Raw genomic sequence first — 535,442 nt, forward strand, 5'->3', positions numbered from 1 at the left:
GCATTAAGATGATCATGGCTTAGAAAAGCCTGAGTTAATCCAGTCTCAGAAATTTGTTATCTGTGTGACCGTAAGCAAGTTATCTTACCTCTGTTTACCTCAGTTTCCTAATCTGTAAAGAAAATAAATCATAGCACTTATTTCCCAGGGTTGTTCTATGGATCAAAATGATGTAGTTGTGGTAAAATGCTTAATGCATTGCTTGGCATGAGCAGATGGTAAGCCCTATGTAAATGTTGACTATTGTTATTACTGTTGTTATTCTTTAACTGAATTACTCCATATTGAGTAACTATATTGGGCTTTAAATGATTAATGTAAAATGCTAATGATGGTAAAATGATTTTATATGAAAGAATTTAGAAATGCATTGAATTGAATTGATGTCATCTGACTGGCAGTAAGTTTTGTTTCAGGTTTTAAATAACGTGATGTGTTTTTAAGTTTTCTTGTATAGTGAATTTTGGGAAACCATTGAATAAGAAATGTCAAGAGGATAACACAATTGTATCATTGGGAAATTTAACTCCTTTTAATCTGGATACTGTGGAATTATTGATGAACTTACTAGAGGTTATTGTTATAATCTTTAAAACCTATCAAGTATTTAACTGGGTGTATTTTAAAAGGGAAGAATAATTGGGAAACAGTACAAAGAATGCACCTTGCAAATTCTCTGTTTATAAACTTGCCAGGTTCCTTTGGGACCATCTGCTTGGGTAATGTTATAAAATCTTATTGGCCCTGTGAAAGAACTTGCTAACTTGTGAAATTCTAAAATAATGAATTAGTTTAACGAGAAAATGGGATCTCCTCTTCTATTACAAACACTCCTTACATAAGGAGAGAGCTTTACAAGTTTGTTTATAGTATAGAAGTGATTTATGATTATGAACAATTTGAAATCATACCTGGAATATTATATATTTAAGTTACATCTTAAACCCAGTTAGTCTTAGACTCTAGTCTTAAAGATTTATTTTTGCTTTTAGGGATTAGTAAATAATATCTTAAGAGACAGACATCAGTTGGTCTGGAGATGTACAATAATTAGCCACTATTTTTCTGGGTTTTATTGAATGACCAATCCTATCTTCACTATCTGTGTGGAATTTCAGAATGTAATTATTTTTTAAATTTCTAATTACCGATTTTTATTATACCAGGATGAGTTTTAAGAAGCAAAGGATGTTGTGTGTTGTTTTTTTAAAGGCCTAGTAAACTTTTTAGTGTTAAGTGCCATTGCAACAACATGAAAGAAATAACTATCTGGTCCTAACCTATGATTAGTGAAACTATTTGAGGTAAAAATCTCTTGGGACTGTAATTTGATATTCTGAGTTTTGAATTCAGGCATAAGTGTGTGAATGATCACTAAGTCAGAAGTCCACCCTTCAAGGGAAATGCCACAAGCTGCTCAAAGGGAATGTGATCCAAGAAATGCTACAGGTAGATGTCTGTGTTTGGGGAAAGGTAAGGGGATGATCATCCCCTTGACTCAGTTTCCCTATTATGTCATTTCCTTTTTTGAATAGGATTGTTTCCCACATGCTTAATCCTGAGCCTGGCTTCGATATCCTTGTAAATAAGGTGGAACTTTGCTATATGATTAGCTATTCTAAATAGTAACTACTGCTCTTACCTGAAATCAGAAATAACTAAGGATGTCCTCTTTCCTCCCCTCCCCACCCCCCAGAGGATATATGTATGTGTGTGTACATATATATGTATATATTCCACAACTGGGATGGCTGGGGTGTATGTGTGTAGAAAAGGCCTTCTGTAAGAGAAATGCATATATAGATTTTTTTATATATACATAGATATATGTGTATATATACTTACATATTTTTTAATTAAACTTTTTGAAAAAAAGTTACATTCAGGACAGATAGTATTGGGTAGTAGATAAAGCTTGTCCCAGACTCAAGTAGGCCTGTCCTATTTCCATCTCTGACACATACTGACTTAGTGGCCCTGGTCATGTCACTTACCTCTCAGTGCCTCAGGGAACTCTATACTTGTTGAACTGCAGTGACAGGGTTTTTGTTTTCACTTAGTAAAATTAGTTTTTTCACTTCACCAATGAAATTGTATCCAGACCATTAAAAAAAAAACAACCCCAGAAGCTCCAAGAAAATTAAGATGTGGGAATTAGTGATATATTTTCAAACCTAATAATCAATGAATATTTATTAAGCACCTACAATGTGGAAGCCACTGTGCTAGGTCATGGGAATACAAAGACAAAAAGGAGAGCTAGTTTCAACATCCATATTTGCAGGTAAGAAAATACAGAATATATGTAAAATATATACAAAATACATGGTGATACGGAAACAGCCATCACCAACTGCATGTATTAGGACAAGCCCCTCAAAGGAGGTAGCAATTGAATTTAACCCTGCCTAGAGTTAGGACTTTCAAAGTGAGGCTGAAGAGCATTATAAGCATGGGAGACAGTTAATGCAAAGACAAAGAATGTAGAACATGAGGAAGGGGTAGTTCAGCTGGAAAGTGGGGGTGAAGTGGGTTCAATAACATGTTAAGGAGAAAACAAGGATATTTTGGAGTCAGACATCATTAAATAAATGAACGGAAAAGTACACCTTAAGCATTCACTTTACAAAATGCTAGGAATCCTGAGTGTCCCAAAAGTATTAGTAGAGTTTTAAGTTTTAATAATACAAATGCTACAAAGAATTTGAAAGGTTGATTATTTAGATGTTTAAAATATTGATGCTTCTATAGTTCAACATAACCACTATCTCATTTTATAATATGTCTAGTCAGTTTTTGAATCCTAGCCTTAACATCATCCAGAGATTCAGATTTTGTGGTAACACCACAGAAACAGGCAAATGGAAATAGATCTGGTGACCTCTACCAATTAACTTGGGAGTCTTAGAAATCACACAGTGGATAATGACAAGGTGCCATATCTTGTTATAGAAAATTAATAAAAATAAGTATAAAAGAAATTAAACTTTTTTTGGAAGTTTGCAGCATTTATACTAGGCAACTAGGTAATGTAGTGGATATAGTGCTGGTCCTGGAGTCAGACCTGGGTTCAAATGTGCCTCAGATATTTACTAGGTGTGTGACCTTGGGTAAATCACTTAACCCTATTTGCCTCAGCTTGTAAAATGAGCTTGAGAAGAAAATGGCAAACTATTCCAGTATCTTTGCCAAGTGAACTCCAAAAGGTGTCAGGAAAAGTCAGACTGAAACAACTAAATTTATTAAAACTAAAAACCATTAAAACTTTAGGGATACTCTGTATAAATACAAAAAGCAACAGCTGTCTCTGCCCTCAAAGAGCTTATATTGCAAGGGAGTAAAGAAGACATAATGGGAGGGGTGAGATGTGAAGAAGTTACAGATGAGGTGAATGGGGCTTTGGGGGAGGAGGAAGGAATCAATCTCACCCCATCCTGGAACGAAGATGAACTTTAAATACCAGAGATATTAGAAAAATCTGAAGTCTTCCTTCTATAAGGAGGTGGCACCCGAATTGAGTGCGTTCCAGGTAATGGGGGTTGGCTTGCGTAAAAGCCTATGTAAGCAATGACTGAATGACTGCCTGTTCGGGAAATTCTAAGAGGGAGTTTCCTTTAAGCTCCACACACCTATTGTTCTCATGAGAATGTGAAAACAGAAGTTTTGTTTCTTCCATGGGTTACTGTACTAGACTGGATCCAAGATAAACTTGGTAACTCCAATCTAGCCTGCCTTTTCCCATGGTGTTATTTAAGGGCTGTGTTCTTTTTAATGTAATGGTCAATTGTTTCTCCCAAGAAATTCACTAAATGAGGGCTTTGCAAACTAAGATATCAGGACGGTGTAATGCAAAGAGTGCTGGTCTTGGGAATACTTGGGTTCAAAGCTCAATCCTTACGTTGTGTGTCATCTTGGGCAAATTACTTAGCCCTACCAATGCCTCTGTTTTCTCATCCGTAAAATGGAGAGGTTTGTAAACTAGATGATGTCCAAGGGTTTCCTTCCAGCTTTGACGAGGCTCAGTCCTTATGCTATGCCACCTAGCTGCTTCTAGTGGCTCAAATATAAATACTTTTGACTTTTCCCTATTCTCCACCCCTACCTTTTCCAGTGTTAGACCTGCTAGCCTTCCTCCCCCACGTACTCTGTAATCCAGTGACACTGGTGGCCTGCCTGCTGTTCTTCCAACAAGACACTTCATCTCCCCAATGCACATTTTCACTAGCAGCCGCCATGCCTGATAGACATGCAATTCTTCCTCGTCCCCGCTTCCATGGCTTCCAGTTCCAGCTAAAATGCTACGTATTAAAGGGTCTTCTCGATTCCCCAACTCTAGTGCCATTCTGCGCATGATCGCCAATGAAATGTAGATAGACTGTACGTAGTTGTCTGCATGGTGTCTTTGCCATTAGACCATGCGATCCTGGAAAGCTGGGTCTTTTACCTTTCTTACTCAACGACTAGACCGTTGCCTGGCACATAACAAGCGCTTAATACATACTGACTGACGGACGGACTAAGCTTTAGATTTGCCCTTACGGTTTACACCTTCCCAAAACCGTTTCGGTTCCTCGCTTCCGGCCTGGGCAGGCGCACGTGCGCCCCCTACGCAGAGCGGGCGACGCATCCAATGTCACGCGCCGACACCACCCATCGGCGCGCGGGACGTCACGGGGCGGGGCGGCGGGGAGGTTGCGCTCCTTCCGGGCGTCAGGTGGGGGGCATGGGTCGCGTCTCTCCCAAGCTTCCTGCTGGCAGTTGGTGCTTGGCATTGTGGGCCGGAGGGTGGGGAGTCCTACCCCACGAGCGCTGTGGGTTGCGGGTTCTCGTTGCAGGGCAGGCGGCGAGGCTGAAGCAAGGCCAGGTGGTGGAGTCCTAATGCCGCGGCCCGGCCTGGCCCGGCGATCCTGCCCAACTCGGACCACGGTTCTTGAATTAAAATGTCCAAATTCCCTCTGTACGGTTACGGTATTCCGGAATGGGACGGCCTGAGGGAGAGGGCGTTGGGGAAGGGGGCAAAGATTAATGGTAGATGAAAGTAACTCCAGAGAATCAGCTCCTTTTAAACTTTTCCGTGAACAGTGGTCGAGCTTCGTAAAGAAAGGCGTGAGGTCGATTCTGAGTCTGAGGCCACAGTGATGTAAGAGGTGGCCAGTAAAGCCTCAAGTATCCCTGGGCTTCTAACCCCAGCAACCTCTCGATTACTCAGGACGCCCCGTTTCCGTCTTAGATTGTTAGCTTTGGCTCAGAACCTTGGGGTTCCTGTGCACTGAACTATTTTATGTTTTTACTGAAGATTTCGGGGTTCAAGACATAAAAAGGAAGAAATAAAGAAAACGTAAAAATTAGGTAGTAAACATAACATGCTCTTAGTCTTTTTTTTTCTCATACCAAGACTAGACAGTTTTATTCATTTTTGTCAAATGGAATAATATATGTAAATCATTTTAATGTCTGTAAAATCCCATGTAAATATCAGCTCTTGTTATTATCATTCCCATTTAGTTTATGGGGAAACTAAACAGAGAAGTTATCACTAATTCTCTAGGTCTCAGGTCTGTCATTATGAGAGGCTTAACGTAGAATCTAGATCAGGGGTTCATAATTTTTTTATCTTTGTGTTTTATATATCCCCTTTGACAGTCTGAAGCCTATAGACTCCTTCTTAGAAAAAAATGTTAATGCATAAAATGCATAAGATTACAAAGGAAACCAATTATATTATGAAAATATATATAGATATTAAAAAAATCATAGACCCTAACTTAAGAACTGCGGATCAAGATAATTTTTAAAGTCATGTTGTGCCTAGTCCTACTTTTGAGGCATTAAGAGCAAGGAGAAATGGGGGACCAACATCAATCACCACCTTTTTATCCTTTACCCATAGTTCTCTGCTAGTCAGAGTTCAGAATAAATGAAATAGAACAATTTATACTTTCTATCAGCTAATAGTAAAACTGCCTTCAAAACATAATGAATTAGTTTGATCTTTCAGTTATTCTTAGAATATAAAAAAGCTGATAATTATTTACTTTGACATTTATATTTTCCCACCAATACACATTTTCAATTCTAGTAACCAGTCAGTCACAGCATCAACACACTGAAAGGATCTTGACAAAAAAGCAAAGTTCTGGTTGGCTTTGTTAAAGGAAGGTAAAACTGGGGGGGGCGGAAATTAGAGAGAAAATACTTTTTAAAAAGGAGTACCTGAAAAAATAATAGTTAAAGTCAAAAGTCATCACTGATTTGTCAGCCTATTGTTAAATACAATTTTTAGTTAAAATTGACTACTAAACAAAGCTTGTTAAAGGATGAAGAACTAAAAAAAGCTGTTTACCTCAAGTATAGATGTTAACTTTTTTAAGAAATATAAATTATATAAAATCATCCTCAATCTTTTTCTTTTCTTTACTACTCAAGAAATCAAGTTCTGTGAAAATGACTCTTCAGGAAATGGTGCTTCAAGCTGCTGCTCTTTACTCTGACCGTATAGCTGTATGTTTTGATGGATGTAATAATCAGTGTCCAGTTTATTATACCTACAGATCTGTGGTTAATTTTGCCTCAGAATTATCTAGCTTTCTTCAATTACACTGCAGTTTTGAAGGGATTCGTGAAATTGGTCTTTACTGCTATCCAGGAATAAATTTACCATCATGGATTTTGGGGTAATAGCATTTGGAGTTGTTACATTTAGTAATAATCTTTGTTAATTCAGTGTAGAATATAGTGGAAATTACAGTTTACTGTTTTTAACTTAAACCCTTTTAGAAAGGAGATTGTGTGATCTAATGAAATACTCTATTCAGTCATTTAAATAGATAATTATTTTGAACTTATTTATTAAAAGCTGAGGCTGTAGTTGACAGAAAAATATTTGGATGTTTTTATTTTACCCATATAAGAAATAAGCATCTTAATAAAACTGTTTTTGATTTTTTTAAACAAGCCTGTGATTTCATTGGTGTAGGGAATTCTGGATGAGGAAATCTCTCTACCAATTCTGATGTGAAACTGTTCTACAATATATAATTTTATTTGTGTATGGGAGTGTCTTCACTAGGGTCACTTAGCCCTTGTGTTTCAGAGACTAAACTTAAACCCCAGCCTTTCCAAATCAGAGACCAACTCTCCAAACACTATACTAGGCTGCTTGTCATGTTGTTACAAAGATGTTACTCTTAGAAAAATGTGTCAGTAGTACTTAATCAAATTTGTAAATCTGTATCAGTCTTTAAAATTTTAATGAAAAGTTTTGGGTTGTAGTCTGAAAGAAAAACGAAGAATTATTGTAGTGGTAAGCCACTAGAGGGTGCTAATTTAAATTACTTTAAACTCACCAGTTTAATGTATTAATACTATATACATTGCCTGAATCCAAACATAGTGCAAGGACATGTACACTGAGCTACTGACTAACTATTTTTGACACTATTAACAGATTATGAATAGTATAGCTTAGATGAACCTGTACAGATTTGCCATTAATCACAAATGTTGACTACCAGTAAGGTACTTTATTATACATAATGAACTAAAAGTCTGTGCTTGACATGGCATACTTGAGCTTTGTTCCTAATATAGGCACTTGTAATTTTTTAAAATTTAAAGTATTTTTGATAGAATGAATATTTGGTAGTGTGAAGATTCTGATAGTATAGTGGTAGTTACACAAGAACTTTTGCCATATATTTGACTATCCTATAAAGCTAGATATATCCATATATCCATATCATCTATTTTATAGATTTGTCTGTGGGATAAAATTAATTGAACTTTGCTTTTCTTTAATCTTTATATTAGAAACACTTTGATTTTATCATGAAGTTGTCAGAATTAAGTTAGAAATACTAAAAATTGCACATTTATTTAGTTTTTAGCCATCTTGTTGGATGGCAATTTTTTCTCCCTCTGGAACTCAACTCTGGCCACGGTATCAATGTATATGCCTGAGTAGTAGGCTTGCTTTATGAAACTATGAAAAAAATAACTATTATCTCTCAAAAAAATACTATTAAGTATTTTTCAGATTCATTAGCTGTCTTAGAAATAATAACTAAAAAAAGAGAAAAAGCTTTTTTATATACATAACCAAAGCAGTGAGAAAGTATTGGCTGTTTTTTTCCGAAAAATGAGAATGCTTTTAAAGTAATAGAAACCTCATCACAGGTGTTAAAAGTTAACTATATCAAATTAAGAGGTTTTCTTTTGCCTCTGTACTTCTGTCTTAGAATTCTTCAAGTCCCTGCTGCATATTCTCCAGTTGATCCAGATATACCCCCAGAATTATCAGCCTATTTTATGAAAAAATGTAACCTCAAGTATATCCTCGTTGAAAAAAATCAAGTTGATGTAAGTACTTAGTCTATAAAATATTACATTTGTCTTGCATTTGAATTTTTTCACCAGACACCTGAATTTATTAATATATTAATTATATAATGTTAATATAATACTATGTATAACACTGTTGAATAAAACTGTGTTATATCTCTCTGATGTAGTGGGTACCATATAATATAAATTACTTTATTTCCCTCAAGTGTTACTAGCTGCCTTCGAAATATTCACTAGGCAGTTGCAGGTATGAGACTAGGACTCAGGAGAGATCCTAGACCAAGGTATAGAGACTTGGGAATTATCTTGGAAGTTGATGAGGTCATTAAGTGAGAAAGTATAAAGAGAATAGAAGAGAGACCAAGGCATAGCTTGGGGGTGTGCTGCAGTTAGACTGTGTGATAGGAATGATGAGTCAGGGAAGGAGATGTTAGGAAGAGAACCAAGGGAAAACAGTTATGAAATCTTAGAGGGGTAACCAACAGTGTCAGATGCTTCAGAGAAGTGTAGAAGGAAGAGGACAGAAAAAAGACTTTGATTTGGCAGTTAAGAGATCATTGGTAACTGGGGAAAGCAGTTTGAGGTGAGTGATGAGATCAAAACCAGATTAACAGCTTGAAAAAAATTTCTTCAGTTGTGTAACAAAGTGAAAAGGTTGAAACAATAGATGTTCTAGTGTGAGGGTGCCACCATAATAAGCCAGTCCTTGAGAGTCTGCTCTTTCTCCAATCCCTCCACTGCCTTTCTCTTTCCTAAAACAGATTAGATTGGTTCTTCATGTCTTTTTCCTTTCTTTTTTGAACTCATCATTTTTTTTGTTTGCTTTTAAATTTTTTTGGGGGGGGGCAGTTGAGGTTAAGTGACTTGCCCAGGGTCACGCAGCTAGTAAGTGTCAAGAGTTTGGGCTGAGGTTGGATTTGAACTCAGGACCTCCTGAACTTCAGGGCTGGTGCTCTATCTACTGTGCCACCTAGCTGCCCATCATTTTTTTTAAAAAGATGCGAATTAAAAAAACTTGATTCACATAGTAGCAGAGGGGATTAAAGAAAAGGTGGCAATGAAGATATTTTATGGGTTGCTTGCATTTCAGGGATAACCTTTATGATTGGTTTTGGATATTTTTATAGTTGCTTTGAAATCACCTTATCTACATTAGGACAGACTTTTATTATATTTCCATATTCATAGGATCATATAAGAAATACATGGCAAATTAGAGGTCATAGAGTTTATCATGATACAACACTGTATTTGGTATTGACCTATATTCATTTTTGGGTTCTGACACTATTTGTGTGACCTTGGGTAAGTCACTTAACTTCTCTTGTCCTCAGTTTCCTCATCTTTAAGATAGGTTGGACCAAATGACCCAAAGTCCTTTGCATATCTAAATTTATGATCCTATGATTTTATAGAGAAAGATATTAAGGCTAGAGTGATAAAGTCTTTTAGCTGGTGGCAGTATTTGGACTAGAATCTTGTCTCCTAGACCAGTGGTTTTTCTTCTGTACTATACTTCTCGTTCATTTGGTATATTTGTAGTCCTTTGGTGTTAGTTACAAAGTTAGTAACAAAGAGTTACCTTGCAGTGAATGCTGCTTTATATAATACCTGTATTTGTAACATAATATATAATACTTATAATGGTATTTCTGAAGCCATACAGTGTCAGAGATGGAACTTGTTTTGTTTTTTGACTTGTAATACTTTTTTTGCCATCTAATGCAGAAATTCAAATCTTCCCATGAAACTTGGTTAAATAATGATACCATTACAGCAGACCATACTGGTTTAACACTTTTTGAACTTCACTGGAATGATACTGATGTGAACTTGATTCTACCTGATAAGAAAGAGAACTATGGAAAGGAAAAAATGAATAATTGCATCAGTTCTTTGAACAGCAATGAAGAAAAAGCAAAAAAAAGCCTGGATGTCAGATTTCAGCATTGCTTAGCTTATGTTCTACATACCTCAGGAACTACAGGAATTCCTAAGATTGTCAGAGTGCCTCATACATGTATAGTACCAAATATTCAACATCTTCGGTGAGTTTTCAGAAATTTCTTTCTTTTGAACTATACTTTAAGGAAATATTAGTTCTTGAAATTTAAAAAACAAAAACAGCAGGTTGCCGGATTGATAGACTTAGATAAAGGGGTTATTTTTGTTCCATTATTTTGTCTCCTACTAGGAGTATGTGGACATTCACTGCCATCCTGGGCAAACCACTTAACCTTTCTGAATCTGTTTCCTCATGGAAGGGGAGTAAAAACACTTGTGTTACTTAGTCACAGAGTCATTGTAAGGAAAGTATTTTGAATATTTCAAAGAGCTGTGTAAATGTGGAATGATGTTTATATTATTAAGGGAAAACCCTGTCATCTTGAACTAAGTTAATTTTGGCTCTTAAGTAGTCTTTCAGGTATTTAATTTAGAAAAGAAAGTGATGTTAGTGATAACGTTTGTCTTTGTTCTGACTTTCAGTCAAGTAATCTGGTATCAGCAGGGAGAGTGAGATTTATTAGAATCACAAATTTTGAGACCTGAAAGAAATTTCTGAGCACATCTGGTATATCTCTTTTTACAAATGAAGAAAGTGAAGTTCAGGGCAGTCTACAATGAGAATAATGGAACTTTGGAAGGAGATTATGGAAGCATAAATAGCCTTTACACATATTTAGTCCTTTGTCTTGCTGTTGAGACTGCAGGTGAGAGGAAATTAGATTTGTGTTATTTCTGTTGCCAATTTTACTTGTAGCAAGTGTTTTCTGATCAGGGTAATCTTTTTATGCCAGCTATGGCATTTTCCTGAGTTCAAATCTGGCCTCTGACACTTACTGACTTTGTGACCCTGGGCAAGTCACTTCACCCTGTTTGCCTCAGTATCCTCATCAGTAAAAATGAGCTGGAGAAGGAAATGGTAAATTATTCCAGTGTCTTTGCCAAGAAAATCCCAAATGGGGTCACAAAAAGTTGGATACACTGAACAACAACAGACAAATGTTTTCTATTTAGGGTTAATTTGGATGAACAAACTGTTCTTTAAAGGCACTGTATTCCTGCATTCCCAGAAATCACATATTAAGTCAGGCTTACATAAGGAAGTATTTTGAGGATGCTAAACTGTTTTCTTAGAACAATGTGAAGACCAATTAAGGTGCTAAGAATTGAAATTTAGATCATTTCTAGGTAGCACTGGATGAACAGAGGATGATTTCGGAATGGCAAAAAGTGGGCACTTTTTAGTACACATTTTAATTGTGTAAGCCTATAAGAAGGGATTTTTAGAATTAGCAGTTCCATTTAGTTAATTTAAAGGAAAGTAATCTTATTACTTCATAAATCTAAGTTAGCTGAAATATTACAGCTTTGTTGTGATAACCTTTTAGTAAATGTTTTCTCCTGTGTGATATTTTTTCTTAGGATACTCTTTGAGATCACACAAGAAGATATTCTTTTCATGGCTTCCCCTCTGACATTTGATCCATCGGTTGTGGAGATATTTCTTGCTTTGACAAGTGGAGCATCTCTGCTTATAGTTCCCAGTGCTATTAAAATGCTGCCATTGAAATTAGCTACTGTTCTGTTTCACCATCACCATGTAACAGTTCTCCAGGTAGAGGGTTTTTTTTGGGGGGGGGGCAATATATGTATATTGTTTAGACCAGATAGGATGTTTCAGGGTTTCTGATATTTTTAAAACTGAAAAATCACGATCCAGAACAATCACATTTGTCTGTCACTCCTGAAAGTAATCCCCTCAAATTATGTTCCATCTCTGTGCCAATGAAGCCTAAATCTTTTTATTTACCCTTAACATCTGTCTTGAACTCCATTTCCATAACACTATCCATCTGCTGAATATCTCTACGCATATGTCCTTTCAGTGTTTGAAACTCATGCCCAAAACACCATTAATTTCCTCTCAAACCCACCAGTTTTACAGATTTCCTATTTCTTTTGAGTAATGGAACATTGTTGTAGTCATCTAGGTTCATCACTTTTAGAATCATCATTGACTTTTCACTTTTTCTCTTTGCCAGCCACATCGAATCAGATGTTGTCTTATTGGTTCTATCTCTACAACATCTTGTATCTCTACCTTTCTTACCAGCCACTCTATCTCTTGCCTAGTCTGTGGTAACAGTCTCATAACTGTCTCTGTGCTTGTAGCCTCTCTTTTTCAATCAGTCCTCTATATAATTGCTAAATTAATATTCCTAAGACATCACTTTTCTTGCCAGTGATTTAAATGCTAGCTATCTTGCCTTTCTTCTTCTCAAGAAACTTCAGTGTCTCCATATTGCCTTTAGATAAAATACAAATGCCTTAGCTCTGCACTTAGACCCAGCCACATTCCAGCTTTCTTTTCCAGACATTTCATTCATGCACATTACATTCCACCCAAGCCTCCCCCTAGCTGTTGCCCAAACTTGACATTCCATTTCCTGTCTTTGCCCAGTTTGGATAATTTGAATGCACTCCCTTCTCACCTCTACCTCTTCAAATCCCTTAGTTTTCTTTTAAGTCTCAGTTAATGTGCTACCTCTTTATGCAAAGCCTTTCCTTGTTTCCTAGTTGTTAGTGTACTCTTTCCTTAAATTATCTTGTATTTATTACCTGTATACATGTTGTATTCCTCTCCCTCCTCTCCCTAAATGCAACTATCTAATAGTGCATTGCATATAGTAGGTATTTAGTAAATGTTTGTTGAATTGAATATCTTTATGAATATTTTTTACCGTGCATAATATTTAAAGCCATTAAAATCATACTCCATTATTTGTTGGCCAGTTCTAAGAGACTGGGGCTGACGGAATTCAAGCTCTGCCTAGTCCTGCCAAGTTAGAAAGGCACTGAATATGAATATGAGCCTAGTGATAAAGTCTCTGTTTGCTGTCTCAGTGAGCCAGTCAGTAAGCATTAAGTGCCTGCTATGTACCAGGCAATGTGTAAGCACTAGGAATACAAAGAAAGGCAAAAAAACAGTCCCTGCTGTTGAGAAGCTTACAGTCTGATGGGGGGGATGACAAAATGCAAACCACCATGTACAAACAAGTTGTATGCAGTAAAAGTAGGAAAGTTGTATGCAGTAAAAGTAGGAAATGATTAACAGAGGAAGGCATATGAATTAAGAGAGATTAGGAAAAGCTTCCTGTAGAAGGTAGGATTTTAGCTGAGACTTATTTTAGGTATGGGGGACAGCCAGAGAATGCCTGGAACTGAGAGATGGGAGTGTCTTGTTTAGGAACAGCAAGGTGGCCAGTGTCACTGGATAGTAGATTTAATGTGTATGGGGAGTATAAGATGTAAGAAGACTGAAGTGGGAGAAAGATAAGTTATGAGGGGCTTGGAATGACAAAACACTTTATATTTGATCTGGAGGCAATAGGGAGCCACAGGAGTTTATTTGTGGTGGTTGGGGGATGCAAAGGTGAGGAGTGACATAGTTGGACCTACACTTTAGCAAAATCACTTTAGTGGCTGAATGGAGGATAGATTGGATAGATTGGGGAGAGACTTGAGGCATGCAGACCCACCATCAGGCTATAGTAGTAGTCCAGGTATGAGGTGATAAGGACTTGTACCAGGGTGGTGGCAGTGTCAGAGGAGAAAAGGGGGCATATTTGAGAAATGTTGCTAAGGTGAAATCAACAGGCCTTGGAAATAGCTTGAATATGGTGGGTGAAAGATAGGGAGGAGTCCAGGATGATACTTTCGAATCTGGAGGACTGGGAGGATGGTGGTGCCTTCTGGAGACTATTCTAGATAAATTTGGAGACGTCATTACCAGGATTTTGGCTACCAGGTAACAAGAAATTCACAAGATGATCATCTACTCAAGCAAAGTCTCTCAGTGGAAGGAGTATCACACTGATGAAATCATGGTTCCTTGAAGTATTGTCTGGGTAATGAGAATGTATTATACAAACTTAGTTGCCTTGAAAAATGAAGCATTTTTAATTAAAGTAAAAACTTGAGATTGATAACTAGCCAGCCCTCTGGTAGAGTGGGAGTGTTTTTAGTGACCTTCATACAATAAATTTTAGAAAGTGACCTCCTGCTACTTCCTTTTTTTTTTTTTGCCAAACCTGTCTTTTCTGGACTTAGGAGGAGGTGGCAGGAATGTGTATGGTTGATGGATGTTGTCAGTCTTCTCTTGCAGAAGAATGTAAATGTCCTTTTCTTGCACCTTACAGTGCTTGGAATAAGACTGATGTTGTCTGTCACCTTAAGGAATTTGGTCTGCCATTCTCTTAGCAATTTTTGAAGCATTCTGCTACTGATTTGTCCTTTCACTTTAAATTAAATTAATTGATGCACTTGTTCTCCACTAATGAAGTTTGGATCTCTTTTTGTTGAATTGTATTTTGAAATGAAATGTGAAATGTTACCAGAGTGTTTCAAATCTGATTTTCTTTTTTGGGGGGGTAGGAGGGATAATGGTAAATATTGAGTTTTAAATTCTCTTTAGTGAGAATAAAACTGGTGCAAAATAATAATTGTAAAATAATTTTTGTCATGAGAGACATGAATCTTACTGCCTTAAAAAGTATTGGTGGAGTTTTAGAGAATCTCAAGGGCTGCAAGGGACTTTAGAGGCCATCTAGTCTGACTTAAACAAATTCCTTTACACCATGTATATGCATCCTCTATAACAAACCCCACAACTGGCCACCTGGCCTTTTCTTGAAGGAGAATCTGCCACCTCATAGAGTCACCAAACCAGGGTGCTTGGGTAGCTGTGACTGTTAGGAATTTTTTCTGATATCAAGTGTAAATCTGCTTTTTGGGCTCATTACTCCTAGTTCTGCCTTCTTAGAGAAAGGAGAAGTAGTTTTTTCCCTTTTCTAGATGACAGCTCTGGAATTACGTGAAAGTAGCTGGCATGCTCCTGGGACTCCTCTCTTCTCCAGACTAAATGTTCTTGGTTTCTTTTATCAACTATCTATTGATAATTGATATATAAGGATACATAAGGATATAGGATCCTCTGATCTTGAAGACCTTTACTATTCTGGTTGTGCTTAGAGTAGCTAGCACACTGAGTAAGAATCAGGACTCAAAACTATATTGACAGGCTGGAATATTGGGTTGAATCTAATAAGACTGGGTTCAGAAAATCAGCTTCTGAAGTATAAGATCATAGAAGCATAGCTAAACAGCAGTTTGTCAGAAAAAGATCTGGAAGTTTTAACATACTACAAGCTTAACATGAATCAGTATCTTGGCTGTATTAAGAGAAGCACAGCATCCAGTACAAAGGAGGTAATAGATAGTACTGTTGCATTCTGTCCTGAGGGCTTTGTTATCATGGTATAAATAACTAGGTTGATAAAACTGAGAATGTTTACCCTGAAGAACATAAAATTTGGAGGAAGGGGGTAGATGGGACATGAGAGCTGCCACATATTGGAAGGGCTGTCACCTGGAAGAGACAATAGACTTGTCTTGACCTAGAGTCAGTGGGCACAAATGGCAAAGTGATGTATATAGACTTAAAGGTAAAGAAAACTTCCTAATAGAACTATCCAGAAGTAGAATGGGTTGTCTCGGGAAATAGAGAGTTGCCCTTCTGTATAGGGCTTCCCGTAGAAGTTGGGTGACCACTTGTTGAGGGGATTCTTATTCAGGCATGGTTTGGATTAGATAGCCTCTGAGGTGCCTGTCAACACTAAGATTCTGATTTTATCTCTACTGTCCAGCTTATGGGAGGATAAAATGAGAATCTTTGTAAAGCATTTTACAAACTTTAAAGGGCAATATAAATGCTAGTTTTTGTTGTCATTAATATCCTTTCTAGATGTGGTATCCTTAACTGAATATACTTCAGAAGCAGTCTCAGAAGGGCCCCCACAGCTACAAATGATGAATTCCCTACAGATAGTTCCTTTAGTGCCATACATTTCAGTGGCTTATGAAATATTTTCATAAGTATTAATCTTGGATTATGTCTCTGTTATTTAAGTATTATAAATCATGTTGTATTATTTAGTGCAGAATGATTCCTTCCTTTATATTTTTTAGTTAGGAAGGATGGGAATATATGAATATTTTTAGCTTAGTGCGATTTTTTTTTTTGGTCATTAAATCTCTCCCTCCTTATTTGTAGCAGAATATTTTTGAAACAAGTTGATTAAATGTTTTATAGAATTTATTATTAGACATTAAGCACATAAAGAAGCTAATGCACGTAACCTGTTAATTTTTCCCCAAAATATTGGTTTGACATTTGATACACCTAGCTTCAATTTTCCTGCAAGCCTCAAGTATTGAACGTTACATTGTTTTTAGCATGTGATTAAAATATACAAAATGAGTTTGTAAGATTATAATTAATGTGGAAGCTAATAAGTTATCATAAATATGTGTGCAGGCTACACCAACACTGCTTAGAAGATTTGGATCTCAGCTCATCAAGTCATCTATTTTATCAGCTACAACTTCACTTCGTGTATTAGCCCTTGGTGGCGAGGCATTCCCATCATTGAGTGTCCTCAGAAGCTGGAGGGAAGAAGACAATAAAACTAAAATATTTAATATTTATGGTATCACAGAGGTATCCGCCTGGGCAACATGTTACAGGATTCCAGAAGAAGATCTTAGCTCTGCTCTGGGGTGAGGGCTATGATTTGGTTATGTATTGGGGAGGTAGCATTTTCCCAGTAATGACACTTAAGATATTTTGATAGACATGGGTATAATGATGGCAGAAAGGATTTCACCTGGGACAGTGAATTGGGAATCCAGAATCTTTTTTCTTTGAATTGGGCCTTGGCTTATTAGTATATTTTAACACCCACTTGAGGTATCTGTATATTGATAGATTTCTAAGCCTTCTCTATCCATTGCAAGGTAGCTTTCCCACTTTACAGGATACATTATGAATTTATATTATGCAATTTTCATGGGGTCCTAACTATAGCAAGGCAGTACTTTCTTTCCTAATTTATTTCCTATCTCATTCTCTACAAAATCTTTTCTAAACCTTCTGTTATCTCTTTAAGCCTCCCATACCACCTCCTTCCTCTTTACCCTCCTCACCTGAGGACCTTTGCTCTTGCTTTCCTAAGAATATTGAGGCTGTTCAACATTATCTGGCTCTTTTCCACATCTCAAAATAATGATAAAAGCTAACATTTACAAAGTGCCTGTAATGTGATAGGCACTGTGCTAAGTGCTTTTATCCTCTTTTTATAGACAAGGAAACTGAGGCAAATATAGATTAAGTGACTTGCTCAGGATCACACAGTTAGTAAGTGTCTAAGATTGGATTTGAACTCTGGTCTTCCTGACTCCAGGTGCTGTGCTGTGCTCTCTGCACTGCGCCACCTAGCTACTTTGACATTATATTCTCTTTTCCTCAGTCAGTGGCAATGAATGACTCTTTTCCTTGCCAACACCAATGCTTTTCCATATACCCTTGATCCCAAACCGTTCCATTTTCTCCAACAGATTACAGCTTCAATCACCCTTCCCCCCTTTTCTCTCTCCTTTTTCCTTTTTCTCTTTCTTGTTTGTCTTCACCTTTTTTTCTACTGCCTTTAAATATCCTGTTCCCCATCCTTCAAAAAAACAAACTCTAAATCCTTATCTAGACGTCACCATCCCACAAATGATTATTCTTTATCACTCTTCACTTTTTCAGGCAAGTTCTAAGGAGAAGCTGTCTGTACTCAGCTGCCTGCACTTCCCCTTCTCTCATTCCTTAGTCCTTTGCATTCTGGCTTTTGACCTCATCACGCAACTGAGGCTTTTAATGTTCTCTTAGTTTCAAAATCTGGTGGTTTTAAAATTTTCATGCTCAGCCCGTCTGTTGCAATAAGCGTTGTTAACCACCTTATTTTGGAGAGTCGTTCCTCTCTGGGGTTATGTGACACTTTTCTCTTTAGGTTCTCCTACCTGCTTAGGTTCTCCTACCTACCCCATGAGTTTAATCATTATCTCTGTGTAAATGATTTACAGATCTCTATATCCAGCCCCCGATTTCCCCTCAATCCTGCATCACCAGTTGTCTATCAGACATTTCATACTGAATGGATGTCCCTTCCTTAAACTCAGTATGTCCAGAACTGAACTCATTTTCTCTTCCTCCAAAACCCCTCTTTTAAAATTTACTTATTTCTGTCAAACGTACCACCATCCTTTCAGTCTCCTAGATCTGTAACCTTAGCATATCCTTCTCCTCTCCTCACTCTCTCACCCCACGTATCTAGTCAGTTGCCAAGTCTTGCCATTTCTACTTACCCATCTCCTGCATATGACCCTTTCACTACTTAAACAGCTATCATGTTAGTTGAGGTCTTCCTCATCTCTTGCCTAGATCATTGTAATGATCTCCTAATTGATATTTCTCCCTCGAGTTTCCCCACTTCACTTCATTCTCCTGCTGCTGCCAAAGTGACTTTCCTTAAGGATAGGTCTAACTATGTGACTCCTCTACTCAATAAACTCCTGCAGCTTCTTGTTGCTTTTAGAACAGTGGTTTTTATTTTGAGGTCCACAGGCCCCTAATGGGTTTATGGATAGATTTAAGAGTGTCTGTGAACTTACATGAGAAAAAAAAATTACATCTTTATTTTCACTAGTTTCTAAATGAAATTTAGCATTTCCTTTAAATGTACATTTTAAAATACAACATTCTGAGAAGGTGTCCATAGGCTTTATCAGACATCAAAGGTGTTCATGACACACAAAAAGGTTAACCCCAGCTCTAAAATCAAATATAAGCTACTCTGTTTAGCTTTTAAAGCCCTTCATAACCTTGTCCCAACCTATCTTTCCAGCCTCATTGCCCATTGCTCCCCTTCACATGCTGTACAACTCAGTATTTTCTGTTCTTCAAACATAGTACTATATTTCCTGTCTCAGTGCCTTTGCACTAGCTGTTCCCCATATCTGGAATGGTTTTCTTCTAGATCCAAAGCTCATATATCACACAAAGCCTTTCCTGTTGACTGTTAGTGCCTTCTTCAAAATAGGTTTTATTTAGTTACTTTGTATTTGTTACTCTTATATTTCTTCTGTATGTATCTCCTAATTGTTTTCCCTGTTAGGATTTAAACCCCCTAGTGAGCAGGAATTGTTATATTCATTATATTTATATCCCCAATGCTCAGCACATAGTAAGCACTTAAATACTTTTGATTGACTGATTGACTTTCTCTAGTTGCCTTTGAATTATACATGAAGTTCTTTATTTGAAACCATGTGATTTAAATAGATTAAAAATTGTTCTATTCATAGAAGACATTTTAAAATCTTTTTGGGGGGGATTTTGGGTTATGTTTTTGCAGAGTTGAGTCCCCTGTGCAATTGGGATTTCCACTGCTTGGAACAGTAGTCGAAGTCAGAGACGCAAATGGTTTGACAGTTCGAGAAGGGGAAGGCCAAGTTTTTTTAGGTTCTTTTATGTTTTCTGTTAATTTGGAATAATTATTTTAAAAAAACAATGAATAGCAAAATATAATTCCAATATTTTTCTGTAATTTATAGACATTTTTAGCAAAGATAATGACTTATTTCCCTAGGCATAAAATATAAATGAGGTTTCTGGGATTATTTCAGCTAAAAGTGTTAAATTTCCTACAAAATTTTTCAGGGCTTGTATAAAAACAATTCAGAAGATGTCATTTTAGACCTTGATATCCAAATTCATAGCCAAAATCTTTGTAACCCTTCTCCTGTTAAAATCAGTGCTTTAAAGGTTAAAGAGACACCATTAGAGTTAACTTCAGTGAAATTTTCTTTTTCCGTTTCCTTAAAAGCAGAGAGGACTTTTGCTCTTCTGGATTAGAGTAGATCTTCCCTTTTAATGTGACTAATGCTTCAAAATTAACTGCAGTATGTTAGCCATTAAGTAGACTTGATAAAGTGTTTTATATATGTATATGTGTGTATGTGTATATATAAACACTTCACCAAGTCTACCTAATTTAGCCTTGCTAATTTAAGATAAGATATTATTTTAAAATATTTTTCCAACTGATATATTATACTTATGGTTCTGTTTGTGGAGGTGGTGAGAAGCGGGTATGTTTTCTTGACGATGAAATAACTCTACCTTTTGGTACAATGAGAGCGACTGGTGATTTTGTTACTGTGAAAGGTGAAGCAATGTTTTTCTTGGGACGGCAAGACAGTCAAATTAAACGTCATGGCAAACGTATTAACATTGAATGTGTACAGCAGGTAGGATTTTTAACTCTTACGAATGCAGTTATATATATGCAGGTGATTATCTTTTTCATTTGCAGATACTACCACTATTAACTTAAAATTAATTTTTTTAATCTTTCTGTGTTATATTGAATCGATTATGTATGGTATTTTTTACTATGTCCCTTGTTTCCAACATCCCAGAAATATGTATTTTTTAAATCCATCACTGAGAGAATGGAGCATCATCAGCTCCAGAAAGTTTTATTTTTAGATGCCTAAGTGAATATTATTATCATAATCAAATAAATTTTGTTAAGAGTTCAATGTACTAGTTCTACTTTTTGAGACATTTTGATGCTAAGCAATTTAAATATAGTAACTACTTAGTTATATGAAGTACTGCCCCAGTGCCCCAGCATGATGTGGAACAAGGCTCTATGTTAGCAGATTATAAGGCATGGTAGGACCTGCTGGAACAGTTTTAAGAATGGATCAAGCGTGTCTTTCATTCAAGAGGAGCTCATTACAGTTACGTCATTGTAAAAGAGAAACAATAATTACTTGCACTACCTACTTCCCATAGTTATGAGGGAAAAAAGATTTTGCAAAGTGCTGTGTAAGTGCTCTTGTTATTATTAGAAATTTGGCTAGCAGGTAATGAACTATTTTGGATATTGCAACTTTTAAGGCATAGAGGGGTTGCGATCTACCCTAGCGGAGAGAATACCTGCATTATCATAATCACTAATGTTTTGAAGTAGTGAAGTAATTTCTACTTAGGTTCTCAAAATGGATTGGTTTATCTTCAGATGTGGGGAATTTGTATCCTCAGGAGCTCAAATTTCAAAACATCTTCCCAGTAAATCAAGAGAATCTCTTTTGCTATAGGTTGCTGAACGAATTTGTCAAGTAGAATCCTGTGCAGTTATATGGTATCATCAGGAAAGATTAATTCTGTTTGTGGTGACCAAAGATGGTTTAGTGAAGGATGGTGTTTTAGGAGAACTTCAAAAACATCTTCCAAGTTATGCAGTCCCAGATGACATTATGGTGATTGAAGCTTTACCATTTACATCTCATGGTAAATTGCATATTGTTTTGGTTTTTTTTAAAACAAATGCTTCAGTGTGAAATAACGCTAAATACTTTAGAACAAATTTCAGATCTTCTGCAGAAGCAGTACCATTTCTTATAAATGAATTTAGTGATTAATTCAGATTAACTCTCTGCTGTTGTTTGTAGTGTGGTGTTAAGTCATTGGAGTTAAATCATTACTTAAGAAAAACAGTTTATATCATGGAGTTTCTAGGATTTTTAAAATGAAAAAATACATATTTATATTGTGATCACTGAGGATAGTCTTTGAGCTGAAACAAAATTTTTTTTTTTATTAAGGCAAAATTGATGTGTCTGAGTTAACCAAGATTTACTTTAACTACATAAATTTGAAGTCTAGCAGTAACCTCAAAGGAAAAGAGGAACTATGGGAAAGACTGCAGTACTTATGGAAGGTAGTATTTTCAAGTTGTGTATTATTGCATTGGGGTCATTTTATATGTGTCAAGAATGAAATGCTTTTTACTAAGTCTGACGTATATTACTAGAGTGTTATTGCTGCACAAATATTTTGTGTTATAGCTTTGTTCAGTTTGACCTGAACTGCTCTGTGCCCAAGGAAAAATTATTTAGTTTGCCATAAATTGAGATGACATATGCCTGTAGTAGTAAGCAACAAAGAATTGTCATGAGTAAAATGGGTTGAACTTAATTTTTTGTGCTGACTTTTCCAAAGGTAATCTGACTAAAAAGGATCCATATATTCATATGGGCACAATGAAATATTAAAACATTATAATTTTTTGAAATAGAGGTAGTTGTTAGTGCCTTAATCTGTTTCCTCACATGTGCTATATCTTTTTTTTTTTTTGGTTGAGTAAGAGGAGTAGTGAAGGAGGAAGAGGATCATATGGATAGTTGGGGCACTGTTGTGCTGCCCAGCCCTCATTTCTTTGTTTTCACTTCTTCCAGACTCAAGTCCATGCTGTTAGTATGTAAAAACTTCCAAATCACAGAATACTATAAAAATTTAGGCCCTCCATTATGAATTGTGGGTTTTGTACTCTTGGTCCTACTAAGACATCAGTATTGGTGAGAGCAGCGTGAAAAAGAAACAGCTAGTGCTCATGAGAAAGTGACCTGTGTTCTCTCCTAGTTACCAATTGAGGATTTCATATTATAATGAGAAGTTAGTGACTTTGTTGAGTGAATGATGAGTAATAATAATAATAATAATAATAATAATAACAACAACAAAACTCACATTTGTATATAATCACAGGATCCTTGATCTAGAAAGGGACATTTGAGGTTGTAGGGTTATAGAATTAGAGCTGTAGGAACCTCTAAGGTCTCTGGTCCAGCCTCCTCATTTTGTAGGTGAGGAAACTGAGGCCTGGAAGGTTAAGTGACTTGCCCAAGGTCACACAGGTAGTAAAGCTTGGAGCTGAGCCTGTCTCCTCTGACTGCAAATCCAGCACTCTTGCCATTCGCCAGCCCGCAGCTGTCTCCTGCTTTAAGGTTCACAAAGTGCTTTTTTCAAAACAACTTTTGTTTGTACATATAACTACTATTTTCTGAGAAGCTTACAAGCTCTTATGTGTGTGTGTATGTTATTTTCATGTGTGTGTGTGTTGTATACATATATATATATGTATACACACACACACACATATATAAAATCAATCAACAAGAACTTAAATGCTTTTTATATCATTCATCTGCACCCATTCCACAACTAAAGAGATACGTGGAAAATTTGGATAGAGTTCAAAGGTGTTTTAAGTGACAAGAATGTAGTTAACTGTCTTCAGATATACAAAGGACTTTTACAGCCAGCTTGACTAGTTATTTTTATGGGATAGAGATGGGGACTAGCGCTGTGATTTCTTTGGGCTTGAGAACTTTTCTGGTGAAGAAACTCTCTGTACCCATACAGGCTGTCACCTTTTCTGAAACTTAAAGCCTGAGAGAGTTGCCTGAAGCACAGAGAGGTTAAGGGACTTGCCCAGGGCTACAGCCACTGAACTTGAACCCAGGTCTCTCTGGTTTTGAGGCTGGCTTGCTATCTATTACATTCATGTTATCTCTGAAGCCATTTTTATCTTCACTTAAAATTGAGTATGGAAAATAAGGCTTAAAAGATTTAGGGAGATTAATAGGAATAAAAATAAATGTTTGTTAAATATTGGGATGAGATTTTTTTTTTAACGATGTCTTATTAATGCTTTTAATATTGCTGGCCCTTCCCAGAGACTGTCCCCCATCCCTGACACGTGAACCCTCCCTTGTAACTAGGAATTATATTTAAGCAAAAGAAATCAACATAAAGGTAAAGTCCGACAATGTGTAGAGAGAATTTTTAAGAGAACTTTTAGACTTGTCTTTCCTGGAGATTTTTGAAAATAGAATGAACTCAGATATTTGTATATAGTTATGTATGAAAGGGGAGATAAATCCAATAACCTTTGAAGGATCATTTTTACTTTAAATTCATGTGAAATAGATGAAGGCAAGTATTAACAGTTTTATATAGAGATAACTCATGGCTTATATCTTGTGGATTATGATTAATAAATCAAACATTGACATATTTCAGTTTTTTCCTTTAAGAAGGGGGAAACTAGTAAAGAGTTATGAGTTTTGAAGATTCAGATTGTATTAGTAGCAGAGCCAGAATAGAATGAAGGCCTTCTTTATTAGTAACTAATAGTAGAATTTCTTAAGATAAAAAAAATGTGTGTGTATGCACGCACACACACACACACACACACACACACACATCCATACGCACATATATATCACAAACATTTTGGTACTTTTGCCTGTGACATTGCTTAAGGTGTACTTAATACTTGCTGGACTCTGGTGTCATAGATTTTTGTTTGTAGTTGAATATCTTTCTTCCATCTTCTCTCCTGTAGTCCTCTCTGAGACTTCTGGAAGATCCCTTGGAAGTTTCTAAAGATTCACTATTCCTTAGTAATGGTGGTGATTCCTTAAAGTCCCTTTGGTTCAGTAATGAGATTGAGAATCTGGTAGGTAGATCGATACCTGGACTTCTAGAAGTTATTCTCAATTGCTCCGTCTTAGATATATACTATTATATTCTCCAAGCAGTGTTTCCAGATGAAGATACACCACTTAATAGGAGTAATGGCACAAAAAGAAAATTCAGTGTCATGAATAAAGGAGAAATAAGTGGTAAATATGTTGACCAGAAGTCTGGAAGTCCTGTGAATTCTGGCAAAGAGCAGAATGCTTTTATTGCATTGAGCAGAGGAAATCAGATTTTGTTTGTGAATGTCTCTGAGTCTTTAAAGAATTCCCTAAGTATGAGACAGACAGGAACTAAGTTAGAAAAATATCCTTCAACATCTTCTGATTTAAGTTCATCTGAAGAGTCCAGTTTTGTTCAAAATATGACAAGCAAAAGCCCTTTAACAATTATCCAGAAGATGGATGGTGCAGAAGAGATCAGCTCTGTGTTAAAAATTTCAGAAGATGAAACTTCTATGAGAGCATCTGCGAGAATAAAGTTACGTGTCAGGTGGAAGTCCAATACTGGCAAATGTGTGGATGCTTCACCCCTCATGGCAATATTACTTCTCAATCAGTTATCTGCAACTGTCTACATTGGATCCCATTCTCACAGGATACAAGCAGTTGATCTCTATTCTGGGAAAGTGAAGTGGGAACAGATCTTGGGAGATCGCATTGAATCCTCAGCTTGTCTCTCTCATTGTGGAAATTTCATTATAGTGGGTACGTTTTTGAACTTTGGATTTTTAGAAATGAAACAAGGATTGGTCCTAGGATGCACTCTGTGGTTCCATTTCCCAACAGAGCTTCTAGAGGAGCCTCTGAGGTTGCTGTTAATAGCACTTCCTGTGTTAACATTTAAGGATTCCTTCACAGATTAGGTCTACTTTGTCAGTCCTTGCCCACGTCAAAAAGCATTTCTATTACTTGAAATGGTTGGTGCCCTCTTCTTTGGCCAGGCAGCTTACCCATCTAGAGGGCTTTGTACCTTCTACAGGTCAGACTTTGAAAGAGAGCCAGCTTTTGAAACAGGATCTGTTGGGTCTGTATATGTTGCTAGGATTCTGGATGATTTCCAGCATAATGTGGACTAGCTTTGCAAATTAATACAGGGCTTAAAAGCTATGGAACAAAGAATTTTAATAAAAATCTAAGACACTGATTGTGTTGTTTCAGATTAAAAATGATTATTACCAGAGAATACATCATTAAATAAAAAATCTGGAAATACTAATGAATAGTGTTTTGATTTTTTTGTGACTTCATTGGCATAGGGAAGGAAGGGATTATAAGCATTTATGTAGCACCTGTTATGTGCCAAGCACTATGTGAAATCTTTTACAGATATTATCTCATTTGTGGTTTAGGGAACTCCCACTGAGGGAGCTTCTGCTATCAATGCAAATGGACAGCTGGTCTGCAGTTTACAGTCTTAAAGAGCATCCTCAAAGTACTAAGCAATTGATCCAGTATGTGTCAGAGGGCAGACTTAAACCCGGGTCTTTCTGACACTGAGGTTCCATCTACATCCATTATCCTGCACAGTTTCTGTAGTAAAAAAAATGTTGCAGAATAATAAGTATATTTTTTGTAAAACTTATCTTAGACCATTGCTATCAATCTTTTCTTGTTTTTCACAGCTGTGAAGAAGCAGATAGTTTTTAAATGTTTCTTTGAAGCTCTGTTCCTTAGCTCTTGCTCTGCTAATTGTATTTAAGTTATAATTTGGATGCTTCTTTATTGGAGAATAATGGAGATTTTTAAAACTAAAAAAAACTTTGTTATTGAGATTAGGCATTATCTATTGGGTTTGGGAAGTCATTTTCAATGTACCGTTAGAGAAATTTCTAATTACCTAACTGGGTCCTGGAATCCATCCCTTTACTTTACAACATGCTTTCTTAGACTTTTTCTCCCACTCATGCCAAATAGAGGTAACAAATCAGATAAAAATTTCAGAATAATAGCTGTGGAAAAGGAGGCAGACAGACTCTGCTCAAGAAAATGGCTGTGGCAATAGTTAAGCTATTTTAGGGATTGATAGGCCTGTGAACCCGACAAGGCAGTTGTTATGAAATAACCTTGACCTCTGATTATCCTAAAACCTTTCCTTCCCTCCGCTCCTAGAGAGTCTGGGAATAGTACAGATTTCAGGGACTTTACCCTTTGTAGTAAATAACTTAGCTGTTGGTATCAATAGTCAGCACAACTGAACCCCAGAGTTGAAGCCTGACTTCATTTCTAGTTTAGAAATAGATGTAATTTCAAGACTTCTAGCTTTTCTGTAATTTCTAATACAGAAGTGAGAGTCACAATATGTTGTTCTCTAGTATGAGTATTCTGACCACGGTTGTCTTGGATTATCAAATCTAATGGGTCTTTCTATAATAAATAACTAATAAGTTGATACTTTATTATTGCATATTATTTTGAGGCTAAGGTAGGGAACTGGCAGTTATTTGGGTTCTTGATATTTAAATCACATTTTTCTATTATTTTATAAATGTTTTGAGTATTACTAGCCTCTTGGTGAATTGATGGGTGCATGAACCATCTTCAGTAGAAGGTGAAGGCTGGTGATATACACACATACACACACATTTTCTAAGCTCCAGTCCCACATCCATACCTGGCTGCTTCATTAGCTTCTGACTCTGTATGTCCAAAATTGAGCATGCTATTTTTTCCCCAAAACCTTTTTTTTTTCTGATTTCACTGTTAGTGGTGATATCTAGTCTATGTTCAAAACTTTGACTCTTTGCACTTTTGTCCCTCTTGTCTCCGTTTTTTCCTTTTATTTTCCCATTGTTGCCCTCATAATATACCCCTTAGCACCTCTACCTAGACCACTTCAGGACTCTCCTAACAGGACACATTCCTTCTTTCCCCAGTTCATACATGCCATCCTTCATACAGCTGTCAAACTTACCTTTTTATGAATAATTCATTTAAAGCCATCTACACATTGGCACTATTATCTGACTGTTTTCCATCATACAACTCCTCTGCACATACTCTGCCCTGGTCAAACAACTGTTCTCCACACACTACACTTGCCCTACAGCTGCCCACCTCCATGCTCTCACTCACACTGTCCACTTTGCTTACAATCCTTCCTTCTCTCATCCCTACCTTTTGAATTCCCACCCATCCTTTAAAGCCAAACTCAGATGCCACCTTCTGCAGAGAACCTTCCTTCCCCTATCCCTCCCAGTTGATAATGACCTTTTTTTCTCTCCCAGCCTTACATTGCACTTCATTTACATCTTCCTGCAGTATTATTATTATTATTATTATTATTATTATTATTATTTTATTATTATTGCTATCCCCCTACTAAAGTGTAAGGTCCATGAAATCAGGAACTATGTCTCATCTAAACTGTTTTTTACTCAACCCAGTGCTCTCCCTACTACAGATATTTAATCTAGGAGGCTTTGGGGGCTGTGAATTATTTACCTGTGGACAAACTTTTTCCACAGTAAGTAGTATTCTTGTGAGGCTTCAATCAAAGCTTTCTGAAGTCAGGCAGTTGTCAAAACATAAGGGACTATTGGGTTCTTTCTGCTTTGTATTTGCTAGAAAGGACTGTATAATATCTGACTAGGTCAGGTAACTGGGTCAGCACCAGGAACCCAGTAGGTTTTGTTTTGTTTTCCACTCATGTGTCTAAATCTTCCATCTGTGTCTTCCTGTTTCCCCAAAGGCTGCTATAATGGTTTAATTTATGTGCTCAGAAACAGTAATGGAAAAATACATTGGATGTTTGCTACCAAGGATACCGTTAAAAGCTCTGCAACCGTGGATCCATCCACAGGCCTCATATATGTGGGATCTCATGACCATCATGCATATGCTTTGGATATTTATGTAAGAATTCACCCTAGCATTCTCACGCATAGCCAACAGAATAGTTCCTTGGTAAGGTAGAGGGTGTGAAACCATTAATGCAGTTGTGTCATTAGAAGAAAGGGAATCACCTGTGGGTGATTGTTGCTAATTTACTTGATATTATTTCCGCAGTTTAATAGGGTGAGAGAAGAAAACAGGGAACTGATCTAAGAAAAATAAGGGATTAATATACTCTTAAAATGTTTATAGAAATTTCAATCTTCTTTACCAAGTTTTCCAGAAATAAATATGACCCTGCAAACACTGTCATGTGAAGCTCTTAGAAAAATTATCTTGAAGGGATGTATTTGGATCTATTGATCTTCCCCTCAGCAAACCTAGTGAGTATATTCTTATATTTGCAGAAGGAGACCTGTGTTTGGAAGTCAGATTGTGAAGGAACTGTCTTTTCTTCACCATGTCTAAGCCTGGCTCCCCATCACTTATATATTGCTACACTGAAAGGAGTTCTATTGGCCTTAAATCCTGTAGGTATAAAATGATCTGGAGTAATTTTATGGCTTGTATTTTTAAAAAAATTATATTATTTTCATTTTGAAGTCTAAATGTGTAAAGTACTTATCAGAGTCCAGATATTACTAGTATAAAATCAACTAAGCTGAGAAAATCTAAAGTGTAGTGCATTTTTTAAAATTAAAAGTCCATTTTTATCTTATTTTTTGGAATTGGCATTGATTAGACATATGCTTTCTCCTACATTGTCCAAGTTAGGATTTCATGTTTGTCTTGAGGTCTTTGGACCCTCATTATTTCCTAACCTGTTTTCTTTCTGTTTTTTTTATACTTGTGTAGCTCTCAGTTTTATAATAAATGTCAACAGACTAATAATTTACATGCAGCTATTTCTGTATTCATAGTCAGGCTACATTTATAACTTCAGAGTTGTATGAGATAAAAGTCAGATAAAAGTGCCAGTTTGTGGATGGCCTTTAAAGGCAGAAAAAGAAGCATGAACTTTACCTTGCAATCACAAGAATTGGTGTTTTATGATTATGCTTGTAGGAAGATGTAATAGTTTTCTTTGTAAAGTGTCTAGCAGGGTTCAGTGCAGTAATACTAATTATTGTTAATTTTTGTTATTGTTATTAACAGACTACTGGAAATAGAGTCTGGACACATTCCTGTGGAAAACCTCTTTTCTCTTCCCCACAATACAGCTTGCAGTACGTTTTGGTCGGTTGTGTGGATGGGAATTTATACTGCTTTAACCACATGGGGCAACTGGTAAGAAAATTGTTACAGTTTTTCTTTAAGTGTTTTTTAAAGGCATGGTAGATACATGTTGAAATAAAAATCTGGATGATATTATTTAAACCTATAACCATGGTAGTGAGTACTTGGTCTTCATAGAATTCCCCCCTCCCCCCATTTAAATTTTTTATCTTTACTTCACAGTCATGGCAGGGAGAAAGCTTCCCTTAACCTTGCTCTCCCCTGTCATTTAACCCTACTTTGCAACGAAGAAAAATAATTAAGCAAAAGCATCTGTTTACAGTGCATCAGATGTTTCTGTAATGTTCTGCCCTAGTAATCCCCTGTTTGTCTGCTGTAATTGAGGATGGTAGGTTTCATCATTGGTTTTTCATCGATTCAAGGTATGGTTTCCTTTTAATGGATTTTTATTTACATTGTTGTCGTGTCTGTGATCTTTTGGGTCTGTTTACTTTCCACTGCATCAGTTCATTAAAATCTTCCCAACTCTGAATTAACTGTATTTGTCACTTTCTTCATAGATTTCTGAGTGGTAAATGGTGCTATGGTGGATGCCAAAGACTCCATCAAGAGCTTATTGCACTTATTTTCATTCTCCCTGTCTCTCTAAATTTGTAAAAATAAATATTTCCATTGGGGAATGTTTTATTATAATTTTGTTTGTGAAATACTCAAGATGTCCCTGACTCCCAGGCATGTTGATAAAGTTTTTTATGTAAATAGGGTCTTTACTTACCAAGTGCTTTAATAGAGATCCTGTGAAATAGGGAGGGTAGAATGAAGTGTAGGGAGAGGCCAGTGAGGCTTTTAGTCACCTCCCCTTCATAGATAAAACCCTAAGAGTCTAAGTGACTTACCCAAGATCACATAGTTGTGGACAGAATTGAAGCAAGGAGCTGTATATCCAGATTCTGAACCTATTGCTTTTTCATTAGAGTGTACAGTTACTGAAACATTGCTTCAGACTTTTATGTTTGCTTCATTTTCCCAACCACTTAGTCCCCAAAAGTAGCCTTGTCCATGACAACATGGACACATTTCTTGGAGATTAGCAAGCCATATGCTTTCCTGGAGGGAGTGGTGGAGATGGTGAGGGTGGGGGGGATGCGTATGTGCCTATGTGCATGGAGGGTCAATTCACCATGGAAAGAATTATATTAATAGTTGTCCAGTTTTCAGTTTAAATTCTCTCTTCTCTAAATCTGGGAATGTTAATACCAAGATAACTGTTCTTACAAACTGTACTGCAAGATCATGTTATACACTTATATTATTTTCTAAGTTCCTTGTGGTACCTCCAGTACTCTTCAATGTAGTCCTAGATGGACACATTTTAGACTGCTTTTTGTGCTATAGAGAGTCATGTAGTGAAGCCTAATTTGCTCCCAAGGGTGGAGAACCTACGGCCTCAAGGCCACATGTGGTCCTTTAGGTCAAGTGTGGTCCTTTGACTGAATCCAAACTTCACAGAATAAATCCCCTTAATAAAAGGATTTGTTCTGTAAAACTTGGACTCAGTCAAAAGGCCGCACCCAAGGACCTAGAAGGCCACATGTAGCCTCGAGGCTGCAGGTTCCCCAGCCTTGTCTAGGCTTTGCCACTAGAAGAAAGGTTTAATGTGGGAAGTCAGGTAATCAGGGAAAGCCAGAAACAGGTATTTATGTTTCATTAAATGACAATGTAAAGACCTCAAAAACACTCTTAAGACTGTTTCAATATATGTAAGTATTATGACATTAGCTTGGGGGATGGTGCTTTTGATAGCAACTTCTTAACGTACTCTTTCACTAAAATTAATTATTAAGTATGTGACATTTATCTTTAATGTTCATTAAAAACTTTTCTGTAGAACTTATGAACATTTAATTTTAAGATTAAACATAGAGATATAAGTAGTTTACTATAATTTTTATCACCCTATATAGGTTTGGCAGGTCTCTACTAATGGACCAATCTTTTCATCCCCATGCATTTCTGACTTAATGAAGCAAGAAATATTTTTTGGCTCCCATGATTGCTTTATCTACTGTTATAACATGGAAGGACATTTTCAGTGGAAATTTGAGACTACTGCAAGTATATATGGAACACCATTTACTTTCCACAATCATAATCTAAGCAGTGAAATGCTGCTAGCAGCAGCATCCACTGATGGAAAACTATGGATCTTGGATGCTAAAAGAGGACAGTTACAAACAGTACATAAGCTTCCTGGAGAAGTTTTTTCATCTCCTGTGGTCTGGCAGTCAATGCTCGTTGTTGGGTGTCGAGATGACTATGTTTATTGTCTGGATTTGTTGGGTGTTACTGAAAAATAACCATCAGATAACCAAAAATAACCATAACATCTTCACTGTTTTTATCAGTACCACATGGATAGAACCTATTTGTTTTACATGTACAGAGAGCTATACCTAAGAATTGTCCATATAAAAGATATTTTAGTTAATAAATGATTTATCTGGGAATGACCATTTTCAACGTCCTTTGTTTGACTGGCCATGATTATCGCAGAAGCTGTTGAATGAGCTGGTTACACATATCATGCTCACTAAAGGTTTTGTTTCCCACTGTGTCTCACAGTCAATGTACGCCATCAGATATTTCAGTTAAAAAGATCTTGGGCCTGGAAATGGAGAATTGAGTGACTTGTACAAAGTTACAAAGATTAGGATAGCAAGTAGAAAGGGAATTAAAGCCTTTGATTCCTAGTCTAGTCTATTTTCCTGTGTGTTAGATTTGTCTGTCTTTTTGCCCCTATTATCTTGTACACAATAAGTGTTCTTAAAAAAAGACTTGTTGAATTGGATAAGTATGGCAGCAGGGTACTTGATGAGTGCTGCAGTCAGTTTGCCTGCTGTTGTGCAGCACACTTGGGTTTTTACTGTCAAAGATGTGTGATCTTTTCATAAGTGAACAAGGTTCCCATATTAGGAAGTAAAATTACTGGAGGACTTCAGTTAGCCCACTCTATCATTTTCTCTTTTACTAACATCTCCTCCCTGAGGACTGTGTTAATTTATTCTTCTATGGGCTTTAACTCTTCATTTTAACTTAAGTGTTTTCTCACATATATCTTTTATGTTAACTGTGAGAAAAGTTTAATTACTTTCAAAATTGCTCAGTTACTTTTCCTGAAATCTCATAGCATATGATTCAAAGTCATTTGCTAACAAAATGCCTATGAATGTAAGCTACAGTAGTGACTCATGTAATGGTAACAGGATTTCGTACTGATTTTCTTCCTGTCTTCCATCCCTAGATTGAAAAGCCACTATTGTGAATAATCTAGTCTGTACACAAATACCCTGTAAAGGTTAGATTTTTGTTGTTGTTGTTTTTGTTTGTTTTTTGTGGCTACCTTACCAAGTTCTTAAATTGGTTTCTGGTCCGTGTTAGATGAATTCCAATTTAGAATACAAATTAAATATCTTTTTACTCCTAAGTGCTTAAACAATTTTTCCCCCCACAACCAGCGAGAACTATAATGAAATATTACCTAAAATGAAAATATTCCAAAATTTTCTAGTCCAACAACTATTATAAGTGGATTTAATGAGATTCCATTTTCAGATAGTCAATGAGAACACTAGAAAAAAAGCTACATTTTGAAATGAGATCATCTTGCTGCTGAAGCACTTACAGATTTTTTTATTGAAAGACCTCCTTCCCTTTCCCCCCCAACCATAACGGATGATTTACATTAAAACCATATACAACCAAAATCCATAGTTAAAATTACAGTAATGTATTTTATCATCTCTTGACTTGATTTTATTATTGGTAAAAACACTGCCAGGTATCTGTAGCTTTCTAAAGATTCTGCTTTGAAATAATTAAGTAAAACTAAGAAGAGACACAATTCATACTGTACATCTGCTGATAATTGACTGGATTATAATTTAGTTGTAATTAATGAACATGTATAAGAAACAACTGTACTTGAAAAATTTAAAAAGTAAACAAAAAACTCAGTTATACACATGTTTTCTAATTTTATACATAATTCTATGAACAAAGGTTATTGATATATAATCTTGTCAAAAGAAAAGTATGTAAATGGCTAAAGGTATAAAAAAAACCCAACACACGCACCCCAGTATATTCCAACATAGTGGTCATCAATTTTTTAAACATTTTTACTGACTCTCAGTAGATTCATCAGTAACTTAAAAAACAACAGTAACAACAACATAATTCCCAATTGTTGATCACAAATGACTACAACAAAAGTAAAGCAAAGTAACACTTCATTGGTATTTAGTGCAAATTTGGAGTGATTTTTACACGAGATGTTAAACATGTATACTTTAAAATTGTTCAAAACCAAGTACTGTGAATGACATTAATTTACTCTCATTTTCTTAGACTCTGATTGGAAGTTATTCACCAGATGTTTTTTTTTTCCTTTTAAAATAGAGTCCATGTAGTTTTAGCAATTCTTTATTTTGGTGATTTTTGACATCTTAACTTTGTCCTAACCTTTTGAAACAGTAAGAACTTCTTGACATTCTTTGTAATGACGTGTGCCTCTTTCCCGTACCAAGCTCTGAGTTTTATGTGATCTAAAGCCTATAGACTGGAAGAAAAAGACCATCACTTCAGTGTAGAAATTAGTGTAATTTTAGAACTCCAGGGCCCTAAATGGAGATTTTCATTAAGAAACATTACATTAGTGGATAAACCACTGAAATCAACAAATGCATTCATCTACAACTTTTTAAACATGGACATCAGGATTAAGAACATGCAGAGAAATAGCAACTGCTTCTTATGTCATGAAACTATACATTTAGAATGACTAACCACCTGATGGTCCAATTTGTATGAGAATAAACCGAGAATAAAGCCACTTCATTTTACCAGACATGTGCCAGCTGCCACAACTGAGGAAAGGAGAGTGCTGGCTAGTTAGTAAAGAACTGTACTTGAGACTGAAGGGTACAATGATCACACATGGCATACTAAGTAAGCATAAAAGAAAGTAATGATGAATGCTAATAACAGTTTTTGTTAGAAGGGGCATCCTGTTACATATTTCTGAAGGACCAGAATATATTTTTTGGAATAAGAATCTACAGGTAAAGGGAATATATGGAGGTACCATATATTAAAAATTGTGGCAAAATTTTAACCTTTTTGGTACACAGTAGATGCAAAAGCAATTAAAAAAAACCCAACACATTACATTGTTGACTTTGAGACCACCAAGTTCTTTCTTTGTTTACACATTTAGGAGCAAAAAACAAAGCTTATAAGATGAACTTAAGCCTATAAGATTTTGTAGGTTGCAAGGTGTAAATCTTTGAAATTTATATCCTATTGAGTGACTCCAAATTTAAATGGCTAACTTAGGAAACCTATTTTAGTCTGCATTTCTTGAGCAGATTCCTAAATGTCAGAGGCATAAGGTCTTAAACAAGAGATCTAGTCCAATGCCTTTCTTTTACGGATAAGGAAGCCTACTGAAAGCCTAGTGAAGTGACGCCCAAGATGGTTGTCCAGGCCAAGATCATTTTTGGATGAGTATAATTAGAACAGCCTTCCTTTCCTATGCCCCAAATTTAAAAAGGCTGCTTTGGATTAATTCTGCTTCTGTGGTCCCCCCTTCCCTATAGGGGACTTAAAACTGAAATTTGTGGGAAAATTCATGAAAATAAGATTCAGGCATAACAATAGGCAGTTTTCTCCAAACTCAAGTCTGTGAGATAAGAAATAAAGTAAAGGAAGAAGCTTTGGAGCTGTATCACTCCTAGTTACTGCCAGATACCCACTCCACATTTGGAACCTTAAGGAAAGATATCCTTTTCTGTGTATAACCCTTTTCATCACCTATAGAAAAGTATAGATACCCTCCCAAGCTCTAGCAGTTTTGTGTTAATTTTAAAGGGTCATCTAAAGAAGTGAAAGTAAACATCAAAAAGTGACCAAACTATATGTTATTATTGGAAAGGACGGGGGATAGTGGGAGAGAGATAGGGAGAGGTAATTGGCCTGGAGCTCTACCTATGTCCCCATGGACAGAGTTTTGTCTTCAGAAATGGGAGGCTCTCAGGGCTTTAAGCCCTGCAATTGTGCAAATGCTTTTTTTTTTTTCTAAATAGTGAATTACATAAAGAAACAACAGTTCGGTTTCTAATAGTTATTTTGGATCCTGTAGGACATGCTTGTTTTCCTGCTCAAGTTCTTCGCCCTGTGTAAAAAAATAAATAAAAAGGGCAAAGGAGGAGTTGTCAGTAAGCAATACAAATAAGCACAAGTGACTACTTAATGATCTGTGGACAGTCACTCCAGGCCTTTGCTTTCCTTTTGGCCAAGGCCAGCCAGGCTGGTTCTGTTGACACCGGGGCAGCATCTGGTGTGGAGAATCTCTTCGGGACTTCTTTCACCAATGATGCAGGCATAGCAGAATCTGAGATGTCCACTGGGTTTGGAGAGTGTTTTTGTGTTTTTGGAAGCCAAAAAGAAAAGGAAAAGAAAAAGGGAAAAGAAAAGGAAAAAAAAATCAGTACAATGCAGATAATTGTCCTATATCAGCAGACCTTTGTCGTCTCATGCTACGGCTGTATAGTGAGTAACCTCTGAAGCTTATTAGGAGTATGAATGTAGGAAAGATAATTAGAATTAGCCAGAAGGAGAAAATATTGAACATCTCTTAACATAGGGAAGAACTGAGGAACTGGAAAACTTGCACCTGACACATACAGAATTACATGGGCCTCCATGTAGTGACCTCTAATATTTTTTAACCTAATTTCCAAGAACCAGAATTCTACAGGAAGAAGCTTTGTACACTGCTAAAAAGAAATGGGTCAGTTTTGTCATTCTGGTTACTCGACCAGTGAATTCATTAAAAACAAAGTACTCATTTATTCTATTTATTTGTACTTATTTTTTGTACTTGTTGAATTGAATTTATTGAATTGAAATATTCAATTCAATTTAAATGATTATTCCAGTAGATAGCAACAGTCTTGTTGACTTAACTCTGTTATGTCCCAGAACTAGGTAGAACAAGGTATGAAACTAGGTTCTGCCTTTGGTACTGTCATTATTAAAGAATTTAACTCTCTCAGGTACATCCAATATGTTTGCACCTCCTCCATTCTGTTTCTCATTCCTCATGTATTAAAAGATTTGTTCCAGATTGCTTTTGCCAAATAACAAGGGAAACCCTTTGCCAACTATGTTTGCCTGAAGAATTGCTTTGGAGAGTGGGTTGAAGATGCAGCAACTAATACTTTCTGAAAGAGCTGAATCTGGTAAGACTGGCTTATAAATGGCTATCTTTTAGGGCAGCTTCATATCAAGTGACCAAGGTTCAGTGTACCACACCAAGCAAAATCAAACATGAAATTCACAAATTATTTTCCTCTTTAGATTCCTGAGGTCTTTTCAGATGCAGGTATTTAATAGGGATGAATGCAAAGTCTTTATACTTGGATTCAAAAAACTGACTTACAAGATGAAGGAAGGCATGGTTAGACAGAAGTCTGAGAAATATGTGGGAGTTTTAATGGACTGCAAACTCAATAAGAGTCAACAGTGTGATGTGACAGTCAGAAAAGCTAATTTGTTGATCGTGGGTTGCATTAAAATAGATACAGCTTCTAGGAATAAGGAGGTACTTTGGAGTTGTGTGTTCAGACATAACATTTTGAACATGGCCAATGTGGGACTTTTTTTGCTTCACCATGCCTATTTGTTACAAGGTTTTAAACCTGTTTCCATGGTGGCAGACAGAGGCACAGGTAGGGTTATGGCTCAGCCTCCCCTCTCCCCCAAAAGAAAACAGAATGAAGGCCAGAGGGAATCATGGACAGACTGGATGCCTTTAATAGTTGCATGTTGAACTTGTTGCATACTTAAAAAGGACAAGCTGTGCACAGTGAAGGACTGCAGTTCTGTAATGTATATGGAAGTGTTTGTTTTGTTTGCTGTTTAAGTTCTGAACTTTAAAAAATGGGGGAGGGAAAGGGGAGAAAAGATCACGGTTCATATAACTAGTATTTTTTACTTAAGACAGTCTCTAATAATAATATCAAAGGATATGTTTTATGGGACAGAATGCCATTCACTTGTCATAACTCCAAAAAGTTAGATCTACTCTAAACATGTGAACGTATTACAGTTCCTATGTGCTGAGTAATGAGTATGTACTGAATAATGAGTATATACATTATTCATGGTTGTGCAGCTTCATTTAAAAAAAAATTATTAGACTAGTTCTCTTCAGTCCCACAGGACAGAGGTAGGGGCAATAAGTAAGTTTCAAAAAAGGCAAATTGAAACTTGATGGAAGGAAAAACTTTCTAATAACCAGAAGAGTGCTACAAGGTATTTTGGAAAACAGTGGGTTCCCCCTTTGGAGGTCTTCAAGCAAAGAGTAGATGATAGCTACTTCTTCTATATGTTGTAGAGAAAATTCTTACAATTATTGGTTATAGTAATGGTCTCCTCTCAACTCTAAAATTTTATGGTTCTGTAATCACTCAAGTGGGTAAGCCAATAGTGGAAACTACTATCATGTTTCACTTACTAAATGCACAAAATCAGAGCAAAATTAACATTTTATCCTATATATAACCCTTACATTAGAGCTTGTCAAGGGAGCAGGCTAGAAGGCAGTTCTGTTTATTAAACCCAATGAAGCAAGTGAACATTCTAACCTGTCACAGATGTAGGAAGAGTGTTGGATTTCTTCAGTTGCTCTCTGCGCTCTAGCCTAGACACAGCTGTCTCAATCTTCTTCTCATCTTCCTGAGCAGTAGATTTATGGAGGGAACCTATCCTGCTAATATTGCTGCTTTCAGGCTGCTGGCTGACTCCAGCCTGGAAGGGAAAGGGGGAAAAAAATTCATTCTCAGTGGCCCCTACCCTGGGGGTATACTGGAACCTGTTTGGAAGGGCTGGAGAGATGATTTAAAATTTTCAGCATGAGCTTTTACACCTAGAATATTAGCTAATGCTACAAATCAGGAAATAATTTATTGTTTTATTAATTATCCAGACCTGAAAAAGTGATGATTTGATTACATCAATTTCTTTCTCTTCTCTCTAGTACCTTCTTGAACATTTCAGTGCAAGATGACAAAAGTAGAAAATGCTTTCTTTTAGCTCTTGAATATGATAAACCAGGTATAGCTGACCATGGAATGAGGTCCTCAAAAGCAACTACTTGCTCTTCTTTTTTTCCTACTTAATAATATTTCATTTTCCCCCAATTATATGTAAAGATAGTTTTCAATGTTCACTTTTATAAGATTTTGAGTTCCAAATTTTTTCTTCTCCTCCCTCCTCCTCCCCAAGACAGCAAGCAATCTGATATAGCCTATACATGTACAATCATAGTAAACATATTTACACATTAGTCATGTTTTGAGAGAAGAATAAGAACAAAAGGGAAAAACCATGAGAAAGAAAAAACAACCAAAAAAGTGAAAATAATATGCTTTGATCTGCATTCAGACTCCATAGTTTGTTCTCTGAATGTGGATAGCATTTTCCATCATTAGTCTTTTTGAATTGTCTTAGATCACTGTATTGCCGAAAAGAGCTAAGTCTATCTCATAGTTGATCATAGCACAATGTTGCTGTCACTGTACAATGTTCTCCTGGTTCTGCTCATTTCACTCAGCATCAGTTCATATAAGTCTTTCCAGGTTAACCACTTGCTCTTCCAACCCCACTGCCCTAAATTAGGAAATTTCTTTCTTATATCCTATTCACTATATAATGATTAAGAAAAATGCTATGCTAGTAAATATATGCCTCCATGGATCTTACCAAATTAGGTTGCTGCCTGTTGAAATCATAGTGATTTCATATGTAAATATTTTTCCTAATTTAACCTTTAAAAATTAGTTTTTCTGCCCAATATGTTTTTTTTCCTTTGTTCCACTCAGCTTTCCTTTTTCCTCCTATCCACTGCCCAAGCTGGAAGGTGGAGGAAACGGTGGTGGAGTCTTGGAGCTATTGCATTTGAGTGGATGTTGGGTCTAGCATGTCATGAATCGAGATGGCTTTTAGGGGATTCAAGATTTGAGGGGCTTTGAGTGCTACACAGGATGTACAAAAATTGAGCTCAATGAAAAGTGTAAGGATCTACAATTCAATCCAAAAAATGCATTAAATTCTGCTTTGCGCAAGGCACCACTCTCTCAAATGGTCTACTTACATTGTTTTTAGATATCCTTTCTGCTTGTTTGGCCTCCCTGGCCTGCTTTCTCTCCTCTCTGGTAGCCTGCTGCTCCCTGAATCCTTTTTGCTTTTGTAGTGCTAATGTAACCCACTGTGGCTGGGCAGTCTCAGTTTTTTCCATCGATTTTGAGCCTTCTAAAGAGTGCCAGCTCTGGAGCACTGGTTTTTCTGTGGAAAGAAAAAAGCAAAGAAAGACATGATTTGCAATGAAAGACAACCACTCACTTCATCTCAGTCCCCTTAGAATGCAGAAACAGCGCAGACAGATTATGAGTCAGTGCTCCAACTTGATCTCACTTCAAGATCTCGTGAAACACCTTTTCTAAGACAAAAAAAGACATCTATCTCATCATAACGAAAAATAACATGAGCATGAACTACCCTCCCTAAACTCTAATACTTCAAAGGCTGTGTGATTCCAGCAAGGTGAGTACTCCTGATACCAAGAAAAAGGATTCAATCTGCCTGTCTTGGCAGTCTCTTTCAGTTCTGGCGGCCAGTAAAAATCATTCCAAGGTGGCTACTCTGGGGATGAGGCTGTGAATTTAGCTAGGCTGGTTTGCTTCCACAGTGTTGCATCCATACTTGAAACCTTTCCAGCTTGTCAGGTCTGGCCAGAGTTTGTGCTCCCTTAGTAAAGCTGTCTTGAATGCCGGCTCACATTCCACTTCCTAATGAGCCATCAGGACAGAATGGTTGTGGAAGATCCTTCCTCCCGAACCTGACACTGAAAAAGTGACTATTCTAGTGACCAGCAGTCCCCATGGGAAATACTTCCCATGTGCAGTATAGATGGAACATTATAAAATCTTAGAGCTGTGAAAGACCTGAGGGGGATAGCTACTCTAACTCCCTTATTTTAGAGCTGAGGAGTCAGAGGTCCAAAAAGCTTGAATGATTTGCCCAAAGTTACTAACACAGCTAGATGGTGGTGGGGATGAGACTAGATGCCCGGACTTCTAGTCTCATGTACTTTCCATTATACCATGCTGTCTCTCTAAAGTGGGAGACAGGAAAACTGCCAATTCAGGCTTCCTTGCTTTCTTTATCTGTATGTACCTATATGTGTCTGTGTCACCCTGCTTAGAATGTAAACTCCTTGAGGACAGAAGGTTTTTCTGACCTTGTGCCTAGCACACAGTAGAAACTTAAAAAATGCTTGTAATTTTTGGGTTATTAGTACTGTGGGAATGTTCACCAAGACACACAGTACAGGACATGTCATCTTTGGTTAACCTGAGGATCCAGCCTGTTGCTATGCTCTGGTTGACAGAAGGGCCACCATGTTTTGACCCACCTAAATAACAGGAAGTTCCAATGAACCTGGTATTGGTTAAATCAGCTTCATTTAGGCAAGAGATACAAAGCTTTCTTGATTATAATCAGTTTAGCAAATGTTACATAATCCAGGTATGCAAGGTTAGCAAATTTTCCTAATCATAATGCCCTTGTGGTGAAGTGGTATGGGGAGAAGGTGTTGCATTCCAGACCACCCCCTGATTGACTGTTCCCAAGATCCCTCTCCCATTTGGTCCTTGTGAATTGGTCGAGCAACAACAATCAGATATAAAGGCAGAGACCCAAAGATCTGGGCTTTTGATTGGGGTATGCATTTCACTGTATGTCTGAGCTCCTGTTCACTTGTGTACCTGTGGGATAGGGCTAGGCAGCTTCATGCTTACGTGTCTCTGTATAATTAATTACCTGGGTTGTAATCTTTTGAGCAAATTATGTTTCTGCTTGGTATTTCACCAATGATCTCTTCACAGTTAAGCAACCTTTGTATTCTGAAGTCCACTGTTTTAGGCTCAGGTTAGAACCACAAAGTTCTTAAGGCTCATGTCTTAGGAAAGTCATTGTTGAAAATGTTTCTAAAATGTACAGATCTCTTTCCTGCTTCAAGTCCACAGAAAATTTTTTGCTACAGAGCTGGCAACGATGGCATATTCCACGGTAGCATGATACTCAATTGACTGGGGAGGCATCCCAGGGACAATTCTATATGTTATTCCAGTAGGAATATCCTCAGTTCTATTGAAATCAGGGTTCAGAAGTCTATTTTCCCCATTTCCATGATTTTCAATATAAAATCCAGGAATTGTTTATAACTTAAAAAATCCTCCTGAGTCAGGCTAATTGAAGAGACTAATCTTAGCCAATAATAATAATAACAATAACAATAACAACAATAATAATAATGTTAAATTAAATGACAAAATCTCAACTTTGGAGTTCTTTTCTTTTCTTTTTCTTTTTTTCCTTTTTTAGGCGATTGGGGTTAAGTGACTTGCCCAGGGTCACACAGCTAGTAAGTATCAAGTGTTTGGTCTGAGGCTGGATTTGAACTCAGGTCCTCCTGACTTCAGGGCCGGTGCTCTATCCACTGCGCCACCTAGCTGCCCCTATGGAATTATTTTCACAAGAAGTACAATTTTAATACTTCATAGTACATATAGTGATTCAAACTGATAGTTAATAGAGCGTTTCCAGTTCCCTCTGAACCTTCTTTAACGAATAGATAAGTAATTATATGATTTTAAGGCATGCTAAAGTTCCCTGAAACTGTTTAACTCTCTCAGGGAGGTTTAAATTATCCCCTGTAATGCCACCATAATTTAGTTAGTAAAGCCTTTCTTCAGTAAAAGTAAACAAGTTCAACTCAAGTTAAATAATTAAAAATTCCAAATTAGTAGAGTACAAACTAACAAAGTTTTATGGTACCTCTATACTATTGGCCATAAGTAATTCAGTTTAATTCAACAAACATTTGTCTACCATGATCAAGGCACTGTGCTAAGCACTGGTGAATATGAAATAAGACGTGGTCTTTGCCCACAAAATGTTGACAGTGTAATAGGAAGGACCGCAGAATAGTACTTGAAGGGTTGGATTTGAAGTCAGGAATACATGTTCAGATCCCACCTCTGGAAATAGGAAGAATCTACCAGTCACCTTCTAGAAGAAACTCCAAAATGAAAATTCCAAGGAATGTTACAAATGAAAACCAGAGTTTCCAGGTCAAAGAAAAAATATACAGCAAGCAGTTAGAAAGAATTAAAGTACCGAGGAGACATGATCACACACAATTTTAGCAGCTACAAGGGTAGAGCAGTGCTTGGAATATGATATTCTAGGAGGCAAACGATATAGGTTTACAACCAAGAATAACTCACCCAGAAAACTGAGGATAGTCCTACGGGGATAAAAATAAACTCTTAATGAAATAGAGGACTTCCAAGTATTCTTGATGAAAAGACCAGAGCTGTGTAGAAACTCAGAAGGCCAAAAACAAGAGTCAAGAGAAACACGTAGATGAACAACCACAAGGAACTTCAAGGATAAATCACTTACGTTTAAATATGGGGAAAAGATGATACATATGTACCCTCTGAACCCTATCATCATCTGGGTCACAGAAGGAATATAATTAGAAGTTCTGCGAGCAGTTCTGTTAAGTCTTCATCTTAAAAGAAGGGAAAGGGAGGGGAAGAGGCATCCATTAAGGGAGGAAAAGGAGAAAAAGGTTTGGGAAAACTATCTTCACGTAATCTAGTACAAAAGTAGACATCTATACAAACAAGAAGAGTAATGGCTGACCCTTGAACCTCACTCTTCTCTGAATGAGTCAAAGGAGGGAAGAATATATGTGCAGAAAGTTGGTTACAGAAATGCCTTTCACTCAACAGGCAAACAGCATGGAAAGGGGACAAGGAGAATGACTTGGAGAGTAGGTTAAGGGAGGGATTAATCCTAAGCAAAAACAAGCTCTAAATAAGGATATAACTCTTTTTGTGGTGGCAAAGAATTGGAAACTGAGGGGATGCCTATCAATTAGGAAATGGCTAAAGTTATAGCATGTAAAATGGGATGGAATATCATTGTGCTCTAAGACATGATGAAGGGGATGACCAGAGAAACCTGGGAAGGCTTATATGAAGTGATGCAGAGTAAAATGGGCCGAACCAGAACAGTTTATACAATGATAACAATATTGTAAAGACAAACAACTTTGAAAGGTTTAGGAACTCTCAATCAGTATAATGACCAACCATGATTCCAGGGGCCTCACAATGAAACATGCCACTCACTTGATTATAGTGAAAGACTTAGTGCTGAACAAGACTTTTTTTTTTTGGTAGCCAAAGCAGAAATTTGTTTTGCTTGACTATACACACTTATAACAAGCATTTTGTTTTTATTTTTCAAAGAGGGAAGAAAAGGCAGATTTTAGATGACTGAAAAAATTAATTTTTTAAAAAAGAGATTACTATGTACCAGGTATTGTGTTCAGTACTGCGAAGAGATAAGGAAAAACTGTATTCAAGGAGATTATATTATTTCTTTTGGGTGGAAACAACATATGTGCATATAAATAAATACGAGACATATATATATATACATATGTATATACACACATATATATGTAGATACAAAGCAATTCTGGGGGAGCATTAGCAGCTGGGGGAATCTGGAAAGGTCTCAATCAGAAGATGACAGAAGTTGAGCTTGTTTCAAGAAGAGAAGGATTCTAAGAGGCTCTAGGGAGGAAGGAGTATCTGCAGTATGTAAGGTTTAAAGTACTTTATAAATATCACTATTATTATCAAGTGTATACATATAAAACAAAACTATGAAGCCCCCCAAAATGTGGTAAGTACAAATAAGACACCCAGTAAATCATCGCTGGCTTGGGAAAATCAGGGAAGATTTCACGGATAAGGCAGCAACTAAAGGAGGCTTTGGAGGAACAGTATTTTCCTTTCTCAGACTCCAGTACTTATGAAATCACTGTAAAGAGCAGCAAAGATGCTTTATCTTCCATCTGGACCAAATGCAGGATAAAAACACCCTAACGTAAGCTCTGCTAACTTATTTCAAAAGCAAAATGAACCTAGGTTTAAATTGAGAACAAATGCAGATGAATCTTAGCCTTCATCTCTATCGATGATGCAAAGAAAAGGACAATCCACTTTCCAATATTCTCTCTTTGTGTGTCCTTCTCTCCCTGCTTTTTCTTCCTCTCAGTGATTCTGGAGTATCTTTTGCCAATTGTTTCCCCCTTCAAAATTCTTTATTTTAATATTCCTTTGTGAGAGAAAAAGTCTAAATTGCTGACAGATTTTTTTTTTTTTGGCTAGGCAACGGGTTAAGTGACTTGCCCAGGGTCACACAGCTAGTAAGTGTTATGTGTCTGAGGCTGGATTTGAACTCAGTTCCTTCTGAGTTGAGGGCTGGTGCTCTATCCACTGAGCCACCTAGCTGCCCCCTTTACACTTTTCTTTCTTTCTTTCTTTCTTTCTTTTTTAACTTTTTAGGCATTTGGGGTTAAGTGACTTGCCCAGGGTCACACAGCTAGTAAGTGTCAAGTGTTTGGTCTGAGGCCGCATTTGAACTCAGGTCCTCCTGACTTCAGGGCCGGTGCTCTATCCACTGCGCCACCTAGCTGCCCTGCTGACAGACTTTTGAACCCGGTAGTTTTTTTTCTAACCTCATTCATTCTGATTTTGAATGAGTCACTGTTGCATGGAGCAGGATGCTACTATTCTTTCTTTTGGACAATGATACGTATTGGAACTGTGATTAACCAGAGTCCAGCTGCCCAGGCCTGTCAATCACCTGGATTGACTGATTTATTTTGTTGGCAGAGGTAGTGGAGGCAGAAGTAGAAGAGAAACGACATTGAGGAAAAATGTGATTGTGCTAGAATGGGAGGTGATGGTCCTGCTGTACTCTTCTCCAGTAAGACCAATTCTAGAGGATTGTCATCTGTTCTGTGTGTGTGTGCGTGCCATGTGGAAGAAGTGGATCTGGAAACCGGAGGGTGTCCACGAGAGGTGGACCAGGATGGTGGGAAATGAAGACTGTACCTTATGATCAGATGAAGGTAATTCAGTTTAGAAGAGAACAGACTTAAAAGAGGCAGAGCATGAAAAATGTTCAAATATTTGTCATGTGGAAGGGGATAGGATAGGGGCTAGATCTTATTTTCATTTTACTAATGTAAAGAACTTCCAGGTGAAGAAACTCCACCAATCCAGGCTGGCCTCTTCTCTTCATCTTAAAGAACTGCCTGATGGACACAAAGCCAGTATTTATCAGAGGTGCCATTTCAAACCAGATCTTCAAGGCTCTAAGGTTGGCTCTTTCTTCACAACACAATGCTATCTCTTTGTCATATGGAAGAGGATGAAATTTGCCCTGCTTGGCCAAAGAGGGCAGAATTAGGAGCAGTGGACATAAATGATGGGAAGTCAGATTTCAGCTCAATTTAACAATTAAAGCTAATCAAAAGTGGAATAGGTTGGCTTCAGGAATAATGAATGAGTCCTCACATCAATTAAGCAGAGGCTGGGAAGGTTGTAGACAGAGTAAGTGGTTAACTAGATGGCTTCTGAGGTCCCTTCCTAGTCTGAATCTATGGATCCTAGAAAAAAGGAAAATAAGCAAATTGAATTCAATCTCCTATCTTCTACATCTACCCCCAAGGTACTAGAAGGTGCCTGATTATTAAAAGTGTTTTCTGCATACTGTATTTGTTTAGGCAGCAAAGTGAACTTGGACTTCTCAGAAATTTTTCCAACAATGACATCTAAAACCCAAATGAGACTTCTGTTGAATTCTGGGTTAAACAGAAATTAAGTCATTTGGAATTTGTCCCATTCCTCAACCATTCTGGTTACTCAAGACCAGTTCTATGACTATGCCTTCTATATTTCAGAAAACTCTTTGGGGTCCTGCTTCACAAAGCCCTAACTCAAGGCCTGTGTTAATCTTGAGTGGAAAAATTCTAATAAACTGGACTGGCAAAATTCAAACAAACAACTGGACTATTCACCATTTTCAGACTTGGGCTATTCAGAAGATGATTAGGCAGAAGTGACTGACTATAGTCAAAACAATGTATTCTGTCCCATCAAATATATGTGACTGAATTTTGCTAACAAATTGATCAGCTAATGCATGAACTGACCAAATCAACCTGCTGTTTTGGCACTGTGTGGACACAGTCAAAATGGCCTCCAACATATAACTGACTTAAAAAATTCAGAGGAAAGAACCTGAGACTATGTTTTAAAAAAACTATTTATGGAGGAGACTTTGCAAGAACACCCCTAGTCCATTCCCTTGCCACCAGCTAATGTTATAATTTAAAGTGTTATGCAAATGGCAAGCAATAATGGCAACACTTCAGTGATCCACAGAGATGGCAGAAGGTAAGGGGTTAGAGACCAATTCATTCGTATAGGGGCATAGATAAGCAGGAAACCACAAAACACAAGGCACCAGCACAGGCACAGATATCTCCAGACCAAAACAGGAAGGATGTTCCCTGAATCCTTGCCCTCAGAGATCACAACAGAGGACAAAGCTCCAGTTGCCCAACATCAGCTTTTTTGATTGCCACGTCACATTGGTGAGCCATATTAAACTTGTGGCCCACTAAAACTCCCAGGTTCTTTTCTCATAGGAACTATTGTCCGGCCATGATGCCCCCACCCAGTATTTATAAAGCTGTTTGGCTCAATATTCTAACCTGTCGAGATTTTTTTTTAGTTTCTGACCTTGTCATCCAACATTTCTACTCCCTGTCCAAGTTCCACGTCATCTTCGAATAATCTATCCTTTCTTCCAAGTCTTTAATTAAAATGTTGAATTGCATATGGCCAAGCTCAGAAGAGCCAAGAGCCAAGTGACAAAGAAAGAGCTTAAGCCAGAATCAATCTTGTTGGGTTCCCTTGCTTGAGATGGATGATTTCTACCGGTGGCAGGTTCAGTACAATTTCTAGTTCTCTTTTTGTGGCTAGGTGTCAGTTTTCCTGACCTCTCCTCCGTGGGTTTTCCCAACACTGATCTCTTTTCAATTCTCCTGTGTGTTTTTGTATTTGTAACCTTAGCATCTAGCATGCTGCTTTACACACAGTAGGCACTTAACAACAACTTGTTGAATTAAACAGATTTAAAGCACAATACATATGCTAGCTATCTTTACCATCTTCATCCTCCATTATTAATATGAAGAAATAGAAACCCAGAGAGAGGAAATGATTTTGAACTCAAAGACAGGTCTTTTGATTCTAAGCCCAGAGCTTTTTCTACCTGGTTCTATACTGACTCCCATTCTGACCTGTGCCTGATTTCTGAATTCAACTCCCACTTCACTTTGTCAGACTGTGGGATTATAGAATTTTCCAACTACCTCATTTTACAGATGACGAAAACTAGGATAATAGTATCACAGATTTAGAGCTAGAAAAAACCTTAGTCATTTGATCCAACTCCTTCATTTTATGGATAAGGAGCTGAGACCAGAGAGATTAAGTAGTCTGCCTATGGTCACACAGCTAGGAAGAAACAGCTGGAATTTAAACTCAAGTCTTCAGACTCCAAAACCAGCTATCTTTCACAGAATCACAATTTGAGAGTTAATAAGGACCTCAGCAGCCATCCAATCCAAACACAAATGCAGAAGAACCTCTATTATAACATACTGAACAAATGGTCATTCAGTCTCACTCCAAGGAAGGTGAATTAAAAAAATCCTCAGGCAAGCCATTTCACCTTTGGACAGTTCTGTTAGGGAGTTATATCTGACATCAAGCCTAAAGCAGCCACTTTGTGACTTCTACCCATTCCCCCTGGTTCTGTCTCCTCAACACGACAACCCAAATACTTAAAGACAGTTATCGTGTCTCTCCTGCCCTGCCTTCCCTTCCTCCCAGAGACTTCATTTTCCTCAGTTAAAAAAGCTCAGTTCCTTTAACTGATGCTCATGTCATGCACTCAGAATCCTTTCTAGGGAGGCGCTGAAGCCGGCTCATACGGGCTTGTGGGAGCTAACTGTTCAGTTTTCAGTGTGAGCATCTGCACCCCAGAAGTCAGCAAACATCAGGGATTGAGTCATTATTTTGTTGGTTGTCTAGATGGAGACAATGTTAATGCAGATTAAAAAGTATGTCTTACATATATGATATGTGTATATACACACACACACACATATATATTTACACATACACACATATATTTTCTGGGAGGGAGGGGAGAGCTACTTGTTAAACATTTACCAGCATACCAGGGCTTGCTGGTTGCCCTCCTGGACCCTCTGAAGCTTATCAATATTCTACTTAACCTGTGGTTCCCAGAATTGAAGACAACACTCCAGATGAGGCCTGACAAAGGCAGAGGACTGTGGGATTACTACTTCCCTATTCCTGGAAGCTATAAGCTTCCTAATGCAACCCAAGACTAGAGTAGCTTTTGGTCTGCCATATCAAACTAATGACTCCTATTGATCTCACACTCTACTAAACCCTCTGGATCCCTTCCAGAACAACTGCTGTCTAGCCACATCTCCCTCATCTTCAGATTAGTGGTTGATTTTTTGAACCCAAGTACATTTATCCCTACTGAGTCTCATCTTATGAGAATCAGCATAATATTTACTCTGTCAAGATCATTTTGAATGCTGCCTGTCCTCCAGTGTGTTAGCTATTTATTCCTTCCTTCTTTGTGTAATCTGAAAAACTGATGAACATACCATCTACACCTTTATCCAAGTCACTGATAAAAATGTCAAACAGCTAAGGGCCAAGTACAGATCCCTAACACATTCCTCTGGAGACCTCCTGCTACTCTGATACTGAAACATTAACATCTATTATTTGAGTCCAGCCATTCAACCAGCTCCGAATTGACCTAATTGTATTATTGTCTAATCCATCTCTTTCCATCTTCTCCAAATGAATAGTAGAAAATTCTTTATCAGAAACTCTGCTAAAATCTAAGTGAAATATATCCATATCATTCTATTATCTAATAATACATATTATCTATTATGTATATTTCATCTGTTATAGTCTATATATTATCTATCAAAAAAAGAAATCAGGTTAAGTTGGGAATGATGTTTGATGAAGCCATGCTGTCTCTTTGTAATCCCTGTAATCACCATCCATCTCTTTAATGATCTTTCCAAAAACTGTCCCAGGAATCGAAGTCAAGCTCACTGACTTCAAGTTTTCTGCTGTTTTTGAAAATTTGGCCAACATTTACTGTTTTCTAATTTTGTGACCCCTGTACCACAAAATTTTCCTTGATCTTTGAAATACCATTGGTGGTGGTTCTGCAATCACATCTGCTAGAATATTATTCATTTGGGCCAAATGCCTTTAATTCATCAAAGGCAGCTAATTGCCCTTTTATTATATCTTGAACTTATCTTGGGTATCAATTCCTTGTTGGTATTTTTGTTCTGTCTAGAAGTCATTCTCCTTTGCAGAGAAAATAGAAATAAAATAAGCAACTTCGTCTTGCTCCATTAACCTCAAGCAATGGTCCTATTCCTTCTTTGATCTTTTTTCCAATATAACCCAAAAATCCCGTTTTTGTTGCCTTTAGCTTCCTCAGCTTGTCCTGAGCTTTAGCATTCTTGACACTTAAAAATGTCATAGTCTCACCCTACAAGCTAGCCACAAGAAGACACCCAACTATCAGGCTATTATAATGGTCTGAACAAAGTGGTGATAAGGTCCTGAACTAGAGTTGGGGGGACACAAACAAACTAGTGATTAATAATTTTCTGAAAAAACAAAAACGAAAACCTAGCCATTGTCTTCTTTGTCCTGCTTTATCGCTGCAGCTCCTATTTCCAGTGAACTGTAAAACCTCATATCTGGTCTAGGAAAAGGTTTTGGAAGATATCCCACTCACTAGAGAGGTTGGGTGCTCATCTCAGCCTAATGAAATAAGACCCAAAGTCATGGATAGCAGGGCCAGCCTGAGGCAAAAGGGCAAAGTCAGTGACCTCTGGCTTCCTTCTACCTATATTTCCCCTCAGTGTGCTGTTCACAAGTGTGACAGGGTCATATTTACAATTTTATAGTGGAAGTTTTCTTAGTTCATTTTGGTCCAATTTGGCAGAGTTTAAACATTAAATGTGAGTCATCGTTACTATTATTGTTGTTATTATTTCAGTAAGTAGTAAGAGGCAGCAGAGGTGTGGTAAATTCAACACTGGTCTTGGAATCGGTAAGATCTAGGTTCATCCTGCCCTAGACACTAACTAGCAGAATGACCCTAGGCATGAAGCTTCTCCTCTGAGTCTCAGTTTTGTCCTGTGTACTTGGGGGGAGATGATAACAGCACCTATTTCATTGGCTGGTTGTAAGGATCAAATGAGGTAATGTAGGAAAAGCACTTTGCAAAGCTTACAATGCTATATAAAAAAGTCTTCAGTACTTCAAGGATCTATAACTTCATTGGGGTGGGTACTCCCACTACTAATGCAGACAGAGGCCCCTCTATGACTCTGCTTTTTCAGTTGTCTTGGCCAAAAAATTCTGTTGCCACATGGCTAACTCCAAACTTAGCTTGGCTCCTCCTCTGACAATTCCATCACCAGAAGCCTTGCAGAACAGACCCTGTCCTGTCAGCTCTGTGCTTTTCTAGTTCAGCCTTTGAGAAGTCAGGGTATTTGCAAGATGAGGCATCCAACAGGACTCCAGGTGGGGAATCATCACCATCATCATCATTTCAGCAATGACTTATTTACCTGAGTTTCAGAAGCATATTGCCCATTCGTATGGGGTCTATTTATCTAAGAATGACTAGACAGCACAAGAGAGGTCTCACTTAAGAAAGTTATCCATTACCGTAGAACCATCAACAGGCCCCTGATAAATGAATGTACTAATAGCAGTTGCTCCTTGGCAGACCTTAGCCCAATTCCTTAGTTAGTTCTGACTCGAACCCTGCGGCTTACCCTGAATCATAATAATGGCTAACGTTTGTATGGTGCCTACTGTGTGCCAGTCACCGTGCTAAGCGCTTTACAAACACTACCTTGTTTGTAAATAACACAGCGTGCTATTATTATCCCCATTTTACACATGAAGAAACTGAGGCAAGCAGATGCTAAGTGACTTGCCCAGGGTCACACCGCTAATGTGTCTGTGGCCAGATTCAAGGTCTTCCTTGCTCCAGGCTTGACACTCTATCCACTGTGCTACCTAAAGAGTTTCCAAACTTACCCACCTTTTTTCCCAGGCTCGAGGGTTTTCTCAGGTTTCTCTTGCTGGGAGATAGAGACCAATGGAGAGGGGGATTTTTTCTCTGCTGTTTCCTCCTCTTCCTTTCTCTTCTCAGTGAGGGGGACAGGTGGTAGCTGAAGATCACCGCTGTCCTTGCCCCCATGTAGCTTCTCGCTGGCATCCTGGTCTGGTTTCACTGTCCGCCTGGAGATTAGCTCGGCCAAGAATGGCCTTCCCATTTTGGAAAGGGGAGAGGATGGTGGGGTCTGACTGGTGGGTTTGGGGGCGAGGGCTGGCTTCTGCGGCAGTGGTGATTTAGCCCCTGGCTTGTCATGATCCAGAGGAGGAATGTGGCTGCTGGGGAGCTGGGGTGCTGGCTGGGCTGGGTGTCGCCCAAGGCTGTCTAGGGAGTCTTTCAAACGCAGGGGGTTGTTCTTTTTCTCCTGGGTAGGTGATGTGCTGCCTTTGACAATGATAATTTCTTTTTCCCCAGCGTTATCCTTCAGTACAGATGCTGCCCCCTCAGGATTGTCACCGGTACTATGCCTCTTTTTTTTCTTTGACTGTTCCACTTGCTGGTCATAGTGAAAACGCAAGGAATAATTGGTCCTTCTCAGCTTTATCCCAAAAGGCGATGTGCTCTCCTCCCCACGTGGCATGACATCCTCCGCTTTCCCCACACAGCTTGTCTCGCTTTCAGAGGAAGCTGCTGAGTCTGGCTGGACCAGGGCTTTCTGTAGAGCAAGAGGTGAACTTGGGACAAGGAAAGATGGAAGATCTTTGGCAAATTTACATCCCTCTGCAGTGTCAGTCGGCTCCTGCTGCATCCCGGTTCTCTCGGGAATTTTTTGGTGTCCACCAGCAGGAGGCTGGACCTCTACTCTTTCGCTGGGTCCCAGCCCAGGCTTATTCCTAAGGTTTTCAGCATTCTGCTTTTGGCCTTCAATGCCACCATCAGAGAATTTCTGCCAGGCAGGCATGATGGAGAATTTTGCATTTGCTGATAAGGTTTTCCTGAGGTTTCCCCGGGAATCAGACCTGCCTTTGGAAGCACTGTCCCCACTGTGCCTTAACAGGTCCCTCTCACCAACTTGGCCATTATCGGTATTCTTCAGGATTCTCGAACGAATAGATTCCCACTCAGCTAAGGCAGCCTTACTGCTTGGAGACTCCTGAGGAAACTTGGCCTTTCCACTGGCTGCCCATGCATCGTGAGTGCTTCGTGGCGTGTTTTCTAAAGCAGGAATATCCATGTGCTTTTTTTCTTCTGACAAGCCCAGTAAAGTCTTGCAAGCTGTGTCCTTGATCTGGTTTAGGTTGACGGCCGGGCCACACAACTGTGCTCCAGTAACCAGGATTGCCGTGTGTGGAATGCTTAGCGAAGAAGGGAGAGGGTGGGAGGCCTTACTGGACTTACTGGCCTTGGGCTCTTGTGAGATGGACGGAAGCCCTGACTCCTTCCCAAGCGTCACTGGACTCAGATTGACTTTGGGAAATAGGATTTGTTTTCCTCCTGATGACACTTGGAATGTATATGGTCTGGGCATGGATTGCCTTTCCTCAACCTCTTGCCATCTCAGCTCCTCCCCGATCTGATCCTTCTTCAGGGTAACAGTTTCTTTCTTCTCCCCCTGAGCTGGCTCATCTTCTGGCTGCCTCTTTTCTTTCTGGGGACGGCCCTGTTGAGTTCCTCCTCTTTCTTCCTGAAGCAGAGGAGCACCTCTGTGACCATCCTCCCCTGTTTCCTCTCCCTGGGGGCTCCGCTTCTCTCCAAACTGCAGTCCCCTTACGTTTCTTTCGTTTCTTTCGCGGCCTTCATGCTTGGGGCATTTTTGTTCCTCCAGGCTCTTTTTGGAGTGGCCCTGAGCTGGGCTCTCCAGGTGCCTTTCCTCTACTGACTCAGGCTGCCTCTGGGCCTCCTGGCTGCTCTGCTCCTGGACTGCCTCCTTCTCCCACTGCTGCCACTCGTCTTCCCTTTCTTCTGTCTGAAGCTGCTTTTCTACCTCTTGCTTGCTGTGTTCCGCTGTCCCCACGTCTTGTCCTTCGAGCTCTGCTAGTGACTTCAGTTCATCGTTCTGTCTTTGTTTTCCACCCTGCTCTTCGGTCTCCTCCAGGACCTTCCCTTCCTCTGCCTGCCTTTGCCTTTCTGTCTCTTGCTTCCTCCACTCTTCTGTCTCCTCTCGACTCCGGAGCTCCTGCAGTGCCGTGGCTTCTTCCTCTTCCTGAAGCTGCTTTTCCGCCTCTCGCCTTTTCTGCTCTTCTGTCTCCTCTCGTCTCTGGCGCTCCTGCAGGAGCTTGGCTTCTTCCTCCAGATGCTGTTTCTCGATCTCTTGCTTCCTCCGCTCTTGTAGTCCCTCCTGTCTCTCGAGCTCCTCCAGAGGCTTCTCTGCCTCCAGCTGCCAACACGGCTGTTCCTCTGCTTCCAGGCTTTTTTTCTCCTCTAGCTCCTGTTTTGCTTCTTTTAGTCTGTTTTCCTGCAGCTGTTGCCAATTCTGTTCTTCCGACCTTTGCCCTTCCTCTCCCTGGGGACTCTGACCTTCTGGATGTTTTTCCTCTTCTTCCTCCTCCAGAAGAGGTTTTGCATTCTCTTCCCAAAGCCTCCTCTCTACTTCCTGAAGCCTTTGCTCTTCTAGTCGCTTCTTTTCTGCCTTTTGTCTTCTATATTCAGCCTCAAGGTGTCTCCAGTATTCCTCTTGCTGTCTTTTCTCTTCTTCTGAATCAAGGGGTTTGAGTTCTTCTTCATGCCAAGTTCGTTTTTCTTCTCCAGAGTGTCCATTCTGATCTAGGGACAGCTGACTCTCAAAGCTTTCTTGATCATTTTGCCGGCCCTAACATTGAAGAGGAAAACAGAATTTGTTCTTTTAAAACGATTTTTTTGATTTTTTAAAATAGGTAATAAGTATTTATAATGTATGTTTTAACTCAAAATAAGGGACAAGGGTCGATTAGTAGACAGTTGGATAAATGAGTCATGAGAGGCAGCATGGTGTAGTTGTAGAGGGCAGGCTTTCGTGTTAGGACAACAAGTCTTGCCTCAGACACAGATTAGCTGGATGACCAAGGCTACATTGATTAAGCTCCAAACTCCAAGAAACTCCCTAGGATAAGTTGTGGTTGAAGTCTAGAAAAACCTATGGTGTCTCCAGGAAAACCCGGTGGTCTTTCCTTAAACACACCAGATAAATAGGTCGATTGCTTTCACCGTGGACTGGTCATCTGATTTTTTTTTTTTGCAAGACCCTTTTGGTGCTGGCAACACACGTAGACTGTTGCCAATCAGCATCACTAGAGGGAGTTTCCATAATAGAAGAGGAAATCACAGACACAGATCAAAACCAACCAAACGAATCCTTTTGCCTCCTTCCAAGGAAAGTTCAGCGTTTAAACGCAGGCCATAGGAAAGGAAGTGGTAAGAGAGCAAAATCCTTTACTACACGTATATCTCACCCCACTCCCCCCCAAATTACTTTTTCTTATCACTGGAATACAGTAGCAGCAAATCAGGCCTTTATGGAGGAAAGATCTGGAAGAAGATAACAGATCTGTACTTAATGAAATTATTTAAAATGGTTGGCTTGGAAGCAGGGGTGTACTGAGGCCAGCTCAGACAGGTTCTGCAAGCAAACTATTTAATTTTCACTGTGAGCATTTACTCCTGGAAGACAAATTTTTCACTTTAGCCATAAACCAGGGCTTCATATATTGTCTATTTTTTTTACCTTTTATTTTTTTTTAGGCAATTGGGGTTAAGTGACTTGCCCAGGGTCACACAGCTAGGAAGTGTCAAGTGTTTGGTCTGAGGCCAGCTTTGAACTCAGGTCCTCCTGACTTCAGGGCCGGTGCTCTATCCACTGCACCACCTAGCTGCCCCTCATATATTGTCTTAATTGTCTAGAGCAGGGGTGGGGAACCTTCAGCCTCAAGGCTACATGTGACCTTCTAGGTCCTCACGTGCAGCCCTTTGACTTAATCCAAACTTCACAGAACAAATCCCCCAAGGACCCAGAGGGTCATATGTGACCTCAAGGCCACAGGTTCCCCACTCCTAGACTAGAGCCTAGACCAGGAGTCTACGTCTCCTCCTAAGAATGGTTTTTATTTGATGGTTTTATTTTTAATGGTATTTTGTTTATTTAAAACTTTATTTAAAAATGTAAAATTCCTTTTTAAGCCAAGGACCATAGGAAAATGGGTAGATTTGGCCCATTCCCTTGGTTTGCCAGCCCTTGTCAGGATTTAAGAAAGTGACAGAGAAAATGTGAATGATGCAAATTAAACTAAAAGTGTGTCCTGTGCATATTTCTTTTTTTCTGGGGAGCTGGTTGTTAAACATTTACCAGAACACCCCTGCATAGAAGGCTTTAATAATACAACTGTGAAGCCTACGCAGCAGCAAGAAGAAATGAAACTTGGAGCTAGGCTGAAGATAATTTATAGGTAAATTATAGGTAATGGTGATGGCACTGTCAATTCTGGGTCAACTCAACTTAAAAGAGGGCCCCCTTATACTAGGACAACTCCTCTTGTCCTCCTACCCTACAGCCTACCACCTCCCTACCCTACGGGAACTTGAAAATATACGGCCTTATGGTATGGAATTTGTGCCCAGGATGAAAGTACATCTGTGAGTCAGCAAGAATGGCCCCCTACTTTGGACAATCTCCTGTGATTCCTGGACACCCTCTGGTTCTTTGGCTTCACAGCTAGCTTGTGCTTGGCTGCGCTGTTGTCCAGGCGAGCAATGGCCCGAGGAATGGCATCGAGGTTCACGCTTTCGATGGTGCCAGCAGAGGAGAAATGTCGCTTTGGCCGAGATGATTTAACTGGAGCAACCTGTGTTGTGATTTAAAAACAACAGTTGGGATTAGCAAACAATTCTGAGATTTCCAGGGTGCCAACTACTTCATAAGGTATTGAGTGGGGGATGAATATGTGATAGAAAAAAGTTATCAAAAAAAGATTTATTTTTAAAAAGTATCCAAAATCAATGTCTTTGTCAGGGTAGCAGAGGTGACCTTGGCTGGAGCCCCTGATAAATTAGCAAGATTCTCTGTTCTGGACAGAGGATAAAAAAATCTAAACATTGAGAGGGGAGGGGGAGGAAGAAAAGAAATCTTTATTTAGATATCATTTACGGGTACCTTCCAAAGAACATGTACACAATAAATTTAATGTCATGAAATAATTGTGTGATATGACTGACCATTTGAGAATTTTTAAGTTTAGAAATTTATTAATTTAAAAAAAAAATTTAGAGGATCCAGGACTCATATACAAAAATATTTGTTGTTTAGTTGTTTCAGTCATGTCTTTGTGACCCCATTTTGGGTTTTCTTGGCAAAGATACTTGAGTGGTTTGCTATTTTCTTCTCTACCTCATTTTACAGATGAAGAAACTGAGGCAAACATGGTTAAGTGACTTGCCCAGGGTCAATATGTGTCTCTGGCCAGATTTTAACTCAGGAAGATGAGTCTTCCTAGCTTCAGACTTGGCACTCTCTTCACTGTGCCATCTAGCTGCTCCCAGATAGTTACAGTTCCTCTTTCTGTAATGGCAAAGAATTGGAAACTCAGGAGCACCCATTAATTGGAGAATGGTTGAACAAATTATGGTGTATGGATGTTATGACATACTATTGCGCTGAGAAAAATGAAGGGGAAGATTTCTGAGAAACTTGGGAAGACCTATATGGACTGATCCATAGTGCAGTGGGCTGAATGAGGACAAGTTCTACGATCACAACTACAATCAATGTCAATAAAGATAATTTTTGAAAGACTTAAGAACTCTAATCAACTCTAATGACCAGCCATGATTCCAGGGAACTGATAGTAAAGCATACTATTTACCTCTTCACAGAAGTGATAGACTTGGGGTTCAGAACAAGCCGTATTTTTTGAACGTGGCCAATGTGGAAATTTGTTTTGCCTGACTATGCCTTAATTGTTGTTTCCTTTTCTTTTCCTCTGTTTTGCTGCTTTATTTGGCCTCATGGCTCAGGTGAGAGCAAAGACTCGGGTTTCAGAATTTATAGGAAATTGGCACTCAGGAACTTAGCACAAGCAAGAGCGTTATTACTGTGTGACATAGCAAGCAGGCAAAAAAGTGTGCGCTTACATGAACGCACAACCAGAGTCATGGGAGATATGGTGGCAATGATCTTGGTGGGTATGCACAATCAGAGTGAGGTCTGAGCAGGGAAGTCTTCAGCCTTCAAGATGGAGCTTGGTTGAGAACAGATAATCAATTCCTGATGAGGAAGGGAGCATTCCTAATTAGACCCTGAGAGGCTTCCGGAGGAGGTGGAGTTTGAGCTTAGCCTTAAATGAATGAAGTCAGAAGTCAGGGATTCTAAGAGCTGGAGGTTAGGAGGTTAGTTAGGTTCCACGCATGGGGAACATTACCAGTGCAACGTCAAGGAGAGAAGAAATGAAGTGCTGTGTACTCGGAATAACAGGTGGGCCAGGGGTAGCTAGGTGGTGCCATAGTGTATAGAGTGCCAGGTCTGGAGTCAGGAAGACCTGAGTTCAAATTCAACTTCAGACACTTAGCTGTGTGACCCTGGGGCAAATCACTTAACCCAGTTTACCTCAGTTTCCTCATCTGTAAAACGAGCTGGGGAAGGAAATGGCAAACCCCTCCAGTATCTTTGCCAAGAAAGCCCAAATGGGGTCATGAAGAATTGGACATGATGGAACAGCTGGATCATGTAGTGCAAAATAGGAAGGTGAGAGAAGGTAAGGCTCTATCTGCTGAACATGACAAAGAGAGGCAGCTGCAGCCCATAAAGAGGGAAGGTTTCCACTCAAACAATGAGGACCAAAAAGTCCTGGTCACACAACGTCTCCCAGCTGCAGGATATGGGGCCTGTGACAAAACTGTCACTAGGTACAGAGAGCAACATAAGATTAAGGGAGGGGAACTTTATGTGGGTGCACTGGTGTGGCAGCTGTGCAATCAGCAGGGTTTTTGTGATAGTTCCTTATTTTCCAATGACTTTCCACATTTATGGGTGAAGGCAAGATTTAGACTTGTCCTAAGGGGTTTATCTGTTCCAGGTAAATTCAAAGTGCTTAAAGAAGCTGAAGTAGCACTGGACTAGGAAAACAATAAGATGTTAGCATTCAGTAAATATGGCCAATTAAAAAAAAAAACCAACCCAGACATAGTCTTTCATTTTCTAACTTTCCAAGTCTATGTGACTCTACTACATAGGAAAACGATTTCTTGATTCAATTTAAATGAAATAAATCCATCATTCCCATTCTTTCCCTAAGAGGTGGGTAAAAAAGGACGGACAAATCAGCTCTCAAAAAGTTCACTAAAAAACTGAACACACAGGCATGTACTTGTGAAACAGACAAAAATTAATGCTTGTATCTAAGCAAAAATGATTCAGGGGTGGGGAACCTACAGCTTCAAGGCCACCTATGGTCCTCTGGGTCCTCAAGTGTGGCCCTTTGACAGAATCCATTTATTCTGTGAAGTGCAGTCAAAGGATTGCACTTGAGGACCTAGAGGGCCACATGTGGGCTCAAGGAGGCAAGTTCCCTACCCCTGGAGTAGATCTTGAGATGAGTAACGTGACTGAGACTCTTGTCTTGCATTGGCCATTTTTTAAGTTATCTGAGCAGTACAAATCATTTTCAAAAAGAAACTTCCAAGGGCTCATTTGCAGAAGGGTCAGACAGTAACCACTGTGTACAATCTCTTAAGCCTAGAACCCTAGCCTGGAGCCCTGGGAAGATGAGAAGGGTCATCATAGCAGGCCAGACTCTAAAGAGAGCATAACCTACAGTTTCCTCACAGGCTTCATTTGACTCCTGCTGTGAAATTCACAGATGTGAAATGAAAGCTGAAAAACCAGAGGACACATGGGGGAAGGGAAAGGCCAAATATCTGGGTACTGAAGAAGAGAGACAGTTTTTTAGAGCTACAAGTACCTTCATGTCCCTTGCACAGCTGTGTCAAATGGCTTTTTATCTTAATGAAGCACGTGAACCTCTTTTGAAAATTATCTGTGTCTAAGCGTCCGAATTCAGGCATGCTGGGAGTCTCGGTTTTCCAGAGTAGGGTCCAGTTTCATCAGGCATTGTCATGGAAACAGATTTCCCCAATATCTGTTACTGCTGACTTATCAGTGCATTTTTAAGGGCCATGTGGCTGCACTTTGAAGGGACTTAAAGCCATAAGTGAATGTAAAATTTGCAAATAGAAAAGTGAGGAAAATAAATAGCAAATGATTACAGAGGAAAAAAAGCAGAGAAATTAAACGGACAGATGCATATCTTCTTACCTTCTCCTCCATTTCACTCCCTGTTCCAGGTAAATTCAAAGGGCTTAAGGAAGTTGGAGTATCACTGGACTAGGAAAACAATAAGATTACAGAAGTTAGATATTGGGACATAAAGATCTTGGCCAAAAATTAACAAAAGATGACATTTATTCTGTCTCTTGGTAGGCCCACATCTGGCTCTGTATTCTGTTATTGTTGGTTTTTTTTCCTATTTATTTTTCTATTTTTGTTCTCAATGTATCAGAGGAGCTCAGGAAGGGCTGCATATGAAAACAGAGGGTTAAAGTAGCCCAACCAAATCCGAGCAGGAAATTTCTAGACACAGTACAACAAATGTTAATATTAAGTGCCTACTGTATGTAAAGCACTGTCCTAGGCTCTCGGAAATACAAAGCCTATTTAAACAAAACAAAATTCTTGGCCTCCAGGAGCTTATAGTCTAGTAGGGGGTTCTAACATGTCTAACAAATCCAGTGCACAATAATGAGGAATTTGCTACTTTCTGAGGTGCTCCGACTCATTAACAACTCTAATTTTTGTGAAGTTTTAATTGAGTCAAAATCAGCTCCTTTTAACTATTTATAAGAACAGGCATTATTACCAAAGTATGTGGCTAAAGATTAAAGCCCTTCTTTTGTTTGAAAAAAAAAACACCTCTAGAAACAAAAATAACGTACTCAGTAGTAGAGCACGGAGGTGCAGCTGGCCTTTGAGCTGGCGTTAACACATTTCACATCATGGTGGTTTCCTATTTCAGTTCCTTGACTTAGTATACAGTCCACTCATGCCTGTGGCCTTTGACCCCAGTTCACCTACTGCGGGCTGATGATGTCAGGTAGTTAAATAAGCCCCCACCACCTCATTGCCTTTTTTTCCATCTCAGGCTCCCTTTCACCCTCTTTGCCCAGTTCTATCACTTTCAAACAATAAGCAAGAATAAAGTAAAAAAAGCTTAACTCTCTCTTTACCAAATGGAGGTGAAGAAAGTAGATGGGCATAGAAGGAACTGTAAATGCAAGGAGAAAGAGCCAGGGCTGTCTCTTGGTAAAACAGGTAAAATTGATTTTTGTCAAGTTTTCCCTTTCCTGTAGCTTTTCCTCCTCCGACTTCCCTTTTAAAATGCCCAGTGTCTTTTTTCCTTCAAAATCTGTTGTTAGAGAGTACTTGGTATCAGTTATTTACAATTTAGTTGAATTTAGTAATTTATTATCCAAGGGAATATTTCAATTTAGCCCTATTCTAATTGTAGAATGAATTGGCTTTTCCAATTGAGTGGATTTTAAGCATTTGGGAAGGAAATTTTTTTGGGTAGAGTTGGGGTTCCTTTGGGAAATCTAGCCCTTGTTAAATGATGTATTTTTTTTTTAGGCAATTGGGGTTAAGTGACTTGCCCAGGGTCACACAGCTAGTAAATGACAAGGGTTTGGTCTGAGGCCAGATTTGAACTCAGGTCCTCCTGACTTCAGGGCCGGTGCTCTATCCACCGCACCACCTTGCTGCCCCAAAGGATGTATTCTTAATTATCTTTAATTTCCTGCCATATAATCTCTAACTTTATCTAAAGTCTTTCTTTTCTATTTCAACCTGGAGTAATTCTTGAGATTTTAGGTACCTGCTTTATAGATAAGTACCTCCTTATTTTACTTTAAAATTATTTCCTTCAAGAATGGAGGGTTGGGGGGCAGCTAGGCAGCACAGTGGGTAGAGCACCAGCCCTGGAGTCAGGAGGATCTGAGTTTACATCCGGCTTTAGACACATGAAACTCACTGGCTATGTGACTCTAGGTAAGCCACTTAACCCCAACTGCCTCACTAAAAAAAAGAAAAAAAGGGATTGGGGAAGGTAAGGGTGAAGCATACTATCTTTTCTCCTTAGTATTCTACAGTGGTCATCTATTCCTTTACACCTCCTAAAGGAACTTTTAAGAAGAATTTTTAAAAGTTCTACCTGTCTCTGGCACAGGTGTTTAAAACCACGATAAAATTCCTAGGACATTCCTTCAAAAAGGATGCAGTGTTGCTATTGCTGCTGTAGCCCAGCACTGATTGGTGAGGCTAGTGATAATGTATCATCCTAGAGCCAGGAAGGACATTGGATTTGGATCCAGGGATCTGGGTTCAAATTCCGTCTCAGCTACTTTCTACCTAATGACCTCTTTCGGACTATTGTAATAGCCTGAGGGTGGGTCTGCCTGCCTCTAGCCTCTCTCCACCTCCAATCCATCCTCCATCTGGCCACTAAAGTGGCCATCTCAACCCCTATTCGATAAAGTCCAGTGGCTCCCTATTGCCTCCAGGATCAAATATAAAATTCTCCATTTGGCATTTTTCCTTGCTTCCCAGTCGTCTTACATCTTACTCCCTGACAGGTACTCTTCAGTCTAATGACGATGGTCTCTAGGGCTATTCCACAAAATGCTCTTTTTTCTCTTTGAATTAACTTTTTTAAAAAAAAATTTATTTATTTTTAGTTTTTATACATCTTTTATTTATTTATTTATACATTTATTTTATTTAGTTTTTAGTTTTCAACATCTACTTCGGAAGAGTTTGAGTTCCAAATTTTCTCCCCATCTCTCCCCTCTTCCCACCCCAAGACACTGTGTAGTCTGATTACTTCTTCCCCCAATCTGCCCTCTTTTCTGTCAACTCCCCCTTCTCTTATCCCCTTCCCCTTCTATTTTCCTGTGGGGCAGGACAGATTTCTATACCCCATTACCTGTATCTTATTTCCCAGTTGCATGTGAAAACAATTTTTAACATTTGTTTTTAAAACTTTGGGTTCCAAATTCTCTCCTTTCCTCCCTCCTCAACCACCCTATGCTCTTCTTTAGTCCACCTGCTGCCCTCCCTAGATTTCTTTAAATCTCAACTAAAATCTCTTCTTTTATTAGAAGCTTTCCCCTCTTAATTCCATTGCTTTCCCTCTGTTAATTATTTCCTATTTATCTGTAAGTAGCTTGCTTTGTATGTATTTGTTTGCATGTTGTCTTCCCCATTAGAGTAAGCTCCCCGAGGGCAGGGATTATCTTTTGCCTGTTTTTGTGTCTGGCACTTGGCAGGTACTTAATAAATGCTTACTAATTGATTAATTGCCAAGTGGTGCCTCCCCACCCACCTGAAGAGATTGGCACTAGCGTCTGCCCTTCTCCATTGACAAAGAATCAACATAGTGATGGAAGGGCCTAGATTAGATCCCTTTTAAAAAACTCCTGGAGTGAGGGAAGTGGTCCTGGAGGGAAGGCTCATTTCTGAAATGTTAACCCAGGTTATATTTTAGGATATCTTTTCCTTGTTCAAGATTCCTAAAATGATATCTGAAATCTTCTTGAGGCAGATCTCCATGTTTAGGGGGTGGGGGACTACATCAACTTGTACATCTCTAAGCTAAAATGACTTGGAAATAGATGAAGGCTAAATGAAATAAAATTATTTCTGGTAGATTTGACCCCAATTGCGGCATTAGCATTAACATTTTGTTTCTTTGAAACACAGCTGCAACCTCTTAGACTCTCATGGCACAGGGCTGTGTTGCAGTAGAAAACAATGGCTGTAGACAAAACAGACTTTTCCTCCTTCAAAGGAGGATACCTTCCCCACTCTAGGGACCTTCCATCACTGCTTCATCCTTTCTGTTCCATCAGTCTCCACAGCAGGCATAAGGTCCTGACTCACCTCCCTACCATGAGAGGATGTGTCATGCATCAGATTATTGGAAATTGGGTCCTGTTGGTGACAACTCACTTTATTCTCACTATCGGAGAGCATTAAATCCTGGTGGGTCACAATTTCCATGGGACTACTCAGGAACAGATCCTCTTCTAAGCTAGTCTCCGGACTGGGAGTGTCTGTCCTCTTCATAGGAAGGCCTGTGGGTGGTGGGGACTGCCCACACTTGATGTTCTTGACCAACTGTGGCTGAAGAAAGAAGAAAAAAAGAAAACTAGTCAATTCTGGAACAACAGAGCCATTAGAAAGTCTAGAACGAAGGGCTGCCCAGAGTATTAGGTACAAGTAAGAGTATGTTCTAGATGGAACTGATTCGATTCATGAGCGAAGCAAACTAAAGCACATTGAGGCAAGTGACCATGATGAAGGGTTATGATGGTAACTGGTAGCATGTGTTTTTTGAGCTTCCTTTCTCCCTTCCCCTCCTCACAAACCATTCACATTCCTTCCCAATGGTGAGCCATGAACACTCTCATCCAACTGGCATCTTCCTAGATCTCTTTATAAACCTCAAAAGTACTTGCCAGTTCTTTTGGAGCTAATCACCCTCTGAACTTCCCTCTGGATGAACAAGATTCTTTGTGTTCACACCACTACCCAAGCTCCTGCTCCACCCCAAGGAATTTCCTAGCTTTTCACGGTGGGGGTAGGTGGGTGGAGAGGGACCTTGACCCCTTGGAATACTGTTCTAAATAAGATATAGAAAATGCCATTTATTAGCAAAGCTTTTTTTTTTTTAAATGAAACCCTTCAGGGAAGTTTCATTAATGATGTACTTCATCCCTGACATCATCTCTGCTTTACTTTTTGCAAATACCCCTGGTAATTCTATGGCGAAAAGCAATAGATGACAGGAATATGTAAAAAGAGGAGCACAGAAAGGTAGTGAATGGGGAGGACAGAGAAAAAGGTAGGGAGAAAAGAGGAAGGGATGAGGAGGAAGATAAAGAACGAGGTGAAGGCAGGGCAAGGCACAGAAATGAGAAGGGAATAGGGAGAACATTTAAAGGAAGCATATAGTTAAAAGGCCAAGGGAATAGAAATAAAATATTCATTGAAGAAAAAGAAAACTTGAAAAAATAACACTTAAGGAAGATGGGGCAAAATATGTCACACATCTTTGATGCATCTGTGATCCTATGCATGTGGGTACTCTCTCTAGTGATGTAAAGATAGTAACTTGTTCACATCTTGTCAGCCTCTGTACCTCTTGCTTATTATTTCAATGACTCCTGGCTGGACAACTGATGGTACCCTGGGTGTCACTGTTTTAGTAAAGCATGGGGGTTCCTATTCATCTGTAATCCCTTGCTGTCTCTCTTTTTCTCTCTACCTGAGCAGTCTGTCTCCTTTTTCCATCACACGTGTCACTGATGATATCATTTATAACACTTTCCGCAGACCTTTCTTGGTCTGGTAACAAGTTTCTACTTACTTGTGGCCACCATATGCCTTCCCACTACGCTCTGGGTGATCTCGAGTTTAATTCTTCAGACACTATAGCATATATAACACGGCTTGCAGCCATTCAACATCATTGGAAAAATATTGATAAGCTGAACACAAATATTTAGCAGAAATAAATGGCATGTAGAGAGGAAAAGATCTATGTGGTGATTTGAAAGAATACTGATTTGAGGGTAAACAAGGTCAAATAAGTCAATATTCTAAATAATAGTTTTTTACCCTGGATAATCTTTAATCCCAAAGACAAATTCAGCAACTTAGTGCTTTCTAATAGGAACTAATAAAGGTAGGAGGTAGATTTGTTCTTGTGTTACTGGGTCTCTAACAATAGGGTTTCCAAAGGGAGTGTGCTCTTCTTTGCTTCTACCCAAAGGAAGCCCTACAAGGAAAGATCTCTTTATTGAACTGTGAGGCTGATATGTGTCTAGAGATTCATAATCGTATTATTCCATAAGCTACCAACTTCACTAGGTGACCTTAGTATGGACCCATTGGTATTAGGATTTGAGCCTGGCTCCAATATCACAGGTGGCACCCCCACTGAACACACTGAGGAACTTTTGATGTCAGCCTATGAGATGATGAACAGCTGGAGCAGCCTAAGAGGGGAAAGCTATGATTCTAAGACCAGAGGCAAGGGGCAGTGAGTGCCTAATGAAAGCCAGTCAACAAGCAAGCTCAGCAGAAACAGCCAATGAATCAGAAAAGACATGGATTAACAGGAACTACACAAACGACTTACATCATTCATTCCTTTGGACAACCTCCTTGGGAGAGTAGGAATGGGAAACTCCAAAGATTCTGGCCAAAGCAGGACAGAAGTTGGTGTTCCTTTGTTTGGGATAAAAGGACCAGAAGGACTACCCCCAGCAAAGCCTAACTCAGCCTGCAGTTTGAGCATTCTCTTTCCTAGGAGCACCGACTAAGTTACAGATAACTGTTCTCAGTCATTTTAGACTTCACATTCTTTTCTAAAGGAGTCTAACCAATCCCTAAAATGACCGAGATAGAGGTCATTTGTTCTATTTACAATTAGAAAAATAAAGCTGATCTCTTTAGGGAAAGAGCCGGGTCTAACTTTGATCCCACATTCTTTCGTTATTTAATAAATGTTTCTAACACCACCACTATTGATAAACTTTCCATTATCTTATTTTAGCTCAACAGAAATATTAATATTGACCTACACGGATGCTTGGAGTAAGCCAACAATGTAGCAAAACTTAGAACTGAGCTCACAAGCTGGGAAAAGGAAGAAAAGAAGTAAGACAAACAGGTAACCTACAGGCCAAGGGAGGGGACCTTCAGGAAGAATGGACAGGAGAAGAAAAGAAAAACTAATGTTAAAGGACCAGAAAAACAAGTAAGGGAAGGAAGAGTGAGGGAGAAAAGAGGAGAAAAAGAGGTGAATTCAAAGAGGCTGGGAAAGAAAAAGTAAGCAAAAGAAAGAGAAAAGAGACCAGGAAGGGAAGAAGAATGGCAAATCTGGTGGTAAATCTACCCTGTTGTGAGGTGCACAATTTGTCCATGGCACCCGAGTAATTATATGTAAATAGACTGTTTTGTTTCATCGATGTATTTATTCTGGCAGCAGACACCTCACGCTATTGCTTTCCAAAGCGAAAACATTCACCTAAGTAAAAGGGGCTGATTTAAAATCCCCCAGAGAAAAGAAATTCAGATTAGAAGCAGGTGTTCCTACATTACATCAAGTTTTATTGTCTTTACAATTCATACAGAGAGAATTTGTGTGTGAGTGGTGGAGGTGGGAGGGGTTGGAGGTAGTGAGTTATATGTCCATGTGTGAGAGGGGAGAATGGTGGGTGGCACTGAGATAAACCAGTTCTACAAATATTTATTATGTGCCTAAAGCAGTGCTTTGCACACAACAGGTGCTTAATTCATCTCTGTTGAACTGAATTTTAACGATGACTAACTACAATTCACAAATGGAGCAAACTTTTTATCATCTAGACAAAAGACTGTTTTCAAACACACAAACTACCACTGGACAAAAAGCGGTGAAGTCCAGGTAGCCTTCAATTGTCCATCTCAAGAGTCATGACCATAATGGTGCAATGACAAAGAAGGTGGTCAGAACTAGGGAGGTAATTTGTGACAACCTGGCTCACTCGGACACTTTCCCTTTGGTGGCCACAATCTTTCAGCAGGCTGGCAACCTCTGGCTGTAAGTCACTATCTAGTTTCAAGGTTCTTGCTGCCCACGTTTAGTGATCTCAGGCACAACCATTACTAGGAAGTTTTATTCAGAGGGCAAATATCATAGACCAAAACAGGGGCAAGTGCCCCAATACAGAGGTAGGAAGGGGTGGGAAAAGGCAGAGAATCGGCCCCACAGGGAAAGACCCTGGGACATCTACATTAAACCACTGCTGAAAACGGCGGTGGTGGGAAGGAGAGTAGGATGGAGGAGAGTTCATCCAAACCCATTATCTGGCGTTCAATTAAAATATCAACTATTTCTACTTTCATCATTCTTGCTAACCAGGTGCTAAGATCTGTTATTTCTCTGCTGCCAATGCTGTCTGAGCCTTTTAAATTCAATGCAATGCAGCAAAGCTCCTAGTTGCCTTCTCATTTCCAGTACTGTGAAATGGCTAAATAAATTCATTAAACAGAGCTCTGAATGTCACCTAAAATGGCCTGTTGGTTACTTTGGTCTCTGTACTCTTTGATCACTGGCATTACAGGAAGTTTAAAATGCTCTATCACGGTAAACAGTAGTGTAGTAAGGAGAACTTCCTCTTTTTTTGCATGGACTCTGTGATTTCCTTGGGGTAGGAAACTATGGCTGAGGAAATGCCCTCTGCCAAAAGAAGATGGGCAAATTTCATGCATCTAATAGTCTTATAAAAAAAGCTGCTCTGGGTGGGTGGTTGGGGGATGAGAGAAGAAGTGATTTGCCCAGGATCACAGGGCCAGTCTGGCATCAGGGCTGGGCCTTGCAGAACTGGATTTGGCCACTCTTTAACACTGCCTTGGAATTCTTGGTTGAGCTTCACATTTTTTAAAAGAATGATCCTCCTCTTTTGGGGAAGTACTCCTAACATCTCTTCCTCTCATACAAACTGCAATTCATACACTGGAGAGGAAAGTATGGAAACTTGTGCCCTATAGATAAAATGCAGGAAGTGTGACTATGAATGGAGCTACTGTGCAGAATGGAATGTCAAATCAAAGAAGCCACATTTTATTCACTCAGACTGGGGCATTTTGTTGTAATATGGAATGTTGCAGAATGATGTTATGAGAATGCACATACATATTTATGACGATTTTTTTTTAATCCTGTGGAAATTCCCCAGAGGGCCCCACTTTGTGCTTTACAATCCTCACACTGCCAACATAAGCTTCTCCCAGGTGTTTCTTCAGCACTACATGGATTCTGCTGTGAAAGAAAAATGAAGCCGCCACCACCCTGAGCACACTGCAGCTTCCTTCTCTCAGCAGTTACAATTCCAAAAAAAAAAAATTATTTAAATCCCCCCATCAATTTAAAGTAATCAGCTCCATTTAGAAGTTCTTAACAGTCTACAATCTTCCCTTTTGTCCTTGACAGCTGCAGGGGAACATTAAGCGATGAAATTCCCAAACATATTATGTTGCCTAAAGTGTGCTTCAGACAAGCCCAAGCTACCTCAGATGTTTCCTCTCCTGATAGGGCCACAATCTGACAGAGCCCTGTCACCACGTCCTGACTCATAATTTTTAAATTCCTTACCTGATTACCACGGTCAGGATAAATCTAACTCAAGTCTTTCTTGGTATACACCTCATGTTCCAGATCTGATCTCACAAAGATAAAGACCACTCTACTCACTTCCCTACTGCAAGGTAGTTTTAACTAATATTAAGGCTGATCTGTCCAAAGCAGGCAAACCTCAAAGCTTGCAAAACCATTCAGAGCCACAGAACAGTGCCTTTCTCTAGAACCACTTCCCCGTTAACCACAGAGGGACATGAATGAAGAGGCACGGGCGGTCACCTGCACCCAAAATTAAGGGTAGGAGTGTGGGCTTATGGTTAGTGATTAGATTGGGTAGGCTGCATGGATTATATACAGCATACCTGTATGAACACTAGAGGGCCACCTCTCCAAACAGCTCCACAAGAGGTTTGGCTCTGGAGCCGCTGAAAGTTTTCTTAAGCTTTAAAGGAAACCTGCCAATGTTACTCTTTTCCTGGGGCATTTCAACAGAATCTTGTTTAAAACAAATTTCTAAAAAAAAAATCAGCTAGTCATTTCGAGAGTTAATTTTCTGCCAAGTAGGTGTTCTTCATGACCCCGTTTCTCCTTGCAGACATACACACGCCCAGACGTACAAATGGTCATGCTCACACCAATGAACACGCACCCCATGCTGATGCATGTGGGTGGGCAATCCTTTTGTGCAGCTCACCAAGACCAGTGTCATGTTTTCATGGGTAAGGCAAAGCACTCATGCAAGTCCACTTGGAGTTACCAGTGTTTCTAAGACTTACCAGGAACATACTGCTTAGTCGACTGCAAAATAAAGCACAATCTTTGGGGATGACTCAGTTATTGATTACAACACACCAATAATCACATTCTCTATGATGATGGCAACCACTTTGTTCCTTGGACAAGTGGGTCTCCAGTTTTTGTTTTTGCATTTTAAATGCAAAATTAAATTTTGCATTTTAAAACTGCATCCCCAAACTGGAAGTCCCACAACTAGGTCCATGTGGCTGAATTTGTTCTTAAAATTCAAGGACAGGCAAATTACACGTTAACAGATGTTATCAAAGCAAAAGCCAAACTGGAAGTTGTTTCTGATTTTCTTATATATTTCTTCCCTATGTCAATGGACTTAAATTGGGAGGGAAAAGAGTAAATGACAGAGAAGGGAGGTATTAATAACTTAAAATGACACTAAGCCTTTTGGGACACCCTAAATGTTATTTGCACAGCACCTTGAATATAAGTAGGCATTTGACAATCTGGTGATTGATTTTAATTTTTCATTATTACACAACTATATTTTTCAGTCTTTTGAACTTAACTAATGTTAAGGGTGCTCTGTCCAAAAGGGACAAACCTCAAAGTTTGCAAAAACATTCAGAGCCACCACAGGTAAAAAGTGCCTTTCTATGGCACCACTACCCCATCACCCACAGAGGGACATGAACTATGAGGCACGGGCGATCACCTGCAGCCAAAATTAAAGGTAGGAGATATGCTATACTGGGAAAAGTGGGAGCCTATGGTCAACTTAGTGCTGAAGTGGGGACTTTGAATGACACAGCAGAAACCATTTAAAACTACCCATAATTATGTAACTGTTTTTAAAGCACCTCTAGCACAGAGGTTCTTTTCTTTTTTTATTGAATTTTATTTTATTATCCGCTCCAAATTCTCTTCCACCCACTGAGAAAGCATGAAGAAACAAAATCCACTGCAAATACGTATAGTCAAGTAAAACAAATTCTCACATCGACCATGTTCCAAAATGCACATCTATCTATGGCTCTATCTATATTTATCAATCTGCACTGACCAGGAGTTCTTCACTTTTTTTGTGTCATGGCAGCCTGGCAAAGCTTAAAGACCCCTTCTCAAAACAGTGTTTTCAAATGCAAGTAATACACCACATAAGAAATTACCAAGGAGGTTTAGAAGCTAGTGAAAATAGGGATGGAATTTTTTCACTCAAGTTCATGGCTTGTCTTGTCAAATCTACCCCACAGGGTCTATGGACTCTGGGTTAAGAACCTGTGGTCTAGAGATTTCCTGTGCAATCCTGTTTTCTGATAGGACAAAGCTAGAAAACTATCGATTTAAAAAAAACCAACTACTGCTTAATTCAGGACTTCTTAGAAATGGAAGTAATGTTTACCAGATAATTATATTAGATAATTGAGTTTTTAAGAGGGAGAGGGGTAAAAGCTTGCTGTCAGCCTTCTCTTTCAGTGTCTCCTCCCCTTCCTGTTATGATTATTCTTATTATTTTGTTTTGTTTTTAGGCAATCAGGGTTAAGTGACTAGCCCAAGGTCACACAGCTAGTAAGTGTCAAGTGTTTGGTCTGAGGCCAGATTTGAATCAGGTCCTCCTGACTTCAGGGCTGGTACTCTATCCACTTCGCCACCTAGTTGCCTCTCTGTTACTCCTTCTAACCCACTGCTCCTTCTGGGTGCTACAAATGTAAAAGCCCAAATGACGGAAGCCACAAATAGGATACCACTAGGAAAAACTAGAATCACCTTAGGGGAGGAATCAAGGCCATCTAGAATATTAAGGGGATTCATGCATCAGGTAGGGAAAGAGTTATAGTGCATGTACTTTGAAGGTTCCTTCTAACTCATGATTCTCTGATGGAGTTATTGGTGGACAGTGGGGCCAAGAGCAGAGGAGGCCAGAGAAAAATGTCTGGGGCTCTTCCAGCAGTTAGTTTTTTCCCCCCTGGCTTGCTGTTCTTACACTATTTGTTATGCTCTCTACTTAGCTGACGCAAATACCTGCCTGCAGAACTTGCTAGGCACTGACTGAACAATGCTTCAGGTTCAGAGCTTAGTCAATCTTGGGTAAGAACAATGAGGAATTTTAAAGAAGGTAGCAAGTTTCCTTCTATATGTTTGAGGTCACACCATTCTGAGCTAAATAGTAGGTAAATAGCAATGCTTTCAACTGTTCATTAGCTTGGATTTATAGACAGGTAGTAATTAGGCAACCAGCCTTATTCACAAAGCAGACTCCTTGGTGTGCTGCTAGAGGGTTGTGTGTCCTCCACAAAGGAATCTGGATGAATTCCTAACGCTTCTCAAGGTAGTCCAACCTGAAGCCTCTTTACTCCTCTCCCTTCCCTTGGACATTATCTTATATTATATTACATTATATCATAGTGACTTATTCTCTTCCATCATCAAGTGGGTGAGGGGACTCCATTTGATTCAGTTTTATGAAGAAACATTGGCCAACTGTGGAAAATTACCAAGGAGATACAACACTGAGGGCGGGAAGTGAGTTTCTTGGAAGAATCATGAGAAGAATGAAAACATCACAGATTTCAAGCCCTAAACTCTGAAGTGGCCTTTGGGTGATGCCACAACAGATAAAAAAGAATGGAGCATTTGCTAAGCACTCCTTTCAGCAGTCAGAGTTGACTGAGGAGTACCATACTGGGGTTTTCCCTCTCTCATCCTAAACGTTCGTCTTTTTCCTATCACCTTCAATGTGGACACTCAGCTAAAAATGAGGCTGAAATTTTGGGGAAAGAAGTAGATACTGTCAGGCAGGTGAGAAGCAATAAATTGTGGATATCCTCCTGATGAATGAAGGGTTCTTACAGGACTGAATGAAACTCCTCACCACGGCCACCTTTTTGCCATCCGGATCTTTGTATATGACCAGACTAGAGACCTCCCCGTTTTCTTCTTCTGCTGGGCCCCAACTTTGCAGCTCTTAACTCCCCGTCTCAAGCTTTCTTACCTGATGAGTTTTGACTTTGCCCAGAATGTTGTCCTGTGATACTGCTTGAACTGTCTGCTCACTTTCTGCTCCCCCATCAGGGATAAAAATACTGTCATGGGAAAATGCCCGGGTTCCCATAGCAGAGCTGAAGGACCTAGAAGGCAAACCACGTGCTTCATTTTATTAAGGTGATTAAAAATTGTCTTTGCAATTCAGTTTTCAATCTTCCCTATCTAAAGCTTTTCTCTCTGATCAAGGACTTTCGAAATTTTGTTCTTTGTTGTAGAGCAGCACAGTTGGCCAGGATGATGAGGGTCATAGGCCCAAGAGAACACATCTCTTATAGGGTCACGGTGTAGGACCACTATGCTGTGAAAAGTCAGAGGCAATTAAAAAGTTAAGTGGTTAAGAGATCTAGCACCTAAGCTTTTGAGGAGGTTTTTATTTGCCCACTGTGATTTGAAGACCTTTCCCTCCAGTGAATGCTATTGCCATCCTACATGTTAGATTACAGACTCCCTGTGGGTAAGGATTGTTTCATTCTTTGTATTTGTGTCCTTAGTGCTTAGCACAGTGCCTGGCTTGGTACATAGTAGGCTCTTAATAAATGCTAATTGGTTGATTGACTGTTGGCTGAATAAATCTTAACCAATCAAGTCAAGTCAAGGCATATTAAGTGGCTCCACAGGCGTTGCAGGGAATTCAGTAGTCAAAGACAACCTTTCCATTGAGGAGTTTATAATCTACTAAGGAGAAAATATAGACATAGGGAACAATTAGAGAATAAGGCAAGATGAGACTATTTGTTTTAGATTATAAATGCTATAGAAATTCTGAAAACCAACAGGCAGCTCCTATTCTGGGGCCTGGACTTTCAGGGAAGGCAGTGTTCTGTACCTGCCACACATTCAACAAGGATTTGCTGATTGAGGAGATGGAAAGTCAAAGGTTCCAAGTACAGGCCCAGAGAGGGTCTGACAACTAGCTAAGTTTTGAGAAGTTCATCACCAGAAGGCTGGAAACCAGGTGATCAATTAACAGATAAGCATTTATTAAGCACCTACTATGTTCCAGGCACTGGGGGCAGAAAATGAAACAATCCCTATTCTCAGATTATATTCTAAAGGGGGAGACAACATGTACATATATCTGTATGTGTTTTTGTATCTGTATATAAGTAATATGTACACACATACATATATACATATATATACATATGTAAAGAACAACTATTTAGAGCCAACAAAATAAAATACAACTGCAATTTTCTGACCAAACTAACTCACACAACTCAACTTATATGTGAGTTGCTATCTGCATTGGTGGAGGGACTATCCATACCATTGAAATCATGGCTCTCTTAAAGTATTTGAAGATATAACAAGAAGAGATTGGATTTGAAGGAATATTTCCATTGTCACAGAGGCAGGGACAGGGCATTACAGGTAAGGGGAACATAACATGCAAAAACAGAGAGGCTTACTGAACATGGAATGGTTTCAGGTGATGAGGAGCCTACCTGGAGTCAGTGATTTATGTTAGAGAATGGTTGGAGATAAGATTAGATAGAAATGACAGGAAAGGTCCAATGGGTGATGATCCTTGGACCCCAGAGTAAAGGAGTCTTGACTTTATCCAACAGACAAGGAACCCAGGGAAGATTTTTAAGAATGGGAGAATGATGATGGAAGAAATGTTTGGGTAAATGGCAAGGTATGAAATGGCTACTAAATATCCTGGAACATGTAATAATAAACAAACCTCTGTCACCATAAAAATAGTTTCAATAGCTCACATGTTTATAGGCCTTCACAATTTACAAGGAACCTTCCTCACAACAATCCTATGAAGAAAATAATAATAATGACTCACATGTCTATAGCACTGGCAGGTGCACAGAGCACTTCTCTCACAATATCCCCAAGGGGTAGATAAGGCAAGTATTTTACTTAATTTTTTTTTGGTGAGGCAATTGGGGTTAAGTGACTTGCCCAGAGTCACACAGCTAGTAAGTGTTGGTGTCTGAGGCCAGATTTGAACTCAGGTCCTCCTGACTTCAGGGCCGGTGCTCTATCCACTTCCCCACCTAGCTGCCCCAAGGCAAGTATTTTATAGATGAGAAGGCTGAGCCTCCAAAGTGACCGGCCCAATGTCATACAACTAGAAAAGGGTTTACCCTAGGATTTGAACTCAGATCTCTAAGTCTAGGCTCTTTCCTTTATATCATGCTGCCCCTCTTGAATAACAGCTCACATTTCAGAGCACTTTTCAGATGCAACATAGCGTGGGGGATACAGTGCTAGCCTTGAAGACTAAAAGACCAGGGTTCAAGTCCCGGTTTGATACATCCCGGCTGTGTGATTCTGGGCAAGTTACCCAATCCCTCAGTCTGCTAAGCAACCCTTCAAAATTCTAGTTATAGATAAAGTGCTAACCTGTATTAGAAGGGGGAGTTCCTTATGCCAGTGAAATTACAGGTTCAATTTCTTATAGCTTACAAAGCATTTTTCTTTTTTCTTTTTTTTTGGTGAGGCAATCGGGGTTAAGTGACTTGCCCAGGGTCATACAGCTAGTAAGTGTCAAGTACCTGAGGCTAGATTTGAACTCAGGTCCTCCTAACTCCAAGGCTGGAGCTCTTTTCACTGAGTCACCTAGCTGCCCCTACAAAGTACTTTTATTGCAACCTTTTGAGGTACATAGTAGAAGCCTTATTATTCCCATCTTACTGATAAGGAAACAAGTTCATAGATACTAAATGACTTTCCTAGAGTCATATGGCTAGCAGCTATAGAGGTTGGGGCTTAAACCTGGTCTTCTGATTCTAGGCTCTTTCTCCACTTGGACCTAGGACACATCCAAGAGCTCAGTTTCTTGGCATTCACTTGCAAGCTATTAGCGCACACCAGGCTAGCAGCAGGACAGATGACTTGCACGAGATGGGTCAGGCATGCTGCCATTGCTTTCAGGCATTAAGTGTGCAGGGATGGCAGGTCAACACTGCTTGTTTCCTTTCCCCACAAAACTACAGAAAAAGCTTACTCCAAGGTCTAATGTCCAAATGCCGCTTGCGGTAGAGCAGCCCTAAAGGGCAATCGATTGTCATTATTATCCCTGCTTCACAATCCTCCAGTTCTGTGGGTAGGGCTCAACTCTGTAACACTTATTTTCTACCCGAGGCTAGTCTCTTTTAGGAAGATCGATGACCACATCGAAACATCTGAATGTCTAGATGCCCTGTGCAGTGCTTGGCTTCTTTCCCCAGCTATGCCCCTTCAAGTACCATCAAATTCAATATCAAAAACTCAAAAAATTCTAAACAACACCCTAATCAACACAAAAAACAATCCCAATCAAAAACAAATCCAAATCAACATCAAATTCAATCCCCCAAACTCAAAAATCTCCAACAAAACCTGCCAGAAAGTGACACCTGTGGTCAGGGAGCTACTGGACATTACTTTTCCTCTAATCATGCAAGGCTTCACACATAGGAGCCATTTTCTAATAAGCCTCAAGATACTTAGTAGCTCCAGGTTTCACATTCAGACTTAGGGGTCAAATGGAGGAAAACGAATTCAGTTAAAATGTTTATTCTCATCTGGAGAATGGAGAGGCTGTGATGTATAGTCAGACAATCACTGGATTTGAAATCAGAACACTTGGAGGGTTGAATCCTGGCTCCAGTGCTTACTGTGACCAGAGGCAAATCATTTATCATCTCTGAGCTCTGAGCTCAAATGAAATAAGGTATAAAAGTATTCAGGAAACCATTGGTAGAGAAATGGGTATAGAAGAGAGAATTCTGCCTTAGAAGTAGGTGGGGGAGTCATTACAAAGTAAAGTATTGTGATTTGTAAAGGGAAAGGAATAGGGATGGGATCTTGTCATTTCACAGGTATAGAAACAACCAGAACTTTCTCTACTTTCTCTGTAGATTAGCACCTTCTCTGCAATTGAAAGCTTCGCCAAATTGCCTGTAACACCAGGAGACTGAATGACTCTTGCATAGCTGCTATCTGTCAGAGGCGGGTCTTCCTGGCTCCAAGTTCAGCTCTGTACCCACTACACCATACTGCCTCTCAAAAGTCTAAAGCACTATATAAAAATGAGTTATTGTTGGTATAATCTATTGTTGGTATAATCTTCATCATCAACCATCCCTTGTCAGACTTTCCGTGGCTTCAAACATCCAGGACATCATCATGAATATAGAAAGAAACCAAAAAACCTCTCCGACTAGGACTTTATTTTATAGGGGCGACATAGAACATTCTTCATAGGAGGTCTACTGAATTATTGACTTACAGTTATATGCAAAATTAAGGCTACTGATTTAAGAAGTCTGGTTATCTGGTTTCACTTGGCAACCTTCAGTCTGCTGGAAATCATTGCAGCCAGCAGATAAGAAGGGAGTAGCGATGGTGGAGGGATTTGGATACAAATGGAGTGGAATGTTAGGAGGTTGTTGCTAGCAGATTTATTGAGAAGTACCCTATGATAGTAAGGAAGCAAAGAGAATCACCAACTAGGAAGATTCAGCAGTCAGTAGTGAGTTAATAGCTTATAAGTTAAGTTAATGCCAGGAAACTGGGCTCTTTGATATGCCCTATGTGTAGAGTTAGATGCCCAGAGACAAAAAGCTCAAAGCAACCCCTGCAGACCTCATTGTTGTAACATGAGATGACTTATATAATGCATTTTTTTTTTAGGCAATTGGGGTTAAGTGACTTGCCCAAGGTCACACAGCTAGTAAGTGTCAAGTGTTGGGTCTGAGGCCGCATTTGAACTCAGGTCCTCCTGACTTCAGGGCCAGTGCTCTATCCACTGTGCCACCTAGCTGCCCCCATATAATGCATTTTGTAATCCTTAAGGCGCTCTATGAATGTCAGTTATTATTATTACAGCGCGATAGGTAATAATGATTACCTTAGTCACCAAGGAAATGTTAAATCATGTTCAGTATACTCTGTTTAGGAAGGCAGGGAGGTGTGTAGTTTATTTGGGAAGATTTCTATTGCAAATGGTTAAAATTTAAAACAAAACAACTTTCAGTTCTTAAGGGAGTATGCTTAACACATACCTAAAACTGCATTCCTCCACAATGTCAGAAAAAACAAGGACCTGCTCTATGTGTCCAGATTCACGTTCAATTCAATTCAAACAAAGTCCTTGTCACAGCCTCCCTTCTCCATTTCATCCCCACATATACAATTAAGCACTCAAACTTTCAACTCCTTAAGAAACTCCTTGGAACAAAGGTCCAGTTTTCATTATTGAATGATCTGCTTTCTTTGTCCTCTCAGTAAACTTACCACAAATTCATGGTTATGAGACAGGAAAAAGAAATGACGAGTTTTGACTTAATTTCTTTGTGGTATATTACACAATGAAATTACTGGTCCAATCCTTATCCCTATTACACAAATGGCATTCATTCATTCATACACATGTTCATATGCTGATATATCAAAACGCATTTACACACACATATAGGAGAGTATATATTGGCTGCTTAATAAATATTTATCACTTTGCTTCTAACCCATTCTGATTTCCTAATTCATTCATTCAGACAACAAGCATTCGTTGAATTTACTCTGTGCCAGGCACTGTACTAAGAGTGCTGGTGATTTTATGTGTATATGTGTGTGTGTGTGTGTGTGTGTGTGTGTGTGTGTGTGTATGGAGAGAGAGAGAGAGAGAGAGAGAGAGAGAGAGAGAGAGAGAGAGAGAGAGAGAGAGTCTCTGTCTTCAGAAAGTTTGCATTCTATGGGAAAGGGGACCACAATATGTAGATAAGTAGGCATACATACATATATATGTTGCATATATTTACATGTATACACATACATATACATACACACATACATATACATACATACATATATAGTCAGCACACTGTTCTCACTCTTCTTCATCTGGTACTGAAAGTATCATTAGAATATGAGCTTTTTGAGGGCTGAGACTGTTCCTGCCTTTCTTTTTGTCCCTAGTGCTTACCACTGGCTGATACAGTAAGTTGACTGGTTGACTGAAAGATACCAAAGGCTCATCTCTATATACCTGTACAGTCAATAAGGTTGGACTGTCTCTTTTCCCTTCCACACACATCCGTGAGATTGCGTGCTGACTCTTGCAAACTTCCTTAAGTTGATTTCAAATAGTTATTGATTCTGGGATGAGGTATAACAAGGTATTTACTCCAAGAGATTATCTCCGATCCTCAGTTACCTAAAAAGAACGCTGACACTCAGTGTATCAGTACACCAATGAATGCATGCATGAGTGATATCCTGGACAAAGAAATTAAACACCTTCTGGGAGAGACAAATCTTTGATGGAATCTTGGTGGCTCTATAAATACTCACTATCGCTAATAAACAGATGAGCTAAAAAGAAGAGTAAAAATCTTTTAAGTCTCAGTCCCAAGGAGTTTTAGGATTTTCCTTATAGTGCTTTTGAATATGGCACTATTATAGAACTATAAAAATAAGTTAATATGGGAAAATGTCTCCTATCCTTTCATTTAAGAAGTAATCTTTAGAGCAACTTTATAAAAAGAGCAGCAGTGTGAAGATATGACATTGGGGCATTATGTTAATACTCTATAAAGAGAAAAGTATAATTACATACCAGAAATAAAAAAGTGCATGCATTTTCAAAATCAGATTTGAAAAGTCAAGAGATACCTTAACAGTATAGTTTTCTTTCAGTATTGAAAATTCTGTATGACAACAATTTTTTGTCCTTCTTTTCCTCAGGAATCATCACTTCTAGGTTTATTGCTTTTACAACCCAAAGAATCATGTTTAGAATTATCTATATTGTATTTTCAATACAATGTCTTCAATCTAGTTCACCCCATTTTTTAGATAGTCAGCTGTGTTAGAAGGGATTCTCTTTTTAGAAATGAAAAACTGGAAGGAAAAAAATCCCAAACCTCTCATATCTGTGGAAGAAGCCCATCCTTTCTTTTCTTAAGAGTTGTGCCTGTCTCCCAAATTGTGGCTTCCAGGTTTTCTAGCCACGCCAGATTCCCACTCAGAGCACACTTACGATTAGGTGACTTGTCAGGAAGACGCAGCAGGGTGAATTTCTACTTTTTAACTTTCTAAGTTCCATTTTCTTCTCGGACTCTTTCAGTCGTGAATGATGGATGGACTTCCCACTGCCTTCCCCAGGTTCCTTCAGCTGAGCAGACTGCTGGTTCTTGCCCAGGGATAGCACATCATAATGAACAGAGTGAAATATCTTTCTACCTAACCTTCCAATCACCAATTATCAAGCATTTGGCCTAGAGTTCACCTTGCACCCTTTTAGACATAAACAGTTTCCCTGTTCAACCAATCAGTGTGCTTTTCAGTCCCTCTTCCTCTCCATCAAAATATAATTAGCCTTTTTAAAAATGTATGGCACAGGAAGGGTGCTGGTATAAAAAAATCAATTTCATCTAATTTCCTGTTGATACCTATGAACTGCCCCTTAGCAACTGATGTAACTGATGCCATGAAACAGAATGAGATCTTTGGGCCACTAAGTTTTCTCTAACCTTCATCAAACTACACCAAAGAATGCTTACATTTAAATTAAAACTTTTTTTTTCCAATCTGCATTTCTGATGACATAGCGCAATGCTTCTGGTGGGGCGGTGTCTTTCAGCTAAGTAGGAATACATGAGGTAGCCCTCTGTCATGCACAGTGGTTACTATATTTGGAGATAATCTACTCTGATACAGGAGGATATCAAAGTCCACAGAAGCTGAGTATATTATTGCCTAAGGGCACAGAGCTAGTTAGTGACAAAGCTCCAACTAGAACCTTGGTCTTCTGGTTCTGAATCTAGTATTCTTTGCATTATACTAGGCGCTGGTATTATCTCTGGCAGGCTACTGTTAGATGTAATAACTGGGAAGAGGACTACAATAGCAGGGATCAGCTTTTTTTTCCTTTGGAAGGGGGGAGAGGGGAGAGGGAGACTGATTCTCCTTCTCTGGCCCAGGCTGGCAGTATAGTGACTATTCCCTGTGTGATCCCATTGCTGACTGGCATGGATGCTTTTATGTGTTCCATTTCTGACCTGGCGACTTTGTCCTTCCTTAGGCAGCCCAGTGGCCATGCAATTTGACTGCCCTATCCCTTCCCCCAGTAGATTGGCCAGTCTAAAATAAGTGCTATCCACTGCAAGGCTCTGCTCTGTGTTAAGCCAACTTGGCCTAGGGGCAAAGTGACTTCTCTGTCACCAACACCAATACCCTGACCCACAGTGAATTCTACGAGGACTCTCCAGAGAAAGAAAGATCATTGAGGCCCAGCTGTTTTGGAGTTGTGAATTTCCTTGGCCACAAGATTCCTGCCCCCAAGATTCACATGCTTAGTATTCCGGCCAAGCTAGCCTTGCTGTTACCAGAAATCAATATTCCACCTCCTACCTCTCTTTGTTTCTTTCTACATGCAGTCTGAGCCTTCCTCTGCCCTACAATAAACCTCCTTTTGACCTCTGCTTCCTTCAAGGCTCAGCTCATGTGTTCAGCTAGGAGGCCCAGTGGATCGAGTAACTGGTGTCAGGGAGAGCCAAGCTCAGCCTCAGACACTTCCTAGGTATGTGACCCTGGGCAGATCACTTCAACTGTCTGCCTCAGTTTCCTCAGCTGGGGAATAATATTGTCAAATGTGGATAACAGTAGCACCTGCCTCCTAGAGTTGTTGTTAGGATCCAATAAGACACTTTGATCTTGAAGAGGACATCATTCTGTTGGAGTCAAGGTACAATGTCTGACTGTGGTGGATCAGACCAATACGAGCTTGGAATGCTCTGCCACAGGCTGGGCACAAATAATAAAGCACTTAGCACAATGCCTGGCACATAGGAGGCACTTAATAAATGTTCATAAGCATTTATTCCTGATCTCCCTAGTTAATGCTCTTTTTCTCCTCAAATAATTGTGTATCCTCTACTTATCTCTTTGCTACTTGTATCAACCCAGTAAAATATAAGGGCAGGAACTAGACTTCATTTTGTATTTGTATCCCTAGTTCCTGGCAAAGTATGTATCTTACACATACTAAGTGCCTAATCCCATGAACAGGGAGAGTAGCTGACTGCTGACATGGTGAGTATTGTGACTCCTTTCTAAGTCTCCACCAGGGATCTGCCACAGTGACACGCCCACCACCTGGTTAGGTGGGTCAAGGCTTTGCCTTCAGAAGGACCCTAATTACAATATAATATATTACTTGAGATGCATAATGCATTAACTCAGTAACAGTCATTTAAGGGATTACTTGAAGAGTCCTGAGCAGGGGATGAGAAGAGTACATGTTTAAGGGCTGAGGGAAGAAACCTGGAAGGTCAAGGACTGGAGGTGATGCTGGGAAGGGATAGGCCTGGGTGAGGCTGAAGAGGGGACCTAAGATGACGTAGGGAGCCACTAAGGGAGACTGAGGGTCTAGAGAAGGAATGACACAAAGGGCAGAGAGTGTCCAGCCTTAAAATAGATTGTCTACTTCACAACTGTACTAAGAGCCAGTTTTGCCAAGCGGTAACTCTGAATCACCACTCACACTTTTTATCTGTTGTTTGCTCATACTCCCAGCCTATTACTTGACTTTTAACTCTTTGTTAAAGTAGGACTCTGCTTCCAGGGTGGAGGGCACACTGTCCCAACCTTCAGGGGTTTTGAGCAGCTATTTTCAGAGATATTTCTAGAGACCTATAAGTTTTTAGTACTTCCAAGTTGGTATGATCTAAGGAGAGGTATTTACTACTCTCCAGGCCTGTGCTCTGGTCTGCCTTACACTTGTTATCTCCTAGACCAGGCCTACCAAACGATTTCAGGCAGCCCCTGAAAAATGTAAAAGATGTGGTGGTCCGAGGGCCACAAGTTGTGCAGGCCTGTCTTAGACAATTCTGAAATTTGTGAATGCAGGGAGTTATGGTTCTATTAATCTCTGTCAGAGGGACTCAAGTACTCAGAGTCTAACAACTTCTAAAGGGACAAGATCTTGCCTTTTGTGTGGGGACAAGAATCAGGAGACTTTGTTTGCCAGTCTTTTCTGGGAATACTAAGAAAAGCAGTATCATGGTCTCTGCACTCTTTCTTTCTCTGTCTCTCTCTGTCTCTGTCTCTGTCTCTCTCTCTCTCTCTCTCTACACACACACACACACACACACACACACACACACACACACACACACACATCTTTCTATAGCAGCCCATATCTTTAAAATCACACATTGACAGAAAAATGCAGAAAATACAAGGTCCCCTCGTATTTTTTGATTAAAAAAAGCATTAGATTCAAAAATGAAGGGGGAAAAAAAAGCAAGCCTACAGTCTCTTCAACAAAAAATCTCTCATGCTGGTCCAAAACATTTTGTTTTCCCAGCCTAGGCTTTCTTGCAACGGAATATCTCTGTACTCAATATGGGACTCACCAGATGCATCTTATCTAGTTACCTCTACTCTGCCCTTTTCCAGGAATACCTTATCTCTGGAACTCTATGCTTCATAAGACCTCGCTAAGTAGTGCTGCTTCCCTACCTGGGAGATAAGTGGGAAAACAATCAGATTTAATAGACAGAGACTTTGCCCCTCCCTATGAAACCCTTGCTTTTCTCTGCATCTGGGAGTATGGGGTTCCTATTCCAAAGCGGTGTGGCAAATACTGCATGCCAGATTGGGAAGACTTCCTTTTGTTGGATTTCCTTGACCTCCTCCCTTCCTCTTGGCCTGAATATCATCTCAGCTGAGGCCTGGATTCCCCAGCTGAGTTTTGGACATATCTTGCCCCTGTAGAGATCCCATTATGCCTTGATCTCTTAGGTGACTAACCCAGATGTGTCCTTGCCTCCTAATCCCCTCTTCTCATGCCCCTGAGTGTTTCAAACTAGCCACAAGCTTTCCTTTGAATGAGTTAAAACAGGATAAATAAAGGCCTATTGCTTTTTGGTGTCATTGGTCTGCTTTCCTGCTTCTCTGGAAGTCTCTAAGGTCCCCTGAAAGCAGCTGCACAGACTAGAACAATAGGTCAACATAAGAGAAAATTCACTGGTAAATGTAACTGAAGAAATGGCTTTGTTCAATGATCCTCTGATGATAAATGACAAATGAGGCATAAGACACTGAGATGAATGCCTGCTAAAGATGGTCTGCATGAGAGGTGTCAAACCTGAGGCCCACAGGCCGTGGCTAGTGAGTGCAGCCTGAAGCAGATTATGATACAATTCTTGTATGACTTTAATGTGTTGATGTATTAATTTAAAAAATAAGAAATATGTAACATGTATGGCTTTATAAGTCAATATGTGACCCTTAGGGATCCTGATGTGTGCTTTGGTGGCCCCCATGTCTACTGAATTTGGTCTACAGAACTTCTACAGAAGTTGCCTTATACAAGGTCTAAAGGGAAGAGAGGTTTTCTCTAAAAGGCGAAGTCCTCGGTATGATTCTTGTTTATAGATAATATTATGCTTCTTATCATCAAGCCCCAGATGATAGTAAGTAATTAAAATCTTTTTTTGTATTCATGCCATCACATTGCTTCATGAAGCTTCCAAGGAAATACTGATAGGATATTTTCCAAATACATATGCTAGGCATAGTTTCTAATATGCATTGACTGGCCTAGATACTTAGGCTCAGGTGGATTTAGACCAGAGGTGGGGAACCTGTGCCTCAGGACCACATGTGGCCTTCTAGGTCCTGGGTGTGGCCTTTTCACTGAGTTCAAGTTTTACAGGAGTCAGGAAGACTTTTATTAAGGGGATTTGTTTTGTGAAGTTTGGATTCATTCAAAGGGCCATACATCAATTCTGCATTAAATTCACCTCTTAGATTAGGGACAAAAACCCCACACATTTTGGGACCCAAGCCTTTCCATCTTATAGATTAGAACAAAATGAGATGCCCATGGAACATTTTGTGTTTATTAGAAGGAGGTTTACTTGACATAGCACGGAAAAGACACTCAATAAGAAGAGAGCCTTGACTCAGCTGCCCAAGGTGATCCTTCCTCTGAAGCCTTGGGGAACAGCTGGAGCTCCTTGTGCCCCTGGCCCTTCTTTGCATTCAGACAACCAGGAGGCTATACCTCAAAAACCAAGACTGTAGTCCCTCAAGTCAAATAATGAGGACAATTTCAATACCTTTCCAGGAAAAACTTGCCTAACCTTCATGGGGGACAGTCATGGCAAAAGTATCCCAGTCTTCAGGAGCCTGGAAGTATTGCTTCAATCACACTTTTCCAAGAGAAGGCCTACTTCTTGGCCAACCCCCAAGGGCTGTTCAGCCTGGATATCCATAAGGCATCCCTTTTGAGAGTGAAACCAACTACCCTACTTTATCTAGCCTCTGCAGACAATTCTAGATAAGATAGTGGGGGGAATGGGTTCTGATTCTGATTCACATCTCAACAGCCTTTCTTTTCATAAATTTAAATGGCATATAAGAAGAATGTGGTTTTAAATTGTGACCAGATGAAGAGTATTATTTATTAGACTCCACCACAGTTGCCTGGCAGAAGTATGCTTAAGTGGCCAAATATTCCACAGATCCTAAGTATTGTTATTACTACTAATTAATTGTTCTACCCCCTAATTAACTTTTTAATATCTATTGAATACTATGTATGAGCTAAACACCATATGATCATGGGAATTTAGAAAATCTAATTCAGGGGTTATTAACCAGGGGTCCAAGACATTTTAAAAAATATTTTTATAACTATATGTCAATATGGTAATCTTATGTATTTTATTTTATGCATTTAAAAACATTATTCTGAAAAGAGGCCCACAGATTTCACCAAACAGCCAAAGAAGGTTCAAAATACAAAAAGTGTTAAGAAACCCTTATTTAGTCCAACTGCCAGACAAGTAAACTGAAACTTAAAAGAGTCTGGAGGCTCACCCTTCAATTTGGCAACACAGGTATTTAGCTTTCTCTTCCTATTTATCATTTTGTTCTAGTATAGATCTTTGGGAGAGAAGAAATACAGGAGAATGGCAGTTGGTTATATCAGAAGGCTTAGGGAAATATGCATCTCTCTCTTCTTAAGAGTCAACTTCACAGGACAATTAAGTAAGTATCACTGATTTTTTATCAGACTTTCTAATAAGCTGGAGTAGCCAGGTAGAGCAGTGGATAGAGTGCTGAGCCTGGAGTCAGGAAGACCTGAGTTCAAACCTGGCCTCAGACATTTACCAGCAGTGTGACCCTGGCTGAGTCATTTAACCCTGTTTGCTTCAGTTTCCTCATCTGTAAAATTAGCTGGAGAAGGAAATGGCAAATGACTCCAGCATCTTTGCCAAGAAAACCCCAAACGGGGTCATGAAGAGTTGTGCACAATTTACAAAGCACAAAGACCTGGGTTTAAGTCCCACTTCTAATACATCCTTGTCCTGTGATCTTGCATAAGTCACCCTTACGGTCTCAGCCAACCCTCTAACACTCCAATTTGTAGAGAGGGTGCTGATCTGCATTGGAAGAGAGTTTTTTCCTCACAAGGAGTTTCCCATACCAGAGAAATCACTCCAGTTAAAAAACAAATAAAACATTCTTTGAAATAAGGCAACATGGAACAGTGGAAAGAACACTGGACTTGGCCCTCCCACTTACTAGCTATGTGACCTCAGGTATATTTTGTCACTGAGCTTCAGTCAGTCTATCAGCAAACCTTTATTAGGCATCTACTGTGTGCTATGTCAAGTACTAGGCTTACAAAGAAAGGCAAAAACAGGGCCTACCCTCAAGGAGTTTACTCGAATGAGAGAGTCAAACATGAAAGGAAGAACTAAATACACATAAGATATATATCTATATATCTATATCTATCTATCTATGGAAAAAGAGAGAGAGAGAGGAGAGAGAAGAGAGAGAGGAAAGAGAAGAGAAGAGAGGAGAGAGGAGATAGAGAAAGAAGAGAAGAGGAGAGAAGAGAGAGAGAGAAAAGAGAGAGAGAGAGAGAGGAGAGGGGAGAGAGAGAGAGAGAGAGAGAGAGAGAGAGAGAGAGAGAGAGAGAGAGAGAGAGAGAGAGAGAGAGAGAAATCTCGCAGGGAGAAGGCCCTATTAGCTGAGGGTGATTGAGAAAGGCTGAGATTTGAACTGAGTCTTGCAGGAAGCCAGGGCTTTGATAGTTTCATTTTTAAAATAATACATACTATCTGACCTAGAGAGCTGTTGTAAAGATAAACTGAGATGGTTTCTGGGGAAGTGTTTTCTATTGATAGAGCCCTCTATTATGCATGTAATTTATTACTATTAGAATCAATGCTGGAATTTAAAGTGAATAGTCTATGGGTTGGAGTTTCAGTTTTAAGCTTTATTTTAATGGAAAAAAATAAAACAACTCAGTACAGTCATAATCCTTAAAGTGACAATTAGAAGGCTGAAGCAGGATTGAAGGCAGATGGGGGTACAACTTACAATAATGACACCTGTGTAGAGATCATCCAGTCAACTGCACAGGACAATTGTCACTGATGCCTTATCAGATTTTCTAATAAGCTTCTTCATTCTTGAAGCATAAAGATCACACACAATTAACTATCAAGCTAGTCGGGTTTTCCTTCGGTTAGCAGTTCACCAAGGTCCAGAGGCCTTGCTCTGATGGCTGCTGCCTTCCCATATGACCTTCATTTTATGGGAGGACCAAAAAGCACACCCATTATGTGGCAGCTTTCCCTTTGGATTCTAAGAATGTGAAGCTACTGCCTGACAAGTAGGGAGAGATTGAGAGAGACCTATAAAAGGCCACAGATCTTGAACTCCTACCTGGACAATTCTCTGCACAGTCATGACAGCGATTCAAGTTTAAATTTACACAAGACCTGAAGCGTGGTGTCAAGCACACCTGGGAAAAGCCCGACTCTTGAATGGCAGACTAGAAAGGGAGTTTGTAAGGCATGGGATGCCCTTAGATCCCTGCTTTCTAAGGAATAATCAAGATAAACTAAGAGAGGCACATCTGAGACCCAGATACCCAGCAGTCAGTCAGTCAATAAACATTTGTAAGTGCCTTCTATGTCTCAGGCACTGTGCTTAGGGCTACAAATATGAAAAAGAAAGAAATCCCTGTTCTCAAGGAGCTTACAATCTAATGAGAAGACAACATACAAAAGTCAGCGGGGAAGCAAGGGTAGGGGGAGTAACGTGTCTGGGGCCATGACAGAGAAATACAAAGGACTCTAGCCAGACGAGAAATGAAGAGATGACTGGCCTGGAAGCCCTCTCTAAATTTAAATTGTGGGAAGAGCTCTCCCCTCTGCTCTCCAATCAGAAGGCACCATTTCCATAAGAATAAGTACAGGGATAAGATTCCTTCATTCTCATTTCTTACATCTTTCTTTCCTCTTCTGTTAGTGGCAATGAGAATGGTTTCCACAGAAGATTATCTTTTTTTTTTCCCTAGGCAATCGAGGTTAAGTGACTTGCCCAGGGTCACACAGCTAGTTGGAGGCTGGATTTGAACTCAGGAAGATGAGAGTATTTTTCATTCCAGACTTATCCATTGTGCCACCTAGCTGCCCTTCAGATCTGCTTGAAAGATGCAAAACTTAATGTCTGGGCTCCCAGTAGTCAAACCAAGACTTTTTCAAGTGAGCAAGACTCTGATCTGTGGGCTTTTGGACCCATTTCATATTTGGTCACTCCATTTACCCCCTCCCCAATGTATTTAGTATTTATTTGTTGTTCTCCACTCTCTCTGGTGAGCACCTCTACCAATCCACCAAGACTGGCCTTAAACTCTATCATGGAAAGACAGAGACAACCCCATTTTGTCTACAGAGTGCTCTGGAATTTTCAAGAAAAGAGAAGCCATGAGAACCAATGATGGCTATTGTCATCACATAATGAGAAGACCCCATCGATGGGTCAGCTGAGCCCGTGCAACCACTAACAGTTATAAACTTCAGTACCAACGGAATGGAAAATGTCTTGACTTCTTTTAGAAGCAGACTCAAAGCTTAGTTGTCACAGGGGAGCTGGTGTTTTCCTCTGAGTCATCTCAACTGTACATACTTGCTATGGACATAGCTGGTTTCTGAAATGCATGACCACCTTTTACTATTGGTGAGTACAGATGCATGTGGCTGAAAAGATGGGTTTGGGGTTGGTGGTCTCTTATCTCTCCTAAGGCACAGGCTGATATTAAATGAGCAACACAATAAGCCATTACATCACCCTGTCTCCCATAGCCAAATAAGAGAGACATATTGTCTGTGGGGAGTGGCGCAGGCTTTGCAAGAGCAACAACAACAAGCAAAGAAGAAAGAAACTTGTGGCCCTTGTGAGGCAACGTGAGTGATGCAGCATGAAAAACCAATACTAGCATCTAATCAAGCATGATGAATCAATAAGCAGTCCCTCTCCCCCAGCTATCACCTGGTTATGGGGTCTGCTTTTGGAAACTGGCTCTAGTCCATCATAACCCTAGGGTTCTCCCCTAGGCCTGTCACACATCCAGGCTTATGGTCCCCTAGAAGGCTGGAAAACACACAGGTCATTTTAATGGGAATTATATTTGCTCAACAGAATACCTGGGGTAGATATAGGGGTCATATGATGAACCAAACCAACACGTAACATTTAAATAGCCACGTGACCTTGAATGAAATCACATCCCTTCCCTGGACCTAAGCTTTTTTATATGTAAAACAAAGAGTTAGGACTAGATGGTCCTTCCAGGCCCAGTATTTTGCTAGAGATTTGAGTGTATCCCATTTAGGAGTAAGCTATGCATTAGTCACTCAGGGAATGAATGTCTCCTCACACGGCTGCGGATTGGGTGAGCTGGGACAGGCATAGACACCTGGAGACACTACTGCTTGGATCTCCTTTCTGTTTCCCTTTCCTCCATTCTGTCCCATGAATTGACCACCAGAGTCCCATGTGGAGGTTCTAAGACCCTTCTTTAAAATAACACTTTGTGGGCTTGAAAAGGCCCATTCTCCAGGTTTGAAACAATCAATCAATAAGCATTTATTAAGTGACTATTACAGGACAGGCATTGTGCATACAAAGACAAAGAGGAAATAGGTCCTGCCCTGAAGGGAAGACAAAGCTTAGACATATATAAAATATATGCAAACCAAATACAAGGTTATGGGGGGGCACACTAGTAGTTCTAGGGAAAAGGAAAGGTCTCATGTAGGAAGTGAGCTTTCAGGAAACTAGGGTTTCTAAGAAGGAGATATAAGGAGAGAGGATGTTCTAATAATGGAGTGAGTCGTTATTGCTGCTGTTGTTGTTGTATGACATTTATTCTCAAAGAAGACCACGACAACAGCTTGTGTAAAGGCAAGGAAATGAGACAGACTGTCACATCAAGAGGCCTAGTCTTCATGTGAAGAACACATGAAACCTATGTATAATAAATCTATTTAACACGGCTTTATCCAGTCATGCCAAGTCAATAAGCATTTATTAAATGTCTACTATGTGCCAAGCACTGTGCTAGGTGCTGGGGACACAAGGAAAAGCAAAGGCCATCCCTGATATCAAGGAGCTCCCAGCCTAATGGGAGAGACAACACGCAAACACAATTATGTATATGCCAGACAGACGCGGGAAAAGTTGGGGATAATCTTAGAGAGAAGGCCTGAAGGTTTCACTCTGTAACATACCACGGAAACTACACATTCATCATATTCTCTTGCGGAATAGTCTTTTTTATACTAAATATGCTCACTGTAGCATAGATGTCAAAAATTTAAAGCCTGTTTATAATACCAGCATCTTAATCACAATGAATATCTTAATGAGGAGATGTCAGTATGGTGTAACAGAAAGAACCTGAATTAGACTCAGAACACCTGTATTCAAATCCTGGCCTGTTGGACCTCAGGCCAGTCATTTTTTATTTCCAGGCTTGTGAAATAAGAGGGTTGAACTAGAAAAACTTCGAGGTTCCTTCCAGCTCAAAATCTTATGATACTATGGTAAGAACTTTTAAAATTTCCTCAGATATTGACTATTCCAGCTACAGCAGAAGAAAGGACCAGAGCAAAGCACAGGCCAACACCTAAGCAGCCCATGGCTGAGCCACAGCAGGGGAAAGGACCAGATTCCCTAAGAAGCAAAGCACCTGAGTTATTATTGCAAGAGTCCTGTTAGCAGCACAATTAGCATCATCTAGCTGGGTACTGTGAAGCTTACAACAAGGAAGGGAGCCAACTCTGGCTGTGAGACTGAGAAAGGAGAAGGAAACAGAGAAGGAACCAAGTGCAAAACCTAAGTAGAGCCACCAGGAACCTGGGCTAAAACTCAGCGATTCCTGCTGGGGGTGGGGCCTGGTGTTAGCCACCACATGGAGGACTAAGCAAAGTCCGCCCACCTTAGCCAACCGAAGAAAATGTCAAACACAATGAAGAAATACTATGGACTGAGAGGAATCCAACAATTTTGCCCAGAAGAAGTGATGTGCTTCATGAAAAGTTCAGGTAGAGTGAGAGAAAAGAATGGCCTGACCATAAAGAGTAAAAGAGTACTTTGATGAAGGAAGAGATGAAAATATAATTTTAAATGACACTAGAACTCTGTAGAAAAGAAGAAGGAGAATTAATAGCTTAGAAAAGAAGGTGGGAAATCTTATCCAAGAAACAGATTCCCTAAAAATGAGAATAGGCCCAAACAACAAATTATTTCATGACATGAAATATTAAAATAAAATAAGAGATTGGGGAAAAATCACAGAAGAAACTTTAAGGTATATACTATAAAAAGCAACTGTTATGGAAAACAGATCAAGAAGCAATAGTCTAAGATTCATTAGGTCGTAGAGGTAGGTTTGAGTGAGGTTTTCACTTTGCAAGATTACAGGGAAACTGGATAGATATTCACCTTATTTTACTGTGATGTAAATATTTTTATACCTGATTGTCATGGACAAGAGCAACAACAAAAAACCCTAGACATGACATTTCAAGAAATCATAAATGAAAATTTCCCAGATGAAATAAAACGAGAGGGCAAAGTGACAACATAAAAAAATCCACTGGTTACCTATTAAAGGAAGTACAAAATGAAAATTCCCAGGATTCATAGACAAAATCCAGAGCTTTTAGTCAAGGAAAAAATATTGAAAGCAGGAAGAAATAAAGAGTTCAAGGAACCATAGTCATGATTACCCCAAACAAGGCAGCTACTCTAAAGAAATAGAGATCTTGGAATATTATATTTCCAAAAGACAAAAGAAAAAGGCTTGTAATCAAGAAAATAACTTACTTTACAAAACTAAGTATAGTCTTAAGGAGGAAAGGGACAGTGGATCTTTAACAAGACAGAGGACTTTCAATAATTCCTGATGAAATGATCAGAATTAAGTAAAAACTTTGAGATGCAAACCCAGCAGTAAAGAAAATTAGAAATGTCAACGTATCTGAGCATTTGGGAGGAGCCATATGGTGATGAAGTGCTTATATTCTAAAACGGGTTAGAAGGAAAAAGGATCAAGACTATTTTAGAAAGTATTCAAACCTGGAATTCAAAACTCTAATTTCTTCAAGAGTCATAAAGTGAGCTAATATCATGGAGGGCCTGGGGATGGTTTTGTTCTATTTTAATGAACTTAAGAAAGAAAAAGGAAGGGATAGAGAACATACTAGGCTCTGATGTTTTTATCAAGAAGGTTTGGAAGTCTCCTATTTCATTGACTATCCATCTCCTCCCTTGAAAAATCATGCTCATTTTTGCTGGGTAGTTGATGCAATCCAAGCTCCTTTGCCCTTTTAATGTAGAAGCTACAAGGTCCTGTGTAATCCTTACTGTGGTTCCATGATATTTAAATTGTTTCTTTCTGGCTGCTTGCAGTACCTTCTCTTTCATCTGGTAATTTTGGAATTTTGCTATTATATTCCTTGGCGTTTTCAATTTGGGATCTCTTTCAGGTGGTGAGCGGTATATTCTTTCTATGGTTATTTTACCTTCTGGTTCTAGGACTTCAGGGCAGTTTTCCTTTATGATTTCCTGAAAGATACTATCCAGGCTCTTTTTTCATCATGATTTTCAGGTAGTCCAATAATTTTTAAATTGTCTCTCCTGAATCGATTTTCCAGGTCGGTTGTTTTACCAATGAGGTATTTTAATTTTCATCTATTTTTTCATTTTTTTGTTTCTGTTTGACTGATTCTTGCTCTCTCATAGAGTCATTATTTCCATTTGTCCAATTCTAGTTTTTAACAGATTATTTTCTTCTGTTAGTTTTTGTACTTCCTTCTTCAATTGGTCAATTGTGTTTTTTAGGGACTTGTTTTCTTCAGTGTACTTTTTTTCCAATTGGCCAATTGTATTTTTTAAGGACTCTTCTCCCAGTCTCATCTGACTTTTAAAATCCTTCTTGAGCTCTTCTAAGAAGGCTTTTTGGGCTTCAGACCAGTTCATATTCCCTTTTGATGTTGCAGATGTGGGTTTGTTGACAATGTTGTCCTCTTCAGAATTTCTGTCTTGATCTTCACTCTTCTCATAATATGAATCTATGGTATGTTTCTTTTTACTCATGGTGTTTCTTTATTCCCTGGCCTTTAAAGAGATTGAGCTCTCCTGCTGGGGAACAGAGGGCACTGACCCAAGCTTCTTGTGTTGGAAGCCTAGGTCTTGGTCACTGGCTTTGTGTGCTGGGTGGGGCCTCTTATGTTGGCAATTGGAGGCTGTAGAGTTTTGGCAGCTTACCTCGTGTTGGGCTGGAATCAGTAAGGCTGGAACTTTCAGGCAATTCTAGGTTGCCTGCTTTTCCTTTCCTTTAGCTTTCTTCAGCTCCTTTTAGATGGGTGCTGCAGGGTGTTTATCTGCCTGGGGCCCCTTGCAGTGCTGCCTCCCTTGTTTCTGCTAATGCACTGGGAGATTCCTTTGTGGTAGAGTGACGAAGCACCTGGTGGTTTTCTGAGCTGGCCTCTACCGGTTTCCTGGAGGTCCAGGTGTTGGTGTTTGCCTACTCTACCACTTGGGCTTCAGGATCTCCTTCTGGGGTTCTGACAGCTTACCTGGTTGGAATAAGCAAGGCTGGGGCTTTATGAAGACTTTAGCTTGCTTTCTTTGGCTTCTTTCAGATGAATGCTGCAGGGTGCTTATGCGCCTGGGGCCCTTTGCTGCTTCCCTTATTTTTGCTGAGGCACTGGGAGACCCATTTGCTGGGCTGCTGCACTGTTGCTCCCCATCTTTCTTTTAGTTCAGTTGTTCCAGGGTTTTTTTTTCCTGGGGTGATATTTTCTGGGTTTTCAGAGTTTGATGGGGAGGGTGAGAGGGACTACCTTTTTACTCCACCATCTTGGCTCCTGGAAGCGGAACTCTATATATACTTTTTAAAAACACATATAGATGTATAGATATAGATATACACACAAATGTGTGTGTATCTGTGTATGTGTTGTCCTTCTTGATACAAATTTGAGAATATACTAGGGAAGGAAGAAGAAGGAAGGGGAGAGAATATATTATAATATGTAAACACAAAGAAAAGGATAGAGGAAAAGGGCATCTCATTAACCTCACCAAAGAAAGGAGGGTTGATCACATACAAACAAAGAATATGGTGTGGAAATATATAAAACTCAACCAGGAAATAGATTGGGACATAGAGAGAAGAGTCCTTCAATATCAGAGGTGGAATGTGATTGAAAAGAAAAAAAGGAAAGTAAAAGTAAAAACCTATGATTCAGGGTAGGGTGAGGAAAAGATAAGAGGTGCAGCAGAGTAGAAACTGATTCAACTGTAGATCACTAGTGATAAACAGGCTCCTTTTTTACCACCTTCTTTGTAAATGGAGCAAAGAGAAAGAAAATAAGAGGAAAAGGGATGAGAGACCAGAATGGAGGGAAATACAGAATTAACAATCATAACCATTAATGAGAATAGGATAAACTCATCCATAAAATGGAAGAGGATATCACACTAGATTAGAAAACAGAATCCAACGAAATCTTGTTTACATGACAAACACCTGAAACACAAAAATTTGTAGTTAAAATGAGGGGCAGGAGCAAAATCTGTTATGCTTCAGGTAAACTCAGAAAAGCTGGAGTAGAACTCATAATTTCAAAGAAGGTAATAATAAAGGAAATAAACAGGAAGACTATATTGTGCTTAAAGGCAACATCAATAATTAAGATATGTACACGGAATGGCAAGTACCTAGTTAAAAGAAAAAGTAATCAAATGACAGAGAAATAGTATAATCAAACTATTCAGGGACCTCAATGTAACTCTTTGAAACCTAGAGAGATCTAACAAAAAGATAAATAAGAAATAAGCTAAAGATTTGGATTTTATAGAAGTTAGAAGTAATAGCTCTCTGGTGATTACAGAATGGGAATACAAAGGAGTAGAGATATTTCTCAATTGTGCATAGTACCTTTACAAAAAATGATCACTTTTTGGGGCAGAAAGCCTTCAAAAATAAATGCAAAAAAGCAAAAATATTAAACATATTCTCTATTTACCACAGTGCAATAAAACCATATTCAATAAAGGCCTTGGAAGAAAGGATTAAACATAAATTGGAAATTAAATAATTTAAATCTTAAGAATTGGTAAAGCAAGAATGTCAATTATCATCATTGTTTTTTTGACAGTGTTAGAAATGCAGCTCTAACAATACAATAAGAAAAATAAATTGAGGGAATAAAGTTAGGCAAAAGCAATTTGGAACTGTGCCCTCAGAATTTCTAAGCTATGAATATCTTTTGATTTGGTGATGCCACTAGTAGGCCTTTACTGCCAAAGAGATTAAAGAGAGGAAAAGGACCCACTTTTTTTTTTTTGGCAAGGCAATTGGGATTAAGTGATTTGCCCAGAGTCACACAGAAAAGGACCCATTTTAATGAAAAAATATTCATAGTAGCTCTTTTTGTAGTGGCAAAGAACTGGAGACTAAGGTGGGGGGGATGCCTATCGACTGGGGAATGGATGAAAAAATTATGGCACAGGACTATATTAGATTATTATTACACCATAAGAAATGACTTAAGGGATGATTGCACAGAAACTTGCAAAGATTCATATGCACTGATACAGAGTTCAGTGAGTAGTACACAGAGGACAATTATACAATAACAGCATCTGAATAATTTGAGAATTCTGAGCAATGCAGTGACCAAACATCATTTGAGAAGATGAATGATGAAGCATGTTGTCCATCTCCTAACAAAGACAGAGAGGTGATAGCCTCAAGGTGCTTTGTGTCAGACACAGTCAATATGGGAATTTGTTTTGCCTGTCTATGCATATGTTACAAGGATTTTTTAACCTTTTTTTTCAGTGTGTGTGCGTGTGTGTGTGTGTGTGTGTGTGTGTGTGTGTGTGTGTGTGTGTGGGTGCACATGTACGTGTAGGGGGAGGCATTGGGACATTGGGAGAGAATTGGGGTAATAACAGCACCTGCCCATCAGGATTGTTATTAGGATCAAATGAGATAATATTCGTAAAATGCTCCATAACCTTTAAATTGCTATGAAAACATTAACAGTTATTATTATCAGATGTCTTCTGAGGTCTCTTCCAGCTTTAGATTTATGATCCCATGACACTTCTCTGGCTTCCTGCCCTTGGGAAATGCTAAGTAAAAGAGATAATGAGGGCGAGGCTGAGCTGTTGCTCTCTGTACCTGGTCTTGGCATGGGTCCTGAGTGGAGGAGGGGAGAGAGTTTCACAAAGAGCAAATGTACAGGAATTTAGTGACCCTATTCACCCTGTCTGCTCCCAGAACTTCCTTGACTCTTAGGGATTTTCATAGGATTTGGAACTGGAAGGGACCTTGGATATTATCTTGTCCAAACCTCCTTCCACAGATGAAAAATTGAGGCTAAAGTGGAGAAATAATCTGTCCAACATTACACGGGTAAAGGATACTTGTCCAAGTGCCCGAGGTCTTTCCCTCCACATGCCCAGCAGAAAAGCATGCAGTCAAGCAGTTCAGCCTTGGAGTGAGAACCCTGCAGAGTAGCTACCTCATGGAAGGTAGGGCCCTGCAGGGTTCAGCACAGCTGCACAGATTAATACACATCCATGGCCCTCCCACTCCTTAGCCATTGTCATTTCTGGACAAGTACCGTGTAATTTGGGGGAAATACATATTGGGTAATTACTATGGCAGTGATTAGGGATTCACTTTAGAAAAGAGGAAATATAATTATAGTTGCATTTTGTACTGTTTCTATGACAACGAGAGCAATAGTGATTGATCAGCAGTTTCTCTCCCTAACAGATAAGCTATTCTCATTCATATGAAATGCTAAACAGCAAATTAAATCAGCTCACTAACCCAACTGGAACTGCTGCAGGGGATTGGAATTAGATTATATTTGGTGGGATGACTTAGAGTCCCTCTCCTGGCTTTCATATTCTATGAAAAGGTATAGCATGGATACACAGGGTTAGATCAAAAGCCAGAGCTATTAAAGGGGAAGGGAATAAGTATTTATCTTGTGCCTACTATATGCCAGGCACTGTGCTAGGCACTTTTTACAGATATTATCTCATTTGACCCTCACAACAACCCTGTAAGATGGATACTACTATTATTCCCATTTTACAGTTGAGGAAACTGAGGTAAACAAAGGTTAAGTGACTTGCCCAGGGTCATACACTTATGGCCGAGGCCAGGTTTGAACTCAGGTCTTACTGACTCCAAATTCAGTGCTCTATCCACTGTGCCACCAGTTGCCAATTTATAGCAGATAATAATAGCAATTACAGAATATCCCTTATGGGTTACATCTACCTGAAAGGAAACTGGGCTCATGAAACCATGGAATGTTTCATATGGAAGCAGCATGGTGGGATAATCTGCCTCAACCTTCAAATTTCAGGCAAGATTCATTTATTCGAGACAAATTGTAGTTTAACCCATTTTTGAAGAGATCCAGGATCACAGATTCTATGCAGGGTCTTCCTAAGTGATCCCAATTATCTTCAGAGTGAGAAAGTTGTTGACTCTAAGGTAAACCACTTGTGTTGTAATCTTTTCTATACTCTGGAGAGGGAAGACTATTGGTCCATACTCTCTCAATAAAGAGAAAAATGGTACCCTGCATTTGCAGAGTTCTTTTCCATTCTTTATATTTCTCTTTTCGACAGTAGCTCCTTTACTTCATGTTCCTCTCTGTCATACATATGAGGGAACTAAGGTTAAATGAAATGCCCGAGGTTAGGTAGTGACAGACAAGACCACAGTATTAGACCTGGAAGAAACTTTGGAGGTCAATCAACCTAAACCCTTCGTTTTACAGATGAAGAAACTTTGGTGACACCAAAGGTCACAGAGGTCATAAGTAGCCAAAGTGGAATTTCAAACCTAATCCATTTCGATTTCCATTGTATAATGATACTCTATATTTGAAAATAGTAAATCATTCATCTTTTCTTCTCCAACCCGAATAGCCCAAATTCCATTAAACTGGCTCTTAGTTCCCAATTCCCATCTGTTTAATCATTTTTGTTGTTCTTCTGTTCCTTTTTCCAATTTCTCTGTGTCCTTGAGTCTTCTGGGTATGAATAGAAAATCTAATAAAAATGGCCTTCTTCATTTGTGGTGATGCCAAATCTGAGAAGTCCTATTAGCAAAGCAGAAAGTACTTGGATCGGTGATGACGATTACAATGAAACCAAGAGAATCTTGGTTTTATCGTAATTTCACTTTTACTTCTTTTCCAGGCACTCTTATCTGAGAAGTGAAGATAATTCCACCACCCTCTGGCATGAGAGGAAGGTAGGAGGATGAACCAGACAAATTCTATAAGACACTTTCAGTATCCTAAAAGGGGGGCAGGGAGAGTGGGCTCATTATATAGATGGAAAGTAAAATGATAGTAACTGTCCTCCAAGCTAGCCTTGGGCAATGTTGTGGAAGAGGTAGAATTCTCCTCTAGTATCCACCTAATCCCTCTAATATCCACCTCCTCTGTCCTTTATTTCTCCCTTGTACCTCCTCCTGATTCTACCCTCCAGGCAACCAGCACTCTCATTCCACCTACTCTTGTACGGCAACCAAGCCTGCCCTGCCTACCTAGTCCCCATTAAAACTATTCCCTCACTCTCCTGACCTCAGCCTCTCAAGGTGGACAGCAACCTCCCATGACTCCCAACACACTGTCCACACCGGGCATGGTATCTCCCATATTCATTCTTTGAACCTTTTTGCATGATACTCTTCCTGCCTGGATTGTCACCTCCTTCTTCTCTGCTCATCCAAATAGGTATCTTTTAGTATCCTAACTCCTACATGAAGCCTGTCTTTTTGTTTTGTTTTGTTTTGTTTTGTTTTGTTTTTAGGCAATTGGGGTTAAGCGACTTGCCTAGAGTCACGCAGCTAGTAAGTAACAAGAGTTTGGTCTCAGGCCAGATTTGAACTCAGGTCCTCCTGACTTCAGGGTGGGTGATCTATCCACTGCACCACCGAGCTGCCCCCATGAAGCCTTTCTTGACAGCTCCAGTCCACAGGGATCTATCTCTCTCTTCTCTTCTCTTTTCTCTCTTTCTCTTTACATCTCTCTCTTTTAAACACCTCTTATGCTATTCTGCAACTGTTTCCTTTGGGCAGCTCTACCCTTCCCAGGGAGATTGTAAAGGCCTCAAGATTACAGGTGGCATCTTTATATGATATGTGGTACAACACTTAGCACAACATTATGTGCAGAGTAGCTCTAATTCTGCCTTCCGGAGTGGAATAAACCACATCCTTCAGCCATATGGCAATTCTTTAAATATCTGACCTCAAGAAAACAATCATATCCTCCCTAAATATTCTCTTCTCCAGGGTAAACATTCTCACTTTCTTTGACTCAAGAGTTCTTAATCTTTTTTTTGGATCATGGATCCTTTGGGTGATCTTTTGAAGCCTATGGGCCCAGTCTCAGAATAATGTTTTTGAATGCATAAAATAAAACACACAAGATTACAAAGGAAATCAATTATACTGAAATGTAGTTATCAAAATATTTTAAAAGGAAACAAGCTCATAGACCACAGGTTTGTGGTCCTCTGCTTTGACTATTTCCCAAAGGACACAGTTTCCAAATCCTTCATAATCTTAGTTACCTTGTTTCGAATATATTTTGATTTGTCAAGTTCCTTCTTCAAACAGGGATCTCAGAAGTGGAAAAAGTACTCTATTCAGACAGTCATTCAACACCTACTAATTACATGCAAAGTAGTATTTAGACCTAGAGAACCAGATTCTATAATTGCCAATCTAGAGTTCAGTCCACTAGAAGGTGGCAATATGGACCACACCACAGATTGATGTCACTAATTACTTTACAACCACCAGTTCATCGCTTTATTTTTTTTAAATGTTTACTGACTATTAAAAGGACTATAAAAGGAAGGAAAAAAGGTGCAGCTTACATCCTTGTAGAACTTTGTAAAAGATTTTGCAAAATGCTTTATATATTTCAACTCATACAAAATGGGAAGATTACAGAGACTGGAGATGAATTTTACTTCTCTCATAATTTGGCCCTCAAGTAAAGGGAGAAGGTTTCAGTTAAGTGATTATAAAAACATTTAACCCCTGTAATCATCCTTCATAGTCACATCAAATCCCAGAATTCTAAAATTTCAGAGTTGGCATCTCAGGTCATGTAGTCTCAACTAAAACTGAGCTCATGCTCCTCCTGGATTCACCACTCAGATTTCCACCCTCTGGAATCACAATCTATCTCATGTGTACTCTACTCAGCAACTTTTTCCTTCAAAACTAGTCAGGAAAACATCACTTCTCCCAGTGTGGTCCATGGGACCTCTACTCTCAGTTAGTGTGCTGTCTTCTGTCCCTTACAGGAAGTAAGAGATAATCCTCTAAGAAATGAATAGTTTAAATATTCACAGACCATGTCGATCTAGGCCCCTCAGCAATATGAAAATCATGAAGCTCACAAGTACTTGAGAACCAGTAGCTAAGCTGCTAGATACTAGTAGGCAGCTAGGTGGCACCAGGCCTGGAGTTAGGGAGACACACCGGAGTTCAAACAACCTCAAACACTTATTAGCTGTGTGACCTGCGTGATTCACTTAACCTCTGTTTCCTAATCTGTAAAATGGGGGTGATAATAGCACCTTACCTCCTAGGCTTGTTGGGAGGTAGCTAGGTGGCTCAGTGGATACAGCACTGGGCCTGGAGTCAGGATAAAGCCGAGTTCACATTTGACCTCAGATACTTACTAGCTATGTGACTCTGGGCAAATCATTTAACCTCTGTTTGCCTTAATCCACTATAAAATGAAAAAGCAAACTGCTCCAGTATCCTTGGCAATAAAATTCCATTGACAGTATAGTCTAATATTATACTACAACCTAGGCTTGCTGTAAGGATTACATGAAATAATAATTTTAAAATGCTTAGCACAGCACCTGGAATGAAGTAAGCAGTTAATAAATATTGGCTATTCGTAGTGCTTATAGTAGGTCAACAGAAGGCTAAGAAAGGCCATTCAAGCCTGCAGAGCCATGAGTGTTTAGCTGTGTTTGCTGTCCCTTAGCTATTCGACAAGTACCAAGGGAAGCCTAACCTTAGTCAGAGACTAGTGCACATGTACTCTACAGGGTAATCTTCTTGGGCTTTAAGAAGGTCCTAGGATCTATTTGCCAGTGAAGGCCTGGAGTACCCGCTCCCGGATCTGATTAGTTCTCACACCATAGGTGACAGGGTTGAGTGCTGGTGGAATGATCATACAGAGGTTGGCAATAAGAACATGGGCATATGGGGGGATACTGTGACCAAATCAGTGAGTGAGGAACAGTTCATCGCTTTAATGATCTGAATACCTTTTCTCAAAATTTGCTTCAGTTAAGTCTTCATTCAAAATATGAAGGAGAAAGAATATAGGGAATAGAAAAAGTAAGTTTAGGGGAAAAAAGTCAATATAGCACAGAATAGGTAGTCCTCAATGTGCAGTTTTAGAATTTTAAGTGCTATGTTTCCAGGAAATATGTACCCCTCTTCTTTTCAGAAATGGAGGGCTATGGGTGTGGAACAGCGTATATTGTTAGAGTTGGGCAATGTGTTGGCTGGTTTTGCTGACATACTTTTTCCCCTGTCTTTTTATTTTTTGTTATAAGGAGCAACTTTTTGGGGAGAAAGAGATATCTGGGAATAAAGGTGATGATGAAAGATATTAACAGCATTTTTTAAGTTAAAAAAGAGTTTTTCTTCCTGTGATCTAAATAGTATTTTCTCACAGAAGGCTCCCTCTATCTAGAATATGGCACCAGGTCCTTCAGGATAAACTTACCCTTACATAAAATATAGAGGATGGCCTTGTCTTCAATATTACTCATCCCAGAAAATACCTTGTTAATTCACTCATCAAATAGTTACTGAGCACCTACTATGTGCAAGGCATTGTCCAAGGCACCCTATAGATACAAAGCTATATAAGGTCTCTTACAGCTATTCTCAGAATGTGTGAGCTGTCAATGTTAAAGTCTGAAAATCTTAAATAAATACTTCTATTCAGGATACTTGGGTGAGAAAATAATTCTCAGCACTTGGGTTTCTGATGCTGTCATAGGCAGATTCACTGCACACATAACACTAGGTAAAGCTAGATAAATAAATACATAAGCAAATAAACAATCACAAGCCTTGAAGCCAAGGTCGAAGGTTTCAGAGAAAGTCTACAATGGCACCTTCAGAAATTCTTATCGTCACTAAAGGGTGCAAATTTGATCCTGAACAAATTCAATGAAAGCTAGAAGGTTAAGTACCATAGGACCAGAAGCACCTATGTCCTGGGTGCTGGATGTACAACTGGGCTCCTTACCTTCACCTTCCTCCCTCCTAACTAAATGATGAGAAGGACTCAAGAAGCCCTCTTTTCAGTAACTTCTGCAAAGTCAAAACCAATAGGATCCTTCTTTCAGAGGAGGAGAGGGAAACTGAGGGACTGTCTATACTGTCAGAGTCTTCAGAAGCTTGGGTTTCTTTTACCTACTTGTATGCCCCTCCCACCTTGATCCCTAAAAGGTGGCTTTTCCCTATATCACACACAGGGAAACTGGATTCAGAAGATGAGTCCAGAGCCACCTGTCCCGGTCTAACTCCTGCCATACTTTTCCTGAAAATGAAACCACCTCTGCTACACTCTAAAGACCAAAAAGAAAGTCAATCAGTGTCATTACCTTAGAGAATCACCAAGGGTCTCCTCATCGGAAGAGAAGGCACCATTGCAGGCATTTGGGAAAGGGTGATTCTGTGTTGCCCCCGAAATCTCCCGGGACAAGGGAGCTTCTTTCTTTTTTCTTCTGCCAAACAACTTCTTAAAAGGCTGGAATTTGCCCGTCTTCTTCTTGTCTGTGGATTACAAGATAAATACACAATAAAGCCTACCAGTGGAGCACCTCTGGGTCCAACAGCAAATGACAGCAGAGCTCCTGTTGGCCAGGGCAGTCTGAGGGCAAAGGGCAGCCATCAGCCTTGAGGAGCCGGTCGGCAAGGGAGTAAGCCCTGTGCCTGGAATATAAATACCCTGACAGACACTGCCTGAGCAGTCATGACAAAGCAAAGTCAAGAACACAAAAAACGGTCGTCCTTCAGGCTGCCCACGTTGGGTTCAGACTGGCTGAACACTGGAGGGAAAAGAGAAAAGGTTCAATCACTTCATGCTCAGTGGGCACCCCATTCATACATTCCATGCAAAGGAGTGGCACAGCCTTCACGAATAAAGCAGGTGGCAGAGTGTCTGGTTTGGGCAAAAGAGGCTGGAAAATGACGCGTGAGACAAACTGGGGCAGCAGGGTGGAGGTGGAGGGGGGAGAGCAGGAAAGATTATTCTATTCTTAAATCTTCTTGTCTGACCTTTGTCAGAAACAGACATTTTTTCTTAAGCTTGCTGCAAGTCATTTCCTTAACACTCTCTGACACCCTTTGACAGTTCATTTCTCCTGCCCTGAAAAGCCCCTACAGAATTTTTCTTAACTTCTTTCCATATATTTCTGAAATGGCTGAACTTCTGGAAGCTCTCCTTGCATTTCCTTTAGACCAGGTGTTCTTAACCTGGAGTCTGTAAACTTGTTTTTAAAAAATATTTTGCGAACTTCCATTTCAGTATGATTGGTTTTCTTTGTAACCCTATGTATTTTGTTTTATATTTTTTAAATCATTATTCTGAGAAGTGTCCATAGGCTTCCTCAGATTACCAGGAGTCCATGACACAAAAAAAGGTTAAGGACATCTGCTTTAAACCCTGGGTAATACTTGTCAATAATAAATGTTTGCACACCCTTCATAAAGTCCTCCCCACCCAAGTCACCCATCTCTTCTGTTGAAAAAATGGTCTCTTTACACAGGCATCATAATGCCTTCAAGCCTTTCCATTTTCTACAAGAAATGGGTAAAGCTGGGCCCCCGCTTCCCAGGTGGTCACACTTCTTGAACTCTCAAATCTGGAACAAACTGGGAAGCCAGAAGAAGCAAAGAAGTCAGATCATCGAGGCAGATGACTATTAGAAAACCCATGTAATTGGCTTTCAAATGAGGCATAGAACCACCCTCAGGCCAGAGCTAGAGGCTCAGAATTGGGTGCAAAATGAAGGTTACTGACTTTACAAGTAGCACACTTATATAGTTTTACTCTAACGACATTCAGCTCTGCCCTAAGTTACAAACATTAGAAGGCAACAGACATTATTCCAGTGAGAAGTGACAACTAACCTAGCCTTTATAGTATAGGATAGGATGGAAAGCACATTAGATTTCGAGTCAGTAGACTTGGGTTCAATCTGTGCTACACAGTTCACTATTAATGTGACCTTGAACAAACCAATCAATCAATACACATTTATTAAGCACCTACTATGCCCAGGCACTGTGGTAGGTGTTGGGGGGTACAAAAACAAAAACAACAATAATAGTAGTAGCTGGCATTTCTATAGTATTTTAATGTTTGCAAAGCACTTTACACATCTCATTTTATCTTCACAACAACCCCAGGAGATAGATCATTTCCACTTTACAGTTGAGAAAACTGAGGCAGAGAGAGCTTAAGTGACTTCCCCAGGGTCACACAGCTCGTAGATGTCTGAGGCTGGGTTTGAACTGAAGTCTTCCTGACTCTAGGTCCAAAACTCTCTGCTCTGCTCACTGTCCTCAGCGAACTTACATTCTATGAGGGGAAAACATTATGTACAGATATATGTAAATACAAACCATACACAAAATAAACATAAATTAATTTCTTTTTGGGGGGGTATTGACAGCCGGAATGGGAATGGGGTCAGGAAAGACAATCTTGAAAAGAGCTAAATTCTGAAGGATGATGGGGATTTTAAGAGATCAAGGTGGAAGCAGCTAGGTAGTGGAGTGGATAGAGAACCTGCTCTGGAGTAAGGATGACCTGAGTTCAAATCCAGCCTCAGATACTTACTAGCTATGTGACCCTGGACAAGTCACTTAACCCTAATTGCCTGAGAGAGAGAGAGATCAAGGTGAAGGGCATTCTAGCCATGGGGGACAGTATATGTAGGCAAAGGCACAAAAGCAAAGGGAATGCTGTACTATATACTCAAGTAAACCAGATTGTCTGGAACACAGATGGGAGTAATGTGTCATCGGCCTAGGAAGGTGGTCTGGCAACAGACTGTGAAGGACTTCAAATGCCAAAAGGGAATTTGCATTCGGTTCTAGAAGCAACAGGGAACCACTGGAACTTTTTGATCAGGGTTGGATTATGGTTAGTTCTGTGCTTTTAGAAATATAATTTTGACAGCTGTGTGTGAGATTGATTGGGAAAGGATAAAGATTTGAGGCAGAGGAGCCCAATTAGTAGGCTATTATTACAAAAGATGACAGAGGCTTGAAGTAGGATAATGTCCATGTGAACAGAGAGAAAAGGGAAAAGGTGTGGTGGAGGTAGAATCCAGACTCTCAGTTTGAACAGGTTAGATTCTATCTAACATATCTTTCACTTCTAAATCCTAGGAAGCAGACCTGGGATTCTGAAGGTGTGGCTCTTTTAGGTCAGGCTGTTTCAAGATTTTATGTGCTACTGGTGAACAAGCCAATAGGATTATACATTATATAGGTAATAACTTGGAAGAAGGAACACCTTATTCCTTACACAGATGTCAAAGTCCAAATGTCAGGTCAAGGAATGCTTGTGAATTTCAAGGGAATGCTGCCTCAGCAATACCTCTGTGATGGCCAGAAAGTTTAAAAGAGCAAGAAAACCTGCTTGAATTTCTGCCCATCCATGTTTCAGTTACAAAACATATACTCAGAGACAGCCAATGCTGCCCTCTTCAAAAACTGTGGAATTGTCACAGCTAACAGTAGGACCACAGATGGGGCAGCCTTGTACCAACTTTCTTCAGGACTTTTGTTCCAGTGTTCTGTTTTGGTGACATCTCAATTAAAAAAGAATCTGTCCCTTCCTAGACTACATTCTCTGACTGAAATATCTTCCAAAGCTTCAATTAAAATGAGTTGTTCTATGTTTTGCTATTATATGATTATTGACTGCTTGTGATATTGGATAAATTTGACATAATTAACTAGGATTAAACTTTGAAAAATTATCCTATTATTACTGAAGCACATTCTATTTCTAGACAAAAGAACCATGATGTGAAATAATTTTTTTAAATTATATTGGACTTTTTATTCCGTTTCCTTGATCTCGGTAATCTGTTTTGGGGGAAGGTATAGAAACAAGATCCTGTATCATAAAAAAAGCAGACTACCTAAAATTTTCCACCACAGTAACGTATACATTTGAATGGCATCATGAAAAACTTGTACTCTTTTGATGAAAAATCTAAAACTGAGTCTATATGCAATTAGCATTACCAAATTGATCATTTTTGTGGTTAATGATGTGGTTTTTTTCCTCCTCTGTGTTAATAGCAAGTCTCCACTTAATCAGAGAATCCTAATGTTGGAAGGGACCTCAGAGGGCCACCTAATCTAATTTGTAGCTGAATAAGAATCTCTTCTCTAACACACTTGACAAGGGGCCTTCCAGCCTTTGCTTGGAAAAAGAGCCAGGTAGAAAGAGCCTCTGAAGGCAGCCTTTCTACTTTCGAACAGCTCTAATTTTGTAGATGTTTTTCCTCACAACAGATCTCAATTTGTCTTTCTGCAGCTTTCACCCACTGCTCCTGAGGTCCTTCAGGGGGTGCTAATGTGGCATGATCTTGAGACCATCTTATCTATGTCCTTCCTGAAATGTGGTGCACAGAAGCAAACACAATAATCCAGCTGTGGACACTTAGCAGGACTTAGGAAAGGGTAACCATCACCTGCCTAAGCCTGAACACCTACCTATGTCTCTTTTTTGCAGAAGATGAATCTGAAATTTAGAGAGATTAAGAGATTGCCCCATGGTTGCCTAGCTGGAGAACACAGCTGAAATACTAAATACTAAAAATTATTTCAGTTTGGGTATTTGATTTATTTGGCTTTATTTTGAAAGAACAAGGCAATTCTAACAATGCAATAAAAATGAAAAACCTGGGAAATTCTAACAGAGTCAGAATCTCAGATGCTCAAGGACAAATGGTCATCCCATCAAAGGCATTTGGGGGCATCGCTCTACTTGACCACAATTAAATTCCCCTTTATCCAAACTTTCATCAGTCAAACTGAGAGGTTAAAAAGGAGACGTTAAGGAATAGTTTTGAGTTTACAAGCTTCTGAACTCCATGAGAGCAGTGTCTTATTTAAACTTTGCATGCCTAGCAGTGTTCTTCACACAGAACTGTAAGAGTTTATTTAAGGTCTCTTGAATTGCATTGGTTCAGCAGGGTTTCTGTTGCCCTCACAGAACAGTACCAGATGCTTTGGAACCTCATGCTGATGCACTGGGCTTCTACCAGGGTTGAATGAATGACCCCTTCCAAAATTCCTTCATTCCCTGTCACTGGCGAGCCAAACTGTCCACTGGCAACAGGCCAGCCAATGACAAGCATATCAGCAAATAAAAACCATTGCTTCTGTGTCTGACAATGACTGATAGATAACTTGGCCAGCCAGGGTCATGATGGAAAGAAGGAGAAAAGGACTTCTTTCCTTACATTTTTCATAACTACATCTTGGGTTGCCTTATGACAAAATTCCTGGGCAGCCTCTCCCCACCCCCAAATATTCAAAACTGAATCTCCTAGAAGTTTGAAAGATTTAAAGTGTATCGTTTGGGAAAAAATGTTCCTTAGTACTGTGACATTTTATATCCCCAATTTTACTTTCATAGAACAAGGGGACAGGGGAGATGAGTCATGGTGACTGCTACCAAAAGCATATTTAATCAAGTATACCAGTTTGATACTGCCTGAGATTAAAGTCCTCAAATTTGTGCATGATGATGGATGCATGATTACCTTATTGCCCACTGAGCCAAACAAGTGACTAAGGTTATGCCAAAGAATATCAAGTCTTTTCACATATCTCTTTACCAGCCCTCCTTTGCAAAGGCACTTTTATATTCTCTCCTCCAGGCTGAATTGGCAGGAATAGCCATCAGTCATAATATTTCAATCTTTCTACACCTCTTATGAAACTTTATTTCTCCTATGAAAGCCATTCTACATATGTGTGTGTGTGTGTATGTATATGTATGTATGTATATTCCCCTTTATGGAATAAGGCAGTAGTAATTATTCTTAAATTAATGAATGGAATAAATTCATTTTTACCAGTCTTTTGACTGATTGATGCAATGGGGAAAATCTTTCTCCTTCCTAAATATCATCTTTCTTTTGCTCTTTCTTTTTAACTTCATGTTAGTTTCATTTTAAAGTTTGCTTTCACTTTTTAGTGTCAGTCATTATGTCTATAATTATGTTAGTTCAGTATCATTCACCTATTTATTACACTGCTAATAAAAAAACAAACTTTTCTAAAAACTTACAGATCATCTAGGAAAGTCGAACAAAACTGGTCCATTTTTCCATGTCATTTTCCTATATCTCATTTTATCATTCATTCATTAAAAAAAATTTACTGAGTATCTACTCTACTGCAAAACACTGTCCTAGGTTCAACGAGGGAATATAAGGACAAATAAGGCAGTGCCCTCAAAGAATCCATGATCTATTAGGAAAGAATGAGTGAAAAAACATTTAAGTATTTACTATATGTCAAACATTGTTCTAAACTGGAGACAGACAAAAGCTTACCAGTTCCTGTCCTCAAGCAGCTTACATTCTAATCGGGGGAGATGACACATACAAGGGAGGGGTGTTTGATCCAGGGTGGTGAGAACCACAGGGGAGTTGACTTGATACTCCATTTCCAGTTGGCAGAACTGATTTGATTAGAGTTTCTAGTACAAAAGGCAGAGTGGGTGTGGGTGTACGTGTGAGAAATGTGCATCTAGGTCATACTGATAGCCTGCAGATGGCAGGTGTAGAATGTGAAGTATGACTAGGACTGGCTACGTACAGTAAGCCATCTAGCCATGTGAGTTTGCTCTCATGCACTCACCAATCAGGACAGCTTAGATTCCTGAGAAAGACATACAACTAGCTATTATTCAAAATAGAGTGGATAAAATGGTATGAGAATTCAGAAAAGGGAGAGATCAATCAAAGAAAGCATGGTTGAAGGGGTAACATTTGAGCTTAGCCTCCAAGGATTTTGGATAAGATTTTGACAGGTATAGATGGTGCGAGAAGGCAATACAGAAAATAATATGGACAAGGGTACCTTGAAAAGCATGGATGTGGTTGCAGAATGGCAAGTAGTGTAGTTTGACTGGTCTATTGGGCTAGTGAGGAGAACAGTGTGAGATAAGGTTAGAAAGCTACACTGAAGACAGATGGTAGATGACCTTGAATGCCAGGGTAAGTAATTTAGACCCTGATTAGTAGCCAATGAGGATTCATTTAAGCAAGGGAGAGATGTGATCAGAATTGTGCATTTAGGTCTACTCCCTCTTCTTTCACTCACTTCTCAACTTTTGGCAACTTGGATCTAAAATCAATTCACTGATTCAAATAAAATAGCTCTCTCCAAAGTTACCAATCACTTCTTAATTGACAAATGTAATGGTTTTGCATCACTCCTTAGCTTTCTTGGCCTCTCAATTCAAGTCAACAAGCATTTATTAAATACTTACTCTGTGCCAGGCACTGTATCAAATGCTGGAAATACAGAGGAAGAAGGCAAAAGCAGTCCCTACCCTCAAGGTGTTCACAATATGAGGGGAAAGAACTTGCAAGCAACTATGCACAAACAATATATGTACAGAACAAACTGATAATCTTGGAGGGAAGGTACTAGAGATACAGGGGATCATGAAAGGCTTCTTACAGAAGGCTGAATTTTAGCTGAGACTTGGAGAAATTGAGGGAAGTGGGAAGGCAGAGATGAGAAGGTAGAGCATCCCAGGCAAGGGGGACAATAAAAATGCACAGAGATGGTAGATGGGGGCCATTGTTACTGGATCATAGATTCATGTGGAAGGCAGTAAAGTATAAGACGACTGGAAAGGTAGTCTATGAAGAGCTTTGAAAGCCAAGTAGAGGATTTTATATTTGAACTTGGAGGTTATTGGGAGCCACTGGCATTAACTGACCGTGTGTGCATGTGCACACATGTGTGCATGAGCAACATGTTCAGTTCTAAGCATTCACTTGGTCACCTGAGTGAAGGATAGATTGGAATGGGAAGAGATTTGAGGCAGGAAGACCAACTAGAAGGCTATTGTAAGTCCAGCATCAGGGTAGTGGCAGTGTCAGAGGAGAGAGAAGGTTGTGTATATATATATATATATATGTATATATATATATATGTATATATATATATACATATATATATATATACATATATATATATATATATACATATATATATATATATATATACACACACACACATATTTAAGAGGTGTTGCAAAGATAAAAACTGACAGGACTCGGTAGCATATGTACTATCACCTCACACCTGGACTTACAATAGTCTTCTAGTTGGTCTTCCTGCCTCAAATCTCCTGTCCTACATCACCAAGTGCCTCCTAAACATCTCAAACTGGCTATCTTGCAAGTATCTCAGACTCAATATATGCAAGACAGAACTTGTTCTCTTTCTCCCCAAACTCTGCCAAACTTCCCTATTCCTGTTGAGAGCACATCTATTTTTCCAGTTACCCATATTCACATACAGATATAGGTTCACCCAGATGCACAACCTCAGCATTATCCTTGATTCCTCACTCTTACCCCATGTATCCAATTAGTTACCAGATAGTATTCTTTCTCCCTCCATGGCATCTCTCCAGTACATCCCCTTCTCTCCATTCCCATAGGTGCATTCATCACTCTTTCTCCAGACTATTGTAATAGCCTTCTCATTGATCTCTCCATCCTGAGTCTCTCTCCATTCCAATACAGCCTCCATTTAGTTGCCCAAGTGATCTTCCTAAAGCACAGGTCCCTTTCCAATAAACTCCAGCAATTGCCCATTACCTACTGGATCAAACATAAACTTCTCTGTTTGGCATTTTAAACCCTTCACAACCTGGCCCCAACCTATCTTTCCAGCCTTTATTACATATTACATCCCACTCAAGTCTGGTCCAATTGGCCTTTTTACTGTTCCTCATAGATGGCACTCCATTTTCTGCCTCCATTCTTTTGCACTGGTTGCCTCTCCCCTTGCCTGGAATGCGCCCTCTTCCTTACCTCCTGTACTTTACCTTCCCTACTTATTGATCTCCTTTGGTACCATCTTCCACAGGAGGCCTTGTCTGATCCCTTAGCTGCTGGTGTCATCCCCCAACTTCAAAATTACCTTTTATCTAGACTTACATGTGTTTCCTCTGAAAGAACATATTCCCCTTGAAGGAAAGATGTTTCCCTTTGCTCTTTTAATCCTCAGCATCTAACATGGTGCTTTGTACACGGTAGATGCTTAATAGATGATTACTAAGTGTTTGATTAGGAAGATTAATTTGGCAGGAACAGGCAAAGGTAAATTTCAGGGGGAAGAACTGAAAATAAGGAAACCATTTAGGATGTTACTGCAGCAGTTCAAGGAGGAAAAAATATGTCTGATTTGTAGTAGTGGAAGTGGACATGGAAAAGAGGAAGAATGTAAGAGTCATCAGATGGGAAGACAGAGAGAAGGAAGAGAAAGAGGCTGAAACAGGTCACTGAGGGCAAGGCAATGGCCAAGTGAACCACAACATACATGTATTAAGCACCTACTTTTGTGTGCAGGGCACATCAACAAGGCTGGGGCCTTCATCTTCTTTCCATGCTCCTATCTCCCCAGACCATTTCCTTTTCTCCTGCTTCTCTCATTTTTCCAGTTCTGCCTGGCTCTCTGACAGATAGACTTCCTCACAGTTTCACAACAGCTCATTTGAGAAATCAAATAATATTTTGAAATAGTAACAAAGCCGGTTATGATATTTGGTACAAAGCTAAAGTGTGTGTTTGGCCACATTTTCCCAACACGTTATAAGGTGTGTGGGTGGCACATCTCCTCTCTGCCAGTTTTCAGGCACCAATTTACTTTCTACGTGGGGTATGGAGGGGGTGGGAAACAAGGCAGGCAGGCACTGAAAGAGCATCTTCAGCACCGTCTGTATTCAATATGCACTCATCCTTAACTACTCCCACCTAAGCCACCCCTTCCTAATAACGATAGCTCCCTTTATAAGCTCTAAGATGCTGTGTACTCTTGTGAGGAAAATACTTTATAGCCCTGTGAGGTAGTGAAAGTATTATCACTCCTTTTCTACAGATAAAGTAAATTAAAGGTTTAACAAGTTTAACTGACTTGCTTCAAGTCACAGGCCCAATAACCGTCAAAGTCAGGCCTCAAGCCCAGGCCTTCTGAGTATAATATTCTTTTCTCTACGTCACGCTGCTTTTCTAAGACCTAAATAAATCTGCAAATATAGGGATTCCTTCCAATGCTGGGACTCACTTCCTGTGCAGAGTGTCCTTTCTCAACATCTTTCTCTGTCTCTCCCTCCCTCCCTCTTTCTCTCTCTCCCTCTCCGTCTCTCTCTCCCTCCGTCCACTTTCTCTCTGTCTCTCTCTATCCCTCCTTCCCTCCTTTCCCCTCTCTGTCTCCCTCTCTTCCTCTGTCTCCTCTCCCCTCTCTTCCTTCCCCTGTCTCTCTTCCTCTCTGTCTCTTCTCTCTCTCTCTCTCTCTCTCTCTCTCTCTCTCTCTCTCTCTCTCTCTCTCTCTCTCTCTCTCTCTCTCTCCCCCTTCCTCTCCCTCTCCCTTTTTCTTTCTCCTCTTCACTCCCCCTCTCCTTCCCCATCTTGCACAGGCTGGAAGTAGAGTGGCCACTCCCAAGCCCTACCTCACTGATGATTCTCACTGAAGCTTTAACCTGCTACTTCTGGTCTGGGTCAGTCCCTTTGTGGGCCAACATGATGGCTCCCCACTCTTTTTTCTTCTTTTTTTAAAATTAATTTATTTTGATTTATCAACAATCACTTCCATAAGCTTTTGAGTTTTAAATTTTTCTCCTCTCCCTCCCCACCTCCCTCCTCAAGATGGCATCCAATCTGATACATGCTATACATATACATTCCTACTAAACACACACACACACACACACACACACACACACACACACACACACACATATTTTTAGGCAATTGGGGTTAAGTGACTTGCTCAGGGTCACACAGCTAGTAAGTGTCAAGTGTTTGATCTGAGGCCGGATTTGAACTCAGGTCCTCCTGACTTCAGGGCCAGTGCTCTAACCACTGAGCCACCTAGCTGCCCCTCCTATTTTTTTTTCTTTTTGGTTAGGCAATGGGGTTAAGTGACTTGCCCAAGGTCACACAGCTGGAAAGTGTTATATGTCTGAGGCCGCATTTAAACTCAGGTCCTCCTGAATCCAGGGCCAGTGCTCTATCCACTGTGCCACCTTGCTGCCCTAACATATTTTAATATTAGTCATGTTGTAAGAATTAGAACCAATAGGAGGAACCATCAGAAAGAGGAAACAAAATGCAACAGAAGAAAATAAAATAGCAAATAGTATGCTTCAATCTGCATTCAAACTCCATAGTTCTTTCTTTGGATGTGGATAGCATTTTCTATCATAAGACCTTTGGAGATGTCTTAGATCCTTGCATTGCTGAGAAGGGCTAAGTCTATCAACTTCAGTCATTGTACAACATGGCTGTTACTGTGTACAACCTTCTCCTGGTTCTGCTCACTTGACTCAACATCAGTCCATACAAGTCTTTCCAGGTTTTTCTGAAGTCAGCCTGTTCATCATTTCTTATAGCACAATAGTATTCCATTACATTCATATACCACAACTTGTTCAGCCATTCCCCAATTGATGGGCATCCCCTCAATTTCCAATTTTTTTGCCACCACAAAAAGAGCTATTTTAAATATTTTTGTACATGTGGGTCCTTTACTCATTTCTATGATCTCTTTGGGGTATAGCCCTATAGAAGTGCTATTGCTGGGTATGGCTGCCCACTCTTGAGGGCTCTCCGTATTAGCGCCAGACCAAGTGCAAAGGCCCAATCAGCTTTAGTTCTTCCGCAGCTCAGAATTTATGAGCTCAAGAGACCCATCACGTTCAGTCTTCCCAGTAGCAGGAATTACTGGAGTGGGCCCCTAATCCACATTGGTATTGACTAGCCCTTAGCAGGGGCATCTATCACTACTACTACTTAAGAGCAACCCAATGGGTAACCATCCTCCCAACCAGTAGGCTACAAGCTTATTGGCACACTTCCTCTTAGTGACCATCCAGTAGATTCAGTTACTTCTTTAGCCGAGTCACGTATAGGGAACACATGTGGCCAAGGCAACTCACCACTTTGAAACTCCAGGGCCTTGATTTCTCTAAGAGTTCTTCAAATAAAAAAATGCACTAAGGAGTGAGGTTTGGGTGATAGATGAATTGCTCGTTTGCTCAGCTGTGCTGGCTCCTTGTAGAATAATATCTCACCTAGATCAGGGGCTGAGCTGACTTTGCATCTTATAAGGAGCAGTATCTCAGCTGGACGGGTCTGTCTGCTACTGCTAAGCTGGCTTCTCGTCAGCTACTGCTGTTGCTGGGTTGTACCAGACAGTTTTCTTGGCCACTAGGGATGGATGCTTCTAGACTGGGTCATTCAAGCTCTAGACTATTGCTGGACTGGATCAGGGAAGTATATTCTGCAGCTGAGCTACTACTGCTGCTCAGCCACTAGTCTCTTCATAAGGTTCAGTATCTCTCCAGGATGGGTCAATTCCATGGACTTCCTGGGCCCACTCTTCAACGGCATTCTTGCCTTTAGACATTGGCTTGGCTGGGTGGTACTGAATTCTCTTCCCCAGGAAGGCCAACCACTCTTAGCCTATCAGAGGCTTCTCCTCTTAGACTCCCATGGTTTGTCACCTTCAAGCAGGAAGTTAGAGGTCTAGCCTCTCCTGTTGAATAATTTTTCCTTGTTCAGGGGTGGCTTTCCTCAGTTTTAGATTCCACTTTTACTGATGATGATGATCAGCCAAGTTACACTTCCCAGGCTCCAGGGGTCACCTGCCATGAGCAGCTCAGGACAAAAGTATTTTGTGGTTTGTACACTAGGGCGAGTTCATTGGCTCACTGGCCTTTTTATATGAAATTGGACTGTTCAAACCTCAGAATCAGTCTAAGGCATGAAATACTTCCTTTGCATCTGAACACTTTCCTCTTTACCTATGAAGGCCTGCTTTTTTGCCCTTTCCAGTCTTTGGTGTTGTTGAAATATAAACAGGGTATGGCCCCACGCAATTCATTTGTAACATCCATACAACCATTTGATTTTTGCTAAAGATAACCCACTTCTGAAATTTCATTTTTTTGACTGTATGCTCAACCCTGCCTTGTAGATAGCTTGAGTCTCTTTATATCTTGGTAGATTTATTGGCTGAGAAGTAAATGATGGAAACTGCAAGTGACAAATCAGAAACTATTCTTAATATCACTCTTCCTGAGGACTGTACTTGAAGGAAATGACCATAACTGGCTTTAATATATAAAGGTTAAATAGCTGAAGAGTTGGAAATAATGTAAACTTAAGAGAAAACTGCAGCCATTGCATCTTATACACTTGCTCACTAAAAGCCAACTAAGCAAACATTTAATTATAAATCTCAGAATGAAGATGAGATTTTCAAATCATTTAATTAAAACCCTTTCCCCCTGGCCTCCCGGGATGTGTATCTTGGACTCTACTCAGTAAATGTTTGACTTTAGGTCAAATACTCACTCCACACTTGGAAGAATTCTGAGAGAAAGCCATAGGACAAGAATCTAATTCTGAAAGAGTACCTGCAATTTGTGGGGATGTCAAGTGGTTCAACATCAAAATCCCACTATTACGATGATTTTCCTTGTTCCAACCAAGAACAGGACAGTTCCATGGGCAGTTTCACTAGGATCACAGAAGGATGGAGCTGACCTCATTTGGTCTAAGCCCCTCATTTTATATGGGAGGAAACTGAAGCTCAGAGAGACTGTGACTTCCTCAAGGTCAAAGAGAAGAATTGAAACTTAAGCTGAAGTCTCCTGACTCCGGTCTTGGGCTGCATTTTCCAGGATTGTTGTCCTTCGTATATTACATAGATAAGCGCTTATGGAATGCAGAGCCCATCTAAAAACATCATGATGAGACTGATGATCCATAAAAGCTCACGTGGACATGGAATCCTAGGGCTTGGAAGAGTCTGTTGAGATTTCACCTAGATGTCCACCTTTGGGTAGAAACACATTTAATCTGCATGTAACCAGGAAGACTCTGAACAGAGTTTCTACAATCTCCATCTACTCCGGAATTTGAACCTGTCAGGAGATGCTTCCTTGTGTCTAACTTCATTCCTTTTTAATCGAAATTTAAAAGTACTTCTACCTATTCTGATCCTAGTGGAGAAGAACTGCTTAGTCATTGTTCTCTGGATAATCAGTCCCTGAAGGTCACAGAAGCTCCTCTAGGTATTTCCTTTCTAGGCTAATAACCTCCAACAGTAGTTCTGGGGTCCTAGAAGGGAGCCGCAAATAAGCTCTGGCACTGACGCATTCGGGCAAAGATATAAGATCTGTTTATTCATAGATGCTTCCGAATGATTCCTGTATCCTAGTGTTCTAGGAGATTTGGTCCTAAACTTTCCATTTGCCCAGGAGGCTTAATCCAGGAAGTGTTTCACTTGTCAACAAATTCTTCCATCATTCTACCACTGCTACCCTATTGATGGTAGCTTCTATTCCTCTGTCTCCCAGCTTGGCCCAAGAATGCTGAGATGTTGTACTGCTATCACCTCTGGGGTCACATGGTTTACTGACAGGGCCTTGGGACTTCACAGGCTTCCTTTCTGGGAACTTGAGTCTAAGTGAATCTAATTGGCTTTTCCATTTGTCTCATCTCTGATTCTCTCAGTCTCTGCCTGTAGACCTCCTTTTACAAGCCAAGGCTTGGGGTATGGTGCAGGTTTGTAAACTGGTAATCAATCACTGGCCCACATTAAAGGACTAATGAGTACTTATGACAAGGCAAATTCAATCTTTATCGAGGCCTTTCACAGGAAGGTTTGCCATGCCATGCCATTCCATGTCATGCCTTGCATATTTTACCCTAACCAGTTGTATACTATACCAGCCTCAAAGTTCTGGCTCTGTTTTAGGCAGATACTGAAAGTTTGTATACTAATAATTCTGAGTGAAGTGGTAATAGCAACAGTGCATATTTATATGATGATTTATGGTTTACCAAGTACTTTCTTCACAACAACCCTGTGAAGAGAGCTGTGCAAACACATGTATGCATGTATATGATACTGTTTGTTGGTCCACAACTGTGATTCCATGTGTGGGGAACTCCCATTATGAAAACTCCCTCTAAATCTGTAGCTTGGTACCTTTCCTATAACTTAGAACCTTAGAGAGTTCTCTAGGAGTGATGAGAAGTTAGGTAGAGTAAATTGCCCAGGGTCACATAGCAAGTATGTGTCAAAATCAGGACTTGAACTCAGGATTTCTTGACACCAAGGTGAGCCTTCTGTATACTACAGCATACTACCTCTCAAATATTATTGTCTTTATTTTTCAGATAAGAAAGTTGAGGCTTATGTTGTAGAAATGATTTGCCTAAGGTAAGTATCAAAGCTAAGGCTTAAACTGAGATCCTATCCCAAGGCTTGAAATTCACATCCAATATATTTTTCATTTTAACATGCTGCCTAGTAGTGCCAACTGGTTCTTGGACCCAAGTGTGGTTCACAAACCATATCAATTACTCATACAATTCATCTGTATCCAATAGCATCATTCCTGGCAAATGGTGCCCATTCAAACAATGTTTGCTGATTGATTCCCTAATTTGCCTCAAGCCACATCTAGTAATCCCAGGATGGTCATATTGCTGGAGAGATTTAGTTACAGTACCAATGTGATCCATGGCATATCTGACAGCTGCCATGGCTAAATGAAGCTGGAAATGGATTTTGCATAAAAGCAAGCTCTTCCAAGGCAATTAAATTAGCATTATGACACTGCCATCATCAGAACTGAAGTTTCAGTGACCTCAGCTGTAATCTCAGCTTTGGCTTTGAACGGTTCCCTTCTCATTTACTGTAATTCTATATCACAGAGTTTAACCAAATCTCCCACTTCTTAATTAAGCAAAGGGAGAACCTTATTCAATTTGATCTTTGGAATTGCTGAGCTCATTTGCAGATGCTCTGGTTTTGGCAAAGCCTTTGGCCATGGGCTTTTTACCTCAGTGTCTGTGTTAAGGGAAATAAAATCTTTGAGCAACAGGATCACTTGCTAAATTGAAACACAGTACTAGAGTATGGGTTCTTAACTTTTGATTCAAAATCTTTGTTTTAAAACTATTTTTATAACTACATTTCAACATAATTGTTTTCCTTTGTAATCCTATGTATTTTATTTCACGCATTTAAAAACATAATTCTGAGAAGGCGTCCACAGACTTCACCAGACTGCCAAAGTGGTCTAAGACACACAAAAAGATTAATAACCTCTGCTTTAAAGTGACTTTCCCTTAAGGATTTCAAAGTATTGTGAGAAGATTTTTTTTTCCCTTTCCTCATTGACCCTAAAGCCATGTCTATCTGAAGGAGATCAGTCACAAATAAGTTAAGAACTTAGGTTCCTGGACTCCCAGACAGAAGTTCTGACCAGACAGACACCTCTCACCATGTAGAACACTTCATGAATATTTTTGGAGTTCTCTGTACCTTTTCATGAGTTTTTCAAGGATCTCTTTTTTGTTTTTCAAACCAAGGGCAAAACTTTATTTAAGCAACAGAGCTTGATATGGTGAAGAAGAGGGGTTGGCATATGGAAGGGGGAGAATGAACAATGATATGATATAATATGATATGGGAGGGGAAGAATGAACAATGAAAGGTCATTGCCTTAGGCCTCAGCCTAAAGAGAGCCATGAGAATGGCTGAGCAGGAACCTGAGATCCTCACCATCTGTTCGAGAAAAGCCTCAGGCACAGGCCCCGAGAAAGCAGGATGGCCAATCTGGGCTGGGTGATTGCTGTTAAACCCTGTATCTGACGCACTGAAACTAGAGAGATTTGCAGGTTCAGGACCTGAAGGAGAGGAGAAAGTTCAGGGGCAGCAAACATGTCCTGGTCATCAAATCCTGGAATATTAGAATTAGAGGGAGCCATTCTACAGACTGGGGAGGTGTGTGTGTGGGGGGGGTAGTTTTAGGCCCAATAAAAGGAAATAATTCTTAGACCTCATTTAGCCCAAGAGGCTTTATAAGACGAAAAATTAATAGCTTCAAGGAGGATTCAGAAAAAGTTCACTGAGTGGATGAAGTGCTAGACTTGGAGTCAGGAACATCTGGGTTTGAATCCTACCTTAGTGTGTGAACTGGACAAATCACCAAATCTCTCTGAACATACCACACGGTGCTGTTATAACGATCAAATATTTTTAAAAATCAACTAATTTATTTATTTTTAGTTTTCAACATTCACGTCCATAAGCTTTTGAGTTTTAAATTTTCTCTCTCTCCCTCTCCTACCTACCTCCCCAAGATGGCGTGCAATCTGATATAGGCTATACATATACATTCCTATTAAACACATTTTCACATTAGCCATGTTGTAAAGAAGAATCAGAACCAATGGGAAGAACCACGAGAAAGAAGAAACAAAACAAGACCAAAAAAAAGAGAGCAAATAGCATGCTTCCATCAGCATTCAGACTCCATAGTTCTTTCTCTGGATGTGGATGGCATTTTCCATCATCAGTCTTTCGGAGTTGTCTTAGATCTTTGCACTGCTGAGAAGAGCTAAGTCTATCAAAGTGAGGATCAAATATTTTATACACACATATACATACAGACACAAATGTACATATACATAAAGTATGTGTGTGTACACACAAACACACGGCATCCCAAAAATCTTAGTGCAGTTTTAAGCTAGTAAAGATAGGCATGGGGGGGCAGCTAGGAGGCACAGTGGATAGAGCTCCAGCCTTGGAGTCAGGAGGACCTGAGTTCAAATCCAACCTGAGACACATAACACTTACTAGCTGTGTGACTCTGGGCAAGTCACTTAACCTCACTGCCTAACCCCCCCCCCAAAAAAAAAAGATAGGCATGCTTTGATTAATGCTTAAAATTGCACTAAGACTTTTGGGGCCATCTTTTACACACACACATATACACACATACATACATCATATACATACATACACATACACAGCACCTAACACTATGCAAATGTGTTATTGTTATTATAATAAGAGATATTGTTATTATAATTAAGAGATATTTGAGGTATATTCTTAATCTTATGCAGTTGATACTAGGGAAGGCAAATACTGTTTTCTCCCTGCAAATCATTCTGGATGCTATTGGCAGAGACAGACTACTAGACTGTGCAGAGTCATGGCCTGTATGTGGCACTGGTGTGCCCTATACGATATTTCATAGGTTCTCATGAAAGGGATAAAAGAACAAAAAAGAGAATAGAGGGAGAAGGAAAGAAGGGGGCAGAAGACTGAGAAGAACGAATAGCAAGAAGAAAGATGATGACAAGGTGGCCAGGAGAAGGAAGAAGTGCTTTAGAATTTTTTCTAGATGGTTTTTCACTGCTTCTCTACAATCCTGCAAACAATCTTTTCATAGGGTCATGGATTGTTAGAATGGGCTCTAGATAGCTGGGCCTAAGCCAGGTCCCTTGTCTGCAGTCTGCTCCTTCAACCACACTGAGCAGCCTCAAGACAGTGGCAGAAGGTTGCTTCCCCAAACCTACAAGCCTTGTGAAGCATTCATGTATATGTAGTAAAATTCGGGGCCAACAACTTAACTGATACCATTCTTCAAGGGGCTTATGATGAAAACAGGTGGGGCAGTAACAAGACTTGTGGCACCCAGACCCTGTAACATGACTCCCTGGCGGCTTATCCCAATGTCATGAGTGACGAGTCCCCATTTGCACTAAATTTACCTGTCAGTGCCACCTAGCATAAAACAGAGGATGTCAGAGAGCAGCAAAGACATTGTTCAAAAAGAAGGAAAATACTAAAATAGTAAATTACACGGGATAAAATCGGGCAGCAAGCACTGTCATCACCCACGTCCCAAAGCTCCCAGTCCTTCAGAGGTTACAAGGCCATTCCTCTGTATCTTCAATACAGCAGGAGAAGAATACAGGCTGTTTCATTCACGTTCTGGTCTGAAAGGAATCAGTGATCCCAAGTTGCTCTGCTGGTACCCCTTCCCCCTCTCTTACCTCCCCCCCATGTTGGCTTCCATGCACAGCACTGCAAGCTAGAGGAGAGTACAAATACTAAAACCTCAGTGCTTTGTAGGCACAGTTGCTTAGCATGGAAAAGGTAAACCATTATAGAGAGCCTTGCTGTTTCATATTGGGAATGAGGGAGGAAAAGCTTCCAGCTATCACATCTGCCTAGTAGCACTAGTATCTAGTCTAGACACAGCTCAAGGGAAAGCCTCCTCCCATTTTTTTTTCTTGGGTTCTGATGCCAAAATCTCTAGCCCATGCTCTGTTCCACAGCAAGGTCTTCACCACAGTTTCTCTTTCTCTTTCTTTCTTTCTTTCTTTCTTTCTTTCTTTCTTTCTTTCTTTCTTTCTTTCTTTCTTTCTTTCTCTTTCTTTCTTTCTTTTTCTATTTTTCTTTCTCTTTCTCTCTTTTTCTTTCTTCCTTTTCTTTTTTTCTTCCTTTCTTTCCTTCCTTCTTTCTTTTTTTAACATTCACTTTTAATTTTAATTTTGAATTCAAAATTTCCCCTCTCGCTCCAGCCCTTCAGCCATCCATTAAGAAAACAAGCAATATGATACCCCTTATATATGTAGTCATGCAAAACATATTTCCATATTAACTATGTTGCAAAAAAGCAAGAAAAATAATGAAGGCTTCACCATAATTTCTTTACAAAGCCATACTGATAGTATGGCTATACATTTAGAGTCTGTGTTGATGTAATATTCTTACTTGCTGAGCTGAAACACAGACTGTAGAGGAAACAAACCTGCATTCATTCAGACAAATAAATCAGCAGCTGGTGCAGCATATGAGACAGATAAGAAATAATACAGAAATAATTTCCAATGTTCCAAGTGCCCCAGAGGAGACTGAATATCATCCTACTCCTTTTTAGGAAGATCCAAAATGACATCTAATTCTGGATCTGGATTTAGGTCTATAATCTTGACTTTGCTACTTACCAACTACGTGACCTTGTAAATAAATGACTCTCCTTCTTTGGGTCACAATATTCATCTATAAAATGGACTGGATTCCATGATCTCTGATGGGGACTCCCAGTTCTCAAACCAATGATCCCACATCACCTTATTTCAAGCACTGTATAAAACACAGGGCGATGTCCTGAAAGGTTGGGCAGCAGGTTCATACTCAGAAGCTGAAGGGGAACTTTGGACTTATAACTGTTTCACTGCAGAAGGCCTTAGGAGAAGGAGAAACTTCATACGGTCTTCCAAGAAAAGGAGGAAAGGTACCTGGTCATTGGTATCACACAGTGCTTAACCATATGCTGCCTTTAAATATATGTATACACAGGTATCGTCATTAAATATACATGTATATTAACATTTATAAACATACCATATTTATGTGTATAGATCTACATGTATACACATACATATGTATATGTTATGGAATATACTTGTTATTTCATTGATATAAGGTATATACTAAGTGAGAAAACTCCCTCTATAGATGCAGGCCAACTCACAGTCTTAGAGATTTACCTGGGACACTAAGAGGCTAAATGACTTGCTGTGGGTCACTTAGTTAGAATGTGTCAGACGCAAGACTTGAAGTAACACTGAAGACATCATCCTGATACTGAGGACAGCATATACTATCCTGCATTGTTCTCTATTTATTTTCTCTGAGTTTGGCTTGTCAGCACAGCTAGATTACAGACTTCTTGGGAGCAGGGAACATGTCTTCTTCTTTTGTATCACTACAGTGCCTAATACAGAGTGAGACATACATTAAAAGATCAGTAAATACTTCTAGATTAATTAATTTGTAGAGTAACTTTTGTATGGTACAGCACCCAAAGCTGTCAGAGCTGCAAAGGACCTGATAAATTATCCAGTCCAATCCTTTTATTTTACAGATGAGGAAACTGAGATTTAGAAAGGTATAGTGCCCTGACCAGTTTCACGCCCCTAGTTAGTGGCTCCTGAGTAAGTAAGGATTGGAACTCAGGACTCCCAACTGCCAGTAAGATGTGATTTTTGCCACCCCATGCTGCTTTCTTCTAAGTCTAAAACTCTTAATTCTCCAAGTTTGAGTGTTTCTCATTCTGTCCAATGGACATATTTCATTGTTAGAATCTCCCTCTCTAATTTAGTATATGCATTTGGCTGTGTGTGTGTGTGTGTGTGTGTGTGTGACAATTGGGGTTAAGTGACTTGCCCAGAGTCACACAACTAGTGAATGTTACGTGTCTAAAGCTGGATTTGAATTCAGGTCCTTCTGACTCCAGGGCCGGTGCTCTATCCACTGCATCACCTAGCTGCTCTCTATTTGGCTTTTTTAAAAGGGCATTTTCTAATGGTCTGGATGAAGGAAACTCCGAAAATTAATCAAGCTGCACCATTCTTTGAAATACCTCTTGGCCAGACAACTCCAAAGGACTTATGGTGGAAAATGCTATCCACATCCAGAGAAAGAACGGATGTAGTTTGAATGCAGATTGAAGCATACTATTGTCACTTTATTTTTCATGTTCTTTTTCCTTTTGGTCTGTTTCTTCTTTACATATAACCTATGTAAAACTGCTTACTGTTTTAGGGAGGGAGGAGAGGAGAGAGGGAGGGAGAAAATTTGGGATTCAAAATAAAAAAAATGTTAAAAATGATCTCTACATGTAATTGGAAAAAATAAAACCCTATTTATAAAACAGGGACATGCCTCTTGGCCTCTCCCAAAGGAAACAAACAATATTCTTCAATTTTCTACACAGACCTTTATCAGGGTGATAAACTATGGATTTTCTGACGGGAACCTGCAGCTCAAGCCACCTGAAAGACTGATTCACCATCTTTGTGTAGCTGTGGGTTTTTTCCCTATACTTAATGGTAGAGTCTCCTCTGACATGCAGGATTTACTGCATTGCATTATTTATCCTGGTAGGGCATTCCAGCATGCTGTTAGCATGAAGGATGCCATACAAAATTTTCTCAGATCTTCCCAGCAGGACTCTGTCTCTGAGTTTTCCCTCCCCTCTTTATCCCAATACTAATTAGGAGGCTCAAACACACTAGGAAAGCAAGATAAAAAAGTTAAAATCCAATGCAGATCTGGGTGCTAAGTTTGCTTTTTCTTGAGATTTTCCAAAGACAACATCCTCAGCTGTCAATCCACAATTGCCAAATCATGCACCAGGGGAAAAAATGGCTAGTTCCCTGTCAATCACTCATAACACTTTGGGGAAAAAGGCCAGGGGAATAGAATGCTGTCAGAGGAAAATGTCTTTGGCTCTAAAATTAAACATCATGGCTTCATCTGAAAATTTATCTAACAGAAGAGGTTCAGTATGCACAAGTTCTTTGCCCTTGGCCATCCAATCTAAGTGGAGTTAAGAGGATATGCTACACTTTTTCATGATGCCTTCTGGGGCTAGGGGTAAAAGCCTGCTACTGGGATCAGTACCAACTCCCCTTCCCCTTCCCATTTCCTCACTTTAACCTTATGCACAGTCCAGGTCTTCCTGACTGAGCACTACAGCAAGGGTCCCCTACCCTTTTCGATTCCTGTATTCCTTGACTTTCAGTAAACCTTCCTATATCCCCTATTCAATATTACAAGAAATAAAGTCTACAGTTTACTTTTCACAAGCTTATAAGAAAAGGCTTCCCATACCCCTCATTCAATAGGAAAGGAAATGAATTGTGGAGTTTAACCATGTCTATGTACATAAGAAATAAAATAAAGTGATTAAATAATTTCAGAAGGATACTAGTTTTTTTAACCTCACATTTCCCATAACCTTTGACAAGTTTCTTTTAACCCAGAGACACCCCAGGTTGTGCACCCCTGAACCAGGGGGTTCCTCAATCCAGGATAAGTCAATCTTTCTTCCCCTCCATCCCTTAGCACCTTTAGCTTCCTGTAAGGCTAAGCTCAAGAGCCTCCTCCTACCAGAGACCTTTCCTAATTCACCCAGTGGTAACTGCTCCCCCACCCCAACCATTTTGTATATATTTCAGCTTTGTAAATACCATTCCTTTACTTATTCAGCACCATACCAATCAAACTACCAAAAATTATTTAATAGAGCTAAAAAAAACCCCACAAAATTCATCTGGAAGAACAAAAAGTCCAGAATATCAAGGCAACTAATGAAAAGAAATGAATGCAAGGGAAGGTGGCCCAGATGTACCAGATCTTAAATTTTATTATAAAGCAGCAATCATCAAAACTACTTGGTACTGGCTGAGAAATAGAGTGGTGGATCAGTGGAATAGGTTAGATATGCAAGACACAACAGTCAATAACTATACTAATCTGATATTTGATAAATCCAAAGATTCTAGCTTCTGGGATAACAAATCACTATTTAACAAAAACTACTAGGAAAACTGGAAAAAATGTATGGCAGAAACTGGGCACAGACCAACATCTTACACCCTATGCCAAGATAAAGTCAAAATGGGTACATGATTTAGATACAAAGACTGATACTATAAGCAAACTAGGAGAGCAAGGAATAGTTTACCTATCAGATTTATAGAGAACAGATGAACTTATGACTGAACAGGAGATAGAGAACATCATGAAATACAAAATGAATAATTTTGATTACATTAAACTGAAAAGTTTTTGCACAAATGAAACCAATTCATCTAAGATTAGGAGGGAAGCAGAAAATTGGGAAAGAAGTTTTACCACCAGTGTCTCTAATAAAGGCCTCATTTCTAAAATATATAGAGACCTGAGTCAAATTTATAAGAATACAAGTTATTCCCCAACTGCTAAATGGTCAAAGTATATGAACAGGCAGTTTTCACAGGAAGAAAATAAAGCTATCTATAGTCACATGAAAAAATGTTCTAAATCACTACCAATTAGAGAAATGCAAATCAAAATGACTCTGAGATACCATAATCCACCTATCAGATTGGCTAACATGACAAAACAGGACAATGATAAGTGTTGGAGAAGATGCGGGAAAATTGGAACACTAATGCATTGTTGGTGGAGTTGTGAAATGATTCAACTATTCTGGAGAGCAATTTGGAATTGTGTCCAAAGGGCTATAAAATTGTGCATACTTTTTGACCCAGCAATACTACTTCTAGGGCTGTATTCCAAAGAGATAATAAAAATGGAAAAATGGCTCACATGTACAAAAATAATTATGCCAGCTCTTTATGTGGTGACAAAGAATTGGAAATCGAGGGGCTACCCATCAATTGGGGAATGGCTGAATAAGTTGTGGAATATGAATGTAATGGAATACTACTGTGCTATAAGAAATGATGAGCAGCCAGACTTCAAAAAAACCTGGAAAGACTTGTATGGACTGATGAAGAGTGAAATGAGCAGAACCAGGAGAACATTGTACACAGTAACAGCCACACCGTATGATGACTGACTTTGACAGACTTGGCTCTTCTCAGCAGTGCAAGGATCTAAGACAACTCCAAAAGACTCACAATGGAAATTGCTATCTACAACCAGAGAAAAAACTATGGAGTCTGAATGCAGATAGAAGCACACTATTTGCTTTCCTTTTCCTTTGTTATTTTGTTTTATCACTTCATTCTCATGGTCCCTTCTTTTCTCTTATGGCCAACTCTCTGGGTTAGGCCCTCATTGTATATTGCCTGGATGACTGCAATAGAATCCTTATTGCACTCCCTGCTTCTCTCTCCCAACTCTTAATGCATTTTCTACAAATCTGACCCCCAAACTTCCTAAAGCATGTCAGACCATATTACTTCCCTGCTCAGGAACTTTAAGTAACTCCCTAATTCTTTTAGGATAAAATAGAAACTCCTCAGCTTGCTATTAAAAAACTCTGCATAAAATAGGTGCATGATCTAAACACAAAGGGAGATACCACAAGCAAATTAGGGAAGCATGGAATAGTTTACCTGTCAAATCTAAGGATAAGGGAAGAATTTATAATGAAACAAGAGATAGAGAGCATTACAAAATATAAAATGAATAATTTTGATTACATTAAATTTAAAAGGTTTTGCACAAACAAAACCAATGCAGCCAAGATTAGAAGGAAAGCCAAAAACTGGGGGGGAAGTTTGCAAAAAAAGTTTCTCTGACAAAGGCCTCATTTCCCAAATATATGGAGAACTGAGTCAAATTTATGAGAATGAATCATTCTGCAATTGATAAATGGTCAAAGGATATGAACATGCAGTTTTCAGAAGAAGAAATCAAAGCTGTCTCTAGTCACATAAAAATGCTCTAAATCAGGACTGGTTAGAGATGCAAATTAAAACAACTCTGAGGTACCACCTTATACCTGGCTAATTGGCTCAATTTGCTAATTAGCTAGATTGGCTAATGTGGCAAAAAAAAGGAAAATGACAAATGTTGGAGGTAATGTGGGTAAACTGGAACACTAATGCACTGTTGGTGGAGTTGTGAACTGATACAACCATTCTGGAGAGTCATATGGAACTATGCCCAAAGAGCCAAAAATGTCCATACCCTTTGACCCAGCAATACTACTACTAGCTTTGTATCCCAAAGAGATTTTTTTAAAAGGAAAAAGACCAAGATCTACACAAAAATATTTATAGCAGCTCTTTTTGAGATGGCAAAGAATTGGAAATTGAGGAAATGTTCATCAACTAGAGAATGGCTGAACAAGTTGTGGTATAAGATTGTGATGACATACTATTGTGCTATAAAAGATGACAAGCAGAATGCTTTCAGAAAAACCTTGAAAGATTTACATGATCTGATTCAAAGTGAAGTGAGAAGAACCAGAACATTGTACACAGTGACATCAACGTTGTGTGATGATCAACTGTGAATGACTTAGCTATTCTCAGCAATATAAATATTCATGACAATTCCAAAGGACTTATGATGAAAAATGCTATCCACCTCCGGAGAAAGAACTGATAGAGTCTGAATGCATATTGAAGCATACTCTTTTTTACTTAACTTTTTCATGTTTGTTTGGTCTGTGTTTACTTTCACCACATGACTAATATGGAAATTTATTTCTCATGACTGCACTTGTATGAGCTATAGCAAATTGTTTGCCTGCTCAGTGAGGGGAGAGAGGAAGAAGGTAAGGAGGAAGAGAATTTGGAACTCAAAATTTTAAGAAACAAATGTTGAAAATAGTTTTTACATGTAATTGAAAAATATTTAAAAAATAAATAAAACTCTGGACTTCATCCTTCCTCTCCGAATTTCACAGAACTTCAGAGTTGGAAATGACACATTGGCTACCTAGTCTAATCTACATGTAAAAACAAAAAAAGAATTTCCTGTGTGACAGACCTAAGAAATAATTATCCAGTCTTTAGGTAAAGGCTTCCAGTGAGGGGAACCCATCACCTCCCAAAGCGGCCTGCTGCCTTAATTGAAAGGAAAACTGTCTTTCACACAAGCCAAAATAAGTCGCTGCAACTTCAACCTAGTGCGCATAGTTCTGCCATCTTGTAACCTTCAAATACAAGAGGACAGCCACCATGTCTATCCTCCCCTCACCAAGTTCTCTCTTCTCCAGGTGAAACATCCCAAGTCTGACAACTGCTCTCTCCAGCTTTAAAAATGTCTTTCCTTATATTTTATAACCAGAATTAATTGCTCCTTGCTTATTTCGCATGCCTCCCCTCCACACATTCTGTCTTCAACCAAATTGGTCTCTTTCCTGTACCCAAACTCAGCAGTGCATCACCTGCCTCTTTATCTTTGTTCCATGCTGTGTTTCTCACCCCTCTGTGTAGGTGGGACACTCCTTTCCCGAGTCTCCCAGTTGGGAGTGCCCTCTCCCTCCTCAATGTAGATATTTCTCTATTTATATAGTGCATCTCCCCAACAGAATGCAAGCTTCTTGAGGGTTTTTTCCCTAAGCTTTTCTTTGTGTTCCTAGTGCCTTGCACAGCATCTTGTAAGTGCTTAATAAATACTTACTGGATTGAACTCAACTTCCCTAGGTCAGAAGGCCATTGACAGTAGTGGTGAAGGAAAGTAGGAAAAGTCTTGAATGACAGCAGGGAAGAGATCAGAATTGTTGCTATCTATGCTCTCTTGAAGTATTTTATTTCAGTCTATGAAATGATACAGAAACTCTAATATATGGTTCTGATTTGCTGTTTTCATTCTCCACACAGGATCTCACAAAAATAGAAGAAAGCTTTTCATTTAAACAGCAAACACACACAAAATAACATGACTTCTTTTAGTGATTAATTATTCTTTTATTAAGCATTTTCTATCTTCACCTGATATAAGGATAAAGAATCTTAAGGAAGTTTCATTTTTTCCTATTTATGACACATTGGGAATTCTGGAGAACTGCATTGCAGAGTGAATTTTTGGCCAGGCACTCTAGATATCCTTCAAGCCTTTGGTCAATGACTCTTGTCCATCCTCTTCTCCAGCAATGCCTACCTAGGAGTGGAGACCAGACACAGCTGTTTAGCATGGCCAGCCAGTGTACTGGGCCAAATGTCACTGGGGGCATCCTGATAGGTTATCTTTTATCCAAATATTACTTAGAAGGAAGACAGAAAAATGCACAGTGGAAAAACAAAACTTTCCTGTAAATCAATTACATTAATTGCAAATGATTTTCTACCTCAACCAACTCTTAGCTGCTTGCTTTTTACTTTGTTTCCATGCATAAAATAAGACAGCCACTGTTTAGAAGAGATAATAGGTACTGGCACACAATTAGCCATTCTGCTTTTGTGTCTGAAGTCAGGAAATCATTTTTTCCCTCTAGCCAAAGCAATGACTCATTCTGTGCTCTCAGTATTATAGTAGGATGCCTGCTTTGCTGCAATACAGCAAACAGGTCATTCATTCTGCAACATTCCACACAGAAGAAACTGCTTTACCATATGGGAAATAACAAGGAAAAAATCAGTGCAAAAATATAATAACAGTATCACTACCTTAACATTAAGGAGTGATGGCTCAAATGTAACTGAAATCCTAACCTCACTCTTCTACTTTACCTTACCCTATAAGGATATAGGCACATATACAGACTTAGATGTATATGCATTGCACATGAGCTATACAAGTGCACATTAAATACAATGTCCCAAAAGTCTTAGTGCAGTTTTAGGTTTAATAACTTTAGAATTACAAATGCTACAAACTTACAAAAACATCATTTGAAAGCTTATTTTGTTTTCTTGTAGAATTAGTTTCTGAAGTCTGAGTAATAATTTCTTGTTTTGGGTGCCTTGTCAGGTATTTTGTGTGCTACAGTTTCTGGATAACACTTTCTTAGTTGATCAGTAGAGGAAGTCTTCTTGCTTGGATACCTTGATCACCTGATCTATTTCCATTAGACTTTTTTCTTGTGGAGTCACATCAAAACTGTCATGTAAGCATCAAAACTTCATTTTTTTTTGTGGGGAGGGAATGATCTTAAAACTAGGACTACAAATGTAATCCTTTCAGTCACTGAGGTAGCTGAAGAAAGTTTTTACAAAGTTAAAAAATCAAACAGAGTGATGTGTAACAGAAGATAGCAGTTATGTTGAATTATGAGAAGAAACATCAATATTTTACATATGTGATTAACCTTTCAAATATTGTTTTTTGTATGTTTGTAGCATTTGTACTTCTGAAGTTACTAAAGGCTAACAATGCACAAAGACTTTTGGGAATCTGTATTACATTTAAGATGTACACATGTATGTGTATATACACATATAGGTACACACACATACATACAGTAAATGTATATGTGTGTATTATGTATGCATGTGCATATGTAAGTATTTACACATATATAGGCATAGATACATACACACAGACATACAGAGAGAGAGAGAGAGAGAGAGAAAGGAAAAATGGCCAATGGTTAATTGCAGTGCCTTTATTTTTAATTTTTTTGCAACCAGAATAGTGGGTGGCCTCAACTCCATATATCATATAAGGGTCAACTGAAGGAACTAGGGAAGTTTCACCCGAGAAAGAGAAAGCTTTTCCCCCAACCCTCACACAACTATCTTCAAGAACTTGAAAGACTGTTTCATAGAAGAGGGATTAAACTTCTGTTTAGCCCAGACTATGAGCAATGGTTAGAAGTTGCAAAGAGGCCAATGTAGGCTTGATATGAGGAAAGACTTCCTAACAATTTGGGGTTGTCTTGGAAAGTAGTAGGTGCCCTTCCACTGGAGATTGGCAAGGAAAGGCTGGATGACCAAGTAGTCAGTGTGTTAGACTGGATATTCTTTTGGATATGGGCTGGACTCTGTCTGACAAATCCAATGACTAAAAAGCCACTTCAATCCCTTCCAAGTCTGAAATTCCGTGATTCTGTGACGTTATAATATCTGACATTTATATAGTGTTTTAGGGTTTGAAAGTACTTTACACACATGATCTTATTTGATCTTCTCCAAAGCCCCCTAAGTACTATCCCTATTTTGCAGATGGGTAAACAGAAGTTCCTAGAGGTAAAGGGACTCACCCATGGTCACACACCTACCTAATGTTAGGGATAAGATGGGGTCCAAACCCTCCCTATCACAGATGAAAGAAACTGAAACCCAGAAAAGGAAAGTAACTGGACCAAAGTTACATGCATTAGAACAGGGACTTGAACCAAAATTCTTTTTGTAAAAACAGTATTCTATTTCCCCCCAAATTACATATAAAAGCAATTTTTAACTTTTTTTAAAAAGTTTTGAGTTCCCAATTCTATCCCTCCTTCCTTCTCCTCCCACTTCTCTGAGACAGCAAGCAATCTGAGATGGGTTATACATGTGTAATCATGTAAAACACTTCCATATTAGTCAGTTTGTGAACCAAGATTCTCACAGCATATCAGAGCCAGAAAAAAGCTGGGAAAGAGATCTAGTTAACCCAAACCCTTTAGGTAAAACTGAAGCCCAGAGAAGGGGAGCTGTCCAAGATCATAAACAGATTTTAGAGTAGGAGCTAAAAAAGAAAGATTGCCTTGGAGACTTCTAGAATGTCAGCTCTTGAAAGGAACCTTAATTACCAACACAAACCAATCAACATGCATTTTATTAAGTGTTTACTAAGTACCAGGCATTGGTCTAGATGACAGGGATGCAAAGACAAGATTAGAACAGTCTCTGCCTTCAAGGAACTTCCATGATTCAGTCAGAAGAAGCCTCTCCTACACAGGCATTAGAAAGGGTTACAGTCTCCTTTAAAGGTAGAAGCTAGAATAACTGCAGTTGCAAACATATATTCTACGAGGTAGTTTCTCCCTATGGAATCAGGGAAGTATGTGAATTTAACTTTGTTCTATTCATAGCTGTGGCATCAAACTATGGAGAGGACAGAGAGAAATAAGGTGAGGAAAAATGTCTTTCCTGATAGAACTGTCAAGTACTATTTTATGAAGGAACATTCAAAAAGAAAATTTTATGAGGAGTGAATTTGGAAAAACATTACTAAGAATTAGGACTTGAGAAAAACTGAAGATATTGTCTTCCTGTCATGGCTGGAGATAAGCTTGAAAAGACAGGGGAAAAACGTGAAGAAATCTTTCTTTTTTTTTAATGAAATTATTGTAATCTTTATATTGTGAACATGATGAATAGGATTCCTCCCAAGAGACTTTATTTGTTATTCTGAGTGAAAGAAAGGGTGTGAAACTATGGTCTCAGAAGTGAAGAAAAGCCATCTATAGTTAGAGTCAGGGTTTGAAGTGACTCTGGTTAGCACGTTTTTCATAGCTAAAATTTTGCAAATAATTATAAATTTCTCTTTTATTATTGATTTCATTGTTACCAAATTGTATATTTAGTAAATGTTAGTATTTATTTAATCCTAGAAGATCAAGATGCTTAATATAGAGAGAGATATGAATAAGTACTATTAGGAAAGGCAATTTCTCCAATATATTCAATAATATTTTATGAACTAGTATCAGGGCTCTGAGTTTAGCTGATTGAGAAATATGTTGAAATTTACTAATTAATAAGGAAATATCCAAATATTGGTGTATGTTTGGGCACAACTACTTATGTTTCACTTAATAGTCCAATTTAGTCTACTAGGATGAAAGAAGTAATCAAGGAAGGAATGAACTTCAAATTACATTGGGAGAGGCAAATTGGCATTACATACCTAGATTTCGCTCTGGACCATTCTTTTATCTCTAAGAAGCCAGGGACAAAATCACTCCACTCATTAAGGGTGTGTCGTGGAGAATGGGTTTTATGTTTAATAAAGAGGTGAAATTCACCATAAAACCAGCATTTTTTTCTCAAATCCAGTTCAGCAAGCGCTGCACAGTTTATTTACCTAATTGTGTCAAACACGCCAAGACCACAAACTTCTCAAAGAGTTGGAACAGTCATTCATATGCCTTTTTAGCATCTTTAAAGGTTTTTAAGTGATCCAAGAGCTAACTTCACTTTTGTATGACCCTACATTCAAACAGGAAACAAAGGGAAATATCCTCAGATGTCCTAAAGAATCCTGAAGCTACATGCTAATTGACTCTGATAGTGGCTGATTTTGTTTTAATAGAGGTCAGATTACTCAGGCAATGTCCACTGCTTTTTCTAGTTTTAGCCACATTTTTCCCCTCAGGTACAAAGGCAGCCTAAATTTTCTCCGGGTTCAGTCTTGCTCCAATGCATTTAGAGAACTGATGATATCAGGCCATTGCTACTGCTTCAGAGAAGCTTGAAGGAGAAAGAAAAAAAAGGTGACTGATGAATATGATGAATATATATATGTATATATATATATATATATATATGTGTATACACACACACACACACACACAGAGAAACATAATTTTGTTTCTTTCAAGAAGTTTGTTGTTCTGGGTAACTGTAATCACTGACCTCATCCAGCTTAACAAGACTCTATATCAAGTCCTCTGGGGCTAATTTTCCCTTAAACAAGGTAACTCCATGTATACAAATAATTCCTCCCTCAAGGGAAAGAGATGGAAAGATTAATATGTTTCTTTGTGCACTTATTATACCCTCTATTCTGATCCCTCCTTTGCACTGTTTCTGTCCTTCAGTTATGACTCTGGAGCTCTCATCTCCCGACTTGTTTTCTCCTCTTTTGCTGCGAAAAGGAAGACAGGAATTATCAGAAGCCAGGAAAGCTTTAGTTGCATGTTGAAAACTGTCTTCTTTTCTGGGTAGAGCTACTGGATCAAGTTGAGAAATTGTAATGCACACTAGCAAAGTAAGAGTTTACATCCTGTGTAACTACAGATTGAAATCGATTTGACATGTTCATTAGCCACAAGGCAAGAACATTTTAAATAGAGGGACATTTTTCGCAACCCACTACTCTCCTACTCTTGTAGTATCAAAAGAAGAGCCACTAAGGTTGGGGAGGGATCTCTCCATAGTGCTGAAGTCCTAAGCAGTGCACTCATGGATCCTCTATACAGAAGTGGGCTTCTGCTCATTCACTTTATAGCAGTGTACTACTATACCTCGCCCACAAATGACTGACTGGTGACTTGAAAATTAATTTATCACTTGCTTCTTTGGACCCAACTGACTTGGGACCAATTCAGAGATGAACTGGTCCCAGATCTGGGAACCCACATCCTTGGAGCACAGAGACACAGCAAGCAAAGGAGCTAATAGGGAATCTAGGTATAGTAGTAAAACAGATCCCAGGGCATCAGAGGGGGCTTCCTGTGAAGGTAAAAGTGGGACCAGATGGTTTCTATGGCCCTTTCCATCTCTAAGAATGTGATTCTGCAGCTCAATGAAGAGGTGTCAGCTGCCTCGTGCAGCTTTGCTGGATAGCTAGATTGGATATTGAAGGCTTAAAGTAGGCACTAAGAAAACATCAGACTAGGAGATGTGAGCTATCTGGGGTCTAGTTTACTTGTACTAGCTCTTGTACTAGCTAGGTGACCCCTAGCCAATCGCTTCATCTCTTTGGTCCCACTTCTTCATATGTAAGGTAAGGTGGTTGGATGTTCTCTAAAGGCCATCTCTTGTCCTGATCAATGCTTCTTTTTTCCTTATCAATAAATGAAAATGGTCTTTATCTATAAAAGAGGCAGTTTGGAATAGCAGACAGAAATCTGGCTTTCGAGTCAAGAAGATCTGGGTTCAATTTCATCATTATTGGCTGTGTAACTCTGGGTCAGTCACTCAATCTGTCAGGGCCCTGGGTAACTCTCTAAAACTATAAATTTCAGAATAGATGCTTATCTGCATTGGGAGTGAGAATTTCCTCACCAGGCATCCCCTATATCAATGAAATCACAGATCAGATACAAAAACAAAAAAGGAGGGTGTTAATGTTGAGCTATCATAGCTCAACTCTTACTTAACATAATTATGTTACCCAGATTAAAGCTATTCTATAATTTAATGTGCTATCGTGGAAAGGACACTGAACCTGGAGTGAGCTGTGGCTTTAAGTCCTAGTTTGCTGGAGGTAAGTCATTTAACACCTGACTTTCGGTTTCTTTATCTATAAAATGAGGATAATAAAACTTCTATTACCAACCATGGAGAGTTGTGATGAAATTGCTTTGTTAACTCTAAATACTCAAAAAGTCCAATAGATCTTGCAATCTCATTGATATGGGTATTCCCACCAACAATGCAGACTGAAACCCATCCATTCCTTCTGATCCTGTGCAAATCTTGTCCAGGTCCTCCCATGAGTTCACCACAGAGAGTTCATCTAATGTCCCAGGTGGCTTTTCTCTTTCTCCTGACATTATAAGGACATCAACAGAATGTGATGGCTTTTCCCTTGGTTGTCCCTAGGTCTCCCTACATGACCACTCCATTTTCTTTTTTATGCCTATATTTTTTTTGGTGATATTTTTATTTTGAATCTCCTTAATTCATTTGTAATGCAGTTTAACCTGCTCATGCCCACCATATACCTTTCCACTGCTTTCTGGATGATGCTTGTTTTTAGTTCTTTAGACACTATAGTGTTCTCTGTGTTGTGGCCATAGAACAGAATAATATATAGACATTCCACATGGAGACTGCCCTAACATTTTCCTTTATTGTCCCTGACTCCCCCATATGCTTCTTTGTGTGTCTCCAGTTGAACTAAGCAGTCTTACCTTAAACATGACAAATAAAAGGGCCTAATGCTTTTAGCAATGAGAAAAGTCTGAAATAGCAGTCCTTCCCTTTCGCTTAGTGGTGACTACGATGGGGAGGAGGGGTGCAGCATAACCTGTCTAGAATTACTGTACCTATTTTAAAGGGAACCAAGCCTTCTAGGAGTAAAGCAATCTGTCCATGGTCATATAACTAAGTAAGTGTTGGAGATGTGCCTTGAATAATGCCAACAACAACAGCTAGAATTTACATATCACTTTACAGTTTGCAGGAGATTTTTTTATACATATTATCTCATTTTATTCTCACAACAATTATGGGAGGTGGGGTTATTAATACTCTCATTTCACCAAAGAGGAAAGAAATGAAGGCAAACAAAAGGTTAAATGACTTGCCCAGAATCACACAGCCAACAGTATCTGAGGCCACATTTGAACTCAGGTCTTCCCAGCTCCAAGTTCAATGCTCCATCCACTGCTCCACCTAGTGGGCTATGAATCCAGGCTCTGGACTCAGCTCAGGATGTAGACTTGTTTTTCTATATAGGCATCATCATTACATTTTTCAGATAATCTAGCTTCTGTCTGATACAATCTAGTCTGCCTCATCATGAGGGACTAGGATGCCTTTTGGATTGGTGAAGACACCAGCAGAATGGACAGCATGGTATTGTAGAAATGGTAATCACCTTTATTTGCCTGAACTCTCTTGCTCTCCAGGAAAAGCTGAAATAACCTGGGAATCAAAATCATCCGATCAGGAAGCAGAATGAGTATTGCTGAAGTTTGACACACAAGTGATCCTGTGAGGTGTCCACTGGGTGAACCCAGAACATCTCTGCTCTCCCAGCAACCACAGGGCTGGCTCAAACTGGTTGCTACCAGCCCCAAAGGGACTGAGCTTGCAGAAACATCCTGGTTCCAGGTACTCTGTTTTCCTCCTATTCTCCTGCCTCCTTTTCTTGTAAAACCATATAAATCTCCGCACATGCATGTGCTGTGCTCACCTAATAAGCGCTTCCAAATTTTGCCTCTGTTCCCTCTGTTCAGGTGGATGTTGCACCACAATTAATCAAAATGTCAATCAATCAGTATAGTGTGAAGAATAGTAAGAGTAAGGAGACCTGGGTTCAGGTTCTATATCTGGCCCTTATTAGCTGTTGGCAAGTGACAAGTTGTCTTGAGTTTTGGCACATATGAAAAATAGGCATTAGGAAATTCAGGCTCATTATGTATCAACAGCAATGTGAATTGGTAACCAAAAAAGCTAATGAGATTTTGGGCTACACTGAGAAAACATTGTCTAAATACTCCACCTTGCCCTGACTGGCCTATATCTGGGATACTCTGCTGATTTTGGGGTGACACATTTTAGAAAGGACACTGGCAAACTTTTTTTCCAGTCTTTTTACAATCCTGGTTGATCTGACTTGGAGATGATGCCATATGAGATTTGGTCAACAGAAGTACGCATGGTTAGCCTGAAAAAGTGAACTTGTGGGGCAATATGATGGCTGTCTTCCAATAGTTGAAGTGCTATCACATGGAAATATGATTAGGTTCATTCTACTTGACCCCAGAGGACAGAAGTAGGACTAGTGTGCAGAAGGTGCCAAGAGGCAAATTTAGGCTTGACAAAAAGACAAATTTCCTAAAAATTAGGGTGATTCAAAAGTGACAAAGAAAGGCTCAGGAGGTAATGGATTCTGCCTCCCTGGGGCTCTTCAAGCAAAAGCAGGATGACTTCTTGCCATGTATATTTGATACGATTCTCATTCAGGTGCAAGTCCTAATAATTTGTTGAATTCATCTGGATTGACTTAAGTTTCTTTTGACCCACTGTGAAAATCTAAGGCCAACATGTCACCAAATTGTTATCCACAATTGGCAGGAAACTAGGAATACCTACCCTAATAGACCCCTTAATCCTTTCCCTAAGCTCTGAATCCATGGTTTGGCTTGAATATATGGAAAAATTCCATATAAATTGTGGATGGATTTTCTTATACATGAGCTAACTGACTATTTGTTGATTCATATAGCATGAGCCATACTACATGAATAGCAATTTTTTTTTACCACAAATAGTACTCTATATGGCTCTAAACAATTATATTGTTCATTGTTTTTCATTTGTCTTAATTTTGTCTTTCAGCTCATAAGCTTCTTGGGGGACAGGGACCATGTTGTATACTTTTGTACCCTTATGATTCTGAGCTTATAGTAGATAAACAAATCTTTGTTTTTGCATAAGTATATATGTGCCACATCTCATCATGAGAAGTACAGTGGATCAATAGTAGGTCTCAGAGTCAGGAAGACTTGGGTTCAAGTGCAGCCTAACATATAATAGGTTGGTCATGTTATGTGTGACCATGGCCAAGTCACATAACATCTCTATGCTCCAAGTAATTCTCTGAAAATATGTTTGCTAATCTGTATAGTGGAGAGAACTTCCACACTGTGAGTACTCTGTACCTATGAAAACACAGGTCTGGACCCCCAAATGTATATTCGTGTGTGTGTGTGTGTGTGTGTGTGTGTGTGTGTGTGTGTGCACGCACACAACACAGCACTGGACCAGAGTATCTTACATGGAAACCAAATAAATACCAATGGGTTCCCCCCATCCACCCTGCTGTTCCTCCACTGTTTTCTTTTGTCTCTAGTAAGGTTACATTTAGATTTCATTAGAAGAGCTAAAGGTTACTCGTGCCCCATCCTACACTTTGGCATAGACAATATTTCTTAGTCCACTTAAAGACCATTCAGTATCGGTAACAAGAGTACCAAATAGGCTAAACAATAAAGCAGCTGAGAAGTGGGATGGAATTAGAAACAAAAGCAGGAAGAGGACTCCATATTAAAGAAACTTCTTCCTGCCCAGAGCAATTAATGTGGTGAACAGATGGCTCCAGAATGGGGAGGGAAGCTGCCTGTTTTCAAGTTTCAGGGGAAAGATAAAACACTTCAGGAAGTAATAAGCAGAAAATTTACAGTGCAGAAGCAAACGCACAGGAAGAATGGTTTTCTCTTATATCAAAATGCTTTTTTACTCTTAAGTACTGATATCTGTACAAAACACCACTGTCAATCACTTTTATTGGTTGTCCTTTCCATCATTATAAGGAAATTGAATACTGGAGAGATAAAGGACACACTTGCACATTAAGCAAACAGTACAAACAGAAGCAAAAGTGAGCTCTGGTAGAACCTTAGCTCACTGTATCATCATAAGGCTAACTGCCTGGATTCAATTGCCCTGATTCGTTCTACAGTAAGTCTGCCTTTATCTAGGATCCAAACATAGCTCTAATAACTGGAATTTTTTCAGTCAATTAATGATTGATAACTTGTGTGTTTAATGATGATCCTGTGATGAACCTTTTGAGGCACCAAAGGAAGATTATTCTATTCAATACAACTTGGGTGTTAGGTATATCTTCACGTATTTAAATCCAATGAAAACTACTAGTGTGTGTATAGCGCAGGCCCAGGCCTTTATCATTTTATGCTTTGAGTACTAAAATCTTCTCTTTCCTTTTCTCTGCCTCAGTCTCTCCCCCCTCTAACCAGCTGAACTTTGATTCTCTCAAATTCAATGAGATTTTTCACAATGAGGATTCTTTGTCCTTGAATTCAAAGGGGATTTTGTGAACAACAATGGAAGATAAGGATTTTATATACCAGTCAGCCAGTCAACACGCAAATATTTATAGCAACACTTCGTCCATTTGGCATGATCAGGAAATGAGATGTTCCATTTAGTTGATTTTTCCAGACAAGTAATACATCCCTTTGAAAAGGATCAACATTTAAATTTTTTAAAAAATCACTTTTAGTGGAAATCTTTCTCAGATTCACCATCTATTTCCTCTCCCTTAATAGATAATATGTTAAAAGACAATTTAACCTTTGTTTGATGACTCAGGATCATCAATATGAAACCAATTACTGCACTATGCTACAATGATGCTCACGGGAGCTAATGAGGCACGTAGGACTGTTTGTGCCAATACTCAATGACCTCAAACTACAATGATTTTAAACTTCTTATCTGCCTTTTATAGTTCTTTTCTCCTATCTCCTCAGCTATCAAGCTGCTATTACTATGTCCTCACTGTTTTCCCCATAATGCTAAGTCAATTAGCCTAAGAGTAGCTCAGGATTTTGTACATACTAGGTACATAAACAGATGTTGTCACAGTGCTTTTCACATGCTGCCACTTAATTAATGGTTGTTGAAATGAATGAATTGCTCCATACTACTTCTGTGAGTAAATGTACAAATATATAAGCACATTTACTATCCTGTTCTCTCTCCAGTGAAATTCTTTATTATTCACATATTTTACCACAGACTGAATATGGGTCTGAACATTTTTATCAACAAAGTCTACCTATAGTAGACTAATAGATTGCCACAAATTCTTCAAATGACAGCAACAAACTTCATATTTCAATGAATAACAAGAATGTATTCATTAAGCACCTGCTATGTGCCAGACAATGTACCAGGGATCAGGGATTCAACAATGAAGGTGTAATAGACCCTGCCCCCAAGGATCTTACATTTTATTGGGAAGACAATAGGTATATGCAAAATAGATATGTGATAATAGATATGTGGGGGGAAGGGAGGGCATTAGCAGCTGGGAGAAGGAGGATCAAGAAAGGATTCATGGAAGAATTAATGTCTAGCTGACATGGAAATATGTTTTGTATGTAAAATTCACCTTCTCAAGACGCGGGAGAGGAGCAGGAGGGAGAGAATCTGGAACTCAAAATTTTAAAAAATGACTTAAAATTTGTAAAAACATGATTGGGAAATATTTAACAAAATAAAACAATAGACCTCAAGGAGGAAATTAATGCCCAGGAGATAAAATATTTTATAAGAGAAATATAATTGGCTCAGTTTGGCTGGACAACAGCATGTGAAAGGGAGTGATATATAATAAGGTAAGCTAGGACCAGCTTGTGAAAGGTTTAAAATGTCAAACAGAGTTTATATTTGCTCCTGAAGCTGATAGAGCCACTAGAGGTTATTAAGAAGGGTATGACACTTAATAAAATCACTATTTTGAAAGATTCTTGGTTATATATAAGCCAAAACTCCAAATATCTGATTCTCTACAAGCTTTACTTAAAAGCACAGTCAGACCTGAATCTCTCCCAAATATATACCATCAGAGCAAGGTTCCTAACACTAATGAAATAATAGCACCCAAAAGAAAGAAAACCCTCCATAAAACTGAAAGAGTAAGAGGCTCACACTCCTGTTGCCTTTTTATGATCATTTTTAGGAAATTTGTGCTTACAAGCAAAGTGACTATTCTTGACTACTGCTATGATCTTGTGCCTGCATTTTTATTCTATAAAATGGCGATAATAATTCTTATGCTATCTACCTTACAAGGTTTTGTACAGGTCAAATGGGATGAATGTGAGCTATTTTATAATGCAGCCTAGTGATAAGGAAAGCAGGCACAGACAGAGAAAAAGAGGAATTGAAGTGGTATAACCACAACGTCAGAATCCTGGATGGCATGGAAGTTTTTTGAACTTTTTTTTTTATATTTCTTTAGTCTCTCAAATATTATTGTTAACTTTATCTTACATTTTCCATTTTTAATTTTTTTGTTATATTTTTAGATTTACTTTTATTCTTTGCTATTTTATATCCCTTTCTAGTAGTACTGTCTGACATAATCTTCTACCCACCATATAATCATTTACTTTTTCCTCCCACAATTTAAACTGATTCCTTTATCCAATCTCTTAATACTTTACCAAACTCACAAACCTCAGCCTTTGCCTAATTTGTTATCATCTAACTACCACTCTTACAATCCAACTGACCTTCCCACCATTCCAGCCCGATGTAAGATACTGGCTTTCCAATTTTCTGCTTCACTACAAATTGTGCTCCAAAACATTAAAACTCTTGGGAGTTTCCCTATTCAAGACTGTGACAATTCAGTGACCAATTGTAACTTCAGAGGACAGATGGTGAAGCACACTTCCCACCTGTCAGTGCTGCAGAATGAGATGTGCATTTTCAGACACGGTCAATATGTTCGTTTGTTTTGTCTGACTATGCTTATTTGTCATGAGGGACAGTTTTTTTTGGGGGAGGCAGGAGTCTTTGGGAAATGACAAGAGATGTAAAAAAAGGGCATCAATATCACTCTTTTTTTAAAAAAAGAAAAGAAATAAAGAGGAAAATTACAATTGTCTAGAAAATCTTGATGTGAAAAATTACTAGTAAAGTTAGCAAGAAAATGTTTTGAAAAATGAAATACCAAAATAACATTCTTATTATACTACATTCAGATTTTCATTTTCATCTAGGGTGAGTGAGCAGTGGGTATCTGTAGCATTATTTACTTTTAATTCTCATTCTTGAGACTAAACAATAAGGATATCAGGAGCTATCTGCTGCTGTCAGCCCTTCTATAACATCCCATAGATAATATGCTACATTAGGACAGGAAATACCATTAGACCCAACAAGTTTTATTGCAATTGCTTGGATAAATATCAGAGATAGTATGTGGATACAATTATTCTTTGTTATGTCACAAAAAGAACAAACCAAATTCACTGTTTGGCATTACCACTAGACAAATGGTCTATGAGACCTTTCCTGTCATCCTCCAAACGTCTTCTTAAGCATGAAATCTCTATATGAGTTTATAAAGAGAATACTCCAACAAACAAGTTCAGGAAAGCAACAAGGTCCAACCACCTACCACATATAGCCATGAACCAAGTCCAAGATTTTACTTCAGTGTCTTTTCCTCAGTTCCAGGTTAGTGATAAACAAGATCCAGTCCATTTGGCAGAAACTGGGCTTAGACCAACATTTTACACCATATTCAACAATAAATTAAAAATGGACAGGCAACCTGAATATTAATGATTATAACATAAAACAATTAGAAGAGCAGCAGATAATGGATCGTTTACAGGTATAGGTACACTAATGGTTATTTCTGGGCCATGATGGTTCAGAGTGAATGCAAATAGTAATTGTTTCTCTTTTAGTCAGTAACCCTGAGGATCTTCCCCTCTCAGTTTGATTTTTTTTTTATTAAAGGGGCCATCCCTTGACTCACTTCATAAACAGGCTTAATCATTGAATGGGTGTTGCCTTAGGCAAAGTGAGAACTCAGAAAGACCTTAGCTTAAAAAGGCCAAGGTCTCCCATTGTATTTCTGTGCCATTTCCAGTTGTCCAGATACATATCTGGCCACTAGACCCAGGTGGCTCTGGAGGAGAAAGTGGGGCTGATGACTTTGCACAGCCCTCCCTCAGTCAAATCTAATTCAGCTGCAAGTCATAGCAGCTTCTTCCTGATGTCATGACCCTCTTTGAAAACAAAGGACAAACCACATATGGGTACAAAAGGAATTCTCACTCAAATAAAGGATAGAAACAATTTAAAAAATATAAAACAGATACTTTTGATAATAATAAATTGAAAAGCCTTTGAACAAACAAAATTAATGCATCTAGGATAAGAAAGAAAGAAATTAACTAGGAAAAAAATCTTCATACCAAAGTTCTTGAATAAGGTTTTGGTATCTAAAATATATAGACAATTAACAGAAATACATACAAAACAAAAGCCATTCTCCAATAGCAAAATGGACAAAAGATGTGAATAGCTCTCAAAGAATTTCAAACTATTAACACACATATATATGTATATATATATAAATGCATAAAATTTCTAACAATAAGAGAAATATAAATCAAAACAAACCTGAAATTTCATTTCACACTCAGCAAATTGGCAAGTGAAGTCAACAAACATCTATTAATTACCTACTATCATTCTGGAAAGCAATTTGAAATCACATAAAGTGGCTAAAATAATCACACCCCGATCCAATATCCTAGGCATATAACCCAAGGAAATCACTGAAAGAAATTAAGGCTCCATATACACCAAAAGATTTATAGCAGTATTTTTTATGGTAGAAAAGAACTGGAAACAAAATACAAAAACAACAACTGTGGAATGGCTAAACAAACTGCAGTACCTGATATAATGGAATATGTTGTGCTGTAACAAACAATGAATGTGATGAATTCAGAGAAGTATGCAAAGGTTTGCATGAACTGATGCAAAGTGAAGTAAGTAGGGCCAAGAAAAAAAATATACAATGACTACAGCAATACAAGAAAGAACAATGATCACAAAACAATTTAAAAAATGAATGTGGCAAAATTACAAGGAATTGTAGCTGGCTTCAAGGAAGAGATGTGAGAAGACACCTCTTTCCATCCTTAGAAATTGGAGGGAGGGGATGTCTACCAGTATGAAACACTGCATATAACATCAGATCCCCCCCCAATATATTGATAGATTTTGCTGAATTTGTTTTCTTCTTTATTACTATTATTATTATTGTTTTAAAAAAATCTTTTGTTATAAGAGATACTGCTCTGGAAGGGGAGGAGAGGGAAGTAAAGGGGAAATCTAGGTGATATAAAAACAAAAGATACAAACAAAAATATACTGGAAAAAGCCCTAAGGATTTATTCTAGGTTAACAAATTAGTAGTCTTTTACATAACAGAAAAGTATTCTTTAGAACATGGCCTCCTCCTAAATTCTAGATTGTTCAATTCAATACTGATTTCCTATGTTAATTGAAAAGCCAGTAATTGGGGTCAGCTAGGTGGTGCAGTAGATAGAGCTCCAACCTTGGAGTCAGGAGGACCTAAGTTCAAAGCCGTCCTCAGACACTTGACACTTACTAGCTGTGTGTACCCTGGGCATGTCACTTAACCCCATTGCCTCACCAAAAGAAAAAAAAAGAAAGTGATCAATGAGACTCCCTCCTTCTTCCAAATGCCTTGATATGTCTAAGATACGGTCAGAAAATGTAATCTAAACAATGGTACATGAATACTGTACATATTGTATACCCCTTACCCTTGGTTTGAAATAAAACTGAAATTTCCCCAATTATTGGGCTATGATGCAGACCAATTTCTGTCAGATTAGTTGATGAGATTTGAACAGCTGTGCCCATAATGCATGTCATTGTCTTCAAAAGATGCTCTGAGTGAATTACAATTAAATTATAGAGCTGTCAAAGAGGGCTATAATTATAGCATTTATTCACTGTATTTACAAGGCCAGATATACATAAAAGGAAATAGAAGTTGAATGTACTCAAAATTCTACCCCACATCACTTACCTCAGCAGGAAATTTGTTTCAGAGGGGACAAGGGGAAGAAGAGTTCATTATCATGCAAAAAGTATGCTTATTATAACAACAACGCTTTGTGTTTTCAGAAAGCCTTCCATTCAAGAAGTTCCAAGCACTCTATAAACATCATCTGGCCGCAAATCACTGCTTTTCTTTTTTTAAACAAATGAAAAGAGAAGGCATAGAAAGGTTAATATGACTCACCCACATTGGGAGCCAAGGGAGGAAATGGGATTAGAAGCCAGAGCTAAGACTCAGCCCCGGCCAAAACCGAAGCAAAGTCCCTTGGCTCCATTTTCACCACTGTGGACATGTTAATCTATCCTGATATTTTCATCAGACTCTCCTTTTAGAGGTTTGATCATTGCTTTCAGTCCTCCTTCAAAAATGACACAACACAATGGATAAATGTTCTCATTCGTCTGAATATCCTTATTAGAAAACTCTGGGCTCACATAGGCAAAACACTTAGAACCACTGGAAGGCCAGTACCATTCACTTACTCTCTTGAGCTTGGTGAACTACATAAAAACTAAGGATTTTGACTTAACTCAATAAAATCAGTAGTATAATTTCATTACATGTTTTTTGGGTGAAGAGCACCTTATTAGTTGCTATGCAAGTTTAGATATGATACCCTAATGGAGTTTATTGCAATGGAAGACCTTCACATACTTAAGTGGAAGTGGCTTTTAAATTCCCTCAATTTTAAAAAATGACAAATCTCCCCCTCCCAGGTCCTTAATCAACCAGTCAACAAGTATTTATTGAGTACCTACTGTGCTAGAGGTTATATGGATACAAAGATGTAGATGACAATCTTTTCCCTCAAAGAGATTACAATCTACTTATAGTGATAAGATGCTGACACATAAGATGCAAGTTCACTAACAATGCAAAACCACATATTTGATAAATAAGTGGCTGACACAGACAATAAGTACTATAAGAAATCAGAAAGGGGAAAGAATTTAAATTGGGCCTTGAAGAATGACCACAATCATATAAAGAAAACATTGAAAGATACCAGAACTCTGAAAAACACAGTGACAATCTTGACTTCATTGAACTGACCCTGAAGCAAACACCCCATCCCACCCCCAATAAGAAAGATGGTAAATAATAGCTGAGAAATAAGGCATGTGTTGGTTACGTTGGTTTGTTTAGCTTAGCATTAATAATCTGCTATAAGGGAAGGTTCTGCTGGGAGTCAGGAGAAAGAGTTGGTTGGCCAGTCAATAAACATTTAGTAACAGTTTATGGTCTGCAGGCACTATGCTAACCTCTGAGGCTTTAAAGAGAAGCAAAAGACAGTCCTTGCTCTAAAGGAGTTCATAGTCTGGGGAAGAAAACTTAAAAACAACTATATACAAAGCAACTCTATATAGGATAAATTGGAAATAATCCACAGAAAGCAGGTACCAAAATTAAAGAGGATCAAAAAAGGCTTTTTATAGCAGGTGGGATTTTAGCTGAGACTTGAAGGAAGCTCCATCAGGCAGCAATGAAGGAGAACATTTCAGACACGAAGCACAGCACATGAAAATGTCCAGAGGTAGAGATGGAAGACTGGTTGAAGCAATAAATGGAGGCAAGCATTATTGATGGGGTGCTTGGGTGCTTGTGTTTGGGTGTTGTGCTTGTACTTGGACCCCAATTTCTCCCTAGCCTCAGAAACACTATCCCTGACAGTTTCTCCCCAGCTCAAGGACACTGTGCCTAGCAATTACTCATGAGTGGGCCCCAGCAAGACCCTTATCTCTTTCCCTGGTACAGTTACAAACAGCGCCTGAAGGAATTATTAGTTCGAACTGGCTTTGCACTGGGTCATAAAGACATTCTTACCCACTGGACTATCTGTACTACTGCCCTACCTCATTATCTACATCCTGGGCTCCTCATTAATTGTATTCTAGACTTAAGACATATGTATACTCCCTACATCTATCTTGTCAAACAAGACATTGATTGGTGGCAGACTGGACAACTCTCAGTTACCCCTGAACTCTAGTTAACTGAGTGATGTAGCAGGCTTAAAACCACACCTCCATGTGGCCCCCCTTGTGGGCCTTTCTTAGTGAACTCTGGGTAAAACGCCTGTGCAGTAGGTAAAGAAGTGCATGTTCTTTTAAGAACTGACCACTCCTTAACTACTCCTTAATCCCACCCTGAATCACCTTGTTAGTATATTTGGCACATGTTTTATTGTATTTTATCCTACATAAACTTTAACTGTACCACTCTAAGGTTGCAGGATCCTTAAGAATCCTCACCCGCTGAAAAGCCACCTTGACTTAAAGAATGCTTGAGTCTGTGAATTCATTCCAGATGACCCATCGTGTGCTCCAGTCTTTGAGGGGTCTCAGCCTCTCATACTGCAACATTACCAGAGCTCATACACATATATATGTGTATGAGAGGGGTGGAAGACATAAGAAGACTGGAAAGACGGTGTGGCAGGTTATGAAAGGTCTTGAATGCCATTGGGATGTGGTCACACTGTAAAAAGGAAAAGTGAATCAATAAAATTTTTGTTCTAAGAAGAAGAAAGATAGATTTAGACTCAGTGTTTATCCATTGATTTATTTTTTTTTCTTGCTCTTGTATCCTCCCCTTTTCCCTAAATGTTCCAAAAATGGTGTGGGCTTTTCATTCCTCTTCAAGTCCATTTAAGCAAATATATGAAGATATATTTTAACAACTTTTTAAACAGATTACAAAAATCATAATAAAAAGATGACCCCCCCCCAATTCTCATGCTGCTTAAGTCAGAGGTAGGGATCATATAAGAAAACAGAGAGCCTCTTTTTGGGGGCATATGTAGTGTTTTGCCACTCTGAGTCCTAAGGGACAAGCAAGGAAATTCTAGGATCAGCTTTTTGATAGATCAGTTTCAGTTTTTGTATCTATCTTCCTTATAATTTCCAGATGGACTCATTTATTTATTTACTACTCCACGCTCAAAGGCTGGTCAGCTTTGTAGGGTCCCAGGTACAGAAGTGCCTAAGAGATAGGTGAATAACTCAGAAACTCAGTCACAACTTCTTATATCAGGAACCAGGAAGTGTTGAAGATTAAGAGACGTTAAAAAAATTTTAAAAAGAGCAATTAAAGATATTGTCAGAAGGAACAGTGATTAGTTCTGTTTGTTCACTAAAGGTAATGGGGTTAACACTGGAAGGTCAGGCATTTGTCTCAATTTGCAGATAAATGTCTAACAACTGGAGCTGTCCATAGTAGAATGGGATGTGTGGGAAAAGGATTGTTTCTAGATCCTGGAGGTTTTCAAGCAGAGTCAAGATGAGAATGGATCGAGACATGGTAGAAGGAATTCATGAAAGTGGATTAACTATGTGACTTCAAAGATTGCTTCCAACTTGGATTCTATGATTCCATGGTCACAAGGCAAGTCATTCCTCATATCCAGATCAGAATCGAAGAGGTCAAGGACACTGAAACATCATTGAGCGAGGAAATGCATTCTGGGATTCATTCAGCTATTAGAATGAAAAGACTTAGGTTTCTGTTCTTACTCTACCACTTATTTAACCTTTCTGAGTCTCAGTTACCTCTTCTAGAAATGGAAATAATAAATATTTGTACTACCTACCTAACAGGATTGTTAAATAAAATTAGATAATGTGTGTGATATGCTGTAGAAATGTTTGGGAAAGTGTTGGCTATACTCTTCCATAGGAATCTACTTATTGCTCATTCTACCATCTAAAATAGGGACTGCTCTGATTAGGAGGTGAGAGGCAGAAGAGATCTGGATTTAAATATGGCTGCTGACACTTAATATTTCAATCCAATAAACATTTATTAGATGTTAACTACATTCCAGGAACTGTGCTAAGGTCTAGGGATTAAAAAAAAGAGGCAAAAGACAGTCCCTGCCTTCAAAAAGCTGACAATCTAATGAGGGAGACTATGCAAACATGTATATACAAAGCAAGGTACATACAGGATAAATAGGAAATACCAGAAGGAAGGCACTAGAGTGAAGAAGGGTTAGGGAAGGCTTTCAGTAAGGAGGTAGGATTTTAGTTGATACTTAAAGGAAGCCAGGGAGGTCTGTAGTCAGAGCAGAAGAAAGAGAGCATTCCAGGCATGAGATCTAGCCAGAGAGAATGTCTGGAGCTTAGAAATGGAGTGTCTTGTTTGTGGAACAGCCAGGAGGCCAATGTCACTGGATCGAAGAGTATTTGTGTGGCCAAGGACAAGATGCCTGACTTCTTTAAGATTCAGTTTTTTCTCATATGTAAAAATGGGATAACAATAATACCTCTATTTTCTAACTGAGTAAATAATGTATGTAATATTACTTTTTAAGCCTTAAAGCACTCTATAAATTTCAGCTATTATTGTTAGAGGTGAAGATGAGATGACAATGAGAAAGTCAGAGATCGGGAGTTAGAAATCATCCCTATTTGCAGCCCCAGGGAAGAGTAATATGATTTTGTGTTGTTGGGAAGGAAGAAGGCTTTAAAGCACCCACCCATCTGGGCTGTCCGTCCATGCACCCATTGACTGTCACCATCTGGGACTTAATGAGGGGGATTGGGGAGCAGAAGGCTGACCAATAAAGAGATTGCCATTTTTTATTGTTTGCAATTCATTCTGTCTCACCTGGGAAGATATGTTATAAAGTGTACAGTAAAGATTCAATTCCTTAGGGCTAAGGAACTTTCTAAAAACACCAAAAAAACCACAAACCTCCAAGTAGTTCATAATGCCCTTTCCATTCTCTGGGTAGCCCCTTTGATGACCACCATCTGCTAAATCATGCTGTGCGCATATTTGAGGAGACAGGAGGGAGACACAAAGGGAGATTTCTTTGTTTGCTGACTTGACCAAAGCATCTTCTGTTCTTTCTCTTGTAAAATACAAATTTAAGGAGAGAGCATCGCTGCTAGGTTCTCTGCTGCTTACCCAGCCAGGAAAAATTGTCTTTCTTTGCATCTCTCCTCATTCTTAATAAGAAGTACGGTATTAGCCATGCACACTGTTCAGAAGTGACAGATAGGAAAACTAACTGCATTAGTTCCAATCTCACCAAAGCAGTATTTGTGAAAATTTAGATAGAAGCTGGGCCAAAGTTTCCTGTTATATGCTGAGTTGGAGAAAAGGGTTTGAAACCTAGCTCTGCTATCAATCAATCAAAAAGCATATATCACACACCTACTACACGTCAGGCATTGTGCCTTATAAGCACTGTGAATATACAGGCAAGAATGAAAGAGCCCTTGCCTTCAGAGAGTTCATATTTTATCAGGGGAGACAACATAAAAAAAAAGTGTATACAAAATGAATTCCCTGCCAATTTGTGTAGGGGAGGGCACTAGCAGCTCGAAGGGATCAGGAGAGACTTCAGGTAGAAAGTGTCCATTGAAAAGAGTTCTGAAGGCAACATGGAATTCCAAGATTCAGAGGTGAGGTGTGAATGCCTTCCAGGTGTGGAGAACAGTCAAATACAAAGTCATGGAGGCCAGAGATGGAGTTTTCCACGAAAGGAAGAGGAAGGCCAGTTTGGTTGGATCATAGTATGCAAGGAGAGTAATGTATAATAAGGTTGGAAATGGAGGTTGGGGCTAAGTGGTGAAGGGTTTTAAAAGCTAAACCAAGAGACTTACATTGGGTCACAGTGGTAACTGGGAGCCATAGAAGTTTGTTGACATAGTTGGACTTGATCTTCAGGAAAATCCTTTTAGCAACCATGTGAAGGACATGGAGGTTATTATAGTCTCCTAACTGAGGAGGGCCTGAAATAAGGTGGTGGCCATTTGAATAGAGAGAAAAAGAGACAAACAGGAGAGAGATTATGGAGGGGGAAATGACAAAAATTGACAACTGATTAGATGTATAGGGCAAGGGAGCATTAGTATTTAATTAAGGGGCTGCAGGACCATGGGCAAGTCACTATACCTCTTTAGGACTCTTCATAAAAATGGGAAGCTTAGTTAGAAAATCCCTAAGGTACCATCCTACTCTGAATCCTATGAAATCTATATTCTAAACACACCCTTCCACTATTCAAGTGGGGAAAATTTCCTAATTTGCAAATGAATAGTATAAGCAAGATTCAGAGAACCACATTCCCGTCTGTAAAGCTTATATTTGCATATAAACAATTGATGTGCTAATTAGAAATCATTCTTCCCTAGTCATTAAAGCTGGCTCCTTAAGGAAGCTTCCCTTGCAATAGTCTGTTATCTTACTTTAAATGACTATATTTATTACTTCATTCCTTTAGCAAATTCTATTGACTACTTACCATGAACAAGGCCCTATGAATAAGACCCAGTCTCTGCTCTCAAAGGAATGTATACTCTAGTCAGGGAAATAGGACATTTGCACAAATAACTAGGCTAAAAGGCAGAATATTAAAGCACTTCCCCAATGCTACGAAGTTCAGAGGAGGTTTTCAGCCACAGAAGGGTTCCACAGAAGCAGCAGCATTAGAGTGAGACATTAACACATGGGTAGGATCTCAACAGCAGAGACTGGGGGAAGTTGAAAGTGTGGAGGAGAGAAGTAGAACACTCCAGGCTAAGAGAATGGTAGAGGTAAAGCAGCAGTCCAAGATGTCTAGAGCAGGAGTTCTTAGCCTAGAGTCAGTGGAGGCTTATAGATATGGGGGTCTGTAGATAAATTTGAGGACATTCATTAACTTGTTTGGAAAAAAAGTTTTGGTAACTCTATTTAAATATAATTTGTTTCCTTTGTAATCTTAGGCATTTTATTTTATGCTTTTAAAAACACTATTCTGAGAAGGCTTTCCCATAGGCTTCTTCAGACCACCAAATAGGACCATGTTACAAAAAAGTTAACTCCTTGTAGAGAGTGAGGTGCTAATAAGGAAGTGGATGTAGATAAGGACAAGAAGGTCAGTTAGTCAGTTGACAAGCAGTTATTAACCCTTACCATGTTCTGGGCACTGTGCTAAGCACTGGGGATATAAAGAAAGCCAAGAATAGTTCCCGCTGTCAGGGAGCTTACATTCTAATAGGTGAGACCACATGTAAATAACCAAGTTCACCCAAGATTTACACAATGTAGATGGAAGGTAATCTCGGAGAGGAATGCCCTAGTACCTAGGGAAGCTTCGTTTTTAAAAAAGCCAGGGAAATGAAGAGGTAGAGAGATGGAGTTGATGGGACAGAGACATGGAGGATAGACAGTAAAAAGACATGGGAGTCAAGGCAGTGTACTGTAGTTAGAGCAGAGAATGCACAGAAGTGTGACGAATAAAAAATTGTGAGAGATAGGGTTTCTGGTTAATTAATAATCAATTTATTAATTATGGATGGCAAATAATAAATTGACTTCAGTGGTTCCTCTCGGTAACCAAAAGACACCCCCCACCCCCATCCCTCCCACCTGCACACTGAATGCTTAAAAGCCTTTGGAAAAGGGAGTGACCCTGAGGTGGGAATCAACTCTGATTGGTTAACAATCAGTAAGACAGTAGACATATTAATGAGGAGGTGGGTAAAAAGTCTTCAGCTCCTCCTCCTGAGAACGTGACCTAATCTTAGACTCAGCTGCCTCTGGTGATCTGGGCAAAAGAATCCATCTCTCCCCAGACTACTCTGGTTGCTTTTCCCCTTCATAAGCTGGGTCATCCTAAATTCTAATGGAAGGTTCCAAGGACAGGGGCTTATTTTCTAAGGGCAAGAAATCATTTACATTGGATTCTGTTTGTAAGGTCTTCTAGTTGGCTGGAATCTCATCCAAGATTGAAAGCCTGTACCCAGAGGATTTGGGCAATCTCATCTATCAGCAATGCCCTTCAGAGACAGGCTGAATAAGCTACAGGGGCTGGTTTCTGAATGAGGAAACAGGAAGAGAAAACCGTAATCCTAATTTAATAATTGGTTATTAATATAAGAGAAAAATAATCATTTCTCTCAGAAGGGAGTAAAGTAGAAAAGACTGAAAAGGAAGAAGCAGGCCACGATATGAGAGCTTTAAATGCCAAGTAGAAGAGTTTCTGTTTGATGTGGGGGAAGACAAGGTCAGACCTACAATTTGGAAAAATCATTCTGGGATCTGAGTGGAGAATGGATTGAAGTGGGGAGCGAGACCAGTTATAAGGTTATTGCAATAGTCTAAACAAGAGGTTTTAGGGGCCTGAACTAGAATTGTGGCAGTGTGAGTGCAGAGGAGATCTATGCAAGGTCTGCTGAAGACAGTTCATGGAAGATCATAAATTTGAAGCTAAGGACCCTGACTTTAATTTGATAGGCAGAGAAATAGCACTGAAATGTTTCTGAGCAGGGAAGTGACAATGAAAATTATGTCCTAGGAAGATTAAACTGGCAGGAGTATTCAATAAAAGATTGGAGGAGAGATATATTGAAGGTAAGAAGACTGGTTAGGAGGCTATTGCATTAGTTCAAGTGAGAAGCAGTAAAACCAGAGTGGTACAGTGGGAATAGAAAGGAGGGGAAGTGAAAAAGACATTTCAAAAATGGAAGGGACAAGACAGTAATTGATTAGAAATGAGGGGTAATGCAGACAGAGGAATCAAAGATGATTCTGAAGATAAGAGTGCAGATGACTGAGAGAACCGTGAAAGATGAACAGAAACAGAGAAAAAAGCAGGAGGAGGAAAGGGTGGGCTTTGTGAAGGGTGGGGAGGGAGGGGAGGGGAAGGATGATGAACCCATTTTTGGCTGGGGTTGTTTTGTTTTTGTCCTTTCCATAATAGTTAGCCCATAGCACTGTACCTTATGCCTAATATATGTTCTATCAATGTCTGTTCTATTGAATTGGCAATGTAGAATTTTAGGATCTGGTGGGTTAGTCAGGTGAAGATGTTCAGTAGGCAGCTGGAATGCAGGTTTGGAATTTGGGAGAACAGATGGGAAATCATTAACATAGAAGTGAAAGTTGGAGCTGTGGTAGAAAACAAGCTTGCCAAAAGAGAAAAATTTGGAGAGAAGGGAGCCAAGGCCAGAACTTTGGGTGATTCCTCCATTTAGGGACAGAAGAAGGGAAGAAAAGCCACCTGAAGTAGACAGAGAAGGAAAGAATCAGTAGAGTACACTGCTGAAGAAGCCAGACCATTAGAAATGTCTACATGAAGTACCAAACGCTACAGAGAGGTCAAGGAAGATGACAACTAAAAGAAACTCGACTGAATTTATTGATTAAGAGGCCACTGAGGGCTTTAGAGGGAGCAATTTCAGTATGGTGATCAGAGTGTAAGCCAGAATTTGAGAGAGTGAAAGAGTAAGGGATAGTGAGGAGGTGGAGTCAGAAAGAGCAAGTTACTCTTTTCAGAAATTTGTCAGTGGAAGGAAGGAGAGAGAATGTTTACTGAAGTAGTAGCAAGGTTGAAGGAAGCAATTTTTATGTGCGGAGGATAAAGGGAGATTTGAGTATATTTGCATTTTAAGAGGAAGGAGTCTTACTGTATGTATTTGAAAGTAATAAAACAATTTCTTTTTTAAAAAATCTACAATTCAGACTGGGCTTTTATATGGTGCATGGCACTGTAACAAGTACTCTCAAATTCAACAGCAACGGTCCTTATTTCCAAAACAAGACCCTAATGACTTGAGCAAACACATAGGCAGCCTTTCAATAAACCAAGAGGCAAATGACAGCCAGAACCTAACCTGTGACTCATAAACAGTGGATCAGGGTCAGAGGCAAGCAAGGAGTGCCCTGATCTTGTCTAGACTGGGTACCTGTGAGAGGTTTGAGATGCTGTTGGGAGACTGTTAGGAGCTTTGTGTGAGCAGAGATTGGTACCTCATTAATTTCAACACTCCAAAGTAGATTAATAGTCAGGAGAGGATAAGGATAGTTAAATACAGAAGCAGAACTTCCCAGGGGCAACCACAGTCTAGGAATAAAGAAGATAGGCTTCTAGGGTAATTTTCAGGTACACAAGTGATTGTAGTTCATCTTTCTACTCAAGGAATATGCACATAGAGGAGTCTGTTTCAGTGACATGAGGGGTAATATGCTATGAAGGTTCTCCTGTCTAAAGTGGTCACTAATTATGTGTGTTATAAATGCAATCAAGTTGGTGCGTTTGAGCAAAGAGAAAATAAAATGGCCTAAAGAACATCTTTCTACTTCCTTGTGTATCAGGGAGGATGAAGTTTTTAGACTGAATGGGAGAAAAAGATTTTGTAGATTTAGAAACTTTCAACTGCTGAAATCAAGAAGATTCATGATGCAAAAACAAGTTTAAAGAGAAGGATGGTAAATCCCAGAGTTTAGAAAAGGAGGGAGCTAAACAGAAATGGCCTTGTTATTGAGTTTCTAGTACTGCCCAGGGGATAGGATATCTTGAGTAGTTGGTAACACATTTATCCTGATTAGCCCAATAGTATCAGTAGGTGTGAACTCAACCAGCTATGCCCCAAGGATGTAAGTCATTTGAATCTCAGAATCACTGAAGTCTCAAGTATCAACCCATAGGACAAGCTTCACTGACTGACCACCTGGCACCTGTAAGCCTTTCCAATGTATTAAAACTAGTGGCTTACTTACCGGCCTCTGAAGCATGAACAGACAAATGGAGCTCACCCTAACCCATTCATACCCTTTTCCCCACAATCTTCCAATCCCACTCCCTCTTCCGGGAACCTGGCCTTGGCCTGAGCATTCAGGAAGTGCACATAAACTCCTGAACTCAGGCTGAGCACAAAAGAGCATTAAACATGAAAAGGGAACAAGCAAAGCCAGGAACTGGAAAAAACAATAACCAAGGGAAGACGTTCATTGGTTAGGCACTGCCCCGCCACCCCATCCCCCACATCACTTGATCATTAATCAGTGCTTCAGACCAGACTGCTTCTCAGTCAGGGACCCTCATGCCATTGTTTCTGTTGGGTCCTCAAAGCTCAAATGTGGTTATGTCAACAAAGATGCACTTTCATCTTTGACTCAGTGGATTTGGTCAGCTAGAATCAGCAGCACCTGATCCAGGGGACATGACAAAGTCCCCTGATAGAGATAAGACCAGCCCAAAGACTCTACCACCCTCCCAAACTCATCTTACCACATATCCTACTTGGAGATAGCTGGAGCAGACACACCAAGCTAGCAGGCACAACTTTCAGCTAGAGTCCCTCCTTTTTTTTTCTTTTATTTTTCCTTAAATGAAATGCATACTACAACTCATGAAGCCAAGCGGGTAGCCTGTGAACTGCACCAAGCCAAAAAGCAATCTTATCAGGAAAACAGTATGCTATGGCTTGCTGGAGGTACTTTAGTACCACTTGTATCCCAAGTAAACAACACTGACAACAGTCTCCATGTTGAAATATAATGGACAACAATACAAGCAAACATTCCAATAGAGACAATTCTTTTAACAACAGGTAGAGATTTTTATAATTATGGAGAACAGTATGAAATGTCCTTTATTCCTAGTCACTCTTGTGTTGTCATTGAACCATTCCTCTTATTAATGCTGTAGGCCAGAAGGAACCAGGCTGTCTCCCTGACATTAGTTGGCAGGTCTTTCTGATCCCAAAGTTAGAAGACTCTATCACCACAGGACGTAGAAGCTTTTATGAAGACATTTAGGGTTTTATTGTTTTGACATTATAAAATTCTAGAAAATGATGGCTGAACACCCCAAACTTAACAATGCTGTGAAAAGCAGAAGGAAAAGGGTCTAATGAGAGTGGGGTAGGGTGAGGAAGGAGCACATCACACTTCAGCGTAGAGAGCCATGAAGTTATTCTTGTCACTTGAATAATTTCATGTTCATACACAGCAGCCATAATCACAGCAAAAAGTAGCACACTGTTAAAGAGACAGAACCATCTATAATCAAAAAGAAAAAAATTAAAAATACAATAAATCATGATGATTTAGTAATCTCCCATCAACTTCTATAAAAATAGATTCTAGAGAGTAGAAAACTGCCCCACAGTGTCTCCATCATCCTACCTTAGGTAATAAAAGCAGTGTGGTATAGTAGGAATAGGCATTAAGATACTTAGTTCAAGTCTCAGCTTCGTTACTAACTAGCTGTTTGAGCTTAGACATAATTCAACAAAAATGTATTAGGCTACCATGTAAAAAGAAGTAAGAAAGAATACTTCTGGGATATTCATTTTTTTTCCATCTGCAAAATGAAGACATTGGACTGGATAAACTCTAAAGTTGCTTTCTAATCTATTAATCCGTAGGTACAGAAGATCTGGAGACTTTAGGACGGTAAAATCCATTCCTCCTACTTTTATGTGTGTGGTTTAAGGGTCATGTTCCATATACAACATATGCCATGTAAATCTATCTTTTTGAGCTAAAAGACACCAACAATCCAACCCTTCCCCCATATCTCCCAAACTGGGATCAATGGGTCCTTTCACCCCAGTTTTTAGTAGTGACTCTTGAGGGACAGCAGATCTTTATCCATTATCAGTTACTGAAATGAAAGCAACCTGTACCAAAAACCTTATCCAGGGCAACTTAACACCCAACTGTATATACTCATCTACTTCTCTTCCTTTGCTCTTTTGTTCTGGTAATGGTTCTCCTGGGAGGGCCAGCATCATTACTGCAGACCTTTTTCTTTCTATTCATGGCCTATCTTCTAGGGACTTTCTGGTGATTAATGAAAATATCACTGTGACATACTACTTTTTTTTTTCTTTTTAAGTAAGTCTTGGGTTAATTAAAATGCCACAGAGAATGGAAAAAATTAATCCCATCTATCATCAGCATAATTGAACAGACTTAGGAGAAAGAGTAGAAAACTTTCTGGGGGCTGGCAAGCCATTCAATTTTACTCCCCAGAAGGGGAATAGCTAAACCATAGAAAGGCAGGATTTGGCACATATTAGAAGGCCTGAGAAGGGAGACCATATAATTAGGATAAAGTAAAATCTAATTTGTCTTGATGAAAATTAGACTTCTGATGAAGCTTAACTTCCTATCCTTTAAAAAAAAGCACATCATTTTGATTCCAAAAGAATGACAGGAAACAATAATCAAAATAAAATATTGAGGTAATTCTCCATATTTTTTGGAAAGAAATTTCGAAGACCTTGTTACATGGGAATTAAATCACTCTTTAAGATAAATTAGACTTGAGGCAGGGGCGATGCTGGGCAGGCAGAGAAACAAAAACACAGATTGTTAAAGCCAAAAAAGACCTTAGAAAATCATCCAGACCAACATCCTTCATTTTAGAGATAAGAAAATTGTGGTCTAGAGGAATTAAGAGAATTGGCCAAGGTCAAATGAGAATCAGGACTAGAACCCAGGCCTCCTTATTTCCATTGTAGTGCTTTTTCAGACAAGATTTCTTTGTCTTCTTAGACTGCTTTATTACTTATAAAGCATTATGATAACTGCTATCACAGTAGAATTTTTATATAATAAAAGATTTCTTAGTCCTGACTGGTGCTCTGTTTAAACACTATTTGCTGCAATTGAATTTTTGCAGATGAGACAGAGTCCTTGGGCGAACCTTAGTAAGGGGATATGCTCTGTAGTTCCTCCCAATTCTTTGATTCATGTGTTATTCCTGACTTTTTTTTGCTTCAGTCCTCCCAACTCACTTTTCCAATTGAGCCTGTAAACCTTACGAATAACTCCTACCTATGTTTTGTAGACCAAAGTTGTATTCCAGCTGGCTTATTTCAGTATATTCCTCTATGATGGTAGGATTTGAAAGCAGCAGAAGTGACTGCAAACAGCTATCTTTACTAGTAATTTCAGGGGACTCTTCATGCAAGCTGTGGGGCTGACCTTGTTTGAAAGGTGCTGGTGTGCTCTGAGGCAGGTGAGAGGCAGCCTATGGAGAAGGAGGTAGGGTGGGGGACACTGGAAGCTGATGACAGTGGACCTGTTCTCACTCTTGTTGAGCCAGGCAAAATCAGCAACTCCCTATAGAACAGTGAACATCCTACTGAGGCACAGCATTTTCATTTTCATCTAAACCTCAGATTTCTCAGTTTAAAAAAAAACACAACAAAACAATCTACCACCACACATACTTTTTGTCCTATATTTAAATAAACTGTTCCCTTTTCTTCAACCTAATCCCTCTTTAATTTTTTTTCTAGGGCAAATCCTTCACTTTAAGGGAAAAAAAAAATCAGCATGGACCTTCTTGTATTCTAGAAATTACAAGGAAACAGCCAAGAAAATGGGAAGAACCTATACTACTGAAGCATTGTGCATAGTCACTATAATGATAAGAACTTGGGAGAAGGATAAAAGGATGAGGAAATCAGAGGTCTGATCCCTTTTTGGAGGTTTGGGTTTTGGTCCACCACCTAAAGACAACAACTACCCATGACCTAGGGAAGGCTAGACCATGTCTCTCGACCTAAGTGTCCTCAACTGTAAAACAAAAGGGTTGATCTGTGAAGTTTGGATTCAGTCAAAGGGTCACGCTTGAGGACCGAGAGGGCCACACTTGGCCTTGAGACCACAGGTTCCCCACCCCTGATCTAGAGGGTCCCAAAAGTCCTTCTGAGCTTTAAATTCATGATAGGATATAAAACTAAATCATCTCTTGCAGCTAGGTGGATCAGTGGATACAGTGTTGGACCTGAAGTCAGTAAGACTTCAAATACAGCTTCTGTCACTTACTAGCTATGTGACCGCGGGCAAGTCACATAGCCTTGGGTCTACCTCAGTTTCTCACCTGTTTAATTTGGATAATAAAATAGCACCACTCTTCTAGTGTTATTCACAACAATGAGATAACATACGTACTGCACTTTGCAGACATTGAAGTACTATGTAACTGCTAGCTATTATATTATTATTGTTATTATTATTACTATTATTTAATCTCTCTCAATCTCCTTTTCCCATCTTCCCTTCTCTTCCCATTCTCTCTGAGGCAGTAATGAGAAGGAAAGGTTTTACTGGGATTGAGAAAAAGGAGAAATGAGACCACTACAATTATTTCTTCCTACTTCAAACCCTGGTGTTGAATTTCAGCTTCGAGCTCAGATTAGATGCCCAGTTCCTGTTATTTCAAGAAATGGGATAGCTGAGCAATGTTGTAGCTGTAATGATCTATTAATTCTATAAAGAAGAATTCTCAGAAGTAAAATAAGATTCCTTTTGGTTAGATATGAGGAGCTGCCAAACTTGCGTCCTTCTGACAAAAATATCCAGGGGAAATTTAGAGAAGACTAGCAAACATTTCTAGGACTTGAGGAAGTTATTTATATTGGAAGGTAAAAATTTTTGAGCACCTGCATTGTAGCATGGGTAAAAAATGGCATTCAAGTAAAATATCTGGAATATGTGACTACCAGCGGGAGGGAATGGAGTGAGCAAATAGTGGCATTTAAGCAAGACCAATAAAATTAACTTGCCTAAAAGAAAAACTGACACCAGCCATCAAGGAAAAAAGTGAAGTCAAATAGACTTTGTATTGCTTTTAGGTAGGTGGGTAGGTGGGTGATAGAAGCTCCCTTTGATGAGTCATAGAAAACTATGTTGAGCCAGGCTTTCAAAAACACCCAGGAAAGGACTGCATTGTCTTGCCTTGGGGGAGGTAAAAGCTGGAGATGACCTCGGGTGAGGGTTGAAGGAGAGAGAAGATAAGCATTGAGCTAACACACTGTTGAGTACCACTCCTCAAGGAGACAAGTTGCTTTTAGTGTAATAAATCATACATAAAAAAACCCAAACAAACCAAAAATCCCCACAAAGGAAAAAATTTGGACAGGAAGACTATCGCGTTGTTTTTTTATTTTTTATTTTTGCTTTGCCAAAGAATTCAAGAAAATTGAGTGAACACAAATCAATTTACAAATTTCAGTATTAATTCATCTTGATGATTTCCCCAATAATTTGAAATAGAGTTCATAATTAGAAGTCACTTAAATCTTTCTGGACAGTAGTTGTAGGAAGGTACATTTAGTACTCATTATTCAGTGAAGTGACATTTTCTAGCACTGTGGGGAATCAGATGTTTCCTAAAGATGACTTTTCCAGATACCTGAAGCTCATTTTAAAAAGCCAGTTTTAATGGAAAATCTTTTAAAATGGGTTGTTTACCTCTTTATCTTATTCAGTAGAAGATACTGAACATTAGAAGTTGGGATCATGGTGCAACATCTTGAGAAGTAGTACTATGTAACTGATATGGCACTGGACTTGGAGTTAGAAAGATCTGAGTTCAAATTCTACCCCAGATAGACCCTGGGGAAGTCATCTTACTCCTCTGTTCCTCAATTTCCTTATCTGTAAAATGAGTAGGTTAGCCTTTAAGATTCCTTCCAGCTAAATCCATGATCCTATGATAATTTAATCTCAATAATTATAAAACCTATTCTTGAACTCTGCTGTGATACAGTGCTATTCTTAGAGCTGCTCAGATCTGTATGGCTTTTAGCCCCAACACTGAATCAGCCACACTGCATTCTTGTGTCTGTTTTTATAATTTTTTTCTCATCTCTCTGTGAAACTGTTACCGGTTAACTCTTATTGCTGTCAGGATGCCTCTGTCTAGCAATCCTGCCCCATCTTTCTAATTTATACTTTTTATAAATATTTGAGCTAAGAAATGAAATAACTAACCATGTTAGAAACATGACTTCAGGGTGAACTGCATTATTTGGTGCTAGGGCATCATGATAACTTTTTTTTAGCTGCTCTCAAAAAGCTTTAAAAAGCTTCCTCCCCTGCCCCTTATGCATACTTTTGGGTTCTTGGCTGAACCCCAGAGAACTGAATTTGCCCCAGTAAGGAACCTCCAGATGAATGAGACATGTTTCAATGGAAAAAAAGAGTAAGAAGATGGCTTCTATCTCTTTAATTGCAACACAAAGCATCAACTTCTTTTTACAGTACCTGAAGCATCAGCGCTCAGAACCTCATCATGAACACTCGGCATGAGTTTAATATCCTCCGTGGCCATGCTTTTTGCCAAATATTACTGAAATGAAAAGTACAGCGGGCAAATCTGTGATCACCAGGCTTATGAAATCAGATACACACTTATATTCTCAGGGCTGTTCCATGTCCCATGCCTCAGTGAAAGGAAGCACCTCCCCTTCTTTCATTATATTGGTGCACAGAGCGTATGATAAAAAGAGAAGACAGAGCATAGAAAATGGGATAGCTGTAATGAAACACAGCCAATGTGACTGCTTTACCCAGACCGATAAAACTACACGTGCACTGAATTAGAGCCTGCCTCAAACCCCTGACCCCTGTACCTCTCAAGAGGGAAATGCACTGTACTGTGCACATCTGAAAAGAAAGGCAGGGTTCAGTGCACTGACATTTTCCTTCACACTGACAGAGGCAATGTGCATATTGTATGTCATCCTTTAATCCCCACAAGTATTCAAAGGAAAATATACCTTGCTGAACTTACAACCCACACATATCTTGTTTATTTAAACATCAACATGATCTCTGTCACCTTGAGATACCTGTTTTGTTTATCATGGTTCAATTTATCACCGTACTCTTAAGGTGAAAGGAAAAGGTTTATAAATGAAGATAATGACAGTAATGAGGCTTTCTGTGTTGTACCTTTTGCTGGCTTTTAACTCTTAGCAGAAATTCAGCTTCACAGAGTTGGTTTATTGGAAAGGACAGAGACAGAGAAAGAGAGAGAGAGAGAGAGAGAGAGAGAGAGAGAGAGAGAGAGAGAGAGAGAGAGAGAGAGAAGAGAAAGAGAGGAAGAAGAAGAAAAGGAGGAGGAGGAAGAGATAGAGGAGAAGACCGAGAATGAGGAGGAGGAGAAGAAGATGAAGAAGAAGAAGGAGGAGGAGGAGGAAGAGGAGGAGGAGAAGGAGAAGCAGGAGAAGGAGAAGGAGGAGAAGGAGAAGGAGGAGGAGGAGAAGGAGGAGGAGGAGGAAAAGAAGAAGAAGAAGAAGAAGAAGAAGAAGAAGAAGAAGAGGAAGAAGAAGAAAGAGGAGGAGGAGGAAAGGGAGAGGAGGATGGAGAGAAAGGTAGGTTCTGGCGCTAACACACAAAAGAGAAAAGATAACTCTTTTTAAAAAAATTTTTTTAGGCATTTGGGGTTAAGTGACTTGCCCAGGGTCACACAGCTAGTAAGTGTCAAGTGTTTGGTCTGAGGTCGAATTTGAACTCAGGTCCTCCTGACTTCAGGGTCACTGTTCTATCCACTGCGCCACCTAGCTGCCCCAAAAAGATAACTCTTAGAAATGTAAAACATTCAAGATCAACTTTCCATTGAGCTGTATTGCCATTTTTAACACATTTCCATTTCAATTATCTTCTTCTTTTGAAACACTGTATTTCAAAACTGCAACATAGAGAATAATTCCGAACATGGTTGCTTCCTAGACTACATCCTTCTTCACTATCTCTGGTCTCATCTTCCCCCCCCCCCAATTTCTTTTTTGTTGTTTTGAAATACCATCCTCCTTGCTTTTATAACTAACAATTCCACATCTCTCCTTTTATACTCTCATCTAGACTTCTTTTTAATGTTTTAGCCCCCTGACCTCTGGAATGTAGGTCGCCTCTGCTTCACCATCTTTTCCCATTAAGCATTTTCCTGTGAGAGGAAGCCTAGTGCTGTGGATAAAGAGCCAGACAAAACGACCTCAAGGTCCTCCTCTGGGTGACCCTGGGCAAGGTACTTAACCTTTCAGGACCCCAGGAAACTATAAAACTGCAACTTTTGATGTTGTACAAACCTATGTTTTACACATTTCCTATTACCTCAGTTTCTCCATATTGGGCAAGCCGTAGTAGACCCCCTAGTTCTCCTGGGCAAAGTTATACCTGAAAATTTCTCAGCATTTCCTAAACACCCCACTTTGTCTGAATTATTTTCTCTCAGAACATCTCCATGATACATATATTTGTTGTTGTTTGTTTCTGAGTGTTCAATTCATTCCTTCATTTTATTTTCTATTAGCAATCTTTTTAATCTTTTTCATTGTCCTGCTACTTTCCAAGGTTTCTTTTAAAAGGTGATCATTGGTGGTGCAGAGCATAGAGCTTCAGCCTTGGAGTCAGGAGGACCTGAGTTCAAATTCAACCTCAGACACTTAACATTTGCTAGCTGTGTGACCCTGGGCAAGTCACTTAACTCTGATAACCTCACCAATAAACAAATAAAAGGTGGTTATCTCTCCCACTGTCATCACATAGAGAAGACAGAACTTAAGGCTTTTTTGTTTTTTAAAAAATTTTATTTTTATTGATATCTTTTTCATATCATCTTAATTTTAGAACATATCCTTCCCTCTGTCCTACCCAGCAAAGCCACACCTTGTAACAAAGATTTGCTTAAAAAAGAAAAAAGTAGCACAGCAAAACGAATCCGCACATCACCCATGTCTGATGTAGGCAGTATTCTACACCCACAGGCTTCCATATCTTTGCAAAGAAGAGAAGGAGGTTTGTTTTGTTAACTCTTCTGCAGTGCTAACGTTGGTCATTATAATTACACAACATTCACAGTTTCTTTGTTGTTGTTTCTGTTTACACCTTTGTGGTCAATGTATATACTGTTTTCCTGGTTCTGCTTATTTCGTTCTGCATCAGTTTCTTCCCTCTTTTCTTGATCAACATTGACAGAATCCTAATCGTTGCATCATTTCCATGAAAAGTTCTGTGTTTGCTACTTTCATGCCTCCTTCATTGGCGTGGTGGTAATGAATTCACAACAGCTGTCTCTTAATGCTGTTCAACTTATTGTTCCCTAAGGCAATCAAAGAGCCTCAGCAAAGATCTGACCCCACAGGTTGGCCCTGGCAAGACATAATTACGCTTCACCCAAATGTTTATAACTCCTCGATAAGGCATATTCAGTGGCAAAGAGAAAGCCTCCTTATTTACCAAGGTTTTATTTTTAGCTCAGCTTCTTCCAATTTCTTTACTCTGCCCTTATTTTCCTCCCTCCCCCACATTACATTTTTATGAGGCTATTCTGTCACATTCATTCTCTTTGTGTTTTCTCCTTTTCTTTCCCCTGCCCCATTATTTCTCTACCCAAGAGAAACAATCTGATGTAGTAGAAAGAGCATTTAAAATCAGAAGACTTGGGTTGGAGTCTTGGCCCTGCCACTTACCTTGTGTAACTTATTATTTCTCTTGGACTCAGCTTTCTCATCTCTAAAATGGCATAATAATGTTTGCACTATTTATATCACAGAGTTTCTTCGAGGAAAGCATTTCATGCATTTACTATACAAGTGTAAACTATTCTTATTATTTTGGTCGACCCTGGAGCCCATCACCTCCAAGTGACTGTCCTCAATTTGAGATCTGAAATTCCCTTTCCCATGGCATTAAAATGTTGTCTCTCTATGCTACAATTGGGATTAATTAATAAGTGCTTTTCTTATTGAACGAGGGGAGAGAGCTGGCTTCCCTCTAAGCTCAGTTGATATAGTCACATAAAGTAAGGGACCGATAACAGAAGTAATAAAATATTAATACCTGAGTTAACCTAAGTTAAACTTACTGTAAAATCTTCCATGTTAAATTTACTGCAAAACTTAACTACCATGTTATGGTCTTAACCAAATGTGACTGACTTCTCTTTGGCGTAGAGAACAATAGCAGGAGTCCACTGACTAGCTAAAGATTAGCTAGAGGCTTAGTAGCCTTTAAAAAGTGAAGTCTGCCAGCCCTGAAAGCAGGGAACCCTTCTTCACACTTCATAAAGGGGTGCCATGGATTGGGGGTAGCTTTACACTTAACCTATTAATGATCTCATTACCTCTATTATCTGCCCATTAATTTTGTAACTATATCAATTGAGCTGTCTCCTGATCCCTGCCACTGAGCTTGGGGAGCAGTGAGGGTAAAAGGAAACTGTCTCCCCATTACCATGTCAACAGCAGCAAACCATACTGACACTAATTTTCCCACCTATTCTCCTTGTAGGGAGTCTATTACCAATTCAAGGCACTGTCTGACATTTTTGTCTCATTCTTGTGACTTTCATCTTCCTGATCCTACAACATTTTTACATAAATATCAATATAACTTATGTTTGCATGTTGCTTATTATTCTTTTTAAAATATTTTTAATTTATGGAATAAAACAAGTACTTTCACAACACAGTATAACAAAAAATGATGCATATGAAACTGCAAATCTATTATGTACAACTTGCTATTCCTTTTAAATATATAATAAAGTTATCATATAAATTTCTTTTTTTCTTCCCCCCCACAGATGGCTACCATTAGACACAAATATGTCTATATGTAAAATAATTCTATACATAATTCCATTTATCAGTTCTTTCATGTTGCTTATTATTAATAATAATAATAGCTGGCATTTATATAGGACCTTAAGGTTGGCAAAGCACTTTACCTATGTTATCTCATTTGATCCTGACAACAATCCTGGAAGGTAGGTGCTGTTTTCATCGTCATTTTAAAGATAAGGGGACTAAGGCTGAGAAAAGTTAAGTAACTTGATCAGAATCACACAATTATTAAATGTCCGAGGTGGGATTTGGACTTAGGTCGTTCTGACTACAACTCTAGCCCTCTGTCTACTTCATCTAGCACAGTGCTCTGTGACCAGAGAAACTGCTCAGTAAATGCGGTTGATTTGAAAAACACATGCTTGCATTATCATTTTTTTTTTAAAGACTGGGTCTCATTCCCAGGCTAAAAATGCTGTCATCACATGGGTCTGACCCTCTGTAGGTAACTAGATGGCCTTCTGGGTGACTGTAGGAGAGTCACCATTTCTGTGCCAGACACAGTGCTAAGTTCTGTGGGATCCAAATGCAATGAATAAAATAACTCTCTCCCAAGGAGAATGAAGGAGACAAATATTGCATAATTATAATGCAGAGAAAAAACAAAGTAGTTGGGGAGGGAGGGCACTAGCAAATGGGGGAACAGGAAAGGCTTCATGTAAAACATAGGGCTTGGTCTGTGTCTTAAAGAAAGAGATGGATTCTATGAGGCTAAGGGGAGGACGCCATGCATTAAGGATACCTAGTGCAAAGGTATGGAGGTGGGGGTGGAATTTCTTGCATGAAGAAAAAGAGAGGACAATCTGGCTAGATTGCAGAAAGTGGCAGGGGGAGTAATGGACAATGAAGCTGAAAAGACAGACTGAGGGAAACTTGTGGAGGACTTTAAAAATTAAACAAAGGATTTTTTACTTTATTTTTGATCCTAGTGGCAATAAGGGAGCTTCTGGACTTTATCATGTAGGGGAATGACAAAGTCAAATCCTCAACCAGGGAGATCAGATAAAAAGGAAACTCCTGCACTCCTATGGATCTATAACTCTTCTGGAATTTATCATCTTGTTTAGAGAGTTGCCTTGAAAGGGCTCTAAGGTGATGGATTTGCTGGGGTCAGAGACGACAGATACGACTTAAATCCAGCATGATGCTGACCGTGGTGCTGGCCCTCTATTAACTATTCTACGTTGTTTCACATCATTGTTAATAAAGTATGTAAAATACTTCCTATTTAATGTCATTCCCATTTGTTATCAAACCTTATTTTAATTCAGTTCAAAAAACATTTGAGAAGAACACTGCTAGTACTGGAAGGGATAAAGGGTTGAGAGAAAAACCAGTTTTTCCCCCGCATGGAGTCTGGAGTATATTGAAGGATATAACACATGTGTGGGCGATCAGAATCAGAATAATTCATAAATGGATACAAGGCACAATCTTATGTGAGATCTAAGACGGAAAAGGCTATCCCCAAGTTTTTTTTTTGAGGACGAGGAACCAAGAAAGGCTTCCTGGAGGAGGTGGCATTTGAACAGGGATTTAAAGAATGTACAGGAATCTACGAAGTGGGGATAGAAATGGTGGGGGGATATTCCTGGAACGGGAAACAGTAGGAGCAAAGGCTCACTGACAACCTCTATCCTCAAATTAATGAGGTTAAAAGAAGTGGGGGAGGGGAAGGAGTTGCTCACCTGCTTAGTTTCTGTTCAAATGAACCCAATCCAGAAAAAAAGCTGAAGGTACTGAAGTGAATTTTAGATTCGTTCAAATTAGTCTGTTCTGACAAAGGCAGCAAAAATCCCTCAGTAAAGTATTGTATGTTCTTGTTACCCGTGCATCCCTGTCAGAAGTAATTTTCATCAACGTTTGTTTAAAATGTGTTCATGACTGAAATGTTTTGTCAGTGTTTAAAAGAAGCCAGGTCACAGAAAGGTAACTTAACAATTTCCCTAAGAGGAGAGCGACTCTTCAGCCTACATTATTCAGGGCAGTGAGTCCTACCAGCAAGCACACCTCCCTGCACAACCAGCTGATTCATTAAAGAATGATGAGGCTTATCTTTCTCTGAATGCACAGTAGGCTCACATTCAGATACAGTTTAAAAGGTCTTGAAGAGTTTTCACAGGAGAAATTCCTAGTGGGGAGATCAGTTGCTCTCAAACATTCTGTAAGCTGTATTTTGAAAAACATAGCTACCCACACATACCCCTTGGGCTGGGACTCTGAAAAGTGATGGTAAACGCTGATTCAGTGTAAGAAGGAAATTAAGCCAACAGCTTCCTGTGTTGTGGAGTTTCCTTATGCTATAAATGGTTTGGGTATCTAGGATGTAAAATTGGAGTCAGCAACCTTCTACATTTTTCACTTGACAGAGTAAACATATGGAGCATGGCATAATTAACTCATCTACAACTAGATTTGAAATTGGAGGGGTAAAATTAGGAAGTTCTGCACAAGAGGTGTCAAACACTCAGCCTGCAACATTTTGAATATTGCCTGAAACAAATTAAAATGTAATTGGAAAATATTTAATAAAATCAACAAAAATACAATCAAACACAGATAATGCTAATCTGTGGTTTTCCAAGTTGATACCAGCCTAAGGGATCCTTACATATGGTTTAGTGGCCCTGTTTCCATCTAAAAGACACCACCGTTCTGTATTAGAAGGTGGATGCCTCTTATTAAGCATGTAGGTGGCTCAATGGATAGAGATTAGTCCTAGGGTCAGGAAGACCTGACTTTAAATCCAGCCTCAGATGCTTGCTAGCCGTGTGGCCATGGGTGTGTCAATGTCTATCTGCCTCAGTTTCCTCATCTGTAAAAGGGAGATAATAATTGCACCTATTTTGTTGTGAGTCTCAAGTAAGACAATATTTGTAAAGCACTTAGCACAGTGCCTGGTACATAGCAGTCCCTTGGTAAATACTAGTTCTTTTCTTTTTTCATAAATTGTGTGATACAATCAATCAATCAACAAGCATTTACTGAGGGACTACTATATGCTGGGTGCCATGTTATGCTGGGGATTCAAGTACAAAGAATGGAATAATCCCCACAGTGGAGAAGGCACTGAATTTGGAGCATTGTACTCAGAGTCATGGGACTTGAGTTAGAATACTGGGTCTACCATTTATTCCCTGTGTGACCGTGGGCAAGTCACTGATTGGGATTGCTTCCTCATGAAGACAGGAGAGGCACAGTAGAGGACTTCTAAGTTCCCTTTCAACTGTCCTCATAGTGAACAGCATCACCACGTTCAACAACGTCAGGGAAGACTTAAAATCAGAGGGATGCCGATGGTTCTCTAATCCAGGGCTCCTCACCACTCCAGAATGTGGAGGTTAAGATTTGGGATTAACAAATGAATGCATAATGAGAAATGCTTCCTTAGTGATATGGGAAGGAAAGCTGTGACATTTTCCTTTTCATCATCAAAAGCTCTGGTAGTAAGCCACCCTAGAGAGCTAATTATAATGTGGCAGGTTATAATTTGGGTCCTCCCAAGCAAAAAATTAACAAAAAGTCTCTGCCTTTTGTTAACTGCAAAATCAACACCTCCAGCCTCCCTGTGGTACTACTTTGAAGCAGCTGTTTCTGAACTTGAATCCTGTTCACTTTTCCTTTCCTTTTTTTTTTTTGTCTTGGTCAAACATAATTTTTCAAAGGTTTTTTTTTGATGTTTTGTTTTTACATTACATATATTTATAGACCACTCCCTCCTTATTAGAGGTCTCTTGTAACAAAGTTAAACAGTTACAATAACAGTTACAATAACCTCATCTGAAAATGCCTACAACTGTTTAAACGTTGTGGTTTATGAATATGATGGAGGCCTACTGTGTTGCAAGAAATGAGCCAGGGGCAGCTAAGTAGTGCAGTGGATACAGCACTGGGCCTGGTGTCAGGAGGACCTGAGTTCAAATCCACCCTCAGACACTTGATAGTTACTAGCTGTGTGACCCTGGGCAAGTCACTTAACCCCACTGCCTAGTCAAAAAAAAAAGCCAAGAGAAGTTTTCAAAAAGACATGGGAAGACATATATGAACTGATGCAGAGTAAAGAGAGCAGAACCAGATGAAAAACTTAGACTAGAACACCTATACTATAAAAATGAACACTTTTGGTGTTACATAAAGTATTTGCTTTTACTAAGGGCTCCCCATGGCAGATTAATGCCATGCAATCATTAACCTTCAATCAGGCAAGTTAAGTGATCGGCAGCAGTGTATTTGCTCAACTCTTAGTGGGTTTGGTTCAAACTTATTCAGGATACTTTTTGTCTAGTAATGCAATTACATATCAAATTAGATTTGGAAGCTGGCTGTGGCAGAATACATTACTGATTCACATTAAGCTTGTGATAAACCAAAACGTTAGGTTTTTTTTTTCAGGTAAACCGATGTTTAATCACATTTCTGTGTCTCTTGTGCATTTGATTTTTTTTAACCTCAGTTCAAAAGAGTTTTATATTTATTCCTATTAAGTTTCATCTTGTAAGATTTAGCCCATTGTCCCAGGTTGTTAAGATTTTTTGGAGGACCTGATTCTGTCATTCAATGAATTAAATATATCCCTGCCAGCTGTATGGCATCCATAAATTTGAGAAGTCTGTGTCTTTTTTGGCAGCCCTATCACACTTGTCTCATAATGAGCTTGCAGTCAACTCAAACTCCCTAAATCACTGCACATGGAAATGTGATTTGTGGCATTTCAGAGATCTCTGATCACACTTGACACTGACCCAAAAGACCAGTTGGGTTTTTTTGGGCCTGAGTCCCTGTTCTTGTGGGAGCTTTTATAGGGTGCTAACTATGAATCTAACTGGCAAATAAGAAGGATAAAAGAGAATGACCTTTGATTTCAATATTTCCATTTTCAAATGTTTCTTAAGCATCTACCATGTTCAAGGTGCTGTGCAAGGCACTGAGGATAGGGAGTATGAGTATGTGTGGGCAGCTTAAGGAATAAATACATGCACAAATCAATATGACTGATAGAATGTGATAAAAACAAAGGAGTGAATGATCTATAAGTGCTATAAGAAACACTTTCAACCCAAGAGATCAAGAAAGGCTGCGTGGAGGAGGTGTCACCTGAAAGAACCTAGAAGGAGGAGAATTTCAACAGACAGAGAGGAGTGGAGAGAATTAGACCAGGAGGAAGATCTGCATGAATGCTTAAAGGGTATTGCTGGGTCAAAAGGTATAGATAGCTTAATAACTCTTTGGACATTAATCCCAGACTGCTCTCCAAAAAATGCTGGATCAGATCACAAACTCTGTTGTATATTTAAAAGGAACAGCAAGTTATGTAAGTAGATTTACAGTTTCACATGCAACTATCTTTTATTATTATTATTATTATTATTATTATTATTATTATTATTACAGTATGATAATGGAAAAGCTTGTTTTATTCCATAAATTAAAAATAAAATAAATTTTTAAAAATGCGTGGAGGGAGAGGAAGGCAGCACATGATCAAGAAACACTTCACAGTTCAGCTTGTAGAATGTACAATGTGTGAAAAAAGTAGACTTAAATAAGGCTGGAAAAGTAAGCTGAAGCCAAATCGTGGAGGGCCACAAATGTCAAGTGTTTGTATTTTTTCTTGAGGCACTGGGGAACCACAGAGCACTTTTGAGCAGGAAAGCAGCATGGTCAGACCTGTGCCTTAAGAAAGTTATTTTGGATGAATGTGGAAATGTTCTGCATCATTATACATGCATAACCTATGTCAGACTGCTTACCATCTCAGAGTGTGGAGAGGGGAGGGAGGAGGGATAGAATTGGGACTTGAAACTTTTTAAAAAATGTTGAAAGTTGTTTTACACATAGCTAAGGAAAAAATAAAATATCATTTAAAATAAAGTTATTCTGACAGCTATTTGGGGAAAGGAGAGACTGGAAGCAGGAAAACCAGGCTTTTGTTAATAGTCCAATTAAGGAGGTGAGGAGGACCTAAGCTCTATAGTAACAGTAGCATTAGTGAGGAAGAAAGGGAAGATGGTAGAGATATTGTGAAAAGAAAATCTATAGGACTTAGCAGTTGATTTGAAGAAGGGGATAAAATAGAGAGGGGAGTCAAAGAAAATTTCAGGCTTGGGTGACTTCAAAGATAATGGTGGCAATCATAGATATAGGGAAGGACAGGAGGGGCAAATTTTGAGTTTAGTCTTGGATATGTTAAATTGGGGTAGAGACAGAAAGTTCAGGTGGAGGTTTTCTGTGAGAAGTTGGAGATATAGAGTCTGGAACTTAGAAGAGGGTTTGTGTTGAGAGATAAAGGTCTGGAAGTCATCTTCATGGAGGTGCCAAATGAAGCCCCAGGAGTGGATGGACTCACCAATGAGGTATTGGGAAAGTATAGACAAGAGGATTAAGGGCACACATGCCCTCTGTTTGCTTGACAATCACCTTATACCTACAAAAAGGGTTTTTCATGCGTCCTCTGCTCCTTAAAAAACACTAACAAAGTAATATTTAAAAGGGAGCAAAAGTTATTATGCCATAAAGACTTTCCAGATTCTTAATAAGCAGCAAGTTCTAATTCAGTTATTAACAGATAAAGTAATTATTAAGCACTTACTATATGCTGGGCTCCATGTTATCTTAGCTGCCTGTCTTTCCGCCAGTTTCAAACAATAGCATGTATTCCACTCCAGAGCGAGGCACTTCCATCCCAGTTACCCGACAGGTGCCTCTCTGTCACAGATTCAGCCAAACCAACCCACCTCTGGCTGTCATCAATTCTAACCCTTCCCTAAAGAAAACTAATCCCCAGAGATGGACTCATGTGAAAGTTCTACTTCCTGTATCACAATATGATGTTTTTAAAAATACATTTTATAACTTGGCTCCTCATTTCCAGGAGAAATAAAATCTCCTAACACTTTCGGATGGTAAAAGTTGAAATACAGCTGCTGTAATGTGAAGGTACTATTTATCCTGGGAAAGGAGCGCGTAGGTAGGTTGAACAGCTTAAACTGAGGATAACATTTTGAGTTGTCAGTGTTAATGGGGATAAAAATGAATAACTGAATGGCTCTCAAAAATGTCAACATCTCTCTAGTAAGTGGAGAAGATGCTGAATTTTTCTTGCTAAGCCTGGCAGAGAACACATTGTCCACAAAGGAATCATGGACAGGGCTAACTTTTTGCATGTTGCTAAAATTATTTCTCAGGAAGAAAACTATACTATTGCTTCCTATAGATTTTCCTGGGTATCTGGAGACAGAGGCAAACCCTCCACTTGGCAGAAGGGGTGTGGACTCACTGTCACTAAGAGGCAGAGTAAATATAGTCCATGAAGGCAAGGAGCTCTTTTTTCTCTGTCCATAATTCAAAAAGGGAAAATGAAAAAGTACATAAACAGCTGCCTTAATGTGAAGAGGCAGACTGCTGCTTCACCACAAAAGAGGGGACAGAACATGATATGCAAAGGCCCCTCTAGGTGACATGGTGGACAAAGCACCGGGCCCAGAGCCATGAAGAGAAGTTCAAATCCAACACGAGAAACTTACTGTGTGACCCTGAGTAGGTCACTTAACCTCTGCCTCAGTTTGCTCAACTATAAAATGGGAATAACACTCGGACCTACCTCACAGGTTGTTGCAAGGATCAAATGATAATGTTTATAAAGCTCTTAATAGTGCCTGGCATACAGGAGGAGCTTAATAAATGTGTGTTCCCTTCCTCCTCTCACTTGATGGACCTCACAATTGGTCATCAGAACCAGAGAGGCAAAGGGGGTAATCCTCTATGAGGCCATCCAGCCATCCTCGCCGCTCTGGCCCTGCTTTTTTGTTCAGTTGTGCTGGATTCTTCGTGACCCCAACTGGGGTTTTCTTGGCAAAGATACTGGAGTGGTTGGCCATTTCCTTCTCCAGCTCATTTTACAGATGAGGAAACCGAGGCAAACAGGGTTAAGTGACTTACTTAGGGTCACACAGCTAGTAAGTATCTAAGGCCAGATTTGAACTCGAAGAGATGAGTCTTCCCAACTCCAGGTCCAGTGCTCTAGCTACTGTGCCACCTGCTATGTATGCCCTTATCTGTAAAACCAGAAGCAAATGTTGAAGGCTTCTCTACATCCCACTATCTTTAAATCTGAAGCTGTCTGTTTGTTTGACATGCCTGCTTTTCTATTAGCTTGAATTTATTCAGGACTTTCTGCTTTTAGAGCACTTTTACACTCATTATCTTGCTTGTCCCTCTTAATAACCCTGTGAGGTTATTCCCATTTTACAGATAAATAAATTGAGGCATGGCTAGATTAAGTGACCAGGGTCACATAGCTATGTGAGCTTTAAGACTTGAACTCAGCGCTCTTCCAATGACACCACACTGCCTTGATGGAACAAAAATGCTGACTACTTTTCTGAATACTTCAAAAAACCCCTTTTTTTCCACTTCTAAGTCAACCTGAGAGGCTCATTGTCAGGAAGATCTGTGTTCAAGTTTCATCTCTGACATATGCAGGCTGTATATATAGGTGTACAAGTCTCTCTCTTTTTTTTTTAGGCAACTGGGGTTAAGTGACTTGCCCAGGGTCACACAGCTAGTAAGTGTCAAGTGTTTGATCTGAGGCCGGATTTGAACTCAGTTCTTCCTGACTTCAGGGCCGGTACTCTAACCACTGTGCCACCTGGCTGCCCCTACAAGCTTCTTAACAGAAGTACCTGTGAGGTGTGGTAGATAGAATCCTGGACCTGAGTCGGGAAGCCCTGAGTTTGAATCCTGCCTCCGTCACAGTTACTAGCTGTGTGACTCTGGGCTAGTTACTTAACCTCTTTCAGGCTCAGTTTCCTCATCTATAAAATGAAAATAATGATAGTACCCACCTCACAAAGTTGTTGTGTTGATCAAATAGCACAATGTATGTAAAGCCCTTTGCAAACCTTAATGTGTCACCTAAATGCTAGAGATTCTTCTTAATATCTCAGAACCCTCAGACTATGCTCTAAGATGACAAACTGCAGGAAATCACAGGGTGGGGCATAAAGTAAAATAAGCCAATACAATGCAAACCAAAGTATCCCCTGCCTACAGGAATTTCAGGTTTACTTAATCCCTTCCTCCTAGAAGCCTCTCAGAGCTCAGATTAGGAATAGTCACACATGCGAGCCTCTTTGGATAACTCCTGCAGCCAAAACTGGCAAATGAACTCCTGGCTTTAATTCAGCCAATTTAGCCTGGAAGCTGGTTTGAACAGAAGGCAGGAATTTTAGCCATGGGGGTGGGGAATTTTTCGCTCTTTGATTTCTCTAGTATTTAGCCCTCAGAAAAAAGGGGGTTTCTGTATACAGTTTAAGACCTGGCTTAATGAGGGTATGGGGTCCTTGAAGACAGAAAAGTCCTTGCTTTTCTCCCAGGGAGCAACCTCATCAGCTCTGTGACCAGGGAGTTCTTCGGGGGCTTAAGTAGAAGCCCCTTTTGCTTGTCACCTTCTGGAAGACCTGCTTGAAAGCTGCCTGCCTAGTCCAGAGCTACTAGGGAAAACTATCAGTCATTTTCTGGGTCACAGCAGGTGACAGAAGGCTGAGGACTCCAGGGAGATTTCCAAATCAGGTTCATCTGGTTTTATCTGGTCCTGGACAAAACTGTCTTTATTGTTCCCGTCCTAGGTGGTGTGTTGATTAGGATCCTAGGCTGAGAGCTGGAAGGAAGCTTAGGTGAATCCTTTAGTCTAAGGCCAGGGGTGGGGAACCTATGGGTTGGAGGCTACATGTGGTCCTCTAGGTCCTCAAGTGTGGCTCTTCGACTGAATCCAAACTTCACAGAACAAATCCTTTGTGGTTTGGGCTTTGTGCCGTGAGGGTTGGATTCAGTCAAAGGGCTGCACTTGAGGACCTAGAGGGTCACATGTGGCCTCAAGCATGCAGGTTCCCCACCCCTGGTCTAACCCCTTCATTTCCCAGGTGAGTGGATGGAAGACTAGAGAGACAAAGCTATAACTGAGGGTCCAGAAGGGCAGCCTTAAGGCGTAGACTTTTGCAGGCTCTTGAGCCATACCCTGAAGAAAAGTAATCGTTTTTCTGTCCTGTCTAGTACATCAAGGCAGCTGGTGGAGCAGTGGATTGAGAGCTGGGCCTGGAGTCAGGAAGACTTGAGTTCAAATCTGGATTCAGACACTTACTAGCTGGGTAACCCTGGGTTAGTCCCTTAATCTCTCTTTGCCTCAGTTTCCTGTACTATAAAATGGAGATAATAATATCTTGAAGGGGTTGTGGTAAGGATCAAATGAGATAATATTTGTAAAAGGCCTTAGCACAGTGCCTGGCACACAGTAGATACCACCCAAATATTCATTCCTTCCCCTTACCTTATCTAATAAATACTATAAATGACTAGGTGGTAAGGACAATAATGCATAAGTTACCCTGTCCACTGGAATGCCACCAGCCCAAGGCTGCTCCCTCATAAACACTAAACAGCCACGCCTTCAGAGGAGACCCTGCCCCCGCCATCACACAGAAGGGGCTCTGGGAGCTTCAATCAAAGAACCTGCTGCTGAACTTAATTCCTGGGTTCCAACCTTCAGACCAGGTTGTTCTTTCATGTAGCTGCCACAAAAGGCTTGATCTCAAATTCCAGTCCTGTCAGAACCAAGTTTGCCATCCTGCTCCCCATTTCTCTGCCAGCTTCATCTCCGCTTCTCGTCCAGTGTTCCATCTGGCAGATGGGGAGAGGAGTCCCATTTCAGCCCTCCACCGTCTCCTTCCAAAAGCACTCCCCAAGAGGCAGGCTGATGTTTTATTAGCAGAGGGGAAGGAGGAAGGAACAGGTTGTCTCCAAGAAATGATGACTAAGAAAACTACTCCTCAAATTTTCATCTTTCACACAGCTGGTATCATACCTGACTCCCTTGGGAAAGATTATGCTTTCTTTTTTATGATTGCAATATACTCTCCATCTGCCCTGATGCCAAAATATCAATTATAGCTTTACTGGGGTGATGAAATGAACTGGTGTTCTAAAGCCACTGGACCATGAGGTGAGGATGAGGCAGCCTGAGGCAGAACAAATACTGGGTCAGGTCATTAAGAAGAGATACAGCAGCTTTTCATTCTTCAAGATCCTTGGAAAACAAACATCTCAATTTTTTAATTTAATATTTTATTTTTCCCCAATTACATGTTAAAACAATTTTACCATTCTTTTTTCAAATTTTGAGCTCCAAATTCTCTCTCTTACTCTCTCCCCTCCTCCTCCCATTGAGAAGGCAAGCAATTTGACATAGGTTATACATGTATAGTCATGCAAAACACATTTCCATGTAAGTCAAATCATCTCCATTTGAAATTGTTCTTCTAAGGGAGAGGAACTTATTCCTGGCGAAAAAAGAAAATGGTGGTCCTGAACAGGTGTCCCTGCAGAAGTTCTAATTAGAGAGAACTGTCAGGAACTCAACGTATCATCTGGGGCCCTTCAAGTGTAACAATAAGAAAAGATTGAAAAATAAATGAATTGGAACCCTCAACAGCAAAATGAATGACACATGGTTGTTTCTGGTACCTTGCCAAGACAACTTCTGGGAAACAGGGAGGATTTTGTTTGCCCGAATTTTATTCATTTTCTAGCTGTGGTGGTGAGGGTGAGCTTATCAGCACCCATGGGCTGAGAGGCTTTGAATTAGCCTCTGACACAAAAACTGGAGGAACCATTGCTATGGAAATCACTCGCCCCAAAATGTTTGGAAATTTAACAAAGAGGCAGCATGGAAAGGAGAGCAATTGACCTGGAATCATAAGCCCTGAGTTAAAATCCTGGCTCTGTTCCTCATTACCTGTGTGACTTCTGACAAGTCACTAAACATCTCTGGGCTGCAATGTCCTCATTTGTAAAATAAAATAAAATGGGCAGCTAGGTGGTGCAGTGGCTAGAATGCCAGGCCTAAGGTCAGGAAGACCTGACTTCAAATCTGGCCTCAGACTGGTGATCTTGGGCAAGTCACTTAACCTTGTTTGCCTCACTTTCCTCATATGCAAAATGAGCTGGAGAAGGAAACGGCAAATTGCTCCAATATCTCTGCCAAGAAAACCCGAAATGGGTCATGAGGAGTTGGACACGACTCAAATGACCGAACAACAGCAAAAATGAGAGGCAACAAGGAAAGGAGTAGGAAGACCCAGGTTCAAATCCTACCTCAGACACTTCTTAGTTTTGTCACCCTGACCAATTCACTTCATCTCTCTGGGCTTCATTTTCGTTGTCTGTAATTGTAGAAAGAACACTGAACTTGGCATCAAGAGAGACCCAGATGCTAACCCTGCCTCTGACACTTATTAGTTGTATGACCATAAGCAAGTAAGTCATGTAACCTCTCTAAGACTCAGTTTCCTCATATGTAAAATGGGGATAATAATACCTGTAGCACTTAACCCCACAGAGTTTGTAGGGCTTTGTAGGGCTCAAATGAGATAGAACATGTAAAGTGCTTTGCAAACTTTAAAGCAACATATAAATATAAGTAAGCATAAAAAGCAGTATATGTCCCTCTCTTTCCATATATATATGTATATACCTATATATGGGTGTATGTGTATAATAATGGTTAGCATTTATATAGCTCTTTAAAGTTTGCAAAGTGCTTTACAAGAAGCTGAGGCAAATCAAAGTTAAGTGACTTGCCTAAGGTCCCACCGATAGTAAGTATCTGAGGTAGGATTTGAATTCCTAACTTGAAGCTCAGCACTCTACCCACTATACCATCTAGCTGCTCTAAAAATAATTGCTAGCATTTCTATAATGCTTTAAGGCTTGCAGAAGACTTTATCTCCTTTTATCCTTATAACAACCCATTTTAAGGATGAGAAAACTGGGGCAGAGAGGTTAAGCATCTTGCCTGGGGTCACACAACTAATAAATCTAAAGCTAGATTTGAATTCAGATATTCCTAAGGCTCTGTCCACTGCACCTAGCTAGCTGCCTTTGCATAGATATGTGCACACACACACACACACACACACACACACACACACACACACTCTATACCTGTGATTTCACCAGTGGGAGACTGACAACTTGTTTCTAATAGAACAGAGAGCTTCCTGAGATACCCGAGGGGTTAAGTGATTTGCCCCTGTGCCATACAGCTAGTTTATATCAGAAACAGGACTTAAATCCAGTTCTTTTTGACTTTAAGGCAAGTAATCCTCTATCATCTACTACCACTCTGCCTCTCCAACCACTACATAAATATAAGTACTCTTTCTTCCACAAACACTTCCTAAGTACTCTGGGATGGTGGGGAATAGAAAGATGGAGAAAATAAGGACACTTTGGGAGTAGGCTTTGGGAATGTGAAATTCACATGAAAATATCTTAATTAGAAAGGGAAGGATTCAAGGAGGAGGAAGGAGGAAGCGGCACTGAAGAAGGTGGGCCCTCATGTAGTGATCAGCCATGAAAAATTCTCCAAGAGGCATTCATCCTTGGAAATCCTCCTCTTATGTTCAGAGAATACAAATGGAATCAAGTACAATGTGGGGCATGATTAGGGCACTAAAAAGCTAAAGTAAAAAAGGAACAAGAAATTAATGGTGCAAAAAGAACTGGCTAAGACACAGACAACATTGGGAATAGGAATAACTTTTAGACTGTAGGGGAAGAAAGCTTTTGCTAATTTGCAGATTTGTTTCAACGACTACAGAAAGGAAATTATGCCAACGAGTAAAATAAAAAGGGGGCGTTGGGCAGAGGAAGAGGCTTAAAAGACAAATAGCAACTCAGTAAGAAATGAAGAGAAAACCCAAGAGCCTAAGGGATTGTGTTTAGAATAAAGATTCAAAGATCTGGAAAGTTACAGGACAATACAAAGTTTGCTGAGTAACAACTATAGAGAGTTAGGGAGATGGTGACTGTTGTTTTGTTGGTGTTCAGCATCCTTTGTTGTCCAAGAGGACCAGTGACCTCAGGAAGGTGATGTCTTGACTTGCAAGTGAACTGGTTTGAAGTGAGGCAGAGCTGTGCAAAGGGGAAGTGAATCAAGGATTGCTGAGCAATCGATTTCACACAGCTCAGACAATGAAATCACTGAAGATAAGGGACAGGTAACAGAGATAATGGGGATCTTAAGATTTTAAAGTGTAAAGAAAGGCCTATATTTTGTACCCTTTACAAGGTGCCAAGATGTCCTTTGATCAAAACTGGTGGAACTCCAAGGCCACCTTGGCACTGGCTGATCAAGAGTTGGTTTGTGCCCCTGATGGCCCTTTAAAAATCAAAGCACCATCTTTAAGCACCCTCTGAAGGGTCTGATCTCTGAAGAAGGTGACCTCTGTGATTCAAAGGGGAGGTCCAGGAAGCACAGCTGAGCAACTTGCCCTACCAGACACCAGGAAGGGATGCCACAACCCTGCAGTACCAAAGGTGTTGGGTTCCTGTGTCTCTTTGGGAGTACTTCTCTGCACTCTGTATCTGTGCCCTCTATTCCTACTCATAACATGTTTAGTTATGGGAAAGTGTGCCTTAGGTTCACAGGGGAAATATTTTGTCACTATTGCCTTTGTTTCAAGCCAACTAGGTCCTCTAGCTGATTGGTTGGGAGGTTGGGAACTAATAGCTTTAAGAGTTAAGCCCCAGAGATACCTTGCATTAGGGGTAGCTGCTCCTCCTCCCACCAAGGATCCAATCAGGGTGCCTGAGTTAGGGAGGAATATTCCAAAGGGGATGTTATTCAACAACCAAACTCAAAGAAGGAGAGACTGAGGTAGGGACACTGGATTAATAAACAGATCATTCCAGCTCCCAGCCATCACTGGTAGGTAACTGTATTTTCTCCCTGGCTCTTGCCAGCCTGTGACCTCAATGACTCCTCTCTACCCCACTACACAAAAGTCAAATTCTCAAAAAAGCCCTGGCTGAGACTCATAGTTCAACAAGTTAACTAGATGAACTCCATCTTTAAAATAATTCCTTAAAATGCATTAAGAAAATTAAAAATGTTAAATGCTTGTTAAACCTCCCAGTCCCAAATGACTCAGATGATTTTATATATATATGTATATCTTTTTCTGTGTTGTGTGAGATGAGACCATGTGGCCTTGGAACAAAATGTTCTACAAAAATCACAGCACTATTTCCCTGGAAAATTCCTAACAGAGGGAAAAGGCATCTGTCCCCTATCTTTGTTATGACACGGGATGAAATGTCATATATTGAGGGTGAGACAAGGTAGGTAATCGTTCCTTTTTCCCCACAGATTGAAACACGGTGCATCCTGGGAAGAAGTGTTAAATAACTACAAGCTACCTCATAGTGTGTGTGCCTTATATGTGGCCTGGGCTTATAAAAACCCTGTTTCTGAGTCTGGGGAAGTATCCTCCACACCTACGATCATTGTTTCAGCAGCAGATGCCATCTTAGGGTCCCTCCCTCAGCTCTGCCCACTTTCTCTTATCCAGAGACCAAGTCTCATTCTGACTTCTGAAGAGGTAGCTGTCCAGGATCAGGAGGAAGGTTATAGTTTCGCCCCAGAAGACAGAGAGAAAAGTTAGTCCTTCAACATCTAGTATTTACTATTCACAGCTTAAGAATGCTACACTGCCAAGATTGGCTTTATTTCCCATTCGTTGAGGTTTTTAGAAGATAAAAGTACTGATCACTACCAGTCATCCATAGATGTTGAGTCATTTTCTTGCCATTTTCTGAAATGCCACCACCCACCTCTCCCCTGAATTCTGATTTTTCCATATGTTATACCAACAACAGAGAAAGATGAAGTGGACTCAAGAATCAGTCATGTGAAGAGGAAATTAAATGCCAGGCTTGAAGCAATCTTTTTCCACTAGATACCTCCACCTCACACCCCATCCCCAAAATGGCCTACCTTTTCCTCAAGAGCGAAGCAGTCTTCTTATTGTCATCCACACACCTCTGCATCAAAGTTTTATTTCTGAAAATGGGAATTACCAGTGCTGTGGTCAAGAAATGAGGAGCACTTCCTCTTCTTTTGTATTGCTGAGAAAAAAAAGAGAAAACTAAACTCTCCAATTCTTCTTAAGGAAAGCCTTCAAGAAGAAATCTTATCCCTCTCTCATAGTAAATACATAAATAATAGAACTATTAATTGTAGAACACCATTTCTAGGATATCAGACACAGGTCTGTATTAGAATTTCAAAAAAGTTAGCTGCAGAAAACAGGAAAGCCACAGTGTAGAGTAATTTTACTCATTAACCTGGGTCTATTCTATGCATTTGTTAAATGAAAAAATAAATTCTACAACATGGTAAATTGGCTTATAAAAATCTCTACATGTGTACTTCTAATTTAATTCTGTTGAGTGAAACCAATGTTTATTAAGTACCTATTGTGTGAAGACCATAGTGTAATAGGTGCTGGAATAAGGAATCAAAAAAGCATTAGCCCTAGACCTGGGTTTGAATCTTGTCCCTGAAAATTTCTACCAATGTGATGCCTTCTTGTGCCTCAGTTTTCTCATCTATAAAATAAAGGGCACAGTACTAGATGGTTTCTAAGGTCCTTTGCAATGCTAAATCTATGATCCTATGAACCAAAGTTTAGAAAAGACATGGTCCCTGCCCTCATAGGGCTGACAATCTAGTAAAGGGGTATGGCATATACAAATACTTTAAGGAGTTCATTTTATTTTCATTTTATATTTTTCAATCAACAAACATTTATTTTCTTCCCTTTCATCCTCTATGCCCTCTTCCTCTCCCTTTCAATTTATCTAGGCTAGTCCTTGGAAGGAAAACAGATTGCTACCCTCCAAACTTAAAATTCTTCTGGCTTGATAGAACCTGCCAAGTACCATGTTGCACTGCTGTAATCTTAGAAAATAAAGGGTTGACATTCCTTCTTCCCCACCCTCCCCACCCTTCTTCTCTCTCTCCTCTTTTCCAGCCTTCCCAGAACTGAACTCAATATTCCAGATGAGGTGTGATGAGGACAAGAATTCAGTCAGACTATCACCATCCCTTATTCCTGGAAGACATGCACCTTTTCGTGCATCCCAAGATCACATTGGTTTTTTGGGCTGCTGCATCAAACTGTTGATTCATACTTAACTTTCAGCTCACCGAAACACCCAGATCTTTTTTTTTCATAACAGTGTCTGTCTCTGTGTTTTTACATTTTATATTTGTAAAATATTTTTGTACCTAAGTGAAAGACTACATTTATCCTTAGTGAATTTTTATCTTATTCTATTCAGCCAAATGCTTTATTCTGTCAAGATACTTTTGGATCCAAACTCTGTCATTCACTTTGTTAGCTACTCCTCCTAGCCTGGTATCACCTTCAGACTTGATAAGGATACCATCTATGTCTTATCCAAGTCCCTGATAAAAATATTAAGTAGTCCTGAGCCAAGCACAGATCCCTGGGGTAATTCATCAGAGAACTTCTAACCCACTGACACTGAACCATTAATTATTACTCTTTGAATCTGGCCATCCAACTCATTCTGAATCCTGATTGTTATTCAGGGGAGGGGAACCTGTGGCCTTGAGGCCACATGTGGCCCTCTAGGTCCTCAAGTGTGGCCCTTTGACTGAATCCAAACTTCACAGAACAAATCCCCTTAATAAAAGGATCTGTTCTGTAAAACGTGGACTCAGTCAAAAGGCCACACTCAAGGACCTAGAAGGCCACAGGCTGCAGGTTCCCCACTCCTGGATCTATCTCCATCTTCTCTATGAGAAATGTATGAGACACTATACCAAAAACTGCGTTAAAATATAGGTAAACTGTAGCTACAGGATTCCCTTCATTGACTAGTCTAGCTATTCTGTTGGAAAAAGTAATAGAATCAGTGTGGTATCACCTGTTCTTGATGAACAGCTGTTTCTTTCTAACTGACATTCTATCTTCCAGATGTTCACCAACCACTTCTTCAACAAGCCATTCTAGAAGGCCAGTTTGTGAGAACCATAGAAGGAGGTGCTGTATACTAATGCTGGACAGCTACGCTTGAGTCACATTGTGAAGGGCTTTAAATGCTAAACAGATGAGTCTGGATTTGATTCTAGGGGCAAAACGGAGCCACTAGAACTTTTTAAGCAAAAGATTGACGTGGGGAGGCAGCTAGGTGGTGCAGTGGATAGAACACTGGCCCTAGAGTCAGGAGGACCTGAGTTCAAATCCAGCCTCAGACACTTGACACTTGCTAGCTGTGTGACCTTGGGCAAGTCATGTAGCCCCATTGCCTGGCCCCCCAAAACAACAGTAAAAAGACTGACATGCTCAGATCTGTTTTAGCTATTTCTTTCTTTCTTTAAGAATACTGCTACGGCAGTTGATTGGGGAGGCAGGTAGTGTGAGTTAGGAAGACCAGTCATCCAGGTGAGAAGTAATGAAGACAAAGCCTAAACAAGGACACCAGCCATGTAAGTAGATGAAGGGAACAGATGCTTCTTCACTCCTTTGATTTTTCCTCAGTAGCTGTCCTGCTATTTGGTCCAGAAGCCAAGCTCTGGAGGACTTAACCCTTTAGTACCCAGAAATGCCTCTATAGGAATCTGCCATCTAGACTGATGATGCCTTTGGCTACTCACTATAGGTCCATCTCTAGGTAAATATTTTACGTTTACTTATGTAGGTGCATGTTAATTTTCCGAGTAGTATGTGAGTTCTTTGGTTGTCATTGTTGCTGTTGTTTGTCCTTTGTTCTAGAAGACGACCAATGACATCAGGAAGCTGATGTCTTGACTTGCAAGTGACTTGGATTTAAGTGAGGCAGGGCTGTGCCAAGTCATCAGCCTCACTGTCTCCTACAAAGTTATCAGAGTCCAGTAAGACACAGGCAGGACGACTGGCGACGGTCCCTGAGTTCCTTGAGGGATGGGACTGTTTCACATTTTTTGTCGCTGTACCCCCAGCACATAGTAGCTACTTATTAAATATTTGTTGATTGATTCTCACATCGTTAAAAGCATGAGTTAATAATAGCCAGCATTTATACAGCACCTACTATGTACTATGTACCCTGTGCTAAGTGCTTTAAGACTACTATCTCATTTGATCCTTACAACACCCTTGTGGGGTAGGTGCAATTATTGTCCCAATTTTACAGTTGAGGAAACTGAGGCAAACAGAGGTAAAATGACCTACCCAAGGTCACACAGCTAGTTACTGTCTGAAGGTGGATTTGAACACAAGTCTTCCCTGATTCCAGGACCACTGTTTATATACTAGAGGCCTAGCTGCCTCTAGAGTTCTTGTCCTAATAAACCACATTGCTCTTATGCTGTCATTCCTTTCCTCCAAATGCTCTGGCAGCTCTTCATTACTTACCAAATAAAAGTTTAAACCCCTAAACTTGATAGTCAGAATATAAAAAATCTGGCTTTACCCTTCATTTTAAATTTTATCTCATATTCCTCTCTACCTACTCTCCTGCTGTCTCTTCTTCTTTCTGTACACTTGTGTTCATCCTTGGAATGGATTCTCTTCCACAACTCAATTAAACAAATATTAACATTGATAATATTAAATATTAATAGTGACTATTAGTTTATATTTATACATTATTATTAATATTAAATGTTAATGTTAATATTAAATGTCTACTATAGGCAGGTCAGGCACTGAGGTTACAAAGACAAAAGAGGAACTGTCCCTACCTTCAAAGAACTTAGATTCTATGGCAATGCTTCTCTCCTTGGTTCAGCTCTACTGTGTAAAACCACGCTTTCCTTTTACTGCAAGGGTTCTTAATCTTGGGTCTGTGATCTTTCAAAAAATATTTTGATAACATTTCCATGTCATTGTTTTTTTTATATTATATATTTTTGTTTTGTGACTTTAAAAGCATTATTTTGAGAAAAGGGCTATAGGTTTCACCAAATTGCCCCACAGGACAATGATATATAAAAGGTTAAGAACCTCTAATATGAAGCCAAACTCAGGTGCCACTTCCTCCATGAAGCCTTGCTGGATCCTCTCAGGTGATACAAAGAATCTCTTCTTTCTTACACCTTTCACAACACTTTGCCTAGATCTGTCCTGTGCCCTCATCCTATTCTCCTTTGAATTCTAGTTAAATTGCCTCTTTCTCTCTACTCATTTACAAACTACTGGAAAGCAAGGATAGGATTTTTGGTAAGGAAATAAGGAATCTGGTAGGATGCAAGGATAGGGTTGTCTAGGTCTTTATATCCCTAAAAGTTTACTCATAAGAGGAGCTTAATAAATGCTTATCTAATTGGGTGGCATAAGAAATAATGGAATTAGACAAGGGGACAGACTTAGTGGACTAACCCAGAAGTGGGCAATCTTCAGTCCTAGTTACACTTTGGGGCACTGAGGTGGCACTCTATCATTCCCGAATCTTTTCCCCCCTCCCCATTATTTCCATTTCTTTCCCTTCCTTAACCCCTACTTTCCTTCCCATTTTCTTTTTTTCTAGAAATAGCTTAGGTCTATCAAAGTTCTACTGAATGCTTGGGACTAACAATCTTGCTGATTCTTAGATAGAATAATGGACCAAGTTTTGGCAGCTCTATGTCCAAGGTGTTCAGCTTTTTACTTGCCATATGATTCTTGGTGGCTTTACTCATAAAACAGGAGAAACAGTATGACATAGAGAACAGAAGGCCAGTAACTTAACTTCTAAGTGTCCTGGGAAACTCCCTAAGACTAGAAGTGATAAAGTAAATTCTGCATTGGTGGACAGAATTTTTATACCAGGAGTTTCCCATACCAATGACAGCATAGATATACATCAAATAAATCTCAAGGGGTTTTGAAAACATTATTACACTAGCTTAAATATAGGCCATGCCTACAAAAAGAAGATACTTTGAAATGAAGAAATAACAGAAAAAGACAGAGTTGGAAGGAACCTCAGAAGCCTTTAGTGCCCCCCCATACACATGGAAGAACACCTAAAATATCCTGACCAAGAGGTCATCTAGCTTCTGCCTGAAGACCTCCTCCATTTCCTCTGGAGACAACCCATCCCAATTTTGGATTCTCACTGTTGGGAATTTTTTCCTCATGACAAGCCTGAACCTGTTTCTCTGAAACTTCTTCCCTTTGTAGAGTGGTACAGTAGGGAAAATACTGGTTCAGAAGTCAGAGGACCTGAGTTTGAACTTCACCTGTGTGTCCATGAGTTGGTCACTTTAGCTTAGCTTCTTTTTCTATAAAATGAGGGGTTTGGATCTCTGGGTCTCTTCTATCTCTAGAACTACGATTCAAGTTTTGTTCTTTGAGACCAGGAAGAGCGAGCCTTTTGTCTTTTCAAGATGCCAGCTCTTCAAATACTATAATGTAATATAATGTACCACCACCACCCTTTCCCTACTATTCTGCTCTCCAAACTGAACTGAAGTTCCTTCAGCCAATCCTCATATGACACTATCTCCAACCTTTTTACCATTCTGGTGGATTTCTCCTGGACACCTTCCAGCTTTTCAATATACCTTCTGAAATATGGTAAGCATAACAGAATATATTACTTTAGATATGGTGTGACCAGGGCAAAGTACAGTGGGACTATAATCTCTCCTTGGTCTGGACACCATCTTTTACTGTAGCATAGTATCCTATTCCCAGGCTTCTATATCACACTGCTGCTTCTTATTGAGTTTACAATCCAATCTTTCTTTTTTATCTAGCTACATCTCCTTTCATCCTGGGCTTAGGAAGTTGATTTTTTGAACCCAAGTGTAGAACTTTACATTTACTCTTACTAAATTTGTTATACACTGGAAAATAACACCAGTTATTGGTACTACTCAAATTTTACACAAGCCATAAGTGTCTGCAGGAAAAATGTGGCCTGTATTCAGAGCCAGAGGATAATTTAAATAAAGTCATACAACAGTTCAAACCATGTGTAAGTATAACTAATAGCAATAGGACTTGCATACCAAATAGATCTTTCTTTGTTTTTTTTGGCTAGGCAATGGGGTTAAGTGACTTGCCCAGGGTCACACAGCTATTAATTGTTATGTTTGAGGCTGGATTTGAGCTCAGGTCCTTCTGACTCCAGGCCCGGTGTTCTATCCACTGTGCCACCTAGCTGCCCCCCAAATAGATCTTTCTTATAGTTACTAAAAGACAGCATTTTAGATATTCAAAGCTGGTTCTTGGCTTTTTACATAATTAAATGCCCCTCCCCCCATCCCTTCCTTAGCCACCTAATTAACTAGATTTTTACTTTTAATATTTGTAAACCAAGAAAATTTAAATAGCAAAGAATGGTCAACTATGTCAAGTATTTTATTTTTGATGGCAGTTTAGATAAAAGTCAAGTGAGAGCTGGAGGCATCAGAAGCTTTCATGCCCCAGAAGGCAATAAAAGAACCATTTTGCTCAAACACAAAGCACGGAGCTAACCAGGTTAATGCATGCACTGCTGTGGAAGCAACTTTAGGAGTCCCATTCAGCAGGGCATGAACAACACCCAAATGCCACCTGAATGGGGCTATTCCATTTCAACTGCCTGCCCGCTGTAACTGAGATACAGATGTGGGAGCAGACACGAGCATTTGTAGGTATCATCAGGAAACAGGCAGTGATTCAATCAGAATTTTCACAAGGCTCAGTAAAACAAGACGATATTTTAGAATAGGCCCAAGATGAAACTGTCCTAAATCCTGTGGTTTCACTGGGCTTTGGGCTTGAAGGATGACTTTGTTGTGACCTATCAGATCTTGGCTTCATGCCCTTGGAGGCAGCCTGGAGCAATGAAAAGAATCAGATCTTGGTTCCAGGCCCAAGCTCTGCCTCTAACTAGTTTAGCTGTGTGACTCTGGGCAAGCCGTTTATCCTTTTCGGGCCTCAGTTTCCAAATAATAATAATTAGCATTTATATAGCATTTTAAGGTTAGTAAAGTGGCGTACATGTTATCTCATTTGATTCTCACATCTACTCTGTTAAGGAAGGTGCTGTTATTATCATCCCCATTTTAAAGAGAGGGAAACTAAGGCTGAGAAAGCTTAAGTGATTTGTATAGGGTCACTCACCTTATAAAATGTCTAAAGCCACATTTGAACTCAGGTCTTTTTGCATCTATGCACAGTATTCTTATATACTGTACTACCCTAGCTGCCTCAAACGATCTGAGGACACAGGAGAGGTCGATGAAACCTGAAGGAAGGCTAACCAAATAAGCAAAGATTCTCTCTGGATAGCCTTTCCTGCTGGCAAGCCACTTAGCCTCTCTGAGATTCAGATTTTAGATTTCCTCATCTATGAAATGAAGAGATTGGACTTTGCCACATTTCATGTGCTTGTGCACGTGTGTATGTGTGTTATGGACCATATTTAAAATTTGGTTCTCCTTGAACTGACTCTTGGTAAAGCCCCCAAAAGTACATTTTGTGATTTACTGCAATATTTTTGTCTCTAAACTAGCTGCATGAATGACCACCAGCTGATCACAGCATCATTTTACAGCTTTGAGCTAATAGACAATCAAAGCTGAAAGAGATCTAGGAAATGGTCTATTTCAACCCCTTCCTTTTGATTATGAAGATTAGTTTATATTCATACTCCCATGCCACCTCACTCCCACACACTCCTATATTAATCTTCCCCCTTTCTTCTTCATCCATCAGAAACCAAACAACAAAATAAACGAACCTCAAGAGACCCTTAAAGTGATAACAAATTTCTGGCAATAATATTAAGTGACTTATTAGAGAGATAATTGGCTGCTTTTCTGAGCATCAGAAAGAAAACTGAGTAACTGGTACCATATTCACAGCTTTGGGGAGATTTGCTCCTACAAACAATCAATTATTGAGCATTATTAAGCAACTACTATTTGCGAGTTATCGTGCTAAGTGTTGGAGATAGTAAAGAAATAAATGAAACAGATCCTGCCCTTGAGGGGCTTCCATTCTACCGTAAGAATATGATTGCACACAAATAAGTACAGTGCAAGGAAAGCGGAGGCGGAAGAGAGTGCTAATATCATGGGGAAATCAAGAAAGCCTTTATCAACAGGTGGCGCTTGAAGGAAACTAGGAATTACTAGTTTCATGAAAATTACAATGTTCATTCTGGAAATGATGGGGGAGAGACAGCATTTAAAAATGCAAAGAAAATGGAAGATGGAGCACCAAGTTCAAAGTCCAGTTTGGCTGGAATGTAGAGTTCATAGAGGGAAATAAGGTTAGAAAGGTAGGTAGAAGTCCCAAAATCAGGCTAAAGAATTATCATTTTACCAGTGGGGAGCCACTGAATTCTGGAGCAGAGAGTGACGTGATCAGACCTATAACTTAAGAAGATTGTTTATGGAAGATGAATTAGGTGAGCAACTGGAAGCAGGGAGATCAATAAGCAATGAGACCAGGCAATGAGGTCTTAAACTAGGGTAGCGGCTGTGAGCAGGGAGAAGGGAATAAGTGACATTGAGGAGGTAAAACTGTCAAGTTTTGGCAACTAACTGGATATGCTGTGTAAGAAGAGGGAAAAAGCAAGGATCCCTGTGAATTTATAAACCTGGGTGACTAGTGACAGTGGCCCCTGAAACAGAAACAGGGAATTTGGGGATGTTGAGGCAGTAGTTTTGCATCTGTTCAATTTGAGACTCCTAGCTGATAACATGTGATGGAACTTCAGGGCAGAGGTTAAGGCAGAAAGAAAAGTGTCTACTGAATCTATAAGGCTAGATCAGCTCCCTTTCCTGTATCGTATCAAACGTCTGCTTCAAATTAGTCATCGTTACAAATCAGTGTCTCAGGACTCTTATTTGGAGTATCTGCCCCTAGTACAAGCAATGATCACTAAAAAAGAGTGAACTTTTAACTCGCTCCAGGAGGCCACCATATTGGGCCCGGTTACTTCTAGGACAATTTTTCTTCATTGTGCCCATGACCCTGGCATTTAAGAGGAAACTGTAACGAGAGGAATGGCAGTTGAATTACTTTTTAAGCTTCTGCCTGGGAAGAGCAATTCTGAGGAGCAATCCTGTCAGGAGGCGTTGGGTTTCTGTCCTGGTGACTTCAGTTTGGGAAGGCAAACACGGCACTAACACTTTTAGCAGAAAATGGACGAGACTCCTGGTGGGTATCGGGTGGGAAAACAGGCCAGGACACATCCCCTGCCAAGCAACAGGGCCAGAGCAACAATATTGTCTTTCCTGTCTTCCCAGTGATTTTACTAGTGTCACCCCACCCCCTCAACCCTGGTAGTGGACCTGGAGAAGTATAAAAAATTCTGCCATTCCTGCTCTCTCCAGCCTATTTTTAAATGCTATTTAAATTTTAATTTGATTTAATTTTTTAAATGTAAAATTTGATTTAATTTTTAACTTAAATTTTAAAATGGCATTTTAAATGCCATTTAAATGACACTGTCATAAGAAGAGTAGACTCAGGAGACACCTAAAGCCATACAGTATGAGCAACAAAAAGGGAAGGGGGGCTTTGAAGAACCACTTAGTATTTGGTACATTCTGACTGGGGCTTTGCTCCCAGATGGCAGGTTCAGGGGAAATGAATTTCTCTTAAAATATAATTTTCTGATGTACTGCCAAGTAAATTGTTCTGGAAACCAATGCTATGCATTTTAGGGGGAAAGTGTAGTCCCCTAAACTTAACTATTTCCCTCATTTTCTTTGGAGCATCTGGTCCCTCCTTGACCCTTGAAAATCTGATTTCCAGTCTACTGAACCTGCTCTCTCCAAAGTCAGCAGTAATTATTGGTCTTTCAAAATTCAGTGGTCTTTCCTCAGCCCTCATTTTCCTTCACCTCGCTGCAATATCTGACACTGTGGGCAACAATTCTTCTCTTGCTCCCAACATTCTGAAGCTGTCTGGTCTCTTGTTTTCCACACACTACACTCCTCAGATTCTCCACCTACTTCCCCACCTCACTCTTCTCTGTTTTATATACTACAGCCTTGAGGCAGTGAGGTGGTGCAATGCACTCAGTGCTGAGCTTGGAATCTGATGATCTGAGTTGAAATCTCACCTCAAACACTTACCAGCTGAGTAAATCCTGGGCAAGTTTCTTAAACTCTCTCAGACTCAGATTCCTCATCACCTGTAAAATGGGCATGATAATAATAGCACAAGATGATATATATAATGCATCTTGTAAATCTTCAAGCACTATGACAGTTTTTATTATCTCTATGTGTAAGGCATTACACTAGGCATTTTCTCTCTTTTGAACTCCTGACTTTGCAGCTCAGTCTCTGGTCCTTTCATTTTTCTCTGTATTCTTCCTTTCTCAGAGAATGTATCCCGTGTCATGCCTTTAATGATCACATCTTTTAGTTTGACTCAAAGATTTTGATCTCTACTCCCAATGCCTCAGCTGCACTCAGTTCTTAAAGTTCTAACTCCTCCTCAGATGCTTTTCATCATACAGGCAATCCCAAAAGTCTTGGTGAAGTTTTAAATTTCTAAAGCATACTACTAAATTAACTTACTAAAACTCATACCATTATCTTTAACTCAGAATGTAAAAAAAGCCACAAGTTCTCACATACTCCCCAAAGAAGAAAACCCAACCTGCTCTTCCTAAGTTTCCCCTTTCCATCAGCTACACCACAAAAATCCATGTCCAAAATCTCAGCATGTTATCCAAATTCTCTTGATTCTTAAAAATATTTCTTGTGGTCATTCCTTATTTTCTGTTCCCCCTTCTACCACCTTTGTTTAGGCCATCATCACCTCAAGCTCAACTCATCACAGTAGCATTTGGGAGGTTTTGTTTATTTTTAAAATAAAATTTATTGATATTTTCTGTTTCTTACTAATGCCATAGTATCCCACATAACCCTCCCATTCTCCAACAACCATCCCATATGACAAATAGAATTTTTTTTAGAAAGGCAGAGAAGAAATAGGGACAACTGATCAATACATTGTGGGAGTCCAAAAACACATGCAATGTGTAACACCTCTGGACCTCCTACCTCCATGAAGGGGGTGGATGGGGTTTCTTCTTATATATCTTTATTTGAATCCCATTTGATCTTTACAATTTTGTCACATCTACTTTTGATATTTTGATGTGTTACTCTTTCCATTTACATTGTTTTAGATGCATCAGCTCATATAGATCTTTCCATGCTTCTCTGTACTTATCACTTACATAATTTCTTACAGTATAGTAATATGTTCCTTTACATTAATGTATGATAATTTGTTTGGCCATTCCCCAATTAATGGACATCTACTTTATTTCCAATTCTTAGCTATCACAAAAAGTGCTGGTGTATGTGGAGACTTCTTTTCTTATTAATGGCTTCCTTGGCGTACATGCCCAATAATGGAGTCTCTGGTTCAAAAGGTATGGACATTTTAGTCACTTTATTTGTACAATTCCACACTGCTTTCCAAAACGGTTGTACGATTTCACAGATCCATCAACAATGTATTAGTGTGGCAAAATAGCCTTTTAATTGATTTTCTTGCATCCAATCTCTTGCCTACATTCTATGGTCAGATTAATATTCCCCAACAATCATATCATTCCCTGTTCGAGAATAATCAATGTCTATCCATTTCTTATATAATAAAATGAAAACACCCCAATAAGATATTCAAGGCCTGCTACAATTTAGTACCATTTTACTTACCCAATTTTATCCTATTACTCTTCAACACATACCTTATGAGGTAATGACCAGTGTTGTTAGCATTCCATGAATGTATACATAATGCTCATTCCTTTTTCCAAGTGTTTGCTCATGCTATTTATTATAAGGGTGGATGGAGGGTTGTTAATTAAATCAAATAATCAATACCTTCACTTACTCAAAGCAAGTAACAAGATGCTCTAAACCCAGATACCTTTAACTAGGTGATAACACCTCAACTGAATCAATAAATCAAAGTCAGTCATTAAACTAAGTGCAAATGACCTAGTTAATCAAATTGGAAAAGAGTAGAGTGCTTCAATCTGTTGGATGCAATTTTGCTATACAAGAAATGGATTGGCTGAAGAGACTCAGTCATACCCTTTGAAACTGGCTAAAATAGCAAGCTAGTTTGGAATGAAACATTCCCAGCTCGATTGGTGGAAGAAGTTTCAGCCAAGTCCCTGAGAGTGAATTACTTAAGGGGCAGAGGAGTTTTTGTCTTCTTCTTTCTCACCCCCCCCCCCAATGACCTTGTAAATTTGGAAAGGTCATAAGATTTTAGATTTCCCATGGGCATCCTAGCAGTGTCATCAGAACAACTGATGTCAGTGACTGCATTAGCAGTTCAGGACAAACTAGATACAATGAGGAAAAGTAGTTTCAGGACTCTATAAGGAATCCAACAGAATGTTAGACCATACCTACAGGGAAAATCATTAGGACTCCACAAAGGAAGAAAAAGGCTTTCTGGTAAACAAGCACCATGAATTAACCCTTTGCTACACGGGCTCTCTAAGCTTAATCCCACTTTCTGTAGGACTCTATATACTTATGGGAGAATGTGCCCCAAGTTTGGGGAGCTGTTTTGTTCCAACTGTTCTTCTATACTATGTTAGTAAATACCCTTTTCTAAAAGCTAATTAAGTCTGTCTGGCTAATCAATATCAACTAATAATCAGTTAGGGAAGCCCATCTGAATTAACTGCCTACATTATATAATACTACAGGGCAGCTAGGTGGTACAGTGGGTAGAGCAACTGGACTTGGAATCAGAAAGACTCATCTTCATGAGTTCAAATCTGGTCTCAGACACTTACTAGCTGTGTGACCCTAGGCAGGTTACTTAATCCTGTTTGCCTCAGTTTCCTCATCTGTAAAATGAGCTGGAGAAGGAAATGGCAAAGCACTCCAGTATCTTTGCCAAGAAAACCCAAAAGAGGCCATGAAGAGTGGGGACAAGACTGAAAAAATGACTGAACTGATCAGTACAATACTGTTCTCTTCTGTCTCTGAGTTTTTTGAGGCATACATGTGTTTGCATATAGAATAGATCAAATGATTATAGGCTTAGTGGATGGTCTTCAAGAGTCACTATGGATGAAATTGGGGTTAAGTGACTTGCCCAGGGTCACACAGCTAGTAAATGTCAAGTGTTTGGTCTGAGGCCACATTTGAACTCGGGTTCTCCTGACTTCAGGGCCAGTGCTCTATCCACTGTGCCAACTATCTGCCCTGAAAACTCATTATTCTACAGTCAGCATGGTGATGAGTCTCTCTGAACTTAGCCAGTCTGGTCCTGTCACAATCCCATTCTTAATTTTAAAGTACACAAAACCTCTACAATCATAAATCTAGAAGACATCTTAGTTGACATCTAGGTGAATTCCCTCACTTTACAAATGAGGAAGCTGAAGCCCAGGGAGGCTCCATGACATACTTGTCCAGTGTGACACAGGTAGGAATGTAAACAGAGCTGGGACTGAAACCTAGGTCCTCTGACTCTAGTTTCATTTATTTTCCTACTATACTACATTGCTGCTATTATTGCAGGTATACAAGTCAAGTTACTTTCACATATTTCCCCTCCATCCTCACTCTAATATCTAAACCAGTCTGGGAGCAGAACCATAGTGCATAATTCCAACAGAATTCACAGTTGCTCCCCTCCAGAAACAGTTATATCACAAATCACCACCATAACCCAGGAACTAGTGTTAGGAGGCGTAGAAAGTGTGTAATTTCAGGGGAGAGGCAGACAGGAAAAGGAACAGCTTATCTTGCATGAGTGTTCTTATTTCAGGGGAGCAGCAGAGTAAGTGGATTAGGGGGGGAAAAGGCACCCCTGCCTCTCTGCTGCTTCATGAAAATGCAGACAAAACCTTCGCATCACCAGCTCAACTTATTCACAGCTTTGGGGCTAGAGAAGACATCCAATACATTCTGCTGTGCCACTTGAATTACAAGTGGGTAAACCGATCTGCTGCTGTGCTTTCAACCCCTCTAAGACCACTGTTCTTCGAATACATTCCCTACACTGATGTCATTCAGCCACACCTGGTCAAAAAAAAAAAGTGACTGCCACCTTTCACTGAACATTTTTATTATAACAGAAGAAGTTCATCTTCTTTAGGCCTCTTTTCCACAGATTACCATCTTGCAACAAGCTCTTCTAAAGTGCCTCAGCTCTGGTCTCCTTTTCTCTACATTTTAGGGGGTAAAGATTTTAAAGTATTAAGTTGTCTTTGGAGATCATTTAGTCTAGCAGTTGGCAAAGTATGGCAGAGGGCCAAATCCAGCTGCTGTCTGTTTTTGCAGGCCCTTCAAGCTAAGAATGGTTTTAACATTTTAAAATATAATAAAACTTTATTTAAAAATGTCAAACTCATTCTTAGCTAGCAGGTCTTACAAAAAAAATTTTTTTTCGAGGGAGGGGAGAGGACTGGATTTGGCAACAGTCAATACTTTGTAGACCCTTGATAGTCTTAATGCCATCATTTTTTCCTTGAGGAAACTGAATTCCAGAAAATTTAAATAACTCACTCAAAGTCACACTAGTGGTGAGTTAAGTGGAAGAGATAGCAATGAAGCTCACGTCCCTACTCCAGACTCAATGCTCTTTCTACTATACATTATACTATGCTGCCTCTCCACCTTGTCTACTTCAACACCCTCATTTTCTAAGACCTTCTGACTCAAAATCCAGTGCTCTTGTACCAAGAGTACATGAACCTCATGGGAGGTGTCTACTGATGGTTTTTTGGGGGAGGGTCCATAAACTTGAATGAGAAAAAATACATCTTTATTTTCATTAACCTCTAACTGAAATCTAGAATTTCCTTGATTTATGAATTTAAAAAAACACACACACAACAAGATTAAGAATACTATTATACCATGTTATTTTCCCGTTAAAAGCTGGAAAGAACACTGTGCTGGTAGAAACCCCAGAAGGTCCTTTAGATTACTTCATGTAATCTCAACTTTGCTCTGGCCACCACCAAACAGTTGTTCAACATTCCATATCTCTGACCTCTGCAACAATCCTAAAACTTACTGTACTAAGGCTATTCAGCAAAAATGCAAAAAATCCCTTTGAGAATGTGGCTTGTTTGCCTCTCGACCACAATTTTTCATCATTCCTCTTAGGTTATTTGATAACAATATAAAAGTCCTCTCTGATTAGCCCCCTCTGCCAGTCTCCATATACCCAGATGGTGTTACTAATTCATTATCAAATAGGACCTTGGATTTACCCTTCTCTATATATAATCTTTTCCTTGGTGAATTCCCCAGCTCTGACAAGCTCATCTACCACTTCTATGACTCCCAAACTATCTATCTAGCCCATTCACTTCAGCACTGAAACCCAAGGAAAGTCCATCAGTAGCTATGCTAGGGACTCATCCAGGAGTTTTGCCATATATGGAAGTAAATTTGGTGGGAGCAATGCTTTGTAGATTGCATTAAGTTTCCTGAAGGATTAAGGTGGAATAGGGAAGAGTCTTTTGCCCATGATGGAATGAAAAGTTTGTACTTTGATTATTGCTATATCTTTGAAGTAAATATCCCTTGGTAAATGCTAACTGATGTTCATTTGTTAATTATGGACAGTTAAAGGGGGAGGCACACACTGAAACATGCCTTAATCCAACAGCATTAGAGAAAGGTCTCCCCAACTCCACAGGGATATCTCTAAAATCCTGAAGGGTAGATGCAGATAGCCTTGCTCTAGAAGAATGAGGCCAGATATCTTACAGCTATTGTTAGGAGACAGGGGCTATGAGTTGGGGGAAGGGTACAGTATATAGGAGCTTTGGTTAGTAACTCTAGCACTGGATGTGGGGAACTAGACAGGAGGGCCAACAGTAGAAGAGGAAAGGGTAGAAAGTTGCAGGGGTCAAGACATGAATGGCCATTGATTCTCAATTGAGTGTAACAGATTTCTGCCTTGACTCAGGGTCCATTATAATAATCTGCATCCATTGGGAGAGGCATTACATATATGGAAAGCACAAGTTCAATGTCAGAAAACCAGAGTTCAAGACTCAGATCTGCCAAAGATTGGCAAATTCTGCCTTGGATAAATCACTTTGCCTCAGAGACTCAGTTTCCTCATCCAAAAAATGGGGATAAAATTACTTGTAGTGCTACTTCAGAATTTTTGTGAAGATGTATGTATGTGAAAAATGAATTGTAAACACAAAGCATTCTGCAAATGCAGCGTAGTAGGATTCTTAGTCTGTGAGCTCTTTTTGGTGGGTCTGGGGTTCCTTTCCTCTAATTGCAATGTATTTCACCAGCAATTTCAGACACAGGCCAGGCCTTCTGTTTTTTCTGTAAGCAGGGGTCCTAAGACCACGATGTGCAGCTCTCTACACACCCTGGAAGCCCAATAAGCATTGTTGACTATCAGCATGTTTTTAAACCACTAAGAATGCCACTTTGTAAGTGCAGTAGCTATAAGGAAGCATGAAGCTTCCCCTCTCTGGCCATCTGCCCACCCTGCAATATCCTAACGCCGTATAAAAAGACAGACACATATTCCCTCCCACTAGGCCTTAAATAGAACAGCCCTGAAAGACAAACTAAACATCTGTCATCAATGATGTCAATCTCTATGTCTAATTTTCCCGCTACTGTGTCAGATAAAGAAGTGGGTCAGCCTGAACCCAGTAGGAAATGAGAGAAATTTATTTCATCTTCCTTAAGCACAATATAACAAGAACTGTGCCTTTGTTGCTGTTTTCTAAGAGTTTATACAAAGGGAGGTAAGATCCTTCTTTCTGTTTGAGTCAGTATATACCTGAAGGTGGTTGCTCTTTTTCTCTCTTTAGCAGATCACAGGTGAGACTCCAGATTGGCTCACACCATTTTTCTGATGAAAACGAACTGATGGAATGCATTTGACCCAACGAAGCATGATATTTTACATCCAGCATTTTACCTTGAGTATTGTCTAGGACCATGAACATAACATAAAGAGGAGGGGGAGCGGGGGTTCACAGGATCCCACTGCTATAAAGAATGGCTCTTTTTAGCATATATTTGAGTTAAGGCTGCCAGCTCTTATTTTGCTCAGTAACCAACTTCGGCTTGACTCAAGGCCTTCTGTTCACTTTATGGAGAAGAACCATGACTGCTTTTGCCCACTTCAGGCTTGTTAACTGTTCCCTCTCCACTTCTCTGAGCTCAGCTCAAGTGTTGCATCTTAAAGGAAGCCAATCTTGATCCTCCTAGGAGCTTCTGGCCCCACCTCCAATCAAATTATCTTGTATCTACTTACATGTTTCCTCCCATAGAATGTAATCCTTAAAGGCAGGGGATGTTTCTTTTCTTTCCCCTAATACCCTAACACCTACCTAGCACAACGGCTGGCACATAGTTTAGTAAATGTTCAGCAGTGTTAAGCAAATGTTAAAAAAAAAATGGCTAGGGGAGAAATGGAGTTTAAAAGAGAAGACAAGGTTACTGACTATGAGAGGTTGGTGGGAGTGGGGGGAGCTGGAATATTTAAGACTTATGCTCCATTCTAATTTGCCCTGAGACTTTGAGAAAGTTAAAAAGTTATTGAACTTCTTGAAGAAAATCTTAATGTTCTATTTACCACCAGCAACTAAATGTCTTAATTTTCCTGCCTGCCTGCTATGACAAAGAACAAAACACAACAAAAAAACCCATGATGGGTGTCTGATTACCACTGGGACCACTCTCTTTGACAAACTGCATTTCTTTAGGGCACATAAAGAACTTTTGCAAGTTGGGGAATCTAAGACACTGTAAGATACTGTTTATTTCTAGCCTACTGAGTTTCAGAATTACATAGATTATTTAATTCCTACTGAATTAAGAGGATGATTTGAAAAGCTATTTAGTTCCATAAGTAAGTTTAATATAATATAAATTTTAGAAGTTCTTTCTATAATGAAGTGTTAAGTTCAAACCAGGTAAAAATTGCCATTCAAGGGGACTTTCATAGAAGCAAAGGACAGATTGGTTTATTGATGCATTTCCCTTGGGATTATTTGTTTTATTTTTTGGTAAGGCAATTGGGATTAAGTGACTTGCCCAGAGTCACACAGAGCCGGTGCCCTACCCACCTCACCACCTAGTTGCCCCTCCTTTGGGATTATTAAAGAACAACAGACAATAAGAAGAACTTAATTCTCAAATAAAGACTTTCAGTGGAGCAGCTGTTCAGCATACTTTACTAAAACTGTCTCATTCATCTTCACATTCTTGCAAGGTAAGAGAGGCAGATATTATTTATCCTGATTTATAGATATAAGAACTGAAGCACAGACAGGCTAAATGACTTACTCAAAGTTACACAGCAAGGCAGCAACAAATAAGGAACAAAAAAATAAGAACCCCCCCCCAAAAAACCCAACCAACCCCAGGTCTTTTAATACCATACTCAATGTCCCTGTTCTCTCTCATTGGCAGTTCTTCGGTATATAGTTTGAAATAGGTGAGTTCAGAAGATTGGTTTGCATTACTGAAATGGGGGGAAAGGTCTGTTTCTTCAAAATGAGATTTTAAGGGGCAGCTAGGTGGCACAGTGGATAGAGCACTGGCCCTGAAGTCAGGAGGACCTGAGTTCAAATCCGGCCTCAGACCAAAAACTTGACACTTACTAGCTGTGTGACCCTGGGCAAGTCACTTAACCCCAATTGCCTTAAAAAAAAAAAGACAAAATGAGATTTTAAATTTGAAGAGGTGCTACTATAAACATACAAAAATATTTTGCTTCAGGAATATGAGCAGTACCTAAGACAGTTCCTCCCAAGGTGTGCATATGAAACTAGAAAGAAGATAAATCGAAAATGGAACAGATTTGTCAGTGTTCCTATCATGATCTCTTCTCATCTTTGATTTTTTCTTTATGTGAAGTACTAGAAAAAGCATTTAAGAAGATAATGCAAGAAAGAGGAGCTAGACCAGATCAAATACACCCAGAAGCAATTTCTACTCAAAGAAAACAATCATGAAAGGACTTAGGGGCCAATTTTTAAAACATTTCAAAAAGACAAGGATACCAAATAACTGAAAAAATTATAGGTGGCATTATTAGCAAGCGAATATTAACAACTACTGAACCATATGCCTATCTTTTCATCTTGATTAAATCTTCATAAGAATGATTTACTTATAAATGGATGAAAAACATTCTCTTTGGAAGATGTTCTGTGAACATCTGGGGGGGTCCAAAGGGTCTGTGTGGTTATATTTCAGAGAGTCTGTGAACTCAGGAATAAAATTATCCCTTTATTTTCATTAATTCTTTGTTTCCTTTGTGATCTTATGCATTTTATTTTATGCGTTTAAAAACAATATTCTGAGAAGGGGTTCATGACACAAAATGGTTAAGTAGGATTCTCTATAAATAGTGAAATACTCTGAATATTCCTATTTGCTGATGATATTGCTCTATTTGCATCAAATCCCCTAATACAATAAATAGGACCTCCTCAATGGGCTCTGTGGTCACTTTAAAAAGATTGGTTTACCAATCCAGAAAGGAAAATTAAATGGATGAAGAAGTATCTACTGCCCAGACTACAACATACAATTGAGCTGAAAATCTATTGAGCTATTCTGTCAGTACACGTATTTTAGATTTTGTTTTAATATTTCTTGTCTCATGGATTCATTGCTTTCTGTTTGGCTCATTCTAATTGTCAAGGAATTTAATTCTTGGGTAAGGTTTAACACTGTATATTCTAAGCCATTAATTATCCTTAGCATTCTTTCCTCTCTAGTTGTCATTTCATTTCATATTACATTTTGTATCTCTTGCTTTCTTTCTTCCAAGTAATCGTCTAACTCTTGTGGTCAGCACATTCTTTTCTACTTAGACTTATAGGGTTACTCTCTTCTTCTAGCCTTACATTTTGTACTTCTCTTCACCCATATTATCTCTTCATTGGGTTTGGTATTTCTTCCCAACCTTGGTTCTGTATTGGGTCTTTGTGCTTTCGAAAGAATCTGTTCTGTCCCATACTCTTGGGTGGTGTGGACTTTGGTGGCTGCTTAGTCTTGGAAACTGATTGATGAGGTCTTGTCTTCCTTTAAAATTTTTTAAAAATTTTTTACTTTTTTGTTGTGAGTTCCAAGCTGTATCCCTCCCAAGCTTACATTAGAGAGGGCCAAAATTTGACACAGATATGTATGTGAAACCATATAATACATACTTCCATATACCACCTCTTTCTCATCTTCTTTCATAGGCTTTGTTGTGGATATGAATATTCATCTTGCTCAGAATAACTTAGTCATTCACAGTTACTCTTTGAACAATATTACCATTACTGTATACAATATTCTCTTGGTTCTGCTTATTTCATTCTTCTTTATTTCATGCAAGTCTTTCCATATTTTTCTAAAACCAACCAGCTCATCATTTCTTACAATGCAGTAATATTCCATCACATTCATATACCACAATTTTTTAGCCATTCTCCAATTGAAGGGCATTCCTTCAATTTCCAGGTCTTTGCCACCACAGAAAGAGCTGCTGTATATATTTTAGAACATATGGTTTCTTTTCCTTTTCCTCTGAACACTATAGGAAACCTAATAGTGGTATTGCTGGGTCAAAGGATGTATACAGATATATACTCTTTGGGCATAATACCAGATTGCTCTCCAAAATGGCTGGATCAATTCACAGTTCCACTAACAATGAATTATTGTCCCAATTTTCTCACATTCCCTCCAAAATTCATCATTTTCGCCTTCTATCAATTTAGCTAATCTGATAAGTATGAGATGGTATCACAAAGTTATTTTAATTGGCATTTCTCAAATCAGTGATTTAGAGCATTTTTTCATATATAACTTCAATTTCTTCTTCCAAAAACTGCTTATTCATATGCTTTGACCACACTTATCAATTAGGGAATGACTCATATTCTTATAAATTTGACAAATTTTTCTATATATTTTTATATATTTGAGATATGAGACCTTTATCCAAGAAACTGTCTATAAATCCCTCCTCCCAATTTTCTGCTTTCCTTCTAATCTTGGCTACACTGGTTTTATTTGTATAAAAATAACTTTTAAAAAATTTAATGTAATCAAAATTAACCATTTTACATCTCACAATGCTCTCTATCTCCTGTTTATTCATAAACTCTCCTATCCATAAATCTGATAGGTATTATGTTCCATGTTCTTCCAATTTACTTATGATATCTTCTTTATATCTAGATCATGTATCCATTTTGATCTTATCTTGGTAAATGGTATAAGATATTGGTCCATCCCTAGTTTCTGCCAGACTGCTTTCTAGTTTCCCCTATAATTTTTATCAAATAGTGAATTCTTACTCCTAAACCTTAAATCTTTACATATTATCAAACACAAGGTTACTATAATGATTTAACAACTGTGTATTATATAGCTAATCTATTCCACTCACCCACCTTTCTATTCCTTAGTCAGTACCAGATAGTTTAAATGGTTTAAAATCTGGTACTGCTAGACCTTTTTCCTTTACTTTTTTTTCATTAATTTTTTAAATATTCTTGACCTTTTGTTCTTCCAAATGAATTCAGTTAATGTTTTTCCTAGCTCAATAAGCATTTTTTGGGGGTAATTTGATTGGGATGGCACTGAATAAGTAGATTGGTTTAGGCAGAATTGTCGTTTTTATTACACTGGCTCTGCCTGCCCATGAACAGTTAATATTTCTCTAATTACTGAAATCTGATTTTATTTGAATAAAAATTATTTTATAATTACGTTCATACAGTTCCTGGATTTGTCTCGGCAGGCATACTTCCAGGTATTTTATATTCTCTATGGTTATTTTAAATGAAATATCTCTTACTATCTCTTCTTGCAGGGCTTTGTTGGTGATATATATAAATGATGATTTATGTGGGTTTATTTTATATCCTGCTACTTTGCTAAAATTATTAATTCTTTCAATTAACTTTTTAGTTGAATCTCTAATATTTTCCAAGTATACCATCATATCATTTGCAAAAAGAGATAGTCTTATTACATCACTGCTTATTCTGATTCCTTCAATTTCTTTTTCTTCTCTTATTGTTAGTGCTAGCATTTCTAGTACAATATTGAATAATATTGGTGATAATGGGAATCTTTATTTCACTCTTGTAGGTATTGGGAAGGCTTCTTAGCTTATCTCCATTACAAATAATGCTTGCTAATGGTTTTAGGTAGATGCTTCTTATCATTTTAAGGAAAAATCCATTTATAACTATGCTTTCAAGTGTATCTAAGAGAAAAGAGTGCTGTATTTTGTCAAAAGCTTTTTCTGTATCTACTGATATATTATATAATCTTTGTTACTTTTGTTATTGATATACTCAATTATGTTAATAGCTTTGCTTATATTGAACTAGTCTTGCATTCCTGGTATAAATCTCACTTGGTCACAATGTATGATCTTTGTGATATACTGTTGTAATCTCCTAGCTAGTATTTTATTTAGGATTTTTGCATCCATATTCATTAGTGAAATTGGTCTACAATTTTCTTTGTTTTTACTCTTCCTGGTTTAGGTATCAGTACCATACACATTTCATAAAAGGAATTTGGCAGGACTCCTTTGCCTATTAGTCCAAATAATTTATTTAATATTGGAATTAGCTGATCTTTAAATGTTTGGTAAAATTCACTTATAAATTGATCTGATTCTGATGCTTTTTATGGGAAGCTCATTTATGGGCTGTTCAATTTCTTTGTCTAAAATAGGTTTATTTAGATATTCTATTTCATCTTCTGTTAATCTGGGCAGCTTATATTTTTGTAAGTATTCTTCCATTTCACTTAAATTGTTAGATTTACTGACATATAATTAGGCAAAATAACTCTTAATACTTGCTTTAATTTTATATTCATTAGTGTTGTATTCACCCTTTTCATTTTTGACACTAGTGATTTGTTTTTCTTCTCTCTTTTTAAAAATCATAATAACCAACGGTTTATCTATTTTATGTTTTTTCATGAAACCAACTCCTACTTTTTTTAATTAATTCATTTGCTTTCTTAAATTCAATTTTATTAATCTAACATTTAATTTTTAGGATTTCCAATTTGGTGTTTAATTGGGGGCTTTTAATTTGTTATTTTTCTAGTTTTTTAATTGCATGATTCATTGATCTGTGCTTTCTCAATTTTATTAATAAGCATTTTAGAGATATAAATTTTCCTCTGATTACTGCTTTTGCTGCATTCCATAAATTTTGATATGTTGTCTCATTATTATCATCCTCTCTAATAAAATTATTTATTTTTTTTCTATGATTTGTTCCTTAACCCACTCATTCTTTAAGATTAGGTTATTTAGTTTCCATTTAATTTTTAATCTATGGTTCCATGGCCTTTTATTAAATGTAATTTTTTACTGAATTATGATCTAAAAAGGATTCATTTAATATTTTTGCATTTAGCTATAAAGTTTTTATATCTTACTATATGGTCAATTTTTATAAAGATGCCATGTACTGCTGAGAAAAACGTATATTCCTTTCTATTCCCATTCAATTCTCTCCGGATGTCTATCATATCTAGTTTATCTAAGATTCTCTACATTTCCTTGACTTCTTTCTTATTTAGTTTTTGGTTAGATTTATTTAGTTCTGAGAGGGGAAGTCTGAAGTCCCCCACTATTATAGTTTTGCTATCTATTTCCACCCATAATTCATTTACCCTTTCCTTTAAAAATCTGGATGCTGTCTTGGGGTGGGGGAGAAGATTTGGAACTTAAAATCTTATGGAAGTGAATGTTGAAAACTAAAAATAATTAAAAAAGAAAAAAATGGATGCTATAGCATTTGGTGCATATGTTTAGTATTGATACTACTTCATTAACTATGGTATCTTTTTAAAAAACTTAGTTCATTTATTTACATTCTGCTTTTATATTCATCCCCTTGTATATATTTTTGCTTTTATTGATTTTATTTTATTTTTAATGCATATTTTATTTTTTACCCTTAATTACATGTTCAAACAATTTTTAAACATTTTTTAAAGTTTTGAATTCTAAATTCTATCCTCCCCTCCCTACCCCTCTCTCCTCCCTGAGACAACAATCAGATATAGGTTTTATATGTGCAATCATATAAAACATTTCCATATTAGTCATTTTGCATAAGAAGATTCGAATAAGAGAAAAAGAATGAAAGTGAAAAATAGCATGCTTCAGTCTGTATTCAAACAATATCAGTTCTTTCTCTGGAGGTGGATAGTATGTTTTGTCATTAGTCTTTTGAGATTCTCTTAGATCATTGTATTATTAAGAACAGCTAAATCACTCACAGTTCTTCATAGCACAATATTGCTGTTACTGTGTACAACATTCTCCTGGTTCTGCTCACTTCATTTTGTATCAGTTCATGTAAGTCTTTCCATGTTTTTCTGAAATCACCCTGCTTGCCATTTTTTATAGCACAATAATACTCCATCACAATCACATATCACAGCTTATTTGGTCATTCGATGGTACCCTTTAACATAATGTAGTTTTCCTGTTTATCTCTTTTAATTAAATCTATTTTAGCTTTCACTTTGTCTCAGGTCATGATTGCTTCCTCTGCTTATTTTTAACATCAGCTGAAGCATAATAAATTTTATTCTTGCCCTTTATTATTACTCTTTGTGGGTCTCTCATTTTTAAATGTGTTTCTTGTAAACAACATATTGTCAGGTTCTGGTTTTTTAATCCATTCTGCTGTTTCTGTTTTATGGGTAAGTTCATCCCATTCACATTATAATTACTAGTTGTGTACTTCCCTCTATCCTACTTTTCCTCACTATTTATCCTTCTCTCTCTTTCTTTACTCTATCCCTCCTCAGAAGCTTAATTTACTTCTGACCACTGCCTCCCTAATCTACACACCCTTCTAAGAGTCCCTCTCTTAACCTATCCTTTTACCCTCTTATTTCTCTGTACCTTAAGAAGGCTTTTATACCCTTCTAGATGTTTATATTATTCCCTCATTAACACAGTTCTGATGAGAATAAGGTTCCCACCCTACCTGCTCTCTACCTCTTCCCCACCCCCCTCCACTGTAACAGTTCTTCCATTCACACCTCTTTTGTATGAAATAATTTGTTCCACTTTACCTTTATCCAATTTTATTTTTTAGGATCATTCCATCATAATCAACTCAACCCCCAAGCCTTCTATCTATGTATGCTCTTTCAAACTACCCTAGTAATGATAACATTCTTAAAGAGTTACAAATAAAATTTTCCCATATGAAAAATAAGCTGTTTAACCTTATTAAATCCTTTATAATTAGTCTTTTTTTTTTATGTTTACCTTCTTATGTTCCTCCTCATTCTTGTAGATCAAATTTTCTGTTCAGTTCTAGTTTTCTCTTCAAGAATACCCAAAAGTTCTTTACTTTACTAAATATCCATTTTTTCCCTTGTGGGATTATACTCAGCTTTGCTGCAAAGGCTATTCGTGGTTGAAAATCCATGTCCTTTACTCTTCAGAATATCATATTCCATGCCCTTCAGTCTTTTAATGTAGAAGCTGTTAAATGTTGTGTTAACCGTTCTGTAGTTCCACAATATTTAAATTGCTTCTCCAGTTGCTTGTGAAATTTTCTCCTTGACCTGGGAGCTCTGAAACTTAGCTAAAACGCTCCTGTATGTTTTCATTTGGGGATCTCTTTCAGACAATGCAAGTAGTAGATTTTCTACAAGATCCCACTTGCTGCCCTAGCTTTTTCTCTTGAAGTCTGTGCCCTTTAGTTTGTGGGCTCCTTGGACACTGGTATGGCTTCTGTGCCTCAGGCACGGGTCCTTTAGGCTATTCTGGCAAGGTGCTGCTCTGGCCTGGTCTCCTCTCAATCCAGGTTCCTTGCATGCTTTGGCTTCCACTTATGCTAGATGATCTTTGCTCCAAGCTTCTGCAGGATTTTGGCCATCTTTATACACAATTCTAACCTGGGTGGAAGAGTTTACAACTGCTTCTCTTTAGTTTTTCTCCATCATTGCTTCTTCGGGTGCACTTTTAGAGCTTTATTGCAATGCTGATGAGGGATCTGGGCTCCTCTAAGATCTAAAATGCTGCCATTTTCCCACATTCCCCTACATTTGTATTAGAAAGGCAGTGCAGACAGTAGTCAGTCAATAAATAAGCATTGAGTGCCTGCTATGTGCCAGGTACTGTGCTAAGTGTTAAGGATACAAAGAAAGTTCCCAAAACCCCAAACAAACAATAAAAACCCTAGGCCTTACTCTCAAAGTATTCACAGTTTAGTGGGGGAGACAAAATGCAAAAACTATATACAAATAAGACATAGACAGGATAAACTGCAGATAATCTCAGAAAGAAGGAACTAAGATTAAGGAGAACTTGCAAAACTTCCTACAGAAGGTAGGACTTTAGCCAAGACTCAAAAGGGGCCACTGAAGCCAGGAGGTGAGGATGAAGACACAGAGCTATCAGGCATGGAGGACAGCCAATAAAAATGCCCAGAGGCTGGAGATGTGTGAGTGTGCAAAGAACATTAAGGAGGCCAATGTCACTGAGTATTTGTAAAAGAGTATGGTAGAAGAAGACTAGAAAGACAGGAAAGGGCCTGGTTGTGAAGGACTTTCAAAACCAGACAGGAGTTTGTTTGGCCCTGGAGATAATAGAGAGCCACTGCAGTTTACTGATTAGGGTGCTGATGTGGTCAATGGACAATAAGCTGGGCCTATAACTGAAAAAGAGGAAGAGAATAGACTGAATTGTATTAGGGAAACTGCCAAATTATGTCACGCTTTCAATTATCCCAAGCTGTTCCTTGACACAAAAGCCCATCTTTTAAATATCAATATTTTCTAATGATGCTACATAACCATTAATCACAGAATACCACAATCTACAAAGAATTATGTTTTATGTGATACAAAGGGTAATACAGAGATTCTTGGAGGGGGCAAGTAGGCTGCCACACATTATCCACAATGACTTTCTTGCAAGAAGTGGGGAAGGCAATCTAGGGCAGGCCAAAGATGGATGGATTTGAAATCAAAAGACTTGTGGTCAAATCTCTACTCTGCAGCTTACAATCTGTATGACCTCTTTGGGTTGGAGCTCTTTCACTTTTAAAATGAGGAAAATGGATTATATGACCAAAAGGTTCCTTCCAGATGCAGATTCATAATCTTAAAGATCACCCAGGAAGCGTGTGGTTGGAAAAGGAGATGGGCCAAATAGTGAGACTGAGGGATAACTTCTGGAAGGCTCAAATGCTAGCCCTTGGCTGGTGTAACTCAATGGAATCTGTCCATGATAATAACCCATGTTTACACAGTACTGCACAGTTGTGAAAACACGCTCAGATACATAAACTATGTTTTTTGAGCCTTACAACACCTACATGGCATAGACAGGGCTTATCATCCCTATTCTACATGAGGAAACGAAAAGAATTGATGTGACTTGCTCAAAATCCCATAGCTGTTAAGTTGCAGAACTAGGGTTGAATCCTTTGTCTTCTAACTTCAGTATTTTCTCCTCTTACATGAAACTTCCTCTTCAGTACCATGATTGGTATCGAGATAGTGCCATTAAAAAGGGTTCTTATTTTTAAATGACCTTTTTTTCCCATGGAAATTTGTGTTTCACAAAGAGTTGGTATTAAGGAAAGTCTAAAAGGCCAATTCAAGATAGGTATTTGCTTTGACTCTTGATTACTTAGCCATTTGCTACAAAAGCCAAAAGTGGGCAAGAACTGTGGTTTAGTAGAAGACTGTATTTGGAATTAAAAAGTCTAGTTTTGGATCATGGAACTGTTAAATGCTAGCCGTATGATCTTGAACAAATCACCTTATTTCTCTAGGTCACAACTTCCTAATCTGTATGTAAGGGCAGCTCTATAATGAACTCCATATTTTTTTCTGGAGAATCATGTCTTCTAGAAGGCTGTGAAAAAGTTCTTAATGTGAGAAGTTTCTGAAGGTTTTGAAAATTGTTGGGAAAAGAAGTTTTCAGAAAGATGAGATGCAGAAGATGAAAGAGACACAGACAGAGACAGAGGGGGAAGAAGGAGAAAAGTGGGGGATAGAAGGGGGAGAAGGGGAAGGGGAGAGAGGAAGATAGAGGGAGAAATGACAAGAGAGGGAGAGAGACAGAGACAAAGAGAGACAGACAGATTAAGATTGATTTTCCTCATCTGTAAAACGAACTAGATGACACTTAAGTTCCCTTCTAGCTCTGAGACTATGAACCTTTGAACAGACAAGGAGGAACAAGGTAAGTTAGACATGTTGGAGCTGATATTGGCAGCAGGAATGGCAGCACCACTCTCCACAATGCTCCCTAGTTGCCCTTTTGGGAAGATTCATCTGGATTCGGTAGCAAGAAGGATTCCACTGGGATCTGTGCCAAGAAGCCAGCACTCCCAATATTTTTTTGCTGCAGTGAGATGGGTGAGGAAGTCTCAACACAGAGACTGCATTATTGGACTGGACTTCATCCTGCTCTTGCTAGATTAGGATAGTGTGAGTGAGTGAGATTAACTGGAGAACTAATTTTAAAATGTAAAAGAACAGTGTTAGATTAAATGATCCTTTCCAGTTTTAGGATTCCACGAAATTCCTGACATTTGTTAGGCTTATTAGTAGCAGCTTAAAATCAGGCCTTCAAAGCCAACCTCACCAACCTCCGTTCTGCAACTTTATTTTAATTAAAATAGATATGGTTTTTATTTGTCCTTGTTTTGATCTCAGTTAGCATTTAGTGGAAGAGGAAAGGGGTGGGGTTGAAAGAAAAAAGAGCAGCATTTTAGAAAAGGAAATATTTCTTTTCTAGACATACAAAAAGGCTGGTAGGCATATGTAAGAGACTTATTTCTGGTCCCAATGCTTGGCAGTCTGGATGGGTCTCTTTTCTTAATTTCTTACCTTCAGATGTTAAAAAAAAAAAAACCGAGGAGCTTTGATCTTCTCTGGTCCTAGAGAATTTCAGACATGGTCTACATATGCAAATTTATGCAACAGCAAAATGTTATTTTAGTCCTTCCTGGCAGAATTACTTTCATTAACTGATATCTCTGTAAAAAACAAACATCTCCTGCTGAGTTGCCTCCACAACTCCCCAAAATGGAGACCTAATTCTTAAGGCTACCAGGCATAATGGCAATTTTCAAGCTAATTGTTTTCTTCAAAAACATTAATGAGTTTTAAAGAATATAAAGGACTTGCCTTCTAAAAAGTATGTTTATACAATTATAAGGAGGGGAGTGGGAGAGAATTGGGTTATTTTTGTAGTTGTTATTGGATATATACATTTATTTTCCATGGTAGATGATTTAATAGAAAATAACAAGTATAGGACTCATTTAGGATGGCCAGTATGTCTAAGTAGCAGCCTCTTTAGTTTCTCTAGGCAACCCAATTCTTTGAGAGCATTGGTGCTTTTAATTTCCTGTTCCTTTCTACTTCCCCAACCTGTGCCTATGATCATTTAGCAAAACAGCTGACAGCAAAGGGACTGACCTTTTCCAGCCAGACAGGCACTGCCCTCCCCTACTATCTGATCAAACACGCCTCGGCTAGACAACAAAGAGGAAAGTATCAGCTAAAGAAGGTCATGGGAAGACTTGTATGAACAGATGTAGTATGAGCAGAACCAGAAGAACAATTTATGCTTTTCACATGAACATTATAAAAATCAGTAGTCCTAAGTGACTTAAGAACTCCATTCACCTGACTGATCAACCATGACCACAGATGGCTGAGTAAGAAGAAGGATGCCCACTTCGTGACAGAGACATGATGGGCTAATATGCAGCATAAGAAATGCATTTTGGGAGACAGCTAGGTGGTGAAGTGGATAGAGCACTGGCCCTGGAGTCAGGAAGAACTGAGTTCAAATCCAGCCTCAGACCCTTGACCCTTAGCTAGCTGTGTGACCCTGGGCAAGTCACTTAACCCCATTGCCTAGCCAAAAAAAAAAATGCATTTTGGGGCATGGTCAATGTGGGAACTATTTTGCTTGATTGTGCTTATGTGATACAGGGCTTCTATGTTTCTTTCAATCTTTTTTTTTTCAGTGGGTTGGGGCAAGTGGAAGGGAAAAAAATGAATGCTTGATAATTGAAAAAATATTTTAAAAAACCGAATGAGGCTAAAAAATTTAAAGGGCTTTGTAAACCTTAACACGTTATTAAAATATCAATTTTTTTTAAAAAAACAGGGCCAAAATGGATGCCCTTCTAACTCTCATGACCATGGATCTGGATTTGTTTATCAACTATGTTACAATAAATGAGCTAGCTAGAGATGGTACAGGAGAGAGCACAGCACTGCTGTCTGATAAACACATGAGAGAGAGCAGAGCAGTGACACTAGCCTGTCTGTGGCAGAAGAGGATAGGAAGTATGGTATGACACCGGGCCAAGAAGGGTCTAGGGCAAAAGTCCTGGTCCCTTTTGTGAAGAAGAGTTACTTCTCATTTCTCTGAGATTACCACTGTACAAGGTGACATGATGCCAGTGGCTGCATGACAGCCAGGAACTCTCTGAAAGAGAGTCCTGCAGAGGGAGTGGTAAGTAAACCAGGATGAAAATGTAACAGGCTGGCTTTGAGACCTACTGCTACATAGAATGGGAGTAATCAGGGGAGCCCCCCTCCCCCCTACCTGCTGGCCTGGAGCCTGCAGTGGTCACTCATGAAGATTTCATTGGGATGGGCTTGCACCCTGGTCCCTTTAGATGGTCCTCTTGTGTGAGAATGGTTATTGAAGATAACTCATGACTGAGCAGGAAGATCCAACCATACTGGAGGCTTAAAGAAGAAAAAATTTCCACTGTAGTTCTCTCTTCCTCTACCTCTCTCTCACCTCACCTTGGAACATTCAACCACCCATTCTTCTGTGAGCCCCATCCTCTTCTCCCCCTGGTAAGATCCTCCTTGAGCTTCCATTTTGTGGTGGACCCAGGCCAGCTTTCACTCTACTCCTGGCTTCTAGATTTCAAAACCACGTCCTGTTGCTGAGTACCTTCATTCCACACCCTTCCCCCTTCAGCTCCCTTTCATGTGTTACCTTCCTCCGTTAGACTACAATTAGTTTCTTGAAGGCACAGACTGTGTTTTTGCTTGTACTTGTATCCTCAGCACTTAACCTGGCATATAGTACATACATACTTCATCTGTTCCAGCTGCTTTTCCTATCTACATTTTCTTTCATGCTCACGCAGCACATTGGAGTCTGTGCTGTTAGAATCCAAATATGATGATTCTACTATCAATGATGAATAAAAACGTGTTATGCTGGTTTTGACAGATATCGCTCAGTATTCATCTGTTTATTATCCTCCTTAAATTCACCATTAATTGCTCTCAGGAAGAATGGGCTTAGTTAGATTTCTCATCAAACTTTCTATATTCTTATTTTTCACTCTACTGTTGAGCTCTAATCCGGCACCTCCTACTGCATTCTTGGTATCTCCACCTAAATGTCCCATTGACACCACTCAATATGTCCTAAACTGACATTATCTTCCTGCCAACCCCACCCCTCCTCATATCTTCCCTACTTTGGTGAAAGCATTCTTAAGTCACCAAGGTTCAAATATAGACTTCATACTGGCCTCTTCACTCCCACTCACTGCCTCCTTCCAACATCTAACCAGTTACCAAATCTAGAGAAAGTATTTGGATTTGCAGCCAATGGACCTTGGTTTCAATTCTGGCTCTGCCACTTACTAGGCGTATAGCCTTCGGAAAATCACTTAATCTCTCTGGGCCTTAGTTCTTCATCTGTAAAACAAGGGGTTAGATTATATGGCTTTGGAGGACCCTTGAAGCTCTAAATCTTTGACCCTAAGTTTCACCTCTAATACATAATAACTGAATGGCCATGAACACATCACTTATCTTCTCAGTGCTCCATGCAACTCTCTAAAACTATGTTTCAGAGAGGTTGCTCACTTGCCTCAATGGAGAGGCCTTCTACACTGAGAGTTCTCTACACCAATGATATCATAGGTCTGTTATCAAACAAACAAAACATCTAATTAGTGGGAGGGGGGAATCCTGGAAGGCTTCTTAGCCATCTGCTCCAGGGCTTCATTAACACTCCCATGGGGTTACGGAATGCATTATCATCTCTTTTGTTAGCCCCAGAGTTACACTCAACTGGCACAAAAAAAGGTCCCCTCAGTGGCTAAGACTTTTTTTTTCCTACTTCTTCTTCTTCCCCCCCCCCGCCCCCCACGCAAGGAAGTCCCTAGGACTCCATGATAGCTAGGTAAGAGTGAGCTCATTCCTTTCCTCTCCCACCATGCCCTTGGGCAGCTGATGTCAGAACCATGCAAATTACACTGCTGCTTCAGTAAGCTTCAAGGAGTCACTTAGCAACAAGGGATGAGGGTAGAATTGTCCACTTTTGCCCTATATTCCTACTGTTATGGCAAACCCATTTCCCATTACATAAACGTCTCCCAAAAGGAAAGAAGACCAGGTATGAATGCTCTTGCCTCCCAAAGAAATGAAGGTTTTTTGCTGTTTGTCCATTAACTTCAAAAGAGGGCATATCCCAGAGTGTGGTAATAACTTTGATGAGGCTGAATTTGCAGCTATTTCACAAACACTTCGTACAGCCAGAGGAAAAATCTCTGCTTAAGTCCCACCTGTTGCTTACTGTCAGACAGATATCCGTTTTAGGGGAAGAGAAAGTCCCATCTGTATAACTGGCTGTCACCTGTGTCATGATACTTCAGTACATGAGAGGTGGGTATGAATCACTGGGAGACAACAAACAAAATCATCCAGTTAGGTGATGTTACAGGGCTGTCAATCGCCATCAATCAGCCTTTTCAGGATTCCGGCTGAAGCCTCAATCTGCATATTGATTTGCCGGTAGAGAGTCACGTTAGCAGCAGCTATTAGAAAACATTTTTTTTTCACCTTTTGCTTCTGAGACTTTTTCAAGAGCACTGTCAGCTTATGGTTCCATTTTGATGATAGATCGTATGCAAATGAAATGAGTTCTTAACTACCCCTTAAGGAAAGAAACCAGTTTAAAGCATTCAGCTGTATCATGGAATTACTCTTGAAACCAAAGGACATCTCTGATTTTCAGAAACTGTAGAATGATAGGTTGTCTGGTTATTATTGGAACAGCCTTGTCCGTCTTCTTGGAAGAAGCTATTTCCAGCAAAGGGTGTGTGTGTGTGTGTGTGTGTGTGTGTGTGTGTGTGTGTGTGTGTGTGTGTGTGTGTGTGTGTGTGTACATTTATATGGAAAGATTATATGTGCATATACATATATAGATAATATATATTAATACTATTACTATCCACTCAACATGACTGTAAAGTCCCTTAATGTCAGTGACTGAGTCAAATTTATTTTTGTACCTCTTCCAGTATCTACCATAGTGTCTTGCATATAATAGGCACTTTATAAATGTGTGTTGGATAAATGAATCACTATCAAAAATTCCATCAAAAACATTTATTGAATGACAACTATATGCAAGACCTTAGGTCAGGCCCTAGAGTTCTAACTATTATTAAATTTATCAATTACCAAAGATCCCTCTAGTTCCTATTATTAAAACATAATTTATCCCCTTCTCCTAGGGGAGGGATGCAAGAGGCTCTGTAGGCAGAAAATGCAGCATTATAGAAGGTATAGATAATAATAACAGCATTTATATAGCACTTTGAGGTTTACAAAGTGCTTTACAACTTTTAACTCATGTTATCATCATAACAACCCTGGGAAGGAAGTGTTATTATTATTCTCATTTTACACATGAGGAAACTGAGAGAGACAGAGGTTAACTGACTTGCCCAGGGTCACACTAGTGAGTGTTTGAGGCTAGATTCGAATTTAGGTCTTCCTGACTCCAAGTCCAGTTCTCTATTTTTTTCTCCTTTATTTTTCTCTTTTATTTACATTTTCTTTTCACACAATTGGGGTTAAGTGACTTGCCCAGGGTCACACAGCTAGTAAGTGTCAAGTGTTTGGTCTGAGGCCAAGTTTGAACTCAGGTCCTCTTGACTTCAGGGCAGGTGCTCTATCCACTGCGCCACCTAGCTGCCCTTCCAGTACTCTATTCATTGAGCCACCTAGTGAGCACAGGATTATACTAGGGGTCTACTATTAAGGAGCGGTGGAGAGTTCAGTAGGAATTCATTTGTGAATTTCTGATTTGTTCGGCTTTCTTTTCCCCAGAACCTAAGTGAGTTATTTATTAATGTTTCTGAGAAGCCCCTGGGTACAAGAAGAGCAAAAGGTGTTGTCAGTTAAGACTGTTGTTTGGCACTGCCAAACTGTTCGGCAGAAAGTGAAGAAAATTATTTCAAGACCCCCAGTCTATAGAGACTAAGGGAAGGGAAGCAGTAAGGAATTCCGCCTCTCTCATAACAAGCCAACAAGAAAGAACGTTAGAGACCATCTAGGACTCTCGGTCAGTCCCATTACTTTATACTGATACCTGTGGACATATTATATTCCACACACACCCTGCCCCTTTCAGTAGAATGTAAGATGCTTCCATTCAATTAAATAAACATTTATCATCCTTGAACACCGGGAATATTATCTCTTTGTATTTGTACAATCGGTGCCTAGCACAGTGTCTTGCACACAGCAGCAGCCTCTTAAAAATTATGAATTCAACCCCCTTTTTTTTTCCAGATAAGGAAAGGAAGGTCTAGAGAGTTCAGTGACTTGCCCAAGGTCACACAGAGAGTAAGCTTCTGAACCCAAGTCATCTGAGTCTAAATTCAGTGCTCTTTTCACTGGTCCTCTGCAACCAATTCTTTAACTGATCATTCTCCCTCTTGGGTCCTCAGTTTCCTCATCTAGAAAATAAAGACACAAAAACGAATAAATAAACATTTATTAAGCACCTACTATGTGCAAGGCACTTTCTGTTCTAAAGACCGCCACCACTCCAATGCAAGCAGCTCCCGTTCAATCTTTAGGCTCTGTGACTATTCATTTTCCACACGCCAGATGGGCAGAAACCTTGCTGGGTATATATACACAGAACCAGGGAGGTACCTTCAAGGATTTCCTTTAATGAGGATGAGGTAATTTGGAGGCTAATTATATGTAGATTAGGTTTTTTTCCCCATTAACCACTGACAGACCTATCTTCTTTCTTACCAGCTGCCTTTCAGAATCTGCTCAGCCATCTGGTTCCTGCAGCAGGATGGGCTTTCCCCTATAACCTAGAGATGGTTCTGCTCCTTTCTTAAAGCTGATCTCCTTTAGAAGCCATGGCTTGCATGGTAGTTTCAACACTATATTTTCATTATGCTTACACTATCTTTAGAACCCACTCCTTCCTTCTAAATGTATACACCAGTACAACCATCTTGAGAAGTATGAGCATGGAACAGCTTGACCCTCGATCTTTACTTTAAGATATTATACATTGAGGAATGACAGGATTTAGATCTGGAAGGTTTAAGGATTTAGCTGTTCCAACCCCTTTGTTTTCTAGATGAGGAAAGTTAAGATAAGCAAAGTTAAGAGGCAAAATGTTTCATGAGACATATATTCTTGAACCACTTTACAAATTTATGGAAAATGTGAAGTACCAAGTTAACAAAACACCATGCCCAACTTTTAGGCATATAATGAAGTCTAAGGAAAAATTGAAAGTGAAGAGGAATTAAGAAGCCTCTTGATGAGAGTGAGAGTGGCTTGACGCTTAACAACAACAACAAAAACTTAGATCTTAGCAACTGTGGCCCCATCACTTCTTGACAAACAGAGAGAGAAGAAATGGAAGCAGTATCAGATCTTATATTCTTGGCCTCAGTGATAACTGCAGACAGCAACTGCAGGCATGAAATTAAAAGACACTTGCTTCTTGAAAGGAAAGCAATGGCAAATCTGGACAGCATACTGAAAAGCAGAGACATTACCTTGCTGAAAAAGGTCCGTATGGTTTTTTCCAATAGTAATATATGGCTATGAGAGTTGGATTATAAGGAATGCTGAGTAACACAGAATTGACACTTTTGAATTGTGGTGCTGGAAAAGATTTTTGAAAATCTCTTGGACAACAAAGAGATCAAATCAGTCAATACTTAAATTAATCTATGCTATTCCCTAGAAGGTCAAATACTGAAGCTTAAATACTTTGGCCTTGTAATGAGAAGATGGGACCCACTGGAAAAGACTCTGATGTTGGGAAAGACTGAAGGCAAAGGAGAAGGGGACAGCAGAGTATGAGATGGACAGATAAGTATCATGGAAGCAATGAACAGGAACTTGGACAGACTCTGAGAGACAGTGGAACACAGATGGGCTATGGGATCACGAAGAGTTAGACATGACTGAACAACAATAAGAAGTAAAAAGTATTGAACTGAATTGAATCATAGATCATAAAATGGAAGCCAAGAGGGGTTAAGTGACAACCAAAGTCACACAGGTACAAAGTAATAAAGGCAGAATTTGAACCCAGGTCCTTTGGACTCCAGAGAGTGTGTTCTTTCCACTGTGTTGGATCTAAAAAAAGACTTAAGGGATTATCTTATTCAAGATTCTCATTTTGCAGATGAAGAAACTTGATCCCAAATGGGTTGAGTGATTTGTCCCAAGATCACGTAGCTATTAAATGGAAGAGCCAGAACTCAAATTCAGGTCTTTTTACTTCAAACATTCTGTTAGGTTGCTTCTTACCAGGAATAGAAAGGTTTTAGCTCCACACGCACAGTTAAGAATAATGATAGTTGACATGTATATGGACAAATTATTTAATCTTTGTTAAAATAGATGACAATCTATAGAGCTTCAATACTGACAAATCACCTTACATAGGTTGTCTCATTTGACCCTCACAACAGTACTGAGAGATAGGCAGTGACGGTATTAAATTGAGGCTCAGAGAAAGCCTAAGGTCACATAATTAATGTACTGGAGCTGAGATGTTAAATCAGGTCTTCAGACCCTTTCCATTACACCACTACTACTAATATGAAGGGCCAAAATTCAAGTGTCTAGAGATACTTACTACATTAGCATCTCAGTGTTAGCATTCAAATTCACATCTTCCTCCCTAAACTTCTGAGACACACTATCACTGTTGCTTGGCTATGGATAAGGAATTAAGTCAACTGGAAATCCGATAGTTTAAAAATGCAATGCATCTGCCAAATTCTGAAAAATAAAATTCATAATAATGTAATCCATGGCCCAAAATGGAAGCTCTACAGGGCTGGGACCACAGGTTCCTCACCCTTGCTCTAGGTTAGCACAGACCAGGTTCAATCTTGGGGGTGTTTCATAAAATCTCTCTTTGGCTCATGGCCCCACAAACAGTAGGCTGAGGCCAACTGTTACATTTTTAGCTTGAGATTTTGCCCTCTGGAATAGGCAAATGCAACAAATTAGGACTTGATTTATTGTTTGTTGATTGTCTTGACTTAAGAAATTGATGGGGACAATGTAATTAATGCAGACTGAAATGGAAAGGGAGTCCTGGGTACGTTTTTTTTTCCTCCAGGTACTCTGTTGTTGAACATTTACCAGTACCACCCAATGTTTTCCTTGGGAACATCAGAATTTGACTATGTTTAGACCTCGATAACCAAAGGAAATGGTCTCATGAAAGCATTTTGGCTAATAATACACAAAATAAAGAACAGGCTTTATTTATAACCTGACCAAAAAAAAAGTAAAGGGCTTGCATCCACATCCCTAAATAGTCAAGACAATTCTCTTTATCTGGGGGCCTCCTGCTCCCAGGGAACCATAAAGTCCTTCAGACTTATAGCATGACTCTAAGATTCAGAGTAAGTAAGTAATAATAATAGTAACACCTATATAATGTTGTAATAGTAGAAAGTAACAGTGGAAAGTTTTCAGGGTTACCAGGCAGTCAAGCAAACCCCTCCTCCACAGAGCACCCCACCCCTTGGCTCCTCTAGTTTTCCTCCTTGGTATATCTTTTATGATACCATTGGGCTTTGTTATTAGAATTCCCTCAAAATTTTAGATTCCCTGAAAAAAAATTCTTTACTGCATTGAGAGCTATTATCCTTATCCTACTGATAAAAAATTGAGACTAACATCCTGAAATATGTTTTTAAAGAAGCCTATAAAGAACACATGTCCAGACTTCAAACTTATGCCCACCTGTAGTTCAGGACAAAACTAAAATTTTCAGACAAGAATTTGAAGTTGCATACACACACACACACACACACACACACACACACACACACACACACACACACACAGATATACATGCATATATATACATGCATATATCTATACATACACACATATATGCATGTATATTTAAATAATTTAAATATTTATGTTATTGAAATGTTTAAATTAGTATTTAAAAGCCAAAGTGCATTTGTTTACAAACCTGTCTCATGGCAAAGGAGGTGATCTGGGCTCTTCCTTCTCTATATACAAGGTTGTTGCTTCCCTTCACCTAGCATCTGCACCTCTCGACAAGCACAGCCTGATAATGATCACCTCAGCTCCGCTCATTTTTTCCTATCTACATATACATCCTCCTTGGAAGCCATCATTTACAAAAAGGGGGTGGGGAGCTTGCCTTTCAAAGGCCCCTTTTATAAGTTTTACAGGCTTGTAAAACAACCTATTTTTCATTTTAATGATATGGGAATTCATTACCACAGATTTCCACAAGGTCTAATAACAGACCCTCATTGATTCTGCCTCTTTTTTTTTTCCAGTTTCATAGGCTTTTATGGTTCTTCCAAAGGTTGCTTTGTTATGTTAGATCAACAACTAGTATAAAAAGCCCTATAGACCTCAAAAGATATTTTTCACTTTATTTTCTTCAGACATCTCTGTTCTGCTCCATATCTCTAGGCAAAGAAGCACAAAGGGGAATACCTATATTAATGTAGCAAACCCTCCATGTTGACTTCTCCAACCTCATCCTTAGATAAGGATAAAATTTAAGACCCAAATCTCTGAGATCTCCTGGTGCTAAAATTGTACATAGTAGAGGCAAAAGGCTGTCTCTCCAACACAGCTACCCTTTGTGTTTTGTTGTAAGGCAGGGAGCTCTTTTTTTTCTATCATGAAGCCCTTTGGCAGTCTGGTAAAGTTCATGGACTCCTTTTTAGAATGATGTTTGTAAATGCACCAAATAAAATAATAGCATAGAATAAAGGGAAATAATCCTACTGAAATAGTTATCTACATACATATACATATAAGTATGCATACATATTTATACGTATATTCAACATGCTCATAGACTGCCCAAAGTTAAGAATCCCTGCTCTGAGGCAGCAGGATGGAGCAGAAAGGGTTCTAGACTGAAATTTTGGAGAACTAGGTTACAGGCATAGCTGTGCCACTAACTTGTGTGACTCACACTCTTTTGGGGCTTTCATTTCCTCATCAGCTAAATGGGGTAAGGGTGAACAATGTTATTAAAAAAAAACTCTGATCAGTGCAAAGATCAACTGTAATTCCAGAAAACAGATAATGAATCACACTTCCTACCTCCTGACAGACTCATGGTACCTAATGAGATGTGTATTTTTGGACATACTCAATATGGGGATTTTTTTTTTTACTTAATCAATTTACATATTTGATACAAGAGTTTTTTATTTTTAATGGGGGATGGGAGGTATGGAGAGGAAGGAGAGCTTTGAAAATATCATATGAATTTATTACATACTTAAAAATAAGTTGTATGTAAAAGATATCTGAATGTTCGTGTAAAAATAAATTAAATGGGAAGGGTGGTGCTGGTCTAAATTACAATTGCATGAGGGCAAAAATATAATTTAAAAATATAAATGGACTATACAGAAATCTTTTTGTAAAACATTACATATGCAAAATATGATTTTATATTAGCATTGTAAGTAGTTCTGTAGCACTGATTTTGAAAAGCATATAATCTTCTAGGTCAAAATGTAGGCAAAGTAAAAAATATTTGATATCTTTTTTACTTGCTTAATTAAAAATTCTCAATTATAATAAAAAGTTCCAAACGATAAGCATAAAAATTAAAACATACAAACTTTTAAAAACTGATTTATTATTTGAAAACAAAAATAATTTAATTTAGCTCCTTTGGTTGACTAGAAATTTAATAATGTTTTTGTCCTTGGTAAGAAATTACCAGATACCCTTGACTGCAGCTCTGAAACATTCATCTGTTAGTGCCTTTCTTTAGACTTGCATTTCATCTGAAGGCAAAAAATGTTCACCAAGGTTAGCAAAGCCAAATAGATTCTTCTCTATTCAAAGGATCTAAGGGGTGGATATTTAATCTAGTACAAGGTGGCACAGTGGATAGTACGCCCAAATCCAGCCTTAGACACTTACTAGCTGTTGACCCTGGGCAACTCACTTAACTCTGTTTGCCTCAGTTTCCTCATCTATAAAATGAACTGAAGAAGGAAATGGCAAATCACTCTAGTATCTTTGCCAAGAAAACCCCAAATGGGGTCACAAATTGTCAGACAGACTGAAACAACTAACAACAACAACAGTTGTGTTTCCTGAAATTTCTGAATGAGGATAGTGTCATGTCACAAATCAATTAGCTCCATTTCTGGAGTCTTTTCTTCATCAAATTTGAAAGATAAAGTGAATAATGAAAATTCAGGAACAAGCTCTTTAAAATACCCAACACTTCGGTTGAACTCCTCTCTCAGACCATTTATGGGGCACATTCTTAAGTATGTCTAAATTGAAATTCTTTTAGTAGTTCTAAGAGTTAAGAAACAAGCTAAATTATGAGATTTTAACTAGCTTTTCCATAATCAATACAGGCTATAAAAGCTTTAACATAACCACATCTTTTAGAAGTTACATTTTCCTTTTAATTTTTCACTTAGGCAATTCTAGTGTTGCATTATATTAATAAGAAAATTTTTTTTAAAAAAAATAATTTATACAAATGTAACGGGGGAATGGTCAATGAGCCCAGTCCTTTTAAGCCTGCATAGAGTATACCAACATGCTCAAGTGATGAAAGCCTTCAAGAGACTGGGGGGAGGGGCGGCTGCTTCCAGTGGAGTTCTGACACATGATGCAAATGCTTTGGAGACATTTTGGAGCATGTGTAGACATTCTGTAACTGCTCTGGCAGCCTCTTTGATTAGCTATCGTTGTAGAACTGCAACTGGAGGCACCTTCAAAAGGTCTTGGTTGCCCTTCGCCTGTCTCTCTTGGTGGACTTGTGTTCTTCATTTGACATCTTCATTGAGAGCATCTGGTGAGATACAAAGATGTGAAGGGAAAGGCTTCGGACCTCTCCCCTCTGAGTGGCCTTATGAGTATGGGCCTTGGTTCTTAAGTGAAAGAGATTAATCTGGAGGTTATAAGCCTGTGAGTTTTGAAGGTCAGAAGAATGAGCCATCTGGGCATCTGGGTATCTAAGCATATGGACGTTAAGAAGTGTGGATGTCTGGGAATCATGTCCACATCAGGCTCTGCAGCCAGACCAGCATCAATGCCCCAAAGATCAAGGAGTGTCTAGATAGATTCCAGTGGTAGCCGAGACAGAGACTCTTCCAAAATATGAATGTCTTAGGACTGAAGCTATATATAAATTGTGTTAAATCTAAGCCCACTTTTCTCAGAAGCCTCAGAAATGTTGGAGGTAAATGTTATACTTCTCTTTTTGTATCTTTGAAGTAAATATCCCTTTGTTATATCTAATTGATATTCATTAGGTACACGAAACTGGAGTGCTAGTCACTTCTATAGAACAATGGGAAACAACTGGTGGGGGCTCAAGTCAATAGCATAGAAAAGAGACACTGGAACCCTTTAAGAATAGTTCTAGATTCCCCAACTGATAAATGGTCAAAGGATATGAACAGGCAGTTCTCAGATGAAGAAATTAAAGCCATCTATAGTCACATGAAAAAATGCTCTAAATTACTACTGATTAGAGAAATGCAAATCAAAACAACTCTGAGATACCACATCACACCTATCAGATTGGCCAACATGACAAAACAAGAAAATGATAAATGTTGGAGAAGATGTGGGAAAATTGGAACACTAATGCATTGTTGGTGGAGTTGTAAAATGATCCAACCGTTTTGGAACAATTTGGAACTATGCCCAAAGGGCTATATAAAAATGTGCATACTTTTTGACCCAGCAATCGCACTTCTAGGGCTAAATCCCAAAGAGATCACACAAATGGGAAAAGGACCCACATGTACAAAAATATTCATAGCAACTCTTTTTGTGGTGGCAAAGAATTGGAAATTGAGAGGATGCCCATCAACTGGGGAATGGCTGAACAAGTTGTGGTATATGAATGTAATGGAATACTATTGTGCTATAAGAAATGATGAACAGGCTGACTTCAGAAAAACCTGGAAAAACTTGTATGGTCTGATGCTGAGTGAAGTGAGCAGAACCAAGAGAACATTGTACACAATAACAGCCATGCTGTGCGATGACTAATATCGATAAACTTAATCCTTCTCAGCAATACAAGGATCTAAGACATCTCCAGAGGCCTTGTGATGGAAAATGCTATGCACATCCAAAGAAAGAACTATGGAACTGGAATGCAGATTGAAGCATAACATTTGCTTTTTTTCCCCCTTCTGTTGAGTTTTGTTTCCTCTTTCTGGTGGTTCCTCCTATTGGTTCTAATTCTTACTTACAACATCACTAATGTGAAAATATGTTTAATAGGAATATATATGTATAGCCTATATGAGATTGTGCACCGTCTTGGGGAAAGTGATGGGGAGGAAGGGGGAGAAAAATTTTAAACTCAAAAGCATATGGAAGTGATTGTTGATAAATCAAAATAAATTAATAATAAAAAAGAATAGTTCTAGAACCCTGAAGGAGAGACGTAGCAGCCTGGCTCTAGGATAGCGAGCCTGAGCACAGTTGCTACACATATTGTTATTTAATTCTTCAATCTGTATGTTTTTCCCCCACATATTTGCATAGGGGCAGAGAAGAAAGGAATATTGGATGACCACATGTTGTCTTCTGCCATCTCATAAAAATGTGTCTGTTTATATTCATGTTGTATTTAATATTGGGTTCTTAAATTATATGATTAATGCTTAATTCCAGATAATAGTAACGGTGTTGATTCCTATGTGGCTTTTAGGGATATTTTCAGAATAAATTCACCATAATTTACCCTCCTAAAAAAAGGCGGGGGAGAGATATTGGATCTGTAATTTCATTACTATAGAGAACCTCATGTGAAGAAATTCCTGTAAATAGGATAAGCAACTCCTCTGTAATTGAAGAGTTTTAGAGAATTGCCTGGGGGCATTGGGAAGTTAAGCTATTTGCTCATGGTCATTCAACCAATACGTGTATGTGTGTGTGTGTGTGTGTGTGTGTGTGTGTGTGTGTGTGTGTGTGTGTGTGTGTGTGTGCGTATCTATGTCAGAGGTAGCATTTGAATCCAGGTCTTCCTAACCCCAAGCTGAGTTGGTCATCTATCCACTAGATCATGCTATTTCTGCATTATCTCATGATTCTATAAGTTACTAAAGTGCTTCGGGTACATCAAAATAAATGGAGTTACTCAACTCAATGGAGTTGCTTTACTCAAAATTTTCAGAAGAAGAACACAGGTTTGTCTATTTTGTGGAACTAGTGAAGTACAATGTTGGCAGTGATGGTTTTCCTTAGTTTGGTACCAGAAAACGAGAGAATTTTCAGGCACACTCAAACGAAGTCATATTAAGAATGGACAAGACCTACGAACTAGATTATCTCATTTAAGGATCTTAAATATGCTTCCTTGGAACCTACCAAATCATATTATGTAGTCCTTTGTCCAGATGATTATGTAGCTAGAATAATAAGTCTTGTTTCTCTTTTGAAAAAGATTTAGATAGTAATAGTACAAGTAAATTTTTGAGGAAACCCCAAATACTTAAGATTGCATATTTAAAAGGAATTAAAATGCAAATAACTACTAGATTAAATATAGTCCTACAAAAATATAACATAATATTGTTATATTTATACATGCTATTATGAAATTCAAAGTTCATCACTGAAAACTAAAGGTGATATATAAGTCTGGCTAGGCTATGGTTTGCCTTAATCCCCTTTGGTCTTGTTCTTATTTGGAAATTATAATTGTGTTTATGTAATTGTAAATAGCTCCTTAAAAAAACCCTGAAAGATGTGTAATTATGATGACCAAACTGTTCAGAAAGAAAAGTTAAGAAAAATATATCTCCCTCTTTTATTGCACTGGTAGAGAACTATGAGTGTGGAATATCACATATGCAGTCAGCTGATATGCTGAACTGCTTTTTCCCTCTCTTTAAAAATGTTTGTTATAAGGGATGGCTTACTGTGTAAGAAAAGACCAAGGGATATATTATGTAATGAATGTTATGTAAAAAACAAAAGGCATTAATAAAAATAAGAATGATATTAATGTAATCATTAAAGCTACTAAGTAGCATTATCTCCATTGTCAATGATGAGAGGTGCAAGAAAAACTGAAGAAGGTACAACACTGATGATACTATGAAGTAAAGCATTTTTAAAAACTGGTAATCTGGACTTAGATTCTTAAAATCTAGCCAATAGCTCACCAACGTTCAGACTCCTTAAGAGTCTGCCCAATATAACAGATGTTCTAATAAACCTTGTCTTTGGCTGAAAAAACCATTGGTAATCTGGAAGGAAAACTTCAAAAAAACAGAAGTTAAATCGACCCAGACAACAAAATATTGACCGAACTTTATAAACTGGACTGCATGCCAAACAAACAGTGTCTTGCCACTTAGTGGTGGTTACTTTATTAAAAAATGTTTACCTACGGCGTTTTTGTACAGAAAATCTTTTCAAGTACATTTGTAAGGGAACATAGCAGCCAAATCTGTCAACCCATTTTCAATTACATTATTTTTAGAAAGTAGGTATTTTGCATTATTTCCATTGTAATTGGAGCACTACAGATGTTGCTCAGCTGGATGGTCTTCCTGGAGGTGTTACTGTTACTGAGGAGCTGGAGCTTGTTAAAGAGCTCTGCATTGTTTATATACTTTGGGAGGGAGTGTTATGTATCATTTGATTGTAAGCACATTGTAGGCAGGAACTGTAAACTGTGGTAGGAAGAGGATTTGTTTTTTATATTTATCAGCTCCTAGCACAGCAACCTGCCTGTGACAGGCATTTAATGAATGTCTGTTGACTTCAATTGAACAAAACTGCAGTTTCTTTCCTAACTCCAGTACAAAGCTTTCTGTTTCATGGGGGCTCAATAAATGTTAATCACTGACTAGCTGACACAATTTCTCAAGCTTTTCCATAAATACTGGGGTAATATGCTAGAGACTGATTTTTTTTTTCAATTATAAGGCACTGCTCTTTTAAAGAGTCATTTAAACTGAGGAAAATATTTATGTCGATGCCAAAGGCAGGAGATTTACAGGTCGCTGACAACAAGAATGTATGTGTGCACGGTACAGTGGTTCTGTGGTGGGAGGCTTTGGAACCTGCTGTAGGATCTTGTCAGCAGCCTGTTCCAGGGAATTACATGTTGTCCATAAAAATTCAAACTAGCTTTGAAAACTGACTTCTCAAAATTTAACAAGTCTATTTAGCTAATAACATTAAACAGTGTTGTGGAAATGGAAATCAGTACTCCCAACTTTACCTAAAAACCTCAAAATTCTTTGCTCATGTGTGATCTCATCATCTCTCTGCATCTTGTCGGGTATTTTGATTTCCAGTTGGTTGCTCAAGAGAGGCACAAAGCTCAAATGACGACGAAGTATAAGGTAAAACAAATGGGAACGGACACCTCTCCTTCTGTAAAATGGAAAGAGACATTAACCAATGAAACCTCCACAGAAGAGCTTTTAGCTTGTGGGAAGGATAGGACCTTTTTCTTTTCTGACTCCTTCCCTTGGCCCAGTGTGGTCAAGCTGAGAGAGTCTCAGAGAGGAAGTAAAATGACTTAGTCCCTAGAAACTTGAACTCAAGGTCAGAATCCAGAGGATGGAATTACCACGGGCTTTCCTCATCAGGACACCCCCTTGAGTTCACTCCTTCATTCCCTAAGAGATGGACTAACTTTAGCAAGAAGTCACTGGAGGTCTGTGGCAGCAAGAGAAAATCAAAGAGAAAAGCAGTCTCTGAAATTGGCAAATAGTTCTCTGACAGCTCCAAGCACAACTACTGTGGCTGAGTTCAAACAGCATTAAGGAGGTTTTCTAATTCCTACCCTCAGGTACAATTACAAATTCCTGCACCTAGGTTTAAAAAGTCAGTTGTACAGCATTGGAGACAACCAGGTGGTGAAGTGGATAGAGAGCTGGGCCTGAAGTCAGGAAGACTTGAGTTAAAATCCAGCCTCAGAAACGTACTAGCTGTGTTACCCTGGGCAAGTCACTTAACCCTGTTTGCCTCATTTTCCTCATCTGTAAAATAAGGTGAAGAATAAAATGGCAGACCACTCCAGTATCTTTGCCAAGAAAACCCCAAATGGGGTCACAAAGAGTCTAATAGGACTGATAAGAGAAAAAAAACACAACAACAAAGAACCCAGGGCTGAGTACAGCAAGGATCTGGCCAGGTTACACAAGTATCTCAAAAGTCTTAGCACAGTATTAAGCTGTTAAATATTAAACAGCTTAAATCACTCTCTCTTGATTAAAACCAATCCTTCCATCTTTCCCTCTGCTTCACTCTTCCTAAACCTATTATACAGGGTATATAACAGCTTTAAACTGTATAGATAGACAAAGGTGAACCTCACAGAAATTGAGATTGCTGGGTGACGGTGGTAAAAGAATAGCTTGATCTCAATGTGGCCATGCGGATCAAGAAGGAAGCCTCTTCCTCTTTTTGGCCCAGTGTGAGGAAAAATGAAAGAATGAAAATCCAGTCCTAAAGAGGGTGTCCAAGGATTCAGCATCTTCCCGAGAGAGGGAGGTTTCTGTTGGTTTCAGGAATGGAAAGAATATGAGGTGAAGAGTTCTAAAATGAAAGGGGAAGATATGGATTTTTGGAAGGGATAAGGCAGAGGTGCATATAGATGATGATAGAGGGAGAGAGAGAAGAAGGAAGGGATTTTTGCCTCAGCAGATAGTGACTCTGAATCATAGTGAGGGGAGCAAGAGCTTGGAGTGTGTCTATCCATGGAATGGAATAAGAATGAGTTGATTGGATTCTACCCTCCAAGGTTCTGTGATGACAGCACAGAATGGACATGGGCCAGTGGTATTAGCTCTCAGGGTTGAGCAGGGCCAAAGTAAAGAAAGGGAGCTAGGTTGGGGTCTTATAGATGGCAGCTGGAGGCAGCAAGAAATTTTCTCCCGGTGTTTGAGTCACAAAATAATTGGTATTCAGGTCAGATTGAACTTAGACTAGGCTCCAGCCCATAGAGCTCACCTCAAGATAAAAAGATTGTGAATGTGAACCCAGCCCCAGTCACAATCCTTGGAAGCACTGACCCTCTAGTTCTTTTAGTGTCCTTAGGCTTAGGATTTCTGATGGACGTGAGTGCAGATCCAAAAGGGCACATCCTCTACTGGCCTTCCAACATTCTCCCTCCACACATTCTCAAAAACCAACATCTACCTAGAATCCACTCCTCCTTCCTTATAGACTCACTCAGAAATCTCATAAGGTAGATTAGAAATGCTTTCTTTCAAGAGGAGAGTAGAAAAGTACAAAATAATTGTGACAAGAGGCAGAATGTTTTAAATGCCATAAAAAAGAAACAAAATTCAATGGATGTCCTGAGAAAGGAGAAATCTGTTCTCCAATCATAACATTGTAGTGGTATTTGATGGGTAAACTATGTTTGATAATGCTGTAAAATTGTCTGGATTCTTTAAGAAATCAACTTCTAAAATTCTGAATTATGTTCACCTGGATAGTATAAAAGACAGGGGAGAGAAGGGGGAAGAGGATGTATATAGAGAGAAACAGAGAGACAGAGAGATAGAAAAACTGACAGAGAAACAAAGAGAGATAGAGACAGAGACAGAGATTGAGGGACCGAGAGAGATAAAGAGACACAGAGAGAGAAAAAGGGATAGAGACAGAGAGATAAAAAGAGAGACAGAGACACAGAGAGAGACAAAGAGAGGCAGAGACAGAGACAAAGAGGGATAGAGACAGAGATAGAGACAAAGAGACAGAGTAAGAGATAGAGACAGAGACAAAGAGGTAGGAGAGACAGAGATTGAGGGACACAGAGGGAGAGAAACAGATGGACAGACACTGCCTAGAGTTGTAGAGAGGCAGATTGTTCTGGAACATGAGATAAATCAGTGTGGGTGAACTTAAGGAGACTTAGTAGAGACATTTACCCTATTACTAAGTGGCAAAGAAATCAGTATGGTATTGAACATGGGTAGTCTAACTTAACAGATGAGAATAAGTGAGGATGGTCAAAGTTGTTAAAATGCCCTAGACTTGTCTCTGTAGATAGAGAAGCAGTATGAAAAAATCAAGGGCTGAGAAGCTGAGCGGTTATGGTTACCGTAACATAGCTCACTCAGCCTTTGTCAGGCTCTACCCCTAGAAGCTCCTGCTTTTCTCAGCACTCACAAACTTCACCCCTGCCAGCGTTCCAATCACTTCTCAACTTACACTAGTTCCACTGGACCTGGTTTCTACTTACCCAGGAACCACATTTTTAAAAAGCCAAAGTCAATAATATTGCCTCAATTATTAAAGTGATTTTTATTAGTCCTTTGACTGAGTCTCCTAAACCATGAGCTTTTTTGCAGGGTCCTACAATTCCTTACTGATGCATGGGTCTTATGACCCTGTTACCTGGGCACCCCTGGCTGGATATGAAATGGCTCAGAGAGGATTGTAATGTTCTCCTGACTTTGTGACATTATTACTTCTCGGCTCTTTGGCATTAGTTTGTAATAGTTTCCGCAAAGCCCAATGCAAGCGATTTTCTTTAGGGGCACACCTAACCCAAGATCGTGCAGCAGATAGAGAAAGCCACCCAGGTGATCAAACTCAATGGTTTCGTCATACCACATCTGACCTAATTCCCTTTCATGCTAAAACAATCAGTGCTTGGTATAAGGGTTGATTAAGGGAAAACCACAGCAGGGGTGGGGGGAGGGTGGGCTAGTTCTGATTTTATAAGTACCCCACATGCAGTCTCAGAGTAGTAGAGGAGATGCCACCCTCATTAGGGATACTGGCAGCACAGGCTGCCTTCCTGAGCCCCGAGAGCAACTGTCTTGCCCACCTATTTATTTATCTTCAGTGTTATTAATGCATCAGTTTTATTCAGTTGTTTGCCTTGTTGTCATGCTTTGTCCTACTAACTCCTTGACTCCAGTACCTTACTAGACTGACAGAATGTTAGCCCCTTTGCTTGTTCTGCCCTCCAGGATTTGCATCCTTCTAATTCTTTCCTGTCTACTTCGTTTCTGATTCGTTGCTTGCCCTGAAGCTCATCCTTCAGGTACGGCAGCCTTTACAGCTCTCCTACTTGCTTCTGATTCATGGCCTGGCTCAGTTCAGACATTTGGTACCTGGGCACATTTCCACTCTGGATTTATCATCTCATTCCAGGCCACAGGCTCTAGCCTTGATTACTGGCTCCTACGGCTTTGGCTCTGTGTCCAGCTTCCTCCATGCCTGGCTCCTACACTTTTACCTCCAATCTAGCCTCAGCTCTCCTGGTCAAAGCTTTCTACCCTATAGTCTTGGTACTTAAAAATAATTCCCTGTGTACTTATTTTAAATTTGTTTCTTTTTTATTATTATGTGCTTAACAAGCATTAACAAGCATGAACATTTCCAAAGACAATGAAGACCAAAAATAAAACCATGATTCTCTATTATGTAGAGCTTGGGTTTTTTAAAAGTTTACATAAAAGTTAACATGGTAATTCACAGCACAGCACCCCTCCTTCAAGAAAAGCCCTCCTTCCCTTGAAACAAATAAGTGTAGTCAAGTATATGTCTGTATTTGAAAATGTATCTCATTCTACATTTCCAGTCTGTCACCATCACCATGAGGCAGCTGGTGGAGCACTGGACCTGGAGTCAGGAAGACCTAGCTTCAAATATAACTTCTGACACCAGCTGTGTGACCCTGGGCAAGTCACTTCTGTTTGTCTCAGTGTCCACAATTATAAAATGGGTGTGTTAGTAGCACCTACCTCTTTGGGTTGTTGTGAGGATCAAATGAGATGTTGTAAAAAGTGCTTATCATGTGCCTGCCATATAGTGGGGCTATATATATATATACATATATATATATATTCTCTTCCCTTTCCCCTCACCTCTCAGCCAAGGGGTTCAAGGTATAATTCATCGTCTGTCTTTTGGTCACTCATTGTATTAATCGTAGTTGTTAAGTCTTTCAAGGCCATTTTCCTCTACAACACTGTATTCATCTTATAAATTGCTCTCTTACTCCAGCTCAGCCCTCTTTGGATCAGTCCCTACAAGTTTCCAGTTGCTTGGAATCCATCCTTTTCATTGCATCTTATAGCATACCACCATTACATTATATTCATGCAATCATTTGTTTGGCTGCTCCCCAACTGATGGGTACCCAGTTTATTTCCATTTCTTTGCCACAACAAAAAGTATCACTATAAGTATTCTTGTACATATAGGTCCTCTTTTCTTTGATTTCTTTGTAGTCCCTATGAATTTTCTTTTAATTTTCAGTGTTGTATAGTGAGAGCCAGGATATGTGACTTAGTTCCCCCTTCATCACTTCCTAGCTGCTGGACTCACACTTCATCTCTCTGAGTCTCAGTTATCTGTAAAATGGGGACAATAATACTTGTATTACCTAATTCACAGGGTTAATGTGAGAATCAAAAGATACACAGCAGTGTTCAAATGCATGTTTCACTTTCCACATTCTAAGTATGTTAGCAGTGAAAACAATTTGGTTTTTGACCACTGTCTCCCTCAGTCTGCTCTCCCTTCTATTTGCCTTCTCCCTTTTCTTCCCCTTTACCCTTCTTCCTTCTTCCCTCCCTTCTCTTCACCTCCTTCCTTTCTTCCATTTTCCCCTCCTACTTCCTATAGGGTAAGTCAGATTTCTGAATATAACTGATTATGTTATTTCCTCTTTGAACCAAATCTGATGAGAATAAGGTTTAAACAATGCTCATCTCCCTCCCTTCTTTCCCTCTACTGTAATAGGTTTTTGTGCCTTTTCATGTAATGTAACTTACCCTTGTCTGCATCCTCCTTTCCTCTTCTCTCAGTACAATTCCTTTTCACCACTTAGATTTTTTTTTATCATCATATCAAAGTCAATTTATACCTACACCCTCTGTCTACGTATACCCCCTTTAAATGTCATAATAACAATACAGTTCTCTCTCTCTCTCTCTCTTCTCTCTCTTCTCTCTCTCTCTCTCTCTCTCTTTTTGGTGAGGCAACTGGGATTAAGTGACTTCGAGGCCACATTTGAATTAAGGTCCTTCTGACTCCAGGGCCAGTGCTCTATCCACTGTGCCACCTAGATGCCCCCCCCCCTTTTCTTTTCTTTTCTTTTTTTTTTTTACAATATTGTTCTCAAGAGTTACAAGTGGCATCTTCCCTTGTAGGATTGTAAACAATTTGCTCTTAATAATAACATGTTGTTGTTTTTTTCTTTCCTGTCTACCTTTTTATGCCTCTCTTGAGTCTTGTATTTGAAGATCAAATTTTCTGTTGAGCTCTGGTCTTTTCTTCAGGAAGGTTTGGAAGTCCCCTATTTCATTGAATATCCATTTCCTCCCCTGAAAAATTATGCTCAATTTTGTTGGGTAGTTGATCCTTGGTTGTAATCCAAGCCCTTTTGCCTTATGGAATATTGTATTCCATGCCCTCTGATCTTTTAATGTAGAAGCTGCAAGGTCCTGCAAAATCCTGACTGTGGTTCCATGATATTTAAATTGTTTCTTTCTGGCTGTTTGCAGTATTTTCTCTTTGATCTGGTAATTTTGGGATTTGGCTACAATGTTCCTCGGCATTTTCAATTTGGGATCTCTTTCAGGGGCTGACTGGTAGATTCTTTTGATGACTATTTTACCCTCTGGTTCTAGGACCTCAGGGCAGTTTTCCTTGATGATTTCCTGAAAGATGCTGTCCAGGCTCTTTTTTTTTTTTATTGTGGTTTTCAGGTAGACTGATAATTTTTAAATTGTCTCTCCTGGATCTATTTTCCAGGTCAGTTGTTTTACCAAAGAGCTATTTTGCATTTTCTTCTATTTCTTCATTCTTTTGTTCCTGTTTGATTCTTGATCTCTCATAGAGTCGTTAGCTTCTACTTGCCCAATCTAATTTTTAATGAATTTTTTTTCTTCTTTTAGATTTTGTACCTCCTTTTCCATTTGGCCCATTTTACTTTTTAAGGAGTTCTTCTCTTCAGTGAGTTTTTGTGCCTCCTTTTCCATTTGGCCAATTCTACTTTTTGGGGAGTTGTTTTCTTCAGTGTACTTTTTTCCATTTGGCCAGTTGTATTTTTTTAAGGACTTGTTTTCTACAGTTAATGTTTGTCCTTCCTTTTCTAAACTATTGATTCTCTCTTGCATACTTCTCATTTCTTTTCCCAACTTCTCTTCTACCTCTCTTATTTGACTTTTAAAATCCTTCTTGAGTTCTTCCAAGAAAGTTTTTTGGGCTGGAGACCTGTTCATATTCCCCTTTGAGCTTTCAGATGTGGATACATCGACAATGTTGTCTTATGAATTTGTGCCTTGATCTTCCCCCCTCTCCATAATAAGAACCTATGGTCATTATCTGTTTCTGCTTTTTGCTTATGGTGTTGGCCTATTTCCTGAATTTTAAAAAAAGTTGAGCTCTCTTGCTGGAGAATAGGAGGCACTGACTCAAGCTTCTTGTGTTGGGAGCCCAGGGCCTGGTCACTGGCTTTGTGTGCTGGGCCTCAGATGCTGGCAGTTGGAGGCTGTAGGGTTATGGTAGCTCACCTGGTGCTGGGCTGGGGTCAGCAACACTGGAGCTCTCAGGCTGAGGGTGAGGATTCTGGCCCCTGGGGGATGAGGGCTCACTCAGGCCTTGTACTCCTTTCTTTGGCTCCTGCTCACCTGGGCTTTGCACTCAAATGTTTGGCTCCTGCTCTCCCAGGCCTTGCACTGGGATGTTCTTCTGCTGGAGGATGTCTATCATCGTGGAGCTTTGCCTCTTGGAGCTGTACTTTCTGGAACTGTGCTGAGACACCAGAAGATTTGCTTGCTGGAGAAGGCGTTGAATGTGGTGGTTTTCAGAGCTGGTGTCTACTGGCTCCCCTGCCTGAACTGAGGTACTGGGTGGGGGGGCAGCATCCTCGTCTTAGTACTTGCCTGCTCCACTACCCTGGGGTTCAGGATCTCCCCCTGGTATGCTAGGTTGGGGTTTACCACTGGCTTGCTGGGATGCCTCCTGTCCTGTACTTCTCCCCCTCCCCTAAAGTAAGAGGGGCCTTTCCCATTAATCCCCCAAACTTCCTGAGCTACAAGACTGCTGTACCCTGTCTTTCTGCTGACTCAGCTGTTCCATTATTTTTTTCCTGAGCAATATTTTCTGGGTTTTCAGAGATCAATAAGGGAGGGTGAGAGCGACTTACTTCTTACTCCACCATCTTGGCTCCTGGAAGCAGAAGTCCTCAGGCAAACAATTTGGGAGGAAAAAAGGGGATATAGAAGTTCTTCTAATACCTTTGTAATGTGGCAGGAATGGCCTAGGGATTTGAGAAATAATTTTTGGTGGAATCTGTTTTCATTTGGAAATACTGCCGAGCCAATATTGCCAAAAAAGATATAGGGAACATTATTCACAAAGCACAAACACGGTCCAGCCTTAAAAGGTAATTGTGGGAGATGAGCACTTATTTCACCCTTATCAACTTACACAGCTCACCTGTGATACTTTAAAATGTTCTAACTCGAAATTAATTGTACTTACTCTATATCAAGCTGGGCAGAATTCCAAGTGCTTCTAATTCACGAACACTGCATCCCACTGCCATTTAACTTTCTGTATAACTATAATGAGAGGCAGCACGGTGTAAAACAGCTGGATTCATGGTAGGAAGATCTGGCTTCAAGTCTTGCAGCTAAAGGGTTCTGGCTGTGTAACAGAGGGGCAAGTCACTTAACTGAGTGCCCCAGGCAGTACTCTATGACTAGAAATGGCAGAACAACTGTCAATTGCATTGGTAGAGGGAGTTCCCTACACCAAGGAGATCCCACAACTAGACAGGAAGTACAACTCTACCCAAATAATGATAGCATTTATATAGTGTTTTAAGCTTTGCAAAGCACTTTATGTATATTATTTCATTTGCTCCTCACAACAACTTTGTGAGGTAGGTGTTATTAGCATCCTCATTTTGCAATTGAAGATGTCTGTGTCAGGGTTATATAGTTGGTAAATGTCTGGGAAAAGATTTGAATTTAGGTCTTCCTGGTTCCAAATCCAGCACCATCTACTACTTCACCTAAATCTATACTTACATTTGCCTTTAAATAGATATGTATACACATTTGCAAACGTACAGAGACGTTTTCCTATGTATATAGGACTTCTTATAATATTTCAGATTAGAAATAAGAGGAATTCATCACTGGATGAAATTCTGTTCATTACAATCTTGAAGAGATTTCACTCTTCCTTCTTCCCTTTTCAAATTGCTATATGGTATGCTACTGAGAATGAAGCATTCATTCACTGATTTCACAAATATTTATTAAGCGTCTGCCATGTGCAGAGTACTGTTGTTAAAATAACAATAATAACAATAAATAAACCCATGACCAACTACATTTAGAAATAGTGATGTGGAAAATCAGAAAAGATGACGCTAACACATCAGCAAAACCCATATAACTTTCCTGGGAACCTGTGACTCAGCTTTGGCTACAACACACCAGAATAAATCAAATGCATTTGGACAATTCTGGAGAGACTTTGAACCCTCCTCAATCTCTTATCTCCAACCTCTAGTTATGAGAATTCCTTCCTTCCTTCCTTCCTTCCTTCCTTCCTTCCTTCCTTCCTTCCTTCCTTCCTTCCTTCCTTCCTTCCTTCCTCCCTCCATTCAACAACCATTAAAGGGCCTGTTACCTGCCAGTTAAACAGGCAAAAGGGATACAAAAGCAGAAAAGGAAATAGTTTGCCCTCAGGGAGCTTACTCTGTATTGGAGAAAACAATACAAATAGAGAAGTAAGCAAAAAACAGAAATGAGGTGAATACAAAATGAATTTGGTACCAAGCAGGAAGACAATTACACACTTCCTGAAGGAGGTGGCCCTTAGGTTCAGCCTTGAAGGTATTAAGTGGAGGTGAGGAGGCAGCGTATTCCAGGCAGGAAAACAGTCTAAAACAAGCTACCCAAAAGGGAGATGGAAAATCCTGTAAAAGAAACAGTAAATAGGCAGCTTTGCCTGGAATACAGAATGTGAAGGAGAATAATGTGGGATAACCCTAGAAATATACACTGGAGCCAGATTGTGAAGAGATTTAAAAGGCAAGGAGATGAATTTGTATTTTATTTTAGAAGCAACAGGAAGCTGCTGGAATTTCTTGAGCATAGGAGTGACCTGATCAGACCTGTGCCTCAGAAGTATAAATTTGGCAGTGGTGTGGAGAATGCATTGGAGAGGGAAGAGACTGAGATGAACAGAGACCAACTGCGAGGCTACTGGAATAGTCGAGTTAAGAAGTGATGAGCACTTGAACCATAGTGGTAGCTGTGCCAGTGGAGAGGAGACAAAAATTGCCGATGTAATGGCGAGAGAATCAACAAGATTTTCCTAAAGTGTAGGTCTGACTACAGTGGCTCCCTATCACCTCCTGGGTCAAATATAAAATCCTCTATTTGGTGTTCAAAGTCCTTCAAAACCCAGCACCCCTCTCCCATCTTTCCAGTCTTCTTATACCTTTAGTTCCACCCCACTTCACCATACTCTTCTAGTAATTGACACTGGCTTCCTTACTGTTCATGAACAAGTCACCCCATCTCTACAGGAGGCATTTTAACTGACTGTCCTCTCACCCACAATACTCTCCCTCCTGATCTTCTGGCTTCCTTCAAGTCCCACCTAAAATCCCACCTTCTATAGAAATCCTTTCTTACTAGCCTCTTAATTCTAGTGCCTTCCCTCTGTTGTTTATTTTCTACATATTCTAGAGCTTGCTTGCATTTGTTTTTTGCATGCTGTCCACACCACTAGGTCTTGAGTTCTTGAGGGTAGACGCTGCCTTTTGCTTTTCTTTGTATTACTAGCATGTAGCACAGTGTCTGGCTCATGGTAGGGGCTTAATAAATGTTTATTGATTGATAAATAAGACTTGGCAAATGACTGGATATGAAGGATTAGAGCGGTAGGCAAGAGTCAAGGATGACTCTGAGATTCTAAACCTGGGTAACTCAAAGAATAGTAGGGCTGCAACAGAAATAGAGAATCGAGGGACAGAGGAAGATTTGGGGAACTTTAGGGTTTTGTTTTGAACATGTTGAGTATGAGATGCTTATGGAACATCTGTATTTAGGACATATAGTAGGGACTTACTAAACAGACCTGTAGAAAGGATGGATGAGGCTTACCTGGGGTTAAAATGCAAATAACATATTTTAAAACGGTTATTAGAAAATGGAAATTTGGTTTTCTTACTAAGCAGCCACACTTGGAAATACCCATACAGAGGTAAAAATAAGCTGGGATTTAAGGTATCCAAGAAGCCATTTCTTTTCTTTAAGAATATTCACTTTCACTGAGGCCCCTGGAACACAAAAGCCTGTTCTGTCTCCTTGTCAAACATGGGAATATCTTGAAAGCATGTATTTATTCATTCTCTCAAACAGAGCTTCATCTGCCAATTCTCTCTTTGAAGTTAGTGGGAGATCTGAGGAGAAGTGAAGCAAAATGAAAACTGAACAGACAGTGGCTAAGTATTCCCTAAAGATCTTTCTCTTCCTTTCAGTCTATTCAAGAACAAAAGTGCCGCTCCCTGCTTTCTAAGTCATGAGTCTAAAAGAGAACTCTTTCCCTCTTCATCCCAGCCTTTGGGATCTGGTGCAAAGAGAAGAGGGAGGTATTTGACTAAGAGAAGGGGAAAGAGAAGTCATTCCAAAAAATTCAATTCAATAAACTAAAACTTCTCACTCAGAAAACTCACCAGTGATTCCTAAATTGCCAACACAAAAATTGCCAGCCCTTTCTCAGTTCTCATCCTTTTTGACCTTTCTCCTTTTTCATCCTTCTTGACAATTCTGCAGTTTTCCACACTATTGAACATCCTCTCACACTGGGAACAATATTTCTCTGGATTTCCATGACACTTTTCTCTCATGATTCTCCTACCTGTCAGTCTCTGTGCTGAATCATCCATATCCAGCCCCCTAACTATGGATATTCCCCCAGGTCTGTCCTAGGCCTTCTTCCCTTTTCTTGTCTGATGGCCTCATCAGTTCCCAAAATTTCAATTATCATCTCTACACAGATGATAACCTAGACATATATCCAACCCTAGGTTCTCTCCTCAGCTCTGTTCTCCATCACCAATCGCCTTTTGGAGGCATCCAACTGGATATCCCACAGGCACCTCAAACTCAAAATGTCACCATCTTATCCTTCCCCTCCTATACTAATTTCTCTCCTGAATTTCCCTATTTTTGCTATTTTCCCTTTTTTTTCATCATACTCCCAGTCACTTAGGTTAATAACCTTGATTTTTTCCTTCTTCCTCACCATTCATTTCTAATCAGTTGCTAAGACTTGTTGATTCTACCTCTGTTATATTTCTCAAATCTGGTCCCTTCTTTCAGCTTCTATAGCCAACACCCTTGTTCAGGCCCTCATCACCTCCCCCTCAGACTATTACAACAGGCTGCTAATTAACCCCTCCCTCCAATCTATCCACCACACATCAACCAAACTGGCACAGGTCTGACCACGTCATTGCTCTCCTCAAAAAGCTACACTGATTCCTTCTTGTTTCTGGGATAAAATATAAACTCCTCTTCTGGAGTTTAAAACCAGGCACCATACATCCCCGACCACCCTTTCCAGATTCATAGACATCACTTTGCATCAAGAGCTCTCCAGTTCAGCCAGATGGCCAACTTGCTTTTCCCAAGACTCCACAGTCCTTCATGTTTTGTGCAGGTCTCCTTCATGTTGGAATTGCAGCCCCTACTCATCTTTGCCTCTTAGAATCCCTTTCTTTCAAAGCTCAGCTCAAATGCAAGGTAACCTCCAGTTGCTAACAGTGCTCCTTCCTACTGAAATTGTATTGTACCGATTTTGTATATTATTTTCATATATTTATTCATAAGTATAAATTGTCTCTTTCTACTCCCCATTCCCTAAAGATCGTAAACTCCTTGAGGGCAGAGGATGTTTCATTTTTATATTTATCATCCAACACAGTACTTAGCACATGGTAGGTGCTTAATATTTGTCAATTGATTCTTAAAGTGGCAAAAACAGAGTAGAAAGAATGCTTGCTTTAGAGTCAGAGAACCTAAGTTCAAATCTTGGCCTGACAGGTTACTACTTGTGTGATACTGAGCGCGTCACTTAATCTCTCTGGCCCTCAGTTTCCTCATCTGTAAAATGAAGGGTTAGACTACATGGCTTTTATGGTCCTTTCCACCTTTGATCCACTACAATCCTACTGAGAGAAATTATTTTATACTATTACATTCATAACCAACTATTACATTGGGATCCAGGCTTTTCACCTTATTTACAGTCTTGTTAAAGTCAGTCTCTGAAAGATGTGAATAATTGATGAGATTCCTCAAGGAACATGCTCTTCAATCCTGGGCTCTTCAATCCATCCAACTAGGAGACCTAAATTCTGTTTAGAATATAAACAGAATCTAGACTGATCCAGTCCTTACCCTGGGGAAAAGAGCCTCTGTCTTTGTAACTCTCCATTAGAGTTTAGGGTGACCCAGAGGCTAAAAGAGAACCAATCAGAGTGTCTGGACAGAGATAGATTCCCCTGTCCAGATTGCTGGTAGCAGCTGAATCTCATGATCAAGCCATGTTCTCTGCAGGAGGAGCTGAAGACTTTTAGTTTATCTCCTTATTAAACGTCCACCAATCAGGGTTGATTTTTATTTATCAAGGGAATTCCCTTTCAGAAGGGTTATTTAAAGCTTTCAGGGTCTCCACTAGGCATCTTTGGTTACTGAGAGAAACCACTGATCAATTAATTTATTGATTGCTTTCTAACATAATTAATAAAATGATTATTTACCTAATTAATAAAATTTTTAATTACCCAGAAACTGTCTCAGGGTTTTTCATATGTTACACTAATATGGGCAAAATACTGTGTTAGGTCCTGGGGTTAGAAAGATAAACAACTCTTTGTTCTCAAGAAGTCTGCAATCCACTAGGAAAAGAGGAAAGAGCTTTCTCCCATTGCTCAAAGCATGTTGACATATTACCCTATTCCATCATATTTTCCCATAATAAGCTGAGGCCACAAGTTAAGACACTTAACTATGAGCAAAGAAAACACCCAGAATCTCAAGATATAATTGATACTCTAATTTGATATTATATTTTATAATTGATTATTGATTGATATTATAATTGATATTACATTTTGGAATCTGGTATTTAACGAATGCGTGACCTTAGGCAATCCCTTCATATCTCAACCCCTCAGTTTCTTCATCTGTTCTGGCTATAAATGTAGGCTCTTTTTCCTTGTATGTGATGGCTGAAGATAGATGTTCCTTCTGATGGAGAAAAACTTCCCCAGCTTAATTTGTGCCCATTCATTTATTGGTGTCATCAGCAACTTCATTAGCATTTTCTTCATTTTTTTGACAATGTATTCTTCATCAGAAGAATTACTATCCATATTCGCCTAATTAAAAGATTACCAAAGGGGGAGTTATTCAAAGCAGCACATCTTAGTAATTAGGGCTTTGGAAAAGTGATGGGGAAAGGAGGGTATTTCTAGTCATCAAAAGAACATCCTCAGGCAAAGCACTGTGGGAAACCAACAGATGCTTTCTCTTAGCTGAAGGCAGAGGGATAAGCTATTTTCAGCCCTCCAGGTGAGGCTGTGAGGTGTGAAATTGGAAGGCTGTTTCTTCTGGTCTGAAGGACTGTCAAGATAGTGCTCATATTACTTAGAAATATATAAATGGCTGTTCACAAGCTCAGACTACTTTGATAAATGGTGATAAATTGTTCCCCTCCCTACTCCAAGGGCAGCTAAGTGGTGCAGTGGATAGAGTGTCAGGTCTGGAATCAGGAAGACATCTTCTTGAGTTCAAATTTGGTCTTAAACACTTACTAGCTGTGTGACCCTCAGAAGTTTTACTTAACCCCATTTGCCTCAGTTTCTTCATCTGTGAAACGAACTGGAGCAGGAAATGAGAAACCATTCTAGTATCTTTGCCAAGAAAACCCCAAATGGGGTCACAAAGGGTAGGGCACATGTGAAAAATGACTGAACAACAACAAAAATTCTCCAATAATGCTATGTGGTTTATGGTGTACGGTTAATGGATGAAAGTTTGGATTCAGAAATGATTTTCAAACCATATCTTGTTAATTCAGAATCATCAATGGAGATCCAGGGAAATCAAGTCACTGTAGTCCACTGGCATTCCCCGATCTATTGCTTTCAGGGGGTGGGATGGCCTTTATGCAAAGCCTCTTTGACCAGTTTTAGCAGGGCAAGTTCATGTGTTCACTCACCAAGTGTTAGTCAATGATGACACAATAAAAATGAGTCTCTACCTTTCAGCAGTTGACACTCTACTGGGGGAAAATCACACAGAAAAAGTAAATGCAAAGTACATTCATGGAGAATGAGATGGAATGCCATGTATGTGGAACAGCAAATGGCCAATTTGGCTGGGAATAGAGAATGTATAAAAGAGAGCAATACATAATAAACCTTGAAAGACTGGATCTGAGTTATGAAGACGTTTTAAAGTCACATAGAGGTAACCTGGTCAGGTCTACACTTTAAGAATATCACTTGGCTCCCATGTGGAGGAGGGCAGAGGCTTCAGGCAGCAAGAATAATTAGTAAATTATTTACATAGGCCAAGGGAGACTTGATGAGTTAGGGTAGTGACCATGTGGGTAGAGAAAAGATGACAAATGGGAGAGAAGAACTGATAAGTGGAAGTAGAATTGATAAGACAGCAAGCAACTGGCTATGAGTTAATGAGAGAAGGAAGAAAGTCAAGGGTGATCCCCAGGTTTGTGAACCTTAGTAACTGGAAGGATGGGAGTACTTTCAACAGAAATAGGGAAATTTAAAGAGGCGTATATGGGTGGGGAAAGAGAATGAGTTCTGTTTTGGACAAGTTAAGTGTGAGATACCTACAGGGCAAACAGTTAGATATGTCCAATAGGCAGTTAGTGATTAACAGGAGTGGTACTGGGGGAGAGACTAAGACGGGATATATAGATCTGGGCGCTATCTGCATGTTCTGCCCACTCCCAGACACAATCAAGAAGCATGGTTATATTTACTTTGGAAAAAGCATGTTCTTTAAAGCCAACACTCAATTCAATTCAACCAACATCTATTAAGTGACTATTACATGCACAGCACTGTGTTAGTTCTCAGAGCTGCAAAGGTAGAAAAATGACACAAGTCCTTGCCTTCATGCAGTTTACAATGTAAAAAGAAGGCTCTGACATGTAAATAAGGAGTGTGAAACAAAATCTCTCTCCACATGATGAGCAAAAGAAAAATTTTCCAAGAAAATATGAGATGGAAGAGATCTTTTATTGTTGTTCAGTCATTCCAGTCATGAACAACTCTTTGTGACCCCATTCGGGGTTTTCTTGGTAAAGATATTGGAGCAGTTTGCCAACTCTTTTTCTAGCTCATTTGACAGATAAGGAAATTGAAGCAAACAGGGTTAAGTGACTTGCCCAGGATCACACTGCTAGTGTCTGAGGCTGGATTTGAACTCAAGCCCACAATACTCCAGGGCTGATGCTCTATTCATTCCACCACCCAGGTGCCATCTTCACTTCTTACTACTTCTTACAAGTCTGACATTAGCTGCACTTTTCTCTGTGTAGTGTGCTCTCCTGTAGGTAGTAGGCTCTTTGGCAATGGGGATGCCATCTTGGTATACCTGTGTGCTGTACTGGACATCCAATAATTATTTTAGGAGGAAGAATAGGAGAGAGAAAGAGAACAGGAAGGAGGAGACAGGGATCTTAGATAGTGTTTTGAAGCTTTACATGGAAATTCATGGTGGAAAAATATTCCTTTATGTCGAAAAGCAAAATAAGACTGCTCTCTCTACTTCTTTGGCAAATTCACAGATTTTTCTTGATTCTGAAAAACATCTTAAATGAAATCAAACAAGGGCTACACAGTTATTTTCTTCCCTGCAGTGCCCTTGATGAGAATTGCCAATTTGTCTACAGCTCCTTAGAGATCAGTCTTCCCATCACTCTATTTAGTGGGAGGTAATGTAGCATCATTTTACTATGCACTGCTATTCACACTTTGCTAGCAGGTTAGGGCCAGATTGTTAAGCCAACGAAAGGGACTAAAGGGCGTATTTTATAATTTGGTTTCCTTTTCTTGTTTGGAAGGCAAGAAGGCTTTCAGTGGCTAGCAGCAGGCACTTGGCACATTTACTCTGCAGGGTAAGACTACAACTGACCAGAACAATGACTCTGGACATTTCAAATCACATGATGGAGATGTGGTCTTTAGGGAGCTGGAATGGCCTCCCGTCCAATATGGTCAAAGGAAATCAGAAGGAATTGCTCTTTTAGAGGTGAACCTGTGGAATTAATAGGATTTAAAGTTGGAAGGACCTTAGAAATTGACTTTAGGGGTTGTTAACCTGGAGTCTGTGAACTTGTTTCTGTAATATCTTCTATCTTTCAATATAATTAGCTTCCTTTGTAATTATTTGTACTGTATTTTATGCATTTAAAATATTATTTTGAGAAGTCCACAGGCTTCATCAGACTATCAGAGGGGCCCTAAGACATGAAAAAGGTTAAGGACCCCTATTCTAGTCCAACCCCCATCTTTATGCAGTCAAGGAAAACATAATTCTGTATTTGCCATCTTCCTGGAAAAAAAGTAAGATACGTAAAGCAGAAAAATACACTTCAATCTGCACTCTGAATCCATCACTTCTCTATCTGGAGGAGGATTTACATCAGGAATCCTCTGGAGTTTTGGTGAATTGTTGTATTGATCAGAGTTCATTATCCTTACAATATTGCTATTACTATGTTCTGCTCATCTCACTTTGCATCAGTTCATGTAAACCTGCCCGAGGGTTTCTCCCCCTCTGAAACCATGCCCTTCACAATTTCTTGGAGCACAACAGTATTCCACCACAACTTGTTCAGCCATTCTCCAATTGATGGGCATGCCCTCAGTTTCCAATCTTTGCCACAAAAGGACATGCTATAAATAGTTTTGTATGTATAGGTTTAATTCCCTTATTATACAAGTGAGGAAACTGAGGCCCGAAAGGTAAAGTGAGTTGCCTGATATCAATAGATACTAAGCAGCAGAGCTAGCAAACCATCTTAGGTTGTCTGACTCTGAATCCAGTGCTCTTTCCACAAGACAATAGAGTGTGTGTGTGTGTGTGTGTGTACGTGTGCATGTCAAGAAACAGTGGAATGGACACTGAGCTAAGAGTTGGGGCCCTGAATGGGAAATGTCCTGTCCACTACTGTAATCATCTTTGATGCCAACCTCCATTCTGATTGTTGAAACAATAGGAATTAATTTATATTATGCAGAATTTAATCCATATGTCTCCCTACCCTGCTTATTATTGTAGTTCTGGAGTACAGGCTAAGGATTTTCTTGATGACCTAACAATACCTCAATAAAGTGGCCAGAACTTTTGAATATCTTCCCCCCGCCCCAACCCTGCCCCACCATTCCCAGGGATTGTTTTCAAGGCCACTATCTCATAGTGTTACGGTCAGGATTCCATTTCTGAGAGTCCCTTATGTCTGCAAATTGAAAACAGTCTTCGATCTTTGGAAATTGGTGATTTAAAGAAATGAAGTTAGTGATGATGAACATTCCCCTTAGGAAAAAGAACACCGGACAGATTAGTGACTTAGAAAATTGAATCCCTCAATGTGGTGATGAGTGACTGAATAATCTTCCAGCATTTTATCCTATCTTCAAAGCTCACTATACTCACTGCTTAGCAAAATACTAGTGGGTATTAGTTTTCATTTTATGGAGCTACCCTGATTTCAGTATTATTTCTTCACCAGTCAACCAACTCACAAGCATTTATGAAGCCTGCACACGTAGAAGAACTAAGTTCCTTCTAAGCTCTTCTTTCGTCTCTCTAAAGCACTGACTCAACCAGATCTTGTTTTCAGACACTTTTTCAGTTTTTAGGTAGCGGGCTCTGATTGACAAGTCAGTGGGAGGGGCAGCATAAATGAAAAGAACAAACACAAAATGAAAACTACATGCTGTGAACTTATAAGAACCAAGTTCATCTCTTCCCCCATCAATGACATGAGACTGCACTTCCCTCTGCTCTTTGCAAATATGGGACACTGTGTATGGAACGCTGGCATAATGTCAGATGTGGCTGATACGCTGGCTAGTTTTATTGAATTGGCTTTTCTTTTTCTTGTCTTTTTTATTCTTTGTTCTAAGGGATAGCTCTCTGGGAGGAATAAAAATATCTGAAAGTGAAGGTGATTTTTCTTAAAAGTATCCAAAAGTCCTAACTCATGCATATTTCTCTAATTAGCTCTTCTATAGGTCCTAAAGACTCCTGGGTCAGGCCTTGGGTCTGCTAGGATCATTGCAGGCCATCAGTGGGCCCTTAGGTATGGTGTGTCGAACGGAGCACATGTCATTGCCATTGAATGATACCTATGTAGTTTGGTTCAAATACCTCTTTTGTCAGTGGGATTATTATACTACCTTTTAGTAGTACAACAGGGTAGATGAAAGAAAATTCCTGGGTGATGGCTTAGAGATCCTGAGGATGAGTTCTGGACTAGATTTTCAAAATGACTTTATTGGGGGGGCGCAGCTAGGTGGCGCAGTGGATAGAGCTCTGGCCTTGGAGTCAGGAGGACCTGAGTTCAAATCCAGTCTCAGACACATAACAGTCACTAGCTGTGTGACCCTGGGAAAGTCACTTAACCCCATTGCCTCAAAAAGTAAAAGAAAAAAAACAAAAATGACTTCACAGGGAAGAATGCTTGTGCCAAGAGATAAACAGAAAAAAAAAAGAAGGGCAAAGGAAACAACATATCACTATAATTGTTAAACAAGATACTATTAAAAAGCAATATCTATGATATAGAAAGAGGAAGCTGGAGTGGAGGAGTTGGAAGTGTTTAGAGTAGCAGGAACAAAACCATACTTAAGAGCAAAGATATCACTGCAGACTTTGGGGAGTAGAAAGAACCCTGGACATGGGTCCAAAGACATGGGTTCAAGAATGGCTCTTATACCTTAGTTTCCTCATTTGTAAGATAGGTATAATAATGATACTGCCTGCCTCTTAGGACCCATTGAGAGAAAGATGTTTTGAAAATCAAAAAGTGCTATATCAATAACTTGTAATTTTTATCACTTGTCATTACATCATGTATACTGTTTGAAGTATAAGTAAAAAATAAATTTGAAAATTTTATCACAAAGAAATAAAAAAGGACAACTGACTTTGTTATTCCTTCTCTTTTCTGTAGCAACCAAACACAGGATGCAATAATTGTTCTGCTCTGGAGATCCCAAAGCTATCTCTGAGGTACAGAATTTAAGAAGAGAATCCTCAGAAAATTAAATTAACTTCTTAGCCTTTTCAACTGAAGCAATTTCTCTCAGCTGACCACAGGGGAGATTCCTGGATGTCATCAAAAGAAATATGATTTTGATAGTAATACTTTCTACTAAGTGAATAAATGTGCAGGTAGATATTTTAGCAAATAATGGTTAAGCAAAGATGGGTATTTTTTTTCTTTGTAGTCCATAGAACCAATAGGGGATACGGCCTGCAAAGGCTGATTTTGCTTATGTCTGGAATTTTGGTAAATCTCAAAGCCACTCTGAACAGGTACAGGTCCAAGTTTAATTCAACAAATACTGATTTGAAACCAGTTACAAGGCACCTCAAATTGTGCTGATAATTGGAGATATAAAAATGTCACGATCCCTACTCTAAGGTACCTTACAATCTGTCAGGGAAAAAAGACATATACATATAACTAGCATACATGTTTGAATGTAATTTAGTGCAAATGACTTATCAAACAGGTTTGGAAGCCAGGAGTGAATGCTGATCACCAAGCAGGACCATTGTACAGTGGCCTCTCTTAACCTAGCCTTTGGGGGTGGGATGGGGACCCAGACATGAGAGGGAACTGAACACTTTCTTAACTCACTATTTCTCCAAAACCGAATTAATTCTCCAATATCTCTAATGTTCAGGTTTAGATCAGTCAACCTTGACACGTTTTCATCAACAGAAATTCTGATGCTAAGTCTGGGGGCTTCTTTCTAGCTTTTGCTAGCAGTAAAGATTGTTATTTAGTGACCTGGGATTGACCTAAGATCCAGATTGACCTAAACTCCGCTCCCACCTTCCTCGTCACTCTATATTTTTGAGACACTCTAGGCCTGATGGACAATAACCAGCTTACAATTAGCTTTGTCTCCTTGTGGGTTCATGGGTCTGAAACCCTCAGGAGCCATTGTCAATAAAAGTAGATTTTCTGGGGAATCCCATACTAGGTAGGTGAAATAGTACTATCATTACAGTTCCCCACTGCCTATAGAATAAAATACAAATTCCTTGGCTGGCTATTCAAACTCTCAATTACCATTCCAACCCCATTTCATTGCAGTCCTCTTTAAGTATCTACCTTTTTAGCCAAAGTGGACCACTGAGCTATTTCCTTACCTTGCTTTGCCCTCTCCCCTGTGGAATGGAAACCCATGTGTACCCTATAAAGAAGCATGTGTGTGTGCACGCCCCCCCACACACACACGCGTGCGCACGCATGCATTTACACAGGCTGAACCCTAAAAACACACTCCCTTCGTGTCCCTTCCTGTTGAAATCCTTTTGTTTCTTTAAGGCTAAACTCTGCTGCCACCCCATCCATGAAACCTTCCCTGATTCTTTTAGCCAAACTGGACTTCTTCCTTCTCCTTCTTCCTTTACAGCATTTTGTCTTGATTTCTTCTTTTCTCTTTATCACATTCTTCCTTAATATCAGAGAACCTAGAGGTAGAAGGGACCCTGGAAAGGAAATTGAAACCCAAAGAAGTAAAGAAACTTACCCAAGACCACAAAGCTGGTATGTAGTAGAGCTGAGATTTAAATTTGGTCCTCTGACTCCAAATGCAATTTTCACTATAACAATGATTCTCCAACTACAGCCTTTAAAACCCTAGGGAAGGCTCTAACCCTACAGGATGATTGCAGTTGGGTAGTGAGTGGATAGAGCACTGGACTTAGAGTTAGGAAGATAAAAATTTGAATTCTGCCTCAAAGTCTTCCTTGGTGGGTGATCCTGTGTGACCTTAGGCAAGTCACTTAACCTCTGCTGGCCTCAGTTTCCTCATCTGTAAAATGCTCCAATAAAATATGTAGCATGAAGGCAACTACTATCATGTGGAAATCTGGCAATTTTTTTGACCTTCATCAAAAGCAGTTAAGAAATCTTGTTCTGGTGGGGCAGCTAGGTGGCGCAGTGGATGGAGCACCGGCCCTGAAGAGGACCCGAGTTCAAATCGGACCTCATACACATAACAGTTACTAGCTGTGTGACTCTGGGCAAGTCACTTCCAACTGCCTCACCAAGAAAAAAAAAGAAATCTTATTCTACCTGGTATCATTTATTTGTGTAAATGGTGTTTCTTGCCTCTCCCCCAAGCCCTGGCAGAGTGCCTCAGACACGGTATTTTTATAAATCTTTGTTGAATTGAACTTTGGAGCAGAACTGGTCTTGCCCATCAAGGGAATAAACAACTGTATAAATCCCTGTATGCTGTGATTTTTAGGGTCACAGACAAGACCCCGATTTAAAAATATAACTCCCCTACTTGCCAGATGTTTCCTGAAACTCTGTATGTGCTCGAGCCTGCGCGCACGCGCGTGTGTGTGTGTGTGTGTGTGTGAGAGCGTGCTGCGCACACATGCTTGTTTGTAGGGTACACATGGGTTTCCATTCCACACTTAGAAATAAGACTTAAAATCCAAGTTCTTAGGTATAAATAACAGGCTAACAAATTCAAGTAGGTATGCTGAAATAAAAATAACTGGTAGATAGATCATCTCCTAAGAGCAGGTTTAGATGAGGGAACGAGCTTGTGAGAACAGGAGAGAATACCACAAGTTTAAAAAAGAAAAGAGAGGTTGGGGCACTAACGAGAAAATTCAGCTACTTCGAAATGTTGCCAGAGAGATTGGTCAGTGTGTTCAGCATAGGGCCAGATTGGTCCCATATAAGTTAGGAGGGTAAAATCAAAGGATAGGGTGACAGGCTAGTGACATACCACAAATGATATGCTAGGATGCTTGTCAAATTATCAAAATATAATCCAAATTCCAATTACTTTCATTAAAACCCATTGTGATTATTAAAGCTATTTTATGTATCCATCATCTAATAGAGACAGCTAGGGTAAAATCAATAGAAAGTCAAAAAAGACCTAGGTTCAAACCCTGCCTCAGACACATACTAATTGTACGACTAGGAACAGGTTTTATCACCTCTCAGAGCTCTAGGGTCAGGCAATTCTCTAGAAATTGCAAAGACTGTATCGACTTGCATTCATAGAGGGAGTTTCTCATCTGGAGCTCCCTCTACCCATGACATCACAGATTTCAGTCCTTATCCTCTCTTCTATCCCTCATCAAAGGATTGTTAAGCAAGTAATTACTTTACCTCATGGGCAAGCCTCATCTAGATTTCCAAAGACTTCTAGAAGGTAGTAAACGTCCTTAGTGTCATGTGACTTGCTGAGGTACAGACAAAAAGCATATTTCTCAGACATACCCAGTATTGCCCGTAGTAGAACCAAGAGTCAAGTGTCAGCAGTCTGTCCTCCCAAACCTTTTTCTAGCCATTGTGCTCTGTCTGTCATCTACAACGTCTCTGTATTATTATCTGCTTAAAGCTTTCAGCTTATTAGACAAAAGAGTTTCTGGCAATGAACATGGATGGATGAGGTCTCTCTCATTATGAACCTACTGGTGGGGTTTTCTTTTCTTTCTTTATTTTTTTTTTTACTGCTCTGAACAAGAGAGTAGGGCTTGCTTGTGCTTCTGTCATTACCAGCCTCAAAATTTGTCTTGCAGAGCCAACAATGAATATTTTAGCCCTAAAAACTGTCTCTTGTAGCACTCAGGCCAGTAAAACCCTACAAAGACTGGTCAAAAAGCAAAACAAACAAACAAAGAAAAACCATTTGCTAAATGGAGCCAACAGCGTTCTCTGATTCAGGGTCATCCAAGATGCTGCCATAGTCATAAACTGTAACCTATAAAGAAAAAAGGCAAGAAGTGGTCCCAGAATAACATCTCTAGAAATAAGGCTTCCTAAAGTCTGGTGGGAGTTCTTATGAGTCATTCAATTGCCTCTGCTCAGTTTAGACACCTACAAAGTGCCATAGATAGGGGAGGGTCAAGTTTGGAAATCAATAATTTTCAGATGGCACTGTCTAAATGTTCAAACATAAAAGGCCATTCAACATCAACAAAAAATCTGCATGCAGTGAAAGAGCTCCATTAGCAATGCAAATGTTGCCCAGACTTTCAGTAAACAGAAAAAACAAAGCAAGGAAACTCATCAGGTGTGGATTTGAGAACTGTGGTTCTCAGAAATTAGAAAAACAGAGAAAGGCACAGTTCTAGACCCACAACTTGGATCCAGGATCTGCTTCTCCTGCTTCTTCCCTCAAGTCAGAGATTATGATCCTAATAGTTTTGGGGTGTCCCTAAAAGCCTCTCCATTTGGGAAAGACTCATGCATCTAATAAGAGACAGGGGCACCTATTTACAAAAAGAGTTGGCTTTAAAAAACCCCAAAGTTGTAAAATGATAGGAAATACCTCAAGCATGGCATATCCAAGTCTACGTTTGTGGGGCCTATCACAGCAGTGTCTAGCACAACATCCCATATTTAGAGAGCACTTCAGTTTCCTGAACTGAACTGACTTGAATTTGAGTGACAGAATCCTAACGCATTTACCTCCTTTTCAGAGTTGTTTAGAGAATTAAAATTATCAGTCTTTTGATATCTGTGAATGAAAATGGCAAGAGGAATGTGGTTGTTAAGAAGAAAAGCACTTTAATGAAAGCCCTATGGTAAAGTGGTATTGATAGATCAGTCAGTCTGTCAATAAACATTAAATGCCCAACTGTGTGCAAGACACTGCGCACTAGGTACACAAAGAAAGGCAAAGGGCAGCCCATGATCTCAAGGAGCTCAGTCTACTTGGGATCACAAAGCTTCCTGCATCTGATCACCTGCCTTCTTTTTTACATAAGGAAAAAGGCGAAGAAAACATTAATTCCCAGGGACTGCATTTTCTTGCTAACACAAATAGGAATAGGAATTGGACCTGTAATTTAAATGGGGACCGGCACCTTCTATACTCCAGGCCCACTGCTGCATTAGGATGCCATTGTTGCTTGAGGGAATGGGATAGGGGTGTCCTTTTCAAATGTGCTGCTTGAATATGTGAAAAAGTATATTTATATTTACATCTGAATTAAACAACTGCTCATCCATCCACTTCTGGTAAATTAAAATTGAAGCATTTTTTAAATTGCCTTTCCTATTTAGTTACAGTTCAGAAGAGGAGGAAGCAATCTGATCATCCTTGTCAGGTCTTGTCAGGAAGCTTTTACAGTGACCAGAACGAAGTATCTGTCATAAAAACTAATTAATTATAAAATACGGCATCAGGCTTACAGATTTAGGAATCAAGCAATTGCTGAGTAGGTTTTTTCTTGGTAGGAAGGAGGAGCCAGAAATACTTTTTTATACAGGTAAGCCATCCTGTAATCAGTGACCCCAGGGATCCCTTAGCCACGCGCTTCATAGACCACTTTATGCTTCATGAAAAGAAATAAATTAAAATGACCTGTTTTTATAGGCTCTCAGTCTAGACAGTTTGTTCAAAATGTTTTTGTAGCTGATCCATATTTTAATCATCCTGTACATGTGTTTTCATCATTATTTCTTAATTTTAGATTCCACACCCTCCTAGGCACTAATAATATGGCACAGAGGTGCATACCTGCTTGTTTCTATAAAAGATGACAGCGCATCCTTGAATTTTAATCAATCTCCTTCATTGTGTGAAAGTTCCATAGAGAAGATGATAAGAGTCAAAGACCAGAAAGGGAAAAAAGCTTCCCTCTCCACCCTTGGTAACAACAGAGACAATGTAATGGAAACATCTTTTTGCATGAGCAAAGCCTTCCAGACAGATTGGGCTCAGGGGTTGCTGAATCTGGCCTGCATGGCTCTCTGGAGCACAGCCGAGAATTAATGAGCCTTTCCAGACTGACGGCCCCACTGGTTTGCAGAATAACAGGGTGTTGGTGAAGAATAAATATCTAATTCCAAAGAAAAGCATGGGCTCACTGACAAGTGAGATAGGCCAACAGAAGACACCAGATGACCTATAATAGGGTTTCACAACTCTGGACAACCTTATCCTCCTATCTTTTTATGACACTTGATGACAGCATCAACAAGTGGTACCCATTAGTGACAGCTTCCCACCTATTGGGCAGCCTGTAGAGACTCACTCTTCCTCGAATCTGGACCTATTTCTCCCTTTGTTCTCACAGCATTTCTTTGTGAAGCAACTAACTACTTTTCAAAATAAGTATCCAGGAGTCTATACTTATGTAAGTGTTCTCATATGGGTCTGTATATACACACATATGCATAACCTATAAATATACAAGGCAAGTTATAACAGTATGTAGAACAATGTCTGGTATTTGGAGGGCACTTCAGGTTCCTGAACAGAACTGACTTGAATTGAATTTCAATATACATAAGTATATGTATAAATATATATATATATACAAGTATGTGCATACATATATACATGTGAATATAACATACACAACATAATATAATAACAGCTCCTACCTCCCAGGGTTATTGTGAAGATAACATAAGATTATATTTATAAAGTACTTTGTAAACTTTAAAGCACTATATAAATGCTAGCTATCATTCTTAGTATTATTTTTATATATATTAGTACCTACCTACACATATACATGGCAGCATAGTATACTAGGTAGCCATCCAAAGTCAGGAAGAGCCAGGTTCAAATTCTGTTGCTGACACATTCTGTGTATGTGACCCTGGGCGTATCGCTCAACCTCTCAGTGGTCCAGGACATTTTCAAAGGCTGTAATTTGCAGGACAGGTACTGACTTACCTGCACTGGTAGGGGGGAGATGCCTCACCAGAAAATCTTAGCAATAAATATCTCTGGTAATAATCCAACATCCCAAAAGAACCAAAATTATAAGGGTAACGCCCACTCCCCAATGGACAAGTCATTGAGAGTTGTAAAGAGGAAACACACATTGTAAACAGTCACTTAAGAAATGGACAAAGCTTTCCAAAAATCGGACAGGTAAGAACTGACTTTGAAGTACCATTGTAAGGAAGTCTTCTCCTCAGTTCCTCCCAAACCTGGTAGCATCACAGTTGGCAGCTAACATCCTCTGGCTCTGTGGATGGAAGTAGCAGAAAAAAATCTCCCTTCTATTACCTACCTAGTCAGTACAGAAATGTTCCTCAAATAGGTTCCTGATGAAAGATCAATTTTCCGTGCAAAATGGAGAACTCCCTCGATTCCATACTGTGGTTCCCATGAATTATATTTTTGTAGCTATTGTCCACATTTTTCAGATGTGTCCAACTCTTTGTGACCCCCTTTGGGGTTTTCTTGGCAAAGATACTGGAGTGGTTTGCCATTTCCTTCTCCAGCTCATTTTACAGACAAGGAAACTGAGACAAACAGGGTTCAATAACTTCCTGACTCTGGGGCCCGTGCTCTATCCATTTCACTACCTAGCTGCCCCAGTAATTATACAGGCAATCTATATAATTATATAGTAATTATAGAAAATATATAGTAATTACATAGGTAGTCTTTATAATTATGTAGATTGTATAGAGATGGCTTTCAATTCACCTAATGGGAACCAGACTTCTCTCATTCTGAACTGATTGCTTCTATCAGCAGTACAGAAGAATTACTATCATATCTTTTGACCTGGTGATCTCACTACCAGTACTATGTCTTTAAAGATGTGATTTAATAAGAACAACAAAAATGCCTATTATATACGAAAATACTTAATTCCAGCAATGTTCAAATGGAGCTGTGATTTCACTGATTCAGAACATCCTTCTCACAAAGTAGTTCACAAACCATCTACGCCTGCCCAAGCTATGTGACTCTTGTCCATGTTCACCCCTAAATTCACCACTAGGAGTCTGTCCAATGTGTTGAAAGGCTTCTTCACTTAATCCTGACAGTGCTAAGGTGCTAGTGCAGCATTCCAGCTATGCACCTCTCACCCCTCATTCCTGACATGTGACCAGCTCATCTTCTCTTCCTATCATACAATTCCTTGATGATTTTCATTCTTTAGCATTACCCACTGGTTATACATTGAGGGCTGCTTACACTCACCAGGTGCCTTTCCATTGCTCCCTGTGTGAGCCCTATTTAAAGTTCTTCAGAAGCAGCTGTATTTCATACCTCACTGGCAAACTGCAACACCGATAGAAGTTATTACTAAAAAGATGGACCTTTGCTTTCGTAGGGTAAGCTGCCTTGAAATCCTTTTTCTTCCTGTTCAATAATACTTTAATAGCAAAAACTAGCAACATCTACTGAATCCAAAGATTGGGAATTTAAATCCTACAGGACAGAGTCAAGAAACATTGTGTGTTTTTTAAAGTGTCCTTTAATGGTGTTGCAATTTAGTGGAATGTCGTAGCACAATAAAAAATAACAAGTATGAAGAACAAAAAATATCTGGAAAGGTTTATATCAGGTTATAAAAAATTACAAAAATTATATTTACCTTTATGATCATATGAAAAGAATATCAGCAACTAAGAATCGTAAAGGAACAAATAGAAAATGGGTTAGAAGGAGCTACAGAAAAAAGTTTATATTTTTAGAAATACGTTCAGGAAAATATATATTTTTTAAAACCAGCCAAATCTCTGTCTTTCTGAGCCTTGAATGCTCCTTCTGGTGTACACTGCATGGAATGGCCATTCTTTTTTTGGCTAGGCAATAGGGTCAAGTGACTTAGGGTCACACAGCTAGTTAAGTATCAAGTGTCTAAGGCTGGATCCTCTTCACTCCAAGGCAGAATCTCTATCCACTCTGCGCCTCCTAGCTGCAACTAGAGAGTGCCCATTTATTTTAATGAAAATCAATGGTCTACTCTCTCTTAGTTCTGTCAGGGCTTAGTAAAGAGCCTGGAATATAGTAGGTGCTAAACTGACTGACTGGCTTTGTGTGAATCACATCACTTCATACACCAGGCCCCAGCTGCCTCATCTCTAGAATGAGATGCTTCCATTTAGAAGAATATCCACTGTCTTGTTCTTGGGCAGCTAGATGGCTAAGTGGATAGAGTGCTGGGCCTGGAGTCAGCAAGACCTGGGTTCAAATTCTGCCTCAGACACTTATTAGCTGTGTGATCCTGGGCGAGTCACTTAGCCTTTGTTTGCTTTAATCTACCACAGAAGGAAAGACCAAATACTCCAGAATCTATGCCAAGAAAACCCCATGGACAGTATGGCCCACGGGGTCATGAAGAGGCAGACGCAACTGAACAATAACAACCCGCCTTGTTCTCAGGCTTTGCTGGATCTATAGTTGGGGTGGACTTGCAGGTGTGACTTTTTTCAAAAAGCCTATGAAATTTCATTCTTATAGTTGTAAATCAACTCTCCATTATTTGTGCAGTGGAAAGAAAATTCCAAATGATGCATTGATTTAAAAATTCTGTATTTTTGGCTTTTGCATTTTTTTATTCTTGCAACTGAATATGAGAATGTCTCCTCCGAAAAGTCACTCCAACAACAACCACAACAAAATGAGGTGCATTGTGAAGATCAGACACAGAAGAAGCTGGGGACCTATCCAGTTTCCCTATCCTGACTCCCTGCTTAACTTCTCCCTCCACCTTATACCATGCTGAGGTTAGATAACAATTCTCTGAGGATAAACAAAGACCAACCAGTTGAGCCGTCCTGCCTTAAACCTTTCTTGGAAGCAGACTGTGTGTACAGTGGGAGACCACTGGCTCCAGGGTCAGAGAACCTGGGCTCAAACCCTACTTCTGACACTGATTATCAGTGTGACCAAAGGTAAGTCACTTAATATCCCTGGAGCTCAGTTTCCTTGTACGGGAGCTGAACTAAGTTATTTTCCAGTTCTAGATTTATGACTCCCATGCTACAGGAGGAAGAGTTAAGCGGTTGTTTCAAAGAACTTCCCTAGGACTGTTAGAGACTTCTATGATATAACAGTGTAACACGCTCTATTTATTTTCTTACAACTAGCACTGCCCAATAAAGCAATGGAACATTTACAGAGTACTTTGAGGTTTGTAAAACCCTTTATAGACATTATCTCGTTTCAATTGCACAATAACCCACCAGCATTGATTGTTGTTCCCATTTTACAAACGAAATTGGGTTTGGATAAGAGATGTTATTGTTGTTTTGGTCAGTCACATCTGACTCTTCGTGATCTTATTTAGGGTTTTCTTGGCAAAGTAAGTGTTGATGCTGGATCTGAACTCAGGTTTTCCTGACTCCAACCCTGGTGCTCTATCCATTGGGCCACCCAGCTGTCCATTTGTTGGTGGTGGTTGGTCGTTTTCAGTTATGTCCAATACTTAGTGATCTCATTTGGGGTTTTCTTGGCAAAGATACTGGAGTGGTTTGTCATTTCCTTTTCTAGATTATTTTACAGATGAGAAAACTGAGGCAAACAGGGTTGTGATTTGCCCAGTGTCACACACAGCTAGTAAGTGTCTGAGGTTAGATGTGAATCCAGGGAGATGTCTTCCTGACTCCAGGCCCTGGTGCTCTATCCCCTGTGCCACACAGCTGCCCATGGGTAAAGGATACAAAGCTAATAAATGCCTGCCTCCATTCACAGTCATTTCTTCATTTACCTTCAATATGTAGTGCATTGCTAGTTTACAGATACCAGACATGGGCATGGGGTGAGCAGTCAGAGTCATTGGGACTAATGCAAACAAGAATGATGTCTCTTTTGAAGAAAGCACTTTAGAATGATAAACCTTTTTGTAGATCAGACAAATTTTACCCGTGCGCGCACACACACACATATACACACCCAGGTCTCCTGAGTACAGGCTCAGTGCTCTTTCCATCTGCCTCATGATGTTCTGAAAGGCTTTCAGGGCAAGTTTTTGTAGAGCCAGAGGCCAGCAGATGGGAACAGCCTGTGCCAGTGAGAGCAGATATTCAGTCTGGCACCTCATCATGAATGCTGACCTAAGGAAAGCTGTTTCCAGCCAGAGAGGACAAGCTCTAGATCTCTTCCCCTTTGCAATGGGAAGAAATCTAGCCGAAAGACAAAGACTCTAGGAAATGAGAAGGACTTAAGGAGGAGACAGTCAATAAACATTTTAAAGTACCTACTGTTTGCCAGGTACTGGCCTTGGAAAGACAAGGGTAAAGTAATTGTGGTTTTCAAGGTGCTTTGACAAGCTTTGGGGGCAAGGAGAGCTCCCCAGGGGAGTTTACCTTAAGACATGTTGGCAAGAATCACAAAAGACTGAGGATCTTGCTTCCAGAAAGTATGAAAAATGGGAAGAGTTTTACAGTGGCCGGCATGGTAGTTATCTTTCTGCCATGGTCAGTGCTCAAAGTGTCTAGAGGTTTCCCTCTTTGAAGAGAAAGTAAAGGACCTTGAAGAATGTATCTCCAGTCTTCAGTATAAGCTATGGGGAATGAATGCAGTGCTTTCTTAAAAAAAAAAAACCAAAATAAAAACCAAATAGCACCCATTATATTGACAAAATATAATGGAACAAACAGCAAATGGCAAAGGGGACATGGAAAGTCAGGCATATACACACAATGTGGGGAGAGCTCCATTGTCTTAGATAAAACATTTTGAAATCATGGAAGAAAAGTTACTAAATGTCCTTACCCTTTGACATAGTTGTCCCATTTCATATACTACAAAGAGATACAAGAAAGGAGGAAAAGTGCTATATAGGTCCAAACACACATCGCAGCACTCTTTGTAATGGCAAACCTGGAAGTGGGTGCCCACTGATTAGGGGAATGGCTGAACAAATAGTGGCATATGAATGTAATAGAGCATTATTATAACAATAAGAAAAGAGGAATATAAGGAATGCAGGGAAATATGGGAAAGCCTATATGAACTATTTCTGAGCAAAGGAAGCAAAAATCAGGAGAATAATGTAAATAATGACTACAAGGATGTAAATCAAAAACACCATCACAAATCTGAATTCAGATTACATGCAATGTCTAGTCTTGCTTGCAGAGAACTGAAGGTGAAAATCCTCCTGTCTTAGTACAGAGGAGGTGAGCTATGCATAGATAACATCTATATTGCTAGGAGCAGTTGCTGTATTCATTTATTTTGCTTAACTATTCATCTTTGTTAAAGGAGACACTTCTAAGGGGGGGAAGAATATTTGGAAGTGACAGTGGTATAAAAAATGTTTTTTAAAACATCACTAAAAACATTTTTTAAATGAAAAAGCTAATACAGAAAAAAATCTCAAAGTTATAAGTTTAATGGAAGAAAGTCTCAATGTAAAAAGAAAGGGGACAAAAGGCATCTGAAGATGCAGGGTGAATCCTGACCTATGTAAGAATACATAGAGGACAAAGAGAAGAACAAAGACCACTGAACATTTGGAGCTAAGCCATAGGTTGGGGGGGGTAGTTCCTTCCCAAAGAGAAAGGACCCTCTGCAGAAGGAACTGTTTGTTCTCCAAGGACTGAAACTATGGATAGACAGGTGCCATCTGGTGTGATCATTCAGAGGAAAAAGAGACAAGTGGGAAATGCTGAGGGCTCCTGACTAAGAGGCAATGAAGTGGCCATTTGCAGACTTGATTATAACAATAGAGAGGAGATTGCTGTCTGCCCTAGGGAATATATCCCAGATATAATAGAGAACTTTCCTCAAACTGTCAATCCTGATGACTAATAGCTAATTCTAGTGATGCACATGGATACATGATACTGCCAGAAGTAATCTGGCAAGCTTTGGTAAGGACTATAAAATATGAAGCAAGAAATTGTGAATCTTACAAGCACAGGTGGTATTTTCATCTCTGCTGCCAAGTGAAGGCAAGGCCTACAGAAGAGAAAGGCAGAGTTGGGAAGAGAATAGCTGGTTAAAATGTTGAAATCTAAGTATGGGACTTGGAATTTTGGACAAAGTATAGGAATGATGGGTTCCAGCCAGAGCTGGAATGCACCTAATAATGCACATGGAGTCATGCAAATCTAATATGATAGGCTTTAGAGTGAAAATGAAGGGGGGGGGGGGAAGCCACATCTGTCTACATATTGCCACCTAACCAGAGCAGCTATGATATAGGAAGAGCACAGCAATAGGAATATCCAGACATTCACACTCACAAAATTCAAGACATGGACAAGCAGCAAAAACTATGGTCTCAGATGGCTACACATAAACATACAGAATAAAGCTAACAAGCAAAGGTAAGCTAGAGATCCAAATGGAGAAGCAAACTTGCCAGCATGGATCTGTTAGTAGGAAAGGACTATGGCTCTGGAAGGGCACAGTTTATACAAAAAACAAAAACAAAAACAAAAACAGACTGGGTGAAAAGGGAGAGGGTGGAGTAGCATCACACATGTGAAGAAACTCGAAACTCTCATTTATCATCTGTTTTCTTGGCCAAAGAATTTTATCTTTGGACAGGAAAGGACAGAATAAACATAGCAATAGGGAGTTGATACCTAATGGAAGTAGGAAGATTGTAAGAGAATATCTATTTGCCCTTGATGAATTCAATTCACCATCACTGGATATATATTCCAGGCTACTGAATCCTGGGAATATGTCTTGGAAAGAAATGGAAAGAAATGATGAATGTGGTCACTGTGCCATTGTCAGTCAAAGAGAAGATTATGGAGAACAGGAGAGGTGTTACAGGATGGGAGGAGAAGGTGTCCTGATTTTAAAAAAAAAAAAAAGGAAAGAGAATAGAGCCTGAAAACTATGGGCCAGTGAGCTTAACTTTGATTCTTCTCCTTCTTTTTTTTGGGGGGGGGTGGGGGGGGTAGGCAATGGGGTTAAGAGACTTTCCCAGGGTCACACTGCTAGTAAGTGTTATGTGTCTGAGGCCAGATTTGAAGTCAGGTCCTCCTGACTCCAGGGCCACTGCTCTATCCACTGTGCCACCTAGCTTTGATTCTTGTTAAAAATTCTATAATGGTTTTATTAAAGAAATAATTCACGAATATCTAGAAAAAAAAACAGTGATTACAAAAAGCCAGCATGACGACATTGAAAAGCCTAACCCCACTTTGCCAAGAGGTAAATTTAAGCTTGGGGTTAGGAAAAACTTCCCAACTATTAGATTTACAGAAACTGGAATGGGCTGTCCCAGGAGGCAGAAAAACACTCCAGCTGGAGTCAGGAAGACAAGTTCAAATCTAGTCTTCAACACTTACTAACTGTATGAACACCGACAAGTTATTTCACCTCCTTCTCTCTCAATTTCTTCAACTGTAAAATGGGCATCATAATAATATCTACTCCTCATAGTTGTTGTGAAGATCAAATGAAATAATTTTGTAAAGTGCTTAGCACAGTGCCTGGCACACAGTAGGTGCTAGATAAATGCTTCTTCCTTTCTCTTCCCCTTCCCCACTTTGTTCAGGTACAGAATGGACTACGTTGCCCAAATGTGAAATACATCCCAGCTCTGAGGTTCTGGAAAATTTCTTCCCTTATATTTGACCTAAATCTGCCTCTCTATGATTTCTCTCCACTAATCCAAGCTTTGTCCTCTGAAGCCAAGCAGAGGTATAATCTCTCTTTTATGTAACAGCTCTTCAAACATCTAAAGGCAGTTGTGATGTTTCTCTCAAGTCTTCTTTTTGGATAAACCAAAGTTCTTCCTCTCTAAGAGCTTGCAATCTAATTAAAGTATCCTTCTACATTCTGGAAAGCGTATTTCCTATCTGTCATCTCACCAACAAATTCTTTTGTTTTTGCAGGTTAGAAACTTAAGTAACTGTTAGGTGTTAATTGACTTCTGTTTCTGTACTATAAAGAAAAATATCAACAACCATTTCATTATTTCACCAACAAATACCTCTGTGTGTGCGTGTGTGTGTGTATGCGTGTGTATGTGTGTGTGCGTGTGTATGTGTGTGTTTTGAAAAGTAAGGCAGAAAACTTTGACAGAGAAAGAGAAAGATAAACTCAAAACACCACATAGAGGCTCAAAATAGTCATCTTAAGAAACACTTTGCAAATGCCAAATGAATCAGGCCATTAGCATTGAAAAGTCAGATCAAAGTCTCACAAAATCCCATATAACAGCTAACTCCAAACTCATTCTTTCTGGTAGATGTTCCTATTTAACTCTTTAGCTGGATTTTCTTCTATCTTTTTTATGCTGGTTTTAAAGGCACCCCTCCACATCCTTAGCCTGCGATGTGACTAAAACAGGGAAGACTGGTTTACTCATCCAACCTACTTCACAGGGTTGCTTCAAGGAAAGCACTTTGTAAACTTTAAAGTGCTATTTATATTGAACTGCTCCTGTTATTAGAGTTAACTATCCAGAAAGGGCTGGATGTAATCCCAAATCCAGTCCATGATTTTTCAGATGTGAACTAGAGGTATGTATTTCCCCTTTCAATTCAACTAACATTGATCATGACATACATAGTAGATAGGATCAGGAATCTTCTGAATTGGGAATCAATCAATTAACAAACCTTTATTAAGTACCTACCATATGCCAGGGGAAGCTAGGTGGCACATACTCTTGTTTCTTTTAAAACGAATTTCTTTGAGGCAGCTAGGTGGTGCAGTGGATAGAGCACCAGCCCTGAAGTCAGGAGTACCTGAGTTCAAATCTGGCCTCAGACCAAACACTGGACACTTACTAGCTGTGTGACCCTGGGCAAGTCACTTAACCCCAATTGCCAAAAATAAATAAATAAATTTTAAAAAAAAGCTTTCAAGTGAAAGTAGGGCAGCTAGGTGGCACAGTAGATAGAGTGCTAGGCCTGGAATAAGGAAGACTCCTCTCCCTGAATTCAACTCTGGTCTCAGATACTAGCTATGTGACCCTGGGCAAGTCACTTTGCCCTATTTGCCTCAGTTTCCTCATTGGTAAAATGAGCTGGTAAAGGAAATGGCAAACTCCTCCAGGATCTCTGCTAAGAAAACCCCAAATGGGGTTACAAAGAGTCAAACACAATTGAGAAATGCCTAAACAGCAACAATATATCAGGGCTATGTTAACATAGTAACACGAGATGACCCCTTGCCCTCAGGAAGCTTACAATCTGCTGGAAAACCCTGGCTCTTCAAGTACCACCTTTGGCATATACTGACTGTGTGATCCTTGGCAAGTCATTTAACCCATGTGTGGCAGGAAACTTGCTAAAAGTATGAGTTGCATTATAGTTGCTCATTTGTATTGGTAGAGGGAGATCTCTGTAACAATAAATTTCACAGGTCCAAAACATGTACATGTAAGGCACTGGGCTGGATGCTTGGGATACTAAGGCACTCCCCAAAATCAACTGAGAACTAATCTCCATTTCTATCTAGAGCATGAAACTGTATGGTAAAATGGAAAGAATGCCAAACCTAGAGATCCAGAGTCTCAGTCTGAGTCTTCCACTTCCTGGGGCAAAGAAAAAGAAAGATTGAGAAAAAAAATTTTTTTTGGAGAGGCAATTGAGGTTAAGTGACTTGCTCAGGGTCATACAGCTAGTTAAGTGTCAAGTGTCTGGGGCCAAATTTGAACTCAGGTCCTCCTGACTCCAAGGCTGGAGCTCTATGCATTGTGCCATCCAACTGCCCCCTGAGAAAAAATTTAAGAGCAGATGGAGAAGGACAAGTGTTGAGAAAGAGATAAGAAAGAAACATATATAGGACAGAGCTGGAAAATACTACCACATCTTCCTTATGTGGCACTCAGAAGCATTGGTGCCACACCCTAGCTATACTGTCAGGCAGGAAATTCAAGAATTGGGTCTTGCATGAATGGAACCAGCAAATATACCTGGAAAGTGCTGTTATGCTTAAGACAATGATCACAACGGAATCATGTTCATTAAGCACTTTCATGTCCTGGTACAACCCAAACCAGACCAAATTATATACAAATAAACTACATGTTTATGTACTGGGTAAGGGGCAAGATAGTAAGTTGCACCATAGCATTTAGATAGGAGAGCCTGATGTTTATTTTTCTGAACTATTATTATCTGTTCTGACTGTAAAAATTGCTTCACAAGGGCCAAGAAAAGTGTTAGTACCATGAGGCAAAGAGAAGGATTTTAAATCTCTGCAATACAGGGAGGCTTCAATTTCTAATTTTCACTTCTTTCTTGAGACTTAAGGTATTCTGATCATGATGCTGTTTACAGACTGTAAATCCAGGAATTCTTGAGCATTTAACTCAAGGTACGCAGAACCTTTTAGGGTCAAGAGGTTTACCTAAAACAAGTTAAGGACAAGATGCAGATAGAATTGGATAGCAGAATCAGGAAGAAGAATTCAAATAAAAGAGAAATGGGTACTTGTAGGCCAGGCTTTAATTTAAATTTTTTTTTTTATCCCTGTGCCCTGAATGTTTAATGGGATAGAAATAAGGCTTAAAATACAAAAAAAAAAATACAAATCCTGAGCTTTCCCTAAATTAACACAGAGTGTAAATGACCAATCCGTATCCCTTCCAGATTTGAAATTTTAATGGTTGGGAAGAAGAGTACTGAGACACTGAATCTGAAGGGAAGATGGAGACAAAACCTCTCCGTAGGGGAAAAAAAGGGAAGAACATTGAAAATAGAGTTTGAGGGATCTAAGAAAAAATTTTAAACTTTTTACCATTCTAACTAGGACTGGTTTTATTTAAGATCTTTCTGGGGAGAGAGAGGCTATCATTTACAGGCCTACCCCCTCTGAAAGAGCCCAAGTAACATCACTAATACACAACTATAGGGAAGCAGGGGTATAACAGGAGTGAGTCATGGGATCATCATCGTTCCTTACATTCATACTAAAACCAATCTGTGGACTTAGACTAATGGAGGAAAAAAAGAGGAAAAGGTAGGAAGGGGGAAGATCATCACTCATGAAAGAACAAGAGATTACTGAGAAGAGCACAGATATATGAGACATGGGTTCTACAGGGAGCACTTATGCTCTCTCAGCTCATTTCTTGCCTGCAAAATGTCAAGTTAGCTCCCTTCACCTACTTCACATGGTAATTTTGAAGAGCAAATACAGAGATAAAGGCAGCATGGTGTAATGGCTAGTGTCCTGGATCTGGAGTATCACAGCTGCCTTCTAACCCCTGTCTCTGGCACTTACCAGCTGTGTGATCCTCTATGCCCCTCAGGCAATTCCCTAAATGTAGAAGTTCTATTCTGGTTGCAATCTGCTTTAGTGGAGAGAGGTAGCTTACTGTAAGATGATACGTGCATTTTTTTTTTTGTTAACTCTTCAGAGAAAGGTACTTTAATTATCGTTAGAGAAGGATTGTTTCACTTAATTAGCTTTAATGCTTCCTCTGGAAAAAACACAATTATGGTATCTTTGGATGATTCCAGCTTAGAGAAGTAGCCAGGCATGGTAGAAAGACTGTCATATCTGACTGTCACATAAGCTGGTGACCTTGGAAAATCCTTTAACCTGTCTGAGACTGGATTTCCTCATCTGTAAAATGAGTGATGATACTTGTGCTGTCCCTCTCACAGAGGTGTGAGCAATGCACTCGAGAGGATACAAAAACACTATATAAATGGGAGCTACTCACTCGTCAGGGAAGTGACTCCGGTTTATCAAAGGTTATGCCAGTGGAATACAAGCTTTGGCAAGTCTTAACCAGTTGGCAAGCCTTAGAGTGTTGTTCCAGTGACAGACTGGCTCTGCTGCCCAAGAATCAGCCTAAGTATGGAGAACCTCATAATCAGAAAGGTTGGCCACTAGCTAATAAATTCTTTGGCCATGACAATCTAGTATTATTATTTTTCCTTTTCCTTCTTCTCTTCCTCCCCCTCTCTTCCTCCTCCCTAAAGCCAACTTTGAATCCATATTCTTGTGAAGGGACCCACAAATAATATAAAACATCACACAACAAAAAGAGAGAGCTCTTACCTCTATCTGAAAAATTTTGATGTCAGGACTGAGAAGAAATGTAAAACTTACTTATCACATATCCTTAGGTCCTATAAAAATACATCCTGTGACTCTTTCCTCGTTAACAAATACTAAAATGACATAGGAAAGAAGAATCACTGATAGCTTTTTAATGAATTTTGGTGTCCATTCTTCCTCCCATCACACACACAGGACTTGGCTCTTGAGTCTTATACCTTAGAGCAAGTGGGTCACCCATTCAAAGAGTATAACACACTGCAGCAGGCACCACGGGGCATTATAAAAGAGGCAGAAGACACTGTCTCTTCCCTCCAGGTGCTTTCACTTTAATAATAAATATTTGATGACAGAAAAGAAGTCAAGCTTCTTCATGGCCATGACTCTCACTGTTTAAACTGCGCTAGGAATGCCATTATCCTCAAAAGGAAATAGCAGAACAAAAGTCACTAAATATTAGCAAGTATCACTTGGCTGAATGCAGGATTAAAGGCTGTTGAGTTAAGAAAACTATTTCCTTTGCATAAAATACTATCCTTGGCTCCCCAAACCAAGCTCACTGTAGCAGTAGTTTCAACCCTCTGAAAAGATACTGACCTAAGAACAACAGTGACCCCTCCTAAAAGTCCAAACCCCAGTACAGGGGTTTGAGACCATGACATGAGGCCAACAAGCAGTACTGAAGACACCCAGAGGGAGTTCAAATGACAGAGTCTGGGAGCTGCCTGAGGTAAGTAGGTAGGGATTGTATTACTCCCTCTCACCAGCTCCACCTCTCCCAAACACACATCACTGTCCTCTTTTTTCTTCTTTCTCATCTGCTTTTACCTAGTTCCTTTCTTCACTTCATGACTGAATAAAGGTGTTAATGTAGCTCAGTCTCACTTTGGCAGGTGGACTAAATCACACTCATACAACACAGAGCCATAGGGGCAGGTTTCCTAAGACAGAGCTAGCCTAGGCAAGCAGAGTATTTGCTTGGAGGGGGAAGGTGAAGCATAGCGGTCCCTTTTCAAAGCTTTGTCTACAAATCCAAGCAATTTGACCAATTATTATTATTGTTGTCATTGTTATTATTATTAATTATTATTATTATTATTGCTGCATGTTGGGAGCCTTTAAATGTGATTTTTGTTTTTATTTTTATTTTTTAACATGTGGAGGAGAAAGGCAATTATCTGTTTTAAGCAAAGACTGTTCAATATGTTCATCAATATCTTGATGAAACAGATAAGTTGATAGGTCATTTCAGCCCATTTCCACCCCCATTTTCTTTAGAGGAAGTTAGATGGCCCAATGGAGAGAATTCTAAACCTCAAATCAATAAGATACTGGTTCAAATCTTGGATGCTGTGACACTGGATAAGTCATTTGATTCCTATTTGCCTCAGTTTCTTAATCTGCCAAATGGGGACAATAATAGTACCAATAGAAATACTAGCAATTATTATTTCTTTTAAGTCCTCCAGGAATAAAATATGGTGCTTGAGCTAAACAACTGGTTTGACTTGATTTTCAGGGAAAGCTAAATGGATTGTAATCCTGACCCTGCTAATAAAATAGCAGCATGATCTCTGGTAAATCATCTAACTTTGCTGAATCTCAGGGTCTTCATCTGAAGAGGGTCACCCTAACTTATCTCTAAGAACCTTTCCTATTTTAAAATAGAGACTTTTAAAAACCAAATTGACCGGTTAGTTGATTGAACTCAACCAATTTGGCTTAAACAGGGGCAACCCATATATGTAGATACAGGTCATAGGTAGGAAGAAGAGATGGGAGTCATCACTCAGCTTCACCACTGGGGCTCTAGTCCTGACCCATACTGATCCATACCTGACACTTCCCACTTTATCCCCAAGAACAAAAAGGGCACTAAAATCAACACTGATTTTCATACAGAATCCTCTGCATTTGTTATCTTCCTTTTTTTTCTGAAGGAAAGTCCTATCTCACTATTGTAGTATTTACAGAAGAGAGACCCTTAATTTAACTTGGTAATGATTTCCCAGTGCTTTGCTTATTGTTATTAACATGTTCAGCTTTCCTCTAAATGTGCTTGGCTGTTTTGTAAGTAGTTTAATTTTAAAGACAGAAAGAAAGAAATCTAGCTATGCATGATATTCAAGTAGGGCTAATTATCATTCCTTCTGAAATCAAGTAAGTATGACCTCTTAAAAAAAACCCCTCATTCAATTTCTTAAAATTATTTGAGGGATAAAATACCACTACACACAAGTGATTTCCTAGTCCCACCTTCTGGTGCCAAGAAGGACATAAACCTGTCTACAACACACGATCTCAGTAGTTCTTGTTAATCCAGACACACACCAGCACTGCAGAGCTTGTCTGTGTCAACACATGCAGTATTGTATGGTACACAGTGTGGGTAGTCACACTTACTTCCCAGCATGCTACTCACTTTATTTACCCTGGTTAATTCAGCTCTGTTGGTTTGGCTAAGGAAAGTTACAAATGTCCACGAAACCACACAAAGACTCCTTTCTTGGATCTGGAAGTCACAAGGATGACAGCAAGTTCTTATGAGAGCAAAGCTATCAAGAAACCTGGGAATCAGGAAACCAGCCATTTCAGAATTCAGCCTGCCAACTACCTAACATGCCTGAATGTGAACAACTGAAATATACTCCAAGTTGCATTCACTAAATAGGTTGTGCTACTAAATTATACTCAATCCTACTTCTAAGCTGGGTAGTTACGGCTTTAGGTGAGTTTCATTTCAATCACATTCCAGATAATGAACACTGCCATACCCATCATCTTGTTCAGCTTTATAAAAACTCTAGGAGATAGGCAGTACAAAGATCATTATTCCCATTTTACAGCTAAGGAAACTGAGGGAGGTTAAGGGAGCTGCCCAAGGTTATATAATTAATCCACAGCAGAGTTGTTACTTAAAATTCAAGTCCAATGTTCTTCTTTCAATAGTGGCAGCTAGGTGGGCAATGGATAAGAAACTGGGCCTGGAGTCAGGAAGACCAGCATTAAAATGTGACCTCAGATACTAGCTATGTGACTAATGGGCCAGTCACTTAACCTCTGTCTTCCTCACTTTCCTCAACTCTGATTGGGAATAACAATAACACCCCTCCCAAGGTTGTTGTGAAGATCAAATGAGAAAATATTTGTAAAGTGCTTTGAACACTGCCTGTCACTTAGGTATTTAATAAATGCTTATTCCTTCTCCTCCCCTCCCCCCAACATACCATATCTAAAGAGTACAGAAACCAAAGATCTCGCCACAGGCTCCATGAGGATGCCAACTATGTCATATCTGGAGGCTCCATGAGGAGGCCAGCTATGTCCTATCTAAACTTTATTTCCTCTGATTTCTAGAGCCAATGCACGTAGCCAGTCTGTTAATCAACAGGCATTTATTGTGCACTTGCTATGGGTGTGGCACTGCTAAGCACTGGAGATACAAAGAAAGACAAGGGGCTCAAGTTCTAATAGGGGAGACAACATACAAATGACTGTGTAGACACAAGAGATCTATGGTATAGATGGAAAGTTATTTCAGAGGGAAGGCACTGGCCATGGGAACATGGGAAAGGTCTCTTGAAGAAAATGGGAAGCAAGCTAAGTCTTAAAGAAAGCCAGGGAGATGAGGAGAAGGAGGAGTAGAAGAGGAAGTGAGGAAGGAAAGCATCCTTGTTCAGGAGACGACCAGCACAAAGACAGAGAGTCTGGAAAAAGAGTGTGGTGTTAGGAAAAGCAAGTAAGTCAGTGTGGAAATGGTGGACAGTGCGAAGGGGAGTAAAATATATGAAATGAATGCTGAGCTTACCAAATTTTGTTGAATGAATCAATCAATTTGAGATAAGACAAGAAACATGTCAGGAAAATGCACCTCATATAATCAAGACTTGCTGCATAAGGAAAAAGAAATGAGGCAGAGAAAGAATTTCAAATGAGATATACCAAGTCCTGGACTTGAAAGAATAGTAACGGATAGCAACAAGGTTGCTCCAAGCATAAATCAATTGAGACAGGAATACCTAAAGCCCTTCCACCCCCACCTCTACCTTTCCATCCTTAATTTCTCCCTTGACTGAGAGGAGCCAAGACTGGTAATGTGGTCCAGTGTTCCTAAGACAGATTGATGTGGGATCCAGTGGGAGTCCCTGTACCATGCAAATGCCATTTTAATGAGCAGCAAGCCTATTCCTCACTGAATTTTCCATAAGCAAACTGTCTTCCTACAAAATGCCATTGCTAAGATAATGAGCAGGAGAGTGATGCAGCCAGTGCTGAGGGCATTGGAAAAAGAAAGATCTGGGGTATTACATGAAGTCGAAAAGCAGACAATCTCTTGGGAAGCAGTCTGTTGGCACCTTAGTTTCTCTCTAAGCATGTGGAAGGGGGTGTTAATTATATCAAAATTATTATAAATGAAGTGACACAAGGTACTATATCTGTGACAATTAAAATTCTTAAAGAGTAGGTCAGACTAAGCTTCCTTGGTAATTAATATTCTATTAGTTAATCACACTTTGTAGAATTAGTTAAGATTACAATATTTACTTAGGGGTGTTCAGAGCCGTTCTTGGGGTTGGTTTTAATTTTTTTGGAGGGGAGCTGGTAATTTGTTTTATTCTCAACTTGATGATAACCGACACAAATATCCAAATAATAAAAAATGAGGTCATACACAAACACTTAAACTCCAAATTATTTACTATTTGTTTTTAAAAATGCTTATATTAACTGGAACAAAGTAATAACAAACACATCTTGTTTGCTTCTGCATGTACTTCTGATGTTTTTCTTCTTCTGTGTATCTTTTTTCCTAGATTTTGTTGCCATTATTTTAAAAGTCATCCTCAATGTGTAAATTGTGTCTCTGATTCAGTTTTCTTCACTCTGTATTGCTTCACATAAAGCTTTTTTTAATATAAATTTATTTATTTTCAGTTTTCAATATTTACTTCCACAAGATTTTGAGTTCCAAATTTTCACCCCATCTCCCCCCTCCCCCCACCAAGATGGCATGTATTCTAAATATCTCTTCCCCCTAGTCTGTCCTCTCTTCTATCTCTTCCCCCTTCTCTTACCCCCTTCCCCTATCTTCCTGTAGGGCAGGACAGACTTCTGTACTCCATTTCCTGTATTCTTATTTCCCAGTAGCAGCTTCATATAAATCTTTCTTGGCATTTTTCATATCATCCATTTCCAAATACAATAATACTCTATTACACTGATATACTACAATTTGCGCAACTGGTCCCTAATTTGCGGGACAAACGGATTGTTTACAGTTTTTTGCTATCACAAATAAAGAGGCTATTTTGGGAAGACACTTTTGTGTCTTCCACTAACATCCTCTCCTCTCATACTTTTATCATTATGAGCTGGTGACTCTGGGTCTTGGAAAGTTATGCCACTGCAGCATATACCAGAAAGATTATAAATATGATCCCTTTTCCAGACTGTATGTCTATTTTCTAAGGGCCAACTTAAATAAAATCAGAAAGGCCCATCACCAGGTTGGTCATAGGATGATGCATTGTTTGGCCACAGTAATCCTCAAAGGATATCTATTAAGTTACAAAAGGACTGTGATCAGTGTCAATTGGAAGGAACACCTGCACTGATGAAATTATAGATCCTTGATGCACCAGAAGTCATGATCCTGAAGAATATTTTTAAATGGCACAGTGGATAGAGCACTGGCCCTGAAGTCAGGAGGCACTGAGTGCGCAAGTCACTTAACCCCAATTGCCTAAAAAAAAAAAATGTTCATATCCTTGGAACTTAGAACAGTGCCTGGCACACAGTTAAGTACTTAATAAACACTGTTTTAAAAACATAGCTGTGTGACCCTGGGCAAGTCACTTAACCCCAACTGCCTTAAAAAAATATAACAAATCCACAAAGTAGTTATTTCTAAGCAAGAGATGTAAAATTAGGGAGCTTCCTTTCACAAAGGAATTACACATATAGGTTTCTCTTACAGCCTCACAGATTCCAAGTTTCAGAGCTTAAAGTATCTTTAGGGATTATCAGTCTAACTTTCTCATTTTACAGATGGGGAAAAGTGAAGCTAGGAGAGGAAAACTTAGCTGCTTGGTGGGCACTAGACGCAGTGCCCAGCCCAGGAGAGGTTTAACAAATATTTGTGGAGTTGAACTGAACCCATGTTTTCTGACATCTTGTGAAGTATATGCTCCTTTCTAGGAGCCACAGTCACATCTGAATACTAGTTCTCATGCATTATAGAACATTTACTTTCTTGATGGGAGGAAGGGGATTGATGAAACAACTTGAAGGCACTGCCAATGAAAATGTTTACATGGGAAGAGGGAAAGACAGACCAACGTGGTTAAGAGAAAAGTAGAAGCTCAAAAAGGGGGTTTGTATGCCAGGGGAGATACCTTGCCATGCAAAATATTCAAAGCATATCATGTTCTAGGGCTGGTGATAAAAGCTAACTTATTTGGGGATCTATGACACACTACAATCCTTGTTTAAAGGGAAAATTGGTTTTTGTTTAAACCTTCTAGTTATCCTTTGAACACTTTTCTATTCCAGTAATTCTGCTGGGTAAAGTACAAATTCTCTATACTATTGCACCCTCATCAGCTCATAAATATCAGTATTTAAGAGCAGACAGGGCTCTGCTCTTCAGTGATCCCAAGAGCCCTCCTCATAAATTGTAATGCTTTGAGCTTAAGCTTTCATGTAGTTAATTCTCTCCCATCCCCCCACCCAATGAGAAGATGAGTTTGAAGAGATGAAAAGTTCCAGCTGCTTTCTTCTTAACTCCTAGAAACTACTTCCATGACTATGTACTGTTGAAGATTAGGGGAATAGGGACTGGAGCTGTAGTTTCATTAGGGAAGGGAACTTCAAAATAAGGAAATTTTCTCTACCAATACAAGTTGGAATCTTTTTTGTAACTTGTACTCTTAGAGAGTCGCTTAGAGCACTGAGAAGTTAAGTGAGTTGTTCAGTTATTTTCAGTCGTGTCTGACTTTGTGACCCCATTTTGGGGTTTTCTTGGCAAAGATACTGGAGTGGTTTGCCACCTCCTTTTCAGATTTTACAGATAAGGAAACTGAGGCAAACAGGGTTAAATGACTTGCCCAAGGTCACACAGCTGGTAAGTATGTGTGGCCAAATTTGAACCCAGGAATTTGAGTTTTTCTGACTCCAGGCCCCCAGCACTTTATGCACTATGGTATCACCTAGAGCTTCCTTAAGTGAGTTGCCCAGGGTCAAAAAGCGAGAGATAGGACTTGAGCTCAAGTCTTCAACAAACCTATGAAATGATGTATTTTCATTTCTCACCCCCCCGCCCAAGATGATTCTACTTCATAATTACAACAACATTTGCTCATTTTACGGGAGTGGATTCAAATTCACTATAAAAAGTAATGCGAATAAAGTTAACAGTTTACACACAATTGACAGATTTATGTCTTAAGCATTCAGCAACACAAGAATCAAAAACTTTTTGAGCTTCAAAAGACTAAAGATCACTGAGTTGACCCCTCTCATTTTACAGACCATGTAAAATGTGTTAGGACCAGAGAAGGTTAAAAGTTCAAAGTCACACAGGTAGATAGGGGCACAAAATGGAATTGTGATTCGGACAGATTCTGGCAAAATATAAGATAGAGTGCCAGGCCTGGAGTCAGGAAGACTCATCTTCCTAAGTTCAAATCAAGCTTCAGACACTTACTAACTATATGACCCTGGGCAAGTCACTTAACCCTGTTTACCTCAGTTTCCTTATCTACAAAATGAACCGGAGAAGAAAATGGCAAACCACTCTAGTATCCTTTCCACGAAAATCCCAAATGGGGTCATGAAGAGTTGGACACGACTGAAACAACTGAACAGCAAGAAAATTTTAAATGAATGACACAGACAAGCTGTAATCTGCCCCAAAGGAGAAAAACCCCACATCAATGAAGTCATGGATCCTTCACTGTGTCAAGGCAAGCACCATATTTAACAAAAAATTCAATCAAGCAATATTAAGGAAAGATAGACTGTTTTATGTTAAAAAAAATTTTAGATGATTTTACCAACATAGGAAAAGTAACAAATACCCACTTGTATTTTGAGGCATTCTTCAGTTCAATTCTGCCAATGATGTTATGTTTCTGTCCATAGACCACAGAACGTATTTCAAGTATTTTATAAACTGCTTTTTCCCTTTTGCTTAAATTCCCAACTAACAAAAATAAATACTAGCCAGAGGGATAAACAAGAACAAGAATATTATCTGGGAGAATTTCAATGCTACTAAAATTTAATAACTGCCAGTTTCATTTAATCCTAAGACACTATGCCAAAAGATAATCAACAGTTTGAGGACACTGTCCATAATGGTGGTGTAAAAGTTAAAGATGTCATTATCTCCTAGAGGCTGCTTAATAGTGATGTTATAGAAGAAGGTTTTGGAGCCAGGTAATATTAAAAGTTCAAATGAAAGGAGCAGTAAATGGAAGAAAATATAGATACCTGTACCTTTAAAAAAAAAAAGAAAATATTTTTCTTTCCAATACAATTTAAAATTCTGCTGGCATTTTAAATGCACGTAAAATTATTTGCTGGGTGCCTGACATATACAATGAACTGTCTTAAAAGCTCTGGGAGATAAAAAATTAGTAAGATATAGTTTCTGCTCTCAAGAAGCTTGTAGTCTAGTGGGGATGATAATACATGTACAATTATAATACAAAACACAATGTGATGAGTGGTACAACACAGATCCAAGCAAAGTGACATAAAAAATAGAGTGAGAAGAGAATATCTCCTGATATGGGGATTAGGGAAGACTTTGTGGATGAAGGGGTATTTGAACTGGGCTGTAAAGGACTGCTAGGATATGGTCAGGTAGAGCTGGCTTAGGGAGGCCAGTGGGAGAAGGTAATATATTCTAGTTTTTTCTTTTCTTTTTTTTTGGAGGCAAAGAGGGTTCAGTGACTTGCCCAGGGTCACACAATCTTGTAAGTGTATGAGGCTGGATTTGAACTCAGGTTCTCCTGACTCCCAGGCTGGTGCTCTAGCCACTGTACCACCTAGCTGCCCTGGTAGCATATTCCAGGTAGAGATAATGGCATAAGCAACAGCATGGAGGCTAAGTGGATGACAAGGGAACCATTCTTACAGTATTGCCAAGATAGCCAGCCTCTAGATACTCATTAAATACCAGTTGGATTTAATTGCAATTCAAACCGTACTTTGGTCCCTCTCCCTTTATGCTAGTCAATTTGGCAACCACTATCCTAACAGGAAGAAAAATTTAATCTTGAAGATCCTTCCATTTAAAAGTTTCCTTATTCATAAAAATAAATCTAGAATTTTTGAGCTGGAATGGACCTTAGCAGTCATCAAACAATCAGTCCCATTTACACACAACTTAGAGCTTTACAAAACATAGTTTGGTCTAACACCTTCATTTTACAGATGAGAAACCAGAGGGTCAGTAAGGCTCAGTGCCTTGCCTGAGGTCACCCAGCTAATAGCTCCAGAGCCGCCATCTTTCCACTATGCCTCGAGGCCTAAAATAACACGGCGGCAGGGATGCCCCCGTTTGAAACTGAGGAATTGCCAACTATTGTGCACACCTGACCCAAGAAATAAAGACCATCTAGGAAGGTCATTAGTGTTTCTGCCAAAATAAAAGGGATCAGCATTTTCTTCCAACCAATCCCTATCTAAAATGGCCAAGGGCCAGAGGGGTCTCTGGTTACCTAATTCCTTCCTTGGAACACAGTCAAGCTCTTCAGGATTCTTGATTTTGTTACTTTTGTTTCTCACTTTTGCTGAAACAAGAGTAATCAAAACATGGGGAAGATAACACATCACTTTGGCATCTGAAGATCTAACAGTCTATCTGAGCACAGAATTCCTAAGCAAAGCCTCCCATTGAAAAGCTGAGTTAGCACCTTAGCACACCAAAAATTCATCAGTAGTTGAGGGGAAAAATTATGGAAGAATTGTCAGCAAACACATATTGTGTGTGTAAATTGCCTTGTGACCTCTAACAAACCACCTTTTTTCTCATTTATTTCAAATGTAGTATTGGTTGGAGCATAGCTTGCCCCAAATGTAGGGCATACCTTAAAATCAAATGTCTCAGGGCAGTTAGGCGGCACAGATAGGTCTCTCTGGCCTTGGAGTCAGGAGGACCTGAGTTCAAATATGACCTCAGACACTTGACATTTATATTTACTAACTGTGTGACCTTGGGCAAGTCACTTAACCCCAACTGCCAAAGCAAAAAAAAAAAAAGAAAAATCAAATGTCTCTAAAAGAAAAAGACAGGTAAGCATATGCTTAAATATGGAAACAAAATCACTATTTTAAATTCTTAGTGTGGATTTATTTTACATTTCTTTTCATTCAAATCAGAACCTTTTTATTCCTTTAACCATCACCACCTCTTGCATGTCATTTTTTGGTTATTCTTTTATTTTATATTTTTCCATGACAACTCATCTTCACCACCATTTACCAGTATAAAATACAGAGAATATTAGAGACCACACTCAAGTTTTGTATTAAGTCCCATTTGTCCAGGCATCTCTAAGATGACGATGAAAGATAAGTTGGGTAAAAAGAATTTCTATACCGGCAGTTCTGTGCACTAATGAAATCATAAGTCCAGGTTCCCACCCATGCTTTCTCCTGAAATTACGGAGTCATAGACATACAAAGTAATTGCTGACTCAATCTGAGCACTTCTCACATTCTCAACTCACAATTTACAAAAAACTATACTGAGGAATGTAGCACCAGAAGCAAGTACTTCTCTCACTCCTAGAGAGGCAGAAGTATTCTCCGAGCCACCAGATTCCCTTCTGACCATGTACTGGGTGACCCATAGTCATCACACCTATAGCTATGGAAAGATACATTCCTGTATTTCCTCTGTTCCATTCTTGTCTCATGCTAGATGGTGGTTGGTGGGGTTATAATTAGAAGTCACCAACTTTCTTTCTCATCACTGGAGGATTCATTTTCCAACAGAAATTATGTTGTAAGTGTAGGTAGGCAGATTCTCAGGCTAGTCTCTAAAAGCCATTTTAACTCTTTACAAACCTGAAACATTATGGGAAGGGCAGGAGGTGGAGGAGGAAGAGGAAGAATACAAGAGGACTTCCAAGGAGTAGTGACAGTAGGTGGGTCAATTCAAAAGGAAAGTATAAATAATCTTAGCTACATTGTGAGTTAGATAGGCAGGGGTAGGCTAATTTGGAAACTCAATCATAGATTATAATACTGTTTCTATATGAAAATATGTTACAATTCTCAAATAATTGGCTTAAAATGAAATTTTAGAACATAGTTCTTACAAGTTCACTGGGATCTCAGCAGTCAAGTAGAAGCAACATGACACAGTGAAAAGAACAGAGACTCTCCAGTATGAGGCCCTGGGTTCAAATCCTATTTCTGATGCATACCATCTATGTAATCAAGTCAACCAATTTCCCTGGGCCTGTTTTCCTAATTGTAAAATAAAAGGATTTGGACTAGATGGCCTCCAGAGGTCCCTTTTGCCTCTAAATATGTGGTTCTAGGATCTAATCCAACCACTTAATTTTACAGATGAGGAAATCGTCACAGAGAGGTAAAATCACTTGCCCATGCTCACACAGGTAGTAAGTTGCAAACCCAGAATTTGAACTCAGGTCTTTAACTCCAAATTATCACTCTCCCCACTGCATCCCTCTCTCTCTGCTCCTGCAGGCTTCTTCTCCCTTTGATGAGTTATTTCCACAGTCTCCATTTTGGGGAAGGGCCCCATATTAGTCATCCCTCATTCTCTAGACTTAGCCACCATGCACCTCCAGTGGAAACCTCATCCTCCCCCAAACTCCTCCGCTTCTCAGCTCCCCTTGTACGATTGTCTTCTCACCTTAGAATTTAAGATCTTTGAGGAGCTTCATTTCACCTTATATGTATATTCCCAGTACTTAAAACAGTGCCTGGCACATAACAAACATTTAATAAATGCTTCTTGACTTTCTCTGCCTCTCTATTATACAGGAATTTGCATTCTTCCTGCATAATAAACAAGACACTTAAGATCTCACTTATAAAGTAATTTTAGAAAGAGATCCAAAAAAGGGGCAAGAGACTGAAGTTCATTCTTCATGTTAAACTCATGTGATGAGTTTAACGGGGAAGCTGGTGAAACAGAAAGGATCAAAGACCAAAGAAATCCTGTAGAGTCTTAACCCAAACAACTTTGGCTAACTGACTTCTGGTCAGATATCTGATAGATTTCACACACAGGAAGAGTTGCCATAGACACAGCAACATACCTGTTAACATTCAATCAAAAACAGCAATAGTGTTCAGAAAAAAATACCTGCAAAGTGAACCTTTCGGGTAACAAAGCCCTCGCTGAGCAATGAGGGAAAAGAGAAAAGTGCAGTGTTTAGAGTGTAACAAAAGGAGAGACGAGAAGCCTTGTGGAAGGAAAGAGAGAGAGGGAGAGAAACAAGTTCCTTTTGCTTGGAAAGTGACCCAATTTAGCTGAAAAGTCAATCCCTACTACAGGTCAAGGTCTGATCTCATCCAGGCATCCAGATGGAAATCACTAACCTACTGGGCATGCAACACTTTGCACTTCAGCATATTTTTATCTTAAGATTTGTATGCATGAGTTCATTTCATCTTCAAAATAATCCTTCAAAGCAAGTTATTCCTATTGGACAGGCTGGAGATTTTTGGGGTATAGTATGGTTAAAACTAAACTTACAAAAGCCCCGCCCAACCTCATGTTGGATTGCCACATGCACAGGGAGCTGAGAGCCAGCAAGATAGCAGACTTTCTAAAATGCCAAAAACAAACAAACAAACAAAAAAACCCCAAGTAGATGACTGAGGCACATGCGGACTTTTCCCTTCCTTGAATTATCTGAATAACTAGATCTCAGCTTTACTATTTTAATTAAATTTAATTTTTTCAATGAACAAAAATTGTTTTTCCTTCCTTCCCATTATCCCTCATTAAAAAAAAACCCTCTTGTAAACAATCTGCAGAGTCAATCAAAACAAATTCCCTTAATGGCCTCTGTTGCACTTTGTACACATCCCTATTATATGTAAACACAAAAGTCATAACCCTTCACTACTTACTGACTATTAATCACACAAATGCAAACATTTGTCTAAATATGTAATAATTTGTCTATGTGTGTAGTAATCTAAAATGCTCAATTTAAACAGTAAAAATGAACCTTCTCCATACCAAATATTTTAACAATCAAAACTGCTAACAAGAGAAATTAAATTGATTTGGGGCCTTCCCTTCTGCTGTCTAAGCACAACCATCTGGTAAGGGTGATAATAAGCACTGAACTGGTTCAAGAGTTAGACAGCAGGAGGGAGGAGAAAGAGAAGCAAAAAGTAGAGATAATCAAAAAATAGAGAATTCCTCAGTCACCAAGTTGGAAAAGACCTTAGAACCCACTTAAGCCAACAATCTTTATCTTACCCATTTGGGAAATGATATCCAGAAAAGGGTCAGTGACTTATAGTATAAGTCACTGGCAGAACCACTGGAGGACTGTCCTATTTCTAGGCCCTAGAGGACAGAAGTGACTCCATATCTGACCCCTCATTGACTCACCTATAGTTCCACATTAAGGCAAGAAATGAAAAGTTCTCTTGATCATAATTAGTTTAGCAAACACCTAATCCAAGGACATAAGGTTTCCTTATTACAAGAACTCTGTGGTCAATAAGGGGTGGGGGTCACAGTCAGGGCCACCCACTGATTGAATGCCCCTAAGACCCTCCCTTCCTACTTGGTCCCTGTCAATCTGTCCAATATAGATATAGGAGAAGAGACCCAGAGATCTGGGTACATATCCCACCAAAGGTCTGAGCCACCCCTCATACTTGCGCACGGGACCCTAGGGCTTGGAAGCCTCATACTTGTATGTCTGTGGGTAATAAACTGCCTGACTTGATCCTTGGAGTGCTTCTGTTCTTTCTGGGTACTTCACCCTTGATTTTCTTACAAACAGAACTAGAGCCAAGTCCTCAACCCCCCCACCCTTCCCCACTAGAGTAAGGTCTCCTGAGCTTCCCACCATACCACAGAACCTCTGTTGAAAACCTGAGAACTGACTCCCCCTATGACAGAGTAAAATGCCTCTTTGCTATGTACATTTTAAATACAGCCTTCAGTGTTGATGGAATCTGATGACTCGCCTGCTTGTGCTTCCAGGTTTGATAAATTGCCTTTCCAAGCTCTGTAAGGAAAAGGGCATATCACCATCTGCAAAGCAGATCATTTATCTCACCTATTTGCTCGTTTGGGCAATTTGTATGCAACAAGGAATCTGGGGACTGCAACAAACAGTAAATACCAATCTTCACGGAGAGTTGAAAAAGAATAATTGGGGGAAAGAATTAGATCAGTTTTAAAGCTGGAAAAGAAACTGGATCCTAAAGACCTGTAGCTCTCAAAACACAAAAAAGCAAGATGGCACATTGAGAGGAGCACGGGGATTGGAGTCAGAGAATCTGGGTTCCAATTTCAGCTTGCTACTTGACTAGCTGTGAAATTTTTGGGAAAACCACTGACCATCTCTAGGCCTCAGGATTCTTCTTTGTAAAGTGGTGAGGCTGGTCTAAATGATCTCTCATATTTTTTTTGGGTCTTAAATCCTATGATCTAAAACAAACTTTACCTATCTAACTTTTAGTCAACTGATGTTTGAAGGTTCTAAATATACAAGTTCAATTTCTGTGAATCATAGAATTTTCCAGCTGGGGAAAACCTAAAAGATCATGAATGGCCTCATTTTACAGATGAGAAAATTGAGACCCAGGGAAGGGAAATGTTTGATGGAAGGACTCTTTAGGGTTCTAAGGGTCCAACTACCATTTAAAAAAAATCTCAAATTAAAACTCCCTTCCTCTCCCCCCCAAACTCCCAATTCCCAAATGGCCTGGCAGACCAATGGTACCCACAGTGTCTGTGGCAATGGAGAATTCATCTACTGCCCACCCATTAGGGTGAGGATAATCTAAGAACTCTAAAGTGACCAGTTTACGCCCTTGCTATTGCTATAGACACAGCACACACAAAAGTGAGAACTACCAAAGCAGCCACTTCTGATCTTAGGCATCCATGATTTGGAGAACTTTTTTAAAGTAAGTTTTTAACAAGATCTTTTTTTAAAAACATCACCATAGTTTTCCCCAGTATCTTTTCCCTTCCCTCATCAGAGAGCTATCACATATAACAAATAATATATTTTTAAAGACAAAAGAAAGAAAAGAAAAAAATCAGCCTAACTCACCAATACACCAAAAAAGTCTGAAAACGTGCAATATAGAATGCTTGTGGACCTCCCACTTCTGTAAGGGGGGTAGAGTGGGAGTGTCTTCTAATATCTCTTCTTTCAAACCACGCCTGTCATTCGCAATTTTGCAACATTCACTTTTGATTTGTGTGTGTATTTGGTTGTTCTTCCCATTTATGTTGCTGTAGTCATTATGTGTATTGTTTTCGTGGCTCTGCTTATGTCATTATGTATCAGTTCAAGTAGATCTTTCTATGCTTCTCTGAATTCATAGTATTTGTCATTTCTTACAGTAGTAATATTCCATCACATTTATGTCCCACGATTTGTTTAGCCATTCCCTAATCAATGAACATTTACTTTGTTTTAAATCCTTTGCTATCACAAAAAGTATTGCTATAAATATTTTGGTGGATAGGGAACTTGCTTCTTATCAAAATTCTCCTCTTGGTATAATTCCTGGCTCAAAGGGTATGGTCATTTTAGTGGCCACAGTGGCTTTAGTGACTTCACTTGCAAATTATTTTACAAAACAATTGTACTGATTCACAGCTCTATCAACAATGCATTAGTATATCTATCTTCCCAGAACCCTGGAGAATTTGTCATTTAATTTTTCCAATGAGCAAAAATATATTTTCTCTTCCTCCCACCTCCCCCATTAAAAAAAATAAGAAAAGAAAAATAACAACCTTGTAACAAATATTTTTAATCAAGCAAGAGTAATTTCCTCATTGGCCATATTAAAAAAAAGTCTCATTCTGCACCCCAAGTCCACCACCTTGCTGTCTGGAGGGGGACAGCATGTTTAATCATTGCTCCTCTCAGTCATGGTTAGACACTGCACTGACCAGAGTTTTCAAATCTTTCAATTGAGTTTACAATATTGTTTAGGGGCAGGCTTGGTATTGTGCTGGGCTCAAAGTCAGGAAAACTCATCTTCCCGAGTTTAAATGACTGCTTGCTGTATGACCCTGGGCAAGTCACTTAACCCTGCTTACACCTCAGTTTCCTGTAAAAATAAGATGAAGAAGGAAGTTCCTTTGCCAAGAAAACTTCAAATGGGGACATGAAGAAAAGGTAACGACTGAACAACAGTGACACAACATTGTTATTGTATAAATTGGTTTTCTGGTTCTACTCACTTCACTCTGCATCCACTTATGGAAGCTTTCTTAGGCTTCTCTAAAATCATCCATTTCCCACTCTCTTACACCGCGATAATATTTCCATTATCTTCATTCTGAGAATGTCTGTAATATGCACACCCCTAACCCCCAATATTGGCACATGAGGAAATTAACTGCAAGGGAATAAAGAGATGAATATTCCACCCTTTTTAGGCCGACCATCAGCCACCAGCTACTTTTTCTTTTTTAAAATGTTATCACATGGAGGTAGGAGAGAAGAGAGAGAATGTGGAAGGAAAGGAAAGGAAAGAAAAGAATAGCACTTTTTCCACTGATTCACTTCATGGATATATCCTTCCAAGTAATGACAGTAATAATCATTCATAACAATAATAGCTAAGATTATAAGGCTCTGAGTGATACACAATTATTAGCCATTTGATCATCGTAACAACTGTGGGAGGTATGTGCTGTTATTATTCCCATTTTACTAATAAGGAAACTGACAAAGGTTAAGTGACTTGGCCAGGGTCCCCCAGCTACTGAGGGCAGGGACTGTGTTACTTTTCATCTTTGTAACACTAGAGCAATAGTAACCTGGAACAGAGTAGACTTTTAATGTTTATTGAACTGAATTGCAAAAGAACATTAGGGAACAGTCATGGGTAATGTACTTCTTCCCCTTTAATTGTTGTTTAGTGGCTTGTACTATCTTCAGTTCGTACGTGATAACATGTTGCTTTGTAAGAGTTCCTAAGTCTCAAGTGTGCATTCTGGCTTCCCAATTAGAATGCCAGTTCCTCCAAATCAGGAATCACCATCTTTTTTTTTTCTTTTGTAATCTTCCCCCACAGCATAGTGTATAGCGCCAACTATGGATACAAATACATGTTTTTGACTGCTTGCTTGTCTGCATCCAGAAGTCTTAATTGTTTATCTCATGGAACTCTGGGTTTTCATGGAATGGGGATGAAAATCAGAGGGCACTTAAGAAAGTGATTTATTAAAATATCCTGCCACTGAGACACCTATAGCTTTAGAGGCTATGGATTCACCAATGGCAAAATAGTCCCAGATTATTCACACATACAAATACTTACATTTGTATAATAACAGTTAATGTCTCCAAGTCTAGGTCATTTTACATTCCCACGTACAGAAACAACTTGAAGATGTGATGATAGAATAACTGTTGGTAATTTTGAGAAATCATGGAGAACCAGAAAGGTTGCCTTGAACACGAAGATGGACAGATATCCCAATTTTTAAGAAGTGGCTCTTGGAAATGAGCTTGATGTTCACACTCTGAAAAATTCTACAAGTGATTACTCAACAGTGGGTATGAGAATATTTATCAAAGAAAACAGGGATCACAAAGAGTTAAGATGGGTTCACTAAAAAATGTCATGACAAACTAACGTAGTTTCTCACAGTAAGAGCTGAATAAAGATGAAATGAGCTATATTGCAAGGTAGAAACCATAGAATGTTAAGATTTGAAACAGACCTTAGAAATCTTTTTTTTTGGATGAAGAAGCCAAGGTCATAGACTCTTAGGTCAATGGGCAATGCCTATTCCACAACACCATGTTTCCGACCATTGTAAATAATCTATCATGGAAATTTTCAAGTCAAGGCTTCAAATAATGTTGAAGAAGGAATTCAGTGGGTGAAAGTTGGAGTAGATGATCCCTGGTTTGGGTCCCCCCTACCCCCCCCCCAACTCTGCCCTGGTTCCAAGGCACCACTCAGTCTCATTTTAAAAAATATATACATACACACACATACACACACTAAGCTTAGAGGAAGGAATAAGTGTAACATCAAAAATGCAAAGTAAAATTCTGATTTTAGAAACATAATCGCTTAAAACACTGTGAAAGAAAGAAATTGCCCAAATTGCAAAAGATGCTTTTCTCCAGTTTCCAATTCTAGTGACCTCTCAGTGGACTTAACCCTTTTTAACATCTACGGCATTACAGTTTCACCTCCCCGCCCCCCAAATCAGGGAGACGCTCTATTTAATATCTCCTCCTGGACCGTACCCAGCAGCTTTCTCAGTTTTCTAATGTTCACTTTGCTACAACTCTGTACCTTACTGCTGAATCTATTCATTAGTTTGCCCTTGGGGAATTTCTCTTGTACAGTTTCAACCCAGTTTTAAAGAAATATTGTTTAAAAACCAATCTATGATGTTTGCAAATCCTATTTTTCAGCAAAGAACAAAAGCCTGGATGAAACAATTCCTCTACTTTTAATCCAGCTTGTTTATTTTATCTAAGAACTGACTCTCCTGAAAGACTTGAGCCACGCTTTTAAAAAAAAGATTCAGTAGCTGCCTAATCCACACAGCTGACGGTCACTTTCTCATTTTATTCCATTAAGAACATTACACTTTTAAAGGAAAATCTTTTTTCTTTCATCCACAAAGGTGAGTAATGAACGACTGCTGTGCCCTGCTCCTTATATATTCATCATCTGGCTAAAATCCAGGAGTATGCTGGCAAACATTTAACAACCAGCTCTCCAGAAAAGGAAAAAATACCCACAACACACTTGTAAACATAATCTGAATGATTAACATTTTCTCCATTGTAATTCTACACAATTAACAAAACAATACATCAATCCCTGCTTTGTAGCCTTTGCTTACTTTCAAGGTGTAAATGCTCACACTGAAAATTTAACAATCAATTATGCCACTTTTCAGCGGGCTCTCAAACACCCCCACAGCAGCACAGTGGGTGAGAAAACGCTTTCATTCTGATAACATTTCAGATTCAGAAAATACTATCCTGGGACAAAAAATGTGTTCTGACTTTTGTTCTGGGGTACCTTTTCCCCCTAATCATTTATTATATGAAGATAAATCTCATTTTAGTCCTCCATCCCAACTCTCTCTATGTGGGCTCTCAACAAATAAATATTTAGTCAGTGTTTGTTGAATGAATAGGGAAGAAAGGTTGTCTGATGTATCTGTGTAGATCTTTCTTTTTGTTCCTTCTAGGCTTCCCCCCCCCCCCATTTTTCTTACTTTTTTTTTGGCCTCACTTTTGTTTCTGTCTTCTTTGTCTGTCTAGTTCATTTCCTCTTTTCTAACTATGTTATATAAAGAATAGAATTACATTTTAAAATATGTTGTATTTTGAAGAGTTTTATATTACTTCTTAACTGTAAAATTAGATATGAACACATTTCATATCTCTCCCATGGAAAACATTGCTTTTTGCTAAATTGCTGTTTGTCACTCTTATTTAGTTTTTTTCTCCTGTGAATCATTAGACCTTGTCCTAAGTCTTTTATATTCATAGTACTGTATAAACATAATTCACATTTGGAATCATGATCATATTAAATGCTAGGCCTAGATCACGATCCATCTATGGTACCTAAGACATATTTACTGATGGACTAGCTCAACGGTCATTCATTCAACCCCATGTCATTGTCTGGACAATTTATATTCTCCTCCTTGTGTTTTCCTTGATAAATTACTAGCTTGATTTCTTTGGAATAATCACGGATATCATTAGAGAGGTCCTGTTGTGGCTTCATACAACCCACATAAAGCTATCTGCAAAGAGAAGCATTTGGAAAAATCGCATCATTTGTAGGTAATCTATCTTTCATTTTGACCCTGAGCAAGATGCCGTCTAATACACTGGTGAACACCTTTGGGAAACACCCACTTCTCCTTTTTAATGCTTTTAATGATATTGATAGCCAGGAAATCACTGAAAAACTGGTTACAACTAACAAAGACATTTGTATGAGAGGTTGGAGGGAAAGTATTTAAGGCTGCCTTTTCTTCCTTGAGTCATTTTTTTTTGCAATCAAACAATAAACACCAGACACATTGTGCTCTATACATTGATCAATCTTCTGTGATTTCTCAGATCTCATCAAATCTCTGAAACATATCCAGTTGATTCTTTAGGAAAATTCCAGACAATGCCACATGCCAACCTCACCGTGCCCAGCTGTTTATAAAAAGCTCAACATTTCTCCGATAAAATATGAACAAATAAAGAATGGTGACTAGAAAAGTACTGGAATCTGCAAACACCTGTGCAGCTGTTTATCTTGATTTAATTTAACAAAAATTGAGGTGAGAGCAAATTGTTGTAATGAAATGCTTAAACAGTTATAAGAACAGGCTGAGAGACTGTGTGCTCTAGGAACAGGAAATATGCTGGAGCCTATAAATGGAATGGGGTGGCCATTGTGAACCTGTTATGCATCTTTGTCAGTAAGGATCTGGTGACTCAGAGTTGCTAGTCACCATGGGGGTATCTTTAAGGCTGATAAATATTTGAAGCAGTGTCAATGTGACTTGGCCATTGAAACCACCTGTTGATGCAAGAGCGGATTTTATTTTGTAACTCTATCGTCCAGAAAACTGACCCTGCTAATGATGAGCTGGCAGTCCCCCACCATTCACCACTCCTCAAGGTCACAGAAGATACTGTAAAAATGGTAACTACTGTTTGTAATCAGTAAGCATCTGGTAAACAGCATAGGTTCATTAAACCAGTGGTACATTAACAGTCTTGATGGACACTATGATATCAACCTTAAAAAGTTATTACAGAACTTTCTAGGCAGAGGATGACACCTGAGCTTTGGACATCTGCCATACCATACCCTCATAACTTGTGAAAAGATGGCAGAACCAGATTTTTTTAGACTCCTGTCTTAAAATATACTCCTGCTAGCATATCATCAGTGTAAGAAGTTTTACAATGCTTGTTTAGGTTTAGGGAGTTGATTTATTTTTAAAATCTCTGGAAAATAACAGTCTATAAACCAATGGGTAAAATCAGATTTTGAGGAGAAAATTTTGGCATCTCTCTTCTTCATTTAATCTTAAGGGATTTTTTTTGGTACTGTATAGGTAAGAATGTGCACAACAGAAAACATAGTGGCTGTTCTTCTAAGATGGTGGAGTGAAAGCAGTGACTTCCTTGAGCTCTCCCCCAAACCCCTCCAAATAGCTATAAAAAATGGATCTAAACAAATTCTAAATCAGCAGAACCTACAAAAAGATAGAGTAAAACAAATTTCCAGCCCAAGAAAACCTGGATGGTTGATCAGAAAGGTATATCACACTGGTCTGGGAAAGAAGCAGTGTGGCGTGGGTGCTTAGGCCTCAGTGAACCTGCAGCAGACCTCAGAGGACTGAATCCCAGGCAGCTGTGGCAGTTTCCAGACCTCTCAACCCATGAACGCCAAAGACGACTTAGAAGGTCAGTGGGAAAAGTCTGTTCCTGCGGTGAGAGAGAAGCTAGGTCTTAACCCCAGTTCCTGAGCTTGACCCTGGGGCGGTGGCTGCCTCCTGATCTTCCGTCCCACAGACTGAGGGGGAATCATATGGCTGATCAGAGGGAGTTTGCAGGGATCGCTTTGCCAGTGCTGAGGCAGGAATCTTTTGCTTTGCCTGTGCTTGGATCTGGGTCACAGTTCTGGATGGCGGTCCAGGGGCGAGAAGGAGTGCTGGCGTGGTAAAGCTTGTAGTGGCAGTGTAAAGGAATCCTCCTCACAGTTCCAAGACAGAAAAGAGTGCTTGTAGTCACTCACAGACCAGAGCACAGGCCAGCAAAGGAATAAATACCTTTTGCCCCTTATCATAGCACTTTGGAAGAACTGAAAATTTACAGGTCCCTAGAAGTATCTTTGAAAACAGACCCAAAAATATACTGAAGAAAATAACACCTTAAAAAATAGCCTAACCCAAATGGCAAAAGAGGTCCAAAAAGCCAATGAGGAGAAGAATGCCCTAAAAAGAAAAACTGGACAAATGGAAAAGGAAGTCCAAAAGCTTACTGAAGAAAATACTTCCTTAAAAATTAGAATAGAGCAATTGGAAGCTATTGACTTTATGAGAAATCACAACATAGTAGAACAAATCCAAAAGAATGAAAAATTAGAAAACAATGTGAAATATTGGAAAAACACTGGAAAAACAACTGACTTGGAAAATAGATCCAGAAGAGAGAATTTAAAAATTATTGGACTATCTGAAAGCCATGATCAAAAAAAGAGCCTAGACATCATCTTTCAAGAAATTATCAAGGAAAATTACCCTGATATTTTAGAACCAGGGGGCAAAACAGAAATTGAAAGAATCCACTGATCTCCTCCTGAAAGAGATCCCCAAAGGAAAACTCCTAGGAATATTGTAGCCAAATTCCAGAGTTCGCAGGTCAAGCAGAAAAAATTGCTAACAGCCAGAAAGAAACAATTCAAGTATTGTGGAAACACAATCAGGATAACACAAGATTTAGTAGCTTCTACATTAAGGGACTGCAGGGCATGGAATATAATATTCTGGAGGGCAAAGGAGGTAGGATAACAACCAAGAATCACCTACCCAGCAAAACTGAGTATAATCCTTTAAGGGAAAAAATGGTCATTCTTGATGAAAAGACCAGAACTGAATAGAAAATATGATTTTCAAATACAAGACTCAAGTGGAACATGAAGAGGTAAACAGGAAAGAGAAATCATGGAGAGACTTATTAAGGTTGAACTGTTTACATTCCTGCATGGAAAGATGATATTTATAACTCATGAGACCTTTGTCAGTATTAGGGTAGTTGGAGGGAAAAAATTATATGTATGTATATGTAGATAGATAGATAGATAAGAGGGCACAGAGTGAGTTGAAGATGAAGGAGTCATATCTGGCAAATAAAATTAAGGGGTGTGAGAGGATTATACTGGGAGAAGGAGAAAGGGAAAGGTAGAATGGGGTAAATTATCTCACAAAAAAACAGAAAAGAAAATGCTTTTACAGTGAAGGGGAAACAGGGGAAGGTGAGAGGGAATGAATGAATCTTATTCTCATAGGATTTGGCTTAAGGAGGGAATAACATACACACTCAATTGGATATGGAAATCTGTCTTACCCTACAGGAAAATAGGAGGAGAAGGAGACAAGAGAGCAGGGGATGATAGAGAGGGGCAATTGGGAAAAGGGGTTATCAGAAGCAAACACTTCTGAGGAGGGACAGGTTCAAAAGAAAGAACAGAATAAATGGGAGGCAGAATAGGATTAAGGGAAATAAGAGTTAGTTTTTCACAACATGACTACTATGGAAGTGTTTTGCATAACTGCACCTGTATAACCTATACTGAGTTGCTTGCCTTTTCAATGAGGGTGGTGGGGAGGAGGAAGGGAGAAAATTTGGAACCAAAGTTTTAAAAACAAATGTTTTAAAAAAATGTTTTCACATGCAACTTGGAAATAAGAAATGCAGGAAATGGGGTACAGAAATGTATTCTGCCCTACAGGAAAGTAGAAGGGGAAGGGGATAAGAAAAGAGGGGAAAGAGATAGGGAGGGCAAACAAGGGGAAGGGATATTCAGAATGCATGCCATCTTGGGGTGGGGGGAGGAGTGAGATGAGGTGAAAATCTGGAACTCAAAATCTTGTGGAAGTAAATGTTGAAAACTAAAAATATATAAATTTTAAAAAATAAAAAATAAAATAAAAATAAAAAAATGGAAAAATGAAAAAAAAAGAAAACATAGTGGTTTGCAACCTCCAAAATCATGTACATATTATTATTAAACTTTGTGCAGAAACACACCTCCTCTTCTCTCCCCCCCATTCATTGTCATAAAGGTTAAAGTTTAAAAATGTAAAACACTAAACTGTTTAAATGCTAAGCCTATACTTCTTTCCTTCTGGAAAGAGACTAGTCCCAGCTGTTTCTATAGTGATGACTGAGGCTCCATTCTGAAGCCAGTAAGCTAAAAAGAAAAAAATGCACTGATCTAGTAGTAAGCAAAGGAGTCAAGGGAAAAAATGTGTGGAAATAAAAAGCCACCTGAAGTTATCACAAAATTGAAAAGGAAGATTTTTTTTAAACAACTGTATGTTGACATCCAGTAACAGCCCTAGTGGGGAATGGAGAAGAAATGTGGGGAAACACCAAGGGAAATGAAAAAGCAAATCAACCCTAATTCCACCAGTTGTTTTAGAAAATCTCCGGGAAAACTTATAGATAATGCAAGAAAAATGTGGATATGAGGGGCCTTGGATGATTCTGCATTCAGCCTAGCAGTGGTAGCAATAAACATTAAGGAAGTTATTCATGTTATTGTTTAGTCATTTTCAGGCATGTCCAACTCTCTGTGACCCTTTTGGAGGTTTTATTGGCAGAGATGGAGTGGTTTGCCATTTTCTTCTCTAGCTCATTTTACAGATGAGGAAATGGAGGCAAATAGTGACTTACCCAGAGTCACACAGCTATTAAGTGTCTGAGTGTACTTTTACATTCAATGTATTCATTAAGGACACTCATGATCAGTAAATGATATGATTTCAATTTGTTCTGATTCTCTGGTCACTCAGTAACTGGGATATTATAAATCCATGGAAAGCGTAGCTTTCTCTAGGTTTCACGGGCAACTGGGGGAAGATCTGCTTCTTCCCTCGATTCATCTAACATCCCATTTTCGCAGAGGTAAAAGTAAACATGAAGCTAACTGGGAGCCTGGCCTCAGACACTTACTAGTTATATGACCCTGGGCAAGTCACTTAACCCTGCTTGCCTCAGTTTCCTCATCTATAAAATGAGCTGGAGAAGGAAATGGCAAATCACTCCATCTCTGCCAAGAAAACCCCAAAAAGGATTATGAAGAGTTGAACACAGCTGAAAGGACTGAACATCAACCAGGAGTAACTGCAGCTTGAGACACAGCTCAGGGCTAGTAGAGAATATGGGCAGAGTCACTGAACCGCATTCTTTGATACTCAGGGTAAACATCAGTCAATGACACCAGATGAATCTGATTGGCCTTTTTGTAAATTATTTTTCAAGAAAAATAAGAATTAATAGATGGAAGGACTAAAGAACCTAAATATGGAGTACATGATTACATATTTAAAACATGTAATGGGAGTAATCTAGCAAAGGCAATGTGGAACAGTGGAAAGGGCACTGGCACTCAACAGAGTCAGAACACTTGGATTCAAATCCTGCTATAGTGCTTAATGCCTGTATGACTTTGGGCAAGTCAACTGGCCTCAATTTTTAAAAAAAATTATTAATTTTTTTCAAGTAATACACATTTATTTTCTTTCTCTCTCACCCCACTCCTTCGGCCAATGGAAAAAAAAGAAAAACAAAAGAAAACATGTAAGAAATATGCATAGTAAAGCAAAACAAATTCCCACATTGGCCGTGTCCAAAAACATATGTCTCATTCTGCATATCTAGTCCATCACCTCTCTGTTGAGGGATGAGTAGCATTCTTCAGTATCGCTCATCCAGACTCAGGGTTAGTCATCTCATTTCTCAGTTTCCTCTTGTGTAAATGGGGGGGAGGGATTAGATTAGCTAGCCTCTGAGGAGGAAGGGAATAAGCATTTATATGGTGCCTACGATGTGCAGACGCTGTGCACAGGGGCTATCTGTGCCCGACCTGTGGTAGAGCCCTCAGAGTTCCTAGTGGTCTGAGCAGCCACACTGACCCTGACATAGTGATGTCATTTTGGTCCTCTTCCAGTAGGCAGGACAACCACGTGCGGGCACTGTGCTGAGTGCTTTACAAATATTATTATCTCATATCTCAATATCTCATTACTTCACAACAAGCCTGTGAAGTAGATGCTATTACTATCTCTAGTTTACACTTGAGGAAATCAAAGCAAATAAGTAATCCACCCAAAGTCACACAGCTAATAAGTATCTGAGCCCTAATTGAACTCAGGTCTTCCTGACTCTAGAGCCAATGTTCTATTCACTGTGCTATGTTAGCTGCCTCTGAGATCCACCCTAGATATAAATCTATTATCCCATGGCATTGGGAATGAAGGTTGCCGTCATACACCAATGTATTTTGTACACACCCACACTTAAAAAACAGACCTCTGTTTTTCAGTATTTGGAGAGGGTTGGGGGGAGGCTGGACCTATGATTTCACCCATGTAGGGAACTTCTAGTAAGAAAATCCTCTCCACCAGTGCAGATGGCAACTCATCTGTAACTTATGGTCTATAAGAGTCAGGTGGAATACTGAGAAGCTAATTAAGTAGCTTGTTTATGGTGTCACAGCTACTAAGCCTCAGAGCAGGACTCGAACTCATGCCCTGTCGATGATTCATGACCAGTTCTCTCTCTTCTAAGCTATGCTATCCTTCATGTTTTTCAAAATCAACACTAAAAATCATCTGATTAAAAGATTATAGAATCAGAGCTAAAAGGGCACCTAAAGTCCATGTAGTCCAACCCCTTGGTATTAATCTCATGGACATAAAAATTGCTATGCAGAGAGGTCTCTGTCAATTCTTTAAAATTATTATTTATATTATATCCATATGCGATATGTAAAAATTTGTCACTTGGTTTACTGTTACATCTGGAAACTACTAAAAATTGAATATAAACTGAGTACAAAAAGTCACTGGTTTCTAAATGAAAGTATTATTAATTAATACGAATGAATATATCAAATATATATCCTTTTGTGACTTTTATACATGTATACATGTATTTTTCTACATATATAATAATATATATTCTTTTGTGATCTTCATACATGCTTTTCATTGTTTTAATAATTTCAAATAAAATACATTTTTGTTTAGCACATATAATTACTAGAAGTCTTTTCTATTTACTATTAATGTTTTAATTAGGATTCTATGAAGCGTCATTCTTCAATTTTCAACATAACCCTATGATAATGGTCCCTTAAGTCTCTCCCCACACCAATTTATTCTCCACTCAAACGTGAAATTGATGTTCCTAAAATGCATGTCTGACCATATTATCCCCTCTCCTACTTCAAGAAATTTCAGTGGCTCCCTATTATCTCCAGGATCAGTTATAAAATCCTTTGTTTAGCTTTCAAAGTCCTTAATAATCTGGTCCTTTCTAACCTTCCCAGTCTTCCTATGCCTACCTTACTCCTCTGCACTGTCTTCTTTATGATCCAATAACACTGGCCTCCTTGCTCTTCCTCACACATCATACTCTCTTAACCAAACATTTTCACTGGCTGTCAGAGTGAGAGTCATTAAACATTTGTTAAGGGCCTACTGTCTTTGAGACACTGTGCTAAGCACTGGGGATTCAAAGACAATCCTGGTCTTCAAGGAGTTGACAATTTAATGGGAGAAGACAACATGCAAAAAGACGCTGAAAAAGGGATGGCATGGTACCCACCCAGGGGCATTATGAAGTCCTGTAGTCAGAGTGGGAAATGGTCTGATGATTAGAGGGATGACTTCATCTTGTAGAATGATGAGTTTCTGGAGATGAAGAAGTCCAGATCAGCCTGGTGGGAAATGACAAGCTGAATTCCCTGGGTGCCCTACCCATAAATGGTGGAGGACTTGGGAAGAGCTCTCCAGTGTCCAACCTCCACCCTCAACTGGAGGGAGGAAGGGGCTTCAGGGGTAGAGAAGGATAAGCAAGTGTGACTTTCAGACATGGCTGTCCCCCTTCCTCCCCACCCCCTACCCTGCCTGAAACCTCTCCATCTTCATCTCTGCCTCCTGGCTTCCCTGGGCTCCTCCAAGTCTCAACTAATGTCCAACCTTCTGAAAGAAGCCTTTTCCAGATCTCCTTAATCTTAGTGCCTTTTTTCTGATATTACCTCTGATTAACTCTCTCTGTATCTCATACAGATATAGTTGTTTGTAGGGTGTCTCCCTAATTAGATTGGGAGTTCCTTGGGAACATGAACTGGATTTTGGTTTTGTGTTGGGTTTTTGTTTTTGTTTTTACTTTTCTTTGTATCCCCAGTACCGAACAGTGCTTGGCACACAGTAGGTACTTAATAATGTTAGCTGACTGACTATGAACAAACTCTAAGAAATAAACATAAAGAAATAATAATTGAAATAAAATTATCAATTTATGTATGTATGCATAATACATATATATATATTATATACTTATATAGTCAGATTAATTTCAATAATCAATCTTGGACCTGGAGAATACTGTAGTTGATGAAATATACTTCCCAAATGGAGGGGACAACCAGACCAGGATAGTGCATACACTATTAGTTTTGTCAGCAAATTTTACTTAACTGGGTTTTTTTGTTTGTTTTTTGTTTTGGTTTGGGTTTTTTTTTTTTGGTATGAGGAATAGTTTAGCAAAGTGGAGTATATCAGGAAATTACTGGTGTAGTAAAAAAGTAAAAGGCATTAATAAAACTTTTTTTTAAAAAAGCAAATTATATAAAGAAATTAGAAAAATCCCCAAATTCACCATGATGAATATTCAATATCCTGAACTACACAGCAGTCTCAAAAAGTAATTAAGCAGAAGAATGACAGGAACAGATCCAATTTAATTACTCTTGAGAATGGAAGTGTAAACAGAAGCACAATTCACACATTTGATAATTGTTTGGTAGACTTTAGCCAGAATTCATTTTTTAACTGTATATTCTTAAATTAAGAGATAATAAAGTGATAAAGACTATGAATAAAAGCAAATTGTTAAAGCTATCTCATATGGCAGCCGAGAAAACTAACCTGGAAACTGAAAAGCTAAACAAAGTTTTGGATGAAGGAGCAAGGTAAACACAGGCGTACAGGACTTATCACTCATCACCACCATCACAAGAAGCTTTGGTGTCCTTCTGCCCTTGAAGCAAAGGAGAGAATATCTGAAAAGATACTGTTTGCAAAGGTTGTAGCTCACCGTTAATAGCTTTCTCACAGGGAATCAATTTTCTCTTTGCCTTGCAAGTTTATCCTAGTGCCACAAGCTTTAGCTGAAAGAACTCTTGACTACATAACTAAGCTACTTCCTCAATTTTAGCGAACACAGGGTTTCACCAACCAATGGTATTTAAAATACTCGCTATTTGATAAACAAAGTTAAAATTTTCTGATTCTAATTGTCTGAAGAATTACAAGTGGCACCTTACAGCAAAAGAAAACTGTCACTAACTGAGTAGAGGCAGTCTCTAAAATAGAAGCTAGAAGCGCACCCAAAGCTCCAGAAGATATCTTAATCCTTCCAAGAATAATTAATCTGAAGGCAGTTAATGACAATGTGTATTGTGGGGAGAGAGAGACGGTTATGCTGCAGTGAAAGAGTTAATTTGCCATGGAGGAACTGCATGTCTACATACAGGATCACAGACCAGATCTGCCTGTTTTCCTTCCATCATATGTGGACACCTTTCTTTTCCCTGGGTTCTGTGGCAGACACTGGTTCACATTTCCCTACATGCACAGAATCTGTTTTCCCATACCCCATTTCCCATAACCACCAAGAGGTCAACCATGGAAAGGAATTGAGAGGTCTCTTTTCTTTCTCAAATAGGGAAATTTATTGAGTGGGAAAGCTAGTTCCAGAGTTCCTATATCCATTCCTCCCTTATTCTCTTTATTCAGGAAAAAAGGAGTTATTTAACCACGAAAAAAAATAAGTGAGGGGAGAAGAGATGCAGCCAGAAAAGTCAGACCAAAGTCTAAGTAAGGAAGGCATCCACATATCCGAACCACAGCCTTTCACCATTAGTTAAAAACTATTCTTTATTCAACTTGGTTTTTTTCCTGTTTAGTTTAATTATTATGTTTAATATTTAGTGTTAATTATTATATTTAGTATTAATTCTTTAGTATTTTTGTTTAGTTTAATTATTATGTTTAGTATTTAGTATTTATTATTAATTATTTAGTATTTAGTATTAATTAGTATGACCACATGGTTTCTTATTTTTCATTGTGTAAATGTAAGTTATTTTAGATAAAATTATGAATTGGCTAAATTTTTATGGACTGGTTTGTGAAAATAACTACCATGTGTAAGATTGTTTCTGAGGAAAAATGTATGTCAAATTCTGAACAACAATATGATGATGATGATGGTGATGATGATGATGGTGATGGTGATGATGGTGATGGTTATGATGATGGTGATAGTGATAAGAAAGCATGGAATAAATGACTGAGTCATGTAGACTTGTTTACAAAATTGGAGAGATTGATGATGGTAATGTGGACTACAAGGTCAATGCCACTAGAAATTGCACGTAAGTTATTCTTAAGGAGCTCACACTCATAAAGAGATAAGATTATGCAAGTACATCAGCTAAGTGGCAATGATCAAAAAAAATAGGCTGAAGTGTCAATCACCCCTAAGCCTGGGGAACTGACCCCACCCCATCACTACTTTAAATGGGAAGAGCTTCCCTACTAACTCACTCCCCTTCTGGGGCATGGTTTTCCTTTCAAATCCTAGGTATGCTGCACTTTAAGGGAAAGGGAAAAAAAATAGCTTCCTATTGCAACTCATTTATCTGCCTTTGAAGTCCTACCTTCCCAGCTTGAGTTTACTAGGACTATCATCCTGGGGGTAGCTGTCTATTGCTCTATGTGTGCAACTGTGAAAACCAACTAATAAACGCTCATCTCTAGTATATGTGTGGTTCTAAACCCCCAGCCATTTTACACTGGCAAAATCCAAAAAGGGCTTATAATCCCTCCATAATTTAATTACCTCTCTTCTCCCTTCCAGTTATCCTGCATACATTCAAGTAAACAGAGCTGGCATAAATTAAATAGCTATCTGGTTTTAATAGTTCCAAATGCATAACAAGAAACCCAAGAAATAACAGTTTGAAATGCTTGTTGTCCGTTCTACAGCTAGAGGGGGGAGTAGGGTGGGGTGAGGAGTGGCTACACATGGTTTTTGTTCCCTGTTTTCTGTTGGGAGAAATTAAAACAGAAGAAAGCAGAGGAAGGCACTGAACAGGGAAGTGAGTATCTACTCCCAGGAGAGCACAAGGAAGTATCTCAAGCTAATCTCACTGACAGACAACTGCGACATCATGACAGATGGATGCTAGTAGTCTCTGGACTTTTGCACAGCATTGTCTATAGGGCTTAGCGCTCATTTTACCCCAGTCAGGGGAGTAGAGGTCATTCTCACGCTTCCCCTTTCTCCAAGCCTTTGGTCAAAACATTTTGTATAAGAACTATTGGCAGGTAGCTGTCTTGGCCCCCCAGCTAGACCTGCATCCCTACCAATCCCCTTCCCACCCACTCCCACCCCTGCCCTTCTTCAAGGTCAAGTCCATTCTTTTTTTCAGGTGTGCATGTATGGAACTTGACTCATACTTCAGAATGAAAACTTCTACACAACAGACACTGTTTCTTGTTTTTTCTCTGTTTTCCTAGTGCTTGAGCACACACAGTGCCCAATATATAATAAGTGCTCAACAAATGCTTGTGGATGAATTGATTGAGTTCGGTGGTCTAAAAGGGGAGGTGTATATCAAGTCCTGGTGCTGAACTATTTGGCAGGGCCAAGAGGTGACAATAACTTTCTTTTCTGGGTCTTCAGTAGCTGTGGTTGTAGCGTATTGCAGAAACAACTGCCAGGCTGCATTTCCACAGGTGCTGCTTATGTCCAGACTAGACTGGAAGCGTTGCTATTCTCAAGGCTCTTGGGTTCAGGGTCCTTGGCTGTCCTCACAAGGGTCTGTGGGGAAGGGATAGTGGTGACTGTTTGACATGCCCACCACACACAGCCCCCTGTTTCTCCCTCAGGGTGCCTTGCTGCTTCAGGCGTGTATATGTATATGTACGTATATGTGTATGTGTATGTGTATGTGTATATGTATGTGTATGTGTATGTGTATATGTAAAAGTATATGTATATGCGTATGTGTGCATGTGCATATGTATATGTAAGCATTATGAGAGTATTCAAAAACAATGGTACCTAGACATACAATATGGTACCATATTTAATGATAAGGCACCCTCAAGTATTTCTCACCAAGTTGAGAAAGGCAGGTAGTCAGTCCCTTCACCTACATTGGCCTCAGTTTCCTTATCTGCAAAATGAGGGGACTAAATAACATGATTTCTATTAAACAATTATCAGCCTCCTCACATGATAAATTACTCTTTAAAGAAGAATGAAATTGTCAGGCATTTCCTTTCCAAACAGGAGAATTAAAATATCCACACAGCGCCTGGTATACAGTAGGTACTTAATTAGTGCTTGTTGACTTGACCCCCAAAAGATGAAGAATATATGTACTGCCTAGACCTGGGAAATGCTAATAACTCATAAGGGACTAAATACATCTAAGATATTCTCCCGTGTTTTCACCTTTCTTCTTATTACTTTACCTTTATCTTTCCTTCTACTTTCCCCTACATTAAAAAAATAATTCCAATGGAAACATTTTGTACATCTATACGAAGAGTATGTATCTGATAATACAGGAACCTAAGGCTATGATTTTGAGAGACAAAAAAAGCCTCAACAGATCAAAAATGAATATGCAATTCATCTAATTATTGCTGATTCAGTGGAAAGAGGACTGGTCATGGAACCAGGAAGCCCTGGGATCAGATTCCCCCTCTGACATTTACTAGCTATGTGACCAAGGACAAATGACCAAACCTCTTGAAGCCTTAGTTTTCTGAAAATGCCAGGGTCGTACTAGGTAGCCTTTAAGGTCCGTTCCAGCTCTAAATTTATGGTCCCAGTTCATTCTATTTCTTCATGCCATCTGCATAATTAGGACCCTTTGCTCCCCTCACCTTTAGGGCTGGGTACTTTCACCTTGGAATTGTACGTGTCCTGGAAAGATTCTCCATTGTCCCTCTCCACACTCTCCAGCCCACTCCGTCCTATACAGGGGAAAGGTCCTGGGACATGTCTGAATTATCCACATTTTCACATGTGTGCATTATGTCTGGTCCTAATCAAACTAGACATCTGTGGTTAAATGAATTTATTTTCCTTCTAACAAACACAGACAATTGTTGTAGCCAGTCCTGACAAGGACCAGTCAACCCTTGTTATTTCTGAACACAAACAACCCAGAGATTAGCTCTCATCAATGTGTATGCTGTTGTAGCAGCTCCCTAGAGAAAGCAAGAGTGAGAGGAGGCAGCATGGTTACACCCTGGCGTATAAGCACATGACAAGAGAGAAGCTGGAAAAACATAAAAGAAATTTTTAAAGATGAAAAGTAGCATCCAGGTGGAAAAGTCTATCTGCCATGATAAAAATGGCAACAATTCACACTTTTATAGTATGTTAGTGTTTCCTTACAATGCACTTGTGATGTAGGTATTTCCTATATTCCCATTTTACAGATGAGGAGACTAAGGCTCTGAGAGATTAAGTGACTTGCCTAAGGTCACACAACTAGAAAGCATCAGAGCTCAGATTCCAACACAAATCTCTCTCGCCTCTAAAATCAGAACTGTACTATGTTATACCACATTATGCTCTACTATATTTTGTTATTACTGGATTGTTTCAGTTGTGTTTGACTCTTCATGATCCCACATAGGGTTTTCTTGGCAAAGATACTGGAGTGGTTTGCCCTTTACTAAGCCAGTTATTTTACAGATGAGGAACTGAAGCGAAAAGGGTTAAATGACTTTCCCAAGGTCACACAGCTAGTATGTGTCTGAGGCCACATTTGAACTCGGTCTTCCTGACTCCAGGCTGGGCACTCCACTGACTGTACCACCTAGCTGCTTTCTATTATATTATACTGTATATACTATATTCATTTTGTGAGAAGTTTTATATTTAATATTTTAATTACATGCAAAACAATTTTTAACTTTTTAAAATTTTGAGTTCCATATTCCCTCCCTTTACCCTCCTTGAACAATTTCACATAAATTATACATGTGAAGTCATACAAAGCATATTTTCATATTAGCCATGTTGCATAAGAAAACACAGACCCCCCCCTCACCCAAAATAACAACAAAACCCAAGAAAAACAAAGTTAAAAAGAGAAGTCTGTTTCCATCTGCATTCAGACTCCATCAGTTCTTTCTCTGGAGGTGGACAGCATTATCCATCATAAGTCCTTCAGAATTGTCTTGGATCATATTGTTCAAAACAGCCAAGTCATTCACGAACATTGCTGTTGCTGTGTACAGTTTTCTCCTGGTTCTACTCACTTCACTTTACATCAGCTTGTGTAAGTCTTTCCAGGTTTTTCTGAAAGCATTCTACTTGTCATTTCTTATAGCACAATAGTATTGCATCACAATCATATACCATAACTTGTTCAACCATTGAGGTGATGGGCATCACCTCAATTTCCAATTCTTTGCCACCACAAAAAGGGCTGCCACAAATATTTTTGTATAAATTGGTCCTTTTCCCTTTTCTTTTACCTCTTTGGGATACAGACCTAGTAGTGGTATTTCTGGGTCAAAGGGTATGCACAGATTTATAGTCTTTAGGGCACAGGTCCAAATTGCCATCCAGACTGGATTACAATTCCACCAACAGAGCATCAGTATCCCATTTTTCCCACATCCCCCCCCACATTTGTCATTTTCCTTTTCTGTCATATTAGCCAATCTGATAGGTGTGAGGTGGTACCTCAGAGTTCTTTTAATTTGCCCTTCTCTAACCAATAGTGATTTAGAGCATTTTTTCATATGCCTATAGACATCTTTGATTTCTTCTTCTGAAAACTGCCTATTCACATTTTTTGCCCATTTATCAATTAGGGAATGATACATATTCTTATAAATTTGACTCATTTCTCTACATATTTGAAAAATGAGGCCTTTCTCAGAGAAACTTGCTGTAATTTTTTCCCACAGTTTTCTACCTTCCTTCTAAGTTGTAACCTTGGTCACACTGATTTTGTTTGTGCCAAAACTTCTTGATTTAACATAATCAAAATTATCTCTTTTACATCCCATAGTGCTCTCTATCTTTCACTTTGTCAGAAATTCTTCCCTTATCTATAAATCTGACGGGTACAATATTCCATGCTCCCCTAATTTGCTTACCCTTTATGTCTAAATCATGTATCCATTTTGACCTTATTTCAGTATAAGATGTGAGATGTTCGTCTATACCTAGTTTCTACTATACTGTTTTTCAGTTTTCCCAGAAGCTTTTGTCAAATAATGAGTTCTTGTCCCCAAAGCTTGAGTCTTTGACTTTTTCAAACACTAGATAACCATGGTCATTTACTACTGTGTATTGTGCACCTAATTTGTTCCACTCATCTACCACTCTATTTCTTAGCCACAATAAGATTGCTTTGATGAGTACTGTTTTGTAATCAGTTTGAGATCTAGTACTGCTAGGCTACCTTCTTTCACATTTTTTTTTTCATTGATTCCTTTGATATTCTTGAGTTGCAGTTCTTCCATATATTATATATTTTATAAATTATACTCTCTACTGTATTGTATCACTCTACTTGCCATTCCTTATTAGGTGGCTACTGTTTATATAGCACTGTGCTAGATGCTAGGAAAGAAACAAAATTTAAATAAACTACTGTCCCTGACTCCAAACCCATCCCTCTCTTCTCCTGTTGTTAAATTCTTAGAACCTCCATTTTGAAGAAGAGCCCAGATCAGTTATCATTCATTCTCTAGACTTTGCCACCATGCCTCAGCTACCTTCTCCTTCCATCTCTGCAATCCCTTCTGCCATTGATGAGTTTTTTTCTTGAACCTTCATTTTGAGAAAGTGTCATGCCCCCTTGCAAGTGTCCCCTCTCCCTTTTCAGCTCTTTCATGTATTGTCTTCTCCCATTAGAATGTAAGCTCCTTTGAGGGCTGGATATGTCTTTCTTTTTCGCTCATATTTGTATTAAACATATAGTACATACTTAATAAATGTTTGTTGATTTGCCTTGCCTTTGATAGAATTTTACAGAAATACTAAAGAGTACCATTACTTTACTTTTCCACAGAGCTAGAAATTTATAGACTGTAAGAAATGTGAACTATTTTTTATTTGGATGGCTGTGGAATTATTTATTTCATCTTCACCTAGAAAAGAATAAATTAAAGAGATTTCCTTGATTCAAAATGTCATTCTGAATGTGTGTAGTAACACATAGTTTGCATTTACATAGAACTTTTATGATTTTCCTCACGATAACTACTCCTTTCAAAAGCCCAGTGATATAGAACTATTTGGATTTTACAGATAAAGAAACTGAGACTCATAAAGGTTAAGTGACTTGCCCATAATCCCACAACTTTGAGGAAAAGCCATAACTTGAACTCAGATCTTTTCAATCTTTCCCTATGTATGTCTGCTCTTTCTTGGATGTTGTATGCACAGATCTGCATTACTGGGTCAATTCTAAGTAAATTGGATCAATCTAAGCAAAACTGTGCAGTATGAAAAATTTGCCACTGAACATCTCCCTACCTTATTCTGCTTCATTCTCCCCCTCCCAAAGAAAATACTTGGCTTTTCAAGGGTTAACCAAACCTAAGATGCCTAAAATACCCATGCTGTTCCCCCTACTCCAACCAGGGTCCTCAAATAGAGTGTATAAAAGGACATCTTCCAACCATTTATAAAACTCACTCACATAGATGTTATGGTACACAATCTTTGTTCTTACTTGTAATTTCCACTAAGACCATCACTGGCTAACTGATTTTCCTTAGCAAATTTCCTTCTCTGGCTCTAATTGTTATCTTTTTTTTTTTTTTGCTCAAACTCTACTGTATTCCATTCAGTTTTTTGTTTTCTATTTTTTCTAGTAAATGTATCCTTCAGTTTGTTTTTCTGTCACCATACGTCAGCAATTCTTCTCCATCTTTTTCAAATGAGATCTACAAGTAGTCATTCATTTTACATGTATTTACTGAATATCCTCTATGTATAGCACAATACTCAGTCTTCCTCTCACTTCTCAAACTATTTTGTCTGTCCAGATATAGGTAACTTTAGATTGGCATAGACAAACCTGTGTCTGAGGTGACTTTCAGTGTCATGGTAGCTTGTGTGACCAAGACAGACGCAGAGAATGAGGACACACAACTCAAATACCTTGCCAGGTGGCCAAGGCTCAGGGAAACATTCAATTAGGGGTGTTCCTAATATTATCTTTACTGAAAAATACAACCCAGTAGCCAAGAAGGCTTCTGGTATGGATCTGGAAGGCTACCGATATATTTCTTGCTTCTTTTCTCCCAAGAGATGGGAAATGGTAGATCAGTTGTTATCGCTTCCCCTTCTTCATTTCCTCAAACTTTCTAGGAAACCCAACTTTTATTGACTCCTGATTTAGATAAATACTCAATGTGCAGAAACTAGTTATAACTGCACTTGGATCTATAATGGGTGGGGTAAAAGATGGGTGTGTTCTGACTCCACATTCCACATTACTATGCCATACGAATAGGCAGTTTTCAGAGGAAGAAATCAAACTACTAATAAACATATGAAAAAAGTTCTCCAAATTAATAATAAGCAGAAAAATGCAAATTAAAGCAACTCTGAAGTTCCAGCTGACATTCACCAGATTGACAAAGTTGTCAAAAAAGCAAAATTGACAAATGTTGGAAGGGTGACAAGGAAACCATATTAAAATACTGTTAGTACATCTATGAATTTACCTAGTAATTCTGGAAAGCAGTTTGCAACCCTTGCCCAAAGTTAATAAACTGTTCATACCCTTTGACCCAGCAATACCACTACTAGGCTTATACCCTTCAAAGATAAAAAAAAGGGAACGAATCCATCCATACAAAAATATTTATATCAGCAATTTCTGTGGTGGTAAGGAACTGAAATCTATGGGTGACCCCTCAAATGGAGAATGGCTAAACAAACTATGGTATATGATTGAAATGAAATACTACTGTGCTGTAAGAAATGATTAGAGGGTGGTTTCAGAGAAACCTGTTTAGACCTATGTGAACAAAGCAGAGTGAAGTGCGCAGAACCAGAAGAATAATCTATACAGTAAGAACAACGTTGTAAAGACAAACAACTTTAACTTTTAAAAACACATGTCAATGAAATGACCAACCACAATTCCAGAGAACTGATGATGAAGAATGCTCCCTCCTCACAGAGAGGTGATGGACTCAGGTGGCAGAATGAAACATATTTTTTGTTCATAGCCAACGCTGGAATTTGTTTTGCTGACTATGCATTTTTACTACACGATGTTTGTTTGTTTGCTTTTTTAATGGGGAGAGATGGGAGGTGAAAAAATGGGTTTTGGTTTAAAAAAATTAAATTTTTATGAAAGAAGAAAGAGGGTATTCAAAACCATCAGTTCCTTCAGAGAGATCATAAAGTAGGACTGAAAAAAGGTCTTTGGATTTATTGATTAGTAGATCACTAATACAGTCAAGGAGAATGGTTTCAGCAAAGCGGTGAATATAGATTCCCTACTGCAAGAGGTTGAAGAGTGAGTAATAGTGAAATAAAAAAATCATTTGCCTTACTGGAACTCATCTGCTTCCAAACTGACCTCCCCTCGTGACAAGGAAAAACAATTTACAAAAATATCTGATCCAGTGACCACATCTGACAACGTATATTACATTCTGTCATTACCTATCTGCCAAGAAGAGGGAGATATAATTCACTGCATGTTCTCTAGGACTTTCACCAGTTTGTTGGTTTGTTTTCAAGAAATCTACCAGTGATGAGTAGAAGAAACAGCAGGACAAGAAAGTTGCAGAATCAATTGAAGATTTTTTTTAGGCAAGGACAGACAAGCATGTTTGTAGGCAGAAAAGAAAAGAAGGCACCAGTTAAGAGGGAGAGATTGAAGATGTAAGAATGGAAGAGGATAAGTGATGGGGCAAGTCTTGGGGAGTGTGTGTGTGTGTGTGTGAGAGAGAGAGAGAGAGAGAGAGAGAGAGAGAGAGAGAGAGAGAGAGAGAGAGAGAGAGAGAGAGAGAGTTTAAGGGAATCAGATAAAGATTACATTGACAGGATAGCCTCAGAAAGAAGGGCAAGAGAGAAAAGAAAAAAGAGAAAAAATGCTGGGTTGGTAAGAAGGCTGTGGCTACAGAAACATTTTGAGGTGGAAAAGGAAAGCTGAGGGAATTCCTACCAGATTACTTCTGTTTTCCCAATTCAGTAGCAAGTGAGATTATCAGCTGAGAGTAAGGGCATGTGGGGTTGGAAGCTCAAGTCTGGAAAGGGTTTGTAATGGGTTCTGTGGGGAGTATGATAGCAATTCAACAAAAGATGAATGAAATGAATTACTTAACAACAGCAAGGGCCCTGCTGAGTTTGTATGACATGAATGCATAGAGGATCCAATCAGCATGATTTTGTGACTTTTTTTTTCTCCAGCAACATTTAGCATCCTGGGAGCAGAAGCAAAGAAATTGGATAATGAGGGTAATTCGGGTTGGAATCAGCAGGGTAGGAAGAGTGGAAGATGGGCCCTGAAAGGGGAAGGATTCCAGGGTACTAGAGAGGGCCCCACCTTTCTGCAGTCTGACAATAGTTACAGGAGTATGGGTAGTTCTGGATTTCTGATGGCAGCAGTCAATAAACATATAGTAAGCACCTATTTTGCACCAAAAGACAGTCATCTAATTGAAGTAAGGCTAAAGTACATTGGAAATGAATTCTGTTTGTCCTACTTTAGCTCTAGACTCTGGTGGTCTGAGTGTGGCCATCTGCTTTCCTTTGAACAGCTCAGAAACCCCTAGATCTCTCAGAAGTAGGCTCCTTCACTGGGTAGTGTCTGGAAGTATCAGCTTATTGGGAAGGGAAATGCCTTTGTTTATTTCTTTTGTTACCGGAATGGTGGGTGAAGTTGGTATTAAACTATTCATAGCTCAGTGACAGAGGCTAATACAGCAAGAGACTACGAAGGAAGAAAAATAACCCCAAATACTGTTTGTTAGTGATCTGCAGTTTGGAAGATAGTGCCGGAACAGTTTACTTTCGTACTGAAACATTATTTGGGGATAGGAAGACCCTGAAATAGGGTTTCTGAGTCAATCTTGGCCTCCTTAATTTTTTTTTAAAGACAATGGCTACGTACTTAACTATTCAAACATGAACAGAATAGGGAAGGCAGGATGGTATAGTGGAAAGAGCACTGGTTTGGGGGTCACAGGACCTACCTGAATCCAAATTCCAGACCTGTCACCTACTATCAGAGTGAATGTGGGCAAGCCACAACCTCTCCGGACCTCAGCTTCCTTGTCTTTTAAACAAGGGGATTGGATCAGATGTCCTAAATCTATGGTCCCATGACTATGTTGGGAAACTAGAGAAACAACGTGGATAGGGGGCCCCGCCCATCTTGGGGTCACATAAACTTCTGTCCAAGTCCTGATTCAGACACATATTAGCTGTATGAACAGCTCAGTCATCCCAGCCAACATTCTTAAGGTTCTAAATTACAGATCATCAGCAAATATGAATAAATAAGCAATGATTTCCGGCTAGACATTTCCCACAATGACTAAATCACAGGTATGAAGAAGAAAAAAAAGGAAAACTACCCAGAAACATGCTTATTAGTAAACACATAAATACGCTTCATTATTAGAACATTATTCTAGCAAAATGCTGAAAAGTGAACACAAATTAGCTGGACATTGGGGAACATCGGAAAGAGGAGCCAACAGTTCTGTAGTCAGAGAATCTAAGTTCAAATCTCATTTCTGATGCTTGTTACCTATGCGACCTTGGGCAAGTCACTGAACTGCTCTTGGCCTCAGTTTCCTCATATGTAAAAGTAGAGATTGTACTAAGGGGCCTCTGAGTTCCCTTTCAGTTAGAAATCTTCACTTAATTATTTTTGGTTTGTTTGTTTGTTTGTTTTAGGCAATTAGGGTTAAGTGACTTGCCCAGGGTCACACAGCTAGTGTCAAGTGTCTGGCCTGAGGCCAATTTGAACTCAGGTCCTCCTGACTCCAGGGCCCCTACTCTACCCGCTGAGCCACCTAGCTGCCCTTTACTTAACTCCTAAGATGCAATAGTACCTAAGGGAACACAAGTCCCAAAGACCTGCTAAAACTGACCCCCTGGACCTTTGTGCACAACATTAAGGGCACATAAAGTTTAGGATCATAGGACCACAGATTTAGAGCTGAAAAAGTAATCTAAACCAAGGACATTGGCTTTGAAGTAAAACACAGACCCAGGATTTGAACCCAGTTCTTTAGACTTCGGATCTAGCTCTTCATTTAAAAAAAACCCCATAAATATCACATCTTAAGTAAACCTATTTTTGAGGGCAGAGGGAGCTCTGGGGATGAAGGAAGATCCAAGTTAATAATGGCACAACTCCTCTCAATGTCCTCACCAAAGCTGACTTTCCCTCTAGGTCCTTCTCAGACACAAAAGCTCTGGTTCTGCTACACACACTCCTGGTAGCTTCAGAGAAGGAACTCTAGAGGCCTCCCCACCATTTTGCCTCTACCATGACATGAATGGTCTCATCAGAGGGAACCGTACCTCTTTACAAAGAGAAGTAGCCCCGAAGCTGATTCTGAAGTTTGCAAGTTGAGCTATGGATTAAAAAATAATGATAATAACTCATTTCAGCCAAGAGAAATGATGCAACCAGTGGAGAGATCACTGGCCTTGGAGTTGGGAAGACTTGGGTAGGACTTGCCTCTTAGGCCTACTAGCTGTGTGCCCACAGTAAGTCACTTAACCCTTCACTGTTGCAGACACCTTGTTAATAAGCCTTTTAAGTAGCAAAGTATTTGTACTGAGAGGAGTTCCTCACCAGGATCTCCCTAAACTAATGAAGCCACAGGTGAATAAACCCATTCTTTCTCTCATTAGAGTCTACAAAACAAGTGTCAAACGTCTGCATAAAGGTCAGTGAAGAATCAGATTAAAATGTAATTGGGAAATATTTAACAAAACAAATAAAAAGACAACTTTACATATTAAAACTAAATGCTACCCACAGGGATCTTATGTACAGATCAGTGCTCTAACCTCCCTCCCATTTCCATCTGAGTTTGACACATCTCTCTATTAACTCAATCAAGCAGCCATCCCTACATCTGAGGAAGTGGAGGCTGGTGGATCTCTTGAGCTTGGGCGTTCTGACCTTCTGTAAGGTTAAAGACTTAGACTGCCTAAGAAGGGGTGAACCAGGAAGAAAAAGAGGTCAGAGTTCCTTGGTGATTGGCAGTGGGATTGGGCCCATGAGCGGAGGAGAGAGAAGAGAGGAGAGAAAGAACAAATTTGAACTAGATGATCTTAAAAGTCTTTTCCTGCTCTAGATCTACAAGTTCAACATCCCCCTGCAAGATCTCCTTAAAAATCTGTATCTCGAGTCTGTTATTTACACTTTGTGTTTCATGACTTGATACAAAAAGGCTTTGCTCTTAGACAGTAAGAAACAGAAAGTATAAGCTAGAGGCTCCTCCCACCCTGTTTTCTTAAGTACTTGTTTGTAAATAGATGCTGTGTAACAGACAGCGTACTGGCTCTGGAGTCCTGTCTGGGTCCAAATGTAAGCTTACTCCCTCTGTGACTTGAGCAAATCCCTTAACTTCTCTGAGTCTCAGTCTCCTCATCTGTGAAAGGAAGGAGTTCACCTAGGTGGACTCTGGCTCCTCTTCTAGCTGAAGACCTATAATAGTCATAGATCAAGTTTTTATTTGAAAATAAAAACTGCAAGTACCCAGCCTATCTTACCAATGAGGGTAATTTCTGTTAAAATAACAACTTCCTTGGAAAGCTCAATACGACAGCCACAAATGAGATTTTTCATGATAATCAGGTTGCCCCTGGAAGCCCTCCTATCATCACAGGGAGCAACTCTAATCCAATCTGATCTGGTTACTCAGGAAGCCAAAGGGTAGCTTCTCCCTAACATCAGAGAGCGGTGGGGACCCTAGGGCCATGCCTGGGACAAAATGCCCAAATTATACAGCAAGTAAGGGTCACAACACAGAAGGTGGAAACAGAGCTTGGAACAAGGCTGCTGAATCAAGCAGAAAATATATATGGGAAAACCAGCACCTGGGAGGCATTGGCAAAATTCTAGGCAGGGATGGGCTAGGAAAATGTGCCTTTTAACACTTCGATGGCAAATGGAACTAGAGGGAAGGAATGGCTATACAAGAAGAGGAGTAAAGATAAGATGTGACTGGGAAATGAGCTTTGTCATAAAGAAAATGTGGCAGAACCAGTGTGTGAAGGGAAGACCAGGAAGGGGATGGACACAACCTATGTCAGAGACACACAAGCATAACCCAGAAAATTCATGGGATTACTCAAGGTAACGGGCCAGGTACAAGCTCCTCCATCCCCAAACTCAAAACAAGAAAGCCAGAGGTTCAGGGGCATAAGAAGGGAGCCACACACATTCTGTTCTGACTTGACCTTGGATGTATAAACACATCTTAGCAAAGGTTTCAGAACACAACTCCCATTGTCTTTCTTTCTACTCTATAGCCAACAGTATGTATTTACAGTGAAATCAGGAAATATGAGAAAAGGACAATAAAACCTTCACTAAAGACCAGAAGGCATCAGAAACAGTATGTAAGATTGTCTAAAACGGAGGGGCAGGTAGGTGGCACAGTGGATAGAGCATCGGCCCTGAAGTCAGGAGACCTGAGTTCAAATCCGGCATCAGACACTTACTAGCTGTGTGACCCAACTACCTTAAAGAAAAAAAAGAAGATTGTCTAGAACGGGAATTTACCAAAAAAGGCATCTGGATCAGAGTTGCACCCTCCATCAATGGCGGCAATGAGGGAAGAGCTGAAATTGGTGTTAAGCCTCTGAAGTCATTAAGTATTCGTACACACAGCCCCTTGTAACAGTCTTGATTTAAACAGTGATGTAAACCATAGATGTCCAGATCAAGTCCATGTGCCCTGCTTCACAAACAATACACACTCATTTCCTGCTAGGCTATACTAAATGAGATAATCTGTAAGCTTAAACAAACTAGCAAATTAATAAATGCCACTCTTATGAATGTGGGTGGCATATTTAGAACATTAAAATCACCAAAATGAGAGCGTGCTGTGTTCGGGCAAAAGATAGCAGGATCCCCATTCTCCGAATCTTTACCCATCAATCTCTACACTAATGGCACTAATAGGAACTATATAAAAGAAAAATACCTGCTTGAAAAATTAATTTTAATCAATGCTGAAGAAAGTAAGCAAAGTAATACTCTGAGGTGTGAATGCTGAAGACCAAATTGAAATATATATATATTCACACACACTCAATGAAACATTTGTATATGGGCATCTGAAAACATAAATTAGATGAAGAGCAATTTACACAATGTTCCTATCTTCCCAAACCTTTGGAGATCTGGAAGTGAAGAGCAATACGTATTGGTCACCACCAGACCATGCTGTCTGTCAATCTGGCACCCTCATCACCTTCTTTTCCTTCTCATTGGAACACTGAACTCTGCTTTTATGCCCCATGGCTCTGAATGGTGAGTTTTACCATACCTTGTTATAACCTAGGCCCTCCATGCCATTTCCCAGCCATCTCCACACAAGGCTGAGGAACCCCCTTCTCCTTTTTACCCCTCATTTATGTGCTGTCTTGCTCCTTTCAAATATAAGCTTTCTGAGGTCAGGAGCTATGTTGCATGCTTGCATTTGGATTCCTGGCACTTACTGGCACAGTGATAATAGTAATAAGCACTTAATAAATGCTTTATCTGTCTAACTGTATGTCACTGTCAGAGGAAGAACAAGAACCTGCACTGATCACATGTAATATTTCTGACATTCTAGTGCTTTTTAACCCCAAAAAATAGAAGTACAAAGATAAAATAAAGTATGGAAGATTTCATTCGGCATTAAAAAAGTGACAAGCAATACAAGGAATGAAAGAGCAAATTCATTCAGGAACTTCTGTTAAATCTCTTCTTCCCCACACTACCATGCATGAATAAAGGCCTTTGTGATATTCATTGGCACTGTCAAAAGTAGTTGTTTTTCTTCCTAGCTCAGATAATAAATTCCTTCAGATCAGAGACCTCATCGTATGTGTGTATATATACATATACATATATATATATATATATATACATATATATATATATATATATACATATATATATATATATATACATATATATATATATATATACATATATATATATATATATACATATATATATATATATAATATATATATATATATATATATATATATATATTATATATATATATATATATATATATATATATATATATATATATATATGAAACCCTCAACAAACATTTCTTGAATTGAATAGAACTTAATTGAATCTCACAACAGGACAGCAGGTGCAATCAATGTACTTTCAGGTACCACTGTGCAGAGTTGATGGGGGGTAGGGTGGGGGTGGGACTAGATTTGCTGTCACTTGTGTGACCTTAGGCAAATCATTTAATCTCTCAGCCTCAGTTTCCTCCTTTATAATTATCTCCATCTGACCAGTCGACCTGTAAGGTCCCATCCAGCTCCAAATGTTTAATGTTGTTGTTTAACTACTGTGATTGACAAGGGTCTGTTCACTGAGATTTTCCACCATTAGCTTGGTTGGGTGTATATGATCAGTACACAGACACAGAGAGAAAAAGAGTTCAGAAATAGAAATTATTTCCTCATTTAGGGCTCTATCACATTTCCCCCATAAGCTGATTCTATTTTGCCCCAAAATGAGGCATACAAGACAATGAGCCTAGGGGACATAGGTTCTAATATCGCCTCCACTAGTGATTATCTGTGTGACCCTGGAAAAGTTGTTTTACATCTCTGTGTTACCACAATATAGAAGGCAGAGCAATTGAGCTATGGGGACAGGAAGGCAGTAACTGCTATCAGAAGCTCTGATAAGGACATCAACTTCTCTCCAATGCTGAGGCCACCTCTCGCCAGTTTATAAAAGCAAGAGCTAGCTTAGGTCTTTGGACTGGTGGTCCCTAGGCAGATATTTATACGGTGACTGTAATAATCACAACTGGATATATTGGCAAGAAAGACAGATTAGGGTGAGAGTTCCTTATGTTGCTCTGGTGAAGTTTAATTACCTGGAGGGCTTTCCCTGCAGTACTATCTGTTTGGTCCACTATGTTATGTAGGTATCTGGAAGAAGGTCCCATGCACTGGGGTGTACTGTGAGCTGCAGAAGGTCTTAGGTATAGACTACACCAAAGGGAGTGAGAAGTGATGACTCTGGCAAAAAGGCCAATGACAAGCATCCAACTCTGACAACATCTTCTGAGCCCTTCCTTCTTCTCTCAGGTCTTCCTCTGTGTCAGAGGTCATAGAGCCCTGAAGGTTGTGCTCACATGAATCTAACACTCTGGGCTTCAGTTTTGTCTTGTGTACAAGGAAAGGATTAGATTAGATTATTGCAAAATTACCTTCCATCTCTAAAACTCTATGATTCCATGGAGCAAAGGACTAAGCGAGTGTCAGGTGCTCATTGATAATGGTGATTGCTTGCTAGTTGTCCCTGGGCCACTGATGACTATGTGGTGGTCACGAATACTGCGGACAGACTAAAAGGAAAGGGTACATCTGCTCCAACAGGATCAACTGAATAGCAGATGTAAGACCCTTAACTCCTTTTAACTCCGTGGTTTACAAAGATGCTATTCATCACGATCACCCATGAGCTGCCTAGGAAGATAAAAACATCTTCAACAAGAATATCAGACTAAACACTACAGGCCTAAAGCTAAGCTCTCATTTTTGTCTTTTCTAGTTAAAGACACTGACTGTATGTTAACAACACAAAAGTAAAGGCCACATTCAAGAATATCGCTCCTTGTTTGCCATTCAACATCAGCATTTCCTCCCAAAGCCAGACTATCCTTGGAGATAGTCAATGACATCCCAGAGATTCTTTACCTAGAAGATAGCACAGGAAAAAAGTCCTCCCCCTCAAGAAATGGTCTTCCAGTTCTGCTGCTCTATTAAACACGATTCAGATCTCTTTGAGATTTTTGGTTATAATTCTACCCTTACTAGCTATACAATTTTGTGTAGGCTGAATAATGTCTGTATACCTCAGTTTCTTCATCTGCAAGATGTGGATGATAATACTTGGAGCACCTGCCTCAAGGGTTATTATGAGGAAAGTACCCTATAAATCTTAAAGTGCTATGTCAATATTATGTACTATTGATTGGTTTTATTATTCACTATTTACTATTGGTTTTACCTGAGCTAAATAAAGTTTTCAGGCCTCTTATCTGTATAAATTCCAAATTCCAAATACAATGAACTTTTATCAAGTATGTCTTCTGCACAAGGCACTGTGTTACAAATATTTTTAAAAAAAGTCCTGCCCTCAAAAAAAGATATTTTACAAGAGGAGAGCAAGGAATACAATATGTACCCAGGTAAGGTAGTGAGATAGTAAGAGAGGTAGGCAAAGAAGAAATTGCTCTAGTCAAAAATTTAGTCAGCCCAAGGTCAAGTAGGAGAGAAGGTCACTGAACTTAGGTGGTTGGGCCTTGGACAGCAGGTCATCCCAGGAACCAAAACTGAAGTCCTTCAGTTTGCTAGAATGAGATAAGAGAGCAGCTTGGGCTCTACTCACACTCTGTAGGATGCCCTGTCTGCTACGTGGAGACCCCAAAGGAAGACTCTGGTGAAGGCATGAATGTGGCAAACAATGACCATTACACTAAAGAAGACTGTTGGTATCTTGACAGCTTAGCAGTAAATGGTCGCAGATGTTACAGTCATTTAGAATCTTCTGCCTACGTACAGTCACTGGTAATTGGCTGATTGGAGCAATGGCAAAGTAACACTAAATGAGAAGAAAGGAAAAAGACAAGGAAAAGATAGCACTTCGGATGGACTATACAGATGCTCTCACTGACTTATGCAAACAAACTATCAATGCTACAAACAGGAAGTGTCTGAAGGTAAAAATATGGATTCTTTTATTTCCCAGGAAAGTCTGATTGATAAAATGGTTGCCACAATGGATGGAGCACTGGGCTCTATCACTAATACTGTGGATAGGCTAAAAGGAAACGGTACATCTGCTTCAACAGGACCAAGTCAGGAAGACCTGTGCTCAAATTCAGCCTCAGATACTAATTATGTGTGACCTAGACTAAGTCACTTAACCTCTGTTTGCCTCAGTTTCCTCATCTGTAAAATGAGAATAATAATAACCCCCCAGTGTTCTTATGAGAATCAAATGTGACAATACTGTAAAGTACTTAGCATAGTGTCTGGAACATAGTAATCACTATATAAATGTTAGCTATTATTATTGTTATTACATTTAGCACAGTGCCTGGCACATAGTAGATGCTAAATAAATGCTTGTTTCCTTCTCTTCTAAGTAAAGTGATAATTGAGCTCTGGAACAAAAGTCTTCTTTACAGATTTCACATCAACATGAAAGAAACTGGCCAAACCATCACAGGATTGGGGGTGGGGTGAGGAAGGAGGGAATGTGTGGGCATAAAGAAAAAAAACACAACACCCAAAGTATGAGATACAACTAGACAGCTTGTTGAACTAGTCCCTCAAATGGTATATTGTGGACAAGCAATGCAGAGCGATTATGAATTGGGTACAGAACTAAATAGCCGAAATCAGGCTGGACTGCATTTGGGACATTAACCAGTACTTTTAATAAGTCCAATCAATCAATCTATCTATCTATCTATCTATCTATCTATCTATCTATCTATCTATCTACAGGGCATCTAGGTGGTGCAGTGGATACAGCATCAAGCCCGGAGTCAGGAAGACCTCAGTTTAAATCCAATCTCAGATTCCAGCTGTGTGACTTTGGGCAAATCACTTAGCCTCTGTTTGCCTCAGTTTCCTTATCTGTAAAATGGGGATAACAATAGTACCTACCTCACAGGGCTGCTGTTAGGATCAAAAGAAGTAATAACTGTAAAGCACTTAGCACAGTACCTGGCACATACTGATTACTACCTAAATATTAACTATTATTTTTATTTGTTTCTAGCCAAAGCCCATCTTTGTAATGCCCACAGGTGATCCCATATGGCTATAAATCATGGACACAATGATCACAAAAGAATTAAAATTGCAGACAATTCAAAGAGCAATGAAAAGATGATAGTGGGCTTAAGTAGGTTGTAGCATGTTACCTATGATAACTTCCTAGCAAGAATGGAAATAAAAGGCTTCCTTGAGGCATCTGTGATGATAAATCCTGAGTTTTAAGGTATCAGCTTAATATTTAGCTCAACAAATAAATAAATTGCTTAAGTCTTGGCTAAAAGTTTAGAAGTTCCTACAGGTAGACCAATAAACCATTTCCTACAAAGATATCTCTAAGCCTGTCCAAAAGCATTCTTACAAACTGTATTTTTTGACAGGCATAATGTAAATATAAGGCTGAATCCAAATGTCTCAAGTATGAAGAAAGTAGGGAATGTTGTTTCAATCTTGCCTTTTAATGTCACCTAACTTCAGGCGCTACATATGGAGATTTTTACCCTTGACATTTCTTCCATTTCTTTCTGACCTATAAAATTAATTTTGGGGGGAAATAATAATTTTCTATTTATTTCCATACAAAAGAGAAAAAAAACTTCAGAAACAGGAAAAAAACAACTATAATCACAAATGTAAGCCAAATCTTGTACAGTTGTGCGTCTTCTATAAATAACTGACAAACTAAATACTTTATACTGCCTTTTGCTTTTAAGACATCAATAAAACATTAAGGAGTAGTTTTATATTTTCTAAGCTTTATTTTGTGCTTCATCAAAGGCAAATATTTACTTATTGGGCAGATTTTTTTCTTAAAGAGGGATACCCTCCTGATGGCGTAGAAAGTCCAGAGATAATTTCTATCATTATCACAAGAATGTGTATGTATGTATGCATGTATGTATGCATGTATGTATTATGCTAGGTGGTGGTGGGTAGAGTGTTGGACTTGGAGTCCGGAAGACCTGAGTTCAAATTTGACTTCAGACACTTACTAGCTATGACCCTATGCAAGTCACTTAACCCTGTTTGCCTCAGTTCATCTGTAAATAAACTGTAGCAGGAAATGGCAAACCACTCCAGTATCTTTGCCAAGAAAACCCCATATGGGTCAGGAAGAGTGGGACACAAACGAACTATCAACAATACACACAGACATATACAACAAACATTCAAATCAGGTGGCTGGTAAAATGAAACTGAATTTAAAAAGTGGTAGATTATGAAAAAACCGACCTTTGATTCTAGTATTCTTGGTCAGATGGTAGAATAACTCCTATAAAAGGTGATGGATGCTTTCAAGTACTAAGTTAAGTACTTGCTTTGGAAATTTGTAATACTAATTCAGACACTTACTAAATGTGTGACCATGGGAAAAATCACTTAACCTCTGTCCTCTGTCCCAGTTTTCTCATCTGCAAAATGGGGATAATAAAAGCACCCACCTCCCAGGATTGTTGTGAGGATAAAATGACATGATCTTTGTAAAGTGGGGCTATATAAATGCTAGCTATTATTGTTGTTATTCGTTTATGCTAAATAAGTCACTCTATGGTCCCTTTAGCTTTAAATCCTGAAGTCTAGCATCTACAGAAGAATATAGAACAACCATTTATGTTATCTTGACAAAAAGACATTAGATTCTGTTACTTATTAATAAAAAAATTAAAAGTTAAATAATTAGATTCTACATGAATAATTTTCCTACTATGATAGTTTTAATAGAACAAGGAAATTAGAACTAGGCAACATCTTTTAAATGTGAGAGCTTAATTTAGTATTTGAATTCAAACTGATAATTACAATGGGAACTATTATTGAATATTTGAAAGAAAATTTTGATGTTAAATGAATGACTCAGTGAAATGTTTTTATTTAAGTAAAGCAAACTTTAACCCATACATCTTTACATAACTACAATTATGAACTGAAGCTCTCCTGTAATCTCCAGATTCTAAAAACCGTTCCATTAACTACAATGCTAGCCTTTGACATGGCCTATTTAATGAATACCAATGGCTGCTGATGATGGTTTTAAAAATCTATTAACAAAGATACTCAACTTTTTCTGTGAGCAAATATCAAGAACAGAGTTGCAAAGACATGTCCACATGTTCACATTCTGCTTAGAGACATCCTTCTGTAGTTACCTTTCACTTTTAAAACTACATTTATATTAAGCTTTAAAAGAATCTCCTCAGATATTGCCTAATATAAGAATGATGAAGTACAAACAAAACATTCTCTGGACCCAAAAAAACTTCCCATCATCTTCTTAAAGTTCCTCCATTATAGAGAGCTATAAATAAGAAATTCTGAATTAAAGAGAAGTACCTAGTACCTTATATTTTCCCTCACACATACCTAAATTGAAGCAATCACTCTATAATGCACCCATCTCTACTTGATGATTTAAATTTAAAAGCAATGCTTTCTTCTGATCTTAAGGTATTTCTCTCAAAAACAGTTTTTTAGAAGTAATGACGCTATATGAGGATTGTCTTCTCTAGAAAGTGAGGGTAAAAGGTATTTGTGAAGATGTTTTGTTTATGAATTTTTTTTATTAGCTCAATGAAACTGGAATATCAGGTTCAGATTCCTGAGTCACATATAAATACACTGTACAGAGCAACTGTCAGTCGTTTTATTTATTGTTTAACAATTCCTACGTGCTGGTTGTTGTTGTTGTTTTAACATAGACTAACACTGATTTAACTGACAAGTTAATGAATTGAAAATTCTCCACAGAATATTTACTACAAGCCTTTTATTGTAAATGGCTTTATCCTGTCGGTTCTTACCATCCCCCACACACCTCCTAGTAGATCAGTTTCAGGGCCATTACTGTTAACCATATTAAAATTTTAGAACACAAGGTGATGGTTTCTAAGTTTGCTTTAATATTTTGAATCAACGGCTCTTTGGGGATTTAAACATTTTCTCTTTTAAAATTCAGAAGTCAAAACATAATCATCACGACTGTAGTCTGTGAACTTCTAAAAACCAAATTAAAACGCTTTCATTTGACGCGGATGTCAATCTGTTTACCAACAACCAAGAGTGGAAACTATAGTATACATATAGCTGGCTGTCTTTGAATCCATCTACAATTATCTACGTCCATTCAGTAACACAGGCTAAGATCTCACCACTTCAGAGCCCCACAAGAAAGAGATTCTTACTACTAAAGGAAAACCACGGCAAAGATGGGGTGCGGGAAGCCACCGAAAGAATCTCGTCACTGAGCAAAGTGGAGCTTCCAGGCTCCAAGGCTTGACAAATAGGGAGAACGTCGGTCTGTCATCCCAGCCCGCAGATTTCACAGCTCATCCCAATTTAGTTGGGGGCTGGGAGCTGGGACTTCTGTGACAAATGCTTGTCAGGCATAGGTTAAACAAAGCAATGCAGCTCCGGTGGGTGACGGTTCGTGTGGAGTCAAAGTCAGATTGAGATCCCAGAGAGTGAGATTCTCCCCACAGTAACCCCACCCCACCCCCATCTCACACACCCGTCGAAACAAATGAACCCAGGAGAATACTTCTGGAAAATAATGCCACAAAAGGAAGAGAGACAATTAATTAAGGAAACCAACTCTAACATCAAGTGCTTGGTCTGCAGCCCAAGTAGCATCTCTGTGAAATAAAGCCTTCTGCAGATTTCCTTTTTTCTCCTACAGGAATAAACGCGCGCGCACACATAAAACACGCAGCCACCTCACCCCGCAGGGGAAAGAAGACTGACTTACTCTTCTTCCCTAGTTATGCTCTTCTGCTCATACCCGGGTGGCTCCCGCGCGCCCCGTCCTCCCACGGCTTCCCTGCTCTCCTTCTCTCGCGCACTGATGCTCTCCGAGGCAGCAGCAGACTCCCCAACACTCGGGGCGGATCGATACCGCTGCAAGGTCCCCCTTCTACACACACCCCTTCCCCACCCCCTATTCCCACCATACACACCCTTGCAAAGAGCCCGAGGCAGCCTCCTCCAACCACCGAGACAGCCCCGAGAAGTGCAACGGGCTTGCAGCCAGGGCAGAAGGATGCCCACGGACAAGGTCACCAGTCAGAGGCTTGTAGCAGGGGCTGCAGTCGGGGAGGTCTGGAGCGGGAGGAGCCCAGCCTGGGTCCGCTATTGTTTCAGATCGGTCCCTGGCACGCGAGGATCTCTTACCTTCTCCCCGGCTCTGCTCAGCTCTTCTCTCTACGCGCCTCCGCGCTGTGGAAAGGCGACCCGGTGGTTTCCTTCCTGGGTAAGCCAGACACCCCGAGAGCGGAACGGAGCCGAGCCGAGCCCAGCCGCAGCGAAGCGCAGCGCTACCCGCCTCTCAGCGAGCCGCACTAGCCTCCATGGCGCTTCTCGCTCCGGCCACACCACGGCACTGCAAACTCGGTCTCTCGGAGATCACATGCTCCCCCCCGCCAGCCCACTAAGCCCAACTCAGACAAGGAAAATGCACTGCCCTGCCCCTCCAGCCCACGGACCCAGCAGCCTTTCTCCTCCTCGACGACGCTGGGACGGCTACGGGGGCCTTGGAAGAGCCAGAAGTCAGCCTCATATGGCGAGGCAGAACAGCTATCCAAGTGGTCAGTGTTGCTCGCCCATTGTTCTCGCTTTCCTCCTCCCTCACACTCTACTCCCCACCCCCACCCCCCTTTAATAGGTGAGGCCCGGACAGCAAGATCTGGTTCCCTTCCTAGACAGTCTGGCTTCTGGATAAACAGGCAATGGCTCCTCTTGAGAACCTTTCTTTGAATGTAAGGATCTTAAACTTGAATTGCAGAAAGAGATGATGCCAACCCTAGGTGCCATAGGCTGTATTTCTTAGTGCCAGGAGTTGGGTTCAGAGACCTCTCAGCATCCTGTGGGTAGAGATGCCCTTTGTGAAGATAGTATTATAAAGTTGTTTGACAAAAAGAATTCTGAGATGGACTGCTGGGAAATTTGACATCAGCCACTGGCTTATTTATCCTTTTACTCAGCAGGAGGACATCCAGTAGACCCTGACTTTGGTAAATAAACCTTCAAGTCATACAGTCTTGAAAAAAATCCACCCTTCTCACTGATGAGGTCAAAACGCTACATGGAAACAGAAGTGGACAATTAAATTAATTATAGCCTTGAGTTGCTCTAAGACGAAAGGAAAGTTGGCTTTCTCTGATACTGGAAAGATCCCTGCATCAAATAACTTCACACTTGTGTGATAATGGGGCAAGTCACCTAATCTCTGGTTTCCTTATTCATAAAATGACATACTACTATGGGTACCTGTAAAGGTATGAGAAAAGGCCCTTTGCAAACTTTAAAGCATTCTATAAATATATATTAATAGTATTCATTTTAGTAGACCAGAGAAGGAAAATAATTAGGAAACCATAGTTGGTGTTTCCATAGTTGGTGTTTCCATGGAAATCCTTGAACCAAAAGTTTCTTCTTGACTTATTTTATTTCTTTATGCATAGTGTCTATCTTTAAATTGTGTCACACCAATACTTCCTCACTGGTTGGTAGTTTCATTGATGGACTCCAACTGTGACTTGAAGACATTTGAGGGTTGCTGTGGCAGAAAAGTGAATCATCCTAACAGCCAATCTGGTGATATCCTCTTCAAATTAAGCTAGATTGGTCCTTGAACAACAAATACACATTTCATCATGGGGTCCATACTGATCACTAGCATCAAACTGTAATTAAACAAACCCAAAACAAAAACTCCAAGATAAGAGGTGAAAAGGTAAACAAGAAAAAATACAGTCTTCAGCATTGAGTAGGATCTCCCAGTGTCTGACAAAGGCCCGAGAAACTTTTAAAGATAGTTTTTAAAGCAGCTTGATTTAGGTATGACTTAGATACTGTAAAAAAAAAATTGTTTCATGCTACCTTGCTTCACACCAGGCTTTTGGTTTTTGACTAATAGGAACTGTGGTGTACAAAAGAACACAGTTTATCCTTGCTCAGCTATTAATGTGACCTTGGGCAAATGACTTCCTGGCTCTAGGACTCAGTTTCTCAATCATTTAAAATGAGGGGGTTGGACTCTCATAGATGACACTAAGGTCTTTTCTAGCTGAGAACCCCATTATCTAGCTGTCCACTGCAAATGCGGTTTAGAAAAAAATATCTTGTGTCTGAATACACAAAATACAGATTTTAAGTTAGATTTTAATAGGCATTTTGTAAATTAGTAATAAAACCTTTCATAAAATGATGACCAAATTCACCAAACATTTTGCCTAGATCTTGGAGCTCCATACTGTAAATTCAAAAGACAAGAATCAGGTCTGTGATGTTTTTCTCCAGTGAATAAGTCAGCACCACATGTAACTAGGCACATTACTTTTGGGTCCTGTTATATTTTATTCAACTATCAATACCTTAGATGAAAGTATAGATGGCACATTTTTGCTTCTGATTACTCCTCCCCAAGTCTGCCCTCCCTTCTAACACCTCTCTTATCCCCTTCCCCCCTACTTTCCTGTAGGGTAAATAGATTTCCATACCCAACTGAGTGTGTATGTTATTTCCTCCTTAAGCCAAATCCTAAATCCTATGAGAGTATGGTTCACTCATTCCCTCTCACCTCTTCCCTCTTTCACTCCATTGTAAAAGCTTTTTTCTTACCTCTTTTATGTGAGAGAATTTACCCCATTCTGCCTTTCCCTTTCTCCTTCTCTTCAGTACATTCTTCTCACCCCTTAATTTTATTCCCTTCATATTCAACTCAACCTGTACCTTGTCTATATGTGTGTGTATATATATACACACACACATATATATATGTATATATTCCCTCCAACTACCCTAATACTGAGAAAGGTTTCATGGGTTACAAATATCGTCTTTCCATGCAGGAATGTAAACAGTTTGACTTTAATAAGTCCCTTATAATTTTTTTTTTTAACTTTTTCATGCTTCTCCTGAGTCTTATGTCTGAAAGTCAAATTTTCTAGTCACCCTTGGTCTTTTCATCAAGTGTGTTTGAAAGTCCTCTATTTCACTGAATATCAGTTTTTCCTCCTGAAGGATTATACTCAGTTTTGCTGGGTAGGTGATTCTTGGTTTTAATCCTAGCTCCTTTGACCTCTGGAATATCATATTCCAAGCCTTCAGTCCCTTAATGTAGAAGGGGCTAAATCTTGTGTTATTCTGTGGCACAGTGGATAGAGCACCAGCCCTGAAGTCAGGGGGACCTGAGTTCAAATTTGGCCTCAGACCAAACAGTTGACACATTCTAGCTATGTGAGCTTGGGCAAGTCACTTAACCCCGACTGCCTCACCAAAAAAATAAAATAAAATGGATATCTCAAAATACTTGAATTGTTTCTTTCTGGCTGCTTGCAATATCTTCTCCTTGTATTGGGAACTCTGGAATTTGGCTACAACATTCCTATGAGCTTTACTTTGGGGACCTCTTTCAAGAGGTGATTGGTGAATTCTTTCCATTTCTCTTTTACCCTCTGGTTCTAAAATATCAGGACAGTTTTCCTTGATAATTTCTTGAAAGATGGTGTCTAGGCTCTTTTTTTGATCATGGTTTTTAGGTCCAATAATTTTAGAATTATCTCTCCTGGATCTATTTTCTAAGTCAGTTGTTTTTCCAGTGAGATCTTTCACATTGTCTTCTAATTTTTCATTTTGGTTTTCTTTTATAGTTTCTTGATTTCTCAGAGTCATTAGCTTCCATTTGTTCCATTCTTATTCTTAAGAAATTATTTTCTTCAGTGAGCTTTTGGACCTCTTTTCCATTTGGCCAATTCTGCTTTTTAAGGCATTCTTCTCATTGGCTTTTTGGACCTCTTTTGCCATTTGGTCTAGTCTGTTTTTTAAGGTGGTTATTTTCTTCATTATTTTTTTGGGGTCTCCTTTAGCAAGCCGTTGACTCATTTTTCATGATTTTCTTGCATCACTCTTATTTCTCTTCCCAGTTTTTCTCTATTTCTCTTACTTGATTTTCAAAATCCTTTTTGAGTTCTTCCATGGCCTGGGTCTGATTCATATTTTTCTTGGAAGCTTTGGAGTAGGAGCTTTGACTTTGTTGTCTTCTTCTGGTTGTATGTTTTGATCTTCCTTGTCACCAAAGTAAGTTTCTATAGTCTTCAGGTTTTTTTCCCCCCATTTGTTTGCTCATTTCCCAGGCTAATTACTTGACTTTTAAACTCTTTATTAAGGTAGGGCTCTGCTTCTAGAGTGGAGGGAATACTTTCCCAAGCTTCAGGGGTTTTGTGCAGCTGTTTTCAGAGATACTTCTAGGGACCTGTAAGTTTTCAGTTCTTTCAAGGTGGTATGATCTAAGGAGAGGTGTTTACTTCTCTTCTGGCCTGTGCTGTGGTCTGTGAGTGACCACAAACACTCTTTTCTGCCCTGGAACTGTGAGGAAGTTTTCCTCTCCACTGCTGCCACAAGTTCTGCTATGCCAGTTCTCCTCCTCACACCAGGACTGCGACCCAGATCCAAGTATGAGCAAAGCAACAGAGTCCTATCTCAGTGCTAGTAGCAAAGAGACCCCTGTAATCTCCTTTTGATCAGTTGTTAAATCCCCTTACCATCTGTAGGCTGAGAGCTCAGGAAGCAACTGCTGCCACTGCCCTGGGCCTGTGCTGGGTCCAAGGCTGGACTGCGCTCCTCTCTCATCCAGGTCTGACAGACCATTCCTATTGACCTTCCAAGTTGTCTTTGGTGTTTGTGGGTTGAGGAGTCTGGAAATTGCCACTGCTGCCAGTGATTCAGTTCCCTAAGGCATACTCTGGGTTTATTTGGGTCTGGTCTGCACTGTCACTGCCTGCGCTGTACTGTGCTTCTTCTCTCAGCCTGGTGCAACTGTCAACCTTCCAGGTTGTCTTGGGCTGAAAATTTGTTTCACTCTGTCTTTTTGTGGGTCCTACTGCTCTATAATTTGTTTAGAATCATTTTTTTCAGGTATTTGGAAGGGCTTGGGGGAGAGCTCAAGTGAGTCCCTGCCTTTACTGTCATCTTGGCTCTGCCCCTTAGATGACACATTTTTAAAGTTTTCAGATGACAGAAAAATAGCTAACATAGCTGGATGATAGAATCAGAGTACATTAAGAATTTGAAAGACTGAAACTCTGATCCAAATCTATAAGATGAAATTAAATAGGAATAAAATTTTAAAGTCCTTTGTTTCAACTTCAAAAAAATCAACCACAAAAACAGAATGGGAAAGCAATTCACTTCATTTTTTTTTACTTTCATGTCTACACAATATTTAATATGCATTACCTTATTTGAGCCTCACAACACCATGTGGTAGTTATTTTTATCATCCCCAGTTTAAAGATGATGAAACTGAGGTTGAATGGGCCACAGACTTGCCCATGTTCACATGGCTATTAAGTTTCTGTGAGGAATTGTGCTGACATCTTCCTGACTGACTCCAGGTCAAGTGCTCTCTAACCTGCTACAGCATGCTGCCTTTCCAAGGTAGAGCATATGCACTGTTTTTAAAATTTTTATTATTTTTAGTTTTCAACAATCACTTTCATGCACTTTTGAGTTTTAAGTTTTTCTCCTCCTCCTTTCCCCCTCTCCGTCCCCAAGACGGTACACAATCTGATATAGGCTCTACATACACATTCTTATTAAATATATTTTCACATTAGTCATGTTGTAAGGAAGAATTAGAACCAATAGGACGGACTACAAGAAAGAGAAAACAAAATAAAACAGAAGGAAAAAAAGAGCAAATAGTATGCTTTGATTTGCATTCAGACTCCATAGTTCTTTCTCTGGATGCGCTTAGCATTTTCCATCATGAGACTTTTGGAGATGTCTTAGATCCTTGCATTGCTGAGAAGGGCTAAGTCTATCAAAGTTAGTCATTGGACAACGAGTGGCTGTTACTGTGTATGACGTTCTCCTGGTTCTGTCACTTCACTCAGCATTGGACCATACAAGTCTTTCTAGGTTTTTCTGAAGTCCACCTGCTCGTCATTTCTTATGGCACAATAGTATTCAGTTACATTCACGTACCACAACTTATTCAGCCATTCCCCAATTGATGGGCATCCTCTCAATTTCCAATTCTTTGCCACCACAGAAAGAGCTGCTATAAATATTTTTGTACATGTAGATGCTTTTCCCATTTTTATGATCTTTTTAGGATACAGCCCTAGAAGTGCTATTGATGAGTCAAAGGAAAGCAATTCGTTTCAAGAAGACTTGAGGGGTTTAATGGACTTAAGATCAATATGAAGATACATACCAAGGGGAAAAAAACCCCAAAAACCAAAACCCCAAAGCAGACTTGGGCTACATTAATACTATGAGAGTCCAGAACATAGGAACTTCTAGTCTGTTGTACCCTATGCTGGCCAGACCATACCTGGGGAATTGTCAGCTGTTCTGAGCAAATGCAGAGGAAGATGAAAAGGTCAGCAAATGAGTGGAAACCATGCTACTCATTGAGGATCAGCTGGAAGAAATGGGAATGTGTAGCGTAGAGAAGATGGTGCCATTTGGTAGTGGGTGGGAAGGAAGGATATTTAAAGGCTTACCACACGTAAGATTTGTTTTGCCTGACTAATAAGCGCAGAAGTAGAGCTAATGGGTGTACAAGTTTTGTTTCGACATGGGGGAGTGGGGGCGGGGGAAATTGTTAGAGCAGTTAGAGCGGTCCAAAAGCTGATGTGGTAGTTCTGTTATTTAAATTAAGGTCAAGTGGAAGCTGATGTAGAGGGAATTGATGTTTCGGATGATGTGTGAGGTCCCTTCCAGTCCTAAGAGTCTATGAAAATCCACTTTACAAAGATTTAGACTTAAAAGATCACAGAGTAGTTATGTGCTTCATTCAGCAGGGCAAGTTCTTCCAATTTAATGTGCTCCTGAGGTAGTAAAAGGAGGAAAGAAACTGGATTCTTTCTATATTACTCCCAGTGTATGACAACTTGGCTTTGAGTATCCTGTAGCCATCAGCAAATATCCATGTCCAATGTTAAACAGGCAGTTGGTTTTCTTAACCCTCCCAAACATTAGAGAAATGGTTTCCAACTACACAATAGTAAGTGTACTATTAAAGTCCACTGAGAAAATACCTAATGACAAAATGATGTTTGGTGTACATATGGGTTCAATAAGGCATTTGCAATAACTCTGATGCCCCCAGGTTGCAAAGCACTGCATTAGAAGACAGATGCTTCATACAGAACCATAGTGAAAACTGGGAGCACCCTGTCCCATTTAGTAATTTCATTATTTCAAGATCATTTTTGCTTTTTTAACCTTAGTTGAGAAAAATATTAACATAAGCTATACAACAATGGAACACTAAGTTATCATTGCAGGAACTGGGGTTTCCTTTAACTTTCTTCTCCCCTAGTATTCAGCACAGTATTTTGCACAAAGTAGGTAAACGTTTTACTGAAATAACACTATTTAAACATTTTTATGTCTATCTTTTTACTATCACAGCTGTGCGGGGGGGGGATTCACAAGCCCTCTGAACCTTTGGCAATACCTTACTTCATTCTTGTACATGGAAAAAGCTGAAGATTATAAAACTGTGCTGACTAGGTCCATGATCTCAATTGGGCCCTCACTGTGGCAAGGCAATCCTTTTACACCTCTATAATTAATCCACTATCTTACCCTAGTCACTTCTCCAAACCTTTTCACCCTTTCTTAAACGTCTCATGGTTCCCTCTCTCCCCGCCCTTTTAGCTGAAAACCTTACCTTATATTTCACTGAAAAATTTGAGGGCATTTACCAACAGCTTTCTCACCTATCTTCCCCCTCTCATCACTCAGAAAGTCTTCTCTCACTATCTCCTTCACCTGTCTTATGTGAAGAGTTGGTCCTTCTCCTTGCTAAGACAAACACCTCTATATGCACAAGTGATCCCACTCCATCCTGTGCTCTCCTAGAGGAGATTGCCTCCCCTATCATCCCTCCTCTCTAAATTTTGCTCCCTCCCTCACATCTGGCTGCTTCCATGCTGCCTAGAGACATGCCCATGTTTCCTACAGCCTCAAAAAAACCCCCAAAAACCCAAACCTTCACTTCATCCATTTCTGCTAGCTATTTCTCCTCCCTTTCAGGGCTAAACTCCTAGGTGCCTTCACTTGCTTTCCTTCCACTCTCTTAACTCTCTGTAGTCTGGCTTCTGAATCATTCTACTTAAACTGCTCTCTCTCCAAAGTTACTAATGATCTCTTAATTGTCAAATCTAAAGGTCTTTTCTCAATCCTCACCCTTCTTGACCTCTGCAGCATGTGAAACTGGGGGTCACCTTTTCTCCTCGATACCATGTTTTCTCTAGGTTTTCATGCTGCTGCTCTCTCGTAGTTTTCCTCCCTAACAATTCCTCAGTCTCCTCCAATGGATCTTCATCTAGGCTGTGAGTACTTGGACTGCTATATGCAAGAAGATTATCACAAAAGTATTTTTAACTACCTCTAATGAAGAGAAGTAGAGAAATTGCTTAAAGAACTTGATAAAATCCTCCAAATCTAGTTAAAATATGCTTTGATACTCAATTCCAATGCAGAGGTGGTCATGAAAGAAGATGGGAAAAATATATTGGGGTTAAGAAATGAAGAGTTCAGAGGCTTATTATATTGCTCAGTAATCTAATTTATATATCACTTTAAGTAATTTGAAGTGTTGGGTATAACAAATATTGAATGTCACATAAAACACTGAGAATGTCATTGTTGTATAATGAATTTAAAGATGTGATTGGAGCCAGAAGACTCGAGTTCAAGGCCTGCTGCTTATATTTACTGGCTTTGAGACCTTGGACAAGTTCTGTAACCTTTCATTTCCCCTCTTTTCTGTTTGAAAGCTCCCCAAACTCCTTTGTTTGATCTTTGTACAAGTCATGCCCACTAACCATAAGGATCCCCTAAAGCTCAGTCCTGAGCCCTCTTCTTTTTCCTCCATACAATTTCACTTGGTAATCGCATCAGCTTCTGTGGATTCAATTATCATCCCTATGCAATTGAGTCTCAGATCTTTTATCCAGTCATAACTTCTCTCCTGACTCCCAGTCTCACCTCTCCAAACGCCTACTGGACATCTTGACCTGGATCTCTTACAGAAATTTTAAACCCAACATGTACAAAAGAGAACTATCTTTCTCTGTCAGCCCTTTCTTCTTCTTTTCCTTTCACTGTTAAAGTTACTAAGGCCCACAACTTAAGTATCATTCTTGACTTCCCACTTTTTTTCCACTCATCATCATATCCAATCTGTTGCCAGGCCCTGTGGATTTTACCTTTGTGACATTTCTTGTACACACCCCTTTCTTCTGATTGCCAAAACCCAGGTCCAGGCCCACATCACCTCATGACTGTATTATTTCAGAGCCTTCCGGTTGGTCTCCCTAACCCCTCTTCCCCTCGAGTCCATTCTCCACTTAGCTCCCAAACTGATCTTCCTCAAGTGCAGGTCTGACCACTTCAGTCCCCTGTTCAATAAACTCCAGTAGTTCACTATTGTCTCTACGATCAAATATAAAAGGCTGTTTGGCTTTTAAAGCCTTTCATAACCTGGCTCCAGCCTACCTTTCTGGTCTTCATACACTCTTACTTCTTTTCCACATCCTCTAATCCAGGGACACTGACCTCTATGTTGTTCCTTACATAAGACACTTCATCCTACTAGGTATTTTCACCGGGTATAACCCATGCCTGGAATTCCCTTCCTCCTGGCTTATTTGATTTCATGTCTAATCAAAAATCCAACCTGCTACAAAAAACCTTTCCTGGTCCCACTTAATGTTAGTGTCTTTCCTATGTTGTTTATAATTTAACCTATGTGTATTGTTTGCACATGGCTGCTAACATGTTTTCTTTCCCATTGGAGTATGAGAGCTCCTTGAAAGCAGGAACTGATTTCACACACTCCCTCTTTTTGTTTTGGAGGCAACTGGAGTTAAATGACTTGCCCAGGGTCAAACAGCTAGCCAGTATCGGAGGCCAATTTGGACTCAGGTCCTCCTGACTCCAGGGCCAGTGTTCTAACCACTGCACCACCTAGTTGCTCCCTCCATCCCCCCCCCCTTTTTTTTTTTAATATCCCTGGGGTTAGGACAGTGGTTGGCATACAGCAGGCACTTAAGAAAGCTTTTTTACTTACCTGTGTAACACTTTCTCACCTTCTTCACTCAAAAAAAAAAAGAATGCCCATACTATTTATTTACAAAAGAATATTGATATCTTTTCACTTTAAGACAATAAAAGGGGTCAGAAACGATAATTTAAATAGTGGGGGGAAAAAACAGAAAGCAATCTGAATATCGTGATAGGAGTTGGTGTGGGTTGAACAATAGGCATTTAAAGCTTAGTCACTCACTAATGTGACTCCCAATTTGAGAAAATGAACATAAACAATTATTTTGCTGAGAACATGATGGCATGAGTGAGAAGAGTGAGCCCAGGCCTATAAATATACTTCTGACCTATTCTCCTCCTGTTTTCTTCTTCCTCATCCTTCCATGCCTGAACAGATTTCAGACTTTGAGTGACCTCATTCCTCTCCAGGTTGCCTTCTGGGCTTCTTCTACCATGGCCTAGAAACCTCTTCCTCCTGGAAGCTCCCTCCCTCCAGCCCTGAAGCCTCTCCCCTTGATTGGATGACTCTTCCTAGAACTTTCACTGAAGGAGTGCCCAGGCCAGCCGTATCTCATTCCTCTCCAGACTGCATTTAGGACATTCTCTATCATGCATGCCTCTGCTCCCAGGACCTTTGTTCTCCACCCTTATTCTCCTTTCTGCTTCCCTTTATGTACTGTCTCTCCCCCAATTAGAGAGTAAGTTCCTACGGGGCAAGGATGTCTTTCTGCTTGAATTCTGTATTCCCATGGCTTAGCTTAGTACCCAGCATATAGTAAGCCTTAATAAGCACTTGTTGACTGTTTGCTGACTTTCTTTAACTCCTCCACAGGCAATCACTAGTTACTTTTTTCTTCTAATGCGGTCTACTGATACAGCAGACTGTTCAGTCTTTTTCCTTAGAAAATTTAATCTTATCCATTTCACATCTTTAGCTTTTCTGAATGTGGGTGACTCCTAATAATAACATTTGTTTAGCATTTTATACTCTTCAAAGCTTTCATATGCAGTATCTCATCTTATTTTACCTAATGCCAACTCATGCATCTCCCCCCCCCCACCAACTATCTGATATTCTTCTCCGGTAGAAATTAAACTCTACCCTTTGCTTAAAATCCCCATTACATTGCCTTACCTGTCTTTCAAGGACCAAACCTGAATGATATATTCTAATCTTTACCTCCTTTAAACAAGTATTTTATTAGCAATCTATTTTTTTTTATTCTTTATCTATCTCTAGGATATATTTTTCCAACTTTATTTCCAGTCATCTGAGACCACAATTCCTGCAATCTACTTTTCACTTGCTATCATATAGTCCCTTGTCTCTTCATTCTAACAGGTACAAAATATCAAAAATTAACAATCACATTAATGAACATTAATATTTCTTATTTTACACTACAAAACTATGATAATGAACTAATGTGCTTAGTTACCACTTTTTGAATGGCTTTGACAAAACCATCAAACAAAACAAAGATCTGGCAAAGTAGTCTTACATTTGCTATTTGATCATTTACAATTATTATGGAACCAATTTATTTGACTTCTGGCCTATTCATATTTTAACAGATCTGTTAGAACAGGATCTGTTGTATTTCAGTAAGAACATTATAAATGATATCAAACTCATAAATATATGTTGCATATAAAATGAAATGAGCAAAGAGACTTCATCTTTTTTCAAATATCTGCAACAAACTACATGATTTTAAATAAATATTTAGGATCAGAATCCACTGTATTTTAAAAGATAAAATATTACTGCTTTTTTCATTTTATGACATGGTAGTTATGAAAATAAAAATTACAGTTAAAATATAAGTAAAAAGAATTATAATTGAAGATAAACAAAATAAAATAGCTAATAAAAATTTCTTATTGTTACACTGAGGGGTAGTTAAAAGAGAGCAAAAGCCATTATTTCTCTTATCCTATGTACAATTACTTATTTAAATGTTTTGCCTATAACACTGGGAACAATACCATTTCTCTTGCTTGTACTTTGCAACGATCCAAGAATTCGCATTAGTGAAATGGCATATAAACAATTACCATATTAAATAAGGTGGAAAAATAAGCCATACCACACATGCATATATCAGTTTTGAGTTATTACAAAGGTCAGATATGGAACATTTAAAGCATAATATTAGGTTTCTTAAAGATAAAAAAACACTACAAAACAAAAAATTTATTTTTATTAAACTATAGTGGGAAGAAGAATATAACCAAATAATTGGTTAAGCTCTTCTATTATTTTTCTATATTAGTTTTTACTATTTTATTGTAATAAAATATAAGTATCTGCTTTTTTCAATGTGTATAACTTTTTTTTTACTATTATAGTAATTGAAGTATTTTTAAAAATTCCTTTTGTTACTGCTTGCACGTGCCTAAATTCTTTGAAAGCATAATTTGAAAATATTAAATAAATTGTAACATACAACCTCAGAAGAAAAAATGAAAAGCCATGTTAGAAGTATGCTGGAATTTTAAACTACTTGACTATATTTACCTTGTAAAGTTGTTAAATCTTAAAGATTTCCAGTTTATTAAATTTAAGATTTCATTTGGAAAATTTTTTAGATCTTTCCTTTACATGAAAACTCATTTAGAAGAAAGTCTTTTAGATTCATTTTGGAAAAATCTGCATTGTGAAAAAATGTTCATGCGATGGGATAAAATGTTATAATACTATAAATAATACATAAATATACACCTTTATCAAAATATTTCTCATTGATAATACAAAAATTTTAAAATAATGTGTCATTATTTACTTCACATAGATTCTTGTTACTACATAAGACCTGAATAAATTCAATCACCACCCCATTCCAGTGATAGATAGCAAAAACCTGTGAATTGATCATTTTTCATTTGAAGAAAAAAATTAAGGGTGATGGCAAAGCATCAAGGTTGACCACTCTTCACAAATGTGTAGAAGTTGTGAATTATAAAACACAGATATAAAAAATGCAAACACACTTGAAAAAAACATTGTATGTATACATATTTATATTAGAGTATTTATAAAAACATAGGTAATCAAAGCAAAATATGCATATTCTTACATATTAGTTCACAGTATAAATAAACTTTGGGGAGCTATTTGATTTAAAAACAGTGAAAACAACACAAATATCCTATCAGTTATTAAAACCAGTACGTATTCTGTTTATATCATACCAATTAAAATGTATGCAAGCACATTAAAAAAAAGTATCTCTCCACATAAATATGCACTGATTCAAAGAAATCTTGACAGAGGTAGAATCCATGTTAACCTTCATGATTTTCAGGAATAAGTATTTCAAAGCCAGTTAATATTTCCAGTACTGCTCTGTCTTAAAGATCCATATGGCCTAGTTTTTGAAGACAGCAACTCTGTTGGGGAAAAATTTTGCAGTTATTCACTATACTGGAGGAAGAAATGAAAGTCAGAAATTTCTTAATTGAATCAAATCTCAGTTGCAGATAAAATGATATGACTGGAGCTAAAGAATTTACATTTTAATGTCTCTCTCGGAGCTTTTAAAAATGATTATGGGATATCCTACATGAGGCTGTTTTTAAACTCTTAAAATTTATTCAAAGTTCTATTTGTAGTACACGTATGACTATATGTGTACAACATGATAAGTGTGATACATGTATGGCCTGCTGACTCAGAAAAATTGTCAAAGACAAAGTGCAAAAAACTTATTACGTTTATTGCAATAAACATGGTCTTCAAATTAAATGCCTGTGTAATTAAACATTTTGCCTTGCAGTTACTTTATGTACACACATATATCAATCATCAATTTTACAAAGTTAAAACACAATAAAATCAATATTAAAAATAGATGCGACATAATTTCAGTCCTATATTCAAAAGGTATTTTAGGATCCTTTAGGCTTTAGGGTGATTTTTATAAATTATCTTTATAAATATCAAATCCTTTTATAACAGACATTAACAGATGACCTTAGATTTGTATGTTTTAAAGTTTTCAAAGTATTTTTACCTACAGTATCTCACACCATCCTCACAAACACCATATATGGTACCAGGGCAGGTATTATTCTCTCCTTTTGAGAGAGGAGGAAACTGATGGTCCAAGAGCTTTGATTGTGGTTACATGAATAATAAGAAGATGAATCAGACACTCTAACAACTAGTCCAAGCTAGAATGGTAAACTATTATAAGAAAAGTAGATCCTCAGATATCACACATTAAATACTTTACATTAAATATAACATGTAAAACATGTATATTTATCCTATCTGAAACAATAACACAAAATTGTAAGGGCTCTGCTTCCAATGTAGAGGTGGCACCTGCCACTCATTTTTGTCTTTCTCCATCTCTTCTTACTTGTATTCCCTGGATCATGGAAAGCCTCTCTAGGGATTACAAAATTCTGGACAGTAAAATGAAGAATCTGGGGACACAGAGGTGGTTTTTATCCCAATGCAATCTGAAGGACATCAGAAAAGAAAGTAGATTTAGGAAACTACTAGCTTAGGAAATTATACTGGACATTATGATTTGGCTTTCTGAACCAAGGAGAGTGAAGGGCTTCTGGTCAGGAATGGAAGCATCTAAGGAGGCCTGGGAATACCTTGGTTACTGGAGAATGGTTGATTTGATTAAGAGGACTTTAAATGAAAAAGGGGGGATGAAGGAGAAAAATATTCAGGCATAGCTGCTACATCAGGCACTACAGAGCACAATAAGAATGACAAAAGAAATAGGAGGAGAGCCACTCTACAATTTATAGGAAACAAGGAAGGGGGTGGGGGTGTGGTCCCATAGCATGATCAAAAACAGTTTGCTAAGGATCAAAAGAAGCAATATAGCATTTGGAGTCAAGTACAGCATGCCAGGCCAGACCAGCTGAAATAAATGGATAATGAATTACTGACATATCACTAGGCTGGCATGAAGGAAGAGTAAAGACAGGGGTTTTCACCTATTTGTAAGGGATGCTCTCTGTTTAAAAAGAAACAAAATACCAGCAGATAAAGTCTTGGCAGTTACCATACAGAGGGTAGGAATCACGAAAAGATACTGATATTTGAGATTTGATTCTGATTAATAAGGGAAAACAAATTGGTGAAAATAGATGAGGCCTCCTCACTTGATGAGTTCAAGAGCTCTGGTGTGTTCAACAATCATCTATGCAGATAGCTTCCAGATCTAACTATCCACTCCTAATCTCCATCCAGCACTATTTCTATATCACAACTGCCTACTGGACATTTTGGGATAAATGTCCTGTGGGCAGACGTGTCTAAAACATCTTTTTCCAAACCTTCATCTCTTTCAAATGTCCCCTATTTCTATAAAAGAGTACCACCACCCATCCAGTCATCCAGATTATCAAAAATGGTGCCATCCTCAACTTCCTGATTTCATCCCAAGTAATCTAATCATGGAAAAATTATATTGTTCCTACTTTCATATCTCTTATAAAGATCTCTCCTTTCTATTCTCTCAACCATCACTTCTTACCTGGATTATTGCACTGTCTCTTAATTGGTTTCCCTGCCTCTAATCTCTCTTCCCTCTAATCCATCCTCCACACAACTATCTAAGTGAATTTTCCTTAAGTACAGGTCACTCAATAAACTTCAGTGGTTGTCTCCTACCTCTAAGACCAATTATAGATCCTCAGGCTCTTACAGCTATTCACAAAGTGGCTCCTTCCTATATTCTTAGCCTTATCACTCCCCCCAACATACTCCATAGTATAGGCATACTGGCTTACTTGCTGTTCCTCACACACAATACTCTATCATCTTGATTGTCCCCCATGCTTAGAAGATTCTCTCTCCTCACCTCCTCCTCTCTGAATACCTGGTTTCCTTCAAGACTCCACTCAAGATTTAGCCTCTTTAGGAAGCCTTTCCTGGTCCCTTTCTTTCTCCCCTTGCCAGACGTCAATACCTTTTCCTCCAAGGATATATTATACATAAAGTGCATATACTCTTAGATATAGCTATATGTGTGTTTGTGTGTAATGCCAATCAGTACTTATTAATTGATGATGAAAGCTTGGAGTGGCAAAAACCATGTCATCAGGTAATGTTAAGCCTACTCTAACATGACTTATATTTTAAGTAGATACCAAGAACTTCAAACAAAGAATGGGTTCAAAGATCCAACTGCATAACTACAAGTTGTGACAAGAAAGCAATTCATATGAAAAGAGACCTAGAGGTTCTAATGGACTAAAAACGCAATATAAGTAGCAATTATGATACAGAAGCTAAAAACTATTATAATCTTAGGCTAAATTAATATTAGCGTGATGCCCAGAATGAGGAATTTGATAGCTCTGATGTACTAAGAAAGTGTCAGATGCCTGCGTGATTATATCTAGTTCTGGGCAATTCACTTAAGAATGGTAAAGGAAGGGACAGCTAGGTGGCACAGTGGATACAGCTACAGCTTTGGAGTCAGAAGAACCTGAATTCAAATCCAGCCTTACTCTTTAAATATTTGAGAAGACTTAGGTAGGACATGATGTAATCTCCAAATATTTAAAGAGTTACCACAGAGAAGAGGGATTAGATTTGTTCTGTTTGGCCATGCAGTGTAGAACTGGTATCAACTCTTAAGGAAGCAGATTTCAGATCAACCTAAGGAAAAAATTTCCTAGTAATAAGAGCTGTTCAAACATAAGATGAACATCTTAGTTGGGTAGGGAAGTTCCAATTACTGGAGGATTTCAAGGCCAAGTATGGATGACAACCAGTGGTAACACAGAGCCATATTCTCTTCCAGTCTTTAGGACTATACTCCCTTTCTCAACAAGCCTTGGTTGGGGACACGGATGCTCATACTAGTTGGATAAGCAGCAAGTCACCAATTATTAATCTTCCAGTAGAATGGTGGACAATTGGGCTTTATCATCTGCCCTACTTAAGTACCTTGGAAATCACCAGGCCTATTAGCTCTGTAGCTGAACCCCAACTAGATGTGTTTTCTCTCTCTTCCCTAATTAGAGCTCCTGGAAAGTAGGAACTGTCTTGTTTTTCTATTCCCAGCACTTAACACAGTGCTTAGCAAACAGTAAATACTAAATACTTTTCTATCCAATTATCCACCTTATATGCTCCTTATATACATTCTATCTCTTGCTTATGTGCCTTTGCACTTGCTCTCTCCTCTGCCCAGAATGCACCTCATGTCCACCTCACAGAATTCCTCTCTTCCTTCAATGAGGCTCAGACAATACCTTCTACATGAAGGCTTTCCTGATTCTCCTAACTACTAATACCCTCCCTGCCAAATTACCATTTATTTAACTACTTGGTATTTATTTTTATTTATTCTCTTTATATTTATTCTGAAGCTACATATATAGGTACTTGCTGTCTTACCCTTAAAGAATGTAAGGTTTTTTAGAATAAGAATCATTTCATTCACTATATTTGCATCTCCAACATCTAACTGTGCATGGCACAAAGGCACTTAATAAATGCTGACTGGATCAATATGCAAAATACAAAGCAAATACAAGGACATTCCTGTCTCTAACCTCTGCCCATTCTCCTTTTCCTCCCTGGTTATCCAAATTCTATTTATCCTTCAAGATCCAGATGAAGTTGCATACTCCCTAAAGTTTTTCCTGACTTTGCTAGCCTACAGTGATTATTTTTTATTTTTTCTCTGAGGAAATGCTTAATGTTTACATTTGTCATTGGTCCCTTCATGTCATGTCACCTTGGGTTATCTCATAAATTATCTCATATCGTCATTTACATTTTCATGTGTAATAAATTCCTATCCACTCTGCTAGCAGCACCTCGTCTACAGAACTACGCCCAATGCCCCCACCATGTACTACTCTTCTCTTCAGATCTCACACAGCACTTTGTCTTGTAACTCTCTAATGTCTTTATTGCATCATGCTCTTTTTTATAGCTCTCAGTGTTGTCATCTTATCTCACTACTAGACTAGAAGGTTTTTGTAGGCAAGGACCATGGCTACTAAATACTATTCAGTATCAAGGACAGTGCTTGGCACACATAAAAAGCACTTAATGAAGGTGTGTTCTTGTCTCTCTAATTTTCATTTTAAATACTAAAAATCTATGAACTTGGTTACAGAGACAATCAACTACATTTCTTTGCATTTCTGCGTAGGGCCTATTAGGGAATGGCAGTATGGTGTTGGGATTAGATGGCCAGATTTAGTCTGAGACGACGATTCTACTCTCAATTCTATTGTTCCTTCTCTACATATCATCTTGGGCACATTATTTCATTTGTTCAAGCATCACTGCATTCAGACACAAAATGAGATATAAAAAAGGTGGCTTAGTGGCATAGCATAAGGTCCACAGCACCTGGACTCAGGAAGCCCTAAGTTCTAATCCTCCCTCAGATACTCACTAGCTGTGGGACCCTGAGCAAGTCACTTACTCCTGCAGCCTTCATTTCCTCAACTGTAAAGCAGGGCCAACACAGCACCTAATCTCACAGGGTGGTTGTGAGGAGTAAGTAAGCTAAACTATGGAAGGTCATTTTCAAACCTCTAAACACTGTTTACTGTTATTATTAATTAAATGAGGATATTACTACTTGTACAACTTTACCACACAGGGCTATTGTGAGAATTAAATGAGATAATATAGGGAAGTTTTTTTAACTGTAAAATGTAATATAATTATAGGTTGTTTTTTTATTTTTATTATTATTATTATTATTATTACGGACACTCCATTACATGTTGAATGAATGAAAAATGGCTTTTAAGGTTTGTGTTCTAAAAGGAAAAAGCTTCAGTCTTCTTGGAAAATTCATGTATTACTCTTCCAAGCACACAACATCATATACATATATACATCATAATACATACCTTTCTGTTTCTTATCTCAGGTGTGAGTGATCAGGTGAATGTGAAGGAGACCTACGTAAAGGAGACCTAAGTGAAGGAGATCTACGTGAAGGAGATCTACATGGAGAAGAGGTCCACAAAGTTGTAGCAACACCATGTCGACGCATCTCCTGGATTGCCCGTTCTCTGTTAATAATATAATAAAATTTGTCAAATCCAAGAGATGTATACTAAAATCATCACTTTAAATTCTAATACTAAGATTGACAAAAAGAAAAGATTTTAATTAAACAGACAGATATCCCACATATATTAGTCGAATCTGTCATGCAATGAAAAATGGAGAAATAATTCTATTATATTCATATATATGGGAGAAGCACAAATCCATGTTGTTCTATTCCTAATAATTCTTAGAAATAATATATGAAATGAATTGAAAAGGGTATAACCAATGTACTCATTTTGGTAATTTTGACAACTGATGTAGGTCACTGCCTAATCATGGAATTTCAGAGTTGGAAAGGACCTTGGTGGCTATCTAGCTCAATTCATACTCAACAAGAATCTCATCTACAACATAACTCATATATGGACATCTAGTACTTGCCTGAAGATGTACAATGAGGCCATTACTGCCCAAGGCAGTACATTCTGCATTTGGGTAGTTAAAAAGTTTTTCTTTAAAATAAGCCTAACTTTGGCTGTAACTTCTACTTATTATTCTCAGCCTTCTGGGGCCAAAGAGAGCAAGCATAATTCCTTTTCTTGGTAACTGCCCTTCAAATACTTTAACACAGTTATCATGTCCTTTTTTCTCTCCCTCCACCCCAAATCTTCACTTCACCAGGTGAAACATCTGTATAGTGCCTTTAACTGATCCTCATATGGAACAAACTCAGGAACCTTCACCATCCTGGTTGCCCTCCTATGTATATTCTCCAATTTATCAATGTCTTTCCTGAAATGTGTTGCCAAGTACTGAAAATAATATTCTAGATGTGATCCGAGCAGGGCAGAATATACCTGGACTCCTTTTCCAGTAACTGAAAATTGCATTGGATTTTTTTAGCTGTCATCAACACTTACTTGACTTACTGAGCTTGCTTTCCACTAAAACCTTTTGATCTTTTTCAGACAAATTACTTTTTAGCCAAATTTTCAACATCTTTTACTTGAGAAAAGGATTTGTTTTTTCAAGACTAGATCTTCTTATCTTGTCTGAGCTGGAATTGCAGCTTAGTGACCCCCATTTCCAGAGGATCACCATATTGGTCAGAGGCTTACTGAAGACACCTCATCAGTTTTATTCCTACAGCAACTTACAGCTTCAAGCTCAAGCGGTACACCAACCTAAGCCTTCATAACAGAGACTACAAGTATGGAGTCCAGCACTGAAAGGGACTTTTTTTGAACATAAATGTAAGACTATAAACTTGGGTGCCATATCACGCCACTGATCAAGTCAGCTACAATTGTTAATATCAAACATAAAACAAATGGACAACACATGCTAACATATGTACGTTCACAGTGTAGCATGGCCTCAATTTCAGGATAATAGTAATATTATTTTCATGTTCTAGTACCAGTGGTCCTTCGAGGACAGAACCATATAAAACCACCAATACTTCTGCAAACGCAACTTGTATATATTTACACCAATCTGGGTGTCAACAAAGTCAGTCATGATCAAAGAAGTAAAAAAATGTGTTCCTATTCTTTCTGCCTCATTTTTCTTTAGCTACTCAATACTATCTTCTCAAAACAATGACTGATATTAGTTATTTACACTTAACCATGATTCCTTTTCAGATCTGATTTTTGCTGGTAAATTATTTCTAGGAATTATTAGGGGTGGAAAAGCAAGGATTTGTGCTTCTCCCAGACAGAATCCAGGGTCTAGAACTCATTGTCCTTAAGCACAGGTTGGTTACCTCTTCTTTATTTTCTTCCCAAGAATAAGTCTAGCTTTCTTTCCTAAGGCTTCCACATGCTAGAAATTCTTCCTTCCTCAATCTCCAAATCTATCTTTAATGAGTAATAATAAAAATGATGCTGTTATACCCTGAATAGACCATCCATAGTCTTTGGTTCTGGAGTTCCTGCCATTTTGAGTTCTTAAGCATTGAAAACACCTAAACACTATCTTTCTGTCTAAGAAAACAAAGAACAGCTGGACATGTTGTTAAATGGTCAGTCAAGAACTACGCCCAAAGAGTTATAAAACTGCATATCCTTTGACCCAGCAATACCACTACTAGGTCTGTATTCCAAAGAGATCAAAGAAAAAGGAAAAGCCCGCAGAAAAATACTGATAGCAGCTCTTTTTGTGGTAGCAAAGAACTGAAAATTGAGGAGTTGTCCATCAATTGGAAAATGGTTCAACAAGTTGTGGTATATGATTGTGATGGAATACTATTGTGCTATAAAAATGATAAGCAGGATGCTTTCAGAAAAACCTGGGGAGACTTATATGAACTGACAAAAAGTGAAGTGAACAGAACCAAAAGAACACTGTATACAATAACAGCAATATTGTACAACAATCAACTGTGAATGACTTGGCTATTCTAGGCCCCATACAATGATCCAAGACAATTCTGAAGGACTTATGAGGAAAAATGCTATCCACCTCCAGAGAAAGAAATGATGGAGTCTGAATGCAGACTGAAGTACTTATTTACTTTCTTTTTCCTTTTTTTTTGGTTTGTGTTTTCTTTTGCAGCATGGCTAATATGGAAATATGTTTTGTATTACTTCACATGTATAATCTACGGTAAATTGCTTGCCTTCTCAAGGATGGGGGAGGGGTGAGAAAGGAAAAAATTAGAACTCAAAATTTTATTTTTTTGAAAGAGTATTTTTATTTTTTCCCATTACATGTAAAGACAATTTTCAACATTCATTTAAAAAAAATTTAAGGTCCAAACTTTCTTCCTTCTTCCCTCCCCTCCTTAAAAAGTAAGAATTTTAAATAGGTTATATATGTTTAATCATGTAAAACATATTTCCATATTAGTTATGCTGTGAAAGAAGAAACAGACCAAAAGAAAAAAAAACACAAAAAAGATAAAGAAAGTGAAAATAGTATGCTTTGATCTGCATTCAGACTCCATCAGTTTTTTCTCTGGATGTAGATAGCATTTTCTATCATGAGTTCTTTGGAACTGTCTTAGATCATTATATTGCAGAGAAAAGTCAAGTTATTCTTAGTTGATGATCACACAATGTTGCTGCTACCGTGTACAATGTTTTTCTGGTTCTGCTCACTTCACTTTGTACCAGTTCATGTAAGTCTTTCCAGGTTTTTCTGAAATCATCCTACTCATCATTTCTTATAGCACAATGGTATCCCGTTACATTCATATATTACAACTTGTTCAGTCATTCCCCAATTGATGCCCATCCCCTCAATTTCCAATTTTTTGCCACAATAAAAAGAACTGCTATAGATAATGTTAGTACATATAGGTCCTTTTCCCTTTTTTGTGATCTCTTTGGGATACAGACCTAGTATTGGTATTGCTGGATCAAAAGGTATGCACAGTTTGTCCTTTAGGCATAAAAACTCAAAATTTAAAAAAAGAAATGTTAAATAAAAATTTTTACATGTAATTAAGAAATATTTAATATCATGTCTGACTGTCCTGTGTGATTCTCATTGCTGTCCTCCCATAAATTCTCTATGGTGAGGGGAGGGGACAGAACATGCTGGAGGCTCTCCTCAAATTCTCTTGACATTGTGTGAATACAAATGGTACATGCTGATGTCCATGGACTCTTCCTTATTCTTGCTAAGTGACTGGCCTGTCTTTTATTTTTCTTGTCATGGATTTATGGGATAACATCAAGACTGATATGATTCAGTTCCTCTAGTAGTAGATCAATTCACTGGTCAGTTGACAAGGAGCTTATATTGAGAGTATTAACAATTCATTTAATGCTTACAGACAGTCTAAAACCTGTGATCCTTAAAATGCTCTGTATCGTTTTCCACCATTCCACCACTGTTATTGCAGAGGTAGACAGGCATTATTTGGACTGAAGAGCATTTTATATTGTAATTTGTTTAACAGGCTGTCACTAACAAAGAATCCATCATCAAGTAGCCAGCCCTTACAGGTCTATCTGTACTTTGCTATGCTGATCAATGGAAAGGAAATATATTCTGTCTCCAGGACCAGCCTTTCCAATAAGGTAGAATCTGTGTGAGTTTATACTATATTTGTATAGCCTTTAACGACCCAAGGCCACTTCTATACCACAATAAAGCATCAGAATAGGACTATGTGGAGGATGGACTATGATTATTAAATTATAGATAGTATCTAGAAAAGAAACAAACGCTAAAGTGGTAGAAATTTTTAGAAATAGGTTAATTTGTATAAAAGTAATACATTAATTATAGGCATTTCTATGACCTGCTTGTCATTAAGCCTGTGATATAGTACAATAAATATTACTTATGTAGAAAAGATTAATCTTGTTTTAAGTTTCATGTGGTTACAATACAAACTCTATTTACGGCTCAGTATTATTACTCACATAGCCTAATCATCTGTTAATATAGCACTGTCACTTGCCTGCAACTTTAAAAAATTAGAGTAAACTGATTTATATTACAAATTTTTTCTTACCGTTCAAATTGCTCGGTTGTAAGTTGCCTTTTTAAAATCTCATTGTCTGACTGCAATTGTGCAATTTTAGCTCGAAGTACATTAGTCTCACGTATGTGACTGGATCTAAAAAAAATTGCAATCCCATAAAAAAGGTGAAAATATTTTATTTTGTATCTTTTCAAGAAACGTGGACTTTTGAGAAAGGATATGAAAAGACTATGTACAGATATATGAAGACCTGATAAGTAACTGTTCAAAAAATGTAAGTAAAGAGTTTGCAAAAAAATTTTCAAATTATCAGTAAACTATCAGAAAATATGCTACAAATTACAAATAAGAGAAATGTGAATCAGAACAACTCTGAGGTTCCACTTCACACCCAGAACAGATGTGTAATCACTCAGGAGTTTGGCTTGACTATCCACACAGAAAAGACTAAGTGGATGAAAAATGTCGATAAGTCAGATTCAGCATTCACTTGGATTGATAGAATACAGTATGTCTAACAATCAGTGACACAAAAATGAGTCTGGGCCCAGGGATGAACAGGAAAAGGAAAGTAGACTAGAATGTAAAGCTCCTTTATGGTCCCAAGTTACCCATAAAAGTAAAGGACCGTCTTTTAAATACCAGTGATCCACCACTGTCATTACAAGGCAAAAAGACAAGAAAACCAAATAGGTAAAGATGATAAAAGATGGAAATTGTCAATGTTGAAGGTGCTTTGGAAAGATACATAATATACTACTGGTGGAATTATGAAATGGCCCAACTGTTTTGGAAAACAATTTGGAATTGCACAAGAAAAGTCATTAAACTGTTCATACCCTTTAACTTGTCATCCTGCCACTGGATATATGCCTTAGTTCAAGCACAGACAGAACGAGTCTCAACAGAGAATTAAATATTTGTAGTAGCACTCTTTATAGTAGTAAAACAACTGGAAACAAATAGATATGTACATGCATACATACATATCATAAATCTATACATGCATAAAAGATATATAACATATATACGCACACACAAATAGATATACATATATACACATACATGGGCACAGATGATTTATCTATCCATATGATATAGATAGACTGATAAACAGATATGTCATTTTTGCCCATGTCCTTCTAGGTTGGATATACAGGTAGAAAGGTGTAATAAGTCTTTAGGTGTGGCATACTTCATACACTATCAGATGAAGTTGTTTTCCCTACCTTCTTTTTTAACAATGGAGAGTTCAATTGTGTGCTACTTGTAAGCAATTATTTTTCAATAATTTTTCAATAATAAATTTTCAATGGTAAAATAGTAGTAAGGTATAACTAAAGAGTTTTAAGATAAAAACCAGATCAGAATCAGGCAATATCAGATCTACAGACTACTAGGACTATAGCCTAATAAAAGCTTGAAATAATCTACAAATTGAATATTCATCGAATTATAGAACTTTAGAGGTAAATTAGACTTAAGAGATAATCTGGTTTAACCACAATTTGAAAGATGAAGAAACTGAGGCCCAGAGAAAGGAAGTGACCTGCACATAGTCACAAAATGAGTTAGCAGTGAGATCAGGACTGGAATAAAGGTCTCCTGACCATCATTCCAATGTTCACAATAAAAATAACAATAACCAATTTTTATATAGTTTTTAAAAGTTTGTAAAGTGCTTTACATAAATTATCTCATGTAAACTAAAAGAGATATGAAATAGCTACTACAGATATTATTACCCTCATTTTATAGTTGGGGAAATTGTGGCTCAGAGGTTAAATGACTTATCCATGATAATGCAGTAATAAGTGCCAGGGAATAGTTTAAATCCACAGTGGACTCTTGGTCCAGCACTTCATCCACCACAGCACAATTTTCACTACACTACAATAATGACTGAATAAATTGTGGTGCAATGAAACATGTCTAAGAAGGGAAAAGCATAAGAGGAGTTGCAACGTGAAAAGTAAGAAAAAAGGATTGCAAGAGGCAGAGCGGAAAACTTATCTACATTAGGAAGTTGGAATGGAAAACTGTTTCACAGAGAAATATATTAAATATTTGAAGATAGAAAGCCAATTTAAGTTCTTTCTAAAGAGGGTAGAGTTGGATATTCCAAGGAGGAAACAGCTGCTTGGCCTGCAAGGAATGGACAAATAGATCCATGGCTGCTAAGAGAGAGCAATCATCCAGGAAGGGGTAGATGAAGAATGGAAGTATAGTGGTGGTTGCTGACTCTTTGATGAGGCATAATGAGAGATGTACCAACTTGACACAGTAAAGAGAATTCTTGTCTTACCAGGGTACGTATACAAGATATAGCAGAGAATCTTCCTCAAATTGTCAAAACAAAAGATGACTACCCACTTCTGAATATTCCTGTGGGCAGCAAATGATACTGCCAGATAGAATCTCTGTCAAATTTTATGAAGTTTGGGGTAAGAAATAGAAGGCAAAGAATACAAAGAAAAGAAAAACTAGAAAGCATAAAACTAGTTTAGAAGATGGTATATGAGAACAGGATTTAAAATTCTGGACTATGGTTTGGACTATGGACAGCATCTGGTCAGGGATGAAGTAAATCTAGCCAGGAGATAGTAAGAAAGTTATTTGCCTGATGTCTTGCAAATCTAATCAAAGAGGCTTTGAACTGAAATGGAAAAGAGAGAGAAAACTGCCTGCCAAATTCATCAAACTATACACCACAGAAGAGCTACAATGTGAGAAGAACAGCATTTAAGACACTCAGAGCTGAGTAGATAAAAATCTAAGAAGAGAGTCAGTAACAAAACTCAAGGCTTATATACAAACATAAATAGTATAGGCAACAAAAAAGAAGAACCAGAGGTCTTAGAGGAAGCAAATTTGACCTGAGTTTCATTGAGACTTACTGGTATAGGCCTTTGACTAGAATATGGTTCTGGATGGATATACTTTATTCAAAATAAACAAGAGAGATAAAAAGTAAAGGAGAAAATAGAGTAGCATGGTATATTAAAATTATATACTCATGCACAGGAACCTAAGAACCAGGGTAAGGAAGCATGATTGTGAGCAATTGGGTGAAGATCAATGGAGGCAAAAACAAGCAGTTTTTTCATTGGAGTACCTGGAGAGGAAAAAAAGGTACAGAAGAATTCAACAGATTCCAAGCCTAGGACAGAGTAGTGATGAGGACCTCAATTATCCAGATATCTGCTATAATGATCTCTGCACCCCTCTCCCCCAAAAAAAGTACAGCTCAAGTTTCCTGAAACTTATTTAATGATAATTTCATCCTTCAAAAGGTAGAGGAACCAACAAGGGAAAATTTAAAAGGGAAGAACTAGTTGCTGGGGTGGAAATGACAAGAACCTTATTGGAGGGAGAGGAAAGAGAGACTTTTCTCTATTTGCATTACAGGCGAAAAAAGTCCAACATTTAAACACTAGATTTTGGAATGGTTGATTTATGGTAGTTTAGAGAAAAAATAAGTAGGAATTCACGGATGAAAATTAATGGGGGTAGTCAGCCCAGAAAACACAGAAAGTCGTTAGGAATAAAATTCTGAGAACACAATGAAAAACAATTCCCAAGTAGAGGAATAACAGCAATTGTCTAAAGGATCTTCATATTTTTTTTAGAGACTATTAGGTTGATACTAGTCTGAATGTAATTTTCACATTCATGTCTTGTTCTTAAGATACAATCTTTGGTTGTGTAGATAGGTATTTAATATTCAGAGAAGTATGTATGAACAATGCAAGAGGTAGAGAAAGAAGAAAAGAAACTCACAAATGATCAGGAAGAGAACTTTCAGTTCTTAGTCTAAAGGCAAACTTAAAAATGTTTCTACAAATTATCCCCCAAAAATATTCCCTGTGATCAGAGAGGTTGTAGAAAACTTACAAAGTATTTCATGAATGTTTATTGTGTACATGTATGCTAATTTAATAAAAATTATAAATGATCTTCAACAAGCAACTGTCAATATACTGCTTATTTTAGGATACTTACAGCTTGCTCTGAGAAAGGGTTAACATGTCTTTAAGTTGAAGAATTTCTGAATCTTTCTCATGTGAAGTTATATGAGAGTGAAATTCTTTGTCTCTATTGGTAGCCAACAATGTCTCAAGGTTATCAACTGTAATTCTTTCACTTGACAATTGCTTTTTTAACACCTCTGCTTCTGTTTTTGCATTTTCTACTTCTTCCAAGGCCTATAAAGAAAAAAAAACATACTTTTTATTAATTTATTTTGATTTATCAACAATCACTTCCATATGCTTTTGAGTTTAAAATTTTTCTCCCCCTTCCTCCCCACCACCCTCCACAAGACAGTGCACAATCTGATATAGGCTCTCTCTCTTTCTCTCTCTCTCTATCTATATATGTGTACATTCTTATTAAACATATTTTCAGATTAGTGATGTTGTTAAGTAAAAATTAGAACCAATAAGAGGAACCACCAGAAAGAGGAAATAAAAGTCAACAGAAGAGAAAAAAACAGCAAATAGTATGCTTCGATCTGCATTCAAATTCCATAGTTCTTTCTTTGGATATGGATAGCATTTTCCATCATGAGGCCTTTGGAGATGTCTTAGATCCTTGTATTGTTGGGAAGGGTTAAGTTTATCAATATTAGTCATCGTACAACATGGCTCACTTCACTCAGCATCAGACCAAACAAGTCTTTCCAGGTTTTTCTGAAGTCAGCCTGTTCATCATTTCTTATAGAACAACAGTATTCCATTACATTCATATACCACAACTTGCTCAGCCATTCCCCAGCTGATGGGAATCCTCTCAGTTTCCAATTCTTTGCCACCACAAAAAGAGCTGCTATGAATATTTTCGTACATGTGGGTCCTTTTCCCATTTGTATGATCTCTTTGGGATTTGGCCCTAGAAGTGCTATTGCTGGGTGAAAGGGTATGCACATTTTAATAGTCCTTTGGGCATAGTTCCAAATTGCTCTCCAAAATGATTGGATCATTTCACAACTCTACCAACAATGCATTAGTGTTCCAATTTTCCACATCTTCTCAAACATTTATCAATTTCCTGTTTTGTCATGTTGGCCTATCTGATAGGTGTGATTTGGTACCTCAGAGTTGTTTTGATTTGCATTTCTCTAATCAACAGTGATTTAGAGCATTTTTTCATATGACTATAGATGGCTTTAATTTCTTCATCTGAGAACTGCCTGTTCATATCCTTTGACCACTTATCAATTGGGGAAAAAAATATACATATTTAGAGTAACAGTATATTTGCCAGTCATAAACTGAGACTTTTAAACTGAAACATTTTCAACGTATATATACTCAGAGTTCCTTCAAATGTTTTGTTCTAGGCAACAAGCTAAAGATTTTTTGAACTACAAAGGTATTTTAAAAATATGGTTCCGTGATTTGATCAATGTACTGACCAACCATGATTCCTTTCCACTTAATACACATTTACCAATTTACTTTTGTTTCCTTTCCATCCCTGTCACTGACATTCTGGACATCAAAATTATGTCCTTTATTACTCTCATTCTGGAACTTGCCTCAGCCTAAGGCCTCTTTGCCTGGGAATATCCTACCACTCCTGGCTCTGTTTATCATCGAATATCCAACTACAAGACCTATCCCCCTTCTCCCATTGGTGAGTTCCTCCTGGAGCCTCCATTCGGTGAAGGAGTCCAGGCCAGCCTTGCCTGTACTTCATTCCTGGTCCTCTTCTTGCCCTTTTGGGGCTTCAAAATTATGCCTCTGGCTTAATACTTCCCTACCCTCTCAACAATTTTCAGCTCCTTTTTTTGTTGTTGATTTCCTTCATTAGAACATAAGCTCCTTAAAGACAGGAATTTTATTTTTCTTGTATTTGTGCCTGGCACATTATAAAGTGCTTAACAAAAGCTTCTTTCCTGGCTGAGCGCTGATGAGAAACAATGTAGCCCAACTCCTAAAAGAGAGTTAATGGACTCAAAATACAGAATTAGATAAACATTTTTGGATTTGGCTAATGAGGGAATTTGTTTTGCTTGAACATCAATATATTACAAGAGTTTTCTTTTTCTTTTTTTTTTTTCAAAAGGAGAAAAAATAAAAGCTTATCTATTAAAAAAATCAAATAAGAACTGCATTCAAAATATGGTACAACAAATATATAAGAAAATTATATCATCTTCAAAATATGTCTATAAAATGGTTTTAATTTTATGTAGCAAGAATAAAATATGATAAAAATATTTCACAGAACAGGACGGTAAAAATCAAGAGACTGATATCAAGGGGAAATAAATTCAATGTGTAAAGAAGTTTAAAACAATATATGCACTAAAAAGTCCACTATTATCAAATCGGTTTTATAATATAAATTATGATAAAGTTTTATTAATTAGTATATACATATCATATAATAAAGACCTAAAAGACAACTTAATGGAAATGGTAGCACTAAAGTGATTTGCTTTTTTGGTTTTTGCTACCAAGTAAACAATTAAGGTATTATTTAAATAACAGAGACCACATTCCATTCTCCTTGGTCCCAAATCTCAAGATATTTGAAAATATTACTAAAACTACATTTTAATTTATATAAAACAAATATAATCAAGCTTATAAAATGAACAGTCAGTTAAGTCAACAAGCACTTGTGCTGTACTAAACATTAGAGATACAAAGAAAGGCAAAAACATAATCCCTTACCTCAAGAACTTCATATTGGAACAGAGGAGACAACATGCAAATGACTATGTATATAAAAGATACAAACATATAACTATGTATATAAAAGATACATATAAACAACATGTATATAAAAGATAAAGGGTAAAAGAAAGGTAATTTATAGGAAAAGGGTTACAAACAAGAATAAAAGGCCTACAGAAAGTACAATTTGAGTTGTGAATTGAATAAAGCTAGGTAAACTAGGAGCCAGTGGAAAAGAGGAAGAACATTCTAGGCACTAAAGACAGCCAGTACAAACTCAGAGTCAGGAGATAAGAGGAGAGTATAGCTGGATCACAGTATGTGACAAGGGAAGAGAGTGTAAGGAGACTACAAAGGTAGGAAAGAAGGGTCTAGGTTGTGAAGAACTTTTAAATGTGAAACCAAAGATTTCATATTTGATCCTGGAAGTAAAGGAAACCATTGGAATTTATTGACTGTGGGGAGGGGTGGACTATGGAGAAGAGGGGAATAACTAAACCTGGAATAATCACCTTGATAGTTAATTGGAATGGACAAAGACTTGAGGTAGGAAGACCAGCTGGAAGGCTTTTCTGTATCAGTGTGGTAGCTATGTGAATGGAGAAAGGGAGGCCTACATGAGAAATGTTTTCAAGGAAGAAATGACAAGATTTGACAAACAGACTGGATATGCAGCGTGAGTGAGGACTTGAAAATTATATTGACATTATCATAGGCTGAATGGGAAGATGGTGATATCTTTGATAGTAAAATGAAAGTTGTGAAGAGGAGAGGAACTGACAGGAAAGGAAATGAATTCTGTTTTAGATATGTTGAGTTTGAGATGCCATCTGGACATTCAATTTGAGATGTCTAAAAGATAACTGGTGATGAGAGATTAGGTATCACGCAACAGGTTAGGGATGGATATACAGACCTGGGAATCACCTGCTTAGAGATGATAACTGAAACAGTGGAAACTCACGAGATCACCAATATAGAAGGAGAAAAGGGTACAGGACAAAACCTTGGTAGACCCCTATGATTAATGGATATGATATAAAGATCCAGTAAAGAAGGCTAAGGAGAGGTCAGACAAGTAGGAGAACTAGGAGATAACAGGGTTACAAAAAACAGAAGGGGGTGAACAACAACATCAAAGTCTGTAGAACGATCAAGAAAAATGAGGGTCGAAAAAAGGCTATTAGACTGGGCAACTAAGATATCACTAGGGACTTTGGGGACAGCAGTTTCAGCTGCATGATGAGGTCAGAGCCCAGGCTGCTGGAAGTTCAGAAATGTAGAAAGTAGAGGCAAGGGGCACAGATAGCTTTTTCAAGACGTGCACTGAGAAAAACAGACAAGATGTTACCAATCAGGGATCAAATGAGGGTTTTTTAAAGGAGAAAAGGGCATGTTTGTAGGCAGCAAGGAAAGACCTACTAGAAGATGAGAGATTTAAAATTACAGAAAGAGTGAGGATGTCAGTGAGAATAATCTGTTGCAGAAGAAGGTAAGGATGGGATCAACAGTGTATGTAGACAGATGAGTCATGTGAAAGGTTACCTTTTTATCTGAGACTTCAATAAAGGAAGAGATTATAGGGGAAGATAGTTGAGTGATTTGGAAAGAAGAGAGAATGGCTTGGTGAGTTATGAAGTAAGGTTCTCAGCTGTAAGGGATGGGAAGAATAGCAGGAAAAACAATATTTAATAAAAAGCATATCAGCCAACATTTATAAAGTAACTACTACGATCATAACACTGGCTTAGAAAATAAGAGTGGTTGACCAGGGAATCAAAGTCAGCTTATATCCTCAAGGAGCATAAAAGTTAATTCCAGAGACAACATATACTGCATTTACTTGCGCAATTTCTTCCCTTTTTACAGCTCTCTTCCCACCCCATTTTGAGGGGAAAATTAAGAAAATTCTTTCACTGAATAATCCTTTAACAATATTTTCTCATTTAAAAAACAAAACAAAAACGGGACTTTAATTACATCAAACAATGCAATAGCTAGAAACAGTAATCTAGAAAATAGTATCTGTGTTACTGTAATGAAACTCATATTAGAGAACACTTCTATAAATGTCTTCCCTCACTCAGAGACAAAGCTAACACCACTGCTTACTATTGGTTAGGGTCAAGGTAAAGTATTTATTCTCAGCCTGACCTTCCATTTTGTTTCTGGAATCTATTTCTTCTGGTCTGTTGGTTTTGAATTTAACCAGCAACAAATCAAGCTACCAAACAGTAGAGTAAAATAATAAGTACCTAATAGGTACTCATTCAGCACTGTACTAGGTTTTATTGCCCCTGCTCTTAAGTGGTTTATAACACATATTGGAAGACAATAATGATGGGTCTATTATTGCATGTACAAGTCTTCCACAGTCAACAACAGCACTGTTTCACAATTTATAGAAATGAAAATGATAAAATATATAATTACTATAATGTGGACTACAAATCATATGTGCTATGGGGAATACTGAGGAGAAAAAGAAGAAAAAGGGTTGAAGATGTTAGGAAAGGCTTTATGGAAGAAAATGTGTAGTAAAGGGGGTGAGGATGGAAAGGAGCTGGATCTGGATAGAATAAATGGTGTTTAATCAATGTTTTGTTGAATAGGTGTTAACACTGAAAGAGATGAAGGAAGACCACTAGGCTCCAACTACCTCCAACCCTTTAGAGATACATAAATTCTAAGACAGTCACTAAATCTTCTTTCCTACAATCAAAGGTGCTTAACATCCAAACGTGAAATTTGGATGGAAATCCTAAATGTAAACACTACTTTTTTAAAGATCTAGCAAACCATTGCAACAATTCAGACCTCAACATCTAAGTTAATTGTTCTCAATATATCAATAGCCCCATTAACTTATCAATGTGAGTGAAAAAATGCAACACTCATTCCTATTAAAAACACTCAAAAGCATAGGTATAAATGGATTTTTTTCCTTTAAATCATAAGAAGCATCTACCTAAAACAATCAGCAAGGATTATTTGTAATAGAGATAAGCTAGAAGCCTTCCCAACAGGAATGAAAAAGGATGTTCATTATCACCAATATTATTCAATATTGTATTAGAAATGCTAGCAACAGCAATAAAAGAAAAAGAAATCAAAGGAATCAGAATGGACAACGAGGTAATAAAACTCTCTCTCTATGCAGAAAATATAATACACTTGGAAAATCCTAGAGATTCAACTAAAAACTTGGCTGAAACAATAATTTCAGTAAAGTAGCAGGTTATAAAATAAGCCTACATCATCATTATTTCTATATATCATCAACAAAACCCTGCAAGAAGAAATAGTAAGAGATAACCCTTTAAAATAACGGTAGTGCATAAAGTACCCGGGAGTATACCTGCCAAGATAAACCCAGGAACTACATGAACATAATTATAAACACTTTTTATACAAATAAAGTCAGATTTAAATAATTGGAGAAATATTAATTGTTCATAGGTAGGCAGAGCCAATGTAATAAAAATGCCAATTCTACCTAAACTAATCCACTTATTCAACGCCATCCCAATTAAACTACCAAAAATTATTTTATTGGACTAGAAAAAATAATAAAAAATTTAATTTGGAAGAACAAAGGTCAAGAATATCAAAGGAACTAATGAAAAAAAAATTTAGAGTAAGGAGGTTTAGCAGTACCAGATCTTAAACTACAAGGCAATAATTTTCAAAACTATCCATTACTGGCTAAGGAACAGAAAAGTGGATCAGTAGAATAGGGTAGACACACAATACACAGTAGTAAATGATAATAGTAACTTTGTTATTGACAAATGTAAAGATTTAAGCTTTTGAGACAAGAATACACTATTTGGTAAAAAAAAAATTCCTAGGAAAACTGGAAAGCAGTCTGGCAGAAATTAGGTATAGATTGATATCTTACATGATTTACCAAGATAAGGTCAAAATGGATACATAATCTAGGTATAAGGGGAGATATCATAAGAAAACTAGAAGAAGATGGACCACATTACCATCAGACTTAGGGACAGGAGAAGAATTTATGAATAAATAAGAGAGAGCACTGCATGATGTAAAATGAATAATTTCGATTACAATAAATTTTAAAAGCTTTGTACAAATAAAACCAATGTGGTCAAGATCAGAAGGAAAGCAAAAAACTGGGGAAAATTTATAGACAGTTTCTCAGATAAAGGTCTCATCTCAAATCCATAGAGAACTTTGTCAAATTTATAAGTATATGAGTCATTCCCCAATTGATAAATGATCAAAGGATATGAAGAGGCAATTTTTCAACAAAGTAATCAAAACTACATATAGTCATGTGAAAAAATGCTCTAAATCATTATTGATTAAAGAAATACAAATTAAAACAACTTTGGGATACCATCTCATACCTATCAGATTGGCTAAAGTGACAGAAGGAGAAAATGACAAAATGTTGGAAGCGCTGTGGAAAAATTGGGACACTAATACACTGTTGGTAGAACTGTGAACTGATCCAACCAATTTGGAGAGCAATCTGGAATTATGCTCAAACAGTTATAAAACTGTGTATACCCTTTGACCCAGCAATACCACTATTAGGTCTGTTTCCCAAGGTGATCAGAAAAAAGGAAAAGGATTTGAAAAAGGAAAAGAACCTAAATATTCTAAAATACTGATAGCAGCTCTCTTTGTGGTGGCAAAGAACTGGATTGAGGGGATGCCCATCAACTGGGGAATGGCTAAACAAGTTGTGGTATATGACTGTGATGGGGTAATACTGCACTGTAAGAAATGATGAGCTGGTTGATTTTAGACAAACATAGCAAGACTTGCAGGAAATAATGAAAAGTGAAGTGAGCAGAACCAAGAGAACATCATATACAATAACAGTAAAAAATAGACTAACCCAAATGGCAAAAGAGGTCCAAAAAGCCAATGAGGCAAAGAATGCTTTAAAAAGCAGAATTGGCCCCATGGAAAAGGAGGTCCAAAATGAAGAAAATAATTCCTTAAAAATTAGAATGGAGCAAATGGAAGCCAATGACTCTTTGAGAAATCAAGAAATTATAAAGTAAAACCAAGAGAATGAAAAATTAGAAGACCATGTGAAATATTTCACATTGGAAAAATAACTGACCTGGAAAATAGATCCAGGAGAGATAACTTAAAAATTACTGGACTACCAGAAAACAACAATCAAAAAAAGAGTCTAGACATCCTTCAAGAAATTATCAAGGAAAACTACCCTGATATTCTAGAACCAGAGGGCAAAGTAGAAATGGAAAGGATCCACCAATCAACTCCTAAAAGAGATCCCAAAACGAAAACTCCCAGGAATATTATTGGCCAATCCCATAGTTTCCAGGTCAAGGAGAAAATACTGCAAGCAGTCAGAAAGAAACAACTCAAGTATTGTGGAAACACAATCAGAATAATACAGTATTTAGCAGCTCGTACATCGAGGAATTGTAGGGCTTAGAATATGATATTCTGGAGGTCAAAGAAGTTAGGATTAAAACCAAGAATCAACAGCAAATACACCCAGCAAAACTGAGTGTAATCCTTCAGGGGAAAAAATGGTAATTCAATGAAATAGAGGACTTTCAAGCATATCTGATGAAAAGACCAGAGAGATGAATAGAAAATTTGACTTTCAAATACAAGACTCAAGAGAAGCATAAAAAGGTAGGAATGTATTGTGAGGAGAAAGAGAGAGGTAGAATGGGGTAGATTACCTCACATAAAAGAGGCAAGAAAAAGCTTTAACAGGGAATTGGGGGGGAGGTGAGGTGAGAGGGAATGAGTGAACCTTAGTCTCATAGGATTTGGCTTAAGGAGGGAATAACATACACACTCAATTGAGGATGGAAATCTATTTACCCAACAGGAAAGTAGGGGGGAAGGGGATCATAGAAGTGGGGATCATAGAAAGGAGGGCACACTGGGGGAGGGGGATAATCAGAAGCAAACACTTTTGAAGAGGGACAGGATCAAAAGAGAGAACAGGGGGGCAGGATAGGATGGAGGGAAATTTAGTTAGTCTTTCACAGCACAACTATTATGGAAGTGTTTTGCATGACTACACATGTATAACCTATATCGAGTTGCTTGCCTTTTCAATGAGAGTGGGTGGGGAGGGAGGAAGAGAGAAAATTTGGAACTTAGAATTTTAAAAACGAATGTTAAAAATTGTTTTTACATGCAAATGGGAAATAAAATATGCAGGCAACGGGGTACAGAAATCTTGTTCTACAGGAAAATAGAAGGAGAAGAGGATAAGTGAAGGGGGGAGGTGTGATAAAAGGGAGGGAAGATTGGGGGAAGGGATAATCAGAATGTATGCTGTCTTGGGGTGGCTGAAGGGGAGAGATGGGGAGAAAATTTGGAACTCAAAATCTTGTGGAATTGAATGTTGAAAACTAAAAATAAATTAATTAATAAAAATACTTTTAAATTAAAAAAAATCATCCTTCTACTTAGCTGAAATGTAAGACTGTCAAGATTAGTCAATAAACATCTATTAAGTGTCTACTAGGTGTCAGGCAATGTACTAACAGTGTGGGATACAAAGAAATGCAGAAGACAGTAAAATAAAAAAAAATACAGGGGATAGTTGAGAGCTTAATTCTGAGAGAATAGCCTCAAGTAAAACAAACTTCCTGATCCTGAGAGTGGTATTTAAAGAGAATAAAACAAAACAAAGAACTAGAATATAAAGGGGTGCCCCTCAACTGAGGAATGGATGGACAAACTGTGGTACATAAATATAATGAAATATTATTACACCATAGGAAAAGACTAAAGAGACAATATCAGAAAATCCTGGGAAGTATGAATTCATGGGAAGTGAAGTAAACAAAACTAGAAGACTAATTTATACCAGGACAGCAACACTAAAGAAAAACAACTTTGAAAGACCAAAGAAAATCTGATAAAAGCAATGACCAGAACTTTTGATGAAGCATGTTACCCACATCCTAAGCGAGAACTGATGAACTCAAGGGGCACATAAAGGCATAAATTTCTGGATGTGGCAACTGTGTGGATAAGTTTGGTTTAATTATGTTTATTTGTCATGAGATTGTTTTATTTACTTTTTCCCAGTTTTTAATGGGAGGGAAGAATTACCAGTAGTGATTCCAAAGGAAAGAGGCCCACTGAAACATTTTTTTTTTAAACACACAGAAGGGAACAGAAGAAAGTTTAGAAGGAAGCAAAGACAAGCATGAGGAGTTTGAAATCAACTCTTGGAATTATTTTGTGCTTTTCTTTCCTAAAGAAGCAGTATGAAGTGGGGATTTGTGACAATCATCTTTTTTGTGTTCTCCTGTATCATACAGAAATCCCTCCTCCCCCTTTCATTCTGGTGTGTAAATTCAAGATTTACAAAAAGATTCTTCTAAAGACATAAGGAATTGCCACTTAAATGGAAGTTGTACTCAGAGGGTAAAGCAAAGAGTTGGCAAAATCAGTTTTACTGTTTCTCCAAAGACATTACTATCTTTTGATGGTATAGTTGATCATAAAAGTTCACTACATAATCAAAATTAAGTATTCTATTAAAGCACATGAGTAAGGGAAATATGGTAACATCACACATACTTATTAGGAAATTTAGTCAATGTACTAGAAAAATAAGAATTCAGGATTTCATGGTAATTTTAATCATCCATGTTACTCATAATCAATACTAGTGTTTAACCCTCTGTAGACCAGACTCCTAGTTGAAGGTCCTCCATTTTAATATGTGATCTTGGGCAAGCCAATTAGCTGCTATTTCTCAGTTTCCCCAATTCTCTAAGGTACCTTCCAGGTCTAAAATTCTATCATATGATGAATCTTTATGGCTATAGGACTCATCTCATTTCTTGAGTAAGAGATATACATTTGAGCATTAAATGGGATGATAACAGTATCAACAATGAAATTCTGGAATGTTGCTGTCAGCCTACAAAAACAGAATCTGTGAACCAATGCTGATGACCTTCTTTCCTAATATATGAAAACAGAGACATTGCCACATGAAGCCCAATTAAAAATATACCCCATGGCATGTAATAGGTCTTAAATTAAAACTTTAACTTAGCAGAATCCTTAAGAAACCTTTTAATTTCACTTTCCAGTTAAGTAAGGGTAACAAAAAATCTTAAAGAATTTTCTATCAGGAACCACTGTCCCTTCCCTGATTCAAGTATTACTTTTTAAGAGAAAAAATAAGGATGTTACTCTCCTATTCTATATTGTGTATAAGTGACTATTCTGCTCCACAAATGCAGCCCCCAAAACTTAATTCAATGAATATTCATTAATCAGTGACCACACATAAGACAGAGGTGCTGCCTGGTGTGATACATAGAGACTTGGACTTGGTGTTGGGACAACCTTGACTCAAGGCTGCTGTCTGAGTGATTTAGACAAGGCAGTGCCCTGGTACTCCTTCAGACTTTAGAAGATGCTGAAGAGCTGAGAATCTGCCTTAATAGAGGGAATTTCCTTACCAGAACATCCCTACAGCAATGAATAGGTTTGGACCAAAAGAAAGACATGCAAAGTACTGGGCCCACCACTGTGGTAATAAAGACAAAAATGAAAAAGTTCTTTCCATTAAGAAGCCTAACTCTACTAGGAAGACAACAAAAAAAGGTAATGAGACAACAAAACATGAAGCTGTATTTCAAGAAGGAGAGTGTACTAATACCTGGAGCTGAGGGAGCTCAGAAGGAGGCTCTGTGAAGGAGGGGCATACACACTAGGCTCTGACGGCAGCAAGAAATCTATGGGGCAGCAGTGAGGCAGGTATGCTACTAGACATGGGGAATTACCTGTTACAGAAAAGGACAGCCTCCAAGAGCACCTCAGATTATCGCATTTCTAAAAGGGTTTTGCTCATATTTAATTTACAACCAAAGATTAGTATGAAAACAAGTTTAAGCAATGGTCTTTAAGGCATAAAGATTAAGCTAGAGAAAATGAAACTAAAGTAAAATGACTCAGAAAATCAATATTTTGTTTCTTACCCTCTCATACTCCATGTTTTTGGAGGCCAACTGCCGAGCAATGAATTCTTTGCCTGAATCAAGTTTAATGCAAAGTTCCCTCAGAGACGACAAGTCAGTTAAAATGGATGCTTTTTCATCATGTTCACATCTGAGTTTTTCCTCCAATCTAGACAAGGCTTTTGTCATTGAGGATATTTGAGTTTCATAGGCATGGTGAGCATTTATGTGCTGTGAAAAAGAATTAGTAGAAATGAAAACTTACAAAATCAATAACCATATAAAGACTTCGAATTTCTGTGCAGGTACATGTTGCTTTACATAATACGTACATTTCTAAATGCTGCACATGTCAATTATCCAGCAACAGAATCACTTAAATTCTGTTGAAAAGTTTTTTAATGTCTTTTTGTGAATCCTTTAATAAAACAAAGGTGAATTAAGAATGAAATTATGGTGAAAACCTTAAAGAGCAAAAAGCTGTTTCATGGAAGGAGGCAGTGTATTATATTAAAATATAAATTTGACTTGGAGACAGAGGTTCTGGGCTGAATTCCTAGTTCCAATATTTACTGTCTCCCAAACTATGGTTAAGTTATTTGACCAGTCTTTTGATCAGTTTCCTCCGATTACTTAAGAGGGACAATAATATTTATATTACCTACCTTACAAGGCTATTATGATAAAAGTCCTTTGTAAGTACTAAAGTACTACAAAGTGAATTATCATTACTACTGTTAATAATATGGCATTTATTTTATAAATCTCCCATCATTGTGACTAACGCATGGAAATATGGTAAACAAGGAAGATGTTCTAAATTTTAATACTACAACATAAGAATTCAATTAAACACTTATGAAATACCTCCTATATGCAACTAGGTTGTACCAGGCTCTTTCAGCACCTCTCTTTTCTTGCCCTCTGGGTACCTTCAACTCCCCAGGGAGCTTTCCAATGCCTTGGTGCTTTAGGTAGGTCATTTTAGAAATGTGAAAAGGTTTTGATTGGCTGTATGAAACTAGAAATAATTTCTGATTAGCTGGTGAAAGCTTCTCTCTTTGCCTTTAGGTATTTTGCTGATCTCAAAAGCTTGATTTTGAGTGAGGACAACAGAGTCTGGGGCACTGGCTATTATATTTGACTTAAAAAAAACCAGGTGTGTTTTACAATATTTATTACACAAAGGGCTTTCTGCTGTTTTTAATTTTTATTTCTGAATTAGAAAAAAAAATCTAAAAACGAGATTATCAGAATAAAAATGTAGAACATTTGAGTTCATTGAAGCAAATTAATCATTCTAACATTCTACCTTAACAATTTATAAATATCTGGGATTTTAATAAGTAAATGTTTGAGTTTTTCGTAAAAAAAATAATGTCCTGAATAATAAGAACTCATGTCACAGAAATGCTGTTTATTTAAAAAAAAAAAAGAAACAAAATTTATGGGAATAACCATGAGAAAAATCAAAGTATGAAAAGAACTACTCTAATTAAATATTTTATTTCTTCAATAGGTGAAAATTTAGAGATAATCAGTGACATTTTGCTTCTGAAAATTCACAAAATTCTATTTAGACTATAAAATAATTTCTAGATTAATTCACCACAGTATTTCTTTATCTTTCATCAGTATCTAAATTTCAGAACCTGTAGTCCTTTCCAACTTTGGGATTCTTAGAATCTAGGACTGTTTTCATTAGGCCTGGTGTACATTAGAAAAACTCTGCTACAGCACAAAATCCTAAAAACTCACACAATGCTAATTGTACATAATATATAATTGTATATATACATACTGTATATATACTACAGAATACACACAAATATATACATATGTACACAGTACTATATAACATGTATATATATAAAACATATATTTATATATGTGTGTAAATAATTCCCACAGTTAAATTATGAAAATCTGAAAGAAAATCATTTGTTTAAATGATTGCTGATATCATACATCTGGATAGGGACTACCATGAAGGCGTAGCACTTACTGATCAAAAGAACGCCAAATGTGGCCAACATATGTAAATAAGGAATGTCCTGGCTTATATTATCAACAAAGTCTCAGAGCCTTCCTAAGGCTAATAGTTCTGACAAAAGCCAAGGACCCAGGCTTTTCCCCCATTTCTGGTGTTGCCTGATAAACCTTATTCACCTATTCTGTGTTTCAATTTCTTCAGATATAAAAAGTGTGGGTTGGACAAGATGATCTTTAACGTTCTTTTGTACTAGATAGACAATTATTTTACAGTATTCAATCCTTATCACACCTATAGTTGCTGCTATATTTTTTAACTAGAGGCAGCTATGGCTCATAATGGATGGAGTACTAGGTATGGAGTCAGAAAGACTCAAGTTCAAATCCAGCTTCAGAAATTACAAGCTATGTGTCTTTGGTAAGTCATTTAACTGCTGTTTGCCTCAGTATTCTCAACTGTCAAAAGCACTTATGCCTTGTGGGATTGTTGTGAAAAATAAATAAGATAATACTTGTAAAGCACTTAGCACAGTGCCTGGCACATAGCAGGCACTCTATAAAAATGCTGGTTATCATCATCATCATCATCATTATCATCATCATCACCAATATTCAAATATTCAGTTTAACAAATGGAAGAATCCAGGATCCCTCTTACCTCTGAATTGGGTGAGAGCTTAACACTGTGTCCACTCAGAATGGGTGGTACTGCCTTAAAGAAGATATTCAATGTACATAGCATGAACTATGTCAATAAGCAGTTAAAGAGTAACATTTGAAATGACAAATTATGACCTCCAGAAAAACCATAATAATTTACTTAGTTCTACAACAGCTCAGCAAAAGGTGGGCCAAATAAAAGCTTGTAATTAAATTAACAAGGAGGAAAAAAAATCTATATTTAACAAGAGAAATTATTTCCTAGTAAAAAAAGAAACAAAGGATTTTAAGTCAAAATACCTCAAAAGAATTAGATTTTTTTCATCAATACCTATAACTAAGTCATTTAATAAAAACCAATTCACTTAAACACAGTAGGTGCTGCATTCAAAAATTAATTTTTAAACCATGACACAAAATTGAATAATTGATCTGTGTTTGTTTATTACCTCTTGAATTTCTTTTTCTAAAATGTCTACTCTCTCTCGAAGATGTCTCCTATCTGTATCAACTGAGAGGAGCTCAAGCCGTATTGAGCTGCTTTCTCCTTCAGCATGATGGGCCTTTATTTGTAAGTCTTCAGCTCGACTATGGAGCATTTGGAATTTATCTAATAAATCTTGATTTTCTTGCTCCTAGTTGAAATACAATAATGTAATAATGAACAATTATCACTTTTGGAAGTATTCAATGTAAAAAAGACACCTAAAATTGTAGTTATACCACCTGATACACACTACAAAGGCAATGATATAGCTGTCCCCTCCATCTACCCCTCCCACATGAAAAAGAGAGAGAAGATCCAAAGTAAGTGGAGATGTGGTGAAAGAGGCACTCAATTAGAGTATGGGCATGGCTATAGACAGAAGTAAGTATTTAAGAGAACAATATCTTTCTCTCAAAATCAATTAACAAGCATTAACTAAATACTTGTTATGTGCCAGGAATAGTGCCAGGTACTGAGATACAAAGACAAAAATCAAATAGTGTCTGCTCTTACGTTTTTTCTGGGGGTGAGAAGTGAGAGGTGGAGAACGACATACAACATCTATGCAAATGAATAATAAAGAAAAATATATGCAGAATAAATACTACATAAGCATAACGTTGTAAAACACTCAGTAGTGAGGGATGGTACTATTGGTTGGTGGGGTCAGCAAAGGCTTTAGCCTAGGTGATGCTTGAGTGCCATCTTGACAAAAAATTATTTAGGTAGAGAGGTAGAGATGACAAAAGAGCAATAATTATACCTTTGGGCCAGAGATTACACTGTTAGGAATACATAAAGTATAAAAAAAAAAGATCTTTAATACTTTGTTGGATGCTATCCCTTTAACGACGGCAGTCTTTCCAACAATGAGATCAAAATCAGTACATGCCTAGACCTTCATTTCCTCATCTGGAAAATGAAAGGGTTGAATTATATGACCTAGACAGGCCTATCATGCTATGATACTCAACTTATGTGACTTGTGTTGAAGGTCTCCACTAAGTCCTCCACAGAAGGTGCACCCACATAGTGGAGGTCATCCTTTATGTCAGAGGCTCTAAACCTTTTTTGTGTCATGGACCATTTGGGCAGTTTTGGTGGACCCTTCTCAGAACAATGTTTTTTAAATGTACAAAACAAAACACATTAGATTAAAAATGAAACCAATTATGATGAAACAGTTATCAAAAAAATACATATATATATTTAAAGTTCACAGACCTCTGGTTCAGAACCAATCCTGACTTAAGATCTTCTGGTTATCAATAGACAAGCCAATCAATGTTTGTTACATACTCTCACTATATGACTGGTCACCTCCTTTTCTAGTTTTAAACCTCTCTTATGTTATCTTTTTTGGAGCTCTGTGCAATTTTTCATAGGCGAAACATAATAGCCTACTCAAATCGATTATACACCCCTCCTTTGCCCTCTGGGTGACCTGTAACTTTTAAGACAAAGCATTATATTTCATTTCTTGAAGATACACTGCATTGCTGAAAAAATATTGATGTTAAAAAAGATTGTACTTCTGGCTCAGGGACAAACTTGGGAGTTATTAAAAGTGCTACATCAAAAACAAAGCATATCAGTAAAAATGTATCTTAAAATAAAAGCACTCTACAAGCTAGCAAATGCAAATATCAGTAAATAGATGGTTTTCAAATTGGAGGCTACTTTACTCTTCCATGGACTGAGAGAAGGAGAGATGAGAGGGACAGTAAGAAGGAAGAGGTAGCAGAAATTCAAGGAGACTATCTGGAAGGGGACAGAAAACAAATTATGTTTTCTGCTTGCTAATTCATTTGGTTCTAATTTGGCATTTTAAACAAGGTTTTAGCTCTTATTTCAAATGCTGGGTTTTTTCCTGACAGTTATTACTTTTTAAAAAATTTAAATGGTAATATAAATTTATTACACCAGGATAAAAGGGCATCCCAGACTTGTATTGGAGCCCCATGACAGGGGCAGATGTAAAAGGACCTCGTTTTTTCCCACTACCCAATTTCTGATAAGAGACTGAGGGAAGACAGAGAAGGGGACCTGTGCGAGGGGGTGTCATATCCAGGTAAGTAGGAAAGCCCAGAGCAGCACAAAGAGAAGAGAAGAAGTTCAAAAGCCAGTGATAACAGCAGCGGCAATATGGTTCAGACCCCTGGCACAGAGCAGTATCTCATTTCTAGCATCTAGTACAGTCTGCAGAGAAATAACCAAAGCCGGAACCACAGACCAAAGAGAAGTTTAAAATTCTACCACTCTGAACCAACAGAGCTTTCCAGCTGGTAGACAAGGGAGGAGTCCAGCAGAAGTCTACTTTTACACAGACCCAAGCCCAGGTCAGGAATTCACAGAGCTTAGATCAAACTTTTCCATAAATCAGACCATTTTGGGAGCAACAAAAGCTTGCCAGTCCCCAGTCTGTTGCAGAGATTCTAGAATAATACAACACTCTATATCCCAGAACCAGCCTAGACCTTCTTTCTACCTAGAAGTGTGGCAGAGCCCAGCCTGAACATCAAGTCCAAAGTCAAGAAGCAGGCTGGAGGAATGCACAAACAAAAAAAGAACCCTAGCAGAAATGAGCTATTGGAAGAGATACTCAAAATACAAATGCAGAAGAGAAGATGGACTCCAGTCCATCTATAAGCACAGCTTGGGTATATACTCAAATGGAATTCCTAGAAGAGATAAAAGTCTTAAAAAATGTTTTTATAAATAGAATAAGACCACTTGAGAAAATACTGGAAAAGAAATAAGAGCTATGGAGAAAAAGAATTGGAAAGGGAATTAACAGCCTGGCGCAAGTGGTACAAAAACTTCTCCATGCAGCAAACTCCCTGAAAATTAACATGTATCAAATAGAAGCCAACGACTCCAAGGGACAACTAGAAATATTAAAACAAAGCCATAAGGCTGAAAAAAAAAAGTAAGGTATCTCATATCAAAAACAACTAACCTGGTAAACAGATTTAAGAGAAAAAATTTAAGAATCATTGGATTATTTGAACACCATGACCAAAAAAGGAGGCTAAACATCCTATTTTAAGATTTCTTAAAAGAAAACTTTTCTCTTAGAAGCAGTCACTGGTCACTTCCAGAAAGAAACCCCAAAATCAAAACCCCCAGGAACCTAATACAGCCAAAATCCAGAACTTCCAGGTCAAAGGAAAAAATACTGCAAGCAGCCAGAAAGAGGTCAAGTATGAGAGTCATAGTCATAATCTCAAACAATTTGGAAGCCACCACTATAAAGAAGCAGAGAATTTGGAATACAATATTCCAGAAGCCAAAGGATATGAACTTAGAGCCAAGAATAACTTCCTTCAATTTTTTTTCAGCCAAAGACAAGGTTTATTAAAGAGCCGCCATATTAGCCATACTCTTGAGGAATCTGAGAGTCAGAGAGGCATTGGCTAGATTTTAAGAATCTAAGCCAAGTCAAGAATAACTTACCCAGCAAAACTGAGTAAAATGCTCCAGGGGAAAAATGGACCTTTAATGAAATAGAGGACTTCCAAGCATTCTTGATAAAAAGACTAGAACTTCAGAGAAACTATGAAGTTCAAATACAGGGATAAAGAGCAATATAAAAAATTAAACATGAATGAACAGTGATAAAGGACTAAACAAAGATAAACTGCCTACATTCAAACGTAAGGAGATGAAACATGTATTCCCTCTGAACCCTATCATCATCAGGGGTCACTGAGAGAATCCAATTAGACAAGGCCTTGGAGTAGTTCTACAATTTCTTGATGATCTTAAGAAAAAAGGAGTAGAGGAATACACTGGGTGGGAAGGAAAGGAAGGGTAGGGAAAATTATCTCCCCTAATCAGGGTGTACAAATAGATATCTATGTAAATAAGGAAGAAGGGGTGGGGAGAGTGGCTAACACTTCAATCTCACTCTCATCTGAACTGGTCAAAGGAAGGAAGAACAACACACACAGTTTTGGGTTCAGAAATATATTTCACTCAATAGGGAAATAGGAGGTAAAGAGCAAGGGGATAATTAAAGGAGGGATTAGTCCTAAAGCAAAACAAACTATAACTAAGGATGTGCAAATATATTAACGCTCTCTTTGAGGTGGCAAAGAATCTAAGGAGGTGCCCATAAATTGTGGAATGGATAAACAAGTTATGGTATATAAATGTGATGGAATACTATTGGCTTCCAGTCTAGATGGTTACCTTAATGGAGGCAGACTACCCCAATCTCTCACTACCTACTCTAAAATAATGATCAAGAAACCAAATGGGAAACTACACTGAATGATGTTTTTGTACCCTAGAACTGTATAAAAAGTTAGCTTGAAGGGAATGCCAGTGTCAGCATAGCCAAACATTTCCAGCATATCCCTGCTCTATCAGGGAAGAGCTAGTGATACATGAAGCCTGCAGGCTAGCTGAACAGAGCAGGGGAATCCCTCTAGAAAGCTTCAGGGTTGTAAACCACTGAGGAAGAAGATATGGAAGCCAACCTCACACCTGGGTATCCCAAAGTTTTGAGGTCCCTTGTCACTTTGAGACAGCCAAAGAACATGGCTCTGAAACTCAAAAATGGAGGGGGCAGAGGGGAATCCCAGCAGGAGTGACTAAGGGTAAACATCAAACACCTCATACAAAAGCATAATGGGGGGAGGGGCAGTTGAGGGGCAAGGAGAAGTTTGATCATAGCACAAAGCCTCAATTCAGGAACTCAAGCTGGAGAGGTAAGTAAATTAAAGAAAATACCAACCAGTACAAAAGATTATTGCAAATCTAGAGATTCCTAAAAAGGATACAGTAACTCTACAACAATTGTAAGCAGAGATGCATAGGGAAAAAAATAGACCATTTTGAAATGTGTGGAGTATATTGTACGCTTTTTTTTAAAAGTGGTTTGAAATGGAAATACACAGATTCATATAAGAAAATCAATCAATAATTTGAGTATGTTTTTTATACAGAGTATCATATGTGATCCTTGGGAAGGTAAAAAAGAATACAGTATACCAAATACTGATATGAATATTAAAATATAACAGGGTAGACAGGAGAAGCAAATAAAAAGAAATATCTTCACCTTAGCAGCCATGAGGCTTTCACATCTGGAAACTTCTGTTATATAATTATGAACTCTGTTCTTCATTTCTTCTTTTTCACGAACTGCTTGTTCCAATTCCAATGAAATAGTCTTTCAAAATGAAAGCATTAAAGTAATAAAAGGATTAGAACACTGAAAATATTTGCATTTTTATAGCTCTTCTGATTTGAAGTAGGAACAGGAAGGAGTGGGCTAATTAATTCCTAATGGCTAATTTCATATGTATCACCTGATTAATTCTTGGTTTAGAAAAACATATTAAAAATACCTATTGTTGAACACCTAAAGCATATTTATAATACTATGCTGAACACTGATGAATACACATAGTAACACAAAGTAGGAACTATAGAAATGGTTCCCTCCCAAGGCACTTAAAAAAATCCCTCTATGCCTCAGTTTTCACATATGAAATATAGAACACTGCTTTACTATCTACTTCAAACAAGTGGAATGAGGAAAGCAGCTTTTAAACCATACAGTGTACACAGGTGTGAGCAATTATTAAGATTATTAAGATTATTCAGTGTACAATTCTTTACCAAGTGGTATATTTGCCAGACTAACCTAATCAAATTTCCATTCCTCGCTACGTTAGTTTTTCAGAGTAATTAACTTTTTATTATCCAAATAACTGAAATTTTGCATTTAACATGTATAAAAGAATTGTTATCTATATATAACTTGGGAATAAAGTCTGATTTTCCAGATAAGAAAACTTACCATGGGGAACACGTAGTCCTTGTGTATCTGGGTATTTTTAATGCAAGGAACATCATGCTTTCTACATTAGGGTTCCCTGGCACACAGCCTAACAGAGCTGGACAACTGTTGCTACAGCATAACAAGGAGCTCTTTGAACCACGGTAGCGTGCTAGAGCAATAAATCTAAAACAGAGTTTCTATTGTCTTAAAAATGAACGTTATCGAAAAATCAAAATTATTATTAAATGTGAGGATGTAAAAAAAGTTCACCCTACATTTTGAAATCTTATGTAAAACTACTAAATTTTATGATAAGCTAAAACCTAAATTTATTGTGAAGTACTATCATACCTGGTTCTCTCTTGTCATTGTTGCCAAATCATCTTGTAATCTTCTATTTTCCTTAAGAGCTATTTCCTTTGCTCTTCCTATGTCAGCAAGTTCTATTCGGGTTTCATCAAGCTGGCGCTGGAGACTGACTAGCTCACGTTCTCGATTATTTAGTAAGTCCTGTAGCTGTCTATCAAGTGAGCAATTTGCAAAAATCTTAAATACAATTTCTTTATTTTGCAACAATAATTATGATTCGTATTGATGAGTACTTGAAGAGTGAGTATATAGTTACATCAATGTTTAGTGTATATACTAAACACAACCCATGAATCTCTTTAATGTTCCATCATTCTAGCCCTGTTAATCTCCAACCTAAAAAAATCCTGACCATCTGCTATCTTTACTCCTGTTGGATCCAGGCTACTCCAAATGCCGCTTGAGAAGTAGTAACCTAAGGTCAGCTAGGTGGTGCAGTGGATAGAGCACTGGCCCTGGAGTCAGGAGGACCTGAGTTCAAATCCAGCCTCAGACACAAAACACTCACTAACTGTGTGACTCTGGGCAAGTCACTTAACCTCAATTGCCTCACCAAAAAAAAAAAAAGAGAGAGAGAGAAGTAGTAACCTGTGTGAATTCTGTCTATTAGAAATAAATATATCTAACCTCAGCTTGGCCATCAAAAATGTACAGCAGTACTTTTATTAATCATTTCCTATTGTATTCTTTACATAAGACATTTCAAAACTTTTCAACTCCTATCAGGCTCTCAAACTCAAGCTCTATCATATTCATTTGCTGCATACAACCTTAGATATTATTTCAAATGAGGCTATTAGGGATGAACAAGAATAAATAATTGAGGGTGACACAAAGTCTGCAAACTTGTGTAACTGGAAAGATAATGTCTTCAAGAGAAACAAGGAAGCTTAGAGGAGGAAGAATAAGTTTGGGGGGGGGGAGAATAATGGCTTCTATCTGGAATATGTTGAATTTGAGATGGCTAAATAACATTAGGTGGAGTTGTCCAGAAGGTGATATAAGAAATACAGACAGATGGAACAGCACTGAACCAGAACGCTGATATTTTATACATTTTTCTAAAAGGCACAAAATATATATATGATGGAGAAATGCAATGTCATATGCAATCCTCTTTCTTATTCCTCCTTTTTTATGTGAAAAGCTCAAGTTATGGGGGTTTGCCAAATTCAGATAACAAAATATAAAACATTTTTGAAAGAAAAAGTAGAACCACATGAAAGAATGCTCCAAATCACTAATAATTAGAGAAATGTAAATTAAAACAAGCTTGAGATTTCATCTCACAGCCTGAAAATAGGCAAAATTAAACAAAAAATGACAACAGTAAATGCTGAAGGGGTTGTAGAAGGTTAGGCACTCTAATACATTGTTGGTGGAGTTATGAAATGGTACAACCATTTTGGAAAGCAATTTAGAATTATGCAAATAAAGTGACTATGATATCCACACCCTTTGAACCAGAGACTCCATTACAGGGCTTATACCCCAAGGAAGTCATCAATAAGAATAAAGTCTCATACATTCCAAAATATTTATAGTAGCATTTTTATGATATCTAAGAATTGGAAACAAAGTAGATGCCATCAATGGAGAAATGACTAAAAAAACTATGGTATGTGAATGTAATGGAATATTATTGTGCTATAAGAGATGATATGTGTGATGAATATAGAGAAGCATGGAAAAGATCTACATGAACTGATGGAGGGAAGTAAACAGAGCCAAGAAAATAATATACATAGTAACTTTATAACATTGTTCACAACAATGTTAGTGGAAAGGGTTTACATACCAAAAAATCTAAATGTAACAAAATTATAAAAATTAAGCAGGACTTGCCTAAAAAAATCTGAGAAGACAGCTCCAATCTACCCTTTTGTAAAGGGAGGAGGCCAACAGGCACTATACATTGCACATTTTTGCACTTTTTCAATTAATTGATTAGCAGAGCTGATTTTTTTTTCTCTTAAAAAAATCTATAGTCATATGGGATGGCACTGGAGAGAGACAGTTGGGATAACCATCGTGATATAAGAACCAGAAAATATCAATAAAAGCTTACTTGAAAAAAGAAAAGAAAAAGGTGAGAGAATGACTTCAGGGACTGGTAGATAGCTACAAGAATCTGGTAGTATAATATAAGAAAGAGTAAAACTCAAAGGAGAGGTTGTAGAGTGATGGTGGCAGAGGTAGTAGTTGAAAACCAGAAATATGTCTACTCTTCCTCTAGGCCCGGTGTGTCTGGGTTAGGGGTGGGAAGTTGAGGCAGTTCTTGAGGGAAGGTGTACTCAGTATTGAAAATGGTAGACAAGGATGCAGTGTCTTCTGTGGGGAGTCAAGTTTCTGGGAGTAAAATAAAAGTAGTATGAGAGGAAGAATTCAAATACAAAGGGAAATTAAATCTAACATATGGTTTTAGTACATGAGAAAATAACAATCTTGTTAGGGAGAAAGAACAAATAACATTTAAAGAATATATCATATAATCAAATTTTTATAACTTAATCAAATTCCAAATTGTGTGTTCCAAATGATCACTACTAAAGAAGAGTAAAGTAAGAAGAAATTAAAGTGGGGGTCCACAGCTGTGAAACACTGTATATATTGTTGGATTTTTTTTTTCAATTGAGTGATTCTGTTGATTTTTTCCCTCTTTTTAAAAAAATGATTTCTTATGTAAGGTAGCTCTCTGGGAGGCAGGAGAGCAGAAAAGGAAAAAAACAGGAGGAATTTTAAATTATGTAAAAACAAAAGATATCAATTAAAATTTATTTTAAAAGAAATCAAAAAAGTTTGATGCAAAGCACTAAAGCCAAGCACCAGTTGAAGCTGATCATAAATGCTATCGACAATAAAAGGATCTTTTTTTTTTTTAAAGCTACATTGGAGCAAAAAGAACAAAGGTAGTACTACTAATAAGGGCAGAGTGGATGATGATAACAAATGACGTGTCAGAACATTAAACAAATCATCTCCTATTTAACCTCTATTTTTCTTTCCAAAGAGGATGATCTTGGGACTGGGAAGGTAGGGGAAAAAATGTATAACTGGGAGTTAAAACTTGAAGAAACTGAGGATATAGTAATAGAGAGCACCTAACTGCCCACCAATAAGTTCAAGTTACCAACCCCAGACTAAGCATACTGTATTCCAGGGTACTAAAAGAATTAGCAAGTATGATTGCTGAGCTACAAATTATGTGTAAAAAAAAGTAGAGAATGGGAGATATGCACAGGACTAAATAAAGGCAAATCTTATTCCGATTTCCAAAAAAAAGGTAAAGTGCAAACCATAAGCTGGCAAATGACACAAATGACTTGTGAAACTGTAGCCAGTAGTATTAAATGGATGGTATGTGAGCATTTAAAAAGAGAAGCAGTGATGACTAAATTCCAGCATATTTATCAAGACTTAGTCATACCAAACTAATCTCATTTCCCATTTTTGACAAGGTAACCAGACTGATAGATTAGAGGAAGGCCACTGACACACTATACCTAGATTTCAGCAAACCATTTTACAAAGTCTGTCATTAATCCTTGTAAACAAGATGGAGTAATGGGGGCTATATTATAGTACTACTAGGTGGATTCAGAACTGAAAGAATCTTGATAGAGCAGTCATTAACGATTCAACATAAGCTAGAAGACCTCTAGTGGAGGGACACTGGCATTAGACCTGGGCTCTTTGCTTTTTAAATTTTTTTTAATAAAAATATGCTAATCTTGTCATAGTTCCAGAGGACATGAAACTGGGAAGGATAGTTATCATACTAGATGATCCTGCCTCTGTGGTCAGAATCCAAAGATCTGTAAGGGGGAAAACAGTAGCTCAATCTATTAATACGACATTTAACAATGATAGATGCAAAGATCTATATTAGATGCAAATAATTAACTCAGAATAAGATAGGGGAAGCTTGGCTCCGCAACAGTTTGTATAAATAATATCTAAAGGTTTTAATTAGATTGCAAGTTCAACACTATAACTTAGCAGCCAAAAAATACTAATTAAAATCTAAACTGCATTGTACCCAGAACAAGGAAAAGGATAGTCCCACTACACATCAAATCCAGTTCAACTCATATGTGAACAAGAAATCCCTTCTACAAATCAGTGAGAAGGGGTCATCTTGTTGTTTAGTCATTTTCAGTCATCTCTGACTCTTTATGACCTGTTTTGGGGTTTTCTTGGCAAAGATACTGGAATGGTTTGCCATTTCCTTCTCCAGCTAATTTTACAGATGAGACAACTGAGGTAAACAGGGTTAAAGTGACTTGTCCAGGGTCACACAGCTAGTAAGTATCTGAGACTGGAACTGAACTCAGGTCCTCTTGACTCCAGGCTCAGTGCTCTATCCACTGTGCCACCTACCTGTCCCTAAGGGGTCATCTAGCCTAGGCTAAAAAGACATCCAGTGAGAATTAATACCTTTTAAAGTCAATCATGCTATGCCTGGACAGCTCTAATTGTTAAGATTTTCTTATATTGGGTGAAAGTCTGCCCCTTCACAACTTCTACTTGGTACTTCAAGCTGTGCTTTCTCGGGCTAAGCATAACAATTTAATCATTCTTTGGCATGATAGCCCTTAAAATACTTGAAGACATTTATCACGTCCCTTGTAAGTCATTTAAGGCTTAAAATATTCCCAGTTTCCTTCAGCTGATCATAAAGCATTGTCTCTAGCTTACTCATGATTGTTAACAGCACAGAAGACCAGAGACAGCAGAGTGCAATGAGGCTATCACCTTCCTTTTTTTTTTTTTTCTGAAATCTGGTCTCTCTTTTATTGCAACACAGAATTCTATTAGCTTTCTTGGCTATTAATTCATTCTGAGTCTGTACTGCATTAGAACTACACAATGCCTTTCACATAGTATGTGTTTATTGAATTGTAGTCTATTTCCAGCTACTGTAGAAGAAGGTTGGGGGAAAAGAAGTAGGAGAAGAAAGAGGACCTGAGACAAAGAGAAGAAAGTCATGTGGGTGAATTAGAGGGATTTAGACTAGCAAAGGAGGTCAGATGTTGAATGTGGGGAAGAATAACTGAGGAAATCTGAAAAAGAGTAATTAATATCCAAGTTCTGATAATACTTTGCTGAAAGAAGTTTGGGATTAAATACAGTAGAGGATATAAGAAGTATCTAGGATCATTAGGGAGCAAAGCCTGAAGATGAAAGTAGAACTTCAAGAGGAAAAGGAGAGAGTAGTTGGCAAGACAAGGCAAAATAAGTTAGAAAAAGTCAATGGAACAATTCAAGGGTCCAACATTATGATTAGGTGGATTAGTGAGTGGGCAAACAGATGAAACAAAGAGGAGGTGTAAGTTTAAGGATAAATGGGGGAGGTGGTAGGAAGCTGGATGGGTCTGTAGAGCTGTTGAGACTAAGGAAAGGAAGTTGAATGTGGTGTCAGATTATTAAGAGATTACAAGCACCCATGAGTTTAAAAAAACAAGACTGAAATATCTCAACCATTATATGGAGAGTGGGAGAAATTTACACAGTAACTTGCACTGAGAATGTGATGTTTGTTTTCCTGTCATACCCAGTGACTATTACCACTATTTCAAATGTAGACTGACCTCCTTTCTGGAGGAGGGTCTCAAAGAATGACTCTCCACAATCCAAGTTAAGTAAAATGATGTGTTCCTTAAAAACAAAACAAAACAAAACAAAAACAACTGAAGTACAGCTTCATGCGGGGAACAGGGAGAATGAGGTAGAGAAGAGGAGATATGACGGAGGATATTGGAAAGTGAAAATATGTTACACAGAGCATAAAAGAAGGAAATGGACAACTGTCCAAACAATATAAAAAAATACTTAAGGTTCTTCTTGAAGAGGAAGAAGCTAGATACTCTGGGGAAGAAGCTACTTAATGATACAGAATGATACAATAGAGCCACAAAAGCTATCAGGTGAGACATGATTTAATAAGTGTCAGAGGAAGAAAAGATTAGTAGTAGTTGGTAATCCTAAGAAATGCTGAATGAGGTCTGAGAATCGAGATGACAAAATGAGAGGGTGCATTAGAGTCTACCTACAACTTCTTAACAAAAATCCAGGGAATGCAACAGACTGAATTCTGATTGGGAAGGTCAGGAAGTCACATTAAGTAATTTTTTCCTAGCCCAAGGCAACTTAGGGAGATGGATAGAGAGGTCTGCAGACATTGGGGATAGGGCCTGGCAGGAGTACATGGTAGCTATGACAAGGGACACTCCAGCACTCAGGAACTAAGAGAAGGTTGAGACAGGATACTAGAAAGAGATCCGGGGGGAACCCTGAACAAGCTCTGAGTGCAGAAATGGGGGCCATCTAGCAGCTCTGTCACCCACCATCCAGTGTCCTTCACTGATCCAGCCAGAGAGGAGTGATTTTGAGTATTGGTCCTAGCTATGTACTGAGCAAACAACAAGTTCTAGAAGCAAATGGTAGTTCTGTGGTTCTGATTCTAAGAATTAATGCAATGTTCTACACCAAAGAGGAGCCAACTATTCAGACTCTGAACCTGGAGAACTTTCCAGCAAGCCAAGAGTAGCTGAGTCAAGTAGTGAGTCTGTTAAAACTCCTAACTAGAAACAAGCTGATAGACCCATACCTAGGGTAGGAACTTGGAGAACTCAGGCCACTTTGGAAGCACTAAAAGCTTGGAGCTGTTGAAAGCAGAAGGAAATAGGAAGACAGAAACTTGGGCCAGATATTCTCACCAGAAGTGAGAAGAGCCCAGTCCAGCACTAACATAAAGTCCAACATCAAGAAGTAGGCTGGAAAAACAAGCAAACAAAAAAAATCTAACCAAAAAGAGATATAGCAACAGGTAAGCTCATGACACAAATATCTTTGACAGAGATGAAGGGGGAGAGAATTCGACTGCTAGAATTAGCAGAAGCAAAGAGTTTCAGAGATGAGAAAGAACACTGCTTTATGTGAAGGGCAAAAAGAGCTTAGTCTGCCTGGAGCAGGCTGTTCCAGAATGTTATATATTATGAATGGCCTTAAATACAAGAATAAGGGATTTGAATTTAATTCTACCAGCAATAAGAAGGCGCTCTAGGTTTTAGAGCATGCAACATGACGAAAACATTATTTCAGGAAAATTAAACTGATGATAATGTGTAAACATAAGGAAAAAGGAGAAGAACTAGAAGCAAAAAGCCTTGCAGCTATTGTAGGAACTCATCTAAGAAGGATAAAGTCCTAGACTATAGCAGTGGTGGCAGGAAAGAAGAAAGAATAAGTGAGACTATGGACGAAAAAAGTTGATGGAAGTTGGTAATGAAGTACATGCAGAAAGTGATAAAGGAGTTTAAAATACCATCAATTTTTCCAGATGGAAGAATAGAAAAATGTTGCCATGGAGAGAAAGACAAATCAGAAAAGTGAATCTGATCGGGTGGGAGGAGATGAGTTCAGTTTGGGACAAGTTTAATTTGAAGAGGTACCTAGAACTGTTAAACTGCTTTACAATTAAACGGTTTTCTTACTTTTCATCACTATTTGACAATTCACTCTATTTCTACACACTTGCATAGCACTGTATTAGTTGCCATAAAACTATAATTGTTTTCATTATAAATCTTTTTTTTCTCACTCCTTCCAACTTCTGGCTCTCACTGAACCCTGGCTCTCTCCTGATGACAAAGCCTTCCAGGCCACCCTTTCCAACACTGGCTGTACTTTTATTCACTCTCCCCAAATCACTAGTTGAGATGGGGAGACAGAATACTCCTTGCTCCCTGTTTCCACTTCTAGGTTCTCTCTCTACCACCATTAATCAGTAAACTCTTCTCCTGAGATTCACATAGTCCACATCTAGCATCCAATCATAATCCTGATAGCTGTTGTCCAGAGACCTCCAGTACGCTCCACTTCCTCAATAAATTCAGTACCTGGCTCACAATCTTTCTTTCCTCCCCCACTCCTGTTCTCATACTAAGGGCCTTAAACATACATAATGACACTTCCTTAAACACCCCAAATTCCTAGTTCCTCCCCACCTCAGTCACACACAACAGTGATCATAATCTTGATTTTACCATCACCCAAAAAATGTACCACCTCCACGTTCATCTATCCTTATCTATCACAAGCTTTCCACCTTTTCCTTTGTCTTCCAATACCAAACCCTGCTCTTAGCCCACACCATGATCTCTAATTCTTAGTTCTTTCCCAAACTATTACTTCTTAGCTCCTTCTCCAACTATTACCTCTGCACCAGCCACACTCTCCTTCTTTCCCCATCTTGATCCCTTGGTGAACCAGTCCAACTCCATATTCTTCTCGTCTCTTGAGTCCCTTGTCCCCCTTATCATATTGTTGATTACTCCCTGCCAAGCCTCAGCCTAGGATCACTCCCACCATCTGCTGCTTTTGTTCCTACACACATACTGAAGAACAAAGATGGAGAAAATCACACAAATGTCCTGACTTGGTCCACTACATATTTATGTTACATAACTTAACTGGGCTCTCACTTCCGCTAGCTGATCCTTTTACACCTCCTTTATTAACTCTCCATCCCACTTATACCGTGGTGATTGTTCTGTATCTTTTCATCCCTCTTTCAACTTCCCATGGCTCCCCGTCTTCCTTCCTTGTAAGCTCAGAACCTTGCCTCATATTTTACTGAAAAAAATGAGGCCATTTTCTGAGAGTTCTGCTTTCTCCCCTCTTCCTAATCTCGCATCACCCAGATGTCCTCTGCCGCTATCTCTTTATTAACTCCTATCTCACATGATGCAGTGGCCCTTCTCCTTGCCAAGGTTAATCCCTCTACATTCACAAGTGATCCCATTCCAAATCTCCTCCAAAAGATTGTCCCCTCTAGCATCTCCACTCTCTTATTTATCTTCAATTTCTCCTTATCCATTGGCTGTTTCCCTACTGCCCATCAACATGCTCATGTCTTCTCTACCCTCAAAAAATCCTCACTTGAACCTTTCATCCCCATCATCTGATACTTCTGTTGCCTTCTGTGGCTAAACTCCTTGTCTATCTACAATCAATGCCTCCACTTCTTTTCCTCTCTTCTCTCTCCAAAGGCCTTTTCTCAATCCTCAACTTTCCTGACCTCTCTGTAGTCTTTGACACTATTGATCACACTCTTCTTGATACTCTCGTCTCTCTAAATTTTTGGGACACTACTTTTTGCTATTTCTCATCTTCTCCAGGAAGTCTTTCCCAACCTGTCTTAATTCTGGTGCCCTTTGTCTTTTAATTAATTCTATTCATCCTGTATGTAGCTTGCATGTTGTCTCCCTCATTAGATTGTGAGTTCCTTGAGCACAGGGAATGTTTTTGCCTTTCTTTGTATCCCCATCACTTAGTATAATTTGTGGTACATAGTAAGTGCTTAATAAATCTTTATTGACCAACTGATGATAAAATCTATACCAAATTTATAAAAAGCCAGAGTGCTACTTCAGTAATTACTTACCCTATTGCTGACTCCATCTCTGATAGTGTTACTTGCAAATGGGAAATAGCTTTTTCCTATAGAAATGATAAAAATATACTATGAAATTCTAAATAATTCATATAAAATCTATTATTTCGCATGATGTATATGATCTGACCCCTTTATACAGATAAAAATCTCCATCATGAATAATGTAAAAATATGCTTAATATGAATGTATAAGTAGAGCCTATACCAGATTACATACCATCTTGGGAAGGGGGGAGGGGAGAGAAGAGAAAATTTAAAACTCAAAATCTTATGGAAGTGAATGCTGAAAACTAAAAATAAATTATTTTTTAAAATCTCATAAAATTGCCTTACAAAACACCTCTAATTAAGCTCATTTCCCTCCCCTGGGGGAAGCACAGCCAACTATGTCAAACAAGATTTGAGACAATAAGAACATTCTCACTGAGCAACAGAATTTGAAGAGTGCCTCCAAGGTTGCTATAATGAATACTGATCTACAAAAGAATGGTCCCAAAATGGAAAATTATTTCTAAGATATAAGACATTATTATATTAAGATATAAGCGAATTCTATGTGATTAAATTTAAAAAATTAAATATACAGTGGTGGACAAAAGGATATTATTTTTTAAATTAATCATACCTTCACAAATTGTATGTACAGTATCTTTACTTCATGCAATATTATGTATGCTAATCTTAATTACAGCACAGTAACTCGGCAAGTACTTGTAAAGCCATAATTTTCATACACATGATGTGGAAATAAGATAAATATTTCCTCATTTGGAATATTATAATCTGCTTCTAGGAGCTGAAACTACATGAAGAAATTAGACAACACATACCTTACTTGCAATGTTATCTTCTGAGTTAGCGATTTTTTCTGTCTTTTCATCTACCACTTCCTGAAGGTAGTCTTTCTCCTTATCAATAACACAAATTGTATTTTTAAGTGCAACTAGCTCCTCATCTTGTGAAGTGATCTTACAGGTTAGCCTAGCTATAAATGAAAAAAAAATGTTTGTCAGGCTAAGTACGTGATTAAGAAAAACAAAGTACAGAAATACTTACTTATCTTTTCCTCCAGGGATGCAATCTGCATTTGGGCTGCTTGAAGTTCTTCACTTTTAACTACAAATCGGTGCTGACAATCATCAATGGCTCTCTGCAGTTGTTCATTTATTATCCTAAAGAATAAGTATATAAATATAAAATGTTCTTGATCTTTAAATAGGTTTTCAGATATGAAATGGTAATACTTTTAAAACCAAAAAACTCTTAAATAATTTTGTATTCTAAAAGTCTTCTAGTTTATGTCTCCTTTATGTTGACCACTAATTCCTCTTAGAAAAGCAATTTATTCCTTCCAGATAGTGGTTCAATGGACATGATGTCTTATCAATGCAAGTACTGACTCTAATGATTCAAACTGAAATCTATCCATGTCTGCCCATCTAGTATGACTTTTGTCTAACTGTATATTCAATATAAGTAGTCCAACCAAAGTGCTCAGGCGTCCTTCCTGTAGATCTCTTAACATTATATAAATACCATTAGCTGATCCACCCTTTTTTCATTTAGGTATTTCTCTGATGATATCTTTCATGACACTCTGTGCAATTATTTTGTAATTTTTTTTTCCCCAAAATAACTTTTATTGATAGGATTCTGGGCCCTAGATCTCCTTCTCCTATGACACTGGTACTCCACAGTAAACCAGAGCACTAGGAATGATAAAACCAACTGTACATCCAGCTGAGGTATCTCTTCAAATGGTAAATGGTCTCCCAATAGGCCCCCTCCTACAATGGAATGTTTCACAGGGTCCATAGTTAGCAGTTCCTTTTGAGTTTTTATATTCAGTATGCCAAACCTACCTAAAATATGGTTTTATCAATATGGTCTCCCCTAGCAACAACAACTACAGCTATTTGTAGAGATCACTTTCTTACACCCTAAAAGTAGCTTTATCTCTGTATTCTTGGTTTCAGGATTATGAAAGATCACTATGGCATAGTTTTCAGATGAATAGGCATGCCTACCTTGGGCATTAGACTTTTCTTCTAAACAGCACGCAATGGAACTTCAGGCACAGTGCCAATTGGGAGAACATTATTAATGATGAGCTAAACTTTCTTACCACAGTTCACAAATTGACTGTTATGCACGCCTTCAGCAGCACTGAACAATTTTATTCTCTTCTTAAACTGATATGGATCGCAGAAAGCTACTGACTCCATAACTCCATGAAGTCTATAGCCCTCAGCTTGACAGCCCCCTTCCTAACTTTTGCATTGGCATAGATGATAGAATCACTAGGAACCTAATATTCTTTAATCTTCGTCTGAGAAAATGGTATTCCAGGGCTCACAGCCATTTACCACCATTAGAATAACTGATAAAAAATGATAACCCTTACTGTAAGAGAAAAGCTTAGGGACATTAAAAGAACAACAAAATTTTCTAAAGGCAATCTAGTTTGTTCTCCTCCTGGTCAATTTCAGGTACATCTCATTATCTATTTGCAGAGTCTATCCAAGATATAAGTACTAACATCTATGCACTGACCATCTAACTTAGTATCATTGTTTGGACAAGAGACATTTTTCATCCTCTTGATATTTTCTGTGTGAATTGTTGAGATGAACTCTTTGACATGGCTATGAATCTTATGTAGGAACTGCTGCAATGTACAGGTGTTGATGTGTCAAGCATAACAGAATCTATCAATCAACTGATAGATATTCCACGAAGGAAAACTGGAGAACCTTTTCTTTTATAGAGAATCTTTCTTTTGGATTCTCTGTTGCATATCGTCCACAACAGTGGAAAATACATCATCTTGTTTTATGCTTCATTTGATATTAATAATAAAGATATCTGATGACAATTTATCTCATTTGTTGCAATTTTCAAAAAATTCAACATATAAAAATACACTCATGAAGACATCTTATTTGATAGTCTTAAGGACAGCATTTTAATCTATTGAATCAAATGCTTTTACCTAATCCACAAAGAGCTCAGTGGATTAATGTATTCTCTACACCTTTCAGTTAATTATGTGACCATAAATATATAATCCTCTGTTAAATATTACTAGCTAAAGTGTGCTTATTCCCTTCTTAAAATGCCATAAGGATGCTCTTAAGAATATGTAGATTATCGGAGGAGCTAGGTGGCACAGTGGATAGAGCACTGGCCCTGGATTCAGGAGGACGTGAGTTCAAATCCGGCCTCAGACACATAACACTTACTAGCTGTGTGACCCTGGGCAAGTCACTTAACCCATTGCCAACCAAAAAAAAAAAAAGAATATGCAGATTATCCTTATGAACATTCTGCAAAGTTGGGAAAGTAGGTACATGGGTCAGTAGTTGCTGATATTCTCATAGCTATTTTTTCTGGATAACAATAAGGTCCAAGATCTTTCCTACACTTTTCATTCAAAATCTTTCCTAACCTCTTTCTCAGTTACCTTGAAAATCTATCCCTCAATGACCTCAAAATTGTTGCCCAAAATGTAAGATTTGTCGTTGCATGCCTTGGACTAGTTCAGTTATTCTTCCCCATGTTTATTTTCTACAAAGCTATTTCCACTTACTCACGTAGCACTTCTGAGATTATATTATTAGAGTACAATTTTGAAGTTCTAGTTTAACAGATGGTACAAAATACTTTTTATAAAAATCAACACAAATTATTTTTTCACGTTAGTTGTCCTTCCTTTCAGTTTTATATTTTAAATACCTCCAAGTTGATTTTGCGTAGTTGGGTATCTTCCTAACTCATTTTAAACTTGTTTTTCTCTGCTACATGCTGTTTTATGTATTGCTATTTCACATAATATTCTATTGCTTTTGTTTGTAAAATTTTACAAACAAGTTTATATTCTAAATCATAGGTTCCCAAAGTGAGAGATACCACCCCCTGAGGGGTGCTGCAATGATCTAGCGGGGGGGGGGAGGGTAGCAAGCCTCAGGTTACCATTAAAAGGGTTAAAAAAGTAGATTTCCAGGGGGGTGATGAGTAATTTTTTTTTTTAAAGGGGGCAGTAGGCCAAATAAGTTTGGGAACCTCTAAATTACCATTGTCCTTGAATATCTGTTCAGCAAGGAGGTTAAGAGCTCACTGGACCAATGTAGTTTCTAGGCTCTTTGGGTCTACTTGTGATGGCAAATAATCTTTATATCAATTAGTCAAACTTCTTTAAGAAATGGTTACATGGTGTTATCATCTGCTCTTCCATTCATTTTTCTTATTTTTCAGGGTCAACAGTATGTTTAGATAAGTGAGGTTGGGGTTGTTTTGATTAAATATGTTTCTTATTTTTAATCTTTGTTGTTTTTTGTGAATTTCAATCTTATATTTTGAACTTTCTTTATCATTATGAAGTTGAACAAGAGACATGACTTCCATTTGCAAGGAACAGAAAGAGGACTGTACATGAAACTGTAAATCTCTATTATGCAATCTGTTTTTATGTATGTAACAAATGCAACACAGTAGTTCCAAAATTGTCCTGATTGCCTATGCCTCTCTCTTCACTTTCCTTTTGCTGTCTTCTGTGCCTTTGAAAAAGCATTTCATTAATGCCCTTCTTTTACATCACTATTTTTTTACCCCACTCTTTCCTCCCACCAAATAAAAGCTATTATAACAAATAAGCATAGTAAAGCAAAACAAATCCCTACATTGGCCTCTGAAAATGTATGTCTCATTCTGTACCTGTAGACCATCACTTTTTCACCAGAAGTGACAAGCCATCAGGCATGGTTGGTCTGTGCACCAAAGTTCTTGGGTCTTTCCAAAGTTGTTTTCTTTTACAACACTGTAGTCACAGCAAAAATTGTTCTGATAGTTCTGCTCACTTGATTCTCTGTAAGTTCATACAAGACTGTCCAGGTTTCTCTGAAACCATTCGTTTAGTCATTTCTTACGGAGCAATAATTGTCCATTATATTCACATACCGTAATTTGTTCAGGCACTCCCCAATAAACAGTGGGCATCCACTTTGTTTTCAGTTCTTTGTTATAACAAAAAGTACTACTCTATATGGGTAGCTAGGTGGTACACTGGGGTAAGCATCAGGAAGACTCCTGGTCTGGCCTCAGACACTTACTGGCTGTGTGACTTTTGGCAAGTCACTTAACCCTGTTTGTCTCAGTTTTCTCATCTGGAAAATGAACTGGAGAAGGAAATGGCAAACCACTTCCATATCTCTGCCAAGAAAACCCCAAATGGGTTCAAGAAGAGTCAGATACCATTGAAAAACAACTGACTGAACTACTCTAAATATTTTTGTATATATATATATATAGGTCTTTTCTTTTATATATACTTAGTAGTAATATCATTGAGTCAAAAGGTAAGCACAGTTTAGTGACATTTAGGTTAGTTTCAAATTCTTTTTCAGAATGGCTAGACCAACTTGTGGCACAACCAATAGTGACTCATTGTGCCTGTTCTCCCAAAGTCATTTCAACAACTGTTATTTTTGCCAATTTGATAGGCATAAGGTAGAGTTGTTTTCATGTGCCTTTCTCTTATTATTAATGATATGGAGCATTTTTATAAGGTTATTGATTGCTTGGATATCTTCCTATTACATACCCTTCATATTCATATCCTTTGACCATTAATACATTGGGAAATGGCTTTGAGGTTCCTTATACTTCGATTTTTCTGATTCTGTGAATAACCTGTGCGCTTCGAGCAAATCACTCTATTTGACAAATGTCACTCCATCACAGCAAGATAATGAAGCATGCCTACTACTTCTGTGCCATCACTGCACCAAGCTTTCCAAAAAATCATTTCTTCAAGAACAAGAAAAGCACCCTAGCCTCACGGGAGTGTTACTGCCTTCTAAGCCACGTTCAAATTACTTGGTCTTCCATTCAAAGACCTCCACAATCTGACTTTACTCTTTCTTGCATTATTTCATACTATCTTCCATACTTCACTGTACATTCCAGCCAAACTATCCCTCAAACATGTCTTGGGCTTTCCTTTGAGTGCTTTCTCACACTACTCCTCACGCTTAAAATGGTGTTCCCTCCCCATTCTTAAACTATTAAATTCCCGCCCATTCTTTACAGTCTCACTCAAATGCTACCTCCTTCATATAGCTTCTCCTGAAGGATCTCAGACATCACAAGTCCCTTTGAATGCAAAACTAACCCCACAATAAAGATTGCTATGAATCTGGTTTTCCTGTCACTAGACTGTAAGCTCCTGGAGGGCAAGGGTCAGTGTAATCTAATTCCTTTGCATCTCCCACAGCACTTTACCCAGGATTCTTTCACTGATCAGAGGAAAGTAGCACTTATACTGAAGGGGTTAACTTACTGATGCTGCTTCAGAGTTAGGCTCTATGCATGACACAACAAAAAGGAAGCAGAAGAGACAGAGCGTTTTCTTATTTCCAAAGTTCATTCAGAGATAAACGTAAATGGAGATAAAAAGTAAAAGAAAAACTTTTTTCAAAGAGGAAGAAGGCATATATTGCCAATTCTTACTTGTGTAAGTTGGAAAGAAAAGAGAAATAAATTCATACAGGTGGTATTCAGTTACATAGTTTTTAGTAACTGTGCACCGTGGGGCATGAAATAGTTCTAAGCCCTTCCTAAGGAGATCAACTTTAACTTAAACATATTAAATATTTCTAATAAACTTACCTCAGTGAGTTCAATGCTGTTTTCTGTTGTGATGAGTCATCAGCAACATGTATAAGTTCATGATATTGGAGTTTCAATTTATTCTCTAGTGACTCTATTGTCTCTTTCATCATTGATACTTTAGACTTCAAATCACATCTTTCAGTTTCAAGCTGTAATTAATGGATAAAAAGGAGTGGCATATACTTAGAGAAGGAGTCTAGTTTTTTTCTCCTGCCACTCTTCAAGGATATTTCTTAAAGAAAATTGTCTAAAGAAAGAAAAATTTTACTAAAAAGGTTTTTTGAAAGAAGTTTAAATCACCTCATAATTAATGTTTTCTAGATCTTCCATATTTTTTTCCATTTCTGATTTTCCCATAACAGCCAATTCCTGCAGGTTCTGAAAGACAATTTTATGGGAAATATTAGCGTAAGTCACAATACAAAACAACAAACATTTATTAAGTGCCTACTGTATACAAGACACTGTGCAAGATCCTGGATAACAAGGGTTAGGGATTTTAGATGGCTTAATGAATGAATCTCTTTCAAGGAGTTTATGGTCTCAGAGTGTGCATACAACACTTTTATTTTTAAAGAAGAAAAAGTCTTAAATGTTAGACACAAAGTACTTGAACCAATGATATGAAAAAGATGGCTTCATAATAACATAGTACTACATATTTCTTTCTATGCTCCATTGGCATAAACTTTGAGAAACTGGGGTCACCTTCCATGATATAAGATAAAACCTCCACAAAGATCAGACAGTAAGATTTCAGAAGAGATCTACCAATGTAATATAAGAACACAGTATCTTGTTTACTCTTAACTCTACCTGCTTAAGAGGCAGGGCCTGTAGGTATGCATGAGTGTTCATTTTTATAACCTCTACAATGTCCTACACTTTGATATTTCTATGTGGCATGGAAGTCATAATGAGTTCTCAAAGGCTATGCTAGAAAAGTATAAGCTCTGAAAAGTTCTACCATCCTAGAAAGGTCATAAGTAGTAGTGAAAGAATCTGATATGTGAAGATCAACCTAGCCACATACCAGGAGCATAAAAGTAGTATGGCCACTGGGGGTTAGGGCAACTCAAGAAGCCAAGTACAAAATAGTACTGAATCTTTCATGATCCCTTCCTGCTTTCATAGTGATAACAATGGGTAATCTAAATGTGAGATCTTTGTTTAATAACCAAATGTTCTTCACAAGGCAAACAAGGGAGTTCATGGAGTTCTTACATCATGTATCCAATAGAAATCCACTTCCCCTTTCCTGCATCCTTTAATTTTGGAGGCAGTGGGGGTTAAGTGACTTGCCCAGGGTCACACAGCTAGCTATCAAGTGTCTTGCCTCCTTTTGTGTGCTATTTTCTTCCATTAGACTGTAAGCTTCTTGAGGGCAAGAACATCCTTTCTTTTTCTCAACTGTATCCCTAGCACTTAATAGGTGCTTAGTAAATGTTTACTGGATTGGATAAAATGACAAGCAAGGTAGGACTAAATTATCTTAACAGTGTGCTCTAGTGCTAACAAACTTAAAGGCTATGGAATTCCATAATTTTTTCCTGGATTTTATTTCTACTGGGTATGTGAAAAATACACAAGGAAAACACATGAATAAATTTAACATATCAATATTAAATCTTATAATAAATCCTTTTTGAACATCTTTTGTCACAAAAGATTCTATGAATAATACATTCAATTTGAGATGATTTTGACTAACTTTTGAAATGTTTTTAGTATTTCAAACATTCCTTCAGCATATTTTAAGTGCCTATTATGAGCATAACACAGTCCTGGACATTTTAATATGCAAAAAGATATGTTTTTCATAGCTTAAACATATTTGTAATCTACATGATGAACTTAAAATTTAGTTGGTACATTCTATGTAGCAAACACACTGTGAAAAGTTTATTGGGATCACTTTTATTTTCCCCTGCAAGATTTCTAAAATCTTAGGTTCTGCTTATAAATACTATTACAAATAAAGCTAGTTACAATGAAAATTCTGAACTTCAAAAAAACAAAATACTCACCTTTAACTTCTCCCTTAAAGCTTCCTTTTCTACAATCATTAGTCTCAAATCAGATAATGCAGTCTCTTTTTCTTTTTCCATAAGAGAAAGAATATCTTGAGATGGCATAGAATATGTTGCTTCCCTTCTTAGCGTACATAAATCATGCTGTGCCTTAAAAAATGAATTGTAAAAGTCAGAATGAGAACACTACAATCTCAAAATGAGATTTCTAGAATACTAGAGATGACTGGGTCATGATTTTGTTACACAGCATTTATGAAGTAAAATGAAGAATAATTATTTGTATTCTACTAGGCAGTCTTATCTACATGATTGACTTTCTGTATTTATATTTGCACAGGCCTGTAATCCAGTAGTTCAATATTCTGTGCAAACTAAGTGATATAAGCTAATCACTCTTACACTCAATGGCACCATAACTCTGGTAGTTTCCTATACTAAAAATCCTGGTGACTTATTTGAATTTTCCCATTTCCTCACCACTGGTATTCAATTAGCTATGAGATCTTGTTGATTATATCTACATAATACCTCTTGTGTCTGCCCCTTTGAGTCTCTCACTTCTCACCACAGTACATGACCCTATCACTAACAACCTGGACAGTTGCAGCGGTTTAACAGTTCTTCACATCTGCTGGGTAAAATCTAAATCAGTTTGTCATAAAGCAGATTTACACCAACATAATCAAGAATTTTCCCTCTCTACCTTTTTTTTTTGAGATTGGATGCCCCTCTTTCCTGTGCTGAAGGGTAGTGGCCACTTACAGATCCAATCTCATTAGTGATCAATATGTGGACCTGCTCCATTTCCAACCCAGGCTGGTTTGCCCCCTCTTAAGTGGCCTAGTGACACTTATCTCCCAAGGGCTCACTGTACTTGTGTCAGACACAGTGCAGACACCCAATCAGATTTAGTCCACTGCAGCTCAGAACTCCTGAGCTCAAGTGATCCACCAGCTTTAGGCTTTCCAGTAGCAGGAATTATAGGCACCATGCTTAGCAAGAACTCCTTATTCAACAAGAACTTCTGGAAAAGATTCACAGCAATATTCTTTGTGGTAACAATAAACTAGAAACAAAGTGAGTCACTACTGATTGTGGAATAGATATTGTGATATGTGAACACGATGGAACATTATGGTGTTCTAAAAGTGACAAATATGAAGAGTTTCACAAAACACAGAAAAACGTGTAGGAACTGATGAAAAGTAAAGGACACAGAACCAGTAGATCAATAAACGATAAATAAAGAATACAATAAAGAAAACACAACACTAAAACTAAACCAAATGCTGAGTAATGGTAATGATTAATCATGGCCCCAGAGAACTGATAAGGAAATTTCTTCCTCTTTTCATTAGGGACGTGGGGGACTATAAGTGCTGAATGATGTATCCAGCGCCAGATGTCACTAATGTGTCAGTTGATTTTTCTTTGCTACAAGTCTCATTTTGTAGTAGTTGAGTGGGGGACAGAATATCTATAATGATTATGATATAAAAAAGACATCAGTAGATGTTCTTTTTTAAAAACAAAACACAAAATCAAAACCATTACCTTGCCTTCAAGGAACTTATTTTCAGACATTTACATGCATGAGTAAATACATGTAATTTAGGGAGAGAAATGTACTGCCATAGACACTAGTTCCTTGACCCTGGGCTACTCATTTAGCTTCCATGAGTCCTGGTTTCCTTCTCTGAAATTGGGCATATTAATAGGACTACCTCATTTCTAGGAGGATTAAATGATATATATAAAACACTGGTATCTAAAATTAATCACGTTTAAAACTGAGTTCCTCTTCTTTTCCCCCAAACCTGGCGCCTCTTCTGACTTGTTATAGTGAAACAAATTCTAAACTTAAAGACAGAAGACTTGAGTTTGAATCCTTATTCTGCCACTTACTAGCCACATGAACCTGGGCAAGTTTAAAAACCTCTTTGAGCCTCTCCAGCTGCATCCCTACAGTGCTATTTACTTGATTTTGCATTAAGATAAATGCTATGACTTCTAGCCAAGATGGCTGCCTGAAAGGACACGGATTGCTTGGCTCTCACATACCTAGCCAGGCAAAAACCTGAAATTTGCAGCAGAAAAAATAATGATCAAGATATCAAATGAGAAAGTATGGTAAGTAACTTATTCCAAAACCAGAAATGAACAAAAAGTCAGTCAGAAACCTGTGGACAACAGGAAATGGAACTGCCAGCAAAACCAGTGCAGAAAAACAATCCTGAACCTCCCAACTCAAGTGGCCAAGGTCAGGGTCATGAGATAGCTTAATTATATAGGGATGCAAGCAAGAGCTCTTAAGTACCTATCACTCTGCCTAAGATATCACAGGAAACATCCTGCATTCTGAACCTCAAAAAACTAGTGAGGCAGCAGGGAGGGAAGGGAATGACACAAACTCCTGGCACTGTGGGGCAGTCCAGAAAGCCAAGAGATCTGGAACAAAACAAAAAAGACCAAAAACTCCATCCAAAACTGCAGCCAATGATTTTAAAGTCTGGACATGACACAAAACTCCCTTTAAAAAATGGATTTTCCCACAAAACTACACAAATAACTAGAAATCAAGTCAACAAGCATTCATTAAGTATTTATTCTGTGCCAGGCCATGTGCTAAGTTCTGGGGCTACGAAGAAAGGAAAAAACAGTCCCTACTCCCAAGGAACCCACAGTCTAAGAGAAGAGACAACTTGCAAACAACTACGTAAAAGTAAGCTATATATGGGGTAAATCACAGATAATCTCAAAAAAAAAAAAAGGTATTAGCTCTGAAGAGGACTGGGAAAAGCTTTTTGCAGAAGGTAGAGTTTTAACCAAGGAAGGAAGGAAGCCAGGAAGTAGAGATGAGATGGGAGAGTATTCCAGACAGGGGTACAGCCTGAGAAAATGCACTAAGTTATAGGACACCCCCAGTGCCTGTATTCAATCAAAGGAACAAGGAAACACTAATGGACTGGCCAGTACGGGACTAGTTTTCGAATAAGATATATGGGTTGCTTGAGATTGTGAGAAAAATCCTTGCATCTGTCTTCAGATCTGACCGGATTTCTAGTCAGCATAACCCAAGTGCTTAGTAAAGGGTCTGTAAGCAACACATAGAGGTGGTCCAGCTTCCTAGCCATGCAGAGCTAGATTCAAATGATACAATAGTTTTCTCATGAGACAGAAATTAGACTACACCCATAATTGAATAGAAAGGAAACTGAGCTAGATCCAGAATTGAGTCCTAAGATGGAGTCAGTGTGGTTCACTCAATTTCCACAACTCCCTCAAGGTGAAAATTGAATGCATGGGAGCTGAGATACAAGGAAAATGGTATGGAGGGAGAAGAAAAGAGAGCCCCTAACAAAGCCTTAAGGGACCTGCTAACTGAGAAGGAACAGTTAGACAGAAGAACCAGAAGAGCAGTACCATAAAAAACTAGAGAGAAGAGAATATCAAGAAGAGTGTGATCAACAGTGTCAAAGGCTGCGGAGAGATCAAGAAGGATGAGGATTAAGGGAAATCCATTAGATTTGGCAATCAGAAGATCACTCACTAGTAACTTTGCAGAGAGCCAGACAGCAGAGAATTTAGAAAAGAATGAGAAAAGAGAAAGTGGAGGTACTGATTTTAGACTGCTTTCCAGAAAAATTTAGTTATGAAAGTGAGGAGAGACACACTACAATAAAAAATAGGGGCGTCACACTGGTCCAGGCCCTCATCACTTCATGCTTGAACTATCACAGTATCCTTCTGGTTGGTCTAGCCGGCTTAAGGCTCTCCTCACTTCAGTCTGTCATCCATTGAGCAGTTGAACTGATCTTCCTAAAGCACAGACCAGACCATGCCATATCCCTAATTCAATAATAGATAGTGACTACTTGTCATCTCCAGGATAAATATAAAATTCTCTACTTGGCATTCAAAGCCCTTCAAATCTAGACTCCTTCTACCTTTCCAGTCTTCTTATACCTTACTCCCCACTAAGTACTCTGCAATCTAATGACACTGACATCCTTACTGTTCCTAAAACAAGATTCACTATCTCTTAACTCTGGATATTTTCACTGCCTGTCCCTGTTGCCTGGAATGCTCTCCCTGATCTCCATCTCCCAGACTTCCCTTCAAGTTGCAGCTTACACCCAACTTCTTACAAAAAGCCTTTGCTGATGCCTGCTTAATGCTAGTGCCTTCCCTCTGTTAATTATCTCCAAATTATCCTGTATATATCTTGTTTGTACATAGTTGTTTGCAATTGTTATTTCTTCTCCCCCCCCTCCCATTAGACTTGAGAGGAGGCATTTTTGCCTTTCTTTGTATCTCAACAAGCTTAAAAATGCTTGTTGAATGAGAGGGGTTTTTTTAAGATTCAGAGTGACATGCTTACAAATAAGCAGCAGGGAAAGCAGCCAATAGACAGGTAGAGAATGAAGATTAATGAGATGTAACAGAAGGGGCAACACACTATAAAAGATATGATGAAATGGAATCAGAGTGCAGAAGGGCCATTTCTTCAAGTGAGACAGGAGTAAAGGAAAAGATAGTGGGGGTAAATATCTGAGTGATGTGAGAAGAGGTAGCGGGAACAGGAAGGAGGTCTTGGAACATGGCTTGAATTTTTTTGTGAAGTATGAAATAAGGTTCTCTGCTGAGACAGCTAAGCTCTGAAGAAAACACTAAAAGGATAAACAGCTTAGAATAGAAAGGGGTAAATATTACTCCTTGAAAACTAGAACAGAACAAACAGAAATCAACAACTGCATGAGAAAGCAAGAAATATTAGAAAAAAATAAAAGACTGAAAAACTAGAAGAAACTATAAGACAGATGATATAAAAAACAATTTACTTGGAAAACAGGTCAAGACAGCATTTAAGACTAATCAGAATCCCTGGAGACCATGACATAAAAAAGTTCAGATGTTATATTTCAAGAAATCATAAATGAAAACTGTACAGAGCTCAGAAACAAAGTGAAAACACAAAGAATTCATTGATTACTTCCTGAGGAAAAAAGTCCCAGAAAAGTCAAAGCCAAAATCCAAAGAAAAAATACAAGCATCCAGAAAAACAGTTTACATAAGACCTTATAGTTTCTACTGTAAATGAGAGATCTTAGAATGCAATATTTCAAAAGGCAATAAATATAGATTATGATCAATAACTTTTCTCAGCAAAGCTGAGTGTAATTTTATGGGGAGGAGGCTTTCAATGGAACAGTGGCCTTTCAAGAAATCCTGATGAAAAGACCAGAGCTAACTAGGAACTCTGAAATATAAACACAATAGTCAAGAGAAAATAGGAAAGAAAGTCTATTTGAGCACTTGGAAGGGGCTGTATGTAGTGCCAACATTCTAACACAGGGAAAAAGAAACAAGTGTCACTTCAGAATCTTAATGTCTTCAAAGGGTATTGAGGGAGTTAAATGCAAGAAACAGAAAGTATGATTCTGTTTTGAGGATTTGAAGAAGGGAAAGAGAAAGGAGGATAAGAGGAATTTACCAGTGCATAAAGAAGGAAGAAGGGGAAACAGAACTGTTTTTCTCCTAATTGGGGACCACGAGAAGAGTATACTAACACAAAGGAATGGGTGAGAGGAAAGGGCATCATATGAACTTAACTCTTATCTGAAAAAGACAAAGGAAAGCTGAACAAACACAAATAGCTTAATGCAGAAATATTTTTATTTTAACAAAGAAATAAATAGAGATGGGGGAGGTGGGGAATTAAGAAAGTTAATTCTGAGGGAACAACTTCAAACAAAGTAAATTTTATGATCCTGAAGGAGGGATTAAAGGGTGGGGGGGGGGGAAGCAAAGAATAAGAATCTAAGGAGCAGCTAGGTGGCACAGTGGATAGAGTACTGGCCCTGGAGTCAGGAGGACCTGAGTTCAAATTTGGCCTCAGACACATAACACTCACTAGCTATGTGACTCTGGGAAAGTCACTTAACCCCAACTGCCTCACAAAAAAAAAAAAAGAATCTAAGGGAGTGCCAAACCAATTGGTTACTAGCTGAATTATGGTTTATGAATGTAATAAAAATACTGCCCTGTGAAATGACAAAAGTGACAACTGTCAAGAATGTACAGTAGAATGAACCAATACAGTAATATGAGCAGAACTAGAACAATTTATAAAAGGACTGGAACACTGTAATGAAAAACAACTTTGAAAGATTTATGAACTCCAAACAACATAACTGATCAACCATATCTTCAAGAATTATGATGAAATACATTTCTTGCCTTCTGACAAAGAGCTGATAAACTCAAGATTCACAAAGAGATATACATTTTTGAATATTTGTTTTGCTTAACTTTGCTTATTCATTAAATGAATTTTTTTCCCCCTTTTCTTTCTTGGTTTCTAATGGTGGGAGGTTTATCAACAGTTATTTGATGTCAAAAAAATAAGTCACTGAAAGTTTTTTAAAATGCATAGAAGGGAACAGGAGTTAGTTCAGAAGGAAGCACAGACAAAGCAGGATGGTTTTGACAACATGTAAAATTATTACATACTTCGATCATTTGGTTTATTAGTGTTTAACAAGCACAATACCTTTTAAAGGTTCATTCAAATTCTTAGCAGAAAAATAAGACTGGCAGTTAATAACTGAATAGCATACCGCTAAGTAAAGAGGCCACTTTTGCCAATAGGTAGTTTTAGAATGGAAGGGTACATGATTATCTTAAGAAAAAAATAGGTCATTTATTCCAGCTTTCCATATTATGCAGAAATATACCAACAGATGGTCATTTAGGCACTGACTGAATATTTCCAGTGATGCAGCTCACTTCCTCACCAAACAACCTATTCAGTTTTGGACAGCTGTAACAGTTGTAAAGTTCTTATCTCTATCCCTATATTCCCACTTACTCGTTGGACCTGGTCTAAATTGTTTCTGCCTTCTGAAGCTACGAAGATTAACTCTATTCCACATGTCAGTTCTTCAAATAACAACAATCATGTGTATGATGGAAAGAACAGTAAAGACCTTAGTTCAGTCCATATTCTCTAACTAGTCATGTGAACTTGAACAAGTTATTTAAACTCCATTTGATAATTGCTATAAGACATGGGTAATACAGATTTGATTAGGAAGAAAACATATTAGGAAGAAGGATACAGAATAAAGATTTCCTGTTTCGGAAGCAAAACGAAACAAGAAACCACTGTCTGACGAGTTTACTTATAATAATAAATCTGACCTTTTAATAGGTCCTACAAATGGCAGCAGTCTAATCAAGTAGGTCAACTAAGAAAACATTAAAGTAATTTATATCTTGGTTTGTTGGTGATCAAATAAGATGACATACACAAAAATTACACAAAGGTCAGTTAGTTCTATCACATATAAAATCCACAAGTTCTTAAATGATAATGCATTTCTTACTTGATTATATAGGTCACTCAGTTTGTCTCTTTCTGCAGTTAATAATTTCACATTGCATTGTATTTCCCCCATGTGTTTTTCAAATCTATCCAGCATAGACTGAAGTTCATCTCTCTCTTTTGTAACTATGCTGAGTTCTGAAATGTAAGTACCCTACAAAATAATTTCAAAAAAAGAATTTATCATGTTACAATATTTTAAAATTATATTTAATCATTGAAGTCAATCCATAAAAAATTATACACATTAATGTATAAAAAAGTAAACTACTCTAAAATAATATTTTGACTTTATTTGTATAATTCAAGGTATGTCCCACATACAAAGTTCCTAAGTGAAGCAAATAAGGCCTTGACCCTATTCTGCTCAACGTTTTTATCAATGTTTTAAAAAAAATTTCATGTTTATTCATACTTTTCAAAATATATGTACATAAAAAAGGAAAATTTACAACAGGAAAGACTGCCTTACAAGCAACACAAACTCCTATAAATTCATGATGGAATCACACATGAGTATGACTCTAAATCAAGCTAATCTTCGCAAGTCCATTCCCTAGCCAAACTGAGGCTACAGAAAGGATCCCAGAAAACAGACTGCACAGGGAATGAATAGGAAACAAACAAGTTTAGCCTCTGGCAGTACTCAAAGGACAAGAAAACGTACATTGAATATCTTAAGACAATAAAAATTTTAAGTGCCACAGAGAAGTTAAATTATGAATCAGAAATGGAAATTTCTCAGATAGAAAGCTTAGTAATATTTAACACAACCTCACAATACCAAAACAAAATACAAAGAAAAAAGGGTTAGGTAGTCCGGCTTCATTTACTTAAAAAAAAAATCTCAGAGAAGATGCCACCCAAATGACGTCAAAGGTGCTGAGGAAAGGAAGATGGGGGCAGGAGGAGGGGACAAGATGGGTCTGGAATCCAGTTTCATTTATTTTAGCAAACTGCATGTTTTCCCACTTATCAGCATCTCTACATTAGCAACCACATAACTCTCCAATGTTTCCCTTTAAAATGGCAAATAGGAAGTGACAACTCAGGCGCTGAGTCTTATAAACATTTGATTAAGATATATGCTTATCAAATTTGTGAGTAGCACAAAGTTGGGAGACAGAGACCTCTAACAAATAAAATAACAAAATGGAAGCCAAAATAATTTCAAAAGACTAGAACAATGAATTAAATCTAATAAAATAACAGTTAATAAAGTTAAATGCAGATCACTATACCTGAATTCAAAAAACAACTGCACAAATTCCAGCGTGGTAAAACTGAGACCTTTTCCCTTAAGGGAGAAATGGGGTAGGTAGTCAGAAACAGCCAGAATAACCAAGGATTCCATCAAATGCAGACCATGATACCAAGGAATTCTACCAATTCCTATGCTAACTTTATCTGGCCTACTCATGACTGGTACATTTTAAGGTAGTAAGGATGATCATATCCTACACTAGTAGGGCTCCAGCTCCTTCTGTCCACCACAGAATAAAACTCTACGGACCCTCAGGGACAGCCTGAGTTTTAGGCAGAGCTGCTTGCTTAGAACTAGTGAATATGATGCTTCATGTCTCTGAATCAGCCAATATTGGGATTTAGGTAGCAGTGAATGAGTGTGTGTCCAGAACACATGTATCCTCAATATTCTTTGTCCATTTGATTAGTGTGCATACTACCACAATAAAACTGCTACTTAGATCAATTTAGGCTATGTGTTTGTACCTTGAAATTGCAGATTGAACTGAACAAAATAGGTAATAGTTGATATGAAAAAACCTGAGGTTAATATTACAATGCAATCTCTTATTGGGACTTTTAATGTAACTTAAATAACTTGTCCTCCTGTGTTATGATAAATTACTATATCCACACATGGACAGTTAGGTTGTTGATATATAAAGTGAAAACTAAAAACTTTTCAACTTGAAAATGTGATATCCAATAGAGACCAGAGACTATAGTCCAAATGAAATTTGGGGAAGACTAAGAGGAAAATGTCACCAGAATTACTGATTTAAAAATCTTTTAAATAATAATACAAAAAATTCATGTTAACATCCTGAAAAATAAGAAAAATGAAAACTCAACTATTACAGAATTGCATTTAAGATAACAACAAATCATGAACAGCAACACCGAGATTCCTTTGTTTCACCCACTACTTCAGACAAAAAGAACATTACCTTTTCTGGACTTTTAATATTTAAACTTCTTTCACGTCTTCTACTTCGTGCAGGGGTAGATTGACGTTTTATTATCTTTTGGAGTCTTTGTAGCTCTTTCTTATAATGATCTCGTTCTTCTTCTACACTCTTGACAAATACATCTAGCCGAGAAGGTGACTTTCTCCTATGCATGACACCATATTCTTTCTTCATTCTCTCTATTTCCAGGACAAGATCTCTTTCTGTAAATCAATGTGGGAAAAACTGTTAAAAAGAGGTGGGTTTTTTTTGGGGGGGGGGTTGGAAGGTTTTTTGAACACTCTGTCTTAATTTTAAATTATAAAATTTTTTCTAAAATACTGAATTCCTAGAATAGAAAATTTCTAGATTACAAATACAATACCAAAGAGTAGGGAAGGGCAGCTAGGTGGCACAGTGGATAGATTGCAACCTTGGAGTCACGAAGACCTAAGTTCAAATTTGTCCTCAGACACTTGACACCTACTAGCTGTGTGACTGTGCAAGCCACTTAACTCTGATTGCCTCACCAAAAAAAGCAAAAAAAAAAAAAAAAGAGTAGGGAATATTTTCTGTGTAGCTTGTTAACAAGTACCAAATATTAATAAAGAAAAAAAGCAGCTTAAATGTTCATAACGAACATGCACAGTAATAAAACTGAGCTTTCCAGTATCCCAAATTCAAAATACCAGAAAGTTCAAATCTAAATCACTTTGAGAAAGAGTATCTTAGGACTGAATCAGCAGCAACAGCTTCTTCCAGAGCTCTCAGACCACAGACAAGTAAAGGGGTCAGACAACTGGTCAGAAGATTACAGGGGTCCCTTTGTTGGCACTGGAACAGGACTCTGTTACACTGCCTATACTTGGATCTGGACTGCAGTCTTAGGTGGCAGTCCCAGGGTAAGGAGGAGCACAAGCACAGCAGAGCTTGTGGCTACAGGGGAATGGGAATCCCGGTCACAGTTCCAGGCTAGAAAAGAATGCTTGTGGTTATTCACAGACCAGAGCACAGGCCAGGAGATTAATAAACACACTTCTCCTTAGATCATGCCACCTTGGAAGAACTGAAAACTTACAGGTCCCTAGAAATACCTCTGAAAACAGCTGCACAAAAATTCTGAAGCTTGGGATAGTGCACCCTCCACTGTGGAAGCAGAACCCCACTTTAGAAAAGAGTTAAAAGTCAATAAATAGGCTGGAAAAATGAGCAAACAGGAAAAAAATTCTGACTAGAGAAAGTTACTTTGGTGACAAGGATGATCAAAAAACACACTCAGAAGAAACAAAGTTAAAGTTCCTACATCCAAAGCCTCCAAGAAAAATATGAATTGGTCTCAGGCCATGGAAAAGCTCAAAAAAAATTTTTTTAATGATCAAATAAGAAAGGTAGAGAAATGAGAGTGATGCAAGAAGATCATGAAAAAAGTGTCACAGCTTTGAAAAGGAGGCACAAAAAAAATACTGAAGAAAACAATACTTTAAAAACAAAATAGGCCAAATGGTAAAAGAGGTACAAAAATCCAATGAGAAGAAAAATGCCCTGAAGAACAAAATTGGACACATGGAAAAAGAAATACAAAAGTTCACTGAAAAGAACTCCTTAAAAAGCTTCTAGCCAGATGGGAAAAGAGGCACAAAAATTAACTGTAGTAGAACTGGCCAAATGGAAAAGGAGGTAGAAAAGCTCACTGAAGAAAATAATTCCTTAAAAATTAGAATTGGGCAAGTGGAAGCTAATAATTTTATGAGAAATCAAGAAACAAGAAACAAAATGAAAAGAATAAAAAAAAGAGAAGAAAATGGGAAGTATCTCACTGGAAAAACAACTGACCTAGAAAACAGATTCAGGGGGATAATTTAACAATTACTGGACTATCTGAAAGCCATGATCAAAAAAAGAGCCTAGACATCATCTTTCACAAAATTATCAAGGAAAACTGCCCTGATATTCTAGAACCAGAGGGTAAAATAGAAAGTTAATCCACTGATAACTTCCTGAAAGAGATACCAAAATAAAAACTTCCAGGAATACTACAGCCAAGTTCCAGAGTCCCCAGGTTAAGGAGAAAAACATTGTAAGCAGCCAGAAAGAAACAATTCAAGTATTGTGGAGTCACAGTCAGGATAAGACAAGATTTATCAGCTTCTACATTAAAGGATCAGAGGGTTTGGAATGCTATACTCCAGAGGGCAAAGAAGCTAGGATTACACCCAAGAACTGCAGATCCAGAATACCTGAGTATAATTCTTCAGGGGGGAAAAAATGGACATTCAATGAAACAGAGGACGTTCAAGCATTCCTAAGGAAAAGACCAGAGCTGAATAGAAAATCTGACTTTCAAATGCAAGACTCAAGAGAAGCATAAGAAGGTAAACAGGAAAGAAAAATCATAATGAACTCAATAAAGTTAAACTGTTTACATGCCTACATGGGAAGATGATACTTGTAACTCGTTACAAGTTCTCATTATTAGGGTACTTAAAAGGAGTATACACAGACAAAGGGCACAGGTGTGAGTTGAATATGATGAACTGAAATCTTAAAAAAAAAATTATCCCCAAAAAATAAATAAATAAAAATAAAAAAATAAAATTACAGGGTGAGATAGAGGAATGCACTGGGAGAAAGGGAACAGGAGAGGTAGAATGGAGTAAATTATCTCACATAAAAGAGGCACAAAAACACTTTTACAGTTGGGGAAGATAGGGGAGGGAGTGAGGAATGCTTGTACCTTAGTCTCATTGGAATTGGGTCAAATTGGGAATAACATACACATTCAGATGAGTATAGAAATCTATCTTACTCTATAGGAAAGTAGGAGTAGAAGGGGGTCAGAGAAAGAGTAGGAGGAGTGATTAAAGGAAGGGCAAATTGGGGGAGATGGTAGTCAGAAGCAAAACACTTTCAAGAAGGGATAGGGTGAAAAGAGAGAACAGAATAAACGGGGAAAACAGGATGAAAGGAAATACAGTTAACAATCAAAACTGCAAAAAAAAATGTTTGCAGCAAATTTCTCTGCTAAAGGCCTCATTTCTCAAATATATATAGAACTGAGTCATATTTGTAAAAATAAGAGCCACTGAACTGGCAGTTTTTAGGTGAAGTAATCAAAGCTATCTATAGCCATATGAAAAAATGCTTTTAAATCACTACTGACTGCAGAACTGCAAATTAAAACAATTCTGAGGTACTACCTCACACCTATCAGATTGGCTAATATGGAAGAAAAAAATGACAAATGTTGTAGATGCGGGAAAATTGAGACACTAATGCATAGCTGGTAGAGTTGTAACTAATTCAACTATTCTGTAGAGCAATTTGGAACTATGCCCAAAGGGCTATAAAACCATATATATCCTTTGACCTTGCAATACCACTACTAGGTCTGTGTCCCAAAAGAGATAAAAAACAAAAAGGAAAAGGACGATATGTACAAAAACATTTATAGAAGCTCTTTTCTGGCAGTAAAGAATTAGAAGTTATGGGGAAGCCTATCAACTGGGGAATGGCTGAACAAGTTGTGATATGTGATTATGATAGAATACTACTGTAGTGTAAGAAATGATGAGCAGGATGCTCTCAGAAAAACCTGTAAAGACTTGCATGGGCTGATGCAAAGTGAAATGTACTGTATACAAAGTAACAGCATTATAGTACAATGATCAACTGCGAAGACTTGGCTATTCTCAGCAATTCAATTATCCAAAACAACTCCAAAGGAATCATGTTGAAAAATGCTACCCATCCTCAGAGAAAGAACTGATGGAGTCTGAATATAGATCAAAGCATACTTTTTTTTTTACTTTCTTCGTTTTGCTTTTTTTTTTGTCTATGTTTTCTTTAACAACTTTACTAATATGGAAATATGGTTTCCATTACCACACACGTATAACCTATATAACCTATATCAAATTGCTTGCCTTCTCAACAAGGGGAGGAGGAAGGGAGAAAGACAATTTGGAACTTAATTTTTAACATGAATGTTAAAAATTGTTTTAACATATAATTAAGGAAAAATAAAATAATAAATAAATATTTTTTTAAAAGAAAGAGTATTTTACAATGATAATAATCTACTGATGTTGTTTGGCTATGAGGCATGGAATATAACAATCCTGAAGACTTGAGAGTCACTATTATTCAAAGGCCAAAGAAAAGGCACATAGTGGGTGTGAACAGGCTGCCATATATTGACAGAATTAGGACAGCAAGTGTAATCATGAGAACTTAGTGAACCGCAATGACTCTATCTTGTGAATCTCAATTCTGGAGCTAGCTCAGTTCCCTTTCTATTCAATTGTGGGTCTAGTCCAAATTCTGTCTTGTGAGAAACCTTTATTCAATTATGGGGATTGGGAGAAAACTTTACTGTATTATTTGAACTTAGCCCTGTGTGCCTGGGAAGCTAGACCAACTCTATCTGCTGTTTAGAGACTCTTAACTAAGGAACTAGGTTATGCTGGCCAGAAACTTGGTCAGATTCTAAGATTGATTCAAGAAGTTTTCTCACAATTATAAATCTCAAGCAACCTATACGTCTTATCTGAAAACTGGCTCTGTACTGGTCAATCAGTTATTGTTTCTATCTTCCTTTGATTGTTTACAGACACTTGCAGGGAGTGAGATACCTCTTTTTCTGAATTCAGGGAACTGCACGTGTTCATTCTTCTCCTCCCACCTTGGAAAGTCCCTAGTCTTTCATCCAATTAGGAATCAGATTACCTAATACTGTATTGCCATATTTGATTGTTTTTAATGTGTAAAATCTGTCTCTATATTCAGGGTACAGTGCCAAAGCTGAGGAAAGCAACTGGTCCTGATTTGCTGGAGAACTGTCACATATTGCTTAATTAATCAAAATGTTTGGAAGCTTGAACCTTTGTTTCCTCATTCATTTCATCTTTGACCTGCCACAAATATAACAACTGAGTAAAAGCAGCACAGTACAAAGAATACTGTTTTAGCCATCAGCCTTATCTGAAGGCTGTAGTGGAATAACCAGAGCAGAAAGCCCAGATCAAAGGGGCAGCTGGAGTTCTGTCATATTCAACTCTCACAGTAGCCAAGTCCAGCAACAATCTACTGAAGCTTCCAACCAGGGATGAGTCCACAGCACTTTACTCAGACAAAGACCTGGATCAGGAACTTGTAGAGCTCAGTCAGGAGGGCAGTGAGCAGATTTTGCCTGAGATCACATAATTCTGGGAGCACTGAAAGCTTGCAGGTCCCTAGTCTGGGATGATCCTAAGATCTTGGAATAACACAATACCAAATATCCTCAAAAAAGCAGCAGAAGGACCCAAGAAGACAAAAATTCAGCTCAAATAATTCCTCTCAGAAGACCACAGAGCCTAAACTAGACATCAAATTCAAAGTCAGGAAGCAGGGTAAAATAATGAACAAAACAAAAAAGAATCCCACCATAAAAAAGTACCGACAGGGAAGCTCAAGATACAAACTCAGAAGAAAAAAATTACTCCAAAACAACTACAAGCAAAGCCTCAAAGAAAAATGCATATTGGGCACAAATCTAACCAAAATTCCTTAAAGAGATAAAGAAAACTTTTTTTAAAAAAAGGTTGGAAAAAAATGATAAAAAAAAACCAACAAGAAAGCTAGGAGAAGAAATAACAGCTTGGGAAAAGTTAAAAAACTTCAAGTAAAAAAAATGAAAATTAGGATTGACCAAATAGAAGCTAATAACTCAATAAGACATCAAGAAATATTAAAAACAAAATCAAAGGACCAAAATAAAAAAATAGAAAATGTAAGCTGTCTGCCAGCAAAAATAACTGCCCCAGATAAAATATCTAGGAGAGACTTCTGGGTCATATAAGCTACAAAGACTGTGGACTAGACATTTTCACCAATCCCCATAATCTCTCAAACTCTCCAAAATAGAAACCATGCACCAAAGGTAAAGCTACTTCAGGCAGTTTTCAGATGAAGAAATCAAAGCTAACTACAGTCATGTGAAAAAAAAAAGCTATAAATCACTACTGATTAGCCACACAGGGCTAAGTTCAAATAATACAGTAAATTGAAACAACTCTGAGGTACCACCTCACACCTATCAGGCTAATAAGACAGAAAAGGAAAATGATAAATATTGGAGGGGATGTGGGAAAACTGGGACACTGATGCACTCTTGGTGCAGTTGTGAACTGATCCAGCCATTCTGGAGAGCAATTTGGAACTATGCCCAAAGGGCTATAAAACTGTGTATACCCTTTGACCCAGTAATACCACTACCAAGTTTGTATCCCAAAGAGATTAAAGGAAACAGAAAAGGACCTATGTGTACAAAAATATTTAAAGCAATTCTTTTTGCGGTGGCAAAGAACTGGAAATTGGAGGAAAAAACTATCAATTGGGGAATGGCTGAAGAAGTTTGTACGGTGGATTTTGGTGTGTGTAAGGAGGATTTTGCTATTCCATTTTAGATCATAGTTCCAGGATCCTAGATAATATATCCCACAAATTATGACTGAAAATAACTTTTACCACTCAGTCACAGTAGAGCTATAGGGGGACATAATGAATGTAGGAGCTGTGCTAGGTCATGCTGATATTGCTAAAGTTAACCTGTGAGAATATTGTTGGCAATATGTCTTCTTTATTTGTTGCTCTATAAAGCAGGTGGGCACTGGTTATTAAGGGGGAAACCATTTTGAGATTTGGGTAACGCACAGAGGAATGCATGTACCTGCCTTGATCAGCCCCCATCAAGGCATGAGGGGAATCTGTGTTTGCCTCAACCAGCCCCCATTGAGTCTTAGGGGATGAGAAGTTGTACTCCTATTCTCGCCCACTTCTGCGAGAAGAGTGATTAGGGAATGCTATAAGGAGCTCCCATTATCAGCAACTCTTTTGAGAAGACTAGACTAGAATAAAGCTTATTTAACCCCTCCAGAGCTGTCTTCCTATCTGACTGGCTCAAAAGCAAACCTGTCCTAGAACCTGTTAGTGTCAGGAGCCCTCCTGTGTTCTCCTGCCTAGCAAATGGTGTTACCTATGTGTTTACCTGTGAAACAAAGTTGTAATAGCAGTATTTTACAATAATCAACTGTAAATGACTTAGCTATTCTCAACATACAATGATCCTGGACAATTCTGAAAGATTTGGATGAATAATGCCATCCATCCCCAGAGAAAAAAATTGATGGGAGTCTCAATGAAGATTGAAGCATACTTTCTTAAACTTTCTATGTTTTTATTTTTCTTTCTTTTAATTTTTGATCTGTGTTTTCTTTCACAACATGGCTAATATGGAAATAATGTTTTGCATGACTGTACATCTATAATCTTTATTAAATTGCTTGCCTTCTCAATGAGGGGAGAGGGAAAGGAAGGAGGGAGAAAATTTGAAACAAATTTTTTTTTAAATGTTAACAATTGTTTTTACATACAATTGGAAAAAATATATTAAGGAAAAAAAAAAGATGATGATCCAGAGTTTGACCCTTGAGGCTTGGGGCATTGAGTCCAAGCATCATCAAAGGCAGGAATTACTATTCCTAGCCTTAGTTTACAGAGTTTACACATTTCCAGAGATCTAGAAAAATTATTGATCTCTGGTCTCTGCCACCGTCAGCTAATCAGGTCACTGTCCCTTTCTAAGCCTCAGTTTCTTCATTTGTAAAATGAGGGAGGTAAATGAGATGATCTCTACGGTCCCTTTCAGGCTCTAACTCATATGGTACTAATTTGGTAAACCAGAACAGGAAGGAAATATTTAACTTCTTAAAGAATTTTGGAGAGGCAACTCAATGCTAATGACAAATTATTCTTAACTATTCCATAGAACATCTAGTAGGCAAATTACGTTTTAATCTAAGAGAGTCCATATGTTATAGTAGAAAGAAAAGGGACAGAAGCATCAGAAAACTTGCATTCAAGTCTTGTTCCTACAATTCATTAATCATATGATATCAGACAAATCACATAACCTATCTGAATGTCAAGTATCTCCAGCTATAAAATGTAGATTTCATCTGCCCTGCTTTACCTCATATGGTTGTTGGGGAATTCAAATGAAATAACAGATAATTAGGGGGCAGCTTGGTGGTTCGGTGGACAGAGCACCGGCCCTGAAGTTAAGAGGACCTCAGTTCAACTCTGGCCTCAGACCAAACACTTGACACTTACTAGCTGTGTGACCCTGGGCAAGTCACTTAACCCCAATTGCCTAAAACAAACAAACAAAAAAAGAAATAAAATAATTGGAGCTTTCTAAAAAAATAACAATAGATAATTAAAGCTCTTGGGAAACCATGAAGTACTATATAAATAAATAAAAGGCAAATAGATAGTTCAAGCTATATATGAACTAAAAAAAATAAAACTGAATTTCTTTTAAAAGCTTCTATAATTCATATTTTTCAATAATGGCCTTCTTCCTAATTAGAATGAATGAGAAAGGCTTTATAGTACTATGGAGGAGGGCAACAATATTGCTATTAGGCATATAACCCAAGGATGTCAAAGACATTGTACAAGAGCATAGCAACACTTTTTTCTGTTCTAGCAAAGAACAAGAAACAAAATATGTGCCTATCAAGCGGGGAAGAACTAAACAAATAAATTGTGGCACCAGTAATAGAACATTATCACACAAAAATGTTCAGGTAACTATGACATGTTAAGATAAACTTGATGTAGAATGAAATGAGGAAAAGCAGAATAATTTACATAGTCATCTCAATAATATTGAGAGGAAATAACTTTGAAAGACTTCAGAATTCTGACCAAATGAGTTACCAATCATGACTTCAAAAGACTGCCCATAAACATAACTCCCACCTATTGACAGAGAGGGAATGAACTGGAGGCATACAATCAGAAATGCATTCTTTATCCTTTTTTTTTTTTGCTTAGCTATACATATTTGTCACAAGGAGGCTTCTACTTGGAGAGTGTGTAGGTAGTTATAGATTTGGATAAAAGAGTATCAATAAACATTTTTTTTTAAAGTGCAGAAGAAAACAAAAAAGTGCAAAAGATGACAAACAGCAATTTGGTTCCTACTACTTTGCTAATCTTTTGTGACAGATATATCTTTAAAAAGCTGTACATGGGGGGGCAGGGTTAAGATGGTGGAGTAAAAGCAGTGACTTGCTTGAGCTCTCCCTTAAACCTCTCCAAACACCTGTAAAAAATGGCTCTAAATAAATTCTAAAGCAGCACAACCCACAAAAAGACAGAGTGAAACAAATTTTCAGCTCAAGACAACCTGGATGGTTGATCAGAAAGGTATATCACACTGGGTGGGAAGAGGAGCGCAGCTTGGTGTGGGCGCACAGGCCTCAGTGAACCTGGAGGAGGCCTCAGAGGACTGAATCACAGGCAGCTGTGGCAGTTTCCAGACTTTTCAACCCATGAACACCAAAGACAACTCAGGTCATTAGGAAAGGAAAGTCTGTTTCTGTGGTGGTGAGAGAGCACGGTGGGGTTCTAGCCCCTGAATGTGGCCCTGGAGCAGTGGCTACCTCAGGAGTTTCTGGCCCACAGACTGAGGGGGAATCTAGTGGCTGATCGGAGGGGGGTTGCAGGGATCTCTCTGCTGGTGTAGGATTCTCTTGCTTTGCCCATGCTTGGATCTGGGTCACAGCTCTGGATGGCTGTCCTGGGACGAGGAAGAGTGCTGGCATGGTGGAGCTTACAGTAGCTGTGCAGAGTAAATCCTCTTCACAGTTCCAAGACAGAACAGAGTGCTTGTGGTCACTCATAGACCAAAGCACAGGACAGGAAAGGAGTAAACACCTCACCCTTGATCATGGCACCTTGAAACAACTGAAAATTTTCAACTCCCTAGGAGTATCTCTGAAAACAGCTGCACAAACCCCCAAAGCTTGGGACAGTCCATTCTCCACACTGGAAGCAGACTCCTACCTTAACAAAGAGTTTATAACTCAAGTAACTGGCTGGGATCATGAGCAAGCAGCGCAAAAAGAATCAGACCATAGAATCTTTCTTTGGTAACAAAGTCAAAACATACAACCAGAAGAAGACAACACAGTCACAGCTTCTACATCCAAAGCTCCCAAGAAAAATATGAATTGGTCCCAGGCCACGGAAGAACTCTAAAAGGAGTTTGAGAAGCAAGTAAGAGTAGACGAAAAACTGAGAGTGATGCAAGAAAATCATGAAAAACAAGTCAACAGCTAGCTAAAGAAGACCCAAAAAAATATTGAAGAAAATAACACCTTAAAAAATAGCCTAACCCAAACGGTAAAAGAGGTCCAAAAAGCCAATGAGGAGAAGAATGTCTTAAAAAGCAAAATTGGCCAAATGGAAAGGGAAGTCCAAAAGCTTACTGAAGAAAATACTTCCTTAATAATACATCCTTAAAAATTAGAATGGAGCAATTGGAAGCTTGGGACTTTATGAGAAATCAAGACACTGCAAAACAAATTCAAAAGAATGAAAAAAAAGAAAACAATGTGAAATATCTCATTGGAAAAACAACTGACCTGGAAAATAGATCCAGGAGAGATCATTTAAAAATTATTGGGCTATCTGAAAGCCATAATCAAAAAAAGAACCTAGACATCATCTTTCAAGAAATTATCAAGGAAAACTGCCCTGATATTTTAGAACCAGAGGGTAAAACAGAAATGGAAAGAATCCACCGATCACCTCTTGAAAGAGATCCCCAAAGGAAAACTCCTAGGAATATTGTAGCCAAATTCCAGAGTTCCAAGGTCAAGGAGAAAATATTGCAAGCAGCCAGAAAGAAACAATTCAAGTATTGTGGAAACACAATCATGATAACACAAGATTTAGCAGCTTCTACAGTAAGAGACCACAGGGCTTAGAATATAATATTTCGGAGAGCAAAGGAGATATGATTACAACCAAGAATCACCTACCCAGCAAAACTGAGCATAATCCTTCAAAGGGAAAAAATGGACATTCAGTGAAATAGAGGATCTTCAAGCATTCTTGATGAAAAGACCAGAGTTGAACAGAAAATTTGACTTTCAGATACAAGACTCAAGAGAAACATGAAGAGGTAAACAGGAAAGAGAAATCATAAGAGACTTATTAAGGTTGAACTTTTTACATTCTGCATGGAAAGATGATATCTGTCACTCATGATTCCTTTGTCAGTATTAGAGTAGTTGGAGGGAAAAAAATTATATTTATGAAGATAGATAGATAGATAGATAGATAGATAGATAGATAGACAGACAGACAGACAGACAGACAGACAGACAGACAGACAGATAGATAGATAGATAGATAGATAGATAGATAGATAGATGGCACAGGGTGAGTTGAAGATGAAGAGATGATATCTGGAAAATAAAATTAAGGGGTAAGAGAAGATTATACAGAGAGAAGGAGAAAGGGAGAGGTGGAAATGGGGTAAATTATCTCACATAAAACAGACAAGAAAAGGCTTTTACAGTGGAGGGGAAATAGGGGAAGGTGAGAGGGAATGCGTGAATCTTATTCTCATCGGATTTGGCTTAAGAAAAGAATAACATACATACTCAATTGGGTATGGAAATCTATCTTACCCTACAGGAAAATGGGGGGAGGAGAACAAGAGAGCAGGAGGATGATGGAGGAAGGGGTGATCAGAAGCAAGCACTTCTAAGGAGAGACAGGGTCAAAAGACAGAATAGAATAAATGGGGGGCAGGATAGAATTAAGGTAAACATACTTAGTTTTTCACAACATGACTACTACGGAAGTGTTTTCCATGACTACACATGTATAACCTGTATTTAGTTGCTTGCCTTCTCAATGAGGGTGGGTGGGGAGGGAGGAAGGTAGAAAATTTGGAAATCAAAGTTTTAAAAACACATGTTAAAAAAAACTGTTTTCACACGCAACTTGAAAATAAGATGTATAGGAAATGGGGTATAGAAATCTATCCTGTCCTAGAGGAAAATTGAAGGAGAAGGGGATAAGAGAAGGGGGGGAGAGGTAGAAGGGAGGGTAGATTAAGAGAACGGGTATCCAGAACGCACGCCATCTTGGGATGGGGGGAGGTACGAGATGGGGAGAAAATCTGGAACTCAAAATCTTGTGGAAGTGAACGTTGAAAATGAAAAATAAATAAAATTTTTTTTTTAAAAAGCTGTTAAAATGTTCATGTAGTGTGGCCCTCATTATACATAATCAAAATACCACTTAAAGAAAAGAGATCAAGTTGTGTTACTTACATTTTCCATCTTCTAATAAAATACACTTGGAGAAAATCAAAATCAATTATAAAGTTAATCAAAATTCCAAATCTTACCTATACTTGCAAAGTTTTCAACTTTTCGGGCAAGTCTATTTTTTTCATGTTCAATCTGATTGATAACTGTTTCAAGATCTGTTTTTAAAACTATTTCATCAGTCAATCGTTCTCTTTCTTTATGGCATAAGCTTAATTCCTGAAAGTGTCAAATATTAAATTAGGATTCCTAGAAGCACTTAAAAAACACATTTAAAAATAAAACCATCATTTACTGCCACAATCATAATTATATAACACTAACCTATATATTTCCTAAATCAAAAATATAATGTAGTAACCTAAATTAATGTAATATCATTCAGCAGTGAATTTATAGCTAAAGCCAACATTAGATTTTAACTAAAACTTACGCTCAGTACAATTTTTTTTAAACCCTCCCTTCTATCACAAATAGATTACAGAGCAGTAATCACAGAGCAGTAATCATCCCAAAATGTTGAGTTTTCAACAAGAGAAAGAATCTGCTTTTACATAGGCTAAGAGTGAAAGACTCCCACTTTAGATGCTCTCCCCTGGAAAGATATTGTTCTAGCTAGTACTGCTACAGTTGAGAGAATAAACCTGCCCCATTATGTTACCATGACCATTTCATTCAGCCTTATAAATCTTGAGGATATGGAGCATAGAATAATGGTAAGTCAACTAATCAAAATTTTGAAGGGCATTGATAACTCTGACCTCACAACCCAAGTGGACATCAGGATATAATGAAAGCAATTTGGTTTGGCCAAAATTCACTTCAGAAACTACAAATTGACTTGGAGAAAATCAGAGCTAGAAGGGACCTTAAAAATGATTTAGTTTAAATGATCGAAAGAAGAAATCCAAGCTATAATTATATTTTAAAAATCACTCATAATTAGAGAAATGCAAACTAAATAAACTGACATCCTACCTCACACCTATCATATTAGCAAAGCCAACAAAAAGGAAAATGACAGTTGTTCAAGAGGCTGCAAGAAAACAGGCACTAGTGCACTGTTGATGAAGCTGTGAATTAGTACAAACGTTCTGGAAAACAATTTGAAACTACATCTCGGGGCAGCTGGGTGGCGCAGTGCATAGAGCACCGGCCCTGGATTCAGGGGGACCTGAGTTCAAATCCGGCCTCAGACACATAACACTTACTAGCTGTGTGACCCTGGGCAAGTCACTAACCCCACTGCCTCACAAAAAAAAAAAAAAGAAAAAAGAAAAAAGAAACTACATCTCAAAAGTTACTAACTAAAAAAATCGGGTCCAATCACGTCACACACACACACCCTACTAAATGAACTCCAGCAGCTTCCGAGGACAAATATAGGACAAATACAAAACGTTCTGTTTGGCATTCAAAACTCTTGATAACCGACCCACTTCTTACCTTTCCAGTCTTCTTACACCCTACTCCCCAACATGTACTCTTAGATCCGGTGATACAGGCTTCCTGGCTGTTCCAAACATCTCTCCGCTCTGGACATTCTCTCTGCCTGTCCCCCATGCTTAGAACACTCTCCCTTCTCTGCTCTGACTACTGACCTCCTTGGCTTCCTTTAAGTCCTAACTAAAATCCCACCTTCTATAGGAAAACTTTCCCAACCCCTCATAATTTTAGTGCCTTCTCTGTTAATTATTTCCTATTTATACTGTATAGCTTGCTTTGTATATGTTTGTTTGCACGCTATCTGTACCACTAGACTGTAAACTCTTTGAGGGCATGGATGGTCTTTTACCCTTTTATATTTCTAGCACCTAGCACAGTGCCAAGCAAATAGTAAGTACTTAATAAATGTTTATTGATTGATTGGTTGATTAAATACCCTTTGACCCTAGAGAAACCACTGCTAAGATTATAAATCCCAAAAAGATCAAAGGCAAAGAAAAGAGACACATACGTACAAAAATGTTTATGGCAGCTCTTTTTGTATTGGAAAGAACAGGAAACTAAGGAGATGCCCATCATTTAGTAAATAGCCAAACAAATTACAGTATGTAATGGAATATAATGGAATACTATTGTGCTGTAAGAAATGATGAAAGGAATAGTTTCAAGGAAAACTGGGGACACTTGTATGAACTGATATAAAGTAAACAAAACAAGAACGGTCTATATAATAAAAACACTGTGAAGACAATTTTGAAAAACTTAAGAATTTTAATCAATGCAATGACCAACCATGATTCTTCAGGACTAATGATAAAGTATGGTACCCTCTTCCTGACAAAGAGGTAATAGTCAGGGTATAGACTGAGACAGATACACACACACACACACACACACACACACACACACACACACACTGGATACAGCCAATGAAGAAATCTGTTTTGCTTAACTATGTATATTGTTAAGAAAAAAAAGCTTTGTTTTTCTCCAATCTGATAATCCCTCTCTGCTTCCCTGCCTTGACTGGCTATACTCACTAAGATCAAAGGTCAAAGTCCTTTGGGACAAATTCTGCTAAATATTTAACCATGTAAATTCAGAAGTTCAATGCAGTATTAGTCACAACATAGAACAAACTAACACAACATTTACAGTGGAACTGATATGGGAAGACTAAAAACTATAATCAGTTATGTATCTACACTACATTTCTCAACCTATTGGAAGCATTTAACACTATGCATAGATCTGGATTATGGATGCTAACAAGGAATTTTAGCTTAATACACAATATTTGGGCCTGAGAGAGGATTTTGGGCATCCCTTGAAAAACAGAGAATGTAAAACAGGCCTGTACAATATACCACCCATGGGCGGCTTTGGCAGGTCCCAAGCTGTGCATTGCCTGGCTTAATAGGAAAGAGTTTGTATATTCCATAGTACTGATCTACCTTACACAATCAGAGAAATAAAGCTAGGTTGGATAAACGGGTTCTATTTTAAATAGTGGGCAGGGAATTATGACTTTCATATTAATCAATATGATAATGTGTAATGAATATACTAATAAATCAGATTTTTCAGAATTGCCTCTTCTAGCTTTTGAGTCAGAAATTCACAATGCAGCTTGAAATGATTGATCAAACCTTGCAATCCCTGCATTCTGGTGCCTGTGTATCTTAAGTGAAGCGAATCAAAGATTGTAGAACCTGTTCCCAGCACAGAACTCTGGTCCTGTGACCCACCAAGTACCAACCCCCAAAGACCTGAGTAATACCTTGAACAGGACTCCAGAATTGTATTGTCTTCCATTTGTGGGCTTGTCATGGGAAACCACTAAAGCCTTGGGAACCACTGTTTGTAATTCAACTTCCCCCCTTGCTTCCCATGATGATTTATGTATATAATCTCTGTCTTTACTTCAGCAAAGTAGAATTCTGATGAGGAGAATTTCTTATTTTCAAATCTGTTCCTCACAACGAAACTAATTAAATGGCTATCTGATTCCTGGCACTTGTCTCTGGTCTGCTTTTTCATCATTCTCAGGTTAGAGACTGGCTCAGTAAAATCCTGTTAACAATAGCTATGCAAGGGGGCATCTAGGTGGCGAAGTGGATAGAGCACTGGCCCTGGAGTCAGGAGGACCTGAGTTCAAATCCTGCCTCAGATACATAACACTTACTAGCTGTGTGACCCTGGGCAAGTCACTTAATCCCACTGTCTAGCCAAAAACATAAACAAAAAAAAACAACAGATATGCAACAAGGAACCAAAAAGTTGGTGTCTGTCAAAGTCTCTCATTTTTCAGGCCTAGAAAATTCTTCCAATTCAACTGCCTATGAAGTAAACAGCTTATTATTTATTGAGAAAAATCACCAAGGAGTTCCTGTGTACTTGTATCTCTTATGCTCTGGAAAGCTACCCAAAAAACCCCAACAAAATGGCCATTTTGTAAAGATGGTATGAGATGTAGACTGATAAGACTATTGGGGGGCAGCCAGGAGGCACAGTAGATAGAACACCAGCCCTGAAGTCAGGAGGTCCTGAGTTCAAATCCGGCCTCAGATCAAACACTTGACCCTTACTAACTGTGTGACCCTGGGCAAGTCACTTAACCCCAACTGCCTAACCAAAAAAAAAAAAGACTATTGACTAAAGACAAATTTAGCTCACCCTACAATGAACAAATTTTTCCAACTTTGAGGAGCACTAGAAACAATTATACAATCAATAGCATTGCTTTCATTTCTAAAAAAGCCTACGTAGAATCAGGATCAGTTGGCAGGAGCAATCATTTAATAAAAATTAGCAACAGACATATCCAAATGCTTATTACTGGGTGGATAGGCAGCACTGAAGAGCAGGAAAAGCACTAGCTCTAGAGTAAAAGGACTTAGCTTAAAATGCCAATTCTGATGCCAACTCTGTATAACCTTGAACAAGCCACTTAACTCTCTTGGGCTTCAGTTTTTTCATCTGTAAAATGAAGCAACTACATAGGGTGGCCTCTATGGGCACCTTCCAGCTCTAGCCATAATCCTTTTCTTGCTATGTATAAATCCTCTCCACAAAATAGGGTCAAGGGATAGAATTAACCAGCAACTGAACACATCAGGAAGTCAAGTGAGAAAGGCTCACTGGTCTCCAATTGGACAAAGGATAGTCTTCTCAAATGATCTGCTGCAAACTTGTTAACTATCAAAACTTTTTTTTCAAAGCTACAACTAATAAAGCTGTTAAAAAATTAATAATAAAGTCTTCAGGTTTGCGCTATTGTTTCTTTTTTCCTAGTTCATCATTAAAGTTTAAACATTAAAAACACAAAGTAAGAAAAATTTACTAACTTCACTGAAAAAAAATTATTTAAAAATATGGACTTACCATTTTAAGTTTTGTTATTGTTTCTTCAAGGGCCTGTATTTCACAGTGTAGTCTTTTAATTTCTAGCTGAGAATTTAAAAAAAGGTCATAAGTATCAATTACGGAGTATTAAATTTAAACCATAATGACAAAAACCACTGATTCACTTTAATAAATAGTTCATGCAGCCTCTCATCTGAGGCTCTCCCCAGACAGTTAGACCAATACTTTCAACAAAGAGAGGCAAAGGTGAGTATTTTCTTGAGAGACAGCCTCAGGATGAATGATCCCTTAAAGGTTAGCCACACAAAAAAATAGGCATCATCCTTCACCTATCCAGATTTTTAATCTTTTGATCTAGGATTTTCTCAAAGGCCACATCCTAAAATATGAAACAGCACAATAACAAATTTTAAAAGACTGTGCAATTTTCCAGTTAAAGTTCACTTTCTGTAATTTTTAGACGTGCTATTTCTTAATTTTTCTCCTATTTCATATCATTTTTTTCTTACCTTCTATGACTGAATCAGATTTTTTGTGTTACAATTTGGAGAGCATAGGATTATATATTAAGATATAATCACATTCCTGTATTTTTGAAGTGCCTACTATTCTTAAAGACACTAAAGCTAAACACCAGTAGGTGCCAAAAGCCAGGGATATCAGTTGGTTTCCCAAAAGGATGGCAGGTTTTGAAGTTCTCTTTCCTGTGCATTTTAGAAAAGTTTTTGGTTTTTCTACTCAGAGACAGTCAAGATCATATGTAACTAGAAACTTCTCCAGGCCTCTCTCTATATTATGCCAATTGTTGCTGTTTTGGGTCTCTTCTCAAGGCCACAACACAGAACCAGAGAGGTAGCAAAGAATCTTCCCTGCTGGACAGCTGGGTCAAGGCTGCTTCTTCAGGAAAGGGGAATGACTAGGATGTGGTCACATTTAAGACATACTGAGAGTTCCATCAGTTGAATAATACAATGACCTAGAATTAAAAATATGGGCCTTGCTACTTTTCCTCAGCTGAAGTCACAGTTTTGTCTTGTTTTTTATTTTTCATACAAACCTGGGGTCCAGGCATTGAAACTGTTGGAAAAAAAATCACAATTTAAAATAGAGTAAAATGCCCCAATTATTCAGTGGTCAGAATATCCTGAAACTACTTCTAAATCCTTTCAGGCAGTTAACCTATTTTAGGCTTGATGTTCCTGTGTCTGTGCATTTCATTTTCCATGAATTCTGAGCCTTACTCCCCAGGTCCTACAGCAGCTGAGACCCACCAGATTTGTAAACCATCATATTAAGTTGTGCCTGGTCTAGAACAGATGGCCACACTCTTTTCTAGTACTTCTACCTGTCTGACTACTACTTTTCAGTATCCTTTACTGGTTCTTCATTCAGGTTATATACAACAATACTGGGCTGTCCTTTTTTCTCTCCATACCAAGTATTCTTAACCAAAGGGGTTCTGGACCCTTTGGCAGTCTGGCAAAGACTTCAGATCCCTTCTCAGAATAACATTTTTAAATGTACAAAATACATAGGGATTACAAAAGAAACCAATTACATTAAAATACAGTTATCAAAAAAAATTTTTTTAATCTACTTCACATACCCCAGTTTAAGAACCTCTACTCTAGACTACTTCATTTGGTGATTTTATCAGCTCCCATGGATTCAATTATTATCTCTATGCAGTTGTTTCCCTAATCTGCATACCTAGCCCTAATCTCTCTCCAGAACTCCAATCGCACATAACCAAACTGCTTCTTGGATATCTTGAACTGGATGTCCCATAGACACCTCAAATTCAACATATCCAAAACAGAATTCATTATCTTTTTCCCTAAGCCCTCATCCCTTCTAAACTTCCTTATTAATCCTATCAAGGGATAACCCATTCTCCCAGTCATTAAGGTGGCGACTTGAATCACCTTCGACGCCATCTCACTCACATTCACTTCTCATATCCAATCTGTAGCCAAGTCTTATTGTTTCTACTGTCACAACATCTCTTGTATATATCTTCTTCTCTCAACTCACACAGCTGCCACCCTAGGACAGTATGAGTACCTCATATCTGGACCACTGCATAACCTTCTGTTTGGTCTCTCTCCTTCAAGTATCTCCCCATTCTAATCCAAATTGACTCAGTTGCCAATTTGATTCTTAAACTACAAGTATGTGTTGTCCCCCTTTCCCACCTCCCCCCTCACCCCAACTCCCCACAAACACTCAATAAACTCCAGTGGCTCCCTAATTAACTTCAAAATCAATTATAAAATCCTCTGTTTAGCTTTTAAAGCATTTCACAACCAGGCCCCATCTTCCATTTTCAGTCTTCTTTTACTTTACTCTCTTCCACGTATTCTACAATCTGGCTTTCTTGATGTGTCTCACACTCAACACTCCATCTATCTCCCTATTTTGTGTCTTTTCAGAGGCTGTCTTAAATGTATGGAATGCTCTCCCTTACCTCCTGGCTTCCCTAGTCTTCTTTAAGGTTAAGTTCAAATTCCAATCTTTGGCAGCAGCCATTTTCCAGAACCACTCCCTGCCACCTTACCCCACCCCTGCACATACATACACACTGCTAGCACCTTCCCTCTGATTAATGAGATTACTACCATCCATGCATGTGATATTTACCTCTTATACATGATTTTTTTGTATGTTGGTACTTTTGCTGGCTGTCCTTCGTGTCTCTCTCCTTTCTCATCTCTATCTCCTTCAAGTTTCCTTCAAGTCTCAGTTACAATCTCATGCTCTGAGAAACGCCTTTCCCAATCCTCTTTAATCAAAGTACCTTCATTCTCTGATTATCTCCAATTTATCTTGTATACAGCTTGTCTGTACATAGCCGTTTGCATGTTGTCTCCCCCATTAGACTGTAAATTCCTTACCTGAGCTTAGTACAATGCCTGACAAATAGCACATACTTAATTAATGCTTATTAACTTGACTTGATAAGTTGTCTGCCGAAAGAATGTGGGCTCCTTGAAAACAGGAACCTCGCCTCTTAGCACAGTGCCTGGCATACAAATACAGCTTCATAAATATTTGTTGTCTGCCCAACACCCTTGCTGTAGCCATCATTCATGACCAAAAACTCTTGAGCATCCTCCATCTCTCCCTATATCTTAGCTCTTCTACCCAATTCATCCTAACTATAACCTCCAAATCTTCCACCCTCAAGACTTTTTCAGCCCATTGCCTTTTCTGACCTTACTTTTCCCCCTTCCCAATCTTGACTTTCTAACTAACCCATCCAACACCACTCTCCACTCTCAGATTCCTCACCTCCTTATTCCATAACCAACATGACTTGCCAAATCCCAACCCTGGATTATTCACACAAACCCTGATTTCTCTTATTTATGAGAGCTGGAGGAAGTCATGCAACAGGGCTGATGGGATCAATAATAAATTTACATTATCTCACTGCACCTGGGGCCTCCCTGCAGCAAGGAAACTGTTTTACTTCTCTCAGTTTGATTCTCTGTCCCCCTCCCCACAGAAGTTACTCCAAACCATATCTTCTTCCTCAAGCTTCCAACAGCATCTCCTCTCCCCACCCCCTCAGCTAAGGATCCCACCACATACTTTACTGAGAAAACAGACCCAGATGCTTTGAGCTTGCTCTACTCCTTTTCTCTTCATTTCAAAACCCCTTGACATTATCCTCTCACTCTCTTCTCCTTTACTTCAGTCACTGACAATTAAGTGGCCTTCTTCATGCTAATATCAAACTCTCTACATGTGTTTTTACCATTCCCTCTCAGAGTCCAGCAGGTTTCCCCTATAATCATCTACTCTCTGTCTCTCCTCTCTCTCTAATCTTCAATCTGTCCCTATCCACTAGTTTCTTCCTTCATAACTGCCAAGAAACATGCCCAAGTCTCCTCTGTCCTTAAAAATACCTTTACAAGAACCTACAGTTCTCAAGTTATTGTTAATCAATAAACAAGCATTTAAGCCCCTACTCAGTTTATACTTCTACTCCCTTTCTCAGCCAAACTCCTAGAAAAAACTGTCTCCCCTCCTAGCCTGTGCTTCCTCTGTTCTCAATTACTTCTCAACCCTTTACCACCTAGTTTAACGTTGCCAATGATGTCTTATTTACCAAATCTAACGATTTTTCTTTCAGTCTTCATCTTTCTTTATCTCCCTACAGCAGCTGACCACCCTCTCTTCTTCCTGGATACTTTCTCTCCTCTTCTCTGGTTTTTATGACATTAGTCTCATGGCACTTATTCTACTTATCTGAAAATTTCTCTATCTCCACTGCTATATCACCACCCAAATTATACCTTGTAACTGCAGGTATGCCCACTGGCTCTGTCCCGGGCCTTTTTTCTACCTCTCTAAAATAAAATTTTAGCACCAAAAAAACTGTCTTTGCATTTGCAAAATTCTCTTATACTGAACTTATTTCCTAACAATTCCAGATAAATGAGACTTAAAAATTATAGTGGTTTTTATTACCTTAGCTTCCACAAGTTGTTTATCTGTACTCTCAAGAATTTCTTCTCTATGCCTTTCCATCTGATGTGCTATATGATCTATTTCATTCAGTCTACGAGAGAGCGTTTCATTTTTGTTACTTAAAGTAAGAACCTCACTGGTTACAGTTTTCTTGCTGTCCAAGAGTTCTTGTATACGATTCTCCAGATCTCTATTTGTTTGCTGAAGGAAATCAATCTAAATAGAATTTATAATAACATATAAAATTAATATTATATGTCAGTCCATAAAATGCAATATCTAGCATATTTTTCAATCTAAGTGGGATTTATGAAATAAAATTATGCTGAAGAACTAACTTATAAATTTGGTTTGATTTTAGTTTAGTAAAAAATATATTTACTAAAATTTTCAACCAAAGAGAAGGACTGATAAGAAGAGAGACTGAATAAGCTTCTCATCAACACAGAAGACTGAGGAAATAATTAGATACTGATAAAAACTATCATGTCACTTATCTCCATTGCTACCTGATAAGCTTAGCATACCAACCTATGATTGTGGATCTATGGTATGTGAGTCATGTCTTATCCAGCAATAATGCCTAAGATTTACTACAATTATTTTCTTCTCTTCCCCTTGCACCTCTCCCTAGTAGCCTCCATACCCAAATGAGAGGCAAAGATACTAAAGAAAAGATATCGGTAAAGAATAATAAAGCACAATATGCTTTTAATTTTTATCATAATCTTTTCCAAACTGAGCGCCAAATTATACAAACTCAACAAAACAATTCAAATTTTTAAAAAACCACATTAAATCCATTACCTGAATATTCAAGTGAGTAATAAGCTTCTCATTACTTTGATTTCTGGCCTCCAGAGAGAGAACATCATGGGAGCGACCACCATCAAGTGCAACTGACAGCCGCTCTATTTCTTGATCTCTTAATTCAATCTGAGACATAATTTTCCATTATTTTTAAGTGTTTATTCTTTAACTCAGAAGAGAATTACAAAAAATGTGTACTAGACATACCCAGAATGCCAAATGGCTCCCAAGACACATGGTTATCAAGTATTGTTTATATACATTTGTCATCTAAAAAAATATACAATTACCAATGAAAAAACATACTCAGAACAAACTGTATCAAAGAATTCAGAAGACCAAAGTATTTTAAAAGATATATTTACTATATAATTTTAGTCCCTTCTTACACTCCTCATTCTAATTCAGTTTGTCTATTCTTGCTTTTTTGAACGGCCATATTTGGGGAATTTCTGCATGTAATAGAAACTGTTGCTAAGGAAAAACATTGTTTAACACTAGAATCCAAGGCCAAAAAAAGTGTGACTAGGGCAAATCCAATTAAACATTTCTTATTTCAATACCGAAAAAGAAAGTATCATCAAATGAACTCAGAGTTCTGTTTTTTGGTCCCACTTTAATACAGATATGAATTTGGCAAGCCATTCAATCCAATCCAATCCAACAAGCATTTATCAAGTGCCTCCTATGCTAAAGGCACTGGCTACCTACTGGAGGCACAATAGCAGAATGAAAAATACTCCTTAGTTTCAGAGAGCTGATGTTCCACTGAAGAAATGGTTTCTCTATACCTGAGATTCTTCAGCAAAATGGAAATAAAAATACATGCTTCACACAGTGAAGGCTGATTAGTTTACAACTGCAAAGTACTTTAAGAGGGATAAAAGATTAATTATGAATTCTGGAATATCAATAAGTAATTAACTATTCACATAATTTATTATTTGATAGGTAGTTTGTATTTTCTAAAATCCTCTGTAAAATGTTCATTTGTTAACCTATCACTGTGTCTTTGCTTTTAATAACATTTTTATCCTAATACTACCCAAAGTATTTTACAAGCTCATATGCACAGTAAATACTAAGTTGTTTTTATATAAATATATATAAACATATATAATAGATATAAATATACCCATGCTTTTATATACAGAAATAACTTCATTCCAAGAAATACCTTCATGCAGAAAAGGAAAACCAGGACAGCCAAATAAAACTCTAAGATCACTACAGAAGGAGATTATAATTACCTAAATCAGAATTGAGCCTAAGATATCAACTGATAATTTATAAGTAACTGTGGTCCTTCCCAGATCTTGTACTTCTCAGGAAACTATATTTTTATAACCATCAATTGATTTTGAAGAGGAAAAAAAAAACACAAGATAAAAACAGTGAGAATTTAAAACAAAAATAATTAGAGATTTTAAGGAAAAAAAGCTCAACTTGTAAAATAAAACTTTTGTTTGATACACCCCCCCCACTAATATTTTAATTCAATGTACCAGAAGGTTGGATTAGATGTTTTCTAAAGTATTGTTACTGATATTATTATTACCAATTATAATCTCTAATGTTGCTTTAAATTCTATGAATAGGAAAAAAGCTATATAAAATTCTAGCAACCGTATTATAAAGCAAAAGTAAAATGTATTTACAATAGCTACAACATGCCCATCTCAGGCCCTATATTAAGCATTAATATGAAATCCTACCTGTTTGCAAGAATTATCCAACGCATTTTCAACAACTACTAACTTGCTCTGTAAGTGACATACTTCTTCTTGAAGCTCAAAGATTCTGAAATACATTTGTGAATAACTATAAATATTTTTGCAAGAACACAAAGTAACAAAAAATTTCAGGACATACCAAAATGAGGGGGATTAGATTAGATGATCACTGAAATATCTTCTAACCAAAAATTCCATGGTTCTATGAAAATAATTTCTTTTATAAATTTCTTACTCCAATAAAGCAAACTAAAGAGAATAAAAATGGAGAAATGAGGCAATTAACCAGATTATTTAGTCAAGAACCCACCAATGCCCAGAAAACCTAATCTAAAACTTTGGTTTAGATTTGAAATATCTGAAGAATTGCCTCAATTCTAATTATTTATATCTATCAAATATAAATATATGTAAAAAATCATACAAAAATGGCCTTGCCCACTTTTTCATTGCCATTAGAAAACTTGCAAGCCTTAGGTCCCTTTCATTTCCTGATTCTTAATAATATTTTCCAGAGATGCATCCTGAAGGAATGAAAAAGGTACCTGGACTAAATCAGGAATACTTGGGTGTAGATTCTGGCTCAGACACTTCCTTGCTGGGTGACCCTGGGGGCACTTCTCTATGCCTATTTCCTTATCTGGAAAAGGAGGGAATTGGTTTCTAAGGTCCCCCTCAGCGTAAACCTAGGATTCAACATTACCTTTACTGCTCTCTCCATGCCCACTTTCACAATAAAGTTACTAAGTACACCAAGGTAAATGTTCACTTAGCTTGGAATTTGTCCATTTCCCCATAGATTTTTTGAAACTGATATTGCAAAAAATGACTGCAAAAGCATGACATCCACAAAATTTGTTTTGTGAGAAGACACCAAAGACACTTATGTAAGTTAGGAAATAAGAATTACAAAACAGAGCTACAGACAATGGCATGTCTAAGATATTAAAAGATAAAGGGGAAGGTCTCCAGTAGATTGGGTAGATACTTTATCAAAAACAGGAGGATATCTACAATCAGATTTGTTTTTATGATATTAGGTTTTCTGGGATGGTAAATGAGACCCAGCTCATAAGCACTGGACTGGAGAGTAACTATGTACTTAAATTTATTTCTGTCCTCGATCTGAATATAAATATAAAATATTTTGAATATAAAACAAAGTGTGAATTAATGTGTAAGGAACCGCAAATACAAGAAGTAAACATGTTTGTGACTATATGAAACAAAACAAAAATGGGGAGAAAGATATAATAAAGGCATAAAAAAGGCCAAATTTTTCAGCCACAAAGAGTTATTCACACTTAATAACCCTGACACATTTTAAATAGATCAAGGTCATGACTAAAACAACAACAACAACAACAAAAACCTGAAAAGCAGTACACAAATATTGCATAATTCAGTTTTTAATAGTATTATGCTAAAATTATCAGAGAAAATTACCTTAATGACATCTAATCAATATCTTCACTAAATCTCTATTTCCAGATTGGTATGAATGGGCACCAAGGGAACAATTAAGGCAGACAACATGGAAGTTTGCCCCTTCATGGTATGCGACTTGTCAAGGTGAAGTTCAACTGCAATAACTACTTCTATTAAGACCAGCTCAAAATTTATTCCTTTCTCTTAATCAATTTTAATACTAGTTTGCCAACACTGAGATAAATTTCAAGCAACAAAGATTTTTCTAAAGTGTGAGTGTCTCGAGATAACATCTATCACTAGTAGAAATGACAACTAGATTTTCTACATGAAACAATCAGGGTACTGAAACTCCATTAGTTTTAAGGCAAAAACAAAAATGTTATAAAATAGTTGCCCTGACAAAAAGGTTAAAATACAAAATATAATTTAAATACCAAATCAAACAAAAAATCTCTTCTAGACACCTGTTATCTGCCACTTGCAGGAGATCTGCAATATAGGGATCATTTGGCTGAGGAACTGGATAGGCACTGATTCCCGATGGGGGTACAGGCTGATCAATCTGCATACGTTGACGCCTAAAAGGAATATTTCTCTTCTTGCCACCTAGAAAAACAAAAGCACATTATTCAAAACCAAGACAAAAATTCTTATCACTGAATTATTTATATGCAGTAATATTTTGTTGCAAAATATTTCTCTAGTCAACAGATTTAACTATATTACACATCAAATTATTTCCCTCATACAAATGGTTCCCATTTTTACAAGAAAATAGGTTCCTGGAAACATCACTGTGAAGTGTCATAAAAAAGAAACAAGGAGCACCACTGAATTTGTCAACTTGCATGTTTAATGTATATACCAACAGTTATCTTGTTTTACTACCACATGGCGTTTGTTCCAGGTAAGATGAAGTTCTCAATTTGCATTGCTGTATTATTAATAATATTGTACTGATATTTATATAGCACATCACAGTTTACAAAGCCATTAAACATATATTATTCCATTTAATTCCTACAGTAATTCTATGAGGAAAGGCAACTATTACTTCCATTTTACAGATTAGAAAAACTGAAGCTCCAAAAAATTTGGTGATTTACTGTTTCACTTAGCTAATAAGCAGTCAAGACTTTGAAAAGTTGTCAAATGGGCAAAAAAAAGGCAGCTAGAAATTAAGTATAAGTATTTATTAGGTAATGTTGAATGAATAAAGCAATGAAATGTGGAACAACAGAAAGTGGAAACTGCATGTACTAGAGAGCATTCAGCATTTGATTGAATTTAATTCAAAAACATTTGTTAAGCACCATCCTTTCTTAGGCACTATGGTATAGTGAAAACAGACATAAATAGAAAACAGAAAGACAAAAATGAAGACTAGCTTTCCTCTCTCAAGAAACATACATTCCACAAGGGATGAGGGCATTAAATGAAAGGTTCTTTGAGAGACACAGAGCACTAAGAAGAAGCAGATCAGGGGATAACAACAGGCCTGCCTAATGTAGCTGGTAGCATCTGAGCTGAGCTTTGAGGCAACTAAAAGGTAGAGATAAGGAGGGAATGCCTTTCAGGCATGGGAGGCAATCTACATGCTAGCACAGAGGCAGAAGATAGAATCTATTCAGAGAAAATAGCAAGAAAGCCAGGTTAATGGAAACATAGTATGTGTGAGAAGCAGTAATGTGATATGTGTCTGCAAAGGCAGAAGGAACCAGACTATGAAAGATTTTAAATGTCAAGATTTTTTTCTTTATCCTAGAGGTAATAGGGAGTCATTGAAGATTCTTCCACCAGGGAATCCAGTGCTTCAGTAAAACTAGTTTGGCAGTCATATGGACAACAGGTCCACAAGTGGCACAGACCAGTGGCTGGAGGGTCAATAAGGAGGCTACTGCAGTAGTCTAGGCAAGAAGATATGGGTGGGAAGTACGGTGGTGGCTATGTAAATACAAGAAAGGGAATGCTTAAAAGAGATGTTATGAAAGTAAAACTGAATGTTTGGTACCTGACTAGCTATGAGGGGAAGATAAAAAAATTGAGGAAGACACCAAGGTCATGAACCTGAGTGACTAGAAAGATGGTCTAAACAAAAACAAGGAAGTTTGCTGAAGAGAACTAAAATGGGAACTGCTTGTGTTTTAAAGCATGCAGTCTTTGATATATGAGGACATTCACAATATTAGAAGAAATGCTTTGAGTCATTCTCTGCCTCAAGGACCACTGCTCCTCTACTCCCCCACCCCAGCCCATAATAACAATCAGTTAATAAGCATTTATTAAGTGTCTACCAAATGCCAGGCACTATGCTATAATCACCTCATATTCACCAAACTAGCAAAGATGGTAAAAGATGAACATACTTATTGTTGAAGGGGCATTGGAAAGAAGGGAAATTCACTGCTGGAGAGCAATGAATTGGTTCAAATAAGTTGGAAAACAATTTAGAACTACGCAAGGAAAAGTAATTACATTATTCATAACTTTTGCCTCAAAATATCTACTACTGGGGCTATAATCTTAAGAGTTCAAAACAAATAAAAGATTTGTATGTAAAAAAATGTTCACAGCAATATAACTTATAGCAACAAAAATATAGTTATCTCCTGACATTCATGGGTTTCACACTTGCAGTTTTGGTTATTTATAGGTTAGCCATCAGTAATTAAATGGGAATTTTTGGACATTTGCAGCATGATGTGGAAGATCTCAAATGATGCATATATGTAAAGAAAACTTCAAAAAAATTTTAGTAAGTCATAAATGCATAAATATTGAATATTATTAATCTATTTTTATCATTTACAATCATAAGTATACATACATTAATTATATAGTTAAACTTTGTTAAAAATTTCAGTGTGCTAAAGGCTGCATACTCTCTGAGAACATCTCTTCTTTGTCTACCATCCAGACTCAGTCACGTGACTTTCTCCCACAGTCTTGTGCTTTTCAGAGAAGGAAATCCATGAAGCAGTTGCTGCAAGCTATGCCAGCGGCTGCAGCTATACCAGCGGCTGCAGAAGACTGCCTAATAGCATACAAGATACTAATCTCTCTCATGTAGAAACTGCAACATTTTTATGGGTGCAGGGGTGCAGTAATGTTGTTTTACTTGTTTTGTGCATTAAATATGATCAGAATTATTCAAAATAAAGGTTTGGGGTGGGGCTTAGAATTATTCATGGTTTTTCATATTTGTGGGAGTCCTTTACCCCAATCCCTACAGCTGTCAAAGTAAGGCTATTCTGCAAAATGGGAAATGTTTGAATGTATTTTGCCATGACATATGATGTGATAAGGAATGCTGAATATAAAGGATTCAAGGAATCATAGGAAGACTCACATGAATGATACACAACAAAGAAAGCAGAGCCAAAAGAAAAATATACACAATGCCTAAAGTAAACTAAATATAGAGATGGAACTTAGCTCTGGCCTCAGTTACTGAACTGGAAAGAAGGCGATATCTATCAACTGAGCAAAGTCAGAGACAAATTGTGGTCCAAGAATGCAATGGAATATTATTGTGCTGTAAGAAATGATGAATGATAAACACAGAGAAGCATGGAAAAATTTATCTGATCTGAAATAGACTAAAGTTAAGTAGTGCCAAGAAAACTATATACATACATACATACACACACACACACACACACATATATATACATATATATAATGAATACAGCATTGTAAACTGAAAGAATAACCATAAAAATGATCAAAAGAGAATGTTGCAAAATTACAAACAAGTATGGCCCCAATGAAGAAAAATGAGATGACACTCCCACCCCACTCATTCACTGAAGTGGGAGGTCTATATATTTGGTATACTGTGCATACTTTCAGATTTTTTTTTCCATGTACTGATCAGTTTCCCTGATTTTTTCCTCTCATTTTTCTTAAATATATATATATATACACACATACACACTAGCTACTAAGTACTAGAGAGAAATTCTGGTGATATAAAAAAATAGAAGCTAACAATAAAAATGTATTTTAAGGCACTTTTTAAAAAAAGAAAAATAAAGTTAGGAAATGCTTGTCATAATAAGTAGTAAAAATCACAAAAAATGAAACTAATTTTCACCAAAGAGAAAATGACTGGTTACCACTCTGCAAATCATTTCTACTTCAGCTGTCTGCATTCAAACAGACCATCAACTTGTTAATATCAAATAAGAATAAAGATAAGAAAATGTGTAATACAATTGAAAACTTTAATCTGACATTGACAAAGTCATTGCTTAAAAGTGGAAAGTGAATAATAAGGCAAGAAATCACTTTTTCCTAAGTTTAACTGATGTAAATCAATCAGTACAATAAACAGACCGGAAAAGGTCAGAGATAGCAAAGACTCAATCTCCTTAAAAAACAGAAAGGTATGGCCACCAGAGGAAACACCAGTTTAGCATATAAACTCATTTGCAAGATCTTATAGAATAGAGTGGAGAACAATTACAAAAAATATTAACTCATAAAGCACACAAAAACAGTGGAAGAAAACCAGTCTACGAAAGCTTAGCAAGGGATCAAATTAAGCAAGATCATCCCAAAACCATGTGAAGATGAACCTGAAAGCTTTGACCAAAAAAAGGATTAAAAGAGAAAAAGATATGACAAAATTTCTCTAATAAACAATTTTTCTGCATCACTGTTAATGGGCCACATTTGGACTCTAACAATTACAATCCCTAATGTGCTTCATGACAAAGTAGAAATGGTCCTAAAGAATTTAAAGAAGAGAAAGATCAGAAAACTATAGAGCAAGTACAAAGGCCATTGTGAGAGGTGGCAATTTTGAAGGTGCTGGGTGACCAATTCTCAAGCTATATGAAATAGAAAGATTTGAGAAAAAAAACCTCAGATCCTACCACAAAAAAAAAGATGATCCAGACTGTATCAACAATATATATGCCCTCCTCAGCTCTACAAGATCTTTATGAGAGTAATCTACAAATGTATCGAGCAACCCTGAAGGTATAAGAAAAAAATAGGTAGGTTATCAAACAATATTCTATAGCAGACCACATCTTTATACTTACACAACTAACCAAAAAAGATGTAGAGAATATAAGACCTTACTTTATTTATTGGGATTTTTTTAACTGTAAAAAAAATTTGATTCCATACAGCAAAACAATGCCTCCAAAGACAGAGACAAATAACAAAACCACAAGCCCAGTCTCTATCCCTACCTCTAATCCCAAATAAGATCTGCAATCATTCAAAAGAGTTTTAGCCTAACTACACAGGAAAAACAAACGAAGACTGATTTGTTATCGATTATCGAAATAAAGAAAATAAACTGTGCCCAAAACTGAAAAGGAAGAGGAGAGCAAACTGTTGCCTTTGGGAAACTGATCAATGCTTGAAACAATCCAATGATCTCTGAAACCAAGGCCCACCATCTTAAAACCATTATTCATCCAACAACTCCCTAATGGCCATGAGTCAAAGAATAGCAGGAGCTCCAAAGCAGTAGAGTTGAGGTCACCATAGTAGGTATCAATAGGCTGTTAGATATCACTAGAAGAGATGAGGCCCAGACTGAGACAGCTACCACTCCTCTCTCTCCTGGATCCAGGCCCACAGCATGAGCTGCTTATTGGACAGTCTGAACTGGATGTTCCATGGGTGTTACAATGTCCAAAACAGAAATTATTTTCTTGGTCCCCAAACCAACTTTTCTTCCACATCTGTGTACTTCTGTCCATATACTACCACCTCTCATAGTTCTGCAACCTCAGAATTTGCCTTCATTTTTCATCCTATCTTATCCCACACTCTCCAATCAACTGTCAAGTCTTTTTAATTCTAATTTAATTTTAATTCTCTACCTCTCTCCAATCTGTCCTCTTCTCTCACCTCTCACCCGGACAACTGCAACAGCATCCTAAATGGTCTCCCTTCCTTGGTCCTCTCCCCTTCCTCCACATTGCTGCCAAAGGGGATATTCCTAGAGCAGATATGATAGCACTCCTCCACTTAAGAGGCCTCTAGGATTAAATACAAAATCCTCTGTCATCTAAAATCTTTGATAATCTAGCCCTACCTACCTTTTCAGGCTTAGTACACGCCACTCCACTTCACTAACTGGACAGGTCAGCCAAAATGGCTTCTTTCCCCTCTGTCAAACACAACTTCCATTTCTCACTCCAAGCCCAGGCTGTTGTTTCCCTAGCTCCCTTATTTTTTGAACACTCTCTCTCTCCACATTTGTTTCTGCTTAGAAGGCTGAGCTTCCTTCAATGTTCAGTATACAGGCTTCCTCCTACATTAGGTATTTCCTGAGCACCAAGTTACTAGGGACTTGTAATTTGTTTGTATATATTTTATCTGTGCATATGTCTGTGTGTGTTATTTCTTCTGACAGACTTTAAGCTCCCGGAAGACAGAAACTATTTCATTTTTGTCCTCGTATCTCCAGAACCTAGCAGAGTAACTGGAACACAGTAGGTGCCTTGATAAATACTGACTGACTGCAATAATATCCCTTTCAGACCTAAATCTATGAATCCTATGATCCTATGTTAGCAATTAAACAACTACAGTGCTATCACTGTCACTGAAGCCCTCCCTTTTGGAACTGTCTATGTCTCTGAGAAATCAATCATCAAAGACCAGCAATTAATGACCTATTATCATTCAGACCCTAAACTATGTTCCCACTCAGAAAGGCCTACCCTCATGTTTTACTTGACTCACATGGCCACAAACAGGTAGGCGCTACCACCAACACCTGCATGTCCTACCTGGGGTTTGCACCACCGCGTGGAGGTTCTTTTCTTGGAGTTGCTGGATTTTTTCATTCTTGGCTTTGCTCTCCTTCTCCAACATTTTGAATTTATGAATATACTGGTTATTGAGAAACTTCAAGTCAGACATCTCACTCTCAATTCTCCTCAATTTGACTTTCAAATCTTAAAAAAAAAAAAGAATAAATAGAAATCTACACTATTCCTCCATTTAACAAGGTTCTGGAGAAGAGAGCATCAAAACCATTAGTCAATATACGCTAGAATATTAATGTGGGAATTTTAAATGTTTTGTTTGTTTTTTAAATAATTCTTCAGATTATAATGGATGCTATTTTCTACTATAATTAAGCTAATACCTCCTAATATATGATTTTGTTGAACAAAGTTCAACAATGTTATTTAATACATGAGTGTTGACTTGTTTATACCACCTTACTCCACTATTCTCATTTCCAAATATTAAGAAACAATGATTCCAAGAAAACATTAAGTATTGGCATTTATTATTCCCTACAGCAATTATCTTTTGATAACATTTACTTTACTTTCAGACAGCATATATTTTCAAAGCACAAAAAAGTGAACAGATGGAGAATGCCTGCTTCTATAGAAGTCCTTTGTTTCCTAAGAGGTAAAAGAGAACTGAAAAGAAAGGGGATAAGAATGCTTTTCATACACTGAAAAGTAAAATTCAAACATAAAACTTTAAACAATTTTTTAAAATCCCAAATTTTCAATTACCTTTTATACTTATTTCTGATTGTTCTTTTGTCCTCAATAAATCCATGTGTAGTTCATTATTTTCCCTGGTCAGTCTAGCATTTTCTTTTTTATAAGGTTCCGAAACATAATCAAAATTGGCGCTCTCTTTTTCAGCTTTTCCAGCAAATAGTTTTGTTTTCCGAAGACTTTCTGTTGTATGGACAAGGTCACTGAAATTACAGGGCATCAGAAAGTATCAATGCAAGTTAATTATACTACTAAATTTTCTGATAGCTGTGCCATAAAGTAGTGGTGATTCCCTAACATTTCTCCAATTATTAAGAGGTTTCATGAAACTGTCAAAATTTCAATTTAATAATTAAAAAAAAATTTAAATTTACAACACACACTAAGCAGCAATTTTAGTAGTGATAAAGAATAACATTACTAAGTCAAAATTAAAAAATGTGACAAAAATCCCTAAAGTGTCAGTACACATGAACAATTTTCTTTCGCTTGTCTTGATGTTTAAATTTGGCAGCAAAGTTGATGAGAAAGTTTAAACGAAATATATGTGTATTAAAGATACAAGTTTACTAATTTAAAAAAATCCAAAATTAACAAATTGGAGTTTAACTCTCCTCAAATTAACCACTCACTAGAAATTATAAATAAGCAATTAATATTTTACTATAAAGAATAAAATTTTATGCAAACATGCATTTTTGGAAGAATATGTTTTAATAGTGAGAAAAGGTTAAAAGTTAAATTGTTTCTTGGATTTTTTTAATTAGAAAATATACTATCACATAGTATACTACACCATAATACTATTTTACCAGGATATCAGCAAAACTCTATTAATGAGAAAATTATCTTATCAATTCAAGTAAATAAATGTCTTACTCAACCATTTACTTTACAATTCTCCAACTAAAAATATCCCAAAGGGTTTTGGGTTTTCTTTTCCTTTGTTTTTGGCAGGGGAGGGGAAAGAAAGGAAATTGATTTTTAATAAATTGATACAACTATTGTGAATGTTAGTTGTCATTATAACTCGGTCACTAATAACTCAAATAAAACACATCCCCCCACTTGTGGGAATTTTGCCCTTTAAATGAGAGACCGATAAAAGAAAATTGATAAATCATACATTTCAAGCTCCAACCCTAGCTAAAAAAGTGTATTATTGATAGTAAAAATCCACAAAAATTATACTAAGAAGTGAAGACTGGAAAAGGCATATGCAGATGGAAAGAAATAAGGAATATAAATGTCTACAAAATCCCGAAGATGACAAATAGTCACAAACTGTAACTGAGTCCCACTGTATAGAAATATTAGAATTCAAGTGTGTGGAAATACTCAAAAACTTTTAACAGAAACTAAATGACAGAAATTATGATGAAAATTGTAGCCAATACTTTACCATTAAATGGTAGCTATTCTATTCATTTATTAAGTATTTACATGTATATCAAGGTTCATTGTTACAGGAGACAAAAAAGACTTTCAAGGAGTTTACAATGTAGCAATCCCAACAAAACATTCACAACCAAAAATACTTTAAATTGCCAATAAGACATCATAAATGGATCAGAAGAAAAAAAATCCTCCAAATTAGATTTTTCTTAAATAGTAAAAGAAAAATAATTCTGTATCAAACATAAACTCCTCTGTTAAGCTTTAAGCTTCACAACCTTGCCCCAACCTATCTTCCCAGTTTCAAAGGCGATTACTCCTCCTTCCACATTCTGCAATCTAGCCAAACTGGCCTTCTCTCTGTTCTTCACTCACAACTTGTTTTACGCAAATTTTTCTCATTCTCTCTCCATCCTAGCCTTCATATCTATTAACATTCTTAAAAATAAAATTGTAAAGAGTTTCATGACACCAGAACAGTCCTGGAAAATCACATAACCATAACAAATCTAGGTACTGCTGTGATTTTCCAAAACAGCCATACATATTGTTTTGACACTCTTGCCGGGTTAAGTGGCACCATTATTACAACAATTCCTACAAAAAGTCCTCATAAATATTCAGCAGTAGTTTTACTTTCTTGATTTTTCCAAATTCCTTTTCTTCCTTTTTCTGACTTATTGACTAATTTCTGCTTCCTTTGCAAATTCCTCAGCACTTTCAAAGATAAGGCAAGAAAAAGAAATTTAATATTAATCTTTCAATTCAGCTACAAGTTAACAGATCTTGCACAGTATTTTCTAGGAATTAAGGTTGAAATTATAGGGTAAAACAAGCTTTTTGTAAAAAAAATTATTCATAAACCTAGTTCATGAATCACCTATCAATGGATATAAATATTAAAAATAACAGTGTATATTTATAAACGACTTTTCACTCAAAGATTTCAAGTCATCCTATAAAACATAAGTTCTTCATCTGAGGTTTAAAACTTGATGTTTTAATATTGATAACCATATTTCAATATAATTGGCTTCCTTTGTCTTCTACGTATTTTATTTTATGCATTTAAAAATATCATTCGGAGAAATCTACAGGTTTTACCAAACTACCCAAGGAGTCCATGACACAAAGAAGGTTAATAATTCATGTGAAAAAAAAACAGCAACTTATTTATACAACTAAACACTTCTGTGACTTGTTAGTAGCATTCACACTAAAAGATGCAGGGAATATTTTAAGTCCCACAATGTTTTATGCTTCTTTTACTGTCTCTAATTGGCAGACAAAATAAGGCATCAATATGTGGAGTCAAGCACATTTAAGAGTAGAATCACAACTATTCTGATACCACTGCTCTGAAGATATATAAGTAAGAGAATTCAAATAAGAAAATGACAGAATTCATTCTCTGAGGAGAAATACCTCCAGAGTTGCGATGATACTTAACAGCAAAAACCATATTACAGAAGTAATTCCTATTTAAAGTGATTAAGAGAACTATGGACCATTGCAGATGACTAAATAAAATGAAAAATTCTAACACCTAAGTTCGAGACGCAGTGTAAAAATCACATCATCAAGTAGAAAAAGTAGAAACGGATTATTAACCACATGCAACTGGAATTTTAGAAAGTATCTATGAGTTTCAGATGGGTCATAACTTTTGAAATTCTAACCTATATAGTTAACTAAAGCACATAGTCCTTATAGCAAGACACTAGAGGGCCACAGTTCACAAGCATGTAAGTTTTAAATTTAATTACTTATTTGTACCTGAAAAGTTTTTCCACCAAGGGTAAACAGTCAACACTCAAAGGCTGTCGATATCCCAACTGATCCAGTCTTTTTCTGATGTTAATAAATTTTCTTTCTGAAACTGTACTCATTGTGTATCTCCAAAATTGCTCTTATCACATCAAAAAACTGATGGCCTGGAAAAGGGCAAAAGATTTCAATATATTTCCATTACAGATATTAACAACTGTTTACAGAAAAAAAATTCCTTGTGAAGTTTATTTGAACAATTATATCATAGCTCTCTTCTCAAAAGGATAACACCTTCTAGAATTTCTGCTAAAGTATGGAAATATTTTCTATGTCATATCACATAACATAAACAGTCTCTACATGTATCTAGATGTTTTCATTCTCTATTTTAACAATGACTACTTAGTTTCCTGGGCCACAGGATGGATACCTATCCAAAAAATTAATTGTCTGATGACAATTTCTGTTTTTATAGCACCTTACTCTTACTGGATCTTTGCTAATTAATATAACGATATTTGCATGCCCAAATACACCAAATCATTTCCCACATTATCAAGTCTAATACATAAATCTTCTCCCATCAGCACTTTTATTGTTATCTTTCCTTGGAACAACTTGCCTTTTAAAGCACTGGCTTTCTAGATTCCTTTTATGATCAAGTACTGATGCTGTCACCTTCACAGAAGGGGTCTGTCTTTCCCAAGGTTCAGATGCTGAAGAACAAAAATGCCTGTAATGAACAGAAATGCACCTTACAATTTAAGGATTTAGAAGCCTGCCACATATTAGAAGCCTTTTACTTTTCTGTTATTAACTCTGATAGCCTGCAAATGGCTTTGTAAATATATAATTTTTATCTAGATTTATAGATTACAAAAGCACACTATGATATGAGTCAATGAACATGAATTTAAGTACTTACTATCTGCCGAGTACTGAACTAGGGACTGGGGATACAAAGTAAGGCAAAAAAATCCCTGTCCTCAAGGAGCTCACATTCTAATAGAAGAGATAGTATACAACTATGCACACAAAAGATATGAATCAGAGGTTAGCTCGAAGGGCAAGGAACTGGCATTGAGTGTGACAGGAAAAGAATTCTTCCAGAAGGTAGGATTTTGCCTGAGACTTGAAAGAAGCCAGGGAATCCAGGAAGCCAAGATAAGGAAGGAGAGCATTCCAAGCATGAGGGACAGCCATAGAATAAGCCCAATGCAGGGATAGAGAATGTCCTGTATGAGGATCAGTGAGAAAGCCAGTGGATTTTGGTGCAAGTGGTAGAGGGGAAAGTGTAAAAAGACTGAGAGGAAAGGGCCAGTCTGTGTGGAGATTTAAAAGTCAAACAAAGGACTTTTATATTTGATCCTGGAGGCAACAGGGAGCCTCTGCAAACTCCCTGGAGTGAGGGTGATGACTGTGGCAGTTAAATGGAGGGTAGACTGGAGTGGTGAAGAGTGGAGGCAGGCAGAACAACCAGAAGACTATTGCAATGGTCCTTACAGGTAAGTGCTGAGGACCCATATGGGGTGTTGTCTGTGGGAGTTGGGAGAAGGGGACATATATAAGAAACGGTATAAAGATAGAAATGACAAGACTTGGCAACAGATGGTATATATGGGGTGAATAAAAGTGAGGATTTAAGGATGATGCCAAATGTTATAAGTGTGACTGAGAGGAAGATGGTGCCTGCAATAGTGAAAAAGGAAGTAGGGGAGAGAGATGAGGTTGGAAGGAACAGATAATGGGTTATGTTTTGGACACAGATTGCCAGTAGTTGATCCTCCAAACACCATAAAATTCTATCCATTAAAAAAAAAAATTCAGCTTTTCCATTTACAAAAGCAAAAAATTGGAAAATACATATCCAACAAATGCACAATGGCTGGACAAATTATATTAATTAAAAAACCTCACTAAATGTGAAGCATCCAAAAAAAAAGCTATATATGAAATGTACAAAGTGAGATCAGAAGAACCAGGACTGTATATGGATTATTTAAAAAAAACAACAGGCCAGAATAAGTGAAACTTCAAAGAGATTCGTAAACAATACAAAGCTTTTTTTGGTTTGTTATTCATTAATTAATTTGGTTCTACTTTGTTAAATGCTAAGGGCTGTAGACAAGATTATATCCTTTATTTTCTACGTTTGAATATTTGTTTTACTGGTGGTTATTAAGCTTATAATTACTTTTTTAAATGAGCATTACTACATTAAATTACCTCAGAATTACTGTAAAGATTAAATCAGATAATATACTTAAGGTGTTTTGTAAATCTTAAACCACAGTGTGGCAAGACAGGGCCTAAAAACTTAGATGGACTGACTCCAAGCTCTTCGACTATGCCAGCCTGCCTCCAGTTCACAGGATCCTAAGATCAAAGATTCAGTGTTAGAAAGAACTTCTGATGTCACTGAGTTTCATCTTCAAGATGAGAAAACTAAAGCCAAAGAGAAATTGTGTCTTGCTCAAGATCACAAGGCTAGTAAGTGACAAAGCTGGAATTTGAAACCAGTACCTCTGGTTGCGCTACTGAAGGGCCAATGGACAGTCTTATAAACTCACTATCCCTTCTCCAAAGCACTCATTTGGAAATATTTTGAGAGCAGGCAAACAATTTATACAAACCAACAACATTGCAAAAACAAACAGCTTTGAAAGACTTAATTAGCAGGCTACCCAAATGGGTCACAGGGTGAGACAGGACTGAAAAGACTCCCCAACAACAAACTCACCGTCTGACAGAGATGGGACAGACTGAAGGTAAAGGAGACACGCATTTTCAGACACGGCCCAAGTGGGAACTTGTTTTGCTTGACTATGCATATTGATCAAAAGGGTTTTGCTTTTCTTGTGTCACCTGAAGCGATAGTATCTTTTCTCTGACATCACCTCCAATCTGTCCTGTATATACCTTTGTACATAGTTGTTTGCTTGCTCTTTTGAATGTAAGCTCCTTTAGGGAGGAGGCTGTTTTTGCCTTTCTTTGCGTTCCCCAGCTCTTAGCAGATGCCTGGCTCATAATAAGCCCTTACTAAATCCTTGGTGATTTCCCTTTTCAATGTGGAGAAATAAATTCCTGTTTAATGGGGGGAAAATGTCTTAAAGGTACCTACATAAAACCTTACAGGTTTAAAACTCCCAAAAGCAAAAATCTATGGATCCACAGAACAAAGGAGGTGGCATTAAAGGCCAGTGCCTGGGAACTCCAAGCAGGAAAGAATGAGATTGACAGATTATTTAAACCAGGGGTTCTTGTTTATTTTTTAAATTATTTTTCATATTGTGGTAACTATTTTAATATAACGGGTCTCCTTTGCAATCCTACGTATTTTATCTTATACATTTAAAAAATTACCCACTAGACTAAGGTGCCTGAGAACAATAACTACTCTCTTGTTCTGTTTTTGCCTGTGTATCGCCAGCGCTTAGCATAGTGCCTAGAACACAGTAGGCGCTTAATAAATGCTTGTTGATTCGCTTTAGCTAGAGAAGGGTCCAAAAACTTCACCAGCATGCGGCATGCACCGCCCTCCCTCAAAAAAAAAAGTTATTTGCACGTCGTCTCCCCTATTGGACTGTGAGCTCCCTGAGGGCAAGCAGGGTCAGTCTTTTGCCTTTCTCCGTTTCCCTAGCGCTCAGCATTGCGCCTGGCACACAGCAGGCGCCTCATCAGTGCTTACTGACTAGCGTCTGTAAACGCCAGCTGGCCGGGTTACTTCGTCGGGTTTTTAAATCCTGCACCAGGGACTCTCCCTACGGGCCTCGGGCTGAGCCCAGGAGAGGGGCTGCTCCAGGCCCCGCTTCCACCTCCCTTCCCCAGGGCGGCGCACGGCCCACGAGCGCCCGGGCGGCCCCCACCGCCCTCAGCCCAACCCTCTCCTCTCCCCCACGATGCCTCGGGACCGCGGCCTCCCTCCGCGGCCCTTACCAGGCGCTCCGGCCGCGGCCTGCGGCGATCCTCAGGCGGCACAGCCCAGCCCCCGAACCGCGTCCTCCTCGCTCTCCCCACCTTCCACCTCAGAAGCCGAACCAGGAACTGGAAAGAGCAGTTTGAAAATGGCGCGGGAGAGACGGAGCCAGCCGGCCAGGGTGGAGGCGCCGTGGTTGCCTGGTAACATGGGGGAGGGGGAGGAGGAGGCGGTGATGCGGACGGCCGGGCGCGCAGAGCGCCGCGGCGGCGATAGCGGCAATGGCGGCAATGGCGACGCCGCCGCGGCCCCGGGCCGGAAGCTTAACGGCCGCTGGGCGAGCGCTAGCCCACAGCGACCCCTAGCGGAGCAGGAAAGTCTGCTCCAGCTCAGAGACCCTGAGTCTCGAAAGGAAGTACCACGTGTGCACAGGGAAACTAGAACTAGCTGAAGAGCGTCTCTGGGCTTGGTAATGACTCTCTAGATGGCACAGAGCACAGAGTGATAGCTTTGGAGATAGAAAACCTAAGTTCAAGTCCTGACTCAGACACTTACTACTAGCTGTGTGATGCTTGGCCAGTCTCCAAAACTCTGTTTGCTTCAATGTATTTATTTGCAAAATGGGAATATTTGGGATATATGGGAAAACCTACCTCCCACTCTTGCAAGCACTTAGGAGATGTGCGACCTTGGGCTAGTCACTTAATCTCAGTTTTCTCATCTGAAAAATGGGGTTAAAAACATCACCTACCTCCCAGGGTTGTTGTGAGGATCAAAGGAGAAATTATTTGCAAAGTGTTCTGCAAATCTTAAAGTGCTGTATTGTTAGCTATAATAGCTAATATTACTAATATATTATTATAATTAATATGCATGGTAGCTAGTATTAGTAATTGCCATGAGCACAGACTCTGAGAGTGCTTATGTTCCTCCTGCAGCAGCCCTGTATTAAGAGTCTAATAAAAGATCCTTCCCTTACCACTTTACTGTAGAACAGGAATTTTTGTTTTGTGTGTGTGGTGTGTGTGTGTGTGTGTGTGTGTGTGTGTGTGTGTGTGTGTGTGTGATATGGACTCCTTAGGCAGTCTGGTGACCCGTTTTCAGAATAATGTTTAAAAAAATGATTGAACGAAAAGCTAAATTTCAGTTACAGGTTAGTGAAAATAAAAATGCATTTTCCCCCAAGTTCTAGACACCTTGAAATCTATTCATGAATTCAAAATCATGAACTGCCTTTTATAGAAAGTTTACCAAAGGAAAACATGAAAAAAAAATCTTGGAGAAGACCTTTTCTCACTTGTAATGAATCCACAAGCATTTATTAAGTGCTTACTATGTTCTAGGCAATTCTTAAACTTTTTTTATCTCAGGAACCTTTTGTACACTTAAAAATTATTGAGCCTCCCTTCTCCCCAGCTTTTGTTTATGTAGGTTATATCTATTAATATTTACTGTAATAGAAATGAAAACATCTTAGTAATATGATAAAATAATTCTGACCTTAGGGACCCCTTGAAATGGTCTTTGAGGTCACCCTGGAACACACTGAGAACCACTGTTCTGGGTGATGATTCAAAATGAAAAGTAAGGCAGTCATTTAAATAGATCTGGAATTCTGCCTTCATGAAATTTTTCCAGATTGATCAGGGGAAAGCTGACTTTTCACTTCATTCTGCAATTCGTCCTCTGAATCTTCAATTTCTTCACCCCCTTCTCCCACTGTTGAGTTCCTTTTGAGAACACCATTTTGTGGAGGGGACCAGGCTGACCTTCATTCCCCTCCCTGCTCGGTTCCAGGCTTCTTGATTTCACCTTCATCCCCCTCCCCACAAACTTTTCAACTCCCTTTAGTGTGGTGTTCTCCTCCCTCCTTTAGAATGTAGCTCCTTGAGGTCAGGGCCTGTCTTTCTTTTTTGTATGTATCGACATCCCCAACACTTAGACAGTGCCTTATTTGATCCTCAGGACAGCCTTGTGAGATAAGTACTACAGGTGTTACTAGCACCTTCATCTTACAGATGGGGAAACTGGGACTCAGAGAGTCTCACCTAGCTGGTGTCAGGGAAAAATTTGTACCTAGGTCTTTCCTGGCTCCAAGTTCAGCTCTCTTTCCATTGTATCAAGGTATATGCTTAGTTCCTGCCTTCTGTCACATTGTAATTAATTTACAATTTAAGTTGAAGAAATAAAACACTTGAAGAGGAAAATAACAGTAATCAAAGGAGTCGATATATTTTAGAGTGCAAAGAAAAAAAATAGATCCCTGTGAAATAAAGAGGTTGGACTTCAAGGGTGGAGAACCTACAGCCTCGAGGCACCTATGGCCTTCTAGGTCCTCAAGTGTGGCCTTTTGACTGAGTCCAAGTTTTACAGACAAAATCCTTTTATTAAGGGGATTTGTCTGTGAAGTTTGGATTCAGGCAAACGGCCACACTTGAGGACCTAGAGGGCTACATGTGGCCTTGAGGCAGCAGGTTCCCCACCCCTGGACTCTAGATGATCTCTAAGGTTCCTTCTGGCTCCAAATCCCATGATTCTGTGAACTCAAATGGTCAGGAAAGTCTTCATAGAAAAAAATGGGACTGGATCAGGAATTTAAATGATGGCATTAGATTTATATAGAGGAGAAGGACAAAATCAGTTCCAGCTATAGAGAACAGTATGAATAAACAATAAGAACTTATGTGGAGACAAGTAGACTGTTCTGGATAAAGTATACAGCCAGTATGAAGGTTGTACATAGAGGCAGCCTGGTAGGGAGGCCAGCCTGCAGGACTTGGAGTGCAGCAGACCTGGGTTCAAATTCTTGATAGGTTTTAATCTATGTGAGTAGAAGAAGGCCAGATTGGGGGTAGATTGTGAAAAGCTTTGAAAACCAAGTTAAGGTACTTGAACTTTATAAATGTTGAATACTATATATAAGAGAGCATTATTGAAGATTTAGGGGGCAGAAGCTTGATATGAAATAGAATTGTAATATTATAGAAACCAGAGAGGGAAAAGACCCCAGAATTTGACTAGTCCAACCATATGAAGGCCAAATAAGGGCAAGTGATCTAGTAGTGATGGTCAGGTTGGGTTAGAATGGAGGAGAAACTGGTGGTGGGGGTATTAGTTTGTTTTTTGGTGGGGTTTTTTTAACTACAAAAAGTGATATTAAATGATAAGACCCTGGGCAAAGTTGAAGGCAAAAGAACTTAAAAGGAAGAGATGAATATGAGAAACAGCAAAAAGAGAGAATCAACAGGACTCAGTGACTAAGTAGACATGACAGTTTGCTGAATTTATTGAAGTGGACATTGTAGATAATGAAGAAGGAGGAGTAATCTCACTCACAGAAGTATAATCAAGAATGAAAGACAGTGGAGCAGCTAGACAGTGCAGTGCATAGAGCACCAGCCCTGGAGTCAGAAGGACCTGAGTTCAAATATGACCTCAGACACATAACACTTACCAGCTGGGCAAGTCACTTAACCCCCATAGCCTCACTTAAAAAAAAAGAAGAATACGAATGAAAGACAGTTTGGTTTAATTTGGCAAATTGGATGGAGGAAGATGAAGTTCCATTTTAGGCACTTTGATTCCCAGACAATTATTTGAGTCAATTTTCCAAGCTCTGAGGATGATCACATATACTGGGGACACTGAAAGAAAAATCAAAAGTGTGGGTATCCATATCCCAGCAAGTTCAATTATTACTGAAAATATATTCATTTTAATAGCTAGTATTTATATAGCATTTTAAGGCTTGCAAAGCAATTTACAAATATTATTTTATTTGATTCTCACAACAACCCTGGGGGTCAGGTACCCATTTTACAGATGAGGAGACTGAGGCACAGGGTAACTAAGCAATTTACCCAGGGTTTGAATTCAGGTCTTCTAACTCCCCCTGCTCTGTCCTTTGTGCCACCGGCTGCCTCTGGATCCAGGGTGCCCTGAAGATAGGCTTGCCCCCTGTGCTAAAACTCTCTTAAAAGCTCAAATGATGTCTGCTCTCTACTCAGATTATATTATTATAGCTAGAGTTACCTTCTAAATAAGTAAATGCCTGCTGGATTCTTCTCTCTCTTTTCTGGTTTCTTAAAGAAACATTCTGAGGCAATGAAACATCTTATCTTTTTGGCTGGCTGAAGACATAGCCAAATCTTCCTGGAGTGTGTTTGTTTCCCTTTCAAACCCCAGCGGCTGGTGGTGAACTCAGGGTAGAAAGAAAGTGACACGAACCCTGCAGACCTCCCAGGATTGTTGTAAGTGTTGTAATGCGGGACTGCTGCTGTTGGTGGGGATGGGCAAATGGGGCACTCTTCCCTGTCTAACTCAAACCACAAAGACAAAAAGGCAAACCAGAGACCTAGGCTTTAGCTCACCCAGCAGAATCCTTGCTGCTGTTGTCCAGTGTGTCCAGGAGTCCTCTCTTCCAGGGTCAGGGGAGGGCACTGGTCCTCCTCCCACCCCTCATAGGGAATCCCAGAAAGTTTTTTGCCACATGTTCCAGAGAAGAAGCAAGAGTGAGCCAAAAAGATGGGTTCTACTGACTAAGCAGCCCTTCTTGGCTCAGTGGCCATCTTTTTTGACATAGCATTAATTGCAGCAGCCCTTCCCCCTCTCCCATCTTGGCAAAGGATCAAGGCTTTGCTGTATCATCCCAAAGCTCGAAGTCTTTCAGAGCTGGGCATATGTTTTCCTGGAAGTGCCTAGGGCATCGGCTGAGGACCCCACGGGGAATGCTGTAGTCAGAATGAGGAGCGTGTGATGTGGTGTGTGTGTGTGTGTGTGTGTGTGTGTGTGTGTATGTGTGTGTGTGAGAGAGAGAGAGAGAGACGGAAAGAGGGAGAGAGGGAGAGATGCTGTTTACCTCATTACACTAGGGTTCATTGAGGACACATAAGATTAAGTGCTTTGTAAATCATGAAAGGCCATATATATTGACATTGTAGAAGTGGTTACTTAAGAGATTCCGCCATCTCACCTCTTGAAACCATGAGATCATAGATGTGGAGCTAGAAGAGCCCTCAGAGGCCATCCAGTCCAACCTTCTTGTTTAAAGGTGAAGAAACTAAGGACCAGCTCTTGACTTGTTCAAGGTCACCTAAGTAGTGTCAGAGGCTACACCCAGGCCCTTTGACTACAGAGCCAATGATCTTTTCACTGGGCCCTGATGTCATTCTTGAAGCCCCCAAACCCTCTGGACTTTTGATATTCTTTTCTGCTAATAATGTCTCATCCTATGTCACCTTCAGAATAAGGTATCTCCGAACCTCCAGACCACACCTCCCATCCCCCCACTTTTTGCTCTCAAAGGATGAGGTGGCTTTCCTCCCTGCTGAAACTAACCACTCCTCTTGTGCTTTTGAGCTCATTACTTCCTTTCTCCTCTAGGGCCTTGCTCCTTGTTCATTCTCCCCCAACTCCTCTTCCCCCATCTCCATCTTCAATCTCTCATCTCTATTGCTTCCTTTCCCTATACCTACAAGTATGCTGTAGTCTTCCCTATTTTAAAAAAAAATCGTTCCCATGAAACTGCCACTCTCTCAAGTTGTCATCCTATATCCCTTCTCCCATGACAGTTAAGACGTCAGAATCATCTGTATTCTCCCCCCTCCTGTAATCTGGTTTCATCCTCACCGCTCTACTGCTACCACTCTACACTGTCATTAACAACTTCTTAATTACCAGATTACCAAATCCAGTGACATTTTATCAGTCCCTATTCTCTTTGACCTTTCTGCATCATTTGATACTATTGACTACCCTCTCCTACTAGTGATTCATCTTTGGCAGAAGTGTTTCCTTCATAATTCACTCCCCATCTCACTTGCAAATCTTTGGTGCAAATTAGAAATTCAGAGATCCTAGAGCAGGGGTGGAGAACTTGCGGTCTCAAGGCTATGTGTAACATTATAGGTCATCAGGTGCAGCCTTTTGACTGAGTCCAAGTTTTACAGAACAAATTGTTTTATTAAGGGGATTTGTTCTGTGAAGTTTGGATTCAGTCAAAGGGCCACATTTGAGGACCTAGAGGGCCACATGTGGCCTTGAGGCCACAGGTTCCCCACCCCTGTCCTAGAGGCTTACACACTACTTCTATGCTTACTCATTAAAGTCCTCCCTCCCCCTAAGAAAGATAAAGGGTACAATAGATTTGATCTTTAGCTGTAGTAGCATTCCGGAGCTCTCTTAGGATGGTATTCTCCCACCTCTTAGCTCATATACATGTGCATCTGAGTGTAAAAGTGGAAGACTGCAAATTCAAATTGTAGCATATGTAGCTACCAGAAATGTGCTCACCTTTCTTCTCATAACAGGTATTTCATGTTCTTTGGTTCCCTCTCCTCTCTTTCCTTTTTAAATAGTTTCTCTCTCTTTTTTCTGGCTAACACTGAAAAACATCTCCACATTTTTGCTAATTACAAAGACTCTTATGGGTTTAATTTTTTTTTGGAGGAGGGAGCTCTTTAATTCATTTTACTTCATACAAGTAAGTTAGCAGATTGCACCAATGATTATAGAACAGTCATGAATCTATCTACCAGCCTTTACTTGTATGAAGCAAGACTGTACTTACCTTCCCCAAGTCCCCTCTCCCTTTTGTGTGTGCACGCGCGCACACACACACAACCACATGTGAGCAGGTTGGATCTGAAGAGTATAATTGACTACATCTGCCTCTCAGCATTGTAGGGGTAACCTTAGCGGGGTTCGAGTGATTCTTTTAAATCTTTTGGTTCAGGTCCCCTTTCCATTGAGAGCTTTTCTCTATACCATGGTCCCCAGAGAGAATGCTTTAAACTTAAAGCGCTTGTCACAATGCATTCACCATACCAAGTTCACTTCTGAATTTGGGCTAAACTATTGGTGAGGTTGCTTCCTTCTTGCCAGACACAAACTATAGGTGTCCAGGTTGATTCATTACAGGCCTGGATCCTACAGCTTATTCCTCATGGAACATTCCTCCTGGAATGCTCCCGCCTGGACTCAGCTGCCTGCAAAGTCTTGTATAGACTCCAGTTCTTCGGTTTTTCAAAGTTCACAATCATAGTCCAGTCTGTTCAATCTCTAATATTTATTCACCTAAGAGCAAAAAAGAATGAAACACAACAGAATCATAAAAACAACAATTATGGTTTCATGTTAGCCTGGATGGAGAATAGGCCATGGGTGCTGTCTTGTTCTCACCAAGAGGAGCTTAGAGCCAGTTCAAACCAGTTCAGGACAGCCGTTTGCTAAATTTTCAGTATAAGCACTTACTTTCAAAAGTGGCAAATGCTTTAAATTAGGGTTTGGTTTATTGTGTTGTTGGTTGTGTAGACTAAATAAAGAGATAAAGAAAATGTTAATAATGCAGATTAAACTTCAAAGTATGTCGTGTATTTTCTTACACCTTTCTGTGATCACCAGGAATGAGAGAGATAGAAATGGCTGTTCAATATCTTGCGTGCATGATCAGTTCTGCCTTAACTGTCATTTAACAGGATTTTCTTTGGCACACAGTAAACGGACAGTGTGTATCTGCTGTTCTACTTGGTTTCAGCTCCACAGAACAAAATGCCCCTTCCAGGTTAAGTTCATTGCCTCTAATCTCATTACCATGCAATTGACTCAAGCCTTGACTGACCCTCCTTCAGCCTCTTCTTCCTTCTGATTGGAGAGCTGAAGGGTGGCATACCAAACTCCTCCCAATGCCTTCCTTTATAGAGGGCAGGACCTGGACTTTTGGGCCCACTACACTCTGCGTCTGCTGCTCTGCCTAGTTTCAACTCCATGGAACAAATTACCCATCTCAGAGTATTTCATGTTATTTCTTCTCCCCCACCCCTCCTTGCCTCCTTTTGTGTGTTGTTTCCCCTTAATCTAAGTCTAGATTGTAAGCTCCTTGAGGGTGAGGACTGTCTTTTTTTAAAATTAATTTTATCACCAAGACTTAGCACAGCGCCTGGTGTATAGTAGGGCTTAATAAATGTTCATTGGAATGGATTGAATTGATATTATAGAATACCTGTGCATGCTCTGGAATGGAGAGAAGGACCTCTCCATTCCATGACATCACAAACTTCCAGAAGCAGGCTTACCAAGCATTCATAAATCCCCTGTGTGTTCTCCCAGGACTGAGCCCTCATGGGCCAGTCTCCTCATACATGTAGAATGAATGAATGAAAAAACATTTATGGAGCTCTTATTATGGGCCAAGCTGTTGTGCTAACCCTTGGGGATACAAAAAGCAAAGTCCCTTCTTTTTTTTTTTTGCCAATTGGGGTTAAGTGACTTGCCCAGGGTCACACAGCTAGTGTGAAGTGTTTGAACTCAGGTCCTCCTGACTTCAAGACTCTATCCATTGCACCACCTAGCTGCCCCAAAAGTCCCTTCTAATAAATGAAGAAGACCAGTGGCCGTGGAAGCGTACTCTGGTCCTGAAAGTTAGAGGACTGGTTAGTAGGAATAGATTGAAACACCCCTTCCAGGAACAGTAGCAGTTGATGTGCTCATGGTTTGTGGTTACAAAAGGGAAGAGGAAAGGAAAGGACAAAGGTGGCTGGTGAGTTTATGGAGCATCTGGCCAGAGTCGAGTGAAGTGAACCTTGGGTGGGACTTCTCCTAATTAATGATCTGGAAGAAATAGTTACTGTGCAGGAGAGCAAGGCCTAGGAGGAAAGAAGGACTCTGTGGATTGTATCAAAACAGATCCTGACCTGTAGACACATTGTCTGGTATCATTTTGCTGGGCCATCTCTCTTTTAATCCTTTGTAATCTGTGGTATAGCTTTTCTTGTTCCCAAGAGAAATACACAGAGCCAGAAAGAGGGACAGAGATAAATAGGTATATGGGGGCAGAGACTGGCAAGCTTATGGATATACGCTGTCTGGAAGGGAGTAGGGCAAAAAGTGATAGACAAAGTGGGAGACACAGAGAATAAAATAGGGACACACCAGATGGAAGAAACACCAAGGAAATTATGGAAATGCAAACAGATGAAGAGAGATAAACTATTCTCTGAAAACAGCCTGAGAAAAGACACAAATAAAGAGAAGGATAAAGAAGCAGATAAAAAGTTAGACACACACACACACATAGACACAAACATGCAGAGGAAGGGAGAGGGAGAGAGAAATCAAACACACAGACTTAACTCACTATTTTAGGTAATCACTTTCTGGATCTTAGTTTCCCCCCTACAATGATTACAGGGTTAAGGGGAGAGGGAGGATCAAATTAACCTGTAAGGCTCCCATTGGCTCTATCATTCTATTATTCTTTCTGACTCTCCTTCACTTGGATCATCATCCTCTTACTCAGTGGTGTGCTGGAGCCAGCTCATGCCAGCTCCTGAAAGCAGATTTTTTAAAATTCCATACTCCAAAATTATCACACTATACATCAGGACTTGACCTATCATTTTGTTGATTGCCTAGTCTTCAGAAGGTAACAGAAAATATGATAATGTACATTTAACTTAAAAGAGTGCCATTTGCACTTTTTTTTTTCTTTTTCAGAAAGCCAGTCATTGAAACATTTAGCAATACACTCCTGCTCCCAACCGGTATTTCTGAGTATGTTCTAAAACTCTGTCCTGGGCTTTCTCTGTTGCTCTGCTATATTCTCTCCTAGGGTCCATAGAGTTACTTTAAAAATATTTATTTCTATAACTATTACAATATATTTGATGTCCTTTACAAGTCTGTTTTATGCATTTAAAAACATTATTCTGAGAAAAGTTCTATTAGCTTCGTAAGACCACCAAAGAGGGCCATGGCACAAAAGATTATGATCCCTTAATCCTGTCCCACTCCTTCAATTTAATGGATAATAACTGAGGCCTTGAGAAGTTATCATTTGCCAATGGTCATATTGCTAGTAAATCATCACACTGGGAGGCAAACCCAGGTCACTTAACCACTAGTCATTTGCTGTTCTATCTACCTGAATGTCCCTCTGGAACCTCAAACCTGCTTCCTAAAGCACAGGTCTGACCACATCATCCCCTCCTATTCACTAAACTCCAGTAGCTCCCTGTTACCTCCAGGATCAGATATATTAAATCCTTTCTTTGTCTTTCAAAGCCTCAGCTGAAGTCCCGGACCTCCTCCATCTTCATCCATTCCAGATCCTTCCTTCTAAGACCACCTTTTTGAGACTGTTGTTTGCAAGTGGACTCCTCTGTTAAAGGATGAGCACCTCAAGAGCAGGGATTGTTTCGTTTTTGCCTTTTCTTTGCACCCCCAGCACCTAGTTCAGGATTGGCACAGAGGAAGTGCTTAATAGATGCTAAGTGACTGATGGACATGTCCCAAATGGAAATCAGCATCAATTAATCAATCAATAAGTATTTTATTAGAGACAACAACTTGCCAGTCACTGTGCTAAGTGCTGGGAATACAAGGGCAAAAAGGAAGCAATCTCTGCACTCAAGGAGCTTGCTTCTATCAGGGAAGACAGTGTGGGCACGTGTTAAGTATATGCAAAATAAATACAAGCTACCTTGAAGAGGGAGAAGGCCATGGGCCAGGGCAGGAATGGGAGCCCATCTACAAAGCTGTAGAAGAGAAGGGAGCAGCTAGGTGGCGCAGTGGATAGAGCACCGGCCCTGAAGTCAGGAGGACCTGAGTTCAAATCCAGCCTCAGACCAAACATTTGTCATGTTACTATCTGTGTGACCCTGGGCAAGTCACTTAACCCCAATTGCCTTTAAAAAAAAAAGCTGTAGAAGAGAGCAGGACAGGGGTGAATGCTTCAGAAAGTGGGAACTGAGGAAGAGCTGGGTGATATTACTGTGGAAAGGCTTCACACAGATGAATTTTGAGCAAATTTTGGAAGCTAACAGTTCTTCCAAGAGCCAGTATAAAACACTTAACCCACATTTTCCTTAATGTATCTTAGAATAGTGGTAGGAATTTCAAGCCAGTGAGCTATTGAGTCTAGGCATTGTCTTATTCTCCATCTCTGCTATTTATTTTGTTACAATCATAATGCTTCTTTGTGTTTTGTTACTTAACCATTTCAAGTGTGTATGTATTCTTTCTCTGGCAAATTTATAGGTACCATAAGGAAAAGGAACAAATGTAGCAATCAATCAATTAGCAAATATTAATTAAACATTTATTATGTGCTGGGTACTGTGCTAGGTAATGTGATAAGTACAGAGAAAAAGTATACTGGATAAGGTGCTAGTTTTGAAGTCAGGAAGGCCTGGATTCAAATTCTGCCTCCAATACTTTCTAAATGGGCAAGTCACTTAATTTCTCTGAGCCTCAGTGCCCTCATCCATAAAATGGGGATACCTATAGTCATGGTATTACAAGGCTCAAAAAAGAATCAATCAATCAATCAATCAATCTATCTATCTATCTATCTATCTATCTATCATCTGTTTTGCAAACCTTAAAACCAGTGTTTTATTTCTTTTCTATCACCTACTACACACTACAAACCATGTATTGTCATAGTAATATGCTATGGAAAGATCAAGGGCTAGAGGTAGAAGATTGACTTGGTCTTGACTGCCACTTAATAGCTATATGGTCTGGAGTGATAATAGCTGCTCTGTCTAATTCACAGCCTTGTTGGGAGCATTTAACTAGGTATGTGAGAGTATTCAGTAAGCTAAAAAACACCAAACAAACCTAGATAACTGTTAGGACATTGAATATATACATTTGGAGTTAATCCACCTTTCTCTACCACTCCCCTCTTTTACATAAAGTCAGACTTTCTCAAGTCTATGGGTGGTTAATCAGTTGGATAAAACAGGCTACTAAAGACGCCAGATCCATGGGCTTGGCCTCTACATGGATTAGTCGGGTTTATTCTGTTTCATGGTCATAGGCATCATTACAGGCAGCCATCCAGCAAACAAGTGTCCTTGCCTGCCTTGGGGAGAGGCCTAGCACAGAGTTAGTGAGATTATCAAAACTGTGTCACCACTAGTGAAGACCAACTCAGAAAACTTACACCTTCTCATATTAGGTCAGTAGAATTATCTTGGTCTATGAAAGTTAGCCTATTGTTATTATTAAGAACTCACATCACAACTATTCACATTTATATGACACTTTTAAGATTTACAAAGTACTTTGTTTCACAAAAACCCACTCCTAGCCCTACCTCTTGACTCTCTGGTCTTTTCTACCTCCAACCTGCAGTGCCGCCAACCTGTGGCCTTCTCTGATTGGTGGACTGGACTTGGACTGCCATTTTTTTGAAGTCCTCAGGCTGTGTTCGTTTTACTCTCTACTGCACTCGACTTCACTAGACTTTTCCAACTGTGTCTCCAGCAGCCCTTTCCTATACTTTCCCCTACTTTCCAGCTCCATTTTATGTATTGTCTTCACTCATTACAATATAAGTTCCCTAAGGGTAGAGAGGTCTTTTTTGCTTGGGTTTGTATCCCCAGGGCTTAGCACAGTGCCTGGAACATAGTAAGAACTTAATAAATTATATGTGTGTGTGTGTATATATATATCTATATATATATCTATATATCTATATGTATGTATATATATAGATATATAATATAGATATATATATACACACATATATATGTATGTGTGAGTGCTTGTGTATATTCATCTACCTATCCTATAAGATAAGCACTATTAACTATTATTCCCATTTTACAGATAAGAGACCGAAGCTCAGAGAGGTAAAGTAACTTGCCTATTGTCACACAGCCAGGAAGAATTGGACCTTAAATTAGTACTGAACCAGTATTTATGTCACCTTTCAATGACTATCTTATATGTATAACAGAAATGCCAATACTGGTGCTGCCTAACTGAGGTGCTTTGGTCCTTATGCTTCAGTGGCAGAGAATCAATTTCCCTGTTGCCACAGGTGTGTGGCTTGGCTGGCAACCTGTCTTTTACTGGCAGACGTGGATAATGGTTACAGCAGTTCCAGTCTGTCTGGAGCCATACTGACTTAGCCACTAAGAAGATCAAACTGTATAAGTGATTAAATGTTATAAGAGGCTTTTCTTATAACATCTGGCCAGGGACATTGGAAAATTATAGGCAAAATAAAAATCATTAAAGCAAAGATTAAAAAAAACCATTTACAATGTTAATAGATTTTAAAGTTGTAGGAATTCATTTTGTTTGCCAAAGTCAATCCTGGGAAATTTCTCTTCATAATACCTCAAAGGCTTAAATATTTTGCTCATCTTTATACAGAATTAATTTTTTTAAAAGTTCTATTAATGCCTTTTATTTTTACACTATGGTCATTTCATGATATACCTTACACATGCCACAGAATCTTCCTTACAGCAAAGAAAAACACCTAAGTAAAACTGACCAATAAAACAACTATGTCTGGGAGGATATGTAGTATTCCACATTCATAGTTTCCCACCTGCCAATTGAGATGAGAGAAGTATGTTTCATCTTCTATTCTTCAGGACCAAAACTGGTCATTGTAATTAATCTGAAATCAGCTATCTTTTCAACTTATTTTCATTTACATTACTGTGGTCATTTTTTATGTTGTTCTTTTGCTTTTCCTCTGTATCAGTTCATAAAAATCTTCCGATGTTATTCCTAATTCCTCATATTTGTTCAGCTGCCTTTTTGCCTTTTAAAATTAATACTATTGTAGTCATTGTATATATTCTCTTGGCTCTGTTTTTTACTTAGCCTACAAACAGATCTTATAGAAGGTACAAACAAAAATTTTTTGCTTTATATATTTCATCCATCACTCAAAATAATAAAATCATAGGAAAATCAAGAGGTTATTTGGTGCATTCTCCTACCTCAAAGTGGGCAGAGGATTGGAGATAGGTTTAGTTTTGGCCATGTGAGTTCATCTCATCAATGGAGTTACTCAAAAGTACTACTGGGGCAGATCACGACTCACCCATATCTTATCTTACACAATTCAGATTGATCTTGTCAAGTTCTTGGTAGAATGTTGGTCTATCATATTGTCATCACAGGCTTTACTTTCATTATTAGACTATGACCTCTAAGAGCAGAGAAGATGTCTTAGCCTTATATTTACACCAGGGCTCTGCACACAGTGGATGGTTGTTGAATAAATGGGTGATCTTAATTACTATCATAAAAGAATTAATAATGAAATGCCTATGTGTGTGGTGGCATGCCACCTAACCTATGCTTTAGAATTCATGCTTGATAGAATTTGAGAGGACAATTTACTTCCAAAACCTTCCCTTCATAATGACATTGGATATCCTGTATACACAAATGATATTGCCACCACTAAGAATGCAGGGCTATTTCCTGAATGAGCCTTCAAGTCAACCCTGACCCTAGAAAATCTCATGGAGTCCCGCTCTTGTCTGTTGGTCCTTTTTTTTTTCCCTCTTCAGGTTTTCAGGCATTATCACTGTGACTGCAGTCTTCATAAAGCTAAGCTAAAGCCAAATTGCCACAGTTTAAAAGGGACATTAATAAGTACGCCCAGAGGAAAAAAGTCAGAATGGTAGGGGGTCTGGAAATCATGTCATTTAAAAATCTAAGGCAATAGAATAGAAGCTACTTGAGGACAGGGAATATTTTATTTTTGTTTTTTATATACTCTACACCTAAGCACATTGTCAAGAACATAATAGAATTGAATTGGTCAAAGGAACCTGAGATATTGTCTTGAGTAGAGGAAACTTAGGCGGGACAGGATAGCTGTCTTTAAGTATATGAAGACTGATTATGTGGAAGTAAATTAGGTTTGTTTTTTGTGACCCCAGAAGGCAAATCTAAGAGAAATGGGTATATGTTACAGGCAGATTTAGACTCAAGGACAGATTTGATAACAATCAGTATTGTCCAGCAGTTGAATAGGTTATCTCATGAAATAGTGAGTTCCTGATACTAAAGGTAGGGAAACAAAGGCTAGACAACCATTTGTACATTAACAAAAAAATCAGTGCTGACAGATAAAAACCTTTCACTAATTGTGACTCTTTTAGTGAAATTTCTTACAAGGCAATGCTGGTTGTTTTTTTTTTTTAATGAAATGCCCTACATATAACATAGGATCATAATCTTTTTGTTATTTATTTATTTATTTATTTTTAAGTTTATTTATTTTGATTTATCAACAATCACTTCCATATGCTTTTGAGTTTAAAATTTTTCTCCCCCTTCCTCCCTACCACCCTCCCCAAAACAGTGCACAATCTGATATAGGCTATACATATACATTCCTATCAAATATATTTTCACATTAGTGATGTTGTAAGTAAGAATTAGAACCAATAGGAGGAACCACCAGAAAGAGGAAACAAAACACAGCAGAAGAAAAAAAAATAGCAAATAATATCCTTCGATCTGCATTCAAACTCCATAATTCTTTCCTTGAATGTGGATAGCATTTTCCATCATGAGGCTTTTGGAGATGTCTTAGATTCTTGTATTGCTGGGAAGGGTTAAGTTTATCTATATTAGTCATTGCACAACATGGTTGTTATTGTGTACAACATTCTCCTGGTTCTGCTCACTTCATTCAGCATCAGACCATACAAGTCTTTCCAGGTTTCTCTTAAGTCAGCCTGTTCATCGTTTCTTATAGCACAATAGTATTTTTTTAAACTTTTTTAAAATATAAATTTATTTATTTTTAGTTTTCAACATTTACTTCCACAATATTTTGAATTCCAAATTTTCACCCCATCTTGCCCTTCCCTCCACCCCAAGATGGCATGTGTTCTGAATACCCCTTCCCCTAGTCTGCCCTCCCTTCTATCTCTCCCCCCCACTTCTCTTATCCCCTTCCCCTTCTATTTTCCTGTAGGGCAGGATAGATTTCTGTACCTCATTTCCTGTATTTCTTATTTCCCAGTTGCATGTGGAAACATTTTTTTTAAACATGTGTTTTTAAAACTTTGGGTTCCAAATTTTCTCCCTTCCTCCCACCCCCCACCCATGGAAAAGGCAAGCAAGTCAATACAGGCCATACATGTGCAGTTATGCAAAACACTTCCATAGTAGACATGTGAAAAACTAACTATTTCCCTTAATCCTATCTGCCCCCCATTTATTCTATTCTTTCTTTTGACCCTGTCCCTCCTCAGAAGTACTTCCTTCTGATTACCCCTTTCCCAATCTGCCCTTCTCTCTATCATCCCCCTGCTCTCTTGTCCCCTTCCTCCCCTATTTTCCTGTAGGGTAAGACAGATTTCCATACCCAATTGAGTGTATATGTTATTCCCTCCTTAAGCCAAATCCTATGAGAATAAGATTCCCTCATTTCCTCTCACCTTCCCTGTTTCCCCTCCACTGTAAGAACCTTTTCTTGTCTGTTTTTTGCACATAATGTACCCCATTCTACCTCTCCCTTTCTCCTTCTCCTAGTATAATCCTCTCTCACCCCTTAATTTTATTCTCCAGATATCACCCTTCATCTTCAACTCACCCTGTGCCCTATCTATCTATCTATCTATCTATCTATCTATCTATCTATCTATCTATCTATCTATCCATACATATAATTTTTTCCCCTCCCACTACCCTAATACTGACAAAGGTCTCATGAGTTATAAATATCATCTTTCCATGCAGGAATGTAAACAGTTCAGCCTTAATAAGTCTCTTATGATTTCTCTTTCCTGTTTACCTCTTCATGTTCCACTTGAGTCTGTATTTGAAAGTCAAATTTTCTATTCAGCTCTGGTCTTTTCATCAAGAATGCTTGAAAGTCCTCTATTTCACTGAATGACCATTTTTTCCCCTGAAGGATTATACTCAGTTTTGCTGGGTAGGTGATTCTTGGTTGTAATCCTATCTCCTTTGCCCTCCGGAATATTATATTCCATGCCCTCTGGTCCCTTAATGTAGAAGCTGCTAAATCTTGTGTTATCCTGATTGTGTTTCCACCATACTTGAATTGTTTCTTTCTGGCTGCTTGCAATATTTTCTCCTTGACCTGGGAACTCTGGAATTTGGCTACAATATTCCTAGGAGTTTTCCTTTGGGGATCTCTTTCAGGGGAGATCGGTGGATTCTTTCAATTTCTATTTTGCCCTCTGGTTCTAAAATATCAGGGCAGTTTTCCTTGATAATTTCTTGAAAGATGATGTCTAGGCTTTTTTTGATCATGGCTTTCAGATAGTCCAATAATTTTTAAATTCTCTCTCCTGGATCTATTTTCCAGGTCAGTTGTTTTTCCAATGAGATATTTCACATTGTTTTCTAATTTTTCATTCTTTTGGATTTGTTCTACTGTGTCTTGATTTCTCATAAAGTCACTATCTTCCAATTGCTCTATTCTAATTTTTAAGGAAGTATTTTCTTCAGTAAGCTTTTGGACTTCCTTTTCCATTTGGCCAATTTTGCTTTTTAGGGCATTCTTCTCCTCATTGGCTTTTTGGACCTCTTTTGCCATTTGGGTTAGGCTATTTTTTAAGGTGTTATTTTCTTCAGTATTTTTTGGGTCTCCTTTAGCAAGCTGTTGACTTGTTTTTCATGATTTTCTTGCATCACTTTCATTTCTCTTCCCAGTTTTTCCTCTACTTCTCTTACTTGCTTCTCAAAATCCCTTTTGAGCTTTTCCAAGGCCTGGAATGGATTCATATTTTTCTTGGAGGCTTTGGATGTGGGAGCTTTGACTTTGTTGTCTTCTTCTAGTTGTATGTTTTGATCTTCTTTGTCACCAAAGTAAAATAATATAGTCTGACCCTTTTTTGTGAGGTTTGCTCATGGTCTGAGCCAACTACTTGAGTTTTAAACTCTTTGTTAAGGTAAAAGTCTGCTTCCAGTGTGGAGAATGTACTGTCCCAAGCTTCGGGGGTTTGTGCAGCTGTTTTCAGAGATACTTATAGGGACCTGTAAATTTTCAGTTCTTCCAAGGTGGTATGATAAGGGTCGAAGTGTTTACTCTTTTTCTGACCTGTGCTCTGGTCTTTGAGTGACCGACCACAAGCAGTCTTTTCTCTCTTGGAACTCTGAGGAGGGTTTTCTCTGCACTGCCACTGCAAGCTCCACCACACCAGCGCTCCTCCTCACCCCAGCACTGCCACCCAGAACTGTGACCCACATCCAAGTATGGGCAAAGCAAGAGATTCCTGCCTCAGCACTGGCAAAGAGATCTCTGCAGTCCCCCCTCTGATCAGCCACTTGATTCCCCCTCAGTCTGTGGGCCGGAAGCTCAGGACATAGACACCACCCCAGTGCCCGCCCTCTGTGCTCTGTGCTCTGGAACTGGCTCTGACCTATCTCTTCTCTCACCGAAAAAACAGACTTTTGCCACTGACCTTCTAAGTTGTCTTTGGCGTTCGTGGTTTGAGGAGTCTGGAATCCCCCACAGCTGCCTGCGATTCAATCCTCTGAGGCCTGCTCCAGGTTTGCTGTGGCCTGCATGCCCAGGCCGAACTGTGCTCCTCTACCCACATGGCACGATATGCCTTTCTGGAAATTTGTTTTACTCTGTCTTTTTGTGGGTTCTGCTGCTTTAGAATTTGTTTAGAGCCATTTTTTTAATGGGTATTTGGAGGGTTTTGGGGGAGAGCTCAAGCAAGTCACTGCTTTCATGCCGCCATCTTGGCTCCGCCCCTCTATAGCACAATAGTATTCCATTACATCATATACCACAACTTGTTCAGCCATTCCCCAATTCTTTGCCACCACAAAAAGAGCTGCTATGAATATTTTGTACATGTGAGTCCTTTTCCCATTTGTATGATCTCTTTGGGATATAGCCCTAGAAGCGCTATTGCTGGGCCAAAGAGTATGCATGTTTCTATAGCCCTTTGGGCATAGTTCCAAATTGCTCTCCAAAATGGTTGGATCATTTCACAACTCTACCAACAATGCATTAGTGTTCCAGTTTTCCCACATCTTCTCCAACATTTATCATTTTCTTGTTTTGTCATCTTGGCCAATCTGATAGGAGTGATGTGGTACCTTAGAGTTGTTTTGATTTGCATTTCTCTAATCGATAGTGATTTAGAGCATTTTTTCATATGACTATAGATGGCTTTAATTTCTTCATCTGAGAACTGCCTCTTCATACCCTTTGACCATTTATCAATTGGGGAATGACTTGTATTCTTATAAATTTCACTTAATTCTCTATCATTTTACAAATGAGATTATTTTGCAACCAGAGAGACTGGTTATAAAAATTTTTTCCCAATTTTCGACTTTCCTTCTAATCTTGGTTGTACTGGCTTTGTTTGTACAAAAGATCATAACCTTTTTGAATGACTGCCAAGAGGGGGTGTTCCATGCTTGTGTCAAATTATGAATGAGCTAATGATAAAATTAAAAGATTAATATAAAGAGTTAACTTTCATAGACTATTAACATTAGAAGAAAAATTTAAGGTTATTTAGTTTAACTTATTATTCAATATATAAAATCTTTCTACACCATCTCTGATAGATGGTCATCCAGCTTTTGCTTTAATCCTTTTCTTCCCAGAAGCCCAATCTAGTATTGGAGAACTATTGAGTTCTTTTTCGTATGTTAAAACATATACTCTATCTTATAGTGTTAAAAACAAGCAATCATTTAGTTTTGGAACCAATGTGCAAATAAGAGCACCACTTCTCACTTGATCAATTTAAGCAAACCCTCAATTTGGTATTAAAAAGTGCTTCATGAGATTAGGGTGATCAATTCCATAAAAAGGTCACTTTAAAAACAGGAGAATCTGTACAGATATAGCTCTTTAATTTGTCAGTATGATTATTTTACCAACCCAACTACTGCAAAAACTAAGAGTGACAGAATTGGTCATGAAGAAGTTACTGTATCTAGGCTATAAGACATAAGTCTATCCTTGTTCAAGCAACTTGAAAATATCCAGAAAAGCACAACTAATGTAATTGTAGAGTAGAGGTAGTGCCTTTTAGAAACTGATGGAAATGTTTGGGGCTTTAGTCTGGCAATACAAAGGTTGAAAAAGCTCCTGATGAAAGTCTGTTAAATCATGCACATTACAAATAAGGCAATCAAGTTGTAGCCTCATAATGACAGTGGAGAGTGAAGAAGGCCTCCACCATATTGGCTGGATTCCCAATGGCGAACTTCTGGGATGATACAGAGAAGAATGGGCAGGCATGGATGGGAAGTATTCGTCATTGGACTTAATTCCTAAATCAACGAGCTCACAGTTCCACTTGAGTATTAATTTGCTTAATTAATACTCCACTTGAGTATTAATTTAAACATTAATTTGCTTAACTACTTTTTGATTTGGCTTGGAATGAAATGAAGAATAGGAAGTCTGTTTGTAAATTTTCTCATTAGTTCTTTAAGAGAAAAATTCCATTGACGTCTTTTGTTCCTGTACCATAGTCATCTCCTGATAGGTCAAAATGGATCCTACCCTGTAACAATGAAAAACGTGAAGCAAAACTTACCAACAAAACCATTGCATTGGACAGCACATGCCACATTTTACACTTATAAGCAGTCTCTCATATATTTACATATAAGAGAAAGAGAAAACATATTATTGGTTCTCTGGAGCCAAGATTGTTCCTGACAATTTATATGAATTCAGCTGCCTTTTAGAGTTGTTTTCATTTATATTGTACTTGTATATTTTGTCCTCATGGTGTAGCTTATGTGGCTTAATACTAGCTTATACAAGTCCATCTTTTTCCAAAATTTTCATATTCATAATTTCTTACTGATCAGTATTTTATTATACTTCCATACCATGATTTGTTCAGCTCTTCCTCAACTGATTTGTACCTACTTTGTTTTCAGTTTTTTGTTCCCACAAAAACGTACTGTGAAATGAATTTTAGTACACATGGAGCTTTTCTCTCTTTGGCCCTCTTAGGGTATGCTTTTTATTGTTTCCTCTGTGCTCAAATTGTCTTACACTACAAAATAGAAAGCAAAGTAGTTGGGGATGATGACAAGACATTTCATCAAGGCAGTCACAGTTTTATATCCATGTCTGGTACCATGGCAGTAATTGTCCAAAGCTTTCAGCATTTTTGATGAATTGTGTAGTATAACAAATATGGCGTTCTGCTGACTGATGAAGTCTAATAAAAATGGGATCCACTGAGGAATGAATGGTTCAATCAATCATCCTTTAAAAAGGCAGTAACTTTTTTTTTTAACACTAAACAGGACATAATTCTGGCAGAGTGATTGAAATAGAAGAGAGACATACTAGTCTAACAAACAGATCACTGGCATAGGAATCAGCACATTTGAAATCTGGCCTGGTCTCCAGGTGAAGGAAGTAATGTGTTTGCCCAGATCTTCAGAGTTGGAGCAGATTCTGAACTCATACCTGCCAAAGGCACTTGAGATAAAAGGTCACAGTCTGTGTTTCTGCCCCAGCAGGAAGGAAGCATACACTGTGTACGCACAGAAATAAGGGTATATACTGCAAGGCGACAAGTGTGTGACTCAGTAAAAAGCACATGATAACTGAGATTTCTGTGTCCTCACTTTTTCCCAGAAGAGAAGACAGAAGACAGAAGAGAAGGCCACTGCTTCCTACATAAAGAATGTTGTGGGGGAGGGGTGTCATCTAGGTGGCACAGTAGATAGAGAGGAACTGAGTTCAAGTCTGGCCTCAGACACTCACTAGCTATATGACCTTGGGCAAGTCACTTAATCCCAATTGCCTCAAAGAATATTGGGTTCAACTCCTAGCTCTGTGACTGAAAGTATGAACTTGAAAATGACCTTGTGAGGCTACATTAAATTCTGCTTGAGAATGACCCCAATAATACCAAGGATTATGAGAATGGTTTTTAAAAACCAAATTAGACCACTTCTAAATCTCAAGGAATAAAAATATAAGTCTACACTACTTAAAAGTAAATACAGAGATTTTTGTTAATATGCAAGTCATTAATGGGACATATAGAAAAGATGCAAGGTTATATGGGCCAATATGCTCTGCCAGCTTCCCAGCTCCCACTTCAGTTCTCAGCATTTTAGAGGCAAATCAGCACATGGCCTATATAAGGTTCTAGGTAATCCTAGCCCAGAACTAAGGCTAGGCCTAAGCAGGAGTAGTGGCACTGAATAATCCTAATTTATTCTCAGGAAGGCAAACAAAGCAGAACTTTCTTAAAATGCACTGACACCCCAGGCACCTTTTGAATACCCCTCTTAAGAACAAGCTAGATAAGGACTTAAAGATGTGGTCAGATGTTCCTTTGGTGTGTGAGTGGGGGTGGTATTGGTGGTGGACAGGGCTGCATTCATAGATCCATCATTCTAGCTGTTTCTTTCTATGCATTCCCCTCCTCCTGTTGAGGAAGGGAACATAGGCTGTCTAAAATGTATTATTCATTTATGCTTGAGGCTTAAAAATACCGAAGCAGTGTGATTTATAGCTGACATTGATTAATCAGTGAATTTCTTAATCTGCTCTTGCCTTCTTAGGTAATTGTGGTTTACTTATCTAATTCATCTCTGATTCTGTGTATCTAGTGTTTATGACATGAGAATGGTCGAAGGCTTTATGAAATAACATTAATGAGTATCTATTAAAGGCTTTAGAGGTCAGCTCACATGCCATCTTCAATGCGAAGCCCATCCTGATTCTTCTACCCACCTTAGTGCTACTAGTCTTCTCCTTTCACCCCCACAAAATTACCTTTTAGATATTTTATATTTACTTAAATATGTATCTGTCTCCTTGGTGGAATGTAGGCTCCTTGAGAGCGAGGTCTGTTTCACTTTTGTTTTTGTATCCCCCAAACCTAGCAGTGTCAGGCATGTAATAGGTGTTGATTGATGGAGTGATTCGTGTTTCTATATACAGAGGAACTGGGTGTAGCCCGAAAGTGAAAATGTGAAGGGGCAACAAGGGAGGGAGCTCTATCCTATCACTGCCTTAGCCTCAAGATTTTGTTGTTCCAGGGGCTCTGGTTTCATTTTGGTGATTTGGATTTTTTGCCTTTGTCAGGGAAGAACACATGCCTTTTTTTTTTTTTTTGATGAGGCACTCAGGGTTAAGTGACGTGCCCAGGGTCACACAGCTAGTAAGTGTGTCAAGTGTCTGAGGTCAGAACTCAGGTCCTCCTTGCTCCAAGGCCAGAGCTCTATCCACTGCACTACTTCACTGCCCCAAACACATGACTTCTCAAGATTTCCAGGGCCATTGCCACTACAGAGAGTGAATAAATAGTGAATATATAAGGAATGGAGGATCATGAATCCAAGGAATAGGTAATATAGTGGGTAGAGTGCTAGACTTAGAATAAGTAAGATCTGGCACATAAGTGCATAATAAATTTTTATTGAATAGAGTTGAATCTGAATTTAAATTCTGTCTTAATCACTTCCTGCCTATGTGCCTAGGGAATTCTCTTTGATATCCTTAGTGTTCACATCTATAAAATAGGAATAAAAATACCTACTTCTCATGGTTGTTGTGAGGATAAAATGAGACTATATATGTATGTGTTAATGTATGTATGTATATATTATATTACTTTACAAATTTCAAAGAGCTATATAAGTATTAGCTATTATTATTGCTATTACTACCCATTCTAAAAGGACTAGCTCATGTCCTACCTCCTGTCTTTGTGAAGTTTTCTGTGTCTACTCCAGCCCACAGTCATCTCTCTCTCCCTTCTCTAAACTCCCCTAGAGTTTAATGCTTTGCCTCTCAATTTGCACTCATTTGCTTATTTTTACAGCGCCTGTGGTGTAAAGAGTAATAATCAGATGATAGGCTCTTACTGGGTTCTAGAATGGGAAGGTACTTCAGAAGCCATCTAATCCAACCTCTTTCTTTTACACATAAGGAAACTAGGGAGGCTGAGTGATTTGCCATATTTTCCAAATCAGCCAGATCATTCCAAGAACATTTCTAGATGGATCAGAGTGAAAGTAGAATATTTCAAGAAGAAAGTGGAAGGTGATAAGTACTGAACATTTGAACCCAAAAATGAAATTGATTCTATTTTAATAGACAGAAAGTGACTAGTTACCAAGGAGGAAATCATTTAAGAATCAACTGTTAAGAATCAGCCATCTGAGAAAAGTCAGATCAGCACAGGTCAAAAATCAACATTCATTTGAGGATAAAGATTAGAAGATACTTCTTATAATTACAGCAGCTTCAACTCAACCCATTTAAAATAAGCTTAAAATAAGCTACTGACTCTGAAAGATGGGAAATGATTTCAAGTAAAGATTTTGGCTCTGATTATCATCCTTTGTGATGGAAGCCCAACCAAAGTAAAAGTCACTATAGAGCATAAAAGAATGGACAAGTTGCCAGCCATCAGACAGTCCAAGCATGGAGATATGGCTGCCAAGGCCAACACAGACTTATGGCATGTATTTATTTCTAAAACACTATGGAGGAAAGTGACAGAAGATTATAAGCAGAATTCCTTCATAAAATGTGTTTTGTCTTATTCTTATTCTCTTCCTCCTGCTCCTCCTCCTCCTTGTTTTTCTGGAAGGGGAAAGAAGCCTTCAGAAGAACTGACATTAAAGCAGAACAATTGTAAAGAGTAAAACACAGAGCCAAAAGAATGTGGAAGTTTCAGGCCATTTAGTGCAAAATCTGAGCCACCTCAATAGGCCCCAAAGCCATCATTATATTTTTAGCACAGTGAAATAATGAGAGGTAGTATGGTGGAGTAGATAGAGACTCAGCTCTAAAGTCAAGAAGACTTGTGTTCAAGTATTGCCTCTGATACAAATGGGCTGTGATCGTGGGCCAGCCTCAACCTCCCAGTGATCAAGGCAACTGACTCCAAGTTATACAGAACAGGGGCCTATATGCCCTAATGGAAAGGAGTTTCTTCACAGGGAGTTCTCTATGGCAATGAAATTGTAGCTTAGTCCCTGCAAATAATTGGAGGGATATATTATATATGATATATATTGGTGGGATGTATTATATATGATACATAGGAGAGATATGTTATATATGATGTAATTACATATGAGCAGCAATAATTGGTCACGTATAAAATTGCCATATATTTAGTTGATGGAATATTATTGTACCATAAGAAATAACAAATATGAAGAATTAAGAGAAACATGAAACTTGTATGAACTGATGCAGAAGAAGTTAGCTAGACCCAAGAGAACACTACGAGAACAATAATGTAAAGAAAAATGCCACAAAACATCAACATTCAGATCAATGCAAGGAACAATCTTGATGCCATAGAACTAATGACAAAACATATATCTCTTTTGGTAGAGAGGTAGAGGAGTATGGGTGCTGAATAAGGTACATAGTTTTAGACATGATCAATTTGTCTGTTTGTTTTGCTTTACTGTATTTCTCATGATAAAGGGTTTCTTTTGGGGGGGAAGTGGTTATAAATAATTTTTTTAAAAACTGATGTTCATAATAATGATTTTGAGCCATCATGAAAAAAATCAATTATGTTCAGTAGGCTTTGTTAAGAAGACAAAGAATTCATTGCAGAAGTGGCAGTGATTATGAGTATGGAATGTTGTGTACACTGTCAAATGCGTTGTTTTGTCACACTGCTTTTTTTCCTCTTTTTTTATTTCTCTTATAAATTTTTGTTACAAAGAACATTCACTGGATACAGGAGGGAAAGGAATATATTTGGAAATGGAGGTGTTGTACAAAGAAAAGGCATCAATAAAAAGGGAGGAAGAGACAGAAAAGTATGTAATATATTTTAGAAAGATTTTCATCTAATGTGATAAAATTTTTCAAGTTTAGGTTTTAGAAGGGGACACCCTCACCTGTTCAGAAAACTGTTATCAAGAAGAATGCAGGGTTCCAGAAAGCTAAGGGTTTACTGTACCTTGTTTTTATCAATATGTCTGGTAAACATGATTTTACTTCTCAAAGGAAGTATAGAGTACCTATTGGTTTTGAATTAAATGAATTAAACAGTGCTATAAAACTGCATCCCACTGGTACTTTCAGGCTGTGTAGAGATCAGAAGGCATGACCCCTATTTGGGAAGGAAAGATGAGCTAGAAAGGATTTAAAGTTGTCTTGGCAATGCAAGGTTATATATGTTATCTGTCAAACTTGAGAGCTTGAGAGCCTTTCTGGTCCTTGCTCTGGTTCCAGCTTTGTGACTTTGGGCAAGGTTTATATTTGTAAAACAAGTCTACCCTAAGTTCACTTTTTCTCATCTTCCCATCTGCAAAATGGAGAAAATAAATCATTGTCCCTTGCTGGTCCCCAAAATCATGATAATATATTAGATGCATACAACAAATATAAAGGCTCTATAGCTCTTTGGAAGGGAAATTCTGTGTGTTTTCAAGGCTTTATTAAAAATAAATATATTAAAAAATTTAAAACAGTATTGTATACCTATATGCACTTGAAGAAACTTAAAGTGTTTTGTAATAACATAATGTGTATCATATTTGTTACACTAAAAAAAAAAAAGCTCTTCAGTCCTTGAGTAATTTTTTGGATTTGATATTCTGACTAGCTTAATGTCCTTTCCCTGGCCCTCCTATCCTGCAAGCCTCCTCCCCTACTTGATGTCCATTTTTTGCCAATTTATAACCAACAAACATTGATTATAGTCCATCTACTTCGTGGTCAACAGTGAGTGGTCAATATTGTAGCACTTAAGAGACAGTTCTAAAAAGATTTCTAAGCAATGAGGTTATATAACATTTAATATGAACCCAGCACACATTCCTAAGAAAGTTTGTAGGCTTTCATACCTTAAAAAAAAAGAATCGAATCAACTTTTGATGTTAAAGTATTTCAGAGGGATTAACTTGCTATGCCTCTTCTTTGGTATTTATTAGTATCCAGTAGAAAGGGACTTCATCTGTCTTTCTATCCCCCATGCCTGGTGGATTCACTGTGGGGATCAAGAAGGTTACTCTTCAAGGCTACTACCAGACTACTGTTGCTCCTATGAGCACTCTACTATGGATTCCAGTTTCTGAATCTTTGTTGGTTCTTTTGATCTTTCAAAACTCACAGAAAATTACTTGTTCTATCTCTTTCTGATACTCATCCATCTAAGATCAGGATAAGAATAAACCCAACTAACACAGAAGAAGAGCAGTATCATGCGTTCTGGCTTCATGGTAAGTGGATGAGAGAGGAACAGACCCCTCCATCATCTTGATGTCTAGGACACTTCTTCCTCTTCACTTAAAAGCCTTCAGAGAAGAGATAGTTCTTCTGTACTTGGAGTCTTTTGTATATCTACTGGCAGCCAGCCAGTATTATTTTGTTATTCCATAGTAAGCTGAGAGGAAACATTCAGAACACCTTCACATACTCAAGGAAGGAAAGGACCAGGACTCCTATATCAAACATTTCTAGGAGGCAGCTTACTAAGCCGCCAAGTGCGTTGATACCAGGCAGAACATACTATGCATGCTGTAAGAATTGATCCTTCTTTGGCCAGTCCTCCCTCCATCACCTGCAATTATATTATTATTTCTAGGAAAGGCCCTATTTGGTGGTGATGAATGATTTTTAATGTTACTGTATTGTACTTGCGGATATTTTGCTTAGTATTTTTGTACCTGTATTCATTAATGGAACCACTGAAGTTCTAGTCTGATGCCTCATTATGAAATTACAAAATGACCCTGGAATCTCAAAGGGAAGTGCATTACAAAGGGAGAAAGACCCTGGATATTAACAGAAGCATTGTTGAGTGATGTCAGTTTTCATGAAAGAATCTAAGAAGAGTAGAAATGTCCTAGAGTCGGGACCTATAGGATCATAGACTTAGAGCTAGAATATAGACAGCTCATCAAGTTTAATTCCTTCATTTCAAAGAGAAGAAATCTGTGTCACTTGCCCAGGGTCACACAGATAAGGTATGTGAGGCAGAGTTTGAACAAAGGTCTTCTGATTTCAAGACCTGCCCTCTATCTGCCACATCATTTTGCCCCTTTTTAAAAGGTGGGGAAGTAGGACTATAAAGCCAGGGAGCCAATCCTAAAACTTTCCCCAACATGGAGGGTAGACACATCATCATGTAAAGGGAGAACAAAAAAGTCTAAGTTTTTTAAAAGTGATGAACTTATGCAGAGACCAGGGAGGGTCCAATTCTTAGACCATGTAGCAGGGAAAGTATCAGTTATTTTGTTGCTAGTAGATATCTATTAATTAACAAGCACTTATTATGCACTTTCTATGTGCCATTTGCTGTGCACCAGTATTCACTGAGAATATCTAGTGGCTAGGGATAAGAGAATGAAACAATCCCTATTTGGAGGGAGATTACATTTTCATGCATAATAAAAACAGAAACCATACTCTATCCTGGTTATGTCTGAGTATTGCATTCAATTCTAGGCATCATATTTTAGGAAGGACACTGACAAATTAGAGTTCATCTAGAGGACAGTGGCTGTGACAGACACAAGAGTAGGAACTATACCATAAGTCCATTCTTTTGATTTCCTAGATTGGGCTTGAAGCCCCCAACTTCAGACAGCCATCTGATTTTAAGTTACAGAAGTCTTTGTTGCTGTTCTCTGTGAGCCCATTTGTGAGGGATGATGCCCATCCCCATAAGATCAGTTGAAGGAACTGGGGGATAATTAGCCTGGAAAAGAGGAAACTTTACGATACCAGATATGTGACTAAAAATGAGACTGTCATTCTGGATACAGTGCTTCTACTAATGTTGGGGTGTTTTTTTTTTCATTGCAGTGTTGCAATGTTTGGTCGTGTTGAGCCTCAGTACACATATTAAAGCCCCTAAGACGCCCACCCCTTTTATGTGTGGTTTGGTCACAGGCCTGTGATTTCATTGATATAGAGAATTCCCAAGCAAAGGAAGTCCCTTTATGAATGGCAGATCAGCAAGTGCTTTGCAACTTTTATTTTTAAAAGGGTTGTCTGGGTTTCTAAGAAGTCAGTTGACTTCCCCAGGATCACCCAAGTCAAATATGCATGAGAAGTGGGACTTGGACCCAGGTAGGCCCTGATTCTGAAGCTACCTCTCTATTTACTATGCCATTCTGCCTCTCTCCTGCCTTTCTTCACATGAACTAATGTCTAGCAACATCTCTCACATCCTGTGTCTGCATATTTGACCTTTGGATCCCTATTGAATTTTACATTATTAAGATTTGGCCCATTTTTTTGGTTTTTTGATCAAGGTTTTTTTGGGGGTGTTGTTCAATCAATATATTAGCTCTTCCTCCTAATTTTGTGCTGTCTGCAAATTTCATAAGCATTATTTATATCTTTACCCATTAATAAAAATGTTTCAAAGAACAAGGCTAAATGCATAGCTTTCTGAAGACACACCACTAGAGACCCTTTCTCTAGGTTTAACATGGATCTATTAATTACCATTTTTTGGGTAAAATTATTTAACTAGTTGTGAATAAACCACATTATACTATCATCTTGTTTCTCCACTTTGTCTACAAGGATATCAAGATAGATGTTGTCAAATGCCATGATGAAAGTCACTAGAAATATCTTCATTTTAAGTAACAAACTTTCTTATGTTGAGCTGAAATCTACTGCCAAATAACATTTGCCAACTGCCTTTTTTTCCTCCCCTCTAGAGTTATAGAGAACAATTCTAATCCCTCTTCCTAATGACAAGTCATTGAACATCATAAAAAAGGGATCATGGCCCCACAAAAGTCTTCTCTTCTGTTCTTCCACACTTGAAGTTGACGTAGTCACTTTCTATCAAGGTTCCCATTGTTTCTAGTTTGTTCTTGTTGGCCAGAGTGGTAGCTGCCTCTGTCACTTTTTACTTTTGAAGGGATGAAACAGTCAACAAGGCAAAAGCCATACTGTAATCACTTACTTATGGTACAGTTCCTACTCTTGTGTCAATCATGACCCCTGTCCTATAGATGAACTCTTAATTTGTCAGTATGCTTCCTAAAATATGATGCCTGGAATTCAGCACAATACTCAGGTATAGTATAACCAGGATTTATTATACATGAGAATGTAAGCTCCCTGCAAATAGGGATTGTTTCATTCTCTTATCCCTAGCCATTGGATACTCTGTGACTACTGGTGCACAGCAAATGATGTACAGAAAGTACATAATAAGTGCTTGTTAATTAACAGATATCTACTAGCAACAAAATAACTGATACTTTTTGTGCTACATGGGCTAAGAACTGGACCCATCTTAGTCTCTGCACAAATTTGTTACCTTTAAAAAACTTTTTCATTCTCTCTTTACATGATGATGTTTCTACACCCTATGTTGGGGAAAGTTTTAGGTTTGGTTCCCTGGTTTTATAGTTCTACTTCACATTCTTTTAAGAAAGGGCAAAATGATGTGGCAGACAGAGGGCAGGTCTTGAAATCAGAAACTCTACTTTGATTAGAATATGGCTTCTAGGGGCAGCTAGGTGTGGATAGAGCACTGGCCCTTGAATCAGGAGGACCTGAGTTCGAATGTGGCCTCAGACACTTGATACTTACTAGCTGTGTGACCCTGGGCAAGTCACTTAACCCCAATTGCCCAGCCAAAAAAAAAAAAAGGAATATGACTTCTAGCAGCTGGCAATTACTGTAAGTTATCTGTCATTACTGTTTTTTGCCTGTGTGTTGGTATTATGAACTGTAACAAGGAAACAAAAACCATTCCCCAGCTGTAATCATATGTAACAATATCACTTCTGTTTCTTTTCTCATTTATCCTTAGCCAACTGTGCTGTCATTCATTCATTCTAAGTTTGTGGACTTCCATAAATATATTTTAACATACAGTTCTAATCTACCATCCCTGTTACCTGATCATTTTCTTTTGAAGAGGGATGAGAGGGTAGATGAAATAGAGACTGGCACAATTCACCAATGCTCAACAAATATGAGCAATAGCAATGCTGGCATTCTTTCTTTAACTATAGGTGGATATAGAGGGGGTGGGGTAGAAGCAGAGGTGAGACAGAACCAGCTCCAAAGGGCTCTCAAGAGTCAATTGTTATATTTTCAGCATAAGCATTTATACCTTGGAAATCAATAAGCATCTGGGCTTGATTTATTGTTTTATTTATTGTCTATGTTTAAGAAAAGTGACAGAAAAATTGATACTGATACTGCTTAAACTTAAGTGTGTCCTGCATATGTTTCTTTTGGTTTTTGAAAAGCTGGTTGTTAAATATTTACTGGGGCATCAGTGGGGAAGAAATGGCTTTGCTGCTTTCGGCTAGGAAGGATACTTAACAAATTACATTTCTATCAAGGCTGTATTTTGTGGCCCTTTTGCTACACCACCAGCTGCCTAGTAGATATTTAATCAGATGGCCCACGGACATTTTAAACTTAATACATCCAAAACACAACTCAAGTTCTTTACCCCTCGAACCCTTCTAACTTCCCTATTTCTGCTGAGGACACTACTGTCCAATCACCTAAGCTTGCAATGTTGGAATCATTGGGAGCCTCTTTATTCCCCATCCCCCATCTAATAAGTTGTGAAGTTTTGTGGATTCTACCTCAACAGTACAGGGCAGTGGGGCTGGGAGCCTCACCAAGCAGCAGGCCAATGTCCATGGTGATTCCTGTGACTTGTGTTTATTTTGTTGTGTGTTGTGTTCTAGTTCAGTAGGATGCGAAGATAGATACCTATATTCATAAGCTGGGCATCAACATAGAGAACAAGTCAGACTGAGTCACATCTCCTCTTTGTAGCATTAGCCCTGAAGCTCTCTGAAGACGACCTTTCCTATTATACTGGGCTTTCTGGACTTCCATGAAATCCCAAAACTTCTAAGTTCCCCTAAACAGTGGCTACTATTTTGAACAAGTGAATCATTCATTATTAAAAGCATTATGTTTAAGGGCTTATCCAAAAAACCCATCCCCTTTTCTCACACTCACATACCTCTGGCCTTTGTTCAGCCCCTCCCTGCTTCTTCTCTGAACCTTTGCAATGGTCTACTTACAGTGATGCCAGCCTCCAGTCTCTACTCCTTCCAATCCCTGATTCACCTAGCCAGACTGATATCTCTAAAGCCAGGTCTGATCATGTCATTCATTCCCTCACTCAAAACACTCAGTTGGCTCCCACATCCTTCATGGATAAGACACAAACTTCTTTGTCTGGAATTTAAAAGCCCTTCAAGATCTGGCTCTAGCTTACATTTCTAGGCTGATGACATCTTACTCTCCTTCACAGACTTTACACTCCAGCCTGACAAGACAAGCCTACTTGCTCTTCTTCCCTGAACATGACCTTGCCTCTCCCTTCTCCATTCAGTTTCTGCCTAAGGTTGTCTCCTGTCCTTGAAGTGCACACCTTTTTCACTTCAAGGCATGTATTTTTAAAAAGTTTAGTTGCTAAATTTTTAAAAAGTAATGCAATGTTAGTTTCTTTACACTGGTGAACAAATGGGTGTCACTTTTGTGTCTTCAATAAAAATAAAATAAATAAAATCCCCTGGATTGATATCCTATTGAAGTCTGCTGCATAGTCTGTGGCTCCCATGTGTGAAATGCACCCCCTTCTCAGCTTGGTCTCATAAAATCCTTATTTCTTTTCATCAGCTTAGGTGCCACCTCCTACATGAAACCTTTCCTGAGTTCTTCAGTAGAACATAAGGTTCTTGATGGCAGGATTGGGTTGCTGTTGTTTTTTTTTGTTGTTGTTGCAGGTGCTTAATGATTTCTAATTGAACTGCAAATAAAATAAATACCATCAAAATAAGTACAAAGTTAACTTAAAAAAATCTCTTTACTTCACTGTCAGTGACACAGTTAATATCACACAGTTGCATAATCCTCAAAACATAAGCTTACAAATATTCAAATGAATGTCTTTATCTCTCCTCCCAATACACACACACACACACAAAACTGCAAAATAAAACAGTTCTGAACAGTATTTTAAAGGTTACGTGATTCTCAAGAAAGAGAATGCGTTAAAGTCGGAGTGTCCACTGTATTTCCAATGCACTTCACACACTCCAGATTACAATACTCACTAGCAAGAAAGGGATCCACAAATGTAAATCTCCTGCACAATGATAGAAAAATAAGTGCAATTTAAATGAACAGAAAATTATTATGTTAAATTAGTACATAGCCTAGTAAGTGAACAATGCTGCATCTACTTAGGGTCTGTAATGTTGCATTTAATATTTGTAGTTGGTTACTATACATTTACCTAACATTTAGCAATATTCAATAATACATAAAGTTACAAATTCAGGTTTTTGAAGCATGTAGTTTGATATATCTGGATATTGCCTGGCATTTTTAAAACACACTGTTAGGTTTTTTTCAGTTGGGTCTAATGTGACTGTGCAATGCTAGAACAATAGTCCAGGATGTCCTGAATAGTGAATTCCATTGTAACACCAGATCCAGGATAGCATCGTGCTATCAACCCCTCAAAGTGCTTATATTGGCGTATAAATTCATCTTGCATGGAGTGCCACACCACCTATTACAAAAGATGGAAAGAAAACATCAAATTGTGACAAATAACTAAGGGGAAATATGGCATGGCCAAGTATAATTACATATGGGCAAAATTCATTCTAATTCTATTAATTTGTCTTCACTGTAGTTTCCTCATCCGTAAAATGGGGATAATAATAAAACCTACCTCTCAGAGTTGTTGTGAGGATCCAATGACAATAATTATAAAGTGCTTAACACAGTGTCTGGCACATAGACAGTATGCACTATATAAACAGTTAGCTATTATTTTTATCTATCAGCAATAATTTATTAAGCATCTAGTAAGTGCTATGTCCTGGGGAGATACAATTTAGTTTATACTAACTATGTAGCTCTAATTATCAGAAAAATTTAACTTAAAAATTTTTTAAAATAAGGCCTCTTTCAAAGTGCTGCCAAATGTCTGGCCACAAGACTCAAGATTTTAGAAGATAAGGTGATGTTGTAAGCCTACCTCACATACAGTTGCTATAACCAATACTGTTTTACAAATAACATCAGTACAATGCAATTCCTGTTGCCACAGCGCCCTTGGAAATCATTTTCTACCTCCCACTGATGTGTAACAATATCAAATCCCGTATATGTAGGCATTCAGGGAGGGCTCCCAGATTTCCTGGTCAACATCAAAAAAGGTTCTCAGCTGAACAGCAGATCCAACTTGTCCATAAGTCTACTGAGTGACTCAGTGTAAGCTAGCATACTTAGAATGTCTTTTCAGGCTGCTTCCATCCATTCAAAATAGCACTGTTGTATGTTAAAGTGAATAACTTGCATATTTGGGTTTAGGTTATTCTCAGATGACTTTTACTGCTAAATTTTTTTATTCTTATAAATTTTAAACAATATTTTATTGATATCAGGTTTGGATGTTTTCTCATTTGGTTTTATTTAACTATTTTTCTTTGAAAGCTTCACCACTGATGGGGGAACCTTCTATTTGCACTATGTACAGAAAATCCAAATTTTTATAACCTGGGTGAACATACTAAATGAGCACGTTTCCCTGTTTTTATACTTTAATGCTGACATTAAGTGGACTGATGAACAAAGTTAGTACTCTTGTTGTATATCACTGAAATAATTTTAACTTGAGAGATGCCTTTTTTCAAGGAAGATTACCCACTGCATTTTCATCTACTGAGACTATCCACAGCTCCACCAACATACCCCAACCAGTGTACCTGTTTTCCCTCTTTTGTCATCTTTGCCAGTCTAATAGGTATGAGGTAGATGAAACCTAAAAATTGCTTTAAATTTGCATTTCTCTAATCATTAATCATTTATAGCATTTTTTCATATAATTGTTGTTAGCTTAGATTTCTTCTTTTGAAAACTATTCATATACTTTGACCATTTGTCTATTGGGGAATGTTTCTCAATCATATATACTGAATCAGTTCCTTATATCCTTTATCAGAGAAATTTGTTGGAAAGATTTTTTCCAGTTACTTGTCTTACAATCTTTTCTACACAAATAAGTCTAGATTTTATTTAATCAAAAATGTTCATTTTATCTTGTATGTTCTTCTCTATCACTTGTTATAAAGTTTTAATCTATAAATCTGAAGGGAAATTTCTTCTTTGATTCTCTAATCTGGTTACATATGTAGGTCATGAATCCATCTGGAGTTTATCTTGGTGTATAGTGAGGGTGCTGGTCTAAATCTAATTTCTGCCAGACTGCTGTCTAGAATTCCTACATTTACTCCTTTCTATCTATATAAAGTTTTAATGAAACTAATCTGCCTAGGCATCAAGGAGATCCTCACGAGGCTATCAGAGAATAGACAGGCAAGCAATATTTTACAGAACAAATTTTTAACTATCACAAAGTTGACTGAAAGGTGTAGAGTTTAGATTGTGACTGTTTTCTTGCTGACCATTTATTTTTTGTCTCTCTTATGTATATATACACACAATACAGACATGCCCACATTGATGCACCATTCCGTCGGTAGTTATTGACGCTTTCTCAGTTGTTTTTAGTAATACATTGTGAGTATATGCACATATGCAGTATGGGTACAGACATAGATATGTGTCTATATATACAGACACATCTCTTTTTCTCTCTCTCTTACATACACATACCACTCTTTAGATTGTCTCTCCAACTACTTATCATAATCTGAACCAGTGGGCATTCTCATCCACTCTGTAGAAGTCTTTTAGGGTGATATTCAATTTTACCAATTCAAACACTTTTTTTGGACAGTCAACAAAAGGTGATCAAGTGCAAATCCTCTACATCTTCCAGTCAATTCTGTGAAAGGTAAAGGTGAGTTATTCTGTGGAATATGGTTTGTCTGCCTGTTCCCTTCTAACACCCTCACTGAGGACGTCCTTGACATATATGTAGATTAGTTTCATAAAAATTTTAAATAGATAGTAAAGCAGATATATAGACTGGCAGTTTTTGATGCTCTCTCAGTTGCCGTTTTTTGGTAACAAGAAGTTATGATACTTTTCATGCCTTTGGTATCTTCTTTTTTTATATATTTATATTATATTTCTAAAACAAAATCAACAAAGTAACTCCATAACAGTTTTATATCAAATATGTTATAAAGCAGTTATTATTGTCATGATGTAAAAGCAATATACTCCCACTACATCATCACTTAAACAAATGATTAAAAATTTAGAAACAAAATCTTTAAACATTCCAAATAAAAAGTGTTATATACCATACTCATGGTGCAGAAGTTAAATAATTCAAACGTAATAATGCTTGTGCCTAAACAGATAGTAATGTGAAACCTTTAGGCATATTATTTTCTTAAGATTACTGCAGAAACACTGACTCAGAAATGTCTGACGTTAATTCACCCCTCCACTAACCTGATCTGCAAATCTGGGAGCATTAAGTGTTAGTTGATTGATTAATTAATGAAGCAAATTAATTAATTAAGCATTAAGATCATTCCTGATCTTTTGCTTCTGTAAGTTGTCTGTACAAGGAGGTTTTGAGGGGAAAAAAGACTTTTGTAAGACTTTGGGATTATTTAGTCAAAGGAACAAAAATCCATACCTGAAGCAAATTCTCTTCTTCACAAAGGTGCTTATCAACTTTCTTGTAGAGATTATCTAGTCCTTTCTTCACTTCCTTTCCAGGATATTCTTTGATAACTTTACGAAGTTCTTGTTTATTAAATGCAAGTTGATAACTTACTTCTTCTTCTCTTATACCTTGTGCTACTCGAGCTTCAACACCCTCAAAGAAATGCTATAATGAAATTCAATCAGAAAATTAACAATCAGGAGTGACATGACCTGTTTTTCTTGTATCTTGTATGAAATTTAAACCACAGATAAAAATCTTAATGACTTGTAATATTCCCTACTGCAAAAGCTTTTCAAGATGAAAAAAATATTGTGACTTTCTAAGCACTGCTGCTAGTTGATTTAAAAACTCAATAATTAAACTGGGCTGTGGATGAAGATGGAAGGATATTTTTGTACCTCAAAATACACATAAGATTTAAAAACTTGTTTATGCGTTGCACATGTATAATATTTACGTTCTGGACCTAAAAAACAATAAAAAAGTACTTACATTTAGTTTTTCAAGAGGTTGTCCTAAAGAATAGATAACATAAGACTGAAGATGATCTGTATACTTCTGCTTGGCTTCTTTTTTTTCAGCTTCTAGACATGAAATTTTCAAACGAGAAAGAGTTGCAAAAATATGGTGGAAGTTCTCCATCATCACCACATCCCTGGGAGTCTTCTGGCTTTCATTTGCTACTTTCTCCACTAAAATAAGATTAAAAAGAGTTAAAAAAAAAATCAAAGCCTTTTTGGATGGTAAAAAGACATCCAAAAAATACCCAAACCAAACCCCACCCAAAAGTGGAACTCTTTTGAATTCTATCGACAGAGTCTATTAGCAATGCCAACTTTTGATTACTTAGAACTGGTGCCTTTTTCTTTTTCTGCTGTCTTTTGGCACTTGTGAAAGAGGAGATGAAACTCGAATTGGTCATTTAGGCAACTTACCACCTTCAGTAAAAGATGTAGAGAAGATCAGGTTGAAGCTAAAGACTAAGTACAGTGAGATTTGAGGATTTTTTTCCTGGTGTAAGCATGCATGATGAGAAGAGGGGCTATTTTTAAGCTGAATCATGCTTAGGAAGAGATTTAACAATCACAATCTGCCCTCATCTACTTTTTCAAGACGTTCTTTTACCATTTCCATATATTTAATCTGGAGATTTATTTCAAAGTTTAAAAATTATATTAACATATTTTGTATCATATTTCTCATTGTGCTGTTCTCCTATCTCTTCGCTTCACAGAAAGTAATCTTTTATAACAAAGAAAAAGCAGGAAAAAAAATCAATTAGTTCAGTAGAACTAAATCAAATATCAAAAAAAGTCTGAGACTACATGCACTGTTCCACACCCATGCCTTCTTGTATCTTTTGAGTCAAGTGATATTTTAGTCACTTTTTGAAGGTCCAATAACCCATAATGGTTAGATCAATTTACAGTTCCACCAACAGTACTTGAGTGTACCTACCTTTCTACAACTTTGATTATTCCCATTTTTTATCATTTTTGCCAAGTCTAGGGGAGTGAGAAGAAAATTAAGTTTTTATTTCTATTCCTCTTACTGATTTAGAACATTCTTTTATACGGTTTCTAAAAGTTTAATTCTATTTTGAGAACTGTTTGCTATAGGAGAATGGCTTTTGGATTTGTGTGTGTATAAATATATATATATATATATATATATATATATATATATATATATATATATATAAACACACACACCATATATTTCTTTTAAAAAATAACTTTGAGAAATTAAAGTACCTATACATATGTTTATGTAATATATATGTGTGTGTGTGTGTATATATATGTATGTATGCATGTATGTATGTATGTATGTATGTATGTATATATCTCCTAAAATTAGAAACTAAGAGAGTGTTTTCATACTGAAAAAAGCTAAACGAACTGTGGTATTGTGAATATAACTGAATACTATTAATACATAAATAATAACAAAATAGATCGTTTTAGAGGAAACTGGAAGACCTCTATGAACTAATGTAGAGTAGGGTGAGCAGAACTAGGAGAACAGTTTATTTAATGATAACATTATTGAAAAAAACAACTTTGAAAGACTTTAGAACTCTGATCAAGAGTCCAAAAAAAAAAAGATGAAAAATGCCATTCACCTCTTGCATGAGAAGTGATGAACTTAAAATGCAGAAAGAGACATACATTTTTGGATATGCCCAGAGTGGGAATTTGTTGTGCTAGATTATGCATGTAAGAATTGGGGCCTTTCTTCTTTTAAAATCTGTTCAGATTTTGGGGGAGAGGGAGAGGGGAATGGGAAGGACAGATTAAAAAAACTTAAAAATTTTTTTTTCAAAAGGATGAGAACGGAAGGAAGTTCAGAAATAAACAGATTAGCAAAACAATTTTAAAAGTAACACAGTGAATTATATAACCTTAAAAAAAGCAAGCTGTATGTAATAGACATTTGCGTTTTATTTAATTTTTTTCTGTTCTGCTGCATACATGGAAATTTCCCCTTCCTCCTTTTAATATTTAACTGCAGAATAAAAAACTAAAAATCTAAAAGCAAAAAAGTAACTTTTATTTTATGTTTTTAAAAAATTAACCAGCATTTTTCTTCCCCCCACTCACCTTTCCTGTCCCCCTACTGAAATGGTCTTCTATATTTAAATCTGTCTGGATACCAGACCCTTATGAGAGATATCTGCTATAAAGTTTTTTTTTCTCCAGTCAGTTACTTCCCTTTTTATCCTAATGGTATTAACTGTGTGTTCACACAAAAGCTTTCCAATTCCATGTAACTAAAATCATTTACCTTATCTTTTGTAATTGCATCTTACTCTGGTTTGGTTGAAAATTCAATTCCTAAGCCATAACTCTGAAAGGTTCCTGATCCTATTTAATACATACATACATACATGATTTATGTACATATATAATTTATACATAATTTTCATATTAAATACCATTCCTTGCTATTCAAGTTACATAACTTAATATTATATTTTTTGAGTTTATTGTGGCATGTGGTATAAGATGACAGTCTGATTGGTGGAAGACAGCTTTCCAGTTTTCCTAGAAATTCTCATAAAATAGGGAGTTCTTATTCAGGTTTATCATACACTGGGTTATGGATCCTTACTATTCCTGATTTTTCTTTATCCAGTCTTTTTGATATACTTTTCTACTTTTAAATCAGTACCCAATGATTTGTTTCATATTAATCACATTTACATCCTCTCCATAGAACCAGCAACCTTGGGTTTCTCAGCTCAGCATTTGATATTGCACCCATGGGACTTCGCTCAGGCTGCTTCTGAAACCTATTTTCTTCATTTCTATCTTGGAGAAGACTTAGCTTTCTTCAAGGTTCAACTCAGTTATGATCTCCTATTGAAATCCTTCCAGCTCTTGGTGTTCTCTCTCTCTCCTCAAATTACACCATATGTATCTGTCTCTCTAAATTTTAACCCAACTGTGGGATGTACTGTCTGAAGATTTTTTGCTTTGTCTTTGTATCCAGTGCTTGGCATATAGTAGTTGCTTAAAAAATGCTAACTGAATGAACAGTGGTCAAACCATATACTCATTGATTAATTTTAAACATATCACTAAGTACCTACTACGTGCAGGTCTCTCTTGAAGGCCACTGAAACATCTCAAATACCTAATGGACAGTTTTGAACTGTATGTCCCACAGGCATCACAAACTCAATTTGTCAAAAAACACCAAGCTCATTATCCTTCCTTTCAAACCCATTCTTCATCTGAATTTCCCTATTTCTAATGAGGGTACTACCATCTTTCCAGTCATGTAGGCTTGTATTCTTCGTTGTCATCCTTGACCCTTCACTATCTCTTAACACACTCCCTCATCAGTTGCCAAATCTTATCATTTCTTCTTCCAAAATATCTCTCTCATCAATCCTATGCACTCCCCTCACACAGCCACCACCATAATTTAGACCTTCACCACCTCACCCCCTAACTGGTATTGTCTCCAACCCATCCTTCATACAGCTGTCAACTGGATTTTCCTAAAGCTCAAGGGTGAAGATGTCATTCTTCTATTCAACAAAGCGTAATGGCTCCCTGATAACTTCAAGATCAAATACAAACTCCTCTGCTTGGCAAATGCCTCATTTGGCAGAAATCTCTTCAAATGCTGGCTTCAATTTACCTTTCCAGGCTTAGTTACATGTTATTTCCCTCTGTGAACAGCACAGTCAAACCAAGATGGCTGCCTTCTTATTCTTCATACACAAAATTCCATTCCTTGCACTGACTGTCCCCTATGTCATGGGATAAACTCCCTCTGTACTTAAGTCTCTAGTTTTCTACAAGGCTTAGCTCAAACACCCCCTTTTGACATAAGGCATTTCCTGATGCCTCCTAGTACCTCCTTCCCCTACATCCTCATTGCCCTGTAGTGATTTTGTAGACATAAAGATGTGAATGTTGTTCCCACCCCTGCAGAGCTACACTATAAGATCACTGAAGACAGGCACCGTTTTCACTTTTTGTATAGCTAGCACTTAGCAAGGTGCCAGCACAGTTTCTTTAATGAATGCCTGCTAATTGATTGAGAGGTCTCATGTAGGAGGCAGCATCTGAGTTGCACCTTGAAGGAAGCTAGAAATTCTATAGGGATTAGGAAAAGAGAAGTATTTTACAACACTGGTGATAACCTCGTACAAAGGCATAGGAGTGGAAAATGGAATGTAGCATATGGGGACAGCAATTTGGAAAGATAGCTTGGAGTTGAATTGTGAAGGACTTTAAATGTTAAACAGAGAAATCTGTTTTATTCTGGAGATAAGCGGAAGCCACTGAAGCTTCCTGAGCAGGGAAATGACATAGTCAGACCTGTGATTAGGAAGATCAATCAATCAATTAGCAACCGTGTAGAGTGTGAGATGAAAAGTAAGAGCCTGTTGTGACAGTACAGGTAAAAGGTAATAAGGGCTCAAATTAGTGTGATGGCAGTGAGAGTGGATAGAAGGGGATGGATTTGAGAATAGAGACAATACTGACAAGATCTGGTCACTGACTGGATACGTGAGGTGAAGGAAAGGCAAGAGTCAAGGATGACTAATGATTGGTAACTTAGGTGACTAAAGATAATGGTACCCTAAACACAAATAAGGAAACTTGGAAGAAGGGAAAGTTTTGGAGGAAAGAAAATATACTCTGTTTTGGCTATACTAAGTCTAAGACATTGAAATGCCCACTAGGAACTGGTCACGTGGGGCTGGAGCCAGAGTGTGCTAGACGTGGTTCATACTGGCTCACGATAGTCAACTATAAAATTTTAAGTATGAGCATTCACATCTCTGAAATTGGCAAATACTAAAAATCAGGCTTGGTTTATTGTTTCCTTGAGTGTTTATACTCAAGAAAGTGATACAGAAAATGTTAATGATGTAGATTAATTTAAAAGCGTGCTGTATACACAGTTGTTAAACATTTACTAGCATACCCCAGGCTGAAGCTCAGGAGAGAGACCAGAAGCAGATATACAGATCTTCAAATCATCTGCATAGATTAATTAAAACTACAAGGGGTTATAAAGTCAGTTTGGCATATACGAGAATACAGAGAGAAGGGGGCCCAGGACAGAGCCTTGGGACAGACTCATAGTTAGAGAACGTGATATGGATGATGATCTAGCAAAGGAGCCTGAGAAGTGGTAAGGCAAGCAAGAAGAGAACCAAAGGGAACGATGCAATGAAAATTCAGAGAGGAGAGAGTTTTTAAGAAGAGAGTATGAGAAAATGAGAACTAAGGTCCTTGAATTTGGCAATGAAAAGACTGATATATATTAGGGTAACCTATTTTAACTCTTAACTTCCCTTTATTTTCTCAAAATCTCCCCATAATGCTGCTTTTTATGGTATGTTCTGTAACCAACTACGAACAATTATTGTAGTAAAATTTTTCTTTTTAAGGCTTAGAGTTCTCATTCATTTATTTTAGGGAGAAATGAAGAAAATGTCATCTTCACTACAACAAATGTGGGATGGCTTCCTCATTCCAGCTGCTATTGGTTATACCTTACAGAATCTATAGACTCTAGAACACTAATAATGTTAGCAAAACTCTCTCTCCTGTCTACTGTTTTGATGAATTACCTGAAATTCTTCTAAAGTCACCCCCCAGGGTCTGTAAAAACCTTAATCTTGAATACTGATTTAAAAATTATTCATATTAAGCTAGTAAGTTTTTTGTATTAAAATCCTATTATTTGAGAGGCAAACAAAAATTACCACCACTACCACATACATTTTGGAGAAAGAATAAAAGTGACATAGGTTCTTTAACAGCACACAGATTTTAAGTTACTCATCTCTTAGCCTAACTTGAAAAAGTAACTGTCTCAAATGTTAAGTGAATAACAACTTCTTCCCTCAGTCATTCTTACAGAAATCACCACTCTCTTTTTACTCCAGGCCTTCATTCTAAAGAAATCTTAATATATAACAGTACCAAAACTGCCTCAGCCCCTGACTTTGCATCATAATTTTTAAAAATTCTATAAGCTACTATATACTCAAAGCACTGGGGAATAAAGGTAAGGCCTGGTCAATATTAGTGACATATTTTTCAGTGGCCTCACTACTTTCAGCTTTGCTCTTTTCCTTTCCTGAAACTGCCTTAAGTCTTTCCATGTACAATCTCTATTTAAATCAATACTCACTCCTTTATGATACCAATTAACCTAGAAAAAATTGCAGCTCTGACAGCATCTTTCTCTTAAGGTAGTGTTGTTTTCTACAGTTAATGAATTTTAAAGGCATAGTCTTTCAAATTGCATTTGTACTTCAGGGAATTTGCTAAGTCCCCAAATTTAAGGTTTGTTTTTTTTTAAGATGCTGAACTCAGAGATAGGAAAAGGAATAAACATTTGATATTCAAGACAGAATAAGAACTTGGAAAAAAAAAGAGGTATAACTAGTGAATTTTGTTGTATGGAGGCAAGAACCAGAGAATGTGACTAATAGTTTCTTCAAATTAAATTTTTAGGACAAATTCACTTGCATAGGAAGACCATCTCAGGACACAAGTTCCTTTCGGGGTAGAGATTCTGGGATGCTACCCAGTGCAGAAGGTGCTATGGTAGGCTAAGGGCAAGGCTTGGGCTGGCTATTTTAAAGAGGTTGTATGAGATAGGGCAAGAAATACTGGTAATTTCCTATTCTGACTGATTATTCTTGCTAACTTGAGGCTAAGCTCAGTTGTTTCTACCTGTTGAAGGAAAAAAATGCTGTTAGTGCTCTCTAAATTTTGGTATATGGCAGACATCACTTCATTTGTCCCATCCTAGTAAACTCTGCTATGAAATTTACTATTATACTGCTCCTTGTGTTCATTAAAAAAAAATCAGGTGGAAAGGAATCAGTAGTTTATAAACATTCAGACAAAAACTTCACCTTCAGATTCTCTTATGTAGTCCTTATCATTTATCTCTTCAAATACTCTTAATAAAATGTTACCTAAACGCACCATCATCACGTAGATCTTATCTTTATCAAGTTAGTAGGGCCTTCTCTTCAAAGAAAATGCTTCATATAAAAGGGAGATACTGCCAAATGACTATGGTCTTCTGGATAGGCAGATAAGAAATAAAATACAGGAACAAGCATTGGAAATAGCAGTTCAGTCAGTCCGATGATTAAAGAACTCAAATTTCTCTGTTTTTATTGTTCTATACTAGAATCTGGTTTCTTCTGTTATTCCTTAAAATTCCTGGTAGGCAAAGTGTTCTATTTTCTCATCCCTTTAAAATTTCTAAAGCAATTAAAAAAAAATACAAAACTCTCAACTAAAAACTAGTAACCCACTGTATGAAAATTTAACTTAAGCCTCCAGCCACAGAGTAGAAGTGAGAAGATATTAGGGATTGACCTAAGATAGTTGTATCAAACTCCACTAAACTGTACAAAAGAATTGATGTAGGCCACATACTTAAAACCACATATTAACATTATCTGTGTTCTACTGTATTTTTATTTATTTTGTTAAATATTTCCCAGTTACATTTTAATCTGGTTCAGTCCCACTTCAGAATGCAGCTAGTTGCAATAAGCCTCCTGTTTGAAAACTTTGATGGAAAACTCTGACAAGTAAGCCCCCTTTCCATTACCTGAGTTCCCTTAATCAACCACAGTTCAGTTGTTTGCAGAAGCCTTCAGGTAGCAAGAACAGTCCAGAGAAATCTCCAGTAGAGCAAGACCCTCTTCTGCCTGCAGATTACACTAACCCAGTGGTGGGGAACCTGCAGCCTGGAGGCCACATGTGACTCTCTAGGTCCTCAAGTGTGGCCTGCTGGCTGAATCCAAACTTCACAGAATAAATCCCCTTAATAAAGATTTGTTCTGTAAAACTTGGACTCAGTCAAAAGGCCACACCCAAGGACCTAGAAGGCCACATGTGGCCTCGAGGCCATTGGTTCTCCACCACTGTGACTAACCCATTCTGCCTACAGTACTAAAAGTGGCTATTCAATAAATATTTGTTGAATGCTAAACAAATGAATATAGTTCTTAAAAATGCTTCTAGATAACTGCATAGAATATACACATGTATACATACACATATACTGCTATTACTTTTAGAATTTGGGGACATTTTCATTTCTGTATCACTGAAAAAACAGGATTCAAAATATAAATCAAAAGTTATCTTCAAATTATGATAAAATTAGGCAAAAAGATGGTAAAAAAAGACTGAAAAAATTCCTACTAAAACTTACCATTTACAAAGACTCCTCTTATAAGTTTTATGTAAGCTTTATCTAGATCTCCACGACGTTCTGCATTTTTGAAAATCGATTCAGCAAGCCCCGCAAATTCTTCAAATTCAGCAACAAATGGAAGAATCCCCACTTTGCTCTTCTTTGAGATCTTTACTTCTTCCATCTGTCTTATTTGGTTACTCTAAAGACAGGCAGAAAGTAAGGCAATGGAATACACTAATAACATGAAACACGACTGACAATTAACTATTTTGAGTATAAGCAGAGATGGTAAAACATCTTTGATTCTTAAGTGGATATGAATAATCACAACAAAAATAATGAAAGAGTTCATGCATAATGCCCTCTACAATAACCTTTTAAAAATGAATTAACAAACTTCATCTTAGTAAAAAAAAAAGTACAAACAGACTATCAATGAAACATTTATATTATTTGTAAATAATTATCTGGTACAAAGTTGTGGATAAAAGATACTTCATCTCTTGTGCTTGGGGTTGATAAATGACATGTTCTTAGCTTTTCTTCAAGTACTTTGGATTAACAGGTCTATAGTAATTTCTGAGAAGTAAAGCTCTCCCAGGTGGCCCTGATGTTACATGATTCTAACCCATTTCTGGCCTACCAGTTTCTGGTGAGAGGAGGAGAGAAAGAGAAAATCTTCATAACACATTTGAGGAATAATTTTACCTGTTTTGTATCCATTACTTATTCCTAAACTAGTATTCAAATCAAAGCACTCAGACACTCTGGTGACAAGATGCCAAGGGAATGTAACGCTTATCTTATATAGATAAAACAGAAACATTCCCAGCAGTACAGACTGGCATCACAGACTTTTAGAGTTGGTTGGCAAAGACTTCAGGGACAATTCTTTTAGCAGCATGGTGAGCTGGTAACACACATGGGAATCAGAAGACCTGTACTCACACATCCTAGGTCTGCCATTTGCTGGCTGTGTGACCACGGGAAAGTCATATACTTTCTCAGCCCCAGTTTTCTCATTTGTAAAATAAGGAAAAGTTAACTGGGCCTTTAAGATGACTTTTAATATTCCTTTCTAGTCCTCACATTTTATAATTCCACAAGTTATTGCACGTTTAATTTTACAGATGAGTTTGTTCAAAATAACAAAAAAACCATATTTATATGATAATATTTGCGTGTCTACTTCTCAAATACCTAGATTGATACATGGGAATCACTTTGAAAAACATTGCAGGAATACGATTTTCAGTTTTTAAAGTAAAAATTGTATGCACATAAGTAGTTTTTATATATCACATACTATACAAAAACTATGCACTTACTATTTGTATTACAGATCATAAAAAAAAATTTATCTGGGGACCTGGGTAATGGAGTACTAGTGAAAAAGACACTGTGAAAATTGTTCAGTGTTTCATATTATCTCTGGTATAATGTTCCCTTCTTATATGTACACATAATCAAGATTTGATTACCTGAAATCAAAATTTCTTGAAACCAATTAGGTAGATTCTCTTTGGAGATTTTAGATATACAGATTGTAGGTTATAGTCTGAAAATATTCTAACATAAATAGAATTCTATATAGCCAATACAAGTCTAAATTTTTCCTCTGGTTAATGAAAAGAATAGTGTTTAATCAAAAACAAAGCCATCTGTGATAATGAATGTATTTGTAACAAAATCTCTTAGCACCTCCATAAACAAAAAGTTCTCATATGCCTGTTCTTGATTGACAACTTAGGGATTAAAGGATATCTCCTCTTTCAATTTCAACATTGGGAACAAAACACCAACTCTACATACCTGTTTCACACCTTTCCTCCACACCAAGTCATTCAAATCACAATTTTCAGCCATTTCAAGAGTAAAATTTATTTTAACAGTGTGTGTGTGTGTGTGTGTGTGTGTGTGTGTGTGTGTGTGTGTGTGTAATCTTGGTAGCTCATGCTAGCTGGTATTTTTTATCACACTTTATGATTTACAAATTGCTTTCTATACAATCTGTGAAGTAGGAAGTAAAAATATTAATATATTTATAGATTCCTCACACTATACGACACAGAATCCAGTTTGGCATAACTTAGTCCACAGGTCCAGCTTTTCATTTTTGTTCCACCTTACCAAATTAGCTAAGCTATGGTCACTAACCTTGATCCCTAGGGATATTAGGAATATTTTGGCTAGGCTCTAAGTGAAATTCCTGAATTTTACCCCTAACTGTTCCCTCTGACAACTCTATTCCTTATCTACCCCCAGATTCTACAATGGTAGCCTCATGAACCTTGTGTGTCCTAGGCCTCAAAGCCTGGGTCCAGTTCTATTAGATTTCTTGCATTAGACCTAATTTTGCCCCTGCTCCTTTTTCAATTTCTTTTATCTTTTTGGTAAGCTGGTTTAAACCTCTACCTTGGAACTGTATTTCTTCCCAGCCACTTCAGTTTTCTGTGTGTCTAAGTTAAATATGAATTTATAATTACAAAGTAGCAGCACAATAAACTCCTGGAGCAAGGAGTGCTTCTATTTCATCTGGGTATTCTGAGCACAGTAATTTACACCTAGCAGGGACTCAAATGTTTTTAAACTGAATTTAAGATCACTCATCTCAGGCAAACAGGGGTATGCTTAGAACACAAATATAACTGGAGAGGTTATTTATTACCGCATCCTCTTTGAATTACTTTCGTTTGTGTTAGTAATTTTAAAGAAAACAAGTTTTTCGTAAGTGATATAACACATAGGAATCTTCTACTCTGCTATATTAATACTCCTTTCTAAACAAAATGAAATGCCACTTTCACTATTCCTCAAAAGCTGACAGACAAGAGGAATTTACTTTTGTTTTTTTAGGGCAGGAGAGGGGATTGGAAGAAAAAGTAAGGTAGAGTTAGGGAGCACATGAAGGAAGGAAACCAGTCTTCGGAGTCTTATTCCATGTTTTAAAAGCATGCAAAAAAGAGCAACAGTCAGACAGTGTAAGCTATGGAGACAATTATCTTTTTCCTAGGGGAGCAGGCAGGGCAGGAGAATATTTCTCAAGTGCAGATCTGGTGAATTCACATACTCAACAAGAAGAGGCAGTATGTTTTAGTGGGAAAAGCACTAGTTTTGGAGAGAGCCTAGGTTCAAATCTTAGCTTTGTTGCTCAATGACTACTAGCATTACCTCGGGCAAGTCCCTCAACCTCCAGGAATCTGTTTCCTCATCTGGAAAATGAGGGACGTCAACTACATATGACCTTCTAATTCTAAATCCTATGATACTATAAAAATATTTGCTGTTAATGTAATTAATTCCCCCATCATCCCTCATCACGTAAGGCAGCTAGGTGATACAGTAGTAGATGGAGCACCGAGTCTGGAGTCAGAAAGACTTAAGTTCAAATCCAGCCTTGGATACTTCCTAGCTATGTGACTCTAAGCAAGTCAGTTAACCTGTTTGCCTTAGTTTCCTCATCTGTAAAATGGAAATACTAATAGCACCTACCTCCAAGGATGGTTGTGAGCATCTAATGAGATAATATTTGTAAAGCACGTAGCACAGTACCTGGCACATAGTAGGTACTGTATAAATGTCTATTCCCTTCCTTTCCCTATAAGGTTGGAGGGAAGTCCTGAATTGACAACATAGATCCATTAGAGTAATATACGAGAAATAAGTGAAGGGAATGAATCTTAACAGGCATCCTCTTGGAAGAGAGGTATGCAATCTAAAGTTCTATTTTGCTGGTAAATGCAATTAACAAGCCATCACATTTTGGAAGCTCATTAAGCACTGGAATTTTACAAACCAGCTCCTTATATATGAAATGATTATCTTGTTCATGAATCTAGGCCTTTTGTTATTTTTGCTTCTCTCACTGCCCATTTGCATTGTGGCTTTCCACACATTGTTACTGCTTCTGAACAGGCAAAATAAAAGAAGATGAGTTTCTAGAGAGTTAACTTTGCTACTTCTTGGTAGCATCTAGTAAAATCATTTGATAGTACGTAGGCTAAAACTGAAGTTGTTAGTTTAAATGAAGTTTACAAAAACTAGGCATAAATTACAATCAATTTCATGTTTGTCTAGGCTTCTATTACTAAAGTCAATCGAGATGCTAAACATTTAAGTAATTTAACTTATTCATTTTTAGAAAAATTCATAATACTGAAATCCAAACAAATACAAATACTGATTGCATGAAAAAAAATTTTTTTGGGGGAAAAATATATCTAAAGACCAGGAAAAAAAAAGCAATTTCCACAACAACCTTAACATTGATCTATTGTGTTTTCACTTAAGTATTTTAAAACAATAAATAGCACCCTTATAGAGATATATGGAGTTCTTCAAGGCATAGGTCAACAGTGTAAGCTTTGGTAGGTCTTACTAATTTGGAAAGTTTTGAGTGAAAGACAAGTGAAGGATTATTAACTGAGGACCATCCTAGCCAAGTTCATTACAACTAGCTTAACAAACTGATGTATGAAATAACTAAAATTATAATTCCAACCTATGTGTTAATTCTTAAATTTGATAGCTGGCACCACTATGAACCCTTCTTATCCTATATTTTGGAATTCAAATTAGAGAATGGTAAAAGGAAGTTGGCCATCCAATTTCACTACGTATTCCTACCAACAATTTCAAGGCTTTGGAGAACTGAAAAGTAGTTTCTCCTCTTAAAAAGGCTGGCAGTATCTGAAATCATTTGGTCATTTATGATTACTTAAATTTAAGTAATAAAAAACTCACAATGCATTTGTCAAAGTTCCTTTTTACAGTCACCAAAACATTTCCCAATGTGGTACTGAGAAAAGAAGCAGGATCCACATTTTGTGCAGTCCATACATGATGACTCATTTTGACCAGCATGTAGAGAGAGTTAAAGCTATCAATTTTGTCTCCTAATGCAATCAGATTGTTCAGCTCTGGCTCGATGCAGCGAAATATTTTAATCATCATTTGGCGGATCATATCTTTCCTGTTCAAAGAACATACAAAGCACAGAAAATTTGGTGCAAATTTCGTATTAATTCCTCCCTAACTCTACTAAATTGTTGTCACATCAAACAGTGAAAATTACTTCAAACGATAACTTAGTTCTCAAATTTGAATAACAAGGTATCTTATTTTCCAGCTTACAAATATTTTATTGATCAAAAAATAATTTTATACCATTTATATACTCAGGCTCTGAAAGTTGCTACACAAACATGACTGTGTCAAGAAACTGAATGTCTTTCAAAGGCTATTATTTCACTGATGATGTGGCAAATCATGTCACAGTCAGTGACATCTTTGTGTTCATGAAATAAAAAGCTTAAAGCTTTATAGTACGTCCAAATTCCATGAAATATTTAAATTTAAATAAAATACAAATTTCAAAATTTAAATCAAGTTTCACTGTATTTAAAAATGTAGAAACCATTTGTAGCTCAACAGCATACAAAAACAGGCTTGGGCTGGATTTGGTCTCCAGTCATAGTTTGCTAACCCCTGCACACCAATGAATTTGCAGTTTCAGTCCCTATTCCCCATCCCAACTTAAAAACTCAAGGGACCCAGAAGCTGATGCTACACCATGCTCAGAAACTTTCAGTTCAATAAGTAATAATCATAATAAAGTATTTGAGACCACCATCCTAACTATAAACCCAAATGTAAACAATGATATCTGATGACTATGAGCACAATGTTAATTGTGATTTCTTTTCACTTCAGGAAAAAATAAAATCTTTTACTTTATGAGAAACTACAATTTTGTTCTCTAAAATTAAAAAAAAAATTACACATACTCAGATGATACAGACTGTAGTACACTAGAGTTTTGCTGCCGTGGTAACATTCCTCCATCCAAATCTTCTGTTTCAGCCTAAAAAATTTAGTAATTTTTCTATTACCATTAGACAATGAAGGTGATATCCATTTAATCTAATTTATATACCAAATAACCTGCTGATTTATGTATCAAATGTATCAAGTAACCTGCTCATCTTTAAAATGTGTCTTTAAAACATTACTGCCTAAAAGAGAATACATTACAAAACAGTAAGTCTTTAAAAAGTAATAGTTATTAATAAGCTGCACATTTATAATTTATGTTTTATGTTTCAACATGCTGTCTAGCACTTAAGATTTAAATTTTAACTAAGAATCATTTAAGAAAAAAACCCCATAATTTACAACAATCAGAAACCTGGACAATGTCAAATAATAACTTTAGGTTTTGGGTTGGGTTTTTTGTTTTGTTTTGTTTTACTGTCCTACCACAGCATTAACATCAGACTTTAATGCCATTTAAAACTCCAAAAGAGAATTACTACTAAACAGATTTACTTCAAAAAAGTTTGTATTATTACAGAAAGATATCAGCATATAGGAAAAAGAATACCAAACCTGATTCCAGGAGACCTGGATCCAAGTCTCCTCACCAGCTGTGTGATTTTAGACAAGTCACTGACCTCTCTGTTTCAATTTCCTCATCTGTAAAATGGGGTTAAAATATTTATATTGTCTAGTTCACCACTTATTGTGATGATCAACTGAGGTAAAATTATTTTGTAACCCTTTAAGAGCTATAATGTATTATTATTATTAATTTTTTTTTCATTTAAGTAACAGTAGTAGAAAGACTTTTGCTAAAAGAGACACCCACTTATGAGAGAGATCCTAAGCTGCAGGGTGCCAAAGGTACTAGGGAATTTATATTTCTGGTAACTCAAAGATTGAAAATTCAGTGCTTGTTTCACCATGATTCTTCTGGGTCTATTTTTATTTCCTCCTGTTTAGTCCTCACAACAATCAATATGCTAGGTGAGTAGGGTTGTCACTATCATCCACATTTTACAGATGAGAAAACTGAGGTGGTTAAATGACTTAGCTAGTGTCAGAATTTATTAGCAACACAGCCAGAACTAGGATTTAGATCACCTGATTTTGCATTCTGTCCCAGCAATGAACTCTGTGCCATCCATTAATACATCTTGACAGTCATAATTTTTATTTCAAGTATAGATGAATTTAAATAGCTATTTTATAAAAATGTTCTGTAAAGAAAAGTGAAAGCATTTTTCTTGCTAATATGAAAAATGTGGGGTGTGACATATTTCAGAAAAATTTATTCTGGTTCTCCAATTCCTATTTATTTCATTTTTATCATCTTGTAAAACCACACACATTGGACAAAATTATACATACTGTCTGAAATCTGGTTCGGCTTTTCTTAGGCAGTTACACATAAATTCTGATAAAATATTTAACAACATTACGTAATATAACCAAACTAAATATGAGCCATACCATAGTTCCAGGAATGTTTTGATGTTGCTGCAGTTTGAAAAATTTACTTATGAAGTCCTGTTCTGCGAGACATAGGGGTTCTAATTCACTTAGAACCTGTTCAAAGATCTAAAGAAAACCAAAATAATCAGTAAAATCATGGTGCCAACATAACAATATTTTTCCTTTTAGTTTGCTTCTTTCTAAAGATGGAAAATGTTTTCTCCATCTCTTCAAATGAATCCCAAGACAAAGCTCTTCTTAGAGTGAGTAACAACAAAAAAACTGGGAATTTTCAAAATTTATAACAGGGCTGTAGATTATAGTTGAAGGCCCACCCATAAAACTGCTACTTATTTCAAATCTAGAAGGGAAGGGAAGAACATAAATTAGAACTTTACACTGATATCTATGAGTATAAATCTATGGTATTTATTATGGCAGCCATTCCTTTTCGTATCAGGCAACTAACTGGTAAAGTGGATAGTACATTGGACTTAGTGCCAGACCCGAGCTCAAATCTAGCCTCAGATACATATTAGCTGTGTGACCCCACATAAGTCACTTAGATGTCTCTTACCCTCAGTTTCCTCATCTGTAAAATAGGGATAATAACAGCACCTACCTCCCAGGATTGTTGGAAGGATCTCATTGTGTAAAGCACTTTTACAAACCTGAAAACGCTTCAAAACTGCTAGCTATTACTGCTGTTCTTAATACTATTATCACGTCTATATAAGTTAAGAACCTGTGATTGCATTGGTATAGGAACTCTTTCCACCAATACATATCACCTTTTGTCTCCGATAAGAGTTACCTGAGGCTCAGAAGTTACGTGACTTGTTCATGGCCCACAGCTATTGTATTGAAGGTGGGACTTGAACCTGACTCCAAATGCAGAATTTTATTCACTTTTTACTCATTGTCACCCACTCCTTTATCTTGACAGGATTTAATTAGCTATCTAAACTGAACATGCTGCTATGCTTTATGGTTTCTTAACTGAACTGAGACATGAGATGCCAGAGCGATCCTAAATTAAATGCTGGTAAAATTTTGACTGAATAGGCAGCTTTGAGTTTGTCACTCAAATGGTGACCCATATTTTGGGTATCTTTAAAAGAAATATTTATCTTTAAGAATATAAAAAAGAAACAAATTTTTAAGTAGTAAATCAGTCAGTAAGATTGTATATTCTTGAATGTAATGTTAACTAAAAAAAAAGATCAAAGAAGGGAAAGTAATTTTTTAGATTACAATATAAAAATACTCTGTGTATGTACACATACATGCACTACATGTATGTAATAGATATTTTGGTCTAGACCTGTAATTTCATTGGTGAGGGAAATTTTTAGTGAGGAAACCCACTCCACCAGTTCAGATCAACAATTCTGCAAATGAGAGTTTGTTACAGAGAACTGACTGCATAAACTGAGAGGTTATTTGCCCAAGATCACAAAGCTAGGGACTGGATTCCAAAGATGCGACTAGATCCCAGGTCCTCCTGAATTTGAAACCAGCTCCCAATCTGCTATACCAGGCTGCCTCTCTCCTGCCTTCCTTTTCTACCTCTTCTCTCTTCCTTTCCCACTCTCTCTGTTTCTCAACACATACACACACATACACAACCCCCCACAAACACACACCCACACACATACCCACCATATGCTTACATTTTTTAAATATATGTACCCATGAAAAATAATATTTCAAGGTAAACTTATACCAAAGGGCAAAATTTCATGTCAAAATTTCTAAAAAATCAATTATTTTATTTTACCTTATCAAACTTGGTTCTGTCAGCTACATCAAGATCAGAGGCAGACATGTTTCCCATATCCAACAAAGAGGATGACTGAGATCTACGACTTCCAGAACTCTGAACACTTAGTTTGTTTAGGCTAGATGTAGATCCAGTCAATTTCCCAGAACTTCCATGAAGACCTATGAAATAATGAAACTATGAAAAAGAATGGCCTAGATAGGAAAAAAAAGTGCAGCATAAACCAAGGTTACTACTCTGAGGTCCTGGTTCTACAAAGGCTACATGCCATGACTAACAATGCATTGTCTCTTTCCTTTTTATGAGCAAGGGCCAGGGTAAAATTTGTTTTGTTTTTGTTGTCTTTTAAAACCCCTGCTTCTAACCCTTATTCCCAATAATTTCAGAGGCTAAGGAGGGTTCTACTTCAAATAGGAGAACCTGGTGGTACACTGTGTGGTGGTACACCAGGCTGGCTCTGTATCAGGTACCTCAAAGCTTTAAAAATACAAAACTAAGAGTGAACAGAGCTCATTGGTCTCTTTAATGAGGTGTTAGCTGACACAACCTTTATTTACTTTTGGAGAATACAAGCAATCTTACTATCACTCCCTTCTACATCATATTCAGATGCCTTATCCTAAAAATAGAATTCTGCTTTCAACATAAAGAACAGTGCTTAAATGGAACTCTTCAAAGGCTGAGAACATACTTATAAACATTTACTTTTATACGATAATACTTATAAATATTATTAACTATAATATGGAAGCCTCCAGTTTTTAGATGTTAAGCATACCTATATAAAGATATGCAGTAAACATCCAAGGTGAGAAGGGCAACAAAGTAGCCAGAAGATAAGTCTATCTTCTGGTGACAAAAAATCGATTAAACAAGACTATGAAAGAAGAAAGTGGTGTTTTCCTATGTGGGGGGAAAAATAGGCCATGGATAAACCATTTTTCTATTCTTCTTGGATAGTTTTCATTTAGTTGGTTTGGGTCAGGAGGAAAAATAGTGAAATACCGGAGGAAATTTAATAAAAATCTTATCTCGACTATGAAGTATTTGTCCCCAACCATGAGACTTAAATTAAGTCCTACTAGGTCAAACCTGAAAACAGAAATGTCAGTTAGTCTTTTTGCATACATCTGACATAATGGTCTATCACCTGACAAATAAGCTTAACTACCTCGTATATTTCTTAGTCTCATCACTGTTCTAATTTTAGATTTCTTTAACATATACCTTACAACTTAGAATAATCAATAGTTCTGGTGTTAACTTTTTTGTGACATATAACTAATTTCTACACATAAACAAACATGCATTGAGAATACCTGCTGATGCACTAATCATACTCACTCTCTGTTTCTTGTTTGACAGCACTTTCTTTTCGAGGCAGTGTAGCTGGGATGGATTAGGTTGCAAGCATCAAAGACAAAGACAAGTTAATAAACTGCATTTCACACAAAACATGCACAAGAGGAAGTTAAGCTCTAGTTTGAAAGACACATGCAAAGAACTATGAGAATCTGATAACTACAGTTGCAAACACAGGTTTAGTTGTCAGCTATTGTTCTAGAAATTATATGTGAGAAAGTTCTACAAATATGATGCATTTTAAAAAATATTTTATTCAAATATAGGTTACAAAATATTTGCTGAAACTTTTAAAAACTTTTTCATGATGAAATATATATGGATACTTATCCGCATATATATATTTAACATATAAATATTTAATCAAAGTAGTGGCCTTAAATTTAGATATTGGGACAAATATCATTTATGAAGAAATGTTCATTACATCATTTAGTGCAGTGGAAATCTATTATAAAGTAGTTCATTACACCACAGATAGAAACATATCATCTATTTGAAAGAAAAGCTCAACTTACAAGGCAAGTGCTCTATGAGACAGAATTCGATATTCATTGTTAATGATGGCTCCTGAAACCTGTTTCCACTGTGCTAAATGGTTTTTTTTATTTTGCCAAAAATATAACCACACGAAGAGGGCTTCAAACTGAATCTCTTAGTACCCAGCTTCATGAAATTTAATGAAGGCATTATAAAATTGTCAGGGAAAAAAATTATTTCCAGCCTACAATTCCTCAGTCCTAAATAGAAGCTGCTCATTGACTATTTGAAAGTAAAGGTATTAAATTGAGTTTCTTTGTATCATTTGGCATTTCTTTTATCTTTCCCTTTTGCTTAATTTCATTTTAATTAGAGATCATCTTGTGAAATATTTTGACCTGAGAAAATAATTTAAAGAGACCAAGTAAGAGAGCAAGGAAAAGAACCACAAAATGAAACAGAAAATAAAAATATAACTAATTTGGATATAAACTAAATAAAACTAAAACCTTATAAAAAAATCTGAGGGAAGAGTAAATGTTGTGCTAATGCACACCTAGACAGGAAATTATGCACCTTGTTGTAAGTAGTCAACTACTTGTTTGCAGAGTACTTTCTAGTACACTGGAGTGGTGTTACTGCGCTATATTTGTAGTTCAAGATCAAAGCACAAAATTTCAGGTGGTTCTCTATTCTAGGAGTCAAAGCTAATTACTCAAGCCAAATACCCAATTACCAATGATTGACCTGACAATCAGAAATCTGAAAAATCTGGGGGCTCACAAAATTTTTTTTGTTATCTATAGATCTTACTATTAAGCTGAATTTGTATATATCACAAAGAAAGGTTTTAAATTTAAGTTACTCATCTCTTTCTCCCCTCCTTGCTCACCCCTACAAAATCACAAAAATCTTTGGCTAGTATGAGATGTTTTTGTTTTTGATTCTTTTGTCCTTTGGTAGAACTTTTTAAATCTTTTGTCTTTTTGTAGAACTACCTTTTGAAATCAATAGGAGCTCTCAGTATGAGGAAGAAATGTAAGATTAAAATGACCCATTATTAGGAATATTAAAGAGTTCCACTGTTTTTATATATGTATATATATGTTTAAAATTTGGTGCCTTATATAATTAAATGAAATAAAAATGATAAATTTACCCCAATTAAGATTTAAAAAGAAAAACAGTAAGTAACTGCTTTTGTGGTTCTTAATCCTTGCTCCTAAATTAAGAGTTATGAACTGCAAATAAAAAAACCCCCAAAGTATCACTTCTGAAAAACAATCCTGAGGATTTCTAAGTAATCATTATTCAAAGAAGGACAACAATAGGAAATGGTATATATGAATACCATGTGCAAGAACAACACTTTTGTGCCAGTTATCTTTCATTTATTTTGAATTTAAACTAAGCAGATGATATTTACTACAAGAGTGACTAAAAACAGATTTCCTGACACAAAAAGCAGAAATTCTGTCTATAAAACTCTTTTGGAATAGACATACAAAATACTATTTTCTTTTCCATCAGTATGCAGCACCCCAAAAATGCCGTAAGCAAGTTTCATTGCATTTGAAACTTGAATAAAATGACAAATACAGATCATTTAAAATATATAAAAAGCAATAATTATACTTATTACCAAATCCAAATTAATTCAGCAATTATTTGCCAAATAATTATTTTGCTTCTAGCTATAGTATACACTTTTATCTTCAAATGGTCAAGTCCAATTTTAGCTAAAACTTAGTAAATCATTTGGATGTAATTTGAAAATAGCTTTAAAATGCTACAAAACTAAGGTGGACCAAATTGCTTTTTATAATCCAAATTTTATGTAGAGAATTTTTTCTTTTAATAACTTATTATGCCTTCATCACATCAGATAAAAGAAGGGAAAGATATAATTTAATACTCTTTTTAAATGTAAGACTATGCTCAAAATTCACTATGTTAATTTTCTTTTATCTTTTTAACAAACTCATTTAAGAATATCCTTAAGAAAAGTTTAGTAAAGTAAAAATGAGGTCTTTTAAAAAGTTTATTGCCACCTTATTTTAAATTTAACAATTAAAAAATATTACTGTAACCCCTGAATTAAACAGCATTTTTATTCCAAGAAGCTCATAGTGTTTCACTTTTATTATTTCCTTTACTTTGACATAAATTTTATACTTGGCAACCCAAAAGAAAATAAATTATTATACCATTGGGATTAACCCATAAGGATTGCTTGAAAGATATAAATACTTTGTATTATATCATTTTTATGCATCAAAGAAGAGTTCTTTTCCCCCAAATAAAACTGTTCACTAACAAGAGGTGACAAATATACTTGATGACAACAATCAGACAAATAACTGTTCAAATCATAATTTCTTCACTCAGAAAAAAGCATCACAAGTCAATGGTGAAAACATTAACTGGGAAATAAACACATTGCTATTTTGAAACAGTTAACCTTTAGGATGAGTTAGCATTTGTGTTTTCCAAAGCCAATTGTCCCCAAGCCATCCTGAAGACAACACATTCATACTGTATTCTTATTAGAGCACCATATATTCATATGATAAATGTGCTGGAATGAACTGGATATGCCATAGCAAACAAAATCACATGTTTGGACCAGTATATCCAATTCTTAGAAATATATATTCAATTCATTTTTTTCTTTGAACAGCAAATGACAAAACAACTGCTTTTTTTTTTTTAAGGTAGGTTTTTCCACTGTAAATAACACCTTCAAATGATGTACTATAAGATGAAGTCATTTTCAAGTTTTTTTCATTTTTAGAAAAAGGTTCCTAATTATCAAAGCTACTTAGGGTGTAGGCTCCTTTCAACAAACAAATGCTAAACTCATTAATCTAAAGGGGAGCTATGCAGACACACTGAGAACATTCGTAGCCATTTATGGCTAAATCTTGACTTGAATAGGCACATGACTCCTTCCAAGGGGAGCTCCAGGGATGGGTACATGCAAGAGCAGAATGTGGCCTTAGCAGATATATAACTTACTTCACAACCTGATACTTTTACTAGCTATCTTTTCAATTAGTTTTGCAAACAAAGTTCCCATTTAAACATATTTTGAAGTCATAAATACTAATATGGGGATTTTTACTTCCCCAAAGGAAGGAAATAAGCTGTACTGTTAGAAAAGACACATCATAGCATATCTTTTTAGTTCCTTGAAAGAAAAAAAAATCCCTTTACCAAATTTTAATTCATTCTCAGAATGCCAGGAAAATAGATAGACAGTAGGAATATTCTCCATTTCCCAAATGATAGCAATAGGTTAAGAAACTTGGTAGAAGTGATGCAAAGAAAAGCAGTATGGAATTCATGAATCAATACTGGGACTCCTTGTTTCTCAGTACTTTTTTTCAGGATATCTAATTTCAAATTACATTATTTGTGTATAGCTACATATTCTAGCATTCATAATATCCTTTCTGCACAATCAATACCAATAAGTGACTCTTTTTTTATAGTTTAGATCACAATTTAGTAATCTACTCTTTCATTTTTACCTACTGTTTGTTCCTTTCTTACTTCAGGTGCCTTAAAAAAATTCAGTAATTATTGTCACAATTAAAAGTATAAAGTTGAAAAAGTCCCTTGAACTGAGGCAGCATTGCTTACCAAACTTCTTGCTTTCTTTAGTGGTGCCTGTCATCTTGATCTTTGCAACTTCAAAGAAATCTTTTATTTCTCTTTCATATAGCCTTGATAAATAATCCATGTAATTCTTAAATAAAAAAACAGTAAGCATATTTTAACATAAACAAATTCAACATACAAATTTTTTAAATTAACCAAAAAAACTATTAAAATACACTGAAAATTTTGACTTAAAAGTACAGTTGTCTGAAGTTTTATCTGATCTATTTCCACAAATTAGTGTTTCCCAAAGTATGCTCCACAGGATAATTTTTAAGCTAGTGATCTGTCCAGGAGGAATTATTTCTTCTCCCAACACAAAAGTTCTGTCTCAGAGTGGGAGCTGCTATACAAGACTTAGGAGATCCCTTCCTACCTACCACCCCACCTAGGTTTGCAGAAGGCAGTGTCCATGGGGAGAAGGAAGAGCCCAGAGAAAAGCACTGCCCTCCCCCACTCCTCATCATTCCTACCATGGTTTACTTTTCCCAAACAGCTTTAGTAATCATAGTGGTTATTGTTTCTTCAGGTTTTTAAGACAACTCTCTGACTTTAAGAGACAATAAATATGAGCATTTGTCAGATGCTCAAGCGTTACTTTGTATTTTTAAGGGATTTAGACCTATTACTGCTTAGTACTGGGCATAAATGCTGACTCGCTTTACTAACTTAAGTATTCACTCATTAGCACAGCTGCTAACTCCATTAATTTTTTAAAGTATATTTTGCTCTAGTCCTGAAGACAGCCATTTGCAGCTTACCTGAAGTGGCTGAGATATCAATTTAATTTAAACCAATGTCACCACTTATTAAATGAATAATAATGGCAGTTCACACTTACATATTAAAGTTTATAAGGCACTTTCTTCATAATAACACTGTGAGATAAGCATTACAAGTTATTATTAACCGCTCCTCTCTTTACAGATGAGGAAACTGAGGCACAAAAAGATTAAATAACTTGCCTAAGATCACACAGCTGGTAAATGTCAAAGCCAAGACTCCAAGTTAGATCCACTGACTCAAGAACAACTACTCTTCCCACAAAACCAAATGCTCAAGAACATAAACAATGAATCTAACTATTTGACTTCTTAAAAAAATAACTGTAGCAAAAGTTAGATACAAGAATTATGGCTGGGGGAAGCCTCATGTAATTTCATGCTGATCATCAAGTTAAAAACTTGGAAGATGATGGTTATTTTCCAACCAGGCAAAAATGAGACTTTTCAACGTGATGTATAGTCAGAGCCACATAATATTAATGGGGGTGGTGGATCTGGGAACATATAGATCATTAAAATAATAACAGTGCTTATTATTAATTTCCATAAGTTCTAATTATAAACAATAAACATCAGGTCCTTGCCCAGATGAGGATGTATGTACAACTGTGACAGCAGCCAAATGGGCTTACTATAGTCATAATCACATCTTCTGAAGGAACACTAGTCCCTTTATTTTTTCCTGTTACTTGTTAACAATTTAGTAACCAAAATTAGATTACACTCCAAAATATTTAGTTTGTCAAGAACTCAAACCACAAGATCAAATTACATTCCTGGGAAATTTGTCAATTTCATGGTAAAGAGTATGAATACTGTCAACAAAAACACACTCTGAGCATGAAATGAGACAAAACCATCTATAGATTGGCTAAATACTTGCCTCTTCACTTAAAATTACATTCACAAATATATTATGTATGATGAAAGAACAATAATACTGAAAACATGGTAAGATCTAGGTTCAAAATGGGCCTCTGACACTTACTAGCTGTATGATCATGGGTCAGTCACTCTCCTGAGCTTCAGGTAACTATCTAAGACATAACTACCAGGTCAATGGACAGATAAACTGATATAGGAAGCACTCTCACCTACAGATCTCCCCAAGTGCCCAGCAGAAATATCTGCACAATACTGCTATTTAATGCTGCTGAATTTAAATGAGCTTCTTCCCAAACTTCCTCATGCATGTGCTCAAAGTCTAGAAGAATATTTTCTATATAAACACTGCTTGAAAAGGGATGGTATGACAATTTTCCCACATACATATTTAAACTGTGAACAAACATTAATTCAATGGAAGCTAATACTTTGCATTTAGAAAACGTCACAGCAACTCTTCAGTTGCTCTAAGAGTCATTCAGGATTTTTTTCTTTTCCATTCATTCCCATTTACTTTTCCTCTTATAAAGTTGTGATTAATAAATACTATTCTTTTGGTTTTGCTTTGTTCACTTTGCATTATTTCATAAAAGTCTTCTAATATTTCTCAGTTGTTGATCTTAGTTGCTTTATAGTATTCCATAATGCACCACAATTTATTTAACCAGTCACCTAATGGACAAATAGGATGCTTCCATCTTTTGCAATTACAAATACTGTAGCTAAGAAAATCTTTGAACAGATAACACAATCAAAAACAGACCAAAAAATAAGCTATCACGGTATATTCTCAACAAAGGAATTAATAGGTCAAATGTATTACAATATCTGTACCTTTTACTGCATAGTGTTAGACTACTTTCCCCAAAAAGCCTACTGGTTTGAAATTCCATCAGCAATGAATTAATGTACCTATTTCTCCACAATCCCACCAGCACTGAATCTCATTGCTTTTATTTCTGTCAGTTCGATATGTGTAAAATGGTATCTGAAGGTTGGTGCTAATCAGCAAAGGTGAGCAGTTTTTCAAATGACAACTTGTTTTTGTTCAGTTGTTTTTAGCTGTGTCCAGCTCTTCGTGACCTCATTTGGGGTTTTCTTGGAAAAGGTACTGGAATGATTTGCTATTTCCTTTTCCAGTTCACTTTACAGATATGGAAACTGAGGCAAACAAGGTTAAATGACTTGCCCAGGGTCACACAGCTAGTAAGTGCCTGAGGCTGAATTTGAACTCAGGTCTTTCAGATCCCAGACTCAGCAATCTTTCCAGTGAGCCACTTAGATGCCCATCAAATAATTAATAGTTAAAATTTTCTCTTTTGAAAACCATTTTCCCATTATGTTATCCATGTTTTCTTCCAATCATTGAGTATCTTCTCCTCTTTCAGATATCTTGATATTGTATCTCTTAAAGCTCTCAAAACTGTTATCCCTGGCACAGATTTCCTCTATGTATACTTGGCTTGGTCCTCTGATCTTTGTCTTCTTTACTGCCACTTTCTAGGAGAAGGCTGACAGGAGCCTCATCCTATTATCTTACTTCCTACAACTATTATCCACAGGTGTTCCCACCTGCTTCCCTTGGGAATAGCTGTCCCATACCTGCTTTCTGCAGCCCTACTGTCACAATGTCTTGTTTACCCACCAGCAGTAATCACATACAACAGAGCACCCAATGAAATCCTGCATGTCAGCCTCACCATGCTCCTTCCCAGAGGAAAAGTGTCTATGAATTTAAAAAAAAAATTATCAAAAGTGAAATCCTTTAAAAGGTTGTCAGCATATTCTGGAATTTCAGAATCTAAGAAGTAGTCAATAAGAGGCTGTGTGGTGTAGGGAATAGAAGGCTAGCCTCAGAGACAGTAAGACAGTTCAAATTCTATTGCTGACTCTGGGCAAATCACTTAAATGTTCAATGATCCATACAATTCTGTAAGACTATAACATGCAGAGCAGGTGATTACACATTAGCTCACTTGGAATTCCCTACACCAATAAAATCATAGTGCTAGTAAACTAAGTTGTTCCTTCATTTAGAAAAGCCAAACTGTTTTAGCAGTATTACTACCTTTAATGTAGATAAATCCCAATTGTATCGTCTATATCCTACATATCTAGACCTAATACTGTTCCCAAAATTTGCCTGCTAGACACCTGCTGGATGTTCTATCAGAATCTCAGGCGAATTAAGGGAACAATATTAGGTCTGGATATATAAAATTGGAAATTATTTATGAAATGCAGGATTTGATGAGCTCACCAGGGGAAAAAACAAAGATAGTGAAGGTCCAATAAAAAGCCAGCAGGGGTAGACAACCTGCTGCCTCCAGGCCACAAGTGGCCCTCTAGGTCCTCAAGTATGGCCCTTTGACTGAATCCAAACTTCACAGAACAAATCCCCTTAATAAAAGGATTTCTTCTGTAAAACTTGGACTCAGTCAAAAGGCCATACCTGAAGACCTAGAAGGGCACATGTGGCCTCGAGGCCACAGGTTCCCCACCTCTGTCTTAGAGGGACATACACTTAAAAGGGTGGAAGATGGAAGATTTTCCAATAAAGTAGACCAAGAAGTAGCAGCTTGACTAGCAGGAAGACAACAGAATCAGAGGAGCCAAGAGAGAAGTGTGTCCAAGAAGAAGGGGTGATCAACAGTGTAAAAAGTTGTAGAGATCAAGGTGGATGAGGGATAGGACTAAGCCACTGGATTTTAGCTGTTAAAAGGAGATACGTGGTAGATTTGAAAGATCAATTTCAGAAGTTGGATGTTGAAAGTAAGTTCTTTTTCATCTTTAGATAAGAATTCCAAATAAATAGTTTTTAAAAATACAGTTCTGGGAATACATATCCTTTTAGTTCTAGTAGATGACACTGCTTAACTTGGTGAAATAGTTTATCTGAATGTTAAATCCATACCTTTGTTAGTCCCTCATATTTTCCATAATCTGTACTCTTTAGCCACTCCATCAATTTGGCATATCGGAGCAAGTCTCTGTGGAAGGGATGGTGATTAGGCAATGTCAATTCAATGGAGTGCTGTGCAAGAGTGGAACTCTGGTCATGTCCCTAAAGAAAATAGAACTGAATTAATTATTCACATACATACAGAAACATCATGGCTACTAATGAATAACTGAAGTGATGATAGAATTTTGCAAGGCAAAAATGAAAAACTGAAAAGTCAGTACTTTTTTTTTTTTAACATATAGGCTACACATTGTCAATTAAGATTAACTCTACAAAATAATGATTTACTGGCACAAATGGCATTCTGATAATGCACTAAGTTATTTTTTAAATGTAACCATTAGAAAATTAAATGATTAGTTGATTTAATTAAAGCTCATCTCTCACATTTAATTTTATGATTTCCTAGATCACCTTTTAAAGATATACACACACATTTATATATCTACATGTATATAATGTACATACACAGAACATTAATAAACACATCAAATAGGGAGCTGATTTACAATAGAATGTGTTTACATTTATGGCATCCCTTTCCCCACCCCCTCCACAGTGTATTTGGCACACAGAAAAATCTGTTTCACAGAATCACAGGACTTTAGAATACGAAAGGATCTTAGGACTCACCTAGTCCCTTCATTTGAAAAATGAAAAAAATGATATGCAAGGAGGCAAGGAGTCAAGAGCTCCTGACTCATGTCTTCTCTTTTTACAAAAAAAATTCTGTAATGCAAAAAAAATTCTTCCAGGTTTTCTTCTTAACTATCTAGCTTTTAGTCACTGGCAATTTCTCTCACTGTTTGGGAGCCACAGCCAAAGCCTTATCTAAGGCAGCTGGCCTACTCCTCTTCTCTCTTTAATGCCTTTTTCCACCAACATGGAAAAATTCAATAGCATAAATCTGACTTTAGTGGAAAGGTCAGTTAAGTAAATAGTCACTGAAACGAAGAAACTCATGAGACCTTTGGAGCCATTTGTCTGCTGTGCTGGCATACTATCTGATTTGTTCTCATCAAATAAGATTATGCTTATGTGAAAAACATACTAAATTAACTTGGACAGTTACAAAAGCAAGACAGAGAGCTAAACTAAGTCACTTGAAAATCAGTTAACGTAGACAGCTTAATCTTTAATTTAATGTTAACCATCATTTTAAAATACCTGTTGCCATAAAGATCAAATTTTTAATAGTATGTACAGACAGGATTTAATTTTTTTGAATTGTTAAGAAAAAAGCTTACAAAGAAATTTGCTGAAAACAGGTCTGAATATATTTAAAGAATCTTACTGAATATTTAAGTTGTACTACCTGTGAGTTTCATTCTGTCTGCATTTTAGGTTAAAATGGAAACATGTAAAATTTCTAAGTGAAAATACTTTTTAAAGGATATGCATAAAGCTAAATCAGCAATTTAAATACAATAATCTACCTTCCTACATTATTTATGAATTAAATTCAAGCAAAAGATAATAAAATATCCCCAAAACTAAATAATTCTAATTTTCCATTTACTGCATGCAGCAGGCTTACTGGCTTGAAAAAGAATCATATTTTTATGCTTATTTTGTTTGTTTGTTTATTTTTTTTTTGGCTAGGCAATGTGGTTAAGTGACTTGCCCAAGGTCACACAGGTAGTAAGTGTTGTGTCTGAGGCTGGATTTGAACTCAGGTCCTCCTGACTCCAGGGCCAGTGCTCTATCCACTGCGACACCTAGCTGCCGCCTAGTCTCAATATTTTTGACCTAATGATTTTTTTGCTTCTACTCTCTTGATATATACATATCTTTATTTTTTGTTCCATCACTGAAAAAAAGGACAGCTGGATAAAGTCTGAACAAAACATATCAAGTAATTTTAGATAAAACTTGTATCCCCAATGCCTGGCATAGAGTAGATCCTTAAACAAACCCCACTTATTAAGTGAACTATGTATATCTAATGCAATCACAGGACTGGACAAGGCATTTTGCTAAATGTGAAGGAGACAAAGACAAAAGAGTACTTTGCACTCAAGACATCACATTCTAACAGGGGATATGTACACACATCTCCTGTAGGAGGTAGCACGATTTATGACATGGTACAAGACATATAAAGAATCTAAGAGGGAGTACATTCCAGGTAGGGGAATAACCTACACAAAGCCACCAGGCAAGAAATGCAAAGCTGAATTAGGCCAACAGACTGGCCAGATTGGCTGGAATGTCAAGGCAATATATTACAGTGGAAAGAGCATTGAATCTGAAATCTCTGGAACTCAAATCCTGCCTCTGTCATTTTCTCCTGTTTCCTCCTCTCTAAAATGATGAAGTTGGATTAGAGTGCTTTTAAGGTCCCTTCCAACCTTCTATCACCTTAGACTATATAAATAGGAGTAACATAAAATAAGTCTGGAAAAGCAGGCTGAAGACTTTAAAGCCTAAGCTGAGGAGTTTGTATTTTATCTTAGAAGCAATATAGAGTCACTGCTAATTTTTGAGCAGGGAAATGATACAGATAAGCCTATCTTTAGGAAGATTATTTTGGCAACTAGGATGGATTGGAAAGATGTAAAACCAATAGCAGGTAGGCCAATTAGGAAGCAACAGCTCAGGTGAGAGGTAATGTGATTGAACTATGACCAAAATGTTAAACATACATAAAAAAGATGTGTCTAATAGATAAATGTTGCAAAATTTGCTTCAGGAAATTGACATCATTCTGATCCACTGAAGTACTCTTCATTCTGACAGTTGGGCACTGAAAATAGGTGGTCTTCTACAGATTTCATTTTACCATATAATGAAATAAAGATCCTTTGACATTTATGTAAATTGATGGCAAAAGAAGGGTTTTCGTGCTTCATTATGTATCAAAATGTAATTTCATTTTTCTGCTTATCCTTTCTATGTATTAATTGAAAACTCAAGTTTTTTTTTCCAGTTTCTCTTCCCCTTAATTTTCATAGTATGATTATAGCACTAACAGTATAATCACTTCTGTCATGTTGACAGTGGTATAATCTCAGAATTAAGACTTTTCTGCAGAAATAAAGTAAAATAAGCAGCTATAAAAGAAACAGCCAAAGGAACATAAAAAATGGCACATGCATTTTTCTTTATGGAAATGGTTTCTCACTTAAATTATTCCTATTATTAATGTTCTTGAATATTAGAATTGTAATTAGTTGAGGAAGCCAGATTCTCATAGCTAGAAATATTCTCAAGTGCACAGAACTTTAATAAAAGTAGAAATTATTGATGGTAGACAATAGTTTCTGGGGGAGATGAATGCTAAGTGAATATCAGAGAAAAATCAATTACATAATTATGTACCATTTACACCCATAGTATTTTTCAACTTAAATCCATTATTTTTTCATAATCTACAAACTCACAATACCTTTGCTTTTAATACAGGTTAAAGAAAGCTTTCTTAACAATTTTTTTTAATGAAACAGAGGACATAATGGCAGGCAAAAACAGAAAGGGATTCTAACAAACTATCACAAGAGTCAACTTCTCAAAGACTATGATGGATTATATATTGTATGTTAACAACCATGCCACTGTATTAAACCAACATTTAATCATTCATCAGTGACATAAGGATTCCCAAATGCCTCTCCCATGCTCTAATGATCTATATGAACATAGAGATAAAATGGAAGTATCTAAAGCACTAAGGATAAATATTTTTCAAAGTCTAGTCAAATATATACCGAACAAAATTTGAAAGAATCCAATTAGTCTAAGTGGCCAGCTTTTCCTAGTACAAATGGTGATGGCAAAGGAAGGCCTTATTTGTTTCTACTAATTCAACCATCACATTGACTGAAACAATTTAAAATTCTAGTCCTCCAGTGGAGGATCCTACATCATAGTATGATTTAACATTTTCTATAAGTATTCCATCTCCTTCAGTTTAAATATCTTATCCATTAGAATGGGAATGTTCAAATGGAGCTAATAAAGCAACTAGGTTTACTTTCTATGGAGGATAGTTCACTGATTTTTTGCACAGAAGATGCCAACTTCTGTGAATATATTGCTTGACTCTTATGAGCTAACTTAATAACCTCTTAGGTCTGACATGGGACCTACCTTTTAAATTTTTCTTTCTTGGGGTGACTTTTGAATGTTTCAGAGATGAAGGTTTTTTTTTTTCTTACTTGTTTACATGAATTTTCATCTCTTATTCTTTCAACCAGTTCTACAGAGAATTGCAGACTAATCGTCATTAATCTGACTCTTGCTATATCATTCCTCCATACAAAAACCTTCAATGACTCCCTATTTCTTACACACTATTTTAAACTCCTCTGCCAGGCTTTCAATGTCTTCTGTTACCTGGTCCCAACTTACCTTCCCCTACTTTAGCCTTTCCACTGTTCCACAAACATAGCACACCTATTTCCATCTTTCTCTCATATGGAATATTCTTTCCTCCTAACTTTTATTTATCTAAATCTAGTTTACCTCAAAGTAGCTTCATTTGATCTTTCTAATTCTAATAGATTTGTTTGCTAAATCATATACTGCTCTAAATTGTTGGGTACTAAGAAGCAACATGGTAGATACAAGGCTAGCCATGGAGTAAGGAATGAACAAATGAAAAATCATTTATTTAGCATTTACTATGTGCAGGCACTGTGCTAACTGCTGGGGATACCAACAAAAGCAAGAATGACAGTTCTTGCCTCAAGGAGCTCATATTTTAATGGAGAAAGGCAACACAGTAAGGGAAACTAGAGGTGTGTTTGGAGGTGAAGGGCAATAGGCATGGCTCAGCATGACTTGGAAATGCCAAAAACTGATGTGGAGGCCTGGTTCTTAGCAAGACAAGGTGAAAGCTCATTTAGTAGAGCCCAGGCAGAATCCAGGTACAAGTGGGAGGAGGATGAGGAAGATAGCTAGAGTACAGACAGTATCATTTGCAAATGGCTGGGAAGACTGGGATTCCAGCCTAACCATTGGATTTGCCATGGACAAGTCACTTAACCTCTCAGTGCCTCAAGTAACTCTCTAGGACTATAAGTTGCAGAATAATTGCAAAACTGAATTGGTAGAGGGTGTTTTCATACAATAAGTTCCTGACATAGGTGAAATTATTGGTCCATACCTCACACTATCCCCCAAATTGTCTATTATTACTTTATATGTGTTGATCTTCTTTTGCCAGTAAAACAGTAAGCACCATACAGAAAAACAAGTATCTCTATAAGGAAAATAGACATTCTACACACATGAAATATCAGATTAGACCAACTTTTCAATCGATAAAAAATAAACATTTGAAATTCAAAACATTTCTGCTGGGGGGTGGTGGTGGGAGTGAAAAGGGGAGAGATAAAGGGAGAATGAGTTCCACATTTGTCCATTGGACCTGAAAGAGATCAATTAACATGGGATAAATCAAATACAAACAAGCCACAATTATTTTGAAACTTTTACTGCAATATAACATTGAAGTAAACAATAATTAGTTTCTACCATTTTTTCTCTAATTGAAATATTATACTTGAGTTTGACATATCTCCTAAAAGTACTTGTTGCAGCACTTGTTTTTAGGGTTCTAAGACTATTATTACATGCAACAATATGTATCAGCTTGTCAACAATGAGAAGGCTCATTTTAAGCAAAGATGTCAGCTTTTTAAGACAGAGGCATCCAAGTCATTTGTAGCTACAAACAAAAGAAATCTTCACAGAGACTTATAGTGTGGAAAGGACTACATTGGTTACAGTTGTATCCATTTCTGTAGACAGTAGCACTGTCAATAGTATATCCCCCTTCAGATTCTATAAAGAATCAAATCAAATTAAGAATATGAATTAATACTTTCTGTGACTCCTAAGTCTGTGGATTTACCAAAACAATTATTTAATTATATAGGAATAAATTAATTTATAGTTTTAAGTCACTAAGTCAAAAGAAATTAAAAATTGGTGCATTTCTCACAACATTCAGACCCACCTTTCTTCCTATCACAGTTTTAAGGCCCAAAGAATACCATCTGCTAAGGCACACAATGGCAGCTATAAATGCAGTTATTTGGCAGCTTTATACGAGTACTGTCAAGTTACAAATTTATAAAGCCAAGTCTGCAGCTTTCAGTTAGATTTAGCAAGCCTGACAAATAAAAACATCAAAACAGATTAGAGAAGCTTGAGTCAAACCCCATGTACTCACGGGAACTGAAAGAAAGTTGGACCTGCTATAGAGCTGAAGAAGGGCCTGAGTAAACTAAGTGGAGATAAAATATAGGATCATAAGTATTTTAGAAAGCCAAAAAGTTGAAAAAAAGAAAGAACCCAACAACTGAAATACTGAAAGGCAACAAGAACAAATTCCCTAAAAAACAAAATTCCAAAATACATTTTTCCAAATTGCTAAATTATACAATGAACTTTACATTATCAGAAATTACATACAGCTTTATTCACAGCTTCTTCCTTTAGCATTTAATTAAGCAATTAAGGAGCTCTTGAGGGGCCTGTGAATTTTAAAAAAAAATTTGATAACTGAACTTCAATACAATTGGCTTCTCCCTTGTAATTTTATGTATTTTATTATATATATTTAATACTATTCAAAGAAAAGCTCCACAGGTTTCAACAGATTGCCAAAGGGATCCATGACACACAAAAAAACTTAAGAACCTTGGCTTTGACACAATCAGTTATAGTTTTCTGCCCATATAAAAAAGTGGACAATTTTATTTACCTAAAAATATCAATTAGGATCATAGAGAAAAAAGGCTGTATAAGCAAGGAGAGCTGGGTGTGTGTGTGTGTGTGTGTGTGTGTATTCCAGTGGTCAATATTATTAAGGATATATATAACTGCAATAAAATTCGTGGTCATGTACCACAAATGACAGAAAACAAATGATCATTTTTAGCGGTATACATTATTCCAAGACATTAAAAAAAAAGGATCATCTCTAGTTTGTTGGGTAGATCCTTGATGCAGGGTTTATAGAAAAACACAGGCAAGGTCATATAATAATGATTAGAAGGTTTGGAGGATTTTTGATTTGCATGAGTGAAGAGAATGCCCACAATGATGAGCATGGATCCTCTTTCAAGTACACAGTATCTATCTATCTGTCTATCTATCTATCTATGTAGTGATATGCACATGGTAGTTTTCTCTGAAAATTTCAGAATACTATGTGAAATCATTCATATCACCTTTCAGAATGTGTCAAAGGTGAAGCTGTGTGTAAAACAACTCAGGAATAATTTTTTTTATATTGGATCTGTGATTTAATTGTTGTACAAAGTTCCAGGTGAGGAACTGCTATCAAAGATCAGCACCTTTTCTGCAACTTAAAGCCTTAGAGTTGCTGGGGCACAGAGATGTTAAATAACTCACCCAATGCTATAAAAGCAAATAGTTGTCAGAGGTGGAATTTGAACCCAGGTCATTTTGGCTCCAAAGTTTGCTCTCTCTCTACTTATTATGCCATGTTCCCTCTCCTGGAATAAATAAGCTTATTTAATCCTTTCTACATGATTTCTACAGGATCAAAGAAGTTACAGTTAGAAGAGACCTTAGAGATTATCTAGTCCAACCAATTCTTTCATTTTACAAATGAGAAAACTGAGGCCAAGAAAGGGAGAATTAACTTTCTAGGAATCAGAATTCTCTCTCAGAGAAATAAATATGTGTGTATGTGTGGTGCAAATGAATGCAGAATTAAAGGGACAAAAACCTAAGAATGTGTAAACTGCACTATAGAATGTGTTGCTGAGGTGGTTTTAAAGGGATATACAAATGATAATTTAAATGCATGATAATCTTTTCAGAAACTCAAGGTTTAAAATAAAATATCGATAAGCTTGGGAAAGTTTCAGCTTAAGTAGAAAAGTAAAATTACCTGCTGAACAAAAACATTGTTAAGATGACTGGCAAGCCTTCGGGCAAACTGTTCTCGCAAATCACCAAAACGTTGTTGCTGTTGTTTGACTGCGTGAAGCATATCATGTCCTGAAGAGAAAACAAGAATCCCATGAAAAAGTTAGCTATATAAAACACTTAATGTGAGACTTAAGTATTCAAGATGACAAAATTTAAAGCAGTAATACAATTTCAAAATTTGAAGAGTCAAAAGTTTAGTTTATCGACTCATTTGTTCAGACAATGTTAACAAGGAGATTTTTTCAAAGTCCTACGAAACTTTAAAAAGTAAATCATTCATTTAGGCTGGAAACAAAAAGCTCTAAATGTTTTCCCCCTTCTAATCAATCAACCAATCAATCAAATTAAATTAATAATGAAAAGCACTGTGCTAGACTGGCTAACAACGTCAGCGTAAAGTGGATTAGGGACTGGTGTGAAAAAAAAAGTTCCTTCAAGACAGCAGAAACGTGTGAAAAGAACAGTGGAAACCTACTAGGTGTTATCCTCAGGATCACAACATACGTATCATTTCATTTCCTTTCAAGTCAGTGAATTAAGATTTTTTAAAAAATAATGGATGTAATTATAATATCTGTACAAATCTGATTTAAGAAATATGCTACCTGGACGAAGAGCTACATTCATACACTGTAGAAGGGCATCAGCTGCATTGGTACAGGCTTCAATGCCTCTCGAAGAAGCAAGATCTCCTTCCTGAAGAGCTTTTATGTGACCTTTTGCCAAGTCCATGTGGTTCTGGAATACATGTAAAATATGAAGGTTATATACATATAACTTTAGGCAATATACTGATATTAGATTTAAAATATTATTCAAATTAACCATGACCGAGCAAAAATTCTCTTCCATACTGGAACTAGGCAAAAGTTTATTAATGGCTCACAGCTGTTACAGCTGTAGGGTATAATGTATTAGCCTACTCACCACAAGGAATTCTATCTCTGATAGGAGTTTTACATTGTTAGTGTTACTAAGATGAATTAAGTGGTTGCTTTCTGAGATTTGATCCATCTGTTCTTTTACACTTTGTAGCATTTCTTCATAGCTGCTCAGCTTCAGTTCAATCTGATCCACCTCCTTAAGAGCTTCATCCAGCAACTTCATCAGGATATTCACTTGTTTCTCAGAGGCCATGATTGACTGGATATTTGCCTACAAAGTAAAGGAGCATATTTGAAGGACCCACTAAATTGGTGGTGTCAAAGTCAAAAAGAAACAGGCTGCATAAGGACTTAGGAATATACAAATTAACATTATCTATGCCTACTGTAATTCTTATTTTGTTAAACACTGACCAATTACATTTTAATCTGAAACACTGTTTCGCACAATAACTGTGTTCATGTCATTTCAGATCTTTTTTTTTGTCTCTCCAAATAAAACGTAAAATCCTTTCATTTCTTAAGTTTCCTGACAGAGCCTAGCAGAGTTCTCTGCACAAGGCTAAAATGCAGAAATAAAGTTTATTACTGAGATGCAGAAATGTTTATTACTGAGCTCTTTCTTTCCTGCATTTATTCTGATTAGTACAGCCTGGGTTCTCTTCAGTTGTCCTTCCACTGGAATTTAGGCTAATGTCATGTTTAACTAGGATGATATTGATGCAAAATTTAGTTAAAAATTATTCAATAGACATATAATTCAAATGTAGCCATTCACTAGCTAACAGATCTCTCTGGGCCTTGTAATTCCTTCATTTTTAAAATGAGGCTTGGACTAGATGATTTGTAATGTTCCATCTGGTTCTAAAATTCTACTATTCATTATAATTTTAAACTGTTGTTCATTCTGAATTTTCCATAAATTGTTTCCTTATGTTTCCCTCCACCATTATGTATGGCATTTTAAAATGTATTTCAAATTTAACATGGCAGTTTCAACAGTGTCCTGTTTATTTGTCCCCTTCTGAATGTCCTTCTGCTCTCGTTTATTTTTTTAAATGATTCATAGATGCTCTGTTCTTCCTTTTCTTCTTTTTAAAAAAAAGTATTTCTATCACACTTTCTCACTCCCAAGTTCCTTCCATTTTCAAAAGGGTAATGTTTACCTCTTAGGCAATTCTAGTAATAACGAAGAAATCTTTAAATACCCCAGTAACAAATATAAAAAATTAATAATGTGCTGAATCACAAATTAGGTATAGGTAAATATGGAAAAGCAGAAATTTTATAAGCCAAAATTATAGATAAGTAATGAAATAAGGTTAAGAATGAATAAAAATATAAAGAGTTAAATGACAGGCCCATAAGAGAACTAATTTACTAAACAGAACCTTGGTGAAAAAGAAGATTTTTTAAAAAATGAAGACAACATAGAAACTACATATTAGATTCTATGGAATGTATCTATACCATTATTCAAAGGCAAATTTACAGTGTTGAATGCCTATGTTAGGAAAGCAAAGTGAAACTTAGTGAATTGGGTGTATACTTTACAAACCTGGGAAAAAGAACAAAGCAATAAACCAAAATAAAAAATTAAAAGAGAAATAATCAAGATATTAGTTGAAATTAATATGGCCAAAAAATTATAAGTAAAACCAAGAGCTGTTCTGAAACCCCAAAACTGGTCAACAATTAGCAAATCTAATCCTTTTAAAAAAGAAAGTTATAATTACCAAAATTAGGAATGCAAAAGAGGAGATCATGATGACTCTGACAAGGATCGCTATCTACCAGGGTTCCCCTTTACCACAAGGGTTAAGCTAGTTTTTTTTTTCCCCTTAAAGGTGACAAAGCTTTTCTTGGGATTTGATTGGCTAAGGTTCAGGCTGCCCTTGAAACAGCTTCCTGGTCACCGTAAGGACATAAAAAGGCCCATCCATATGTAATCAACACCCTTCAGACTTGATGAATGTCATCTCACCCTGCCCTGCTGACCAGACATGTTTCCAAATAGAAATGAGAGGGGCCATGTCTATCTACCCAACCTAATTGCTGGAGTATCCTTAACTTCCTTTTGTTAACTGTTGAATGATCTATGAATGCCTCATTTCATTCCAATATTGAACCTGAACATGGTATTGACCTGAGACAGGCTTGCCTCTTACAAAAGAAACAAACAAAAATATCAGAGAATACTATATATAGTTCTAGATAGATGAATTTAAGAATCTAAAACAAACGACCAGCATATCATATTAATAATGGCAAAAATAAAGACTTTATCATTGTATCATCAGTTGTAGGAATAGCCTTAAAAATGCAACACTGACTTATGCTAAAATAAATAAATAAAATACAGGATAGAAAAATCTTTCCTTAAGGTGATTAAAAGTATAAATTAAAGACCATAAGTTAATATTTTATAGTATTCCCATAAAAAGCAGGTGAGAAATAGATTACAGTGTTTTATGATTTGCTATAGCATCATCAGAATACTGTTCAATAGGCTGATCTGTGTGACAGAGAACAGCTTAGAGTCACTAAATATAGGGTACAGTTTCTTTCTTTCTTTTCTTTTTTTTTTTTTTTTTGGTGAGGCAATTGGGGTTAAGTGACTTACCCAGTCACATAGCTAAGTAAGTTTTATGTGTCTGAGGCTGGATTTGAACTCAGGCCCTCCTGAATCCAGGGCCAGTGCTCTATCCATTGCACCACCTAGCTGCTCCACAGGGTACAGTTTCTTAAAGGCAACTCAGGTCTGCCTTCATTCAGGGCCACCCAGCTGTCGGTCGACAGGACTTCATTCCCTTTCCCTCCACCAAGACAGAGGCACTGATGGACTTAACTCAATGAACTGTACATTCAGCTGTATGCTTCGTCATGGCAATATACATTTTTCATCCATTTGCTTTTTCCTACATGGAGAAGCCCTCTTAAGTGGTCATGGAACAGGCTGAAGAAACTGTGTAATACTCTGGAGCTTAATGAAATTATTACATTATCCCCTAAAAACAGGAGCCTCATTATCTATAGCAGGGATTCTTAATTAGCTTGGGGTCCATGAACTTGTTTATTTTTTAAATGTTTGGATAGCTATTATATAGTCATATTAGAGATAACTAATATAACTAGTTTCTTTTGTAATCCCATGTATTTTATGTAAAATTTAGAAACAAATATTCTGAAAAGGGGTCCAGATTTCATAATCCTGTCAAAGGGATCCATGACACAAAAACGGTTCAGAACCCCTAATCTGGAGGAGGTCTCTCTTTGACTTGGACTCTGAGCATTATCAATCTATCCTCCACAACAGAGACGATGTCTCCCTGATTTATGCCTTGTTTGGTACTGACAAAAATGTTAAATAAAGTTGACTGTTATTCCATCTATCAAGAAATCTTGTGTAATCTGAAGAGACATAAAATATACTTTTTTGAAAGAGATTTTCCATTGTTAAAATATATAGCATATATTTATGATTTCATATGTAACTTTATTCCTTCTTTTGTATGTTTACTTATTTTTTGATGACGTAACCGTCTCTTACTTTAACCATTTGCTTTATAAAGGATCTGCTCTGCATTGGTCAGATCAAATTCAAAGTATTCTGTTACGAGGTGAACATAATCCAGGGGATCTCATGAAGGAACTGGGGATGTTTAATATGGAGGAGGCAGAACATGATTGCTGCATTCAATCCCTGAGGGGCTGCCAAGTGGAAGAAGAATTAGATTTTTCTAGGATTGACCCCAGAAGGCAGAACCCAGAACAACATAAAAAAGTTAAGAGTAAATCAGATTTCTGATTATTATATGGGAAAACTTCTTAACAAACTGAGCTATTCAAAAATGCAAGGGTTGCTGCTTTGGGAAGGAGTTGAGAATTCAAGGTATTTCAGCAATTAATGGGTGAGCACTTATGGATACAATAAAAAGAATTCATTCTTTATGTAAGTATTGAACTATTTTTCCTCTAAAGTCTCTTCTAAGATTTCATGACTCTATGAATACTTCTGTAGTTTATATTTAGATAGACCTTTTTTTTTTTAATAAGAGTCAGTTCAAAAACATATTTTGAAAGATAGGGAAAATCATTAACATGACCCTATTATGACTGTTCACATTTATGTAGCTTTTTGTAACTTGCAAACCTTATCGTACTTTATCCTCACAGAATCACGGTTTGGAAGTGACTTCAGATATTATCTATCTAAACTAAACTTGAACAAGAATTTCCTCTGCAATGTAGCCAACAACTGATCATCTACCTGAAGATCTCCAGTTAAAAGAAACCCATTAACTCACCAAGCAGCCCATTACTGGTTTTTCCTTACATCAACTATTCAGATACTTACTAAGTTTTGTCTACTGATTGATTCAATGTATCAGCTTTGTTATATTTGCAAATTTAATAAGCAAGTCATATAGACCTTTATCTACTTGGCACTGATAAAACCCAGAGCAGCACAGCATTAGTGCAAGCATCAGAGATCAGGAATTGGAGGACCTGGGTTCAAACCCAACTCTACCACGTGTAACTCATGTGATCTTGGGTAAGTCACTTAACCTCTACAGACTTCATTTTTCTCATGTATAAGGGGCTTGGATTTCTCTAAGGTCTTTTTATCTCTAAATCTATGATCTTTGATCAAAAGAACACATGGAGCTAAACACAAATCCCTACAGCACTCCTCCACAGAGGATACCTTCCAAGCTGAGATGGAGTCATATATGATTTCTCTTTCTGTTGATTTTTATAATCATCCTCATTTTACATACACAGAAACTGAGGTCCAGAAAGATTATGTTACTTATCACAGAAAAAGTAGGTAGCAAACCCTTGACTCTAAATTTTGTGCCCTTCTCACTATTCTCCACAACTCTCCTGCTTCCTCAAAGCTTGCTCTTTTCACAAAAGCCCTTCTTACTACAGGTCCTTCATCTCTTTTAGCTGAGGTTCTATTCCCATTTTCTCCAACCCAAAAGATACTCCTTTGCACAAACCTGTTCTGATAACTCTGATTGAAAAGCCCTGGGCTATTTATCTCTGCCTTTCCTCCTTCTCCCTACTTCTGTCATGCCATTTAGAGTGTCTCTTCATAAAAGGGAGACCTGGGCAACTGCTTCTCATTGGCCTTGTTCCCTGTTAATATTCTGCCTTTTAACAACAACAATAATAATAGATAAATGGCACCAAGGAAATATTTTGCCTGCCTACTCTGAAATAGCTGGGTAAGTTCATGAAAGAGATAATGCACTTAAAGATAAAGTAATAATTATACTATAAAGCCTTAAATAATCAAAGGCAATGATTTATGTATATAACCAGGCTTCTCAATCCATTGAATATTAGTAATTCATATTTTACAAGAAATTCTTACCCCATCTAGCACCTGCAGCTCTCTTGATAACTTTTCTGCAAATGCTTCAGCATTAGAAATAGCATATTCACAGCCTTCCATCATTATCTCAATATCCTGCTCTTCTCTTGCATTTAACTCTTGGTACTCATCTACAGCTTCTTCATCTCCTCCTGTCACACTCTGATTCTCTCCACTTGGAACAGATTCTTAAAGAGTAGTGAAGGAAAAACTGAAATTATGGAAGCCAAAAATATGAAGTACAAATAATAGTAATTTATGGTAATTTACATGAGACTAGATAGGATCAGCTATCAACACAGGTCATATTTAGTAGTATAAAAAAAAAAAGAAAAGAATAATTCAGAGTCCATAGAAGCAAACCAAAATAACATTATTTTTGTAAAACACTTTATATCCTATGGAGATGAAGCACTATGTAAAAAGATACAAATAAAAAAACCCACAAAACCAAAGCTACTAATTTATAAATATTACATGTTTTAATCATGACATTCAAAGCCATAGCTGAAATCTGAACCCCATTTTCTTACCTCAGATAGTTACTACTCCTTAATTAAAAACATTGACCGTAAATTCTGAACATACAAAAAGTATCTTAGCCTACTTTTTGAAATAATATTAAATAAGAACTGAGAGATTTACTATAGTACCAATCTCTTGCAGTGTATCTTAGGCTTTGAACATGGTAAATGAACTTTACATATTTAAATGGCATTTTACATACACTTTTAAAATGTCTATGGATCTGCTGAAGAAATTTCCACAATTACTTTCTAGACAAGAAGAGTAACAATAACATGAATTTGAGAAATTTTCAAAATGTAAATAGATGTCCTCAGTGTTTTGTAATAAAAAAGTTTGGGATACTTTCTGAATAATGATATCAGTTAAAATATTTGAGGGAACCTAGATACTTGGAAATCATTGTTTCTAGTTAATTTTATAAGTATATTAAGATCATGATAGGAAAGGAATGGGGGATTTTTAAAGGTTAAAAACCAGAGTATTTCATTTCTGCATATTTGATGGGTAGCTTCCAATTTAAATAAAAAGCTCTGAGTGACCCTAATATTATTCAGATATAAATTGCTAATTTGTATGAGAAGTACATCTGGGTAAGTAAGACCTCTGATACATGGTATGCGCTTATTATTGACCAACAAGACAGACCAAAACAAACAAAAAAAACTCCAACAAAAAACAAACCCCAAAACAAAAACAGACATAAAACAACACAAGATTTAAGTGCTCAAAATGAGGACAAATTAAGTGAATTCTACATAAAAGCTAAGGCTTCTGCCATAAATCGTTATAGAAATCACTAGGTAAATGTGATTTGATATATTCTGAACAGGGAGTTATTTTACTGAGATCATCTTAACTTTATAATGGAAAATTAAACTGTTATGTGACTGATAAGTACCTAGGGATGAGGACTGCCTAAATCATTCTAGACAGTACTTTATACAAACAGGCATTTTAACAAATTCTTAAGATGATAAGATTAATTATTGTTAAAGCAGTCTTTTCTTTCCTAAGAAACAATACTTTAGAAGCCAATGATGAAAATACTGTCATTAATTATGTTGCACTATGGATTTTGCAGCAATGACCTTGTCCCAACATACAACTTCATAAAATATATAACCAACAGTACATAACATCAAATGGTAAATAGTTAAAATTATACAGAAGAATAAGAAAAGGTGTTACGCACCTTCTGTAACTTTAGGCAGTTCTGGAGAATAAAAAGGTATGAAAGAAGCAGAGGAAAGTAAGCAAAGAATATTAGCTGAGTGGCAAAGTATACAGGTTTAATGTGTATTTTTTTAAAATACTGCACTCATTTGAACTTCATGGTAACATAATGTTTCAAAAGACAATTTAATATTCAATCATAAGGGTAGATTACTAAAGGAATGGAAAGGTCAAAAACTCTTCTCAGTGTTCTGGCCAATTCAAATTATTTTTGGAAATAATATAAGTCCTATACAAAAACATAAATATAGTCAGAAATTGACCATTATTTTCCTTTTACTTCTCTGATTGTTGTTTCTTAATAGATTTATAAAAATATGGGATTTCTTGTTCTTAGGAGGAAAAATCTAAGAAATAAATAATTTATGTTATTTTGGAGTCTTGCCCAGCTATTTTCACATAAAGAATAAATGCTTTACATATAACTACTTGACAATGGGTTAGTCACAAAAGATTCCAGTTGTATTAGAAAGACTAAGGGTGAGGCAATTAAATGAACACAATTGGTATTGGATAAGGCTAGATTTTAAGGACTCAAGTAAAAATATTTTATTTAATTGAATAAAGAATAAATGCATAGTTCAAAAAACAACAGGAAAACTTCAATGACTTCCTCTCTTAACAAATCCCTATTTCAAAATCTTATATTCCTGGGAAGCCACAATTCCTCAGCATGAATCTTTTGTATAATTTCTCCAAAGAAAAACAATTTATGTAATTTCATTAGTGTTGATACATGAAGTGCATTAAGACTCATCTATCTTAATGACAAGTTAGCTCTAAAACAATTATGGAAAAAAGTAGTGACAGTTTTTAAAAGCAGGCTAACTCATGTTAGTTGCAATGAACAATCCTGGACTCAGAGAATAGATGATGAAACACTTAACCTTCTTCTCACAGAGACCTAGGAAATTATGTGGGTTAACATAACACTGTCAGATATAATCTGTTGTTCCATTTTGCTAAACTGTTCTTCCTTGTTAAAATAGAGAGTTCAGTGAGGGGAAGTACAGTTTGGGAAATTACCACACTGTTAACACAAAACATCAATAAAAATAATAATTTTAAAAAAACAGTTATAAAGATCATCTAGTTATCACAATGTTGCAAAGAGTAGAGAGTTTTCTTAAAGAAGACTTACCAAAATCAAAAATGAACTGTAGTTCTTGCTTTATGTAAGTGGACCATTCAGCAGACCTCTAGGTAAAGTGATTTTTACATAATACGAATTTGCCCACATGGGGAAAGAGGAAGGGACGGAGGATGGAAGTAGAGTACTGTGGAGTAAGGGGGCTGGTACAAGGTTCAAAGACACATGGGGCAAAGAAGCAAGAGCAGGAGGAGGAACATGTAGGGTTGAAGGCAGGGTAGAGAATATGTTGGGGCCTGACATGGACAGAGACAGGAGAGAATGGGCAACATGCAGGGGCTAGGGACAGACACAAAGTACCCAAGCACTAATAGAAGACACGTGGGGACAGGTCACATGGGTGGGTGGGCTGAGCAGAGCAAAAGTCTCCTCTCTCAACACCTTGAGGTCTCAAGCCAATGCCCCCCACCACGCAGTGGCAGCAGTCTCTTCAGTCTCTCAGTGTGTTGGTTCTGCTTTCACTTGGACAAGTTTTTTTTGGGGGGGGAAGGGAAGGGGGAGCAGAGGGAGTAGAGTGAGAGGTCAAGGAATGCCAAGCCAGGCAGGAATGGAGACAGAGCACAGTACTGTATGGTAAAGTTAACAAAGGTGGTTTTTTTGGAATGAGGATTTCTTTCAGAATTCTTTATCTAAAGTTGAATTTGTGTAATGTGAATTTATGTAAACTGTCTGTATTACCCAGGTATTAATTAAAGGAAATGAAACATCACAAGATTTGTACTCACATCATATCAAGCACACAGACATTTAGGGAGTTGAAAGCTACACCCTGAACTCAACTAAAATAGAAATTTCTATATAAGGCTGATGAATGAATGATTCTCAAAATATGTCCATATAGTCCTCTAGGTATTCTTTAGGCTTGTCTCTTGTGGTGTTAATATTTATGATGTCTTAACTTTTGTTTCTGGCATGGTTTGGTTATGATTTTAATGAGAATTGGAACCATTACAATGTCCTATTAAAATCAATAGCACTCTTCCCGATTGTTCTGTTAAGACTGTAAGGCAGGTGTTACAAGAATTGAAAACGTCTGAGAACCACTGTTCTATGGAGCATATCATCTATGTACCTATTGAATTTAAGGAACAAACAAGAAACATATACTGTGATAAGACATTAAGTCCACATTGAAAAGTGAAATGTTAATTTTAAGTTTCTTTAAATGATATATTAGAAGACAACTTTTCCATTCCTATAGTATAAAGAGCTCCATTTAATGTTCAATGTGAGAAAAAACTTGAAAGTTTTCATGCCACAATTTAAAACACTTTTTTATAACCAGTAAAACACATTCAAGAGAGCTGCTAGCTTCTACAATGAAGAAGAGATATATGGGACAGTGGAAGGAGCTCTGGACTTGAAATTAGAAGAGATGGAAAAATTTTAATCTGACATTAATTCACTGTGTGGCCTCAGGCAAATTACATAACTTTCCCGGGCCTGTTTCTTCATCTGTAAAATGAGGGTTGGTATTCAAGATTTAAGATTAACTTTTCGCCCCATATTGGACTCCTAGGAAAGATGACTCAAACTCATTTTCTCCCACTCCCACTTGTTGGACCCCTTAAATTTTCACTCAAAACTAAGGCATCATGTGCCATAAATCCATAGCCCATTTCTACCTCACTAACTAAAAAGCAGCCAATAAATGGCCAAGTGAAAGTTTACTACAGGTGAAAAAAAATTCATAGAGATTACAGAGAAGGAATGGTGAAAAAGTAGAATTCAAAAGAAAGGGACAGAATCCAGTGAGTATGAATGCAGTATGAAGTTACCAATTTCCACTTTTAATGCAATTTATGGGGAGGGTGGGGAGGGAGCAATAGACTATTATCAAATGTTAGCTCTTTGTTCATCTTTATAGTAATTTATTTCAACTACTTTCTTCAATTGAGATAAAGAACACAATTCAAACTTACACCCTTAAGGCTATGCTGTTTTCTCCCACTATTTCTTAATATAAAAGATTTTTAGAAGTAAAATTTCCTTTGTATATCTTTAAATTTTAATTACATTAAGACTTTTATGCTACCTAATTAAACAATTTGAATACTTTGTCCACAGAGTTACTATTCTGGAAACACATGTTGAACACAGGAAATCTACTACCTAACTTAAATCAGTTTCTTAATTAATTTAAATAGTTAAAGCAAAAATACATATTTATAATTCATTTGTTTTTATACATAAATGTTAATTGGACTTTTACCTTCTAAAAGTTGTGAACTAACATTGACGAAATCAATTTTCTTTCGAAGATATCTCTGATTCAATTTCCAAATACAGGAAATAAATGCATTCTTTTCTGCAGTGCTGCTGGCAACCCACTTGTATATTTTTTCAAAATGTAAATCAAATTCAGGATTCTCCTGCAAATAAACACAAATGGAAAAAAGCATTTGTGATCATTAACTTTTTCACTATGCTATATGGATAACTGAGAAGAATAATAATATTTTAAAGAAAGATAAATAAGAAGAAAACTAAAATAATATTTTAAGCAAGAAGTGCTCTTATTAATCGTATTTTAAAACTAAAGAAGTGATTTATTGATGTTAATAGCTCAGAAGAGATACTGAATTAAAACAATGAAAAAGCTGTCATATAGAACATATGGGAAATGAAGAGTTCAATTTTTAGTTCAAAGTTGTGGGTTAACTATTGAATAACTCGTGCTACTCCAAATAGTTTACCTTTTATACAGCTTAAACCCACAAATTAATATTAAGGGTGGACACTGGGAAAAGAGAAACCACTTCTTCAATCCCTATAATCAGGCCATCTCTTTTCTCCAAAGTGTAAGATTATTGCTCCTCTGGTTATATAAAAGCTAATTTGGATCACCAAAACCTGTTTGTCGAGTGCTAGTTTCTTTTGAGGGAGAAGGAAAATAATACTTATTTCTGTAGTTTTCCAGCTGGTAAGGTGCTATAGACATAAAAATACATATATATGTTTATCTATCTGTCTGGGTCTGGGCATTTATAGGATCACAGATATGGAGTTGGGAAGGACCTTGGAGGTCAGTACACTGAACACCAAACCTCAGACTTCTGGTGGCTCCATTAAAGTACAGACACTCCATGAGGTGCAACTAGAATAGCCAGCTGGTAATCTCTGTCTTTAATATTTCTTCCACCAATAAAGTGCTTGCTGAGAATTAGATGAAACAAAAACGTATGAACACATATAGTGTTTTACATTTTTAAAAGCTCAAAGATTTTTGAAAATGTTATTTCTTTAAGTCTTTATGAAGTAGAAAGGTAACAAATACAGAGGAAACTTTTTAAAATACTTACGTTGCATAAAAAGGATTAAATGTGCCTTTTCAAAACAAATATATATTATATCAGGCTTTTAATAGACATAACTATGATGTATCAGAGATAGGATACGATTTCATACAACAACATTCACATAATAGCTATCTGTAGATTAATAAAGAGATAAAGCTTAATAGTCAGTCACAAAAATTAAAAATCTATACTACCAATGAAAAGATACTCACATTAGGGCTGGCAAAATGTAAGAATATTTGGCAACTGAAACAAAACTTTATGGGAAATGACAGCTTTACTGGGAATATTTCCCATAATACCATAAAAAAGCTGAGTGTTCCAGCTGCAATACTCAACAGATCAATTGTGATACCAAATGGCTATGTATATTTTATATACATACACACAGAATGCACAGGGTATCTCCATAAAAAGAAAAAAAAATCCCTTAAGCAGTGAGCAGTAGCAGTGAGATGCCAGCTGTGAGGAAGCATTTAAATAGGCATTCAGCAACATGAATGAATTGTGCAAGTCAATGAGGTTACAAAGTACACAACTACTGAAGCAAAAATAGTTTAGGAATTCATATGACTTTTTAATAAAAGTGGGTCGTGTGTTTCTGAGAAGGACCTAAACAGAAAACCATAAAAACTAAAGCCTACCCCTGGCACTTGCCTCATATTCTTTTTAGATTTTTTAAAAAATATATATAAAACAACAATTTTTAAAAATCCCATTTCTATTCTTTTCCTAAACCCTCCTGAAAAGATCTTTGTGTTTTCCTGGGAAGCATGCAGATGAATGGCATTTTCCCAAGTTAAGAAACATGCAAAACACATCCTTCTGAAACACATGGGTCTCACCCTCTTCTTGTACCTTACTTGTCAGCTTGTAACCTTTTCTCAGTGCTCAGTTCCTCAGAGACATTTGCCAGGATAATAAAGGTCCATCTCTATTTGCATTATATTTCATCTGTTTTATAAACTGTTTATTCTTCTGCAATTTTTTTCAACATATGTTTGTAGCAAGGACTAAATTTATCTAAACCTTGATGTCACCCCATAAAAAGAGTGATTTATATTAAGAGGCACATGATTTTTTAAAAAAAATCTGAACCAATAAGGAACTCCTAGTGTGGAAACTCCCTCCGGTGATACAAACTGCCAAACTGTCTGTAACTCAGTCTCAGTGAGTTGCCTAGGATTCAGGGAGATGTTAAGTAATTTGATCACAGTCACAAGCTAATATGTTTCAGAGGTAGCACTTGATTCCTGCTGATAGAATGGCCCTATTTCTACACCATGCTTTCTCCTTTTATTAGATTTGAGATGGGGAACATATGAATTATAGGTTGCTAAATACTTGTACTTTTTGTCTTGAGTCTAATTATTCAATTAAAATGCCACCACGATGAAATTTTTATTTTTGCATGTTTTGCTTTTGAAAAATTTGAATTCAGGGCAGCTGGGTGGTATAGTTGACAGAGCACCATGGACCTGAGTTCGAATCCAGCCTCAGATACTTACTAGCTGTGTGACCTTGGGCAAGTCACTTAATCCCAATTGCTTCCCCTCAAAAAGTGAATCTTAACACAAAGATAATAATATAAAAAGATTAATTTCTCTTCCTTCCCTTTAGGGAAAAAGAAAATCAGTGACTTCAATTAAATCAGCCTATCTAGCAGACAGGATTGTAAATTACAAGTAGACAGAAACCATGTTTTAATTAATACATTTTGCCTGACAGTAAGTTGCACAGTAGGCATTTAATAAATATTTATCAAATTGAACTGAATTCAAATAACTTGACACTATTTTCTCATTAACTGCCATTTAGTCATCCTGGTGAATCATACATGACTCTGAGTGCAAATATTATATGTTACATAGTTGTGTAGTCCCACATTATACCAAAACCACTGAGAAAAAAAAAAACATTCACACATTACATTAACAACATGACATTCTCTCTTATAGTAACAACGTTAATATAACATCATTACCAGAAATGTCATACTGTTACATTAGCATAATGTATACAATAATGTAAAATTTTAAACACTACACAGTTAATAAAAATATATGAATAAATTAGTCAACAAGTATTTACTACGTGCTGATTATTTCCCAGGAACTGTTTTAAGCACTGGGAATACGAAGAGTACATTTGCTTTAGTTTATATGAATTTTGCTGTATATCAGGATTATAGCCACAGTAGCCTTAGGAAATGGGAAAAAGCCAAATCTTTTGGAATAAAGGATAACACAGCATACATAGTAGAATGAAAAGAAGATAGGAGGTCAAAGGGAAGGAAAGAAAAATATCAAATAAAAAAGATTTACTAACAAATTAGACTAGAAAATAATTTTGGGGAAAATTAAATTATTAAAGCAAATTATTTTTTAAAAATATTTAAAAAGCCCAACTATAGCATAAGTCAAACAGCAGTTAATAATTGTTAGTAGCAGTGGTGAGGCAAAAGAGAAGGAAGAATGAATGTTTTTTTAAAACAATTATTCTTAGTTCCCATGGGCCAGTAGCCACAGAAAAGACAAGCTTAGATAAGCCTTGAAGACATAAAATTTTTTTATAAAGTAAATGGCATTTCATAAGCAAGCCCAGGTCAAAGTCCTAAGAATAAAAGACATACTTTAATGGCATCTTTGGCATCCACCACAGCAAGATCTCGAAGGGCCCATGCAATCTGTCTTTTGTAGAAGTCTCCCTTATCAGATTTCTTCACTTTCACCACATTCACCTGTACTGGGCGTTCAGTTGTCACTGTTGAGCAAAATACATAAGTACTTTAATTAGAAATATTTTTTGGCCTGATATCTTTCTAACATATGTATCGCCCAAGTCATCTCTTTATGTCAAGGAGATAGTACACATTTTTGAATTGCAGGGTAAGATGTACTTTCTGAAATTTTTACTTTGTAATCAAGAATTTAAACTTATACCGTTGCCTTCTGAATACTTCTATATCTTTGTATTTAAACCTATGAAATGAACATTTTCTTTTATGCAAACTAATGGGAAATTAATTGGTTGCAGCTGCAACTTTAAAAATTCAACTGAAAATGAGGTTTAATATGAAGAATAAATTTCCCTCGCAGAAAAGATATGACATCAAAGGAATATCTTCTGTAAACTGAAATACCCACCTGTGGCACACAAAAAACAGTTTTTCTTCTTTTTCCCTGCTTTGCAGACATTCACGATGCTCAGTAAACGTTCATCATTTGGTGTGAAAATATCTCTTTGTAATGCATGCTTGATTGCAGTCATTTTTTCTTAGCTGAAAAATTCAGAATATGAATACTGTACAGCATACCAATGAATCACTTTAAACTAAACTTTACCATTTAGTTTTCTCATTGAAGAAAAAAATACTATGAATGCCCAATGGAAAATTTAGAAAAATGTTTTTATACAGATATCATTACAAGATGTCAAACAGCAGTTAAAAGTCAAAACAGAGAAAGTGTTTTATAACAGTATTTCATAATATCGACAGCTACTCTAAAATACTATCCTTATTCAAACTTATTCTTATTTTTTCAAAGTTGCCATTTTATATGATTTTTAAAAAAAACAAGTTTTTCTAGCTATGTAAGCAGATGACTAAAATGTTAAAAAAAATCTTTGAATGACATGAAGTAGGATTAGATCACTGCTTTTCAAAATAGGGTCTAAAGAACCCTACCAAACCTTTATAATTCCAATTGGGCTTCACTGTCCTAATTACAAGATAATGGCACCTCTGGCCTTGGAAACTGCTTGCTCCATTTCTTCCCATTTCATTGGGAAGAAGCAGAGCCATAATTTATTGGCTTTCCCACTGACTCAGGGTCCTCTGCCCATCCATGTTTCAGTTTCCTGAGAGCTGATATTACCCATCTCACTGAGCAGTCCCAATCACAAACTTTACCAAAGACTGAGAAGCTGTCACTTAACTGGGGGCTTCAAAGCCTTAAAACTGGTTAGAGTTGGAGAGATCTTCGAAGTCCCTATCTCTGTGGATGGTACCACTATCCTCAAAATGTTGAAATTCTCTTTGATTAAATCTTCCATATTCAGCCAACTGCCAAGTCCTGGTGATTTTATCTCAGAAATTCTCAAATTCCTCTACTTTTTTGCACTTCCGCTATCCTAATCCAGGCCATCATTGCCTTTTGTCTATACTATTCTAATATCTTTCCAATTGGTCTTCCTGTCTCAAATTTATCCTTCACACAACTTCCAAAGGAATCTTAATGCACAAGTCTGTTCCTGTCACTCCCTTGCTCAGTCTTAAGTGGCTCCCTATTGCCTATAGAATAAAATTGGTGGTGGTGATGTTACAGCATCCAAGGCTTTAAAAAACAAACAACAACAAAACCCTACCCCGACCTATTCTTCCAGTCTAATTTCATACTATTTAAACTCCAGGCAAACTGGATTATCAGTTATTATTCTGATCTTGACCTGCCCTTTCCATTCTTACTGCAATAGTAATATATGCTGTCTTAAGACACAACTTTCATCACATCACTCTTTTGCTCAACCTTCAGTGGTTTCCCATTCATTACAGGAGCAAATTTGAACTCTTATCTAGACATTTAAAACCACCTACAATCTGACATGCCTTATGTACACAGCAATGCAACACCCTGAAGGAGAGATAAGAGGCATGTGCCAGGCAAGCTAAACCACCATTACTACATTGAACTACCACCTCCCCTCAGACCCCGGTGGAGACACCCAGGACCCTGAACCCAAAAGCTTGGAAATAGCAATACTTCCTGCCTAATGACCACAACCTTCATTCTGGAAAGCCATCCCTGTGGAGATGCAGTTTGACAACTGCTCCTGTAGGTGCACTAGGCCATATCTTTTAAAAGCCCAGAAAAGAAAAGCTCTTGCCACCAAAGTCCGTGGCTCAACATCAGAAAATGACATGATTTTATCAATGGAAATACCATTAAAGAGGCATTACCACCTGCTTTGCCACTTCACCCTAAGGATCATGGTATCTTTTCATCTGATACTGCTAAAAATCTACATATGTTGTCTCTCCCATTGAATACAAGTTCCTTGAAAACAGGGGCTGTTTTACTTTTCTATTTGTATCCCCATTGCTTTAGCACAATGCTTAAAAAATTGCTTAGTGCTTTTCACATATTAAATACTTATTCATTCATTCCCTATTCCAACCATCTATTCAAATTCTAACCATTCCTTTTGTTTGTTTGTTTTTTTGGTGGGGGCAAGTGGGGTTAAGTGACTTGCCCAGAGTCACAGAGCTAGTAAATGTTATGTGTCTGAGGCTGGATTTGAACCCAGGTACTCCTGACTCCAGGTCCAGTACTCTATCCACTGAACCACCTAGCTGCCCCAAATTCTAACCATTCTTCAAAATCCAACTAGAATCAAAGCTCTTCCCTGAAGCCAAGCCCAAATGGATCATAAATCAAAGATTTGATGCAAGAAGGCCCTTAGATGTCACCCAGTCCAACTCTTTTTACAGATAAGGAAACTAAGGGCCAGAGATGCTTCCTGGCCTGCCCAACATCAGTTAGAACTATTCCAGCCAATATAGAATTTTCCCTTAGAGCTCTCTAGTATTTAATGTACTGTACAATCAGACACTTAATCATATTGCTCTTTCCACTAAAATCTTAATCTGATACCTCATCATGGCACAGGGGTGACTCTAGGCTCTCCATCATGGTAGACTGCAAACTCTGGCAGGCCCTAATCTGGAAAGACATTAAGTGTAGGCCTGGTTATACTTACACTTCTGTATTTCTGTCATCTGAAGACTAGCATAGCTAAGTATGGAGACCCTGAATTAGACAAGTCAGCCACCACATACCGTTTTTTTATCTACAGTACTTCAAAACCACTGCTATGACAGAGAAGTTGTAGTCTGTCCTGTAAGAACTAATGCCTGCCACTACTGAAACTAAGTATCCTTTAAGTATTTTTCTCTATTTATTTCATTTGTATTTGTCTTAACTCCTCAATTACATCCTAAGATTCTCTGAAGGCAGAAACTGTCTAGTATTTAGGACCACAGATTTATAGCAAGAAGGGATCTTAGAAATAAGAAGAAATAGGCCCAGAGAAATGAAGTGACTTGCCCACAGTCACAAAGGTACTTATACGTAGCCTTGTACAGTGCTGGGCACATGGAACACTATCAAAAAATACTTGTTGACTTGAATAATAAAGTAAATAACGGCAAGGAGGCTAACAGGTTTCCCCATAGCCAACATGGCATATTAGCAGGAATGTTATAAGGAGATCTCTATTCTAGACCTGACTGCCCACTACTTCAACGTAACTTACAAACTCTGAATTATAGTTTTTCTCTTTTGTAAAATAAGTGGTTTGTACTAGATGAACTCTCGGGTGCCTTCTACCTCTAATAATTAGTGATTCTAATTAGTAATGAAACAAATGAGAAAACATAATAGACCTCACAGAGGATATGCAATTGAAACAATAAAATGTTTTCCTACTCTTCTCTACCCAGCTGGAAAAATGGGAAAAGTACAAATTACCCTATAGGTAAAAATACCCAGTTGGCCTCTGGAATAGCTCAACTCTGGCAATATAACAAAAGTTTCTAGCTAGAGCCATAGAGAATCTAACTCCCCCCTTTCAAACATGAGGAAACTGGGGTCTCTGAGAGGCCAAGTGACCCATCCAAGATCAATTATACTTGCTGTGAGATAGCAACAGCGCCAGGCTAGAACTCACAGTTCTGGACTCCTATCCAGAGTGCTAGCCACCACACACCATTTTGCCAGGGCACGTTTAGGGGAACCTTGCATGATTCCTTATTTGCTTATGGCATTTCTGGAAGAGAGGAGAACTGAATGCTCAAAGGACTTCTGTGCAGGGTGCATTCACATAAGGGAAAACACAGATATGCTCTAGAGAAGGAATTCTTAACCCCTTTTTGTATGCACATCTTTGGCAATCTGGTGAATCCTATGTATAACTTCCCCATAATTTATTTGAAAAATATATAATCGAAGGAAATGCTAATTTTCAGTTGGAGGTTAGTGAAAATAAAGATATGTTTTTGTTTCATTTTGTTTTTCCCCACATCCAAATTCAAGGTCCCCCTAAAGCTGATTCACAGATCCTGTTGGGGGAGGGTGTCCACTGATCCCAGATAAAGAACTACCTGGATCGGTAGAAAAAGAGGACTCCGGAGGTATGAGAAACGGGTATGTGAGGCAGTGGATAAAGCGCTGGAGTCAGGAAGTTAACTATGGCCTTCGACACTTACTAGTTATGCATGTTGCTTCACCTCTGCCTCAGTTTCCTCATCGGTAAAATGGGGATAATAACGTCGAGGATCAAATTAGGTAGTAATTGGAAAATGCTTAGCACAGTGCCTGGCACACGGTTATTGTTGTTGGGGTGGACAGGTGGCAGCGGACAGAGTGCCGGGATGGGCCTGGAGTCAGGACGACTCATCTTCCCGAGTTCAACTCTGGCGTTGGACACCTACTAGTTCTGTGACCCTGACCACTGTCACTTAACCCTGTTTGCCTCAGTTTCCTCATCCGTAAAATGAGCAGGAGAAGAAAATGGCAAACCACTCCGTATCTTTACCAAGAAAACCCTGAATGGGGTCACGCAGAGCCTGAACAACAGAAATTATTATTATCCTGGGCCTGAAGCTAAGCCGTGGTGCAGGCCCAAGCAGAGCAGGAGCTGCTCCGCAGGGAGCCGGGGGAGAGAAGGCGCGGCCAGACCGCTCCCCTCGGGGCCTGTGCGGGTGACAGGGCTGGGGCGACGCCGGGGAGGGGACTACCGCGTCTCCCGGAGACAGGAGCGGCACCGAGGTGCGACCGTGGCCCTTCCTGGAGCCACCGCGCACGCGCTGCAGCCCCAGCTTCCCCCTTACCCGTGGTGCGCCGGGCAGGCTCCTCCGTGAGGGGACCGGGCAGGGGCCAGGACACGGCAGTTACCGCTGGCGCTCCGTGACCCTCAGGCTCCGTCTACCAAGGAAGCGCTGCATGAGCTCCGGCCCGCCCACTTCCTACATCCGGTCACGTGATTGGGAGCCGCGCCGGAAGAAGGAACCGGAGAGGGAGTGGGAGAGGGAGTGGCAGAGGGAGAGGGAGAGGGAGAGGGAGAGGGGGAGGGAGACGGAGACCCCGGCTCGGACACACAGATACGGACAGACAAGGGAACAAGGATGGGAGACCCGGGAGGGGGGGCGGGGTCTGAGAGTGGAAACCCGACGTAGCTGGAAGGCCCGACCTTGAACTGGACACCTTCGGCAGTCTAATGAAACCTATAGTCACCTTCTCAGAATGATATTTTTAAATAATTAAAGGGAAGGCTAAATTTGCTAGTGAAAATCTAAACAACTAAAAAAAAACCCTCTGCCTTAGAATGTAAACTTCTTGAAGGTTGGGAGTGTTTGCTTTTTGTCCTTGATTCCCCATCGCCTGGCACCTAGTAGATATTTAATAATGCTTGTTGATTGATTGATTGATTGATTTGAGGTCTTCCAGTTGAGTGAATTGAATGAACGTTCAGTGAACCCCCGTTATCGAGAAGCTTGCTCTGATGAAGAGTTTTGCACCACTTGAAAGATTTAATTATTCCAAATGTCTACAGTGTTTCATCCAATGAGAAATTCTGAATGTTGTTAATTTACTGACTCGTTTAAAATGTGCCCAGTTTTACCTTCCTTCGTACAGGAAACATTAAGTACTGTACCTGCCTTGTGCAAAGCACTGCTTGAGGTGCTGAGCCTATGAAGATTTAAAAAAAAAAACGCCCCATGACCTCAGAATTTACAATGTAACTGAAGCCTAGAGTTATCGTTTGCCTAAGGTTTGAACTTTAAACAGAGAGATACTTGTTTTGCCAGTTTCTTTTTGCTGCTGTTGAGTGATTTGTTCTCTTCAGGGCACAAAAGATAGGGGGTAGAATGCTGGATGTAGAGTCAGGAGGACCTGGGTTCAAATTCTGCCTCTGACCTTGGTGGACTATTCACCTCAAACAACTCCCTACAGCTTTACCTATCAAATGATCAAAGGAGTTAGTTCCTCACACAGCACAAATCACCTTTTTGCCTTCTTGGCTGAATCCTTGCTATGGTCGATCACATGAGGATTACTATTCTCTGGGACTGAAGACCCTCCTTTGCACTGAGAGGACCTTAGTCCAACTCATTGTTTATACTTTCTTGATGTTACCACTGATCCTTTGGAATGGGACAGGCTGTAGTTGGAGGTTCACTGCCAGTGCCTCAATCTGGGCTCTCTCTCTCTCTGTCTCTGTCTCTCTGTCTCTGTCTCTCTCTCTGTCTCTCTGTCTCTGTCTCTCTCTCTCTCTCTCTCTCTCTCTCTCTCTCTCTCTCTCTCTCTCTCTCTCTCTCATTTATCTATGTGTGCTGTATACACATACATCCAGAAAAACTCCTAGACAACCTTTAATTTCGTTTATCCATGATGTTCTGAGGGTAGAATTAAAAGATCCTATTTTCAGGAATCAATAACAATTAGGCTAGCCCCTGGACTACAAGGCTTCCTTCATGTTCTGTCCTTTAATAGACTATCTCAATTATTTTATCAAGTAGTAGAATTACTCTGTGTAACAGGTGTTTGACATTTAAAATATTATTTTTTATTGGTTTTTTTATGTGAATGACCTTATTTCTATAAATGGAAAGAAATCTAAAGGGCAGAAACTATAATAGTTGGCATTATGTAGACTTTAGGGTGTGCAAAGCACTTTGTATAGATTATTTTGGATTTGAATTCAAATTTTTCCTGACTGAAATTCCAGTCTTCTTTCCACAATACCAGACTGCCTCTCTGTATCTTATACCTCTTTTGTATCCCTAGTGCTCAATATAAAATGGGATCATTGAATTTAGTTAGCTGACTGATTTAAAATGTACCCAGTTTTGCATTCCTTCATGCAGCAAACATTAAATTCTGTATCTATCTTGTGGAAACCTCTGGAAGGAGCTACAGATGTAACTTAGTCTGACAGCTTCCTTTTATAGATGAGAAGACTGAGATCTAGGTCATAGTTTTAACCCAGATAGTCTTACTCCAAATTCAGTATTCTTTATAATACCAAATTAGGTGCTCAATATTTGTTTGCTTGTTAATGGTGAAGGAGGAAGGGAGGGTTAAGAGAAGAAGCAGGAATAGGCAGGAATATTGTGGAAAGACCTCTACCCCTATACAGATGAAGAACATAGATTTGTATAAATTATACCACAGATAAAATAGAATTTTAGAACTGGAAAGGGTGTTAGAAATCTGCTTCCAATCCCCTCAATTGCACTTTTGTACTTGAGATTAATTAAATAATTTTGCTATCAGTAATATTCAGTGGAATAGAGAGCCTGTGTCTAACATGCTTAAGAGGTTTAAATACAGTAAAGATTCTTGAAATCAACAATGTCCTTTTCTAACATTTCTGAGAGTAAGTTCCTCTCCAAACAATCCACAATCTACAAAAATTCACACAATGGGACAGAGATGTGAGGGTCCTGGCAAACAGTTGAGTGAGCAGGTCATATTACTTCAGAAGACAGGCATTTGACCTATGGGACATCAGCATTTTTTTTTTAAATTTTCTGGTGGTCTGCTGTCTGCCAGCATGCTGCCATCATGGAGATTTGCTTGACTTGCTTGGTGACTTCAGGATTCACAAGAATGAACGATGGGTAGATGTAGCTATTGTGCCAAGCCCTATGGGTTTATGGAATGACCTTTCAGAATGAAGAAAAAGGGTTTATTTTATCTCTTTCTCTGCAGAAATAGAAACCCAACTCTACAAACTGTTAGTGCACCCTTTGAGTCCCTTATTCAAGTTCCATTTGATGGCTGGAAAAGGTGGCTGAAGTCTCTTCAGGAGTATAAAAATTATGAGTTTATCATTTTTCTTGGATATTGTTTTCTTTACATTTCTTGTTTACACTTAAAATTCTTAGCATTATTTCCTTTTCTGAAAGTTTGAAAAACTACACCAAGACCTTTGAGAGACCCTGTATTTCCTAGTATTCTTCAGTTATCTATGTATTTGTTTAAGGAAGGAAGATTTTCACAGATGTCAGAGTACTGATGTCACTGGCAACAGCACATAACTTTCTTGAAACAATAAGATAGTGCTGTTTCCAGAATTATTTATTTGTAAATGTCATGAGATGGGGGTGGAGGGGGGGAGGGACAAAAACTTTTATGTATTTTGTGGTAATTTTTTAGACTTTATTGCAAATGTGAGTGGAATATCACTACATGACCTGAACTAAACCTCTGATTTCATTTATTTAGTCAACAATCAACAAGCGTTTATTAATGGCCTACTGTGTTCCAGGGACTGTGGTGAGTGCTGGGGATACAAGGAAAGGCAAAAACAAACAACAACAAAGTTGGGAACTCAAGATGAGATAACACCCTTTCCCAATGCAAATCAGCACCTTTTCTTCAATGCACACACAGTCTTAAACAGTTGCCCCGGCCACTAAGAGTTTAAATGACTTGTTTAGGGTCAGCCAACCTATGTGTGTCAGAGTCAGGGACTCTAGGACTGCTTGTGAGGCTGGCTTTCTACTCGCTTTACCAGACTGCTTCTCTGTCTATCACTACATAATCCTTTTTTTTACTGTATTGTAACTGTTACATAAGAGCATACTCCCATAGAGGGTCAGCTTCTCTATCCATTAAATGTGGATAACAAACATGGCCATCTAAGTGATTTTTGTTAATATTTTTTAGATAACATCTATAGAGTATTTTAAACAGCAAGATAAAAACCATTCATAAAAAGTCAGACTTATCTATAAATAAGAGGACTGCAGAAGCTGGATTAGCATTCCCGTCACTAGGAGTCTTCCAGTAGAGGCTGGATGGGGTATATTGTAGAGGACGTTCATATGACTTGAACTAGATTATCCCAAAAGTGGGCAGTTAAATGGCACCATAGTGCTTAGAGTGCCTGGAGTCAGAAAGACTCATCTCCTGAGTTCAAACACACATCTCAGGCCTCAGACACTTACTAGCTGTGTGACCCTGGGCAAGTCACTTAACCCTATTTGCCTTAGGTCCATCATCTGCAGAATGAGCTGGAGAAGGAAATGATGAACCACTCCAGTATCTTTGCCAAGAAAACCCAAATGGGGTCCTGACATGACTGAAAAACAACTAAACAGCAACAGTCCCTGAGGTATCCACTGTGATTTTGTGGGCCTTGTAAGTCATGATCTATCTTTATGAAACTATCTGGGCATATTAAAGAACATGGTTAATAGTGGTTTCATAATGGTAACATGATTTTTTAAAATTACCTATTATTTCTGAGTAGAACAGTCCATGGTTCTGAATCAAGACCCTTCTACAATAGTGGTTCTTAAAATGAAGGCCTTAAGGGGCCTGCTGACTGGATGCTTAAGTATCAATGTTTAACTATGACATTGTCAATACTTTTGTTTCTGGCAATAATTTACTTTATAATACATTATTTATAACATTATTATTATTACAAAATGATTTATAATACAATAGGCTATTATTGATGTCTTCTGTTTCTTACATCATAATGTTTATTTCCGGTGTCCTTCTCCCTCCTCCTCCTAGAGGGCTATCCAACATAACTAATAGTATTTTTTTTAGGGAGGAAAAATATCAGCACAACTGATAGATACATTGAAAAAATCTCAAAATATGTGCAATGTGTAATACCTGTGGACCTCCCGTGTCCACAAAGGAGTGTTTTCTCATATTTCTTTATTCAAGTCCCACTTGATCTATGTGATTTTGTTATATTCATGTTTTTTTTACTGTGTGTTTGTTCTTTCAATTTACATTGTTTAGTTACTGTGTATGTTGTTTTCTTAGCTTACTTTACTCTGCATTAGTTCATATATATCTTTCCATGCTTCTCTATTTATTACACATATTTTTTGTTGATTTATTTATTATTTATTTTTGAATAATATTTTATTTTTTTCTAATTACATACAAAATCAATTTTCAACATTCACTTTTTAAAAATTCTGGGTTCCAAATTTTTCTCCCCAAGATGGCAAGCAACTTGATATAGGCTATACATGTGCAATTGTGCAAAACACATATCTATATTGTCACATTGTGAAAGAAAACACAGATCAAACAAACAAACCATGAAAAAAAATAAAGTGAAAAATAGTATGCTTTGATCTGGATCCAAACTCCTTCAGTTCTTTCTCTGGAGGTAGACAGCATTTTTTATCCTGAGTACTTTGGAATTTCTTGGATTATCATATTGCTGAGAATAGCTAAATTATTCACAGTTGATCACCATACAGTTGCTGTTAATGTTTACAATATTCTCCTGGTTCTGCTCATTTCACTTTTCATCAGTTAACATAACTCTTTCTAGGTTTTTCTGAAAGCATCCTGCTTGTTATTTCCAATAGCACAATAGTGTCCCATCACAGTCATATATTCAGCTGTTCAACCATCCCCAATTCTTTGCCACCACAAAAAAGAACTGCTATAAATATTTTTGAACGAATAGGTCCTTTTTCTTTTTCTTTTTTTAAAAAAATCTCTTTGGGATACAGACCTAGTAGTGGTATTGCTAGGTCAAAGGGCATGCATAGATTATAGCTCTTTGGGTGTAGTTCTACATTGCTTTCCAGAATGGCTAGATCAGTTCACCATTCTACCAACAGTGCATTTTTGTCCCAATTTTCCCATATCCCCTACAACATTTATCATTTTCTTTCTTGTCCTATTAGCCAATCTGATATTGATATCAATACTGATAGGTAAGAGTTGTTTTATTTTCTATTTCTCTAATCAATAGTAATTTTTTTCAATATAAATATCAACGTCAATTTTCAATACCAATGATATTGATCACTAGAGCATTTTTTTCATATGAATATAGATACCTTTGATTTCTTCATCTGAAAACTACCTGTTCATATCCTTTGGCCATTTATCAGTTGGGGAATGACTTGTATTCTTTTGTTTGACTCAGTTCTCTATATATTTGAGAAATGAGCCCTTTATCAGAGACACTTGTTGTAAATTTTTTCCACTAGCTTTCTACTTTCCTTCTAATCTTGGCTGCATTGGTTTTGTATGTACAAAACCTTTTTAATTTAATATAATCAAAATCATCCACTTTACATTTCATAATGCTCTCTATCTCTTGTTTGGTCATAAATTCTTCCTTTATCCATAAATCTGACAGGTAAACACATATTATTTCTTACATTGCAGTAATATTTCATTACATTGAAATTGGGAAAATATTATTCAAAAGATATTCTATTAAATTAATGTACTAAAATTTATTAGTCATTCCACAATCTATGGGCATCTGCTTTGTTTCCAATTCTTTGCTAAATATGAAGTACAAAAAGT

The 535,442-nt window shown here is 38.0% G+C and overlaps 5 protein-coding genes across 18 annotated transcripts; 2 read left to right on the forward strand and 3 right to left on the reverse strand.

The window, feature by feature from the left end:
• Positions 1–4,696: 4,696 nt before the first annotated feature.
• AASDH (aminoadipate-semialdehyde dehydrogenase) lies at positions 4,697–32,198 on the forward strand. 5 transcript variants are annotated; one of them, XM_020975324.2, is made up of 15 exons: positions 4,697–5,349; positions 6,427–6,674; positions 8,238–8,358; positions 10,072–10,391; positions 11,770–11,962; positions 16,724–16,965; positions 19,644–19,750; positions 20,366–20,538; positions 21,397–21,589; positions 21,904–22,019; positions 24,489–25,329; positions 28,313–28,476; positions 28,863–28,985; positions 29,611–29,742; positions 31,656–32,198. In XM_020975324.2, exons 2-15 carry the CDS (start codon positions 6,445–6,447, stop codon positions 32,046–32,048), a joined length of 3,348 nt encoding a protein of 1,115 aa, XP_020830983.1. In that variant the 5' UTR covers positions 4,697–5,349; positions 6,427–6,444; the 3' UTR covers positions 32,049–32,198. The 5 variants fall into 5 exon arrangements, with proteins under 5 accessions (XP_020830983.1, XP_020830981.1, XP_020830984.2 ...); XM_020975322.2 differs by having other exon boundaries at positions 4,697–4,957; XM_078148216.1 differs by lacking the exon at positions 4,697–5,349 and having other exon boundaries at positions 5,363–6,674.
• A 1,156-nt stretch (positions 32,199–33,354) lies between these two features.
• Positions 33,355–320,460, reverse strand: CRACD (capping protein inhibiting regulator of actin dynamics). 2 transcript variants are annotated; one of them, XM_078148212.1, is made up of 11 exons: positions 320,371–320,460; positions 182,791–182,921; positions 103,011–103,182; positions 72,919–73,054; positions 63,998–64,171; positions 60,254–60,322; positions 56,607–56,789; positions 51,961–54,784; positions 39,908–40,098; positions 38,400–38,562; positions 33,355–36,154 (listed from the first exon to the last, which is right to left on the reverse strand). In XM_078148212.1, the coding sequence occupies exons 4-11, from the start codon at positions 73,036–73,038 to the stop codon at positions 35,994–35,996; spliced, it is 3,885 nt and encodes a 1,294-aa protein (XP_078004338.1). In that variant the 5' UTR covers positions 73,039–73,054; positions 103,011–103,182; positions 182,791–182,921; positions 320,371–320,460; the 3' UTR covers positions 33,355–35,993. The 2 variants fall into 2 exon arrangements, with proteins under 2 accessions (XP_078004338.1, XP_078004339.1); XM_078148213.1 differs by lacking the exons at positions 182,791–182,921; positions 320,371–320,460 and having other exon boundaries at positions 103,011–103,575.
• Positions 319,955–339,235, forward strand: LOC144455148 (uncharacterized). The gene is made up of 2 exons (XM_078148218.1): positions 319,955–320,783; positions 339,147–339,235. Exons 1-2 carry the CDS (start codon positions 319,964–319,966, stop codon positions 339,194–339,196), a joined length of 870 nt encoding a protein of 289 aa, XP_078004344.1. The 5' UTR covers positions 319,955–319,963; the 3' UTR covers positions 339,197–339,235.
• Positions 331,636–436,728, reverse strand: CEP135 (centrosomal protein 135). Of its 3 annotated transcripts, XM_020975320.2 has the most exons (27): positions 436,443–436,728; positions 433,129–433,239; positions 432,513–432,670; positions 429,354–429,544; positions 428,607–428,774; positions 422,310–422,451; positions 420,397–420,481; positions 418,679–418,807; positions 417,872–418,087; positions 413,414–413,479; positions 408,664–408,802; positions 396,408–396,631; positions 394,217–394,369; positions 386,823–386,975; positions 385,096–385,173; positions 384,793–384,944; positions 379,183–379,298; positions 378,957–379,111; positions 378,115–378,170; positions 368,649–368,817; positions 367,572–367,682; positions 362,466–362,651; positions 359,386–359,595; positions 347,718–347,920; positions 343,746–343,850; positions 339,127–339,291; positions 331,636–333,657 (listed from the first exon to the last, which is right to left on the reverse strand). In XM_020975320.2, the coding sequence occupies exons 3-26, from the start codon at positions 432,623–432,625 to the stop codon at positions 339,138–339,140; spliced, it is 3,474 nt and encodes a 1,157-aa protein (XP_020830979.1). In that variant the 5' UTR covers positions 432,626–432,670; positions 433,129–433,239; positions 436,443–436,728; the 3' UTR covers positions 331,636–333,657; positions 339,127–339,137. The 3 variants fall into 3 exon arrangements, with proteins under 3 accessions (XP_020830979.1, XP_078004340.1, XP_078004341.1); XM_078148214.1 differs by lacking the exon at positions 394,217–394,369; XM_078148215.1 differs by lacking the exons at positions 359,386–359,595; positions 362,466–362,651.
• Positions 436,729–468,961: 32,233 nt separating this feature from the next.
• Positions 468,962–529,095, reverse strand: EXOC1 (exocyst complex component 1). Of its 7 annotated transcripts, XM_020975293.2 has the most exons (21): positions 528,962–529,095; positions 524,217–524,350; positions 523,703–523,833; positions 519,984–520,143; positions 516,581–516,601; positions 514,861–515,048; positions 509,521–509,748; positions 509,199–509,331; positions 508,553–508,662; positions 506,861–506,914; positions 500,632–500,781; positions 496,030–496,135; positions 491,887–491,931; positions 490,540–490,703; positions 488,778–488,885; positions 487,274–487,350; positions 486,231–486,459; positions 481,503–481,686; positions 473,271–473,470; positions 472,746–472,940; positions 468,962–469,691 (listed from the first exon to the last, which is right to left on the reverse strand). In XM_020975293.2, exons 2-21 carry the CDS (start codon positions 524,338–524,340, stop codon positions 469,539–469,541), a joined length of 2,760 nt encoding a protein of 919 aa, XP_020830952.1. In that variant the 5' UTR covers positions 524,341–524,350; positions 528,962–529,095; the 3' UTR covers positions 468,962–469,538. The 7 variants fall into 7 exon arrangements, with proteins under 7 accessions (XP_020830952.1, XP_020830953.1, XP_020830955.1 ...); XM_020975294.2 differs by lacking the exon at positions 516,581–516,601 and having other exon boundaries at positions 528,962–529,094; XM_020975296.2 differs by lacking the exon at positions 506,861–506,914 and having other exon boundaries at positions 528,962–529,094.
• Positions 529,096–535,442: the final 6,347 nt, after the last annotated feature.

Source organism: Phascolarctos cinereus, unplaced genomic scaffold, assembly GCF_003287225.1.
Source record: "Phascolarctos cinereus isolate Bilbo 61053 unplaced genomic scaffold, phaCin_HiC Scaffold_9;HRSCAF=440, whole genome shotgun sequence".
NCBI classification, from domain to species: domain Eukaryota; kingdom Metazoa; phylum Chordata; class Mammalia; order Diprotodontia; family Phascolarctidae; genus Phascolarctos; species Phascolarctos cinereus.

Excerpts from the sequence above, each read along its gene's own strand:
- EXOC1 (XM_020975293.2), bottom strand. The coding sequence starts at position 524,340 with ATGACTGCAATCAAGCATGCATTACAAAGAGATATTTTCACACCAAAT. Across the intron at positions 506,915-508,552 it reads ACAATGTTTTTGTTCAGCAG|TTTACTCAGGCCCTTCTTCA; the intron begins GTAATTTTACTT and ends ATCTCCACTTAG. Across the intron at positions 487,351-488,777 it reads AAAACATTCCTGGAACTATG|GCTGAAACAGAAGATTTGGA; the intron begins GTATGGCTCATA and ends TAAATTTTTTAG.
- AASDH (XM_078148216.1), top strand. The coding sequence starts at position 6,355 with ATGTTAACTTTTTTAAGAAATATAAATTATATAAAATCATCCTCAATC. Across the intron at positions 19,751-20,365 it reads GGAAGGCCAAGTTTTTTTAG|GTGGTGAGAAGCGGGTATGT; the intron begins GTTCTTTTATGT and ends CTGTTTGTGGAG. Across the intron at positions 28,477-28,862 it reads CATATGCTTTGGATATTTAT|AAGGAGACCTGTGTTTGGAA; the intron begins GTAAGAATTCAC and ends TTATATTTGCAG.
- CEP135 (XM_020975320.2), bottom strand. The coding sequence starts at position 432,625 with ATGAGTACAGTTTCAGAAAGAAAATTTATTAACATCAGAAAAAGACTG. Across the intron at positions 429,545-432,512 it reads TTGGTGGAAAAACTTTTCAG|TGACCTTGTCCATACAACAG; the intron begins GTACAAATAAGT and ends CTGTAATTTCAG. Across the intron at positions 379,112-379,182 it reads ATCCCTGGAGGAAAAGATAA|CTAGGCTAACCTGTAAGATC; the intron begins GTAAGTATTTCT and ends TTTCATTTATAG.
- CRACD (XM_078148212.1), bottom strand. The coding sequence starts at position 73,038 with ATGGGAACCCGGGCATTTTCCCATGACAGTATTTTTATCCCTGATGGG. Across the intron at positions 40,099-51,960 it reads CCTCGAGCCTGGGAAAAAAG|AAAAACCAGTGCTCCAGAGC; the intron begins GTGGGTAAGTTT and ends TTCTTTCCACAG. Across the intron at positions 38,563-39,907 it reads AAAGGATATCTAAAAACAAT|GCTGGAGTCAGCCAGCAGCC; the intron begins GTAAGTAGACCA and ends TTTCCCTTCCAG.
- LOC144455148 (XM_078148218.1), top strand. The coding sequence starts at position 319,964 with ATGCTCTTCTGCTCATACCCGGGTGGCTCCCGCGCGCCCCGTCCTCCC. Across the intron at positions 320,784-339,146 it reads GCAGAACAGCTATCCAAGTG|GTGTGAGTGATCAGGTGAAT; the intron begins GTCAGTGTTGCT and ends TTCTTATCTCAG.